At 43.5% G+C, this 506,452-nt stretch overlaps 8 protein-coding genes and 31 non-coding genes across 62 annotated transcripts; 34 read left to right on the top strand and 5 right to left on the bottom strand.

Annotated features, from left to right (window-relative positions):
* Nucleotides 1–10,318: 10,318 nt before the first annotated feature.
* thpo (thrombopoietin) lies at nucleotides 10,319–16,850 on the top strand. Of its 2 annotated transcripts, XM_021589636.2 has the most exons (5): nucleotides 10,559–10,766; nucleotides 10,961–11,085; nucleotides 12,301–12,387; nucleotides 12,584–12,748; nucleotides 16,024–16,850. In XM_021589636.2, the coding sequence occupies exons 1-5, from the start codon at nucleotides 10,754–10,756 to the stop codon at nucleotides 16,159–16,161; spliced, it is 528 nt and encodes a 175-aa protein (XP_021445311.1). In that variant the 5' UTR covers nucleotides 10,559–10,753; the 3' UTR covers nucleotides 16,162–16,850. The 2 variants fall into 2 exon arrangements, with proteins under 2 accessions (XP_021445313.1, XP_021445311.1); XM_021589638.2 differs by lacking the exon at nucleotides 12,301–12,387 and having other exon boundaries at nucleotides 10,319–10,766.
* Nucleotides 16,851–32,076: 15,226 nt separating this feature from the next.
* Nucleotides 32,077–59,355, top strand: LOC110508801 (period circadian protein homolog 2). 11 transcript variants are annotated; one of them, XM_021589633.2, is made up of 21 exons: nucleotides 32,083–32,277; nucleotides 37,370–37,982; nucleotides 40,149–40,399; nucleotides 40,556–40,677; nucleotides 40,973–41,174; nucleotides 41,791–41,842; nucleotides 42,225–42,367; nucleotides 42,517–42,595; nucleotides 43,927–44,033; nucleotides 44,163–44,316; nucleotides 44,515–44,809; nucleotides 45,014–45,125; nucleotides 45,394–45,589; nucleotides 46,052–46,170; nucleotides 47,536–47,766; nucleotides 48,316–48,570; nucleotides 49,281–50,287; nucleotides 56,302–56,521; nucleotides 56,840–57,008; nucleotides 58,073–58,223; nucleotides 58,470–59,355. In XM_021589633.2, the coding sequence occupies exons 2-21, from the start codon at nucleotides 37,492–37,494 to the stop codon at nucleotides 58,647–58,649; spliced, it is 4,536 nt and encodes a 1,511-aa protein (XP_021445308.2). In that variant the 5' UTR covers nucleotides 32,083–32,277; nucleotides 37,370–37,491; the 3' UTR covers nucleotides 58,650–59,355. The 11 variants fall into 11 exon arrangements, 9 of the variants coding, with proteins under 9 accessions (XP_036822215.1, XP_021445310.2, XP_021445308.2 ...); XM_021589628.2 differs by having other exon boundaries at nucleotides 32,084–32,277; nucleotides 48,316–48,582; XM_021589632.2 differs by having other exon boundaries at nucleotides 32,085–32,277; nucleotides 45,017–45,125; nucleotides 45,397–45,589; nucleotides 48,316–48,582.
* Nucleotides 59,356–64,379: 5,024 nt separating this feature from the next.
* On the bottom strand, nucleotides 64,380–66,571 carry LOC110508800 (transcription cofactor HES-6). The gene is made up of 4 exons (XM_021589627.2): nucleotides 66,258–66,571; nucleotides 66,074–66,160; nucleotides 65,877–65,958; nucleotides 64,380–65,506 (listed from the first exon to the last, which is right to left on the bottom strand). Exons 1-4 carry the CDS (start codon nucleotides 66,333–66,335, stop codon nucleotides 65,043–65,045), a joined length of 711 nt encoding a protein of 236 aa, XP_021445302.2. The 5' UTR covers nucleotides 66,336–66,571; the 3' UTR covers nucleotides 64,380–65,042.
* Nucleotides 66,572–71,029: 4,458 nt separating this feature from the next.
* On the top strand, nucleotides 71,030–78,489 carry LOC110508799 (integral membrane protein 2C). Its single transcript, XM_021589626.2, has 6 exons — nucleotides 71,030–71,267; nucleotides 74,248–74,385; nucleotides 74,694–74,882; nucleotides 75,264–75,374; nucleotides 75,837–75,990; nucleotides 76,882–78,489. The coding sequence occupies exons 1-6, from the start codon at nucleotides 71,175–71,177 to the stop codon at nucleotides 76,971–76,973; spliced, it is 777 nt and encodes a 258-aa protein (XP_021445301.1). The 5' UTR covers nucleotides 71,030–71,174; the 3' UTR covers nucleotides 76,974–78,489.
* An 8,650-nt stretch (nucleotides 78,490–87,139) lies between these two features.
* On the bottom strand, nucleotides 87,140–94,157 carry LOC110508797 (G-protein coupled receptor 55-like). The gene is made up of 3 exons (XM_021589625.2): nucleotides 93,984–94,157; nucleotides 91,343–92,075; nucleotides 87,140–88,122 (listed from the first exon to the last, which is right to left on the bottom strand). The coding sequence occupies exons 1-3, from the start codon at nucleotides 94,085–94,087 to the stop codon at nucleotides 87,907–87,909; spliced, it is 1,053 nt and encodes a 350-aa protein (XP_021445300.1). The 5' UTR covers nucleotides 94,088–94,157; the 3' UTR covers nucleotides 87,140–87,906.
* Nucleotides 94,158–98,266: 4,109 nt separating this feature from the next.
* Nucleotides 98,267–117,333, bottom strand: LOC110508796 (protein SNORC). The gene is made up of 3 exons (XM_021589624.2): nucleotides 116,494–117,333; nucleotides 100,024–100,194; nucleotides 98,267–99,838 (listed from the first exon to the last, which is right to left on the bottom strand). The coding sequence occupies exons 1-3, from the start codon at nucleotides 116,567–116,569 to the stop codon at nucleotides 99,729–99,731; spliced, it is 357 nt and encodes a 118-aa protein (XP_021445299.1). The 5' UTR covers nucleotides 116,570–117,333; the 3' UTR covers nucleotides 98,267–99,728.
* A 504-nt stretch (nucleotides 117,334–117,837) lies between these two features.
* On the bottom strand, nucleotides 117,838–145,596 carry LOC110508795 (GRB10-interacting GYF protein 2). Of its 12 annotated transcripts, none has more exons than XM_036966043.1 (28): nucleotides 145,483–145,596; nucleotides 138,365–138,416; nucleotides 138,009–138,162; nucleotides 137,672–137,767; nucleotides 137,278–137,491; nucleotides 136,838–136,946; nucleotides 136,506–136,576; nucleotides 136,338–136,370; nucleotides 134,804–135,010; nucleotides 134,198–134,430; nucleotides 133,797–133,944; nucleotides 132,073–132,306; nucleotides 131,599–131,828; nucleotides 131,128–131,272; nucleotides 130,844–131,010; nucleotides 130,241–130,482; nucleotides 129,739–129,869; nucleotides 129,382–129,482; nucleotides 128,196–128,291; nucleotides 127,857–128,027; nucleotides 127,169–127,402; nucleotides 126,276–126,407; nucleotides 124,449–124,694; nucleotides 122,899–123,095; nucleotides 122,464–122,603; nucleotides 121,455–121,657; nucleotides 120,774–120,924; nucleotides 117,838–118,748 (listed from the first exon to the last, which is right to left on the bottom strand). In XM_036966043.1, exons 1-28 carry the CDS (start codon nucleotides 145,583–145,585, stop codon nucleotides 118,681–118,683), a joined length of 4,308 nt encoding a protein of 1,435 aa, XP_036821938.1. In that variant the 5' UTR covers nucleotides 145,586–145,596; the 3' UTR covers nucleotides 117,838–118,680. The 12 variants fall into 12 exon arrangements, with proteins under 12 accessions (XP_036821938.1, XP_036821940.1, XP_036821939.1 ...); XM_036966045.1 differs by having other exon boundaries at nucleotides 130,256–130,482; XM_036966044.1 differs by having other exon boundaries at nucleotides 134,204–134,430.
* A 1,799-nt stretch (nucleotides 145,597–147,395) lies between these two features.
* Nucleotides 147,396–147,467, top strand: trnap-agg. The gene has a single exon. It is a non-coding gene; the product is annotated as a tRNA-Pro (tRNA).
* Nucleotides 147,468–148,634: 1,167 nt separating this feature from the next.
* Nucleotides 148,635–148,706, bottom strand: trnaw-cca. The gene has a single exon. It is a non-coding gene; the product is annotated as a tRNA-Trp (tRNA).
* A 241-nt stretch (nucleotides 148,707–148,947) lies between these two features.
* On the top strand, nucleotides 148,948–149,021 carry trnai-aau. The gene has a single exon. It is a non-coding gene; the product is annotated as a tRNA-Ile (tRNA).
* Nucleotides 149,022–154,583: 5,562 nt separating this feature from the next.
* trnam-cau lies at nucleotides 154,584–154,656 on the top strand. The gene has a single exon. It is a non-coding gene; the product is annotated as a tRNA-Met (tRNA).
* A 2,809-nt stretch (nucleotides 154,657–157,465) lies between these two features.
* Nucleotides 157,466–157,538, top strand: trnam-cau. Its single transcript has one exon. It is a non-coding gene; the product is annotated as a tRNA-Met (tRNA).
* Nucleotides 157,539–158,814: 1,276 nt separating this feature from the next.
* On the top strand, nucleotides 158,815–158,886 carry trnag-ucc. Its single transcript has one exon. It is a non-coding gene; the product is annotated as a tRNA-Gly (tRNA).
* A 1,807-nt stretch (nucleotides 158,887–160,693) lies between these two features.
* On the top strand, nucleotides 160,694–160,765 carry trnag-ucc. The gene has a single exon. It is a non-coding gene; the product is annotated as a tRNA-Gly (tRNA).
* A 1,824-nt stretch (nucleotides 160,766–162,589) lies between these two features.
* trnag-ucc lies at nucleotides 162,590–162,661 on the top strand. The gene has a single exon. It is a non-coding gene; the product is annotated as a tRNA-Gly (tRNA).
* Nucleotides 162,662–164,485: 1,824 nt separating this feature from the next.
* On the top strand, nucleotides 164,486–164,557 carry trnag-ucc. The gene has a single exon. It is a non-coding gene; the product is annotated as a tRNA-Gly (tRNA).
* A 1,538-nt stretch (nucleotides 164,558–166,095) lies between these two features.
* Nucleotides 166,096–166,167, top strand: trnag-ucc. The gene has a single exon. It is a non-coding gene; the product is annotated as a tRNA-Gly (tRNA).
* A 2,392-nt stretch (nucleotides 166,168–168,559) lies between these two features.
* Nucleotides 168,560–168,631, top strand: trnag-ucc. The gene has a single exon. It is a non-coding gene; the product is annotated as a tRNA-Gly (tRNA).
* A 1,807-nt stretch (nucleotides 168,632–170,438) lies between these two features.
* On the top strand, nucleotides 170,439–170,510 carry trnag-ucc. Its single transcript has one exon. It is a non-coding gene; the product is annotated as a tRNA-Gly (tRNA).
* Nucleotides 170,511–174,111: 3,601 nt separating this feature from the next.
* trnag-ucc lies at nucleotides 174,112–174,183 on the top strand. Its single transcript has one exon. It is a non-coding gene; the product is annotated as a tRNA-Gly (tRNA).
* Nucleotides 174,184–176,823: 2,640 nt separating this feature from the next.
* On the top strand, nucleotides 176,824–176,895 carry trnag-ucc. The gene has a single exon. It is a non-coding gene; the product is annotated as a tRNA-Gly (tRNA).
* A 2,640-nt stretch (nucleotides 176,896–179,535) lies between these two features.
* trnag-ucc lies at nucleotides 179,536–179,607 on the top strand. The gene has a single exon. It is a non-coding gene; the product is annotated as a tRNA-Gly (tRNA).
* Nucleotides 179,608–181,431: 1,824 nt separating this feature from the next.
* On the top strand, nucleotides 181,432–181,503 carry trnag-ucc. Its single transcript has one exon. It is a non-coding gene; the product is annotated as a tRNA-Gly (tRNA).
* Nucleotides 181,504–183,327: 1,824 nt separating this feature from the next.
* Nucleotides 183,328–183,399, top strand: trnag-ucc. The gene has a single exon. It is a non-coding gene; the product is annotated as a tRNA-Gly (tRNA).
* Nucleotides 183,400–185,223: 1,824 nt separating this feature from the next.
* Nucleotides 185,224–185,295, top strand: trnag-ucc. Its single transcript has one exon. It is a non-coding gene; the product is annotated as a tRNA-Gly (tRNA).
* A 1,538-nt stretch (nucleotides 185,296–186,833) lies between these two features.
* Nucleotides 186,834–186,905, top strand: trnag-ucc. Its single transcript has one exon. It is a non-coding gene; the product is annotated as a tRNA-Gly (tRNA).
* A 2,393-nt stretch (nucleotides 186,906–189,298) lies between these two features.
* trnag-ucc lies at nucleotides 189,299–189,370 on the top strand. Its single transcript has one exon. It is a non-coding gene; the product is annotated as a tRNA-Gly (tRNA).
* A 1,824-nt stretch (nucleotides 189,371–191,194) lies between these two features.
* On the top strand, nucleotides 191,195–191,266 carry trnag-ucc. The gene has a single exon. It is a non-coding gene; the product is annotated as a tRNA-Gly (tRNA).
* Nucleotides 191,267–192,804: 1,538 nt separating this feature from the next.
* Nucleotides 192,805–192,876, top strand: trnag-ucc. The gene has a single exon. It is a non-coding gene; the product is annotated as a tRNA-Gly (tRNA).
* A 1,807-nt stretch (nucleotides 192,877–194,683) lies between these two features.
* Nucleotides 194,684–194,755, top strand: trnag-ucc. Its single transcript has one exon. It is a non-coding gene; the product is annotated as a tRNA-Gly (tRNA).
* A 3,601-nt stretch (nucleotides 194,756–198,356) lies between these two features.
* On the top strand, nucleotides 198,357–198,428 carry trnag-ucc. The gene has a single exon. It is a non-coding gene; the product is annotated as a tRNA-Gly (tRNA).
* Nucleotides 198,429–201,068: 2,640 nt separating this feature from the next.
* On the top strand, nucleotides 201,069–201,140 carry trnag-ucc. The gene has a single exon. It is a non-coding gene; the product is annotated as a tRNA-Gly (tRNA).
* Nucleotides 201,141–203,780: 2,640 nt separating this feature from the next.
* On the top strand, nucleotides 203,781–203,852 carry trnag-ucc. The gene has a single exon. It is a non-coding gene; the product is annotated as a tRNA-Gly (tRNA).
* A 1,824-nt stretch (nucleotides 203,853–205,676) lies between these two features.
* Nucleotides 205,677–205,748, top strand: trnag-ucc. The gene has a single exon. It is a non-coding gene; the product is annotated as a tRNA-Gly (tRNA).
* A 2,640-nt stretch (nucleotides 205,749–208,388) lies between these two features.
* trnag-ucc lies at nucleotides 208,389–208,460 on the top strand. The gene has a single exon. It is a non-coding gene; the product is annotated as a tRNA-Gly (tRNA).
* A 1,824-nt stretch (nucleotides 208,461–210,284) lies between these two features.
* On the top strand, nucleotides 210,285–210,356 carry trnag-ucc. The gene has a single exon. It is a non-coding gene; the product is annotated as a tRNA-Gly (tRNA).
* A 2,640-nt stretch (nucleotides 210,357–212,996) lies between these two features.
* Nucleotides 212,997–213,068, top strand: trnag-ucc. Its single transcript has one exon. It is a non-coding gene; the product is annotated as a tRNA-Gly (tRNA).
* A 560-nt stretch (nucleotides 213,069–213,628) lies between these two features.
* trnam-cau lies at nucleotides 213,629–213,701 on the top strand. Its single transcript has one exon. It is a non-coding gene; the product is annotated as a tRNA-Met (tRNA).
* Nucleotides 213,702–215,529: 1,828 nt separating this feature from the next.
* Nucleotides 215,530–478,174, top strand: LOC110508194 (glypican-5). 2 transcript variants are annotated; one of them, XM_036966674.1, is made up of 9 exons: nucleotides 215,530–215,959; nucleotides 232,757–232,918; nucleotides 290,337–291,028; nucleotides 321,756–321,925; nucleotides 326,007–326,066; nucleotides 330,245–330,367; nucleotides 418,467–418,587; nucleotides 430,488–430,626; nucleotides 477,109–478,174. In XM_036966674.1, exons 1-9 carry the CDS (start codon nucleotides 215,794–215,796, stop codon nucleotides 477,285–477,287), a joined length of 1,812 nt encoding a protein of 603 aa, XP_036822569.1. In that variant the 5' UTR covers nucleotides 215,530–215,793; the 3' UTR covers nucleotides 477,288–478,174. The 2 variants fall into 2 exon arrangements, with proteins under 2 accessions (XP_036822569.1, XP_036822570.1); XM_036966675.1 differs by lacking the exon at nucleotides 326,007–326,066.
* Nucleotides 478,175–506,452: the final 28,278 nt, after the last annotated feature.

Here is a 506,452-nt window from a genome sequence, read left to right as displayed (position 1 = left end):
TCAGTCCAAACGACAAAAGGAACGGTCGCCCCCTCCAACCACTGTCGCCATTCGCCTAGGGCTAACCGGATGGCGAGCAGTTCGCGGTTTCCCACATCATAGTTACGTTCCGACGGCGACAGGCGATGAGAAAAATACGCGCATGGGTGGACCTTGTCGTCAGAGAGGGAGCGCTGAGAAAGAATGGCTCCCACGCCCACCTCTGACGCGTCAACCTCGACAACGAACTGTCTAGAGACGTCAGGTGTAACAAGGATAGGAGCGGATGTAAAACGATTCTTGAGGAGATCAAAAGCTCCCTGGGCGGAAACGGACCACTTAAAGCACGTCTTGACAGAAGTAAGGGCTGTGAGAGGAGCTGCCACCTGACCGAAATTACGGATGAAACGACGATAGAAGTTCGCGAAGCCGAGAAAGCGCTGCAGCTCGATGCGTGACTTAGGGGCGGGCCAATCAATGACAGCTTGGACCTTAGCGGGATCCATCTTAATGCCTTCAGCGGAAATAACAGAACCGAGAAATGTGACGGAGGAGGCATGAAAAGTGCACTTCTCAGCCTTCACAAAAAGACAATTCTCTAAAAGGCGCTGGAGGACACGTCGAACGTGCTGAACATGAATCTGGAGTGACGGTGAAAAAATCAGGATATCGTCAAGGTAAACGAAAACAAAGATGTTCAGCATGTCTCTCAGGACATCATTGACTAATGCCTGAAAGACAGCTGGAGCGTTAGCGAGGCCGAAAGGAAGAACCCGGTATTCAAAGTGCCCTAACGGAGTGTTAAACGCCGTCTTCCACTCGTCCCCCTCCCTGATGCGCACGAGATGGTAAGCGTTACGAAGGTCCAACTTAGTGAAAAACCTGGCTCCCTGCAGGATCTCGAAGGCTGAAGACATAAGAGGAAGCGGATAACGATTCTTCACTGTTATGTCATTCAGCCCTCGATAATCTATGCAGGGGCGCAGAGACCCGTCCTTCTTCTTGACAAAAAAAAACCCCGCTCCGGCGGGAGAGGAGGAGGGGACTATGGTACCGGCGTCAAGAGCTACAGACAAATAATCCTCGAGAGCCTTACGTTCGGGAGCCGACAGAGAGTATAGTCTACCCCGGGGGGGAGTGGTTCCCGGAAGGAGATCAATACTACAATCATACGACCGGTGTGGAGGGAGAGAGGTGGCCCTGGACCGACTGAACACCGTGCGCAGATCGTGATATTCCTCCGGCACCCCTGTCAAATCACCAGGCTCCTCCTGTGAAGAAGAGACAGAGGAAACAGGAGGGATAGCAGACATTAAACATTTCACATGACAAGAGACGTTCCAGGAGAGGATAGAATTACTAGACCAATTAATGGAAGGATTATGACAAACTAGCCAGGGATGGCCCAAAACAACAGGTGTAAAAGGTGAACGAAAAATTAAAAAAGAAATGGTTTCGCTATGATTACCAGAAACAGTGAGGGTTAAAGGTAGCGTCTCACGCTGAATCCTGGGGAGAGGACTACCATCCAGGGCGAACAAGGCCGTGGACTCCCTTAACTGTCTGAGAGGAATGTCATGTTCCCGAGCCCAGGTCTCGTCCATAAAACAGCCCTCCGCCCCAGAGTCTATTAAGGCACTGCAGGAAGCTGACGAACCGGTCCAGCGTAGATGGACCGGCAAGGTAGTGCAGGATCTTGAAGGAGAGACAGGAGTAGTAGCGCTCACCAGTAGCCCTCCGCTTACTGATGAGCTCTGGCTTTTACTGGACATGAAGTGACAAAATGACCAGCAGAACCGCAATAGAGACAGAGGCGGTTGGTGATTCTCCGTTCCCTCTCCTTATTCGAGATGCGGATACCTCCCAGCTGCATAGGCTCAGCTCCCGAGCCGGCAGAGGAAGATGGTAGTGATGCGGAGAGGGGGGCAACGGAGAGCGCGAGCTCCTTTCCACGAGCTCGGTGACGAAGATCAACCCGTCGCTCAATGCGAATAGCGAGTTCAATCAAGGAATCCACGCTGGAAGGAACCTCCCGGGAGAGAATCTCATCCTTTACCTCTGCGCGGAGACCCTCCAGAAGACGAGCGAGCAAGGCCGGCTCGTTCCAGCCACTGGAGGCAGCAAGAGTGCGAAACTCAATAGAGTAGTCTGTTATGGATCGATTGCCTTGACATAGGGAAGACAGGGCCCTGGAAGCCTCCTCCCCAAAAACAGATCGATCAAAAACCCGTATCATCTCCTCCTTAAAGTCCTGATACTGGTTAGTACACTCAGCCCTTGCCTCCCAGATTGCCGTGCCCCACTCACGAGCCCGTCCAGTAAGGAGAGATATGACGTAGGCGACACGAGCAGTGCTCCTGGCGTAAGTGTTGGGCTGGAGAGAAAACACAATATCACACTGGGTGAGGAACGAGCGGCATTCAGTGGGCTCCCCAGAGTAACACGGCGGGTTATTGATTCTGGGCTCCGGAGATTCGAAAGCCCTGGAAGTGGCCGGTGGATCGAGGCGGAGATGGTGAACCTGTTCTGTGAGGTTGGAGACTTGGGTGGCCAGGGTCTCAACGGCATGTCGAGCAGCAGACAATTCCTGCTCGTGTCTGCCTAGCATCGCTCCCTGGATCCCGACGGCTGAGTGGAGAGGATCCGAAGTCGCTGGGTCCATTCTTGGTCGGATTCTTCTGTTACGGTGAGTGAATGAGGACCCAAAAGCGAATTAACTTAACAGAGCTTCTTTAATAACCAAACATAGGTAGGTTCAGACAGACCGGCAGATTCCGACAGGACAGGACAAGGTTACAGCAAACATGACGATAGTCTGGTTCAGGCATGAAACACAACAAACAAGAATCCGACAAGGACAGGAACAGAAACAGAGAGAGATATAGGGGCCTAATCAGAGGGAAAAAGGGAACAGGTGGGAAACGGGGTGAATGGGTAGTTAGGAGGAGACAAGGAACAGCTGGGGGAAAGCGGGGGAGAAAAGGTAACCTAATACGACCAGCAGAGGGAGACAGGGTGAAAGGAAAGGACAGAAAGACACAACATGACAATACATGACATAAGCCCTTGATGACAATATAACTTCCTGTTCCAAGGACTTGAGGACGACGGTCCTATGTATGAATGGTTCAGATAATAACTGCAGAACGAAGCTGACATCAGCGTGAGCTTTGGTTTGCCGAATGGAATGAACTTTGAACTCTTTTTCACTACAGAAGTGATACCTCCTAGCCGTTGAGTTAGCAACAGCAGATGCAAACGAGGGTTTGGAAGGAACAGACAGAGAATCCCGTCTATCACCCATCGACGTTACTACAACGTATCCAATTGACAACCAGAGACATTCTTCAAAGGACTCGGTCTGGCAACACGGCCTTCCATCTACCACCAACCTACCGAAGCGCAGCTCAGAGTAAATATTTATTGCATTTTCCTTTTCCAAATGGGCGGTAATTTAGAATGCATCAGATACTGTATATACGATAGCACAGCTTCTCCCTGTGTACCTCAGTCTTCCCGTTCTTTCACTCAAACCCACCCCTTTTCCTTTGTGTAACAAGCTGTCATATCTGTTCCGCCCGCTAGGGACGTTTTCCTTTATGACGTAATTTGTAATCAAGTTATGATTTAATTATGTGTATGTGTAATTCTGTGTGATTAGTTAGGTATTTAGTAAATAAATAATTCAACCCAATTTTGTATTGCTGATTCAAATTGTTAGCCAGGGTTCGTGCAGATAACCAAGAATTTACAACTTTCAGATGAGACTGAATTAAGAGGACGATTCTGTAAGAGTTGATTCGGAAGATAACAGCTCTATAAATATTATTTTGTGGTGCCTGACTCTCTAGTTAATTATATTTACATGATTAGCTCAATCAGGTGATATTAATTACGGAGAAATTATTTTATAGAATAGCGTGTCATCACTTAATCCGGCATAGCCAAAGACACGACAGTGGCTAACAGCCTGCTGCCTGGCCTGCACCCTATCTCATTGTGGAGCTAGAGAAGTTAGAGCCCTGTTAATGTTCATAGATAAGATGAGAGCACATCTCCAGCTAGGATGGAGTCCGTCACTCCTCAGCAGGCCAGGATTGGTCCTGTTTGTGGGTGAGTCCCTCCCTCTTTTGGGAGGTGCAGAAAGCAGTTTTCAACCAGCGACTGAGTTGAGACTCTGCTCCCCCTAACTGGGAGGAGGCCAGAGACAATTATTTGATGCCGACATCTTTCTAGCTGATTTACATCCTGAAGCTACTGTATGTTGTGCTTGGTGACCTCTGACTGTTTCATCCTAACATCGTTGGTGCCGACGTGGATAACAATATTCCTATACTCTCTACACTCGCCAGTTTTAGGCTTAGCCAGCACTATCTTCAGATTAGCCTTAACGTTGGTAGCCCTGCCCCCTGGTAAACAGTGTATGATCGCTGGATGATTATTTTTAGGTCTAATACTACCGGTAATGGAGTTCAATTTGTCAGAGCTAATGGTGGAAGGCTTCGGCGTCTCAGACCCCGTAACGGGTAGAGGAGAGACCAGAGAAGACTCGGACTCTGACTCCAACTCGTTGCTTAATTGGGAGAACCGGATTAAAATTTCTGTTGGCTGAATGAGCGACATCGGTTGAGCATTCCTACAGCATTTCCTTCCAGAAGCCATGAGAAAATTGTCCGGCTGCTGGGACTGTATGAGGGGATTAAACTCAACTAAAAAAGAAACGTCCCTTTTCAGGACCCTGTCTTTCAAAGATAATTTGTAAAAATCCAAATAACTTCACAGATCTTCATTGTAAAGGGTTTAAACATTGTTTCCCATGCTTGTTCAATGAACCATAAACAATTAATGGACATGCATCTGTGGAATGGTCGTTAAGACACTAACAGCTTACAGATGGTAGGCTACTGACTCTGAAAAACACCAAAAGAAAGATGTCCAGGGTCCCTGCTCATCTGCATGAACGTGCCCTGCTGCAAGGAGGCATGAGGACTGCAGATGTGGCCCAGGCAATAAAGTACAATGTCCGTACTATGAGACACCTTAGACAGCGCTACAGGGAGACAGGACAGACAGCTGATCGTCCTTGCAGTGGCAGACCACATGCAACAACACCTGCACAGGATCGGTACATCTGAACATCACACCTGTGGGACAGGTACAGGATGGCAACAACAACTGCCCGAGTTACACCAGGAACGCACAATTCCTCCATCAGTGCTCAAACTGTCCGCAATAGGTTGAGAGAGGCTGGACTGAGGGCTTGTAGTCCTGTTGTAAGGCAGGTCCTCACCAGACATTAAAGGCAACAACGTCGCCTATGGGCACAAACCCACCGTCGCTGGACCAGACAGGACTGGCAAAAAGTGCTCTTCACTAACAAGTCACGGTTTTGTCTCACCAGGGGTGATGGTTTGATTAACATTTATCGTCGAAGGAATGATCGTTACACCGAGGCCTGTACTCTGGAGCGGGAGCGATTTGGAGGTGGAGGGTCCATCATGGTCTGGGGCAGTTTGTCACAGCATCATCGGACTGAGCCTGTTGGCATTGCAGGCAATCTCAACGCTGTGCATTCCAGGGAAGATATCCTCCTCCCTTATGTGGTACCCTTCCTGCAGGCTCATCCTGACATGACCCTCCAGCATGACAATGCCACCAGCCATGCTGCTCTTTCTGTGCGTGATTTCCTGCAAGACAGGAATGTCAGTGTTCTGCCATGTCCAGCGAAGAGCCCGGATCTCAATCCCATTGAGCACATCTGGGACCTGTTGGATCTGGTGCAGTCCATGCGGAGGAGATGCACTGCAGTACTTAATGAAGCTAGTGGCCACACCAGATACTGACTGTTACATTTGATTTTGATCCCCCCCTTTGTTCAGGGACACATTATTCCATTTCTGTTAGTCACATGTCTGTGGAACTTGTTCAGTTTGTCTCAGTTGTTGAATCTTGTTATGATCATACAAATATTTACACATGTTATGTTTGCTGAAAATAAACACAGTTGACAGTAAGAGGACGTTTATTTTTTTGCTGAGTTTACTATCTGTACTTATTGGTGGCGCAGACGCTGTTTCATTCTGTCCTACACTTAAATTACCCTTGCCTAACGATTGTGTCTAAAGCTGGGCTTGCAGCACAGCTATCTTCACCATAAGGCGATCGTTCTCCTTTATTTTATAAGTACAGTGACTGCAATTAGAAGACAATGTTAATGTTACTACTTAGCTTCGGCTGGTGGAGGTCGTATAGAACCATGTCCAGATAAAGCATCCGGGGTGAAAAAGTTGAATGAAAAAAGTAGAGCGAGGGAAAAATAAAACATATAAAACGGTAATTAAAAAAGTAAAAACTGTAAAGTTGGCAGGTAGCAAAGAAACGTTAGCAACAAACCGCACAGCAGCACGTAAACAAGTCTACAAGTTGTTATTTTGCCCATCTTAATTTTGTATTTTTATTGGGCAGTCTGCGATATGGCTTTTTCTTTGCAACTCTGCCTAGAAGGTCAGCATCCTGGAGTTGCTTCTTCACTGTTGATGTTGCGACTAGAGTTTTGCCGGTACTATTTAATGAAGCTGCCAGTTGAGGACTTGTGAGGCGTTTGTTTCTTGAGCTGGCAATCGAACCCACACATGCTGATGATACTCAACTCGTCTAAAGAAGACCAGTTTTATTGCTTCTTTAATCAGAACAATAGTTTTCAGCTGTGCTAACATACTTGCAAAAGGGTTTTCTAATGATCAACTAGCCTTCTAAAATGATAAACTTGGATTAGCTAATACAACATGCCATTGGAACACGAGTGATGGTTGCTGATAATGGGCCTCTCTCTATATGCCTATGTAGATATTCCATAAAAAATGTACTGTTTCCAGCGACAATAGTCATTTACAACATTAACAATGTCTACACTGTATTTCTGATCAATTTGATATTTTAACAGACAAAAAATTGCTTTTCTTTCAAAAACAAGTACATTTCTAAATGACCCCAAACTTTTGAATGGTATTGTATATACATTTATTTTTTTGCAAAAAATGTGGGGCTCAAAACCCTGAATAACTGGTCGCCACTGAATTGCACTATAAGGTGACAAACTGTGCCCACAAACTGTTAGGGCCTACATAAAGCTGTCCCAACAGCAGAGCTTTCTTTTCAGCACCATGGAGTGAATCCTTACGCTTCGAACACACCGACAGCATCATTGCATTTTGGTACACCGGAATTACATTAATTTCCAATGAAACATTGTGTTTGCCTTGCAGCATTGCGTTGCAGAGGCAGTTGCAGTGCATTCGATCTGGTGCATACGTTGGATTCATCAAATGTTTGCCTCAAACTGTATGCAAAGACGGCTAGAAATGGTAGCAGAAGGTGAATGTTGAACTCTTGTACTGCTACGGCACCTGGCTATCAGCGGAGCCTTGTCTGGCAGCGAAACAGTTCATTCAGTCTCATTTACATTTAAAAAAACATAGCTGATATGGCTGACTAATTCTTCTGAAATGTACTGAGATGTACAGACTATTGCATAAGGGGATGACCAGAGGATAAGCGGTAATCCATCATTTCGATTAAGACATTAATGAGCGAGGTAGGACGGAAGTAGTCAATAACTATTTGTTCAGCACTTTTGAAATGTACAGTGACAGAATTTAGAACATGGGCCGTTCTTACAGTATTTTCCCTGTACACCAAGTCAGAACCGTAGGATAAATAAAGGGGGCACATAAGCAGACAATGAAAGCTCTTACAATATTCAATGATTACATTTCTCTAAAACAGGCTATAGGCTACATGTGCACAACCAAGTCAGAACAGTAGGTCCTAAGTTATGAGGGGGGAAGGGACCAAATTATTAGGGTGAGGCAAATGGGCTATTAACAGCTTACTAAACAACATACACTTAATAGTACTTTCTTAGCTGCAGTATATGTACAGTGCATTTGGAAAGTATTCAGTCCCCTTGACTTTTTCCACATTTTGTTATGTTTGTTATGTTATTCTAAAATGTATTAAATGTTGCTGTTATTTCTCAGTCTACACCCAATACCCCATAATGACAAAGCAAAAACAGGCTTTTAGACATTTGTATTTAAAAAAAGATGGAAATATCACATTTACATAAGTATTCAGAACATTTACTCAGTACTTTGTTGAAGCACCTTTGGTAGCGATTGAAACCTCGAGTCTTCTTGGGTATGACACTACAAGCAGCAGCATACAAGTCATTTTGGTACCTTGTTGTGCTGTGCTCACTTGAACAGGAAGGTGGTGCGGCGGTCCTTGTGGGAAAATTTTGTCATCAAAGTCTGGCATTCTTTGGATTTATGGTGCTTTCAAGACAACTGGGAACTCATAAAAAAAAACAAGGTGTCATGACGTCAGATATCTTCAGGTCGGAGCTCTAGAAAGAGGCTTGAGTTCTTAACTTGGAATTCCGAGTTGGACGACCGTTCAAAACGTATTTTCCCAGTCAAAGCTCATTTTTTTCAGAGTTCCCAGTTGTATTGAACTCACTGAAGTCTGAGATATCCCAGTTCTGAGTTTCCATTTATTTTGAACTTGGCAGAAGTCATGCTGGATTGACAGCATGGCCAATGTATTCAACCTTTTCTGACCCATGTGGTGTTGAATGTTTATCCTTTTAAGCTTGGAAAAGAGACCCTTAAACCCAGACTTGGACCACACACCCACTCCACTGAATAGCAGGCTAGTGATTTATTTGCAAGGCTTACAGTTGGCCACTAATTCCTTCCAAACCACTCATTGTTGAATTTTCGATTTCCAACTTGTTGTGTAATGTTTATGTCCAGTGGCCAATGAGCACCAATAAGTTTCATCATTAATTTGTCTTCATATGACAATGATTGAATAGGATTTGCCGTAGATTGTTGACGTGATTCATGATGATGACTGCTTGTTTAGCCTACTAGCAAAGGTTTTCAAAGTATGATGTTGACATCATCAGTCCAATAAAAGCTACTGTAGACATAACGTAATTTGATGCCATTTTATATGTGGCCAATGACCTTCAGCCTTTGTTAACTCAATTATTATTATTTTCATTGTTTGCAAACTGCTGTGTGACACATATTAATGCAAAAATAACATGCAAAACAGTCAACAAAAAAAACATATATATATATATATGCAAAAATAACATGCAAAACAGTCAACAACAAATATATATATATATGTTTTTTTTGTTGACTGTTTTGCATGTTATTTTTGCATTAATATGTTTCCAGCGACAATAGTCATTTACAACATTAACAGTGCATCCGGAAAGTATTCAGACACCTTGACTTTTTCCCCATTTTGTTACGTTACAGCCTTATTCTGAAATTGATTAAAGCGTTTTTCCCCCTCATCAATCTACACACAATGTCCCATAATGACAAAACAAAAAATAGCTAATAGATATTTTTGGAAATGTATAAAGTACTCAGTACTTCGAGTATTCAAAGGAAAATACCATACTAACCGTTATACTAATGAAAAGCCAGTTATTTAGACCATGAATTTATTCAAATTGCCTAGTGTTATTAATATTCATGCCTATTGTTCATAATGATAGCCCTTGCAGGTAAAATGCTACTTTCAATTTGTTATTGCATCAGTAGGCTATCGATTCAATACTGTCAGTCCCACTGGACTCCAGATGGCACGCACCCACAGCTGTCTAAACAGCACCCACTGTGTGATACTACCGCAGTCAACTCTGGACTATGAATTAAATTAATTTTTAACGAGGCTGCTCGAAGCAATTTCCTCTCCTGGAGAGGCGGCGATGTCTATTCAGTTCGGCTAATGAATGGGTTGCAGTGATTATGATGATGGGGTAATCGAGAGGCTGAAAATGGGAATAAATCAACAGGTGAACATTTATGTTTGAATATTTTCCTTCGGGCAGGACTTGGACAGTTTGGCCTGACTGACTGGGAGGTAAATAAACTTGAACTTGGCCGCTGACGGGATGTTTGTAAGCACGCAAATCAAACAGCAAAACACCGCTCCTACGCAGTAAGGAGAGAGTTAGTGAGTGTGTGTGAGAGAGAGAGAAAGAAAGGGAGTGTGTGCGTGCGTGGGAGGGAAAATTATTTGAAAGTGGTGCTGTACATGGTTAGCACACTTGAATGACTATAAAAATGGTAGATTAGAACATTATTTTGTTAGTGATAAAACAAAAATATCGAAGAGAAATTGGTACAATAGAATCATTGAGCTTCAGGCCAACCAATTATGCCTAAATCCTACGTGCTTGACAGCCATGGGAGAATTCCAATGGCTTGATTGATCAGCTGTGCACCCTAGATAAGTAGATGTTATCGTTTCACAATAATAAAACATTAACTCCGGTGGGAGTAGGATAGCCTAGTCAACATATTATCTTCTGAACGTTACATGACTTTTATGTTAATGAGTCATTGTCATAGAACGAGAGAGAGCAAGCGAGCGAAAGAGAGATTTAATTAACGACAGGGGACAGATGAAAGAAGAACAGCAGTTCGGTGATATTCGTTCACGTGACCCTTTGGATTATAGAAAAAGGAAAATTGAGCGCGCTCTGGGATTTGATAACGCGCGCTCTTCGCGCTATGAAGGATGATAACGTGGGAAATTAAAGGGCGCGAGGACTATAGAGGGGACACAACGCACTTCAGATGTGCAGAAAGTAATTCGGAGTGGTTTTATTACCGACTGAAGACAGTAAACATTCCGTTTTTTTAATGGACCACATTAATGGACATCAGACGCAGCCGAGAGGGGCATGGCGTTAAGCAGTGAGTAGGCTATTCAAAGAGTGTCTGATGGAATATATTAAACTATAATGAGCTAGGCCTATCTAGTATCATATTTTCATACTTTATGTGCAGTGTGTTGAGTCATTTAGGGGTTGATTCAGTGTCTGACTGTCATAGCACCTTGAGGATGAATACATTCTTAAATGAGTTGAATATGTTATGTATGTGTCCAGGACTTCTTCTGCTGTGCATGGTAGCCTCTGAGGTGTGGAATGCTGAAACCAGGCCCATAGACTTTGTGTGTGACAGAGAGTCCAGGAGGGACATGAACACTGTGGCAGAGATGGCGGCTGCTCTGGTAAACCTATATGTTTTTAACAATCTGCCCAGTGCTGTAGTGGTGCCTGGATAAGTGGGTATACTCAAATTTTGCCCCAGATTTCCCAAACAGCCCGAAGGAAAGGTGCCTTGTGTGAAAAATTAAGACAAACAGTTACATACACTCTGAATTACCTACATTTTTTCATGTTTTTGCTCTCAGTCACACTTTTTTTAATAGATAGACAATTAAATTGGACCTTCTAAGTACACACTAATTCTTAAACCACATGAGGAGACCACTTTCGAGGTCTGGGAAAAACTTTTACATTTGTATTTTTGAGTGTAGTTACCCTTTATTACAACTGTGCAGGCAACGGGCACTGTTATTTAGTTAGCAGTGTTTCTGTAGCACACATGAGAAGGAGTTTGCAAAACAAATAGCCACTGGATTGATGCAAATAATCATGATATTATTCTGCCAGACAGGCATAGGCTACTTTGTAGCTAGTTAACATTTAATTGAGAAGGTTTTGGGGAAATCCTTTCCATCTACCAGAAGACGTTCAGGTCTATCATTAGCATCACTATATGTTTCCTGTTCCTTAATTGTTTGAGACCTGGATGTTTTACTTCATATTATGAGGAATGTCTTACCATTCAAAGTAGCCTAGCCAAAATGCCACCGTGGAAACGTGGAGGCAATTATTTAATAAAGACTTCATATGCGCTCTCCTGTTGGTTTTCAATGTTCCTTTCATTGTCAAGCAGCCAAAGGCATTATCCTAGTCATATTAGCAACCCATGATAGTTGTTGCATCTTGAGATCTCCCCTCTTTATACATTTCTAATGGATATTTCCATCTCTTTCCATGAAACCGTTTGCATGTGCAGTGCACATTTTAGAATGGGTTTTCTCAATTGCATTTTGGAACATTAACGCGTAGGTTTACCACCGTGTGCACATTGCTGCGCTTAAAGTGTGAATAAATAATTATCCGTTTATCAATATTCTAAGCTAAACATTTTGATCTGTTCCATCAGCCTTATAAATTGATATTGCGTATACCTCCACTACACTACTTTGATACGCATCATGGGGATTAAGAAGTAAACATATGCAATGCCCACAAAAAAAGGTGGTATATGGCATATACCTGCGTATACCCTCCTCTACACCACTGAATCTGGCCTGCCTGCCTGCCTGCATGCCTGTCTCTTTTTTAATGTCTGTGTGCTAATCTCCTTTCTTCAGGCTGATTGTGATGCCTTGAAGATGCTCCCGTCCCCCATTCAGCTCCCCTGCATCAAGGTTCACAAGGCTTCCTGGGAGAGGAAATCAGTACGCTATCAAACACTTCAACTTCTGCTTCTCAATGCAGATGATTTGTTTTCCTCGGTTCAGTAACATCCAATTGTGGTAATAATTTGATGTTTGTATCTCTCTCTCTCGTGTGTGTGTGTGTGTGTGTGTGTGTGTGTGTGTGTGTGTGTGTGTGTATGTTACCTGTGTGTGTGTGTGTGTGTTTTTCTCCCAGGCCCAGGAGAAGAAGGGGGACATAGCTGCAACTCTGAGGGCTTTGTCTAGGAGTGTGAGTGTGGTTAAGACTCTGAGCCAGCCTGGCTGTGCCGCAACTCTGCTGGAGAGACTGGAGCACACTGTCAACAACTACCTACACATAATCACACACCTGGACATCAGGGTAAGGGATAATAAGAAATACACACATACATACACACACTATAGGTTGCTGAGAAGTAGGGGTGCTGAGTGTGCTGCAGCACCCCCTGAAAAATCAGAATTTAAAAAATATATATCATAAAAAGTGCAAAAGTAGTGCACTGGGCCTTAGTATTAGCAGACCTATATAGATATCTGTAGAGTGGGCAAAAATATATTTCAGTAGCTCAGATTTAGCAAAAAAGGTAGTAATTAAGAACAGTATCTTCCAGGATTCAATAGTTGAAATTGCAAGAGTTGTTGTCCTATCCCTTTCTCTGTGATTTTCATTCTAATGTAATCTTAAAATAACAAAACCCTGTTCTCAAACATTTACATCAAAAGGTGCAAAGACACAAAACATCCACATCAAATTAAATATTTTTCTTGATCAAATAACATGGAAAACAACCACTTTTTGTGCAGTATTAATTTACCATCCCTACAAACCACTTCATGTTAATGTACATTACTGTATTGTACATAGGCTGGTCATCTATGTTTGTACCTGTAGACTTTCCATCACTATGAAGAAAAACACTACAGTAATTGACTACATTGAGACATCAAGTGGTTTGTGATGATGTGGCTCAGTTGGTAGAGCATTGCACTTGCAATGCTAGGGTTGTGGGTTTGATTCCCATGGGGGATCAGTACAAAAAAGTATGAAAATGTATGCACTCACTACTATAAATTGTTCCAGATAAGAGTGTCTACTAAAAAGGAATGGATAGACCATTTCAGTTTTCACATAGAAATAAGTTGCAATTGCAAGGTATTTCAAGAAACTGGAAAAAATATATCAAGCAAGTATTTTTATATTCCACAAGTATTATCAGATTAACTGCTTTGTACAGATAATTATCAGACTCAAGTGTGAGTATACACTCAATTTAGTAAAAAAATAATCACAAAAATAGTACACTGTACCTTTACTAGTCCTGTTAGCGGCGTCTTCAGTGATGGCAAAAATAAATCTGCACACCTCCCCCCAAATCACTTTGGCAAAAAAATTGCAGCAGTCCCACCACCAAACTACTTCCCACGGCTATGTCTTGCTTAGATTACTTATTGGCCACTTGTTGGTGTGCAGTGAGCGTAGGCATTTCAGTGTTGCTAAGTTTCAAGATAACTGAACTAAATGACTATCACCACGTAGCACTCACTTCTGTCATCATGAAGTGCTTTGAAGGGCTTGTCAAGGATCATATCACCGCCACCTTACCGGCCACCCTAGACCCACTTCAGTTTGCATACCGCCCCAACAGGTCCACTGATGACGTAATCGCCATCACACTGTACACTGCCCTATCCCATCTGGACAAGAGGAATACCTATGTAAGAATGCTGTCCATTGACTACAGCTCAGCATTCAACACCATAGTACCCTCCAAGCTCATCATCAAGCTGGAGGCCCTGGGTCTCAACCACGCCCTGTGCAATTGGGTCCTGGACTTTCTGACTGGCAGCCCCCAGGTGGTGAAGGTAGGAAACAACATCTCCATTTCTCTGACCCTCAACACTGGGGCCCCACAAGGGTGTGTGCTTAGCCCTCTCCTGTACTCCCTGTTCACCCACGACTGCGTGGCCATGCACGCCTCCAACTCAATCATAGGTTTGCAGATGATACAACATTAGTGGGCCTGATCACCAACAACGACGAGACGGCCTACAGGGAGGAGGTGAGGGCACTCGGAGGGTGGTGTCAGGAAAACAACCTCTCACTCAACGTCAACAAAACAAAGGAGTTGATCGTGGACTTCAGGAAACAGCAGAGGGAGCAGCCCCCTATACACATCGAAGGGACAGCAGTGGAGAAGCTGGAGAGTTTTAAGTTCCTGAGCGTACACATCACAGACAAACTGAAATGGTCCACCCACACAGACAGTGTGGTGAAGAAGGTGCAGTGGCACTTCTTCAACCTCAGGAGGCTGAAGAAATTTGGCTTGTCACCCAAAACCCTGACAAACTTTTACAGATGCACAATTGAAAGCATCCTGTCGGGCTGTATCACAGCCTGGTACGGCAACTGCACCACCCTCAACTGCAAGGCTCTCCAGAGGGTGGTGCGGACTACACAACGCATCACCAGGAGCAGATTACCTGCCCTCCATGACTACAGCACCCGATGTCACAGGAAGGCAAAAAAGATCATCAAGGACAACAACCACCCAAGCCACTGCCTGTTCACACCGCTACCATCCAGAAGGTGAGGTCAGTACAGGTGCATCAAAGCTGGGACCGAAGAAGCTGTTTTTCAATCTCTATCTCAAGGCCATCAGACTGCTAAACAGCAATCACTAACTCAGAGGCTGCTGCCTACATTGAGACCCAATCACTGGCCACTTTAACAAATGGATCACTAGTCACTTTAAACAATGCCACTTTAAATAATGCCACTTTAATAATGTGTACATATCTTACATGACTAATATCACATGTATATACTGTATTTTATACCATCTATTGCACCTTGCCTATGCCGCTCGGCCATCGCTCATCAATATACTTATATGTACATATTCTCATTCACCCCTTTAGATTTGTGTGTATTAGGTAGTTGTTGGGGAATTGTTAGATATTACTGCACTGTCGGAACTACAAGCATTTTGCCACACTCGCATTAACATCTGCTACGCATGTGTATGTGACCAATAAAATTTTATTTTATTTGACGTCACTTTCATTTCCATATGAAAATGGAGTATCCTGTCTTCTTCCAGTAATCCCTCATTGACTCCCTCTCATTTCAAACATAGCTGTGACCCCAATGAACCCTAGTCTTCCTTCGCCAGGAAGATTAGCAGATCGCAGAGCATACCTTCCCCATGACAGAGACACAGCCATCCAGGCTACGCATGGAGAACTTATGCAAGGGACATGCCATTCACTAGCAACATTTGTAGTTAAAAGACTGGCTAGAGATGAACAGAACAGTGAAATTACAATAGTTTCTTTCCAATTGTCATTCAGTGTTTCTCGAGTGTGTCTCACTATCAGACAATGTCAACAACATGCTTTCATGTGTATGATCATTTCAATGCAGAAGACTACAGCTCTCAATCAACATGCATAGTTAAAGTGAATTGCTTTTGTAATGGAAACCATCAGCATATTTAGTAATGTGTGTCATATCTTTGTTATACTGACTCTCTCTCTCTCCCTCAATTCTCTCCTTTTCTCTTCCCCTGTTGCTCTCTTCGTCTCTTTCCATCCTACCCATCCCCCACCTTCTCGCTCTTCCCTTTGGTCCTAAAGGGGTCTGTGGAGAGCCCGTTGTTTTCAAGTACCGCTGAGAGTACCCACAGCCTGAGCACGGTTCTGTGGACTTTCAGCAGACTGATCACTGGAAAGATGGAATGGCTTATGGCTGACCTGACCCATGGGTGCCCCTGAAGAAGAAGGAGGGGAGGGAGCTACTTCAGAGTATTGAGACGCACCCAGATAAGTGAGGAGGCTAGGGGGCTGCTGTAGAGTATTGTGATGCACCCAGAGAGGAGAGGCGATGTGGAGAAGGGAGGTGCTCAGAGAGGAGAAATGACATAACCGCCTGAAAGCTGTCACTCACCGAGCAGACCTTTCTCTGGTTGGTTACACATTACAGACAGTAAAGACTTGTAATGAAACATGGAGATACGTCACCTTCTGCTGGTCATTATTTGGAATGACAGCTCACTGTTTCCGGCATTCAGCTTAGACTGACTGCATGCTGTTTCTGCAGTAAAACCAGGACAAAAGGAATAAAAATGTACATGCTACATATGAGAGACAATTGACCCAATTGATGGCTTGCATTTCATGGCACCTACCAACAGAGCACTAGGAACACATGTCAAGCATTTGGATGCAATCAGATAATGGTCCACTCTTAGTATTTTTTATTTATTGTTCACTGTACATTAGTTTTATAACTGTGTTTTTTTATTAATTCATTAATCAGGCTATATAAATATTTGTTTATATTTGTATGTCATTATTAAAATTAAATCCTCAAAGGAAATTTTAACTACACAAAAAAACCTGTCCTCATAAAATGTCAAATTATACACCATGTTTTAATTAAACTTTTCTGAAAGTAATACAAATATTGTCTGAAACCAATCAGCTGTGTCAACAGTTTTGGGGTCACGAGGTCAAGGAGGATGCATAACTGATTGGATTAACAAGCGAAACATTACAAATGGCGCACAGTCAAAAAAAGATTGAGTGATACAATGGAGAATCTCAATTGTATACTCCTCATGTCCTCTCTCCTCGCCGCCTCCTCAAAACCCATTGGATGAGAAAGCCAGAGGTCCCACCCCTTTCACATTCTCCTCCAATGGGTATACAATTGACATACTCCCATTGTAGCCGCCATCCATTTATGAAACTCCAATTGACCGAGTATACAGCTGGAGGTTGTAAACTACTCAGAAAGAGGATACAGCTGGAGGTTGTAAACTACTCAGAAATAAATGTCAAACTTATGTCTAGGCCTACACGTTACATGTATCTGTAATAATAGCTCAAACTTGAGTTTAGTTTCTTTGACTTAAAGGAGGTTGCTAGTTTTGCAAATGTCTTTTGTGTGATGAGTAATTTATGTAGGTCAAAAGCATATGTATTAGCCCAGAAAAATAATCAACCCTTTATTAGTAGTTGTGGGGCAACTTTTACTTTCTTTGCATCCATACTCTCATAACTATAATCAACCAGACATGATCAGTCGAGCTCTGGGGCCAGTCTGGACGCAGCATTGGCATCATGTTATCCTATGACAACGTGTGTGGCAGTGCCCTGTATGTTCTAGGCCTAGTCAAAGCCATCATCGACCCACCCCTCGCCGTGCGCTTCCTGTATGTTCTAGGCCTAGTCAAAGCCATCATCGACCCACCCCTCGCCGTGCGCTTCCTGTATGTTCTAGGCCTAGTCAAAGCCATCATCGACCCACCCCTCGCCGTGCGCTTCCTGTATGTTCTAGGCCTAGTCAAAGCCATCATCGACCCACCCCTCGCCGTGCGCTTCCTGTATGTTCTAGGCCTAGCCAAAGCCATCATCGACCCACCCCTCGCCGTGCGCTTCCTGTATGTTCTAGGCCTAGTCAAAGCCATCATCGACCCACCCCTCGCCGTGCGCTTCCTGTATTTGCCCCGCACTCCGGCGGACACGAGGCGTTACTCCTCCTTCCTGCATCTGAGTAGAGACCTGTGACCCACCCTGCTCATCCACGGGTTAATGCCAGTTGTCACCACTGACCTCTAACCCCTCACCTGGCTTTGACCTTATCACCAGCTGGGCCTGCTCAACAGAGGCCTGGGCCCGACCATACCCAGCCATGGGGTTACACCTGTTATCAACATTGATCTTTAACCCCTTACCTCTCACCTGTATCCCCTCACCATATCCAGTGGGATATGTTCCTATGAACATTCTTTGTGAATGACACCAGTCACTTTTATAATGTAAGCTGAGGGGCAAGAGGATGTATGTATGTTTGACTCCTGCTGTTCTGGTGTGGATGTTCTGATTACTGCACACTGGGCTTTACTAGAGGTGTGGGCCGGATCCATGAGGTCACAATTTATTACGTATTTATGTAACATTGGCACAATTCTCGTTTTTTGTATGTACCACTAAATTAAAATACATTATAAATGGTATTGTCAATAACAGAATCCTTTTCTCCATCCAATGTGCAGAACATGCATGCTGGTGTGAACTATTTCCAGACCAGAAGGGGGCGATATATGCTTTGCAACGTCACCAGAGCTGCAGTGATTGAAGGGGAACAGCCGATGCAGTGCTTGAGCCAGTGACCTTACAGTTACAGGGCACTACATCATGTGCCATCTGTGTCCTGACCTCTCAATGAAGGCTGTCAAATCCTAGCATCCAGGGAGGCTAGCCGCTAGTCTTTTCCCCCTCAATCCCTACATTACTATGCACTCTATATAGGCAAGCCAGATGACTCAGTGATTCAAGGAAACCAGCTACACATAAATGCCACAATATAGTTTCTGTTCTCACCAAGGAAGACCCCCAAATAATTACTCATCTTTTGAGATTCTTTTTTTACCCTACTTGTGATTAGCAGGTTTTTCTCCACTATAATGATTAACATAAGGAGAGTCTCTAGTCTATATACCCATCATCCACAGTGTTTAATGCTACATTGGAGGTTACTGTAAAACATTTGCTATTCCACAGACTGACTCAACTAGCACTTCTGTGAAGTTAACCCTATGTGGGATCCAACCATATTAATTGAATGGTAAGTAATACAATACTCAATGTGATGTGTGTCTAACCCTTTCGCAAAATATTCGCTACCACATCTCATCTGACGTTTCCATTGGTTTACAACCTACAGTCATTTTACACAACATGATGGTGAGTATCAGAAATACCCAGTTGATGCACGTCACTGGTTAACACATGGTGGGTGACTGGGCAGTGGGCATTGATGCCTCCAGCAGGCAGTAATGGTGCCAAGCCTGGCTGCCTGTGCCAGCGAGACGCGACACCAAACTGCGTCACGTTTGCTATAGAAAACCTCTAAGTTCACATATGTGGGTGGTCGCACCCACCGATGCCAATGCAGGCATAACCAAGCCAATGGAGATAGACAGTCAAATTGTTATTCCATTTCTATGGCTTCCGTTTGACGGGATGACTACCACAGTGCAGTTGGTTTCTTAGTCATGGTGATGATGACGTTTGTGATAATGATGTGATAATGTATTTATTTCTGTAATTAAACCCTTTTTGGAGGAAAAACTCATTCCGGTTAGCTGGCCCTGTCTCCCAAGTGGTTAGGCCTATGGCTGCGCCCCTGCCCGGTAATGTGAAATCCATAGATTAGGGCCTAATTCATGTATTTCAATTGACTGTAACAAAATCTTTGGAATTGTTACCTGTAGTGTTTATATTTTTGTTCAGTGAATGTACAATCTATTGTTCAGTTTAATTCTATTTCTGGGCTCTCGGATGACATGGTTTTTGAGAGTGAAATCCATAATCAATGCCAAAGATTTTTAGAACTAATCCAAGATAGTCCAGAGCCTGTTTCCAATGGGAGCAAATTAATCATAGTGGGCAGAACAAGCAAGGAGCTGGGCAGAGCCAAGCACCAGTCATTGAGATGCTATTGACGCGTTCTAACATTTTTTTGCAAATTTGCGTTAGGGAACATCTACTCTGTGTGCGCTTGTGCAATAACTCAATACGCCCTTGCACTCCTAAACAACGTTATTTTAAAAAACTTTGGCAAAGAGTAAAGTCTACAAAACGCAGTACACTCTTTTTGTTACATATTCTAGTTTTGGAAACAGAATACTGTATGGAGATCAAATGTTTAATCGATGAGAAAATTTGCAGAATGTTAGCCAAAATCCATCTTGATCCATCTTCTCCCATTGCCAGCCACAGGGCTTCCTCTCACCACCATATTTGGTAGTGAGTGGAAACGCCAACCGGATGCTTCACATTTATACATCTGGTGAAATATCTGTCTCATTGTTCTATCTGTGCTATGGTCTTGCTCAAGCCTTATGTGGCCATGGAACTCCTTGGCAGAGAGATGAGAGAGATAGAGGGCACTTGAGGCTGCCCTGATGAGTGTACCCACCTAAACAGACAAGGGAAGATTCGCTGATGTTTGAGGGTGATCCCTCCATCCCTCTATCTCTCCATCGCGGAGGAGAAGAGAAGGATAGTGTGACTCACTTCCGACTGGTCATTACATCGTAGGAGGGTGTAGAAACATTAGTGTGGAAACATAGGGTGAATCTCAATTGCATACTCCTCGCGTCCGCTCTCCTCGCTTCCTTCTCAAAATCCATTGGATGAGAAACCCAGAGGTCCCTCCCCTTTGTCCTTCTCCTCCAATGGGTTTTGAGAAAGAGGCAAGGAGAGAGGACGTGAGGAGTAAGCAATTGAGATTCTCCCTGTTTCCACACTAATGTTTCTACACCCTCCTACGATGTAATGACCAGTCGGAAGTGACTCACACTATTCTTCTCTCCTCCGTCTTTCTCTCTCTTTCAGGTTGGGGACACTCAGACTAAGTGGTGCAGTGTGGAAGTCATTTCCATAATGGAAAAGTAGAGGAAGCAAAGGTCCACTGTACTATTGAGCCATGTTTGAAATTGAAGAACATGTTAGTTGTTTTCACCTTAATTATTTCAAGTCCCACGTACAGTACCACCTCTTAGCATTTCTACAAGGACGCAGGTTTTTTCCCTTACTTCATTACCATAAAGCAACAGAGGAACAATTCCTAGGAAACATTGAACATTCACAGGAAAATTTTACATTCACAGAATAGAACATTGATTTCGACAGTGTGTTTGTACTTTGTACTGTATATATAATACCATTATAGTAAGAATATATTTTCACATGATATTGAAATAGCGAACTTCCATAGGGAAACATAAAGTTATTCTATGCTGTTAATTAATTCACTCTTAATTATCAAACAATTGATCCTCTATACAACAAACCTTAACAAGTTAGAAGGAGAAAGGCAATATCAAATAAAATATGGGAAATTCATAGAATGGCAGTATATGTGTAGGCCTACTTTGTTTGAACGGTATATTATACCATTAATAGACACATTTTACATAAAGAGATACTGAAGTTCCATTGGGAATAATAAAGTTGTTCTATACTGTGCTGTTACTATGTTCACCATCAAACCAGTTATCACACCATCTATTCTTGGTTATCAAAGCCGTTATCAAATCATCTATTTATGGTTATCAAACCAGTTATCACACCATCTATTCTTGGTTATCAAACCATCTATTGTCCCTGTGTTCTGTCATGTAAGACAGAGCTCAGGGACACCACAACATTAGGGAGTCCAGCAGTGACAGGACAGAAAAGGGGGATACCTAGTCATTTGTTCAACTGAATGCATTCAACTGAAATGTGTCTTCCTCATTTAACCAAGCTGATGGAGTGATAGTGAGTCCATTTATAGCCAGGAGGAAGGTGGAGGGATGGCTGGGTAGCACAGCAGGGTGATGGAGAAGGGACAGAGCATGATGGCTTGATCACAGGGGAAGAAGCCAAGTGGGCGGGTCAGTGGGTGGACAGGTATCTGGATCTGGGACTGGTTGGGTGGTGTCTGGATCTGGGGCTGGTTGGGTAGTATCTGGATCTCGGGCTGGTTGGGTGGTGTCTGGATCTGGGGCTGGTTGGGTGGTGTCTGGATCTGGGGCTGGTTGGGTAGTATCTGGATCTCGGGCTGGTTGGGTGGTATCTGGATCTGGGGCTGGTTGGGTGGTATCTGGATCTGGGGCTGGTTGGGTGGTATCTGGATCTGGGGCTGGTTGGGTGGTATCTGGATCTGGGGCTGGTTGGGTAGTGTCTGGATCTCGGGCTGGTTGGGTAGTTTCTGGGGGCAACAGAAGATGAACAGCAGAAGGACTAAGAATCTTAGAGATGGGGAAAGGGCCGATAAAATGGGGGGAAAGTTTGCGAGACTCCACCTTGAGGGGCAGATCCCGAGTGAACAGCCACATCCTCTGCCCGAGACGATAGCGGGGAGCCGGGGTCTGGTGGAGGTCCGCCTGTCGTCGATATCTGGAGGTGGTCTTGAGAAGAGCAGACTGGGCTCTCTTCCAGGTATGACAACAGCGGCAGATGAACATCTGGGCCGAGGGTATGCTGACCTCTTTCTCTTGCTCAGGGAAGAGCGGGGGCTGATAACCCATTGAACACTCAAAAGACGAGAGACCAGTGGCTGAGCAGAGGAGGGTGTTGCGGTCATATTCCACCCACACAAGTTGCTGGCTCCAGGTGGTGGGTTTGCGGAGACGAGGCAGCGAATAGTCGTCTCCAGGTCCTGATTGGTTCGCTCCAGCTGGCCTTTGGCCGGCTTTGGAAAAGCAGCTGTGGAAAACGAACGCGGAGACGTCAGGGACCATGGTTGTGTTGTCGAACAAAGGCCAGGGTCCGATGGGAGCTAGGGTGACAGGCAAGCCTGGAGGAATGAGCACATTCCAGGAGCGGGCAGCGTCTGGGACAAACGTCCTTCGGTAGATTACTTTAGGGGCAGCCTTTGGTATTTTAGTTTTCTTAGTGAGTGCAACCAAGTTATGATCACTGCAACCTAGTGCCACTGATACAGCTATAGAACAATGTTCAGCCATGTTAGTAAAAATGTGATCAATACAAGTTGATGATGTGATACCAGACCTAATAGTGAACGCTCTGGTTGGTAATGTCACAACTTGGGTCAGGTTGCATACATTGGCAACAGAAATACGTTTATTTCTCATTGGATAGTTGGTTATAAAAAATGCATTTCCCTATATTCATCAGATACCTTATCCAACATTTTGCAAATTCCACCAAGATATTTCACATCAGCACTAGGGCCTATAGCAGCAACCAACTACTATAGGTTTGAAATGTGGTAAATGCACCTGTACCCATAGTGCCTCTAATCCATTCAACATTAAGTCATTATGTTGTTTTGCTGGAATATGACTCTGGATGTAAACTGCAACTCCACCCCCATATCTATTTCTGTCCCTTCTGAACAAATTGTATCCATGTATAGAGATCTCAGCATCCTCAAAAGAAGAGTCAGAGTGAGTATCTGATATTGCAAAGACATGAATATTGTTTGACTGCACTAGACAGCATATTTCATGAATTTTGTTCCTTAAAATGCATATATTCAAGTGAGCAATTAACAGACCTCTTTCTTTGGTAGATTTACGGTATTTTTATGTCCAAACATGAATTAGCAGTTGGAATCTGAGAGGGAGATAGTCAGTCAGCCAGTGTGTGTGTGTGTGTGTGTGTGTGTGCGTGGGGCTGGAAATAATTGTGTCTGTCGCTCCTCCTAGGGTGAACAATCAGTTTGTCATACCTCAGATATGCTATATCACCTCGTTCTCTTGCAGCCTTCATAGCTGGTTTTAGTTCCTTTCTTCATTGACAGACTGCATCTGACAAATCCTCATCAACGAAGGACCCTTTAAGGCGTTAGGCTTTTTCAAGGACTGAAAGCTTATCCTTGAACCTGAGGAATTTCACCACAATTGGCCAGGGTCTGGTTCCATTGGCACCACCATTGGCGCCACTAGTGACCCCTGGTTTCCCAGACCGGTGAGCACATTCCAGCTCAACCTGTTGATCCAATTGTAGCTCCTCAGAAAACAGCTTTCGAACTTTGTCCTCTGATTCAGCCCATGTCCCACTTTGGCTCTCCTGGATATCATCTTTTACAATATTATTTCTCCTTGATTGTCCATCCAGGTAATCAGCCTTCCCAGACATGTTCTGGGGGCCCTCCCTGACTGTGGTGATTTCATTCCACATAGAGGAACAGTTTATGGAAAGTGTATCCTGTGTGGTCTTCAATACATCCACATCCTTCTGTGTGAACTGAAGGCTTGTTTTAATGTCTTGTACATCTTTATTCAGGTCATCCAGCCGTTTGTTGGTAGACTCCAGTTATTTTCCTGCTGAAGTATAATTTCCTTATAGAAAACTTTCTGCTTCTCCAAGAGTGCCCAGCAGAGATGTGATCCTCGTCTTTTTTCGGAGGCATGATAGTACTAATAATAGGATGAGCCCGCTATTCGCTCTGTGAAATGAGAGATGCCGACAGTAGAAAACTCTGGAAATCGGTAGCCCTAAAACCGAAACAGATAAGTGTGGCCCTAACCACAAGGGCTAACCGCTTAGCGTGCTTGGTATCCGGCAATAGTAGACCAGGTGGCCGAGCTAGATAGCTAGCAGCTAAGCTAGCTGCTTTGCCAATGTAGTACCACCTTGTCTGAGCAAGGATCCCGACACATATACAGTGCCTTGCGAAAGTATTCGGCCCCCTTGAACTTTGCGACCTTTTGCCACATTTCAGGCTTAAAACATAAAGATATAAAACTGTATTTTTTTGTGAAGAATCAACAACAAGTGGGACACAATCATGAAGTGGAACGACATTTATTGGATATTTCAAACTTTTTTAACAAATCAAAAACGGAAAAATTGGGCGTGCAAAATTATTCAGCCCCTTTACTTTCAGTGCAGCAAACTCTCTCCAGAAGTTCAGTGAGGATCTCTGAATGATCCAATGTTGACCTAAATGACTAATGATGATAAATACAATCCACCTGTGTGTAATCAAGTCTCCGTATAAATGCACCTGCACTGTGATAGTCTCAGAGGTCCGTTAAAAGCGCAGAGAGCATCATGAAGAACAAGGAACACACCAGGCAGGTCCGAGATACTGTTGTGAAGAAGTTTAAAGCCGGATTTGGATACAAAAATATTTCCCAAGCATTAAACATCCCAAGGAGCACTGTGCAAGCGATAATATTGAAATGGAAGGAGTATCAGACCACTGCAAATCTACCAAGACCTGGCCGTCCCTCTAAACTTTCAGCTTATACAAGGAGAAGACTGATCAGAGATGCAGCCAAGAGGCCCATGATCACTCTGGATGAACTGCAGAGATCTACAGCTGAGGTGGGAGACTCTGTCCATAGGACAACAATCAGTCGTATATTGCATAAATCTGGCCTTTATGGAAGAGTGGCAAGAAGAAAGCCATTTCTTAAAGATATCCATAAAAAGTGTCGTTTAAAGTTTGCCACAAGCCACCTGGGAGACACACCAAACATGTGGAAGAAGGTGCTCTGGTCAGATGGAACCAAAATTGAACTTTTTTGGCAACAATGCAAAACGTTATGTTTGGCGTAAAAGCAACACAGCTGAACACACCATCCCCACTGTCAAACATGGTGGTGGCAGCATTATGGTTTGGGCCTGCTTTTCTTCAGCAGGGACAGGGAAGATGGTTAAAATTGATGGGAAGATGGATGGAGCCACATACAGGGCCATTCTGGAAGAAAACCTGATGGAGTCTGCAAAAGACCTGAGACCGGGACGGAGATTTGTCTTCCAACAAGACAATGATCCAAAACATAAAGCAAAATCTACAATGGAATGGTTCAAAAATAAACATATCCAGGTGTTAGAATGGCCAAGTCAAAGTCCAGACCTGAATCCAATTGAGAATCTGTGGAAAGAACTGAAAACTGCTGTTCACAAATGCTCTCCATCCAACCTCACTGAGCTCGAGCTGTTTTGCAAGGAGGAATGGGAAAAAATTTCAGTCTCTCGATGTGCAAAACTGATAGAGACATACCCCAAGCGACTTACAGCTGTAATCGCAGCAAAAAGTGGCGCTACAAAGTATTAACTTAAGGGGGCTGAATAATTTTGCACGCCCAATTTATCCGTTTTTGATTTGTTAAAAAAATTTGAAATATCCAATAAATGTCGTTCCACTTCATGATTGTGTCCCACTTGTTGTTGATTCTTCACAAAAAATTACAGTTTTATATCTTTATGTTTTAAGCCTGAAATGTGGCAAAAGGTCGCAAAGTTCAAGGGGGCCGAATACTTTCGCAAGGCACTGTAGCAGCGGTCCCAGCGTTAACACTAACTGCATCCCAGGATCCAGATATGAAAAGCAAAACTATTGTAGACTTGTATTCGCTAACTAGGTAGCTTGATGTTAAAGTAAAACAAACTGAGTCTCTAGTTTTGCACTGCGCGTGTTGATGACGTATCAATGTCTTATCAATGTCTTTGTGATGTCATTGAGGCCCTGGTAGTCGATGCACGGGCGCAGGGTTTTGCCCCTCTTCTCCACAAACCCTGAGCCAGCAGGGGAGGCAGAAGGACGGACACCCTGCAGCCAGGGAGTCCTCCATGTATGTTTCCATAGCCTTGGTCTCCGGACCGACAATGAATACAGCCATCCCCGTGGTGGTGTAGTGCCCGGGAGAAGGTCGAACATGCAGTCATAGGGTCGATGCAGAGGAAGCGAAGTGGCCCGGGCCTTGTTGAAAACCTCCCGTAGGTACTGGTACTCCGCGGGAACGGCGAAGAGGTCCGAGGCTTCTTCTGAGCCCACAGGAAGAAATCCCGGGGCAGGTTGCGCCGACTTCAGGCAATGAGCGTGGCTAAACGGGCTCCAGCCCATGGTAGTACCAGCAGTCCAGTCGATGAGGGGATTGTGACGCTGGAGCCATGAAAACCCCAATACCACGGGTACCTGAGGAGACTGAGGAGTAATGAGCATGAACAGCATAGTCTCACTGTGGTTCCCTGACACTTGCAGGTTGATAGGAGTGGTATTGTGGGTGACTCTGCCTATAGAGCGCCCATCCAGCCCTCTAACGTTCATGGGAATGGAGAGGAGCTGAGTGGGGATGTCCAGATCTGTGTCCATGAAACTCTCATCGGCCCCAAAGTCAATGAGTACCAGGAGAGATTTTGACTGGTAGACCCACAGCAGGATGGCATGGAGAGGGATACGAGTACAGGGAGAAGGAAAATTATCTGTATGGCCCACCAGAGTAGTCGTACCTACCGATGAGCCTGGTTTTTTAATGGACAGGGACACGTAATGACCGGGAGTCCTGCAATACAGATAACTCTTGGTGTTAAGTCTGTTTATAGAGATCCTGATTCGAGTTTAGGCTCTGTCGCAGGAAGGCCGCGACCGGGAGACCCATGGGGTGGCGCACTATTAGCCCAGCATTGTCTGGGTTAGGGGAGGGTTTGGCCGGCAGAGATATTCTTGTCCCATCGCGCTCTATCAACTCCTGTGGTGGTCCGGGTGCATGCACGCTGACACGGATGCCAGGTGTACGGTGTTTCCTCTGGCACATTGGTGTGACTGGTTCCTGGGTTAAGCGGGCATTGTATCAAGAAGCAGTGCGGCTTGGTTGGGTCTTGTTTCGGAGAACGCATGGCTCTCGACCTTTGCCTCTCCCGAGTCTGTACGGGAGTTGCAGCGATGAGACAAGACTGTTGGATGCCACAAAATTGGGGAGATCAACTGATTAATCACCTAACTAATTAACTAGGAAGTCGGGGCACCAAGGAAAAATATTCAGATTACAAAGTTATAATTTCCTAAAATAACTTTTCAGATATGTTATCTGATCAATTAGTCTTCAAATTAATGAATTATTTACTTTACCTCACGTTAGTCTCATTCCAAACGTCATAAATTGTTGGTTATCTGCACGAACCCAGTCTTCACTATGAGTCATCCATACATCAATTGTCTTAAATCATTTATTTATTACAAACTAGTAATTCACAGAAATGCATAAACAAACAAACAAACAAACAAGGTAAATGTAATGATAGGAGAATGTGCCCTAGTGGGCTAAACCGGCATGGGGGCTTGTTAGACAAAAGGGGAAGTGGGGGTCGACTAAGAAGTCACTACAGTTAATGATTATAAAAATTGAAATGCTAATCCTTTACACATGAATGCTCACTCATTCGGGAACAATTGCAATCAATATATATATTTACGCTCAGTGTGTCATCTTGATCGCTGGTGAAAAGTTTGTCTTTCGTAGAATTGTCCATCTCTCTCCCTTTCTCTCTCTGTCTTGGTTAGGGGGGATAGTTCAAAGTGACGTTGGGAATGGCAGAAAAGGCTGTCCCAGGAGGCCTGACCCTAACTGGGCTCAGGGGCGGTCCTCTGATTTAGTTCAAATCAAAAGGGAATTGTATTTTTCTTCATTAAACAGTCCAAAATCATATTACACAATTATACAAACAGTATCATACTCACTCATTCATCTTATACAACAATTAGATGTAAACCTCAAATGTGAGGCTATTATATAAACAGCGTTATGGTAATATGGCCACACCATCTCCCATGAGCTTTCCCAAGTTGTGACAAATGGACCAGTTCGTAGCTGGATTCTTCACCGATCTTTTATACTTTCTCCGGGAACATGAAATTTGTTCGTACCTCAAGTTCTGTGAGGTGGAAGGATTTCCTTTGTCCTCTATGAAAGTTTACTCTCTCTCTACTATGTGTCCATGAGGAGATCCTCTCAGGAATTTACGACCTCTGACCACAGCAGCCTAGTTGAAGGAGGCAAGGGGGAGGCAGGGAGAGGGGGATGGGGTTGCTATACCCAAAGAGGCCAATGTCATTACACATAGTTCAGACATAAAATAAATAGTTAGGTTCAGTTATGACAGTTCAGGGAGACTGTCTATTTCCATCTTAAAACAAACCGACCAGAACCGTCCACCATTACCCAAACATTAGCTTTCTTCTTATCATATAAAGGCATGAGAGGAGGAGGTGGTAGAGGGATGGAACTTTAGAAGTCTCCCAGCAGGCAGAAAACATTCTGCATTGCTGTAGGATTGGCCCATGTCTGTCTGTGGCTGAAAAACATACTGCGTGTGACACAACAATGGAAGTAGTCTATGAAGCTTGAACGGTGACATCTGAGCTTGGACATTTGAGTCAGACTTTGCTTATGTTTCCATGCTCTTAACTGCATCAACTGTTCCTTCATTCCTCCACACTGAAGTAGTTTAATATAAAGAGTATAATAATTTTAGGAAATGCCAGTCTGCCTAGATTGAGGCACACGTGTGTTTGGCAGGTTAGACAGCCACTTCCTGTCTGGGTCCACTCTTAACTGTAGTCCATAGTGCTGCATCAGATGACCTGGGCTCCACAATCACCCGACCTCAACCCAATTGAGATGGTTTGGGATGAGTTGGACCACAGAGTGAAGGAAAAGCAGCCAACAAGTGTTCAGGATATGTGGGAACTGTTGGAAAAGCATTTCAGAGGAAATGGATTGAGAGAATGTCAAGAGTGTGCAAAGCTGTCATCAAGGCAAAGGGAGGCTACTTTGAAGAATCTAAAATATGAAATGTATTTTGAATTGTTTAACACTTTTTTGGTTACTACATGATTCCATACGTGTTATTTCATAGTTTTGGACACACTTACTCGTTCAAGAAAAACACTTGAATGTGCAGGTGTGTCCAAACCTTTGACTGGTACTATATATACCCAGGCGGTGTCATGGGATGGCCCAAAAAATTGTCAAAGACTCCAGTCACCTAATTCATAGACTGTTCTCTCTGGTACCGCACGGCAAGCGCTACCAGAGCTCCAAGTGTAGGTCTAAAAGGCTCTTTAACAGCTTCTACCCCCAAGCCGTAAGTCTGCTGAACAATTAAAGGCTCCTTAACAGTCCATCCACAATAACATACTGACCCCTCTTGACTCCCAATGCTTTCAGCACTCTATTGCCCTTTAACCTGTTGAAGCCTTACTATCATCTCTGGTGATGGTTTTGGGCCGTGTGCAACACACACACACACACACACTTCTGAGTGTCTTCTGCAAGCAAAGTGATGGGTCATTAGAAAGCCTCCAAGGCAGAACCAGGGGCCGATGTGCGTCATTCTCACACTGCCACAGACAAACATAGACACAGGGAGACAATAATAAACACTTCATCCTCATATTGCCCTACATACAGAGATAGAGACACCGTCAGCCGAGCACCAAAACGTGTGTTTGGGGAGACTGGTGCACTTTGGGTTGGTGAGTCACTAGGACTTCTATGTCATTGAATGTGCCGATTCAAAGCAGCTTCCGCTAAGCCATGAGGATGGGGGCTCTTTCCCCAAAGTCCCATGTTACAAACAATTCCAGAATGTTCTATTTGAAAAAAGGTTAGCTAGTAGTTTTAATCATCCATTAGTGACTTTGGTCAACCGGTTTTGAATTAGATCAAACTTAATAGTAAACCTTTCAAGGAAAAGAAGAGCGAGACCCATTTTGGAAGCCAATAATGGGTTTATTTTAGAAGGGTCAGGCACTTATTTTCTTACTGATTAAAAATGTTCTATTCTAAATAGTATTTTCATGTTGGTACTAAAGGCCAAAGAAAGGACATCAGGCCCTGTGGCTCTATACTAGAACATTAGGAGAGTCAGGTGTATTAGTACGTGTGCGTGCAGATGCATGCTCTTGGCATCAGACAGGACTACTTTCTCACATTGTCTGCACGGATGAGACGGATGCATAGCAACGGCCTGCGATAGCAGTTAAGAATGGCTATTCTTGACTACCATCTGCTGCTATTCTGTTGATTTGGTGAAAGTGTGTGTGTATATGTGTGTGTGTGTGTGTGTTTTTTTAACCATTATTTAACTAGGCAAGTCAGTTAAGAACAATTTCTTACTTTACAATGACGGCCTACCCCGGCCAAACCCTCCCCTAACCCGGATGACGCTGTATCAATTGTGCGCCGCCCTATGGGACTCCTGATCACTGCCGGTTGTGATACAGCCCGGGATCGAACCAGGTTCTGTAGTGACGCCTCTAGCACTGAGATGCAGTGCCTTAGACCACACGGGAGCCCTAAGGATGAGATTTAAGGATGAGATTTAAACACACTGCATTATGTAAACAACACCTGCTCCTTAATCAGTGCCAAGTCTACTGTGTTTTCCCCTAAGCTTGTGCTGACAAATGCACACAGGAAAATATAAATGTATGATGTATAATGGTGAATACTGTACTTCTTATTCAGGACCTTAGCTACATCGGCTTTTCAGTTCGCTGCAGCTAGCGACTGGAACGAGCTGCAACAAAACCTCAAACTAGTTTTATCTCAAACTTTTCATTCAAAGACTCAATCATGGACACTCTTACTCGCAGTTGTGGCTGCTTTGCGTGATGCATTGTTGTCTCTTCCTTCTTGCCCTTTGTGCTGTTGTCTGTGCCCAATAATGTTTGTACCATGTTTTGTGCTGCTGCCATGCTGTGTTGTCATGTGTTGCTGCCTTGCTATGTTGTTGTCTTTAGGTCTCTTTATGTAGTGTTGTGTTGTCCCTCTTGTCGTGGTGTGTGGTTGTAAATAATACTTTGTTCTTAACTGGCTTAACGTACTTGCTCGTTAAATAAAGGTAAAAAAATAAATCAAATACATATGAGGACATCGAGGTCCGGACCTCTGTGCGTTTTTCGAATAAAAAATACATCAAAATAATAATAATACTTTTTTTTCTGAACAAGGTCGAGGTCTCAACTTGCTGTTGGGAGTTAGAATAATAAAACACACAAGGTGCAATTTCGAAACTTGGTTATGCATCAGCAGTTTTCCTTTGCTATTACCATGCATGGATTTGGTTAAACAATTCACCAACATTGACAATACACACACTTGTATAACCGTTAGATAACAGCCAGTCGCTTGAGCTTCTATGAACCAACCACCGACAGCGCTCCATTCACCTACAGTTCCTCGTAGTGCTTCGACCTCACTCCCTGCACGCTGGTTGTGGCCATGGGATTCCACGTGAAATCATTATATAAAGAGACTGACATCGTTTTTCACCAATGGTAGTACGTCTCGGGCTGTTTCCATATACTTGCATTGAAACACAATTCCCTGAGCCAATAAACGCAGGGTAGAGGAAGGAGGTCGACGGTGCTAAGGGCGGAGCTCAAAATGAGGTCACTCTAAAGCGCTAGGGATATGACTATGACGAAACTCGAACGCTAGGTGTAGAGTAGTGTAGTGTGTCAAACCAAAGCCTGAATTACCGGGAAGCAAAATAAAACGATTAGTTTTGCAAACCAACAGAAGTCGTTGAAATCACAGAAAAGAGACGATAATCTACTTTAACTGGCAGGTTGGTGAATTTGTGATATTTTTGTTGGCTCCTATGGTTTGGTGTTTGTGGGGGATTTTCAACTGTATCGCGAAAGCCTACGTCTTCGAAACTCTGGGAGTGGTCATAGCATATATACATCTTTATTATAACACGCCTTGGTGGGTTTTACAAAAAAATATATATATTTAAAAGGAGTTTGAAAGTTGCGTTGCATGACTGTCAGTGTGCGGGTCATAGTGGGACAGTAAGCCCTGCCCACTGACTGTTAGTTACGCTCCTTACATGTCTACGGCTGGACTGTACGCAGCCTGTGCCATAGTCATAGAAACAATACATCGAAACAATTATGCAAAACAATAACAAATGTTTGCCCTCTGTATGATCAAGCTTGAGTGAGGATGAGTGATCAGTCATCATTGCATGTGTCAGATATCTTTCAAAAACATGCTTAGTGCATTGAAAGGACAGTCTATTGCGGTGTTTTCTGGCGGTGAAACATTGGTACAAAACATTATGAACTGACCAGGCGGCTGGTTCGATTGTTTCAAGCCAGACAGTGGCTGAGTGCCTTGCGCCGCTGTTTTATAACACGTTCATTAGGCCTAAATGAAAAATCGCCACCGCATGGAGCCGGTGTTGTATCCTGTTTTTAGTCATCTTTAGCCAACTAAACAATAATCGCTGTGTGTGATTTTCCAATTTGATGAGATTTTTCTTTGCTAGAGAGACACAATCATAAGGTCGGTGGTATGGAGGAGGATTCATGTTTTTTGTTCATCCGAAATTAGTCTTCAGTAATAATAGCCTACTTACTAAGATGTCTAACATTTACAAACAAGTTAGATTATTTGTACATTTTGAAATAAAAATGAAGTGTTTAAACTACATATGTAAATGCTACAGTGGCCTCACCTCACCTACTTATTTATATTATTTATAATATTATGTATACACAATTAATAAAATGAACCTCCTTCTAATCCGAAATGCTTGTGAAAGGCATACAGTAAACCCTCATAGACCACAATAGGCCACACATGCTTAACGAAACCCACTACATGAGTCTTCTCCATTACGTTATTTTTAAATATTTACAGTGGCAACACTTTACACCTATCATTTCTGTGTTACTACTACATGGTTATAGTACTTACCAGTGTTCTATTTAGTTTTACATTAATATACAAATGAGGGGGTGCACCAGTGGAAAGTACAGCATAAGTAAATGTCTTAATTACTACCGTATAACAGGGTTATTACTTCATATAAAACGTTATTGCTTCCTATAAGAGGGTTATTGCTTTGACCTGTCCCCAAATTAATTTAGTTGGTTCACAGTTGATGTCACAAAGTACTGTACAGAAACCCAGCCTAAACCCCCAAACACCAAGCAATGCAGGTGTAGAAGCACAGTGGCTAGGAAAAACTCCCTAGAAGGGCCGGAACCTAGGAAGAAACCTAGAGAGGAACCAGGCTATGAGGGGTGGTCAGTCCTCTTCCGGCTGTACTGGGTGGAGATTATAACAGAACATGGCCAAGATGTTCAAATGTTCATAGATGACCAGCAGGGTCAAATAATAATAATCACAGTGGTTGTAGAGGGTGCAACAGGTCAGCACCTCAGGAGTAAATGTCAGTTGACTTTTCATAGCCAATCATTCAGAGTATCTCTACCGTACCTGCTGTCTCTAGAGAGTTGAAAACAGCAGGTCTGGGACAAGGTAGCACATCCGGTGAACAGGTCAGGGTTCATTAGCTGCAGGCAGAACAATTGAAACTGGAGCAGCAGCACGACCAGGTGGACTGCGGACAGCAAGGAGTCATCAGGCCAAGTAGTCCTGAGGCATGGTCCTAGGGCTCAGGTCCTCCGAGAGAAAGAGAAAGAGAGAGAAAAAGAGAGAGAGAGAGAATTAGAGAGAGCATACTTAAATTCACACAGGACACCGGATAAGACAGGAGAAATACTCCAGATATAACAGACTGACCCTAGCCCCCGACACATAAACTATCGCAGCATAAATACTGGCGGCTGAGACAGGAGGGGTTGGAAGACACTGTGGCCCCATCCGACAATACCCCCGTACAGGTCCAAACAGGCAGGATATAACCACACCCACTTTGCCAAAGCACAGCTCCCACACCACTAGAGGGATATCTTCAACCACCAACTTACTATCCTGAGACAAGTCCGAGTATAGCCCACGAAGATCTCCGCCACGGCACGAACAGGAGGGGGGTGCCAACCCGGACAGGAAGATCATGTCAGTGACTCAACACACTCAAGTGTCGCACCCCACCTAGGGATGGCATGGAAGAGCACCAGTAAGCCAGTGACTCAGACCCTGTATTAGGGTTTGAGGTAGAGAATCCCAGTGGAGAGAGGGGAACCGGCCAGGCAGAGACAGCAAGAGCGGCTCGTTGCTCCAGTGCCTTTCCATTCACCTTCACACTCCTGGGCCAGACTAGTCTTCAATAAAGACTTAAAAGGTTGAGACCGAGTCTGCGTCTCTCACATGGATAGGCAGACCATTCCATAAAAATGGAGCTCTATAGGAGAAAGCCCTGCCTTCAGATGTTTGCTTAGAATTTCTACGGACAATAAGGAGGCCTGCGTCTTGTGACCGTAGCGTACGTGTAGGTATGTACAGCAGGACCAAATCGGAAAGGTAGGAGCAAGCCCATGTAATGCTTTATAGGTTTGCAGTAAAACCTTGAAACCATCCCTGGCCTTATCAGGAAGCCAGTGTAGGGAGGCTAGCACTGGAGTAATGTGATCAAATGTTTTGGTTCTAGTCAAGATTCTAGCAGCCGTGTTTAGCACTAACTGAAGTTTATTTAGTGGTTTATCCGGGTAGCCGGAATGTTGAGCATTGCAGTAGTCTAACCTAGAAGTGACAAAGCATGGATTCATTTTTCTGCATAATTTTTGGACAGAAAGTTTCTGATTTTAGTAATGTTACGTAGATGGAAAAAAGCTGTCCTTGAAACAGTCTTGGTATGTTCGTCAAAAGAGAGATCATGGTCCAGAGTAACGCCAAGGTCCTTCACAGTTTTATTTGAGACGACTGTACAACCATCAAGATTAATTGTCAGATTCAACAGAAGATCTATTTGTTTCTTGGTGCATAGAACTAGCATCTCTTTTTTGTCCGAGTTTAAAAGAAGAACATTTGCCGCCATCCACTTCCTTATGTCTGAAACATAGACTTCCAGGGATGGCTATTTTGGGGCTTCACCATGTTTCATCAAAATGTACAGCTGTGTATCGTCCGCATAGCAGTGAAAGTTAACAGTATGTTTCCGAATGACATCACCAAGAGGTAAAATATATACTGAAAACAATAGTGATCCTAAAACAGAGCCTTGAGGAACACCAAAATGTACAGTTGATTTGTCAGAGGACAAACCATTCACAGAGACAAACTGATAGTAATGAATCTAATCAATAATCAATGAACAGCGGCGTAGTGGTAGTAATGAATCTAATCAAAAAGAATTTTAGCAGCAGTGTAGTGGTAGTAATGAATCTAATCAATAATAATTTTAGCAGCAGTGTAGTGGTAGTAATGAATCTAATCAATAATCATTTTAGAAGCAGTGTAGTGGTAGTAATGAATCTAATCAATAATATATGAGCAGCAGTGTAGTGGTAGTAATGAATCTAATCAATAATCTATGAGCAGCAGTGTAAGTGTGAAAGTAGGTCGTGTAAGAACAAGTGTGCTTATCTTTGTCATCCCAAAACACCAGTAGTTGTTCTTTCCATGTTCTTCTATTTCAGGCTCCTGTAGTCAGGAAGTAATGTAATAAAGATATTTTGGAGGAAATGGGTCAGTAGTCTGAGTGTTGTAAACGTTCAACCTCGTTCAGTTACAATAGTCCCATGATGACAGCACGTCTCCTGTCCCCAGCACGGCGTGGTTCAGTTCAATAATGCTTTATGGTTTAAGTTACTTTATTGACTACTAATGCAACACCATAAAGTTATGCTGATTATGTTTATGACCTTATAGTGACAGTGGTAGATTCAGCCAGAGGACATTGGTTAGCAGCCCAATGCGTTACATGACTGATTGGGGGCATTGTGTTGTTCATGACTGATTGGGGGGCATTGTGTTGTTCATAACTGATGTGTGGCATTGTGTCGTTCATGACTGACTGGGGGTATTGTGTCGTTCATGACGGACTGGCAGCATTGTGTCGTTACATTACTGATTGGGGGCATTGTGTCGTTACATTACTGATTGTGGGCATTGTGTCATTCATGACTGATTGGGTGCATTGTGTCGTTCCATTACTGATTGGATGCATTGTGTCGTTCATGACTGATTGGTGGCATTGTGTCGTTCATGACTGATTGGGGGCATTGTGTCGTTCATGACTGATTGGTGGCATTGTGTCGTTCATGACTGATTGGGGGCATTGTGTCGTTCATGACTGATTGGGGGCATTGGGGTAATTCAATTGGTCAATTACAGAGAGGACAGTGTGTTGCGTGAAGGCATGTGGACTTAGTGCAGAGGAGAGTTACTTTTCCACCGCGGCCGTGCCAACTGCTGTTTACAGGACACAATGGCTTGGTTTGGCACGTTTCATGTCTGTCAGGGACTGGGAGATCCTCTGTCAGGGACTGGGAGATCATTTGAAAGGATAGAGTGGAGTAGACTCATACACTGAGCTGGCCTGACTCAAGCCCTGCCTAGACAAGTTACAGGTTCAACTGAGCTCCCCAGAGGGGGAGAAAGGGCAGGGGGCTACCCCAATAAGGAGAACTGTCGGGTGGTTCCGCTTTGATGGACCATCCCCTGGCCAGGCCCTCACTTGGGTGGATCCCAGAGGTCTAGATAGAACTGATCTAGGTACTGGGATAGCCAATGTCTAGCTGCTCTGTTGTGTTACAGGGCAGAAGACAGGGGCAGGTGACACCTTTGGGGTTCTTGGCTAGGTGTTTCTTGTCTGATAGCTTCAGAGGAATTCTACTGTATCAAATTATATATTTGTTCCTGGGATTTATTTAATTGTGCGCTTAAATGGTTTTAACATTGTAAGAAATAGTCACAACTAGTGTAGCTAACTGACCCTCCTCTTCCTCTCTTCCAAAAAACTGCAGCTCATCCATCCATTCTCTTTGGCATCTTGTGGACAATGGGGTGATTAAGTTTTGCTTCCTCCATCCTCTACTCAGCACTTCTCTGGTTTAAACCCTCAACACACCACACCTCCCTTCCTCTAATGTCAGATAATTCAGACCCAGACTGCAGCTCCATGGCTAGGGGGGCCTCAGGGTGCAGCTCCATGGCTAGGGGGGCCTCAGGGTGCAGGTCCATGGCTAGGGGGGCCTCCGGGTGCAGGTCCATGGCTAGGGGGGCCTCAGGGTGCAGGTCCATGCCCAGGGTGGTCTCAAGGTGCAGCTCCATAGCCCAGCTTCATTGTAGGAGCAGCTATAGCCAGGTTGGTCCAGGCCTGGGTCTAGCCTCAGAAGGCAGTGACAGCAGTTGCCAGGACCCCTCGGCCTCACCCCACATTGGCCGTAGGAGCGCCTGCTCATGTTCCTTCCACGACGACGTGGACATGAAGAGCAGTGGATCCAGCGGGACCGAGTCACACGGCAACGGGAGCCACGGAAGCCATGGAAACGAGAGTCACGGCAACGAGTCAACGGGTAGCTCTGATGGCAACAGCAGAGACTCGGCTCTCCTGGAGTCATCTGGGAGCAACAAGCGGTAAGTGAGCAGATGTGCTTTAGTTGGTTTATGGGAGGGGTTAGACTAGACTAAACATTTCTAGATGGGTACTTTTTTACCAGTCTTATTTTGCCGGCAGCCCATCAGACTAGGAAGAGTTGACAGTATTAGTTGATCCAACACCACACATCATCAACATCCCATCTAAATCCAAGGCTACATGATGATGCATGTCTTTTTTATCATCCTCTGTTGTTGTGTCTGTGTCCCCGTTTGACGTAGGTTGACATCAATATGCCTCACTGGCAGCACATTCTGAGGCCGTTAGAGATGGTGGCTGTCTTTCATGTTGTATCAGGGTCCCTCCATCCGTCTATCTTCCTCTGTTGGCACATGCTGGTCCACATCTGACATGCCCTAGATACTGACAGCGGCACCCTGTCTCTCACTTCTCTCCCCATGGTGCCCATGCAGGCTGCTCCATACACATGAAATGATGGACCACATATTGGAAGTGAGACCCTCACAGAGAGAAGTGAAAACCCCATAGAAAGTAATGATGGACCCCATTGAGAACTTATGGAAGCTGACAATGGAGTGGTTGTAATTGGATGGCGGTGCCCACTTCACCACCCTAATGACACACTCAGCCCCCTCCTTATTTCTCAGCAGCTGGGCTAAAAACACCTGAAAACACTCTTTGAAGAGAAAGGCACTGGAGCACATCTTGATTGTGTGGAACTTCTCGTTAAAAGCAAAGAGTGATCGAGGTATTTTTTTGCTGAGAGGTCGCAGTACTTGTGTGTCATATGGTGAAGTTGTCTTTCGCTTTCTGTCTCCACTCTGTGACAATACCTGTCAGCTCCACTGCAACAGTGGGGAGGCCTACAGCTGCTCTTACTATCATTATATATTTAGCTTATTCTATTTACCTACCTCTATAATTAGTTGCAACCGTTTGCCAGACCACTCTGTTAATGCCAAAAGCAGATACCGCTGATACTTTAGGTGGCTCTCTTTTATATAATTAGATCTCTAAATGCTTAGGACGGCTATTTCTAAATGTGATTTCTATTTAAATACACCTGAGTTATATTTCATGAGTTGGCTGTCTTCAGCAGCTGTTTATAGCTTTTGGATGTATTAGCGCTCTTGCTAAGCCTTTAGGCTAATGCCTGTGACACAAAAACACACATTGGCTCATACTTACTACATATTTTCACACACACATTAACGCACACACACACACACAATCCAGTTTACCTGTGCCATCGTCCCGTCTTTGACACAATAGAGTACCACAGAGTCATAATACCCATAAAACCTTGTGGTCAAACTGGAAAAGGGTTCTAATCGTTTTTCCACCATTCATTTCCCCCATACTTTGATGCTAATTAGCATTTTCAAATCTGAGAGTAAATATATTGATATAAGTCACCTTGTCTGAGAGAGATTTACATGGTAATCAAAACGTCACGCCAGGGTGATCCTACATGAAACTGCCCTTATTTTAAGTGTTTCTAAAGTCCCCGATTGGAACCATTTCCCTGTTTGACCACTAGGTGATGTAATTATGCTCTTTCAAAGACAGGAAAGTCAGACTGACCTGAGATTGAAACAGCGTAGAATTCCCCTGGCATCCTCTGTGGCGTTAGCGTGGTTGCCAGTCTTTGTTCAGCTATTACATTCCACTCAAGGTGTTATTTGCCAAAGATGGCACATTTTACGGAGTACAAGGAGTGGAATGTTACAGAGACAGGAACACAGACAACTGCGGAGTGGATGGGGAAAACAAAAAGGCAAATATAATTTTTAAGAGCTGCTCCGGTATCCATGTACCATTGTAGCATTGTACTCTCCTGAACACAATAAAAGTAGAGCAAACTTCAAGCCATTGTACCAGATGGGCAAAGAAATGGACCCACTCATTTCATGCTAAACTCAAGGACTTTGTTTTGCTATTTCATTTAAAACATTGTGGAAAATACCCTCTTCGTCATAAACATGAAATCCACTTATTGTCCACGATTGAGGAACTAAATAATTCATCAATGGGTGCATACGTGTATATGGTAGTAGCTTTGGAGTCTATTTTTAGTGTATCACTTTTGCTTATAACAATTTAATTCTAGTGGTTTGAAACAATTCTCAATGAAAACATGTTACTTGATGTCATTAATAATCTCTGTCTGTCTGTCTCCCCAGCTCTAACTCCCACAGCCCCTCTCCTCCCAGTAGTTCCAATGCTTTCAGCCTGCTGAGTTCTGAGCAGGACAACCCCTCCACCAGCGGCTGCAGTAGTGAGGTGTCAGCTAAGGCCAAGACCCAGAAGGAGCTTCTCAGGACCCTGAAGGAGCTCAAGCGCCACCTTCCTGCTGACAAGAGGAACAAGGGCAACAAGTCCAGCTCCCTCAACACTCTGAAATACGCCCTGCGCTGTGTCAAACAGGTGGAAGGTAAGAGATAACTCAACCGCAAAGCATTCTGGGTAGTAAGCCTGAACATGTGATTTGATTATGTATTTAGCATCATTACATTATAGTTTGTTGTTGTCTAATGCATCTTAAAAGGCCAATAGGAAACCAATGTGGGTTTGTGTTGTTGTATTTCAGCCAATGAGGAGTACTACCAGCTGTTGATGACCAATAACAGTCAGCCATCCGGCCTGGGTGTGTCCTCTTACACCATCAAGGAGATAGACAGCATCACCTCAGAGTACACCCTCAAAAACAATGTAAGTTACTAACACCCTTTTTCCTCTGAATACACCTTCAAAGCATGAAAAAGAGACAATTTTACCTTAAATACATAAAGCAGTTGCAAACAGAACCCCAACAATACCAAAGTACATTGATAGCGTGACTCATAGTCATACCCACACCTGTGTCCATCTCTGTCCTTATTTGACATACAGTGTCTGAACAACAACAGATCAGATATCCCAGCGATTAGGAATAATCCACGCTTGCAGCTGTGTGTGTACTGTATATGCATGTTTTTCTCATACGTATTCCTGTGTGTCCCTCCAGGACAACTTTGCGGTTGCGATATCTCTGATCACGGGGAAGATCGTCTACATCTCAGACCAGGCTGCCTCTATCCTCAACTGTAAAAGGGGCGTCTTCAAGGACGCTAGGTTTGTGGAGTTCCTGACTCCCCAGGACGTCAGTGTTTTCTACAGCTTCACCACGCGCTACCGCCTGCCCTCCTGGAGCATGTGCCCCGGAGCAGGTAATGACCCCTCTACGAACGCTTAGAACCACGGAGAGTCGTTAAACACTTATAAGCATGCCCTTCCGCCTTCCCTCCTGGAGCATGTGCCCCGGAGCAGGTAGCTAACACCCTCTTTAACTTATAACCTCTTATAGACAGTTTATAAACAGTTTTAGATACATCACAAGGTGTGCACAAAAATATTTAAGGTAGGGTGGAAAAAGAAAACATGCATGTTTACCCATTACATCTGGCTTTACGAGTGGTCCCCCGTCCTAATGATAGTGAATCATTATTTTGAAATCTATAGCACTCTTTTGAGACACTCACAACTCTTTACAGGCAAATCCCATGTAGTTATAATGATCGGAAAACAAATTAATTTAAAACAGCACACGCTGAACCGTTGCTAGGAAAACATGAGTCTAGTCGCCCTACCCTAGCCAGCCATGCTAAACAATACAAATCAATGACAGAGTCCCTAAAGCCAGGTAACACAGAGGGATTAATAAGAGCTTGAGAAACATGCGTAGTGTAGGCATGGAAACATTGAGGCGAGGGTCGGCAGTAAGCCGATGAAGTAGAGGCTTCTTTTGAATAAAAAAATGTTCCCCTTCCCCTCTTCTCTTTTCAGAGTCCTCCCCGTCGGATTGCATGCGGGAGAAATCCTTCTTCTGTCGGATCAGGTGTGTGTAGGGCTATGACCGTGTGCTAGCTTCTCTTTGCGTTTCTATTCATTCCCTTTTTCCACTATGGATAGATTTAAATTAGTTTGAGTCTCGGCTGGTCTCATCTCGCTCCTCTCTGACACACACGTACACGTATACATGCACACACTCACTATTCATAGTTGTTGTTAAAGTAAAACTACGGCTCAACTCTGCTCCCAAGAGGCAGGTAAAAACCCAAGTAGCGTAGTAGAGCTGAACTCTGTGAAATAGCTGCTGAAGAAGGGAAATCCACTGACACAAACCGTCAATCATTATCATACTATAGGCTATATTTTCATGGTTTTGTTGCTGCTTTAGTGACTTGCTGACTTTGTCCACTCTCTCCTGTGTTCTGTAGTGGGGGTAAGGAGTGTGAGGGGGACCTGCAGTACTCCCCGTTCCGTATGACCCCCTTCCTGATGAAGGTGCAGGACAAGGTCCATTCTGAGAACCAGCTCTGCTGCCTCCTACTGGCTGAAAGGTTGCATTCCGGCTACGAGGGTAAGAACCAATCATAATGCCATCACAACACCTGAGTTGTGCCTGTTTGAATACTTTTGAAACTGCATCTTTAATAGTGTATAACAGTGGATAGTACGTGATTAGTGTGTGGGAACAGTGGTGTTAACAGTGTTTTAATTTGCCTACAGCTCCCAGAATTCCTAGCGACAAGCGCATCTTCACCACCACACACACTCCTAGCTGTGTGTTCCAGGATGTGGACGAGAGGCAAGACACCAAACATTTTTCTGATACTGTGTTTGTATTGGGATTATGATCTAGTAATCAGTCGAGGCTGCTGAGTGGAGGACGGCTCATAATAATGGCTGGAACAGAGAAAATTGAATGGCATCCAACACATTGAAACAATGTGTTTGATGTATTTCAAATCAAATCAAATGTTATTTGTCACAAGTGCCGAATACAACAGGTTTAGATCTTACCATGAAATGCTTACTTACAAGCCCTTAACCAACAATGCAGTTCAATAAATATTTGCTAAATTAACTCAAGTAAAAAATAAATTAAAAAGTAACACAATAAGATTACATAACAATAACGAGGCTATATACAGGGGGGACAGGTACAGAGTCAATTTGCGGGGGTACAGGTTAGTCGAGGTCATTTGTACGTGTAGGCAGAACTATGGCTGTGTGGTAGCAGAGAGAGCAGTCTATGATTTGGCGGCCTGGAGTCTTTGACCACCACCTAGTATATACAGTAGGTCCTCGATGGCAGGAAGCTTGGCTCCAGTGATGTATTGGGACATACGTACTACCCTCTATAGCGCCTTACGGTCAGATGCCGAGCAGTTGCCATACCAGGCGGTGATGTAACTGGTCAGGATGCTCCCCATGGTGCAGCTGTATAACTTTTTTTAGGATCTGGGGACACATGACAAGTCTTTTCAGTCTCCTGAGTGGGAAAAGGTTTTGTCGTGCCCTCTTCATGACTGTCTTGGTGCATTTGCACCATGATAGTTTGTTGGTAATGTGGACACCATGGAACTTGAAACTCTCGACCCACTCCACTTTAACCCCGTCGATGTGAATGGGGCGTGTTCGGCCCTCCTTTTCTTGTAGTCCACAATCATGTCCTTTGTCTTGATCACGTTGAGGGAGAGGTTGTTATCCTGGCACCACACGGCCAGGTCTCTGACTTCCTCCCTATAGGCTGTCTCATTGTTGTCGGTGATCAGGCCTACCACTGTTGTGTCGTTTGCTAACTTAATGATGGTGTTGGAGTCGTGCTTGGTCACGCGTTGTGGGTGAACAGGCAGTAAAGGAGGACAAACACCCCTGAGGGTCCCCGGTGTTGAGGATCAGCGTAGCAGATGTATTGTTGCCTACCCTTACCACCTGGTGACGGCCCGTCAGGAAGTCCAGGATCCAGTTGCAGAGGGAGGTGTGTAGTCCCAGGGTCCTTTTTTATACCATTCCACTGATTGCGCTCCAGCCATTACCACGAGCCTGTCCTTCCCAATTAAGGTACCACCAACCTCCTGGGGTAATAATACTGTACACTGATTCATGATGTCATTGTGTGTGTGTGTGTTCCAGGGCTGTTCCTCTCCTTGGTTACCTCCCCCAGGATCTGATTGGCACCCCAGTCCTTCTTCTCATGCACCCCAATGACAGGCAGAGCATGTTGGCCATTCACAAGAGGAGTAAGTAAAACTAGAACAACACATGAACAATTATTACATCACTGGGTTGCATACAAAACAAATGGAATGTCCCTTTACAGCATATTTTAGTGACATTTATATTCCCTTTTCTCTCTCTCCTATCCATAGTCCTTCAGTATGCTGGCCAGCCGTTCGACTACTCCTCCATCAGGTTCTGCACACGGAACGGAGAGTACGCCATCATCGACACCAGCTGGTCCAGCTTTGTCAATCCCTGGACCTGTAAGGTCTCTTTCATCATCGGGAGGCACACAGTCCGCATGTGAGTGTCTGCCTAGCACAATGTTTTCCTATCTTGGAACATTTTTAGTATCTTGGCACTTCTCCCTGCTCAGCACTTTTTTTGTGTTACAGTATCTTGGCATCATTTTTTTAAATGGCAAAAAAATATTTTTTATGCTGTGTCTATTGTTCTAGAAATTACTGCTAATAATGATAATATGGTTGTTTCCACTGGAAGGGGCCCGGTGAATGAGGATGTGTTCGAGGCCCCGCTCCCTGCCCTCATGGAGACCAAGATCATGGACTCTGAAGTCCAGGAGATCACTGAGCAGATCCACAGACTGCTACTGCAGCCGGTTCACAGCACTAGCTCCAGTGGGTACGTGGGAAGCAACGACCACCTTGCAGCATCCCAGGGAATGACCAGCGAGAGCAACACACATTCAACCAGAGACATCAACATCAACAGCAATGGTAGCAGCCCAAGCAGGACACGCATCGAGGAGGAGGGGGAGAGCAGCTGGGCCAAACCTGTGAGTACCCTTCTACTTCTGTTTTACCTGTCTATCTCTTTCTCGCTCTCACTTTTCCCAGTCTATTTCTCCCTCCCCTCTTTCTCTCTCTCTCTCTCCCTCCCTCCCCTCTCTCTCTCTCTCTCTCTCTCTCTCTCCCTCTCTCTCTCTCTCTCTCTCGCTCTCTCTCCATGATAGTGAGCATGTCTCTTCTCTCCTCCCCAGCAGAGGTCATTTGAGGGGATCTGTAAAGGTATCCACCTCCAGAACAGTCAGGAACAACAAATCTACAAAGCCTCCTCCTCAGCCAGGTCTGAGACCAAGAAGAACCCTGGCAGTAAGTCACACAAGACAACCAAAACAGAAATATTTACAATCTGCAGGAAAAATACTTTTTGAGGAGTGTGCATTTGTGTGTGCATTTGGTCATGTAAAGTGGGGAGTGGATGTGTGTGGATGTACAGATATGAATGCGTGTTTATGTGTTGAGCGAGATGTATATGTGTGTGTTTAATACATGAGTGATGTTAAATGGGTGTAGTCTGGTGTAAACATAATGTTCATATTCATGCCCATTCCAGTCCTGACCGTTACCCTCTCCCTAGCAGAGTTCCTCCAGAAGAGTCCCGCGGCGGTGCGTCTCAAGGACACTGCAGCCCCCGTGGCACCTCTGAGCTGGAGGGACAGTGGGGCCACCCCCCTGGAGAACTGCAGGCCTGCAGTACAGGAGGAGCAGCTGGCCGTCAACGACCAGGCGGTCTACTCCTACCAACAGATCAGCTGTCTGGACAACGTCATCAGGTCAGCTTCTAACTAGTCACTTATTTATTAATCTTGCTCATCATTTATCTGTACATCACAGGAGGTTGGTGGCACCTTCATTTGACAGGCTCGTGGTAATGCCTGGAGCGGAATCAGTGGAATGGTATCAAATACGTCAAACTCATGGTTTCCAGGTGTTTGATACCATTTCATTCGCTCTGTTCCTGACATTATTATTAGCCGTCCTTCTCTCACCAGCCTCCTGTGCTGAACATCTCTCTTGTCATTAGGCAGTCATCTGTCTATTCATTTAGTTTGTCTTTTATGGGGGAAAATAATTATAGGTAGTATTTCTGGGTAGCTATGTGGGAAGGAGAGTGGTAGGTACTACGTAGCTGCTATTTAAACTTACTGCTACCCAATTTCATGGCAGTTACATCATGGGCTATTGTTTTTGATGAAGATAGAAAGTTAAGCGGTCTCTCCTGTGTCTCTTGACAGATATCTAGAGGGCTGTAACATTCCCATCGCTAGGAAGAGGAAGTGCCACTCTTCTGACAACACTTCCTCAGACGAGGACAAGCAGAAAGGAGGGGACAACCGCATGCAGATATCTGAAGGTACCTTGTACCAACGTTCTACTAACGTTATCTAGCTTTACTCCATTACTTACAATAAAACATGTACAACTCTTGACTACAGTATGGTTGGTATAATGTTGCATGAAACCTATATTGCAAGTGACCTTTCCTACACCGCTATCCATTTCTACCAGTCATTGAATGCACCATGAATTGAATTGCCCGTCATCATTAAATCTCAGACTGGATACACAGTTTGAATTTCCTTAATTTCTTCATTCAAATTGAAGATACCTGTGGGATGAATTCAATTCAAACCAAATAATACTGCTAGATGAATAGGCACGGATACCTTTATTAGATATGGTGTGACAACGTTGGTAATACATTGGTTGGGAAACATCACTGCAGATTCCATCTGGCTCCACCGATCGCCAGGGAATCAGAACGGATGAACACATACCAATTTATCAAAAGATCAATACTTATTATGTACAAATATACTGTATCAAATATAATATTTATACCTCTTCATTTATGAAGAGTTCATCTTTTAGTTCATGCCAAATCTCTGTTGGACAGGTTAACCAACTGAATCAGACAGCCAAATTTCTCTCTCTCTCTCTCTCTCTCTCTCTCTCTCTCTCTCTCTCTCTCTCTCTCTCTCTCTCAATTCAATTCAAGGGGCTGTATTGGCATGGGAAACATGTGTTAACATTGCCAAAGCAAGTGAGGTAGATAATATACAAAAGTGAAATAAACAATAAAAATTAATAGAAACATTACACATAAGGAAGTTTCAAAACAATAAAGACATTACAAATGTCATATTATATATATTAAAGTTAAAGTACACAAGGAAAAATAAATAAGCATAAATATGGGTTGTATTTACAATGGTGTTTGTTCTTCACTGGTTGCCCTTTTCTTGTGGCAACAGGTCACAAATCATGCTGCTGTGATGTCACACTGTGGAATTTCACCCAGTAGATATGGAAGTTTATCCAAATTGTGTTTGTTTTCGAATTCTTTGTGGGTCTGTGTAATCTGAGGTAAATATGTGTCTCTAATAGGGTCATACATTGGGCAGGAGGTTAGGAAGTGCAGTTCAGTTTCCACCTCATTTTGTGGGCAGTGTGCACATAGCCTGTCTTCTCTTGAGAGCCATGTCTGCCTACGGCGGCTTTTCTCAATAGCAAGGCTATGCTCACTGAGTCTGTACATAGTCAAAGCTTTCCTTAAGTTTGGGTCAGTCACAGTAGTCAGGTATTCTGCCACTGTGTACTCTCTCTCTCTCTCTCTCTCTCTCTCTCTCTCTCTCACTCTCTATAATCCACGATTATGGGACTTAATATGTGACTCTCCTAGTCACCCTCTCTCAGTCTCTCCCTGTCACCCTGGCAGACCCTGCGCTATATAAGGCTCAGCCTGGTTTAACCGCTGTGGATGACATCATCGCATACAAAAAGACTGAGGCTACGACCACAGCCTCAGGGGTAGTGGGCTCCTCCTCCCTGGCAGCCCTCGCCGTGCCACTGTGCAGCAAAACCGAGAGTGTGGTGTCAATAACAAGCCAGTGTAGCTACAGTAGCACCATCGTGCATGTAGGAGACAAGAAACTGCAGCCCGAGTCAGGTATACACTACATGGACTCGTTCTCTGGTCTTTTGCTCTTTTTTGTGGTGGTGGGTTCTGTGTGTGTGTGTGTGTGTGTGTGTGTCTACGTGTGTGTCTACGTGTGTGTCTACGTGTGTGTCTCCGTGGGTATAGATGTAGCTAGATGTTGTGTACTGAATGTTATCGCACACCATTGGTGTAGTATCATGTCTGTACTCTGAGGTCATGCATCTTCCAGAAGATACATATGCCATGCATAACCTCGCTTCCCAGAATCCCAGAGATTCACACTCATCTGGTTCCACGAGACTATACCATGATGTATGATATACAGTAGATGACCCTAGCACACACTGGCGTCCTGCATGTATCTTCCTATCTGCTTCTTTGTAACGTATATCACTGTAATGTATATCACTGTATATATGTATATCAATGTTGCTGAGGGTATCACAGCTCTCTTTATGACCTGAACAGTTGGATGTTTTATGTATATATTGTATCTAACTTGTACATCCATGGCTGTCTGCTGGAACTAGTGTTTCTCTATCTGTTTTCTCCATACAGAGATCATTGAGGATGTATCTGGTGGTGGGGAGGCGGTGGAGCGGGTCAGCCAGACTCCTGGGCCTCCTCCTAGTGCTGTTTCACCTTCCAGCCTGCAGAGGGAGCCCTATAAAAAGCTGGGTCTGACCAAGCAGGTCCTAGCAACCCACACCCAGAGAGAGCAGCAGGCCTTCCTGTGTCGCTTCAGGGAGCTTCAGGGAGTCCAGGTCTTCCAGGCGAACTGTTCCCAATACCTGGAGCGCCAGAAGGGACAAGGTGCCACTGATGGTAGAGTGCAGCAGCGAACACGCTTTACACACAATACAGTACAATACAATACAGTACAATACAATACATTACAATACAATACGTTACATTACAATACAAAACAATAAATTACACACAATACAGTACAATACATTACAATACAGTACAGTACAATACAATACATTACAATACAATACGTTACATTACAATACAAGACAATAAATTACACACAATACAGTACAATACAATACAGTACAATACATTACAATACAATACAATACGTTACAATACGTTACATTATGTTACATTACAATACATTACAATACATTACAATACGTTACATTACAATACATTACAATACAATACGTTACATTACAATACAAAACAATAAATTACACACAATACAGTACAATACATTACAATACAGTACAATACAATACATTACAATACAATACGTTACATTACAATACAAAACAATACAATACATTACAATACATTACAATACAATACATTACAATACAATACAACACATTACAGTACATTACAATACAGTACAATACAATACAAACTCAATATAGCTTGTAGACATAGGCTAGTACAATTCAACACAGACACACACAGTACCTTAATGCTTTCATACACTCAACTTCTCACAGTCAAATACATAATGTCATCTAACCTTCTTTTTCTCTCTTCCCCCGCTCTTTCCCCCTCTCCAGCTGTGCCCACTGTGCGCCCATGCAGGCAGGCCGAACCCGCTGCCCGTAGAAGTGGACGCAACAAGAAAACCAAGTCCAAGTGGGTAAAACAGAACGAGTTGTCCGATAGTTCTTTGTCCCATAGGAAGAGACAGCAGCAGCCCCGACCCCACCTCCTCAATCAGGGCCTCAACCAAACCTCCTGGTCCCCCTCCAACTCCTCCCAGTCCACCTTGCCGCCCCTGGCCTACCCCAACATAGTGCCAGCCTTCCCTCTCCAGGTCTACCCCGGGGTGGGCACCATGGCTGGAACCATGCCTACCAGCCTTGAGAATTCAATGCCAGGCTTCGGCGACAGTCAGTGCAACCAGAATCCCCAGTGCCCGGCACCAAACATCCAGCCCTCCCCCTTCTCTACTCCCATGGTGACCCCTGTGGTGGCTCTGGTTCTCCCCAACTACATGTTCCCTCAAATGGGGAGCGGGGCTCCAGGACAGCAGCCTTTTTACCAGGTCGAGACGGCAGGATACTCCTCCCAGCCACAGCCCTTCCTCCCACAGACATCCCTCACCTTCCCTGCCCAGGGTCCCTTCCTGGCACAGCCGCAGCCTTTCCCCCTTCAGACATCTCTTCCCTTCCCACCACAGTCATCCTCCACCAGCCAGGCCCAGTTCCCGGGCCAGAACCCTTTAGCCCCCCAGACAGGCTTCCCAATTCCCACCCAGCCTTTCTCTTCCATGGCCATGGAGCCCCCCAAGCCTTCTGGGGAAACCACCCAGTCTCGGGGCTCCACACCTGGGTCCATGGACGGCAGGGTCCAAGTGTCCTCCCCTCCAGTGTTCCAGTCACCATGCAGCTCACCCCTGCAGCTCAACTTACTGCAGCTGGAGGAGACACCATGCTCCCTGGAGAGGCAGCACAGCATGGTGGTAGCGCCCTCCAGTGGTGATCCACCGGGGAATAACACCTTCCGCGATAAGGGAAGGAGTGTGGTCTGCCAAGCCATGGAGAAGATCACGCTTCAGCAGGTAGGACATAACCCTGTTCGTTGTCTTTCCCCCTACTGTCTTCTCTTTCTTTAGCTTTTTGTCTCTCTCCCTCCCATGTTTCTATTTTCTATAGTTTTATCCAACCCCCTGTCCTACAATCTAAGCTAGATGCCCTCAACGCACACAAATTATCAAGGAACCCACCAGGTACAACCCTAAATACGTAAACATGGTTACCCTTATAGATATTATCCTGACCAACTTGCCCTCCAAATACACCTCTGCTGTTTTCAATCAGGATCTCAGCGATCACTGCCTCACTGCCTGCATCCACTATGGGTCCGCGGTCAAACGACCTCCACTCATCACTGTCAAACGCTCCCTAGAACACTTCTGCGAGCAGTCCTTTCTAATCGACCTGGTCTGGGCATCCTGAAAGGATATTGACCTCATCCCGTCAGTAGAAGATGCCTGGTGGTTCTTTAAAAGTAATTTCCTTAACATCTTAAATAAGCATGCCCCTTTCAAAAAATGTAGAACTAAGAACAGATATAGCCCTTGGTTCACTCCAGACCTGACTGCCCTTGACCTGCACAAAAACATCCTGTGGCGGATTGCACTAGCATCGAATAGTCCCCACGATATGCAACTTTTCAGGGAAGTCAGGAACCAATACACGCAGTCAGTTAGGAAAGCAAAGGATAGCGTTTTCCAACAGAAATTTGCATCCTGTAGCTCTAACTCCAAAAAGTTTTGGAACACTGTAAAGCCCATGGAGAATAAGAGCACCTCCTCCCAGCTGCCCACTGCACTGAGGCTAGCAAACACTGTCACCACCGATAAATCCACGATAATCGAGAATTTCAATAAGCATTTCTCTACGGCTGGCCATGCTTTCCTCCTGGCTACCCCAACCCCGGCCAACAGCTCCGCACCCCTCGCAGCTACTTGCCCAAGCCTCCCCAGCTTCTCCTTCACCCAAATCCAGATAGCAGATGTTCTGAAAGAGCTGCCAAACCTGGACCCGTACAAATCAGCTTGGCTAAACAATCTGGACCCTCTCTTTCTAAAATGATCCGCTGCCATTGTTGCAACCCCTATTATCGGTCTGTTCAACGTCTCTTTTGTATCGTCTGAGATCCCTAAAGATTGGAAAGCTGCCGCGGTCATCCCCCTCTTCAAAGGGGGTGACAGTCTCGACCCAAACTGTTACAGACCTATGTTCATCCTGCCGTGCCTTTCTAAAGTCTTCGAAAGCCAAGTTATTAAGCCATTTCGAATCCCACCGTACCTTCTCCACTGTGCAATCCGGTTTCCGAGCTGGTCACGGGTGCATCTCAGCCACGCTCAAGGTACTAAACGATATCATAAATGAAGACAGTGCTGTGCAGCTGTCTTCAACGACCTGGCTAAGGCTTTCGACTATGTCAATCACCGTATTCATATCGGCAGACTCAACAGCCTTGGTTTCTCAAATGACTACCTCGCCTGGTTCACCAACTACTTCTCAGATAGAGTTCAGTGTGTCAAATCGGAGGGCCTGTTGTCCGGACCTCTGGGGGTACCACAATGTTCAGTTATCGGGCTGACTCTTTTCTCTGTATATACAGTGCCTTGCGAAAGTATTCGGCCCCCTTGAACTTTGCGACCTTTTGCCACATTTCAGGCTTCAAACATAAAGATATAAAACTGTATTTTTTTGTGAAGAATCAACAACAAGTGGGACACAATCATGAAGTGGAACGACATTTATTGGATATTTCAAACTTTTTTAACAAATCAAAAACTGAAAAATTGGGCGTGCAAAATTATTCAGCCCCTTTACTTTCAGTGCAGCAAACTCTCTCCAGAAGTTCAGTGAGGATCTCTGAATGATCCAATGTTGACCTAAATGACTAATGATGATAAATACAATCCACCTGTGTGTAATCATGTCTCCGTATAAATGCACCTGCACTGTGATAGTCTCAGAGGTCCGTTAAAAGCGCAGAGAGCATCATGAAGAACAAGGAACACACCAGGCAGGTCCGAGATACTGTTGTGAAGAAGTTTAAAGCCGGATTTGGATACAAAAATATTTCCCAAGCTTTAAACATCCCAAGGAGCACTGTGCAAGCGATAATATTGAAATGGAAGGAGTATCAGACCACTGCAAATCTACCAAGACCTGGCCGTCCCTCTAAACTTTCAGCTCATACAAGGAGAAGACTGATCAGAGATGCAGCCAAGAGGCCCATGATCACTCTGGATGAACTGCAGAGATCTACAGCTGAGGTGGGAGACTCTGTCCATAGGACAACAATCAGTCGTATATTGCACAAATCTGGCCTTTATAGAAGAGTGGCAAGAAGAAAGCCAATTCTTAAAGATTTCCATAAAAAGTGTTGTTTAAAGTTTGCCACAAGCCACCTGGGATACACACCAAACATGTGGAAGAAGGTGCTCTGGTCAGATGAAACCAAAATTGAACTTTTTGGCAACAATGCAAAACGTTATGTTGTTATGTCCCACTGTCAAACATGGTGGTGGCAGCATCATGGTTTGGGCCTGGTTTTCTTCAGCAGGGACAGGGAAGATGGTTAAAATTGATGGGAAGATGGGAAGATGGATGGAGCCAAATACAGGACCATTCTGGGAGAAAACCTGATGGAGTCTGCAAAAGACCTGAGACTGGGACAGAGATTTGTCTTCCAACAAGACAATGATCCAAAACATAAAGCAAAATCTACAATGGAATGGTTCAGAAATAAACATATCCAGGTGTTAGAATGGCCAAGTCAAAGTCCAGACCTGAATCCAATCGAGAATCTGTGGAAAGAACTGAAAACTGCTGTTCACAAATGCTCTCCATCCAACCTCACTGAGCTCGAGCTGTTTTGCAAGGAGGAATGGGAAAAAAATTCAGAATCTCGATGTGCAAAACTGATAGAGACATACCCCAAGCGACTTACAGCTGTAATCGCAGCAAAAGGTGGCGCTACAAAGTATTAACTTAAGGGGGCTGAATAATTTTGCACGCCCAATTTTTCAGTTTTTGATTTGTTAAAAAAGTTTGAAATATCCAATAAATGTCGTTCCACTTCATGATTGTGTCCCACTTGTTGTTGATTCTTCACAAAAAAATACAGTTTTATATCTTTATGTTTGAAGCCTGAAATGTGGCAAAAGGTCGCAAAGTTCAAGGGGGCCGAATACTTTCGCAAGGCACTGTATCAACGATGTCGCTCTTGCTGCGGGTGATTCCCTGATACACCTCTACGCAAATGACACCATTCTTTATAGATCTCGCCCTTCTTTGGACACTGTGTTAACAAACCTCCAAACGAGCTTCAATGCCATACAACACTCCTTCTGTGGCCTCCAACTGCTCTTAAATGCTAGTTAAACTTAATGCATGCTCTTTAACCAATCGCTGCCCCCCCCCCCCCTCCCCTCAACTAGCATCAGTACTCTGGACGGTTCTGACAAGTACAAATGTCTGGCTGTCTGGTCTGGTGTCTGGCTAGATTGTAAACTCTCCTTCTAGACTCATTAAACATCTCCAATCCAAAATCGGCATCCTATTTCACAACAAATCCTCCTTCACTCACGCTGCCAAACATACCCTCGTAAAACTGACTATCCTACCTGTCCTCGACTTTGGCGATGTCATTTACAAAATAGCCCCCAACACTCTACTTAGCAAACTGGATGCAGTCTATCACAGTGCTATTCCACCACTGCGACCTGTCTGCTCTCGTCGGCTGGCCCTCGCTACATATTCGTCCAGACCCACTGGCTCCAGGTCATCTATACATTTTTGCTAGGTAAAGCTCCGTCTTATCTCAGCTCACTGGTTACCATAGCAACACCCACCCGTAGCACGCGCTCCAGCAGGTATATCTCACTGATCATCCCCAAAGCCAACACCTCCTTAGGCCGCCTTTCCTTCCAGTTCTCTGCTGCGAATGACTGGAACAAATTGCAAAAATAGCTGAAGTTGGAGACATATCTCCCTCACTAACTTTAAGCATCAGCTGTCAGAGCAGCTTACCGATCGCTGCACCTGTAAATAGCCCATCCAATCTACCTACCTCATCCCCATATTGTTTTTATTTACTTTTTTGCTCTTTTGCACACCAGTATTTCTACTTGCACATCATCATCTGCACATCTATCACTCCAGTGTTAATGTGCTAAATTGTTATTACTTCGCTACTATTGTCTATTTATTGCCTTACCTCCTCACTCCATTTGCACACTCTGTATATAGACTTTTTCTATTGTGTTATTGACTGTACGCTTGTTTATTCCATGTGTAACTCTGTGTTGTTGTTTGTGTCGCACTACTTCCCTTTATCTTGGCCAGGTTGCAGTTGTAAATGAGAACTTGTTCTCAAATGGCCTACCTGGTTAAATAAAGGTGAAATAAAAACATTGTAATAAAAAATAACAGAGTGGGTGTGAGGTTATAATGTAATGTAATGCAGTAATGTTGAGATTCCCTAGAATCGCAGCAACACTACGAAAGTGTTGTTTTTAGCCTGGAGGTGTTAGGCTAGGGTTAGGATGTATAAAAGGCTGCTTAATCCGTAAGGTATTAAGTCAATCCTATATTGTCTTCAGCTGGCAGCCAAGTGGCGGTCCGGCACATAGGCTATAGATTCATTTGACATTTTCCTCAATATTTTTGTTTTATTTTAGCCCTTTTTCGTGGTATCCAATTGTTGTAGTAGCTACTATCTTGTCTCATCGCTACAACTCCCGTACGGGCTTGGGAGAGACGAAGGTTGAAAGTCATGCGTCCTCCGATACACAACCCAACCAAGCCGCACTGCTTCTTAACACAGCACGCATCCAACCCGGAAGCCAGCCTCACCAATGCGCCGGAGGAAACACCGTGCACCTGGCCACCTTGGCTAGCGCACACTGCGCCCAGCCCGCCACAGGAGTCGCTGGTGCGCGATGAGACAAGGACACCCCTACCGACCAAGCCCTCCCTAACCCGGGCACCTCTAGGCCAATTGTGCGTCGCCCCATGGACCTCCCGGTCGCGGCCGGTTACGACAGAGCCTGGGCGCGCACCCAGGAACTCTGATGGCACAGCTGGCGCTGCAGTACAGCGCCCTTAACCACTGCGCCACCCGGGAGGCCATTTCCTCAATATTTTAAGAATGCTTTTACTGTGATATGATGTTATAGTTTCACCAATTCTTTTGGTCTGAAAAGGAGGCTGGAGTACGACTTTAAAGGCACAAACTATAGTTTTTAAGCATATTTTGACATCAAAATCGGTCAAAACAGTGGAAACATGCCACGGGTGTTCAAGGGATACTTCAGTATTTTTTGGCATTGAGGCCCTTTATCTGCTTCGACAGAGTCAGACGAACTCATGGATACCATTTTTATGTCTCTATGTCCAGTATGAAGGAAGTTAGAAGTAGTGTATAGCCAATGTTAACTAGCGTTAGCACAATGACTGGAAGTCTATGTTAACATGGGCTCGTGAAACTACCTCTACCTTCCTTCATACTGGACACAGAAAAAGAAAAATGGTATTCATCTGACTCTGGGGAAGTAGATAAAGGGCCTCATTGCCAAAATCCTGAAGTATCCCTTTAAATCCCAGCTCTGTCTGCTCTGCAGGTTGATGTTTATTGTTATGAATGTTGCCCTTGAGGCAGAGCTGAGAAATTTCCGCTAGATGGGCCAGCTGCAAGTCAAAATCGGCTATATCGTAAAAATTCATTCGAAAAAAGATGACTTTTGGCATGAAGGTAAATCAAATTTTGCCAACGTGTCAGGAGAAGTATGGCTGGATTGGTGTGGCTTCACTAAACTTCCAGTTCCTCCATTGTGAAAATGCACAAAAGAAAAGTTACCGTAGTTACTGTAAAACGGGTCTCTGCTGGATTAATATTTCAGGACAATATGGTTGAGGTGCCTCTCAGATCATGATATGGAGTTAAAGGAGCGGAGAAAGAAAGGATGGGACTGATTAAAGAAAAAAGAGACCAATACGACTTGAGTGGACCTTCTGTTTGTTGACCTTTCCTTTGACCTCTGTCTTGCAGGTGAGTTCGCCAGGCGACGGTAATCCTAGCGACATGCTTGACATCCTGCTCCATTCAGACTCTCACTCAGCCACCTCAGGGTCCATGGGTTCAAGGTCCAATGACTGTGGAACCTCAGCTAGAACGTCTAACAGTGGAAAGTCTAATAATAGCAGGACTTCGGGATGTAGAAAGTCAGCTAGAGGAACGTCAACTAGTGGTGTATCTGGCAATGGCACAGGTCTGTACACACACCTACCCTAGACCTTTTGTACGTTTGTAAGACATTTGATCCTATCCCAGTCACTTCCACTGTACCAAACTTAACTCCTGTAACCATATAGAGGGGTTTTTCCCATCTAAAACTGTAAAACCTATTATTAGGCATATTTTCTGAACAAGACTGGCAGGGACAATAACAAACATATGACAGAAGGACATGGCAGCAAGACATTACATTCAACCATTTGTTGCTTCATGTATAAAGCACTTGAGACTAGAACTCTGGTGATTCAAAAGTAAAATATCCTAACTCTGTTTTGTTATTCTCCCCCCCAAGTATGCAGCAGCCACACCAGCAAAAAGATCAGAAACTACTATGGCAGCGTGGATTCCTCCCGGAACAGCAGCCAGAAGGTCAAAGGGCACTCCACCGGCTGCGATAGTGGGAGAAGCAGTAGTGTCATGGAGGTGCGGCCAATGGAGATGGAGCAGGGCCAACATGACAAGTATGTACTGCAGGACCCGCTGTGTTTGGTCACCCCCAACACTGACAACAAGGTCATGTTGACCTATCAGGGTTCCCGAGTGGCGCAGCGGTCTGAGGCACTGCATCTCAGTAGTAGAGGCATCACTACAGACCCTGGTTTGATTCCAGGCCGTATCACAACCAGCAATGATTGGGAGTCACATAGGGCAGCGCACAATTGGCCCAGCGTCATCCGGGTTCGGCCGGGGTAGGCCGTCATTGTAAATAAGAATTTGTTCTTAACTGACTTGCCTACTTAAAAAAAGGTTAAATAAATAATAATAAAACATCTGGTGCCCTCGCGGTGAGTTGGAGGAGACAGGAGAGAGGCAGCTCGCAATGTGCCCTGGAGTAAGAGAAAGTTGTCTGTGGATGCAGATCTGGGGTCAGTTTGGGATTTGGGATGGGGGAGGATAAACTGATCCTAGATCTGTGACTACAGGCAACTTCTACCCAGGGCATGATGAGTGGCTGTGAATGCTGGGGTTTTAAAAATTTGTTGGATATTTTCTGGTAGGCCATAAGAAAATGTTTAGATGGGACACAGCACTCTAGACCTTTGGGAAATACTTTCCTAGTACATTGCACTGTACACCCTTGTTGTTTCCCACTCCCTTCCCATATTCACCTGGCATGCTGAATTAGAATTGACCATTTGTGTTAAAAGCTTTGCTAATATTAAAGTAAAATTGCAGTTCTGACTTATGTCCACCAGATGGGGCTTTCACACAAAGACCCACAGTTGTTAGACAAGGTGGATTGAGAGGAAATGTGTGGTTTCTTAAACTCTCCAGGTACCAGACACCCAATCTAGTTAACCATGAAGATCAATTATATCAAATTGTCATCTGATACCCATGACTCCCTCATACCAAATACACATTTTTCAACCACTAACCAGACCTACCTTTCCTGACACCCTAATGCCCAATACCCAATTACCTGTATGTCCAATAGTATTCTTACTGTTTGAGTATCTTTTCCCTGGTGACATAGGTCCCATGGTTCAGAATACTGAGTGTGTATGTCCCTTGGCCTACTCAGGGGCATCGAGAGGTTGCTCAGAGAGGACAGAGAGAGGCTGCGTGGGATGCAGAAGAGTCAGCCGTGCTTCACTGGGGAGCAGCAGAGGGAACTGGTAGAGGTCTACCCCTGGATGAGGAGTGGAGGGCTGCCCAAGGTCATGGACGTCAAGGTGACCTCTCTCTTTCTCTTTACGGCTCTCTCGCTCTATTGCTTTCTCTTTTAACGCTCTCTCTTTTTCTTCCTCTCTCTTTCCTCCCTCTCTCTTTTTCACAATCACTCTCTTCCTTTCTTTTTCTCTTTCTCCTTCTTTCACTCTCTCTTACTCTCTCTTTTATACTATGGGCAGTCATTCACGTTTGTCAAAAGCAAGTCTAACATTAACTAACAGAAATGTGTGTGTTGTTGTTTTGTTTAGGCCTGTGTGTGCTTTGAGGAGGATGCTCCAGAGGCAGTGATGTCTGAGGAGCCGCCTGACCTAGACATGGGAGACACAGGGACTGAGACAGGCGAGGTCAGCCCCTCCAGGAAGCCCGGCGAGGAGCCCTTAAACACAGACACCTGCCCTTGTCCCTCTTCTGGCCTTGGATCATCATAGCCACATCCACACCCTGAATCCACCCTCAGCTGTTGATTGTAACATCAGCACTTCCTCCCAAGACTCGTTCTCAAGCGACATCAATTATTGACCAGGTCCCACCCTCAGACCAACAGCTGTCCCTGACCAGGGAATTACCATATTGGACTATCTAGTACTGCATGTGTCCTGCTGGTGGTACACACCTTTTCCACAACCAGCTAAACCGTATGGAAACTCTGCTACAGCCTGAGAGACCAACGGCCCACTTGGTCAATTCATTTTCTGTGTGTGAATGTGTGAGAGAGAGAAAAATAAAATGAGATTGAGGTTAGGCAGGTAACCTAGCGGTGGGCAGGTAGCCTAGCACTCGGCCAGTAACCGAAGGTCGCTGGTTTGTATCGGCGAGCCGACTAGGTGAAAAATCTATCGAGGTGCCTTTGAGCAAGGCACTTAACCCTAATTCCTTTTGTAAGTCACTCTGGATACGAGCGTCTGCTAAATTACTAAAATGTCAAATGGGTGAGTTCCAGTGTGTGCAAAACACTGTTCTTTCAATTCCATCCATCTCTTTTCCTGTGTTGTTTCACTGATTAAAAGTAATACTTTCACTGAAGTTTAAGACTTATAGTCTTGTTTTTGTGTTGATGGTAGCCAAGAATATGTAGTGGACTTGCTGTTTTTCAACTGTCTCTCAATATGAGAAAAATAAATATAATTTGAAGCATCGGTAAATGGTTGGTGAAATGTTTTTTTACCCCCAATGGTTTCAAAGAGATACTCTATTTTTATACCAGATAATAATATATGCTAGGAAAGCATATGTACAGTATATGTGTTTCTATGTTCTGAGTCTCACAATATAAATATAGGAAGAAACCAGCATAAGAGAACTAGGACCAATATACATGTGTTTACGGTGTGTTTACTGACATATTCAATCACTCCCTATCTCAGTCTTTTGTCCCCACATGCTTCAAGATGGCCACCATTGTTCCTGTACCCAAGAAGGCAAAGATAACTGAACTAAATGACTACCACCCCGTAGCACTCACTTCTGTCATCATGAAGTGCTTTGAAAGACTAGTCAATGATCACCTCCACCTCACCGGCCACGCTAGACCCACTTCAGTTTGCATACCGCACCAACAGGTCCACAGATGATGCAATCGCCATCGCACTGCACACTGCCCTATCCCATCTGGACAAGAGGAATACCTATGTAAGAATGCTGATCATTGACTACAGCTCAGCATTCAACACCATAGTACCCTCCAAGCTCATCATTAAGCTGGAGGTCCTGGGTCTCAACCCCGGCCTGTGCAATTGGGTCCTGGACTTTCTGATGGACCGCCCCCAGGTGATGAAGGTAGCAAACAATATCTCTACCTCGCTGACCCTCAACACTGGGGCCCCAAAAGGGTGCGTGCTCAGCCCCCTCCTGTACTCCCTGTTCACCCACGATTGCGTGTCCATGCACACCTCCAACACAATCATCAAGTTTGCAGACGACACAACAGTAGTGGGCTTGATCACCAACAACAACTAGACAGCCTACAGGAAGGAGGTGAGGGCACTCGGAGAGTGGTGTCAGGAAAACAACCTCTCACTCAACGTCAACAAAACAAAGGAGATGATCATGGACTTCCGGAAACAGCAGTGTGCACCTCCCTATCCACATCGAAGGGACAGCAGTGGAGAAGGTGTAAAGTTTTAAGTTCCTCGGCGTACACATCAACGACAAACTGAAATGGTCCACCCATACAGACAGTGTGGTGAAAAAGGTGCAACAGTGCCTCTTCAACCTCTTCAAACTCAGGAGACTGAAGAAATTTCGCTTGTCACCCAAAACCCTGACTAATTTTTACAGATCCACAATCGAGAGCATCCTGTCGGGCTGTATCACAGCCTGGTACGGCAACTGCTCCTTCCTCAACCGCAAGGCTCTCCAGAGGGTGGTGTGGTCTGCACAACGCATCACCGGGGGCAAACTACCTGCCCTCCTTGACACCTACAACACCCGATGTCACAGGAAGGCAAAAAAGATAATCAAAGACAACAACCACCCGAGCCACTCCCTGTTCACACCGCTACTATCCAGAAGGCAGGGTCAGTACAGGTACATCAAAGCTGGGACCGAGAGAATGAAGAACAGCTTCTATCTCAAGGCCATCAGACTGCTAAACAGCAATCACTAACTCAGAGGCTGCTGCCTACATTGAGACCCAATCACTGGCCACTTTAACAAATGGATCACTAGTCACTTTAAACAATGCCACTTTAAATAATGCCACTTCAATAATGTTTACACATATCTTACATTACTCATATCATATGTATATTCTGTATGTTATACCATCTATTGCACCTTGCCTATGTCGTTCGGCCATCACTCATCCATATATCTATATGTACATATTCTCATTTACCCCTTTCAGATTTGTATGTATTAGGCAGTTGTTGGGGATTGTTAGATCACTTGTTAGATATTACTGCACTGTCGGAACCAGTAGCACAAGCATTTTGCCACACTCGTATTAACATCTGCTAACCATGTGTATGTGACCAATACAATTTGATTTGATTTGATAATGTTTTTGTTTTTGAAAGGTTTAATTTACAGGGTTCATAGTACAGTGTATTGGCTGACTAAAGAGTACAGTTGGTAGGGGAGGCTTATAGAGAAGGTGCTTTTTGTTCACCATTTTCTTTCTAGCCTGTTATTGATGTTTTGACCAAGCTTTCAGGAAAGAGTGTCCTATAACACTGTTCTAGGATCAGCTTTCCCAAACACAAAGCATCCTGTTATAAGCTATCAGGCTTGCTGGCCTTGAAACAGTGTTTAAGAGCACACGGTAGTAGCAACACTTTCTGCATTGTAATATGGCTGGGATAGTTATTGGGTCTAAGCATTTGTCAGGACTCCTCCTTTGTCTAATTTTTTTATATTTTTTTATTTTAAGCACTGGAAACACACATTGTCTACCTGCATTTTTTCCTAATGATTTCTTTACAGTGGGTCTTGTATGTCTCTGTATGTCTGTATTTCTTGTGTTGTTGGATAGTCACTTTAAAAAGTGTAAACACATTGGCTGTGTTAATGTGTTAATGTTTCGAAATAAAAGTCAAACATTTGAACATTTAAATATATTTACGCTTCTAGCCTACTCTTTATGAAAACACAATAATCTGACATAAATGTAATAAAATCAAGTTGGTAACATACATTTATTTCATGACATATGTTAGGATACCTTTTTCGTGTTTGTGTGTATTCAGGATAAGGCCATTGTGGAAATACTTTCAGTGAAAATACGATCAATATTGAAGGCTATCCCAGCAAGTTCTCCTTCTGATGCCAACAGCTTAATTAATTAGGTTAATTTCGGTAGATGGTGTAATGGACCATTAATGGCACGTTCTTTATTTGGGAGGACCTGAATGACTTTAGCATTTACAGAAAATGGACGGTTGGTGAAATGATTGGCCATATGCTCACTTCACTAACTGTTCGAATTGAATGGCATTTCAAAATAGGCCTATCAGCCAAAATAGGGCTGTTAACCACCGCATGTTAGTTATTCCACCTTTTCCTGCAGTATAGAACATTTCATTCCGATTTGCCTAAAAATGTAAGAGGAGAGGGTAAAAATAAAATCCTAATGCTCGCGACCAAAAGCCCATGGCTAGATGTTATCAGTGGAAACTGGACAGGAAGGCAGACAGACAGTGGGAGAGTTGGAAAGATTTTTGCAGGGCTTTTAGTAGCTTGGATCAAAGCGGCCACGGTCATTCACATGCCTCGCCGTTCGCACCTCTCCCAATTTGATGATCAGGTGTGAATCTGGACAGTTTCCCTCCTGCGGTGATGGTCACCTCTGGGGTTCCGCTAATCTGGAGTCGGCTACATCGTAAACTGACAACAAACAGTCTGTGAATGTCTCCTAATAATGTGGATTTCAGGTAGAGAATTAATATACAATTCATCCAATTCATTATAGTCACCTTGGCTAGGCTATATGTTATAGAGAAGGTGTTGGATTGTTGATGTGTATTATTTAAACGCTAGCTAGGGTACTCTTGCAAATGAGCCATATAATTTACTGAACGTTGCGTATAGGCTAATGAAATGGCATTATAACTTATCTTTAGACTTTTTTTCACATCATGCATGAATATGTATTCGATTATAAAATGAGAAGAACAATTATCATTGGAATAACGAAATAGTCTTTAGAAAAACATTGTTTATCGTCTGTGGTTTGGAAAACTAAGAGAGGAATAACAGGGTCTTAACATGTTTATGTTGGTGGGAGTTGAGACGTTGCTAGTATATGGAGGTGTCAGAAGTGACACTTAGGGACATCAGAGAAACTTCCAAGGTGCCACTAGGTCATCCACTGAACCCGAGGAGAAGCGCTTTCATATTCAGTGTAGGTATCTGTGGTGGGCTGTTGGGGGTCTGTTGAGATCTTTCATGCTCAAACAGTATACTTCTTCAAAGATTACAACACGTGCTAGTGCTTTCTAATTTTGACTGAACGGGAGGTCATATTATCTGAGATCATATTATCAAAGATGGTGGATAAATAAAGATGTCTTACTTGGAGTCTCGGTCGTTAACCGTTGGGAAAAAAAGGTCACAGTTCTGGTCTTCTTCAGGGTGGCTCTCTGTGTCTGGTCTGCTTAGTTCATTGTCTGGATATGAACCAGAAATAAATAGGGAGTGGGATGGCTCACTTTACGTTTCTTATATTACCCCACACAACCTCGCGGTGAACTAACATCTCATGATATTGACATCTCCTTGGCATATTTCAAGGAATCAAAGCTGTCAGAATATCAATGAAGGCCCAGCCATCAAATTAACCAGCTGTCAGATCTCACTGCATTGTAGAGAAGCCCCAAGGCAGACATTCTCACCTCATAATGGCCCACTGGCCCAGCTGTGCTAAAATAGGACTAAATTAAAACTTCCAAGCCTACCTTCACACACAAATGGCATAGAAATGTTCATGTATGATTCAGATCTTAAAAACAATGCTACCAGTGTAAAGCTGAAATGTGATTACTGTGGAATGACTGTTTGAGTTTAGCAGGCAATCATTTTTGCCATTTCTGCTCCCTGTTTTAGAAGTGTGCTATGCAGTAGACTTCCTTGAATGGATCGATAGTCCATTACTTTGTGTTCAATTCTTCACAGCTAAGTACACTGAACAAAAATATAAACCCAACATGTCAAGTGTTGGTCCCATATTTTATGAGCTGAAATAAAAAATCCCATAAAGTTTCTATAAGAACAATATTTTATTTCTCTAAAATGTTGTGCAGAAATGTGTTTACATTCCTGTTAGTGAGCATTTCTCCTTTGCCAAGATAATCCATCCATCTGACAGGTGTGATATATCAAGAAGCTATTTTTAAAAACATGATCATTACACAAGTGCACCTTGTGCTGGGGACAATAAAAGGCCACCTTAAAATATGAAGTTTTGTCACCCAACACAATGCCACAGATGTCTCAAGTTTTGAGGGAGCCCTTTTGTGGGGAAAAACTCATTCCGATTGGCTGGGCCGGGCTCCCCAGTGGGTGGGCCTATGCCCTCCAAGGCCCACCCATGGCTGCACCACTGATTGACTGATTTCATTAAATGAACTGTAACTGAACTGTAACTCAGTCAAATCTCTGCAATTGTTGCATGTTGCGTTTATATTTTTGTTTAGAATAAATAGGATAAACTGAGTCCAATATGAAGAGAAAATGCTTTTAATAAAATTAACTAAGTCAGTGTTTGACAATTTATGTCTGAAATGAGATATGGACATGACATAATCAGGCACAAACACGGTGTTATTACAATGTTACAGACTAATGTTACAACATTTATTTTCCTCAACCTAAACATATAAAATAATTTACACATTACTATGTGTGGTTTAATGGGACAGGTTATTTTCTATACAGCCATACTATTAACAATTACATATTTACATCTGCATTCAGGCCTACTGTACCCTCCCTTCACTGAAGGTAAATAAACCACCTATATCTGGCAAAAAGACATCTCAGATCTATAACAATGTGGAATTATTAAAAGTTGAACTATCACATTCAATTAATTAATTAAATAGCTTGAATACTTATTAGTTGTTCAAACACATTATTAGAATGGTTCAAATACAAAAAGAGCTTTTTAAAATGATGCCACCTCTAGCCTATTTGCAACACTTTGCATTGCCAAGTGAAGTTATAGTGTCCCACTTCACATGCTAGTCCTACAAAATCTCTCATCCAACAGCCTAACAACATTCCAAGGAATTTGATCTTCAGCATTACAGAATAAAACCCAATATACAAGAACTATTGCAGGCTATTCCTCTAGTACAGGACAGTTGTAGGCCTCATTTGGGGCTCTACCAGGGTCTCCACATGGACTTGGAATAAGCCGCTGTGGGCATGTTCAGAACATCCTGGTTCTCAGCTTCCACAGAGATGTGGTTCTGCTCAGAGTCAGTCTCCTCCAGATCCGAGCACAGGTCATCGCTGGAGGTAGTGGAGGGCGCCGGGGAGAGGGCTGAGGAGCTGCCGCTGGAGATGCTCTTTCCCCCAGGGGAGACCAGTGCTGCGTATATGCCCTCAGAACTGGGCCAAGTGCTGTTACTGTTAGTGGAGCAGTCTGTCATGATATCTTGGATCATCACCTGGAATTTGTCCTCGTCGTTTAGGGGCATACATTCGAGGAGGTGGTTCAAGAGCTCTGCCGCAATGGTCACGTCAATTCCAGGGCAGTTGGACACGAAGGTGTGCACCTCATGCATGCACTGGATGTAGCCCGCAGCAAACCTTTCGCGTGCTTCCCGGTTCACAGTGTCCACCTCTGACAAAGCACAGACAGAAAGGTACATTTATAACAATCTTAATTTTATCACCCTGTTGCAGGAGAACATTACTGCAATGCATGAAATGTAACACATGCTGTGTATTTGAGGTTTAAAACGGCTTCTGAAGTTTGTTATTAACGCTTTGAAATTTCAGACTTGAATCAACCTCTACAAAAATGTCCATTAATTATAATCCACATAATTCACATTTCCTGTTGCCGCTGGATTATGTTCCTGCTGTAGCAAACTGTCTTAAATTAAGATCCTACATATGTAGGCCAACACACTACTTTCCACTAGTTGTATGAAATGTCCACGTGCATAATACCATCGCGTGCATAAACCTAGCATATGGGCCTATTTTACCTTGTGCTCGGCTTTGAATGATACTCTCCACTCGTTTCACAGTCATCTCCAGCACTTCGGCGTTCTCCATCTTTAATTGTAACTGTGAATGTCAGATTGATCAAATGTAAATAACTGGTTTACAATGTAACGACAATAGGCTACACAAAGAGAAGGAGAGTGTCAGATAACGTGACATAAAATGTGCAAAAACGTACATCTGTGTCTGCGAGCAGAACTCGGAGTTCTTGCAAACTTTCATTGATGCGAGCCCGTCTTTTTTTCTCAACCAACGGTTTTCTGGTCTGAAAAAAAAAAAAACATTGACCGCACATGAATAAATTATATTAAGTTACACTAAATAACACTCAATACACAACAATCAGCGATACTTTGGCCTACCTTTCTGTCCACTTTAATGCCATAGTATTCACCCTCGTCTCTTCTCAGTCCGTTTTTATTATTGGGAGTGGGGGCCATGTTGGAGAAGTTTAACCCAGACACTGCCAAAAACGGAGGGTTGATAAATCCACACGACCGTTACACACCGTGAATGGGACAGATGGCCTCCGGTCCCTGTTGCAAACAAAGCCAAACTGTACTTGTGCAGACGGGCACTTGATTTGTTATGCAGCCTCAAGCGCAACGATAGTGCCAGTAGTAGGTATTTATAACGCCTCACCCAATTTACATATGAATAGAGGGGCTGACTACGCGAGCAGAAGATTGTTGAGCGCAATGCGAATCAGCCAATCGCTGGTCTAGCATTTTGTCCTCTTAGCGCTATGGCAGTTGTCGGCAGAGAGAGAGAGAGAGAGAGAGGACTTGGCTCGACCGTAAGAGGGCTATTCTTTGGTTTGTGTCCCGGCCCGAAATAGTTTATTATTTCATAACCCACCATTCTAGTAGTGCTCCTGAGACCAATATGTTTTGAAAGAGATGGAATGAAATGATGATAATAAATAGCAAAGAGACAGTATTTTATCGTCAACTTTAAAAACAGCATTATAGGCCTATAACTTTACTTAACACATAAAACCAATATTTATTGAATTAACAAATATAAAAGGCTAAGTCAAAAAAATACCTAAAGGATCATTTTGAATGTGCCCTATAAATGTTTTATATCGTAGGCCTACTCACCATACCTTACAACTCAAACAAGCACTTAGCCTCGTCACAACCAATTGCCAAATGCCATTAGCCTCTTGCAACAGTCACAGACAATTCTCATGGTATGTCATTAGTCACCTTTACGTGTATTTCAAGTTTAATTGTGGGCCATTGCATATGCTGTCCAAAGTTGAGGCCAATTCCAACCCAATCCAACACAATTAACAGAATGGGACATTAAATCAAATCAAAGTTTATTTGTCACGTGCGCCGAATACAACGAATACAATACTTACAGTGAAACGCTTACTTACAGGCTATAATCAATAGTGCAAAAAAGGTATTAGGTGAACAATAGGTAGGTAAAGAAATAAAACCACAGTAAAAAGACAGGCTATATACAGTAGCGAGGCTATAAAAGTAGTGAGACTACATACAGACACCGGTTAGTCACGCTGATTGAGGTAGTATGTACATGTAGATATGGTTAAAGTGACTATGCATATATGATGAACAGAGAGTAGCAGTAGCGTAAAAGAGGGGTTGGCGGGTGGTGGGTGATGGGACACAAGGCAGATAGCCCGGTCAGCCAATGTGCGGGAGCACTGGTTGGTCTGCCCAATTGAGGTAGTATGTACAAGACTATGCATATATGACAAACAGAGAGTAGGAGCAGCGTAAAAAGAGGGGTTGGGGGGGCAAACACAATGCAAATAGTCCGGGTAGCCATTTGATTACCTGTTCAGGAGTCTTATGGCTTGGGGGTAAAAACTGTTGAGAAGCCTTTTTGTCCAAGACTTGGCACTCCGGTACTGCTTGCCATCAAATCAATCAAATGTATTTATATAGCCCTTCGTACATCAGCTGATATCTCAAAGTGCTGTACAGAAACCCAGCCTAAAACCCCAAACAGCAAGCAATGCAGGTGTTGAAGCACGTTGGCTAGGAAAAACTCCCAAGAAAGGTCAAAACCGAGGAAGGAACCAGGCTATGAGGGGTGGCCAGTCCTCTTCTGGCTGTGGAGATTATAAAAGAACATGGCCAAGATGTTCAAATGTTCATAAATGACCAGCATGGTCAAATAATAATAATCACAGTATTTGTCAAGGGTGCAGCAAGTCAGCATCTCAGGAGTAAATGTCAGTTGGCTTTTCATAGCCGATCATTAAAAGTATCTCTACCACTCCTGCTGTCTCTAGAAGGTTGAAAACAGCAGGCCTGGGACAGGTAGCACGTCTGGTGAACAGGTCAGGATTCCATAGCCGCAGGCAGAACAGTTGAAACTGGAGCAGCAGCACAGCCAGGTGGACTGGGGACAGCAAGGAGTCATCATGCCAGGTATTCCTGGGGCATGGTCCTAAAGCTCAGGTCCTCCGAGAGAGAGAAAGAAAGAGAGAATTAGAGAGAGCATACTTAAATTCACACAGGACACCGGATAAGACAGGAGAAGTACTCCAGATATAACAAACTGACCCTAGCCCCAGACACATAAACTACTGCAGCATAAATACTGGAGGCTGAGACAGGAGGGGTCAGGAGACACTGTGGCCCCATCCGATGATACCCCCGGACAGGGCCAAACAGGAAGGATATAACCCCACCCACTTTGCCAAAGCACAGCCCCCACACCACTAGAGGGATACCTTCAACCACCAACTTACCATCCTGAGACAAGGCCGAGTATAGCCCACAAAGATCTCCGCCACGGCACAACCCAAGGGGGGGCGCCAACCCAGACAGGAAGATCACATCAGTGACTCAACCCACTCAAGTGACGTACCCCTCCTAGGAACGGCATGAAAGAGCAGCAGTAAGCCAATGACTCAGCCCCTGTAATAGGGTTAGAGGCAGAGAATCCCAGTGGAAAGAGGGGAACCGGCCAGGCAGAGACAGCAAGGGCGGTTCGTTGCTCCAGAGCCTTTCCGTTCACCTTCACACTCCTGGGCCAGACTACACTCAATCATATGACCCACTGAAGAGATGAGTCTTCAGTAAAGACTTAAAGGTTGAGACCGAGTTTGCATGGGTAGGCAGACCATTCCATAAAATTGAGCTCTATAGGAGAAAGCCCTGCCTCCAGCTCTTTGCTTAGAAATTCTAGGGACAATTAGGAGGCCTGCGTCTTGTGACCGTAGCGTACGTGTAGGTATGTACGGCAGGACCAGATCAGAGAGATAGGTAGGAGCAAGCCCATGTAATTGATTTTGATTTGATTTTAATTATTTGTAGGTTAGCAGTAAAACCTTGGAATCATCCCTTGCCTTGACTGGAAGCCAGTGTAGGGAGGCTAGCACTGTAGTAATATGATCACATTTTTGGGTTCTAGTCAGGATTCTATCAGCCGTATTTAGCACTAACTGAAGTTTATTTAGTGCTTTATCCGGGTAGCTGGAAAGTAGAGCATTGCAGTAGTCTAACCTAGAAGTGACAAAAGCATGGATTCATTTTTCTGCATCATTTTTGGACAGAAAGTTTCTGATTTTTGCAATGTTACGAAGATGGAAAAAAGCTGTCCTTGAAACAGTCTTGGTATGTTCTTCAAAAGAGAGATCAGGGTCCAGAGTAACCGAGGTCCTTCACAGTTTTATTTGAGACAACTGTACAACCATTAAGATTAATTGTCAGATTCAACAGAAGATCTCTTTGTTTCTTGGGACCTAGAACAAGCATCTGTTTTGTCCGAGTTTAAAAGTAGAAGGTTTGCAGCCATCCACTTCCTTATGTCTGAAAACACAGGCTTCTAGCGAGGGCAATTTTGGGGCTTCACCATGTTTCATTGAAATGTACAGCTGTGTGTCATCCGCATAGCAGTGAAAGTTAACATTATTGTTTGTCTTCAGTAAGGCCTTTTGTCCAGATGGGAAAGGGCATTGTGGAGTGCAATAGAGGTTGCATCATCTGTGGATCAGTTGGGGCAGTATGCAAATTGGAGTGGGTGTAGGGTTTCTGGGATAATGGTGTTGATGTGAGCCATTACCAACCTTTCAAAGCACTTCATGGCTACAGAGGATGTGAGTGCTACAGGTCTGTAGTCATTTAGGCCAAGTTTGTATTGGAAAATGTGCCACATTTCATTCCAGTCCTATTTCAGTCTTGAATAGGCTAAAGGAATGTCTTATCTACATTGTAGTCTACTGTAGGCCTGTCCATCCTTGGGCACATGGGCTCCATCCATGCTTCTGTTTATTGAGAAGTGTACAATTAATTTTAGATAATATTGTTTTCTCTCCATGTGTGCTCTATTCCTCTATACAGATCTGACAGACATACAGACATCTCATACACTGCTAGAGAGGTTGTTATTATCTCATATGAATAGTTCATTACTGCTCAGTAGGAAGATGCACATACGATATGGCCTTTATAAGAATAAAACAGCCCTTAAACCAAATAAAGTGTTACCACAACTTTTTCCACAGTGTGACATCACACCTTATATAGCTTAGGTCAGTGTACCTTTATCAGTTACTATACCAACTGAATTTTGCTCTGCCCGGAGTTCCCCTAAAGTACCCCCTCATGTGTATTTTACCAGTAAGCCTGTGGTCTCAAGAGTCTTCTCAAGTACCCCTGTGGATGGGCAGAGTACCCCCAAGGGTCCTAGTACCCTTGGTTGGGAACCCCTGATTATAAATGTGTGGTTACATTCACATACTCTCACATATCCAATTTCCCGTCAATAAAGAGATAATTTGAGTATCACTCCTGTATATGAGTATCATTATAGACTTCCGGAATATCAGAGCCTATTGAGGAAAATCAGCAGAGAAAAAACGATAAAAATAAGATAAGGAAGTTATACCCATATCTGGTGCAAAACTTCAAAATAAAAGTCCCTGAACGAATCTCGCAAATAAACCCCTATTTCTGAATCGAATTCATGCAGTGAATTCAGGTGCAAAATTGTTTTTAGTCCAGAAATATCGATACAAACATCAATCAAATTATTATAAAACATAATAACATCGACAACAGGTTAATAAAAGCAACATGTTGATCAAGCCATATGGATGTCGACTCTTACTTTGAAAAGAGATTGGGGTCTGATTTTTTTCCGAGTCCTACACAGAATTGTTCGTCACAGCTACGCTCATCTGAGGTCAGAGAGGAGCCTGATACGACGGGGGCGAGAGAACAGTGCAACTATATAATCTACCAGTGTCGAATGAGGAAGTCAGTGTAGTGAAAAAGATAAAACATACAAAGATGGTGAAGATAACTTTCCAGCCGATCACGGCGCAGAAACCAGAGAAGGAGCTCGATGGAGACAAAGCCGAGATTCTCATGCCCTATGAACACGTGAGTTCAGCGTCTCTTTTCTTTGTTCCATGATGTATTGACAGCGTTGGGGTAAAAATAGGGATGTTTTGCTGACCAATGCAATAATTAGATTATATCAGGGCTATGTTTTCTTATTTGCGTTATAGTTCAATCGTTCACTATTTGTTCATGTAGCCTAATGATTGCGTTGATGTAAATTGCAAAATATATTAAAGTCCAAAAGAGCCCATAACATCAGTTGTAGACTAATTTGCATAGTAGACTATCACGATATCATTTAGGCTACTGTTACAGTATCATGTGTTACTACTACTGTTACTAGAAATTATACACTGCTGCTGTGAAAGCGCTGGAAACACGCATACAAAGTAGCCTAACCTTTTAAAAACGATACAAGCTAGCCAGCGAAGCCGGAGGATGTTGACATTACGTCACCTTGTGAGGCTAGCTGGGGACACTGCAGATAACTCGGTGTGCAGCAGACGTAACCACGAATCGTAGGCTGGCTATCCTAGACCATGCTACTCGAGCAATTACAATTATTAATGTTTATCTAAAACTTCCAAGACAACACGTTATTAGGTTGATATTGGGAAGTTGAATCTTCTCGACAGTCTGTAAATTGTGCAAATAAATGGGGACGTTATCGCTGCGTTATGGTTACGTCACCGAGGTGTTTTTCCCAAGCAAATCCAGCAGGCAGCGCGTAAGGGGCACCTGCGCAGTTGGGCTGTTTTTAGAAATAAGGGTGCATGTATTTCAATAGTGTAGTGGGATTTCCTTTCCTTGTGTCATTGCCCTCATCTATGCAGTCTGCACTGATCTAAAAATACTTCCCAGGTGCAATATGCTAGAAGAAAGTCATACTTTGGTTGGCTTTCATCTGTTCTCTTCTTTTAAATCGGATAAAGGAGATGAGGAAAGGAAGTGACACTTGTTGAGAGATTCATAAGAAATATACATTTGGTTACAGCTGTCAGGGAGCTGCTAAAAGGGTGGCCATACTGCATTTGCATAGAAAGCCTCCCACACTGTTGTGTCTATATGAAGCTGCTCAATATGTTAGCACTGACATCACAGTTATAGGTCTGTCTGTCATTAGAGTGCACCTAGATGGGATATTGTCAGGCAGGCTAATACAATTCATAGTAAATCTGAAACTTATGCTGAACATTAAATTGTATTTCTGCAAGTGACAGAATCCATGCATTTACAGCTTTGCAGTTGAACTGTTAATCTAAGCAACTGTAGGAGCTAGATAACTCTACCCTCATCCATCAGATTCAGAAATGGTCAACATTGACTTGATTATGACCCCAAAATTGATGTGAGTTTCTAGGCTCTAGAAATTAGGCTGTATTTTGCTAGTCAGATTAGTTAGCTCAAGTAAGATCGAATCTAGATCTGACGTAGAACTACACTGAACAGAAATATAAACGCAACGTTTAAGGTGTTGGTTTCATGAGCTGGAAAAAAAATCCCTTTTAGTTTCCATATGCACAATAAGTTTATTTCTCTAAAATGTTGTGCATACGTTTTTTTTTTATATCCCCGTTAGTGAGCATTTCTGCTTTGCCAAGACAATCCATCCACCTGACAGGTGTGGCATATCAAGAAGCTGGTTAAACATCATGGTCATTACACAGGTGCACTTTGTACTGGGGACAATAAAAGGCCACTTTAAAATGTGCAGTTCTGTCACACAACAGGGGAAGGGGCTAATATTTCTGTATGTAAAACTCATTCTGATTGGCTGGCCCTGGCTCCCCATCCCAAGTTTCCTCCCAGGCCCACCCATGGCTGCACCCCTGCCTAGTCATGGGAAATCCATAGATTAGGCCCTAATGCATTTATTTAAATTGACTGATTTATTTATATGAACTTTAACTCAGTCAAATCTTTGAAATGGTTGCATTTATATATTTTTGTTCAGTATACATCTGTGTTTGGCAAGTCCCAATCTGAAGGTGTGAGATCGTGTACCTCAAATGAATGACATGGTTATGATTTTGACGTCATGTAGGGAGGTGGGAGACAGGGGATGCTCGCAAAGGAGACGTGTGGATACCAAATCTGTATGTGTGTGTGTATAAGGATTATTAATACCAAATCTGGCTTGAGATTCCACTTCCACGCAATCACTGTGATCACTCCCTCCCACTGGAGGTGTGTGTGATGTAACGCTGTCACAGCTACAAGTAGGGCATGTGGAAGTCGAGTCCTAAGAATAGAACTCCCAGACAACCGTGACAGCCTCCCTCGCCATCACTCGGCAAGCACAACGCAATCTGCCTCATCCCTTTTGATCCTCCATAGTCCCTAGCAACTGTGTGTGGGTACCGTTTCTAGGTGGCGAGTAGTGTGTCGCTAATAGCAAACAGATTGACGGTAGGGCTGAGAGACTGGGGGTGGGCAGTTGGGATGACAAGGCATCTTCAGCATCTCTAGCCTTCAGCCTATATTATAAAACAGATTTATTTCTGCTCTGATCAATGTGACTATCTGCTTATCTATTACCACCAACATTGAGTGAAACGGAAACATAGTGGGAGCATCTTGCTGATGAATCAAATTTTATTTGTCACAGGCGCTGACTACAACAGGTGTAGTAGACCTTATTGTGAAATGCTTTACTTACAAGCCCTTAACCAACAATGCAGTTCAAGAAATAGAGTTAAGAAAATATTTACTAAATAAACTAAAGTAAAAAATAAAATAAAAAGTAACACAATAAAATTGCATAACAAAAAAGAGGTAATATACAGAGGGTACCAGTACCGAGTAAATGTGCGGGGGTACAGGTTAGTTGAGGTAATTTGTACATCTAGGTAGCGGTAAAGTGACTAAGCATAGATAATAAACAACAAGTAGCGGTAAAAACGGGGGCGGGGGCAATGTAAATAGTCTGGTTGGCCATTTGATTAATTAACTCTTAAGTTTAATAATTGTATCTGACATTGGCCTGTAGGTCTGACCTGTGTATTGTTTCTTTCTCCAGGAGGAGCTGGTTCTTCCCCTGAGGCCAAAGCAGTCTCATCTGAACGGGCTGTGTTGTCTCACCTTTGGCCTGGTGGTCTTCATGTCAGGACTGGTGCTGGCCTCCATATACGTCTACCGGTACTACTTCATACAACAGGTATACTACTATACTGCACCACTCTGCACTCCACTATTCAACTACCACTAGTACCTCCTATTTTATACCACAAGTCAGATATTATACTATTTTTTCATACTACCTTACAACTATACTACTTTATACTACACTATACTACTGTACAACTGCCAGTAGTAGCTACTATTACATCATACCTCACATGTTCAATCATACAGACAGATTGGTTCTGACTGAAGAAATGATGCATGCTATAGATATACCACAGATGGATATCCCCATGACTATACTAACCCTGTTCTGCTCTGTCCTCCCTCTGTGTGTTCTAGATTCCTGAGGACAGCCTGTTCCACTGCAGGGTTCTGTATGAGGACTCTGTGTACGCCCCCCTGCACGGCAGACAGGAGCTGGAGGAGAACGTGGGCATCTACCTGGATGACAACTACGAGCAGATCAGCGTGCCCGTGCCCCACTTCGGAGGGAGCGACCCCGCAGACATCATCCATGACTTCCAGAGGGTAAGTCATCCCTATGCCTGTCCCACACACTCATTGTGTAGTGTGATACAAGGTGGCCATTTTGTGTCCAAATGCTCGCCCATTGGTATACATATGAGAATAGGATTCTGGAGGACATGTCTATTAGGGTCAGTGGTCTATAAGGCAATGAACGTTTTATGTGATATTTTCTGTTAGTTAGCATACTGGAGTGAAAATAAAAATCTAATTGTATTTGTCACATGTAGACCTTACTGTGAAATGCATACTTACAAGCCCTTAACCAACAATGCAGTTTTAAGAAAATAGAGTTAAGAAAATAATTACTAAATGAACAAAAGTTTATTTATTTTTTAAATAAAAAAAACATGATTCATGTTTTGTTGTCATTTCTAATTCCAGGGTCTGACTGTGTACCATGACATTGCCCTGGACAAGTGTTACGTGATTGAGCTCAACACCACCCTGGTCATGCCACCAAGGAACCTCTGGGAGCTGCTGGTCAACGTCAAGGTACGCTATTGTGTTGTATCTGGGTTAGGTCTGTCAGAGGAAAACTGTTTATGTGTGTGGCTGTCCATCAGAGGGACAGCCTGTCCTGTGAAGGGCATTGTACTAACGGGAGGGTTTCCAACTGGCGGTCCGCGGGCCGAACTTTGTATACAGTAATAAAAAAAAACAGGAAATCAGCTCCAAGTGTTTTTAATTTAAGTAGTCTGTTCCTAAGTAGTCCCATGTATAATAGAGAGACATGACATTATCGTATACAAATGTAAGCAAGGTTTGAAATGATTGTTTTAGTCAAACATTAAATCTGTTTGGGATTCTTGTGGTCAATTTACAGTCTACATATGATTTGTAATTATGTTCCGGGCCCCCCGACCATCCGCTCAATAAAAATCAGTTTAGTGGCTGAATCTAGTTGATGATCCCTGTACTAATGTATGTGTTTGTGTTTCTCTCCCTCTCCAATAGAAGGGGACTTATCTGCCCCAGACCTACATTATCCAGGAGGAGATGGTGGTGACGGGGAGGGTGAGGAACATGAGACCGCTGGGGCCCTTCATCCACCGGCTCTGCTACGGCAAAGACACCTACCGCCTCAAACGCCGACGCGACGCACGTCGACGTAAGTACAACACACACACACCAACAACACATCGTTGTTCCTTCTGTCTCACACATCCACATACACTTTCACACACATTTCACACACAGATGTCCTTGTCAACATGAGATGCATGTAAGTACTAGGTCATCAGTTAGGCTCTTCCTGTCCTGCACAGAGGAGAGGAGAACAAAGGGTCGTGTGTTTCACAGTAGTCACTGAGTCAGTCTGAATCCATGGGCTGGCTGACTGTCTGGTGACACCCCTCATCACAGAGGAAACGGAGATGGCCAGGTCCATATCGGTGCTTCCTGTGCTGGCTCAGAGAGAGAGAGTGAGAGTGTGTGGGCTCTGCCAGGCGCTTGCCTCCCACTGTATGAGTTCTAAGTGACCTCCACACTCAGATCCTTCTTGATCACCATGTCAGAACCATCGTGTGTGTGTGCATGTGAGTCATTTTTCCAACACACCACGCAGGTCCAATGATCAGACAGCGTGCGTGGGGGAGGAAGTGATGCGTAGTAGTGATGTGCTCCTTGAGCCTCTGTGATTGGCGAGTTGTAAAACCAGAGCATTGATGTAACATGCTTCCTCTGAGCACATATATGGGCTGACGAGCAACTACATTGATCCACGATGAGGCTGGTACTGGTAGTCATGGTAACAGTGAGGTAGGCAGTGGGATCCCCCTCAACTGTTTATATTGTTCAATATCTAGTCTTCAGAGGATGATACCATAATGGTTATTAGGCACCTACTATGTTGACATATGGGGAGTTACCTCTGTAACCCAGCAAAGCAATAGCACCATAGATATCCCAAACCCTATGGATCATAAGTATAACATCATTGAACATGACACATAAAACTGTTTGTAAGCTTACCTCTTCCATTCTTCTCTCCCTCCTCCAGGCATCAACAAGCGTGAGGCGAGGAACTGCCACAGCATCCGTCACTTTGAGAACACCTTTGTCGTTGAGACAGTGATCTGCGACAGGGTCTAAATACTGAGAAAGAAGATGGCAAGATGGCCACCCTACACCACCAAGCCCACTCTGAAACCATACCTCGCGCATCCCTTAGGCTTTATATTGCACTTTAAAAAGCATGTGTTTGTCCAATAGTTTTTTATTTGAATGTTGTTTTTTTATTCCTTTTTTGTCTCAAGTTGAATTGTTGTTTACTGCTCTGGTGTTGTTTCTATTATTTGTTTGTTTTTTGTATTCCAATGATCTGTATATTTCGATAATGTCGGTAATGCGATGAATATGTAGCTTTTTTGTTTGGGATTTCATGTCATGTTGTTGCACTGATGTTTTTTATTTGTATCGATTTGAAGTCGACGCCAGCATAATCAGATGAGTTGTCTTAGGTTTTTACTTCAATCGATTCAGATTGAGTTAGTCCTTTCTGTATAGTACTTCTAACCCTGTGCAGTGTGTGTGACAGTGAGGAGATGCTGCGTGTGTTGTGCACACACACATGTTTCTATTTGTCTCTTGGTTCAACCAAATGAACCCATGATGATGTCTTGTTTTGGATGTCCAGAAATACCGAAACATACCTCATATATTTTAGATGTTTTTTTTCGCCTGCAATTTAAATCATCAATTGTTTGTGTATGTATTCTGCATCGTTCCTATAAGCAATATATACTGTATATGGATTTTTCTTGGATTTCATATTCAAATGTGCATAGATTTTTATCTGAGCTTCTTTTGTGATTGAATGATAATTTCTCTATGGTTTGTCCCTCTTGTGGTATCTTCCACTGGTTGACTCTCTGGGTCTCACATGGCTTTAGACTGTATAAAGTAGCAGTGCTTTGGACGGGCCAACGGAACCAAATTTATAGTCACTAACGCTATGTTGAGTCCTGAGTGTGTTACTTAGGCATATATAGATTACCTACAGATGTAGCCTCTTAATTTGATCAAGAAGAACATTCCTGAAATGTAAAACTTGTGTATTTGAGGTTTAAAAAAGGCTTCTGAAGTTTGAAATGTCAGACTTGATTTTCCCTTACAGAAAATGTTACAACACCTACAAAACATTTACATTTCCTGTTTGCTGCAGGATTATTTTCTTTCTGTAGCAAACTGGCTCAAATTAAAATCCTACATCTGTACATTTGGATAGGTTTTAGAGTTGAACTCTTTCTTTCGGTGTGTCTTTCTGGCTACGTCCTGATTCTGAGAGGGAGTGTGCAAGTGCACACTTCAGGAGAAGGGTGGAGAATTAGATGCAGCTGCCCTCTTTCTCCTGTCTTAGTAGTGGGCTTGGCCTCTTGTCTGCAGTTGAGTCCTTGTAGCCAGTCTCCATCCCCACTATCCAGACTATCTCTCTATTGCATGCCTGTCTCTCTCAACCTTTTTTTACAATCGATCTACTGTATGATATAGAGAAATTCTGTTGCTGTTTTAAAGGGGACCTACTGTATGATATAGGCTTTCATGCTGTACAGTCATTTAGCTTGTAATAGCTTATCTTACTACCTAATAAATAAACATGTAAAACATCCTTTCTTTGATTTTTCATTGTCGTGTGTGTTTTAGACAAACAGAAATAAACTTAGAATACAAGGGATATCATGGGTACCAAAATCTACCAATGTTTCATATTTCTCTTAAATAAAAATATAAGAATTTCCGCAAAACACCATTAACTCAAGCACAGAAGTCAAACCAATGACCAATAATCATCGAAAATGACATTGCTACATTTCAACTACATCTCCCTTCAGAGGAAGACATTCAAGAGCTTTATAAAAAAAACGTTCTAAAACATGTATATAGACCGAAACTGCAATGTAACTTGTAATAGACATTTGGTGCATGAATTGTGTATCTAGGACACTTCAGGGATATTAGTGACATCACTCTCTCCTGCCACACAAACTGCACACACTCAACACAAGTAAAAAATGTTTAAAAAATCCCCACAACATCCAAACATGACAGAAGTCAATTTCACAAGGGAAGCGAGACTAAGCGATACAGTACAAATGCGTGTGCTTCTTATGTCAACACCCTACCAAAGTAATTTCCTGACATTTGTCGTTTGACGTATCACACGCATACACAAATACAGCATGTGTAAGAACAACTTAGAATGCGCCATGTTAACACGTTCATGACCATCTAAAGTATATTATATAATAATACAGTGCCTTCAGAAAGTTACCATTTTGTTGTGTTACAGCCTTAAAAAACTCTTAAAGATCGGACAATTTTTTTCAATTTTCGCCTAAAATGACATACCCAAATCAACTGCCTGTAGCTCAGGCGGTGAAGCAAGGCTATGCATATTCTTGATAGCATTTGAAAGGAAGCACTTTGAAGTTTGTGGAAATTTGAAATTAATGTAGGAGAACAATGCACTTTAGATCTGGTAAAAGAAAAACCAACCGTTTCTTTGTATTGTTTTTGTACCATCATCTTTGAAATGCAAGAGAAAGGCCATAATGTATTATTCCAGGCCAGATGCAATTTATATTTTGGCCACTAGATGGCAGCAGTGTATGTGCAAAGTTTTAGACTGATCCAATGAACCATTGTATTTCTGTTCAACATTTTGTATCAAGTCTGCCCAAATCTGCCTAATTGTGTTATTAACTTTTCAAGTTCATAACTGTGCACACTCCTGAAACAATAGCATGATATTATTTCACTGTAATAGTTACTGTAAATTGGACAGGGCAGTTAGATTAACAAGAATTTAAGCTTTCTGCCAATATCCGATATGTCTATGTCCTGGGAAATGTTATTGTTACTTATGCTAATCGCATTAGCCTACGTTAGCTCAACCGTCCCGTGGGGGACCCACTGATCCTGGAGAAGCTTTCATTAAAAATTTATTAAATTGACTTTTGCCCTCACCCATCTACACATGATGCCTCATAATAACAAAGATGATTTTAGCACCATCTCTAGTGTCAGTGGCGTACCGCAGTTTCTGGGCCCCCGCAAGGTCTGAGCAAGACTCTCCCCCCTAAACAAAAATATTATTTGTATTTTTTTTTTTTTTTTGTGGGGGGGGGGGGGGGGGGGGGGGGGGGGGGAGAGAGACAGCTGACTTCCTAGTAATCCATGGGGCAAAGATAAACATGTGCAGTTTTATAGCTAACCTCATGTTATTCTGCACATTGTGCAATGGGCCAGAGAGAAAAATATTGCACTGCCAGAGAGGGTACCTGTAGTTGGTGGTTTTGTATGTGATTTTGGACATCTCTGGAGGGCTGGGATAGACTGACAGACTGACGGACGCTGAACTACTGCAGCTTTCAGAGCTGGAGGTTGAAAGATAAAGGCATTTCCTCTTTTAGCAGTTCTTGTTCATGCCAGCTTATAAATTGTACTTAAGCTGTGCAATTGTTGACAACTGTGAGACAGAAGTTACTGTAAATGTGGAAGATTGTGCAAGAACTGAGGCACAGCTATCAGCCAGTGTCATGTTCAGTTTCTCATGAATCTTTTTCAAGGGGTGGATCAGCTTTAATATTGTGGATAGATTGTTGCTTCCATCAATATAATTTTCTGCATAAATTCTAATCCACCATATATTTTTGGGGTAAATATATACAGTATATCACAGAAGTGAGTACACCCCTCACATTTTTGTAAATATTTGAGTATATCTTTTCATGTGACAACAATGAAGAAATGACACTTTGCTACAATGTAAAGTAGTGAGTATACAGCTTGTATAACAGTTTAAATTTGCTGTCCCCTCAAAATAACTCAACACACAGCCATTCTTGTCTAAACCGCTGGCAACAAAAATGAGTACACCCCTAAGTGAAAATGTCCAAATTGGGCCCAATTAGCCATTTTCCCTCCCCGGTGTCACGTGACTCATTAGTGTTACAAGGTCTCAGGTGTGAATGGGGAGCAGGTGTGTTAAATTTGGTGTCATCACTCTCACACTCCCTCATACTGACTGGTCACTGGAAGTTCAACATGGCACCTCATGGCAAAGCACTCACTGAGGATCTGAAAAAAATAATATATATAAATATAGAAACATTCATACATACATACATACATATACACGCTTTTTTTTAGAATATACCTTTACTATACCCTGCAAACCTTACCATCCCTCCAACAATTGGAGTAAACTAATAAACAACACTTAATAAACAATCTTGTTGTTATTAGTCCCACCCTTCAGCTCCATTCAACCCCTCCCACCTATCGCTTAACACCATCCATTTTTATCATATCATGAATCTTTAGAAGAACATATGTAAGTGCATTCATTTCAATCAATGCTTCAGCTAAGTTTTTCAGTCTGTTAAACGCCCAAATCAATGACTAGGTCCAAAACATTTGTTTTGCCGAAATGACTACCGACCCGTAGCACTCACATCTTTAGCCATGAAGTGCTTTGAAAGGCTGGTCATGGCTCACATCAACCCCATTATCCCAGAAACCCTAGACCCACTCTAATTTGCATACTGCCCCAACAGATCCACAGATGATGCAATCTCTATTGCACTCCACACTGCCCTTTCACACCTGGACAAAAGGAACACCTATGTGAGAATGCTATTCATTGACGACAGCTCAGCGTACAACACCATAGTGCCCTCAAAGCTCAACAATAAGCTAAGAACCCTAGGACTAAACACCTCCCTCTGCAACTGGATTCTGGACTTCCTGACAGGTCACCCCCAGGTGGTAAGGCTAGGTAACAGCACATCTGCCACGCTGATCCTTAACACAGGGGCCCCTCAGGGTTGCGTGCTCAGTCCCCTCTTGTACTCCCTGTTCACTTATGACTGCACGGCCAGGCACGACTCCAAAACCATCAATTAAGTTTGCAAGTGACACAACAGTGGTAAGCCTGATCACCAACCACGACGAGACAGCCTATAGGGAGGAGGTCAGACACCTGGCCGTGTGGTGCCAGGACAACAACCTCTCCCTCAGCGTGATCAAGACAAAGTAGATGATTGTGGACTACAGGAAAAAGAGGACAGAGCACTCCCCCATTCTCATCAACGGGGCTGCAGTTAAGCAGGTTGAGAGCTTCAAGTTCCTTGGTGTCCACATCACCAACAAACTAACATGATCCAAGCACACCAAGGCAGTTGTGAAGAGGGCACGACAAAACCTATTCCCCCTCGGGAGACTGAAAAGATTTGGCATGGATCCTCAGGTCCTCAAACGTTTAACAGCTGCACCATCGAGTGCAGCCTGACTGGTTGTATCCCTGCCTGGTATGGCAACTTTTCGGCCTCCGACCGCAAGGCACTACAGAGGGTAGTGCGAACGGCCCAGTACATGACTAGGGCAAAGCTTTCTGGCATCCAGGACCTCTATACCAGGCGGTGTCAGAGGAAGGCTCTAAAAATTGTCAAAGACTCCAGCCACCCTAGTCATAGACTGTTCTCTCTGCTACAGCATGGCAAACGGTACCGGAGTGCCAACTCTAGATCCAAGATGCTTCTTAACAGCTTCTACCCCCAAGCCATAAGACTCCTGAACATCTAATCAAATGGCTACCCATATTATTTGCATTGCCCCCCCCCCCCCCCCCATTTTACACTGCTGCTACTCTCTGTTGTTATCATCTATGCATAGTCACTTTAATAACTTTACCTACGTGTACATATTACCTCAACTAACCAGCGCCCCCCCCCCCCCCCCCCCCTTACATTGACTCTGTAACGGTACCCCCTGTATACAGTCTCGCTATTGTTATTTTACTGCTGCTCTTTAATTACTTGTTACTTTTATTTATTATTCTTATCCATATTTTTCTTAAAATGCGTTGTTGGTTAGGGACAGGTAAGTAAGCATTTCACTGTAAGGTATTTCACTGTATTCGGCACATGTGACTAATACAATTTGATTTGATCACATTCACATTCACAGCAGATGTTAATGTGAGTGTAGCGACATGCTTGTGCTTCTAGTTCTAGTTCTGTGCAGTAATATCTAACAAGTAATCTAACAATTCCACAAGAACTACCTAATACACACAAATATAAAGGGGTGAATGAGAATATGTACATATAAATATATGGATGAGCAATGACCAAGCGGCATAGGCAAGATACAATAGATGGTATAAAATACAGTATATACCTATGAGATGAGCAATGTTAGATATGTAAACATTGTTAAAATGGTATTATTAAAGTGACTAGTGATCAATTTATTTTCGAGTCTGTATATAGGCAACAGCCTCTCTGAGTTAGTGATTGCTGTTTAACAGTCTGATGGCCTTGAGATAGAAGCTGTTTTTCAATCTCTCGGTCCCAGCTTTGATGCACCTGTACTGACCTCACCTTCTGGGTGGTAGCGGGGTGAACAGGCAGTGGCTCGGGTGGTTTTTGTCCTTGATGATCTTTTTGGCCTTCCTGTGACATTGGGTGCTATAGGTGTCCTGGAGGTCAGGTAGTTTTCCCCCGGTGACACGTTGTGCAGACCGCATCACTCTCTGGAGAACCTTGCGGTTGTGGGCGGAGCAGTTGCCGTACCAGGCGGTGATACAGCCCAACAGGATGCTCTCAATTGTGCAAGGTTGATACTTTGTGCAAGGCAATTGATAAGCGTTAAAACCTTTGTGGATGGGGCCTCCCTAGTGGAGCAGTGGTCTAAGACTGCTTTGCAGTGCCAACTGCGTTGCTACAGATGCTGGTTTGATTCCCAGCCCAGCCGCGACCGGGAGACCCATTAGGCGACGCAAAATTGGTCCAGCGTAGTGCCGTTTATGGAGGGTTTGGCCGGCTGGGATGTCCTTGTCCCATCATGCTGTAGTGACTCCTGTGGCGGGCCAGGTGCATTCACTCTGACACAGTCACCAGGTGTACGGTGTTTCCTCTGACACATTTGTGCGGCTGGCATCCGGGTTAAGTGTGCATTGTGTCAAGAAGCAGTGCGGCTTGGTGGGGTTGTGTTTCATAGGATGCACGGCTCTCGACCTTTGCCTCTCCCAAGGCCGTAAGGAGTTGCAACGATGACAAGACTATTGGATATGATACAAAGGGGGTAAAAATAAATTAATAAATAGTTTTAAAAATGTGTGGATGGGTATAATTTGTATGTATAAAATGTATAATAGTAATATTTAAAATTAGGGACTGATTTAGACCTGTGACACCAGGTGGGTGAAATTAACTATCAGGTAGAACAGAAAACCATCAGTATTTCATACCTTGTAGGGGTAAGATTTGAATACACTTGGTGTAGACATTCATGCCCTGAAATGATGGATTCGGAAAGTTCTGCTGCAATTGCAACTCCTGCAAAAGGTTTGCATTGTTGTACCAAGATTGATTGTACCAACAGACAAATGCAGTGGGCAAAAAGTATCTAAATTATGAAATGCTTTTCACAACAACCATCCATTCAGTTGAAAGATATTGCTCATCAATATCCGGGTACAGTTTGCTAAAAAAAACAAACAACCCAACCCAAATGCTAGATGAGATGGGAATGCCTAAAGATTGTGGACCAAATTGGCAAGCTAAGCATTGCACATGTGTGTACAAAATGTAATTAAATAAACACTAAGGCCGAAAAAAAATAATGACACTTAAAAAAAGTGAAATATACCTTTAAGAGAAAGTATAAGGCAGTTACAGCAATGTGGTAGATCTCCTCAAAAAAAAACAGGGTTTGACCAAACAGGGTTTGACTTACCACTGTGTTCTATTTGCCTTCTATGTTTTACACCATGAAGATTAAAACAGATTTTCCATCAAAGCCAGAATATGTGCATTTTTCTCTTGTAGGCCCATGTATTATCAAGATCCCAAGTGTACAGCTAGACATCAGTCACAATTTTTGTAGAACTGTAAAGGAAATGTGAAGGAAATGTTATTGTGTGAAGAGATAGCCTTGAAAATGTTCATCTTGTCTTTGGTGTCATAAACAATCCGTGCTTCCTGCCTGTGCTCGGTAAAGATATGAGGGGGGCATCATAACCCCTTCCTTAGGACCATCTGGCAGAACGCCCAGAATATGTTCTTTAAATTAAGATAGGAGACGGTGCCAGACACATGTAGGAACCAACCCAATGAATCATCTTTATGTAGGTTGTTATGCAGATGTATATAAGGCTGTATGTAAGGAAAGCCATTTTAGAGCTCACTTCAGACCAGTACTTTATGCATCTAAGTTTGACTGTGACCTCTCCAGTTTGCTGACAGTAAAGAGTGATTCGTTTAATATTGACTTCTCGTGTCCCTGTGTTGAATTTCCACAACACTTCCTAGCAGCTTTAAAACAGCAGGTTAAGGTACATGCAACGTGATGATAGGGATTGTTTTGAACAACCACTTTTAAGAAAACATGAAAAATAATACTGTTTAAGTTGTTAGAATAAGATTGAATCGAATAATTTAATCTAATGACATAACAAAACGTATTTTGGCAGTCAGTAACATAAGTTTGAAGGTTGCTGTTATATAAAAACAGTCTAATATAGGTTTTAATAACAGGTGGACTTCTCTTTGGACTGTTGTCTAACAAAGCAGTCGTGAATTATCACAAGAGCGTAAATTAATGCTAAAACAATAATGCAAAGGCTTTTTATACAATTTAGCAGGGTTGGGGTCAATGTTCATCCAGTCACGTATCTTTTGCAATCCTATCCTTCCTAGACAGTACATACAGTTGAAGTCGGAAGTTTACATACACCTTAGCCAAATACATTTAAACTCAGTTTTCACAATTCCTGACATTTAAACCAAGTAAAAATTCCCTGTCAGTTAGGATCACCACTTTATTTTAAGAATGTGAAATGTCAGAATAAAAGTAGAGAGAATATTTATTTCAGCTTTAATTTCTTTCATCACATTCCCAGTGGGTCAGAAGTTTACATACACTCAATTAGTTTTTGGTAGCATTGTCTTTAAATTGTTTAACTTGGGTCAAACGTTTCGGGTAGCCTTCCACAAGCTTCCCACAATAAGTGGGGTGAATTTTGGCCCATTCCTCCTGACAGAGCTGGTGTAACTGAGTCAGGTCTTTAGGCCTCCTTGCTCGCACAGGCTTTTTCAGTTCTGCTCACACATTCTCTATAGGATTGAGGTCAGGGCTTTGTGATGGCCACTCCAATACCTTGACTTTATTATCCTTAAGCCATTCTGCCACAACATTGGAAGTATACTTGGGGTCATTGTCCATTTTTAAGACTCATTTGCGACCAAACTTTAACTTCCTGACTGACGTCTTGGGATGTTGCTTCAATATATCTACATAATTTAACTTCCTCATGATGCCATCTATTTTGTGAAGTGCACCAGTCCCTCCTGCAGGAAAGCACCCCCACAACATGATGCTGCCACCCCCATGCTTCACGGTTGGGATGGTGTTCTTCGGCTTGCAAGTCTCCCCCTTTTTCCTCCAAACATAACGATGGTCATTATGGCCAAACCTTTCTATTTTTGTTTCATCAGACCAGAGGACATTTCTCCAAAAAGTACAATCTTTGTCCCCATGTGCAGTTGCAAACCGTAGTCTTGCTTTTTTATGGCAGTTTTGGAGCAATGGCTTCTTCCTTGCTGAGCGGCCTTTCAGGTTATGTCGATATAGGCCTTGTTTTACTGTGGATATAGATACTTTTGTACCTGTTTCCTCCAGCATCTTCACAAGGTCCTTTGCTGTTGTTCTGGGATTGATTTGCACTTTTTGCACCAATGTACGTTCATCTCCAGGAGACAGAACGCGTCTCCTTCCTGAGCGGTATGATGGCTGCGTGGTCCCATGGTGTTTATACTTGCGTACTATTGTTTGTACAGATGAACGTGGTATCTTCAGGCATTTGGAAATTGCTCCCAAGGATGAACCAGACTTGTGGAGGTCTACAATTTTTTTTTGATGTCTTGGCAGATTTCTTTAGATTTTCCCATGATGTCAAGCAAAGAGGCACTGAGTTTCAAGGTAGGCCTTGAAATACATCCACGGGTACACCTCCAATTGACTCAAATGATGTCAATTAGCCTATCAGAAGCTTCTAAAGCCATGACATAATTTTCTGGAATTTTACAAGCTATTTAAATAACAGTCAACTTAGTGTATGTAAACTTCTGACCAACTGGTCAAAACATATTGATACAACAGTAGCTAAGCTGGGGAGAAGTCTGTCCATAATGAAGCACTGTTTTTCCTTCTTAACAGCACTATCAACAAGGCAGGTCCTACAGGCTCTAGTTTCTACCTTCTTAACAGCACTATCAACAAGGCAGGTCCTACAGGCACTAGTTTTGTCACACCTGGACTACTGTTCAGTCGTGTGGTCAGGTGCCACAATTGCAATTGGCTTAGAACAGGTCAGCACAGCTGGCCCTTGGATGTACAGAGAGAGCAATACTTTCTGAAGGCATAGTTTGTGTACATGTGTTTTATCGTAACCACAGCGACATTCAACATGCGCACAGACAAATTAGGTTTTCTCCGTATGCCGTCAGAAACTAGTGGTGTGCTGTCTTAGCCTACATCCCTCATCTGATGACAAAGTTTCATGAGTCCCTTCTCAGAACATACAGTACACACATAGATGGCACTGCACAAGGCACAAACAATTGTGATCAAATGGAACATTTCCAAGAAAATTTTGTTTGAATTGCTTCAGCACTTTAAAAGTATTTTGTGGTAGTCAAAGAAGTTAAAAACTTTTTACTTAAGCGAAGCAGTGAAATATAGTGAAAGTTAAATATATTAAAACCCCTGGTCTCCTAGGGTGAACTCTTGTCCGAGGTAAGGCTGCAGAAGGTCAAAAGGAAAAATTGGGCCAAAATGCATAGGTTTTCAATAATAAATACTCCTAATTCCTACTCAACGTACCTTGTCCTCAAACAGTGGCAGAATTTTTCACACAGCTAGTAAGATTTCACACACACAGTAATTTCTCAGTGGGCAAAACTGGTTGAAACATAATTTAAACCAGCTCGGCTCAGTGTTTTTCCCTCCATGGGTCTTGTCAGAGCTCTGAGGTGCTGGTGGTGGCTCTTCTCTGGCTGCTAGACCTGGACCTCCTGAAGGTGAAGGTCTGCTTGGAGGTCCTCACTTCCCTGGTGATGAAGTAGTAACACAGAGCATCCAGACAACACGTGATGTTGGCCAGACTCATGGCCACCTGCAGGAACAGGCTGATATTCGTCTTGGCCATGCAGTCCTGGATCACGTCTTGACGTACCTGGGAGGAGATAGTATTCCTGTAAGGCTTAGAGTTTTTCGTGGTCAAGTCACATGGCCAGGGGAAAAAACGTTGTCCCAGACATATTAATGCACATAAGACCATAGTGCCTTATACTAAAAAGGATTCAATTGTTTTTCCCCCTCATCAATCTACACATAATACCCCATAAGGACAAAGCAAAAACAGGTTTAGAAAATGTTACTAATTTTCTAAATATAAAAATGGAAATATCCCATTTACATAAGTATTCAGACCCTTTACTAAGTACTTTGTTGGAGCATCTTTGGCAGTGATTACAGCCTTGAGTATTCTTGGGTATGACGCTACAGGCTTGGCACACCGGTATTTGGGGGGGTTTCTTCCATTCTTCTGTGCAGATCCTCTCAAGCTCTGTCAGGTTGGATGGGGAGCGTCGCTGCACAGCTATTTTTAGGTCTCCTCAGAGATGTTTGATCAGGTTCACCTCCAGGTTCTGGCATGGCCACTCAAACTTCAGCTTTTTCAAATGCAAACTTCATGTTTTCTGCTTGTTTTAGGCAGGTATAACCATGTCTAAAGATTACTTTTCAACATTGCCTGCTCCCGCGTGTTCTCATTACTTAAAAAAATGTAAAATTGTAGGGCTTCCCTCATGCCCCTTTTCATGACGGTGCTAACAGCCACGTGAGTGAGTGCTAGCTGGCTGCTGACCGGAATATGAAGATAGCCAAGACCAACAACACAATCAAATGGACTACACAGCTACAAGTAGTGAGTGGAGTTACAAATGGACTATACTATTCCACACACATAGCTGCAAATAGCCTGAAGCCACAGGGCTTTTCTCCCAGGTTCTATTTGCCTACATGTGATCCTTGTGAACCGTAGGTTGGGATTTGGACCTGGTCACATGTACATTGAACAACACAGCAGCTTTTCTGACGTTTTAGATATTTCTGTATAACATACATGTTACAACGAAGTTAGCTCTTTTACAATGGGGCCAATGGGAAAGAATGTTTGTTTTCCACAATTTGTGGGCGTGGTCGAGGAGAATTCCTTCTTATGACAAGAATACAGGCAATGACCAATGTAGCCTATTGATTGTGCTCTGAGGTGACATTGAAATTGGCAGTGAATATCACGTTGGGGGCGAGGAAACAACGGAAGCATTTTCAATGAAGGAAGCGAAGTGGGCGAGGGGACCATTGGGCGATGTGAGCATGGGTGAGGGACGTGAACAGGGTGGGACCAAATTTGGGAAAAACTGAACTTCATGCAAATACTCTACAACGTCGTGTTGCTATTGACCAATCAAAGAGCACTATAGTTTCCAGACCATAATGGATTGGCTGCTGATACCTAAACTACCTAGCCTGCGTGCTAGCTTGACTATCCAAATTCATGGATAGAATCTCAGCCCTTATCCTTTCATCACGCTGACTGGCGGTAGCCTTTTGCCCATGGTCCTGAATCGATGCTCACAGTGAGTGCTGTTTTTATGAGCGCATCTTGGGCTACCAGTCTTTCTGGGGCTTCTCGGAATCACAGTGTGTGCTGTTTCAATGAGCGCACTTTGGGCTACCAGTTTTGGGGCTTCTCTTAATCTTAAGGATCGAACCATTTTTTTACATTTTCGCCTAAAATGACATACCCAAATCTAACTGCCTGTAGCTCAGGACCTGAAGCAAGGATATGCATATTCTTGATACTATTTGAAAGGAAACACTTTGAAATGTGAAATTAATGTAGGAGAATATAACACATTAGATCTGGTTAAAGATATTACAAACCAAAAACATGCGTATATATATATATTTTTTTTCATCTTTGAAATGCAAGAGAAAGGCCATAATATAATTTTGCAGTTTAGGCACAATTACATTTTGGCCACTAGATGGCAGCAGTGTATGTGCAAAGTTTCAGACTGAACCAGTGAAAAATTGCAATACATCAGAAAATTTGTCTTGCATGGAGCTTCTATCAGACTGTTAAATAGGCATCACTAGCTGGCCTCCAGCCAGTACCCTGTCCTGAACTTACTCACTGTTGCTATCCGGCTACCACACGTTTTTTCAACCCTGCACCTTAGAGGCTGCTGCCCTATGTACATAGACATGAAACACTGGTCACTTTATCAGTGGTGGAAAAAGTACCCAATTGTCATACTTGAGTAAAAGTAAAGATACCTTAATAGAAAATGACTCAAGTAAAAGTAACCCAGTAAAATACTACTTGAGTAAAAGTCTAAAAGTATTTGGTTTTAAATATACATAAGTATCAAAAGTAAATGTAATTGCTAAAATATACTTAAGTATCAAAAGTAAAAGTATAAATAATTAAACATTCCTTATATTAAGCAAACCAGATGGCACAATTTTAGATTTGTTATTTTGTACAGATAGACATTATTTACATACAAAGCATTTGTGTTTAGTGGGCCTGCCAGATCAGAGGCAGTAGAGATGACCAGGGATGTTCAATTGTTAAGTGATAATATTTCTCAATTCCATTATTTTACTTTTTAGATGAATGTGTATTGTTAGATAATACTGCACTGTTGGAGCTATGGACACAAGCATTTCGCTACCACCGCAATAACATCTGCTAAATATGTGTATGCAACCAATAACATTTGATTTGATTTGCTATAGCGTGTGTGTTTGTGTGTTGAGCTCGGAATGACATTTACTCTTATTCACCGCAGATTCAAATTAGCTACTGTCATGTAAGACATTTCACATCAGCTATGACTATAGAATATGCACTTTGTTTTATTTAGTTAGCTTTACTGAAACTCTCTAGAGAAGTAGCGGCTTGATTACGCTCATTGCGTAGCGTACTGTCACAAATTCGACAGAAATGTAGCCTATAGTTGTAATAATTGAAGTTTAAGTTATGAAGCCTGTAAGAATCTTTGATAAGTTAGTGGTGCTCAACCTGTTGAGCTGATCTGTGTGTGTTTTTAGGCGCAAGTTATGTGTAGTCTAGGCCTACTGGAGCTTGGCTGCATTTCAGATACACATGTTGTAGTGGGGCCGCATATCTTTCTTGTGCTATTATACAAAGCGATGGTTGTTGTGTACGGCTACATTTCAGATACATGTGAACAGTCGTAGGACCAATCTACCTTGTGGTATTAGGGCTCTAAAGCAATACTAGTTGTTCCCCCCTATGAATTTAAAATGCCCACTCAAGCATGTCATCCTGGAGCCGGGCCTGTTAGTAATTAACTCACCAGGAACTGCAGCAGGATGCCCAGGTGGCTAGGCGTGAAGGGGACCAGGAAGGCACAGAGACTGCTGTAAATGATCCTCACACAGGCTCTGTTCTTATGGCTCTCTTTGCCGGACTGCCTCAGCGTCCGGATGCTCTGGGCCGAACACACCACCAGCACCAGGGCAGGCCCCACAAACCCAAAGCCCAAGAGGCAGCTGATCACATCTGGGCGCCAGCCCTTCTCTGAGAAGCCGTGGAAGCAGTGGAAGGACCCATTTCCCGCCGTGCGGAACGAGTAGATGGGTGAGGTGCCCCCCAGCACCACCACCCAGACCAGGATGCAGATCCCCAGAGCAGCCCGGCGGGAGCGGAGCTGCTTGGCGCGGAAGGGGTGGCGTATGGCCACCCAGCGGTCCATGGCTATGCAAGCAATGGTGTAGATGCTGCCGTACATGCCCACAAAGTACAGGCTCTCCAGGAAGGAGCAGAGGAAGCGGTGGTGGGCCTCCCAGTGGTGGATGGTGGCGTGCATCTTAAAGGGGAGCAGGAGGAGGAGAAGGAGGTCCAGGAGGGCCAGGTTGGTCATGTAGATGGTGGACTCTGTCCACTTGCGGAGGAGGAAGCAGAAGACAACCAGGGCCAGGATGTTGAGGACAAGGCCGCACACGAAGATGGGCACATAGATGGCAAGTTCCAGTGATTTCATGAGGCGGTCTACCTCGGTGAAGGAGCAGTTGGTTTTCATGGTGCCGCTGAGGAGTAAATGGGAGACATTGGGTAAGCCAATTCAAGTAGACTTTGTCATTTAAATTTCTAAAAGGAATGGTGTTTTGATTATGAATGAGTCTCACAAACTGTAGGATAAAAATGATGGCCATACTATCTACCTTATTGATTTGTCTTTTTTTCTCACAATAATTTTTCCACTACTTTGATAATTACTTGTCCCCATGTACCCCATGTATAATTTTACTGGCACTGAGATTGAAACACCCACATGCACGCATGCATACGCACGCACACACAGACACTCACACGTGCCAATATGCAAAACCTCCTTTCTTTTCTCAGTTGTGTGGGTAGTTTACAGTAGCTGTACCCTCCTCACATATGAAAGCAGTGCCTGCCAGATTTAATGTGAGAACCCTTAAAGATGCAGTCCGGGGTCTTAAGCACAACAAATGTGTAACATATTGTACGAATTGGATTTCTAACATATCGTACGAATTGCATAAATAAATATATTTGTTGTATTTTTTTGGCACAACACATATCATGCGCAATGAATGATGTAGTACACAATTGGGTGACCCGTTTTAGCTCGTGAGCACCACTTTCAAAACTACTGGCTGAAATGTTACTAAAGTTCCGGAGCATCACTTTAACCACTTCACTACCAGTCTGCATGTCGTATGGCCAAATACTATTCCGAACCAAAATATTTTTGTGTCTGGGTCTCATCAAATACTGTAGAACTAAATTAAAGTAACCTGGTAAAATAACAACCTATACATTTTTTATTAGTTAGTCTTTTTCTAAGTTTAAGATGACTTCGGATTATGTTTATTATGTTGTTGTAGATAACCTATTATATTGGTTTGATTTGAATAATCACTCTTCTCTGAGTGTGTTTTCTGTTGTAATGATGTAACACCATCATTGGTGTGAAGTAATTAGATAAAAATACTTAAGTAGTTTTGGGAGTATCTGTACTTTACTATTTATATTTTTGACTACTTTTACTTTCCTACATTTCTAAAGAAAATAATGTACTTTTTACTACATACATTTTCCCTGACACCCAAAAGTACTCGTTACATTTTAAATCCTTAGCAGGACAGGAAAATCTTCTAATTCATGCATCAAGAGAACATCCCAAGTCATCCTTACTGCCTCTGATTGAGCAGACTCACTAAACACAAATGCTTTGTTTGTAAATAATATCTGAGTGTTGGAGTGTGCCCCTGGCTATCTGTAAATAAAATAAAAACAAGAAAATGGTGGCGCCTGTATATTTAACACCAAATACTTTTACTCAAGTAGTATTTTACTGGGCGACTAACTTTTAATTTGAATTTGCCGTGAATAAGAGTAAATGCCATTCCGAAAGCAACACACAAACACACACGCTATAGCAAATCAAATCAAATGTTATTGGTTGCATACACATATTTAGCAGATGTTATTGCGGTGGTAGCGAAATGCTCCAACAGCGCAGTATTATCTAACAATACACATTCATCTAAAAAGTAAAATAATGGAATTGAGAAATATTATCACTTAACAATTGAACATCCCTGGTCATCTCTACTGCCTCTGATCTGGCGGGCTCACTAAACACAAATGCTTTGTATGAATAATGTCTATCTGTACAAAAATAACAAATGTAAAATTGTGCCATCTGGTTTGCTTAATATAAGGAATTTTAAATGATTTATACTTTTACTTTTGATACTTAAGTATATTTTAGCAATTACATTTACTTTTGATACTTATGTATATTTAAAACCAAATACTTTTAGACTTTTACTCAAGTAGTATTTTACTGGGTTACTTTTACTTGAGTCATTTTCTATGAAGGTATGTTTACTTTTACTCAAGTATGAAAATTGGGTACTTTTCCCACCACCATACAGTGTATACAGTAAGTGAAACCTTACCTTATAGATGCCAGTCTGCTGGTGTGTCTGTCTGTCAGTCTGTCTATCTGTGCCAGACAAATTAGTTTAACACTTCTGCTTTCAGTACCTTTGTTTTTTTTCATGACCACTTCCTATGTGAGAGAACTCCAATAGTCTGAATTGGTGCTCTCTACACCAGGTTACAGCTGCAGACAAGAGGTTATGTCTGGGACATAACTTAGAGATACAAACACAAATCAGAACAATCACAATTGTTTGAGAACATAGTGTCATTCTTCTACCACATATAACATATTATATACAGATTTAAAAAGTCAAAGGCCTAGATTCAATCAGATCAATCGTCAACCGCATTAGAGCTGTCAAATTAGTGAGCAGCTGCACTGCTTCTTGACACAATGTTCAGCCGCACCAATGTGTCAGAGGAAACACCGTACAACTGGCAACCCAAGTCAGCGGGCATGCACCCGGCCCGCTACAAGGAGAGGACATCCTGGCCAGCCAAACCCTCCCCTAACCCGGACAACGCTGGCCCAATTGTGTGCCACCTCATGAGTCTCCCAGTCACGACGGCTGTGACACAGCCTGGGATCAAACCCGGATCTGTAGTGACGCCTCTAGCACTGTGATGCAGAGCCTTAGACCGCTGCGCCACTCGGGAGGCCACGAGCAGCTACTCTCTTGAACATTGTCACGAAGCCACACCCGTCCCACTCGCATTTAGGTCAGAACGAGAAAATGATACTAACCCTATATAGAAATAATGCCGCTCAAATTCTAAATCATTCAATTAAATTATGAGGATTTCTATCAGCCTAATCGAGGTGTAGATTACATCTCAAATTCCAGTGTTCTAACTTGTAAACAAGGTTGCATGGGATTTCTCTTAATGTGACTCCGTGCAACCAGTAGGAATACTTTGGGTATAATGCCAGGAGCCACTTGTGGATTTGATAGCTCAAACGCAGTTCCGACACCACCAAAACAACCGGCATACCTATGCCGACTAAAGCGGTTCTGATTGAATAGAGCCCAATGTCTGTCAGCACAGCAGCAACATAGCCAGAAATAATTGGGGTTAGACAGCCACATCCCTTTGAACAATTGAGATGAGTTCAACAGTGAGGTACGCTTTTCACCAAGAGGTCCAAACGTCTTGCAATGTCATTGATGTACATACACTATACAGCTGTCACTAGCTTTCTTTTTAATAATTTTACGTGTATTCATTTTTCAATGTAATTTGATTAACAAACTATGAACCAGAAAAGTGAATCTACAGCTTTAATCCTGGTTACTGTAACCAAGGGCGTAGGAGCCAGGAGGGACAGTGGGGACATGCCCCCCCCCCCCCCTCCTATGTTAGAAGCAGGTAAAATGGTCCCCCCCAATAAAAATAACATATAAAACATTGCAAGACTTTTTAGAAAAATGTGTCACCAGATGTGTTGAAGGACTTTTATTTTGAAAAGGCCTCTTCTGCTGGAACGTGAGTCTCTTCCCCTGCCCCATGACTGGTTCCTTCTCACTCTTGGTTGTTACAAGTAGTGTGTTAGTGAGAGAAAAAGCACTGTGCAGCAGCACCACCAACATCACACACACAACACTGGGAAAAGTAATTGTTGTTTGCAACAACAAAGAAAGTTTGAGTAAAAAATGTATGAATGTAAATACACTTTGATATGTAGAACAAAGATGAGCAACTATACACTTTCTCGTGTCTAGTAGCTAGTTAGCTTTACATTTACAATTTAGTCAATGTTTACTTGTGTCAGCTTTTAGCTAATGCTGGGTAGTTCTGGCTATGTGAATAACTGATAGGGAATGTTTTGAAGCCAAGAATAGTTACTAGCTGCACAATCACTGTCAGCCTTCAAGTTAGAAATGGATGTGTCACCAGTCAAAAAGAGAAAAACATAGGAAGTACCATTTTTTTCCAAATGAGTGCAATGGACTGTAAGTAAGGCTCTTGACAACTGTGCGCACACCACCCCTGGCAAACTAGCTGGCAAATTTGATTGCTTTCAGTTTAGATGTCTCTCAGTGATTATGGGTCATGAAAGGGAAAAGGGATACCTAGTCAGTTGCACAAATGCATTCAACCGAAGTGTGTCTTCTGCATTAATCCCAACACATCTGAAGGTTGATCCATATGTTAAGACTTTGTTTGGTGCATGATCTGGCAGGAGAGTGACAGCCATGAACAGACAGAAAGGGAAAGCGAGAAAGGCCACAAACCAACCATAGATTTCTAGAATGCAAACACATTTAACCGTTCTGATTGGTCCCAGAAACCAATGGGTTGGGCTCGAGCCAGAACATACATGGGTAAAGCAGTGTTTAGAAAATGTGTCATTGACTTTGATACTCTGATTACTTAGAGATGGTCCAATCACTGATTACGTTTATTTTTTTTACAATTTTACCCCTTTTTCTCCCCAATTTCGTGGTATCCAATTGTTTTAGTAGTTACTATCTTGTCTCATCGCTACAACTCCCGTACGGGCTCGCGAAAGACGAAGTTTGAAAGTCATGCGTCCTCCGATACACAACCCAACCAAGCCGCACTGCTTCTTAACACAGCGCCATTCAACCCGGAAGCCAGCCGCACCAATGTGTTGGAGGAAACACCGTGCACCTGGCAACTTTGGTTAGCGCGCACCATGCCCGGCCCGCCACAGGAGTTGCTGGTGCGCGATGAGACTACGATTTCCCTACCGGCCAAACTCTCCCTAACCCGGACGACGCTAGGCCAATTGTGCCGGTCGCGGCCGGTTACGACAGAGCCTGGGCGCGAACCCAGGGTCTCTGGTGGCACAGCTGGCGCTGCAGCCCTTAACCACTGCGCATCCCAGGAGGCCCACTGATGACTTTTAACTGTGTATATTGCTGGTTATTATTACAGTATAACAACAGTGTTATAAGTTGAAAATATTACGTTAAGTTTCCAACCATACAGTATGTAGAGCAGCAGTGGTAACAACCTGACATGGGGGAAGTGAGAAAACGACTAGGAAATGAAACCATACAGTAGCAGAAAAAGTGTAGAATATATGCACATTAACAGTCACACTGGTATTGAGTACAGTATGAATGGCCATAGTCCTCAAACTGATTGCCAGTCAGAATCTGCTAAATAGATATGATCTTACAGCCCCGCCTAATGCAATGTTGTTTTGACACTTCAACTTTTGTTGGTGCCTGTTGAAAACAACCCAGATGACAGGGGTCTGGTTCAAACCAGAACCCACAGAACCAGCTCTAGTTCTAATCTAGAACCACGATGGGATGTACAGTACTTGAATTGTGTGTTGCAATGACTCGTTGTTCCCGTTTCGCTGAGAGACAAACTGAACACCTACTGTATGTTGTCTAGCTAGCATATCCAGCTTTGAGCACCTGTGAATGACTCACTCCCACTCTTCAGTGTGTATTGCATCAGTTCAATATCAGATATATCAGTTTAATTCAGTGTAATGAAACTACCGGTTTGTACTTTCATTTTCTATTCTATTTCCATTTTCTATACATTTTAAGTCAATGTCAAGACGAACTAATAACTACTATTTGGTTGTACAAAGGGATTTGTTTAATCTTTTATTTTTTTAACCAGACCGTTCAAACCAGTGATATTATTACATTAAAGAATATTTGTTTCACAAAAGCATTAGGGCTGTTGGAGTTGGAGTGGAGTTAAACCAAACCCACATTGCAGTATTTATGCAGTAGCTTTTTTTCCATCGTCAAATTAACACAGACTGGTCTTGGGTACTGTATAAAACCTGCAACTACACCAGGGCGATCCTCCTCAGGACTGCTTTCACTTTTCAGAATTGTGGGTGTGGACACGGGATGAAGTGTGGGCACAGGATGAATAGTGTAAATAAAGACACCTCGTAAACATTTCTATGGCAGGTAATGAATCCCAGCCTTAGTTAGTCGTTTGGTAAAAGCCCACAGAGGAATACAGAAAATGGTCATACCGTGACATAACGTATCAAAAAGTATCACACTCATACACAAACACACTCACAACAGTTGTCATTGTCTTTTTAGACCAGAGGTTAAAATGTGATTTGCAGGTTAGACAAACTAATTACCCCGTCTATGTATATTTATTGAAGCAGGTTCATCTTAAAACATTAGATTTTTGGGTCAATATGGGTCACCTGTAAAAAGGCAAACGTTCCTTTTTAACACCTATTTGCCAATAAACAGTAACACATTGTGGGCATTTGGGAAATACATCTGGCATTTTGTATGGTAGCCTGCATTTGGAAAATTATTTCATTCTCATTCTATTGTCAATAACACTTGCCTTTTAAAGCACTCAGTATTACTGCAACATAATGAACATGGTGGAACAATCTTCACAAAGACACACTCATCACACCCTTTCATCCACAAGACAAACAAAATCTGAGACAGGATACTCTAACCCACAACATAACCGTCAGAAGAAAAAAAAGACCTACAAAAACAAATCACAATGCTCGACAAAACACTTGGACACACAACTGTAAACTACAGATCATTAGACATACATTTTGTCTTCAAAAGAGATGAATTACAGTGGGGGGGGGGGGGGCTCATAATAATACCTGGTATTGAATCACTGGAATGGTATCAAGCACTTTCAGACTGTTTTTTAATACCATTGCATTAACACCGCTCCAGCCATTACTATGAGCCGGGGGGGGGGGGGGCTCATAGGCTCATTACAGATTAGTATAACAGATACATTGTTCAAAAATCTTTAAGAAATCTTGACAGGCATTGGATTTCTCTTAATGTGACCAAGGGAGATGTCTGCTTTTGGTGTAATGCCTGGAGCCACTAGATTTGACAGCTATAATGCAGTTCACCTCTGGCATTATCCGCTAAGCGGATGTTGGCTAAAGCGGATCTGATTGTAACTGCCAAAATAAAGGAAACACCAACGTAAAGTGTTAATAGGGGGCATCGGGCCACCATGCGCCAGAACAGCTTTAATGCACCAGATTCCACAAGTGTCTGGAACTCTATTGGAGAGATGCAATGCCATTCTTCCATGAGAATTTCCATAATTTGGTGTTTTGTTGATGGTGGTGGAAAATGCTGTCACAAACACCACTCCAGAATATCCCATCTGGTGACAGACGGCCATTGCATTTGGTTTACATCGTTTGCTCATCAAACCACTCAGTGACCATTTGTGCCCTGTGGATGGGGGCATTGTCATCCTATAGTCATGGTAGCCAAAATAATGGCCTGATAAGCATTTTTATACATGACCCTAAGCATGATGGGATGTTAATTGTTGAAATAACTCAGGAACCACACCTGTGTGGAAGCACCTGCTTTCAATATACTTTCTCTCTCATTTACTCAAGTGTTTCCATTATTTTGGCAGTTACCTGTATACACTGGAAGAACCTGCCAGTCTCTGTTGTAAGTCAATTTTGACTTGAGTGGAAGCTAGGATTGACCCTTTAGTAACAAGCTGACATGTGTGCCAACATAAACAATATGATTATAGTAGCTAGAGTCTGAAGGAAATTCATTGTCGGTTGCGCTTCAAGGCCAAAGGGACCTGCCACTATATTAGAGCGTCCAGGGGTTATAGAAGGGTTGTCACTTTCACAATATGTGTGGGTATAAGAGAAACTGAGCAAAAGTGAGAGAATGGGCAAGAAAGACCATGAAGATAGATGAATGAGAGAGAGAGAAGTGGAGGTAAGAAAAGTGTGAGAGATTGAAAGGGAGGAAGAGGAAGTATTAGCTCTAGGAAGCGGTGAACTTCCTGAGTGTGATGACAATGAGGGCGAGGAGGACTGAAGCCCCCAGGAAGACAGCGATGACAATAGCTGTGATGGCGCCCGGGCCCAGGACACCTGGACACACATAGTACATGCAACAGGCAAAGGTTAGACACTAGTGTATAAACCATGATTGTCAAGTCAAAAGGCAGAATATATCATTTTCTTAATCCTCTGGGTACAACCAAAATGATTGATATTAATAAACTGATGATGGGAAATGTTCAGGAAAAATGAATGACATGAAGCGCCTGTCTCACCTTCCTCCTCATCCATGACCTGTGAGTGGGTGGTGTCCTCATACTCGAAGGTTAACACTCTCTCCGTCATGTCCTTGAAGGGATCTTTGGTGGTGACGTCATATGTCCCGCCACCGGACAGTGTGTCCTGGTTGTCCCCTTGTAAAGTTGGCGTGGGGTCTTCCACGGTCTCTGTGAACAACAACCGTGTGTGTTCACAATTTGGGCATGTTTGTAGACAAGTCTAAAGTGCCTTCAGAAAGCATTCATACACCTTGCCTTATTCCACATTTTGTTGTGTTAGAGCCTGAATTCAAAATGGATTAAATAAAATGTAAATCACCCATCTACACACACAATACCCCATAATGACAAAGTGAAAACATGTTTTTAGAAATGTTAGCAAATTTATTGAAAATGAAATAAAGAAATATCTAATTGTACACCCTAGTCAATACATGTTAGAATCACGTTTGGCAGTGATTACAGCTGTGAGTCTTTCTGGGTAAGCCTCTAAAAGCTTTGCACACCTGGATTGTACAATATTTGCACATTATTATTTAAACAATTCTCCAGGCTCTGTCAAGTTGGTTATTGATCATTGCTAGACAGCCGTTTTCAAGTCTTGTCGTAGATTTTCAAGACAATTTATGTCAAAACTAACTAGGCCACTCAGGAACATTCAATGTCATCTTGGTAAGCAACTCCAGTGTATATTTCAAATCAAATTTTATCGGTCACATACACATGGTTAGGAGATGTTATTGCGAGGGTAGCGAAATGCTTGTGCTTCTAGTTCCGTCAGTGCAGCAATATCTAACAATTCCACAACTACCTAATACACACACCTAAGGGACAGAATAAGAGAATACGTACATATTTGGCTTTGTATAAGGTTAATGTATAAGGTTAAGGTTAATGTCCTGCTGAAAGGTGAATTCCTCTCCCAGTGCCCGTTGGAAAGCAAACAACCTGGTTTTCCTCTAGGATTTTGTCTGTGCTTAGTTCTATTCCGTTTCTTTTTACCCCCCAAAACTCCCTAGTCCTTGCCGATGACATAACATAGTGCAGCCCTCACCATGCTTGAAAATATGAAGAGTGGTACTCAGTGATGTGTTGGATTTGCCACAAACACAACCCTTTGTATTCAGAACATAGTTAATTTCTTTGTCCTTTTCGTTGTTGTTGCAGTATTACTTTAGCCTTTTAGCAAACAGGATGCATGCTTTGGAATATTTTTTATTTTGCACAGGCTTCCTTCTTTTCCCTGTTATTTACGTTAGTATTGTGGATGTTGATAAACCTTGCTCAGTTTTGTCCTATCACAGCCATGAGTGGTTTCCTTCCTCTCCGGCAATTTAGTTAGGAAGGACGCCTGTATCTTTGTAGTGACTGGGTGTATTAATACACCATCCAAGGTGTAATTATTAAGTAGACTATTCTGAATAATTTCATTTATTTCTGAACAGACAGGAGTAGCCTAATTCTATAACTTTGGCAAATGTATTTCAATTTATCAGGGGTGCTGCAGTCCCTCCAGAACCCTTCTCGCGGCTATGGTTCTATAAGGAAATAAATTATCAAGTGCAACGCTGGAGAGATGCGTTGCGGAAAGAGATCATAAAGTGAATCTCATTCTAGTTATGTGAGAGATAAAAGGCACACTTCTCACACAGCCACACAATGGTGGTTTCAAACATAGGTTACAAAGTTGCACAAACCATAAACCCAAATAAACTCTTAGAACATCAGGCCCGGGGCTGAAAATCTACTTTTTCACAAATTAACAGAGTCAACTCGAATGACCTTTAATCACTTTTATTCAAATTTTTACATTGCAAAAAGTGAAACAGATTTTTTTCAGCCACTAGATGTACTGTATCTGGCCAAACAGGTTCTGGAAAGAAACAGTCCAAAACGGATAGGTGTCGGATCCTGTTCTGGCAGGATCTGGCTCATATTCAGCACTGGATTGAATATTCAAAACATTTCAGCCTAACATTTCCAAATATGTAATTCCACTGACATCATGGTGTATTTCATGTTTTTTAACCTTTTTTCGTGATATCCAAATTGGTAGTTACAATCTTGTCCCATCGCTGCAACTCCCCTACAGACCTGGGAGACATTATGGCTATTGTGTATAGGCCAGTGACATCAATATTATCCATTTTCAATTCAGGCTGTAACACAACAACATGGGGGAAAAAGTCAAGGCATGTGAATCATTTCTGTAGGCTCTGTATAAACTGTTCAAATGTAGGATTGTGTACATATTCGTAGTGCAAAACATAACTTGTACAGATCTCTTCAGGAAATAGATATTCTACCATCAAAGGGACTACATGGCGAAACAACGGTTAAATAAAACATTTCCCTGAGGGTAACTGAACAAGCTCAGTCAGACCTGCTACTCTCTAGACTTGAAGTTGCTATTCATATACTATCAGCTGGATAAAACCAACCCTGGAGAAAGAGTGTGAACTGAAAATATGACTCATGTTATGTTACACATATTACAGTAGCTTTGCTGATGGCTGCTAATATATACTAATGTATGTGAATTTAGGAATGTAAGCCACTGTATGCTCCTCTAACAGAGAGCCAGTGAGTGACAGAGCTGTGAATGTAAGATACTGAGTACAGAGCTAAGTATTAGCCCCAATCTTTGATGCTACAGTGGAAAGTTGCTAAGCTACTAGCTTCTCTGCGAGCAGCCTCAGACCAGGGCCTGAAAGGATGTCTTCGTATGGGGATCAACACTCTCTGTACACAGTACAGGTAGCCTCCGCTGTGTGCTCTCTCAACTCCTTCGCACACCTCGCTCTTCTCTCCAGCTCTCCACATTCTGCCCCTCTCCTCTCCCCCCTCTCCTGCGTCTCTCACCCACATTCCACAGGTCCTAGCATGGAAGTGCTACACGACTTTTTACACCTTCATTGCAGCCATGGAAACATGATCCAGATCTCTTAAACATCCCTCTCTCTCTCTCTCTTACTACCCCGGTAGAGGAGAGTGAAGGGCCAAGAATAGTAAAAGTGGATTCTGGATAAGGCGAATTTAAGTTACTAAACTGCGACTTGATTTGCTTCAATGATCTGAGAAGGGGTATTGTGTTAAGTGCACAGCTGAGTTAGCTTGACTTTTTAATTGAAAGAAACAGGGAAAATTTGATCCCAATCTACAAAGAAAAAAAACGTCCACGCACACACGTTTGCACGCACAAGTGCACACTTTAGGAAGTTGGGGGCACCTTAATTGGGGAGAACAGGCTTATGGTAATGCCTGGACTGGAATAGTATCAAATACATCAAACATATGGTTTCCAGGTGTTTGATTCCATTCACTCCGTTCCGGCCATTATTATGAGCCATCCTCCCCTCAGCAGCCTCCTGTGGTGCATGTGCGCATGCGCACACACAAGCCCACCTATCCACTCAGACTTACAAATCCTACCCGTGCTCACGCGGCACATACCAACAAAACCATACACCAAACATATTTAAACTCAACAGACATCATTTACCGTTCAGTTATAAAACCGCCCACTCTAAACCTTACACCTTACTGAACCCTGACAATCTCACAACCAAGCATTCCCACCATAGCCTCGGGAAGTAGGCTAAAAACAACTTCCCACGGCTATGATTCCCACTCAACCTTGCCAATACGGTTTTATTTGATAAATCTCGAAAATACACATAAAACGTATCACTTCAAAAGACTCTCTCACACATAGCCACATTCAATTCCAACTATCAAAGATAAAAACAGAATAATGTCCAAAGACTTGTGGGCCCATCACTGTGATTCCAACATCACACACAAACTCCGATAGCTAACTCTGTTGGTGAGGGCCTGTGTACTGTTGATGAGCCGAGCCGGGGTGGGTATTTCTTATGTTGCTGTGTGTGTTGGTTGACTCATGTGTTAGCGTGTGACTCCCTGTGCAGGGGCTGGCTGCAGGTACAGAGCCCTGGGCCCCTGGCCAGCCTTGCCATCAATGAGGCCTTCAGCCTGTGGCACAAAAGGCTGCTTGTGCGGTCATGGAGGGCGGCTGCAGGTCTGCAGTAGAGGCTCCAACTGGTAACGGCCGGCCAGGCTCAAACCTAGAGTAGCCCCAGCCCCTACACGTCAAACAAGCTTGTTTATCAAATTGTATGAGTGTGTGTGAAAAGGTTGTACCTCCTTGGATAGCTTGGTTTACTGAAGACAGAGAAAAAAGCGCTGCAATGTTTTTCCATTGGTGTTTGTTCACCTTATCAAGGAGGGCAGGAGGAGTTTGCTTCTCAGTAAATTTCCAGTAATGGCTCCCATTTGTAACTGTAGCGCTACCATTGGCCAGCTAAATAATCTCCATCTACTACAGATTGACACTAAACTATATCTCATGACGAAGTTTCCAAAAGGTGTTCTTGCTATCAGTTTCAGGTAATTCCAGTCGACAAAATCCTTCTACAGATGTAGGATGTCCCTTTGATCACCCTGTTGCAGAATAACTTTTGTTCATTTCAGACTTGATTTTCCCTTACGAAAAATGTATCATCAACCCATAACATTTTTTCCATTAATTAGAATCTATTTAATTCACATTTCCAGTTGCTGCAGGATTATTTTCCTGCTGTAGCAAACTGGTTTAAATAAAGATCATATATCTCTGTACATGGGTCTAATATTGGTACCCACGACCAGTCGGTCATAAGACATTAACATGGGTCTATGAGGTGAGGAAACACATAGGCTCGCTGTCATTCATTGACATTAGGTGGGCATTTCAAGTGTGGCAGTTAAACTGTCTGTGTTCACAAAGGGCAGCCCAATTTGGAATGTTTTTCCACTAAGTGGTCTTTTGACCAATCACATTAGATATTTCCACATCATTTTTTAGAGCTGATGTGATTTGTCAAAAGACCAATTAGTGAAAAAAATATCATAATTGGACTGCCTGTCTAAACCAGCCTCTATGGCATACCATCATGTCTCATTCACCCAGAGGAACAGATCCAAATCCCACTAACATACACAGCTAATCTGCTTCACATCCAAAGTCTAACTCACTGATGACGGAACATACTATCTCAGTAGTCTCGTGCCTCTTGTCCACATCCGATACTGTACTACAGACGTTTGTAGCTTTGACCTCTCCAGTCAGGATTTCACACGGCCTGGAGAGATGACAAAGCTTTCATAACGGGTTTATGTGAATGCCACCCTGCACGGCACTACCCCCCCCACCAAAAAAAGGTGCACCGCCCATGCCCTCACCCGCTTTGACTACCTCCTCCTCACAAAACAGGGTGTTAGTTACAAATATCCTGTGTGTTTGTGAGCTTCAGAATTTATAGCAGACCTCTCGTCACCAACTGTAAGCTGGCAAAGGTCACAAGTCAGCCAGGAGGGCTCTGGTCTCGGGGGGGGGGGGGGGGGGGGGGGGGGGGGGGGGGTGCACTTTAACCTCTACGTGTATTCCGACCTTGAAATTAAGCATGAGAAGAGCATGCTATTCACCCGCTACTAGTTTGGATGGAGATTGGATAAATTAAGGTGTGGCAGTCAAAAGTTTTAGAACACCAAGGGGTTTTCTTTATTTTACTATTTTATAGTAAAAGGTGATTCGACTCAAGTTTAAAACAACTCACAAATAGAAATGATTACCAAGTGATAAAACAAGAGTCAACTAAAAAGGATCATTAGAGCCAAACAGACAGGGTTATGGAAGACCCATCAGGAGTGACAATGTTATCAATATGCAGGACTTACTGTATATCCACTCAATGCATTTTTCTGCCCCTCCCAGTTTCATTTCACCTTTATTTAACCAGGTATTCAACTCTCTAGAGACAGCAGGAGCGGTAGAGATACTCTAAATGATCGGCTATGAAAAGCCAACTGACATTTACTCCTGAGGTGCTGACTTGTTGCACCCTCGACAACTACTGTGATTATTATTATTTGACCATGCTGGTCATTTATGAACATTTGAACATCTTGGCCATGTTCTGTTATAATCTCCACCCGGCACAGCCAGAATAGGACTGGCCACCCCTCATAGCCTGGTTCTTCTCTAGGTTTCTTCCTAGGTTCTGGACTTTCTAGGGAGTTTTTCCTAGCCACCGTGCTTCTACACCTGCATTGCTCGCTGTTTGGGGTTTTAGGCTGGGTGTCTGTATAGCTGATGTAAGAAGGGCTATATAAATACATTTGATTTGAGGTAGGCCAGTTGAGAACAAGTTCTCATTTACAACTGCGACCTGGCCAAGATAAAGCAGTGCGACAAAAACAACAGAGTTAAACAAACAAACGTACAGTCAATAGCACAATAGAAAGATCTATGTACAGTGTGTACAAATGTAGAAGAGCATGGAGGTAAGGCAATAGAGACTAAATAATTTCAATTTAGCATTAATACTAGAGTGATAGATGTGCAGAGGATGATGTGCAAGTAGACATACTGGGGTGCAAAAGAGCAAGAGGGTAAGTAATAATATGGGGATGAGGTAGTCAGGTGTGCTATTTATAGATGGGCTGTGTACAGGTAGAGTGATCGGTAAGCTGCTCTGACAGCTGATGCTTAAAGTTACAGAGGGAGATATAAGACTCCAGCTTCAGAGATTTTTGCAATTCGTTCCAGCCATTGGCAGCAGAGAACTGGAAGGAAAGGCGGCCAAAGGAAGTGTTGGCTTTGGGGATGACCAGTGCAATATACAGTGCCTTGCGAAAGTATTCGGCCCCCTTGAACTTTGCGACCTTTTGCCACATTTCAGGCTTCAAACATAAAGATATAAAACTGTATTTTTTTGTGAAGAATCAACAACAAGTGGGACACAATCATGAAGTGGAACGACATTTATTGGATATTTCAAACTTTATTAACAAATCAAAAACTGATAAATTGGGCGTGCAAAATTATTCAGCCCCTTTACTTTCAGTGCAGCAAACTCTCTCCAGAAGTTCAGTGAGGATCTCTGAATGATCCAATGTTGACCTAAATGACTAATGATGATAAATGCAATCTACCTGTGTGTAATCAAGTCTCCGTATAAATGCACCTGCACTGTGATATTCTCAGAGGTCCGTTAAAAGCGCAGAGAGCATCATGAAGAACAAGGAACACACCAGGCAGGTCCGAGATACTGTTGTGAAGAAGTTTAAAGCCGGATTTGGATACAAAAAGATTTCCCAAGCTTTAAACATCCCAAGGAGCACTGTGCAAGCGATAATATTGAAATGGAAGGAGTATCAGACCACTGCAAATCTGGCCGTCCCCCTGGAAGAAAACCTGATGAAGTCTGCAAAAGACCTGAGACTGGGACGGAGATTTGTCTTCCAACAAGACAATGATCCAAAACATAAAGCAAAATCTACAATGGAATGGTTCAAAAATAAACATATCCAGGTGTTAGAATGGCCAAGTCAAAGTCCAGACCTGAATCCAATCGAGAATCTGTGGAAAGAACTGAAAACTGCTGTTCACAAATGCTCTCCATCCAACCTCACTGAGCTCGAGCTGTTTTGCAAGGAGGAATGGGAAAAAAATTCAGTCTCTCGATGTGCAAAACTGATAGAGACATACCCCAAGCGACTTACAGCTGTAATCGCAGCAAAAGGTGGTGCTACAAAGTATTAACTTAAGGGGGCTGAATAATTTTGCACGCCCAATTTTTCAGTTTTTGATTTGTTAAAAAAGTTTGAAATATCCAATAAATGTCGTTCCACTTCATGATTGTGTCCCACTTGTTGTTGATTCTTCACAAAAAATACAGTTTTATATCTTTATGTTTGAAGCCTGAAATGTGGCAAAAGGTCGCAAAGTTCAAGGGGGCCGAATACTTTCGCAAGGCACTGTACCTGCTGGAGCATGTGTTACAGGTGGGTGTTGCTATGGTGACCAGTGAGTTTCACCGAGTAAAGACTTATAGATGACCTGGAACCAGTGGGTTTGGCGACGGATATGTAGTGAGGACCAGCCAACGAGAGCATACAGGTCGCTGTGGTGGGTAGTATATGGGGTTTTGGTGATAAAACGTATGGCACTGTGATAGACTACATCCAGTTTGCTGAGTAGAGTGTTGGGGGCTATTTTGTAAATGACATTCGCCGTAGTCAAGGATCGGTAGGATAGTCAGTTTTACGAGGGTATGTTTGGCGGTATGAGTAAAGGAGGCTTTGTTGCAAAACAAGAAGCAGAATCTAGATTTCGTTTTGGATTGGAGATGCTTAATGTGAGTCTGGAAGGAGAGTTTACAGTCTAACCAGACACCTAGCTATTTGTAGTAGTCCACATATTCTAGATCAGAACCATCCAGAGTAGTGATGCTAGTCGGGCGGGAGGGTGCGGGCAGCAATGGGTTGAAGAGCATGCACTTAGTTTTCCAAGCATTTAAAAGCAGTTGGAGGCCACGGAAGGAGTGTTGTATGGCGTTGAAGCTTGTTTGGAGGTTTGTTAGCACAGTGTCCAAAGAAGGGCCAGATGTATACAGAATGGTGTCGTCTGCATAGAGGTGGATCAGAGAATCACCAGCAGCAAGAGCTACATCATTGATATATACAGAGAAAAGAGTCGGCCCGAGAATTGAGCCCTGTGGCACCCCCATAGCGACTGCCAGAGGTCCAGAAAAAAGGCCCTTCGATTTGACACTGAACTCTATCTGAGAAGTAGTTGGTGAACCAGGTGAGGCAGTCATTTGAGAAGCCAAGGCTATTGAGTCTGCCGATAAGAATGCGGTGATTGAAAGAGTTGAAAGCCTTGGCCAGGTCGATGAAGACGGCTGCACAGTACTGTCTTTTTTTTGGTTTGTTTTTTGTTGTTGAATTTTACCCCTTTTTCTCCCCAATTTCGTGGTATCCAATTGTTGTAGTAGCTACTATCTTGTCTCATCGCTACAACTCCCGTACGTGCTCGGGAGAGACGAAGGTTGAAAGTCATGCATCCTCCGATACACAACCCAACCAAGCCGCACTGCTTCTTAACACAGCGCGCATCCAACCCGGAAGCCAGCCGCACCAATGTGTACCTGGCAACCGTGGTTAGCACGCACTGCGCCCGGCAGACCACAGGAGTCGCTGGTGCGCGATGAGACAAGGACATCCCTACCGACCAAGCCCTCCCTAACCCGGACGACGCTAGGCCAATTGTGCGTCGCCCCACGGACCTCCCGGTCGCGGCCGGTGCGAACCCAGGGACTCTGACGGCACAGCTGGCGCTGCAGTACTGCGCCCTTAACAACTGCGCCACCCGGGAGGCCCACAGTACTGTCTTTTATCAACGGCGGTTATGATATCGTTTAGGACATTGAGCGTGGCTGAGGTGCACCCATGACCAGCTCGGAAACCAAATCAAATCAAATTTTATTTGTCACATACACATGGTTAGCAGATGTTAATGCGAGTGTAGCGAAATGCTTGTGCTTCTAGTTCCGACAATGCAGTAATAACCAACAAGTAATCTAACTAACAATTCCAAAACTACTGTCTTGTACACAGTGTGAGGGGATAAAGAATATGTACATAAGGATATATGAATGAGTGATGGTACAGAGCAGCATAGTCAGATACAGTAGATGGTATCGAGTACAGTATATACATATGAGATGAGTATGTAAACAAAGTGGCATAGTTAAAGTGGCTAGTGATACATGTATTACATAAGGATACAGTCGATGATATAGAGTACAGTATATACGTATGCATATGAGATGAATAATGTAGGGTAAGTAACATTATATAAGGTAGCATTGTTTAAAGTGGCTAGTGATATATTTACATCATTTCCCATCAATTCCCATTATTAAAGTGGCTGGAGTTGAGTCAGTGTCAGTGTGTTGGCAGCAGCCACTCAATGTTAGTGGTGGCTGTTTAACAGTCTGATGGCCTTGAGATAGAAGCTGTTTTTCAGTCTCTCGGTCCCAGCTTTGATGCACCTGTACTGACCTCGCCTTCTGGATGATAGCGGGGTGAACAGGCAGTGGCTCGGGTGGTTGATGTCCTTGATGATCTTTATGGCCTTCCTGTGACATCGGGTGGTGTAGGTGTCCTGGAGGGCAGGTAGTTTGCCCCCGGTGATGCGTTGTGCAGACCTCACTACCCTCTGGAGAGCCTTACGGTTGAGGGCGGAGCAGTTGCCGTACCAGGCGGTGATACAGCCCGCCAGGATGCTCTCGATTGTGCATCTGTAGAAGTTTGTGAGTGCTTTTGGTGACAAGCCAAATTTCTTCAGCCTCCTGAGGTTGAAGAGGCGCTGCTGCGCCTTCTTCACAATGCTGTCTGTGTGAGTGGACCAATTCAGTTTGTCTGTGATGTGTATGCCGAGGAACTTAAAACTTGCTACCCTCTCCACTACTGTTCCATCAATGTGGATAGGGGGGTGTTCCCTCTGCTGTTTCCTGCATAGTGAAGGTACGGTGGGATTCGAAATGGTCGGTGATCTGTTTATTAACTTCGCTTTCGAAGATTTTAGAAAGGCAGGGCAGGATGGATATAGGTCTATAACAGTTTGGGTCTAAGGTGTCTCCCCATTTGAAGAGGGGGATGACCGCGGCAGGTTTCCAATCTTTGGGGATCTCAGACGATACAAAAGAGAGGTTGAATAGGCTAGTAAATGGCGGTTGAAACAATTTTGGCGGATCATTTTGGAAAGAGAGGGTCCAGACTGTCTAGCCCAGCTGATTTATAGGGAACCAGATTTTGCAGCTCTTTCAGAACATCAGCTGTTTGGATTTGGGTGAAGGAGAAGCGGGGGGGCAAGTTGCTGCAGGGGGTGCTGAGGTGTTGGCAGGGTAGGGGTAGACAGGTGGAAAACATTGCCAGCCGTGGAAAAATGCTAATTCAAATGATCCATTATCTTAGATTTATCAGTGGTGACAGTGTTTCCTATCCTCAGTGCAGTGGGCAGCTGGGAGGAGGTGCTCTTATTCTTCATGGACTTTACAGTGTCCCAAAACATTTTGGAATTAGTGCTATAGGAAGCAAATTTGGAAAAAGCTAGCCTTAGCTTTAACTGACTGAGTATATTGGTTCCTAACATCCCTGAAAAGTTGCATATCGTGGGGGCTATTCGATGCTAATGCAGAACGCCACAGGATGTTTTTGTGCAGGTCAAGGGCAGTCAAGTCTGGGGTTAACCAAGGGCTATATCTGTTCTTAGTTCTACATTTTTTTGAATGGGGCATGCTTTTTTAAATGGAGAAGAAAGCACTTTTGAAGAGCAACCAGGCATCCTCTACTGACGGGATGAGGCCAATATCCTTCCAAGATACCCAGACCAGGTCGGTTAGAAAGGCCTGCTCGCTGAAGTGTTTTAGGGAGCGTTTGACAGTGATGAGGGGTGGTCGTTTGACCGCGGAGGCACGCAGGCAATGAGGCAGTGATCGCTGAGATCCTGGTTGAAGACAGCAGAGGTGTATTTAGAGGGAAGGTTGGTCAGGATGATATCTAAGAGGGTGCCCATGGTTACAGATTTTGGGTTGTACCTGGTAGGTTCCTTGATAATTTGTGTGAGATTGAGGGCATCTAGCTTAGATTGTAGGACGGCCGGGGTGTTAAGCAAGTCCCAGTTTAGGTCACCTAACAGTACGAACTCTGAAGATAGATGGGGGCAATCAATTCACATATGGTGTCCAAGGCACAGCTGGGGGCTGAGGGGGGTCTATAACAAGCGGCAACGGTGAGAGACTTGTTTCTGGAAAGGTGGAAGCTCAAATTGTTTGGGCACAGACCTGGATAGTATGACAGAACAATGCTCTTAAAGAAGAAGTTACAGGTCTGTGAGAGCCAGAAATCTTGCTTGTTTGTAGGTGACCAAATACTTATTTTCCACCATAATTTGCAAATAAATTCATTACAAATCCTACAATGTGATTTTCTGGATTTTTTTTTTCTCATTTTGTCTGTCATAGTTGAAGTGTACCTATGATGAAAATTACAGGCCTGTCTCATATTTTTAAGTGGGAGAACTTGCACAATTGGTGGCTGACTAAATACTTTTTTGCCCCACTGTATATCCACAGTAAAATTAGTCCTATATCGACATAACCTGAAAGGCCGCTCAGCAAGGAAGAAGCCACCGCTCCAAAACCACCATAAAAAAGCCAGACTACAGCTTGCAATTCACCCAACTTATTGTGGGAAGCTTGTGGAAGGCTACGCGAAACGTTTGACCCAAGTTAAACAATTTAAAGGCAATGCTACCAAATACTAATTGAGTGTATGTAAACTTCTGACCCACTGGGAATGTGAATAAAGAAATAAAAGCTGAAATAAATCACTCTCTCCTATTATTCTGGCATTTCACATTCTTAAAATAAAGTGGTGATCCTAACTGACCTAAGACCGGGCATTTTTACTAGGATTAAATGTCAGGAATTGTGATAAACTGAGTTTAAATGTATTTGGCTAAGGTGTATGTAAACTAGTCATATGGCAGCAAACTGAAGCATATCAACTTTCCCACAAGTTTATTAAATGCTGTGCCATTATGCAGAATTTATATTGTTTGGCCTTTTATCTTGCAGGGATGAGCACTCGATTGTCTTAATTATAGGCTACCCCGACTTTCTCTGTCTCCTATTTCTGTCCTGTTAAATATTAGTCACTATCAGTATCGACTGTCAGTAGGCATAATAACCACACATATTCAACTGTCAATTTACTGTTAGTTCCATTCAGTTGGCAGAGTTTACATATTCATTTAATTACATTGTTTTGTTTACCTTTTAGTTCTCTCTGTAAACGCGGTCAAGGCCGTGTGGTTGTTGCTGAGGATCATTAGTAACAGATGATAATATAACAGAAGACATAGGCTAATTAAATGTTTATGGAGCAGAGCGTGGACCAAGACCTAACAGTTTGAACCAGACGCATGGAGCAATACCTGGCCGTGTCATCACACAGTTCCATGGTTAATGCAGGCATTAGACAAGGCTACTATTGTAAACTATTCTCCCTATTAGAATTATATATATACACACTAATCTTCCAACATTAACATGGATTAAATAACTGAATGTGGCAATTTTCAGAATGAATCAAACCACCGCTTTCCTTCTTCCGTGCGTAAAGACTCTCCAGATCATAGTATTTTTAAATCTACCAATTGGAGCTGAAAAGGAGATGAATATGCATATATTTAGAAGGCTTTCTTTCATTGATCCCTAATATTCTGAACCTGTTCTCTCTATATATTCTAGTGAGTCTGTTGACAAAATTCTAACTAAAAGGTACAATGTATTTTAAAGGGATCGTTTAAGATAAATGTACTATAAACCCTATTGAATGAAAACTCCAGGAGAAAATCTGTTGACCAGGAAGTGGGAGGGTTCTCAGCAGTTGAATGAAATGTATTCAGAGCGAACAAGGTAGCCACACCTGCAGAGCGCCTTATGCAACAGAATAAGGTACACTACATGACCAAAAGTATGTGAACACCTGCTCATCGAACAGCTCATTCCAAAATCATGGGCATTAATATGGAGTTGGTCCCCCCTTTGCTGCTATAACAGCCTCCAATCTTCTGGGAAGGCTTTCCACTAAATGTTAGAACATTGCTGTGGGTACTTGCTTCCATTCAGCCACAAGAGCATGAGGTTGGACACTGATGTTGGGCGATTAGGCCTGGCTCACAGTCGGCTTTCAAATTCATCCCAAAGGCATTCGATGGGGTTGAAGTAAGGGCTCTGTGCAGGCCAGTCAAGTTCTTCCACAGCGATCTTGACAAATAATTTCTGTATGGACCTCGCTTTGTACACGGGGGCGTTGTCATGCTGAAACAGGAAAGGGCCTTCCCCAAACTGTTGCCACAAGTTGGAAGCAGAGAGTTGTCTAGAATGTCTTTGTACGCTGTAGGGTTAAGATTTCCCTTCACTGGAACTAAGGGGCCTAGTCTGAACCATGAAAAACAGCTTTCATGTTGAAAGTCACTGAGCTCTTCAGTAAGGCCACTCTACTGCCAATGTTTGTCTATGGAGATTGCATGGCGGTGTGCTCGATTTTATACACCTGTTAGCAACGGGTGTGGCTGAAATAGACAAATCCACTAATTTTAAGGGGTGTCCACATACTTTTGTATATATAATGTATGTCTGAATACCAAATACTGAGAAGTACGTAGGAAAGGAGTGCATAAGGCATAGATTTCCTAAGTCTGAATCAGCCCCCAGGAGAACAGCCAGTACTATGGCTGGGTCCCAATTCTGTAAAACAGTTTAATTTCCTTGTCTACTTTCCTTTAGTGATCACAGAGATTTGGGTCTCTGGGAGGTTAGTACAACAGAGGAGTATTATGGTTGGGTCCAAATAATTCTAAACTTATTTTTTTTATATTTACTTCCCTTCTCAAGAGATGAGGGCTTGGGTCTCTGGAATCTTTGCAAGTGGAGAACAAGAGTACTTTGGTTGGGTCCCAATACTGTTAAAACTGTTTTCTTTCCTTGTCTACTTTACTTCGTGCCCACTAAGAGATGAATGAGCTGGATAGGTCAGAAGTTGTAGATTGAGGAAATTAAATGAGGAAAGAAAGATTTGGTGGCAACGATTTAGTAAGCAGTTTGTATTACGGTCAAGACAGCAGTCCTAGAGGAAATGAGTGGCACCATAACTGGCATCACTGGTCCAAAACAACATGTAAAGTGGAAGTCATTCATATGAGTCATCTTGGAGATTTACTTATCTTGTGGAATACGGAATGCGGTGGTGCCTATACAGAATCTGATGCTTGTGAGACCATAGACATTCATCATAAAAGGAACTGCAAATCCCTAAAATAACAAATCATCATAAAAGGAAGTGCAGTTTTAAGAGACAATGCACAAAGTTCCAAGTTCAATGTTAAACTGGACATCATGATCATGCAAATTTAGATACAAAAATTAAACTGCGAATTCAGTAACTAAATTGTCAACAACACGGTTCATCATCAAACCAACCACCTCATCCTAAAAATGCTTAGATGCTACTATCATTCTGGTGTTATATTTTCCTCACTGCATAGTGACAGTTGTGTACAGGTCATTGTTTTGAGGAAAAAGTGCCATGTTCCTGGTGGCTTGCTGTGGCTCTAACCCTTGCCCTGACCCCTAGGGCTTTAATGCTGCTGTGCTGTGTTCCCAAGGCCCTCACAATACCGGGCTTTGTGGAATCCCCTCTTCTCCCATGCCGCTCTTTAGGCTTATCACTCAAGTGTGAGAGTAGGAGTGACAGATATAGAAATGAAGGGAGAGAAAGAGAGGGACATGGATAGAGGAAGAGAGAGGTAAACAGAGAACTAGAAAGAGGGAAGAAATAAATAGAGGGATATAGAACTATAAGATAGTGAGACAAATAGGGGGAGAGAGAAACAAGGGGAATTAGAACAAGAAAAACAAAACGAGAGGGTGAGATAACTCCAGCGAATCTGTTGACACCGTATCTAGATCAGCAGTAAAACCACACACAAAGATGGTAAAAAAAGGTTCTTCTAACAAAGCCACTAACACTGATAATAAAAAATTATCAAATAAACCACTACAAATTGCTAGTACTTGGCATCCTTTTCAACCATTTTATCAGTGCATTCTTCTGAAGTAGTCACAACTCGCAAATAGCAGCGTATTTGATATTCTCCTCTCATACCTAACACTTTTCAAAATAAAATGTTCATAAACCCGTATGAATAAGCACAGAAAGGTTGACAACTCTTGACTCTTGGCAGAGGGAAACCACTGGCAAAATGAGCCAATATTTCAGTTTCAGACAGCTTCTAAACGTGAGGCATTATGAAAGCAAGTGAGTCACAGTGTTTGTCAAAGACTAGCTTTCAGCCTCCAAACTTCCATTCGCTCAAACAACTGCATCATTTAGGGTGAGGGCACTCGCAACCGGGCCTCTAGATCAATAGTGGGGGGAAATGACACGTATACACACCTTGAGCTCAGCTAAATATGACCATATTTACCCAAAGCCCACTCAATGAGCAACATTCAGAATAATAGATTTTTCTGCTAATTTGTCCACAGAAATAACAAGTCAAACATGGATTTGAATTCAATTTGAATGTCACTGAAATTGCAGATAATAGAAGACTAGTTGTTGATGTGCTTGTTGGAGTGGATGAAAAGCAGGCAGCATATTTTCTGCCTTCAACTTTGCAACAACTGACTTCAACAACCCTGCATTTCTGGTGGCAAATGTAGTGTTTTTCAACAAACATTGTGTCATTTCTCATCTACTTCTCTCTATAGAAGCCTCAACCAAACTGTTGTGTTTTCCCCTTGCCCCAACAATCTTTCCAATCCCTTGAGCTTTTGAGGTGAGGTCTGAGTAAGGCAATGTTCCGAAACATTATAAACACACATAATGTAGTAATAAATACATGTATCATAGTGTGGACGGTTTTTATTGCATTCACACTTAGGGTATTCAAAAACATGCAAAGACCAATAAATGCATGTATCATATATTACACTCTTTCCATGACTAATACAAGGACAACCAGGATACAACGTCCGGCAGGGAGCTTACCTGAGTGGATGGTGGCTACCCAGAGGCCTAGCAGGACCAGAAGGACGAGTCTGGATACACTGCTGCAGTTGGCCATGATGGTTCCGGTGTTGAGCTAGGACGACTGGACTGAGTCTCCAGAGCTCCTGAAGCATGTGCTAGTGAGTGCTGGATCAAAAAAAGAGGGGAAGAGAGAGGTGGAAGAGAGACTGGGTATTGAGAGAGAAGCTTCTGGATGGGGCAGACTTTGCGAACACCTCTCATGAAGGCCCACCCACTTCATATTACTCAAATAAGGAGTTGCCTGTAGACGCTGATCCAAGCTCTGTTCCAACTATTTTCCACCCAAAGTTATAATTAGGACTGGGGCAGGGTACGCTGATCCTAGATCTGCTCATGGGAAACTTCTAACCAGAGAGTGGAAGACTTTAGGACTGGCCATTGCAACGCCTCCCCAGTCAGTCAGTCCATCGTCCTGTACCTTCCAGTTAGTAGACGTCACTGATACATGCTCAGATATTTTCTCAAAGTTCAGGATTTGGGGTAGGCTTATCAGACCCTAGATCTGTGGTAAGGGGTTATGGGCATCAAGCTTGCCACTTGGGAGATATTTGGGAGTTTTGGAAGAAGCTGTGTGTTTCGATCTATCCCTGTTACGAGTCGACACAGATGGATGTGGGTTATTTAAGCAATAAGGCCCGAGGTGGCATGGTATATGGCCAATATACCACGGCTAAGGGCTGCTCTTATGCACGACGTAATCCGGAGATCTGATATTCCACAGCTGTCAGCATTCAGGTTTCGAACCACCCAGTTATAGCCCTGAATGCTGATTGGCTGAAAGCAGTGGTATATCAGACAGTATACCACAGGTATGACAAAACATTTATTTTTACTGCTCTAATTACGTTGGTAACCAGTTTAGAACAGCAATAAGGCACCTTGGGGGTTTGTGATATATGGACAATATCCCACGCATAGGGCTGTGTCCAGGCACTCTGTGTTGCATCGTGTGTAAGGACAGCCCTTAGCCGTACCTCCTCGGGCCTAATTGCTAAAGTATTATTGGAAATCAGGGTAGGTATGCTCAGTAGGGTGAATTGTTTAGGATATAACCCAAAATTACATCAATGCAGGGAATGATAAACTCAGCAGGTAAAATTCATTTGGTTTGGTATTAGATCAATTATAGGATGATAACTACCAATCTAAATCAGTAACTGGGAGGAGATATATTCACAACTATTGCATTCAACTTTGGACTTACACACGATTTATGTTATTTCTCTACAGCAAATCAACATTAAAAACTGTTGAGTACAAATGTGAGTAAAGTGTTGTGCGTGGAAGGAGATCATTCATTGATTCAAAGAGAGGTGTGAACAGCCCACACAAGAGACTGTTTTATTTCATACCGCAATAGAAAAGTATGACTCCAGTAGTTCATCATTTTCATATATTATAATACAGATGCAGAATTGAAAGGTTATTCTTTAAACAGCCTAGTATTTTACAAGAAATGGATAACTACTTGGAACTGTCAAACATATCCTTAAAACAGGACATCAGTGGGCACACACATCCTTGGCTCCTACAATACCACCACCATCCACAAACAGGCAGAAAACAGGAGTGAAGGAAGGAGGAGAAAAGAGGGGGGTGAAAAACATTCAATAAATAAAAATAACAAAACAGAAAAAAGTTCTCTACCCCCCCCCAATGCGTTCAACTTCATGGGGAGAAGATTGCATCAGGTAACGTCTCTCTTTTGCATACTTTCAGACAAGATACTGGGAGGGGACTGAACAGCTGACCACAGACAGGGAGAGACATCCATGTCCTGCCCTCAGCTCTTTTCTTTGGGAGAAGTCAGATTAGGCCTTTACATTGATTGATTTGTTGTTCGATTCAATGCTTGGTTGGTTTTTATGGTTCTGTTTGATTGTTTGGCTGCTTCGTTAGCCTTCTCCCTGTCTCATATAGGGCAAAATACTCATTAGGGATGTTTTTTGAGGGGTCCTCTAGCACTGGAAAGCGTCCCCAGCTTCCAATGACAAATGTTAAATTAAAGTACAAAACAGAACGGAAAGAGGATGCTGTTCACAAAAGGAAAGGGACATTGGGGTGTGAAGGTGGTGGTTGTAGGGGGTACAATGGCAGCTGTTCAGAACGATATGGTCAGTGGGGTTTGGCAGCAGAGCAGTCCCTTTAAAAGTCCTCCACCGTCTCGATCTCACCCATATTCAACCTCTCAGACGCCGCGTTCACAGAAAAACCTGGCAAGATGAGAGAGAACAGGGAAAGTTAATTTAGTATGAGAGGTATGCATGTGGTAGTCCGAAGAGATGCTAATCCAATTAGCATTAGTCGTAACGCCAATGAGAACAGTACATTCTGAGTCAAGGAGTGCACAGGAGTGAATGGGAATCATTTGGGCGCTAGCTCAACAACCCAACACCAGCATGAATTACGTGAACAAGACGCACAACATTACAGATCTTTTCTGAGATTATCAACTTTTTCTCCTTAAAACCTGTAGTGTAGGGGGCAGTATTTTGATGTTTGGATGAAAAACATACTCAAATGAAACTGCCTATTTCTCAGGCCCAGAATATGCATATAATTGTCAGATTAGGATAGAAAACACAAAAGTTTCCAAAACTGTCAAAATATTGTCTGTGAGTATAACAGAACTGATATTGCAGGCGAAAACCTGAGGAAAATCCAACCCGGAAGTGCTGTTTTTCCTGAAAGCTCTCTGTTCCATTGCCTGCCTTCGCTCCATTTAAAGGGATACCAACCAGATTCCTTTTCCTATGGTGTGAACAGTCTTTAGACATAGTTTCAGGCTTTTATTTTGAAAAATGAGCGAGAAAGATCACATCCGAGTCATTGTATGGCTGAGTGCCAGCGTTTTGCATGCGCAACAGCTTGGAGCAGACATTTCTCTCTCTCTCCTATTGAATAAGCTACAGTCCCGGTTGAAATATTATCGATTATATATTGTAAAAACAACCTGAGTAATTGATTACAAAAACGTTTGACATGTTTCTACAAACATTACGGATACTATTTGGAATTTTCGTCTGCGATGTCGTGACCGCTCGAGCCTGTGGATTTCTGAAAATAACGCGCCAACCAAATGGAGGTATTTTGGATATAAAAATAATCTTTATGGAACAAAAGGAACATTTATTGTGTAACTGGGAGTCTCGTGAGTGCAAACATCCGAAGATCAAAGGTAAGCGATTCATTTTATTGCTTTTCTGATTTTCGTGACCAATCTACTTTGCTGCTAGCTGTTTGTAATATTTTGTCTACTGATATTTTGTCTACTGTCTACTGAGAGAGCCGAAAAGCTTTTTTGAAATCTGACACGCCAGGTGGATTAACAACAAGCTAAGCTGTGTTTTGCTATATTGCACTTGTGATTTCATGAAAATTCTATATTTTCAGTAATTTAATTTGAATTTGGAGCTCTGCAATTCAGCGGATGTTGACGAAAATGATCTCGCTAACAGGATGGGTGCATCAAGAAGTTAATATCGCATAGCTTTGTAATCGTGACATTGTGTACTTTTAAGGAAAATAGTTTGACGAATACCCTGAATTTCTAGAGGGTAGTGGTTGACGAATGGCTTAGCATCTGCGTTACACAGCATGTGAATGTGATTGGCCAAGAATCCCGCCTGCTCTCAGCCATATAAACATGGGCTATTCAGCTTTCTTGCTGTTACGGCCTTTCACTAGAATGTCTTGGTGTAGCACTTTTTCTTTAAACACACTATTGGTGGATGGTTCATGCTCTGGGTTGCCAGTTCCGAGTGGCGCAGCGGTCTAAGGCACTGCATCGCAGTGCTTGATGTATCACTACAGACCCGGGTTCAATCCTAGGCTGTGTCATAGCCGGCCGTAACTGGGAGACCCATGAGGCGGGGTACAATTGACCCAGTGTCGTCCGGGTTAGGGGAGAGTTTGGCCCGGCTGGGATTTCCTTATGGCGAGCTGGGCACCTGCATGCTAACTTCGGTTGCCAGCTGGAAGTGTTTCCTCCGATACATTGGTGTGCGGCTGGCTTCCGGGTTAAGCAAGCAATGTGTCAAGAAGCAGTGCTGCTTGGCAGGGTCATGTTTCGGAGGACGCATGGCTCTCGACCGTTGTCTCTCACGAGTCCGTAGGGGAGTTGCAGCGATGGGACTAGACTGTAACCACCAATTGGATATCACAAAATTGGGGAGAAAAAGGGGTAAAAGTACCACAAAAAACCATTGACAACAGTGCTTTAATAGTTTATTCCTCACCTAGCAGGCTGGGGTCTGCCCGGACCATCTTCTGCTTTTTCTTCTTCTTCCCTGAGGTGACGGTCTCGAAGCGTGCCTGCTGCTGGAGGCTGGTGTGGTTTGACTGGTACAGAGAAGGAGAGCCTGTCCCGCTTACACCCCACATTGAATCCTGGGAAATAGAGTCACAAAGCAAATGAAGGGTCAGATAACTACTAACATTGGTAACAGGGTATTGATTAATGTATGGATTTCTGAAATATTATGGTCCAGCAATATTAGGTCTCTCTCTCTCTCTACATGATGGTGCAAAGTAACATTTTGAAAGCCAATGAACAGTGGTCACTGACCAACCTTGTTATGGGAGAACTTTTGATCCAGCTTAGAACCAACACACCTGACGCGACACACAAACTGCTCATCAAGACCCAGGGATGTGACCAGGACAACATGGGAAAGCAGGGAAATCTGTACAATTCTATATTTCTGACTAGACTACAATATAACTCTCCAATGTAATTTATTTTTTGGGGTTCTTTTTGACTATTTAGACAGGGAGGAAATCAAAGAGGGTACAGGCAGGTGGGAGACAGATTGAAGGGTTGGAGCAGGGATTGAACCCCGGTCTCTGGGGGGGGGGCCAGGAGTGTTACCACTAGACCAAAGTCACACCAATGACCTGTTCTGCTGCGTCTCTCTCACCTGCTGTTGCTGTTTTAGTGTTGGTTGCTGGTTCTGCGGGGCCGGGGGCGCTTTCTGTTGGTTGGCATTCTGCTTGGCACGGCGCTCCAGGAACTGTTTGGCAAACTCCTTGGCCTCGGACGTGTCCCCCAGGTAGGCGCGCACGTAGTCGTGCACCTCGTACGGACTGTCCACCTCCTTCAGGAAGGATGCAAATGTCGGGACTGCAGCCAGAGGAGGAAGAGGGGCAGGTGACTTTTAAAGATGGGATCACACAGTAAAGATTACTTTAGGTTTGAGTTCCCTTTAGAATTGGAATCGTATTCCCTAAAAAGTGCACTGTTTGACCAGGGTCCATAGGGAATAGGGTGCCATATCAGACACCTAGATTGTTGGTTTGTATAGTACGTTATAGAGAGACTCACAATCCAGGTTGTTGGCGGTGTTGAGGGTATATATATATATATATATATATATATATATATATATATATATATATATATATATATATATATATATATATATATATATATATATATATATATATATATACATATATATATATATATATATATATACATACACACACACACATACATATATACATACATGTTGAGGGTGTGTATATATACTCACCGTCCAGGTTGTTGGCAGTGTTGAGGGTGTGTATATACTCACCGTCCAGGTTGTTGGCAGTGTTGAGGGTGTGTATATATACTCACCGTCCAGGTTGTTGGCAGTGTTGAGGGTGGGTATATATACTCACCGTCCAGGTTGTTGGCAGTGTTGAGGGTGGGTATATATACTCACCGTCCAGGTTGTTGGCAGTGTTGAGGGTGGGTATATATACTCACCGTCCAGGTTGTTGGCAGTGTTGAGGGTGTGTATATATACTCACCGTCCAGGTTGTTGGCAGTGTTGAGGGTGGGTATATATACTCACCGTCCAGGTTGTTGGCAGTGTTGAGGGTGGGTATATATACTCACCGTCCAGGTTGTTGGCAGTGTTGAGGGTGTGTATATATACTCACCGTCCAGGTTGTTGGCGGTGTTGAGGGTGTGCAGGGTCTTCTCACACCACTGCATGAAGCCATCCTGCTGTCTCTTATTAACCCCCTGGAACAACTTCAGCAGCTTCTCCTCCTCCTCCACCTTCTTATTGGCCCGACTGCTGCTCACACAGTTACCACACAGTATTAGATACACTGACTTCCTTTTGAACAACCAAGTGATCCATGGTATTGAATTTGAACATACTTCCACTTCAGTGGAATTTTCACTTAGTGTGTTGACAACATATGACTAAGCGAAACATAAACTTCAGCAGAATCTAGGACTCTGCCCTTAATAAATAAAACAAATATTAGTGGTATAAAATTGTCCTTCCAACCACCTTCCTGGAGTCCAGCAGCCAAAATATAAACTGTCAATCAGTTGCGAGCTGTAAAAGTGTCCTGAGGTTGTACCTGAGGTTGGCGTTGCCCTTGTTGTTCTTCTGAGCGTTGGGCTTCCTGGCGGGGGGTGGGGCCTGGGCCACCTCCTCCTCCCAGAAGCCCATGTTGGAGTTGGTGCTGTCGCCCCAGATGCTGCTGTCACCGCCCCAGTTAGGAGCCCCGCCGCTGGTGGCCACCGAGCCCCACACTGAGGGGCTCAGAGCGGTGGTCTTGGGAAAGAGGGGTTAGAGAGAGAGAGAGATCCAACCTGGTCAGATCAGTGTCATTACGTCCAAGTAGTATTCAAACAGGGTTGTCTTTGATTAACTTGTTCAGTGTAGGGGGCAGTATTTTTGTTTTTGGCTAAAAGACATGCCTATTTCTCAGGCCCAGAATCTAGAATATGCATATAATTGTCAGATTAGGATAGAAAACACTCTAAAGTTTCCAAAACTGTCAAAATATTGTCTGTGAGTATAACAGAACTGATATTGCAGGCGAATACCTGAGGAAAATCCAACAAGTGCTATTTTTCCTGAAAGCTCTCTGTTCCATTGGATGTCTTGCCTCCATTTAAAGGGATATCAACCAGATTCCTTTTCCTATGGCTTCCTCAAGGTGTGAACAGTCTTTAGACACAGTTTCAGGCTTTTATTTTGAAAAATGAGCGAGAAAGAACCCATCGCGTCAGTGGATGGCTGGGTGCCAGCAGAGTTTTTCATGCGCAACAGCCATTTTCTCTCTCTCTCCTATGGAAGAAGCTACATTCCGGCTGACATATTATTGATTATATATTGTAAAAACAACCTGAGGATTGATTATAAAAAAGTTTGACATGTTTCTACGACCATTACGGATACTATTTGGAATTTTCGTCTGCGATGTCGTGACCGCTCGAGCCTGTGGATTTCTTAACATAACGCGCCAAACAAATGGAGGTATTTTGGATATAAAAATAATCTTTATGGAACAAAAGGAACATTTATTGTGTAACTGGGAGTCTCGTGAGTGCAAACATCCGAAGATCATCAAAGGTAAGCGATTTAATTGATTGCTTTTCTGATTTTCGTGACCAATCTACTTTGCTGCTAGCTGTTTGTAATATTTTGTCTACTGAGAGATGTTCTTACATAAACGCTTGGTATGTTTTCGCCGAAAAGCTTTGTTGAAATCTGACACGCCAGTGTTTTGCTATATTGCACTTATGATTTCATGAAAATGAAATATTTTTAGTAATTTAATTTGAATTTGGTGCACTGCAATTCAGCGGATGCTGATGAAAATGATCCCACTACCGGGATAGGCGAGTCAAGAAGTTAAGAGGAATGTTTCCCCAACCTCCCAAGCCTCTCCATGTATTTGATCTAGTCTACAGCTAGTACACCTGATTCAACATGTCAAATAACCATCAAGCTCTTGATTAGCTGAATTAGATTAGCTAGTTCACAACTACACACATTTTGAAACATCTGTGGGTTCCATTTTTAGACAACAGTATCAGCACGTCGCCAAATACATGATATCGAAGACTATGAATGAATGCAGACGAATTCATGAACGAATGATCGAGCGAACCAACTCACAGCTCTGTTCTGGGCACGGTTCTGCTGGGTGACTGTGGGGTGACTGGGCTGCTGGCCCCCAGCCCCCTGCTCCTTCCTCTGCTTCACCTGCTGGGCCTCCTCTCTCTGGATCTCCAGCAGGGACTTTGTCGTGGCCGGCTGCTTGGCCACGCTTCCCCAGCCAGAGAGCTTGGCCTGGGGATTCCGGGCCTCCTGCAGGGCCTGCTGCTGCAGGAGCTTCAGGTGCTCCGCCTGCTGGCGCCGCTGCTGCATGGGTGGAGAGAGAGGGGGGTTCATGATTACAGATCTAGGATATAAAGCATGATGGATTTGTAGAACAATTCTATTTCATGCTACCTTAGTGCTAAGTGGGAAAACTCATTATCATCCAGAAAATCGTATCAAAACAGGTACAAGAAATTGGTATGGCTGCAGGGGCAGTATTGAGTAGCTTGGATGAAAGGTGCCCAGAGTAAAACGGCCTACTCCTCAGTCCAAGTTGCTAATATATGCATCTTATTATTAGAATTGGATAGAAAACACTGAAGTTTCTAAAACTGTTTGAATGATGTCTGAGAAGAAATCCAACCAGGAATTGGGAAATCTGAGATTGGTCGATTTTCAACCCAGACCCTATTGAATACACAGTGGGATATTGGTTATGTTGCACTTCCTAAGGCTTCCACTAAATGTCAACCGTCTTTAGAAACTTGAATGAGGCTTCTACTGTTATGTGGAGCCAGATGGGAGCTGTTTGAGTCAGTGGTCTGGCAGAGAGCCAGGTCCTGGTCACGCGCATTTCACATGATAGCGACCTGCGTTCCATGGCTTTTCTACAGACAATGGAATTCTCCGGTTGGAACGTTATTGAAGATTTATGATAACATCCTAAAGATTGATTCTATACTTAGTTTGAAATGTTTCTAAGATCTGTAATATAACTTTTTGAAGTTTTCGTCCGACGTTCGGCTGGACCTGCACGAGCGTTTGGATTTGTGTACTAAACGTGCTAACAAAAGTAGCTACTTGGACAAAAATAATGGATATTATCGAACAAAACAAACATTTATTGTGGAACTAGGATTCCTGGGAGTGCATTCTGATGAAGATCAAAGGGAATATTTATAATGTTATTTCTGATTTCTGTTGACTCCAACATGGCGGATAATTGTATTTTTTTTCCCTGATTATTGCATGGTTTGCTTTTTCCGGAAAGTTTTTTTGAAATCTGACACAGCGGTTGCATTAAGGAGAGGTATATCTATATTTCCATGTCTAACAATTGTATGTATCAACATTTAGAATGAGTATTTCTGTAAAATGATGTGGCTCTCTGCAATATCACCGGATGTTTTTGGAACTAGTGAACGTAACACGCAAATGTATACTGAGATTTTGTATATAAATATGAACTTTATCAAACAAAACATACATGTAATTGTGTAACATGAAGTCCTATGAGTGTCATCTGATGAAGATCATCAAAGGTTAGTAATTCATTTTCTCTCTATTTGTGCTTTTTGTGACTCCTCTCTTTGGCTGGAAAAATGGCAGAATTTTTCTGTGAGTTGGTGGTGACCTAACATAATCGTTTGTGGTGCTTTCGCTGTAAAGCATATTTGAAAATTGGACACTGGTGGGATTAACAACAAGATTACCTTTAAAACGGTAAAGATACATGTATGTTTGAGGAATTTAAAATTATGAGATTTGTGTTGTTTTGAATTTGGCGCCCCGCTCTTTCACTGGCTGTTGTCATATCGATCCTGTTAACGGGATTGCAGCCCTAAGAGGTTTAAGGAGTGTCACCCATGTTAAACGTAATACTTTGACTGTAGCTGCGCTTACCTCCTCTCGTGCCTGTCGTTCCCTCTCCTCTTCCACTTTCTGGATCTCAGCGAGCGACAGCGCGTTCTGGGACTGAGAGATGGCTGCTGCCGTGACTGCTGACTGCTGGCCCCACTTAGAGGAAGACGGCAGCTATGGGACAGGACAAAGATTTGGTTAGTCAGTGATAGAACTGCAAGCAGGACAGTCAGGGCTGTATCCATGACAAAGAAATATTCACATACAGGAACTCATGGATGTGATTAGCACAATAAATACCAGACCAAAAGGCCAACATCCCATTTTAATGTTCAATTAAAAGGTCAAATACAGTATTTCTGATATTCTGACCTCAATTATTGTTAGTAGGATAGTGCATTGTTTATAGGCTATATTTTATTTAATCAGGAAGTCCCATTGAGGTCAAAAGACCTCTTTCCTAAGGCAGACTTTATTTAATATAGTATTGTGTATAGGGCTGGGAATTGGCAGGGACCTCACGATACAGTATTATCACGATTCTTTGGTGCCGACACAATATGCAATGCGAATCTATATGTATTGCGATTCGACACTTTTTATTGCGATTTGATGTTCCAAACATATTGTTCACCATATGTCTGCTGCAGAGGGACAAGACAGAGCCATGACAAAACCAGTTTTAAATCAGTCATGGAAATAAGTGCTGAAAACTAATTGGCTCCCAACTTAAAAAGATGGAGAACAAGCTGTGCAGTTACAGCCAACTAGCGCAAAAATAATATTGCAATATTGTCAAAACGATACATAAAAAATAACATCCCGTATGTAACTATCAATCCCCCCCCCCCCCCCCCCCCCATCACTAATTGTGCAGTCGATGGTACCTAGCTGTTGTAGTGTTAGGTGTCTTAAGGTGTTATACTGTTAGTTACCTTCATCTGGGCTAGCTGCTGTTGCTGCTGTAGTCGGCGGAGCGCCTCCTGCTGCTGCTGCCTCTGTCTGGCTAGCTCCTGCTGCCTCGCCGCCTCCTGCTCCCTCCTTTTCGCCTCCTCCTGCTGTTGCCGTACCAAAGCCACCGCAGCCGCTGCCTCCTCCTCCTCTTGCCGCTTCTCTTCCTCATGCCTTTTCAGGGCCTCCAGCTCCTCCTGCTTTCGGCGCTCCTCCTCCTAAGGAGCAACGATAACACGTTTTTACATTTTTACAACTTTATTGAGAAATGCAGATGTGCTTTCTGATTTACATAAATTCACTGAAAACCCACACTAACACAGTTATATTATCAGTATTGCATATTTCATGAAGCCTACTTTAGGCCAGCTAATAGCCTAACCACCAATCAAGCAACATTATGGACAAAATAAAAATCTTGTTGCTGCTGAATTATGTTGCTGTGACAATACAGATCGAATTAAGATCCTACACCTGTATGTGGAAATTTGCATTTGGTATAACCTGTCCCAAACAATAAGGGCAGGGTCGTATTCATTAGGCACACAGTAGCAAAATATTGAGTAATTCTTATTGAAAACCAGGTTGTTCCTTCCCGTTGTACTAAATGTTGTTCTATTTGGTGCCTACTGAACACGACCCTGTACTGGTCTTTGTTGTGAAACCCAGCACCTGTTTGCGGAGGAACTCTTCCCTTTGCTTCCTCTCCTCCTCCTCCTCCCTCCTCCTCTCCTCCAGTCTGCGGAGGGCCTCCTCCTGCGCATGCCGTTCCTCTTCCTCCTCTTTCTGTTGGCGCTGTGCCTCCTCCTGCTGCTGCTTCCGCTGCCTCTTCAATGCCTCCTCCTGTGGATAGAGAAATCTATCAAATCAGTTGCATAAAACATTAAGGCCTCCTCTTAGGGATTTACAGGCTAATGGGTCAATCTTGCAACTCTAGGCAATCATATATTGAACATCAACAAAGCTGACATGCATATTTCAGCAGGCAACAGTCTAATGAACCCCCCCCACCTGTTTCTGACGTGCTAGCTGCTCCTCCTCCTGGCGTTTGTGTTCCTCCTCCTCCCTCTTGGCACTCAGCTCTGCCTCACCCCGCTCCAGCTCCAGCTGATCAAAGACATTTACAGTTAATAAGTAAATCACAACCACATAAAAAACACATTTTCACATAACTCAGCGATGCACGAAGTAAACGGCATTGTCGGGCCGATTTCCACATACAACTAAGAACGTTAAAGTACAAGGCAAAAATTCTCTGCTGTTTTGGTCCAGTAGCTACCACGTTGTAGCAGAGCGAAGCCAGTGGCGGAAAAAGTACCCAATTGTCACACTCGAGGAAAGACACCTTAACAGAAAATCACTCAAGAAAAAGTGAGTCATCCAGTAAAATACAAGTTAAAGTCTAAAAGTATTTTACTTAATAATCGAAAGTTCAAGTATAAATAATTTCAAATTCCTTATATTAAGCGAACCAGACAGCACCATTTTATTTATGGATAGCCAGGGGCACTCTCCAATACTCAGACATGGGCTGGCGTGGTTACACATGGTCTGCGGTTGTGAGCCTGGTTGGATGTACTGCCAAATTCTCATATCAATGTTGGAGGCAACTTATGGTAGATAAATGAACATTCAATTCTCTTGCAACAGTTCTGTTGGACATTCCTGCAGTCAGCATGCCAATTGCATACTCCCTCAAAACTTGAGACATCTGTGGCATTGTGTTGTGTGACAAAACAGCACATTTTAGAGAGGTCTTTTATTGTCCCCAGCACAAGGTGCACCTGTGTAATGATCATGCTGTTTAATCAGCTTCTTAATATGCCATACCCATCAGGTGGATGGATTATCTTGGCAAAGGAGCAATGCTCACTAACAGGGATGTAAACAAATGTGTGCATAAAATTTGAGAGAAATAAGCTTTTTGTTTGTATGGAAAGTTTCTGCTCATGAAAAACATTTTAAAATGTTGCGATTATATTTTTGTCCGGTATAGTAAAGTACTTTACACCACTGAGTGAAGCACATGCACAGATACTCAGGCACAGTCTTATTGCTGCTTGTCACAATTCATAACGCTAAACCTTTAAAAGTGTTTAAAAACAGTCAAATTCCCCACATTCAGCCCTAGCCCCAGGCAATTCATAAAGATCTACAACTTAGGATTGCATAAGTACAGAAAATATGGTGCTCTTACCTTGGCAGCCTTATTCTTCTCCAGGTTTTGCATCTGTTCTATGGTGGGGGCCTGAGCCATGGAGTCTATGGGCAGATCCCACACACTGCTGCCCTCCCACGCTGCACAGGCACACAAAACAGTCAGTTAGTAAGGCTGGATGGATGGTCATTATATATCATTGACCCCCATTCATTCCCTACAATTCATATGATTTTGAGCTTTCTCCACTTTTTGGTGAATTGAGGAGCACTGTCTTTTGCTGTCATTGAAGAGGTTCAGATACTCAAACTTTCAAAAGCTAAATTGGTTATAAACATCAGCCCAAAACAAAACGAGTGCTAATGTTTTCAGTGTGTGCTCTGCATTAAGTTTTACCACTGGGTGTGGGTTGCTGGATGTTTGATGTGCAGGAGGCCTGAGAGGTGTTCTGCATTTCCCACACAGAACCCTGGGATTCTGGTACGGACATGGACCGAGTCACAGGAGGTAAGAGAGACTCAGATGTTCTACACAGGGAGCCAAACACAGAAATGGCATAAATAACCAGAACACACCAGTATGTTGACACGGCATTGAATAATGCCCACAGTGAAAGATGTTTGAGGAGAACCCGTGTAATATTGAGTGTGCGAGTATGTCTTCATCATTCAGTAACTTACAGTTAGTGCATTCATCTTAATATAGCTGGGTGGGACAACCACATATCTGTCATAGTAAGCATATTTTTTCTCAAAGTAGCTATCAGCAAAGTCAGTGCTAGTAAGGGGGGTGGAGCCAAGTGAGAGTGTTTGAGGGCCTAGTAATGCTGAAGCTGTGTCTCCAACCTCATCTTGAGGGCCTGGTATTGCAGCAGAGGTGTTTGTGCAGATATGCTTACGTGTTTTCTGCTGACCTCATCTTGAGGGCCTGGTATTGCTGGAGGAGCAGGTTGATCTGCTGCTGCTGTTGCTGCTGCTGCTGGTGTGGTGCTGAGCTGAGGGCCTGGGCTTTCTGCTGGGCCAGGGCTTGGGCGTACTGCTGCCTCAAAAGGTACTGGTACTGCAGCTGCTGCAGCTGGTACAGGTTGAGGGCCGTCAGCTCCTGCTGCCGCTTCAGACGCTCCTGGTCTCCGGCATCACCCTGGGGAGACAGGCCGAGTAAGACATAGGATCGGCAAGGGGACAGAGAAGTAGAGCCACAACACAGGCAAAGGGACAATGACCTGGGCTGCATTCAGCATGGCACAATGTTGTGGAACGTTCAATATGTTATGTAGAGTGAACAAGCCTCTGACTTAGAATAAGGAATGGCAACGTCACAACATTTGCCTTCTGAACGTGCCCTAAGCTAAACAAACTTGCTTTGACCATGAGATAATGCAGATGGTGAGGTGCATCGGAAACATTTTGAATTGCTCATAGACTAATTAAGATTCATTTCAGGATAATACAAAGTAGTGACTTCTAGAATGCTGGATGGAGCTCAGGTGTGTGAGGGTTACCAGTAGGGGTGGCGGTGCTGGGCCGGGGGCGAAGGGCACCCTGCCCCACATCTTGATGATCTCACCCAGGGGCTGGAAGACCTCGTCACAGCCTCTCTTCACCAGCAGGGTCATGGTGAAGTAGCCCGCCTGGAACCACTCTGTCATCTCTGGGTTACTGAACGGACCTGGAGAGGGGGAGACATTATTAGATTTGACAAAGTCACTGAAATTTCTCCATTTACTGGTTGCAGTGTATGCAGATTTTCATTCAGAGAAGCCCTGTTCCCCTCACTCTGTCTCACCCTGTATCTCTCCCTGGGGGTCTTTATAAAACCACTTCAGAGCAGCCTCGTGTGTGAGTGGCAGGCCGGCTGGTTTGGTAGCTGAGCTCTTGGCAGCCAGCCGGTCATCACCGTCCTGTAGATACGCCACCATCTTCTCTGCTTCCTATAAAAGCGAGCGAGAGTTACATTTTATTGTTCATTCAGGGAGTACGTGTAGAGCACCATGACAGTATCCCAAAACAAACACCACTATCTCAGTTTACTGCAGGGAGAGAGATAGAAAAATTGCAATAATTTCATTATAATTCAATAAACACCCTCTCCATATTCTGGACGTGTTCCAAAAATGAACCCACACTGCACGTTTCATGTCCAGACATGCTCTAAATTCAGTAACACCAAAACCAGCTTGGTAACTTTTACTAACTTGCTCAACATGCAGCTCTGTAACCAACTAACTTCCAGAAACCGTAGTCATTGTCCACTAACCTGTTCAAAGTGCTTCAGTCCCTCATCTTCATCCATAGTGTGGTGTGGTGGCATGGCCGTGGGCCTTCCGATGGGCGCCATGAGGCCCGTGCTGGTGGCCATATTGTTAGGAGCCATGATAGACGTGCTCTGGGGCCTGAGGCTAGCACTGAAGGGCAGCGGGGCAGGCATGGCCACGGGAACTTCCAGGGGCTTCTGCTGCATCTGGATGGTGGACGACGGGGCCGACACTGGACAGGAGAGGCAAGAGGGTGTGTGTGGGGTTAGTCTCTCACAGACGGAATGATCTCAAACTACATGCAATCCTGGGTGTATAATTTAAGCACAAGGTTACTGCGGAAAACAAAGGTGTCATTTACTCAGAGGTGGAGGTGGTTTAAAGAAAGACGCAACAATGTCACCAAACACAGCCTCAAGAGGGCACAAATGTGGAAGATTTGACTGCATTCCTCCACTGCTTGTATGTAAACCTACCTGTGAGAGTGTGTGCAACGGTGTGGGGGATGGAGAGGGAGTCCAGCATTGTGTTGGACATGGGTGTGTGCAGGGGGACTTTGTTGGCCTCTGGCCTGTGTTCCGGGGCAGGGGGACGCTCAAGTGGCTTCTCCAACGGCCCCTCAGGGTCCTCTACTCTGTCGGGCTGGCTGGGGGGAAGGGGCTCAGGAGGAGAGGGAGCAGGGGGCGCCTCCTCTATCGCTCTCCCCACATCTAGAGACAAAAACAAGACACATGAATCAATGTTTATCTCCACATAGACAGTTTAGTATTGAGAGCAAAAATACAGTATGCCGGACAGTTTCCACTTTTAACTTCTTATGGTTGGGGGGCAGTATTGAGAAGCTTGGATGAATAAGTTGCCCAAAGTCAATGGCCTGCTCCTCAGTCTCAGTTGCTAATATATGCATACTATTATTAGTATTGGATAGAAAACACTAAAGTTTCTAAAACTGTTTGAATGATGTCTGTGAGTGTAACAGAACTCATATGGCAGGCAAAATCCTGAGTTGAAATCAAAACAGGAAGAAACAGTGAGAAATCTGAGCTTTGTATATATTCACCAGAGTCCCCAATGAAATCCCCTTGAGATATTAATGATGTTGCACTGCCTAGGGGTTCCACTAGATGTCAACCAATAATATACATTTTAATGAGACTTCTATGGTGTTGTGGGAGTGAATGAGAGCAGAATGCATCAGGTGTCTATCAAGCAGCCATTTTCTGATCACGCTTCTTCCTCATGGTACCCACTCATGAAGACAAGGAATTTTCCGGTTGGAACTTTATTGAAGCTGTATGTTAAAAACATCCTAATGATTGATTCTGTACTTAGTTTGAAATGTTTCTTCGATTTGTAATATAACTTCTTGAAGTTTTTGTCCGATGTAACGCTGACCAGAATGAGCGTTTGGATATGTATACCAAACGCGCTAACAAAATAAGGTATTTGGACATAAATAACGGTTATTATCGAACAAAAACATTTATTGTGGACCTGGGATTCCTGGAATGCTTTCTGATGTCGATCATTAAAGGTAAGGGAATATTTATCATGTAATTTTTTGTTTATGTTGACGTCAACATGGTGGCTATTGTGACATTTTTCTGAGCGCCGTCTCAGATTATTGCATGGCTGGCTTATTCCGTAAAGTTTTTTTTAAATCAGACACAGCGGTTGCATTAAGGAGAGGTATATCTATAATTCCATGTGTATAACTTGTATTATCATCTACATTTATGATGAGTATTTCTGTTGAATGATGTGGCTATGCAAAATCACTGGATGTTTTTGGAACTAGTGAATCTAAATAGCCAATGTAAACTCATATTGATAAATATGAACTTTATCAAACAAAACATACATGTATTGTGTAACATGAAGTCCTATTAGTGTTATCTGATGAACATCAAAGGTTAGTGATTAATTTTATCTCTATTTGTGCTTTTTTGAAATGTCTGTTTTTCTGTGGCTATGTGGTGACCTAACAATCGTTTGTGGTGCTTTTGATGTAAAGCATATTTGAAATCGGACACTGTGGTGGGATTAACAACGAGAATAGCTTTAAAATGGTATGAGATACATGCATGTTTGAGGAATTTTAATTGAGATTTGATGTTTTTAAAATGGTGCCCTACACTTTGACTGGCTGTTGTCATATTGCTCCCGTTAACGGGATTGCAGCCATAAGAAGTTAGCTCACCCTGTTTTCTGATGGGCTCTCTCCTGGCCTCTCCGTCTGTGTCTTTGGTCTCCCGGGGGTGTCCGTCCTCCTCCAGACCCTCGTCACATTCCTCCAGAGGTCTGAAGTCTAGCTCTGCCTCCTCCAGGATGGGCTCCTTGGGAGCTTTCTGTGGGGGAGATATATATATCCTTCTCATAGCAGCCTGGCATTCACAGAGTTCCACAACTCACAGTGCTCCGATGCCATATTTGTAATTGCAGCAAACAAATTGCCCTTTGGGGAAAACAAATCATTGTTTAACTAGTCGGTAGACTTCAAATCATGTGTGCAGGTCCTACTAATTTCTTAAACATTTCTTTGGCCCAGCACCCATTAACAAGTGATGTTCGTTAGACTGACTAAACGGACTATTCACTCACTCGAACCTTGAGCGAAAGGAAGGCTCCAGAAGAGTCGAAGGTGCCCGTCTCCTCTTCAGCGTCCTCCAGACACCACTCTGGCAGGCTGCCCCCTCCATCCTCCTCCAGGCTGCCGCTGGCCGACGGGGGATGCCTGTAGCCGCGCTCGTCCTCCCTGGCATCGAAAGGGAGCCTCCGCTGCCGCGGCTGCTCCCCCGGGTGAGCCTCTCGCCACCCTGCCGACCGCGGCCCGTCTGAGGAGAAGAGCAGTTTAAGGACCCCGTCACTCAGCTCTACACCAGCCACTCTCTCACATTGAAGACCACCACTTTATGTTGCTGTTTCTTAGATGCATGTAATGCTTTCTTTTATGAAGCTACGGACAGATTGGAGTATTTCCTGTTGAAAACCTGTTCTCATTTGGTTGGCCATGAGGCCTGAACAAGAGAGGGATTTTAGTATGATTTGAGGTGTCCATTGTGATTTGTGAGTTCAGGATAAGACCAGCTTTTTAAAAATTCTCCCTTTTAGAGTTGTATCGAGATTGGCCTGCAACTGAAACCCTCACCCACACACACGACAGGACACATTGTGGTGGCAGTAGTGTGAGATGACTACAGGGCACACCTGGACTTGGGGGGCACCACCGGTCGCTGTCCCGTCGCAAGGCACATGCCAAGGCGCCAGGCAGGCGCCAGCCCCCCTCTTCACCATCCTCACCATTCACTTCATCCCGGGACGTGCGCCAGTTCTCACTCTCCGAACGCGTGAAGTCATGCTTCCTCACTGGCAGGCCCCCCACACTGGTCCCAACCTCCTCGTAGTTAGCACGGACTGGAGGAAAGGAATAACTTTATTTTATCAAAAGGATAACATCAATGTTGACATTTTTATTAATATATATATTTTTTATAAACACTCAATACATACATATGTAGCGACACCACAATTTCAAGCAATACATGAGATTCAAACTTTTAGCCTGAGGGTGTCCTTGGTCACAGTAAATAAGTTGAGAGGTTGTCTAAACATTTGCATAACTGTATTGTTCTCTGATTAAGTAGTGTACAGCCTATAAAAAGGTACCACCAACCTCCTGTGATCTAAAGTAAATAGCAATAGTAAACTTAGCCAAATGTCTTTGGAGGTGTTGGCAGAATGTATTTTTTTTGCAGTGACATTTGCTGTATCTGACAGTTTCTGAATTGTTGTGGACCTGTTAACAGATCATATAAATTCAATTATGTTGCACCGCCCGCCATCTCTGAAACTTTGTCTCTTCGGAAAGAAAATAATACTAAAGTAGGCTTACTTAGTGGTAGATCGAAAGATCAACTGTGTTCATCTGTTAAATTCTACTCTGTTCTAAACCCCTTTCAGATTTGTTTATTTATTATAATAGTCTATCTAACACGCCCAATTATATTAGATGTGCATGGTCATTAGTTGCATGGCTACTTCGGGAATATGAACTCATGGTCAGAAAAGGTGAGGAATTTATTCTGCAATGGTTATGACATACGTATAATGTATTGTTTATAAATGAAATATTGTCAACTCGAGAAATGACTTTATTCAGACGTAGCCTACAAACTCCAATGGAAAAGGTGAACAGTTAAACTTTGGATCGCATAGAGCAAAATACTTGAAATAGCTCATCTATTTCCTACTGTGAAGTAGGTCCAATTAAATGAGAGATGGGACGAATGGTAGCCTATCCTAAATTGTTGGAGGCCTATAGGTAATTTCGTGAGTATGAAGCCATCAGTCAGAAAAGGTGAGGAATTGATTCTTCAATGATCATATAAATGAAATAAATAGAAAATAGATGCCTATTTCTAATTACTTAAGAATGCAAAGATAAAATAAAGGTATTTTCTCTCCTCTCAATAATGGGAAATGACTGCATCTTATATTTAGCTACCTGTTTTTTAGCTACCATTTGCACTTGGCTAAAATTCTGCCTTCTTGCAATGGAATACTTCAACCACTAGAAACTGTGCGTACACATGGTTTAAAGTTGGCGGGGAGGAAAGCACATTCTCACGTCAAGTTCAGTTTTTATAAATTCCAACTTTTGCGTGAAAACTGGCACACGCACATTTTGTGGTCTATTTTGTACGCACGGTTTACGAACGAGTACCCTGGAGGGAAAACTTACTATGATTCATCAGGAAGTGGGTAGGAGCAACTTCTGCCAAGTCAATGGAACAGAGAGAGAGAGAGAAAGCAAAGTGATTACATTACCTGTAAATTATTTAACCCACCATTTTATTTATATCACATTCAAACAGCATTGATTATTTGATGAGCAAGCATTGGCACAAACCTGGCTCTTTTCGACCTGGCTTTTCAAACCTTCGGTCTCCCCTAGATGGGGAGAAAATAGACTCAGCATGACTTTGAAAAGGAGAAAAGACAAAAATAATGACTGAGCATGCAGATAGTCAAACACAGATGGCTATAACCAAAAACATGACAATATGTCAACACCATAAACCAAATGGGTTTTGATCATTCTCATTCCACTAGCCTGGAACCCATCTTAAGATGCACCCACTTAACATGAAGATTTGCATAAATCATGCATTGAAGTCAAAGGTTAATGAGCGTGACAATTCCAGTTACACGCTTGTGCCTCCAGTAAGGATAGTCCATTACCTCTCCTCCCAGCTCTGGGAGCGGTGCATCTCCCTGCCCCCGCGTCCAAAGCCTCCTTCCACGTCATCAAAACTTCTTTGGTAAAACCCTCCGTCTCCTCTACCCCGACCTACCAGACACACATTTGAAATACCTTATTTAAATCCACAATTCACATTACAGTTGAAAAGGATTCAAACATACACGCCACACTTTAATGTTGGAGCTAGCTGGTGAAAATTAATTCAACCAGCTGCGATAGCTTCTGCTGACAGGAGCATTATCAAGCCTATTAACAGAGTGCTACGGTTACATCCCTTCTGTGAAGCTGGCAGACATTGTTAAGATTCTTAGGGGTGGTTCTCAACCTATATATAAATCACTGGTCTCAACAGCCAATAGTCTAGAGTAGTTTCCTCGTCTCTTTTCCTTTATTGACATGAAAAAAATTAACAGTTCACCTAGTCTGTTTTTCTGATTAGCGCAGATGAAGAGGACACAAGCAGAGGAAGCCTCTTCAGACTGTTGAGATGGACACAGAGAGAATAGGGCTCTTTCCTCACCTCGACCCCGTGAGGTACTTCGACCCCTCGGCGCCCCAGGCCCCACCGGACCCCCTCCTCTCCCCATCAGCCTGAGCACAGCTGCACTGTTTACAGACATGGAAAAATTTCTCTGTGGGGGAGAGGGAGGGAGAAAGAGGATAAAGAAAGAGGGGAGGATGGGGCAGACCTGTCTATAACCAACGATTCTCTATATTTGGTTACAAACAAACAGGGTAAGGTGAAAGGTGCAGTCTTAATTTAGCATATTCATTCTAACATGGCTTCGTAAATTAACAGTGAAGGAACCAACCTGCTCTTCCTCTGTAAATGCTACAAGTGCCAGTGGTGGCAGGGGCTCCTCTTGTAAAATGGGCAGAAAATCCTTATCGTGCAGGTCTACAGGGATCTGATAAGGAGAAGGAAGAAATTGTATGAGCAAGTATCCATTGCAACGTCAGGTTTAATACACATATTACAGGAAGGTGACAATATATTTGAATTTTAAAGAAATCTCACTCCACAAAAGGATGAATCATAATTTTGTCTTGGGGCACTTTTCAGAAGCTGCCGATACAAGTCACTTTATTTGTATGCCAATCATGTATCTCTGTATCCTTTTAGAACACATCGGAATTCCTTTGCCTCACCTCCCTATCCTTAACATAAAGTGCTAGCATTTCTTCTCTCCCGTAGCGGTAGTCTGCAAGTTTATACTTTGGCATTGCAGGTGAGAGAGGTGGTGAGGTGGCAACGCTACTGCTGCTACCACCCCCATGGCCACCGCCAGACAGGGCCCGGAGCCTGGTGAAGAGGGACAGAAGGAGAAAAAGACAAACAAAAGTGAAGTTTAGAGGACAACTGGCAGGCCTCAACACTGCACCTGGTGTCAAAAAACAAACCAGCCTAACAACTCAGAACACTGTTAATCAACTTGATGGTTCTCTTAATTCAATACAACATTTCAGCTCAAGAAGATTTCATATTAACATGATGCTATACCAACCATTCTGGTCCGAAGTTGAGTGTCTGAGTTTCTGCCATTCTTCCTAGAACTTCTATTGGAAGGAAAGGGCCAAAATAATTAGCCTAATACAATGCAATATTTTTCTTGGAAAGGTATTCAAATCAAATTGTATTGGTCACATACACATATTTAGCAGATGTTACTGCGGGTGTAGCAAAATGCAGGGACATCATTCAACATCCTTTGATCAACACACAAAAGGGCAATTACTATTTCACCTCCAGACGGAATTGAAAATCTTCGATCCCATTTGTCTTTATGCCACAGATTACAAACCCAAGTTCTGATTTTAAAGGTCATTCGATGGTGACAAATATCGCATCACCCGATCCTCTGTCAGGTACATAATACCAATTATTTAGGTAATTGCCAGAGCCATGTACTGTATAGTCTGTATATGAAATAGATCTTTAAAGCTTTCTTTATTAAGGACTTCTTGACAGTTCATAATCGCACTGAAATGTACAGTGCATTCTGAAAGTATTCAGACCCCTTGACTTTTTTTACAGCCTTGTTCTAAAATGAATTAAATATTTGGTTTCCTCAATCTACACACAATAATATCCCATAATGACGAATCCATTTTTTTTTTTTTTAGAAATGATTGAAACATTTAAAAACCAAACATACCTTATTTACATAAGAATTCAGACCCTTTGCTATGAGCACAGGTGAATACTGTTTACATTGATCACCCTTAAGATGTTTCTACAACTTGATTAGAGTAAATTCAATTGATTGGACATGATTTGGAAAGGCCCACAGCTGTCTATATAAGGTCCCACAGTTGACAATGCATGTCAGAGCAAAAACCAAGTCATGAGGTCGAAGGAATTGTCCATAGAGCTCCGAGGCAGGATTGTTTCAAGGTACAGATCTGCGGAAGGTTACCAAAACATTTCTGTAGCATTGAAGGTCCCCAAGAACACAGTGACCTCCATCATTCTTAAATGGAAGAAGTTTGGAACCACCACCACTCTTCCTAGAGCTGGCCGCCTGGCCAAACTGAGTTATCAGGGGAGAAGGGCCATGGTCAGAGAGGTGATCAAGAACCCGATGGTCACAGAGTTCCTCTGTGGAGATGGGAGAACCTTCCAGAAGGACAACCATCTCTGCAACACTCCACCAATCAGGCCTTTATGGTAGAGTGGCCAGACGGAAGCCACTCCTCAGTAAAAGGCACATGACAGCCCGCTTGGAGTTTGCCAAAAGGCAGCCAAAGGACTCTGACCATGAGAAATAAGATTCTCTGGTCTGATGAAACAAAGATTGAACTCTTTGGCCTGAATGCCAAGCATCATGTCTGGAGGAAACCTGGCACAATCCCTATGGTGAAGCATGCTGGTGGGAGCATCATGCTATGGGGATGTTTTTCAGCGGCAGGGACTGGGAGACTAGTCAGGATCGAGGGAAAGATAAATGGAGCACAGAGCACAGAGAGATCCTTGATCCTAACAACTCAGAACTTAGAGCAGAGCACTGTTAATCAACTTGATGGTTCTCTTAATTCAATACAACATTTTAGCCAATTGTGTGCCGGTCTATGGGTCTCCCAATCACGGCCGGATGTCGGTATTGGTATTGTTTTTTTTAGCAAGCACAATAACGGATATCGGCCAAAAAAGTAACATCTGTGCATCCCTACACCTGCAGCGCAACCCTTGAGGTATCATATATATGTGTGTAAAATACACACACGCACTACCATTCAAAAGTTTGCAGTTAATTAGAAATGTCCTTGTTTTTGAAAAGCAAAGCATTTCTGGTCCATTAAAAAATCTAATTGATCAGAAATACAGTGGACATCGTTAATGTTGTAAATGACTATTGTAGCTGGAAACGGCAGATTTTTCATGGAATATCTGCATAGGCGTACAGAGGTCCATTATCAGCAGCCATCACTGTGTTCCAATGACACAATGTGTTAGCTTATCCAAGTTGATTGTTTTAAAAGGCTAATTGATCATTAGGAAACCCCTTTGCAATTGTTAGAACAGCTGAAAACTGTTGTTCTGATTAAATAAGCAATAAAACTGTCCTTCAGACTAGTTGAGTATCTGGAGCTGAAATGTCTTGAGTCAATAAGTATTCAACACCTTTGTTATGGCAAGCCTAAATACATTCTGAATTAAAAATGTGATTAAGTCACATAAGTTCAATGGACTCAGTGTGCACAAGTGTTAAACATGATTTTTGAATGACAACCTCATCTTTGTACCCCACACATACAGATAATTGTAAGGTCCCTCTGTCGAGCAGTGAATTTCAAACAGATTCAACTGCAAAGACCAGGGAGGTTTTCCAATGCCTCGCAAAGAAGAGCACCCGTTGGTGGATGGGTAAAAAAAAAAAAAGTCAGACATTAAATATCCCTTTGAGCATGATGAAGTGAATCATTACATTTTGGATAGTGTATCAATACCCACAGTACAAAGATAAAGGCGTCCTTCCCAACTCAGTTGCCGGAGGAAGGAAACCAGTCAGGGATTTCACCATTAAGCCAATGGTGACATTAAAACAGTTAAAGAGTAATGGCTGTGAGGATGGAACAACAACACTGTTACTTCACAATACTAACTAAATTGACAGAGTGAAAAGAAGGAAGCACGTAGAGAATAAAAACATTCCAAAGAAATGCATCCTGTTTGCAACACGGCACTAAAGTAATACTGCAAAAAGGTGGCAAAGCTATTAACATTTTGTATTCAGGACAAAAAAAATGTTTGAGGCAAATCCAGCATAACTCATTACAGAGTACCACTCTCCATACTTTCAAGCATTGTGGTGGCTACATCATGTTACGGTATATTTGTAATCGTTAAGGACTGGGGAGCTTTTTAGGATAAAAATATTAAACGGAATGGAGCTAAGCACAGGCAAAATCCTAGAGGAAAACCTGGTTCAGTCTGCTTTCCATCAGACACTGGGAAATGAACTCACCTTCCAGCAGGGCAAAAACACAAGGCAAAATCTACACTCAAATTGTTTACAAAGAAGACAGTGAATTTTCCTGAGTGGCAGAGTTACAGTTTGGACTTATCTACTTGAAAATCCATGGCAAAACCTGAAATGGTTGTCTTGCAATGATATACAACCATTCTGACAGAGCTTGAAGAATTTTGAAAAGAATAATGGGCAAATGTACGATCCAGGTGTGCAAAGCTTTTAGAGACTTACCCAAAAAGACTCACAGCTGTAATTGCTGCCAAAGGTGCTTCTACAAAGTATAACTCAGGGGTGTGAATACTTATGAAAATAGGGTAGTGTGTGTAGATGGGTGAGAATTATTTTTTAAGTATATATATACAGTGCCTTGCGAAAGTATTCGGCCCCCTTGAACTTTGCGACCTTTTGCCACATTTCAGGCTTCAAACATAAAGATATAAAACTGTATTTTTTGTGAAGAATCAACAACAAGTGGGACACAATCATGAAGTGGAACGACATTTATTGGATATTTCAAACTTTTTTAACAAATTAAAAACTGAAAAATTGGGCGTGCAAAATTATTCAGCCCCTTTACTTTCAGTGCAGCAAACTCTCTCCAGAAGTTCAGTGAGGATCTCTGAATGATCCAATGTTGACCTAAATGACTAATGATGATAAATACAATCCACCTGTGTGTAATCAAGTCTCCGTATAAATGCACCTGCACTGTGATATTCTCAGAGGTCCGTTAAAAGCGCAGAGAGCATCATGAAGAACAAGGAACATACCAGGCAGGTCCGAGATACTGTTGTGAAGAAGTTTAAAGCCGGATTTGGATACAAAAAGATTTCCCAAGCTTTAAACATCCCAAGGAGCACTGTGCAAGCGATAATATTGAAATGGAAGGAGTATCAGACCACTGCAAATCTACCAAGACCTGGCCGTCCCTCTAAACTTTCAGCTCATACAAGGAGAAGACTGATCAGAGATGCAGCCAAGAGGCCCATGATCACTCTGGATGAACTGCAGAGATCTACAGCTGAGGTGGGAGACTCTGTCCATAGGACAACAATCAGTCGTATATTGCACAAATCTGGCCTTTATGGAAGAGTGGCAAGAAGAAAGCCATTTCTTAAAGATATCCATAAAAAGTGTTGTTTAAAGTTTGCCACAAGCCACCTGGGAGACACACCAAACATGTGGAAGAAGGTGCTCTGGTCAGATGAAACCAAAATTGAACTGTTTGGCAACAATGCAAAACGTTATGTTTGGCGTAAAAGCAACACAGCTGAACACACCATCCCCACTGTCAAACATGGTGGTGGCAGCATCATGGTTTGGGCCTGCTTTTCTTCAGCAGGGACAGGGAAGATGGTTAAAATTGATGGGAAGATGGATGGAGCCAAATACAGGACCATTCTGGAAGAAAACCTGATGGAGTCTGCAAAAGACCTGAGACTGGGACGGAGATTTGTCTTCCAACAAGACAATGATCCAAAACATAAAGCAAAATCTACAATGGAATGGTTCAAAAATAAACATATCCAGGTGTTAGAATGGCCAAGTCAAAGTCCAGACCTGAATCTAATCGAGAATCTGTGGAAAGAACTGAAAACTGCTGTTCACAAATGCTCTCCATCCAACCTCACTGAGCTCGAGCAGTTTTGCAAGGAGGAATGGGAAAAAATTTCAGTCTCTCGATGTGCAAAACTGATAGACATACCCCAAGCGACTTACAGCTTACAGGCGCTACAAAGTATTAACTTAAGGGGGCTGAATAATTTTGCACGCCCAATTTTTCCATTTTTGATTTGTTAAAAAAGTTTGAAATATTCAATAAATGTCGTTCCACTTCATGATTGTGTCCCACTTGTTGTTGATTCTTCACAAAAAAATACAGTTTTATATCTTTATATTTGAAGCCTGAAATGTGGCAAAAGGTCGCAAAGTTCAAGGGGGCCGAATACTTTCGCAAGGCACTGTATATGTTCAATTCAGGCTATAAGTCAAAACATGGAATAAGTCAAGGGGTATGAATACTTTGAAGGCACTGTAGCTAAAGTTCACAGATCAGTTAGTGACCCTTAGTAATGACCCTTAGTCAGCCTTAAGGTACGTTTAAACCACAATCTTCTCTAGCCAGATAGCTATAGAATAAACCAAAAGCATTTGTTGTTGAACTTCCCACCTGTTGCAAGCCAAAGCCACATATGGGCTGCAGCCAAATCAACATTAGAATTTCTAATTCATTATTTATGGTGACAAAAAAAGATCAAGCTGCAACTTCTGTAGAGATCCTGCACCACAACAGCCCCAGTGAAGAATGGAGACTAGCCACAAATGATTGATTAGATGCCGTATTATGTCCATCTCAGTAGCCTGCTCCTGTAGTCCATTATTGGGCTAATGTTGCTCCTTATAGTCCAAGGCCCGTCCGTGCATGTTCTGTTTAGAGGAGAATTGGCTCTAGCAGCCAAAACTGCCAAAAACTTAATCTAAACATGAATAAATTCGCAATTGTGGTAAGGTTCTAGAAACATAAAGTCCTCTAGTTTCACATCAAAATTATTTCACAAACGCTAAATATACACTTACTGTACACTGTTTTAACCGGTAAACCAGCCTAGAGTATTTTTCAGTGACAACACGTTTGTGGGGTCCATCTTCCGTTTACACACTGGTGTTCAAGACGCAGATGGCTATTTAGAACAGTTACGCCTCCGTCTTCTGTAAACAAGCGCTGTAAACATGGAAATATGGCCGTGTGGGAACCCGAACGCCATAAAGCTGTGTAGTAATAGAACCTTTTGTTTGTTGAAAATTATTTGTTGTTGATATAAAATATTTGATTTTCCAAAACAGTAACGCAAGTGATGGGTTTTTAACATTCTTAATGAGCGTCGGGACTCTTAACACAAATCATGATCAGATGATACTATATTATAGTCCATAGGGCTGAAGGTAGTTAGCGTCTATGGATGGTTTAGTTTGTGACTGATATAAATGCAAGTTAAATATTCAAGTTTCAACCAGCTAATATTTGGACTGCTGGCTAGTTAGGTTTCGAAGTAGTCTGACTTTCAATGTCAAGCTCAAATGATTTCTACATGCATGTCTATGTCTTATCAATATTGTATCACGTTATTATAAGATAAGGAACTTGACAAATTAGCTGTCTGGCAAATAACAAACTGTACTTCTTAAATACGTTTAATAAATTGCATAAACGCGTTATCTATTCCAAACAATGATCTATATACAGGTTTACCTCATTGATTCCAACACGAGCTACAGTAGCTAGCTAGTAGCTAACTAACGTTAGCTTCCCATATGGCTGGCCATAATTAGCCTGATAATCCGACTGACACACATTCCCATACGAAACTTTAGCTACCTAGATGCTAGCTAGTGAGTTGGCAATACAAACTAGCTAACGTTAGCAAGCTAGCCATGTTAATTAACGTTAATGACAATAGACATTAGCCATAAAATAAGTTAAACGTTAGATAGCTAACGTTAACCAACTAAAGAAATGTTGGCTAACCTTCTGACATTTAACATAGCCTAGCCACAATGTGCTACCAAGCTGTTTGGCAAGCTAGCTAAGTAACTTCATGACAGCTAACTAGCGAGTTAATCAAGTTGATAGCATAATAGTTAACGTTTTAGCTATTGTATTTATCCATACATAATGATACGATGTTATATAGCTAGCTAGAACAGTAACCTGTGCTAACTGGTCGACATAACTAACTAGAGAACTTTGTTTTACAAAACTTTCAGTAACGATCGATCACTGATCGGTAATTTCTACGAAAATGCTAAGCTTCTCAAAAGGAAAACAAACAAAGAGTCATACTGTTACAAAATCGCAGAAGTATTGTGAGCTGACACGAGTTCACGCTTAACCCCCAAACCTCCATGCGGCCTACGAGCCTTCCGCTACAAGAGGTTCTCGTTGGAAAACGTCCCATCTCGCTCCGGACCGAATGCGGTGCCACCACATAGTTGAGGCCGGAGCCTCAAGGCCAAGCAAACATGCTGGTATAACAACACTCATAAACGCGTTGAATTCGCGGAAACTGGGATATTTAGCATCGTGAATACTTATTTCGATAGTTTAGCTTTATTTTATAGCAAAACTGTGCATTTAATCTTCGCTGTCTTACCTCTGCTTTTACTGACAGCACAGGGTTTATTTGTATTCGAGTTGTGTGTGGCTCTCTCTCCGTTTCCACAAGATGGCTGAGAATGGATCACATGACAATACATATCCCGATAAAGACCCGTATGCCAAAGAAAGATTCGCTGACAGCATATTTTGCAAAGTACAAATCGTACTGAATGTATCTGTATGATTTCTGTACGTGTAGACTAAACTATGACTTTAGAACATCTTATGTTAGTCTTATTCTGACCAAATATTGTAGAAGTTACAGAATGACATCTGATTAAGTGCATCATTGTAAACATCATGCATGCACACATAAGATGATACAATCCATGCATTGGCACTTTTTGCACAAACTCTTTTGACTCATCACATACGCTGCTGCTATACTGTTTATTATTTACCATGTACATATTTAGCTCAGTTATGCACATAGACTTCGTTACTGGTACCCCGTGTATATATTTCTCTCTTTTTTCTCTGCATTGTTGGGAAGGTCCCGTAAGTAAGCATTTCACTGTTAGTCTACACCTGTTGTTTACGAAGCATGTGACAAATACAATTTGATTTGATATACATCAGAGTTCCCCTCTTCGTCTCTGATTACATTTACAGATGAATTACCTGTTATTGTTTAACTTTACCGTGTCATGATCATGTGAACAAAAATGTAGCAAATTCAACGATAAATATGAATGATTGCTGATGGGCTACAATGCTAAAAAATATATAAACGTTTTCTTATATTATGGAAAACTTGGCATAGGCCAAATACACGTATCAAAGACAGTAACTAACGAGGTGCTATTTGTGGTGTCACAGAGACATCTAGTGGTCAATATTATAAACGGAAGCGCGATAACTGCTTAGCTAGCTAGCGCTACATAATTTGACACTTGAGATCGACATGAGGCGAGAGCGGTTGTTAACTTTGGGCGACGGTAAGGAATACAACAAGTAAACACAAATATTAAGTTGACAACAGTTAGCAGTAACTAACAACACATATACATATCACAGTACCCCGTGTATTTGAACGTAATGAATGACAAGTGGGTCAATAGATAGCTTCCAATCGTTTAAACGCGTTCTAACAAGCTAATTTAACTAGCGTTAGCTTGCTGTCAAAACGACCTATACCCAATCAAAGCCTAGTAAGCTAGCTACACATGATATATAGTGTAATAACAAATGGGGGAATGGGCTGATACCTAGTCAGTTGTACAACTGAAAGCATTCAACTGAAATGTGTCTTCCGCATTTAACCCAACCTCTCTGAATCGGAGAGGTGCGGGGCTGCCATTATCGACATCTACGTTTTCGGCGCCCGGGGAACAGTGGGTTAACTGCCTTACTCAGGGCAGGACGGCAGATTTTTACCGTGTCAGCTCCGGGATTTGATCCAGCAAATTTCCGGTTACTGGGCCAACGCTGAAAACTGAAGTCCAATTTACTTGGTTAAAAGTAAAGGTGCGTCTGAAGATGCATGACTTAGTGGGCTGGGGTGTCCAATACTGTTGCTGGATAGCTAGCTAACAACGATTACATGGCATGTTGATTGATGTCTGTTCAGAAACATTGTTGATCACGTGCAATTCGGAATATTTATTGTTCTAATTTTACTGAACAATCATCCAGGCTGTATCACACCCGGCGGTGATTGGGAGTACCATAGGGCGGCGCACAGTTGGCCCAGCTTCATTGTAAATACGAATTTGTTCTTAACTGGCTTGCCTAGTTAAATAAAGGTTAAATGGAAGAAGAAAAAAATAATGAAATCTTATTTGTTGTTTACATAGCACTGACGTTACATATTTAATAGGGGCACCTTATCGTTCAGGAATCTGAATTTTCAAAATAAAAAACTGTTTTAAACGAAGAAAATCACATAATTCCAGCACCTTCTATCGTGGCTCGTTGGTCTAGGGGTATGATTCTCGCTTAGGGTGCGAGAGGTCCCGGGTTCAAATCCCGGACGAGCCCTCCTTTTTTAAAAATATTTCTCACACTTTCTTTTATAATTTTAGGCAAAACATATAGCCTACATGTAATTATATTTCAGACAAAATATGGCAGAAATTATCAAACAAAATTGAGATTCAGTGGATTTTAGACCCTTGTAATTACATTGAGGTGATTTACACACCAATTGCACACACAGGTGGAAGCAGAATACACAAACAAATGAGGTTGTTAAATATGCAAATATGTTGTCTCAACTTGCTGTTCGCTTTCGTTTCTGTCAGTTTAGGGCAAAGGTTTAGAATAATTTAGAATGAGATTATGTTAAACCAGGTAATTTCAATTAATAGCATACTCTGATTCTAGTTTTGGTAAAGCGTTTAGAGCAAATGTGGCAAGATTATTGTTTATTTCATTTTTATACAACGGGTTGGTCTATTCCTGAATGCTGATTGGTTAAAAGCCATTCCAGCCGGTGTCTATTCCACAAATTACCACCTGCTAAATCTATGATGTTAAAATTCCTCTGTTCTATCTGACTGCGCAATCTACTGCCTCATTAGCCCAGGCAGGGAAGTCATAAACTTGATCTCCACTATAAAAAGCATCTGGACATTATCTCACATTTCTGTTAGACTAACATTTAGTTTTCAACAGCAGAGATTTGTTTAAACCTTGCTGTCTGTCTCTGACGTTTGCAACATTGTTTCAATATTAAAATTCAATCTCCCTACTGTCCCATAGTAATGGACGTGTAGAGGTCGGGAGTCGGGACGAGAGAGAGATGCACGCAACGTTTCTCAGCGAGTCGAAATCATGAATCAAGCTGGCATCATTTTTATGGATATATACAAAGAAATGTAAATAGAAAAAAAGTCAAACGAAACGAAGTGCAGCTAGTTTGGAGTCTTTCCAGCTTCAGTTTTAAGTTATTGTGTTAGCTTGTGGATAGACGAAATAGTATGAGTAAATTAATCCCCCCCAAAAGTTGGTGAAAATATGTCAATCATTATTTTAATATGTTGGCAACCCGGTGTTTGGAGGTTATATTGCCACAGTTTGCAGGCCCAAGACGAACAACACCCGTGCCAATGTATCCTCCTAACACAGGCTTCTCGAGTATTATCAGTTACGTCTAATGTTTGTTGGCCCCGATGTTTTTTCATTGATCACAGAGAGAAAAAGGTTTGACCCCGACGTGATTTGAACACGCAACCTTCTGATCTGGAGTCAGACGCGCTACCGTTGCGCCACGAGGTCTAGAATCACAAGCTGTATGTTCAGGTATTTGACTGTGCTATGCATGTTGTGTGCCACGTCTAGTTTGCTCCAGCACTATTCCATTATAGTTTACTTGGAGCAACTACAGTGTTAAGGATCAAAGGGTTGGCAATGAGAGAGGTTGCTGAATTCAATCCTCAACCATGTTATAGTTATGCCACTCACTCTATCATGTCTGTTGTCAATGTTCAAATACATAACATTTTGACCTTGGTTGTATGGCCGGTTAGCTCAGTTGGTTAGAGCGTCGTGCTAATAACGCGAAGGTCGCGGGTTCGATACCCGTACTGGCCACTATCTTTTCCTTAGGCTAGTTAAGCCTTTAGTGTATTTGGTACTGTATGCGCTGTATGTGTCATTAAATGCTGAAAGCAACTATGATTTACACAAATCATGTCTTAAAATACATCCCACTAGGGCTGTGCTCATTATTGCATTTTGGGTAATGATTAATTGTCATGCAAATTGCCACAGTTATTGTCATAATTGTAATTTTGGTTAAAATAAATGTTTTGTGCTTGTAATGCATCATAATGCATCTTTGAAAATTCGCTACAACATACAGTGCCTTCAGAAGGTATTCACACCTCTTGACTTTTTCCATATTTGGTTGTGTTACAGCCTGAATTTAATATTGATAAAATATATATATTTTTGTCATTGGCCCACACACAATACCCCATAATGCCAAAGTGGAATTATGTTTTTACAAATTAATTAAAAATGAAACTTTGCACATACACTGCTGCCTTCTAGTGGACAAAATCTAAATTGAGCCTGGGCTGGAATAATACATTATGGCCTTTCTCTTGCATATTGTTATCCACGTCGGCACCAACGATGTTAGGATGAAACAGTCAGAGGTCACCTAGCGCAACATAGCGTCAGCGTGTAAATCAGCTAGAAAGATGTGTCTGCATCGAGTAATTGTCTCTGGCCCCCTCCCAGTTAGGGGGAGTGATGATCTCTACAGCAGAGTCTAACAACTCAATCGCTGGTTGAAAACGGTTTTCTGCCCATCTCAAAATATAGAATTTGTAGATAATTGGCCCTCTTTCTGGGACTCACAAACACACAAAACCCACAAACAGGACCAAGCCTGACCTGCTGAGAAGTGATGGACTAGCACAGTCAGTGTAGTTAGCTCAGCTATCTCCATTGAGACCGTGTCTGTGCCTCGACCTAGGTTGGGCAAAACTAAACATGGCGGTGTTCACCTTAGCAATCTCACTAGGATAAAGACCTCCTCCATTCCTGTCATTATTGAAAGAGATCATGATGCAGTTGCACCCCTAAAAACTAAAAACATTTCTGATAAGAAACTAGCTCCCTGGTATACAGAAAATACCCAAGCTCTGAAGCAAGCTTCCAGAAAATTGGGACGGAAATGGCGACACACCAAACTGGAAGTCTTCCGACTAGCTTGCAGTATCGAAGAGCCCTTACTGCTGCTCGATCATCCTATTTTTCCAAATTAATTGAGGAAAATAAGAACAGTCCGAAATTTATTTTTGATATTGTCGCAAAGCTAACTAAAAAGCAGCATTCCCCAAGAGAGGATGGCTTTCACTTCAGCAGTAATAAATTCATGAACTTCTTTGAGGAAAAGATCATGATTATTAGAAAGCAAATTAAGGACTCCTCTTTAAATCTGCGTATTCCTTCAAATCTCAGTTGTCCTGAGTCTGCACAACTCTGCCAGGACCTAGGATCAAGAGAGACACTCAAGTGTTTTAGTACTATATCTCTTGACACAATGATGAAAATAATCATGGCCTCTAAAACTTCAAACTGCATACTGGACCCTATTCCAACTACACTACTGAAAGAGTGGCTTCCTGTACTTGGCCCTCCTATGTTGAACATAATAAATGGCTCTCTATCCACCGGATGTGTACCAAACTCACTAAAAGTGGCAGTAATAAAGCCTCTTGAAAAAGCCAAACCTTGACCCAGAAAATATAAAAAACTATCGGCCTATATCGAATCTTCCATTCCTCTCAAAAAAATTAGAAAAGGCTGTAGCACAGCAACTCACTGCCTTCCTGAAGACAAACAATGTATACGAAATGCTTCAGTCTGGTTTTAGACCCCATCAAAGCACTGAGACTGCACTTGTGAAGTTGGTAAATTACCTTTTAATGGCATCAGACCGAGGCTTTGCATCTGTCCTCGTGCTCCTAGACCTTTTGGAGAGATTGGAAACCCAAATTGGTCTACACGGACAAGTTCTGGCCTGGTTTAGATCTTATCTGTCGGAAAGATATCAGTTTGTCTCTGTGAATGGTTTGTCCTCTGACAAATCAACTGTACATTTTGGTGTTCCTCAAGGTTCCGTTTTAGGACCACTATTGTGTTCACTATATATTTTACCTCTTGGGGATGTCATCCGAAAACATAATGTTAACTTTCACTGTTATGCGGATGACACACAGCTGTACATTTCAATGAAACATGGTGAAGGCCCAAAATTGCCCTCGCTAGAAGCCTGTGTTTCAGACGTAAGGAAGTGGATGGCTGCAAACTTTCTACTTTTAAACTCAGACAAAACAGAGATGCTTGTTCTAGGTCCCAAGAAACAAAGATATCTTCTGTTGAATCTGACAATTCATCTTAATGGTTGTACAGTCGTCTCAAATAAAACTGTGAAGGACCTCGGCGTTACTCTGGACCCTGATCTCTCTTTTGACGAACATATCAAGACTGTTTCAAGGACAGCTTTTTTCCATCTACGTAACATTGCAAAAATCAGAAACTTTCTGTCCAAAAATGATGCAGAAAAATGGATCCATGCTTTTGTTACTTCTAGGTTAGACTACTGCAATGCTCTACTTTCCGGCTACCCGGATAACGCACTAAATAAACTTCAGTTAGTGCTAAATACGGCCGCTAGAATCCTGACTAGAACAAAAATAATTGATCATATTACTCCAGTTCTAGCCTCCCTACACTGGCTTCCATTCAAGGCAAGGTCTGATTTCAAGGTTTTACTGCTAACCTACAAAGCATTACATGGGCTTGCTCCTACCTATCTCTCTGATTGGGTCCTGCCGTACATACCTACATGTACGCTACGGTCACGGCAGGGTAGCCTAGTGGTTAGAGCGTTGGACTAGTAACCGGAAGGTTGTGAGTTCAAACCCCCGAGCTGACAAGGTACAAATCTGTCGTTCTGCCCCTGAACAGGCAGTTAACCCACTGTTCCCAGGCCGTCATTGAAAATAAGAATTTGTTCTTAACTGACTTGCCTGGTTAAATAAAGGTAAAATAAATAAATAAAATAAACAAGACGCAGGCCTCCTAATTGTCCCTAGAATTTCTAAGCAAAGAGCTGGAGGCAGGGCTTTCTCCTATAGAGCTCAATTTTTATGGAATGGTCTGCCTACCCATGTGAGAGACGCAAACTCGGTCTCAACCTTTAAGTCTTTACTGAAGACTCATCTCTTCAGTGGGTCCTTTGATTGAGTGTAGTCTGGCACAGGAGTGTGAAGGTGAACGGAAAGGCTCTGGAGCAACGAACCGCCCTTGCTGTCTCTGCCTGGCTGGTTCCCCTCTTTCCACTGTAATTCTCTGCCTCTAACCCTATTACAGGGGCTGAGTCCCTGGCTTTCTGGTGCTCTTTCATGCCGTCCCTAGGAGGGGTGTGTCACTTGAGTGGGTTGAGTCACTGATGTGATCTTCCTGTCTGGGTTGGCGCCCCCCCTTGGGTTGTGCCGTGGCGGAGATCTTTGTGGGCTATACTCGGCCTTGTCTCAGGATGGTAAGTTGGTGGTTGAAGATATCCCTCCAATGGTGTGTGGGCTGTGCTTTGGCAAAGTGGGTGGGGTTATATCCTAACTGTTTGGCCCTGTCCGGGGGGTATCGTCAGATGGGGCCACAGTGTCTCCCGACACCTCCTGTCTCAGCCTCCAGTATTTATGCTGCAGTAGTTTATGTGTCGGGGGGCTAGGGTCAGTTTGTTTTATCTGGAGTACTTCTCCTGTCTTATCCGGTGTCCTGTGTGAATTTAAGTATGCTCTCTCTAATTCTCTCTTTCTTTCTCTCTCTCTCTCGGAGGACCTGAGCCCTAGGACCATGCCTCAGGACTACCTGACATGATGACTCCTTGCTGTCCCCAGTCCACCTGGCCGTGCTGCTGCTCCAGTTTCAACAGTTCTGCCTGTGATTATTATTATTTGACCATGCTGGTCATTTATGAACATTTGAACATCTTGGCCATGTTCTGTTATAATCTCCACCCGGCACAGCCAGAAGAGGACTGGCCACCCCTCATAGCCTGGTTCCTCTCTAGGTTTCTACCTAGGTTTTGGCCTTTCTAGGGAGTTTTTCCTAGTCACCGTGCTTCTACACCTGCATTGCTTGCTGTTTGGGGTTTTAAGCTGGGTTTCTGTACAGCACTTTGAGATACCAGCTGATGTACGAAGGGCTATATTCATAAGGCTTAAGGCCAAAAGTAGTTCTAAACAATGGGAGTGGCTACTACCTTACCACCCATAATATCCCAAAGTAGCCCTATCTAGGCCAATAGGATAAGTAAATTAAGTAATTTATCAAGATTATGGCTATAGCGTTATTAGCATATAGGACTAGTTATTTAAATAAATGGTCTCGGATGACTATTTGCACTCACAGACATTCTTCAATCCCAATCCTTTGTATTCACAATGCCAGAGAATTCCCTGCTCAGCATTTTCATGTTGCACACTAGCAAGTGATGTCCACTTCAGGGCTAAGTTGGAGGGAGGGGTGGCTCAAATTTCACATGCCGTATACATTAAAAGAGTGTGTGTGACCAAGCAAATGTGGCTTAGCTGTCTGCAAACTGGGGAGATAGGCCCACACATTGAATAACCTAACCAAGGATGGTTTCAACAAATTTTTAGTATCAACTTTTGTCAGACCTCATATTATAGGGTTCAGACATATCTATTGGATGTTTTCTGCTTTGTGGTGGTGGAGGTCTAAATCAGGAAAGTTGCTAAGGTTTTGCGTATTAATCCATTATGATACAGAATAATTAACCATAGCATGTAATTGTCAAATGACTGTGTCCCTTGCTGACTTGTATTTGGAAATATGTATCCTAGGACCTAATGTACTGTAAAATTGTTTAATCATTTAGATAATCAGAAATCTTAGTACAGCCATACTCAATTGGCGGACTGCGGTCTGCATCCGGACCCAGAGAGGGGTCAATACGGACCGCGGGAACTCAGTTGGGCTTTCAGCTTACTCTAGAAAGTTGTAATAGTAGAATGCACAATTTCTAAATTTGGTAGTGCATCAGTAGTTTTCCTCTTGTTGTGTCAGTCATTGCAAACCATTTATGAGCCATTTATGACTGTTGGATCAACTGTCAGCTAATGTTTTTTAAGTAGGTGTTTTAGCCCATTGACTTTGTTGTGATGTTTGAGTCACTCAGATATCACATGAACACATGGCAAAATGTATAGAATTGCAGGAAATTACCTTTAAATCTGCTAAATTCTCTCCACCAACAAGAGGGGTGTGAACAGTTTGTGTCATGAACAGTACTTGTGTCCATAGAAATAGACGTGGCGCATGTTGCTGATGGGGTGGGGGATGGGGGAGGGGGGGAGGGGAGGGGAGGGGAGGGGAGGTCGCATGGGTCGCGAGGTGGGGGTTTGTTACTGCGCTGATAAATGACAATATCCATACAGCCCTTTGTCACCTAGGAAATCCTGTTACCGGACCTTCTCAAATAGTATTTGAGTATCCCTCCCTTAGTCTAAATTATAATAGGCATTTCATCACGATTGTCTGTACTGCCCAATCATATTAATTTGACCAATCAGAAACATCCTTTCAAACTCAGTGTTTTCACCTTTGCTCTAAGCCTCCTTAGCGCAGTAGGTAGCGCGTCAGTCTCATAATCTGAAGGTCGTGAGTTCGATCCTCACAGGGGGCATTTGTTTTTTCATGTACCTCTTTTTAGCTTTTGCAAGATTGTATTACACATGCCCTATGCCAAAACAACTCCCATCCCTTAGCCCTACGGCCTAGGCAATTGCGTAGGAGAGAACTGCAAGAGTAAGCCGATTCTATTACCTTGATCCTCAGTCTGTGTGACCTATTGACATTTTCAAAGTAAAGTACGAACAAATACAATGTCTGTTTTGATGACTGTTTTTGCCCACCAACTAGTTATATCTCAGAGAGCCTGACCGATATGGCCTTTTCTTCATCTGATTACATTACATTGGGGGGACAAAACCTACCGATACTGATATATCTCCCAATCTAGGCTATTCTTTTACAGTGGGGAAAAAAATATATATATATACATGTCACACTGAGTTCTCAGAAATTGCCATCCAAAAGGGCAATTGTCAGAGAAATATGCTTCAAATTCTGATTTCGTACACTGTGACAATAATGACACATCTTAAAAATGCCCACATGTGTTCAGATAAGCATGAGAGTCACGTTTTTATTGGTTATCGATATATCGGTAAAAGGCTAATATCGATGTATCGGTGAAATGAAGAAAAAGTGTGTGACTTAAAGGTAGACTCAGCAATACACATTTTGGAAGTAGCATTTTAGGCTGACATCCGTAAGAACAAACAGCGCAAAGCGAGGGGCTAATCTTCAAGAGTGAACAGTGCTCTCCGTGCCGAGGCAACAGGTGTACTGTGCACCTCCCATAGTCCGTTCTGGACTTGGGGAGAGTCGAAGAGACCTCTGGTGGCATGTCTTGTGGGGTATGGTCATGTTGGGGCTATGGTCATGTTGTATTGCTTCGGTTGGAAGAGCTACAAAAAACCTGCCCCCTGTGAGGAGTGAATTGACAACCTTCAGTTTATGAGATTGACGCGCTATTTACTGCGCTGAGGCATTTTGAAAAAACATTTCTGATTGGTCAATTTGATATCAAACACAAATATAATTGGTCATTAAAAACAACAACAATATAAATTTAGTTTATGACCCTTATATAGGGTCATATCACATAATACTTGCTCACAACTTCCTTTCACTGATACGTAGAAATCAGCCTTTTATCGATATATCGATAACCAATATTCTATAAATAGGATGAAAAAATGGATTCTCATGCTTATCTGAACACTTGTGGCCATTTTTAAGATGTGTCATTATTGTCACAGTGAATTAAATCAAAATTTGAAGCATATTTCTCGCTGCAGCTGTACATAGTCTATCGGTAAATAGCCCACCCAATTTTACCTACCTCATCCCCATATAGTTTATATTTATTTACTTTTCTGCTCTTTTGCACACCAGGATCTCTACCTGTACATGACCATCTGATCATTTATCACTCCAGTGTTAATCTGCAAAATTGTAATTATTCGCCTACCTCCTCATGCCTTTTGCACACAATGTATATAGACTCTCTTTTTTTTCTACTGTGTTATTGACTTGTTAATTGTTTACTCCATGTGTAACTCTGTGTTGTCTGTTCACACTGCTATGCTTTATCTTGGCCAGGTCGCAGTTGTAAATGAGAACTTGTTCTCAACTAGCCTACCTGATTAAATAAAGGTGAAATAAAAAAATTGCCCTTTTGGATGGCAATTTGTGAGAACTCAGTGTGACATATTTTTTATTTTTTGTTTCCCCACTGTAAAACCTAGATTGGGAGATGCCACATGCGCCGAATACAACAAGTGTAGACTTTACCGTGAAATGCTTACTTACAAGCCCTTAACCAACAGTACAGAAAATATTTACCAAATAGGCTAAAATAAAAAGTAATAATAAAAAGTAACACAATAAGACTAACGAGGCTATATACAGGGGGCACTGGTACCGAGTCAGTGTGCAAGGGTACAGGTTAGTAGGGCTAAGGGATGGGAGTTGTTTTGGGATAGGGCATGTGTAATCCATTAATTAACCAGCACCTGCGGAGCAGTTGTTAGGACACTAACAGTTTAAAGACGGTAGGCAATTAAGGTCACAGTTATGAAAAGAGGTCTTTCTACTGACTCTGAAAAACACCAAAAGAAGATGCCCAGGGTCCCTGCTCACCTGTGTAAACGTGCCTTATACCCTGACTACACTGAGTGCGCGAGCGTTGCAAAATACATTTTGGAATCGATGTTATTAAATTATTGCACCCACACTGCTCGCACGGGTCAACGAGCGTCTGCGTTGCCAAGGGCTAAAATAGAAGTCATTCCTATTTCTGATTCAGATGGCGCTGCAAGTCCTGCTCTCCCATCTCCTCATTGGTTTATAGAAGCAGGTACCCACGTGCCATCTCCTCATTGGTTATACCCATGTGGGTGATTGAAAGATGAACTGTTGCTGGTTGTCGTGGTAATACTATGAAAGTTTAGATGCCAATCACCATATAAGTTCAACGATGAAAAAGCCTGGAAGGAGGAGAGATGACTAGAAACGATTTGGTTGACCGTTTTTATGTGTGGATTAATTGTTGGAGTAGAGGAACTTGTGCATTTCAGGTAAAATTACAACCTAATGTTTATATCCCAGGAGAAATTAGCTAGCAAGTGCAAGTTTTCGACCTGTCCCCAAATAATGTAATTGGTTCAGAGTTTGTTTTGATATGTTAACCTGCGTGTCCTGATCGCGTTTGGTGTGGGGGGACAAAATAAATGTATGCACGATGGCGCACGCGCACAGCCGGTTTGAGTTCCGTGTTAGGCATGCTGCAAGGAGGCATGAGGACTGCAGATGTGGCCAATCAGGAATCCTATTTCAAAATCAGTGTTTTGGTTATTGAACTACAGGCCTCCTTAGCGCAGTAGGTAGCGCGTCAGTCTCATAATCTGAAGGTCGTGAGTTCGATCCTCACAGGGGGCAGTACTTTTGTAGATGAGCAATACAACATGACCATAGCCGTTGCACCGAGAGGAGAGTGTTGGTATAATATACCTTGTGGTAGGCTAGAGAAACGCATTTTCACAATTTCAGTTATATTATCAAAATCAGAGAACGTTTTAGGGCTCATTCAGAAGTTCCTAAAACATTAGTTGAAAATGATACTGTTTCTGCTTCCTATTGTCATGGATTTTTTAATTACAGCCGTGTCAAAACACCGGTTTTAAATTCATAATCAATATGATGAAATAGGTTGTGATATTTTGAAGACCAAAACATAAAAATGACTCTCTACACACTTGTGTTCAGATTACTTGTTTTCAGCTAAATTAGTACCTTCTAAACTGCACATGCATCAACATTTGACAAGCGTCTACTCTAAACTGTAATTGATTAGCTTGTTCTACTGTAATCAGTAGCATGCGCAAATGAATCACTCACATCAACAATGTATTGAAATCAATGGATCTGGACCAATAAGCTTGGTGACATGTTACGTTAGGATTGTTCTAAAAGACAAACCACAACGAATTTAGGAATGTTATTAATAGGTTAGCTGATAATTGGTGATTTGCCGAAAATACATTTGACCGGTCATGCTTATAGGTTTATTTGCATAATTTAGTGCATACAGAGCCTAGTTTGAGGAACGGAGTATCCTATCACTTGTCAAGACAACCCAAGAGTAGCTCCTCACTGGAGTGAAACGTGCTTTTGTAAACCCAGTCATTGCGCAACAAATAACAATTCTAAATGCAGTCGAATATTAACTTTGATGGCCACGATTAAAGCGTATTGAGTATTTCAATTAATTTTTAAATGTGTCAATTAAATGTGTCAAGGACAAAACTCTATGTAAAACTCTATATATATGGACAGTTTGGCCGGAAGGGATGTTCTTGTCCCATCGCGCACTAGGGATTCCTGTGGAAGGCCGGGCGCAATGCACACTGACACGGTCGCCAGGTGTACTGTGTTTCCTCTGACACATTGGTGCAGCTGGTTTCCAGGTTAAGTGAACAGTGCAGCTTGGCTGGGTTGTGTTTCAGAGGACGCGTGGCTCTCAACCTTCACCTAAGACTGTAACTACCAATTGGATATCATGAAATTTGGCGGTAAAAAATAAATGAAAGGTTAATTGGCACTCTAAATGGAAACTGACCCCCTGGTGTAGCCTAATGCCTGGAGCGTAATGGTGCAAAGGCCATCAGCAGCGGGAGGAGGAGATCCGGGAAAAGGTTTTGTAGTTATTTAGTAAGCGTTGGTGGTATAGTGGTGAGCATAGCTGCCTTCCAAGCAGTTGACCCGGGTTCGATTCCCGGCCAACGCAACTTGGTATTTTGTTTGAATCACCCTTTGAAATGAATCTGCTAAAGGTCTAGTGCAGCTGTTTTTATCTCAGTATCAAATAGGGCTGACACCTTTTACTCAACTGGTCCATAGGCTGTTGGTCGACTGAGAATTTTGTAGTTGAGCAGTTGCCCCAAAAAAAGATTTATGGCACGTCTTGATTGACGCATATCTCAGTGGACCAATCCATTGCTGAAGCCGCGGGGGATGGAAACGTTATAAAATAGGCCTACCTGATTACTTCTTGTCCTTGCGTAAATAGCCTGATATTAAGCCTACAGCTGTGTCTGCCCGGAGGTCACTGGCAGGGGAAACTGAGGGTCCAAAATATATTATACACCGTTGCAAGTTTGTTAGCTCAAGCATCTGGCTGCTACATTGTTTCATGTTCCTTGCAGAAAGGCCATGTGTAGCCAAAGTGATTTATTTTTTATCAGAATATTTTTTCCACCTTCAGACTGTAATGATTTTATTTGTTGGCTTTATGTAGGCCGTTTTTACATTGTTGGCAATGGCAATAGAAGTGACTTTTAGATTTGTGTAGTTTTCATTTTGGTTTAGATATCATTTTTATTCACCACTTGAAAATGATTTTGAGATACGAAGACTTTACATATGAAATCAATCAAACTGTTCTACGAAAATATGCATATGAAAACCATAACTGGCACGCAGATCGGTAGTAATGGTAAGATAGGTTGTCGGGTCTCCTGAGTGGCGCAGTGTTCTAAGACACTGCAATGCAGAGCAGGATCCTGGTTCAAGCCTGTGTCCTCTGTTGCAGCCGGCCGCGACCGGGAGACCCATGAGGCGGTGCACAATTGGCCCGGTGTCGTCTCGTTTAGGGGACAGTTTGTCCGGCAGGGATGTTCTTGTCCCATCGCGCACTAGGGATTCCTGTGGAAGGCCGGGCGCAATGCACACTGACACGGTCGCCAGGTGTACTGTGTTTCCTCTGACACATTGGTGCAGCTGGTTTCCAGGTTAAGTGAGCAGTGCAGCTTGGCTGGGTTGTGTTTCAGAGGACACGTGGCTCTCAACCTTCACCTATCCTGAGTCTGTTGTGGAGATGGGACAAGACTGTAACTACCAATTGGATATCATGAAATTTGGCGGTAAAAAATAAATGAAAGGTTAATTGGCACTCTAGATGGAAACTGACCCCCTGGTGTAGCCTAATGCCTGGAGCGTAATGGTGCAAAGGCCATCAGCAGCGGGAGGAGGAGATTCGGGAAAAGGTTTTGTTCTTCAGGTTAGGTTAGGGCACCCTCTTGAGTAATGCTTAAAGCATCAGACAAGCTCAATAGCCTACATATAGTTGGTTTTATTCAGTTTATATATGGAAAAACACACTTTTAAACATTTGAACCAGTCGACTGGTCGAAAGAACGGCTTTCGGTCGACTCGAAAAAATGTTGTTGGGGACTTCAGCAATGGATCAGTCAAATCATTTCTAGGTAACAATCAAATACCTTACTGTGATTGTTTTCAATGAAAATGATCCAAAATAAGCAAAAATGACTTGTTAGTAAAGACGAATTTGTCAAGCAAGAATTTTGCTAGGAATGTCTGGCATTGTCTGAGTGGAAAGGGGGAAACCTGAAAACTAGCTGTTATTGGCAGAGCCGTTTGGAACTCTTTGTTATTGGTCTATTAACTCATTTACCGCCTGGTGATGTCAGTGATGTGTTTTTAGGGAATCCCATTATTATTCTGCAAATGTCAAATGTAGGTTTTCTTTTACTTTCATTTTCAAACAGAGACTGCTCCTGGTAGTTATTTAGTAAGCGTTGGTGGTATAGTGGTGAGCATAGCTGCCTTCCAAGCAGTTGACCCGGGTTCGATTCCCGGCCAACGCAACTGGGTATTTTGTTTGAATCACCCTTTGAAATGAATCTGCTAAAGGTCTAGTGCAGCTGTTTTTATCTCAGTATCAAATAGGGCTGACACCTTTTACTCAACTGGTCCATAGGCTGTTGGTCGACTGAGAATTTTGTAGTTGAGCAGTTGCCCCAAAAAAAGATTTATGGCACGTCTTGATTGACGCATATCTCAGTGGACCAATCCATTGCTGAAGCCGCGGGGGATGGAAACGTTATAAAATAGGCCTACCTGATTACTTCTTGTCCTTGCGTAAATAGCCTGATATTAAGCCTACAGCTGTGTCTGCCCGGAGGTCACTGGCAGGGGAAACTGAGGGTCCAAAATATATTATACAACGTTGCAAGTTTGTTAGCTCAAGCATCTGGCTGGACCAAGTTGATTAGTTGCTACATTGTTTCATGTTCCTTGCAGAAAGGCCATGTGTAGCCAAAGTGATTTATTTTTTATCAGAATATTTTTTCCACCTTCAGACTGTAATGATTTTATTTGTTGGCTTTATGTAGGCCGTTTTTACATTGTTGGCAATGGCAATAGAAGTGACTTTTAGATTTGTGTAGTTTTCATTTTGGTTTAGATATCATTTTTATTCACCACTTGAAAATGATTTTGAGATACGAAGACTTTACATATGAAATCAATCAAACTGTTCTACGAAAATATGCATATGAAAACCATAACTGGCACGCAGATCGGTAGTAATGGTAAGATAGGTTGTCGGGTCTCCTGAGTGGCGCAGTGTTCTAAGACACTGCAATGCAGAGCAGGATCCTGGTTCAAGCCTGTGTCCTCTGTTGCAGCCGGCCGCGACCGGGAGACCCATGAGGCGGTGCACAATTGGCCCGGTGTCGTCTCGTTTAGGGGACAGTTTGTCCGGCAGGGATGTTCTTGTCCCATCGCGCACTAGGGATTCCTGTGGAAGGCCGGGCGCAATGCACACTGACACGGTCGCCAGGTGTACTGTGTTTCCTCTGACACATTGGTGCAGCTGGTTTCCAGGTTAAGTGAGCAGTGCAGCTTGGCTGGGTTGTGTTTCAGAGGACGCGTGGCTCTCAACCTTCACCTATCCTGAGTCTGTTGTGGAGATGGGACAAGACTGTAACTACCAATTGGATATCATGAAATTTGGCGGTAAAAAATAAATGAAAGGTTAATTGGCACTCTAAATGGAAACTGACCCCCTGGTGTAGCCTAATGCCTGGAGCGTAATGGTGCAAAGGCCATCAGCAGCGGGAGGAGGAGATTCGGGAAAAGGTTTTGTTCTTCAGGTTAGGTTAGGGCACCCTCTTGAGTAATGCTTAAAGCATCAGACAAGCTCAATAGCCTACATATAGTTGGTTTTATTCAGTTTATATATAGAAAAACACACTTTTAAACATTTGAACCAGTCGACTGGTCGAAAGAACGGCTTTCGGTCGACTCGAAAAAAATTGTTGGGGACTTCAGCAATGGATCAGTCAAATCATTTCTAGGTAACAATCAAATACCTTACTGTGATTGTTTTCAATGAAAATGATCCAAAATAAGCAAAAATGACTTGTTAGTAAAGACGAATTTGTCAAGCAAGAATTTTGCTAGGAATGTCTGGCATTGTCTGAGTGGAAAGGGGGAAACCTGAAAACTAGCTGTTATTGGCAGAGCCGTTTGGAACTCTTTGTTATTGGTCTATTAACTCATTTACCGCCTGGTGATGTCAGTGATGTGTTTTTAGGGAATCCCATTATTATTCTGCAAATGTCAAATGTAGGTTTTCTATTACTTTCATTTTCAAACAGAGACTGCTCCTGGTAGTTATTTAGTAAGCGTTGGTGGTATAGTGGTGAGCATAGCTGCCTTCCAAGCAGTTGACCCGGGTTCGATTCCCGGCCAACGCAACTGGGTATTTTGTTTGAATCACCCTTTGAAATGAATCTGCTAAAGGTCTAGTGCAGCTGTTTTTATCTCAGTATCAAATAGGGCTGACACCTTTTACTCAACTGGTCCATAGGCTGTTGGTCGACTGAGAATTTTGTAGTTGAGCAGTTGCCCCAAAAAAAGATTTATGGCACGTCTTGATTGACGCATATCTCAGTGGACCAATCCATTGCTGAAGCCGCGGGGGATGGAAACGTTATAAAATAGGCCTACCTGATTACTTCTTGTCCTTGCGTAAATAGCCTGATATTAAGCCTACAGCTGTGTCTGCCCGGAGGTCACTGGCAGGGGAAACTGAGGGTCCAAAATATATTATACAACGTTGCAAGTTTGTTAGCTCAAGCATCTGGCTGGACCAAGTTGATTAGTTGCTACATTGTTTCATGTTCCTTGCAGAAAGGCCATGTGTAGCCAAAGTGATTTATTTTTTATCAGAATATTTTTTCCACCTTCAGACTGTAATGATTTTATTTGTTGGCTTTATGTAGGCCGTTTTTACATTGTTGGCAATGGCAATAGAAGTGACTTTTAGATTTGTGTAGTTTTCATTTTGGTTTAGATATCATTTTTATTCACCACTTGAAAATGATTTTGAGATACGAAGACTTTACATATGAAATCAATCAAACTGTTCTACGAAAATATGCATATGAAAACCATAACTGGCACGCAGATCGGTAGTAATGGTAAGATAGGTTGTCGGGTCTCCTGAGTGGCGCAGTGTTCTAAGACACTGCAATGCAGAGCAGGATCCTGGTTCAAGCCTGTGTCCTCTGTTGCAGCCGGCCGCGACCGGGAGACCCATGAGGCGGTGCACAATTGGCCCGGTGTCGTCTCGTTTAGGGGACAGTTTGTCCGGCAGGGATGTTCTTGTCCCATCGCGCACTAGGGATTCCTGTGGAAGGCCGGGCGCAATGCACACTGACACGGTCGCCAGGTGTACTGTGTTTCCTCTGACACATTGGTGCAGCTGGTTTCCAGGTTAAGTGAGCAGTGCAGCTTGGCTGGGTTGTGTTTCAGAGGACGCGTGGCTCTCAACCTTCACCTATCCTGAGTCTGTTGTGGAGATGGGACAAGACTGTAACTACCAATTGGATATCATGAAATTTGGCGGTAAAAAATAAATGAAAGGTTAATTGGCACTCTAAATGGAAACTGACCCCCTGGTGTAGCCTAATGCCTGGAGCGTAATGGTGCAAAGGCCATCAGCAGCGGGAGGAGGAGATTCGGGAAAAGGTTTTGTTCTTCAGGTTAGGTTAGGGCACCCTCTTGAGTAATGCTTAAAGCATCAGACAAGCTCAATAGCCTACATATAGTTGGTTTTATTCAGTTTATATATAGAAAAACACACTTTTAAACATTTGAACCAGTCGACTGGTCGAAAGAACGGCTTTCGGTCGACTCGAAAAAAATTGTTGGGGACTTCAGCAATGGATCAGTCAAATCATTTCTAGGTAACAATCAAATACCTTACTGTGATTGTTTTCAATGAAAATGATCCAAAATAAGCAAAAATGACTTGTTAGTAAAGACGAATTTGTCAAGCAAGAATTTTGCTAGGAATGTCTGGCATTGTCTGAGTGGAAAGGGGGAAACCTGAAAACTAGCTGTTATTGGCAGAGCCGTTTGGAACTCTTTGTTATTGGTCTATTAACTCATTTACCGCCTGGTGATGTCAGTGATGTGTTTTTAGGGAATCCCATTATTATTCTGCAAATGTCAAATGTAGGTTTTCTATTACTTTCATTTTCAAACAGAGACTGCTCCTGGTAGTTATTTAGTAAGCGTTGGTGGTATAGTGGTGAGCATAGCTGCCTTCCAAGCAGTTGACCCGGGTTCGATTCCCGGCCAACGCAACTGGGTATTTTGTTTGAATCACCCTTTGAAATGAATCTGCTAAAGGTCTAGTGCAGCTGTTTTTATCTCAGTATCAAATAGGGCTGACACCTTTTACTCAACTGGTCCATAGGCTGTTGGTCGACTGAGAATTTTGTAGTTGAGCAGTTGCCCCAAAAAAAGATTTATGGCACGTCTTGATTGACGCATATCTCAGTGGACCAATCCATTGCTGAAGCCGCGGGGGATGGAAACGTTATAAAATAGGCCTACCTGATTACTTCTTGTCCTTGCGTAAATAGCCTGATATTAAGCCTACAGCTGTGTCTGCCCGGAGGTCACTGGCAGGGGAAACTGAGGGTCCAAAATATATTATACAACGTTGCAAGTTTGTTAGCTCAAGCATCTGGCTGGACCAAGTTGATTAGTTGCTACATTGTTTCATGTTCCTTGCAGAAAGGCCATGTGTAGCCAAAGTGATTTATTTTTTATCAGAATATTTTTTCCACCTTCAGACTGTAATGATTTTATTTGTTGGCTTTATGTAGGCCGTTTTTACATTGTTGGCAATGGCAATAGAAGTGACTGCACAATTGGCCCGGTGTCATCTCGTTTAGGGGACAGTTTGTCCGGCAGGGATGTTCTTGTCCCATCGCGCACTAGGGATTCCTGTGGAAGGCCGGGCGCAATGCACACTGACACGGTCGCCAGGTGTACTGTGTTTCCTCTGACACATTGGTGCAGCTGGTTTCCAGGTTAAGTGAGCAGTGCAGCTTGGCTGGGTTGTGTTTCAGAGGACGCGTGGCTCTCAACCTTCACCTATCCTGAGTCTGTTGTGGAGATGGGACAAGACTGTAACTACCAATTGGATATCATGAAATTTGGCGGTAAAAAATAAATGAAAGGTTAATTGGCACTCTAAATGGAAACTGACCCCCTGGTGTAGCCTAATGCCTGGAGCGTAATGGTGCAAAGGCCATCAGCAGCGGGAGGAGGAGATTCGGGAAAAGGTTTTGTTCTTCAGGTTAGGTTAGGGCACCCTCTTGAGTAATGCTTAAAGCATCAGACAAGCTCAATAGCCTACATATAGTTGGTTTTATTCAGTTTATATATGGAAAAACACACTTTTAAACATTTGAACCAGTCGACTGGTCGAAAGAACGGCTTTCGGTCGACTCGAAAAAAATTGTTGGGGACTTCAGCAATGGATCAGTCAAATCATTTCTAGGTAACAATCAAATACCTTACTGTGATTGTTTTCAATGAAAATGATCCAAAATAAGCAAAAATGACTTGTTAGTAAAGACGAATTTGTCAAGCAAGAATTTTGCTAGGAATGTCTGGCATTGTCTGAGTGGAAAGGGGGAAACCTGAAAACTAGCTGTTATTGGCAGAGCCGTTTGGAACTCTTTGTTATTGGTCTATTAACTCATTTACCGCCTGGTGATGTCAGTGATGTGTTTTTAGGGAATCCCATTATTATTCTGCAAATGTCAAACGTAGGTTTTCTTTTACTTTCATTTTCAAACAGAGACTGCTCCTGGTAGTTATTTAGTAAGCGTTGGTGGTATAGTGGTGAGCATAGCTGCCTTCCAAGCAGTTGACCCGGGTTCGATTCCCGGCCAACGCAACTGGGTATTTTGTTTGAATCACCCTTTGAAATGAATCTGCTAAAGGTCTAGTGCAGCTGTTTTTATCTCAGTATCAAATAGGGCTGACACCTTTTACTCAACTGGTCCATAGGCTGTTGGTCGACTGAGAATTTTGTAGTTGAGCAGTTGCCCCAAAAAAAGATTTATGGCACGTCTTGATTGACGCATATCTCAGTGGACCAATCCATTGCTGAAGCCGCGGGGGATGGAAACGTTATAAAATAGGCCTACCTGATTACTTCTTGTCCTTGCGTAAATAGCCTGATATTAAGCCTACAGCTGTGTCTGCCCGGAGGTCACTGGCAGGGGAAACTGAGGGTCCAAAATATATTATACACCGTTGCAAGTTTGTTAGCTCAAGCATCTGGCTGCTACATTGTTTCATGTTCCTTGCAGAAAGGCCATGTGTAGCCAAAGTGATTTATTTTTTATCAGAATATTTTTTCCACCTTCAGACTGTAATGATTTTATTTGTTGGCTTTATGTAGGCCGTTTTTACATTGTTGGCAATGGCAATAGAAGTGACTTTTAGATTTGTGTAGTTTTCATTTTGGTTTAGATATCATTTTTATTCACCACTTGAAAATGATTTTGAGATACGAAGACTTTACATATGAAATCAATCAAACTGTTCTACGAAAATATGCATATGAAAACCATAACTGGCACGCAGATCGGTAGTAATGGTAAGATAGGTTGTCGGGTCTCCTGAGTGGCGCAGTGTTCTAAGACACTGCAATGCAGAGCAGGATCCTGGTTCAAGCCTGTGTCCTCTGTTGCAGCCGGCCGCGACCGGGAGACCCATGAGGCGGTGCACAATTGGCCCGGGTTCGATTCCCGGCCAACGCAACTGGGTATTTTGTTTGAATCACCCTTTGAAATGAATCTGCTAAAGGTCTAGTGCAGCTGTTTTTATCTCAGTATCAAATAGGGCTGACACCTTTTACTCAACTGGTCCATAGGCTGTTGGTCGACTGAGAATTTTGTAGTTGAGCAGTTGCCCCAAAAAAAGATTTATGGCATGTCTTGATTGACGCATATCTCAGTGGACCAATCCATTGCTGAAGCCGCGGGGGATGGAAACGTTATAAAATAGGCCTACCTGATTACTTCTTGTCCTTGCGTAAATAGCCTGATATTAAGCCTACAGCTGTGTCTGCCCGGAGGTCACTGGCAGGGGAAACTGAGGGTCCAAAATATATTATACACCGTTGCAAGTTTGTTAGCTCAAGCATCTGGCTGCTACATTGTTTCATGTTCCTTGCAGAAAGGCCATGTGTAGCCAAAGTGATTTATTTTTTATCAGAATATTTTTTCCACCTTCAGACTGTAATGATTTTATTTGTTGGCTTTATGTAGGCCGTTTTTACATTGTTGGCAATGGCAATAGAAGTGACTGCACAATTGGCCCGGTGTCGTCTCGTTTAGGGGACAGTTTGTCCGGCAGGGATGTTCTTGTCCCATCGCGCACTAGGGATTCCTGTGGAAGGCCGGGCGCAATGCACACTGACACGGTCGCCAGGTGTACTGTGTTTCCTCTGACACATTGGTGCAGCTGGTTTCCAGGTTAAGTGAGCAGTGCAGCTTGGCTGGGTTGTGTTTCAGAGGACGCGTGGCTCTCAACCTTCACCTATCCTGAGTCTGTTGTGGAGATGGGACAAGACTGTAACTACCAATTGGATATCATGAAATTTGGCGGTAAAAAATAAATGAAAGGTTAATTGGCACTCTAAATGGAAACTGACCCCCTGGTGTAGCCTAATGCCTGGAGCGTAATGGTGCAAAGGCCATCAGCAGCGGGAGGAGGAGATTCGGGAAAAGGTTTTGTTCTTCAGATTAGGTTAGGGCACCCTCTTGAGTAATGCTTAAAGCATCAGACAAGCTCAATAGCCTACATATAGTTGGTTTTATTCAGTTTATATATGGAAAAACACACTTTTAAACATTTGAACCAGTCGACTGGTCGAAAGAACGGCTTTCGGTCGACTCGAAAAAATGTTGTTGGGGACTTCAGCAATGGATCAGTCAAATCATTTCTAGGTAACAATCAAATACCTTACTGTGATTGTTTTCAATGAAAATGATCCAAAATAAGCAAAAATGACTTGTTAGTAAAGACGAATTTGTCAAGCAAGAATTTTGCTAGGAATGTCTGGCATTGTCTGAGTGGAAAGGGGGAAACCTGAAAACTAGCTGTTATTGGCAGAGCCGTTTGGAACTCTTTGTTATTGGTCTATTAACTCATTTACCGCCTGGTGATGTCAGTGATGTGTTTTTAGGGAATCCCATTATTATTCTGCAAATGTCAAATGTAGGTTTTCTTTTACTTTCATTTTCAAACAGAGACTGCTCCTGGTAGTTATTTAGTAAGCGTTGGTGGTATAGTGGTGAGCATAGCTGCCTTCCAAGCAGTTGACCCGGGTTCGATTCCCGGCCAACGCAACTGGGTATTTTGTTTGAATCACCCTTTGAAATGAATCTGCTAAAGGTCTAGTGCAGCTGTTTTTATCTCAGTATCAAATAGGGCTGACACCTTTTACTCAACTGGTCCATAGGCTGTTGGTCGACTGAGAATTTTGTAGTTGAGCAGTTGCCCCAAAAAAAGATTTATGGCACGTCTTGATTGACGCATATCTCAGTGGACCAATCCATTGCTGAAGCCGCGGGGGATGGAAACGTTATAAAATAGGCCTACCTGATTACTTCTTGTCCTTGCGTAAATAGCCTGATATTAAGCCTACAGCTGTGTCTGCCCGGAGGTCACTGGCAGGGGAAACTGAGGGTCCAAAATATATTATACACCGTTGCAAGTTTGTTAGCTCAAGCATCTGGCTGCTACATTGTTTCATGTTCCTTGCAGAAAGGCCATGTGTAGCCAAAGTGATTTATTTTTTATCAGAATATTTTTTCCACCTTCAGACTGTAATGATTTTATTTGTTGGCTTTATGTAGGCCGTTTTTACATTGTTGGCAATGGCAATAGAAGTGACTTTTAGATTTGTGTAGTTTTCATTTTGGTTTAGATATCATTTTTATTCACCACTTGAAAATGATTTTGAGATACGAAGACTTTACATATGAAATCAATCAAACTGTTCTACGAAAATATGCATATGAAAACCATAACTGGCACGCAGATCGGTAGTAATGGTAAGATAGGTTGTCGGGTCTCCTGAGTGGCGCAGTGTTCTAAGACACTGCAATGCAGAGCAGGATCCTGGTTCAAGCCTGTGTCCTCTGTTGCAGCCGGCCGCGACCGGGAGACCCATGAGGCGGTGCACAATTGGCCCGGTGTCGTCTCGTTTAGGGGACAGTTTGTCCGGCAGGGATGTTCTTGTCCCATCGCGCACTAGGGATTCCTGTGGAAGGCCGGGCGCAATGCACACTGACACGGTCGCCAGGTGTACTGTGTTTCCTCTGACACATTGGTGCAGCTGGTTTCCAGGTTAAGTGAGCAGTGCAGCTTGGCTGGGTTGTGTTTCAGAGGACGCGTGGCTCTCAACCTTCACCTATCCTGAGTCTGTTGTGGAGATGGGACAAGACTGTAACTACCAATTGGATATCATGAAATTTGGCGGTAAAAAATAAATGAAAGGTTAATTGGCACTCTAAATGGAAACTGACCCCCTGGTGTAGCCTAATGCCTGGAGCGTAATGGTGCAAAGGCCATCAGCAGCGGGAGGAGGAGATTCGGGAAAAGGTTTTGTTCTTCAGGTTAGGTTAGGGCACCCTCTTGAGTAATGCTTAAAGCATCAGACAAGCTCAATAGCCTACATATAGTTGGTTTTATTCAGTTTATATATGGAAAAACACACTTTTAAACATTTGAACCAGTCGACTGGTCGAAAGAACGGCTTTCGGTCGACTCGAAAAAATGTTGTTGGGGACTTCAGCAATGGATCAGTCAAATCATTTCTAGGTAACAATCAAATACCTTACTGTGATTGTTTTCAATGAAAATGATCCAAAATAAGCAAAAATGACTTGTTAGTAAAGACGAATTTGTCAAGCAAGAATTTTGCTAGGAATGTCTGGCATTGTCTGAGTGGAAAGGGGGAAACCTGAAAACTAGCTGTTATTGGCAGAGCCGTTTGGAACTCTTTGTTATTGGTCTATTAACTCATTTACCGCCTGGTGATGTCAGTGATGTGTTTTTAGGGAATCCCATTATTATTCTGCAAATGTCAAATGTAGGTTTTCTTTTACTTTCATTTTCAAACAGAGACTGCTCCTGGTAGTTATTTAGTAAGCGTTGGTGGTATAGTGGTGAGCATAGCTGCCTTCCAAGCAGTTGACCCGGGTTCGATTCCCGGCCAACGCAACTGGGTATTTTGTTTGAATCACCAAATAGGGCTGACACCTTTTAGTCAACTGGTCCATAGGCTGTTGGTCGACTGAGAATTTTGTAGTTGAGCAGTTGCCCCAAAAAAAGATTTATGGCACGTCTTGATTGACGCATATCTCAGTGGACCAATCCATTGCTGAAGCCGCGGGGGATGGAAACGTTATAAAATAGGCCTACCTGATTACTTCTTGTCCTTGCGTAAATAGCCTGATATTAAGCCTACAGCTGTGTCTGCCCGGAGGTCACTGGCAGGGGAAACTGAGGGTCCAAAATATATTATACAACGTTGCAAGTTTGTTAGCTCAAGCATCTGGCTGGACCAAGTTGATTAGTTGCTACATTGTTTCATGTTCCTTGCAGAAAGGCCATGTGTAGCCAAAGTGATTTATTTTTTATCAGAATATTTTTTCCACCTTCAGACTGTAATGATTTTATTTGTTGGCTTTATGTAGGCCGTTTTTACATTGTTGGCAATGGCAAGAGGCTCCCACGCTGAGGTCTGTCCAACGCTGGTCCGACCAAGCTGACTCCACACTCCAAGACTGCTTCCATCACGTGGACTGGGACATGTTTCGTATTGCGTCAGACAACAACATTGACGAATACGCTGATTCGGTGTGCGAGTTCATTAGAACGTGCGTTGAAGATGTCGTTCCCATAGCAACGATTAAAACATTCCCTAACCAGAAACCGTGGATTGATGGCAGCATTCGCGTGAAACTGAAAGCGCGAACCAGTGCTTTTAATCAGGGCAAGGTGTCTGGTAACATGACCGAATACAAACAGTGCAGCTATTCCCTCCGCAAGGCTATCAAACAAGCTAAGCGTCAGTACAGAGACAAAGTAGAATCTCAATTCAACGGCTCAGACACAAGAGGCATGTGGCAGGGTCTACAGTCAATCACGGACTACAGGAAGAAATCCAGCACAGTCACGGACCAGGATGTCCTGCTCCCAGACAGACTTAATAACTTTTTTTCCCGCTTTGAGGACAATACAGTGCCACTGACACGGCCTGCAACGAAAACATGCGGTCTCTCCTTCACTGCAGCCGAGGTGAGTAAGACATTTAAACGTGTTAACCCTCGCAAGGCTGCAGGCCCAGACGGCATCCCCAGCCGCGCCCTCAGAGCATGCGCAGACCAGCTGGCCGGTGTGTTTACGGACATATTCAATCAATCCCTATACCAGTCTGCTGTTCCCACATGCTTCAAGAGGGCCACCATTGTTCCTGTTCCCAAGAAAGCTAAGGTAACTGAGCTAAACGACTACAGCCCCGTAGCACTCACTTCCGTCATCATGAAGTGCTTTGAGAGACTAGTCAAGGACCATATCACCTCCACCCTACCTGACACCCTAGACCCACTCCAATTTGCTTACCGCCCAAATAGGTCCACAGACGATGCAATCTCAACCACACTGCACACTGCCCTAACCCATCTGGACAAGAGGAATACCTATGTGAGAATGCTGTTCATCGACTACAGCTCGGCATTCAACACCATAGTACCCTCCAAGCTCGTCATCAAGCTCGAGACCCTGGGTCTCGACCCCGCCCTGTGCAACTGGGTACTGGACTTCCTGACGGGCCGCCCCCAGGTGGTGAGGGTAGGCAACAACATCTCCTCCCCGCTGATCCTCAACACTGGGGCCCCACAAGGGTGCGTTCTGAGCCCTCTCCTGTACTCCCTGTTCACCCACGACTGCGTGGCCACGCACGCCTCCAACTCAATCATCAAGTTTGCGGACGACACAACAGTGGTAGGCTTGATTACCAACAACGACGAGACGGCCTACAGGGAGGAGGTGAGGGCCCTCGGAGTGTGGTGTCAGCATTACCATCTGCTAACCATGTGTATGTGACAAATAAAATTTGATTTGATTTGATTTGATTTGAGATGGGACAAGACTGTAACTACCAATTGGATATCATGAAATTTGGCGGTTTGAGGACAATACAGTGCCACTGACACGGCCTGCAACGAAAACATGCGGTCTCTCCTTCACTGCAGCCGAGGTGAGTAAGACATTTAAACGTGTTAACCCTCGCAAGGCTGCAGGCCCAGACGGCATCCCCAGCCGCGCCCTCAGAGCATGCGCAGACCAGCTGGCCGGTGTGTTTACGGACATATTCAATCAATCCCTATACCAGTCTGCTGTTCCCACATGCTTCAAGAGGGCCACCATTGTTCCTGTTCCCAAGAAAGCTAAGGTAACTGAGCTAAACGACTACAGCCCCGTAGCACTCACTTCCGTCATCATGAAGTGCTTTGAGAGACTAGTCAAGGACCATATCACCTCCACCCTACCTGACACCCTAGACCCACTCCAATTTGCTTACCGCCCAAATAGGTCCACAGACGATGCAATCTCAACCACACTGCACACTGCCCTAACCCATCTGGACAAGAGGAATACCTATGTGAGAATGCTGTTCATCGACTACAGCTCGGCATTCAACACCATAGTACCCTCCAAGCTCGTCATCAAGCTCGAGACCCTGGGTCTCGACCCCGCCCTGTGCAACTGGGTACTGGACTTCCTGACGGGCCGCCCCCAGGTGGTGAGGGTAGGCAACAACATCTCCTCCCCGCTGATCCTCAACACTGGGGCCCCACAAGGGTGCGTTCTGAGCCCTCTCCTGTACTCCCTGTTCACCCACGACTGCGTGGCCACGCACGCCTCCAACTCAATCATCAAGTTTGCGGACGACACAACAGTGGTAGGCTTGATTACCAACAACGACGAGACGGCCTACAGGGAGGAGGTGAGGGCCCTCGGAGTGTGGTGTCAGCATTACCATCTGCTAACCATGTGTATGTGACAAATAAAATTTGATTTGATTTGATTTGATTTGAGATGGGACAAGACTGTAACTACCAATTGGATATCATGAAATTTGGCGGTAAAAAATAAATGAAAGGTTAATTGGCACTCTAAATGGAAACTGACCCCCTGGTGTAGCCTAATGCCTGGAGCGTAATGGTGCAAAGGCCATCAGCAGCGGGAGGAGGAGATTCGGGAAAAGGTTTTGTTCTTCAGGTTAGGTTAGGGCACCCTCTTGAGTAATGCTTAAAGCATCAGACAAGCTCAATAGCCTACATATAGTTGGTTTTATTCAGTTTATATATGGAAAAACACACTTTTAAACATTTGAACCAGTCGACTGGTCGAAAGAACGGCTTTCGGTCGACTCGAAAAAATGTTGTTGGGGACTTCAGCAATGGATCAGTCAAATCATTTCTAGGTAACAATCAAATACCTTACTGTGATTGTTTTCAATGAAAATGATCCAAAATAAGCAAAAATGACTTGTTAGTAAAGACGAATTTGTCAAGCAAGAATTTTGCTAGGAATGTCTGGCATTGTCTGAGTGGAAAGGGGGAAACCTGAAAACTAGCTGTTATTGGCAGAGCCGTTTGGAACTCTTTGTTATTGGTCTATTAACTCATTTACCGCCTGGTGATGTCAGTGATGTGTTTTTAGGGAATCCCATTATTATTCTGCAAATGTCAAATGTAGGTTTTCTTTTACTTTCATTTTCAAACAGAGACTGCTCCTGGTAGTTATTTAGTAAGCGTTGGTGGTATAGTGGTGAGCATAGCTGCCTTCCAAGCAGTTGACCCGGGTTCGATTCCCGGCCAACGCAACTGGGTATTTTGTTTGAATCACCAAATAGGGCTGACACCTTTTAGTCAACTGGTCCATAGGCTGTTGGTCGACTGAGAATTTTGTAGTTGAGCAGTTGCCCCAAAAAAAGATTTATGGCACGTCTTGATTGACACATATCTCAGTGGACCAATCCATTGCTGAAGCCGCGGGGGATGGAAACGTTATAAAATAGGCCTACCTGATTACTTCTTGTCCTTGCGTAAATAGCCTGATATTAAGCCTACAGCTGTGTCTGCCCGGAGGTCACTGGCAGGGGAAACTGAGGGTCCAAAATATATTATACAACGTTGCAAGTTTGTTAGCTCAAGCATCTGGCTGGACCAAGTTGATTAGTTGCTACATTGTTTCATGTTCCTTGCAGAAAGGCCATGTGTAGCCAAAGTGATTTATTTTTTATCAGAATATTTTTTCCACCTTCAGACTGTAATGATTTTATTTGTTGGCTTTATGTAGGCCGTTTTTACATTGTTGGCAATGGCAAGAGGCTCCCACGCTGAGGTCTGTCCAACGCTGGTCCGACCAAGCTGACTCCACACTCCAAGACTGCTTCCATCACGTGGACTGGGACATGTTTCGTATTGCGTCAGACAACAACATTGACGAATACGCTGATTCGGTGTGCGAGTTCATTAGAACGTGCGTTGAAGATGTCGTTCCCATAGCAACGATTAAAACATTCCCTAACCAGAAACCGTGGATTGATGGCAGCATTCGCGTGAAACTGAAAGCGCGAACCAGTGCTTTTAATCAGGGCAAGGTGTCTGGTAACATGACCGAATACAAACAGTGCAGCTATTCCCTCCGCAAGGCTATCAAACAAGCTAAGCGTCAGTACAGAGACAAAGTAGAATCTCAATTCAACGGCTCAGACACAAGAGGCATGTGGCAGGGTCTACAGTCAATCACGGACTACAGGAAGAAATCCAGCACAGTCACGGACCAGGATGTCCTGCTCCCAGACAGACTTAATAACTTTTTTTCCCGCTTTGAGGACAATACAGTGCCACTGACACGGCCTGCAACGAAAACATGCGGTCTCTCCTTCACTGCAGCCGAGGTGAGTAAGACATTTAAACGTGTTAACCCTCGCAAGGCTGCAGGCCCAGACGGCATCCCCAGCCGCGCCCTCAGAGCATGCGCAGACCAGCTGGCCGGTGTGTTTACGGACATATTCAATCAATCCCTATACCAGTCTGCTGTTCCCACATGCTTCAAGAGGGCCACCATTGTTCCTGTTCCCAAGAAAGCTAAGGTAACTGAGCTAAACGACTACAGCCCCGTAGCACTCACTTCCGTCATCATGAAGTGCTTTGAGAGACTAGTCAAGGACCATATCACCTCCACCCTACCTGACACCCTAGACCCACTCCAATTTGCTTACCGCCCAAATAGGTCCACAGACGATGCAATCTCAACCACACTGCACACTGCCCTAACCCATCTGGACAAGAGGAATACCTATGTGAGAATGCTGTTCATCGACTACAGCTCGGCATTCAACACCATAGTACCCTCCAAGCTCGTCATCAAGCTCGAGACCCTGGGTCTCGACCCCGCCCTGTGCAACTGGGTACTGGACTTCCTGACGGGCCGCCCCCAGGTGGTGAGGGTAGGCAACAACATCTCCTCCCCGCTGATCCTCAACACTGGGGCCCCACAAGGGTGCGTTCTGAGCCCTCTCCTGTACTCCCTGTTCACCCACGACTGCGTGGCCACGCACGCCTCCAACTCAATCATCAAGTTTGCGGACGACACAACAGTGGTAGGCTTGATTACCAACAACGACGAGACGGCCTACAGGGAGGAGGTGAGGGCCCTCGGAGTGTGGTGTCAGCATTACCATCTGCTAACCATGTGTATGTGACAAATAAAATTTGATTTGATTTGATTTGATTTGAGATGGGACAAGACTGTAACTACCAATTGGATATCATGAAATTTGGCGGTAAAAAATAAATGAAAGGTTAATTGGCACTCTAAATGGAAACTGACCCCCTGGTGTAGCCTAATGCCTGGAGCGTAATGGTGCAAAGGCCATCAGCAGCGGGAGGAGGAGATTCGGGAAAAGGTTTTGTTCTTCAGGTTAGGTTAGGGCACCCTCTTGAGTAATGCTTAAAGCATCAGACAAGCTCAATAGCCTACATATAGTTGGTTTTATTCAGTTTATATATGGAAAAACACACTTTTAAACATTTGAACCAGTCGACTGGTCGAAAGAACGGCTTTCGGTCGACTCGAAAAAATGTTGTTGGGGACTTCAGCAATGGATCAGTCAAATCATTTCTAGGTAACAATCAAATACCTTACTGTGATTGTTTTCAATGAAAATGATCCAAAATAAGCAAAAATGACTTGTTAGTAAAGACGAATTTGTCAAGCAAGAATTTTGCTAGGAATGTCTGGCATTGTCTGAGTGGAAAGGGGGAAACCTGAAAACTAGCTGTTATTGGCAGAGCCGTTTGGAACTCTTTGTTATTGGTCTATTAACTCATTTACCGCCTGGTGATGTCAGTGATGTGTTTTTAGGGAATCCCATTATTATTCTGCAAATGTCAAATGTAGGTTTTCTTTTACTTTCATTTTCAAACAGAGACTGCTCCTGGTAGTTATTTAGTAAGCGTTGGTGGTATAGTGGTGAGCATAGCTGCCTTCCAAGCAGTTGACCCGGGTTCGATTCCCGGCCAACGCAACTGGGTATTTTGTTTGAATCACCAAATAGGGCTGACACCTTTTAGTCAACTGGTCCATAGGCTGTTGGTCGACTGAGAATTTTGTAGTTGAGCAGTTGCCCCAAAAAAAGATTTATGGCACGTCTTGATTGACACATATCTCAGTGGACCAATCCATTGCTGAAGCCGCGGGGGATGGAAACGTTATAAAATAGGCCTACCTGATTACTTCTTGTCCTTGCGTAAATAGCCTGATATTAAGCCTACAGCTGTGTCTGCCCGGAGGTCACTGGCAGGGGAAACTGAGGGTCCAAAATATATTATACAACGTTGCAAGTTTGTTAGCTCAAGCATCTGGCTGGACCAAGTTGATTAGTTGCTACATTGTTTCATGTTCCTTGCAGAAAGGCCATGTGTAGCCAAAGTGATTTATTTTTTATCAGAATATTTTTTCCACCTTCAGACTGTAATGATTTTATTTGTTGGCTTTATGTAGGCCGTTTTTACATTGTTGGCAATGGCAAGAGGCTCCCACGCTGAGGTCTGTCCAACGCTGGTCCGACCAAGCTGACTCCACACTCCAAGACTGCTTCCATCACGTGGACTGGGACATGTTTCGTATTGCGTCAGACAACAACATTGACGAATACGCTGATTCGGTGTGCGAGTTCATTAGAACGTGCGTTGAAGATGTCGTTCCCATAGCAACGATTAAAACATTCCCTAACCAGAAACCGTGGATTGATGGCAGCATTCGCGTGAAACTGAAAGCGCGAACCAGTGCTTTTAATCAGGGCAAGGTGTCTGGTAACATGACCGAATACAAACAGTGCAGCTATTCCCTCCGCAAGGCTATCAAACAAGCTAAGCGTCAGTACAGAGACAAAGTAGAATCTCAATTCAACGGCTCAGACACAAGAGGCATGTGGCAGGGTCTACAGTCAATCACGGACTACAGGAAGAAATCCAGCACAGTCACGGACCAGGATGTCCTGCTCCCAGACAGACTTAATAACTTTTTTTCCCGCTTTGAGGACAATACAGTGCCACTGACACGGCCTGCAACGAAAACATGCGGTCTCTCCTTCACTGCAGCCGAGGTGAGTAAGACATTTAAACGTGTTAACCCTCGCAAGGCTGCAGGCCCAGACGGCATCCCCAGCCGCGCCCTCAGAGCATGCGCAGACCAGCTGGCCGGTGTGTTTACGGACATATTCAATCAATCCCTATACCAGTCTGCTGTTCCCACATGCTTCAAGAGGGCCACCATTGTTCCTGTTCCCAAGAAAGCTAAGGTAACTGAGCTAAACGACTACAGCCCCGTAGCACTCACTTCCGTCATCATGAAGTGCTTTGAGAGACTAGTCAAGGACCATATCACCTCCACCCTACCTGACACCCTAGACCCACTCCAATTTGCTTACCGCCCAAATAGGTCCACAGACGATGCAATCTCAACCACACTGCACACTGCCCTAACCCATCTGGACAAGAGGAATACCTATGTGAGAATGCTGTTCATCGACTACAGCTCGGCATTCAACACCATAGTACCCTCCAAGCTCGTCATCAAGCTCGAGACCCTGGGTCTCGACCCCGCCCTGTGCAACTGGGTACTGGACTTCCTGACGGGCCGCCCCCAGGTGGTGAGGGTAGGCAACAACATCTCCTCCCCGCTGATCCTCAACACTGGGGCCCCACAAGGGTGCGTTCTGAGCCCTCTCCTGTACTCCCTGTTCACCCACGACTGCGTGGCCACGCACGCCTCCAACTCAATCATCAAGTTTGCGGACGACACAACAGTGGTAGGCTTGATTACCAACAACGACGAGACGGCCTACAGGGAGGAGGTGAGGGCCCTCGGAGTGTGGTGTCAGCATTACCATCTGCTAACCATGTGTATGTGACAAATAAAATTTGATTTGATTTGATTTGATTTGAGATGGGACAAGACTGTAACTACCAATTGGATATCATGAAATTTGGCGGTAAAAAATAAATGAAAGGTTAATTGGCACTCTAAATGGAAACTGACCCCCTGGTGTAGCCTAATGCCTGGAGCGTAATGGTGCAAAGGCCATCAGCAGCGGGAGGAGGAGATTCGGGAAAAGGTTTTGTTCTTCAGGTTAGGTTAGGGCACCCTCTTGAGTAATGCTTAAAGCATCAGACAAGCTCAATAGCCTACATATAGTTGGTTTTATTCAGTTTATATATGGAAAAACACACTTTTAAACATTTGAACCAGTCGACTGGTCGAAAGAACGGCTTTCGGTCGACTCGAAAAAATGTTGTTGGGGACTTCAGCAATGGATCAGTCAAATCATTTCTAGGTAACAATCAAATACCTTACTGTGATTGTTTTCAATGAAAATGATCCAAAATAAGCAAAAATGACTTGTTAGTAAAGACGAATTTGTCAAGCAAGAATTTTGCTAGGAATGTCTGGCATTGTCTGAGTGGAAAGGGGGAAACCTGAAAACTAGCTGTTATTGGCAGAGCCGTTTGGAACTCTTTGTTATTGGTCTATTAACTCATTTACCGCCTGGTGATGTCAGTGATGTGTTTTTAGGGAATCCCATTATTATTCTGCAAATGTCAAATGTAGGTTTTCTTTTACTTTCATTTTCAAACAGAGACTGCTCCTGGTAGTTATTTAGTAAGCGTTGGTGGTATAGTGGTGAGCATAGCTGCCTTCCAAGCAGTTGACCCGGGTTCGATTCCCGGCCAACGCAACTGGGTATTTTGTTTGAATCACCCTTTGAAATGAATCTGCTAAAGGTCTAGTGCAGCTGTTTTTATCTCAGTATCAAATAGGGCTGACACCTTTTACTCAACTGGTCCATAGGCTGTTGGTCGACTGAGAATTTTGTAGTTGAGCAGTTGCCCCAAAAAAAGATTTATGGCACGTCTTGATTGACGCATATCTCAGTGGACCAATCCATTGCTGAAGCCGCGGGGGATGGAAACGTTATAAAATAGGCCTACCTGATTACTTCTTGTCCTTGCGTAAATAGCCTGATATTAAGCCTACAGCTGTGTCTGCCCGGAGGTCACTGGCAGGGGAAACTGAGGGTCCAAAATATATTATACAACGTTGCAAGTTTGTTAGCTCAAGCATCTGGCTGGACCAAGTTGATTAGTTGCTACATTGTTTCATGTTCCTTGCAGAAAGGCCATGTGTAGCCAAAGTGATTTATTTTTTATCAGAATATTTTTTCCACCTTCAGACTGTAATGATTTTATTTGTTGGCTTTATGTAGGCCGTTTTTACATTGTTGGCAATGGCAATAGAAGTGACTTTTAGATTTGTGTAGTTTTCATTTTGGTTTAGATATCATTTTTATTCACCACTTGAAAATGATTTTGAGATACGAAGACTTTACATATGAAATCAATCAAACTGTTCTACGAAAATATGCATATGAAAACCATAACTGGCACGCAGATCGGTAGTAATGGTAAGATAGGTTGTCGGGTCTCCTGAGTGGCGCAGTGTTCTAAGACACTGCAATGCAGAGCAGGATCCTGGTTCAAGCCTGTGTCCTCTGTTGCAGCCGGCCGCGACCGGGAGACCCATGAGGCGGTGCACAATTGGCCCGGTGTCGTCTCGTTTAGGGGACAGTTTGTCCGGCAGGGATGTTCTTGTCCCATCGCGCACTAGGGATTCCTGTGGAAGGCCGGGCGCAATGCACACTGACACGGTCGCCAGGTGTACTGTGTTTCCTCTGACACATTGGTGCAGCTGGTTTCCAGGTTAAGTGAGCAGTGCAGCTTGGCTGGGTTGTGTTTCAGAGGACGCGTGGCTCTCAACCTTCACCTATCCTGAGTCTGTTGTGGAGATGGGACAAGACTGTAACTACCAATTGGATATCATGAAATTTGGCGGTAAAAAATAAATGAAAGGTTAATTGGCACTCTAAATGGAAACTGACCCCCTGGTGTAGCCTAATGCCTGGAGCGTAATGGTGCAAAGGCCATCAGCAGCGGGAGGAGGAGATTCGGGAAAAGGTTTTGTTCTTCAGGTTAGGTTAGGGCACCCTCTTGAGTAATGCTTAAAGCATCAGACAAGCTCAATAGCCTACATATAGTTGGTTTTATTCAGTTTATATATAGAAAAACACACTTTTAAACATTTGAACCAGTCGACTGGTCGAAAGAACGGCTTTCGGTCGACTCGAAAAAAATTGTTGGGGACTTCAGCAATGGATCAGTCAAATCATTTCTAGGTAACAATCAAATACCTTACTGTGATTGTTTTCAATGAAAATGATCCAAAATAAGCAAAAATGACTTGTTAGTAAAGACGAATTTGTCAAGCAAGAATTTTGCTAGGAATGTCTGGCATTGTCTGAGTGGAAAGGGGGAAACCTGAAAACTAGCTGTTATTGGCAGAGCCGTTTGGAACTCTTTGTTATTGGTCTATTAACTCATTTACCGCCTGGTGATGTCAGTGATGTGTTTTTAGGGAATCCCATTATTATTCTGCAAATGTCAAATGTAGGTTTTCTATTACTTTCATTTTCAAACAGAGACTGCTCCTGGTAGTTATTTAGTAAGCGTTGGTGGTATAGTGGTGAGCATAGCTGCCTTCCAAGCAGTTGACCCGGGTTCGATTCCCGGCCAACGCAACTGGGTATTTTGTTTGAATCACCCTTTGAAATGAATCTGCTAAAGGTCTAGTGCAGCTGTTTTTATCTCAGTATCAAATAGGGCTGACACCTTTTACTCAACTGGTCCATAGGCTGTTGGTCGACTGAGAATTTTGTAGTTGAGCAGTTGCCCCAAAAAAAGATTTATGGCACGTCTTGATTGACGCATATCTCAGTGGACCAATCCATTGCTGAAGCCGCGGGGGATGGAAACGTTATAAAATAGGCCTACCTGATTACTTCTTGTCCTTGCGTAAATAGCCTGATATTAAGCCTACAGCTGTGTCTGCCCGGAGGTCACTGGCAGGGGAAACTGAGGGTCCAAAATATATTATACAACGTTGCAAGTTTGTTAGCTCAAGCATCTGGCTGGACCAAGTTGATTAGTTGCTACATTGTTTCATGTTCCTTGCAGAAAGGCCATGTGTAGCCAAAGTGATTTATTTTTTATCAGAATATTTTTTCCACCTTCAGACTGTAATGATTTTATTTGTTGGCTTTATGTAGGCCGTTTTTACATTGTTGGCAATGGCAATAGAAGTGACTTTTAGATTTGTGTAGTTTTCATTTTGGTTTAGATATCATTTTTATTCACCACTTGAAAATGATTTTGAGATACGAAGACTTTACATATGAAATCAATCAAACTGTTCTACGAAAATATGCATATGAAAACCATAACTGGCACGCAGATCGGTAGTAATGGTAAGATAGGTTGTCGGGTCTCCTGAGTGGCGCAGTGTTCTAAGACACTGCAATGCAGAGCAGGATCCTGGTTCAAGCCTGTGTCCTCTGTTGCAGCCGGCCGCGACCGGGAGACCCATGAGGCGGTGCACAATTGGCCCGGTGTCGTCTCGTTTAGGGGACAGTTTGTCCGGCAGGGATGTTCTTGTCCCATCGCGCACTAGGGATTCCTGTGGAAGGCCGGGCGCAATGCACACTGACACGGTCGCCAGGTGTACTGTGTTTCCTCTGACACATTGGTGCAGCTGGTTTCCAGGTTAAGTGAGCAGTGCAGCTTGGCTGGGTTGTGTTTCAGAGGACGCGTGGCTCTCAACCTTCACCTATCCTGAGTCTGTTGTGGAGATGGGACAAGACTGTAACTACCAATTGGATATCATGAAATTTGGCGGTAAAAAATAAATGAAAGGTTAATTGGCACTCTAAATGGAAACTGACCCCCTGGTGTAGCCTAATGCCTGGAGCGTAATGGTGCAAAGGCCATCAGCAGCGGGAGGAGGAGATTCGGGAAAAGGTTTTGTTCTTCAGGTTAGGTTAGGGCACCCTCTTGAGTAATGCTTAAAGCATCAGACAAGCTCAATAGCCTACATATAGTTGGTTTTATTCAGTTTATATATAGAAAAACACACTTTTAAACATTTGAACCAGTCGACTGGTCGAAAGAACGGCTTTCGGTCGACTCGAAAAAAATTGTTGGGGACTTCAGCAATGGATCAGTCAAATCATTTCTAGGTAACAATCAAATACCTTACTGTGATTGTTTTCAATGAAAATGATCCAAAATAAGCAAAAATGACTTGTTAGTAAAGACGAATTTGTCAAGCAAGAATTTTGCTAGGAATGTCTGGCATTGTCTGAGTGGAAAGGGGGAAACCTGAAAACTAGCTGTTATTGGCAGAGCCGTTTGGAACTCTTTGTTATTGGTCTATTAACTCATTTACCGCCTGGTGATGTCAGTGATGTGTTTTTAGGGAATCCCATTATTATTCTGCAAATGTCAAATGTAGGTTTTCTATTACTTTCATTTTCAAACAGAGACTGCTCCTGGTAGTTATTTAGTAAGCGTTGGTGGTATAGTGGTGAGCATAGCTGCCTTCCAAGCAGTTGACCCGGGTTCGATTCCCGGCCAACGCAACTGGGTATTTTGTTTGAATCACCCTTTGAAATGAATCTGCTAAAGGTCTAGTGCAGCTGTTTTTATCTCAGTATCAAATAGGGCTGACACCTTTTACTCAACTGGTCCATAGGCTGTTGGTCGACTGAGAATTTTGTAGTTGAGCAGTTGCCCCAAAAAAAGATTTATGGCACGTCTTGATTGACGCATATCTCAGTGGACCAATCCATTGCTGAAGCCGCGGGGGATGGAAACGTTATAAAATAGGCCTACCTGATTACTTCTTGTCCTTGCGTAAATAGCCTGATATTAAGCCTACAGCTGTGTCTGCCCGGAGGTCACTGGCAGGGGAAACTGAGGGTCCAAAATATATTATACAACGTTGCAAGTTTGTTAGCTCAAGCATCTGGCTGGACCAAGTTGATTAGTTGCTACATTGTTTCATGTTCCTTGCAGAAAGGCCATGTGTAGCCAAAGTGATTTATTTTTTATCAGAATATTTTTTCCACCTTCAGACTGTAATGATTTTATTTGTTGGCTTTATGTAGGCCGTTTTTACATTGTTGGCAATGGCAATAGAAGTGACTTTTAGATTTGTGTAGTTTTCATTTTGGTTTAGATATCATTTTTATTCACCACTTGAAAATGATTTTGAGATACGAAGACTTTACATATGAAATCAATCAAACTGTTCTACGAAAATATGCATATGAAAACCATAACTGGCACGCAGATCGGTAGTAATGGTAAGATAGGTTGTCGGGTCTCCTGAGTGGCGCAGTGTTCTAAGACACTGCAATGCAGAGCAGGATCCTGGTTCAAGCCTGTGTCCTCTGTTGCAGCCGGCCGCGACCGGGAGACCCATGAGGCGGTGCACAATTGGCCCGGTGTCGTCTCGTTTAGGGGACAGTTTGTCCGGCAGGGATGTTCTTGTCCCATCGCGCACTAGGGATTCCTGTGGAAGGCCGGGCGCAATGCACACTGACACGGTCGCCAGGTGTACTGTGTTTCCTCTGACACATTGGTGCAGCTGGTTTCCAGGTTAAGTGAGCAGTGCAGCTTGGCTGGGTTGTGTTTCAGAGGACGCGTGGCTCTCAACCTTCACCTATCCTGAGTCTGTTGTGGAGATGGGACAAGACTGTAACTACCAATTGGATATCATGAAATTTGGCGGTAAAAAATAAATGAAAGGTTAATTGGCACTCTAAATGGAAACTGACCCCCTGGTGTAGCCTAATGCCTGGAGCGTAATGGTGCAAAGGCCATCAGCAGCGGGAGGAGGAGATTCGGGAAAAGGTTTTGTTCTTCAGGTTAGGTTAGGGCACCCTCTTGAGTAATGCTTAAAGCATCAGACAAGCTCAATAGCCTACATATAGTTGGTTTTATTCAGTTTATATATAGAAAAACACACTTTTAAACATTTGAACCAGTCGACTGGTCGAAAGAACGGCTTTCGGTCGACTCGAAAAAAATTGTTGGGGACTTCAGCAATGGATCAGTCAAATCATTTCTAGGTAACAATCAAATACCTTACTGTGATTGTTTTCAATGAAAATGATCCAAAATAAGCAAAAATGACTTGTTAGTAAAGACGAATTTGTCAAGCAAGAATTTTGCTAGGAATGTCTGGCATTGTCTGAGTGGAAAGGGGGAAACCTGAAAACTAGCTGTTATTGGCAGAGCCGTTTGGAACTCTTTGTTATTGGTCTATTAACTCATTTACCGCCTGGTGATGTCAGTGATGTGTTTTTAGGGAATCCCATTATTATTCTGCAAATGTCAAATGTAGGTTTTCTATTACTTTCATTTTCAAACAGAGACTGCTCCTGGTAGTTATTTAGTAAGCGTTGGTGGTATAGTGGTGAGCATAGCTGCCTTCCAAGCAGTTGACCCGGGTTCGATTCCCGGCCAACGCAACTGGGTATTTTGTTTGAATCACCCTTTGAAATGAATCTGCTAAAGGTCTAGTGCAGCTGTTTTTATCTCAGTATCAAATAGGGCTGACACCTTTTACTCAACTGGTCCATAGGCTGTTGGTCGACTGAGAATTTTGTAGTTGAGCAGTTGCCCCAAAAAAAGATTTATGGCACGTCTTGATTGACGCATATCTCAGTGGACCAATCCATTGCTGAAGCCGCGGGGGATGGAAACGTTATAAAATAGGCCTACCTGATTACTTCTTGTCCTTGCGTAAATAGCCTGATATTAAGCCTACAGCTGTGTCTGCCCGGAGGTCACTGGCAGGGGAAACTGAGGGTCCAAAATATATTATACAACGTTGCAAGTTTGTTAGCTCAAGCATCTGGCTGGACCAAGTTGATTAGTTGCTACATTGTTTCATGTTCCTTGCAGAAAGGCCATGTGTAGCCAAAGTGATTTATTTTTTATCAGAATATTTTTTCCACCTTCAGACTGTAATGATTTTATTTGTTGGCTTTATGTAGGCCGTTTTTACATTGTTGGCAATGGCAATAGAAGTGACTGCACAATTGGCCCGGTGTCATCTCGTTTAGGGGACAGTTTGTCCGGCAGGGATGTTCTTGTCCCATCGCGCACTAGGGATTCCTGTGGAAGGCCGGGCGCAATGCACACTGACACGGTCGCCAGGTGTACTGTGTTTCCTCTGACACATTGGTGCAGCTGGTTTCCAGGTTAAGTGAGCAGTGCAGCTTGGCTGGGTTGTGTTTCAGAGGACGCGTGGCTCTCAACCTTCACCTATCCTGAGTCTGTTGTGGAGATGGGACAAGACTGTAACTACCAATTGGATATCATGAAATTTGGCGGTAAAAAATAAATGAAAGGTTAATTGGCACTCTAAATGGAAACTGACCCCCTGGTGTAGCCTAATGCCTGGAGCGTAATGGTGCAAAGGCCATCAGCAGCGGGAGGAGGAGATTCGGGAAAAGGTTTTGTTCTTCAGGTTAGGTTAGGGCACCCTCTTGAGTAATGCTTAAAGCATCAGACAAGCTCAATAGCCTACATATAGTTGGTTTTATTCAGTTTATATATGGAAAAACACACTTTTAAACATTTGAACCAGTCGACTGGTCGAAAGAACGGCTTTCGGTCGACTCGAAAAAAATTGTTGGGGACTTCAGCAATGGATCAGTCAAATCATTTCTAGGTAACAATCAAATACCTTACTGTGATTGTTTTCAATGAAAATGATCCAAAATAAGCAAAAATGACTTGTTAGTAAAGACGAATTTGTCAAGCAAGAATTTTGCTAGGAATGTCTGGCATTGTCTGAGTGGAAAGGGGGAAACCTGAAAACTAGCTGTTATTGGCAGAGCCGTTTGGAACTCTTTGTTATTGGTCTATTAACTCATTTACCGCCTGGTGATGTCAGTGATGTGTTTTTAGGGAATCCCATTATTATTCTGCAAATGTCAAACGTAGGTTTTCTTTTACTTTCATTTTCAAACAGAGACTGCTCCTGGTAGTTATTTAGTAAGCGTTGGTGGTATAGTGGTGAGCATAGCTGCCTTCCAAGCAGTTGACCCGGGTTCGATTCCCGGCCAACGCAACTGGGTATTTTGTTTGAATCACCCTTTGAAATGAATCTGCTAAAGGTCTAGTGCAGCTGTTTTTATCTCAGTATCAAATAGGGCTGACACCTTTTACTCAACTGGTCCATAGGCTGTTGGTCGACTGAGAATTTTGTAGTTGAGCAGTTGCCCCAAAAAAAGATTTATGGCACGTCTTGATTGACGCATATCTCAGTGGACCAATCCATTGCTGAAGCCGCGGGGGATGGAAACGTTATAAAATAGGCCTACCTGATTACTTCTTGTCCTTGCGTAAATAGCCTGATATTAAGCCTACAGCTGTGTCTGCCCGGAGGTCACTGGCAGGGGAAACTGAGGGTCCAAAATATATTATACACCGTTGCAAGTTTGTTAGCTCAAGCATCTGGCTGCTACATTGTTTCATGTTCCTTGCAGAAAGGCCATGTGTAGCCAAAGTGATTTATTTTTTATCAGAATATTTTTTCCACCTTCAGACTGTAATGATTTTATTTGTTGGCTTTATGTAGGCCGTTTTTACATTGTTGGCAATGGCAATAGAAGTGACTTTTAGATTTGTGTAGTTTTCATTTTGGTTTAGATATCATTTTTATTCACCACTTGAAAATGATTTTGAGATACGAAGACTTTACATATGAAATCAATCAAACTGTTCTACGAAAATATGCATATGAAAACCATAACTGGCACGCAGATCGGTAGTAATGGTAAGATAGGTTGTCGGGTCTCCTGAGTGGCGCAGTGTTCTAAGACACTGCAATGCAGAGCAGGATCCTGGTTCAAGCCTGTGTCCTCTGTTGCAGCCGGCCGCGACCGGGAGACCCATGAGGCGGTGCACAATTGGCCCGGGTTCGATTCCCGGCCAACGCAACTGGGTATTTTGTTTGAATCACCCTTTGAAATGAATCTGCTAAAGGTCTAGTGCAGCTGTTTTTATCTCAGTATCAAATAGGGCTGACACCTTTTACTCAACTGGTCCATAGGCTGTTGGTCGACTGAGAATTTTGTAGTTGAGCAGTTGCCCCAAAAAAAGATTTATGGCACGTCTTGATTGACGCATATCTCAGTGGACCAATCCATTGCTGAAGCCGCGGGGGATGGAAACGTTATAAAATAGGCCTACCTGATTACTTCTTGTCCTTGCGTAAATAGCCTGATATTAAGCCTACAGCTGTGTCTGCCCGGAGGTCACTGGCAGGGGAAACTGAGGGTCCAAAATATATTATACACCGTTGCAAGTTTGTTAGCTCAAGCATCTGGCTGCTACATTGTTTCATGTTCCTTGCAGAAAGGCCATGTGTAGCCAAAGTGATTTATTTTTTATCAGAATATTTTTTCCACCTTCAGACTGTAATGATTTTATTTGTTGGCTTTATGTAGGCCGTTTTTACATTGTTGGCAATGGCAATAGAAGTGACTGCACAATTGGCCCGGTGTCGTCTCGTTTAGGGGACAGTTTGTCCGGGCAGGGATGTTCTTGTCCCATCGCGCACTAGGGATTCCTGTGGAAGGCCGGGCGCAATGCACACTGACACGGTCGCCAGGTGTACTGTGTTTCCTCTGACACATTGGTGCAGCTGGTTTCCAGGTTAAGTGAGCAGTGCAGCTTGGCTGGGTTGTGTTTCAGAGGACGCGTGGCTCTCAACCTTCACCTATCCTGAGTCTGTTGTGGAGATGGGACAAGACTGTAACTACCAATTGGATATCATGAAATTTGGCGGTAAAAAATAAATGAAAGGTTAATTGGCACTCTAAATGGAAACTGACCCCCTGGTGTAGCCTAATGCCTGGAGCGTAATGGTGCAAAGGCCATCAGCAGCGGGAGGAGGAGATTCGGGAAAAGGTTTTGTTCTTCAGATTAGGTTAGGGCACCCTCTTGAGTAATGCTTAAAGCATCAGACAAGCTCAATAGCCTACATATAGTTGGTTTTATTCAGTTTATATATGGAAAAACACACTTTTAAACATTTGAACCAGTCGACTGGTCGAAAGAACGGCTTTCGGTCGACTCGAAAAAATGTTGTTGGGGACTTCAGCAATGGATCAGTCAAATCATTTCTAGGTAACAATCAAATACCTTACTGTGATTGTTTTCAATGAAAATGATCCAAAATAAGCAAAAATGACTTGTTAGTAAAGACGAATTTGTCAAGCAAGAATTTTGCTAGGAATGTCTGGCATTGTCTGAGTGGAAAGGGGGAAACCTGAAAACTAGCTGTTATTGGCAGAGCCGTTTGGAACTCTTTGTTATTGGTCTATTAACTCATTTACCGCCTGGTGATGTCAGTGATGTGTTTTTAGGGAATCCCATTATTATTCTGCAAATGTCAAATGTAGGTTTTCTTTTACTTTCATTTTCAAACAGAGACTGCTCCTGGTAGTTATTTAGTAAGCGTTGGTGGTATAGTGGTGAGCATAGCTGCCTTCCAAGCAGTTGACCCGGGTTCGATTCCCGGCCAACGCAACTGGGTATTTTGTTTGAATCACCCTTTGAAATGAATCTGCTAAAGGTCTAGTGCAGCTGTTTTTATCTCAGTATCAAATAGGGCTGACACCTTTTACTCAACTGGTCCATAGGCTGTTGGTCGACTGAGAATTTTGTAGTTGAGCAGTTGCCCCAAAAAAAGATTTATGGCACGTCTTGATTGACGCATATCTCAGTGGACCAATCCATTGCTGAAGCCGCGGGGGATGGAAACGTTATAAAATAGGCCTACCTGATTACTTCTTGTCCTTGCGTAAATAGCCTGATATTAAGCCTACAGCTGTGTCTGCCCGGAGGTCACTGGCAGGGGAAACTGAGGGTCCAAAATATATTATACAACGTTGCAAGTTTGTTAGCTCAAGCATCTGGCTGGACCAAGTTGATTAGTTGCTACATTGTTTCATGTTCCTTGCAGAAAGGCCATGTGTAGCCAAAGTGATTTATTTTTTATCAGAATATTTTTTCCACCTTCAGACTGTAATGATTTTATTTGTTGGCTTTATGTAGGCCGTTTTTACATTGTTGGCAATGGCAATAGAAGTGACTTTTAGATTTGTGTAGTTTTCATTTTGGTTTAGATATCATTTTTATTCACCACTTGAAAATGATTTTGAGATACGAAGACTTTACATATGAAATCAATCAAACTGTTCTACGAAAATATGCATATGAAAACCATAACTGGCACGCAGATCGGTAGTAATGGTAAGATAGGTTGTCGGGTCTCCTGAGTGGCGCAGTGTTCTAAGACACTGCAATGCAGAGCAGGATCCTGGTTCAAGCCTGTGTCCTCTGTTGCAGCCGGCCGCGACCGGGAGACCCATGAGGCGGTGCACAATTGGCCCGGTGTCGTCTCGTTTAGGGGACAGTTTGTCCGGCAGGGATGTTCTTGTCCCATCGCGCACTAGGGATTCCTGTGGAAGGCCGGGCGCAATGCACACTGACACGGTCGCCAGGTGTACTGTGTTTCCTCTGACACATTGGTGCAGCTGGTTTCCAGGTTAAGTGAGCAGTGCAGCTTGGCTGGGTTGTGTTTCAGAGGACGCGTGGCTCTCAACCTTCACCTATCCTGAGTCTGTTGTGGAGATGGGACAAGACTGTAACTACCAATTGGATATCATGAAATTTGGCGGTAAAAAATAAATGAAAGGTTAATTGGCACTCTAAATGGAAACTGACCCCCTGGTGTAGCCTAATGCCTGGAGCGTAATGGTGCAAAGGCCATCAGCAGCGGGAGGAGGAGATTCGGGAAAAGGTTTTGTTCTTCAGGTTAGGTTAGGGCACCCTCTTGAGTAATGCTTAAAGCATCAGACAAGCTCAATAGCCTACATATAGTTGGTTTTATTCAGTTTATATATAGAAAAACACACTTTTAAACATTTGAACCAGTCGACTGGTCGAAAGAACGGCTTTCGGTCGACTCGAAAAAAATTGTTGGGGACTTCAGCAATGGATCAGTCAAATCATTTCTAGGTAACAATCAAATACCTTACTGTGATTGTTTTCAATGAAAATGATCCAAAATAAGCAAAAATGACTTGTTAGTAAAGACGAATTTGTCAAGCAAGAATTTTGCTAGGAATGTCTGGCATTGTCTGAGTGGAAAGGGGGAAACCTGAAAACTAGCTGTTATTGGCAGAGCCGTTTGGAACTCTTTGTTATTGGTCTATTAACTCATTTACCGCCTGGTGATGTCAGTGATGTGTTTTTAGGGAATCCCATTATTATTCTGCAAATGTCAAATGTAGGTTTTCTATTACTTTCATTTTCAAACAGAGACTGCTCCTGGTAGTTATTTAGTAAGCGTTGGTGGTATAGTGGTGAGCATAGCTGCCTTCCAAGCAGTTGACCCGGGTTCGATTCCCGGCCAACGCAACTGGGTATTTTGTTTGAATCACCCTTTGAAATGAATCTGCTAAAGGTCTAGTGCAGCTGTTTTTATCTCAGTATCAAATAGGGCTGACACCTTTTACTCAACTGGTCCATAGGCTGTTGGTCGACTGAGAATTTTGTAGTTGAGCAGTTGCCCCAAAAAAAGATTTATGGCACGTCTTGATTGACGCATATCTCAGTGGACCAATCCATTGCTGAAGCCGCGGGGGATGGAAACGTTATAAAATAGGCCTACCTGATTACTTCTTGTCCTTGCGTAAATAGCCTGATATTAAGCCTACAGCTGTGTCTGCCCGGAGGTCACTGGCAGGGGAAACTGAGGGTCCAAAATATATTATACAACGTTGCAAGTTTGTTAGCTCAAGCATCTGGCTGGACCAAGTTGATTAGTTGCTACATTGTTTCATGTTCCTTGCAGAAAGGCCATGTGTAGCCAAAGTGATTTATTTTTTATCAGAATATTTTTTCCACCTTCAGACTGTAATGATTTTATTTGTTGGCTTTATGTAGGCCGTTTTTACATTGTTGGCAATGGCAATAGAAGTGACTGCACAATTGGCCCGGTGTCATCTCGTTTAGGGGACAGTTTGTCCGGCAGGGATGTTCTTGTCCCATCGCGCACTAGGGATTCCTGTGGAAGGCCGGGCGCAATGCACACTGACACGGTCGCCAGGTGTACTGTGTTTCCTCTGACACATTGGTGCAGCTGGTTTCCAGGTTAAGTGAGCAGTGCAGCTTGGCTGGGTTGTGTTTCAGAGGACGCGTGGCTCTCAACCTTCACCTATCCTGAGTCTGTTGTGGAGATGGGACAAGACTGTAACTACCAATTGGATATCATGAAATTTGGCGGTAAAAAATAAATGAAAGGTTAATTGGCACTCTAAATGGAAACTGACCCCCTGGTGTAGCCTAATGCCTGGAGCGTAATGGTGCAAAGGCCATCAGCAGCGGGAGGAGGAGATTCGGGAAAAGGTTTTGTTCTTCAGGTTAGGTTAGGGCACCCTCTTGAGTAATGCTTAAAGCATCAGACAAGCTCAATAGCCTACATATAGTTGGTTTTATTCAGTTTATATATGGAAAAACACACTTTTAAACATTTGAACCAGTCGACTGGTCGAAAGAACGGCTTTCGGTCGACTCGAAAAAAATTGTTGGGGACTTCAGCAATGGATCAGTCAAATCATTTCTAGGTAACAATCAAATACCTTACTGTGATTGTTTTCAATGAAAATGATCCAAAATAAGCAAAAATGACTTGTTAGTAAAGACGAATTTGTCAAGCAAGAATTTTGCTAGGAATGTCTGGCATTGTCTGAGTGGAAAGGGGGAAACCTGAAAACTAGCTGTTATTGGCAGAGCCGTTTGGAACTCTTTGTTATTGGTCTATTAACTCATTTACCGCCTGGTGATGTCAGTGATGTGTTTTTAGGGAATCCCATTATTATTCTGCAAATGTCAAACGTAGGTTTTCTTTTACTTTCATTTTCAAACAGAGACTGCTCCTGGTAGTTATTTAGTAAGCGTTGGTGGTATAGTGGTGAGCATAGCTGCCTTCCAAGCAGTTGACCCGGGTTCGATTCCCGGCCAACGCAACTGGGTATTTTGTTTGAATCACCCTTTGAAATGAATCTGCTAAAGGTCTAGTGCAGCTGTTTTTATCTCAGTATCAAATAGGGCTGACACCTTTTACTCAACTGGTCCATAGGCTGTTGGTCGACTGAGAATTTTGTAGTTGAGCAGTTGCCCCAAAAAAAGATTTATGGCACGTCTTGATTGACGCATATCTCAGTGGACCAATCCATTGCTGAAGCCGCGGGGGATGGAAACGTTATAAAATAGGCCTACCTGATTACTTCTTGTCCTTGCGTAAATAGCCTGATATTAAGCCTACAGCTGTGTCTGCCCGGAGGTCACTGGCAGGGGAAACTGAGGGTCCAAAATATATTATACACCGTTGCAAGTTTGTTAGCTCAAGCATCTGGCTGCTACATTGTTTCATGTTCCTTGCAGAAAGGCCATGTGTAGCCAAAGTGATTTATTTTTTATCAGAATATTTTTTCCACCTTCAGACTGTAATGATTTTATTTGTTGGCTTTATGTAGGCCGTTTTTACATTGTTGGCAATGGCAATAGAAGTGACTTTTAGATTTGTGTAGTTTTCATTTTGGTTTAGATATCATTTTTATTCACCACTTGAAAATGATTTTGAGATACGAAGACTTTACATATGAAATCAATCAAACTGTTCTACGAAAATATGCATATGAAAACCATAACTGGCACGCAGATCGGTAGTAATGGTAAGATAGGTTGTCGGGTCTCCTGAGTGGCGCAGTGTTCTAAGACACTGCAATGCAGAGCAGGATCCTGGTTCAAGCCTGTGTCCTCTGTTGCAGCCGGCCGCGACCGGGAGACCCATGAGGCGGTGCACAATTGGCCCGGTGTCGTCTCGTTTAGGGGACAGTTTGTCCGGCAGGGATGTTCTTGTCCCATCGCGCACTAGGGATTCCTGTGGAAGGCCGGGCGCAATGCACACTGACACGGTCGCCAGGTGTACTGTGTTTCCTCTGACACATTGGTGCAGCTGGTTTCCAGGTTAAGTGAGCAGTGCAGCTTGGCTGGGTTGTGTTTCAGAGGACGCGTGGCTCTCAACCTTCACCTATCCTGAGTCTGTTGTGGAGATGGGACAAGACTGTAACTACCAATTGGATATCATGAAATTTGGCGGTAAAAAATAAATGAAAGGTTAATTGGCACTCTAAATGGAAACTGACCCCCTGGTGTAGCCTAATGCCTGGAGCGTAATGGTGCAAAGGCCATCAGCAGCGGGAGGAGGAGATTCGGGAAAAGGTTTTGTTCTTCAGGTTAGGTTAGGGCACCCTCTTGAGTAATGCTTAAAGCATCAGACAAGCTCAATAGCCTACATATAGTTGGTTTTATTCAGTTTATATATGGAAAAACACACTTTTAAACATTTGAACCAGTCGACTGGTCGAAAGAACGGCTTTCGGTCGACTCGAAAAAATGTTGTTGGGGACTTCAGCAATGGATCAGTCAAATCATTTCTAGGTAACAATCAAATACCTTACTGTGATTGTTTTCAATGAAAATGATCCAAAATAAGCAAAAATGACTTGTTAGTAAAGACGAATTTGTCAAGCAAGAATTTTGCTAGGAATGTCTGGCATTGTCTGAGTGGAAAGGGGGAAACCTGAAAACTAGCTGTTATTGGCAGAGCCGTTTGGAACTCTTTGTTATTGGTCTATTAACTCATTTACCGCCTGGTGATGTCAGTGATGTGTTTTTAGGGAATCCCATTATTATTCTGCAAATGTCAAATGTAGGTTTTCTTTTACTTTCATTTTCAAACAGAGACTGCTCCTGGTAGTTATTTAGTAAGCGTTGGTGGTATAGTGGTGAGCATAGCTGCCTTCCAAGCAGTTGACCCGGGTTCGATTCCCGGCCAACGCAACTGGGTATTTTGTTTGAATCACCAAATAGGGCTGACACCTTTTAGTCAACTGGTCCATAGGCTGTTGGTCGACTGAGAATTTTGTAGTTGAGCAGTTGCCCCAAAAAAAGATTTATGGCACGTCTTGATTGACGCATATCTCAGTGGACCAATCCATTGCTGAAGCCGCGGGGGATGGAAACGTTATAAAATAGGCCTACCTGATTACTTCTTGTCCTTGCGTAAATAGCCTGATATTAAGCCTACAGCTGTGTCTGCCCGGAGGTCACTGGCAGGGGAAACTGAGGGTCCAAAATATATTATACAACGTTGCAAGTTTGTTAGCTCAAGCATCTGGCTGGACCAAGTTGATTAGTTGCTACATTGTTTCATGTTCCTTGCAGAAAGGCCATGTGTAGCCAAAGTGATTTATTTTTTATCAGAATATTTTTTCCACCTTCAGACTGTAATGATTTTATTTGTTGGCTTTATGTAGGCCGTTTTTACATTGTTGGCAATGGCAAGAGGCTCCCACGCTGAGGTCTGTCCAACGCTGGTCCGACCAAGCTGACTCCACACTCCAAGACTGCTTCCATCACGTGGACTGGGACATGTTTCGTATTGCGTCAGACAACAACATTGACGAATACGCTGATTCGGTGTGCGAGTTCATTAGAACGTGCGTTGAAGATGTCGTTCCCATAGCAACGATTAAAACATTCCCTAACCAGAAACCGTGGATTGATGGCAGCATTCGCGTGAAACTGAAAGCGCGAACCAGTGCTTTTAATCAGGGCAAGGTGTCTGGTAACATGACCGAATACAAACAGTGCAGCTATTCCCTCCGCAAGGCTATCAAACAAGCTAAGCGTCAGTACAGAGACAAAGTAGAATCTCAATTCAACGGCTCAGACACAAGAGGCATGTGGCAGGGTCTACAGTCAATCACGGACTACAGGAAGAAATCCAGCACAGTCACGGACCAGGATGTCCTGCTCCCAGACAGACTTAATAACTTTTTTTCCCGCTTTGAGGACAATACAGTGCCACTGACACGGCCTGCAACGAAAACATGCGGTCTCTCCTTCACTGCAGCCGAGGTGAGTAAGACATTTAAACGTGTTAACCCTCGCAAGGCTGCAGGCCCAGACGGCATCCCCAGCCGCGCCCTCAGAGCATGCGCAGACCAGCTGGCCGGTGTGTTTACGGACATATTCAATCAATCCCTATACCAGTCTGCTGTTCCCACATGCTTCAAGAGGGCCACCATTGTTCCTGTTCCCAAGAAAGCTAAGGTAACTGAGCTAAACGACTACAGCCCCGTAGCACTCACTTCCGTCATCATGAAGTGCTTTGAGAGACTAGTCAAGGACCATATCACCTCCACCCTACCTGACACCCTAGACCCACTCCAATTTGCTTACCGCCCAAATAGGTCCACAGACGATGCAATCTCAACCACACTGCACACTGCCCTAACCCATCTGGACAAGAGGAATACCTATGTGAGAATGCTGTTCATCGACTACAGCTCGGCATTCAACACCATAGTACCCTCCAAGCTCGTCATCAAGCTCGAGACCCTGGGTCTCGACCCCGCCCTGTGCAACTGGGTACTGGACTTCCTGACGGGCCGCCCCCAGGTGGTGAGGGTAGGCAACAACATCTCCTCCCCGCTGATCCTCAACACTGGGGCCCCACAAGGGTGCGTTCTGAGCCCTCTCCTGTACTCCCTGTTCACCCACGACTGCGTGGCCACGCACGCCTCCAACTCAATCATCAAGTTTGCGGACGACACAACAGTGGTAGGCTTGATTACCAACAACGACGAGACGGCCTACAGGGAGGAGGTGAGGGCCCTCGGAGTGTGGTGTCAGCATTACCATCTGCTAACCATGTGTATGTGACAAATAAAATTTGATTTGATTTGATTTGATTTGAGATGGGACAAGACTGTAACTACCAATTGGATATCATGAAATTTGGCGGTTTGAGGACAATACAGTGCCACTGACACGGCCTGCAACGAAAACATGCGGTCTCTCCTTCACTGCAGCCGAGGTGAGTAAGACATTTAAACGTGTTAACCCTCGCAAGGCTGCAGGCCCAGACGGCATCCCCAGCCGCGCCCTCAGAGCATGCGCAGACCAGCTGGCCGGTGTGTTTACGGACATATTCAATCAATCCCTATACCAGTCTGCTGTTCCCACATGCTTCAAGAGGGCCACCATTGTTCCTGTTCCCAAGAAAGCTAAGGTAACTGAGCTAAACGACTACAGCCCCGTAGCACTCACTTCCGTCATCATGAAGTGCTTTGAGAGACTAGTCAAGGACCATATCACCTCCACCCTACCTGACACCCTAGACCCACTCCAATTTGCTTACCGCCCAAATAGGTCCACAGACGATGCAATCTCAACCACACTGCACACTGCCCTAACCCATCTGGACAAGAGGAATACCTATGTGAGAATGCTGTTCATCGACTACAGCTCGGCATTCAACACCATAGTACCCTCCAAGCTCGTCATCAAGCTCGAGACCCTGGGTCTCGACCCCGCCCTGTGCAACTGGGTACTGGACTTCCTGACGGGCCGCCCCCAGGTGGTGAGGGTAGGCAACAACATCTCCTCCCCGCTGATCCTCAACACTGGGGCCCCACAAGGGTGCGTTCTGAGCCCTCTCCTGTACTCCCTGTTCACCCACGACTGCGTGGCCACGCACGCCTCCAACTCAATCATCAAGTTTGCGGACGACACAACAGTGGTAGGCTTGATTACCAACAACGACGAGACGGCCTACAGGGAGGAGGTGAGGGCCCTCGGAGTGTGGTGTCAGCATTACCATCTGCTAACCATGTGTATGTGACAAATAAAATTTGATTTGATTTGATTTGATTTGAGATGGGACAAGACTGTAACTACCAATTGGATATCATGAAATTTGGCGGTAAAAAATAAATGAAAGGTTAATTGGCACTCTAAATGGAAACTGACCCCCTGGTGTAGCCTAATGCCTGGAGCGTAATGGTGCAAAGGCCATCAGCAGCGGGAGGAGGAGATTCGGGAAAAGGTTTTGTTCTTCAGGTTAGGTTAGGGCACCCTCTTGAGTAATGCTTAAAGCATCAGACAAGCTCAATAGCCTACATATAGTTGGTTTTATTCAGTTTATATATGGAAAAACACACTTTTAAACATTTGAACCAGTCGACTGGTCGAAAGAACGGCTTTCGGTCGACTCGAAAAAATGTTGTTGGGGACTTCAGCAATGGATCAGTCAAATCATTTCTAGGTAACAATCAAATACCTTACTGTGATTGTTTTCAATGAAAATGATCCAAAATAAGCAAAAATGACTTGTTAGTAAAGACGAATTTGTCAAGCAAGAATTTTGCTAGGAATGTCTGGCATTGTCTGAGTGGAAAGGGGGAAACCTGAAAACTAGCTGTTATTGGCAGAGCCGTTTGGAACTCTTTGTTATTGGTCTATTAACTCATTTACCGCCTGGTGATGTCAGTGATGTGTTTTTAGGGAATCCCATTATTATTCTGCAAATGTCAAATGTAGGTTTTCTTTTACTTTCATTTTCAAACAGAGACTGCTCCTGGTAGTTATTTAGTAAGCGTTGGTGGTATAGTGGTGAGCATAGCTGCCTTCCAAGCAGTTGACCCGGGTTCGATTCCCGGCCAACGCAACTGGGTATTTTGTTTGAATCACCAAATAGGGCTGACACCTTTTAGTCAACTGGTCCATAGGCTGTTGGTCGACTGAGAATTTTGTAGTTGAGCAGTTGCCCCAAAAAAAGATTTATGGCACGTCTTGATTGACACATATCTCAGTGGACCAATCCATTGCTGAAGCCGCGGGGGATGGAAACGTTATAAAATAGGCCTACCTGATTACTTCTTGTCCTTGCGTAAATAGCCTGATATTAAGCCTACAGCTGTGTCTGCCCGGAGGTCACTGGCAGGGGAAACTGAGGGTCCAAAATATATTATACAACGTTGCAAGTTTGTTAGCTCAAGCATCTGGCTGGACCAAGTTGATTAGTTGCTACATTGTTTCATGTTCCTTGCAGAAAGGCCATGTGTAGCCAAAGTGATTTATTTTTTATCAGAATATTTTTTCCACCTTCAGACTGTAATGATTTTATTTGTTGGCTTTATGTAGGCCGTTTTTACATTGTTGGCAATGGCAAGAGGCTCCCACGCTGAGGTCTGTCCAACGCTGGTCCGACCAAGCTGACTCCACACTCCAAGACTGCTTCCATCACGTGGACTGGGACATGTTTCGTATTGCGTCAGACAACAACATTGACGAATACGCTGATTCGGTGTGCGAGTTCATTAGAACGTGCGTTGAAGATGTCGTTCCCATAGCAACGATTAAAACATTCCCTAACCAGAAACCGTGGATTGATGGCAGCATTCGCGTGAAACTGAAAGCGCGAACCAGTGCTTTTAATCAGGGCAAGGTGTCTGGTAACATGACCGAATACAAACAGTGCAGCTATTCCCTCCGCAAGGCTATCAAACAAGCTAAGCGTCAGTACAGAGACAAAGTAGAATCTCAATTCAACGGCTCAGACACAAGAGGCATGTGGCAGGGTCTACAGTCAATCACGGACTACAGGAAGAAATCCAGCACAGTCACGGACCAGGATGTCCTGCTCCCAGACAGACTTAATAACTTTTTTTCCCGCTTTGAGGACAATACAGTGCCACTGACACGGCCTGCAACGAAAACATGCGGTCTCTCCTTCACTGCAGCCGAGGTGAGTAAGACATTTAAACGTGTTAACCCTCGCAAGGCTGCAGGCCCAGACGGCATCCCCAGCCGCGCCCTCAGAGCATGCGCAGACCAGCTGGCCGGTGTGTTTACGGACATATTCAATCAATCCCTATACCAGTCTGCTGTTCCCACATGCTTCAAGAGGGCCACCATTGTTCCTGTTCCCAAGAAAGCTAAGGTAACTGAGCTAAACGACTACAGCCCCGTAGCACTCACTTCCGTCATCATGAAGTGCTTTGAGAGACTAGTCAAGGACCATATCACCTCCACCCTACCTGACACCCTAGACCCACTCCAATTTGCTTACCGCCCAAATAGGTCCACAGACGATGCAATCTCAACCACACTGCACACTGCCCTAACCCATCTGGACAAGAGGAATACCTATGTGAGAATGCTGTTCATCGACTACAGCTCGGCATTCAACACCATAGTACCCTCCAAGCTCGTCATCAAGCTCGAGACCCTGGGTCTCGACCCCGCCCTGTGCAACTGGGTACTGGACTTCCTGACGGGCCGCCCCCAGGTGGTGAGGGTAGGCAACAACATCTCCTCCCCGCTGATCCTCAACACTGGGGCCCCACAAGGGTGCGTTCTGAGCCCTCTCCTGTACTCCCTGTTCACCCACGACTGCGTGGCCACGCACGCCTCCAACTCAATCATCAAGTTTGCGGACGACACAACAGTGGTAGGCTTGATTACCAACAACGACGAGACGGCCTACAGGGAGGAGGTGAGGGCCCTCGGAGTGTGGTGTCAGCATTACCATCTGCTAACCATGTGTATGTGACAAATAAAATTTGATTTGATTTGATTTGATTTGAGATGGGACAAGACTGTAACTACCAATTGGATATCATGAAATTTGGCGGTAAAAAATAAATGAAAGGTTAATTGGCACTCTAAATGGAAACTGACCCCCTGGTGTAGCCTAATGCCTGGAGCGTAATGGTGCAAAGGCCATCAGCAGCGGGAGGAGGAGATTCGGGAAAAGGTTTTGTTCTTCAGGTTAGGTTAGGGCACCCTCTTGAGTAATGCTTAAAGCATCAGACAAGCTCAATAGCCTACATATAGTTGGTTTTATTCAGTTTATATATGGAAAAACACACTTTTAAACATTTGAACCAGTCGACTGGTCGAAAGAACGGCTTTCGGTCGACTCGAAAAAATGTTGTTGGGGACTTCAGCAATGGATCAGTCAAATCATTTCTAGGTAACAATCAAATACCTTACTGTGATTGTTTTCAATGAAAATGATCCAAAATAAGCAAAAATGACTTGTTAGTAAAGACGAATTTGTCAAGCAAGAATTTTGCTAGGAATGTCTGGCATTGTCTGAGTGGAAAGGGGGAAACCTGAAAACTAGCTGTTATTGGCAGAGCCGTTTGGAACTCTTTGTTATTGGTCTATTAACTCATTTACCGCCTGGTGATGTCAGTGATGTGTTTTTAGGGAATCCCATTATTATTCTGCAAATGTCAAATGTAGGTTTTCTTTTACTTTCATTTTCAAACAGAGACTGCTCCTGGTAGTTATTTAGTAAGCGTTGGTGGTATAGTGGTGAGCATAGCTGCCTTCCAAGCAGTTGACCCGGGTTCGATTCCCGGCCAACGCAACTGGGTATTTTGTTTGAATCACCAAATAGGGCTGACACCTTTTAGTCAACTGGTCCATAGGCTGTTGGTCGACTGAGAATTTTGTAGTTGAGCAGTTGCCCCAAAAAAAGATTTATGGCACGTCTTGATTGACACATATCTCAGTGGACCAATCCATTGCTGAAGCCGCGGGGGATGGAAACGTTATAAAATAGGCCTACCTGATTACTTCTTGTCCTTGCGTAAATAGCCTGATATTAAGCCTACAGCTGTGTCTGCCCGGAGGTCACTGGCAGGGGAAACTGAGGGTCCAAAATATATTATACAACGTTGCAAGTTTGTTAGCTCAAGCATCTGGCTGGACCAAGTTGATTAGTTGCTACATTGTTTCATGTTCCTTGCAGAAAGGCCATGTGTAGCCAAAGTGATTTATTTTTTATCAGAATATTTTTTCCACCTTCAGACTGTAATGATTTTATTTGTTGGCTTTATGTAGGCCGTTTTTACATTGTTGGCAATGGCAAGAGGCTCCCACGCTGAGGTCTGTCCAACGCTGGTCCGACCAAGCTGACTCCACACTCCAAGACTGCTTCCATCACGTGGACTGGGACATGTTTCGTATTGCGTCAGACAACAACATTGACGAATACGCTGATTCGGTGTGCGAGTTCATTAGAACTTGCGTTGAAGATGTCGTTCCCATAGCAACGATTAAAACATTCCCTAACCAGAAACCGTGGATTGATGGCAGCATTCGCGTGAAACTGAAAGCGCGAACCAGTGCTTTTAATCAGGGCAAGGTGTCTGGTAACATGACCGAATACAAACAGTGCAGCTATTCCCTCCGCAAGGCTATCAAACAAGCTAAGCGTCAGTACAGAGACAAAGTAGAATCTCAATTCAACGGCTCAGACACAAGAGGCATGTGGCAGGGTCTACAGTCAATCACGGACTACAGGAAGAAATCCAGCACAGTCACGGACCAGGATGTCCTGCTCCCAGACAGACTTAATAACTTTTTTTCCCGCTTTGAGGACAATACAGTGCCACTGACACGGCCTGCAACGAAAACATGCGGTCTCTCCTTCACTGCAGCCGAGGTGAGTAAGACATTTAAACGTGTTAACCCTCGCAAGGCTGCAGGCCCAGACGGCATCCCCAGCCGCGCCCTCAGAGCATGCGCAGACCAGCTGGCCGGTGTGTTTACGGACATATTCAATCAATCCCTATACCAGTCTGCTGTTCCCACATGCTTCAAGAGGGCCACCATTGTTCCTGTTCCCAAGAAAGCTAAGGTAACTGAGCTAAACGACTACAGCCCCGTAGCACTCACTTCCGTCATCATGAAGTGCTTTGAGAGACTAGTCAAGGACCATATCACCTCCACCCTACCTGACACCCTAGACCCACTCCAATTTGCTTACCGCCCAAATAGGTCCACAGACGATGCAATCTCAACCACACTGCACACTGCCCTAACCCATCTGGACAAGAGGAATACCTATGTGAGAATGCTGTTCATCGACTACAGCTCGGCATTCAACACCATAGTACCCTCCAAGCTCGTCATCAAGCTCGAGACCCTGGGTCTCGACCCCGCCCTGTGCAACTGGGTACTGGACTTCCTGACGGGCCGCCCCCAGGTGGTGAGGGTAGGCAACAACATCTCCTCCCCGCTGATCCTCAACACTGGGGCCCCACAAGGGTGCGTTCTGAGCCCTCTCCTGTACTCCCTGTTCACCCACGACTGCGTGGCCACGCACGCCTCCAACTCAATCATCAAGTTTGCGGACGACACAACAGTGGTAGGCTTGATTACCAACAACGACGAGACGGCCTACAGGGAGGAGGTGAGGGCCCTCGGAGTGTGGTGTCAGCATTACCATCTGCTAACCATGTGTATGTGACAAATAAAATTTGATTTGATTTGATTTGATTTGAGATGGGACAAGACTGTAACTACCAATTGGATATCATGAAATTTGGCGGTAAAAAATAAATGAAAGGTTAATTGGCACTCTAAATGGAAACTGACCCCCTGGTGTAGCCTAATGCCTGGAGCGTAATGGTGCAAAGGCCATCAGCAGCGGGAGGAGGAGATTCGGGAAAAGGTTTTGTTCTTCAGGTTAGGTTAGGGCACCCTCTTGAGTAATGCTTAAAGCATCAGACAAGCTCAATAGCCTACATATAGTTGGTTTTATTCAGTTTATATATGGAAAAACACACTTTTAAACATTTGAACCAGTCGACTGGTCGAAAGAACGGCTTTCGGTCGACTCGAAAAAATGTTGTTGGGGACTTCAGCAATGGATCAGTCAAATCATTTCTAGGTAACAATCAAATACCTTACTGTGATTGTTTTCAATGAAAATGATCCAAAATAAGCAAAAATGACTTGTTAGTAAAGACGAATTTGTCAAGCAAGAATTTTGCTAGGAATGTCTGGCATTGTCTGAGTGGAAAGGGGGAAACCTGAAAACTAGCTGTTATTGGCAGAGCCGTTTGGAACTCTTTGTTATTGGTCTATTAACTCATTTACCGCCTGGTGATGTCAGTGATGTGTTTTTAGGGAATCCCATTATTATTCTGCAAATGTCAAATGTAGGTTTTCTTTTACTTTCATTTTCAAACAGAGACTGCTCCTGGTAGTTATTTAGTAAGCGTTGGTGGTATAGTGGTGAGCATAGCTGCCTTCCAAGCAGTTGACCCGGGTTCGATTCCCGGCCAACGCAACTGGGTATTTTGTTTGAATCACCCTTTGAAATGAATCTGCTAAAGGTCTAGTGCAGCTGTTTTTATCTCAGTATCAAATAGGGCTGACACCTTTTACTCAACTGGTCCATAGGCTGTTGGTCGACTGAGAATTTTGTAGTTGAGCAGTTGCCCCAAAAAAAGATTTATGGCACGTCTTGATTGACGCATATCTCAGTGGACCAATCCATTGCTGAAGCCGCGGGGGATGGAAACGTTATAAAATAGGCCTACCTGATTACTTCTTGTCCTTGCGTAAATAGCCTGATATTAAGCCTACAGCTGTGTCTGCCCGGAGGTCACTGGCAGGGGAAACTGAGGGTCCAAAATATATTATACAACGTTGCAAGTTTGTTAGCTCAAGCATCTGGCTGGACCAAGTTGATTAGTTGCTACATTGTTTCATGTTCCTTGCAGAAAGGCCATGTGTAGCCAAAGTGATTTATTTTTTATCAGAATATTTTTTCCACCTTCAGACTGTAATGATTTTATTTGTTGGCTTTATGTAGGCCGTTTTTACATTGTTGGCAATGGCAATAGAAGTGACTTTTAGATTTGTGTAGTTTTCATTTTGGTTTAGATATCATTTTTATTCACCACTTGAAAATGATTTTGAGATACGAAGACTTTACATATGAAATCAATCAAACTGTTCTACGAAAATATGCATATGAAAACCATAACTGGCACGCAGATCGGTAGTAATGGTAAGATAGGTTGTCGGGTCTCCTGAGTGGCGCAGTGTTCTAAGACACTGCAATGCAGAGCAGGATCCTGGTTCAAGCCTGTGTCCTCTGTTGCAGCCGGCCGCGACCGGGAGACCCATGAGGCGGTGCACAATTGGCCCGGTGTCGTCTCGTTTAGGGGACAGTTTGTCCGGCAGGGATGTTCTTGTCCCATCGCGCACTAGGGATTCCTGTGGAAGGCCGGGCGCAATGCACACTGACACGGTCGCCAGGTGTACTGTGTTTCCTCTGACACATTGGTGCAGCTGGTTTCCAGGTTAAGTGAGCAGTGCAGCTTGGCTGGGTTGTGTTTCAGAGGACGCGTGGCTCTCAACCTTCACCTATCCTGAGTCTGTTGTGGAGATGGGACAAGACTGTAACTACCAATTGGATATCATGAAATTTGGCGGTAAAAAATAAATGAAAGGTTAATTGGCACTCTAAATGGAAACTGACCCCCTGGTGTAGCCTAATGCCTGGAGCGTAATGGTGCAAAGGCCATCAGCAGCGGGAGGAGGAGATTCGGGAAAAGGTTTTGTTCTTCAGGTTAGGTTAGGGCACCCTCTTGAGTAATGCTTAAAGCATCAGACAAGCTCAATAGCCTACATATAGTTGGTTTTATTCAGTTTATATATAGAAAAACACACTTTTAAACATTTGAACCAGTCGACTGGTCGAAAGAACGGCTTTCGGTCGACTCGAAAAAAATTGTTGGGGACTTCAGCAATGGATCAGTCAAATCATTTCTAGGTAACAATCAAATACCTTACTGTGATTGTTTTCAATGAAAATGATCCAAAATAAGCAAAAATGACTTGTTAGTAAAGACGAATTTGTCAAGCAAGAATTTTGCTAGGAATGTCTGGCATTGTCTGAGTGGAAAGGGGGAAACCTGAAAACTAGCTGTTATTGGCAGAGCCGTTTGGAACTCTTTGTTATTGGTCTATTAACTCATTTACCGCCTGGTGATGTCAGTGATGTGTTTTTAGGGAATCCCATTATTATTCTGCAAATGTCAAATGTAGGTTTTCTATTACTTTCATTTTCAAACAGAGACTGCTCCTGGTAGTTATTTAGTAAGCGTTGGTGGTATAGTGGTGAGCATAGCTGCCTTCCAAGCAGTTGACCCGGGTTCGATTCCCGGCCAACGCAACTGGGTATTTTGTTTGAATCACCAAATAGGGCTGACACCTTTTAGTCAACTGGTCCATAGGCTGTTGGTCGACTGAGAATTTTGTAGTTGAGCAGTTGCCCCAAAAAAAGATTTATGGCACGTCTTGATTGACACATATCTCAGTGGACCAATCCATTGCTGAAGCCGCGGGGGATGGAAACGTTATAAAATAGGCCTACCTGATTACTTCTTGTCCTTGCGTAAATAGCCTGATATTAAGCCTACAGCTGTGTCTGCCCGGAGGTCACTGGCAGGGGAAACTGAGGGTCCAAAATATATTATACAACGTTGCAAGTTTGTTAGCTCAAGCATCTGGCTGGACCAAGTTGATTAGTTGCTACATTGTTTCATGTTCCTTGCAGAAAGGCCATGTGTAGCCAAAGTGATTTATTTTTTATCAGAATATTTTTTCCACCTTCAGACTGTAATGATTTTATTTGTTGGCTTTATGTAGGCCGTTTTTACATTGTTGGCAATGGCAAGAGGCTCCCACGCTGAGGTCTGTCCAACGCTGGTCCGACCAAGCTGACTCCACACTCCAAGACTGCTTCCATCACGTGGACTGGGACATGTTTCGTATTGCGTCAGACAACAACATTGACGAATACGCTGATTCGGTGTGCGAGTTCATTAGAACGTGCGTTGAAGATGTCGTTCCCATAGCAACGATTAAAACATTCCCTAACCAGAAACCGTGGATTGATGGCAGCATTCGCGTGAAACTGAAAGCGCGAACCAGTGCTTTTAATCAGGGCAAGGTGTCTGGTAACATGACCGAATACAAACAGTGCAGCTATTCCCTCCGCAAGGCTATCAAACAAGCTAAGCGTCAGTACAGAGACAAAGTAGAATCTCAATTCAACGGCTCAGACACAAGAGGCATGTGGCAGGGTCTACAGTCAATCACGGACTACAGGAAGAAATCCAGCACAGTCACGGACCAGGATGTCCTGCTCCCAGACAGACTTAATAACTTTTTTTCCCGCTTTGAGGACAATACAGTGCCACTGACACGGCCTGCAACGAAAACATGCGGTCTCTCCTTCACTGCAGCCGAGGTGAGTAAGACATTTAAACGTGTTAACCCTCGCAAGGCTGCAGGCCCAGACGGCATCCCCAGCCGCGCCCTCAGAGCATGCGCAGACCAGCTGGCCGGTGTGTTTACGGACATATTCAATCAATCCCTATACCAGTCTGCTGTTCCCACATGCTTCAAGAGGGCCACCATTGTTCCTGTTCCCAAGAAAGCTAAGGTAACTGAGCTAAACGACTACAGCCCCGTAGCACTCACTTCCGTCATCATGAAGTGCTTTGAGAGACTAGTCAAGGACCATATCACCTCCACCCTACCTGACACCCTAGACCCACTCCAATTTGCTTACCGCCCAAATAGGTCCACAGACGATGCAATCTCAACCACACTGCACACTGCCCTAACCCATCTGGACAAGAGGAATACCTATGTGAGAATGCTGTTCATCGACTACAGCTCGGCATTCAACACCATAGTACCCTCCAAGCTCGTCATCAAGCTCGAGACCCTGGGTCTCGACCCCGCCCTGTGCAACTGGGTACTGGACTTCCTGACGGGCCGCCCCCAGGTGGTGAGGGTAGGCAACAACATCTCCTCCCCGCTGATCCTCAACACTGGGGCCCCACAAGGGTGCGTTCTGAGCCCTCTCCTGTACTCCCTGTTCACCCACGACTGCGTGGCCACGCACGCCTCCAACTCAATCATCAAGTTTGCGGACGACACAACAGTGGTAGGCTTGATTACCAACAACGACGAGACGGCCTACAGGGAGGAGGTGAGGGCCCTCGGAGTGTGGTGTCAGCATTACCATCTGCTAACCATGTGTATGTGACAAATAAAATTTGATTTGATTTGATTTGATTTGAGATGGGACAAGACTGTAACTACCAATTGGATATCATGAAATTTGGCGGTAAAAAATAAATGAAAGGTTAATTGGCACTCTAAATGGAAACTGACCCCCTGGTGTAGCCTAATGCCTGGAGCGTAATGGTGCAAAGGCCATCAGCAGCGGGAGGAGGAGATTCGGGAAAAGGTTTTGTTCTTCAGGTTAGGTTAGGGCACCCTCTTGAGTAATGCTTAAAGCATCAGACAAGCTCAATAGCCTACATATAGTTGGTTTTATTCAGTTTATATATGGAAAAACACACTTTTAAACATTTGAACCAGTCGACTGGTCGAAAGAACGGCTTTCGGTCGACTCGAAAAAATGTTGTTGGGGACTTCAGCAATGGATCAGTCAAATCATTTCTAGGTAACAATCAAATACCTTACTGTGATTGTTTTCAATGAAAATGATCCAAAATAAGCAAAAATGACTTGTTAGTAAAGACGAATTTGTCAAGCAAGAATTTTGCTAGGAATGTCTGGCATTGTCTGAGTGGAAAGGGGGAAACCTGAAAACTAGCTGTTATTGGCAGAGCCGTTTGGAACTCTTTGTTATTGGTCTATTAACTCATTTACCGCCTGGTGATGTCAGTGATGTGTTTTTAGGGAATCCCATTATTATTCTGCAAATGTCAAATGTAGGTTTTCTTTTACTTTCATTTTCAAACAGAGACTGCTCCTGGTAGTTATTTAGTAAGCGTTGGTGGTATAGTGGTGAGCATAGCTGCCTTCCAAGCAGTTGACCCGGGTTCGATTCCCGGCCAACGCAACTGGGTATTTTGTTTGAATCACCCTTTGAAATGAATCTGCTAAAGGTCTAGTGCAGCTGTTTTTATCTCAGTATCAAATAGGGCTGACACCTTTTACTCAACTGGTCCATAGGCTGTTGGTCGACTGAGAATTTTGTAGTTGAGCAGTTGCCCCAAAAAAAGATTTATGGCACGTCTTGATTGACGCATATCTCAGTGGACCAATCCATTGCTGAAGCCGCGGGGGATGGAAACGTTATAAAATAGGCCTACCTGATTACTTCTTGTCCTTGCGTAAATAGCCTGATATTAAGCCTACAGCTGTGTCTGCCCGGAGGTCACTGGCAGGGGAAACTGAGGGTCCAAAATATATTATACAACGTTGCAAGTTTGTTAGCTCAAGCATCTGGCTGGACCAAGTTGATTAGTTGCTACATTGTTTCATGTTCCTTGCAGAAAGGCCATGTGTAGCCAAAGTGATTTATTTTTTATCAGAATATTTTTTCCACCTTCAGACTGTAATGATTTTATTTGTTGGCTTTATGTAGGCCGTTTTTACATTGTTGGCAATGGCAATAGAAGTGACTTTTAGATTTGTGTAGTTTTCATTTTGGTTTAGATATCATTTTTATTCACCACTTGAAAATGATTTTGAGATACGAAGACTTTACATATGAAATCAATCAAACTGTTCTACGAAAATATGCATATGAAAACCATAACTGGCACGCAGATCGGTAGTAATGGTAAGATAGGTTGTCGGGTCTCCTGAGTGGCGCAGTGTTCTAAGACACTGCAATGCAGAGCAGGATCCTGGTTCAAGCCTGTGTCCTCTGTTGCAGCCGGCCGCGACCGGGAGACCCATGAGGCGGTGCACAATTGGCCCGGTGTCGTCTCGTTTAGGGGACAGTTTGTCCGGCAGGGATGTTCTTGTCCCATCGCGCACTAGGGATTCCTGTGGAAGGCCGGGCGCAATGCACACTGACACGGTCGCCAGGTGTACTGTGTTTCCTCTGACACATTGGTGCAGCTGGTTTCCAGGTTAAGTGAGCAGTGCAGCTTGGCTGGGTTGTGTTTCAGAGGACGCGTGGCTCTCAACCTTCACCTATCCTGAGTCTGTTGTGGAGATGGGACAAGACTGTAACTACCAATTGGATATCATGAAATTTGGCGGTAAAAAATAAATGAAAGGTTAATTGGCACTCTAAATGGAAACTGACCCCCTGGTGTAGCCTAATGCCTGGAGCGTAATGGTGCAAAGGCCATCAGCAGCGGGAGGAGGAGATTCGGGAAAAGGTTTTGTTCTTCAGGTTAGGTTAGGGCACCCTCTTGAGTAATGCTTAAAGCATCAGACAAGCTCAATAGCCTACATATAGTTGGTTTTATTCAGTTTATATATAGAAAAACACACTTTTAAACATTTGAACCAGTCGACTGGTCGAAAGAACGGCTTTCGGTCGACTCGAAAAAAATTGTTGGGGACTTCAGCAATGGATCAGTCAAATCATTTCTAGGTAACAATCAAATACCTTACTGTGATTGTTTTCAATGAAAATGATCCAAAATAAGCAAAAATGACTTGTTAGTAAAGACGAATTTGTCAAGCAAGAATTTTGCTAGGAATGTCTGGCATTGTCTGAGTGGAAAGGGGGAAACCTGAAAACTAGCTGTTATTGGCAGAGCCGTTTGGAACTCTTTGTTATTGGTCTATTAACTCATTTACCGCCTGGTGATGTCAGTGATGTGTTTTTAGGGAATCCCATTATTATTCTGCAAATGTCAAATGTAGGTTTTCTATTACTTTCATTTTCAAACAGAGACTGCTCCTGGTAGTTATTTAGTAAGCGTTGGTGGTATAGTGGTGAGCATAGCTGCCTTCCAAGCAGTTGACCCGGGTTCGATTCCCGGCCAACGCAACTGGGTATTTTGTTTGAATCACCAAATAGGGCTGACACCTTTTAGTCAACTGGTCCATAGGCTGTTGGTCGACTGAGAATTTTGTAGTTGAGCAGTTGCCCCAAAAAAAGATTTATGGCACGTCTTGATTGACACATATCTCAGTGGACCAATCCATTGCTGAAGCCGCGGGGGATGGAAACGTTATAAAATAGGCCTACCTGATTACTTCTTGTCCTTGCGTAAATAGCCTGATATTAAGCCTACAGCTGTGTCTGCCCGGAGGTCACTGGCAGGGGAAACTGAGGGTCCAAAATATATTATACAACGTTGCAAGTTTGTTAGCTCAAGCATCTGGCTGGACCAAGTTGATTAGTTGCTACATTGTTTCATGTTCCTTGCAGAAAGGCCATGTGTAGCCAAAGTGATTTATTTTTTATCAGAATATTTTTTCCACCTTCAGACTGTAATGATTTTATTTGTTGGCTTTATGTAGGCCGTTTTTACATTGTTGGCAATGGCAAGAGGCTCCCACGCTGAGGTCTGTCCAACGCTGGTCCGACCAAGCTGACTCCACACTCCAAGACTGCTTCCATCACGTGGACTGGGACATGTTTCGTATTGCGTCAGACAACAACATTGACGAATACGCTGATTCGGTGTGCGAGTTCATTAGAACGTGCGTTGAAGATGTCGTTCCCATAGCAACGATTAAAACATTCCCTAACCAGAAACCGTGGATTGATGGCAGCATTCGCGTGAAACTGAAAGCGCGAACCAGTGTTTTTAATCAGGGCAAGGTGTCTGGTAACATGACCGAATACAAACAGTGCAGCTATTCCCTCCGCAAGGCTATCAAACAAGCTAAGCGTCAGTACAGAGACAAAGTAGAATCTCAATTCAACGGCTCAGACACAAGAGGCATGTGGCAGGGTCTACAGTCAATCACGGACTACAGGAAGAAATCCAGCACAGTCACGGACCAGGATGTCCTGCTCCCAGACAGACTTAATAACTTTTTTTCCCGCTTTGAGGACAATACAGTGCCACTGACACGGCCTGCAACGAAAACATGCGGTCTCTCCTTCACTGCAGCCGAGGTGAGTAAGACATTTAAACGTGTTAACCCTCGCAAGGCTGCAGGCCCAGACGGCATCCCCAGCCGCGCCCTCAGAGCATGCGCAGACCAGCTGGCCGGTGTGTTTACGGACATATTCAATCAATCCCTATACCAGTCTGCTGTTCCCACATGCTTCAAGAGGGCCACCATTGTTCCTGTTCCCAAGAAAGCTAAGGTAACTGAGCTAAACGACTACAGCCCCGTAGCACTCACTTCCGTCATCATGAAGTGCTTTGAGAGACTAGTCAAGGACCATATCACCTCCACCCTACCTGACACCCTAGACCCACTCCAATTTGCTTACCGCCCAAATAGGTCCACAGACGATGCAATCTCAACCACACTGCACACTGCCCTAACCCATCTGGACAAGAGGAATACCTATGTGAGAATGCTGTTCATCGACTACAGCTCGGCATTCAACACCATAGTACCCTCCAAGCTCGTCATCAAGCTCGAGACCCTGGGTCTCGACCCCGCCCTGTGCAACTGGGTACTGGACTTCCTGACGGGCCGCCCCCAGGTGGTGAGGGTAGGCAACAACATCTCCTCCCCGCTGATCCTCAACACTGGGGCCCCACAAGGGTGCGTTCTGAGCCCTCTCCTGTACTCCCTGTTCACCCACGACTGCGTGGCCACGCACGCCTCCAACTCAATCATCAAGTTTGCGGACGACACAACAGTGGTAGGCTTGATTACCAACAACGACGAGACGGCCTACAGGGAGGAGGTGAGGGCCCTCGGAGTGTGGTGTCAGCATTACCATCTGCTAACCATGTGTATGTGACAAATAAAATTTGATTTGATTTGATTTGATTTGAGATGGGACAAGACTGTAACTACCAATTGGATATCATGAAATTTGGCGGTAAAAAATAAATGAAAGGTTAATTGGCACTCTAAATGGAAACTGACCCCCTGGTGTAGCCTAATGCCTGGAGCGTAATGGTGCAAAGGCCATCAGCAGCGGGAGGAGGAGATTCGGGAAAAGGTTTTGTTCTTCAGGTTAGGTTAGGGCACCCTCTTGAGTAATGCTTAAAGCATCAGACAAGCTCAATAGCCTACATATAGTTGGTTTTATTCAGTTTATATATGGAAAAACACACTTTTAAACATTTGAACCAGTCGACTGGTCGAAAGAACGGCTTTCGGTCGACTCGAAAAAATGTTGTTGGGGACTTCAGCAATGGATCAGTCAAATCATTTCTAGGTAACAATCAAATACCTTACTGTGATTGTTTTCAATGAAAATGATCCAAAATAAGCAAAAATGACTTGTTAGTAAAGACGAATTTGTCAAGCAAGAATTTTGCTAGGAATGTCTGGCATTGTCTGAGTGGAAAGGGGGAAACCTGAAAACTAGCTGTTATTGGCAGAGCCGTTTGGAACTCTTTGTTATTGGTCTATTAACTCATTTACCGCCTGGTGATGTCAGTGATGTGTTTTTAGGGAATCCCATTATTATTCTGCAAATGTCAAATGTAGGTTTTCTTTTACTTTCATTTTCAAACAGAGACTGCTCCTGGTAGTTATTTAGTAAGCGTTGGTGGTATAGTGGTGAGCATAGCTGCCTTCCAAGCAGTTGACCCGGGTTCGATTCCCGGCCAACGCAACTGGGTATTTTGTTTGAATCACCCTTTGAAATGAATCTGCTAAAGGTCTAGTGCAGCTGTTTTTATCTCAGTATCAAATAGGGCTGACACCTTTTACTCAACTGGTCCATAGGCTGTTGGTCGACTGAGAATTTTGTAGTTGAGCAGTTGCCCCAAAAAAAGATTTATGGCACGTCTTGATTGACGCATATCTCAGTGGACCAATCCATTGCTGAAGCCGCGGGGGATGGAAACGTTATAAAATACGCATTTGTTTTGTTTTATTGGGGTCGTGAGTGTTTCTTATTATTTTTATTGGCCTCAATCCTATTTCTTTCTTTTTCTTTCTCTTGTCCTCAATTCTATTTCATTCATAGGGCATGTGGTGCATTCTGACAAAGAGCGGGGAGGGGTGACCTTAAACTGCTCCTCCATGTGACAGGCTGCAGCATTTTTTTCTTTCAGTAAAAATATTTTACTTGAGCTTGGGACAAAGAAATATTTACGATCAACCCCCACGTATACTGTGAATATTTCATATATCCTTCATATGCAATCTCCCCCTCCTTTTATGTCATGTGCCTCCTTAGCGCAGTAGGTAGCGCGTCAGTCTCATAATCTGAAGGTCGTGAGTTCGATCCTCACAGGGGGCAGACTTTTTTGCGTCCTCTTGATTTTAGTATTTAGCAGTTTACCTATATTTCAAACGTGTTGGTTTTTGGAATGCCTCAAAAAATTGTCAGACTCCATTCACCCAAGTCATAGACTATTCTCTCTGCTACCGCACAGCAAGTGGTACTGGAGAGCCAAGTTTAGTCCAGTCCAGGTTTACATTTTTCACCGTTTTTTCAGGGTTTCTCTCTGAAAATCACACTTTTTAATAGAAAAACAACACAATTGGATGTTCTAAATCCACAACAATGCTTAAACCAACCAAATTTTGAGGCCTGGAAAAAATCAGAGAACTTTGGTTGTAGTTGCCCTTTAATTCAAGTGCACGCCTAACAAGATGCTGATGTTTAGCTGTGTTTTTGTGGGGCACATGTAATGGTAGAGTTTGCAAAACAAATACCCACTGGATGGATTAAAATAATTATGATATCATATAGGCCTAGACTTTGTAGTTGACATTTAATTGTTTCAAGTTCCTCTGCGTATACATGATTGACGATCCGTAATGGTCCACCCACACAGACAGTGTGGTGAAGAAGGCACAACAGGAGGCTGAAGAAATTTGTCTTGTCACGTAAAATCTTCACAAACTTTTACAGATGCACAACTGAGAGCAACCTGTCCGCCTGTATCACCACCTGGGACGGCAAGTGCACCGCCCGCAACCGCAGGGCTCTCCATAGGGTGGTGCCCAACGCATCACCGGGGGTGAACTTCCTGCCCTCCAGGACACCGACAGCACCCAATGTCACATGAAGGCCAAAAATGGCTTGCTCCTGAACGGGGTGGTGTACCTAATACATTTTGAATCAACCATTCCCTTTATTGGGTTAAATAGGATGTCAGTAATTCTGCTCCCCAACTTTGTTGTTTTGTGGGTGTTACACATTTGAAGAGAAACCTATGGATTTTCCAGGTTTAACCATTTGGGAACACTGGGTATAGTGATATATCAATGCACAATCCATATGTACCTCACCATGAAGCTGTTATAGCCTTATTATTACAGTAAATTAAATACTCAAAGCTGAAAATTATTTATTAATATCTGACACCCCTTCTTTCAACAGAGAGGGTGGAGGATGAACGAGTGGAGGAGACTGAAAGCAGGCATGGGTTGGGCCAAAATGAAGCATGCATGCATGCAGTAATTCCTTACATTGAAAGCAATCTTTCTCTTTTGTGTTTCTTTACATAACCACTATCACAACCACTAATTTAAGCATTTTATAACCAGGAAAAAGTAGAATGTAGCAAATAAGATATTTTGTCATTTGTGTGAATTATTCTTATTCATAACATACAGTACAAATGTGTTGTGTCCTGTGTGCCTTTGCGTTTCACCAGAAGAGGGCAGTAAAGTACACTAAACAATCCTGTATTTGCTTCAGCGTGGAGATAGAAAGCTCGATTTTTACTTCGTAACAGGCAATATAGACATTTGCAGTTGTGTGTTTGGGTAGGTTTTTCAGCGACTTTCCAACAAAATATTATTCAGTCATCTGGATAATTTAATTCCAAAGACCATATAGTCCTTGCTAATTATTAAATACATCTGAATATTTTTTGTTTTATAAAGAGCATGATTTGTCAGATTGTCAATCAACTCAAGTGCCATTTGGAATTCTAGTTGTACACGCAGTGTCCTGTTTATTAGGTACAACCAGTACCGGTTCGGACCCCCTTTGCCTCCAGAACAGCCTGAAAAGATGATATTATTCATTAATATCTGACTCCCCTTTTTTGAACAGAGAGGGCGGGGGTCTAGCGAGAGGGGAGAGTGAAAGCGCACATGGCTTGAGGGAGAGAAGGAAGCGTGCACGCAGTCGAACAGCGCCTGTGTTGAGAGTGGTACATCTACAAATCTTGGTCCACAATACCGTCTCATATAAACTCAGTGTGGGATTGCCTTTATGCACAAAAAACAATAATGTGAGAACCCGATGCAGACGTCGTATCATGGACGTTTAATAGTATCAACTGCTACTTTTTATTTGTGTCATACATTTTTTAACAGGCCGTGAAATCATCGATTTACACTAAACCCACGGATACCTGGATTGAGATGCAGCAATGTCCCGAGGAATATGCCCACGCGTACATTTCTGGTGGATGTTTTCAGTTCTGTTTCTGGTGAAAGTAGTGGATGTTGGGGCATACAGCTGTCATGAGGTGAAGACCGCTTTCCAGGTGCGACAGATCGGCCCACTGAAGTGGGTACCGGAGACTCCTGGGACAGGTGAGTGTGTGCATTTCCCGCGGTCAGCAGTGACAGTTTACATTAGAGTAATTTACGCTTTGCACTTTGCAGCGAGATCATCCCGACTGTTTATAATTTTGAATTCAAATATAATAGATTTTCTATTGCATTTCTTTCCAGGAGTTGGTTCATCTGTATCCACCTCTCTATTAAACTTTGTCACTCTTGTAAATTTCGTTTTTTGAAATTAGAATGATGTAAATGAGAAATGTTAGAAATGTTAGAAGGACAACACAGCTACCTTGTCAGCACTTTGATCAACAACATGTACGTATCTGGAAAAGAGGCTTGTGAAATGTAGATTCACAGTCAGAATTGTCATTCCTCTGGTTGGCTCCTGTCAGGAGCGCACGTGGTTCTCTCAATACACTTTGGCTCAACAATAGCTATTCAACCAAGCATGACATTACTATTAAAATGGTATATTCTGAATCAGGAGAAAATGGGCAAAAATCCACTGCTTGTTAGAAGGACAACACAGCTACCTTGTCAACACTTTGATCAACAAAATATACATATCTGGAAAAGAAGCTCGTGAAATGTAGATTCAGAATTGTCATTCCTCTGGCACGCCCCTGTCAGGAGCGCACGTGGTTCTCTCTACACAATCTTTCTGAGAGCGGGTGTAAATACAATACTGACAGAACCAGTTAAAATTAGTTTTAGATTTTTTTGCTCAACAATAGCTATTCAACCAAGCATGACTATTAAAATGGTATATTCTGTATCAGGAGAAGATGGACAAAAATCCACTGCTTATCTGGGGGGGAGGGGGTTATTTGTTTCTGCCAGATTTCAATCTTTAATAGCTCTTAGCATGCCATGACAATGAAAGTAAAATATTCTGAATTGGGGAGGATGGACAAAAATCCATTTTTATTTTTTTTTGCTTTCAATCGTCAATGTCTCTAAGACAAGCCATGACAATGAAAATGAAATATTCTGAATCAGGGGAGGATGCACAAAAATCCATGTTTTTTATATATAGTGCCAGTCAAAAGTTTGGACACACCTACTCATTCCAGTGTTTTTCATTATTTGTGTCACATTCTGACCTTAGTTCCATTGTTTTAGTATGGTCAGGGCGTGAGTTGGGGTGGGCAGTCTGTGTTCTTTTTTCTATAATTTGGGATTTCTGTGTTCGGCCTGGTATGGTTCTCAATCAGAGGCAGCTGTCAATCGTTGTCCCTGATTGAGAATCATACTTAGGTAGCCTGGTTTCACTTTTGAGTTGTGGGTGTTTGTTTCCTGTTGTAATGTTTGTTTCACATTTCAGGACTGTTTCGGTTGGTATCATTCACTTTGTTATTTTGTATTCGTTAGTGTTCAGTTTAATAAACTAAAATGGACACTTACCACGCTGCACATTGGTCCGACCTCTCCTACTCCTCCTCAGACAAAGAGGAGGAAAGCCATTACAATTTGTATTATTTTCTACATTATACAATAATAGTGAAGACATCAAAACAATGAAATAACACATATGGAATCATGTAGTAACTAAAAATGTTTTTTTAACAAATCAAATATATTTTATTGATGACAGCTTTGCACACTCTTGGCATTCTCTCAACCAGCTTCATGAGGTAGTCACCTAGTATGGATTTCAATTAACAGGCGTGCCTTGTTTAAAGTTAATTTGTGGAATTTCTTTCCTTCTTAATGTGTTTGAGACAATCAGTTGTGTTGTGACAAGGTAGGGTTGGTATACAGAAGATAGTCCTATTTGGTAAAAGACCAAGTCCATATTATGGCAAGAACAGCTCAAATAAGCAAAGAGAAACAACAGTCCGTCATTACTTTAAGACATGAAGGTCAATCAATCTGGAAAATTTTAAGAACTTTGAATGTTTCTTTAAGTGCATGTTTCTTCAAGTGCAGTCCTTCTTGGTCAAATAACCCTTACACCATCAAGCGCTATGATGAAACTGGCTCTCATGAGGACCGCCACAGGAAAGGAAGCCCCAGAGTTGTACTTTTTATGACCCTTATTTAACTAGGCAAGTCAGTTAAGAACAAATTCTTATTTACAATGATGGCCTACTGGGAAACAGTGGGTTAACTGCCTTGTTCAGGGGGAGAACGAAAGATTTTTACCTCATCAGCTTGGGGATTCGATCCAGCAACCTTTCAGTAACTTTCCCAACGCTCTAACCGCTAGGGCACCAATAAGAAGAAGAGATTTGCTTGTGCAGCGAAACAACCGCCGTGTCTTTGTGAGCCATAGAGTAGGTGAACGGATGATCTCCCCATATGTGGTTCCCACCGTGAAGCATGGAGGAAGAGGTGTGATGGTGTGGGGGTACTTTACTGCTCACAATGTCTGTGATTTATTTAGAATTCAAGGCACACTTAACCAGCATGCCTACCATTGCATTCTGCAGCGATACGCCATTCCATCTGGCTTGCGCTTAGTGGGACTAGACATTGACTCAACACACTTCCGGGCTGTGTCAGGGCTATTTGACCAGGAAGGAGAGTGATGGAGTGCTGCATCAGATGACCTGGCCTCCACAATCACCCGACCTCAAGCCAAATGAGATGGCATGGAATGAAAGGCCGCTCAGCAAGGAAGAAGCCACTGCTCAAAAAACGTCATCATGAGGGATGGACAATTATGTGGATATATTGAAGGAACATCTCAAGACATCAGTCAGGAATTTAAAGCTTGGTCGCAAATGGGTTGTCCAAATGGACAATGACCCCAAGCATACTTCCAAAGTTCTGGCAAAATGGCTTAAGGACAACAAAGTCAAGGTATTGGTGTGGCCATCACAAAGCCCTGACCTCAATCCTATAGAACATTTGTGGGCAGAACTGAAAAAGCGTGTGCGAGCAAGGAGGCCTACAAACCTGACACAGTTACACCAGCTCTGTCAGGAGGAATTGGCCAAAATTCACCCAACTTATTGTGGGAAGCTTGTGGAAGGCTACCCGAAACGTTTGACCCAAGTTAAACAATTTAAAGGCAATGCTACCAAATACTAATTGAGTGTATGTAAACTTCTGACCCACTGGGAATCTGAAATAAATCATTATCTCTTCTATTATTCTGACATTCTTAAAATAAAGTGGTGATCCTAACTGACCTAAGACAGGGAATATTTACTAGGATTAAATGCCAGGAATTGTGAAAAACTGAGTTGAATTGTATTTGGCTAAGGTGTATGTAAACTTCCGACTTCAACTGTATATAAACTCAGAAAAAAAATAAACATCCTCACTGTCATCTGTGTTTTCAGCAAACTTAACATGTGTAAATATTTGTATGAACATAACAAGATTCAACAATTGAGACATAAACTGAACAAGTTCCACAGACATGTGACTAACAGAAATTGAATAATGTGTCCATGAGGAAAGGGGGGGGTCAAAATCAAAAGTAACTGTCAGGATCTGGTGTGGCCACCAGCAACATTAAGTACTGCAGTGCATCTCCTTCTCATGGACTGCACCAGATTTGTCACATCTTGCTGTGAAATGTTTCTCCACTCTTTCACCACGGCACCTACAAGTTCCCAGACATTTCTGGGGGGGAATGGCCCTAGCCCTCACCCTCTGATCCAACAGGTCCCAGATGTGCTCAATGGGATTGAGATCCGGGCTCTTCACTGGCCATGGCAGAACACTGACATTCCTGTCTTGCAGGAAATCACGCACAGAATGAGCAGTATGGCTGGTGGCATTGTCATGCTGGAGGGTCATGTCAGGATGAGCCTGCAGGAAGTGTACCACATGAGGGACGAGGATGTCTTCCCTGTAACGCACAGCGTTGAGATTGCCTGCAATGTCAACAAGCTCAGTCCGATGATGCTGTGACACACCGCCCCAGACCATGACGTACCCTCCACCTCCAAATTGATCCCGTTCCAGAGTACAGGCCTCGGTGTTACGCTCATTTCTTCGACGATAAACACGAATTTGACCATCACCCCTGGTGAGACAAAACCGCGAGTCGTCAGTGAAGAGCACTTTTTGCCAGTCCTGTCTGGCCCAGCGACGGTGGGTTTGTGCCCATAGGCAATGTTGTTGCCGGTGGTATCTGGTGAGGACCTGCCTTACAACAGGCCTGCAAGCCCTCATTCCAGCCTCTCTCAGCCTATTGCGTACAGTCTGAGCACTGATGGAGGGACTGTGCGTTCGTGGTGTAACTCGGGAAGTTGTTGTTGCCATCCTGTACCTGTCCCGCAGGTGGGATGTTTGGATGTACCGATCCTGTGCAGGTGTTGTTACACGTGGTCTGCCACTGCGAGGACGATCAGCTGTCCGTCCTGTCTCCCTGTAGCACTGTCTTAGGCGTCTCACAGTACGGACATTGCAATTTATTGCTCTGACCACATCTGCAGTCCTCATGCCTCCTTGCAGCATGCCTAAGGCATGTTCACGCAGATGACCAGGGACCCTTGGCATCTTTATTTTGGTGTTTTTCATAGTCAGTAGAAAGGCCTCTTTAGTGTCCTAAGTTTTCATAACTGTGACCTTATTGGCCTACTACCTGTAAGCTGTTAGTGTCTTAACGACCGTGCCACAGGTGCATGTTCATTAATGTTTATGGTTCATTGAACAAGCATGGGAAACCGTGTTTACAATGAAGATCTGTGAAGTTATTTGGATTTTTACGAATTATCTTTGAAAGACAGGGTCCTGAAAAATGGACATTTCTTTTTTTTTGCTGAGTCTGCTAGAAATGCTTTTAAACAACATTTCTTAAATATATTAATCACAATTCAGTAAGGCTTACTAGGCCGTCATTGTAAATAAGAATGTGTTCTTATGGAAAATATAGTGTGGGTTTGTGGAGGTGCAAGGAAAGAGGAAGGGGACAAATTAAAAGAATCTCACAGCCTAGCATCCCTTTATCAATCAATACATCACTATAGTCTTAACATATTTGCAATTTCACAGGGCCAACCAGCTGCTTACTAAGCAAACATTCTGCCTTGAGAAATGAATTAATACTTTTGTTAAATAGCTTGGCAGATTGCTCAACAGAGAGACGTGGCTTCTGAAGCTCAGGCTCCGAGCCGGAAAAAACAGAGTGAGGGAGAGCGTCTCTCATTAAGTAGAGTCTATGTAGAGACATAGTGTTACTGAGGTTTTCCTCAGTTTCAATACAGTAAGTCAGATTTCTTAGTAATTCCAAGCCTGCATATGAGGCTTAGATCTGATACTTTTGGACCTACAGTATTCAGAACAAATATGAAACAGGTCATGGGAAATGCACTGGAGTGCAAGTTTCAGACTGATACAGGAAATGCTTTGGGACATCGTCTGTCTAAGAGCATGTCTCCATATCTGCGTGGAACATTAGGCAGACAGTAGCATTAGTCTTATGGAGGTTTGGTTACACCACAGGTTCATGGTCAGCTTTGTTGGTTAGCATATAATGACTGAGATTAGGAAAACTGATCCTAGATATGTTTTGGGAGGCATAAACTATCTGGAGCAAGCAGGGAAGACTGTGGTTTTGGCTCCTATCCAGCTATGTTGATTTGATTCAAAACTCATTCCCTGGGGAGAGCTGGTGTGGAGAGAAACAAGACACATCATCACCAAGGCGAACTACACTCCTGTCTCTCTTCTCTTCTCTGTGGTTCTGTTTCTCTTTGGGATGTGTGTGTGGTAAACATTTTCTTCCTCTTTCCTTCTCACGGTCTTCACGTGAAAATAACAGGAAGGAATGTTTAGAAGAAAAGGCCGTCATCATGACCAAGTCCAACTGAGCCTCTCCTTTCAATTGTGCTCTTATTATTCCATCTTTCAAATTTTTGCGGTAACGTCTTCATTTCTCTAAGGCCTTTGGGAAGTTTGGGAAACAGAAATAATGTTAGCCTTCTTAAAAAATCCTGACAGTATTTCTGGGTTTCTATGCCCGGATTGAGCCTGTTTTAAATTGAATAAGAACTTGGTGGACGTATAAAGCGCTTTGATCCCGGGCCTTCCCTCTCCGAGAAACCATTGTGTGTCCTTTGAATCGGAGCAGAGGGCTAACTGCTTCCAGAGATGACTCATGTGACATCTAATACCTATGTGGACACAAACCACAGCCACTGGCAGGCCACGTATATTTCTGTGCCACATCTAGGGGTAGAGGCCACCACCGTATCACTGTGTCTGACTCTGCATGCCGTAACAGGGAGAAGAGCAACAGATAGCAGCCCGTATACCTAGAGGGGCATCCAAACCACTCAATATATTTGTTTTGGTGGGTAACGGACAGGGCATGTCAGTTCCAGGCAGACCAGTAGCTGGAGTAAGCCCCTTGCAAGACAACGCAGGGGAACATGGCCTTGTGAAGATGTCACCAGTCTGAATGGAAGCATTTGAGCCGCTGCATGACAAGCGTTTACAGCATGCAGCCGGCATGGTATATGACAGCAGCTGACATGTCCTAGAGGATAGAATGAGATTTGGACTGTTATGTGTGTTTGTGATTGAGGACAAAGTGAGAGCAGAGGCATAAGGTTGGAATGAGTGGCATGCGTTGCCGTGTTTCCATGCATACTGTACTGTACTATAGAGAAGGAAAATCTAATGTCCTGACTGTCCACCTAAATTCAGTGCTCTACCTCTCTTTGTCTCACTTTCTCCTTTATTTTTTCCATCTAATTTCTCACTGCCCTCTTTCTCTATCTCTCTCTCACTCAGTTCCTTTATCTCTACCTCAACACCATACCCCCAACTAATTCAACACAACCACATTTACTCTAAACTCTTGTTTGTTGTTTTTTTATTTGGAGTGGTCCAGAAGAGCTTGCTTTGGGTCGGGCCCATTCCCTCTTCAAAGTGCTGACCAGGGGATGGGGGATGAGAATACGAAGGGGTGTGTGTGTGTATAACTCCGACTACGAGTTGTACAATCGCCAAACATAGCAACGCTTGACATTTGAAGTGGCGAAACCTCAGCTCTTTTCATACTTCTCTGTGTTTGCTTTAGGGATTCAGTGCTGTGTTTCATTCATTCTCAGCAAGCGCCTTCAGTGTGGCTGCGCCATCAGAGCCAGCCGGTCTGATTCTTGGATCTCAAAATGAAACAATGGCACTTTTATTGCACGCATCCTAATCCAGTTGATCTTTACTTTGTATTTATTACTACAAAATGATATCATGATGGTGATATGTATCCTACTTTCTGGTAATATAAAGAAACTTAAATGTGGTCATTCAGTTATTATGTTACTGCCATTTGAGATATAATTTAATAAGACAATATAAGATAAATAGCTGATTGTAGAACTGAAGGCCTAATGTTTTTCTGGTGGTCCAGTCTTTGGTAGTAAAACCTAACCTATTGCAAGTGTTCATACAGCTGCATTACATTGAATCCATTAGCTTTTAATGCCATACTTAAATGTGTGAAAATGATATGCATAACATTGTTTTAACAAGCCACAGGCCTAACTGCTTGTGTCTTTACTGATTTAGAGCCCTCGTTTCTGCCATATGACAGGAAATCCATGGAAAAGTAAATGCCTATTAGTACCTGCAGGAATGCAGTGTTTTATGAGATGCTCTTACGCCTCGATCACACCGACAGCGTCGTTGCGTTTTGGTACACCAGAAGTACATTCCTTTCCAATGGAACGCTGTGTTTGCCTTGCAGAGGCAGTTGCAGTGCGTACTGTGTTGGATTTATCAAAATTATGCATCAAATTGTATGCCTAGACGGCTTGACAGAAATAGTAGCAGAAGGTGAATGTTGAAGTTTTGTTGCACACATATCCAGATGATGCTGCGTACCATTTTGCGCAATGATGCTGTAAGTGTGTTCGAGGCGTTAAACGTACCTAGGATATGTTATTTGAGGAAACAGACTTAAATTATTCCAGCTCCAAATGTTCACTCTCCAGACACTTAATAACCACTCTCTGGCCCATTAGTTAATAAATAATGTCTCTCCGCCGCTGTGATGTGCTCGCCAACAATCCATATCGAGATTACAAGGGTGTTCTGATCTAGCGCTTTGGAGATCAATTAGAGGTCAGGCGTGGAAACGCTCCATTCATAAACACCCACCGCCACCTCCGCCGTCCCGTGGCCTGACTAGATATGGTCACCTCATCTCTGTGTGGCTCAGATAATTACATTGTATGATCTACCAAGGCTGCTCAGATCACTGTCTGTACGCAACACACAGACAGTCTGGCATCCTGTTGACTTTTCATTATCAGTTATGATAATGTAATATGAGAATGCAACTAGCAGTTTACTCACACATTCAGTACATGTGACACCATGTGTGACTCAAACCAGAACTCTGTTGCTGTAGGCACCCGTGTTCCTGTCAACCGAGCCATCAGAAGTCTTTGGCTGTGTCTGAATACCCACACTAGCGTACCACATAAACTGCGTTTGATCTAGTAGAATTCACTCGTCATTTCTGACACGTGTTTGACACGTGTTTGACACAGCTGATAATCAGATAGATTGGCACGCTGAATGGCGGGAGACAACGCAATTGCACATTAGATGTACTATTTTCGAAATGTCACATACTATAAAAAATAAAAAAAATCCTGCATACTATTTAGTATGCTGTTATGGGTAATCGGACACGGCCACCGTTTTTGTCTTTGAGTTTGGCTTAGCTCCAACACAAAGACAGGGTTCACATCATGTGTTTATGTGAAGGGAATGGGAACGCGGGATGTTATCACGCTGCCACATCCTTGCCTGGTTAAAGCATCAAAGTGTCTGGCACCGACTCTAAGCTAATGACGCCCTTTGATTCGTTGCACTTATTTTAGGCTCCTTCAAACAGGGCCTTCTCACATGGGAAGCACACGCATCCCCTCCAACCCAACCTCTTCTATAGTCAATGTAAAGCCTCAGAGTCTTTGGTGTGCTTGTCTGTACCCCAGCTTCACAACCCTACCCGCTCAATAATGATCCCAGAAATCCCTCAACAGCTTTATCTCTCATAAAAGAGGACTTGTGCGGCTGTAGGCAAAAAAAACACAACAAACAAACTGCCAAGAGATGGAGTTGAAGGTACGGAAAATATTAAACATTTTCAATGAAAGTATCTCCAATGCCACTCATTACCATCCCACATAGATACAACTTTACAGCGTAGTTTGGTTAAATGCAATATTGTCCTTTCACTGTCTGTAGCCTTGACAAAGTGAGTTTGGCATGTCCTCAGCAGGTAACCAGCTCTGTTACAGAACTTCCCCACAACCTCTCAAATGTTCTCAGTCCAATCCCTGTCCCATCAGTGACATCCCATTCTGAATCTGCTTAATGTGTCTGAGACAGGCTAGACTCAGGATCTCTTTTTGGATTTCAGTCTAAGTCATTGGTCTGGTGGGTGTTTATTGTATACCACCCATGCCCCTACCTTATTCAGTGTCTCTTCTGCACCGTAAACTGGACAATTCTTCCTTCGTAAAACTTGTTTCATAACACCAAACAGGCACCGACTACCAGGTAGATTGGCTTTTGCGTCTTTGTCATAACTACCTTAAAAATGCTGGAGTTGATGATGGAAAGGTCAGGGTTGAAGGGAGCTTTCGTTGTGGATGCTCCTCTGCTCCTCAGGGATGTTAGTATTGAAAGAAGGCATCAGCAGCAGAGGCTAGCAGGTATTCTGGGAGAGTAAGCCCAGTAGTAAGGACCTCAGGGTCAGACAGCTGTCTGGACAGACAGTCAGAGTGCTGTGGATAGGGGGCCTGTGGCTGAAGCTGAACCTTCTTAACTGTTTTAAAGCACCCTCTTTGCAAACCTCTCTACCTCCACATCCAAAAGCCCCTAGTGCCCACCAACCCTGTCATCATCAAATAGTCTGCCAGTCCCCTATCCCCTGTTTCCACCCAACCTTCAACTCTTCTCACCCACATCCAACATTCCCTAATGTCCTCTGACTCTGTCCTCCATCCCTCTACCCCCACATCCAACGTTCCCTAATGTCCTCTGACTCTGTCCTCCATCCCTCTACCCCCACATCCAACATTCCCTAATGTCCTCTGACTCTGTCCTCCATCCCTCTACCCCCACATCCAACATTCCCTAATGTCCTCTGACTCTGTCCTCCATCCCTCTACCCCCACATCCAACGTTCCCTAATGTCCTCTGACTCTGTCCTCCATCCCTCTACCCCCACATCCAACATTCCCTAATGTCCTCTGACTCTGTCCTCCATCCCTCTACCCCCACATCCAACATTCCCTAATGTCCTCTGACTCTGTCCTCCATCCCTCTACCCCCACATCCAACATTCCACCAGTCCACTAAGCCTCAAGTGACCCGTCTGCTTCAACCCCTTTGCAATCCTCTGACCCACATCCAACTGCTCCCAGGGCCCACCGGACCCTGCCCTCAACCTCTTTGCCCCCACATCCAATAACTCACTAGACCCCTAGCACCCAAAATCCAACAATCTAACAGTCTACCAAGCTCCAAGTGCCCCCCGGCCCCAACCCTCTCCTCAACCCGTCTGACCCACATCCAAGCCGCCTCGCCCCCTGGCCCCAACCCTCTCCTCAACCCGTCTGACCCACATCCATGCCGCCTCGCCCCCCGGCCCCAACCCTCTCCTCAACCCGTCTGACCCACATCCATGCCGCCTCGCCCCCCGGCCCCAACCCTCTCCTCAACCCGTCTGACCCACATCCAAGCCGCCTCGCCCCCCGTCCCCAACCCTCTCCTCAACCCGTCTGACCCACATCCAAGCCGCCTCGCCCCCCGGCCCCAACCCTCTCCTCAACCCGTCTGACCCACATCCAAGCCGCCTTGCGCCCCGGCCCCAACCCTCTCCTCAACCCATCTGACCCACATCCAAGCCGCCTCGCCCCCCGGCCTCAACCCTCTCCTCAACCCGTCTGACCCACATCCAAGCCGCCTCGCCCGCCGGCCCCAACCCTCTCCTCAACCCGTCTGACCCACATCCAAGCCGTCTCGCCCCCCGGCCCCAACCCTCTCCTCAACCCGTCTGACCCACATCCAAGCCGCCTCGCCCCCTGGCCTCTGGCTCTGGACCCCAACACTGCCAGCTTGACGCTTGAAAAAGCTAGACATTCCTGGCACGATTCAGGGCCGTCCAAAAATGCAGGCATGTGGCAGAGCCCCTTTTGAGCCATGTTTTCTTACAACACGGACCCGCCCAAGCACAGCAAATCAATACAGAGTAAATATCCTTCAAGTTCACTGGATGAGACAACTACAAAAGGAACACAGCGCTTCCTGAGATGGAGAGTCCGGTAGAGAGCGAGGAAGCAACATAGGAGGACCAAACTCCTGCATTAATCAGCTGCTTTTCCACAAACTTATTCCTGTTCTCTGAAAAACATGTCCAAACAGGAGCGTCAGGAAATCACCAGCCTCCCCGTCAACAACCTATCCAAATCAAAACTACATTTCCACTCCTTATTGACCAGATGTGGGCCGTCATTGTAAATAAGATTTTGTTCTTAATTGACTTGCCTAGTTGAATTAAGGTTAAATAAATAACAATTAAATGTATTTGTGATGCAAGCAAATTGGGTCCGGGGATGTTTTTTAAGGACGGCTCACTGGTTACCAAGGGCACTTTTCTACCATTAAGACTGTCTCCTGCTTTTAACCGCAGGAGTTTTGACTTGTGCACTCAGGGGTACTGAGACGTGGCGGAAGTAATTGTAAATAGAGCGGTGGCATAATACGGCCAATTAGTCCGGAGGTATTTGTCACTGATTAGAGAATTAAAAGGCTGATGTCACGTTCGTCGTATACATAATGAGCGGACCAATGCACAGCGTGAGTAGAGTTCCACATATTTATTCAAGTTAACCTTCAAAAACAACAAAGAATAAACAAACATCCGTTGCCTCTAATGATTCCCAATTAGAAGCAACGATCATCAGCTGCCTCCAATTGGGAACCATACTCACACCAACATAGAAATATTAGACTAGAACACCCCCTAGTCACGCTCTGACCTATTGCACCATAGAGAATCCCAAGGGCTCTCTATGGTCAGGGCGTGACAGCTGAGTTGAGATCATTCTGACTCTGCACTCTGTGCGTGTGAATGTCTGGCCAGGCAGAACAGGCAGAGCGGTCCACACACTGATCGCTAATTAACCACCAGGACCTGTAGAGTTGGGCCTTGCCTTGCCCCACCAGCTCTCTTGGGTCTGTATCAAATCACATTAGTGCTAAGAGACTGGAGGTATGCGCTACAAGAGACTCACACATTGTTCTATAGGGGGCAGGAGGTTTGCCCTATAAGGGACTTAAGCCATGTTGGGACCATGAGCTACAATGGCTGTTGAAAATAAGATTTTGTCTAGAGGACATTGTCATAGTAACTGACTATATCTTAGACTCAACATCCTCAACTCTAATCCCAACTCTAATCCCAGATATTACGTTTACACAAAGGTAGGATTAGCAAAGGTAAATTCAATAGGTTGTGAATCACTTGCTATTGTTCAGTTCACTTTGACATTGGACTATTTATTTGCAAAGAGCCAATAATAGAATCTGTTTGTACCTTCATCCCACAACCATGAAAACACTGGCTCTACTCATCAGTGTTCAATTAAGTACATAACAGCAATCTACCCACACTGTGGAAAACATGCATTAGACCTTGGTTCTAATCAATGTTCTGGAATATTCCTGACACCGTCGACCTGCCTTGATAACGGTGGTTGGTGGTTGTAGCTCCCAAAGTCTTTGTGGGAATCACATTCTCCCCTGTCGCTAGATATTAGTTTCATATGGGAGATAACACACAACGTGGCGAGCCAGCCAGGAGAGAAAGGGTCAGGGACATAGAGAGAGAAGGATTGTGGGAAAGAGACAAGGAGAGGTGGGGTCAGGAACAGAGAGAGTGAGAGGTCTGGGATAGAGAGAGTGTGAGACGAGGTCAGCATTGTGCTTGGCGCCAAGAACAATGGCTTGGAGACAGACAGACAGAGAGAGAGAGAGAGAGAGAGAGAGAGAGAGAGAGAGAGAGAGCGAGAGAGAGAGAGACAGAGAGAGAGACAGAGAGAGAGAGACAGAGAGAGACAGATAAAGGGAGAGAGGTGGAGTCTGGGAAAGAACAAGAGAAATGAGACAGAAAGAGACAGAGAACAGGAGGAAATAAAGAACCAGACTGAAGAAGGTAGGGAGTTGGGGGACAGAATAAAGGAGGGAGACAGACAGAGGGAGAGTGGAGAAACGTGTGGAGGTCAAGCCAGTCGTGACTCCACTCTTCAGAGATTGGAACAGATGGGGGCTCAGTGGACTCTCTCTGGGTAATTAAGTTACAGCCATGTGTGACAAGGGACATGCCAAACAAATGAGAGGGAGAGAGAGAGAGAGAGAGAGAGAGAAAGAGAGAGAGAAAGAGAGAGAGAGAGAGAGAGAGAGAGAGAGAGAGAGAGAGAGAGAGAGAGAGTGAATGAGCCAAGTGCGACCCTATTGTGTTTCAGGGGTGGATTTGGACTAGGGAAGCACTAGTCACTAGCCCCGGCATATAGGCCCATGCTTTCGGGGTCCGGTTACCCCACCACCTGCGCCCCACTCCCCTCGCCTTTCCATCCAACCCCCAAAATGAGTTATCATATCAGCCACAGCCTTATGAGTAACCGTCTGGAGGGGACGGGGACGGGGACAGCAAGGGGGACAAGGGGATTAGGGACAGCAAGGGGGGTGAGGGTGGGGGGGAACAGCTAGGGGGATGGGGTGGTGGGGGACAGCAAGGGGGGCGAGGGTAGTGGGGGACAGCTGGAGGACAAGGGTGGTGGGGAACAGCTAGGGGGACGAGGGGGATGGGGGACACCAAGGGGGGTGGGGACAGCTAGGTGGACGGGGTGGTGGGGGACAGATAAGGGGACAAGGGTGTTGGGGACAGCAAGGGGGAACAGGTGGAGGGTGAGAGTTTTAATATCACATTCTCTGCCCTGCTAATTGTGGCCAGCCTCTGTGATGTCATGGCCTTGTTTATATATATATATAACTGACAGTATGAGAGGGGCCGAGGAGGGTGTCAGGCAGCGTGTCACGACAGGGTGGACTGACTCTAGTGTGGGAACTGTGTTGATGTCATGGTGCCTGATTGAGCCTCACTTAGGATCATATTAGAACGTATTAGATCATTGCCTTTCATAGGGTTTATTTCGACCCAAGATATTATGGCCAGTGCTAGTCCAGTTTATAGGGGAATGTAAATGTTGTTACTTAAATGTGTGTGTGTGTGTGTGTGTGTGTGTGTGTGTGTGTGTGTGTGTGTGTGTGTGTGTGTGTGTTAGCATAGGCTATAGGCCTATGTGCAAGCGCATTCACCAATACTATTTATACTCCAGGCAGAGCTTGTATTTTTAGCAGTAAGCTAAGCATGTACAGTATGACATCTTATATGATTGTATGTACTTTGTCTTGTTTTCTCCTCTTTTTAAATAATAATATAATATGTTTCTGAACACTTCTACGTGAATATTTACAGATAGTCATGAATGAATTGTGAGTAATAATGAGTGAGAAAGTTACAGATGCACAATGATGCCCCCAAAGCATGCTAACCTTTCACCATTGCTGGTAACAGGGAAAGTTAGCATTTTTGGGGGGTACAATATTTATGCCTCTGTAACATTTTCACAATTAATTCATGATTATCTGCAATCATGGTCGCACCCACATGAATGTAAAAGTGTTCAGAAACATATTCTATTCTTATTTACAATAAAAGTGACTCCAAAATGACACAATACATTATTTACCATTCATTTCTATTTGGAAAGAGAAACGAGGATACCTAGTCAGTTGCACAACTGGATGCATTTAACTGAAATATGTCTCCCGCATTTATCCCAACCCGTCTGAATCACAGAAATGCGGTTAAATGCAGACATAATTGTGCACAACAATATCCGAAACACAACCAAAACAACCTGCAAATGTATCCAACGAGTTTGTGGAGTCGAAAGCATGATGTATTGATTTATATATTTTTGATTCTACCTTTATTTAACAAGGCAAGTCAGTGGAGTCATTGTGTGCTAGGAATATGGGACCAAAACTTTTTCTTAAATGTAACACACTATAAATTCATTTGTCCTTATACTTATGACACCTTCAAATGGGGGAACTAGATACATAAAGTGTATTCATTTCTAAACGGTAAAACAGATACAGTGCCTTCGGAAAGTATTCAGACACCTTGACTTTTTCCACATTTTGTTAGGTTATGGCTTTATTCTAAAATTGATTACATTGTTTTTTCCCCCTCATCAACCTACACACAATACCCCATAATGACAAAGCGAAAACAGGTTTTTAGAAATATCACATTTACATAAGTATTCAGACCCTTTACTCAGTACTTTGTTGAAGCACCTTTGGCAGTGATTACAGCCTTGAGTCTTCTTGGGTATAACGCTACAAGCTTGGCACACCTGTATTTGGGGAGTTTCTCCCATTCTTCTCTGCAGATCGGCTTAAGCTCTGTCAGGTTGGATTGGGAGCGTTGCTGCACAGCTATTTCCAGGTCTCACCAGAGATGTAGATCAGATTCAAGTCCGGGCTCTGGCTGGGCCACTTAAGGACATTCAAAGATATGTCCCGAAGCCACACCTGTATTGTCTTGGCTGTGTGCTTAGGGTCGTTGTCCTGTTGGAAGGTGAACCTTCGCCCCAGTCTGAGGTCCTGAGCTCTCTGGAGCAGGTTTTCATCAAGGATCTCTCTGTACTTTGCTCCGTTCGTCTTTCCCTCGATCCTGACTAGTTTCCCAGTCCCTGCTGCTGAAAGACATCCCCACAGCACGATGCTGCCACCACCATGCTTCACCGTCAGGATGTAGCCAGGTTTCCTCGAGATGTGACGCTTGGCATTCAGGCCAAAGAGTTCAATCTTGGTCAGACCAGAGAATGTTGTTTATCATGGTCTGAAAGTGTTTAGGTGCCTTTTGGAAAACTCAAAGCGGGCTGTCATGTGCCTTTTACTAAGGAGTGGCTTCCATCTGGCCACTCTACCATAAAGGCCTGATTGATGGAGTACTGCAGAGATGGTTGTCCTTCTGGAAGGTTCTCCCATCTCCACAGAGGAGCTCTGTCAGATTGACCATCGGGTTCTTTGTCACCTCCCTGACCAAGGCCCTTCTCCCCCGATTACTCAGTTTGGCCGGTCGGCCAGCTCTAGGGAGTCATGGTTGTTCCAAACTTCATCCATTTAAGAATGATGGAGACAACTGTGTTCTTGGGGACCTTCAATGCTGCAGAAATGTTTTGGTACCCTTCCCCAGATCTGTGCCTTGACACAATCCTGTCTCGGAGCTCTACGGACAATTCCTTTGACCTCATGTCTTGGTTTTTGCTCCAAATCCAAATCATGACCGATTGGTCATTCAATTGATTAATTTAATTTACCTCAGGTGGACTCCAATCAAGTTGTAGAAACATCTCAAGGATTATCAATGGAAACAGGATGCACCTGAGCTCAATTTCAAGTCTCATAGCAATTTATTTTTTCTAAAACATAAAATAGCAACAACTTCTAAAAACCTGTTTTTTCTTTGTCATTATGGGGTATTATGTGTAGATTGATGAGGGAAAAATGTAATTTAATATATTTTAGAATAAGGGTGTAATGTAACAAAATGTGGGAAAAGTCAAGGGGTCTGAATACTTTTCGAAGGCACCCCCGACGTACATATATATATTTGTGTTTTGTCTACATATACTTAAAGAAATTGTTTCTTATAAGCCCATACAGGCTGGGCACCAATTGGTGTATGACACTGAAATAAAATAAATAAATGAATAAAATATACGCCTAATCCTGTTCTGTCTCCCTCTCCCTCTGTCCCATCAGATGTGGAGCTGTTGGTGTGTAAGCACCAGGGCCCGTCCTGCTGCACCCGCAAGATGGAGGAGAGCTACCAGGTGGCGGTGAGACGAGAGACCCTCCAGAATGTCCGCTCCTACAGCTTCGAGCTGAAGTACCTCATCTCCGGCCACGCTACCGCCTTCCAGGGTAAGAAGAAGGCCAGGGGAGAGGTGCGATGGGATGGGAAGGACTTGTAGTGAATAGTGATAGTAGGACAGGTGAGGGATATCAACCAAAAACATGGAGATAAAGGAACTCTCTGTTTTGAAAACAGGTACTTTTGGGCCAATGTCCTGATCCACAAGAAAGGGAATGGAACATATGAGAGGACGCCACTTCATAGTACTTGAGTGAGGCCTGTGAACGTAGATCTTTGCTGACATACAGTTGAACTTGTCCTTATTTACCACCAACTAAAACAGTGGAAAACCAAACACGTTTATTTGTTTTGCTAGTTATTTGGAAGGAAGAAAAGTATAGGAATTCATCAACTTGTTTTTATTCCAATCCTCTGGCTCTATCTCTAGTTCAGGACTCTTCCTCTGATAGCTTTTTATTGGTCACGAGGGCACAGCTATCTTCTGTTCCCCTCAGTGGTTTTGGCAGTAGCTGGGTTGTGGAGAGGGTAGACTAGGGAGGGTAGGTAGGGAGGGTTGGCAGTAGCTGGGTTGTGGAGAGGGTAGACTAGGGAGGGTAGGTAGGGAGGGTTGGCAGTAGCTGGGTTGTGGAGAGGGTAGACTAGGGAGGGTAGGTAGGGAGGGTTGGCAGTAGCTGGGTTGTGGAGAGGGTAGACTAGGGAGGGTAGGTAGGGAGGGTTGGCAGTAGCTGGGTTGTGGAGAGGGTAGACTAGGGAGGGTAGGTAGGGAGGGTTGGCAGTAGCTGGGTTGTGGAGAGGGTAGACTAGGGAGGGTAGGTAGGGAGGGTTGGCAGTAGTTGGGTTGTGGAGAGGGTAGACTAGGGAGGGTTGGCAGTAGCTGGGTTGTGGAGAGGGTAGACTAGGGAGGGTAGGTAGGGAGGGATGGCAGTAGCTGGGTTGTGGAGAGGGTAGACTAGGGAGGGTTGGCAGTAGCTGGGTTGTGGAGAGGGTAGACTAGGGAGGGTAGGTAGGGAGGGTTGGCAGTAGCTGGGTTGTGGAGTGAGTATGGAGTGTAGAGAGTAGCTCTGGAATGGGTGGGGGGTATGTATTGTTGGCAGTTAGCTGTATTGTGGAGAGGCAGAGGGAGCATGAAGACTTGCGAGAGTATAGACTGCACTGCACACAGGCCCAACTCGGAGCCTCTTGCCTGCTATAGTTTATGGGCAGAAGTCTGTCCGCTGTGCCACTTTCTGCCTGCTTGGCTCTTTCTATCTGAGGGCAGCAGTGGATGGATGGTTGGCAGATCTGAATGGTCCAGCTCCGGCTGGTTCGGTTGCCAGAGGGGCTTTTACTGGGCCAAGCGAGGCCAGGCACCGGCCAAGCTCCCCCTGCCTTGTCTTCCCCCGATCAGGGTGACTGGTAATTGCAATGTCATTTAAAATTCCCACATTTTCTAAGCGGACAGATTTTTTCTCCCAACCTCCAGCGCTATCCCACAGAGTCTGCTGGTGAGAGGTTCTGAATGTTTTTGCTGTTGAAGGAATTTGTGAGCCATGCAATTTGTTTTATACGACAATGTACTGTGTGCATAGGCATTTTGCTGGACAGTTTTGTTTTATGATTGTTGTTTGGATACAAATGGTTGTTGAACTGCAATATGGAAATGTGCATTCATGATATATACTGTATTTCTCCTCAATTCCAGCCATGGAGCGGCAGGGTTAGAGCGTTGGACTAGTAACCGGAAGGTTGCAAGTTCGAACCCCTGAGCTGACAAGGTACAAATCTGTTGTTCTGCCCCTGAACAGGCAGTTAACCCACTGTTCCTAGGCCGTCATTGAAAATAAGAATTTGTTCTTAACTGACTTGCCTGGGTAAATAAAGGTAAAATAGTTTGTCAGTTTTATAGTTTTATTTTTTTTTATAACATTTTTGTCCTTCACATTTTCTAACAGTCCATTTATATTTGGGTGAGGTTTTTGTCTCGCCTGAGTCGCCTCGTTTCACTGCCAAAAATAAAATGAAACCATCGTTCAGCGAAATAACAACACAGTGTCAAATACAGGTAGCCTAGTCAAATAATTAACATCCAATTACATTAACCGATACTCTCTCGCTGGAATTCCACTAACGGTCCGTATGTAGCCAAACGTAGCTGCTGCTCATGTTGGTATCTGTACTGATGGTGCAAAAGCCATGACAGGGAGACATAGTGGAGTGGTAACTCCCGACGCCACTTGGGTACACTGCAGCATCCACGAGAGGCTCTTGCTGCCAAGGGAATGCCTGACAGCTTGAAAGACATTTTGGACACTACAGTGAAAATGGTTAAATGTATTAAAGCAAGGCCCCTGAACTTTTGTGTATTTTCTGCACTAATAATCAATCAATCAATCCAATTTATTTATAAAGCCCTTCTTACATCAGCCGATGTCACAAAGTGCTGTACAGAAACCCAGCCTATAACCCCAAACAGCAAGCAATGCAGATGTAGAAGCACGGTGGCTAGGAAAAACTCCCTAGAAAGGCCCGAACGTTAGAGACAGAGACAGCAGGTGCGGTAGAAAGAGAGTCCAAAACAGCAGGTCCGGGACAAGGTAGCACGTCTAGTGAACAGGTCAGGGTTCCATAGCCGCAGGCAGAACAGTTCAAACTGGAACAGCAGCATGACCAGGTGGTCATCAGGCCAGGTAGTCCTGAGGCATGGTCCTAGGGCTCAGGTCCTCTGAGAGAGAGAGAGAGAGAGAAAAAGAGAGAGAATTAGAGGGAGCATACTTAAATTCACACAGGACACCGGATAAGACAGGATAATTACTCCAGATATAACAGACTGACCCTAGCCCCCCGAAACATACACTATCGTTCAAAAGTTTGGTGTCACTTAGAAATGTCCTTATTTTTGAAAGAAAGGCAACAAAAAAAATTGTCCATTAAAATAGCCTCAAATTGATCAGAAATACAGTGTAGACATTGTTAATGTTGTAAATGACTGTTGTCGCTGGAAACGGCTGATTTTCATGGAATATCTGCATAGGTGTACAGAGGCCCATTATAAGCATCCATCACTCCTGTGTTCCAATGGCACGTTGTGTTAGCTAATCCAAGCTTATCATTTTAGAAGGCTAATTGATCATTAGAAACCCCTTTTCCAATTATGTTAGGACAGCTGAAAACGGTTGTTCTGATTAAAGAAGCAATACAATTGGCCTTCTTTTAGCCTAGTTGAGTATCTGGAGCATCAACATTTGTGGGTTCGATTACAGGCTCAAAATGGGCAGAAACAAAGTACTTTCTTCTGAAACTCGTCAGTCTATTCTTGTTCTGAGAAATGAAGGCAATTCCATGCGAGAAATTGCCAAGAAACTGAAGATCTCGTACAAAGCTGTGTACTACTCCCTTCACAGAACAGTGCTAATTGTCTCTAACCAGATTAGAAAGAGGAGTGGGAGGCCCCGGTGCACAACTGAGCAAGAAGACACGTACATTACAGTGTCTAGTTTGAGAAACAGATGCCTCACAAGTCCTCAACTGGCAGCTTCATTAAATAGTACCCGCAAAACACCAGTCTCAATATCAACAGTGAAGAGGTGACCCCGGGATGCTGGCCTTCTAGGCATTTCTCAGAACAAGACGGGTGACAGAAACAACTGGATTCGTTATCCCTTTCACGCCCTGCCTCCAGATATTTGAACAAGAGAACAACATTGAAATTGCAACTAGCGGTTCTGTGAAAATTGAATTTAATCAGAGGCCACTGCCAGATTTCTGGATAGGGCTGCGCTAAGAGTATCCTGCCTTGGCAAATCGCGCTGTTAAGACACTGATGCCCTTTGCTACCACATACCTATGTGAGAGTGGATTCTCGGCCCTCACTCGCATGAAAACTAAATACAGGCACAGTCTGTGTGTGGAAAATGATTTAAGACAGACTCCAAAACAATCCTACATTGCAGTTATGTGCATCCTTTCAAGCACACCCTTCTCATTAACCTGTGGTGAGTTATTCAACATTTTCGATGAACAAATAAGGTTTTATATGTAAGATGAGTAAATAAAGAGCAAAATTATTGATTATATTATTATTTGTGCCCTGGTCCTATAAGAGCTCTTTGTCACTTCCCACGAGCCGGGTGGTGACAAAAACTCGCACTCAATCTTATGTTTAATCAATCAATCAAATGTATTTATAAAGCCCTTCTTACATCAGCCGATGTCACAAAGTACTGTACAGAAACACAGCCTAAAACCCCAAACAGCAAGCAATGCAGATGAAGAAGCACGGTTCTGTTACGGTGCGTGAATGAGGACCCAAAAGCGAATTAACGTAAACAGAGCTTCTTTAATAACAAAACATACGTAGGCTCAGATGGACCGGCAGATTCCGACAGGACAGGACAAGGTTGCAGCAAACATGACGATAGTCTGGTTCAGGCATGAATAACACAAACAAGAATCCGACAAAGACAGAAACAAAAACAGAGAGAGATATAGAGGACTAATCAGAGGGAAAAAGGGAACAGGTGGGAAAAGGGGTGACGAGGTAGTTAGGAGGAGACAAGGAACAGCTGGGGGAAAGAGGGGGAGAAAAGGTAACCTAATAACGACCAGCAGAGGGAGACAGGGTGAAGGGAAAGGACAGAAACAAGACACAACATGACAATACATGACAGTACCCCCCCACTCACCGAGCGCCTCCTGGCGCACTCGAGGAGGAAACCTGGCGGCAACGGAGGAAATCATTGATCAGCGCACGGTCCAGCACGTCCCGAGAGGGAACCCAACTCCTCTCCTCAGGACCGTACCCCTCCCAATCTACTAGGTACTGATGACCACGGCCCCGAGGACGCATGTCCAAAATCCTACGGACCCTGTAGATGGGTGCGCCCTCGACAAGGATGGGGGGGGGGGGGGGAAGACGAGCGGGGGCGCGAAGAACGGGCTTAACACAGGAGACATGGAAGACCGGGTGGACGCGACGAAGATATCGCGGAAGAAGAAGTCGAACTGCGACAGGATTAATGATCTGGGAAATACGGAACGGACCAATGAACCGCGGGGTCAACTTGCGAGAAGCGGTCTTAAGGGGAAGGTTCTGAGTGGAGAGCCAAACTCTCTGACCGCGACAATATCTAGGACTCTTAGTTCTACGCTTATTAGCAGCCCTCACAGTCTGCGCCCTATAACGGCAAAGTGCAGACCTGACCCTCTTCCAGGTGCGCTCGCATTGTTGGACAAAAGCCTGAGCGGAGGGGACGCTGGACTCGGCAAACTGAGATGAGAACAGCGGAGGCTGGTACCCGAGGCTACTCTGAAAAGGAGATAGCCCGGTCGCAGACGAAGGAAGCGAGTTGTGGGCGTATTCTGCCCAGGGGAGCTGTTCTGACCAAGACGCAGGGTTGCGAAAAGAAAGACTGCGTAAGATGCGACCAATAGTCTGATTGGCCCGTTCTGCTTGACCGTTAGACTGGGGGTGAAAGCCGGAAGAGAGACTGACGGAAGCCCCAATCAAACGGCAAAACTCCCTCCAAAATTGAGACGTGAATTGCGGACCTCTGTCCGAAACGACGTCTGACGGAAGGCCATGAATTCTGAAAACATTCTCGATGATGATTTGTGCCGTCTCTTTAGCAGAAGGAAGCTTAGCAAGGGGAATAAAATGAGCCGCCTTAGAGAACCTGTCGACAACCGTAAGAATAACAGTCTTCCCCGCTGACGAAGGCAGTCCGGTGACAAAATCTAAGGCGATGTGAGACCACGGTCGAGAGGGAATGGGAAGCGGCCTGGACCTTAGCGGGATCCATCTTAATGCCTCAGCGGAAATAACAGAACTGAGAAATGTGACGGAGGAGGCATGAAAAGTGCACTTCTCAGCCTTCACAAAAAGACAATTCTCTAAAAGGCGCTGGAGGACACGTCGAACGTGCTGAACATGAATCTGGAGTGACGGTGAAAAAATCAGGATATCGTCAAGGTAAACGAAAACAAAGATGTTCAGCATGTCTCTCAGGACATCATTGACTAATGCCTGAAAGACAGCTGGAGCGTTAGCGAGGCCGAAAGGAAGAACCCGGTATTCAAAGTGCCCTAACGGAGTGTTAAACGCCGTCTTCCACTCGTCCCCCTCCCTGATGCGCACGAGATGGTAAGCGTTACGAAGGTCCAACTTAGTGAAAAACCTGGCTCCCTGCAGGATCTCGAAGGCTGAAGACATAAGAGGAAGCGGATAACGATTCTTCACTGTTATGTCATTCAACCCTCGATAATCTATGCAGGGGCGCAGGGACCCGTCCTTCTTCTTAACAAAAAAAACCCCCGCTCCGGCGGGAGAGGAGGAGGGGACTATGGTACCGGCGGCAAGAGCTACAGACAAATAATCTTCGAGAGCCTTACGTTCGGGAGCCGACAGAGAGTATAGTCTACCCCGGGGGGGGAGTGGTTCCCGGAAGGAGATCAATACTACAATCATACGACCGGTGTGGAGGAAGAGAGGTGGCCCTGGACCGACTGAACACCGTGCGCAGATCGTGATATTCCTCCGGCACCCCTGTCAAATCACCAGGCTCCTCCTGTGAAGAAGAGACAGAGGAAACAGGAGGGATAGCAGACATTAAACATTTCACATGACAAGAGACGTTCCAGGAGAGGATAGAATTACTAGACCAATTAATAGAAGGATTATGACAAACTAGCCAGGGATGGCCCAAAACAACAGGTGTAAAAGGTGAACGAAAAATTAAAAAAGAAATGGTTTCGCTATGATTACCAGAGACAGTGAGGGTTAAAGGTAGCGTCTCACGCTGAATCCTGGGGAGAGGACTACCATCCAAGGCGAACAAGGCCGTGGGCTCCCTTAACTGTCTGAGAGGAATGTCATGTTCCCGAGCCCAGGTCTCGTCCATAAAACAGCCCTCCGCCCCAGAGTCTATTAAGGCACTGCAGGAAGCTGACGAACCGGTCCAGCGTAGATGGACTGACAAGGTAGTGCAGGATCTTGAAGGAGAGACAGGAGTAGTAGCGCTCACCAGTAGCCCTCCGCTTACTGATGAGCTCTGGCTTTTACTGGACATGAAGTGACAAAATGACCAGCGGAACCGCAATAGAGACAGAGGCGGTTGGTGATTCTCCGTTCCCTCTCTTTAGTCGAGATGCGGATACCTCCCAGCTGCATAGGCTCAGCACCCGAGCCGGCAGAGGAAGATGGTAGTGATGCGGAGAGGGGGGCAACGGAGAACGCGAGCTCCTTTCCACGAGCTCGGTGACGAAGATCAACCCGTCGCTCAATGCGAATAGCGAGTTCAATCAAGGAATCCACGCTGGAAGGAACCTCCCGGGAGAGAATCTCATCCTTTACCTCTGCGCGGAGACCCTCCAGAAAACGAGCGAGCAAAGCCGGCTCGTTCCAGCCACTGGAGGCAGCAAGAGTGCGAAACTCAATAGAGTAGTCTGTTATGGATCGATTACCTTGACATAGGGAAGACAGGGCCCTGGAAGCCTCCTCCCCAAAAACAGATCGATCAAAAACCCGTATCATCTCCTCCTTAAAGTCCTGATACTGGTTAGTACACTCAGCCCTTGCCTCCCAGATTGCCGTGCCCCACTCACGAGCCCGTCCAGTAAGGAGAGATATGACGTAGGCGATACGAGCAGTGCTCCTGGAGTAAGTGTTGGGCTGGAGAGAAAACACAATATCACACTGGGTGAGGAACGAGCGGCATTCAGTGGGCTCCCCAGAGTAACGCGGGTTATTGATTCTGGGCTCCGGAGATTCGAAAGCCCTGGAAGTGGCCGGTGGATCGAGGCGGAGATGGTGAACCTGTTCTGTGAGGTTGGAGACTTGGGTGGCCAGGGTCTCAACGGCATGTCGAGCAGCAGACAATTCCTGCTCGTGTCTGCCTAGCATCGCTCCCTGGATCTCGACGGCTGAGTGGAGAGGATCCGAAGTCGCTGGGTCCATTCTTGGTCGGATTCTTCTGTTACGGTGCGTGAATGAGGACCCAAAAGCGAATTAACGTAAACAGAGCTTCTTTAATAACAAAACATACGTAGGCTCAGATGGACCGGCAGATTCCGACAGGACAGGACAAGGTTGCAGCAAACATGACGAGAGTCTGGTTCAGGCATGAATAACACAAACAAGAATCCGACAAAGACAGAAACAAAAACAGAGAGAGATATAGAGGACTAATCAGAGGGAAAAAGGGAACAGGTGGGAAAAGGGGTGACGAGGTAGTTAGGAGGAGACAAGGAACAGCTGGGGGAAAGAGGGGGAGAAAAGGTAACCTAATAACGACCAGCAGAGGGAGACAGGGTGAAGGGAAAGGACAGAAACAAGACACAACATGACAATACATGACAGGTTCTGTGAATTTTTTTATCGTATAGTGGTGTGTGTGGCAGGCTTGCAATGATGGCAAAAAACAACAGTTGAGAGTGTGCTGACCCTGGTGCTAGAGGGGGTATGCAGCTGGAGGTTGAATGTCTGAAGGGGTACGGGACTATAAAAAGTTTGGGAACCACTGATCTAGCTAGTGGATGGATTAATTTGTCATTATGAACATAACTTCCTGCTTACCTCATGTCTGGAGCCTTCTGAAGTTAGGTCAGGTGCTCAACTGCTCATGTCTCAACAGAAATAGACTTAATCAACGATGGAACAACTAAAGAAGCCATGATGATGAAGGGGGTGATGTCAGTTGACTTGGTTCTCAGGGACATCTAAGGACAACTAGTCCCGTTGGCATGCTGTGTGGAGATTTGATGTGCGTTGCTGTGGAGAAAGTCAAGTAGGGGAGCGACTGTTAGCGAGGTGTTTAAATATCAGATGAAGTCACTTGTCATAACGGTGGAGCGGAGACATGCTTGGGGTGGGGAGATTGGTCACTTTCTAAGTGCCCACTGGGCACAGACGTCAATTCAATGTCTATTCCACATTGGGTCAACATCATTTTCTGGAAATGATGTGGAAACAATGTTGATTCAACCAGTGTGCCCAATAGGTGGAGTGTGTGTGCGTGTTTCAGACTGATTGAAGAGACTTGTGTGTTGTGTACCTATGACCCTCCTGTATCAGAATAGATTACACCATTAATAATAATGTCTCACCTCACCTCTCTGTTTCTGAGATGGTATGTTGTGCATTTAGAGTTGTTCCCCACTCTCATCATCTCATCCAGTTCCAGATCCCCCCCCCCCCCCCCCCCCCACACACACACACACACACACTCCCTCAGTGCCAGAGCATCTCCCCAGCCTGCCTGCCTCAGCCTCAGTGGGGTATCCTACTCTGCTGGAGTGTTTATTTGATCACCTCACTCCTCCAGGCCTCCAGGGTGTGGCCTCTGTTTATATTCCCTGTCTTCTTCTCACTCACATGTCCTTCCCTTGGTACTGTACTGTAGCCAGGACCAGGCTAATCACTGAGGGAGCTGGCTTTTGGATGCCGCTCTGTGTCTGTCTTATTCTCGCAGTCTCTCTCCCTTCCTCTCTTTGTCGCTCGCTCGCACTCTCTCTCTCCCTGCCTCTCTCACTCACTCTCTCTCACTCACTCTCTCTCCCTCTTTGTTGCTCGCACTTTCTCTCTCTCTCCCTCACTCTTTCTCATTCTCCCTTGACTCATTGTTCATGTCACATTGGCTCGAATCTAGGTTGTCCTTTTAGAAATTGCGAAAATTAACAACTAAGGAAGAATTTTTCACTTCCCACATTGACTTCCCAAACCCCGGTCTGGTCTGTCGAATCTGCTTCGTCAAGCGTTTTCGGAAAGTATGGCGAAGTTGGGCCTCTAGGTTTAGAAACTCTGTGGTTAAACCTCTCTCTGCTGGGCCAGGGCAGTCTGAATGTTCTGGTCAGAGGAGGCGGGCTGATCAGGCCAACTTATCTTAGTGAAGTTCTTTCTCTGTGTATGACTAGTAAACACACTGCTTGGCTCCACTGACTAGGTTGAACATCACTGATGTTATTCTGCCTTCTGACATCATCTTCAACGTCAGACAGACAGCTCAAATACATTTCACAGAGATGGGTCACACTAACTAGGGATCAATGTTTAGGAGGCTAGGGGTCAGATACTTACACACACAGGGAAAGGTCGCACTAAGACCAGGGGAGTCAGGAGTTGTCAGCATTCCTACGTAAAAGCCTAATTGATAATGAGTGTTGGGACTAAAGGGAACGGGGTTTCGCTCCAGTCTAGTCTGAGTCTGAGCCAGACCAGATTAGACCAGAAGGGGCTTTGGTAGACAGAGGACCAGCCTGACTTGTCAGAGTGCTCCAGCCAATCAGATCTGGGCTAATCTCAAGCCTTTCATTGGCTGAGCCAGGCTGGAGCAGATGGACCAGACAATCATAGAACAGGCCTACGTGTGTATCTATGTAAGAGTGTACACTGGTTTCAGGAGGGTCAAGGAGTTTCAGCCACCATTCCAGACAGAGGAGGGAATCCACTGTGAGTCCATCAGTGATTACAGTCCAGTCCAGACACACTAACCACTTGTTTACTCTATGTCAACTCTGGTAGGGTTGGCAAGACTGTGTGTGTGTGTGTTTGTGTGTGTGTATGTGCATGTGTGTTTATATATGCATGATTTTGTATGTTTGAGTATGCAAGAGTGTGTGTGTGTGTGCGCGCGTGTGTGACTGACTATGTCTATGATGATTGAGTGTGAGTGATCAGATTACCCTAGCCCAGACCCTAACCTTATCCATGCAGTTGATGCAACATAGCTGACCCTGTATCAGTGGCCAGGGGCATGGGGACTGGACACTCAGCTAAATTCCATAGCTGTGTTGCAAATGGCACCCTATTCCCTATATTATGCACTACCTCTGACCAGGGCCCTGGACAAAAGTATTGCACTATATAGGGAAAAGGGTGCCATTTGGGACGCATCTCATGTCAACCAATGAGTTGAGTTGAGGAGTGTGTGTGTTGTTGACACACTCCATCATCACCATGGATACATCTAACACACAGGTGAAATTATCATTAGCGGAAGTGTATTGGCATGACATTTTCAGGTGTTGATTGATTAGTCTGTTTATTCAAGTTATTTATGGGTATGTGTGTGTGCGTGTGTCAGTGTTTCCATTAGGAAAATGTGGGACCGGACATTTGACTGGCAGCATTTCCATTTACCGGACATTTGACTGGCAGCATTTCCATTTACCGAACATTTGACTGGCAGCATTTCCATTTACCGAACATTTGACTGGCAGCATTTCCATTTACCGGACATTTGACTGGCAGCATTTCCATTTACCGGACATTTGACTGGCAGCATTTCCATTTACCGGACATTTGACTGGCAGCATTTCCATTTACCGAACATTTGACTGGCAGCATTTCCATTTACCGGACATTTGACTGGCAGCATTTCCATTTACCGGACATTTGACTGGCAGCATTTCCATTTACCGGACATTTGACTGGCAGCATTTCCATTTACCGGACATTTGACTGGCAGCATTTCCATTTACCGAACATTTGACTGGCAGCATTTCCATTTACCGGACATTTGACTGGCAGCATTTCCATTTACCGGACATTTGACTGGCAGCATTTCCATTTACCGGACATTTGACTGGCAGCATTTCCATTTACCGAACATTTGACTGGCAGCATTTCCATTTACCGGACATTTGACTGGCAGCATTTCCATTTACCGGACATTTGACTGGCAGCATTTCCATTTACCGGACATTTGAAAACTTTACCGGATCCATATGCATTGGGTGCGTAACCTGATCAGGTTGTCTACCCAGGGTGCTCAGAATGACACAATCACATTTAGATGATGATAGTTCATATTAATAGAACATACAAGTCAAGGATGCAACGATGTGCTGTCCTTCACACTGAGTTCTGATGCCCATTTTCAACTTGTTAGAATAACTGTCAGCCAACAAGATGACTAACAAACAACAAAATGACTATCTTATGTTAATCTACTATCCCCCATAGTAGAAAAGTTGACCTATTCTATTGGTCGGCTTGCCGAGAAAGAAATAGCCTATTCCAAACAGACTCTGGGACAGGTGTGGGACGATAGATCCCAAGTTCATACAACCAGTAGGCCTGTGTTACATAAAAAAGTTCAAAATAATCTTTAGCCTAAAATGTTGATTAACTATTATTATTTCACATTATAAGATCAGCAATGTGCCAAGGCAGTAGGCTACCACAAATTAACATTCCATAACGTTCCATAAACCATTGTCAAAAGCGCACAGCACAAGCAAGCAGTTTCATGTGACAGAGATGAAAATATCCTTTAAATGTATAAAGAGGGGAGATCTAATATGTAAATGACTAGGATTGTGTGTTTGAGATGCTGATGAGGCCTGCCTTCCGTTGCCTGTGTTTGAGATGCTGATGAGGCCTGCCTTCCATTGCCTGTGTTTGAGATGCTGATGAGGCCTGCCTTCCATTGCCTGTGTTTGAGATGCTGATGAGGCCTGCCTTCCGTTGCCTGTGTTTGAGATGCTGATGAGGCCTGCCTTCCGTTGCCAGTGTTTGAGATGCTGATGAGGCCTGCCTTCCATTGCCTGTGTTTGAGATGCTGATGAGGCCTGCCTTCCATTGCCTGTGTTTGCTGTTTGAGATGCTGACAACGATAAACATCTGTCTCTGATTGGGAACCATATCAGGCCAACATAGACATACAAAAACCACTAGACATACAAAAACTAGAGTACCCACCCTAGTCACACCCTGACCTAACCAAAATATATAGAAAAACAGAGATATCTAAGGTCAGGGTGTGACAGTGATAGCCCCTCTATATAAAGTGAGTTTCTGAAACAGGTCCATCTTTGCTGATGTGAAGAAGAAACTGAATGAGAGTCCAGCGAGGATAGGGAGGGGAAAAAGGTTTCCCATATTTTGCAGCATAAAGCTATATTTGTTAGCATTAAGCTGAGAGACTCACTCATTCATGGCATTGGATCAAAATAAATAAGTACCAACATAGTTTTTAATAAGAAATGTTTTGACAAGTTAATCTGCTCATGTTGTGTGTGTGTTCAATTATTTGTGGCATTGTGGTTACAATGAAGAATGTAAACTAAATAAATAAATAAAATCCTATTCATAATGAGTAACCAAATGCGCGGTGCAAGCTTGTAATTTTTCCTTATAGAATTTTTTTGTAAGATTTGATTGGATCTTTTTAGACAATACAAAACATACATATACAAATTACAACAACATCACACCTGCCCAGACTCACCTGCTCAGACCCCCATTTCCTGCGCCCGCATCACTCTCCGCCATACGGCCTCAAACTGCACCATTTTGTTTCTCTCCGTCGCCCACACACACTTTCAACATTTGGATAAAAAAGCATTTAAATAAAGGCTGACATTGGTTGATTTTTTTTTTCAAGATGATTGACAAGAAAGTCCAACCCATTGGGTATCTCACTGCACCCTCATATGCCATGTCTTGAAATATGCAGACAGACGGATTAAAAGTTAATTTCCATTGTAATACTTCTGACAGACAAATTTCTTACTCCACCCATAAGTTTTGGACTTTATAACATTCCCAAAAGGCATGGATTATTATAACCTAATGAAAAATGAACCTGGTAGTCTAATTTAATTTACTGCAGGCCTAAGTCCTATTAATGATTATATTGAAGATTGAAGATTGAAGCCACCGCTTAATGAGTTCCGAGAGCCGATCCGTTACCCAACAAAATAACATCAATTTATTTAGCCTGTTTTTATGACTATAGACAGTAGGCTATTATTCCTCTTTTCCTGCATTCATTAATTTGTCTGCATGTCTATTCAACATTTGGCTAAAAAGAAACCATGCCATGAATTGAGAACATACAGTTGAAGTCGGAAGTTTACATACACCATAGGAAATACATTTAAACTTGGTTTTTCACAATTCCTGACATTTAATCCTTGTAAAAATTCCCTGTCTTAGGTCAGTTAGGATCACCACTATTTTAAGAATGTGAAATGTCAGAATAATAGTAGAGATAATTATTTATTTAAGCTTTTATTTATTTCATCACATTCCCAGTGGGTCAGAAGTTTACATACTCTCAATTAGTATTTGGTAGCATTGCCTTTAAATTGTTTAACTTTGGTCAAACGTTTTGAGTAGCCTTCCACAAGCTTCCCACAATAAGTTGGGTGAATTTCGGCCAATTCCTCCTGACAGAGCTGGTGTAACTGAGTCAGGTTTGTAGGCCTCCTTGCTCGCACACGCCTTTTCAGTTCTGCCCACAAATGTTCTATAGGATTGAGATCAGGGCTTTGTGATGGCCACACCAATACATTGACTTTGTTGTCCTTAAGCCATTTTGCCAGAACTTTGGAAGTATTCTTGGTGTCATTGTCTATTTGGAAGACCCCTTTGCGACCAGGCTTTAACTTCCTGACTGATGTCTTGAGATGTTGCATCAATATATCTACATAATTTTCCATCCCTCATGATGCCATCTATTTTGTGAAGTGCACCAGTCCCTCCTGCAGCAAAGCACCCCCACAACATGATGCTGCCACCCCCGTGCCTCACGGTTGTGATGGTGTTCTTCGGCTTGCAAGCCTCCCCCTTTTTTCTCTATACATAACAATGGTTATTATGGCCAAACAGTTCTATTTTTGTTTGATCAGACCAGAGGACAGTTCTCTATAAAGTACGATATTTGTCTCCATGTGCAGTTGCAAACCATACTCTGGCTTTTCTATGGTGGTTTTGGAGCAGAGGCTTCTTCCTTGCTGAGCAGACTTTCAGGTTATGTCGATATAGGACTCGTTTTTCTGTGGATATAGATACTTTGTACCTGCTTCCTTCAGCATCTTCACAAGGTCCTTTGCTGTTGTTCTGGGATTGATTTTCACTTTTCACACCAAAGTATGTTCATCTCTAGGAGATCAACAAAAAGTACAGTACAGCACCTTCAGAAAGTATTCAGGGGGGTCTGAATACTTTCTGACGGTGCTGTACTAGTAGGGGTTGATGCATTTTTCATTAGTGCAAATCTGGTCTATAATATTGGGTTAGACATGTAAAACGTTTGATTACTTAAAGCAATATATTGCAACTTCTTCCACATATTGTTGCGTTACAGCCTTATTCTAAAATACATTAAATATTTTTGTTCCCCTCAGCAATCTACACACAATACCCCATAATGACAAAGCAAAAACAGGTTTTTAGACATTTTTGCAAATTAATAACAAATATAAAACAGAAATACCTTATATACATAAGTATTCAGACAGTTTGCTATGAGATTCGAAATTGAGCTCAGGTGCATCCTGTTTCCATTGATCATCCTTGAGATGTTTCTACAACTTGATTGGAGTCCAACAAGACTCTTCCTAGAGTTGGACCGCACGGTCAAACTGAGTAATCGGGGGAGAATGGTCAGGGAAGTGACCAAGATTCCAATGGTCACTCTGACAGAGATCTAGTTCCTCTGTGGAGATGGGAGAACCTTCCTGAAGGACCATCATCTCTGCCGCACTCCATCAATCAGGCCTTTATGGCAGAGTGGCCAGATGGAAGCCACTCCTCAGTTAAAGGCATATGACAGCTCGCTTGAGTTTGGCAAAAGTCACCTTAACACACTCAGACCATTAGAAACATGATTATCTGGTCTGATTAATTCTCTGGTCTGGTTCAAATCCAGGCTGTATCACACCCAACTGTAATTAGGAGTCCCATAGGATGACGCACAATTGCCCCAGCAGTTGACGGTGTAGGCCGTTATTGTAAATAAGAATTTGTTTTTAACTGACTTGCCTAGATAAATGTAAAAATGTATATATTTTTATTTATGTGTTGACTGAATATACACAAGTGCTAAATTGCTAAATTGATGGTGAAGCCATAAAGCCTCCGCTACTTCAGGAAACAGCAGAGAGAGCACACCCCTATCCACATCGACGGTACCGCAGTAGAGAAGATGAAAAGCTTCAAGTTTCTCGACTGAAGAACAGTCTATGACTAGGGTGGCTGGAGTCTTTGACAATTTTTAGGCCCTTCCCCTGACACCGCCTGGTACAGAGGTCCTGGATGGCAGGAAGCTTGTCCCCGGTTATGTACTGGGCTGTACGCACTACCTTCTGAAGTGCTTTGCAGTCGGAGACCGAGCAGTTGCCATACCAGGCAGCTGTAAAACCTTTTGAGGATCTGAGGACCCAGCCTTTCCAATCAAATGGAATACAAAAGATTGATGGGCTATTAGCAGGACAATAGACTCTTGCTGAGTTTAGGGGCTTTAAATGTATTAATGGATGTTTGCGAGGCATGTCACTTCACCCATTCTTTGCATAGCCCACCACATGCACTGTTTTCTAGCCACATCTGGAGGGATCCATAACGAATTACTATGGGAATTAATATCACTGAATTACATAAATATTGGAATGTAGTAGGATAATGCAATTGAAGGCAACAAATGGTTGCTTACTGAAACTGTGACGTTTGTCGTCGGAAGGAGACCAAGGTGCAGCGTGGTAAATGTTCATGATACTTTAATTACTCAGAACACCAAACAAAAACAACAAAATAATAACGAACGTCACGTTCTGCAGACCCAATCAGAGACAACGATAAACAGCTGCCTCTGATTGGGAACCACACTCGGCAAAAAGCAAAGAAATCGAAAACATAGAAATAAAGAAACTAGAATGCCCACCCTAGTCACACCCTGGCCTAACCAAAATAGAGAATAAAAGCCTCTCTATGGCCAGGGCGTGACAGAAACACCCAAACATCCAATTGTTATAACAGGATTTGAAGCAATAGCCTACCCGTGTCTGGTCAACAATTTCAGCACCACATTGCCCTACTCTGAGACAAGCATGGGGACTAGTCTTGATTTTTATAACCTTTATTTAACTAGGCTAGTCAGTTTATAACAAATTCTTATTGACAATGATGGCCTAGGAACGGTGGGTAAACTGCCTTGTTCAGGGGCAGAATGACAGACCTGTTTACCTTAGATGTCTGCTCTGGGATTCAATCTAGCAACCTTTCGGTTAGTGGCCCAACGCTCTAACCACTACCTGCCGCCCCAAATGGTATTGTCCAAACATGGGTTGATAAATCAATCAGATTTTTATTTTCACTGAATCTCCATTTGGGTATTGGTTAGCCTACAATTAGGGTGTGGAAATGTTAGGATTATTTTGCTCTTCACTCGCAGTTGTTTAGTAGCCTAGGCCTACTCCCAACCGGTAACGTTGTACAGCGCCATATTTTCCTAACTAAAACACTGAGGCCTACATAGGCTACTGTAAAATGTATTTGAGTTTTTCTTGGAATAGAAACACCATAATATTAAATTATTTAATCAAGCTAAATTTCTAACAACACAACAAATACAAAAATAATTTACAAACTAATTCAAATCAATCTCATATAGACTGTTCTAACAAAAAAAGGTTTGAAAGTCTAGTACAGCCAATATTAAAGGCAGTAAAATGCATTCGTGAATTCAATCGCTTTAGCCGACACATTGTGGTTTATACTCTGTGGTGCATATTGAAGTAGGCCTTTATGCCAATAAGTAAGTTAAGCTAAAACAGCTACAGTTAACAGGACTCTTAGGCCTACAGCTCCATGTCATTTCAATAACTTAACTTCTCAAAGATGCCCTCTGGTGGTCCAACTAGCATTAATGGTAACAATGGCTGACAGTAAAATACTATGACCTCGTGCACTCCAACGTGCCATACCATTTCGCAGCACCCCACAAGCTATGGTGCAGTATGACTTAACTTACAAAGGAAGAACCACTGTAGGCCTTCCTCCTGTGAACGCCTGTCTTCCTGGACTCCTACGCAGGGGGGTTCAGTCACTGTTCAGTTCAACTCGTGTCTGTCTGTCATTCCCTCAGGAGGTTTCTGTTTGACTGTCTCTGTGTCACACTCTGTCTCTCTATGAGGAGCATGTGTGTCTGTATCCTCAATGGAGTTTGTAACGCTGTGGTACCTCTCTCTCTCTTTCCGTCTCTCTTTCTCTGCCTCTGTCTCTGTCTCTCTCTCTCTCTTTCTTTCTCCCACTCCCTCTCTTTCCCATCGTCTTTCCTAGGCACTAGTCTGCAGAGACAGGCAGACAGACAAAAGCTCTCCCCATTTAAAGCTCTCCTCAATCTCCTGTTTATGAACCTTCTTTCACCATCCAGTATTAAGACAAGGGGAAATTCCATTAGTATTGTTTTGTGTGTGTTTGTGTGTGTGTGTGCGCTTGGGTGTGAGTGTGCTGGTGTGTGTGTGCTTCTATATTTCCCACAGGCTCAATTATGATCTACCTCGATGGCTCTCAGTGGCATAGGAACAAACACATATTTTATGACTTGGAGTTGATAATAGAAGTTTGACTATTATATTGTAAACAATGGCGAAAGTGTGTGTGTCTTCATAGGCTCTTTGTTCTGTCTTGTCTTTCTGAGCCAACCATCTCATAAAATAATTGTTATCTTGACGGCAATCTCTTTTTCTCTTACTTTTCCTTCCATTTGATCTCTCTCTACCTACCCACTTTCTCTCCCCCCCCCCTCTCTCTCTTTCTCTCTCTCTCTCAATTCAATTAAATTCAATTCAAGGGCTTTTTGGGAAACATATGGTTACATTGCCAAAGCATGTGAAATAGATAATAAACAAAAGTGAAATAAACAATACAAACTTAACAGTAAACATTACAATCACAAGTTTCAAAGGAATAGTCATATTATGACTTTGTAGTGTTATAATGATGTGCAAATAGTTAAAGTACAAAAGGGAAAATAAATAAACATAAATATGGGTTGTTTTTACAGTTATGTTTGTTCTTCACTGTTTGCCCTTTTCTTGTGGCAACATTTTGAGAATTCTTGGTTTGTGAGCGGACCCCAGACCTCACAACCATAAAGGGCAATGGGTTCTATAACTGAGTATTTTCAGTCAGCGCGTCCCGAATAGCGCAGTGGTCTAAGGAACTGCATCGCAGTGCTTGAGGCGTCACTACAGCCCCGGGTTATATCCGAAGCTGTCACAGTCAGCCGTGACCGGGAGACCCAGACGGCGCACAATTGTCCCAGCGTCGTCCGGGTTAGGGGAGCGTTTGGCCGGCCGGGATTTCATTGTGCACTATCGACTCCTTGTGGCGGGCCAGATACCTGCAAGCTGACTCTGGTCGCCAGTTGGACGTTGTTTCCTCTGATACATTGGTGCGGCTGGTTTCCGGGTTAAGCAAGCAGTGTGTCAAGAAGCAGTAGGGCTAGTTTTATTTTTTTGCTGACAGATTCTAATTGGGATGTCGAATTTTATTGCGTAGAAGGCCCTTCTGGCCTCTCATCTCGTTTACAGCTTTGTGGAAGTTACTCTCTCTCTCTCTCTCTCCTTATTTCTGTCTCTGTGTGCAGATGTTTTGAGGGGTCGTAGTAATGACTCCAGAGAACATCATGGAGACATTTGTACTAGTCTACACCATGAGGACATGTTATGTTTAAATGAGCAAAGATTTCCATCTCCAATACATCATGTCCCATTCAATCATATTGGAGGACATGTGGGAGACAAAGTGTTTGTGTGTCTCTGTGTGTGTGCGTGTGGGTGCGTGTGTGTGTATGAGTGGAGTGGGGGAGTGGTGTCTGACGAGTTTCCCCCCCCCTGGAAGGATCCCTTCCCCAAAGAGAGAGGGAAGACTCAGTCCCCCTAGAGAACGTAGTGAAAGAACAAAGGGAGTGAAAGAGGAGAGAAAAAGCTCAAAGCCTCTCAGTCATAAAATAACAGTAAAGCCCTTCGCAATTACAGTATCTGTCCTTTTCATCCCCCTCTCTCACCACACTGAGAATGTGTGAAAACTCAGCAAATGAGGAAGTTAGGGCTTCTATGGAAGGGAGAGAGAGAGAGAGAGAGAGAGAGAGAGAGAGAGAGAGAGATACAAATAATGAAAGAGGGAGAGGGTGCTTATTGTAGTATATGGGGACGAGTTAGGTAGTGAGAGAAGGAGTGGTGATGTGGGTGAAGGTGAGTGCATCATTGTGTGTGTGTGTGTGTTCACGTGTATGTGTGCATTGTAATGTACTGTTGCTGATGTCAGTGCTATGTGGTAACCCCCCCCCCCCCCCCCCCCCCCCCCCAGAGACACACCCTCTGCCCCCCACACCCTCTCTCTTGGTTAGGAAAGGTGCTATCTAGAACCTGAAAGAGTCCTTCGGCTGTCCCCATAGGTGAACCCTTTGAGGAACCCTTTTTGGTTCCATGTAGAATTCTTTCCACAGAGGGTTTTACATTAAACCCAAAAGGGTTCTACCTGGATCCAAAATAGTTACTGCTATGGGGACAGCCTTTTGAAACCCTTTTTTCTAAGTGTGTACCCCCTCATTAGTCAGAATCCTCACCTCCAATTTCACAATTACAAGGATCTAATAAACAGATAATGATCACAAGGAATTTCCTGATGAATCAGCAAAAAGTCACATACCTGTCTGATCCTCCTCCTCCCAGTCCCCTCCTCTCATCCCCCACTTTCCCCCCTCCTCTCATCTCTACACCCTCTCCTCTCATCTGGTGTCCAAACCTTTCTGGCTTTTCTTGAAGCACAATCTGTCCGTCCCTTTGATGAGATTCATCCTGTTGTTAATTGGTCTGGCCAGGCCTCTTCCTGGACCCTGGTCCCAGATCTATGCTCTTGCCAACTCCTATGGTCAATGTCACGCCTATGGAAAGAAAGCACAAACAGATCTGGGACCAGTTCTCTACCTGTGTCCTGAAGGACAGGACTGTGGTGCCATAATTTATTCCCAGTTATTGCCACTAGTCCCTGTGTTTCCTGTCCTGTCTGTCAGGATCCAGGGAGAGGTGAGGAAAGGGAAGGTGAGGCGAGGGGAGGGTAGTAGAGGACAGGACAGGAGAGGGGAGGAGAAGAAAGGAGTAGGGAGGGGAGTGGAGGGGAGTAGAGGAGAGGAGAGGAGAAGAGAGGGGAGGGGAGTAGAGGACAGGAGAGGGGGGAGGGGAGTGGAGGAGAGGACAGGAAAGGGGAGGAGGGGAGTGGAGGAGAGGACAGGAGGGGGGAGGGGAGTGGAGGAGGGGACAGGAGAGGAGGGGAGGGGAGGAGGAGAGTGGAGGAGAGGACAGGAGAGGGGAGGAGGAGAGTGGAGGAGAGGACAGGAGAGGGGAGGGGAGGGGAGTATAGGACAGGAGAGGGGAGGAGGGGAGTGGAGGAGAGGACAGAGGAGGGGAGTGGAGGAGAGGACAGGAGAGGGGAGTGGAGGAGAGGACAGGAGAGGGGAGGAGGGGAGGGGAGTGGAGGAGAGGACATGAGAGGGGAGGAAGGGAGGGGAGTGAAGGAGAGGACAAGAGAGGGGAGTGGAGTGGAGGAGAGGACAGGAGAGGGGAGGAGGGGCGTGGAGAAGAAGGGAGGAGGGGAGTGGAGGAGAGGACAGGAGAGGAGAAACAGGTCACAAAGAAGTTTGTGTGACTCGGGGGTTATAAAGAATGGTCAGGGAGAGGTGTCATCTGGACGTGTGTGTGTTTGTGTGTGTTGTAGTCGAGTCAGGGGTCACACGCAACTCAGTCCCATAGATGATCAATCAATGTCTAGACTGATGTTTGGGCCCAGAGACAATTATCACCACATTAAATGTCCCCAAATCTCTCACTTGAGACTGTGAACCTGGAAAGACTTACATGGAAAGAACAACTTGGGTCTCCCACAGAAGCTGTGTGATGTTTGCAATAAGTTATTTGCTCATTAACAGCTCCATATACATAGACTGGAAGAAATACTATACTTGGAACACTGATAGAGAGAATGAGAGAGAAAAAAGAGAGAGAGAGAGCGAGATCGAGAAAGGGTAGAGAATTGGAGCGAAATAGGGAGAGATGGAGAGCTGGCCATACAGAAACAAAAAAAGGATTGAGAGAGATTGTCAGAGAGGAAGTTTGAGAGGGACAGAGGTAGCTGGCCAACAGCGGAAGTCAGTAAAGAATGAAAGAATGAGAAAATAAGAGAATGATGGAGAGATGGCTGGCCAATAGTGGATGTCAGTGGAGAGAGTTGTTCAGAGGCAGTTCTCTAGAAGGTGAGAGGAAGTGCCTCTGTCTCTCGAGTCTTGTTCAAGTGACCTTCACACAGTGCATTCTCACAGTGTGTGTGCCCTTACAAAAAAACAAAAAGAAATTCACATGTGAAATCGCATTTTGGAAATGTTTTCAAATGTTGAGCTTCAATTTCACATTTAATTTGCAGTTTCATATGTGAAAAAAGTTTTTCACATATAAAACAGCAAATTTGACTTTTTGATTGTTTTTCACAATTACAAATGTGAAAGGGAAAATCAAATTTGCAGTTTCACATGTAAGAAATCTCCACATTTACTCCAAAGCCTTAATTGTTCCTGTAAGTCGCTCTGGATAAGTGTGTCTGCTAAAAGTTTGGCTACATTTTCTGGCACCTCCCTCATGTCAGAATCGGTTTGGACACCAGGCTGTAGCCAATATGCACATGTAGGCTTTTTTATTTATGTACAGGAAAAATATATTTTTTATATTATTCAAATTTTGGTCTCTCTGATCCAATTTTTTTTTACTTGTCCGTTCTGACAACTTATATTCTTCTTGTTCGACAATTTATTTTACTTGTCCTGGACAAGAGCCCTGATAATGATCTCTCTCTCTCTCTCTCTTCCCACTCATACTCCCTCTCTCCTCTCTCTGCTCTGGTCATATGAGCAGGCGGACAGATAAATTCAACTTAACCCCGTAATGACTTTGGAGAGTGTAGACTTGTATGGAGCATACTGTCCTGAACTGTTTGTTTCATCTATAGCAGCATACTGTCCTGAACTGTTTGTTTCATCAATAGCAGCATACTGTCCTGAACTGTTTGTTTCATCTATAGCAGCATACTGTCCTGAACTGTTTGTTTCATCTATAGCAGCATACTGTCCTGAACTGTTTGTTTCATCTATAGCAGCATACTGTCCTGAACTGTTTGTTTCATCTATAGCAGCATACTGTCCTGAACTGTTTGTTTCATCTATAGCAGCATACTGTCCTGAACTGTTTGTTTCATCTATAGCAGCATACTGTCCTGAACTGTTTGTTTCATCTATAGCAGCATACTGTCCTGAACTGTTTGTTTCATCAATAGCAGCATACTGTCCTGAACTGTTTGTTTCATCTATAGCAGCATACTGTCCTGAACTGTTTGTTTCATCTATAGCAGCATACTGTCCTGAACTGTTTGTTTCATCTATAGCAGCATACTGTCCTGAACTGTTTGTTTCATCTATAGCAGCATACTGTCCTGAACTGTTTGTTTCATCTATAGCAGCATACTGTCCTGAACTGTTTGTTTCATCTATAGCAGCATACTGTCCTGAACTGTTTGTTTCATCTATAGCAGCATACTGTCCTGAACTGTTTGTTTCATCTATAGCAGCATACTGTCCTGAACTGTTTGTTTCATCAATAGCAGCATACTGTCCTGAACTGTTTGTTTCATCTATAGCAGCATACTGTCCTGAACTGTTTGTTTCATCTATAGCAGCATACTGTCCTGAACTGTTTGTTTCATCTATAGCAGCATACTATCCTGAACTGTTTGTTTCATCTATAGCAGCATACTGTCCTGAACTGTTTGTTTCATCTATAGCAGCATACTGTCCTGAACTGTTTGTTTCATCTATAGCAGCATACTGTCCTGAACTGTTTGTTTCATCTATAGCAGCATACTGTCCTGAACTGTTTGTTTCATCTATAGCAGCATACTGTCCTGAACTGTTTGTTTCATCTATAGCAGCATACTGTCCTGAACTGTTTGTTTCATCAATAGCAGCATACTGTCCTGAACTGTTTGTTTCATCTATAGCAGCATACTGTCCTGAACTGTTTGTTTCATCTATAGCAGCATACTGTCCTGAACTGTTTGTTTCATCTATAGCAGCATACTGTCCTGAACTGTTTGTTTCATCTATAGCAGCATACTGTCCTGAACTGTTTGTTTCATCTATAGCAGCATACTGTCCTGAACTGTTTGTTTCATCTATAGCAGCATACTGTCCTGAACTGTTTGTTTCATCTATAGCAGCATACTGTCCTGAACTGTTTGTTTCATCAATAGCAGCATACTGTCCTGAACTGTTTGTTTCATCTATAGCAGCATACTGTCCTGAACTGTTTGTTTCATCTATAGCAGCATACTGTCCTGAACTGTTTGTTTCATCTATAGCAGCATATTATCCTGAACTGTTTGTTTCATCTATAGCAGCATACTGTCCTGAACTGTTTGTTTCATCTATAGCAGCATACTGTCCTGAACTGTTTGTTTCATCTATAGCAGCATACTGTCCTGAACTGTTTGTTTCATCTATAGCAGCATACTGTCCTGAACTGTTTGTTTCATCTATAGCAGCATACTGTCCTGAACTGTTTGTTTCATCTATAGCAGCATACTGTCCTGAACTGTTTGTTTCATCTATAGCAGCATACTGTCCTGAACTGTTTGTTTCATCTATAGCAGCATACTGTCCTGAACTGTTTGTTTCATCTATAGCAGCATACTGTCCTGAACTGTTTGTTTCATCTATAGCAGCATACTGTCCTGAACTGTTTGTTTCATCTATAGCAGCATACTGTCCTGAACTGTTTGTTTCATCTATAGCAGCATACTGTCCTGAACTGTTTGTTTCATCAATAGCAGCATACTGTCCTGAACTGTTTGTTTCATCTATAGCAGCATACTGTCCTGAACTGTTTGTTTCATCTATAGCAGCATACTGTCCTGAACTGTTTGTTTCATCTACAGCAGCATACTGTCCTGAACTGTTTGTTTCATCTATAGCAGCATACTGTCCTGAACTGTTTGTTTCATCTATAGCAGCATACTGTCCTGAACTGTTTGTTTCATCTATAGCAGCATACTGTCCTGAACTGTTTGTTTCATCTATAGCAGCATACTGTCCTGAACTGTTTGTTTCATCTATAGCAGCATACTGTCCTGAACTGTTTGTTTCATCTATAGCAGCATACTGTCCTGAACTGTTTGTTTCATCTATAGCAGCATACTGTCCTGAACTGTTTGTTTCATCTATAGCAGCATACTGTCCTGAACTGTTTGTTTCATCAATAGCAGCATACTGTCCTGAACTGTTTGTTTCATCTATAGCAGCATACTGTCCTGAACTGTTTGTTTCATCTATAGCAGCATACTGTCCTGAACTGTTTGTTTCAGCTATAGCAGCATACTGTCCTGAACTGTTTGTTTCATCTATAGCAGCATACTGTCCTGAACTGTTTGTTTCATCTATAGCAGCATACTGTCCTGAACTGTTTGTTTCATCTATAGCAGCATACTGTCCTGAACTGTTTGTTTCATCTATAGCAGCATACTGTCCTGAACTGTTTGTTTCATCTATAGCAGCATACTGTCCTGAACTGTTTGTTTCATCTATAGCAGCATACTGTCCTGAACTGTTTGTTTCATCTATAGCAGCATACTGTCCTGAACTGTTTGTTTCATCTATAGCAGCATACTGTCCTGAACTGTTTGTTTCATCTATAGCAGCATACTGTCCTGAACTGTTTGTTTCATCTATAGCAGCATACTGTCCTGAACTGTTTGTTTCATCAATAGCAGCATACTGTCCTGAACTGTTTGTTTCATCTATAGCAGCATACTGTCCTGAACTGTTTGTTTCATCTATAGCAGCATACTGTCCTGAACTGTTTGTTTCATCTATAGCAGCATACTGTCCTGAACTGTTTGTTTCATCTATAGCAGCATACTGTCCTGAACTGTTTGTTTCATCTATAGCAGCATACTGTCCTGAACTGTTTGTTTCATCAATAGCAGCATACTGTCCTGAACTGTTTGTTTCATCTATAGCAGCATACTGTCCTGAACTGTTTGTTTCATCTATAGCAGCATACTGTCCTGAACTGTTTGTTTCATCTATAGCAGCATACTGTCCTGAACTGTTTGTTTCATCTATAGCAGCATACTGTCCTGAACTGTTTGTTTCATCTATAGCAGCATACTGTCCTGAACTGTTTGTTTCATCTATAGCAGCATACTGTCCTGAACTGTTTGTTTCATCTATAGCAGCATACTGTCCTGAACTGTTTGTTTCATCTATAGCAGCATACTGTCCTGAACTGTTTGTTTCATCAATAGCAGCATACTGTCCTGAACTGTTTGTTTCATCTATAGCAGCATACTGTCCTGAACTGTTTGTTTCATCTATAGCAGCATACTGTCCTGAACTGTTTGTTTCAGCTATAGCAGCATACTGTCCTGAACTGTTTGTTTCATCTATAGCAGCATACTGTCCTGAACTGTTTGTTTCATCTATAGCAGCATACTGTCCTGAACTGTTTGTTTCATCTATAGCAGCATACTGTCCTGAACTGTTTGTTTCATCTATAGCAGCATACTGTCCTGAACTGTTTGTTTCATCTATAGCAGCATACTGTCCTGAACTGTTTGTTTCATCTATAGCAGCATACTGTCCTGAACTGTTTGTTTCATCTATAGCAGCATACTGTCCTGAACTGTTTGTTTCATCTATAGCAGCATACTGTCCTGAACTGTTTGTTTCATCTATAGCAGCATACTGTCCTGAACTGTTTGTTTCATCTATAGCAGCATACTGTCCTGAACTGTTTGTTTCATCAATAGCAGCATACTGTCCTGAACTGTTTGTTTCATCTATAGCAGCATACTGTCCTGAACTGTTTGTTTCATCTATAGCAGCATACTGTCCTGAACTGTTTGTTTCATCTACAGCAGCATACTGTCCTGAACTGTTTGTTTCATCTATAGCAACATACTGTCCTGAACTGTTTGTTTCATCTATAGCAGCATACTGTCCTGAACTGTTTGTTTCATCTATAGCAGCATACTGTCCTGAACTGTTTGTTTCATCTATAGCAGCATACTGTCCTGAACTGTTTGTTTCATCTATAGCAGCATACTGTCCTGAACTGTTTGTTTCATCTATAGCAGCATACTGTCCTGAACTGTTTGTTTCATCTATAGCAGCATACTGTCCTGAACTGTTTGTTTCATCTATAGCAGCATACTGTCCTGAACTGTTTGTTTCATCAATAGCAGCATACTGTCCTGAACTGTTTGTTTCATCTATAGCAGCATACTGTCCTGAACTGTTTGTTTCATCTATAGCAGCATACTGTCCTGAACTGTTTGTTTCAGCTATAGCAGCATACTGTCCTGAACTGTTTGTTTCATCTATAGCAGCATACTGTCCTGAACTGTTTGTTTCATCTATAGCAGTATACTGTCCTGAACTGTTTGTTTCATCTATAGCAGCATACTGTCCTGAACTGTTTGTTTCATCTATAGCAGCATACTGTCCTGAACTGTTTGTTTCATCTATAGCAGCATACTGTCCTGAACTGTTTGTTTCATCTATAGCAGCATACTGTCCTGAACTGTTTGTTTCATCTATAGCAGCATACTGTCCTGAACTGTTTGTTTCATCTATAGCAGCATACTGTCCTGAACTGTTTGTTTCATCTATAGCAGCATACTGTCCTGAACTGTTTGTTTCATCTATAGCAGCATACTGTCCTGAACTGTTTGTTTCATCAATAGCAGCATACTGTCCTGAACTGTTTGTTTCATCTATAGCAGCATACTGTCCTGAACTGTTTGTTTCATCTATAGCAGCATACTGTCCTGAACTGTTTGTTTCATCTATAGCAGCATACTGTCCTGAACTGTTTGTTTCATCTATAGCAGCATACTGTCCTGAACTGTTTGTTTCATCTATAGCAGCATACTGTCCTGAACTGTTTGTTTCATCAATAGCAGCATACTGTCCTGAACTGTTTGTTTCATCTATAGCAGCATACTGTCCTGAACTGTTTGTTTCATCTATAGCAGCATACTGTCCTGAACTGTTTGTTTCATCTATAGCAGCATACTGTCCTGAACTGTTTGTTTCATCTATAGCAGCATACTGTCCTGAACTGTTTGTTTCATCTATAGCAGCATACTGTCCTGAACTGTTTGTTTCATCTATAGCAGCATACTGTCCTGAACTGTTTGTTTCATCTATAGCAGCATACTGTCCTGAACTGTTTGTTTCATCTATAGCAGCATACTGTCCTGAACTGTTTGTTTCATCAATAGCAGCATACTGTCCTGAACTGTTTGTTTCATCTATAGCAGCATACTGTCCTGAACTGTTTGTTTCATCTATAGCAGCATACTGTCCTGAACTGTTTGTTTCATCTATAGCAGCATACTGTCCTGAACTGTTTGTTTCATCTATAGCAGCATACTGTCCTGAACTGTTTGTTTCATCTATAGCAGCATACTGTCCTGAACTGTTTGTTTCATCTATAGCAGCATACTGTCCTGAACTGTTTGTTTCATCTATAGCAGCATACTGTCCTGAACTGTTTGTTTCATCTATAGCAGCATACTGTCCTGAACTGTTTGTTTCATCTATAGCAGCATACTGTCCTGAACTGTTTGTTTCATCTATAGCAGCATACTGTCCTGAACTGTTTGTTTCATCTATAGCAGCATACTGTCCTGAACTGTTTGTTTCATCTATAGCAGCATACTGTCCTGAACTGTTTGTTTCATCTATAGCAGCATACTGTCCTGAACTGTTTGTTTCATCAATAGCAGCATACTGTCCTGAACTGTTTGTTTCATCTATAGCAGCATACTGTCCTGAACTGTTTGTTTCATCTATAGCAGCATACTGTCCTTTACTGTTTGTTTCATCTATAGCAGCATACTGTCCTGAACTGTTTGTTTCATCTATAGCAGCATACTGTCCTGAACTGTTTGTTTCATCTATAGCAGCATACTGTCCTGAACTGTTTGTTTCATCTATAGCAGCATACTGTCCTGAACTGTTTGTTTCATCTATAGCAGCATACTGTCCTGAACTGTTTGTTTCATCTATAGCAGCATACTGTCCTGAACTGTTTGTTTCATCTATAGCAGCATACTGTCCTGAACTGTTTGTTTCATCTATAGCAGCATACTGTCCTGAACTGTTTGTTTCATCTATAGCAGCATACTGTCCTGAACTGTTTGTTTCATCTATAGCAGCATACTGTCCTGAACTGTTTGTTTCATCTATAGCAGCATACTGTCCTGAACTGTTTGTTTCATCAATAGCAGCATACTGTCCTGAACTGTTTGTTTCATCTATAGCAGCATACTGTCCTGAACTGTTTGTTTCATCTATAGCAGCATACTGTCCTGAACTGTTTGTTTCATCTATAGCAGCATACTATCCTGAACTGTTTGTTTCATCTATAGCAGCATACTGTCCTGAACTGTTTGTTTCATCTATAGCAGCATACTGTCCTGAACTGTTTGTTTCATCTATAGCAGCATACTGTCCTGAACTGTTTGTTTCATCTATAGCAGCATACTGTCCTGAACTGTTTGTTTCATCTATAGCAGCATACTGTCCTGAACTGTTTGTTTCATCTATAGCAGCATACTGTCCTGAACTGTTTGTTTCATCTATAGCAGCATACTGTCCTGAACTGTTTGTTTCATCTATAGCAGCATACTGTCCTGAACTGTTTGTTTCATCTATAGCAGCATACTGTCCTGAACTGTTTGTTTCATCTATAGCAGCATACTGTCCTGAACTGTTTGTTTCAGCTATAGCAGCATACTGTCCTGAACTGTTTGTTTCATCTATAGCAGCATACTGTCCTGAACTGTTTGTTTCATCTATAGCAGCATACTGTCCTGAACTGTTTGTTTCATCAATAGCAGCATACTGTCCTGAACTGTTTGTTTCATCTATAGCAGCATACTGTCCTGAACTGTTTGTTTCATCTATAGCAGCATACTGTCCTGAACTGTTTGTTTCATCTATAGCAGCATACTGTCCTGAACTGTTTGTTTCATCTATAGCAGCATACTGTCCTGAACTGTTTGTTTCATCTATAGCAGCATACTGTCCTGAACTGTTTGTTTCATCAATAGCAGCATACTGTCCTGAACTGTTTGTTTCATCTATAGCAGCATACTGTCCTGAACTGTTTGTTTAATCTATAGCAGCATACTGTCCTGAACTGTTTGTTTCATCTATAGCAGCATACTGTCCTGAACTGTTTGTTTCATCTATAGCAGCATACTGTCCTGAACTGTTTGTTTCATCTATAGCAGCATACTGTCCTGAACTGTTTGTTTCATCTATAGCAGCATACTGTCCTGAACTGTTTGTTTCATCTATAGCAGCATACTGTCCTGAACTGTTTGTTTCATCTATAGCAGCATACTGTCCTGAACTGTTTGTTTCATCTATAGCAGCATACTGTCCTGAACTGTTTGTTTCATCTATAGCAGCATACTGTCCTGAACTGTTTGTTTCATCTATAGCAGCATACTGTCCTGAACTGTTTGTTTCATCAATAGCAGCATACTGTCCTGAACTGTTTGTTTCATCTATAGCAGCATACTGTCCTGAACTGTTTGTTTCATCTATAGCAGCATACTGTCCTGAACTGTTTGTTTCATCTATAGCAGCATACTGTCCTGAACTGTTTGTTTCATCTACAGCAGCATACTGTCCTGAACTGTTTGTTTCATCTATAGCAGCATACTGTCCTGAACTGTTTGTTTCATCTATAGCAGCATACTGTCCTGAACTGTTTGTTTCATCTATAGCAGCATACTGTCCTGAACTGTTTGTTTCATCTATAGCAGCATACTGTCCTGAACTGTTTGTTTCATCTATAGCAGCATACTGTCCTGAACTGTTTGTTTCATCTATAGCAGCATACTGTCCTGAACTGTTTGTTTCATCTATAGCAGCATACTGTCCTGAACTGTTTGTTTCATCTATAGCAGCATACTGTCCTGAACTGTTTGTTTCATCAATAGCAGCATACTGTCCTGAACTGTTTGTTTCATCTATAGCAGCATACTATCCTGAACTGTTTGTTTCATCTATAGCAGCATACTGTCCTGAACTGTTTGTTTCATCTATAGCAGCATACTGTCCTGAACTGTTTGTTTCATCTATAGCAGCATACTGTCCTGAACTGTTTGTTTCATCAATAGCAGCATACTGTCCTGAACTGTTTGTTTCATCTATAGCAGCATACTGTCCTGAACTGTTTGTTTCATCTATAGCAGCATACTGTCCTGAACTGTTTGTTTCATCTATAGCAGCATACTGTCCTGAACTGTTTGTTTCATCTATAGCAGCATACTGTCCTGAACTGTTTGTTTCATCTATAGCAGCATACTGTCCTGAACTGTTTGTTTCATCTATAGCAGCATACTGTCCTGAACTGTTTGTTTCATCTATAGCAGCATACTGTCCTGAACTGTTTGTTTCATCTATAGCAGCATACTGTCCTGAACTGTTTGTTTCATCAATAGCAGCATACTGTCCTGAACTGTTTGTTTCATCTATAGCAGCATACTGTCCTGAACTGTTTGTTTCATCAATAGCAGCATACTGTCCTGAACTGTTTGTTTCATCTATAGCAGCATACTGTCCTGAACTGTTTGTTTCATCTATAGCAGCCTACTGTCCTGAACTGTTTGTTTCATCTATAGCAGCATACTTTCCTGAACTGTTTGTTTCATCTATAGCAGCATACTGTCCTGAACTGTTTGTTTCATCTATAGCAGCATACTGTCCTGAAATGTTTGTTTCATCTATAGCAGCATACTGTCCTGAACTGTTTGTTTCATCTATAGCAGCATACTGTCCTGAACTGTTTGTTTCATCTATAGCAGCATACTGTCCTGAACTGTTTGTTTCATCTATAGCAGCATACTGTCCTGAACTGTTTGTTTCATCTATAGCAGCATACTGTCCTGAACTGTTTGTTTCATCTATAGCAGCATACTGTCCTGAAATGTTTGTTTCATCTATAGCAGCATACTGTCCTGAACTGTTTGTTTCATCTATAGCAGCATACTGTCCTGAACTGTTTGTTTCATCTATAGCAGCATACTGTCCTGAACTGTTTGTTTCATCTATAGCAGCATACTGTCCTGAACTGTTTGTTTCATCTATAGCAGCATACTGTCCTGAACTGTTTGTTTCATCTATAGCAGCATACTGTCCTGAACTGTTTGTTTCATCTATAGCAGCATACTGTCCTGAACTGTTTGTTTCATCTATAGCAGCATACTGTCCTGAACTGTTTGTTTCATCTATAGCAGCATACTGTCCTGAACTGTTTGTTTCATCTATAGCAGCATACTGTCCTGAACTGTTTGTTTCATCTATAGCAGCATACTGTCCTGAACTGTTTGTTTCATCTATAGCAGCATACTGTCCTGAACTGTTTGTTTCATCTATAGCAGCATACTGTCCTGAACTGTTTGTTTCATCAATAGCAGCATACTGTCCTGAACTGTTTGTTTCATCTATAGCAGCATACTGTCCTGAACTGTTTGTTTCATCTATAGCAGCATACTGTCCTGAACTGTTTGTTTCATCTATAGCAGCCTACTGTCCTGAACTGTTTGTTTCATCTATAGCAGCCTAATCAACATCGTTGCGTTGAATAAAGGGAAACACCTTTGGAGTCATGGTCATAATTACGTTGAAAAATGTAAAAATATGACACACCTGTATGAAAGAGTGGAAAGGCTTCATCACTTTCCTTTCATTATAAATAAGTAACGGACTTTCCCTACTTCAAACCCCTCCACTGGACTGGTTCTGTTCTGTGTTACTGATCCTGCTGGGTCATTGGACCACTCTGCACAGCTCTGTAGTGTTTAAAGGTGATTTTTCTCGCTCTCGCCTCCCTTTTTTTTCACTTTTGTCTCTCAAACACACACACACACACACACACACACACACACACACACACACACACACACACACACACACACACACACACACACACCCTGCTTTGATGCTGGCACTCCCTGGATTAGCAGTTTCCACTCCTTGCTAATGTCATACAGAGCCAGACAGGCTTCTAGCTAGCTATCTTACACTTAGGATATGAATGAGACCAGGCTGTTTGTCACAAAGTGTTCCGTCCTACAGCGACAGAGTTATGACGTAGTCCTTACAGGCTTCAATATAGTTACAGTATTGTGCTACCTTACATTCTTCAATGAGTTCTTAATGGCTTGATTTCTAGAGGTATTTATTTTCACTGATATACAGTATATAGAGTTTGTCCAGGTTGCCTGAAGTTGTTTCTTGCTAGTCTGCTTCTAGTTCAGATTCTACCCTGTGAGCAGAGTGACACCACCCTACCAGAGATGTACTAGGATCCATCATAAGCCAATAAAGGGAACAGTAATGGAGGCCACGTTGACCTTGTGATGCCAATCATACCATGAGGCTGAAGCCATGACCCTGACAGTGGTACCTGTCATCTTGTCATACGTTACAGATGACCCTCACAGTGGTCTCTCCCTCAGGGGAATGCCCCATTCACCCCCTTCCCCATCCATACCCATGTCCCTCCCCCTTATAACCTCTAGCCCTTCGATCATGTTTCTACCCTCCTCTCACCCCAGGCCAGCGCACCACTACCCCCCCGGCATCTGGAATTGTTTTCGTTGGAGAGGTTTGATCTAGCTGGGCTGTCATCTTAATTACTGGGCATGCTGATGGAAGGGTAGAGAACACATCTACCCCTCTTCCTTCCCATCGCTCCCTCCCCCATTCTCCCACCTGTTAACACACTGACAGGGGGGGGGGGGGGGGGGGGGGTGTTGAAGGAGTGTGTGTGTGTGTGTGCGCGCGCGCTTGTATGTGTTTGTTTTTAAAAAATCATCATCATCATCATGTTGTTTTGTTATCTCCCTAACTGTGACATATTCATCTATTGACCTATTTTTATCCACTACCTTTAAACGCTTCACTAGAAGGTCCGTGGTGGCGGGATTGACAGGCGCGCTTCTATCTCCAGTTACCCATGCTTTTAAAGGGGAGGTGAAGGGGGGTGGACATATGTATTTTTTCACTAATTTAAAAAGGTTATTTAATCCACACATATGTCCCACTAGCATATCTGTCTGGTGAACTGTATGAAACCCTAGCCTTAGTCGGGATTAAAATGCTTTTGCTGTAGGTTGTGGGATGTCAGGACAGGCTATCAGATAGACATGGGCTGAGTAGCAAATCGAACCCTATTCCCTATTTAGTACACTTCTATTGGCCAGGGCCTATAGGGTGGTGGACAATATAGGGAATAGGGTACCATTGAGGATGCACACCTAGATAGACTGAGTGCTGGGAATGAAAATGGACCACAGACTAGTGTCTCCTTCCTCATTATCACACTATTACAACCCCCGACTCACACACACACACTCAGGCATGCAGGCTTACATGTACTAGCACGTGCACACATGGAGAGAGCATGCAGGCTTACATGTACTAGCACGTGCACACATGGAGAGAGCATGCAGGCTTACATGTACTATCACGTGCACACATGGAGAGAGCATGCAGACTTACATGTACTATCACGTGCACACATGGAGAGAGCATGCAGGCTTACATGTACTATCACGTGCACACATGGAGAGAGCATGCAGGCTTACATGTACTATCACGTGCACACATGGAGAGAGCATGCAGGCTTACATGTACTATCACGTGCACACATGGAGAGAGCATGCAGACTTACATGTACTATCACGTGCACACATGGAGAGAGCATGCAGGCTTACATGTACTATCACGTGCACACATGGAGAGAGCATGCAGGCTTACATGTACTATCACGTGCACACATGGAGAGAGCATGCAGGCTTACATGTACTATCACGTGCACACATGGAGAGAGCATGCAGGCTTACATGTACTATCACGTGCACACATGGAGAGAGCATGCAGACACACACCACACTGCTTTGCACACAGCGACGGGAAGAGAAGCTGCCCCTAAACACACATCCATCCATTCATGAGCCCCCCTTTGCCACCCACACACAGCTACCCACACCCATAGATCTCACCCCCTGTGGTGCCACGTGTCTCGGCTGAGGGTTGGGCTGGCACCCATATCATGGAGGTTTGGCCCTGGATCTCCCCCTCTCTCCCCTCCCTGTCCCCCAGAAAGGCCTGCTCCCGTTGGGGAAGTGGCTAGGAGCGCTACGCCACACTGGGGGAGGGACGCCATAGTTGTGGTCAAAACCCATAGAACTCACTGCCACGGACTGTGGTTATTTTTACCCATTTGTTATTGTGGCAAAACTGTACTAGCCACGACACTTTAGGCGTAATTACCTCAGAAAAAGCCCTCGGTCACCGGGCAGAATAGAAAGTAGGAAATAACTCTAGCAGTCATTAAAATGAAGTTGTTTCTAAGAGGCTTGGCGAGGCCAAAGCTGGTGTAAGAGGCCGTATAATGTGTCATTACAACTACGTAAATATGAACTCTGTTTGGGCTACGGTGGTGATGGTGGTGGCAGTCTCCGCCATTATGCACTCAACTTGGAACCACCCCTTTAACTCACTGTCAAACTGCCCCTTTATATGGGGCTAAACTACCCCTTTAACTCACTGTCAAACTGCCCCTTTATATGGGGCTAAACCACCCCTTTAACTCACTGTCAAACTGCCCCTTTATATGGGGCTAAACCACCCCTTTAACTCACTGTCGAACTGCCCCTTTATATGGGGCTAAACCACCCCTTTAACTCACTGTCAAACTGCCCCTTTATATGGGGCTAAACTACCCCTTTAACTCACTGTCAAACTGCCCCTTTATATGGGGCTAAACCACCCCTTTAACTCACTGTCGAACTGCCCCTTTATATAGGGCTAAACCACCCCTTTAAATCACCGTTGAACTGCCCCTTTATATGGGGCTAAACCACCCCTTTAACTCACTGTCAAACTGCCCCTTTATATGGGGCTAAACCACCCCTTTAACTCACTGTCAAACTGCCCCTTTATATAGGGCTAAACTACCCCTTTAACTCACTGTCAAACTGCCCCTTTATATGGGGCTAAACCACCCCTTTAACTCACTGTCAAACTGCCCCTTTATATGGGGCTAAACCACCCCTTTAACTCACTGTCAAACTGCCCCTTTATATGGGGCTAAACCACCCCTTTAACTCACTGTCAAACTGCCCCTTTATATGGGGCTAAACCACCCCTTTAACTCACTGTCAAACTGCCCCTTTATATGGGGCTAAACCACCCCTTTAACTCACTGTCAAACTGCCCCTTTATATGGGGCTAAACCACCCCTTTAACTCACTGTCAAACTGCCCCTTTATATGGGGCTAAACCACCCATTTAACTCACTGTCAAACTGCCCCTTTATATGGGGCTAAACCACCCCTTTAACTCACTGTCAAACTGCCCCTTTATATGGGGCTAAACCACCCCTTTAACTCACTGTCGAACTGCCCCTTTATATGGGGCTAAACCACCCCTTTAACTCACTGTCAAACTGCCCCTTTATATGGGGCTAAACTACCCCTTTAACTCACTGTCAAACTGCCCCTTTATATGGGGCTAAACCACCCCTTTAACTCACTGTCAAACTGCCCCTTTATATGGGGCTAAACCACCCCTTTAACTCACTGTCAAACTGCCCCTTTATATGGGGCTAAACCACCCCTTTAACTCACTGTCAAACTGCCCCTTTATATGGGGCTAAACCACCCCTTTAACTCACTGTCAAACTGCCCCTTTATATGGGGCTAAACCACCCCTTTAACGCTTGTTTAATAACGTGCTTATGCCACGTTTTGGATCCAGCCCTTTTACTGTAAACTGTGGAGCTCCGCTTGTGTTCTGTGGTACACAGTAGCAGAAAACATATGCCCAGTTCAGTCAATTTTATTCAATTTACATAATTTAGCTAGAGTCATGCTGTGTCCAAGAATCTGCAAGACTTTTTGAAAAGTCACTGATTATGTCTAATCATGAACTCACATAAAAATCCATAATATCCAAGGAGTGCTTTGCGGTGACAGACAGTGACAACATAACGATTGCCACCCAAGGAGGGACGTTTGTGTGCAAGAACGGCAGACACAGCCGTCAGACAGAGTAGTCAACACATGAGTTGACCATGATGGGACCGTGGTGACCACTTGGTGGAGATCCCACTGGCGTTGGGTTTTATCGTTTGTCAAACTATGTTGCCCTGCTCCAGGAGATGGAGGAAACATCCTTAAGGATCAAAGTTTTAACACAAAGACAAAAGACAAGTCCATTAAAAGAGAAAGAGAGACAGGGAGGAAGTAAGTCGAAACAGAGAGCGTAAGACAGACAGACAGGGAGATAAAGAGAGACAGAAAGATAGAGAACTGTTACGTTCCCCAGTTTCTGTGTTATAGCTTGTGTATTTGAGTGTGTTTCAGGAGACGGCTTCCTGAATTCTCCCCAAGCAGCTGATTGGTCGACTCCATGGCTAATTGGAGAGGTGACCCCGTCCCCTCGTCAAGACACAGCTGTCTCCAATTACCCATTCCTTCTGAAGCTATATAAAAGCCAGTGTTCTGTTCAGAAGAGAGATCATTGCTGGGAGGAGATTGCAGAAAGATCGATTGTGATTTAGAGAGATCATGGCTGAGCGAGGAGGCTGATGGCTGAGGGTCATATTATGTTTGTTGTTTCTGAGAGGGATACAGGCAGTTGATATGTACTGTGTTTGTTGCATTATCAGAGAGCTTATTTTATGTCCTTTGTTTGTGAAATTGTTTAAAATTCTGTTTCATTTGTTCCCAGGGGGAAGGGACCTAGGGAGTGCTTAGGCAAGAGGCCCGCGGGCATACATATACCCACCCGTAGTATATTCACTGTCTAGGCACACTAGTTAAGACCTGGGCGGACCACCCCCTGTATTTTGGTTAGGGCACCAGGTGGTGCTAAATTAGGTAAGTAGTGGGTAGGCAGCTAAGGTAGGAGAGGGGGCTTTGAGATTTACTTTCTTTTCTTTGGTTCCGTTCAGCCCCCTTTCCCCATATTACCGTGTCACGGAATAAATTCCTTGTAAACAGTACCACTCTCTCTGACTTGTCATCCTTACTCTCACCTACAGTCCCATACATCTTTCACTTCACGGGGAGTTGAGTTGTAGCAGGGTGTTGCGTTCCCTCTTCACAGAGGTGTGCGTAACAAGAACGACTGATAAGCATCTGAGCCAATATATCGGGCGTCTATAAGCCTAGACAAGGCCAATATATCGGCCCTTCTCTAGTGGCTTTGCAGGTAGTCCCTCTACATAGCAAAACTACTACTATGCCAGCCACAACTCACCGCCTGAGCCACTGAACAATGCTGAGGAATGTCTAGCTGGGAAAATCAGCAGCAAGCTAGCTCATTCTCCAACAGAAAGGTTCAGTATTGACAGATGGAGGAATTGACATAGTTACCAAAATCAGGGATGCAAAATGGTGAGCGCCCAAAAGGTGACACATGCAAAAAAATCCCTGCCAGGGGGAAATGCAGGTTTTAATTAATTAAACAACAAAGAATATGATCTAGATGATCAGTCTCTGTGTAAAATAAAGAGTGGTTAATGTGAACCGAACTCGCAGCTAAAACATGTAAAGAAAGCAATCCAATGTTTGTTGCCTAGCCCTTACTGCAAATGACACTCTTAAGAAAAAACAATACACTAATATTGCAGTTAGCCATGACAGCCTGTATAATATAATGCTTGTGACCACATACATCTAAATATTGCTAACATTTTCTAAAACATCTAAAACAAAATCTTAAAGTAGAAATAGAATGAAACACAGGCATTATATTTTTGCTCCATTTGTAAGGTTTTGCTTTTTCTTTGTGTTCTTGAACGTAGCTTTGTTTCTTTGTGTTCTGGAACATAGCCATATCTTTCATTTTTGTTCATTGATTTCACCTGTGTTAGTTTCTCACCTGGTCTCATCAGCTCCTTATTTAGTTCAGTTCTTTCTGTTTGTATGGTTGAGGTATTGTGTTTGACCATTGCCTGTGACCTCGATTCCTGCCTTCTGCGAAGGCTTAATAAACACCTGCCGTGCTCTGCGTGTGAATCTACACCTTGTTCTCCCTGAATATTCATTACAGAATACCTCACCTAAAAACGGAATGGATTCAGCAGAGATACAGTGGTGCCAAACCCAGCAAGAGGAGCTCATGGAGGAAATCTGCCATCTTCTCCACCAGCCTATCCCTACTCCTCCAATGTCAGGTATCGTAACCCATAGCTCTCCTTCGTTCATATCCATGCCTGGAAAACATGACGGTTCACCTGGGAAATGTCAGGGATTTCTGACGCAATGCAGTGAATACATTGAGCACATCCCCACTAACTTCACCACTGACAAGAGCAGGGTGGATCTTTGTTGTCTCTACTCACAGACAAAGCCCTGGATTGGGCCACCGCCATATGGACTGCCAACAGCACAGAACTTGGATCCGTGACCCATTTCCACACCCTCTTCAAAGAGGTGTTTGATCACTCTCCCTCCGGTCGTCCTATAGGAGACCTCCACATAGAACTTCAACAAGGATGCAATTCAGCTGCCGAGTATGCCCTCGTTTCGCACCATGGCTGCAGGGAGTGGATGGAATGAGGCTGTTTTACTTGCTGTCTACTGTGTATCGAATGTCAAAAGCGGATCCAAGAAGGGCTCTGCCTATACTGTGGAGGGAAAGATCTACTCAGCCATTGCCCTGTTCGCCCCCCCCCCCCCCCCCCCCCCCCCCCACAGAGAGATAAGGGTCCCTCCGCTGCCATGCAGATAGGGGTGTCCTTATTTCTAAATATCTCCCAGAAGCAATTCTCCATCCCAGTAATGATAACCGTGAAGGGGGTTACCAAGTACGTAGAAGGCTTGATAAATTCGGCAGCAGCAGGTCATTTTATTGCTCACCAGCTAGTACAAGAGCTTGATATTGATCTAACATATGTCACCCTCCCTTAAGGATTAACACCATGGACAGGCAGCCATTGGTCACGGGATTCATCATGCACCTGACATCATGCACCCTCCAGATTGGAGTCTTAAACACCAAAACCATTCAACTCATGGAACTCTCATCCCCCAAACAGCCACTCCTCCTCGGACACCCCTGGCTTTGTCATCAGGACCCTGCCATCTCGTGGCAACAAGGTGAACTACTGTTCTGGTCTTTCTGCTTCTCTAGTTGTCTCAGCCTACCCTGCAGAGCCACCACCTTTGAGGACTCTGCCTTAGCAGTTCCACCCACCATAGCATCTGAATACGCCCAGTACAGAAAAATCAAGGCTTCTACTCTGCCACCACATCGCCCAGGAGACTGTGCGATTTACTTACTCCCTGGAGTTTCCCCACTGAAGGGCTGTGTTTACCCCCTATCTATCCTGGAAAATGACGCAATGGAGAACTACATTGATGAATCACTCAAACAATTTAATTCGTCCTTCTTCTCCGGCTGCGTCCAGCTTCTTCTTCATTGGAAAAAAGGACGGTGGTCTCTGTCCATGTATTGATTATCGTTCCCTGAATAACGTCACGGTCATTAACTTTTTCCCTCTTCCTCTGATCCCAGCGACCCTTGAACAAGTGGACCACTGCAACATCTATACTAAATGCAACGTGCATATAACCTTGTTCGTGTACGTGAAGGCGATGAATCGAAGACTGCCTTTATCACCGCTCGAGGGCATCACGAATACCTGGTCATGCCTTACGAACGCCCCCGCCGCCTTCCAATCCTTTATCAACGATGTTTCCCAGGATATGATCAATGATGACATCCTGATTTACTCCCTGAAGGAACACATACAGTATGTGCAAAAGGATCTTCAACAGCTCCTTGACATAACCTTTATGTGAAGACTGAAAAGAGCACCTTTCATGTAACCTCGATAGTTCCTCTGTTTCATACTGACACCTGTAGGGGTCAGCATGGATGAGAACAAAGTCACCGCCGTCAGTAACTGGCCCAAACACACCACCGTTAAGGAACTCCATTGTTTCATTGGGTTCTCCAACTTCTATTGCCGTTTCATTCGGAACTTCAGTTCTACTGCCGCTCCCCTAACTGCCCTTACCAGCCAAAAGACCCGGACCCTTCAATGGACTGATACAGCCCTGACTGCGTTCAACAACTTGAAACTCCTCATCTCAGCTCCTGTCCTTGGCCAACCTGATCTGACCCTTCCTTTCACCCTGGAGGTGGATGCCTCTGAAGTAAGAGCCATACTCTCAGCGGGTGGGAACACCTCCCAAATTGCATCGCTGTGCCTTCTCCAGGAAGTTATCCCCCGCTGAGAGGAATTACGATGTTGAACAGAACTCCTCGCCATCAAGCTGGCCCTCGAGGAGTGGCGCCACTGGTTGGAGGGCGCACAACATCCCTTTCTCATCCTACCAGATCATCATAATCTGGAATATATCAGAGGGGCCAAGAGGTTAAACTCCAGACAAGCACGCTGGGCTCTCCACATGCTTCCATTTTCATGTTACAAACATCCCTGGAAAGAAAAACATAAAAGCTGACGCTCTCTCGCCAGTTTGACCTTCTGACCAGTAACTCAGACCCGACACCCATTCTTCCTTCCTCTTGCATTATGGGACCGGTACAGTGGGAAGTTCACTCTGCCATACAAGAAGCCCTAATCTCAAACCCGGCTCCTCCTGAGACACCAGCTGGGAGGAGTTACGTACCAGCAGCTGTTAGACCCCCAACTGATGCAATGGTGTCACGCATCCTTGGGGTCCGGGCATTACACAAACCACAGAACTTCTAGCCCGGAAGTTCTGGTGGTCCTCACTGTCTTCTGACGTAAGGGATTACGTATTCTCCTGTGCAGTCTACGCCCAAACCAAAAGCCCTTATCTCCTTTCCGGGAAACTAAACCTTTGCCAATCCCTCACAGACCCTGGTCCCACATAGCTATTGACTTCATCACAGACCTTCCTGCATCCTCTAACACCAACATCCTTGTCATAGTAGACGGTTTTTCAAAAATGTGAATGTTTCCTCATCTACCAAACGCCATGGACTTGGACTTGGCGGAGTGTTCCAGCAGGTGTTCCATCTGTATGGGATTCCGGAGGACATCATCTCTGACCGCGGGCCCCAGTTTGTCTGCCGGGTGTGGCGAGCCTTCTGTGACCTGTTGGGGGTCAACCTCTCCTCCAGGTACCACCAACGGGCAGACTGCCTGTACCAAGAAATAGGGAAGTATCCCCGCCAACAATGTTCTGTCTCTACACACGATTAGTCGGTATATGGCCTGGGCCGAATACGCTCAGAATTCACTCATGCATTCATCCCTCCGCCTTACTCCGTTTCAGTGTCCGTGTTCATGTTTCCCTGGGAGTGGGTATGGGAGACCGCCTCTGCAGGAAGCCTCTAATACCAGAAATGCCTTGCCTACCTACGCCACTCTTTCGCCCCGGACAGTGTGTGTGTGGCTCTCTATACCAGAGACATACGGCTCCGCTTCCCCTGCAAAAAGTTATGTTCACGCTTCATTGGTCCCTTCAAGATAACCCTGTCACTTACCACCTCCAGTTACCCCCATCAGTATAAAATCTTGTCCTTCCATGTGTTTTAAAACCGGTCCTCCTCGTCCTCCAGTCTCTACCCGCAGTGCCCCCACCATTGGACTTCAGAGGGGAACCTGCCTACGCCATATGGGCCATCCTTGATTCCAAGAGGTCTCATCCACTACCTAGTGGACTGTCCGGATCATCCCGCTCCCAGACCTCTGGGTCGCACGCTGAACAGACCCACTAAACATCAGCCTCGACTCAGAACATACTGTAAGATTCTGATTTTCTTTTCTTAGTCAACCTTGTTTTTCTTTGTTCTGGAACGTAGCCCTGTCTTTCATTTTTGTTTATTGATTTCTCACCTAGTGTCATCAGCCCCCTATTTAGTTAATTTCTTTCTGTTTTGTATGGTTGTGAAGTATTGTTTGACTGCCTGACCTCGATTCCTGGCTTAATAAACATCTGCCATGCTCTGCACGTGAATCTACACCTTGTTCTCCCTGAGTATTCATTATGCTATTGGTGGCCACTATAGTAGACATTAATCAAATGCACAAGGCTACATGTGTGCAAAAATAACATTCACTAGGTAAAACATGTAATTCAGCAAGCAAGATGCTTAACAATACTAGTTCCACCACACTTTCTCCCTCCCCTCAAACTTTCCAAATACCAGTTTTTTTGGTTACAGCTCATGAAGTACGCTTCATTGCCTTCTTGCCCCCCGTCTCCGTATTCAGGCTTCTCACCTACCTCTTCGTTATCGTTCAGGGACGCACTGCTGTAACTAGCAAACTGCCTTTGCACCCTACTGCTGTCTTTCCAGAGCACGCGCTGATGCTGTCACTAGAAACTTGGTTGTCTCTTCTCTCTTCTTACAGCCATTAGTGTTCCAAACACGCATCACTCGTTTACTTACAGCCAGTAGTGTTCCAAAGCCGCCCCCGTCCTGACTGCTGAAAATGTAAAAAAAATCCAGGTCACAGAAAATGATAAATACTAGTTCTATAAGCATCTGTGAACACACATCTTGACATTATGTTGGACAGATTTGCATTGAATGATATTTTATATTCTCAAACTAACAGCATTGCCTATAGGATGTCCTTCCATACAGGCGTGACATGTTGGAGTGATGCTTCTATGCAAATGCTGTTGATCAGTAGGTCCCAAATGGAAGGCAAAACGTTTGTCATCTGCAGCACCATTAATCAGCTACAAGCTCAATAACTCAATACAGGCACACACTTCCTGTTGGATATGCATTCACCTGCATTGTGAGTAGGCCTATGCCATCTTTATTTACTCAGTTAAGGAAGAGATTTACCATTCAAATGAAATTATTACCATTGTGTTGTAGTTAGATTGGTAAAAACAAAGTCATATTGTTTGTTTTTAAAATGGATGCATTAATGCATACATGGCTGTCTCTGGGAAATGTTATGATCAAAAGAGTGAACCAAATCAAGTAAAGAGAGTAGGCCTAGTATGCGTCTGGAGTTCATCAGAGTAGTACTGAGAGGTTGACAGAGCAGTGTTTGAGAGGAAAGTGTTTAGGCTAACAGCTTTGGGGACACAGAGACCGGTCCAGGACCCGGGGGCCTATTGAAGCCAGATGTAGCGTTAGCCCAGCAGTAGTTGTTCCTGTCTCTGGTCTGTCTAGTCTTGTCCTAGGCAAGTCCTGGGCAAAAACTGGTTGAATCAACGTTGTTTCCAAGTCATTTAAAAAATATAAATCAAAGGACTGTCTTTGACTCAATGTGGAAAACTGTGCAATATATGCAAAAAGCCATCAACGGATTTCGTCTTTCTTTCACCCAACTTTTACCCCAAATCAGAATATTTTGTTGTTGATTTCATATTGAATTCACGTTAGATGACAACTCAACCAATTGTAAATCAAAATGATGATGATGTTGAACTGACGTCTGTGCCCAGTGTGGTGGCACTCCCCTGGAGGTGGACAGAATGGAAACAATCAGCACTAATCTAATAGAACACAAGATGTCATCACAAAGTGAATGTAGGCCTAACAATGAAAAGGGAGGAGATCCGTTTGTGTATCACTGGAGAGTGATCGTAATTTCACCTTTTTGCTACTTTCTAGTGATCTGCTAGTGATAGGTCAGTTCTTACCAGGTCATGTTGCTAGAACTCTGACCTGTTTGCCATGTCATGGTGCTAGCAGGGTGCAGGCTTTCAGTTTAACCCAGCACTAACACTCTCAATTGAACTAAACGTGAAGACCTTGATTAGCCGAGTCAAGGGTATTAATGCTGGGTTTACAACGAAAGCTTGCACATCATGGCTTTGTGAGCTAACATGTTCCTATTATTCCAGCAGGTAAGTGTTTTCGTCATGAATCTTGTTCTGGATACAGCCCTGGTCAATAACTGCCACAGCCACAAAGTCATCAAATCTGATGTTATGCCTAACCCTAACATTAACCCCACACTGCTACATTTAATGCCCAACTGTAATCTTAAATTAAGATTAAGATTACATTTTTACAATATAGCCAATTTTGACTTTGCAGCTGGCCTATCCTCTCTTAAATTAGGATCCCAACAACATACTGTTTGACTTCTCTTGGCAATGCTACTTATTGTTTTTAGTATAGTTTCTAAAGGACATTTAGGCCTAAACTGCATTTCACCCATCTATTATCAGTAGTTTTTTTTTTAACCTTTGATTAACTTTATTAATCTTTATGATCGATACAGAGACACACAGCCCTGTCTGTCTGTCTGTCTGTAACAGTTGTCGTCTTCCTCTTCTGAGGAGGAGTAGGAAATATCGGACCAATATGCAGCGTGGTAAGTGTTCGTCATATTTATTTAATGAACACAGAAAACAAGCGAATAAAGGAAAACCGAATCATGGTGAAAACACTGAAACGGAAAATAACCACCCACACACAAGAGTGGGAAAACAGGCTACCTAAGTATGGTTCTCAATCAGAGACAACGATTGACAGCTGCCTCTGATTAGGAACCATACCAGGCCAAACACATAGAAATATAAACACAAGAACAAAACACAGAATGCCCACCCCAACTCACGCCTTGACCAACCTAAAATAGAAACATACAAAAGGAACTAAGGTCAGGACCTGTCTGTCCTGTCTGTCTGTCTGTCTCATTCACATGACCTCATCTCTCTATCTGATCACCTCACTGTGGCTGGTTGTGTGTGTGTGTGCACATGCATGTATAGGTGACTGTATGCATGGCTACGTGTATGTGTGATTTCAGGAGCTGCTATAGTGATTATGCGTTGTGGTGGAACATTACAAACTACACCTGGTGACAAGGTTCGCTTGAGGTGCTTAAATTACTTGAATTTGGCACTCTGAAATTCAAGTACTGGAATAGCTTGAAATCAGACATTTTCTCAAGTTGGTACTTCAAAAGTACTTTAATTAAAAAGAGAGAACAAAAAATGATAAAATATGTTCATATGAAAAATATTAGGAAAGGGTATTGGTAATTTCGAGGCAGACGACCAAGTTTTCACGCTCTTTTTGGCAGACGAGCACCCTCATTCCACCCACACTGCCTGACTGATTAGGCGCTGCCAAACGTCACATCGATAGCCAAAATGCCAGGCAAATGTAGATTCAAACCTGCCTAGCAGGATATTGATGTTCATGAATGGGTTTTGCCATACCCAACCAGGGATTAGTGGAGGGTAAACACACTTAAACGCTGTTTATACACCTTTTTATTTGTGAAATAGCGGTTACTCACATTTGTATTTTGTTAATTATCATTTACGAGCTTATTATTGCGCTCCCAGAGTTGATAAACGCTCAAAGGCTTCTTGATATGAGTTCTAATCTAATGATTCATGTATGCTCGTTATGTTGGCCTGCTCCCCAGGATTTGCCTTGTTAGCAGGGCATTTATTCACCACTCTGTCCTACAGAAAACTGAGCCATGTCAGACATTCCCCTAACACTCTTACTGACAGTTGTGCCTGCTTCGCGTGATGTAATGTTGTCTTTACCTTCTTGCCCTTTGTGCTGTTGTCTGTACCCAATAATATTTGTACCATGTTTTGTGCTGCTACCATGTTGTGTTGCTACCATGTTGTTGTCATGTTGTGTTGCTGCCATGCTGTGTTGTCATGTGTTGCTGCCTTGCTATGTTGTTGTCTTAGGTCTCTCTTTATGTAGTGTTGTGTTGTCTCTTGTGATGTGTGTTTTATATATATATATATATATATATATATACTTTTTAAAAATCCCAGCTACTGCCCCCGCAGGAGGCCTTTTGTCTTTTGTAAATAAGAATTTGTTATTAACTGACTTGCATAGCTAAATAAAGGTTATAAAAAAAAAATTACTCTCAGAGAATTAGTGTACAACTGGTAAATAGTTGCTGATATTTCAGTCAATGTCTAGCTAGGTAGCTCAAGGGCTCTGCTGTTAGCCAGGTAGCTAGCTATGGCTAGAAGGATGAAGTTAAAAGCTAACGATGAATGGAGACTTATCTCAGCAGGAGCAGTTGACTGAAATTAAGCTAGCTATAATCAAAATATGGGCTACTATAATTTCTCATAACAAAATATTTTCTTTACAGAGAGTAGTGAGACAGACAGTGGTGAGTCAGGCTGCAATGAAGGACACGAAGATAGAGAACAAAAATATATACGCAACATGCAACAGTTTAAGATTTTACTGAGTTACAGATCATATAAGGAAATCAGTCAACATCAGTACTGACTTAACATTCATGTACAGTATGTAGTAAATAAGTAGTGAAAAACATTGAGTAGAACATGGAAGGTAGTGATGGTAAATTAGTTGCCTGGTGATTAGCGGGTTGGACCAATAACTGAAAGGATCGAATCCCCGAGCTGACATCCGAGCTGACAAGGCAAAAATCAGTTAACCTAGTGTTCCTAGGCTGTCATTGTAAATAAGAATTTGTTAGTTTTTTCATCTAAGTTATTTTTTGTGATGAAGTTGTGGCGATATACTGCCACAAAAAAATAAAAAATCTCATGGCTACTAGAAACAATGGTTCTTGAAAATAAATATTAGTGCTTGAAAAAGTACTTGAAAGTCCTTGAATTGGACTTGCCACTGTTTGTACGAACCTTGCTGGTGGTTTAGATTGGGGAGTCCCTGGGAGGGTGTCCCTATCCCTTACACAGCACAGCAGTTTTTGTTTAAATCGCTTTGGTACTATTTTCACAAGTATGTGATACATTTTCACAACTCTTAGTACAAAACTCCAAACTGGTCACACTTTCATTCAAAACCTGTTATGGTGCATTCATTTGGATTGTAAACATCTCTCACCACACAACCATTGATTCAAAATATGTTTAGTGTGAAATGTAATGAGAACATTGGTTTAATAACACGATATGTAATTATATATTTTCAATTTAGTCATTTTAACTACCAGTTAATCCAGTAGCAAACAATGCAAGATACAGTGCCTTGCGAAAATATTTGGCCCCCTTGAACTTTGCGACCTTTTGCCACATTTCAGGCTTCAAACATAAAGATATAAAACTGTATTTTTTGGTGAAGAATCAACAACAAGTGGGACACAATCATGAAGTGGAACGACATTTATTGGATATTTCAAACTTTTTTAACAAATCAAAAACTGAAAAATTGGGCGTGCAAAATTAAAGGTCGCAAAAAGGTTGCAAAGTTCAAGGGGGCCGAATACTTTCGTAAGGCACTGTACGTGTTTCAAATCACCCTTAGAAGTGCTGAAAGTCATATGCTACAGTGCTGTAAATTACATTTCACATTAGACAATACACTTATATTTCCCAACAAAATTGACAGAAAATCTACAATTTCCATAATATCTATCCAATGTGTAATCAAAGGTGTGCTCAATGAAGACATCCTCTACAATTATTAATGCAAAAAAACATACATTTTTCAGGTATAATTGCAATATAGGTGTACTGTCTGTAATCAAACGTAAGAAGTTAAATGAAACAAATTAAATGAATGAAAATAACACATAACGTTTAGCATGCATTCATTTGAATCAAGCCTGTCTTGAGCATCTGGCCATACATTGTTTTTTATTTTATTTTTATTTCACCTTTATTTAACCAGGTAGGCTAGTTGAGAACAAGTTCTCATTTGCAACTGCGACCTGGCCAAGATAAAGCATAGCAGTGTGAGCAGACAACACAGAGTTACACATGGAGTAAACAATTAACAAGTCAATAACACAGTAGAAAACAAAGGGGGAGTCTATATACAATGTGTGCAAAAGGCATGAGGAGGTAGGCGAATAATTACAATTTTGCAGATTAACACTGGAGTGATAAATGATCAGATGGTCATGTACAGGTAGAGATATTGGTGTGCAAAAGAGCAGAAAAGTAAATAAATAAAAACAGTATGGGGATGAGGTAGGTGAAAATGGGTGGGCTATTTACCAATAGACTACGTACAGCTGCAGCGATCGGTTAGCTGCTCAGATAGCTGATGTTTGAAGTTGGTGAGGGAGATAAAAGTCTCCAACTTCAGCGATTTTTGCAATTCGTTCCAGTCACAGGCAGCAGAGTACTGGAACGAAAGGCGGCCAAATGAGGTGTTGGCTTTAGGGATGATCAGTGAGATACACCTGCTGGAGCGCGTGCTACGGATGGGTGTTGCCATCGTGACCAGTGAGCTGAGATAAGGCGGAGCTTTACCTAGCATGGACTTGTAGATGACCTGGAGCCAGTGGGTCTGGCGACGAATATGTAGCGAGGGCCAGCCGACTAGAGCATACAAGTCGCAGTGGTGGGTGGTATAAGGTGCTTTAGTGACAAAACGGATGGCACTGTGATAGACTGCATCCAGTTTGCTGAGTAGAGTGTTGGAAGCCATTTTGTAGATGACATCGCCGAAGTCGAGGATCGGTAGGATAGTCAGTTTTACTAGGGTAAGCTTGGCGGCGTGAGTGAAGGAGGCTTTGTTGTAGAATAGAAAGCCGACTCTTGATTTGATTTTCGATTTGAGATGTTTGATGAGTCTGGAAGGAGAGTTTGCAGTCTAGCCAGACACCTAGGTACTTATAGATGTCCACATATTCTAGGTCGGAACCATCCAGGGTGGTGATGCTAGTCGGGCATGCGGGTGCAGGCAGCGATCGGTTGAAAAGCATGCATTTGGTTTTACTAGCGTTTAAGAGCAGTTGGAGGCCACGGAAGGAGTGTTGTATGGCATTGAAGCTTGTTTGAAGGTTAGATAGCACAGTGCCCAATGACGGGCCGAAAGTATATAGAATGGTGTCGTCTGCGTAGAGGTGGATCAGGGAATCGCCCGCAGCAAGAGCAAAATCATTGATATATACAGAGAAAAGAGTCGGCCCGAGAATTGAACCCTGTGGTACCCCCATAGAGACTGCCAGAGGACCGGACAGCATGCCCTCCGATTTGACACACTGAACTCTGTCTGCAAAGTAATTGGTGAACCAGGCAAGGCAGTCATCCGAAAAACCGAGGCTACTGAGTCTGCCGATAAGAATATGGTGATTGACAGAGTCGAAAGCCTTGGCAAGGTCAATGAAGACGGCTGCACAGTACTGTCTTTTATCAATGGCGGTTATGATGTCGTTTAGTACCTTGAGTGTGACTGAGGTGCACCCGTGACCGGCTCGGAAACCAGATTGCACAGCGGAGAAGGTACGGTGGGATTCGAGATGGTCAGTGACCTGTTTGTTGACTTGGCTTTCGAAGACCTTAGATAGGCAGGGCAGGATGGATATAGGTCTGTAACAGTTTGGGTCCAGGGTGTCTCCACCTTTGAAGAGGGGTATGACTGCGGCAGCTTTCCAATCCTTGGGGATCTCAGACGATATGAAAGAGAGGTTGAACAGGCTGGTAATAGGGGTTGCGACAATGGTGGCGGATAGTTTCAGAAATAGAGGGTCCAGATTGTCAAGCCCAGCTGATTTGTACGGGTCCAGGTTTTGCAGCTCTTTCAGAACATCTGCTATCTGGATTTGGGTAAAGGAGAACCTGGAGAGGCTTGGGCGAGGAGCTGCGGGGGGGGGGGGGGCGGAGCTGTTGGCCGAGGTTGAAGTAGCCAGGCGGAAGGCATGGCCAGCCGTTGAGAAATGCTTATTGAAGTTTTCGATAATCATGGATTTATCGGTGGTGACCGTGTTACCTAGCCTCAGTGCAGTGGGCAGCTGGGAGGAGGTGCTCTTGTTCTCCATGGACTTCACAGTGTCCCAGAACTTTTTGGAGTTGGAGCTACAGGATGCAAACTTCTGCCTGAAGAAGCTGGCCTTAGCTTTCCTGACTGACTGCGTGTATTGGTTCCGGACTTCCCTGAACAGTTGCATATCACGGGGACTATTCGATGCTATTGCAGTCCGCCACAGGATGTTTTTGTGCTGGTCGAGGGCAGTCAGGTCTGGGGTGAACCAAGGGCTGTATCTGTTCTTAGTTCTGCATTTCTTGAGCGGAGCATGCTTATCTAAAATGGTGAGGAAGTTACTTTTAAAGAATGACCAGGCATCCTCAACTGACGGGATGAGGTCAATGTCCTTCCAGGATACCCGGGCCAGGTCGATTAGAAAGGCCTGCTCACAGAAGTGTTTTAGGGAGCGTTTGACAGTGATGAGGGGTGGTCGTTTGACTGCGGCTCCGTAGCGGATACAGGCAATGAGGCAGTGATCGCTGAGATCCTGGTTGAAGACAGCGGAGGTGTATTTGGAGGTCCAGTTGGTCAGGATGACGTCTATGAGGGTGCCCTTGTTTACAGAGTTAGGGTTGTACCTGGTGGGTTCCTTGATGATTTGTGTGAGATTGAGGGCATCTAGCTTAGATTGTAGGACTGGCGGGGTGTTAAGCATATCCCAGTTTAGGTCGCCTAACAGAACAAACTCTGAAGCTAGATGGGGGGCGATCAATTCACAAATGGTGTAATCTACATCATAGGGAATGACCTCATTGTTTATGTGCCGCGAGAAACACCTTTTGACATGGCGAATCCAAGCTTGACATTGGTCTGCATTGAACCTGTGCAACCTGACATTGTCCCACACAATGACATAGGTGACCCCTTCACCTTGACAGGTCTGCTCAATTTCATTGAGAAACACAATCCAAGTAATGGCCTACGTCCTACCACACCATCTTTAGAGATCGCTGCGCACATGGAGATGTTTCCCCCACGTTGTCCAGGCACTTGGACGGTCACCCGTTGGCCAATGAGGTTTCACCCACGGAGAAAAGTTTTGGCCAGGTTGAAGCCTGCTTCATCAGTTGGTAGACTGATGGATGCCACATTGGCAAAGGTGTCATCGTTCTCCTTAATGGCCTGCTTTATTTCAGACAGCCGTATGTCATTCCTGGCCCTCACCTTTTCCACCACTGCCCACTCCTGCTGGTCAGACAGAACACAGCCACACAGATTGTCGTATAGAGTGGACCAAAGCGCAGTGTGGTTAGAATACATTCTTTATTTAATGAAGAACACTTAAACAAAAACAACAAACCAAATAAGCCGACCGTGACCGCTATATAAACAATGTGCTGACATAGAAAATAACCCACCCAAAGAAGATGGCTGCCTAAATATGGTTCCCAATCAGAGACAACGATAAACACCTGCCTCTAATTGAGAACCAATCTAGGCAACCATAGACCAACATAAACACCTAGATGAAAACAACCCCATAAATCTACAAAACCCCCTAGACAGTACAAACACCCTAGAATGAGAAAAAAACACATATATCACCCATGTCACACCCTGAGCTAACCAAAATAATAAAGAAAACTAAGAATACTAACGTCAGGGCATGACAGCCAGACAGAAGACCATAAGGTCTTCTGTCAATTCTGAGGGTAGAACCGAGCATACTGTCAGTAGATCCTACTGTAAGAATACTGTAACCCCCTTTTATATGGTGACCAATTGTGGTTACCACTAAGTGAAATCAATTAGCAATAATGAATATTCATTATGTATGGTTATCATGTATCATACATGTAATTTTGTCACGCCCTGACCATAGAGAGCCCTTGGGGTTCTCTATGGTGCAATAGGTCAGAGTGTGACTAGGGGGTGTTCTAGTCTTGAATTTCTATGTTGGTGTGAGTATGGTTTCCAATTGGAGGCAGCTGATGATCGTTGCCTCTAATTGGGGATCATACTTAGTGTGGTCCTTCTCCCACCTGCGTTCGTGGGATATTGTTTTGTTTTGCTTTAGTGCTATGTGCTATGTGCTATGTGCTATGTGCGCTACGAACTGCACGTTCATGTATTCTTTGTTGTTCTTTTGAAGGTTAACTTTAATAAATATGTGGAACTCTACTCACGCTGCGCCTTGGTCCGCTCATTATGTATATGACGAACGTGACAAATTTAGATGTTTCTACTTTAAAAACACTTTTTATTTCTGTTATTTCTGTAGGTCTTAAAATTCATGTATAGTATTCAAATCTACAGGTCTACCAAACGGTTAAGTGATTAACCATTAAGCTAAATTGGATTAAGTGATGGTGAAATGCATTTAAACAAATGAGAAAATAATAATATCAAAAGTATTGTGAGCTTTGCATTGTGAAAGGCAATTACTTTATATGAAAGTTATTTCTAGATGATACACCGATTAGGTTTGGTGATTACAGTGCCTTGCGAAAGTATTCGGCCCCCTTGAACTTTGCGACCTTTTGCCACATTTCAGGCTTCACACATAAAGATATAAAACTGTATTTTTTTGTGAAGAATCAACAACAAGTGGGACACAATCATGAAGTGGAACGAAATTTATTGGATATTTCAAACTTTTTTAACAAATCAAAAACTGAAAAATTGGGCGTGCAAAATTATTCAGCCCCTTTACTTTCAGTGCAGCAAACTCTCTCCAGAAGTTCAGTGAGGATCTCTGAATGATCCAATGTTGACCTAAATGACTAATGATGATAAATACAATCCACCTGTGTGTAATCAAGTCTCCGTATAAATGCACCTGCACTGTGATAGTCTCAGAGGTCCGTTAAAAGCGCAGAGAGCATCATGAAGAACAAGGAACACACCAGGCAGGTCCGAGATACTGTTGTGAAGAAGTTTAAAGCAGGATTTGGATACAAAAAGATTTCCCAAGCTTTAAACATCCCAAGGAGCACTGTGCAAGCGATAATATTGAAATGGAAGGAGTATCAGACCACTGCAAATCTACCAAGACCTGGCCGTCCCTCTAAACTTTCAGCTCATACAAGGAGAAGACTGATCAGAGATGCAGCCAAGAGGCCCATGATCACTCTGGATGAACTGCAGAGATCTACAGCTGAGGTGGGAGACTCTGTCCATAGGACAACAATCAGTCGTATATTGCACAAATCTGGCCTTTATGGAAGAGTGGCAAGAAGAAAGCCATTTCTTAAAATATCCATAAAAAGTGTTGGTTAAAGTTTGCCACAAGCCACCTGGGAGACACACCAAACATGTGGAAGAAGGTGCTCTGGTCAGATGAAACCAAAATTGAACTTTTTGGCAACAATGCAAAACGTTATGTTTGGCGTAAAAGCAACACACCATCCCCACTGTCAAACATGGTGGTGGCAGCATCATGATTTGGGCCTGCTTTTCTTCAGCAGGGACAGGGAAGATGGTTAAAATTGATGGGAAGATGGATGGAGCCAAATACAGGACCATTCTGGAAGAAAACCTGATGGAGTCTGCAAAAGACCTGAGACTGGGACGGAGATTTGTCTTCCAACAAGACAATGATCCAAAACATAAAGCAAAATCCACAATGGAATGGTTCAAAAATAAACATATCCAGGTGTTAGAATGGCCAAGTCAAAGTCCAGACCTGAATCCAATCGAGAATCTGTGGAAAGAACTGAAAACTGCTGTTCACAAATGCTCTCCATCCAACCTCACTGAGCTCGAGCTGTTTTGCAAGGAGGAATGGGAAAAAATGTCAGTCTCTCGATGTGCAAAACTGATAGAGACATACCCCAAGCGACTTACAGCTGTAATCGCAGCAAAAGGTGGCGCTACAAAGTATTAACTTAAGGGGGCTGAATAATTTTGCACGCCCAATCTTTCAGTTTTTGATTTGTTAAAAAAGTTTGAAATATCCAATAAATGTCGTTCCACTTCATGATTGTGTCCCACTTGTTGTTGATTCTTCACAAAAAAATACAGTTTTATATCTTTATGTTTGAAGCCTGAAATGTGGCAAAAGGTCGCAAAGTTCAAGGGGGCCGAATACTTTCGCAAGGCACTGTATGTGTTGTACTTAGTCAACAGAAAATGTGATTAAAGTTTTGAAAAAAACAGCCTTTTGGATGATCTGTTTGGAGTTTTGTACTAAGAGTTGTCAAAGTATACCACATACTGGTGAAAATAGTACAGAAGTGATAATAAAAGTACCATCCACCAGAATACTGTGTGTTATAAGATATTGAGTTGTCAGAGTGCGCCCACGATACTGTGTGTTATAAGATATTGAGGTTTCAGAGTGCACCCACGATACTGTGTGTTATAAGATATTGAGTTGTCAGAGTGCGCCCACGATACTGTGTGTTATAAGATATTGAGTTGTCAGAGTGCGCCCACGATACTGTGTGTGTTGTAAGATATTGAGTTGTCAGAGTTCGCCCACGATACTGTGTGTGTTGTAAGATATTGAGTTGTCAGAGTGCGCCCACGGTACTGTGTGTGTTATAAGATATTGAGTTGTCAGAGTGCGCCCACGATACTGTGTGTTATAAGATATTGAGTTGTCAGAGTGCGCCCACGATACTGTGTGTTATAAGATATTGAGTTGTCAGAGTGCGCCCACGATACTGTGTGTGTTGTAAGATATTGAGTTGTCAGAGTTCGCCCACGATACTGTGTGTTATAAGATATTGAGTTGTCAGTGCGCCCACGATACTGTGTGTGTTATAAGATATTGAGTTGTCAGAGTGCGCCCACGATACTGTGTGTGTTGTAAGATATTGAGTTGTCAGAGTTCGCCCACGATACTGTGTGTGTTATAAGATATTGAGTTGTCAGAGTTCGCCCACGATACTGTGTGTGTTATAAGATATTGAGTTGTCAGAGTGCGCCCACGATACTGTGTGTGTTATAAGATATTGAGTTGTCAGAGTTCGCCCACGATACTTTGTGTGTTGAGTATGTATCCAGTAACTCCACATTATCTATTCTAGAATATTATTACGTGTCCTTGTGTGTTTAGCATCCATATGTGATATTTTGCGTGTGTGTGTGTGTGTTTATGGTTTTACTATCCTTTTTGGGACCAGAAGTCCTCACAAAGATAGTAAAACAAGGAACATTTGGGATGGCACCGTGTCTTCTGTCTCAGTTGTTCTACAGTTGCTGCTGCTCTTCCATCTGCTGGCATGCCATAGGGATGACATCAGAACCCAGAGAGAGACCTGGAGAGATGGGGGGAGAGAGTGAGAGAAAGAGGCAGCAGGGCTGAGGAGAGCACTGTGTCCCCACACAGGGAGAGAGGAAAGGATGAGGGAAGAGAAGTGAGGGGGAGAGAGGAGTGAGGGGCACTGCCAACTGAGCTGACTAGACAGGCTGTTGGTATGGTATGGCAGTAGCTCATGGCACCTCTGATGTTGGAGCATGTGCAAATACCATGTCACGACAGGCCACACTGTGCCCCTCTGTTCTTGATCATCTAGGATCTTTGATATGGTGTGGCTGACTCAATTTCAATGACTTGCTGTGACTCACCTGGTGTATCTAGAGTCTAAAGTAGCATCCTCTCCCCGTGTATGTCAGAGCAGTGTATGCTGTGTGCCAGACAGCTATGATAGAATTTAGCTCTATTCTTACCATCATGCCATAGCTGACTGACTGACTGCAGTGACTTCATGTCAGGGTGCAGTTTTTAGTACCCAGCCAAGACCCAGCTCAGCTACTGTCTCCTCAAGACACACACACACACACACGACTTCATACACACAGATATCCAGCCACTTTACTGCATGGGATGTAGTGAACACTACACCTTCTTCCCCTTCCACCCAAAGCTAAGTGACTAATACCCACTAGCCAAGCTCAGATGGGAAGGAGGATGGGAGGGTGAGAGGGTGTCCTCTCTGACCTCTCTTCTGCAGGAATCAGGATGTGTGTTACTGTTAGATTGTTTAAGTTAAAGTCGTACAAAGAGATGCTCATGGTGCATTTAAGCAAGGAGGTGTGGTATATAGCCAATATACCACGGCTAAGGGCTGTTCGTAGCACGGCGCAATGCAGAGTGCCTGGATACAGCCCTTAGCTGTGGTATATTGGCCATATATCATAAACCCCAGAGGTGCCTTATTGCTATTATAAGCTGGTTACCAATGTAATTAGAACAGTAACAAGAAATGTTTTGTCATACCCGTGGTAAACGATCTGATATACCACAGCTGTCAGCCAATCAGCATTCAGGGCTCGAACCACCCAGTTTATAATTAAGTATATACCAGTTGTCGAAAAAGTACCCAATTGTCATTCTAAATGTAAAGATACCTTAATAGAAAATGACTCAGTTAAAAGTGAAAGTCACCCAGTACAATACTACTTGAGTAAAAGTTTGGTTATAAAGTTTGGTTATAAGTTTGGTTATAAATATACTTAAGTATCAAAAGTAAAAGTATGAATAATTTCTCATGACATTTTAAGCAAACCAGTAGGAACAATTTTCATGTTTTTTAAAATTATGGATAGCCGGAGGCACACTCTAACACTCAGACATCATTTACAAATGAAGCATTTATGTTTTGTGAGTCCACCAGATCAGAGGCAGTAGGGATGACCTCTTGATAAGTGTGTGAATTGGACCATTTTCTGTCCTGCTAAGCATTCAAAATGTAACGAGTACTTTTGGGTGCCAGGGAAAATGTATGGAGTAAAAAGTACATTATTTTCTTTAGGAATGTAGTGAAGTAAAAGTAGTCAAAAATATGAATAATAATTGTAAAGTACAGATACCCCAAATTACTTAAGTAGGACATTAAAGTATTTTTACTGAAGTACTTTACACCACTGGTATATACTATACTGCCTTATTTTATTAATCTAAATGTAACCACGTCCTGTCCTCTTTCTCTCTCCCACCCCCTCTCCCCTACCCTCCCTCCAGACACCTTCCAGTACCTGCTCTCCTTCTCCCAGGGCCACCTCTCATCCCTGCTAGAGGACACCTACTCGCCCCTCTCCCGCGAGGCCCTCCCTCATGTCAATGTCCTCTTCTCTTCCCTCTCCCTTTACATCCGTGGACACAACCTCTCCCTCGAGGCCGCAATCACACGTTTCTACGACAACCTCTTCCCACTCGTCTATGTACGCTTGGTCAACCCCGGCATGGGTGCGGCGGGCAAGAGGGGCGAGTGTCTCCGCGCGACCCGGCAAGACGTCAACCCGTTTGGCCCTCATCCCGATACGCTTGCCCAAGAACTCAGGCGCGCCCTGGGCGCCGGGCGAGCCCTATCCCTCGCCCTCGCCGAAGGCACTGAGGTCATGAACGCCACAGAACACGTTTCCCTCACCAAAGAGTGTTTACGGGGCTTGACCAAGATGCAGTACTGCTCGCACTGTCGCGGGCTGACGCTGATCAAGCCGTGCATGGGCTACTGCTTGAACGTGATGCGCGGTTGCTTGGCGAGCGTGGCCGAGCTGGATGGGCCGTGGCGGAGGTATGTGGCGGCACTCGAGGAGCTGACCCACGCGGTGGCTGGACAACACAGCCTGGAGCTGGCCCTGCTGGGGGTCAGGGGGCACGTGAACGAGGCTATACTCCATGCACAGCTCCACGGGCCAACACTGACCACTACGGTGAGGAGAAAGAGTAGATAGACACACACACACACACACACACACACACACACACACACACACATTCTCTGTCGTGTTATCTGAGTGGTTTTAGGATAGCATCATCGTTGAGGGTGATGCTAAGCCCTTTAGTCTCTCTCTCTCTCTCTCTCTCTCTCTCTCTCTCTCTCTCTCTCTCTCTCTCAATTCAGTTTAATTTAATTTAAAGGGCTTTATTGGCATGGGAAACATATGTTTATATTGCCAAAGCAAGTGAAATATTAACAATAAAAAATGAACAGTAAACATTACACTCAAGTTTCAAAGGAATAGTTACATTTCAAATGTCATATTATGTATATATAGTGTTGTAACAATGTGCAAATAGTTAAAGTACAAAAGGTAAAATAAATAAACGTAAATATGGATTGTATTTACAATGATGTTTGTTCTTCACTGGTTGCCCTTTTCTGGTGGCAACAGGTCACAAATCTTGCTGCTGTGATGGCACGCTGATATTTCACCTAATAGGTATGGGAGTTTATCAAAATGGGTTCATTTTCAAATTATTTGTGGGTCTGTATAATCTGAGGGAAATATGTGTCTCTAATACAGTCATACATTGAGCAGGAGGTTAGGAAGTGCTGCTCAGTTTCCACCTCATTTTGTGGGCAGTGTGCAAATAGCCTGTCTTCTCTTGAGAGCCATGTCTGCCTACTGCGGCCTTTCTCAATAGCAAGGCTATGCTCACTGAGTCTATACATAGTCAAAGCTTTCCTTAAGTTTGGTTCAGTCACAGTGGACAGGTATTCTGCCACTGTCGTCAGGTATTCTGCCACTCTGTACTTTCTATTTAGGGCTAAATAGAATTACCGCTTGCTCTTTTTTTGTTAATTCTTTCCAATGTGTCAAGTAATTATCTTTTTGTTTTCTCCCAATTTGATTGGGTCTAATTGTGTTGCTGTCCTGGGGCTCTGTGGGGTCTGTTTTTGTTTGTTAACAGAGCCCCAGGACCAGCTTGCTTAGGTGACTCTTCTCCAGGTTCATCTCTCTGTAGGTGATGGCTTTGTTATGGAAGGTTTGGGAATCACTTCCTTGTCGGTGGTTGATGAATTTAACAGCTCTTTTCTAGATGTTGATGATAAGAGGGTATCGACCTAATTCTGCTTTGCATGCATTATTTGGTGTTTTACATTGTACACTGAGGATATTTTTGCAGAATTCTGCATGCAGAGTCTCAATTTGGTGTTTGTCCCATTTTGTGAATTCTTGGTTGGTGAGCGGACCCCAGACCTCACCACCATAAAGGGCAATGGGTTCTATGATTCTAGTATTTTAAGCCAGATCCTAATTGGTATGTCAGATTTTATCTTCCTTTTGATACCATAAAAGGCCCTTCTTGCCTTGTCTCTCAGCTTGTTCACAGCTTTGTGGAAGTTACCTGTGGCGCTGATGTTTAGGCTGCGATCAAATCAAATCCAATGTTATTTGTCACATGCGCCGAATACAACAGGTATACCTTACAGCGAAATTCTTACTTACAATCCCTTAACCATCAATGCAGTTTAAAGAAAGTACCAAAAAATAATATTTTTTTAAGTAATAAAAAAACATTTTTCTTTTTTTAAATAAAATAATTAAAGAGCAGTAGTAAATAAAAATAGCGGGGCAATTTACAGGGGGTACCGGTACAGAGTCAGTGTGCAGGGGCACCGGTGTCGACAATAACAGAGAGTAGCAGCAGCACAGAAGAGGGGGGGGCAATGCAAATAGTCTGGGTAGCTATTTCATTAGCTGTTCAGGAGTCTTATGGCTTGGGGGTAGAAGCTGTGTAGAAGCCACTTGGACCTAATCTTGGCGCTCCGGTACCGCTTGCCGTGCGGTAGCAGAGAGAACAGTCAATGACTAGGGTGGCTGGAGTCTTTGACAATTTTTTGGGCCTTCCTCTGACACCGCCTGGTATAGAGGTCCTGGATGGCAGGAAGCTTGGCCCCGGTGATGTACTGGGCCGTACTCACTACCCTCTGTAGTGACTTGCGGTCGGAGGCCGAGCAGTTGCCATACCAGGCAGTGATGCAACCTGTCAGGATGCTCTTGATGGTGCAGCTGTAAAACATTTTGAGGATCCGAGGACCCATGCCAAATCTTTTCAGTCTCCTGAGGGGGAATAGGTTTTATCGTGCCCTCTTCACGACTGTCTTGGTGTGCTTGGACCATGTAATCAACCTGCTCCACTACAGCCCTGTTGTCTTTGAGATTGGGGGCTTTCTCGGTCCTCCTTCTCCTGTAGTCCACAATCATCTCCTTTGTCTTAATCACGGCGAGGGATAGGTTGTTGTCCTGGCACCACACGGTCAGGTCTCTGACCTCCTCCCTATAGGCTGTCTCATCGTTGTTGGTGATTAGGCCTACCACGGTTGTGTCATCAGCAAACTTAATGATGGTGTTGGAGTTGTGCCTGGTCGTGTAATCATGAATGAACAGGGAGTACAGGAGGGGACTGAGCATGCAACCCTGAGGGGCCTCCGTGTTGAAGATCAGCGTGATAGATGGGTTGTTACCTTACCACCTGGGGGCGACCCGTCAGGAAGTCCAGGATCCAGTTGCAGAGGGAGATGTTTAGTCCCAGGGTCCTTAGCTTAGTGATGAGCTTTGAGAGCACTATGGTGTTGAACGCTGAGCTGTATGTAGTCAAGTAATAGATTTCTCACATAGGTGTTCCTTTTGTCCAGGTGTGAAAGTGCAGTGTGGAGTAGAGATTGCATCATCTGTGGATCTATTGGTGCGGTATTCAAATTAGAGTGGGTCTAGGGTTTCTGGGATAATGGTGTTGATGTGAGCCATGACCAGCCTTTCAAAGCATTTCATGGCTGCAGACATGAGTGCTACGTGTCGGTAGTCATTTAGGCAGGTTACCTTAGTGTTCTTGGGCACAGCGACTATGGTGGTCTGCTTGAAACATGTTGTTATTACAGACTCAGACAGGGAGAGGTTGAAAATGTCAGTGAGGACACTTGCCAGTTGGTCAGCTCATGCCTGGAGTACATGTCCTGGTAATCCGTCTGGTCCTGCGGCCTTGTGAATGTTGACGTGTTTAAAGGTCTTACTCACATCGGCTGCGGAGAGCGTGATCACACAGTCATCCGGAACAGCTGATGCTCTCATGCATGTTTCAGTGTTACTTGAAGTGAGCACAGAAGTTATTTAGCTCGTCTGGTAGGCTCGTGTCACTGGGCAGCTCTCGGTTGTGCTTTCCTTTGTAGTCTGTAATAGTTTGCAAGCCTTGCCACATCCGACGAGCGTCAGAGCCGGTGTAGTACGATTCGATCTTAGTCATGTATTGATGCTTTGCCTGTTTGATGGTTCATCGGAGGGCATAGCGTGATTTCTTATAAGCTTCCGGGTTAGAGTCCCGCTCCTTGAGAGCGGCAGCTCTACCCTTTAGCTCAGTGCAAATGTTGTTTGTAATCCATGGCTTCTGGTTGGGGTATGTACGTACAGTCACTGTGGGGACGACGTCATTGATGCACTTATCGATGAAGCTAGTGACTGATGTGGTGTACTCTTCACTGCCATCGGAAGAATCCCGGAACATTTTCCAGTCTGTGCTATCAAAATAGTCCTGTAGTTTAACATCTACTTCATCTGACCACTTTTTTATAGACCGAGTCACTCGTGCTTCCTGCTTTAATTGTTGCTTGTATGTAGGAATCAGGTGGATAGAATTATGGTCAGATTTGCCAAATGGAGGGCGAGGGAGATCTTTGTACGTGTTTCTGTGTGTGGAGTAAAGGTGGTCTAGAATTTTTTCCCTCAGGTTGCTCATTCTATGCTAATAGAAATGAGGTAAAACTGATTGAAGTTTCCTTGCATTAACTTCTTAAGGTATTTCCACTTGGCCAAAAGCCAGGGAAAATGCAGCGCTGCAAATTAAAATCACATTTTCATTAAATCACACATGTAAGATACTATATTAAAGCTACACTCGTTGTGAATCCAGCCAACATGTCAGATTTTAAAAAGGCTTTTCGGCGAAAGCATAAGAAGCTATTATCTGATGATAGCACAACAGTAAACAAAGAGAGTAGCATATTTCAATCCTGCAGGCGCTACACAAAACGCAGAAAGAAAATATAAAACATGCCTTACCTTTGATGAGCTTCTTTTGTTGGCACTCCAATGTCCAATAAACATCACAATTGGTCCTTTCGATTAATTCCGTCCATATATATCCAAAATGTCCATTTGGCGCATTTGATCCAGAAAAAAACAGCTTCCAAATTGCGCAACGTCAAAACAAAATATCTCAAAAGTTACCTGTAAACTTTGCCAAAACATTTCAAACTACTTTTGTAATACAACTTTAGGTATTTTTAAACGTTAATAATCGATCAAATTGAAGATGGGTCTATCTGTTTTCAATAGAGGACGAGAGGAAACTAATGCTACTTTTCAAGTCTTGCGCACTCTCAACAGCGTTACCTTTTTCCAAGATGGCCGTACTTCTTCATTGCACAAAGGAATAACCTCAACCAAATTCCAAGGACTGGTGACATCCAGTGGAAGCGGTAGGAAAACAAGTGCCTAAGAAATATCGTTTCCCAATGAGAACTCACTGAACAGACAGAGACCTAAAAAAGAAAATCTTTCCTCGTTTCCTTCTCCAGCGAATTACGGGGATCTGGGCCTGGTCGGGTGTCTGTAGTATATCCCTCTATTCCGACTCATTGTAGAAAAACTCTTCATCTAATCTGAGGTGAGTAATCGCAGTTCTGATGTCCAGAAGCTCCTTTCGGTCATAAGAGATGGTAGCAGCAACATTATGTACAAAACTATTTACGAACAACGCAAAAAATCAAACAAAATAGAATAGAAGAGCCGACAAGACGGCAGCCATCCCCTCCGGCGCCATCACGGTCACATGGTGGGCCAGATGGTATGTATCATTTTTTGTGTGCTCTAGGGCAGTGGTTCCCAAACTTTTTATAGTCCCATACCCCTTCAAACATTCAACCTCCAGCTTCGTACCCCCTCTAGCACCAGGGTCAGCAGACTCTCAATTGTTGTTTTTTGCCATCATTGTAAGCCTGCCACACACACACTATACGATACATTTATTAAACATAAGAATGAGTGTGAGTGTTTGTCACAACCCGGCTTGTGGTGGTGGATTCTGGGGTAAACTTTGAAATGTTTTATCCTCAGAGTATAGGAACATTAGTTACAAAGGAGACATGAGGGGTGCCATAATGAAGCTTGGGAGGGGCTGAGAGCAGGGAACACGATCTCATGTGGCAGTACTGATAAGGGGAGAAACCGTTGAAGTCTCATATCACTTAGTTCCCAGCTTTGCAAGAATGATACAATGTTTAGAGATAAGGAGGAGACCACCCAAAGTGGGGAATTAATACCACCACGGGGGAAGCCATGACTTGGTCTGAATTACAGCTGTAATGAAGTGTCCATGAGTTATTTACTCTGAAAAATTAGAACCTAACAGTGGGAAGTAACAAAGAGCTCATAGGACTAGGGCACAAATAATAATATAATAATAATCAATAATTGTGCTCTTTATTTAGCTATCTTAAATATAAAATGTTATTTATTCATAAAAAAATGTGAATAACTCACCACAGGTTAATGAGAAGGGTGTGCTTGAAAGGATGCACATAACTACATAACTCTGCAATGTTGGGTTGTATTGGAGAGAGTCTCAGTCTTAAATCATTTTCCACCCACAGTCTGTGCCTGTATTTAGTTTTCATGCTAGTGAGGGCCGAGAATCCACTCTCACATACAGTTGACGCCGGAAGTTTACACACACTTATTTTTCAACCACTCCACAAATTTCTTGTTTTGGTAAGTCGGTTAGGATATTTACTTTGTGCATGACACAAGTCATTTTTCCAACAAATGTTTACAGACGGATTATTTACTTATAATTCACTGTATCACAATTCCAGTGGGTCAGAAGTTTACATACACTAAGTTGACTGTGCCTTTAAACAACTTGGAAAATTCCAGAAAAATGATGTCATGCCGTACAAGCTTCTGATAGGCTAATTGACATAATTTGAGTCAATTTGAGGTTTACATGTGGATGTATTTCAAGGCCTACCTTCAAACTCAGTGCCTCTTTGCTTGACATCTGAGGAAAATCTAAAGAAATAAGCCAAGACTTCAGAAAAAAAATAGTAGACCTCCACAAGTCTGGTACGTGCTTGGGATGGCTTACCATATAAGATGCTTCTAGCCCCTTCTTATTAATGGTATCTGTTGCTTTTATACATGTCTTACTACTCGAAAGTCATCTTAATTCTCTCTCAAAAAACTTGGCTATGTTTCAAATTGGCATGTTGTCACGCCCTGACCTTAGAGATCCTTTTTATGTCTCTATTTTGGTTTGGTCAGGGCGTGAGTTGGGGTGGGCATTATATGTTTTGTGTTTCTATGATTTTCTATTTCTATGTGTTGGCCAGGTATGGTTCTCAATCAGGGATAGCTGTCTATAGTTGTCTCTGATTGGGAACCATACTTCGGTACCCTTTTTCCCACCTGTGTTTGTGGGAAGTTGACTTTTGTTTATGACACATAGCCTGTAGCTTCACGGTCGTTTTGTATGGTTTATTGTTTTTGTCGGCATCATTCTTAAATAAAGTAAAATGTACGCTCACCACGCTGCCCCTTGGTCCTCATCCGTCAACAGCCGTGACACATGTTTTGTTTCTAAATGTCTGCGCAGGAGTGAAGGTTTCGAGTTGTGAGATAGTACTTTTGCACATATAACACACTGTGGCTGAGGAAAGGCACTACTCCCAATAGTGAACCCCAAATCAATATAGTTCTCATCATATTTGCGCCTCTTTGATGGTCCAAAGTCCCTGTCTCTTCGGTGCGTTCCCGGGTAAGGGGACAGTAGCTCTTCGGCTGCATCAGATTCACAACTGTCAGTGTCCATGCTAGCTGGGCTAACAACAAATGTAGAATTACTGATGCTAGCATTGGATGTGCTCGTGGAAGCAGAACAACTTGTGTCGTCGACAGGTGCAGGTGTAGTACTGCTGGTAGTAGCAGTACTACCAGTAGAGCTGGTATGTGTCTCTATGGACGCGGGCCTTACTTTTTAACAGCAGCAGCTACATTTGGCAACATACAGAGTGGAATTCCCGCGAGAGAGTAACAGTTAATGTGATTGGATGTTAATTATTTGACTAGGCTACCTGTATGCTAGCTGTATTTGACATTGTGTTGTTTCGCTGAACACTAGATGGTTTAATTATATTTTTGGCAGTGAAACGAGGTGACACAGCCGAGAAAAAAACCTCATCTAAATGTATAGCAACGTTGGAAAATATAAATGGGCTGTTTGAAAGTGTGAAGAATTATTTTCTCCAAAATATATATATATATTTTTAAATAATATATCTATGGCAACGGTGTCTAGATTACATTTTTATTTGTGGTCCAGGTAACTGGACCTTTTTTGGAACTTAATGATATTTACTGTCAGGGCCCAGGTCTTATGGAATCTGTGCAGAATATCTAGGTGCTGCTGTAGGCCCTCCCTGGTTGGGTACAGAAGCCCCAGATCATCAGCAAACATTAGACATTTGACTTCAGATTCTAGTAGGGTGAGGCCGGGTGCTGCAGACTGTTCTAGTGCCTACAATTTTATCCCTGATGTCCTTACACAGCTCTCTGTTCTTGGCCATTGTGGAGAGGTTGGAGTCTGTTTGATTGAGTGTGTGAACAGGTGTCTTTTATACAGGTAACGAGTTCAAACAGGTGTTGTTAATACAGGTAATGAGTGGAGATCAGGAGGGCTTCTTAAAGAAAAACTAACAGGTCTGTCAGAGCCGGAATTCTTACTGGTTGGTAGGTGATCAAATACTTATGTCATGCAATAAAATGCTAATTAATTACTTAAAAATCATACAATGTGATTTTTGTTTTAGATTCCGTCTCTCTCAAGTGTACCTATGACAAAAATGAGCTCTACATGCTTTGTAAGTAGGAAAACCTGCAAAAGTAGGAAAACCTGCAAAATCGGCAGTGTTTCAAATACTTGTTCTCCCCACTGTATATGTTGAAGAGGGTGGAGCTTAAGCTGCATCCCTGTCTCATCCCACAGCCCTGTGGAAAGATGTGTGTTTTTGCCAATATTAACCGCGCACTTGTTGTTTGTGTACATGGATTTGAAAATGTTGTATGTTTTTCCCCCAACTCCGCTTTCCATCAATTTGTATAGCAGACCTTCATATCAAATTGAGTTGGAGTCAACAAAGCATGAGAAGACTTTGCCTTTGTTTTGGTTAATTTGTTTGTCCATTAGGGTGTGCAGGGTCTGCGTACAGTCATTTGGTAAAAAGCCAATTTAACCTTTGCTCAGTCAATTGTTTTCACTGAGGATATGTAAGAGTCTGCTGTTAATGATAATGCAGAGGATTTACCCAAGGTTGCTGTTGACGCATATCCCACGGTAGTTATTGGGGTCAGATTTGTCTCTACTTTTGTGGATTGGGGTGATCAGACAGACCTTGGTTAAAAATATTGGGGAAGATGCCAGAGCTAAGAATGATGTTCAAGAGTTTAAGTATAGCCAATTGGAATTTGTTGTCTGTATATTTTATAATTTCATTGAGGATACCATCAACACCACACGCCTTTTTGGGTTGGAGGGTTTGTATTTTGCCCTGTAGCTCATTCAAGGTAATTGGAGAATCCAGTGCGTTCTGGTAGTCTTTAATAATTGATTGATTCTAAGATTTGTATTTGATCATGTATATGTTTTTGCTGTTTGTTCTTTGTTCTTTGTTATAGGGCCAAAAAGATTGGTGAAGTGGTTTACCCGTACATCTCCATTTTGGATAAATAACTCTTTGTGTTGTTGTATGTTTTTCAATTATCCCAGAAGTGGTTAGAGTCTATGGATTCTTCAATTACATTGAGCTGATTTCTGACCTTCTTTTTCTGTAGTGTATTTCTGTATTGTTTTAGTGATTCACTATAGTGAATCCGTTGGCTCAGGTTTTCTGAGTCTGTATGTTTTTGGTTGGATAGGTTTCTCAATTTCTTTTTTAGGTTTTTGCATTCTTCATTAAACCATTTGTCATTGTTGTTAATTTTCTTTCGTTTTCTGCTTGGAATGTTTCGATTTGACAGGGAAGCTGAGAGTTCAAATATACTGTTAAGGTTTTTTACTGCCAACTTTACACCGTCCCTTTTACAGTGAAATGTTTTGTCCAGGAAATTGCCTAAAAGGGATTGAATTTGTTGTTGCCTAATAATTTTTTGGTAGGTTTCCACACTACTTTACTTCCATATATTGCGTTTCTTAATATTATTCAGTTCCTTTGGCTTTGATGCCTCATGATTGAGTAGTGGTTTGTTCAAGTAGACTGTGATTTTGCTGTGATCTGGTAGTGGTGTGGTGTCAGTGGGCTGACACCACACCACTACAACGCTCTGAGAGACTCTGGGTTGAGTTCGGTGATAAAGTGGTCTACAGTACTACTGCCAAGAGATGAGCTATAGGTGTACCTACCATAGGAGTCCCCTCAAAGTCTACCATTGACTATGTACATACCCAGTGTGCGACAGAGCTGCAGGAGTTGTGATCTGTTTTTGTTGTTTATGTTGTTGTAGTTGTGCCTAGGGCGGCGTATGGGGGAGGAAATGCTGTCACCTCCAGGTAGGTGTTTGTCCCCCTGTGTGCTGAGGGTGTCAGGTTCTTGTACAGTTCTGGAATTTAGGTTGCCACAGACTAGTACATGTCCCTGGGCTTGGAAATGATTGATTTCCTGCTCCAGGATGGAGAAGCTGAATTCATTAAAGTATGGGGATTCTCATGGGGGGATAGTGTGATAAAGGAGATGATTGTGGACTACAGGAGAAAGAGGACTGAGCACGCCCCCATTCTCATCGACGGGGCTTCAGTGGAGCAGGTTGGAGCCTCAAGTTCCTTGGTGTCCACATCACCGACAAACTAACATGGTCCAAGCACACCAAGACAGTCGTGAAGAGGGCATGACAAAACCTATTCCCCCTCAAGAGACTGAAAAGATTTGGCATGGGTCCTCAGATCCTCAAAGGTTCTACAGCTGCACCATCAAGAGCATCTTGACGGGCTTCATCACTGCCTGGTATGGTAACTGCTTGGCCTCCGACCTCAAGGCACCACAGAGGGTAGTGCGAACGGCCCAGTACATCACTGGGTCCAAGCTCCCTACCATCCAGGACCTCTATACCAGGCGGTGTCAGAGGAAGGCCCTAAACATTGTCAAAGACTCCAGCCACCCTAGTCATAGACTGTTCTCTCTGATACCGCATGGCAAGTGGTACTGGAGCACCAAGTCTAGGTCTAAGAGGCTTCTAAACAGCTTCTACCCCGAAGCCATAAGACTCCTGAACAGCTAATCAAATGGCTACCCAGACTATTTGCATTGCCACCCCCCCCCCCCTTTACACCGCTGCTACTCTCTGTTGTTGTCATCTATGCATAGCCACTTTAATAACTCTACCTACATGTACATATTACCTCAACTAACCGGTGACCCCGCACATTGACTCTGCACCGGTATCCCCCTGTATATAGTCTCGCTATTGTTATTTTACTGCTGCTGTTTAATTACTTGTTACTTTTATTTCTTATTTTTATCTGTATTTTTTTTGTTTAACTGCTTTGTTGGTTAGGGGTATTTCACTGTAAGGTCTACAGCTGTTATATTCAGCCCATGTGACTAATACAATTTGATTTGATTTGTGGGGATTATTATCCCACGTCGCTCTCTCCCTCCCACATACGCTAGTTGTATAGATATTGCTTTTTGAGCCTGTTCTCTATAGGACCATTCGTATGTCCAGCCTGTCTCTGGCGGCACCCTCAGGGCGAGAACTAATACGACTACCTGGATAACACGCTGCTCCAACAACCTTTACTGGTAACTTTTACTGGCTGACGCTACTGTATTTACTGGGCCTTTATAACTAATGTAACTCCCAATAGCCTCTCCTTCTCTCTCTCTTTTACTTTTTATTTCTCTCTCTCTCTCCCTCTCTCTCTCTGTCTAACTGAGTTTGTATGGAGGCTGTTAGCCAATAGCCATAGTCTGGTGTGATGTGGGGTATTGGGAGTCTGGGGTTGCAGTAGAACCCTGTCTGGTTCTGAACATGAACTATAGATATCTTGACTGAACTGGCAGAGGAAGGAAACTGGCAGGGAAAATGGACTAGTGGGCTGGATCCTGAGTGGGTTAGTCTTCCATGCTGGGTTGCCTCTGTCTTAATTGGCCCAGAGTGGAGTGGGTGAGTTGCCAGGTTTGGAGGCCGAGTCGGTCCAAGTATGCAGACTCAAAGCCCGGGGTCTGGCTGCCTGGTTGGTATTCATGAGGCAACACACACACAGCTAAGGAACAATTGGACCAGGTCTGAATGATCTCCAGCCAGCCATACACACTGGACCTGTTGGGTGGAAATGTGGTGACCCCCAATGGGACAATGACATTGGGATGTTGGGTCCTCTATGCACACGCACAAGATACACACACATAGACGTACACACATACTGTATATGAACGTGTACACATACACATGTACACAGACTCGCATGCACAACACACACACACACACACATACACACCCACATACACACAAACAACACACACACAAACAACACACACACACACACACAGACACACACACTCACTTACATTGGGGACTCTGGGAGTGTGAAACAGTAACCCTGCCCGGTGCTATGTCTTTATAGAACACTGGTGGCCAGTGAAGGAGAACTATAAAGACCCAAACCTCACAACTACCAGGCCGGGTCACCTTTCACTGGTACCTTTTTAACCCCCCCGTCATCCCCTCTCTCACCCTACAATATCAGCCCTATCACTCCATCAATATCAGCCTTATCACTCCTTCAATATCAGCCTTATCACTCCATCAATATCAGCCTTATCACTCCATCAATATCAGCCCTATCACTCCATCAATATCAGCCCTATCACTCCATCAATATCAGCCCTATCACTGCATCAATATCAGCCCTATCACTCCATCAATATCAGCCCTATCACTGCATCAATATCAGCCCTATCACTCCATCAATATCAGCCCTATCACTGCATCAATATCAGCCCTATCACTGCATCAATATCAGCCCTATCACTCCATCAATATCAGCCTTATCACTCCATCAATATCAGCCCTATCACTGCATCAATATCAGCCCTATCACTCCATCAATATCAGCCCTATCACTGCATCAATATCAGCCCTATCACTGCATCAATATCAGCCCTATCACTCCATCATTTATTGTGTTCCTCTATTCACCTCTATACATTTTGCAGTGAAAAGCAAAAAAGGAAGATGAGGGGTTTCTGTAAGGTTCACTCTTGGTTTCCGTAAGGTTCACTCTTGGTTTCCGTAAGGTTCACTCTTGGTTTCCGTAAGGTTAATAAGTTTCACTCTTGGTTTCTGTAAGGTTCACTCTTGGTTTCCCTCACATATTTATTTCTTGATTCATACTGTACTGTAGACGTACCAGTAGATATGATTTCTGACGACTCATGTGCTATGTAGGTATTATTGTGTTGCTGTGGTTTTACACTGGGATGTTATCCCAAGCGATTTAGTGGTTGGCACACACACCAGGGCTCTCTCCCTCCCTCCCTCTCTCTCAGTGGGCTTCAGTCTCTACACAGAGTCTGCATTGTATGCTGCCGCACGCTATAGCATCAAGGTTACCTCACACACACTAGAGATGTGACAAATGAAAACAAATTCTTAACATTTAAACAATAAGAACATTCATAACATTCCACGTGAATTCACAATGCAACAGTTTGGGTCTCACAGTACATTCATTTCAGATGGATGATTGCACCTGTACTACCATTACTGTATCTCAATTCCACCTCGCAAAGTTTACATTTCCTTCTCATTTAACTTCTCAAAGTATTTTCATACAGGACTTTGCTGCTGTCTCTGGCCTTTCTTTAGCATTTTTCCAACTGTTAGTAGCAATGATGGTGGAGGGTCGACTCCAAAATAATGGATTCCTCGGATTCCTTCGAACTTCCGAGAACACAAAAACTTGCATCTTTCATAGCGAGCTAGCGAGGGACTGAGAGAGAGAGGGGAGGGACACAGCATAGGCAGGTCGGCCCACAGGAAGACAGAGTCAGAACCATGCACTAGGACTATCTATCTATAAATTGTATCTCACAATTTCTTGGCTTGCAATGTCTCACAACTTAAACAGTAAAGCAGGGCCTATGCTAGGCTAGGATATTCTACACGCAACAGACTAAACACCAGTGGTTTGCGAAGTACCCAATTGTCCAACTTGAGTAAAAGTAAAGATACAGAAAATGACCCAAGTGAAAGTCACCCAGTAAAATACTACTTGATTAAAAGTCTAAAACTATTTGCTTTTAAATATACTTATGTATCAAAAGTAAACGTAAAAGTAATTTAAAATTCCTTATATTTAGCAAACCAGACAGTCTCGTTTTATTTGTATTTTTTTTTTTACGGATAGCCAGGGGCACACTCCAAAACTAAGATATAATTTACAAACGAAGCATGTGCATAGTGAGTTTGCCAGATCAGAGACAGTACGGATGATAAGTGTTCGGATGATAAGCGTTCTCTTGATAAGTGTGTGAATTAGACCATTTTCCTGTCCTTCTAACAAGTATTTTTGGGTGTCAGGGAGTAAAAAGTACCCAGTTTTGTTTAGGAATGTAGTGAAGTAAAAGTAAAAGTAGTCAAAAATATAAATAGTAAAGTACAGATACCCCATAAAACTACTTAAGTAGTTTTTACTTAAGTATTTTACACCACTGCCGAAGACTGAACACACTCGCATCATTAGCGAAGAGAAAGAACAATGGTCATTAGTCCAAACAGTTTGCAACTAAATAGAGTTTCAATTGCACAGATTCAGGTAGTTCATTCCCAGTTTCATTCCGTTTGCTTCAATTCCGAAAGTTTTGCATACACTACCGTTCACAAAAGTTTGAGGTCACTTAGAAATGTCCTTGTTTTTGAAAGAAAAGACCAGCATCCCGGAGTCGCCTCTTCACTTTTGACGTTGAGACTGGTGTTTTGCGGGTATTATTTAATGAAGCTGCCAGTTGAGGACTTGTTAGTCGTCTGTTTCCCAAACTAGACACTCTAATGTACTGGTCTTCTTGCTCAGTTGTGCACCGGGGCCTCCCACACCTCTTTCTATTCTGGTTAGGGCCAGTTTGCTCTGTTCTATGAAGGGAGTAGTACACAGCATTGTACGAGATCTTCAGTTCCTTGGCAATTTCTCGCATGGAATAGCCTTCATTTCTCAGAAGTAGAATAGACTGACGAGTTTCAGAAGAAAGTTTCTGACCATTTTGAGCCTGTAATCGAACCCACAAATGCTGATGCTCTAGATACTCAACTAGTCTAAAGAAGGACAGTTTTATTGCAACAGTTTTCAGCTGTCCTAACATAATTGCAAAAGGGTTTTCTAATGATCAATTAGCCTTTTAAAATGATAAACTTGGATTAGCTAACACAACGTGCCATTGGAACACAGGAGTGATGGTTGCTGATAATGGCCTCTGTACGTCTATGTAGATATTCCATACAAAATCTGCCGTTTCCAGCTACAATAGTCATTTACAATATTAGCAATGTCTACACTGTATTTCTGGTCAATCTGATGTTATTTTAATGGACAAAAAACAAGGACATTTCTAAGTAACTCCAAACTTTTGAACGGTAGTGTAAGTCTTGGTAGGAGTCCGGTAAGGTGCTTATAAGGTTTTATGAATCTAGTAAAGGGTATGTGCGGCTCACCCAGTAACAATACAGGACGTGTGAGTGAGTGAGGCTGAAAGGCAGCCATTGACGGTTGTATGGGTCATCAGGATGGATTAAGTTTTAGCATGCTCCCGATCTTATTAAGACTGGGGATATGAGGACGTGTGTGTGTCATGTATCCCTTTAACACCTACCCTCCACACACACACACACACACACACACACACACACACACACACACACACACACACACACACACACACACACACACACACACACAAATAAAATATTAACGCAACATGTAGAGTGTTGGTCCCATGCTTCATGAGCTGAAATAAAGTATCCCAGAAAATGTCCATAGGCACAAATAAAGTCAGCAAAAAAAGAAACATCCCTTTTTCAGGACCCTGTTTTTCAAAGATAATTAGCAAAAATCGAAATAACTTTACAGATCTTCATTGTAAAGGGTTTAAACAGTTTCCCATGCTTGTTCAATTAACCATAAACAATTAATGAACATGCACCTGTGGAACAGATGTTAAGACACTAAAAGTTTACAGACGGTAGGCAATTACAGTTTTTTTCGATTGCTAAACGACAGTGGGCACAACTGGAGTCACATGTGCAAAACTCTAACTACAGTCTGCACTACCAACAGTCACCTGAGCTAAACAGTTCACATCACCTGCAAAACTCATTCCAAGCAACACAACTCTTAACACATGGCTCAAAACACGCTCAGTGCAGCCAAACACTATGCACAACCCTCCCTGAGATAACACACACTGTCACTCAGAACACACTGAGAGTAAAAACACTAGCAACAAACACCAATACAGAAAATACAAACTTTTCATCTTTACAGTTTGAACAATTTCAGTGACTTCATACAAAGTAATATTTTCTTCAAAGAAAATAGTGACATTCTTTCGCATGATTTATATATTTTTTTAGAACATAATTCTTTAAGGTAAATGAAAATGAGCAGTTTGCTTCAATAGTCTGTAGTAATTTACGGAATTACAGTAATGAGAAAAAAAGGTAGAAACTAAAAGTACATACTGTAATTCAAACAAATAATTACGGGGCTAATCCTGCCTCTCTCTAGCATCAGGCCAAAGGTTTTCTTCAACATCACATCTAATGTTTTCTCTTGCCATGCACCTGGGGAAGAACCTTCTGGAGTGCCTTATCCATCCCTGGCAGTCCTCTGGACTCTTGTCCTCACATCCGGCACGCATGGCTTCCAAAAGAGACATTTGGTCATGTGGGTGGTGACCAAACACTTTCCACCTCCAGGCAGAGAATAACTCCTCTATTGGGTTGAGGAAGAGTGAATATGCAGGCAGGTACAAAACCATAAATCTGTGATGTGCTGCAAACCAATCTGTGACAGCTGCAGAGTGGTGAAAAGCAACGTTATCGCAAACTATGACAAAAACTTGGGGGTTTCTTACTGGCTCCCCCTGTTCTGCTGGCACTAGCTGAGCATAGAGCTGTTCTAGGAAAGCTATAAGCCTTTCTGTGTTGTATGGGCCAATGAGTGGTGTGTTGAGAAGCAAACCATCATTGGCCATTGCAGCACACATGGTGATATTTCCCCCCCTTTGGCCTGGAACCTCCACAAAACGCTCCGTGTTTTGGCAAGGTTAAATCCAGCTTCATCGATAAATACAAATGAATGTGGTCTTTCCAGTGCTTCCACCTCCATTACTCTCTGAAAAACAGTAAGTGCACAGTTTTACTGTAGAAATGCTAGTGTTTTTTTTTACTGTAAATATTTTGTATAGCTGTGTACGTAACCTCAGACGTCTTACCTGGACATATTGGTATCTTTGCTCTTTTACCCGTTCACTGTTTCTCTCGAACGGTACAGTGTATAACTGTTTCATTGTAACTTGATGTTTCTTTAGGACTCGAGCAATAGTTGTTGTGCTGACAGAATTAACATTTTCAAATATATCATTATCAGCCAGCACTCTATCTTGAATCACCCGCAGTTTTATTGCATTGTTGACAACAACCATGTCAACAAAAGCATTTTCCTGCGCATCTGAAAATATTTTTCCTCTTCCCCCTGTTGGGGGCAGCCTTTGGGTCCTGTTGTAAAAATATATTTTACAGTCAAACTTACTGTAATATACATCTGTGTAAATATTCTATAATTGCAATACAAAATAGATTCCTGTAATGTTTTCATTTACTGTAAGGATGTAACTCTCACCTGTTTGCATGATGGAAAATTCGCATTACAGATGCCACTGTGGATCTTTGCAGATTGGGTTGCACCCTCAACCCTGCCTCTCTCAATGAGAGACCATGGTTCACGACATGGTCTATAAGTGTAGCCCTTATTTCATCTGAAATAACAGCTCTTTGTCTTCTTTGTCTTCCTCCACGCATCCGCCCTCTCCCTGCCACCCTTCTCCCTCCACGAACCCATCTTCCTTGTTCCATTTCCAAAATGAGTCTTTCTGAGCTCTACCTATATATACTGTAATATGTGTGTGTGTTCACTAACAAGTCTAAAACAAGACACCTGCTTAGCCTTTCAGCTGAAATTGCAATCAGCAGTGTTTGAAAGGCTGTTCACAAATGCTCTCCATCCAACCTCACTGAGCTCGAGCTATTTTGCAAGGAGGAATGGGAAAAAATGTCAGTCTCTCGATGTGCAAAACTAATAGAGACATACCCCAAGCGACTTACAGCTGTAATCGCAGCAAAAGGTGGCGCTACAAAGTATTAACTTAAGGGGGCTGAATAATTTTGCACGCCCAATTTTTCAGTTTTTGATTTGTTAAAAAAGTTTGAAATATCCAATAAATGTCGTTCCACTTCATGATTGTGTCCCACTTGTTGTTGATTCTTCACAAAAAATACAGTTTTATATCTTTATGTTTGAAGCCTGAAATGTGGCAAAAGGTCGCAAAGTTCAAGGGGGCCGAATACTTTCGCAAGGCACTGTAAATGACCCTTAGGATGATCATGTTGTTTAATCTACATTATGATGTAGTAGGCCTATGGAACTTGGTGCATTAGCAATGACTCAAATTTGATTGGTGGGCACGGGTGACTGTTCACTTCCTCTTTATGGTTGTGTGTTTGTTTGCCTCCAGATTCTGGGTCACTCACACAGCGCCATGATGGACTCAATTCTTTCTGGTCTTTTCCCACTGTCTCTCTCTCTCTCTCTCTCTCTCTCTCTCTGTCATTAAGTTCATCCTATCCTCTGCGATCCTCTGCCACATTTAGGGTTTAGGCCTAACTCTCCAAATGTGTTTACAACGATGGGATTGGAGGATTTTCCATGTCAACAAACTCCAAAGGAACAGCTGTATTTTTAATTGTTTTTTAAATGCAATTTATTTATTTATTTAAATCATATGTGAGTGATTTAATGATGGTAAACAAGGATTAGAGTGAAGAAAAACAGTGTTCCTTAACCTTGCGACCAAGTTGGAGCCTGAAGGACAGTTCCCTGTGATATATGAGAGTCTCGGTCTGTCTCTGTCTCTTTTTGGTTGTGTCTCTGTCTCTCTCTGTTTAATTAGCACTGACTTAACTTGGAGGAAAGAGAGAGGGACGTATATAGGAGAGAGAGTGACAGGAGTAGAGAGCGGCAGGAGGAAGAAAGGAGGACAAGGACCGATAAAGACAGCGTTATTTGTGACTTAATTTTTTACTTATTTTGTATATAATGTTGCTGCTATGGTCTCTTATGATCAAAAATAACTTCTGGACATCAGAACAGCGATTACTCACCACGAACCGGCAGAGGCTTTTTTTCCCCTTTAACCAGTCCGACGAGCCCGACGTGAACCACACACTGCTTTCCCGGGAACGGGCCCAAATCCCCGTCATTTGCGCCAATTCCCCAAAGCCATAGACGCCTGAACATCTAATCAAATGGCACCCAGACTATTTGCATTGTCCCTCCCCCTCTTTTACGCCTCTGCTACTCTCTGTTATCATCTATGCATAGTCACTTTAATAACTCTACCTACATGTACATATTACCTCAATTAGCCCGACTAACCGGTGCCCCCGCACATTGACTCTGTACCGATACCCCTGTATATAGTCTCCACATTGACTCTGTACCGATATCCCCTGTATATAGTCTCCACATTGACTCTGTACCGATACCCCTGTATATAGTCTCCACATTGACTCTGTACCGATACCCCTGTACATAGTCTCCACATTGACTCTGTACCGATACCCCTGTATATAGTCTCCACATTGACTCTGTACCGATACCCCTGTATATAGTCTCCACATTGACTCTGTACCGATACCCCTGTATATAGTCTCCACATTGACTCTGTACCGATATCCCCTGTATATAGTCTCGCCATTGACTCTGTACCGATATCCCTGTATATAGTCTCCACATTGACTCTGTACCGATACCCCTGTATATAGTCTCCACATTGACTCTGTACCGATACCCCTGTATATAGTCTCCACATTGACTCTGTACCGATACCCCTGTATATAGTCTCCACATTGACTCTGTACCGATATCCCCTGTATATAGTCTCCACATTGACTCTGTACCGATACCCCTGTATATAGTCTCCACATTGACTCTGTACCGATACCCCTGTATATAGTCTCGCCATTGTTATTTTACTGCTGCCCTTTAACTACTTGTCTTTCTTATTCTTGTATGCATCTTTTAAACTGCATTGTTGGTTAAGGGCTTGTAAGTAAGCATTTCCCTGTTAGGTCTACACCTGTTTTATTCAGCGCATATGATTAATAACATTTGATTTGATTAGAAGAGAGGAGAGAGAGAGAGAGACAGAGACAGACAGACAGACAGACAGACAGACAGACAGACAGACAAATCTGCCCTGCTCTGACAAGGTTAGTGGTTTAGACAGAACTTATAGCTGTCTCATAGGAAGTGTGGGGAGACATCCAGGCCACGGGCCAAATGGAGGAATCCCGAGGGGTCATTAGGGGTCGCAGGGTGTGGCCTAAATGTACCTCCCTTTTCCAACATGTCTTGTGCGTCGCACCAATAAATCACAGTTGGGAGAATATCAGACCCATCAATCTTTTTCAATTATTTCCCTCCCCTCTCCTCACCCCACTTCCCTGTCTTCTATCCAGCAACATGTTAGACACTTCAGTCTTATCTATTTACCGTATGTCAATAGCAATTTCCATGTCAAGTTGTTCTTTTTCACAAATACATTTAGATTTGTTGGACACAAGAGACAGGCAGTAATTCTTTGTGATTTAATCCCAGCTAAATGAAGATAAAGAGGATACATTTCTCTTTGATTGGTCAACTCTGTTATGACACGTTGCTGTATGGTTGCCACTTACCGGAATGTATTGCATTTTTTTAAATCATATTTGTGCTTAAAAAGACGTGTGTGTGTGTGTGTGATGGATGTAGCCCTAAATGCTCTCTCCCTGTGGCCCCTAGAGAGGCTGGTGGGAAATGCATGGAGACACACACACACACCATATGTCTGTGTGTTATTGCTCTATGAAAGCACAGTGGAGAGATGCTTATAGAAAGACGGTAGGAGTTCCTGCAGAATATTCTTTAATGTAGCTATGACGATTGTGAATTGAGTATACCACAGTTATTTGGCATGTATATTAGTCATTGTTCCAGTGTGTTTTGTTTTTCTGTGCCTGAGAGACTATTGTTAAAAAGGTCATTTAGCCAATGTGACCAAATCAACTCACTGACTCTGGTATTTCAAGCATCAAATGATTCACCCAACTTAGCCATTGGATGCTTGAACATGTCCCCTTCTAGAGGCCAGATTTGAACCAGCAACCTGCAGGTTGCTGCTGGCAACCCCTACAGTTGTACAGTCCTAGCGAAGGGCTGCAGGTGAGAAACAAAGTCCACTGATAATGTAGGCCTAGAAGCTCAGTGGCGTACGTGAAAGAGTATGTTCATGGGTCCAAATCAAAAGTGAATGGCTGCGATTCCGACCATGAGGCCTTGAAAACATCTCTGAAAAGCTTGAGAAGCCAGATTTGATCCAGCAACCTGAGGATCTCTGTTTCTACACCCATGAGTGTTATCTTTGTCCAGAATGAAACTCGGTTGTAGACAGCAGAGGGGCCAAGCTGGTCCGAGAGCAGTGCGTTTGGGGTTGACAGGGTACTCTACAGTGATTGGCTGGAGTCCAAAACCAAGTGGAAAAGGTTCCCTACTTCGAGCAGGATTTGAACCAGCGACTTAAGTATTTCTGTTATTCAACCTACAGTCAAAGTGATGATATTGTGTGCAGTAAGCAATATTTTCTTCGAGCTGTGAGTGGAAAAGAAGGGGCCAATCAAATCAAATCGTATTGTTCACATACACGTGTTTAGCAGATGTTATTGCGGGTGTAGCGAAATGCTTGTGCTTCTAGTTCCGACAGTGTAGCATTATCTAACCAGTAATATCTAACAATTTCACAACATATACCCAATTCACACAAATCTAGGGAAAGGAAAGAGGGATACCTATTCAGTCCAACTGAATGTATTCAACTGAAATGTGTCTTCCACATTTAATCCAACCCCTCTGAATCAGAGAGGTGCGGGGGGCTGCATTAAAGGCTGCATTAAAGTGACATTATTAAAGTGACTAGTGTTCCATTTATTGAAGTGGCCAATGATTTCAAGTCTGAGTATATAGGCAGCAGCCTCTCTTTGCTAGTGATGGCTATTTAACAGTCTGATGACCTTGAGATAGAAGCTGTTTTTCAGTCTCTCTGTCCCCGCTTTGATGTACCTGTACTGACCTCGCTTTCTGGATGATGACGGGGTGAACAGGCAATGACTCGGGTGGTTGTTGTCCTTGATGATCTTTTTGACCTTCCTGTGACATCGAGTGCTGTAGGTGTCCTGGAGGGCAGGTAGTTAGCCCCCAGTGATGTGTTGTGCAGACCGCACCACCCTGTATGCAGAGGAACTTAAGACTTTCCACCTTCTCCTCTGCTGTCCCGTCAATGTGGATAGGGGGGTGCTCCCTCTGCTGTTTCCTGAAGTCCACGATCATCCCCTTGTTTTGTTGACGTTGAGTGAGAGGTTGTTTTCCAGGCACCACACTCCCAGAGCCCTCACCTCCTCCCTGTAGGCTGGCTCGTCGTTATTGGTAATCAAGCCTACTACTGTTGTGTCGTCTGCAAACTTGATGATTGAGTTGGAGGCGTGTGACCACGCAGTCGTGGATGAACAGGGAGTACAGAAGGGGGCTGAGCACGCACCCTTGTGGGGCTCAAGTGTTGAGGATCAGCGAAGTGGAGGTGTTGTTTCCTACCTTCACCACCTGGGGGCGGCCCGTCAGGAAGTCTAGGACCCAATTGCACAGGGTCAGTTCAGACCCAGGGCTTCCATCTTGATGATGAGCTTGGAGGGTACTATGGTGTTGAATGCTGAGCTGTAGTCAATGAACAGCATTCTCACATAGGTATTCCTCTTGTCCAGATGGGATAGGGCAGTGTGCAGTGTGATGGCAATTGCATCGTCTGTGGGCCTATTATGGTGGTAAGCAAATTGAAGTGTGTCTAGGGTAACAGGTAGGGTGGAGGTGATATGATCCTTGACTAGTCTTTCAAAGCACTTCATGATGACATAAGTGAGTGCTACGGGGTGATAGTCATTTAGTTCAGTTACCTTTGCATTCTTGGGTACAGGAACAATGGTGGCCATCTTGAACCATGTGGGCACAGCAGACTGGGATAGGTAGAGATTGAATATGTCCGTAAACACACCAGCCAGCTGGTCTGCGCATGCTCTGAGGGCGCGGCTAGGGAGGCCGTCTGGGCCAGCAGCCTTGCGAGGGTTAACTCGTTTAAATGTCTTACTCACGTCGGCCACGGAGAAGGCGAGCACTGTGTTATCCTCAAAGCAGGCAAAGAACATGTTTAGCTTGCCCGGAAGCAAGACGTCGGTGTCCTCGATGTGGCTGGTTTTCCGTTGTCGTCCATGATTGTCATAATACTGAAATTAGAATACTGCACTGTTGGGTAGGACTTGCAGATTAAGCATTTCATTGTACTTGTGCATGTGACAAGTAAAACCTGAAATGTGAAACAATCAGTACTGGACAACAGAGCCGAACTGACCAGACAACATCCCTGTCCCTCCCAAAACTGAACCATGGGTTACAGTCTGTTCCATAGACTTCTTTCAGGATGAGGAACCATCTAACATCAAGTCGTAAAACACTGTACTTCCCCTTTAATGGTCGGGCTCTGGTCTGGTCTTGCTAGAATTTTCAGGCCCGTTCAAAACTTTACATATAATTCCAACAAATGAGACAATGGATCCAGGAAAAGGTGTCTCCTTCGAGCTAGATTTGAACCAGCAACTTAAGAACCTCTGCTTTTATACCTACAGACATCTGCACTATCAACTGAGCTGTCGAAGGGGTGATTGTGAGGCAGTCAACAGAAATAATCAATAGTCAACAATGATATGTGTGAACTGGGAACAATTGTCAGGAGACAATAAGGGGTCAACCCCCCCCCCCCCCCCCATACATCACCCCTTCCCTGAATGTAGTGTGATTAGGTTGAAAGGAGGCTGTAGTTTAGATTTTCGTCCGGTACCCTACGGGTCTTCTCCCCCCAACAGGACTTAACATTCGTGGGCTATGGTCGGTAGAAGTCTTGTATTTTCAGGCCCAATCAAAACTACACATTATCCAAAAAACGAATCATTGGATCCAGGAAAATATATCCTCCTTGTCCTCTTCAGGCTCAGAGGTAGTTCTGACAGACTCAGGCCTTTTCTCATTTGGGCGAAATTCCGTCCTCCACCCTCTCTCCTCCGTGACTCGAGGAGATGTCAATTCGTTAGTGGGCGAACAGAAGAGTGTCCTCCCCCTCTCAATATCCACCTTTCATCAATGATAGTCAGTCGTGTGTAGCCTAGTCCTTCACAGAAGAGTTTTGAAGTCTGCCACACCCCCTTTGAATCAACTTTTGTTTTGTCAGAGGAGGAAAGCATGCACAGGTAAAAAATAAACAATATGCTAATTCTCTTTTTATCTATAAAATGTCTTGCACAACTAACTTAAATGGTTTTTATCACCCTTTTTTAGGATCCACCCTGTCAAAATAACTTGTCTTATGACACATGAGTGGAGAAGGAGTCTCATTTCATACAATGCGCATTTTTGTCCACGTTCGCTCTCCTCGCCGCCTCGCCGCCTCTCCTCGATTACCTTTGACCTTTTTCAAAAGGAGCCGAGCGAGGACGGAGTAGAGAGTATACAGGAATTTAGCATATCCCACTGACAAAAGGCCTATGTTCCTGTGTGTCCAATTCCGAAATTACTGGCTCCTCCGAGTAAGATTCAAACCAGCAACCTAAGGAGCTCTGCTATTTCACCTTCAGTCCTACACATGTATTTATTTGTAGTAACTGTGTGCTTAGAGTCATCAGGTTTGCATGTCCTCTATTTTAGCGCTTTGTGAGCTGAGTAGCTTCTTTGTCCAGAATTCAGAGGGCCTAACTGGTCAGAGAACAACCCCCACTCCCCACCTAAGTGCTATTAGTGTTGAGAGGGGGCTGCATATGATCCACATGATTCTGGATGCAGAGAAATATCTCCTCTTTGAGGCTCAGAGGTGCTGCTGAAAGATGTTCCTCTTGACCAAAATGTCTGGCTGTGATACCTGTCGTGAGGACAAACTTTTCTGGTGTTGAACCAGTGACCCAAAGACCTCTGTTACTACACCTATAGTCATCCGCTCTACTGACTGAGCTATGAAAAAGGTGTTAGTTAAAGACTGTCCAGAATTGAAGCCATCAGTGGACAATAAGGGGCCAAACATGCTGGACAACCCCCATCCACCTTACCACCCCTACCCAGAATGCAATGCGACAGGGGGCCTGAGAAAGTTCCCCTGGTGTTTCCTGGCTGATCCCTAGATAAACAACCCTAGAAGACAGCCTGGGACCAACACTGCTATCTGTAAGACAATACTTCCCTAGAGCCTGGATGGGCTGGGGTGGGTTGGACACCCTCTGGCTCATTCCCTCGCCCTCTGCTCCTTTCCTCTCCACTCTCTGGCCTTGGGGTAGACCAGGGATATACACAGAGACATATGAGATGGGGACGATACATAGACACATGTGTAGGGGATTAGAGACATAGATACGTTCACGCAAACAGTCACACACATGCAGCAAAGATGCATACACACATGCAGGCAGTCTTACAAATGCTAACGCACACGTACAGAAGCATATGCAAACACATCATTTAGAATAACACACACATATTCTTGCCTCAGGCAGGAGAAATCCAATTTCATCGGCCTTCTCTAATGTATAGAGAATGTTTGTCTTTGTTTTCCCAATTTGCCGAACAGCAAAGTGTATCAGACCATGGCATCCTATACCATCGTTCTCCAGGCAATCACTAGAGGAATGTCTGAAATGGAGTAGCTGAGATTTTAAAGATATAACAAACAGGTGGTCAAACACAGATGCACACGCACACACACACACACACACACACACACACACACACACACACACGCACAATTTATTCCTAGCTATTTGTCTCAACTTACCCCACTGTCCCCTATTGCTGTTGGACTGGACCATTTAGCTCAATATTGTGTGTTTGTACGTGTGCGTGCATGTGGATGCGCTTGGGTCCGTATGTGTGTGTCTGAAACATCCAATTGTTTGTGTTCGTGTGTGTGTGTGTGTGTGTGTGTGTGTGTGTGGCCGTCGGGGAGATGCAGTCCTGTAATAGCTGTGGTTATTAAGAATGCTGCCCTACCCCTCCACACACCTTCCCAGTCTTACATGCAGGCCCACCCTACACACACACTGCCCCCACATCCAGCCCAACAGGAGTGTTGTCTGGGTAAGGTCCAACTGGGCCCTGTACTGTCTGGGTAAGGTCCAACCGGTCCCTGTACTGTCTGGGTAAGGTCCAACAGGTCCCTGTACTGTCTGGGTGAGGCCCAACAGGAGTGTGTGTTGTCTGGGTAAGGCCCACCAGGAGTGTGTGTTGTCTGGGTAAGGCCCAACGAGAGTGTGTGTTGTCTGGGTAAGGCCCAACAGGAGTGTGTGTTGTCTGGGTAAGGCCCAACAGGAGTGTGTGTTGTCTGGGTAAGGCCCAACGGGAGTGTGTGTTGTCTGGGTAAGGCCCAACAAGAGTGTGTGTTGTCTGGGTAAGGCCCAACGGGAGTGTGTGTTGTCTGGGTAAGGCCCAACGGGAGTGTGTGTTGTCTGGGTAAGGTCCAGCAGGGCCCTGTGTTGTCTGAATACAACCCAAACTGGTCTATAGGTAAAACAACCCAAACTGGTCTATAGGTAAAACAACCTAAACTGGTCTATAGGTAATACAACCCAAACTGGTCTATAGGTAATACAACCCAAACTGGTCTATAGGCAATACAACCCAAACTGGTCTATAGGTAATACAACCCAAACTGGTCTAAAGGTAATACAATAACACAACCATCTCCCCAGTGGCCCAAGTCTGCCTCCCTCTCCTGCTCCACAGCTGCTCCTGTGTGTGTGTGTGTGTGTGTGTGTGTGTGTGTGTGTGTGTGTGTGTGTGTGTGTGTGTGTGTGTGTGTGTGTGTGTGTGTGTGTGTGTGTGTGTGTGTGTGTGTGTGTGTGTGTGTGTGTGTGTGTGTGTGTGTGTGTGTGTGAGAGAGAGAGAGAAAAAGAGATGAGAGAAATACAGTATATCACAGAAGTGAGTACACCCCTCACATTTTTGTAAATATTTGAGTATATCTTTTCATGTGACAACACTGAAGAAATGACACTTTGCTACAATGTAAAGTAGTGAGTATACAGCTTGTATAACAGTTTAAATTTGCTGTCCCCTCAAAATAACTCAACACACAGCCATTCATGTCTAAACCGCTGGCAACAAGAGTACACCCCTAAGTGAAAATGTCCAAATTGGGCCCTAATAGCCATTTTCCCTCCCCAGTGTCATGTGACTTGTTAGTGTTACAAGGTCTCAGGTGTGAATGGGGAGCAGGTGTGTTAAATTTGGTGTCATCGCTCTCACACTCCCTCATACTGACTGGTCACTGGAAGTTCAACATGGCACCTCATGGCAAAGAACTCTCTGAGGATCTGAAAAAAAGAATTGTTGCTCTACATAAAGATGGCCTGGGCTATTAGAAGATTGCCAAGACCCTGAAACTGAGCTACAGCACAATGGCCAAGACCATACAGCGGTTTAACTGGACAGGTTCCACTCAGAACAGGCCTCCGCATGGTCGACCAAAGAAGTTGAGTGCATGTGCTCAGCGTCATATCCAGAGGTTGTCTTTGGGAAATAGACGTATGAGTGCTGCCAGCATTGCTGCAGAGGTTGAAGGGGTGGGGGGTCAGCTTGTCAGTGCTCAGACCATACGCCGTACAGTGCATCAAATTGGTCTGCATGGCTGTCGTCCCAGAAGGAAGCCTCTTCTAAAGATGATGCACAAGAAAGCTCGCAAACAGTTTGCTGAAGACAAGCAGACTAAGGACATGGATTACTGGAACCATGTCCTGTGGTCTGATGAGACCAAGATAAACTTATTTGGTTCAGATGGTGTCAAGCGTGTGTGGCGGCAACCAGGTGAGGAGTACAAAGACAAGTGTGTCTTGCCTACAGTCTAGCATGGTGGTGGGAGTGTCATGGTCTGGGGCTGCATGAGTGCTGCCGGCACTGGGGAGCTACAGTTCATTGAGGGAACCATGAATGCCAACATGTACTGTGACATACTGAAACAGAGCATGATCCCCTCCCTTCGGAGACTGGACCGCAGGGCAGTATTCCAACATGATAACGACCCCAAACACACCTCCAAGACGACCACTGCCTTGCTAAAGAAGCTGAGGGTAAAGGTGATGGACTGGCCAAGCATGTCTCCAGACCTAAACCCTATTGAGCATCTGTGGGGCATCCTCAAACGGAAGGTGGAGGAGTGCAAGGTCTCTAACATCCACCAGCTCCGTGATGTTGTAATGGAGGAGTGGAAGAGGACTCCAGTGGCAACCTGTGAAGCTCTGGTGAACTCCATGCTCAAGAGGGTGCCTGTTAAGTCTACCCCCTCCTTTTTCGAACATTCTGTTAAAAATCGCGCAACATTTCAGCGTCCTGCTACTCATGCCAGGAATATAGTATATGCATATGATTAGTATGTGTGGATAGAAAACACTCTGAAGTTTCTAAAACTGGTTAAATCACGGCTGTGACTATAACAGAGCGTGTGTTTCATCGAAAAGCGCAAGAAAAACTGGTCACTGAAAACTGAAAAAAATATCCATGCGCCACTTGCATGTATTGTTTAAGGGGCACCAAATTAAATAGGGCGGAGATTGCAATTCCTACAGCTTCCACACGATGTAGCCAAAAACGTAATTTTCATTGACAAAAATCCTTTGTGTCATGACAAATAGATCCTTCATTCCATCCAGCCTACAGCAATCGATTTTGGAAGAGAGAAAAGGGGACATTATTTTCTTGAGTAGCTGCTATTGAATACAGATCGCCCAGTGATCAATTTGATCGCTTATTAACGTTTACAAATACCTAAAGTTGGGTTACAAAAGTAGGTTGAAGTGTTTTGTCAAAGAATATAGGCAACTTATATAATTTTAAAAAATTACGTGATTGGGGTGTTGCATGCTATCAGATAATAGCTTCTCATGCTTTCGCCGAAAAGCATTTTAAAAATCTGACTTGTTGGCTAGATTCACAACGAGTGTAGCTTTAATTCAATACCCTGCATGTGTGTTTTAATGAACGTTTGAGTTTTAACGAGTACATTTAGCATTTAGCATAGCGCATTTGCATTTCCAGGTGCCTAGTTGAGACGTCTGCGTCTCAAGTAGGATCAACAGGTTTTAAGGCAGTGCTGGAAAATATTGACACCTTGGGCCCATTTTGGACATTTTCACTTAGGGGTGTGCTCACTTTTGTTGCCAGCGGTTTAGACATTAATGGCTGTGTGTTGAGTTATTTTGAGGGGACAGCAAATTGAAACTGTTATACAAGCTGTACACTCACTACTTTACATTGTAGCAAAGTGTCATTTCTTCAGTGTTGTCACATGAAAAGATATACTCAAATATTTACAAAAATGTGAGCGGTGTACTCACTTGTGATTTACTGTATAGAAACGGAGGCTGAGAGAGAGAGAGAGATGCAGAGAAACAGAGATGGAGAGAGAGAAAGGGGACAGACAAAGAGAGAGAAGAGTTGCAGAGAGGTAGGCAGTGTGGCAGTACAGAGGCACGGTTCTCCCTATAGGCTAACCAACTATAGCATCTGTAGAATATCTAACTCAGCCTCTCAGTGACTCCACCTTCAGGACATGGACTGTTTCATTCAGCAGGTCTCTAGTAGAAGGTTGCAGGGCCCAGGGTGCTGAGTCGGGAATAGCCCTTCTGTTATGAGGAAACCTCCATTTAAAATGCCTTTATAGGGCACGTGATGACTGATCCTCCTAACACATACACACACACACACACACACACACACACACACACACACATCCTTCTAGCCCCAGAGGCTTACCATATTTATAGGCCGCCCCATTGGCACATGACGACCTGCGGTTTTGTAATTGTCACGCATTTTTCTACTGCTCTGGGGGTTACTCACCCCTCCATCACCCTTTCTCAACCCCTGAATATATCCTCCTTTCCCCTTTCTGTTTGGTATGGAAAAAAGTCCATGTTTATGTTTTGTGTATTCCATTGTTTAGTGTGCCCCTAGGCGCACAGTATTTGGGAGGTAGGTGTGTGTGTGTGTGTGTGTGTGTTCACTAGCTCACCTAAACAGGTCCCCTTCTGTGGGAGTGAAGCTATGCTTAAATACTGCAGTGCTGTCTTTGATGTTCCCACATCTAATGCCTACTTCAAAAGAAATGTCAAAGTAAACTCGAGACTTCATTAAACATATTATGCTCAAAGAGCAAATGTCTTTTTATGTGTCAAAGAGGCAAGGTATTCACATAAGCAAGCAGGGGTCAGGGGTCAGGCTTTGTCATAATGCTGTTGAAGTATGAGATCTAACTCATATTGGAGCTTACCGTATGAGAGGCAGCAGTGAGCACATTCAGTTCAGGTCTAAATAATGACATTGGGCTGTCATGACAATGATTGAATGAGCCTTTCGGACGAAGACACTACACAGCCAGACAGTGATTATTAAGCTTCTTTCAGCTCACCGCTGGACTATCCAAAAGAGGAGCACTTAATAACACCAGGCTTTTCAGCCAATGAGACAGCATTGGGATGGGTTGCCTGACCTGTCTGTTTCCTCATAGGGGATACCAGGGCTTTAATGTCATTAATCACATGACACTCAAAAGACGACACATGCACGCATCAGTCTTGGCAATAGCTCTCTCATCCCGTCCTTATACTGTCCATCCAATATCCATTTCCCATTCTCTCCATGTGTCCCCATCTCTCTTTCTCCATCTTCTAAGTCTGTTCTTATTTGACCTTTATTTAACTAGGCAAGTCAGTTAAAAATAAATTATTGTCAGCTCGGGGGTTTGAACTTGCAACCTTCCGGTTACTAGTCCAACTCTCTAACCACTAGGCTACCCTGCCACCTTCTTAGTCTGTCATCCTGTGTGTTGTAGACAGCATGCCATGTGTCATTATCCTGTGTGTTGTAGACATCATGCCATGTGTCATTATCCTGTGTGTTGTAGACATCATGCTATGTGTCATTATCCTGTGTGTTGTAGACATAATAGCATGTGTCATTATCCTGTGTGTTGTAGACATAATACCATGTGTCATTATCCTGTGTGTTGTAGACATCATACCATGTGTCATTATCCTGTGTGTTGTAGACATCAGGCCATGTGTCATTATCCTGTGTGTTGTAGACATCATGCCATGTGTCATTATCCTGTGTGTTGTAGACATCATGCCATGTGTCATCATCCTGTGTGTTTCTCTCTCACTGCAGGTAGATAAAGTGTGTGGTCTGTCTGGTGAGGAGCCCACCACCAGTGTCCACCCTGACCCTACCCCAGAGTTCATGACCCCCACGGTGACATCATCAACTGCCCCTCCCTCTATCATCCCCTCCATTCCCCCACAGGAACAGCTGATGGGAAACCTTGCCCACCTGAGGAGGTAAGGTTGGGACAAACAATCTTTTTAGATAAGCAGAAACGTGAAATCAGAAGTCAGATGTCAAATTTTTCTGCTTCATTTATCGTACGTTAGCCTTACATTATCCTTAGCCTTACATTAGCCTTAGCTTCGGTGAGCCTTGGGTGTTGGCGGAGCTTGCACTTTTGAGACTATTGTATTTGATCCATTCTGCTGTACACGCTCAATCAAGCACATCTAATGTATTTGAAAGGAAATAGATACGTATTTGATCCAGGCCTGGTGACAGCTGACCATCACATGACCATCACAAATAAACGTAAATGAACGTATATTATGTGACAGGGATAATCATTGGTCAAAGGACACCCTATTCCCCAATATTGTACATAGTACAGTGTTAGTGTTCCTGTCTCACACACGCGCACACACACACACACACACACACACACACACACACACACACACAGAGCTTTGTTTTTGTGAATTTCCAGCAGACTTTTTGGGAAGTAAAACCCACACACACACATAGACATACAGTGTGTCACACACTCCTCTCACACAGCCTAGATGGGATGTTGTGTTTGGCCGTGTCCGATTCCCCCTCCACCTCGTCCTCTGAGGCACCCTGTGCCCACTGCCCACAGGAGCTGGCAGGGCAATGCCCACAGGAATGGGGGGGAGATTAATACGGACGGACCGCTTCCTGTTTACCCAGACTATCATAGCCCCAGCTCAGATCAGCTGCCCACTTCAGTTCTATCATCACATAGGCACACAGAGTCACACAGTCACATATTAGGCATGCAAACATGTACACCAAGTCGAATACATACACCCGTGTCTGCCCCTCCGACCTTGGACCATAGACCCAGATCCATGAATCACCTACCCAAAGTCCAGTGTGCAGCAGCCACATCACATACAGTGCCTTGCGAAAGTATTCGGCCCCCTTGAACTTTGCGACCTTTTGCCACATTTCAGGCTTCAAACATAAAGATATAAAACTGTATTTTTTTGTGAAGAATCAACAACAAGTGGGACACAATCATGAAGTGGAACGACATTTATTGGATATCTCAAACTTTTTTAACAAATCAAAAACTGAAAAATTGGGCGTGCAAAATTATTCAGCCCCCTTAAGTTAATACTTTGTAGTGCCACCTTTTGCTGCGATTACAGCTGTAAGTCGCTTGGGGTATGTCTCTATCAGTTTTGCACATCGAGAGACTGACATTTTTTCCCATTCCTCCTTGCAAAACAACTCGAGCTCAGTGAGGTTGGATGGAGAGCATTTGTGAACAGCAGTTTTCAGTTCTTTCCACAGATTCTCGATTGGATTCAGGTCTGGACTTTGACTTGGCCATTCTAACACCTGGATATGTTTATTTTTGAACCATTCCATTGTAGATTTTACTTTATGTTTTGGATCATTGTCGTGTTGGAAGACAAATCTCCGTCCCAGTCTCAGGTCTTTTGCAGACTCCATCAGGTTTTCTTCCAGAATGGTCCTGTATTTGGCTCCATCCATCTTCCCATCAATTTTAACCATCTTCCCTGTCCCTGCTGAAGAAAAGCAGGCCCAAACCATGATGCTGCCACCACCATGTTTGACAGTGAGGATGGTGTGTTCAGCTGTGTTGCTTTTACGCCAAACATAACGTTTTGCATTGTTGCCAAAAAGTTCAATTTTGGTTTCATCTGACCAGAGCACCTTCTTCCACATGTTTGGTGTGTCTCCCAGGTGGCTTGTGGCAAACTTTAAACAACACTTTTTATGGATATCTTTAAGAAATGGCTTTCTTCTTGCCACTCTTCCATAAAGGCCAGATTTGTGCAATATACGACTGATTGTTGTCCTATGGACAGAGTCTCCCACCTCAGCTGTAGATCTCTGCAGTTCATCCAGAGTGATCATGGGCCTCTTGGCTGCATCTCTGATCAGTCTTCTCCTTGTATGAGCTGAAAGTTTAGAGGGACGGCCAGGTCTTGGTAGATTTGCAGTGGTCTGATACTCCTTCCATTTCAATATTATCGCTTGCACAGTGCTCCTTGGGATGTTTGAAGCTTGGGAAATCTTTTTGTATCCAAATCCGGCTTTAAACTTCTTCACAACAGTATCTCGGACCTGCCTGGTGTGTTCCTTGTTCTTCATGATGCTCTCTGCGCTTTTAACGGACCTCTGAGACTATCACAGTGCAGGTGCATTTATACGGAGACTTGATTACATACAGGTGGATTGTATTTATCATCATTAGTCATTTAGGTCAACATTGGATCATTCAGAGATCCTCACTGAACTTCTGGAGAGAGTTTGCTGCACTGAAAGTAAAGGGGCTGAATAATTTTGCACGCCCAATTTTTCAGTTTTTGATTTGTTAAGAAAGTTTGAAATATCCAATAAATGTCGTTCCACTTCATGATTGTGTCCCACTTGTTGTTGATTCTTCACAAAAAAATACAGTTTTATATCTTTATGTTTGAAGCCTGAAATGTGGCAAAAGGTCGCAAAGTTCAAGGGGGCCGAATACTTTCGCAAGGCACTGTACATGGCAGTTTACACTGGGGCAGAGGCACAAGGCCAGTAGACACTGAATATGATAGAGTAGAATAACAAGGGGAAATTACATTTGCATAATTCATTTTGTTTTTCCAGTCAAATTTAATACATGTGTTTATCCAATAGGATAGTTACTTCTGATGGGAATTCAATTAAATGTTTTTTTATTGTTCCCAGACAGAAAAACACATGAGAAAGGAGTGATATCCATATACAATTGTATTGTTTTCTCAGATGTGCATTTCTCACTTGTATGACTTCAATTGTTTTAACACTGTGTCATGGGTTGATTGTGTTGATGACAAACTGCTGTGTGTCCCACCTTGGGGTGTGTGTGGGGTGTGGGACAGGTGTGTGTGGGGGGGCTCACTCTGACCTATGAATATGCATGACTGACCCTTGACCCATCAACTGACTATTTCTTAGTGCTGAACGATTAACTGAAATGTATGTGATTTTGGGGGGTTTTATACACCTAATTGACTGATGTCAGTTCAATTATGTGAATTCTATTTTTTAGTTTTTTTCTTCTTCTGTGAGATCAATGCGCACGTTGCACAGTTTCTCTAGAGATAAATCAGATGAATCCCGAACCGTGCGATGTAGTAGGTAGTTGTAGTTTCCAACAGGGCAGAAAACGTGGTAATTAACTACAATGACCATAATCCTACTTGTCTGGTCTGTTTTTTAATGCCTGCTATGTTAGATTAGTGTGGGGCAGACATGGAGGGAGAGAAGTGACAGAAGAATGTGCTATTGAGAGGGATAGAGCAGTTGCTTCATGAAGTATCTCTACCTGAAAATACATGACGATTGATAATTGGCATTCAGCAGTCATAAAAGTATGTCTTATTTACTTTGAAGAACTAGTAAAATAGTGACTTTATCAGACAGTATAGGTAGCAGCTCTGTAGAGATGAGATGATGACTTGGAATGAAATAATAAAGTCATCAAATAAACAAATGTAATATACACAACAACTGAAATATATATATTTTTGTTTTAATTAACTAGGCAAGTCAGTTAAGAACAAATTATTATCTTATTTACAATTATTATCTTATTTACAATGACGGCCTACCCCGGCCAAACCCGGACGAGGCTGGGCCAATTGTGCACTGGCTTATGGGACTCCGAATCACGGCCGGTTGTGATACAGCCTGGAATCAAACCAGGGTCTGTAGTGACGCCTCTAGCACTGAGATGCAGTACCTTAGACTGCTGCGCCACTCGGGAGCAGCGGTCTAAGTAAAGTCATGTGAATAAGTGATGGTTAATAAGGTATAAGCAGTAATGGACAGTCACTAACATCATGGGACTTTTAGAAATGGTTTTATTCTGTGTTGTTACAGCAGTCAACCCACACAACGCATTTCATGTTTAAAAAAATGATCGGACCAAAACCGAAGCACTAATTGCTCAACACGAGTATTTCTTCCTCTCCCTCCCTTCCCTCCTTGTTTTGTTTTGTCCTCCTTTTGTTCCTCCCCTTGTTTTCTCTCCCTGCATCCCTCCTGCTTGCGTCATTCTTCCATCCTCAGTTCATTCACCCTGAAACACTCCAGGAATGATAAACCTAGAAGTCTGAAAAAGATCTCTAGGTAAGCATGACAGACCCACCAGCAGAATGACAAGTACCTGTCTCTGTCTTCTCAGTCTCACATATTGCCATGTCTGTCGATCTATCTATCTATCTATCTATCCATCTATCTATCTATGTCCGTCTGTCGTACTCTGAACTCTGTTTGTATCTGTGTGTCTGCCTCTGTTTCTAACTCTATCTCTCTGTTTTCTAAATCTATATCTCTGTTTCTATCTCTCTGTTTCTATCTCTGTCTAAATCTATCTCTCTGTTACTAACTCTATCTCTGTGTCTGTTTTCACTCTGTCTCTATTTTCTACCTCTATCTCTCTGTTTCTATCTCTCTGTTTTCTAACCCAATCTCTGTTTTCTAATTCTATCTCTCTGTTTCTAACTCTAAGTCTCTGTCTCTCTGTGTCTAACTCTATCTCTGTTACGCTCGTGGAAATGATCGGACCAAGGTGCAGCGTGGTAGTCGTACATTTTGTCTTTATTAAAAATGAACACCTAAAAACAACAAAAGGAAAAGGAACGTATCGTTCGGTAGGCTACACAGAGCTGTACAAAAACAACATCCCACAAAACTAAGGTGGCAAAACAGGCTACCTAAGTATGATTCCCAATCAGAGACAACGATAGACAGCTGTCCCTGATTGAGAACCATACCTGGCCAAAACATAGAAATAAAGAACATAGAGTTTCCCACCCGAGTCACACCCTGACCAACCAAACATAGAGAATAAAAAGATCTCTACGGTCAGGGCGTGACAATCTCTCTGTTTCTACCTCTCTGTGTCTAACTCTATTTCTCTGTTTGTATCTCTCTGTTTCTAACTCTATCTCTCTGTTTTCTAACTCTACCTCTGTTTCTAATTCTATCGCTCTGTTTCTATCTCTGTTTTTTTTTACTCTCTCTGTTTCTATCTATATCGCTCTGTTTCTATCTCTATTGCTCTGTTTTCTAACTCTATCTCTCTGTTTCTATCTCTCTGTTTTCTGTTTCTATCCATATCTCTCTGTTTCTAACTCTCTGTTTTCTAACTCTAACTCTCTGTTTCTAACTCTCTGTCTCTGTTTTCTAACTATCTGTTTTCTAATTCTCTGAGTCTCTCTATCACTCTGTTTTCTAACTCTATATCTTTGTTTCTATCTCTATCTCTCTGTTTCTATCTCGATCTCTCTGTTTTCTAACTCTCTGTCTCTGTTTTCTAACTATCTGTTTTCTAACTCTGTTTCTATCTCCATCTCTCTGTTTCTATCACTATCTCTCTGTTTCTATCTCTATCTCTCTGTTTTCTAACTCTCTGTTTTCTAACTCTATCTCTGTTTCTATCTCTCTGTTTCTATCTCTCTGTTTCTATCTCTCTTTTCTAACTCTCTGTTTTCTAACTTTATCTCTCTGGTTCTATCAATTCAATTCAATTCAAGGGCTTTATTGGCATGGGAAACATGTGTTAACATTGCCAAAGCAAGTGAGGTAGATAATATATAAATGGAATATATAAAGTGAAATAAACAATAAAATCTATCTTTATCTCTCTGTTTTCTGTCTCTATCTCTCTGTTTTCTGTCTCTATCTCTCTGTTTTCTAACTCTATCTCTGTTTCTATCTCTCTGTTTTCTAACTCTGTTTTCTCACTCTCTGTTTCTATCTCTATCTCTCTGTTTTCTAACTCTATCTGTTTCTATCTCTCTGTTTTCTAACTCTCTGTTTTCTAACTCTCTGTTTCTATCTCTATCTCTCTGTTTCTATCTCTCTCTCTGTTTTCTAACTCTCTGTTTTCTAACTCTATCTCTGTTTCTATCTCTCGTTTTCTAACTCTCTGTTTTCTAACTCTGTTTATATCTCTATCTCTCTGTTTTCTAACTCTCTGTCTTCTAACTCTATCTCTGTTTCTATCTCTCTGTTTTCTAACTCTCTGTTTTCTAACTCTATCTCTGTTTCTATCTCTCTGTTTTCTAACTCTGTTTTCTAACTCTATCTCTCTGGTTCTGTCAATTCAATTCAATTCAAGGGCTTTATTGGCATGGGAAACGTGTGTTAACATTGCCAAAGCAAGTGAGGTAGATAATATATAAAATGAATATATAAAGTGAAATAAACAATCACATCTATCTTTATCTCTATGTTTTCTGTCTCTATCTCTCTGTTTTCTGTCTCTATCTCTCTGTTTTCTAACTCTCTGTTTTCTAACTCTCTGTTTTCTATCTCTATATCTCTGTTTCTATCTCTATCTCTCTGTGTCTATATCTCTGTTTTCTAACTCTATCTCTATGTTTTCTATCTCTGTTTCTGTCTCTAACTCTCTGTTTTCTATCTCTATATCTCTGTTTCTATCTCTTTCTCTCTGTGTTTAGCTCTGTTTTTTAAACTCTATCTCTATGTTTTCTACCTCTCTGTTTCTATCTCTGTCTATCTCTATCTCTATGTGTTCTATCTCTCTCTGTTTCTAATTCTAACTCTCTGGTTTCTAACTCTATATCGCTTTCTATCTCTTTCTCTCTGTTTCTAACTCTATCTCTGTTTCTATTTCTATCTCTATCTCTGTTTCTATCTCTGTCTCTATGTTTTCTATCTCTGTCTCTGTTTTCTAACTCTATCGCTGTTTCTATTTCTATCTCTATCTATGTTTCTATCTCTGTCTCTATGTTTTCTATCTCTGTCTCTGTTTTCTAACTCGATCTCTCTGTTTCTTTCTCTATCTCTATGTTCTATCAAATCAAATCAAATCAAATGTATTTATATAGCCCTTCATACATCAGCTGATATCTCAAAGTGCTGTACAGAAACCCAGCCTAAAACCCCAAACAGCAAGCAATGCAGGTGTAGAAGCATGGTGGCTAGAAAAAACTCCCTAGAAAGGCCAAAACCTAGGAAGAAACCTAGAGAGGAACCAGGCTATGAGGGGTGGCCCGTCCTCTTCTGGCTGTGCCGGGTGGAGATTATAACAGAACATGGCCAAGATGTTCATAAATGACCAGTATGGTCAAATAATAATAATCACAGGCAGAACAGTTGAAACTGGAGCAGCAGCACGGCCAGGTGGACTGGGGACAGCAAGGAGTCATCATGCCAGGTAGTCCTGAGGCATGGTCCTAGGGCTCAGGTCCTCCGAGAGAGAGAAAGAAAGAGAGAAAGAGAGAATTAGAGAGAGCATACTTAAATTCACACAGGACACCGAATAGGACAGGAGAAGTACTCCAGATATAACAAACTGACCCTAGCCCCCCGACACATAAACTACTGCAGCATAAATACTGGAGGCTGAGACAGGAGGGGTCAGGAGACACTGTCTCTATGTTTTCTATCTATCTCTATGTTTTCTATCTATCTCTGTTTTTCTATCTCTCTTTTTCTAACTCTTTCTCTAACGCTCTGTCGGTCTCTCTCTCCCTCTCTCTCTCTTTCTCTTTCACTCTCTCTCTCTTTCTTTCTCACTCTATGACAGCTAATGTTATCATCAGAATTGGATCAGGCTATGATATCTCGCAACAAATGTGTGTGTGTTTCTGTGTTTGTGTGTGTGTGTGTCTGTCAGTCTGGCGAGTGTCATGTGATTAATCATATGATTTAAACCTTCGTAAGTCCCTCATAATTTGCCCACCCGCGGCCCACCCCTAACGGGGGGCTCTGATAATGTCATCATGACAGCCAAGACTGATGGGGTCCTATCTCAACATATGACCTCACATGACCCCTGTTATTGGAGTTGGGTGGCAGAACATGTGCCAGATCAGAATGATCCTAATGTTTGACCAGGATGTCACTAAACACTACAGCATCTTTATTGTTATCAGTGATGTGTTTACATGTGTGTCTGCCTGGATATAATTCATATCGTTCCCTGTGGGTTATACACCTGTCATTTTATTAGTGAATGAGTAGCATGACTACATACCATTTGATCTGTTTAGTTTCTATATTTAGAACACAGTCAAAGTGTTTCACTGTTCTTATACCATCTCCAGCTGACAGATGTACTGTTGGCAGTGTAGTTGTAGGTTAGCCTTAGCTGTTACACTATGGTGTGTTGAATATCATATTATGTTTCTTTTAACATACAGTTTATCTGTCTGGGGCCTACCTCTCACCCCTCTTTCCCTCCTCTCTCCTGTCTTTGTCTCCATCTCTCTCCATTCTGTCACCCTCCGTCCTCCCTGTTCTCTCCATCCTCTCTTTCCATCTCTCCATCCCAGGGAGTTTCTGAGCTACGTCCAGCGCTACAAGTTGTTCTTCGCGGTGCTGCCGGAGATGCTGTGTGAAGGAGAGACGGTGGTGGAGGACTTCACCTGCTGGAGCGGAGACGACGTGGTGGAGAGGTAAGACTGGAGAAGAAGGAGAGAGGGATGGGGGGATGAGGTGAAACATAGAGGGAGGGTATGATGCTGTGTGAGGAAGAGATGGTGGTGGAGGACTCTCCGCACCTGCTGGAGTCAACGTGGTGGAGGGGTAAGACCAGGTTGAGGGAGGGGAAGCGTTGGGGAATGAAGGAGAGAAGGGATGGGTGGATGAGGGAGAGTAGGGAGTGGAAGGGATGGGGGGATGAGGGAGTGAAGGGAGTGGACGGGATGAGGGGAGAAGGGAGTGGAAGGGATGAGGGGATGAGGGAGAGAAGGGAGTGGAAGGGATGAGGGGATGAGGGAGAGAAGGGAGTGGAAGGGATGGGGGGATGAGGGAGTGAAGGGAGTGGAAGGGATGAGGGGATGAGGGAGAGAAGGGAGTGGAAGGGATGAGGGGATGAGGGAGAGTGGAAGGGGTGCGTAACTGGTGGCAGGGAAGTCAGACGCAGGAGAGCAGAACTAGGTAATAGCCGGAGCAGTTTAATTACAAATAACCAACACAGGTACAAAACCCAAAGCACACCAGTAAACATGTGCACAAGCACTTACAACAAACAATTCCACACAAAGACATGGGGGGGAACAGAGGGTTAAATACACAACAATTAATGAGGGAAATGAAAACCAGGTGTGTAGGAAAACAAGACAAAACAAATGGAAAATGAAAAATGTATTGACGATGGCTAGAAGACCGGTGACGCCGACTGCCGAACGCCGCCCGAACAAGGAGAGGAAGCGACTTCGGTGGAAGTCATGATATAGAGAAGGGAGTGGAAGGGATGAGGGGATGAGGTAGAGAGAGAGGAAGTGAAAAAGGGAAGACCACTTACAGTTTTGCTGGGTTTCTACTCCATGGCTTTAGAAGCTGATATTCTCTGTCCTACTTATCTACTAGGTCTACTAGAAGAGAGTGAGTATGTGTGTGTGTGTGTGTGTGTGTGTGTGTGTGTGTGTGTGTGTGTGTGTGTGTGTGTGTGTGTGTGTGTGTGAGAGAGAGTTTGTGTGTGTGAGTTTGTGTGTTTATGTGTGTGTGAGTTTGTGTGTGTGAGTGTGTGTGAGAGAGTGAGTGTGTGTGTGTGAGAGAGAGAGTGAGTGAGTGTGTGTGTGAGATCGTGTGAGTTTGTGTGTTTATGTGTGTGTGAGTGTGTGTGTGAGAGAGAGTGGGTGAGTGTGTGTGTGAGAGAGAGAGTGTGTGTGTTGGTGTAATAAGCCTGTGTGTGGTTTTATGAAGTTGTTGTTAATAAGCGAGGCAATGCGGAAGTCATAAGAACCTTCGTTCCCCGTTGGATGAAGGATAGCACTGGCTTGTTTTTTTATGGTGCTGATTTGGGGTGTGGCTCTGGATCCTCCTCTCTGTATGTGGCTGTGTGGGATCCACTCATCACCTAGTTATAATGTGTGTGTGTGTTTGTGTGCGTTTGTGTGTGTGTGCGCATGTGTGGGTCTGTGTGTGTGTTCAGGAAGCACAGAGTTTAGGCAGGTCACAGAGTAATTCTGATCTGTAACTTATTCCCTCTCTGGAAGGGCTTCATAAGCGCTTCTAGAATGCTCTCTTCTGGCTTGTAATATACTGTACATGTCAGACACATGACAAGACGCCTATGACCAGTGACCTCATTTCTTTCCGGTACTGAGCAAATTTCAGGTCTGCTGAACGCAAAGGTTAACATTGTGAAAATGATGTGCAACTTCAAGCGTGTGTTTACTGTGAACACTGAGGCTGTACCCACTTTAAGTTACAGTTTCAGACAGTGGTAAAGTAGGCTACCGTGGCTATTTGATCATAATGTATGGCTACCAGAGTGTCCTACCATCAAACACATTAGAGAAAATGTATCTCATAAAATGTTAACATGGAAATAGGTGTTCTATCATTCAGTCTACAGTAGCAGCCAATGTGTGGTGTTCAATGTAGGCCTACATTCCATGAGACTTTTGGAAAAAAACATGCAGGGCTTGACATTAGCCGCTTTATCCACTCCTTCAGACATGGAGGTGACTGAACATGTTGTTGTGTTGATTGATGCAAGAAACCACTTTACAAAATAAAATGCATTATTATTCCCATACCATTATTACAGAGAATGAGACTAATGATGCTACCCTCTGCCTATTGGTGATGTAGCTTCTTCAACCTGTTTTAAAATACAATACAAAAAAACTGTATAACCGACTCGCTTTTCAAAGATGTCTAGAAGTGTACATGTATTGTGCTCTTGTAAGAAGCAACCACTCCCCCACTGCTGACTACAAATTATCTATAACTGGGGTAATCACTCACCAACTAGTAAATAATATGAACAAATGTGCACAAGTGGCTACATGCAGCTCTCACTTTGATCTCAAAACAAGCTTATCTTATATAGGCCTACTACAGCACTGATTGGTTATGCCATACCAGTCTGTGTAGAGTATGGGCTGAATCGTGCGTCATTGCGTCAAAGCAATAGAATTGTACTCCAATGCGTTCTGCCTGTGTGTGTGTGTGTGTGTGTGTGTGTGTGTGTGTGTGTGTGTGTGTGTGTGTGTGTGTGTCTGTGTGTGTGTGTGAGAGAAAGAGAAACAGAAAGAGAGTCTTTGTGAGATTACAGACTTATCCGTTGGTTCAGTGAGCCACTATATATATTGTGAAATGAAGAGTGCACTGTTATCCAACCACTGCACAGTCAGGAACCTCTCATATTGTTACTTACGTGCGTGTGTGTGTTTGTGTGTGTGTGAGAGAGAGAGAGAGAGAGAGAGAGGGGGTTGCCCCAGGTGGCACTGTGCCCCCCTCTCGCTCCTGTGGTCCTGGTTGGGGTCGCTGTATGGAGGTAGGTGTGGGCAGGGGGGCCTTGGCAGGATAAAGGCCCATTGTGGGGAGAGAGGAGTGGGGCACAGCACAGCCGTGGGGACCCCCAAAGCCTGGAGGGTAGAAACAAAGACCCTCCTATGAGGTTGTATGGGAAAGACTGGAGCCCTGAGGCCCTGTAGTCACTGTAAACCTGTTAACCTGTTAACCTGCACCCACTCTGCCTGGGAATGAGGAGAGGAGAGGACAGGAGAGGAGGGAGGGAGGGAGGGAGGGGAGGAGAGGAGAGGAGAGGAGGGATGAGTAGAGGAGAAGATAGGATGAGAGACGATGGTAGAGGAGAGGAGAGAAATAGAGGAGGGGAGAAGAGTTGAGAAAAGAGAAGAGGGGGGGGGGGGGGGGGGGGGGGTGTTACATGTAGGAATGTTACGGTGTCCCATTAGTATAATTCTTGGTATGTGGTGTTACAGTGAAAAGGAGAGGAAAACAGACTCTGTGGGTATGCTGGACCGCGCTTCCCAGAAAGCAGCTGGATAATAACACACACTGTCTCATGTCACTCTAATTTCTCCATATGTTACGAAACAGCTGGACCACAGTATCTAAACACACCTGCACATACACACACACGCAGAAATACACAATACTACTTTAAACACACGTGTGTGTGCACACAAACACACACACACAGCACGAACACTTCAAAGCACATGAAAGGTATTGGCGATAGCCAAGCAGCCAAGAAGCCAAGTAGCCAAGAGGCCAAGTAGCCAAGAAGCCAAGTAGCCAAGAAGCCAAGTAGCCAAGCAGCCAAGTAGCCAAGTAGCCAAGAAGCCAAGTAGCCAAGCGGTCAAAGTGTTGATTGGATAGCTTGTTATGGGAAGATATTGGAGATTTGTACACCTACACTAAATTGTTTCTGCACTACATGCATGTCTGGCATGTGTGTGTGTGTGTGTGCATGTGTTTGTACCTGCATGGGTGGTGTGTGTTTGTGTATGTCGGAAACAGTATGGACAGCTCGAGGTGAGAGGTGTGATATCTCAGAGCTGATTCTTGAGCCATGCATTCCTCTATGGATGAGAACAATATAGGTCTGTAGTGCTCCTGAGTGCCTCATATGACAATCCGTTTGTTTATCGTTCTGACATCTGGAATCCATTGTGGGGAGAGGCAAGAAGGGGAGGGCTGCACTCTGTACTGGGCAAAGGCCTAACCCCTATTCGTCTAATTCACTCTATCACTCTCTTGCTCCCTCTTTCTCTCTCTCTCTTTCTCTCACTCTCTCTCTTTCTCTCTCTCCCTCTTTCTCTCTCACTCTCTTGCTCTCTCTCTCTCTCTCTCCCTCTTTCTCTCTCTCTCTTGCTCTCTCTTTCTCCCTCGCTCTCGATCTCCCTATCTCTCTCTCCCTCTTTCTCTCTCTCTCTCTCTCTCTCTCTCTTTCTCTCTCTCTCTCTCTCTCTCCCTCTTTCTCTCTCTCTCTCTCTCTCTCTCAATCTCTCTCTCTCTCCCCTCTCTCTCTCTCTCTTTCTCCCTCTTTCTCTCTCTCCCCCTCTCTCTCTCTCTCTTTCTCTGACACCAGCACTGCTTCGAAAGAAAGAGTTCCAATAAACAAAATCATGAACCAATCAAAGGACTTATTTACAACATTGGAAAAAACAAAAACAAAATCCCAAAGCCGACTAAATTGCTATCTGACCCTAAACAAAGAATATGAATTGGCTGGTTATCTCTACTCTGTCAGAGATACTAAGCAGAGACAGATCCTTACCAAGTACAGGCTGAGTGACCACCGATTGGCAATAGAAACCAGCAGACATAAAAAGACATGGGTACCCAAAGAGGAGCGTGTATGTGGTCACTGCATGACAGGGGAGGTAGAGACAGAGATGCACTTTCTCCTTTACTGTGAGAAATATTCCTCACCAAGAGATTCATTATTCACAGAAATGACTACATTTATTCCACATTTTAATGAATTAAACCCAGAGGAAAAACAAAAAATACTCATGGGCGAAGGAGCAATGGCTCCTCTTGCAGCCAAATATGTATTTGTATTGGGATAATAACATCTGCATAGTAAATAGTAACGAACTTATTTTAGTGTTATTGTTATTACCATTATTGTTATTATTATTGTTGTTTATCATTCCAAATAGTAGTGTTATGGGTAGTAGGGTGATGGTAATGAGAGCAGTGTAATGATGATGATGATGGTGGTGGTAGTAGTAGTAGCAATGATGATAGTAGTTGTAGTACTGATGTAATGGTGACAATGACAGTTATTCAGTTAGTTATAGTTTCATTCTCCATGTTTAGCTTTTTATATTTATTACATTTCTACTATATTTTTGTATTTAATTTTGTATTATTATTTACTACTATTTTATATTATTATTTTTTATTGTTTATAATTAGATTACAATGTATACTGTAGACTGGAGGTTGTTTTGACGACTCGGGATTGACAGTGAGATATATCAGGGGGGACCTCGCCAGAGTGTGAGTGGCTGATGCTTGCATCGTGGCAGTGGAGTTTTCTACATACCAGCACTCACCAGAAACCTGTTCTGAGACCAGCTGCCATGTCTGTCTATCCACACAGAGACACAGTCTGGCTGTCTGCAGTGTGTGATTTTTGGAGCTGCCTCATAGTGAAGTCTCTCCTCCCCCTTCATCCCTTTTTCCTCCACCTCTCACCTCCTTTCTCATCCCCCTGCTTTTACCACCCTCTCTCCCTCCCTCTCCCCATGTGTGGTTGTGTTACCTCACTACCTTAAGATGAATGCACTGTCAGTCACTCTGGATAAGAGAGTCTGCTAAATGATTCATGTGCATGTAAATGTTGTATCTTCTCCATAGCTGGATCAGGAGTAAGGAGTGTAATACTCATGGTAATCATTATGTTAGGACACCAGTCAGTCAGTAGAGAGCCCCACAAACATCACTGTCTCAGACAAAAGTCTAGGACATACACTCCCACCACACCCCTCCAACACTCCACACTTCCTAGTTCTCACCCTTGCTAACCTCGCCCCTACCCCTCACCTTTAACCCTTGTGCCACCCCTCGTCCCAACCTTATCAACCTTGCGCTAACCTAACAACACTTCCGCCTCTCCCCTCCCTCTCCTTCCATCCCTTTCTCCCACTGTGACCTACACTGCTCACTGACAGCACTCTCTCTTTGGGACCCCACTGTGGCCTACACTGCTCACTGACAACACTCTCTCTCTGGGACCCCACTCTGACCTACACTGCTCACTGACAACACTCTCTCTCTGGGACCCCATTGTGGCCTACACTGCTCACTGACAACACTCTCTCTCTGGGACCCCACTCTGACCTACACTACTCACTGACAACACTCTCTCTCTGGGACCCCACTGTGACCTACACTGCTCACTGACAACACTCTCTCTCTGGGACCCCACTGTGACCTACACTGCTCACTGACAACACTGTCGTGGCTGTGGGCGAAAGAGAGTGAATGTATGCACAGAGTGTGTGTGTGTGTGTGTGTTTATACACAGTACATGCACATGTGTGTATGGGGAGGTTTATGTGTTAATAATTGTGTGAGTGCATGTGTTATTTTGGTTTTGCGTGCAGTTTTGATGTTTTGTTTGTGGGTCTCCAGAGTGTTTATGTGGGTTTGTCTGTCTGCAAGTTTGACTAAGTTCAGTATGTGTGTATTGACTACATTCATCTTTTTAGTGTGCTTGTTCACTCTTGCAAATACATTTACAAACGTTATATTCAAATCCAAATGGTTCTCTAGCAAATTAACAAGAATGTCTCACCCCATGTTCAAGAAAGGCCCTTTTCCCTTTATTCAGATTACAACCTCTCACTTTTGGTTATTTGAAAATGAAATAATCTCCAAAACATCGCTATTTTTAAAACAAGCCATAGAAAGTTGGATGCAATTTCAGTTTAATCCACCAGAAAAAACAGAACAAATAATACAACAAATATTGTGTGTTACGCCTGCTCTCTCTCTTCCCCTCGGCTGCCCTGCATTACACACTCCTGCCACCATCATTACGCACACCTGCCACAATCATTACGCACACCTGCCATCCCCCGTCACGCGCATCAGCGAATATTGAACTCACCAGGACTCAATCACCTGTTTATACCTCCCCTGTATGTGTCAGTTCCCTGCTCTGTTCTCCGCTGCTGCAGTGACTGTCGTCTGTCTTTATATTTCCCAGTTCTGACGCTGTTCCTGTCCTGTTGCCTGTTCGTTCCATATTAAATGTCAACTCCCTGTACCTGCCTCTCTTCTGCAGCGTCGTTCCTTACAATTGTTGTTAAACTCAAATATACTAATTGATTAAAAAAAGGTATAATCTTTGTAAATTATATCATACATGACATCATACATATCATACATTATGTCACACATGAAGCTAACAAAATATATGGAAATGTCTACTCTACTCAAAATTACAACCAACTAATTGCAGCATTATTGCAAAAATGGAAGAGGCAAGTGGAACGGGGAGAAAGTAAGGAACTTGACTGTCGGCTCTGCATTAATGACCAAAATTTGCTAAAGAAAATTTTGAGAAATTAAAAATTATACCTGTTTCTTTTAAGGACCAAAACATTGACAGCTGTGCCATATAGATTGCAAAATAGTTGGGAAGAGATTTTCGGGACCTTTTCCATGGCACATGGTTTATGAACTGGGACGCAAAACAACGCTGGATTCAAACTTTGAATTTTCCAATTGAAATTCTAAAACAAAATGATTGCAACCAATAACATATTTATATATATGAGCTTGTTCATTCCTGGTAATAAATGTACAAAAGTTATATTTAAATCCGAACTGGTTCTCTACAACCTTCCCAGCTCTGCAGATTTTGCTGTGTCCATAAAATGTATATCGAATGTATAAGCTGGAAGTAGAAGCGGGAGGGGTGGTAGGGTTGGTGGAAAATAACAAAGGAAAATATATTTTAATAAGATATGGAGATTCACTGTCAGTTTGGATGGGGAGTGTCACTGCACAGCAATTTTCAGGTCTCTCCAGCGATGTTCGATCGTGTTCAAGTCCGGGCTCTGGCTGGACCACTCAAGGACATTCAGAGACTTGTCCCAAAGCCACTCCTGCATTGTCTTGGCTGTGTGCTTAGGGTCGTTGTCCTGTTGTAAGGTGAACCTTCACCACAGTCTGAGGTACTGAGCGCTCTGGAGCAGGTTTTCATCAAGGATCTCTCTGTACTTTGCTCCGTTCATCTTTGCCTCGATCCTGACTAGTCTCCCAGTCCCTGCCTCTAAAAAACATGCCAGGATTCCTCCAGTCGTGATTGCTTGGCATTCAGGCCAAAGATTTCAATCTTGGTTTCATCAGACCAGAGAATCTTGTTTTGAGAGTCTTTAGGTGCCTTTTGACAATCTGCAAGTGGGCTGTCATGTGGCTTTTACTGAGGAGTGGCTTTCGTCTGGTCACTCTACCATAAAGGTGGTAGAGATGCAGAGATGGTTGTCCTTCTGGATGGTCCTCCCATCTCCACAGAGGAAATCTATAGCTTTGTCAGAGTGACCATTGGGTCTTTGGTCACCTCCCTGATCAAGGCCCTTCTCCCCCGATTGCTCAGTTTGGCGGAGCGGCCAGCTCCAGGAAGAGTCTTGGTGGTTCCAAACTTCTTCCATTTAAGAATGATGGAGGCCACTGTGTTCTTGGGGACCGTCAATGCTGCAGACATTTTTTGGTACACTTTCCCACCAGATCGATGCCTCGACAGAATCCTGTCTCAGAGCTCCACGGACAATTCCTTCGACCCCATGGCTTGGTTTTTCCACTGACATGCACTGTCAACTGTGGGACCTTATACAGACAGGTGTGTGTGCCTTTCCAAATCATGTCCAATCAATTGAATTTACCACAGGTGGACTCTAATCAAGTTGTAGAAACATCAAGGATGATCAATGGAGACATGATGCACCTGAGCCAAAGGGTCAGAATAGTTATGTAAATAATGTATTTATGTTTTTTATTTTTAATACATTTGCCACAAAAATGTTTCGCTTTGTTATTATGGGGTGTTGTGTGTAGATTGATGAGATTTAAAAATCCATTTTAAAATAAGGCTGTAACTTAACCAACTGTAGAAACAGTCAAAAGTTTGGACACACTTACTCACTTACCACGGTTTTTCTTTATTTTGACTATTTTCTACATTGTAGAATAATAGTGAAGACACAAAAATTATGAAATGACACATGGAATCACATAGTAACCCCCCCCCAAAAATTGAGATTTGAGATTCTTCAAAGTAGACACCCTTTGCCTTGACAGCTTTGCACACTTTTGGCATTCTCTCAACCAGCTTCTTGAGGTAGTTACCTGGAATGCATTTCAATTAACAGGTGTGCCTTGTTGAAAGTTCATTTGTGGAATTTCTTTGCTTCTTAATTAATGCGTTTGAGCCAATCAATTGTGTTGTAACAAGGTAATGTCACAGTTTCTGTTTTATTTGATTGTTGTTTCCTTAGGTTACCGCTGGAGGGCACCCTTACCCTGTTTTCTAGTTTCCAGGTTACCCTGATTATTAATTATTGGATTCACCTGTGTTTAATTACTTTCTCTGTTCACCTGGTTGTCATTTAGGTTCCTCAGTTGGCCTGTGTCCTTGCTTCGTTGTCACGTTTTATTTAGTGTGGTTGCCTTGTTTCTGTTTAGACTCTAAGTAAAAGTTCTGGATTTACCCTTACATCTGCTTGCTGTGTTTCTCTGCACCTAGGTTCGAGTTCATACTAGAATTATTGTAACAGGTAGGGGTGGTATACAGAAGATTTCCCTATTTGGTAAAAGACCAAGTCCATATTATGGCAAGAACAGCTCAAATAAGCATAGAGAAACAACAGTCCATCATTACTTTAAGATATGAAGGTCAGTCAATAAGGAACATTTCAAGAACTTTGAAAGTTTCTTCAAGTGCAGTCGCAAAAACCATGAAGCGCTATGATGAAACTGGCTCTCATGAACGGAAGACCCAGAGTTTCCTCTGCTACAAAGGATACTTTCATTAGAGTTAACTGCACTTCAGATTGCAGCCAAAATAAATGCTTCACAGAGTTCAAGTAACAGACACATCTCAACATCAACTGTTCAGAGGAGACTGCGTGAGTCAGGCCTTCATGGTCGAATTGCTGCATAGAAACCACTACTAAATGACACCAATAAGAAGAAGAGACTTTCTTGGGCCAAGAAACATGAGCAATGGACATTAGAATGGTGGAAATCTGTCCTTTGGTCTGATGAGTCCAAGTTTGAGATTTTTGGTTACAAACACTGTGTCTTTGTGAAACGCAAAGTAGGTGAACGGATGATCTCCGCATGTGTGGTTACAACTGTGAAGCATGGAGGAGGAGGTGTGATGGTGTGGTGGTGCTTTGCTGGTGACACTATTGAGGGTTATATAGAGTTATTTAGAATTTAACGCACACTTAACCAGCATGGCTACCACAGAATTCTGCAGCAATACGCCATCCCATCTGGTTTGGGCTTAGTGGGACTATCATTTGTTTTTCAACAGGACAATGACTCAACACACTTCCAGGTTGTGCAAGGGCTATTTGACCAAGAAGGAAAGTGGAGTGCTGCATCAGATGACCTGGCCTCCACAATCACCTAACCTCAATCCATTATTCTCATTCACCCCTTTAGATTTGTGTGTATTAGGTAGTTGTTGGGGAATTGTTAGATTACTTGTTAGATATTACTGCACTGTCGGAACTAGAAGCACAAGTATTTTGCTACACTTGCAAAACTTCTTGCGTCGAGCAATCCCGTATCCGGGAGTGTAATCATAGCCTCAAGCTCATTACCATAACGCAACGTTAACTATTCATGAAAATCGCAAATGAAATGAAATAAATATATTCACTCACAAGCTTAGCCTTTTGTTAACAACACTGTCATCTCAGATTTTCAAAATATGCTTTTCAACCATAGCTACACAAGCATTTGTGTAAGAGTATTGATAGCTAGCATAGCATTAAGCCTAGCATTCAGCAGGCAACATTTTCACAAAAACAAGAAAAGCATTCAAATAAAATAATTTACCTTTGAAGAACTTCGGATGTTTTCAATGAGGAGACTCTCAGTTAGATAGCAAATGGTAATTTTTTTCCAAAAATATTATTTGTGTAGGAGAAATCGCTCCGTTTTGTTCATCACATTTGGCTAAGAAAAAACCCCAAAATTCAGTCATTACAACGCCAAACTTTTTTCCAAATTAACTCCATAATATCGACAGAAACATGGCAAACGTTGTTTAGAATCAATCCTCAAGGTGTTTTTCACATATCTATTCGATGATAAATCATTCGTGGCAGTTGGGTTTCTCCTCGGAAGCAAACAGAAAAATACACGCAGCTGGAGATTACGCAATAATTGCGACGGAGGACACCAAGCGAGCACCTGGTAGATGTAGTGTAAAATGGTCAATCTTCCAATGATATGCCTACAAATACGTCACAATGCTGCAGACACCTTGGGGAAACGACAGAAAGTGTAAGCTCATTCCTGGCCCATTCACAGCCATATAAGGAGACATTGGAACACAGCCCCTTCAAAATCTGGGGCACTTCCTGTTTGAAATGTCATCTTGGTTTCGCCTGTAGCATCAGTTCTGTGGCACTCACAGACAATATCTTTGCAGTTTTGGAAACGTCAGAGTGTTTTCTTTCCAAAGCTGTCAATTATATGCATAGTCAAGCATCTTTTCATGACAAAATATCTTGTTTAAAACGGGAACGTTTTTTTATCCAAAAATTAAAAGAGCGCCCCCTATATCCAAGAAGTTAACATCTGCTAACCATGTGTATGTGATCAATAAAATTGGATTTGAATTGAGATGTTTTGGGATATGTTGGACCACAGAGTGAAGGAAAAGCAGCCAACAAGTACTAAGCATATGTGGAAACTCCTTCAAGTCTGTCGGAAAATAATTCCAGGTGAAGCTGGTGAGAGAATGCCAGGAGTGTGCAAAGCTGTCATCAAGGCAAAGGATGGCTACTTTAAAGAATCTCAAATAAAAAATATAAATATACACTTTTTTGGTTACTACATGACTCCATATGTGTTATTTCATAGTTTAGATGTCTTCACTATTATTCTACAATGAAGAAAATAGTAAAAATAAAGAAAAACCCTTGAATGAGTAGGTGTGTCCAAACTATTGACTGGTACTGTATATATAGGGGCGGCAGGGTAGCCTAGTGGTTAGAGTGTTGGACTAGTAACCGGAAGGTTGCGAGTTCAAACCCCCGAGCTGACAAGGTACAAATCTGTCGTTCTGCCCCTGAACAGGCAGTTAACCCACTGTTCCCAGGCCGTCATTGAAAATAAGAATTTGTTCTTAACTGACTTGCCTGGTTAAATAAAGGTAAAATTAAAAAAAATTAAAAAAATACATTATTTACAAAAACATATATGGGGGATTGGAAATTATGTAGACAATTACATTAATGGAAGAAGATACAATCTACAGTATCTAAAATATTAAAGCTGATCAACCCCCCAAAAAATACAAAATAAAAAAATATAAATATTCAGCAAGCTTGTATAATGTCATGACTTGTAATCTCCCTATATATAACTTGTGTTTTTGCATTCATTTGAGCAGTATGCAAAGAAAGTTGGATGTGCTCAGGAAATGCAATAAACGGTATTTAATGGACCATCAATTATATATTACTAGAATGGGTTACATTGGACTGACATGCATTGACAATGTTTCACAATGTTCTCATTGACAAGGCGTAAAACTAGTGAGGAGTGGAGAGAGGGCGGGAGGGAATAACAGAGGGAGGGAGTGAGAGATGGATGGATGGAGGGGTAAAGAGAGGAAGAGAGAGTCAGGGAGGGAAGGATAGGGGGAGGGAGTGAGAGATGGATGGATGGAGGGGTAAAGAGAGGAAGAGGGAGAGTCAGGGAGGGAAGGATAGAGGGGGGGAGCTGTTGGGATGGGTTGAAAATAGATGAAGGGAGAGAGATGTAAGGAAGGAGAAGAAGGGAGGGAGGAATGAGAGAGATGTATGGATGGAGGGAGAACTAGAGGGGTGGACGGAGGGAGGGGGGAGTTTGTAACAGTAGCTATACTGGAGGGCTGGCTGTGTCTTTGTGTCTTTGTGGTTTAATTTCCTCTATGAAGTTGTTTGAAAAGCCTCTCTTTGAGACCGCCGACTCCAAGCTGCCAGCATGCCCGGGGTGCCAGCCAATGCCATTGTGTGTGAGTGTGTGTGTGTGTACATGCGTGTGCGAGTCTGTGTGTTTGACTGTGTTTGTGTGTGTGTGTGTGTCTGTGGATGTGTGTGGGTGTGTGTGTGTATATGTGTGTGTGTCTGTGTAATGTGTGTGTGTGTGTGTGTGTGTGTGTCTGTGTCTGTGTATATATGTGTGTGTGTGTGTGTGTGTCTGTGTATATATATGTGTGTGTGTGTGTGTGTGTGTGTGTGTGTGTGTGTGTGTGTGTGTGTGTGTGTGTGTGTGTGTTTCTGTGTATATGTATGTGTGCACGCATTTCACTCTTTGTGCTATCATCTTTGACTCCCGATACACATTTTGGCTACTGGAGACTGGAGTGGGGATAAACCCCCAAATATGGCCCTTTAATAATGCATCTGAATATGAATATGATGGGACACGAAAGGACAGAAGGAAACAAAAAAACGACATATGCTGTGTTAAAACAAAACACAAATTCGCACGCATGCAAATCAAATCAATTTATTGGTTGCGTACAAATATTTTGCAGATGTTATCTCAGGTGTAGGGAAATGCTGGTGTTTCTAGCTACAACAGTGCAGTAATACCTAACAATACAAACAATACACTCAAATCCCCAAAATGTAAAGAAATATTAGAATGAGCAATGTAAGAGTACCGGGTGGTAGTCGGCTAGTAACAGTGACTAAAGTTAAGGACCGGCTGGCTAGTGGGAACTATTTAACAGCCTGATGACCTGGAGATAGAAGCTGTTTTCAGTGTCGTGGTCCCATATTTGATGCACACCTACCGTCTCCGCCTTTTTATATGGTAGCTGGTGAACAGGCCGTAGCTCGGGTGGCTGTTCACTGTTTCTAGCTCCTAAACACACACACACACACACACACACACACACACACACACACACACATACACACACACACACACACACAAAGATGATAGTCTGCACAGCTGAAAGCCACTTAGCTTTGGATCAGTTTTTATCTTCTATCAAAACAATATATTGGAACTGAAGATGCTCCAGTGAAATGAAGCGCTGTTTGTTATACTTTACAGTCCGGAGTGTTTGATCTCAATCTAGTGTGTGTGTGTGTGTGTGTGTGTGTGTGTGTGTGTGTGTGTGTGGTTCACTAGCAAAGACAATGAAACAGGGATTGTAATGATTTACTGCTGAAGCCATAGGTGGTTTTGTGGGTGGGGGACAGACCTGGGTCAAATACATGTTAAATACTTTCAAATACTTGAGCTAATGCGCTTGATTTAGGTTGCCCGGTACAATGGAGCCACAGGAATGTCCCCAAAGTGCAAATTCCAAGCTAAATCAAGCGCATCTCAGAGACAAGTATTGTATTTATTACGTGGGTTATTTGACCAAGGTCTTGTGGGGTATATAATTCTTTGACATGACCCATTATACATTCACGATTACACATCATCGGGTTAGGGCCAGGAATGTTTCTGGATCAGAGCTCCCTATGTCTCATCACGATTTAGAAACCAATGATGAGACTCACTGGTCTAGTTCCAGGGTTAGGCAGACTGGTCTGTTCAAACAGGCCCAGTCAGGGCAGCCTAACCCTGCGGTGAGAGGGTTGGAACTGGGTCTAGAACTGGGCTTGAGCTCATCTTTAACATAGAACAAAATACATGACTCAAAATACATGATGATATCACTTTTTTTGACTATTTTATTTGGCTCTTTTCTTGATTGGTTAGACATTGGGGATTCTCTTCTATTCATTGGTTAGACATTGGGGCTTATCTTCTCTTCATTGGTTAGACATTGGGGATTCTCTTCTATTCATTGGTTAGACATTGGGGCTTCTCTTCTCTTCATCGGTTAGACACTGTGGCTTCTCCTCTCTTCATTGGTTAGACATTGGGACTTGTCTTTTCTTTATTGGTTAGACATGGGGGCTTCTCTTCTCTTCATTGGTTAGACACTGTGGCTTCTCCTCTCTTCATTGGTTAGACATTGGGGCTTCCATTCTCTTCATTGGTTAGACATTGGGGATTATCTTCTCTTCATTGGTTAGACATCGGGGTTTCCATTCTCTTCATTGGTTAGTCATTGGGGCTTCTCTTCTATTCATTGGTTAGACATTGGGGCTCCTCTTTTCTTCATTGGTTAGACATTGGGGCTTCTCTTTTCTTGATTGGTTAGACATTGGGGATTCTGTTTTCTTCATTGGTTAGACATTGGGGCTTCTCTTTTCTTCATTGGTTAGACATTGGGGCTTCTCTTTTCTTGATTGGTTAGACATTGGGGATTCTGTTTTCTTCATTGGTTAGACATTGGGGCTTCTCTTTTCTTCATTGGTTAGACATTGGGGCTTCTCTTTTCTTCATTGGTTAGACATTGGGGCTTCTCTTTTCTTCATTGGTTAGACATTGGGGCTTCTCTTTTCATCATTGGTTAGACATTGGGGCTTCTCTTCACTTCATTGGTTAGACACTGTGGCTTCTCCTCTCTTCATTGGTTAGACATTGGGGATTCCATTCTCTTCATTGGTTAGACACTGGGGCTTATCTTTTCTTCAGAGGTTCGACGTGTCTTCATTGGTTAGACACTGGGGCTTCTCTTTTCTTAATTGGTTAGACATTGGGGCTTCTCTTCTTTGTTTAGACATTGGGGCTTCTATTTTCTTCATTGGTTGGACGTTGGGGCTTATCTTCTCTTCATTGGTTAGACACTGGGGCTTCTCTTCTCTTCATTGGTTAGACATGAGGGCTTTTCTTTTCTTCATTGGTTAGACATTGGGGCTTCTTGTCTCTTCATTGGTTTGACATTGGGGCTTCTCTTCTCTTCATTGGTTAGACATTGTGGCTTCTTGTCTCTTCATTGGTTAGACATTTGGGCTTCTTGTCTGTTAATTGGTTAGACATTGGGGCTTCTCTTCTCTTCATTGGTTAGACATTGGGGCTTCTCTTCATTGGTTAGACACGGGGGCTTCTCTTCTCTTCATTGTTAAGACACTAGGGCTTATCTTCTCTTCATTGGTTAGACACTGGGGCTTCCATTCTCTTCATTGGTTTGACACTGGGGTTTCCCTTCTCTTCATTGGTTAGACATTGGGGCATCCATTCTCTTCATTGGTTAGACATTTGGGCTTCTTGTCTGTTAATTGGTTAGACATTGGGGCTTCTCTTCTCTTCATTGGTTAGACATTGGGGCTTCTCTTCATTGGTTAGACACGGGGGCTTCTCTTCTCTTCATTGTTAAGACACTAGGGCTTATCTTCTCTTCATTGGTTAGACACTGGGGCTTCCATTCTCTTCATTGGTTTGACACTGGGGTTTCCCTTCTCTTCATTGGTTAGACATTGGGGCATCCATTCTCTTCATTGGTTAGTCATTGGGGCTTCTCTTCTCTTCATTGGTTAGACATTGTGGCTTCTTGTCTCTTCATTGGTTAGACATTTGGGCTTCTTGTCTGTTAATTGGTTAGACATTGGGGCTTCTCTTCTCTTCATTGGTTAGACATTGGGGCTTCTCTTCATTGGTTAGACACGGGGGCTTCTCTTCTCTTCATTGTTAAGACACTAGGGCTTATCTTCTCTTCATTGGTTAGACACTGGGGCTTCCATTCTCTTCATTGGTTTGACACTGGGGCTTCTCTTCTCTTCATTGGTTAGACATTGTGGCTTCTTGTCTCTTCATTGGTTAGACATTTGGGCTTCTTGTCTGTTAATTGGTTAGACATTGGGGCTTCTCTTCTCTTCATTGGTTAGACATTGGGGCTTCTCTTCATTGGTTAGACACGGGGGCTTCTCTTCTCTTCATTGTTAAGACACTAGGGCTTATCTTCTCTTCATTGGTTAGACACTGGGGCTTCCATTCTCTTCATTGGTTTGACACTGGGGTTTCCCTTCTCTTCATTGGTTAGACATTGGGGCATCCATTCTCTTCATTGGTTAGTCATTGGGGCTTCTCTTCTCTTCATTGGTTAGACATTGGGGTTTCGCTTCATTGGTTAGACATTGGGGCTTCTCTTTTCTTCATTGGTTAGACATTGGGGCTTCTCTTTTCTTCATTGGTTAGACATTGGGGATTCTCTTTTCTTCATTGGTTAGACATTGGGGCTTCTTGTCTGTTAATTGGTTAGACATTTGGGCTTCTTGTCTGTTAATTGGTTAGACATTGGGGCTTCTCTTCTCTTCATTGTTAAGACACTGGGGCTTATCTTCTCTTCATTGGTTAGACACTGGGTCTTCCATTCTCTTCATTGGTTAGACATTGGGGCATCCATTCTCTTCATTGGTTAGTCATTGGGGCTTCTCTTCTCTTCATTGTTTAGACATTTGGGCTTCTCTTTTCTTCATTGTTTAGATATTGGGGCTTCTCTTTTCATCATTGGTTAGACGTTGGGGCTTATCTTCTCTTCATTGGTTAGACACTGGGTCTTCTCTTCTCTTCATTGGTCAGACATTGGGGCTTCTCTTTTCTTCATTGGTTAGACATTGGGGCTTCTCTTTTCATCATTGGTTAGACATTGGGGCTTCTCTTCTCTTCATTGGTTAGACACTGGGGCTTCTCTTCTCTTCATTGGTTAGACATTTGAGCTTCTCTTTTCTTCATTGGTTAGACACTGGGGCTTCTCTTTTCATCATTGGTTAGACATTGGGGCATCCATTCTCTTCATTGGTTAGTCATTGGGGCTTCTCTTCTCTTCATTGGTTAGACACTGGGGCTTCTCTTCTCTTCATTGGTTAGACATTTGAGCTTCTCTTTTCTTCATTGGTTAGACACTGGGGCTTCTCTTCTCTTCATTGGTTAGACATTTGAGCTTCTCTTTTCTTCATTGGTTAGACATTGGGGATTCTCTTTTCTTCATTGGTTAGACATTGGGGCTTCTTGTCTGTTAATTGGTTAGACATTTGGGCTTCTTGTCTGTTAATTGGTTAGACATTGGGGCTTCTCTTCTCTTCATTGTTAAGACACTGGGGCTTATCTTCTCTTCATTGGTTAGACACTGGGTCTTCCATTCTCTTCATTGGTTAGACATTGGGGCATCCATTCTCTTCATTGGTTAGTCATTGGGGCTTCTCTTCTCTTCATTGTTTAGACATTTGGGCTTCTCTTTTCTTCATTGTTTAGATATTGGGGCTTCTCTTTTCATCATTGGTTAGACGTTGGGGCTTATCTTCTCTTCATTGGTTAGACACTGGGTCTTCTCTTCTCTTCATTGGTCAGACATTGGGGCTTCTCTTTTCTTCATTGGTTAGACATTGGGGCTTCTCTTTTCATCATTGGTTAGACATTGGGGCTTCTCTTCTCTTCATTGGTTAGACACTGGGGCTTCTCTTCTCTTCATTGGTTAGACATTTGAGCTTCTCTTTTCTTCATTGGTTAGACACTGGGGCTTCTCTTTTCATCATTGGTTAGACATTGGGGCATCCATTCTCTTCATTGGTTAGTCATTGGGGCTTCTCTTCTCTTCATTGGTTAGACACTGGGGCTTCTCTTCTCTTCATTGGTTAGACATTTGAGCTTCTCTTTTCTTCATTGGTTAGACACTGGGGCTTCTCTTCTCTTCATTGGTTAGACATTTGAGCTTCTCTTTTCTTCATTGGTTAGACATTGGGGATTCTCTTTTCTTCATTGGTTAGACATTGGGGCTTCTCGTCTCCTCATTGGTTAGACATTGGGGCTTCTCTTTTCTTCATTGGTTAGACATTGGGGCTTCTCTTTTCTTCATTGGTTAGACATTGGGGCTTCTCTTTTCATCATTGGTTAGACATTGGGGCTTCTCTTCTCTTCATTGGTTAGACACTGGGGCTTCTCTTCTCTTCATTGGTTAGACACTGTGGTTTCTCCTCTCTTCATTGGTTAGACATTGGGGCTTCCATTCTCTTCATTGGTTAGACACTGGGGCTTCTCTTTTCTTCAGAGGTTAGACATTGGGGCTTCTCTTCTCTTCATTGGTTAGACACTGGGGCTTCTCTTCTCTTCATTGGTTAGACATTTGAGCTTCTCTTTTCTTCATTGGTTAGACACTGGGGCTTCTCTTTTCATCATTGGTTAGACATTGGGGCATCCATTCTCTTCATTGGTTAGTCATTGGGGCTTCTCTTCTCTTCATTGGTTAGACACTGGGGCTTCTCTTCTCTTCATTGGTTAGACATTTGAGCTTCTCTTTTCTTCATTGGTTAGACACTGGGGCTTCTCTTCTCTTCATTGGTTAGACATTTGAGCTTCTCTTTTCTTCATTGGTTAGACATTGGGGATTCTCTTTTCTTCATTGGTTAGACATTGGGGCTTCTCGTCTCCTCATTGGTTAGACATTGGGGCTTCTCTTTTCTTCATTGGTTAGACATTGGGGCTTCTCTTTTCTTCATTGGTTAGACATTGGGGCTTCTCTTTTCATCATTGGTTAGACATTGGGGCTTCTCTTCTCTTCATTGGTTAGACACTGGGGCTTCTCTTCTCTTCATTGGTTAGACACTGTGGTTTCTCCTCTCTTCATTGGTTAGACATTGGGGCTTCCATTCTCTTCATTGGTTAGACACTGGGGCTTCTCTTTTCTTCAGAGGTTAGATGTTGGGGCTTCTCGTGTCTTCATTGGTTAGACATTGGGGCTTCTCTTCTTTGTTTAGACATTGGGGCTTCTATTTTCTTCATTGGTTAGACGTTGGGGCTTATCTTCTCTTCATTGGTTAGACACTGGGGCTTCTCTTCTCTTCATTGGTTAGACATGAGGGCTTTTCTTCTCTTCATTGGTTAGACATTGGGGCTTCTTGTCTCTTCATTGATTTGACATTGGGGATTCTCTTCTCTTCATTGGTTAGACATTGGGGCTTCTTATCTCTTCATTGGTTAGACATTTGGGCTTCTTGTCTGTTAATTGGTTAGACATTGGGGCTTCTCTTCTCTTCATTGGTTAGACATTGGGGCTTCTCTTCATTGGTTAGACACGGGGGCTTCTCCTCTCTTCATTGTTAAGACACTGGGGCTTATCTTCTCTTCATTGGTTAGACACTGGGGCTTCCATTCTCTTCATTGGTTTGACACTGGGGTTTCCCTTCTCTTCATTGGTTAGACATTGGGGCATCCATTCTCTTCATTGGTTAGTCATTGGGGCTTCTCTTCTCTTCATTGGTTAGACACTGGGTCTTCTCTTTTCTTCCTTGGTTTGACATTGGGGCTTCTCATCTCTTCATTGGTTAGACATTGGGGTTTCGCTTCATTGGTTAGACATTGGGGCTTCTCTTTTCTTCATTGGTTAGACATTGGGGCTTCTCTTTTCTTGATTGGTTAGACATTGGGGATTCTGTTTTCTTCATTGGTTAGACATTGGGGCTTCTCTTTTCTTCATTGGTTAGACATTGGGGCTTCTCTTTTCTTCATTGGTCAGACATTGGGGCTTCTCTTTTCTTCATTGGTTAGACATTGGGGCTTCTCTTTTCATCATTGGTTAGACATTGGGGCTTCTCTTCTCTTCATTGGTTAGACACTGGGGCTTCTCTTCTCTTCATTGGTTAGACATTTGAGCTTCTCTTTTCTTCATTGGTTAGACACTGGGGCTTCTCTTTTCATCATTGGTTAGACATTGGGGCATCCATTCTCTTCATTGGTTAGTCATTGGGGCTTCTCTTCTCTTCATTGGTTAGACACTGGGGCTTCTCTTCTCTTCATTGGTTAGACATTTGAGCTTCTCTTTTCTTCATTGGTTAGACACTGGGGCTTCTCTTCTCTTCATTGGTTAGACATTTGAGCTTCTCTTTTCTTCATTGGTTAGACATTGGGGATTCTCTTTTCTTCATTGGTTAGACATTGGGGCTTCTCGTCTCCTCATTGGTTAGACATTGGGGCTTCTCTTTTCTTCATTGGTTAGACATTGGGGCTTCTCTTTTCATCATTGGTTAGACATTGGGGCTTCTCTTCTCTTCATTGGTTAGACACTGGGGCTTCTCTTCTCTTCATTGGTTAGACACTGTGGTTTCTCCTCTCTTCATTGGTTAGACATTGGGGCTTCCATTCTCTTCATTGGTTAGACACTGGGGCTTCTCTTTTCTTCAGAGGTTAGACGTTGGGGCTTCTCATGTCTTCATTGGTTAGACACTGGGGCTTCTCTTTTCTTAATTGGTTAGACATTGGGGCTTCTCTTCTTTGTTTAGACATTGGGGCTTCTATTTTCTTCATTGGTTAGACGTTGGGGCTTATCTTCTCTTCATTGGTTAGACACTGGGGCTTCTCTTCTCTTCATTGGTTAGACATGAGGGCTTTTCTTCTCTTCATTGGTTAGACATTGGGGCTTCTTGTCTCTTCATTGATTTGACATTGGGGATTCTCTTCTCTTCATTGGTTAGACATTGGGGCTTCTTATCTCTTCATTGGTTAGACATTTGGGCTTCTTGTCTGTTAATTGGTTAGACATTGGGGCTTCTCTTCTCTTCATTGGTTAGACATTGGGGCATCCATTCTCTTCATTGGTTAGTCATTGGGGCTTCTCTTCTCTTCATTGGTTAGACACTGGGTCTTCTCTTTTCTTCCTTGGTTTGACATTGGGGCTTCTCTTCTCTTCATTGGTTAGACATTTGAGCTTCTCATCTCTTCATTGGTTAGACATTGGGGTTTCGCTTCATTGGTTAGACATTGGGGCTTCTCTTTTCTTCATTGGTTAGACATTGGGGCTTCTCTTTTCTTGATTGGTTAGACATTGGGGATTCTGTTTTCTTCATTAGTTAGACATTGGGGCTTCTCTTTTCTTCATTGGTTAGACATTGGGGCTTCTCTTTTCTTCATTGGTTAGACATTGGGGCTTCTCTTTTCTTCATTGGTTAGACATTGGGGCTTCTCTTTTCATCATTGGTTAGACATTGGGGCTTCTCTTCTCTTCATTGGTTAGACACTGTGGCTTCTCCTCTCTTCATTGGTTAGACATTGGGGATTCCATTCTCTTCATTGGTTAGACACTCGGGCTTATCTTTTCTTCAGAGGTTCGACGTGTCTTCATTGGTTAGACACTGGGGCTTCTCTTTTCTTAATTGGTTAGACATTGGGGCTTCTCTTCTTTGTTTAGACATTGGGGCTTCTATTTTCTTCATTGGTTGGACGTTGGGGCTTATCTTCTCTTCATTGGTTAGACACTGGGGCTTCTCTTCTCTTCATTGGTTAGACATGAGGGCTTTTCTTTTCTTCATTGGTTAGACATTGGGGCTTCTTGTCTCTTCATTGGTTTGACATTGGGGCTTCTCTTCTCTTCATTGGTTAGACATTGTGGCTTCTTGTCTCTTCATTGGTTAGACATTTGGGCTTCTTGTCTGTTAATTGGTTAGACATTGGGGCTTCTCTTCTCTTCATTGGTTAGACATTGGGGCTTCTCTTCATTGGTTAGACACGGGGGCTTCTCTTCTCTTCATTGTTAAGACACTAGGGCTTATCTTCTCTTCATTGGTTAGACACTGGGGCTTCCATTCTCTTCATTGGTTTGACACTGGGGTTTCCCTTCTCTTCATTGGTTAGACATTGGGGCATCCATTCTCTTCATTGGTTAGTCATTGGGGCTTCTCTTCTCTTCATTGGTTAGACACTGGGGCTTCTCTTCTCTTCATTGGTTAGACATTGGGGTTTCGCTTCATTGGTTAGACATTGGGGCTTCTCTTTTCTTCATTGGTTAGACATTGGGGCTTCTCTTTTCTTCATTGGTTAGACATTGGGGATTCTCTTTTCTTCATTGGTTAGACATTGGGGCTTCTTGTCTCTTCATTGATTTGACATTGGGGATTCTCTTCTCTTCATTGGTTAGACATTGGGGCTTCTTATCTCTTCATTGGTTAGACATTGGGGCTTCTCTTTTCTTCATTGGTTAGACATTGGGGCTTCTCTTTTCTTCATTGGTTAGACATTGGGGATTCTCTTTTCTTCATTGGTTAGACATTGGGGCTTCTTGTCTCTTCATTGATTTGACATTGGGGATTCTCTTTTCTTCATTGGTTAGACATTGGGGCTTCTCTTCTCTTCATTGGTTAGACATTGGGGCATCCATGCTCTTCATTGGTTAGTCATTGGGGCTTCTCTTCTCTTCATTGGTTAGACACTGGGTATTCTCTTTTCTTCCTTGGTTTGACATTGGGGCTTCTCTTCTCTTCATTGGTTAGACATTTGAGCTTCTCATCTCTTCATTGGTTAGACATTGGGGTTTCGCTTCATTGGTTAGACATTGGGGCTTCTCTTTTCTTCATTGGTTAGACATTGGGGCTTCTCTTTTCTTGATTGGTTAGACATTGGGGATTCTGTTTTCTTCATTGGTTAGACATTGGGGCTTCTCTTTTCTTCATTGGTTAGACATTGGGGCTTCTCTTTTCTTCATTGGTTAGACATTGGGGCTTCTCTTTTCATCATTGGTTAGACATTGGGGCTTCTCTTCTCTTCATTGGTTAGACACTGTGGCTTCTCCTCTCTTCATTGGTTAGTCATTGGGGCATCCATTCTTTTCATTGGTTAGACACTGGGGCTTCTCTTTTCTTAATTGGTTAGACATTGGGGCTTCTCTTCTTTGTTTAGACATTGGGGCTTCTATTTTCTTCATTGGTTGGACGTTGGGGCTTATCTTCTCTTCATTGGTTAGACACTGGGGCTTCTCTTCTCTTCATTGGTTAGACATGAAGGCTTTTCTTTTCTTCATTGGTTAGACATTGGGGCTTCTTGTCTCTTCATTGGTTTGACATTGGGGCTTCTCTTCTCTTCATTGGTTAGACATTGTGGCTTCTTGTCTCTTCATTGGTTAGACATTTGGGCTTCTTGTCTGTTAATTGGTTAGACATTGGGGCTTCTCTTCTCTTCATTGGTTAGACATTGGGGCTTCTCTTCATTGGTTAGACACGGGGGCTTCTCTTCTCTTCATTGTTAAGACACTAGGGCTTATCTTCTCTTCATTGGTTAGACACTTGGGCTTCCATTCTCTTCATTGGTTTGACACTGGGGTTTCCCTTCTCTTCATTGGTTAGACATTGGGGCATCCATTCTCTTCATTGGTTAGTCATTGGGGCTTCTCTTCTCTTCATTGGTTAGACACTGGGGCTTCTCTTCTCTTCATTGGTTAGACATTGGGGTTTCGCTTCATTGGTTAGACATTGGGGCTTCTTGTCTGTTAATTGGTTAGACATTGGGGCTTCTCTTCTCTTCATTGGTTAGACATTGGGGCTTCTCTTCATTGGTTAGACACGGGGGCTTCTCTTCTCTTCATTGTTAAGACACTGGGGCTTATCTTCTCTTCATTGGTTAGACACTGGGGCTTCCATTCTCTTCATTGGTTTGACACTGGGGTTTCCCTTCTCTTCATTGGTTAGTCATTGGGGCATCCATTCTTTTCATTGGTTAGTCATTGGGGCTTCTCTTCTCTTCATTGGTTAGACACTGGGTCTTCTCTTTTCTTCCTTGGTTTGACATTGGGGCTTCTCTTCTCTTCATTGGTTAGACATTTGAGCTTCTCATCTCTTCATTGGTTAGACATTGGGGTTTCGCTTCATTGGTTAGACATTGGGGCTTCTCTTTTCTTCATTGGTTAGACATTGGGGCTTCTCTTTTCTTGATTGGTTAGACATTGGGGATTCTGTTTTCTTCATTGGTTAGACATTGGGGCTTCTCTTTTCTTCATTGGTTAGACATTGGGGCTTCTCTTTTCTTCATTGGTCAGACATTGGGGCTTCTCTTTTCTTCATTGGTTAGACATTGGGGCTTCTCTTTTCATCATTGGTTAGACATTGGGGCTTCTCTTCTCTTCATTGGTTAGACACTGGGGCTTCTCTTCTCTTCATTGGTTAGACATTTGAGCTTCTCTTTTCTTCATTGGTTAGACACTGGGGCTTCTCTTTTCATCATTGGTTAGACATTGGGGCATCCATTCTCTTCATTGGTTAGTCATTGGGGCTTCTCTTCTCTTCATTGGTTAGACACTGGGGCTTCTCTTCTCTTCATTGGTTAGACATTTGAGCTTCTCTTTTCTTCATTGGTTAGACACTGGGGCTTCTCTTCTCTTCATTGGTTAGACATTTGAGCTTCTCTTTTCTTCATTGGTTAGACATTGGGGATTCTCTTTTCTTCATTGGTTAGACATTGGGGCTTCTCGTCTCCTCATTGGTTAGACATTGGGGCTTCTCTTTTCTTCATTGGTTAGACATTGGGGCTTCTCTTTACTTCATTGGTTAGACATTGGGGCTTCTCTTTTCATCATTGGTTAGACATTGGGGCTTCTCTTCTCTTCATTGGTTAGACACTGGGGCTTCTCTTCTCTTCATTGGTTAGACACTGTGGTTTCTCCTCTCTTCATTGGTTAGACATTGGGGCTTCCATTCTCTTCATTGGTTAGACACTGGGGCTTCTCTTTTCTTCAGAGGTTAGACGTTGGGGCTTCTCGTGTCTTCATTGGTTAGACACTGGGGCTTCTCTTTTCTTAATTGGTTAGACATTGGGGCTTCTCTTCTCTTCATTGGTTAGACACTGGGGCTTCTCTTCTCTTCATTGGTTAGACACTGGGGCTTATCTTTTCTTCAGAGGTTCGACGTGTCTTCATTGGTTAGACACTGGGGCTTCTCTTTTCTTAATTGGTTAGACATTGGGGCTTCTCTTCTTTGTTTAGACATTGGGGCTTCTATTTTCTTCATTGGTTGGACGTTGGGGCTTATCTTCTCTTCATTGGTTAGACACTGGGGCTTCTCTTCTCTTCATTGGTTAGACATGAGGGCTTTTCTTTTCTTCATTGGTTAGACATTGGGGCTTCTTGTCTCTTCATTGGTTTGACATTGGGGCTTCTCTTCTCTTCATTGGTTAGACATTGTGGCTTCTTGTCTCTTCATTGGTTAGACATTTGGGCTTCTTGTCTGTTAATTGGTTAGACATTGGGGCTTCTCTTCTCTTCATTGGTTAGACATTGGGGCTTCTCTTCATTGGTTAGACACGGGGGCTTCTCTTCTCTTCATTGTTAAGACACTAGGGCTTATCTTCTCTTCATTGGTTAGACACTGGGGCTTCCATTCTCTTCATTGGTTTGACACTGGGGTTTCCCTTCTCTTCATTGGTTAGACATTGGGGCATCCATTCTCTTCATTGGTTAGTCATTGGGGCTTCTCTTCTCTTCATTGGTTAGACACTGGGGCTTCTCTTCTCTTCATTGGTTAGACATTGGGGTTTCGCTTCATTGGTTAGACATTGGGGCTTCTCTTTTCTTCATTGGTTAGACATTGGGGCTTCTCTTTTCTTCATTGGTTAGACATTGGGGATTCTCTTTTCTTCATTGGTTAGACATTGGGGCTTCTTGTCTCTTCATTGATTTGACATTGGGGATTCTCTTCTCTTCATTGGTTAGACATTGGGGCTTCTTATCTCTTCATTGGTTAGACATTTGGGCTTCTTGTCTGTTAATTGGTTAGACATTGGGGCTTCTCTTCTCTTCATTGGTTAGACATTGGGGCATCCATGCTCTTCATTGGTTAGTCATTGGGGCTTCTCTTCTCTTCATTGGTTAGACACTGGGTATTCTCTTTTCTTCCTTGGTTTGACATTGGGGCTTCTCTTCTCTTCATTGGTTAGACATTTGAGCTTCTCATCTCTTCATTGGTTAGACATTGGGGTTTCGCTTCATTGGTTAGACATTGGGGCTTCTCTTTTCTTCATTGGTTAGACATTGGGGCTTCTCTTTTCTTGATTGGTTAGACATTGGGGATTCTGTTTTCTTCATTGGTTAGACATTGGGGCTTCTCTTTTCTTCATTGGTTAGACATTGGGGCTTCTCTTTTCTTCATTGGTTAGACATTGGGGCTTCTCTTTTCATCATTGGTTAGACATTGGGGCTTCTCTTCTCTTCATTGGTTAGACACTGTGGCTTCTCCTCTCTTCATTGGTTAGTCATTGGGGCATCCATTCTTTTCATTGGTTAGACACTGGGGCTTCTCTTTTCTTAATTGGTTAGACATTGGGGCTTCTCTTCTTTGTTTAGACATTGGGGCTTCTATTTTCTTCATTGGTTGGACGTTGGGGCTTATCTTCTCTTCATTGGTTAGACACTGGGGCTTCTCTTCTCTTCATTGGTTAGACATGAAGGCTTTTCTTTTCTTCATTGGTTAGACATTGGGGTTTCGCTTCATTGGTTAGACATTGGGGCTTCTTGTCTGTTAATTGGTTAGACATTGGGGCTTCTCTTCTCTTCATTGGTTAGACATTGGGGCTTCTCTTCATTGGTTAGACACGGGGGCTTCTCTTCTCTTCATTGTTAAGACACTGGGGCTTATCTTCTCTTCATTGGTTAGACACTGGGGCTTCCATTCTCTTCATTGGTTTGACACTGGGGTTTCCCTTCTCTTCATTGGTTAGTCATTGGGGCATCCATTCTTTTCATTGGTTAGTCATTGGGGCTTCTCTTCTCTTCATTGGTTAGACACTGGGTCTTCTCTTTTCTTCCTTGGTTTGACATTGGGGCTTCTCTTCTCTTCATTGGTTAGACATTTGAGCTTCTCATCTCTTCATTGGTTAGACATTGGGGTTTCGCTTCATTGGTTAGACATTGGGGCTTCTCTTTTCTTCATTGGTTAGACATTGGGGCTTCTCTTTTCTTGATTGGTTAGACATTGGGGATTCTGTTTTCTTCATTGGTTAGACATTGGGGCTTCTCTTTTCTTCATTGGTTAGACATTGGGGCTTCTCTTTTCTTCATTGGTCAGACATTGGGGCTTCTCTTTTCTTCATTGGTTAGACATTGGGGCTTCTCTTTTCATCATTGGTTAGACATTGGGGCTTCTCTTCTCTTCATTGGTTAGACACTGGGGCTTCTCTTCTCTTCATTGGTTAGACATTTGAGCTTCTCTTTTCTTCATTGGTTAGACACTGGGGCTTCTCTTTTCATCATTGGTTAGACATTGGGGCATCCATTCTCTTCATTGGTTAGTCATTGGGGCTTCTCTTCTCTTCATTGGTTAGACACTGGGGCTTCTCTTCTCTTCATTGGTTAGACATTTGAGCTTCTCTTTTCTTCATTGGTTAGACACTGGGGCTTCTCTTCTCTTCATTGGTTAGACATTTGAGCTTCTCTTTTCTTCATTGGTTAGACATTGGGGATTCTCTTTTCTTCATTGGTTAGACATTGGGGCTTCTCGTCTCCTCATTGGTTAGACATTGGGGCTTCTCTTTTCTTCATTGGTTAGACATTGGGGCTTCTCTTTTCTTCATTGGTTAGACATTGGGGCTTCTCTTTTCATCATTGGTTAGACATTGGGGCTTCTCTTCTCTTCATTGGTTAGACACTGGGGCTTCTCTTCTCTTCATTGGTTAGACACTGTGGTTTCTCGTCTCTTCATTGGTTAGACATTGGGGCTTCCATTCTCTTCATTGGTTAGACACTGGGGCTTCTCTTTTCTTCAGAGGTTAGACGTTGGGGCTTCTCGTGTCTTCATTGGTTAGACACTGGGGCTTCTCTTTTCTTAATTGGTTAGACATTGGGGCTTCTCTTCTCTTCATTGGTTAGACACTGGGGCTTCTCTTCTCTTCATTGGTTAGACACTGGGGCTTATCTTTTCTTCAGAGGTTCGACGTGTCTTCATTGGTTAGACACTGGGGCTTCTCTTTTCTTAATTGGTTAGACATTGGGGCTTCTCTTCTTTGTTTAGACATTGGGGCTTCTATTTTCTTCATTGGTTGGACGTTGGGGCTTATCTTCTCTTCATTGGTTAGACACTGGGGCTTCTCTTCTCTTCATTGGTTAGACATGAGGGCTTTTCTTTTCTTCATTGGTTAGACATTGGGGCTTCTTGTCTCTTCATTGGTTTGACATTGGGGCTTCTCTTCTCTTCATTGGTTAGACATTGTGGCTTCTTGTCTCTTCATTGGTTAGACATTTGGGCTTCTTGTCTGTTAATTGGTTAGACATTGGGGCTTCTCTTCTCTTCATTGGTTAGACATTGGGGCTTCTCTTCATTGGTTAGACACGGGGGCTTCTCTTCTCTTCATTGTTAAGACACTAGGGCTTATCTTCTCTTCATTGGTTAGACACTGGGGCTTCCATTCTCTTCATTGGTTTGACACTGGGGTTTCCCTTCTCTTCATTGGTTAGACATTGGGGCATCCATTCTCTTCATTGGTTAGTCATTGGGGCTTCTCTTCTCTTCATTGGTTAGACACTGGGGCTTCTCTTCTCTTCATTGGTTAGACATTGGGGTTTCGCTTCATTGGTTAGACATTGGGGCTTCTCTTTTCTTCATTGGTTAGACATTGGGGCTTCTCTTTTCTTCATTGGTTAGACATTGGGGATTCTCTTTTCTTCATTGGTTAGACATTGGGGCTTCTTGTCTCTTCATTGATTTGACATTGGGGATTCTCTTCTCTTCATTGGTTAGACATTGGGGCTTCTTATCTCTTCATTGGTTAGACATTTGGGCTTCTTGTCTGTTAATTGGTTAGACATTGGGGCTTCTCTTCTCTTCATTGGTTAGACATTGGGGCATCCATGCTCTTCATTGGTTAGTCATTGGGGCTTCTCTTCTCTTCATTGGTTAGACACTGGGCATTCTCTTTTCTTTCTTGGTTTGACATTGGGGCTTCTCTTCTCTTCATTGGTTAGACATTTGAGCTTCTCATCTCTTCATTGGTTAGACATTGGGGTTTCGCTTCATTGGTTAGACATTGGGGCTTCTCTTTTCTTCATTGGTTAGACATTGGGGCTTCTCTTTTCTTGATTGGTTAGACATTGGGGATTCTGTTTTCTTCATTGGTTAGACATTGGGGCTTCTCTTTTCTTCATTGGTTAGACATTGGGGCTTCTCTTTTCTTCATTGGTTAGACATTGGGGCTTCTCTTTTCATCATTGGTTAGACATTGGGGCTTCTCTTCTCTTCATTGGTTAGACACTGTGGCTTCTCCTCTCTTCATTGGTTAGTCATTGGGGCATCCATTCTTTTCATTGGTTAGACACTGGGGCTTCTCTTTTCTTAATTGGTTAGACATTGGGGCTTCTCTTCTTTGTTTAGACATTGGGGCTTCTATTTTCTTCATTGGTTGGACGTTGGGGCTTATCTTCTCTTCATTGGTTAGACACTGGGGCTTCTCTTCTCTTCATTGGTTAGACATGAAGGCTTTTCTTTTCTTCATTGGTTAGACATTGGGGCTTCTTGTCTCTTCATTGGTTTGACATTGGGGCTTCTCTTCTCTTCATTGGTTAGACATTGTGGCTTCTTGTCTCTTCATTGGTTAGACATTTGGGCTTCTTGTCTGTTAATTGGTTAGACATTGGGGCTTCTCTTCTCTTCATTGGTTAGACATTGGGGCTTCTCTTCATTGGTTAGACACGGGGGCTTCTCTTCTCTTCATTGTTAAGACACTAGGGCTTATCTTCTCTTCATTGGTTAGACACTTGGGCTTCCATTCTCTTCATTGGTTTGACACTGGGGTTTCCCTTCTCTTCATTGGTTAGACATTGGGGCATCCATTCTCTTCATTGGTTAGTCATTGGGGCTTCTCTTCTCTTCATTGGTTAGACACTGGGGCTTCTCTTCTCTTCATTGGTTAGACATTGGGGTTTCGCTTCATTGGTTAGACATTGGGGCTTCTTGTCTGTTAATTGGTTAGACATTGGGGCTTCTCTTCTCTTCATTGGTTAGACATTGGGGCTTCTCTTCATTGGTTAGACACGGGGGCTTCTCTTCTCTTCATTGTTAAGACACTGGGGCTTATCTTCTCTTCATTGGTTAGACACTGGGGCTTCCATTCTCTTCATTGGTTTGACACTGGGGTTTCCCTTCTCTTCATTGGTTAGTCATTGGGGCATCCATTCTTTTCATTGGTTAGTCATTGGGGCTTCTCTTCTCTTCATTGGTTAGACACTGGGTCTTCTCTTTTCTTCCTTGGTTTGACATTGGGGCTTCTCTTCTCTTCATTGGTTAGACATTTGAGCTTCTCATCTCTTCATTGGTTAGACATTGGGGTTTCGCTTCATTGGTTAGACATTGGGGCTTCTCTTTTCTTCATTGGTTAGACATTGGGGCTTCTCTTTTCTTGATTGGTTAGACATTGGGGATTCTGTTTTCTTCATTGGTTAGACATTGGGGCTTCTCTTTTCTTCATTGGTTAGACATTGGGGCTTCTCTTTTCTTCATTGGTCAGACATTGGGGCTTCTCTTTTCTTCATTGGTTAGACATTGGGGCTTCTCTTTTCATCATTGGTTAGACATTGGGGCTTCTCTTCTCTTCATTGGTTAGACACTGGGGATTCTCTTCTCTTCATTGGTTAGACATTTGAGCTTCTCTTTTTTTCATTGGTTAGACACTGGGGCTTCTCTTTTCATCATTGGTTAGACATTGGGGCATCCATTCTCTTCATTGGTTAGTCATTGGGGCTTCTCTTCTCTTCATTGGTTAGACACTGGGGCTTCTCTTCTCTTCATTGGTTAGACATTTGAGCTTCTCTTTTCTTCATTGGTTAGACACTGGGGCTTCTCTTCTCTTCATTGGTTAGACATTTGAGCTTCTCTTTTCTTCATTGGTTAGACATTGGGGATTCTCTTTTCTTCATTGTTTAGACATTGGGGCTTCTCGTCTCCTCATTGGTTAGACATTGGGGCTTCTCTTTTCTTCATTGGTTAGACATTGGGGCTTCTCTTTTCTTCATTGGTTAGACATTGGGGCTTCTCTTTTCATCATTGGTTAGACATTGGGGCTTCTCTTCTCTTCATTGGTTAGACACTGGGGCTTCTCTTCTCTTCATTGGTTAGACACTGTGGTTTCTCCTCTCTTCATTGGTTAGACATTGGGGCTTCCATTCTCTTCATTGGTTAGACACTGGGGCTTCTCTTTTCTTCAGAGGTTAGACGTTGGGGCTTCTCGTGTCTTCATTGGTTAGACACTGGGGCTTCTCTTTTCTTAATTGGTTAGACATTGGGGCTTCTCTTCTTTGTTTAGACATTGGGGCTTCTATTTTCTTCATTGGTTAGACGTTGGGGCTTATCTTCTCTTCATTGGTTAGACACTGGGGCTTCTCTTCTCTTCATTGGTTAGACATGAGGGCTTTTCTTCTCTTCATTGGTTAGACATTGGGGCTTCTTGTCTCTTCATTGATTTGACATTGGGGATTCTCTTCTCTTCATTGGTTAGACATTGGGGCTTCTTATCTCTTCATTGGTTAGACATTTGGGCTTCTTGTCTGTTAATTGGTTAGACATTGGGGCTTCTCTTCTCTTCATTGGTTAGACATTGGGGCATCCATTCTCTTCATTGGTTAGTCATTGGGGCTTCTCTTCTCTTCATTGGTTAGACACTGGGTCTTCTCTTCTCTTCATTGGTTTGACATTGGGGCTTCTCTTCTCTTCATTGGTTAGACATTTGAGCTTCTCATCTCTTCATTGGTTAGACATTTGGGTTTCGCTTCATTGGTTAGACATTGGGGCTTCTCTTTTCTTCATTGGTTAGACATTGGGGCTTCTCTTTTCTTGATTGGTTAGACATTGGGGATTCTGTTTTCTTCATTGGTTAGACATTGGGGCTTCTCTTTTCTTCATTGGTTAGACATTGGGGCTTCTCTTTTCTTCATTGGTTAGACATTGGGGCTTCTCTTTTCTTCATTGGTTAGACATTGGGGCTTCTCTTTTCATCATTGGTTAGACATTGGGGCTTCTCTTCTCTTCATTGGTTAGACACTGTGGCTTCTCCTCTCTTCATTGGTTAGACACTGGGGCTTCTCTTCTCTTCATTGGTCAGACATTGGGGCTTCTCTTCTCTTCATGGGTTTGACATTGGGGCTTCTCTTCTCTTCATTGGTTATACATTGGGGCTTCTCTTTTGTTTATTGGTTAGACAGTAGGGCTTCCATTCTCTTCATTGGTTAGACACTGGGGCTTCTCTTTTCTTCAGAGGTTAGACGTTGGGGCTTCTCGTGTCTTCATTGGTTAGACACTGGGGCTTCTCTTTTCTTAATTGGTTAGACATTGGGGCTTCTCTTCTTTGTTTAGACATTGGGGCTTCTATTTTCTTCATTGGTTAGACGTTGGGGCTTATCTTCTCTTCATTGGTTAGACACTGGGGCTTCTCTTCTCTTCATTGGTTAGACATGAGGGCTTTTCTTCTCTTCATTGGTTAGACATTGGGGCTTCTTGTCTCTTCATTGATTTGACATTGGGGATTCTCTTCTCTTCATTGGTTAGACATTGGGGCTTCTTATCTCTTCATTGGTTAGACATTTGGGCTTCTTGTCTGTTAATTGGTTAGACATTGGGGCTTCTCTTCTCTTCATTGGTTAGACATTGGGGCATCCATTCTCTTCATTGGTTAGTCATTGGGGCTTCTCTTCTCTTCATTGGTTAGACACTGGGTCTTCTCTTTTCTTCCTTGGTTTGACATTGGGGCTTCTCTTCTCTTCATTGGTTAGACATTTGAGCTTCTCATCTCTTCATTGGTTAGACATTGGGGTTTCGCTTCATTGGTTAGACATTGGGGCTTCTCTTTTCTTCATTGGTTAGACATTGGGGCTTCTCTTTTCTTGATTGGTTAGACATTGGGGATTCTGTTTTCTTCATTGGTTAGACATTGGGGCTTCTCTTTTCTTCATTGGTTAGACATTGGGGCTTCTCTTTTCTTCATTGGTTAGACATTGGGGCTTCTCTTTTCTTCATTGGTTAGACATTGGGGCTTCTCTTTTCATCATTGGTTAGACACTGGGGCTTCTCTTCTCTTCATTGGTCAGACATTGGGGCTTCTCTTCTCTTCATGGGTTTGACATTGGGGCTTCTCTTCTCTTCATTGGTTATACATTGGGGCTTCTCTTTTGTTTATTGGTTAGACAGTAGGGCTTCCATTCTCTTCATTGGTTAGACACTGGGGCTTCTCTTTTCTTCAGAGGTTCGACGTTGGGGCTTCTCGTGTCTTCATTGGTTAGACATTTGGGCTTATCTTTTCTTAATTGGTTAGACATTGGGGCTTCTCTTTTCTTCATTGGTAAGACATTGGGGATTCTCTTTTCTTCATTGGTTAGACATGGGGGCTTCTCGTCTCCTCATTGGTTAGACATTGGGGCTTCTCTTTTCTTCATTGGTTAGACATTGGGGCTTCTCTTTTCTTCATTGGTTAGACACAGGGGCTTCCATTCTCTTCATTGCTTAGACATTGGGACTTCTCATCTCTTCATTGGTTAGACATTGGGGCTTCTCGTCTCTTCAATGGTTAGACATTGGGGCTTCTCGTCTCTTCATTGGTTAGACATTGGGGCTTCTGGAGCGTGTGTGTGTGTGTGTGTTATTGGGATGTGACTCACCTATTATTCCGTAGCCTCTTCCCTGCACAACCCACATTCCAACAGAGACCCTCAGGCTCCAGTCACACCACCCCAAACAGGCCTGGAATCCTAGGAACGCTTTCCCTATGTGCTCAGGTTACTACACACACACACACACACACACACACACACACACACACACACACACACACACACACACACCCCACCACTACTTCCTCTTTCCCTAACACGATAACAGTGGCTAGTGAATAGTATTCATAGAGTAGGCTACATAAGTGTAGTCAGATAGAACTATGTCATAAAGGTGTGTGTGTGCATGCGTGCGTGCGTTCTTATGCATTTTGCCTGTGCGTGCAAGCCAGTAGCCCAGAAATAGTTTATAGCCATCTATAGGGCCATAATCCCATGTCCACCCAGCTACACACACAGCCCGTGTTTGGATCAAAGCAGCGGTTTGGGAGAGGATTTGCCCAGCCCTTTGAACTGCGTTAGAATACACACAGAGGGGGTTGGAGATGTAGAGATGTAGTGAAGTGGTATTGGCCAGGGTCATATTCGGTTGGTTACGAAATGGAAGAAAACAGACTGAAACAGGGAGGAATCTACCTAAGTCTGTTTGTGCTATCATGCCAACTCAATTATGTCACTGAAACAAGTTTGTCTTGATAATGACATCAATGGCAGGAACACAGGCAGATCTGGATCCAGGCTATATGCAATCCTGATCAACTCAAAAACCTGAAGTATTTGACTGTGGCACTCCAGGACCAGAGTTAACTGGTCGTGTCATGCTATACATGCACAAGAAGAAACACAACTTCCCAGTTGAAGTAATATTGACAGAACGACTCCATTCTCCTCGTCTGATAAGACCAGGAGGACAGACCAACCTGTATATTGGCTCTATTTACAACAGTCATTAGCTACAGTTGCTCCTTTAACAACATACTGTCAGTGGAGCCTTTTGGCCAAGTGCCACCTGCTTGTATTTTACTGGGTGACTTTCACTTTTACTTGAGTCATTTTCTATGAAGGTATCTTTACTTTTACTCTAGTAGGACGATTGGGTACTTTTTCCACCACTGGTGCTTGGCTATGGTGGGATGTGCAAAAGTAGAGCTGTGCTCCCCTCTGCCCTTACAGCAGCTGAGAGTGTGAACCCTGACCCCCTTCACTCAACACCCTCATAACCCCCAAAGCCCACTCTGCACTGCATGTGTATGTGTGCATGTGTGCTAAAGACAAGGATTGAGTGTCTCAGTTGACTACTCCCTTTGTTTTCGGCAATGTATACATTGTGTAATTGGGTCGCTCTCTCTCTCTCTCTCTCTCTCTCTCTCTCTCAATTCAAACAGCTTTATTGGCATGGGAAACGTATGTTTACATTGCCAAAGCAAGTTAAATAGATAATAAACAAAAGTGAAATAAACCATCAGAAATGAACAGTAACCATTACACTCACACAATATTATGTATATATACAGTGTTGTAACAATGTGCAAATAGTTAAAATACAAAAGAGAAAATAAATAAACATAAATATGAGTTGTATTTACAATGGTGTTTGTTCTTCACTGCGGTCCCTTTTCTTGTGGCAACAGGTCACAAATCTTGCTGCAGTGATGGCACACTGGTATTTCATCCGAAATATATGGGAGTTTATCAAAATTGGATTTGTTTTCAAATTCTTTGTGGGTCGGTGTAATCTGAGGGAAATAATATGGTCATACATTGGCAGGAGGTTAGGAAGTGCAGCTCAGTTTCCACTTCATTTTGTGGGCAGTGTGCACATAGCCTGTCTTCTCTTGAGAGTCAGGTCTGACTTCGGCGGCCTTTCTCAATAGCAAGGCTATGCTCCCTGAGTCTGTACATAGTCAAAGATTCCCTTAATTTTGGATGAGTCATAGTGGTCATGTATTGTGCCAATGTATTCCAGTTTGCTCAGTTTTTGTATCTTTCTGTTTTTCTCATGATTTGGTTGGGTCTAATTGTGTTGGTGTACTGGGGCTCGGTGGGGTCTGTTTGTCTCTCTCTCTCTCTCTGAGACGTGTGAGTGGTGAGTGTGTGCGGGGTTGTATGGAGTTTATTATGGTGATGGTGACATTTGCGTACATCTGCTTTTCTCTCTGTATGTGTGTTTACCTAACTGCTGTTTACATGGGGAGTGTAAGTTCTGGACACACTCACCCACAGACCCACACACACACACACATACATGCACACACACAGGTCTGGCAGGGTTCTACAGTACAACCATTTTACCATTTTACTTGCATTTGCACCAGTGCGCCTAGAAAAATTAAGTAAGTTAAGAACAAATTCTAATTCACAATGACGGCCTACTTGTAAAGCCCCCATGTCCAAACCCTCCCCTAACGGCACTGGGCCAATTGTGCACCGCCTTATGGGACTCCCGATTACGGCCAGTCGTGATACAGCCCAGGATCGAACCTGGGTCTGTCATGACGCCTACTAGCACTGCTGTGCAGTGTCCCAGACCGCTGTGCCACTCGGGAGCCCGAAAATTATAATTACCTCAAATATTTTTAATTGTGCTGGTAAATGTATTTTTGTGTGCCTACATTTTGTCAAAAATGGTCAGCTTAGAGCCCTGGGGGCAGACAGTTAGACAGGTGGTCCAACCGCAGCAGGTATTAACTGACACCCCCACGCTCTCCCCTATCCCCACCCACACATGCCCCCTCTTGCCCCCCCTAACCTCAGCTATCTGGGGCCTCCTCGGCATGTGGGTGTGAGAGGCATGGGGGCTGATGGGGGGTAGGCACACACACACACACACACACACACACACACACACACACACACACACACACACACACACACACGCCAATAACTTTGACCTGTTGTATACATCATGCTACTGCTGCCACCTGCTGGTAAGTCAGTAGAAAAGCAGTGTCAGGTAAAGTTGCACCTAGATGCTGATAATGGGTCAGTTTTGAATTCCCTCCCTAGGTTTGGGGGGTGGAGCTGTCCCTGGATCTGCACCTAGGGGAAACTTCATTCCAGAGCCAGATAACCCAGCAGTTGTCTATTCACTTTCACAAGAGAAAGCAACTGAAAAACATCCTCTCTATCTGACATACTGGAACTCCTTTTAATATCTCCACTTTTTGTTCCTCTCCTCTGAGCCCAAACCTCCCACCTCTCTCTCAATTCAATCCAAGGCCCTTTATTGGCATGGGAAACATATGTGTGTGTGTGTGTGTGTGTGTGTGTGTGTGTGTGTGTGTGTGTGTGTGTGTGTGTGTGTGTGTGTGTGTGTGTGAGCATGCATTCGTGCACGTTCATGCATGTACTGTGCATTCGGAAAGTTACGTTACAGTCTTATTCTAAAACAGATTTATTTGTTTTTCCTCATCAATCTACACACAATACCCCATAATGACAAATCAAAAACTGTTGTTTGCAAATTTGATAAAAATTACAACAAAGAAAACAGAAAAATCACATTTACATAAGTATTCAGCCACTTTACTCAGTACTTTGTTAAAGCACTTTGGCAGCGATTACAGCCTCTAGTCTTCTTGGGTATGACACTACAAGCTTAGCACACATGTATTTGGGGAGTTTCTCCCACTCTTCTCTGCAGAACCTCTCAAGCTCTGTCAGGTTTGATGGGGAGCATCACTGCACAACTATTTGCAGGTCTCTCCAGAGATGTTCGATTGGGTTCAAGTCCAGGCTCTGAATGGGCCACTCAAGGACATTCAAAATCTTTTCCCAAAGCCACTCCTGTGTTGTCTTGGCTGTGTGCTTGGGGTCGTTGTCCTGTTGGAAGGTGTACCTTTGCCCCAGTCTGAGATCTGGAGCAGGTTTTCATCAAGGATCTCTCTGTACTTTGCTCCGTTCATCTTTCCCTCGATCCTGTCTAGTCTCCCAGTCCCTGCCACTGAAAAACATCCCCATAGCATGGTGCTGCCACCACCATGCTTCACCATAGGGATGGTGTGAGGTTTAGTCCAGACGTGATGCTTGGCATTCAGGCCAAAGAGTTCAATCTTGGTTTCATCAGACTAGAGAATCTTGTTTCTCATGGTCTGAGAGTCCTTTAGGTGCTTTTTTGGCAAACTCCAAGTGGGCTGTCAGGCTACATTTGAGTCTGGCCACTCTACCATAAAGGCTTGGTTGGTGGAGTGCTGCAGAGATGGTTGTCTTTCTGGAAGGTTCTCCCATATCCACAGAGGAACTCTGGAGTTCTGTCAGAGTGACCATCGGATTCTTGGTCACCTCCCTGATCAATGCGCTTCTCCCCTGAATGCTCAGTTTGGCCGTGCGGCCAGCTCTAGGAAGAGTCTTGGTTGGTTCCAAACTTCTTCCATTTAAGAATGATGGAGGCCACTATGTTCTTGGGGACCTTCAATGCTGCAGAAATGTTTTGGGACCCTTCCCCAGATCTGTGCCTCGACACTTTCCTGTCTCAGAGCTCTACGGACAATTCCTTCAACTTCCTGGCTTGGTTTTTGCACTGACATGCACTGTCAAGTGTGGGACCTTATGTAGACAGGTGTGTGCCCTTCCAAATCATGTCTAATCAATTGAAATTATCACAGGTAAACATCTCAAAGATGATCAATGGAAACAGGATGCACCTGAGCTCAATTTTGAGTCTCATAGCAAAGGGTCTGAATACTTATGTAAATAAGGTATTTCATTTGTAATGTTTTTCAAAAATTTCTAAAAACTTGTTTTTTGCTTTTTCATTGTGGGGTATTGTGTGTAATTTATTGAGGGAAAACATCTATTTAATCAATTTTAGAATAAGCCTGTAACGTAACAAATGTGGGATAAGGGAAGGGGTCTGTTTACTTTCTGAATGCACCGTCTGTCTTTGTGTGTTGGTAAATGTATGTCTGCATGCGAACGTGTGTTTAGAGTGTTTATGCTGTACGTGAGCATATGTTTCCCTGCACAGCATGTGGTCGTATGTGTGTGTGTGTGTGTGTGTGTGTGTGTTTATGAACACATGGGATGTGGGTGAGTAGAAGGAGGAGGGTGAGAAAGCTATAATGAGAACAGAGGGGTGAGCAGAGGGCGAGGATGTGGTTTTGGGGACGTCGTCATCTTTCCCTACATGGCTTTTCCCAGCAGTGTGTGTGGTCTGTCTGCTGTTGGCTCATACTCCAATGGTTTGGTGATGCAGCTGGTCCTGTTCACAGTGAGTTGACAGTACAGACCTAGACCCCTACATGCTTCCACACCCAGCCGCTGGTACACGTAACACGTTGAAATAATGGCTGTTCACCACCAGAGGGCATCAGTGTTCCAGAATTACACCGCCCAGAATAACACCACGTATCAGACCAGTGTTCCCCAGCTCCAGTTCTCCAGGACCCCCTACAGCACACATTTTTGTTGTTTCCTCAGACAAACTCAACTGATTTAACTCATTGAGGGCTTGATGATTAGTTGACAAGTTGAATCAGGTGTGCTTGTCCGGGGCTAGAACACAAATGTGTCCTGCTGGGAAACTCTACAGTACACTAGACTACAGTCTTCTATTTACTGCACAGGTATCAAACTCATTCCACGGAGGGCCGATTTCGCTCCTCCGTTGTACTTGATTGATTAATTAAGGTCACTAATTACTAAGGGACTCCCCACACCTGGTTGTCGAGGGCTTTATTGAAAGGGAAACACAAAAACCTGCAGGTCCTCCATGGAATGATTTTGAAACCCCTGATCTACTGTGTCTTGATGCTGGCTTCATTCTCTCCACTCTAAGAGGTATGCTCTTAAAGCAGATGTGATAGAAGGATCTACACTCGGGCTGTTTAGGGATGTTACTGTCCTTTAGCCCTGTCAATACATGTGGTACTCTGCAACCTTTGAGGGACCAAATATGAGGACATGACCTCTACCGCTCTCATCACCTCTAACAAGAGAGGGATTTATTCCACCATGTTAATGAGCTAGACATATATAGGTATATTTGTCTATATATGTATATATGTGTGTATAGGTATATATGTGTATATAGGTATATATGTATATATGTGTATATAGGTATATATGTGTATATATGTATATATGTGTATATAGGGATATATGTGTATATAGGTATATATGTGTAAATAGGTATATATGTGTATATAGGTATATATGTGTATATAGGTATATATGTGTATATAGGTATATATGTGTATATAGGGATATAAGTGTATATAGGTATATATGTGTATATAGGTATATATGTGCAGCCAATTAAGAAGTGACTCTGCTGCCGCTGCTGTTTGGGACAAGTAAAGTCTTGGCTCATTCTCATACTAAGCCTCTCTGCCAAACATGGTGTGTGTGTGTGTGTGTGTGTGTGTGTGTGTGTGTGTGTGTGTGTGTGTGTGTGTGTGTGTGTGTGTGTGTGTGTGTGTGTGTGTTGTCATTACCATGGGCAAAGTCATTATCATACCTGGTGAAGGTGTGATTATTCTTTCTCTTTATAAAACATCAAGAGTTTTCAAGTACCTGCTGTGAGTTTGATTGTGTCGACTGCAATCATTTGTCGGCAGCGTGTGTGTGTGTGTGTGTGTGTGTGTGTGTGTGTGTGTGTGTGGGTGGGGGGGGGGGGGGGGGGGGGGGGTGCGTGTGGGTGGGGGGGTGTGTATTTGTATTTAATAGAAAGAGGGAAAGTAAGCAATTGAAAGAGAGGTGAAATCTGTCTCCATACCTGCTGTTCTGTTCTGCTCTGTACTGGGCTGAGGGAAGGAGGAAAGAGTTCCTGCCTGCCTGGAGGATGTTAACATTACCAGAGCAGGGTTACCTACAGTTACCAGAGTGAACCATTGCCATGCCGAGCTGGGGCAAACCCTAGTAACCACTCTGTACCATAAAACAAAGGCAGAACTCCTCTACTCTTTCTCCCTCCCCAATATCCCTTGCTCCCTTACTCCATCCTTCTCCTGCCATCCCTCCCCCAGTTCTGACACAAGCTTGACTGACTCTCTCTCTGCCCCTGCTAGCTTGGATAGATGAATGTGGTTGATCATAATGTCACAGAAGTTAGGATTTCTGTTTGTCCCCTAGACCCAGTCTGTCAGTACAGCTGGTTCACAGAGAGGGTTACCCTTTAAACCCTAAGGACTGTGTGTGTGTGTGTGTGTGTGTGTGTGTGTGTGTGTGTGTGTGTGTGTGTGTGTGTGTGTGTGTGTGTGTGTGTGTGTGTGTGTGTGTGTGTGTGTGTGTGTGTGTGTGTGTGTGTGTGTGTGTGTGTGTGTGTGTGTGTGGTTGAATTGGGATTTGGGAGGTGGGGGTTCCTTAGTTCAGGGGTGCGGTGGAGGGGTGGGGTGATATAATGTACTAGCTTAAGTATATACTGACAAAAGCACATTATCACAGCATACTACATGTCATGGAGGGACCTACGGTTTTGGGGGGGAGAATTACTGTGAGGGTCAGTTCTGGTAACTCACTAGTGGTGGCTATTCAGCAACCTGATAGTCTGGTGGTAGAAGCTATTCAGCAACCTGATGGTCTGGTGGTAGAAGCTATTCAGCAACCTGATGGTCTGGTGGTAGAAGCTATTCAGCAGCCTGATGGTCTGGTGGTAGAAGCTATTCAGCAGCCTGATGGTCTGGTGGTAGAAGCTATTCAGCAACCTGATGGTCTGGTGGTAGAAGCTATTCAGCAACCTGATGCTCTGGTGGTAGAAGCTATTCAGCAACCTGATGGTCTGGTGGTAGAAGCTGTTGGGGAGTCTGATGGTCTGGTGGTAGAAGCTATTGGGCAGCCTGATGGTCTGATGGTAGAAGCTATTGGGGAGTCTGATGGTCTGGTGGTAGAAGCTATTCAGCAACCTGATGGGCTGGTGGTAGAAGCTATTCAGCAGCCTGATGGTCTGATGGTAGAAGTTATTGGGGAGTCTGATGGTCTGGTGGTGGAAGCTATTAGGCAGTCTGATGGTCTGGTGGTAGAACCTATTCAGCAGCCTGATGGTCTGGTGGTAGAAGCTATTGGGGAGTCTGATGGTCTGGTGGTGGAAGCTATTAGGCAGTCTGATGGTCTGGTGGTAGAACCTATTCAGCAGCCTGATGGTCTGGTGGTAGAAGCTATTGGGGAGTCTGATGGTCTGGTGATAGAAGCTATTGGGGAGTCTGATGGTCTGGTGGTAGAAGCTATTCAGCAACCTGATGGTCTGGTGGTAGAAGCTATTCAGCAGCCTGATGGTCTGGTGGTAGAAGCTATTTAGCAACCTGATGGTCTGGTGGTAGAAGCTATTCAGCAACCTGATGGTCTGGTGGTAGAAGCTATTCAGCAACCTGATGGTCTGGTGGTAGAAGCTATTCAGCAACCTGATGGTCTGGTGGTAGAAGCTATTCAGCAGCCTGTTGGTCTGGTGGTAGAAGCTATTCAGCAACCTGATGGTCTGGTGGTAGAAGCTATTCAGCAACCTGATGGTCTGGTGGTAGAAGCTATTCAGCAGCCTGATAGTGCCTTGCGGTCGGAGAAAGAGCAGTTGCCATACCAGGCAGTGATGCAACCATCAGGATACTCTCGATGGTGCCGCTATATAACTTTTTGAGGATCTGAGGACCCATGCCAAATCTTTTCAGTCTCCAGAGGGGGATTAGGCTTTGTTGTGCCCTCTTCACGACTGTCTTGGTGTGTTTGGACCATGTTAGTTTGTTGGTGATGTGGACACCAAGGAACTTGAAGCTCTCAACCTGATCCACTACAGCCCCGTCGATGAGAATGGGGGTGTGTTCGGCCCTCCTTTTCATATTGTCCACAATCATGTCCTTTGTCTTGATCACGTTGAGGGAGAGGTTGTTATCCTGGCACCACACTGCCAGGTCTCTGACCTCCTCTCTATAGGCTGTCTCATTGTTGTCGTTGTTCAGGCCTATCACTGTTGTGTCATCTGCAAACTTAATGATGGTGTTGGAGTCGTGCTTGGCCATGCAGTCATGGGTGAACAGGGAGTACAGGAGGGGACTGAGCACGCACCCCTGATTGGCCCCCATGTTGAGGATTAGCGTGGCACACATGTTGATAGTAATTCAGAAACATGGTCCTCAAATAGTTTTTGTTAAAGTCCCCCGCAACAATTTCTTCAGGGTCCAATGAAGATCCCTGAGAGCATATTTGATGTCGGCTTGGGATGGGATGTACACAGCCGGGGCGATAATCCCTGAGAACCCACGTATACCAAGCTGCTGCTAACAACTCTGGTTCTAAAATAGTGCATTTTTCTCATTTCTTGGATTTGATAAATACGTGTAACCTACTAACACTAGACATCTCAGTGATCCTTCTCTTTTAACAGTGGCCATCAAAACTGCTTCCAAAAGTGTGTTTTCCGGCGACTGCATTAAGAATGTTGGAGGCTACAATTACTGGTTATGCATAGCCTTTCACTGTGTATGTCTCCAGTAGGAGATTGTATTAACTGTTATAACCACAGGGAGGCATTGTGGGAGCAGACTATCTCCTATACCCCTCGGTGGGACCAATCGTACGTTACAAGCATGCACACTCGCACACACACACACACACACACACTTCTTACCCAACAAACCTGTTCAAAAGCCTGGAGTGGTGGTGAAATGAAACATATCCAGTGTAGAACCCTTTGTGTTGAGAGAGAGAGAGAGAGAGAGAGAGAGAGAGAGAGAGAGAGAGAGAGAGAGAGAGAGAGAGAGAGAGAGAGAGAGAGAGAGAGAAAAGCCCATAGAGGGGGTGGTAATTGGCATTAATGATGAGAGCTGAGCTATAGCAGACACATCTAGCTTGCGGAGAAAGAGGGAGGGAGGGAAAGATAGAGGTATATAATAGGACTAATTACAGGTTATCAAACTTGATATAGCAGCAAGGTAATTACAGCGTCAGAAAAAGGTGTGTGTGTTTGCATACTTATGGATAATTATTTGTGATTAATCAGTCATTCATCTGTTTGTCTGTATGTATTTTTGTATCTATTTATTTCTTTTCTCTCTTCATCTCTCTTGCTCTCTCTCTCTCTCTACATCTCACTCTCTAATTCTTCATGTCTCTCTCGTTCTCTCTTTATCTCTCCCTCTCTCTTCCCTCATCACACAGCTGTTAGGCACATGGGGCAAATTCTAGTATCGCCAGTAGCCCAAGTAATTCCTCCCTGTCCCAGGAGCCTTTGGGGCATGTAGACTTGGCATGCCATCCTTCTTCTACCCATGGGTCCACACCCTTCGTCTCTCCTCACGCCCCACCATCTCACCCCGTCTCCTTTCGTCTCATACCGTCTCCACCCTGTTTCCTAGTACTGCCTTCTTTCGTCTCTCCTCATCTCTCCCAGTCTTTCCTCGTCTCACCCCATTTAGCTCAACCCTACCCCTCCCTGCTTAAATTGGGGATATCCATTAGGCTTTAGGAAGCAAAAATCTATGGGAGAGCTGCAACGATGTGTGCTGGGAAATGTTGAATCTGGTTCAACAATTGTCTCACATAACCTACCCCTCTGTGCTTCCTCATTGGTCTATTGTGGATATCCAATTAGCCTTATAGAGACATTTCTCAGTTTCTGTCTAAATATCTCCCTCTCTTTCCCTCTCTCTCTTTCCCTCCCTCTCTTTCCCTCCCTCTCTTTCCCTCTCTGTCTTTCCCTCTCTCCATTTCCCTCCCTTCTCTCTCTCTCTCTGAGTTCATGCAAATGGTTGTGTTTTGCGCCCAGGATCTGAGGGTTGAGTAATGGCCATGCCCCTGTCTTGTGATGTACTATGCTGGCTTCTTGCCCAAAGTAAATTTGGCAATGTTCCTCTCCTGTACTCTTTAGTACTCCTGTGGGGTAGAAGTCAAGTCAGTCTGCCCGGTGACTGATGAGTCAGACATAGAGACAGCCCGGGACACAGCAGACATGTCATGTTACCACCCCAAACGAGAACAGACTGACTGAACAGAATGACGCTCCTAATACTATAATCCTCAGGAGAATTATGTGATAGCTCCTAATCCTAATGTCAGATATAATCTGAATGTTACCTAACGTTGTAGGAACGTTCACTGTTTGCTGGGATAGATGTTGCTAGTCACCTCTCTCAGCTGGGAGACAGAATATCTGCTTTGAGTTATTCAAACAATTGTATTTTATTATTCTGTGTTATCACCCATGATCAACTATTTCAGCAGTCCTTGGTGATTTAGAACAGGGACCAACACATTTCATACAGAACTGTTTTTCACTTTGCTTTGCCAGACATCAGAAGTGTATTCACCTTTAGAGGAGTTGTTTAAATGGATGAGGGGAGAGGCCAGTTCTTGTTGATGATTGGAGGGTATAGGTTAAAACGATAGAGCTGGAATGTTTCAGGTCAACCTATCTTCCACCCCCTCGACCCCCTACACACACACACACACACACACGCACGCACGCACGCACGCAAGCACGCAAACACACAGACACACACACACACACACACACTGTACAGTGCCTTCAGAAAGTATTCAGACTCCTTGACTTTTTTCACATTTTGTTATGTTACAGCCTTATTCTAAAATGGATTCAATAAAATTAAAAATCTGAAAAGTTTTTTAGAAATGTTTGCAAATTTGTAAATAACATTTTTTTTTTATCTGAAATACCTTATTTACATAACTATTCAGACCCTTTGCCATGACACTCGAAATTGAGCTCAAGTGCATCCTGTTTCCATTGATCATCCTTGAGATGTTTCTACAACTTGATTGGAGTCCACCTGTGGTGAATTCAATTGATTGGACCTGATTTGAAAAGGCACACACCTCTCTGTGTAAGGTCCCACAGTTGACAGTGCATGTCAGAGCAAAAACCAAGCCATGATGTCGAAGGAATTGTCCGTAGAGCTCCGAGATAGGATTGTGTCGAGGCACAGATCTGGGGAAGGGTACCAAAAAATGTCTGCAGTATTGAAGGTCCCCAAGAACACAATGCGTCCATCATTTTTAAATGGAAGAAGTTTGGAACCACCATGACTCTGGCGATGAGCTAGCCGCCCGGCCAAACTGAGCAATCGGGGGAGAAGGACCTTGGTCAGGGAGGTGACCAAGAACCCGATGGTCACTCTGACAGAGCTCTAGAGTTCCTCTGTGGAGATGGGAGAACCTTCCAGAAGGACAACCATCTCTGCGGCACTCAGGCCTTTATGGTAAAATGGCCAGAAGGAAGCCACTCCTGAGTAAAAAGCACATGACAGCCTGCTTGGAGTTTGCCAAAAGGCACCTAAAGACTCTCAGACCATGAGAAACAAGATTATCTGGTCTGATGAAACCAAGGTTGAACTCTTTGGCCTGAATGCCAAACGTCACGTCTGGAGGAAACCTGGCACGATCCCTTCTGTGAAGCATGGTGGTGGCAGCATCATGCTGTGAGGATGTTTTTCTGTCTTTGAGGAAAAGATGAACAGAGATGAAAACCTGCTCCAGAGCGCTCCGGACCTCAGACTGGGGCAAAAGTTCACCATCCAACAGGACAACGACCCTAAACACACAGCCAAGACAATGCAGGTGTGGCTTCGGGACAAATGTTTAAAAGTTAACCTTTATTTAACTAGGCAAGTCAGTTAAGAACATTCTTATTTACAGTGACAGCCTACCGAGGAACAGTGGGTTAACTGCCTTTCAGTTAACCCCAGAAATACAGGTGTGCCAAGCTTGTGGCGTCATACCTAAGAAGACTCAATGCTGTAATCACTGTCAAAGGTGCTTCAACCAAGTACTGAGTAAAGAGTCTGAATACCTATGTAAATGTGATATTTCCCCCAAAATGAAAAATAAATGAATTAGCCTTTATAATAAACTATTTTTTGCTTTGTCATTATGGGGTATTGTGTGTAGATTGATGAGGAAACGATTGAATCAATTTCAGAACAAGGCTGTAACATAAAAAAAATGTGGAAAAAGTCAAGGGGGCTGAATACTTTCCTATATACACTGCTCAAAAAAAGAAAGGGAACACTGAAATAACACATCCTAGATCTGAATGAATGAAACATTCTTATTAAATACTTTTTTCTTTACATAGTTGAGTGTGCGGACAACAAAATCACACAAAAATTATCAATGGAAATCAAATTTATCAACCCATGGAGGTCTGGATTTGGAGTCACACTCAAAATTAAAATGGAACACCACACTACAGGCTGATCCAACTTTGATGTAATGTCCTTAAAACAAGTCAAAATGAGGCTCAGTAGTGTGTGTGGCCTCAACGTGCCTGTATGACCTCCCTACAACGCCTGGGCATGCTCCTGATGAGGTGGCGGATGGTCTCCTGAGGGATCTCCTCCCAGACCTTGACTAAAGCATCCGCCAACTCCTGGACAGTCTGTGGTGCAACGTGGCGTTGGTGGATGGAGCGAGACATGATGTCCCAGATGTGCTCAATTGGATTCAGGTCTGGGGAACGGGCGGGCCAGTCCATAGCATCAATGCCTTCCTCTTGCAGGAACTGCTGACACACTCCAGCCACATGAGGTCTAGCATTGTCTTGCATTAGGAGGAACCCAGGGGTCTCACAAGAGGTCTGAGGATCTCATCTCGGTACCTAATGGCAGTCAGGCTACCTCTGGCGAGCACATGGAGGGCTGTGCGGCCCCCCAAAGAAATGCCACCCCACACCATGACTGACCCACCGCCAAACCAGTCATGTTGGAGGATGTTGCAGGCAGCAGAACGTTCTCCACGGCGTCTCCAGACTCTGTCACGTCTGTCACGTGCTCAGTGTGAACCTGCTTTCATCTGTGAAGAGCACAGGGCGCCAGTGGCGAATTTGCCAATCTTGGTGTTCTCTGGCAAATGCCAAACGTCCTGCACGGTGTTGGGCTGTAAGCACAACCCCCACCTGTGGACGTCGGGCCCTCATACCACCCTCATGGAGTCTGTTTCTGACCGTTTGAGCAGACACATGCACATTTGTGGCCTGCTGGAGCTCATTTTGCAGGGCTCTGGCAGTGGCGGAGGTAGCGGTCCTGCTGCTGGGTTGTTGCCCTCCTACGGCCTCCTCCACGTCTCCTGAAGTACTGGCCTGTCTCCTGGTAGCGCCTCCATGCTCTGGACACTACGCTGACAGACACAGCAAACCTTCTTGCCACAGCTCGCATTGATGTGCCATCCTGGATGAGCTGCATTACCTGAGCCACTTGTGTGGGTTGTAGACTCCGTCTCATGCTACCACTAGAGTGAAAGCACCACCAGCATTCAAAAGTGACCATTCAAAAGTGATCAGCCAGGAAGCATAGGAACTGAGAAGTGGTCTGTGGTCACCACCTGCAGAACCACTCCTTTATTGGGTGTGTCTTGCTAATTGCCTATAATTTCCACCTGGTGTCTATTCCATTTGCACAACAGCATGTCAAATTTATTGTCAAACAGTGTTGCTTCCTAAGTGGACAGTTTGATTTCACAGAAGTGTGATTGACTTGGAGTTACATTGTGTTGTTTAAGTGTTCCCCAGTGTGTGTGTATATATATATATATATATATATATACAGTGTATATTCCTTTGTCCCACAGCTTTTTTCTAACAACTCCGGCAGGGCCGGTTCTATCCTTTTGAGGGTCCTAAGCAGGATTTTGTTGGGGTTCCCCCCACCTTGCAGCAAAACCTTTTAGTGGCTCTTGATGGTGTAGAGTAAAATTGAAGTTTTATTTCCTGCAATTAAAACAAATTGGTCATTGGGCGGAGATAAAATGTAGCAATTTTAAAGCAACTTTCATGCTATTCTATTCATTTTGCCATGGGGCAGAGATAATATTTTTGCAGTTTTAAAGCAAATTTCCTGCAATTCTACACATTTTGCCATGACTTCTGCCAATGTAAACATGATACACTACATGACAAAAAGTATGTGGACACCTGCTTGTCGAAAATCTCATTCCAAAATCATGGGCATCAATATGGAGTTGGTCCCCCTTTTCTGCTATAACAGCCTCCACTCTTCATGGAAGGCTTTCCACTAGATGTTGGAACATTGCTGCGGGGACTTGAATCCATTCAGCCACAAGAGCATTAGTGAGGTTGGGCACTGATGTTGGGCGATTAGGCCTGGCTCGCAGTCGGCGTTCCAATTCATCACAAAGGTGTTTGATGGGTTTAGGTCAGGACTCTGTGCATAATCACCTATAATGTCAATGTATGCTGTAGCGTTAAGATTTCCCTTCACTGGAACTAGTCCGAACCATGGAAAACAGCCCCAGACTATTATAGTAGCGTTCTCCTGGCATCAGCCAAACCCAGATTTGTCCATTGGACTGCCAGACCGTGAAGTGTGCCTCATCACTCCATAGAAAGCGTTTCCACTGCTCCCGACTCCAATGGTGGCGAGCTTTATACTACTCCAGCCTGGCATTGCGCTTGGCATTGCGCTTGGCATTGCACATGGTGATCTTTGGCTTGTCTGCAGCTGCTCGTCCATGGAAACCCATTTCACGAAGCTCCTGATTAACAGTTTTTGTGCTGACGTTGCTTCCAGAGGCAGTTTGGAACTCGGTAGTGCGTGTTGCAAACGAGGACAGATCATTTTTGTTGCGCTTCAGCACCTAGTGCTCCCATTCTGTAGGCTTGTGTAGCTTACCACTTTGCGGCTGAGACGTTGTTGCTCATAGACGTTTCCACTTCACAATAACAGCACTAATAGTTGACCAGGGTAACTTTAGCAAGGCAGAAATTTGACGGACTGACATTTTGGAAAGGTTGCATCCTATGACGTCACCACATTGAAAGTCACTAAGCTCTTCAGTAAAGCCATTCTACTGCCAACGTTTGTCTTTGGAGATTGCATGGCGGTGTGCTCGTTTTTATACACCTGTCAGGAATGGGTGTGGCTGAAATAGCCAAATCCACTAATTTGAAGGGGTGTCCACATACTTTTGTATATATAGTGTATCTGAATGAGAATATCTTACAAAATCAATGGGTGGGAGGGTCCTGGAAGTCAGGGCACCGGACATGTGCTGGGGCCCTAAGCGACCACTTAAATCGCTTATGCCTGGAGCCAGCCCTGGACTGCAGCTTTTGTCTCTGTGTGGGCTATGTGTTTCACCTGGGGCTAGGCACCTGTTCTGGCTTGGTTCTGTACTGTATATCTTCCCATAGGGAGTATGGGTCCTCGTCCCAGTGAAATAGAACTAGAAGACAGTTTATGGCTATGTGGTTGGTTTTGAATTACACCCCAGTGAATTGGTCTGAATTGTCTCAGCCACACCTAAGAGGTAATAGAATGGGGAGGATGGGGTGATGCTAGGGTGACCCTGTCTAGTTGAGTGAGTAGCAACACTAGGCTAGCTAGAGGCTACATGGTAGGTTAGCTATTACCTGGGGTTAGTTTACAGTAAGCTTACAGTCATTAAAAGACTCATTTTCTGTTAATTTTAGGTTCCGTATTTAGTGACATCCATCTATCACTCTCTCTCTCTCTCTGTTCCCTTGTCATCCCTCTAGCCCAGTCATTGCCATAATACACTACTAAAATGGAAGCTATAGGTGAGAGGAATACCTAGGCAGAGTTCTTTCCTCCTATCTTTAGAATTCATCCCATTCATTGTATAAAATGACTTGTGAATTTTAGTTGTTGTTGTTTTGTCTCTGTACTCTAGACTTGACTGAGGTTAAAGTGTTGGGTATAGAGTATTTTCATCCATATCGGGTGAACCATTTATAACCATTTAGTACGACACTTTTTGTACATAGTCTCCCCATTTTAGCGGACCAAAAGTATTTGGATAAATTCATTTACTATTAAAGTAGTAAAATGTTTGGTCCCATATTCATAGCATGCAATGACAATGTCAAGCTTGTGACTTTAAACATTTGTTGAATGCATTTGCAGTTTGTTTTGGTTGTATTTCAGATTATTTTGTGCCCAATAGAAATGAATGGTAAATAATGCATTGTGTCATTTTGGAGTCACTTTTATTGTAAATAAGAGAATATGTTTCTAAACACTTCTAAATTAATATGGATGCTACCATGATTACGGATAATCCTGAATGAGTCATGAATAATGATGAGTGAGAAAGTTACAGACGCACAAATATCAAATCAAACCCCCCAAAAATGCCAACCTCCGTGTTATTGTACAGTGCATTCAGAATGTTTTTGGTAACTAGCCTACACACAATACCCCATAATGTCAAAGTGGAATTATGTTTAAAAAAAGTTTTAACAAATTAATAAAAATGAAAAGCTGAAATGTCTTGAGTCAATAACTATTCAACCCCTTTGTTCTGGCAAGCCTAAATAAGTTCAGGAGTAAACATTTGCTTAACAAGTCACATAAAAAGTTGCATGGACTCACTCTGTGTGCAATAATAGTGTTTAACATGATTTTTTAATGACTACCTCATCTCTGTACCCCACACATACAGTTAACTGTAAGGTCCCTCATTTGAGCAGTGCATTTTAAACACAGATTCAAACACAAAGACCAGGGAGGGCATCTAGTGGTAGATGGGTAAACATTAAAAAGCAGACATTGATTATCCCTTTGAGCATAATTAAGTTATTCATTACACTTTGGAGGGTGTATCAATACACCCAGTCACTACAAAGATACAGACGTCCTTCCTAACTCAGTTGCCGGAGAGGAAGGAAACCGCTCAGGAATTTCACCATGAGGCCAATGGTGACTTTAAAACATTTACAGAGTTTAATGGTTGTGATAGGTGAAAACTGAGGATGGATCAACAACAGTGTAGTTACTCCACAATACTAACCTATTTGACAGAGTGAAAAGAAGGAAGTCTGTACAGAATCAAAATATGTCAAAACACGCATCCGTTTGCAACAAGGCACTAAAGTAATACTGCAAAAACAATGTGGCAATACAATTACGTTTTTGTCCTGAATACAAAGTGTTATGTTTGGGGCAAATTCAATAAAACACATTACTGTAAGGACAGACACTAGGAGACGAGAAGCAAGTACAGGGAGTGAACATTTAATAAATAACGGACATGAAACAGAACACGGACAGCGTCTGGACAGGGCAAACAAAACAACATTAATGCTGACACGGGGAACTGTCACACCCTGATCTGTTTCACCTGTCCTTGTGCTTGTCTCCACCCCCCTCCAGGTGTTGCCCATCTTTACCATTATCCCCTGTGTATTTATACCTGTGTTTTCTGTGTGTTACCAGTTCGTCTTGTGTGTTCAAGCCTAGCAGCGTTTTGTCTCAGCTCCTGGTTTTCCCCAGTCTCTCTTTTTTCTCTCTTTGTCTGTCCTGACCCTGTACCCGACCACCTGACCACTGTATGACCTGACCCTGAGCCTACCTGCCGTCCTTTACCTTGGCCTCTAGTCTGGATTATCGATCAATGACCTGTCGTTTGCCTGCCCCTGTTGTCACAATAAATATTGTTACTTCACGCAGTCTGCACTTGGGTCTTACCTTGATTCCTGATAGTACGAACTGGCCATGACTGGCCCAGCAGACTTGGACCAGCTCCGCAACGCCATCGAGGAGATGCTTCGTGGTCTGATGGAAGGGTTCCAGGGTGTGGCTGAACGTCATGACCTAGCATTGGACGCTTTGCGGGAGAAATTCCGTGGATTGCTTACTAGGCAGCCTGCCACGACGGTAACCTCCCAGGTCCTCAGTAACCCGGCTGGTAGCAGCGCCGTCACGCCGGTTCCCAGGAACCCCGCTTACCTCCCCCGGAGCGCTGCGGTGGAGATTCCAGAACCTGCTGGGCCATTCTCTCCCAGTGCTCCCTCATTTTTGAGCTGCAGTCTTCTTCGTTCCGCTTGGAAGATAGAGTACATTATTACGCTGATGTCGAGGAGGGCCACGATGGTGTGGGAGCAACAATCCGCCGTCAGCCTCAGTCTGGAGGTATTCGTGGTGGATGTGAGAAAGGTTTTGAGGCTCCGGTGTCTGGGAGAGAGGCTGCCCGGAAGTTACTCCAGCTTCAGCAGGACACCCTCAGTGTAGCAGACTATGAACCGAGAAGTTACTCCAGCTCCGGCAGGACACCCTCAGTGTGGCAGACTATGAACCCAGAAGTTACTCCAGCTCCGGCAGGGCACCCTCAGTGTGGTAGACTATGAACCCAGAAGTTACTCCAGCTCCGGCAGGACACCCTCAGTGTGGTAGACTATGAACCCAGAAGTTACTCCAGCTCCGGCAGGACACCCTCAGTGTGGCAGACTATGAACCCAGAAGTTACTCCAGCTCCGGCAGGACACCCTCAGTGTGGTAGACTATGAACCCAGAAGTTACTCCAGCTTCAGCAGGACACCCTCAATGTGGTAGACTATGAACCCAGAAGTTACTACAGCTTCAGGAGGACACCCTCAGTGTGGTAGACTATGAGCCCATAAGTTACTCCAGCTCCGGCAGGACACCCTCAGTGTGGTAGACTATGAACCCAGAAGTTACTCCAGGTTCAGCAGGACACCCTCAGTGTGGCAGACTATGAACCCAGAAGTTACTCCAGCTCCGGCAGGACACCCTCAGTGTGGCAGACTATGAACCCAGAAGTTACTCCAGCTCCGGCAGGACACCCTCAGTGTGGTAGACTATGAACCCAGAAGTTACTCCAGCTTCAGCAGGACACCCTCAATGTGGTAGACTATGAACCCAGAAGTTACTACAGCTTCAGGAGGACACCCTCAGTGTGGTAGACTATGAGCCCATAAGTTACTCCAGCTCCGGCAGGACACCCTCAGTGTGGTAGACTATGAACCCAGAAGTTACTCCAGGTTCAGCAGGACAACCTCAGTGTGGTAGACTATGAACCCAGAAGTTACTCCAGCTTCGGCAGGACACCCTCAGTGTGGCAGACTATGAACCCAGAAGTTACTCCAGCTCCGGCAGGACACCCTCAGTGTGGCAGACTATGAACCCAGAAGTTACTCCAGCTCCGGCAGGACACCCTCAGTGTGGTAGACTATGAACCCAGAAGTTACTCCAGCTTCAGCAGGACACCCTCAATGTGGTAGACTATGAACCCAGAAGTTACTACAGCTTCAGGAGGACACCCTCAGTGTGGTAGACTATGAGCCCATAAGTTACTCCAGCTCCGGCAGGACACCCTCAGTGTGGTAGACTATGAACCCAGAAGTTACTCCAGGTTCAGCAGGACAACCTCAGTGTGGTAGACTATGAACCCAGAAGTTACTCCAGCTTCGGCAGGGCTCCCTCAGTGTGACAGACTATGAACCCAGAAGTTACTCCAGCTTTGGCAGGGCTCCCTCAGTGTGGCAGACTATGAACCCAGAAGTTACTCCAGCTTCGGCAGGACTCCCTCAATGTGGCAGACTATGAACCCGGAAGTTACTTCAGCTTCGGCAGGACTCCCTCAGTGTGGCAGACTTTGAACCCGGAAGTTACTTCAGCTTCGGCAGGGCTCCCTCAGTGTGGCAGACTATGAATCCAGAAGTTACTTCAGCTTCGGCAGGGCTCCCTCAGTGTGGCAGACTATGAACCCAGAAGTTACTTCTGCTTTGGCAGGGCTCCCTCAGTGTGGTAGACTATGCGGTGGAGTTCCTCACGCTGGCAGCGGAGGGTACCTGGAACCTGGAAGCGCTGTTCGACACGTTCCTGAATGGATTATCGGCAGGGGTAAAGGACTAGCTTGCAGCCTGGGAACTACCAACAGATCTCGACTCACTCATCGCCTTAACTTTCCGGATCGATGGACGGTTACGGAAACGTAGGAGGGAGAAGAGGTCTGATTGCGGTCCCAATCAGTCACTCAAGGATGCCACCTTGCATCTGATGAACTCCGGAAATCACAGAGAGGATCCAAGCTTACCCGAGTTCCTCCAAGAGCCTCCGAAGACAGCCGAGTTGCCTCTCCCAGAGCCACCTCTTCCCGAGCCAATGCAGCTCGGCAGGGCTAGGCCGCCTCCAGCCGAACGCGTATGCAGACTGAACACCCAGAGTTGTCTGTATTGCGGTACTGTCGGTCATTATGTGTCTACCTGTCCCTTCCAGAGACCCAGCTCATTCGATGGAGTAAGTACTCTGGTGGGTCTTAAATAATTAAATTGTTCTTCTCCCCTTACTTGCCCACCCCCATGCCACCCTGCTGTGGGGCGACCAGTCCAAGTCTCTCCAGGTACTCATCGACTCTGGGGCTGATGTGAGTCTAATGGATGTTACCCTGGCATCTGAGCTGGGCATCCCCACTCAACCCCTCTCCATTCCCATGGGTGTTACGCCCTGATCTGTTTCACCTGTCTTTGTGCTTGTCTCCACCCCCCTCCAGGTGTCGCCCATGTTCCTCATTATCCCCTGTCTATTTATATTTGTATGTTTTCTCTCTGTTGCCAGTTCGTCTTGTGTGTTCAAGCCTAGCAGCGTTTTGTCTCAGCTCCTGTTTTTCCCTAGTCTCTATTTTTCTCATCCTTTGCCTGTTTTTTTTACCTTTGCCTGTCCTGACCCTGTACCCACCCGCCTGACCACTGCCTGTCTCTGACCCTGAGCCTACCTGCCGTCCTGTACCTTTGCTCCACCTTTGGATTACCGACTTCTGCCTGACCTGACCCTGAGCCTTCCTGCCGTCCTGTACCTTGGCCCCTGCTCTGGATTATCGACCATTGACCTGTCGTTTGCCTGCCCCTGGGGTTACCATAAATATTGTTACTTCACAGGAATCATACCCAAGTCTGCTCTTGGCTCTTACCTTGATTCCTGATAGGAACAAACTGAGGAGAAGACAGATATAGAGGAGGCAATCAACAAAGTGAAGGAGTCCAGGTGAGTCCAATGAAGCGCTGATGTTCGTAATGCTGGTGACAGATGTGACAATTACTGAATCCCACTCTCCATTTTTTCAAGCATAGTGGTGGCTGCATCCTGTTATGGGTATGCTTATAATCGTTATGGACTGGGGATTTTTTCAGGATGAAAAAGAAACAGAATGGAGCTAATCACTGGCAAAATCCTAGAGGAAAACCTGGTTCAGTCTACTTTCCACCAGACACTGGGAGATGAATTCACCTTTTAGCAGGACAATGACCTAAAACACAAGGCCAAATCTACACTGGGGTTGCTTACCAAGAAGATTGTACATTTTCCTGAGTGGCCGAGTTACAGTTTTGACTTAAATCTATTTGAATATCTATGGCAATATCGAAAATGTCCATCTAGCAATGATCAACAACCAATTTGACAGAAGAATCTTTTAAAGAATAATGGGCAAATGTTGCACAATCCAGGTGTGGAATGCTCTTAGAGATTTACCCAGAAAGACTCACAGCTGTAATCGCTGCCAAAGGTACTTCTACAAAGTATTGACTCAGGGGTGTGAATACTTATGTAAATGAGCTATTTCTGAATTTAATTTTCAATAAAATTGATGCAAAAAATGTTAACATGTTTTCACTTTGTCATTATGGGGTGCAGATGAGTGAGTAAAAAAAAAACATGTAATCAATTTTGAATTCAGGCTGTAACACAACAAAACGTGGAATAAGTCAAGGGGTATGAATACTTTCTGAAGGTACTGTAATTATGAGAGGTTAGAATGTCTTGGGGGTATGATACAGTATTTGTGCGTCTAACTTTTTCACTCATCATTATTCACTATTCATTCAGGATTATCTGTAATCATGGTAGCATCCACATTAATGTAGAAGTGTTCAGAAACATGTTATACTCTTATTTACCATAAAAGTGACTCCAAAATGACACAATACATGATTTACCAATAATTTCTATTTGGCACAAAATGATCTGAATCTGTCACATCTGCTCCTGTTTATTCATAAAATATTCACTCCCTGTACTTATTTCTCTTCTCCCAGCGTCTGTACTTACTTAATCACAACCAAAACAAACAGGAAATGCATCCAACAAATGTTGAAGTCACAAACTTGATGTATATGAATATGGGACCAAATACTTAACTTTTTACTACTTCAATACACTGTAAGTGAATTTGTCTTGATACTTTTGGTCATCTGAAATGGGGGGACTATGTACAAAATGTCCTATAATTTCTAAACGGTTCACCAAATATTGATTAAAATATCCTCACATTAAAGCAGACAGTCTGCACTTTAACCTCATAGTCATTGTATCATATCAAATCCAAAGTGCTGGTGTACAGAGCCAAAACAACAAATATGTGACTGTCCCCATACTTTTGGAGCTCACTGTAGATTGCTAACCTAGATCACTATTGGAGCATTAAGTTATGTGGTGCCGTGGAAACAGCCCAAATGTTTGTTTGTTTGTCTGTTCATATAATGATGGATGTGGTGGTCATGCTAGCTGTTGGCTGACTGGAGCGTATCTGATTGGCCGATGGAAACAGATGAAAGCTGAACTCAGCCCACTCTCGGCCAATAGACCATGGTCTAGCTGAACTCTCGGGCCAATAGACCGCGGTCTAGCGGAGATCGGCGCCAGTGCCCACAGCATGCCGGAACTCTTCAAAATGTTAATTCCCCATTTTATCTCAAGTGTTTGTTTGTTTCTAGCTGGCAAGCTAGAGTCATTGAGTGGAATTTGTCTTTGCTTGCGCATTGTTGTCAATTGGCCTTCTGCTGCTGCTGTTGCTTCTATCACATAATCTGTACTGTATAGCAGGCCAAACCCTAGTAGGGGATGTGGTGTGAGATTCTTTGAACCCAACCCCAGTCCAGCCACAACCCAGCTTTAGTATGGTGCTCAATGAACCTCTGGGTTCCATCCCAGTCCTTCTTCGGTATGCTTTAGGCCTTTTTGACCCTAACCTAACACGAGAGAGAGAGAGAGAGAGAGAGAGAGCAGCAGCTTGTTCAGGCTCTCCTACTCTCTCCTACTTCCTGTCTCTCTCTCTCCTTCCTCTTCTCCCTCTCCTCTCTTCCCCCCTCCCCTCTCCATCCCCTCTCTCTCTCTTCTCCCTCTCCTCTCTTCCCCCCTCCCCCATTGCTCTCTCTCTCTCTCCCCCCTCCCTTTCCTCTCTCTCCTCAAATAAATGCTATTAAATCTCAGAGAACACAAACTAGAACAGTGTGGTATTTGAAATACTCATATTCGAAGCTGTGTTTACATTTTAAGTGTGTGTATTTGTGTGTGGGATGTGCAAATGTTTTTATATTTGACTGAGTGCATCTGAGTGTGTGTGTGTGTGTGTGTGTGTGTGGGGGGGGGGGGGTCTTATTGCTTTTGAGTGTGTGTGGTGTCAACAATGTGTGTGTGTGTTTACTGTCTCATAGTGCAGGCCTGTTGGAGAATCTCTGTTTAATACATATTTGAGTGTCTCTTCAGCATTAGTAACTAACTTCATGTGTTTAACCCCAGTCTAAATCAGGGGATGAAACATTATGTTTGGCCTCGCTGGGGGGCATTCTACTAAGCTATATGGAATTGTTTTAAAAAGGCCATACCAAGCATCATTTAGCTATTCGATTTTGAATTTGAAGACCCCTTGAAGTACGTATAAAAAAAAAAAATTTTTGGCCTTACTGCTATTAGCCCAACAGATAGTCCCCCCCAAAAAATTCTAAAGGAAGTTTGTTCTGAAATATCTGTGAGATATAAAAGAGATAAGGAAACGTGTTATGTTTTTTTATACATGTATTTAATCCCGTACTTTTAGCACTAAACTGTCTCCATATACAGTACCAGTCAAAAGTTTGGACACATCTACTCAGTTTTTCTTTATATTTTACTATTTTTACTATTTTACTATTTGTTTTACTATTTAAAAAAAACTTTTCAATTTTACTATTGTAGAATAATAGTGAAGACATCAAAACAATGAAATAACACATATTGAATCATATAGTAAGTAGGTGAACGGATGATATCCGCATGTGTGGTTCCCACCGTGACACATGGATGAGGATGTGTGATGGTGTGAGGGTGCTTTGCTGGTGACACTGTCTGTGATTTATTTAGAATTCAAGGCACACTTACCACAGTATTATACCACATTATTATGCGGGGATACGCCATCCCATCTGGTTTGCGCTGTTTTCAACAGGACAATGACCCAAAACACACCTCCAGACTTTGAAATTGCTATTTGACCAAGAATGAGAGTGATGGTGCTGCATCAGATGACCTGGCATACCCAACCGCAACCCAATTGAGATGGTTTAGGAAAAGCAGCCAACAAGTGCTCAGCATAGGTGAGAACTCTTTCAAGACTGTTGGAAAAGCATTCCAGGTGAAGCTGGTTGAGAGAATGCCAAGAGTGTGCAAAACTCATCAAGGCAAAGGGTGGCTACTTTGAAGAATCTGAAAAATGAAATATAAAAAAATATGAAATATATTTTGATTTGTTTATTAACACTTTTTTGGTTACTACATGATTCCATGTGTCATTTCATAGTTTTGATGCCTTCTACAATGTAGGAAATAGTAAAAAATAAAGTAAAACCCTTGAATGAGTAGGTGTGTCTGAACTTTTGACTGGTACTGTACACCTCCATACATTTTTTCAACCGGGAATGGTGGAATCTTCAGATGAGTCTTGTGAGTCTTATATCCTACAGCAAAACAACTGACATGTTTGTGTTCGTGACAGTCACCTTTCCACAGAGGGGTCATATTAGTGTGTAGACCAAATTGTTCGGACGCTATAGCCGATTTTGTAAGAAGACCGAATTTTAGGATGCCTCGTGGTCTGACAAACACTGCTCTAGCTCTGTCACCTTTCACCGCAGATGCGGAAGTGCGACACAGGCGGATGTGGTGGATTGTAGCTTAAACTGATTGATTTTTATGGGGATTTTTGTATTGTGCTCATTCTACTTTTGTGGGGGTGCTGACATCGAGCTTAGGGGGTTAATGTTACTGGATCTTACTGTGAATGTTGTTCAGCTGTCAGTGTGAGAGAACAGCTTGGCCTTTCCTGAACAAAGACTTCATTTCAGACCAGAGTATTTTAACATGTCCAAGACCTGCTCATAAACCAAGAACTATGCCCCTTCTCAGTCTCTCTCTCTCTCAGGACTTGGAAACACATGTATTCCTCTGGGCTGAAATAAAACTCTAATAGTCATAAATCATAGTGACCAGAGTTTAATGCTACGTCTAGAGCTAAAGGAGAATGGAAAGTGTGTGTGTGTCTATGCATTTGTGTCTGTGCTTGTGTCTGTGTCTGTTTAAAGGGGACACTTGCTTTCAACAACCCTCCACACTCGCTGCCAAAGTGACAGTAAGAGTAGAAAAGTGGCAACAACACTAAAGGAACCCTCCATTTCAACAACCCTCGCTGCCAAGGTGACATTAAGAGTAGAAAAGTGGCAACAACACTAAAGGAACCCTCCATTTCAACAACCCTCGCTGCCAAGGTGACAGTAAGAGTAGAAAAGTGGCAACAACACTAAAGGAACCCTCCATTTCAACAACCCTCGCTGCCAAGGTGACAGTAAGAGTAGAAAAGTGGCAACAACACTAAAGGAACCCTCCATTTCAACAACCTGAGTGACCGGAAGAAAAACAAATGCTTTTTATTCATTGATGGAAATATCAGTGGATGTAAATACATTTGACTGTCATCCTAATCGGTCTATAGGTTAATTTCCTAAATGTAGTGGAGTTGAATTGGGGCAGGTGTATTTTCGTAAGTCATCATGTATCTTATTTATCACACATGCACAGCGTACATAACCTATTTTGAGCAGAGTATCACTTGTCAGATAGCGCTATAGAGCTGCTGCTACAGCTCCTCAAACAGATTGCTCGTTGCTGACAGTGAAACATCTGCTTTTAAAGGTCAAATCATTGCGCTAAATTATTCTAACTTGCCGTTCAAGTGCATAGGCAACGGTATGCCTCGGCGCATCACACACCACTTTACAAAGTGAGTTGGAGGTAGTATGCATTTTGAAAACATACACTTAATTGTTTGTAACCTGAGCAATTTACTTCATATTATGAGTCATGTCTTACCTGGCTTCAAAGTAGCCTAGGCAAAATCCGACCATAGAAACGTGGAGGCGATTATTTTCGAAAGACTTCCTCATATGACATTGAAACCAGCATTTTTCTCCTGTTCTATTCGTCCAGAAGCCAGTCACTATCCTAGTCATATTAGCAACCCATCCTAGTTGTTGCCTCTTTAGATTCCCCTTCTTTCTAACTTTCTAATGGAGGTTTTCATCTGTCACATACGGACCTGCTCGCATCAGGTGTGCTGTTTTAAATGGCGGTTTCCTGCCAAAATGAAGTTTTATTGTCTGCTTCATTACAGGAGTTGCATGTTCTGTTAAGATGCATTATCCTCATCTAAGTGTGATTTCTGTCATTATGAGCACTGTGGGTGGACGCCCTAATGGGTTACGCACCCAATGCATATGGGTCCGGTAAATTTCTCAAATGTAAATTAAAATCTTCCCGATCACGTTGCCCGGCGCCACAAACCGAAACCCTGATGTATGTGTGTGTGTGTGTGTGTGTGTGTCTGCCAGGTTCATCAAAGCCACATTTCACTCTTTCCTCCAGCCATGGCCACTGGGTTTCCCTGTTGGCTTACAGGCTTTCCAGTAGCACCATCATTAGTTAAGTGTGTGTGTGTGAGTGGGGGGGTGGGGGTTCTTCTGTATAGGTGTGCGTGTGCACGTATGTGTATATGTGTGGAAGGGGAGCTAATGGCCTGAACTGTCTGACCTCACAAACATGCACACAAGTTGTGCACACACACAAACACACTGATCCTCCAACCCAATTGCCCATTCATGCTCTTAAACACATAGAGGCATTGGCATTGCACTGCTGTTATGAACTCAATTACAGAGCTCTTTCCTTCTCTTCACTGGTATTTCAATACTCAGTTATATAAACTGAAGCTGTCAGATGCTGAGATGAATCTGATTGACAGGCCATGTAGAATACTGTATAAGATCAGACAAGGTAACATAGTCCTTTATCATATCTTAAACAGTATTCTAAATGGTACTTTAGTGTTCTATATTAAGGCTGGGAATTGCCATGCATCTCACGATACATTCCAAACATATTTCTCTCCATTACAGTGCCTTGCAAAAGTATTCATCCCCCTTGCCATTTTTTCCTATTTTGTTGCATTACAACCTTTAAATGTATGTTTATTTTTATTTAATGTAATGGACATACACAAAATAGTCCAAATTGGTGAAGTGAAATGAGAAAAAAAAACGTACAATTTAATCTCTGATGTCCTTACACAGCTCTCTGGTCTTGGCCATTGTGGAGAGGTTGGAGTCTGTTTGATTGAGTGTGTCGACAGGTGTCTTTCATACAGGTAACGAGTTCAAATAAGTGCAGTTAATACAGGTAACGAGTGGAGAACAGGAGGGCTTCTTAAAGAAAAACTAACAGGTCTGTCAGAGCCGGAATTCTTACTGGTTGGTAGGTGATCAAATACTTATGTCATGCAATAAAATGCAAATTAATTACTTAAAAATCATACAATGTGATTTTCTGGATTCCATCTCTCACAGTTGAAGTGTACCTATGATACAAATGACAGACCTCTACATGCTTTGTAAGTAGGAAAACCTGCAAAATCAGTGTATCAAATACTTGTTCTCCCCACTGTATGATCTGGTGCAACCAATTATCTTCAGAAGTCACATAATTAGTTTTAAAAATCCACCTGTGTGCGATCTAAGTGTCACATGATCTGTCACATGATCTCAGTATAAATGCACCTCTTCTGAAAGTCCTCAGTCTGCAACACCACTAAGCAAGGGGCACCACCAAGCAAGCAGCACCATGAAGACCAAGGTGCTCTCCTAACAGGTCAGGGACAAAGTTGTGGAGAAGTACAAATCAGGGTTGGGTTATAAAAAAATATCAGAAACTTTGAACATCCCATGGAGCACCATTAAATCCTTTATTAAAAAATGGAAAGAATATGGCACCACAACAAACCTGCCAAGAGAGGGCCGCCCACCAAAACTCACGGAAGGAGGGGATTAATCAGGCAAGGAGGGGATTAATCAGAGAGGCAACAAAGAGACCAAAGATAACCCTGAAGGAGCTGCAAAGCTCCACAGCTGAGATTGGAGTATCTGTTCATTTGGACCACTTTAAGCCATACACTCCACAGAGCTGTGCTTTATGGAAGAGTAGCCAGATAAAAGCCATTGCTTAAAGAAAAAAATAAGCAAAGACGTTTAGTGTTCGCCAAAAGGCATGTGGGAGACTCCCCAAACATATGGAAGAAGGTACTCTGGTCAGATGAGACTAAAATGTAGCTTTTTGGTCATCAAGGAAAACACTATGTCTCATCACCCCGAGAACCCTATCATGCTGTGGGGATGTTTTTCATCCGCAGGGACTGGAAAACTGGTCAGAATTGAAAGATTGATGGATGGTGCTAAATACAGGGAAATTTTTGAGGGAAACCTGTTTCAGTCTTCCAGAGATTTGAGACTGGGACGGAGGTTCACCTTCCGGCAGGACAATGACCCTAAGCATACTGCTAAAGCAACACTCAAGTGGTTTAAGGAGAAACATGTAAATGTCTTGGAATGGCCTAGTCAAATCCCAGACCTCAATCCAAATGAGAATCTGTGGTATGACTTACAGATGGCTGTACACCAGCGGAACTCATCCAACTTGAAGGAGCTGGAGCAGTTTTGCCTTGAGGAATGGGCAAAAATCCCAGTGGCTAGATGTGCCAATCTTATAGAGACATACTCCAAGAGACTTGCAGCTCTAATTGCTGCAAAAGGTGGCTCTACAAAGTACTGACTTGGGGGTGAATAGTTATGCACTCTCAAGTGTTCAGTTTTTGGTCTTATTTCTTGTTTGTTTCACAATAAAAAATATTTTGCATCTTCAAAGTGATAGGCATGTTGTGTAAATCAAATGATACAACCCCCCCCCAAAATAAATTTTAATTCCAGGTTGTAAGGCAACAAAATAAAAAATGCCAAGGGGGGTGAATACTTTCGCAAGCCACTGTAATGTCTGCTGCAGAGGGACAAGAAAGAGCCATGACAAACGTGTTTTGATCAGTCATGGAAATAAAATAAAAGTGCTGAAAACAAATTAGCTCCCTATTTAATAAATAAGATGGAGGAAAAATACAGGTACAGTCGACTAGCACAAAAATAATATTGCGATTTTGTCCAAAGTAATATTGCGATATATGGTCAAAAACCGCACCTTGCTCTTTACTTCCGGCTCATGTTCCCTAATCTTTTGAATGGGCTTGACGATTATATCATCAAATATGTGGAAACACTGTCATTTAAGATATATTTGTGTATGAATTTACTGCCAGATGCCTTTTATTACGTTTTTGCTCATCGAAGACTCATCCAAAGCCTACAAAAGCTCAAAAACGACAAGGGTGAGAGGTAGGCACTTCCTGGTAACTTTCATAGCGTATTGCAATCTCTCAGATCCGCTCACTAACACCCTGCACCACCTTTTCCATATGCAGTTTCAAGCCCTGCAAAAGTGCATAGAATTACAGAACATGCAATTTTATAGGATCTCTACAGGTGTATACCAAAGAGACTGTGCTTTTTCTCGTCTTGTGTGTAAAATTCAGTTGAGCTCATCAGTATTGACAATCCTTTATGCAACAGCTTCACTGGAGGTGAAGTTCACTGCTAATCCCTGTTCCAGGGTCAGATTAATGTATGGTGTCAGAGAGGGAACTGTAGGTCAGGAGCAGGCATTGCTAATCCCTGAGCAGTAATTGGGGGGGATTTTCTCTTTGGAGTGACTCAGTACTTAGAGGAGAGTGTCCGGATTCACACAGAGCAGCAGTGACTGAGTGAGAGCACACACACACACACACACACACACACACACACACACACACACACACACACACACACACACACACACACACACACACAGAATCTCCCCCATACCCTCATCAATGCCCAACTTTACACTCTTTAATATTCTTGTTTAATTAGCTTCTATCTGATGACTACCACGTGAATACATCCACCCTCAGCCAAGCCATTAACCCAACCCCCAGCCAAGCCAATAACCCCACCCCCAGCCAGCAAATTAACCCAACCCCCAGCCAAGCCATTAACCCAGGCCCCAGCCAAGCCAATAACCCAACCCCCAGCCAAGCCAATAACCCAACCCCCAGCCAAGCCATTAACCCAACCCCCAGCCAAGCCAATAACCCAATAACCCAACCCCCAGCCAAGCCAATAACCCCACCCCCAGCCAAGCCATTAACCCAACCCCCAGCTAAGCCAATCAACTCCCCTAGTCATGTCAAAGCACAGCAGGACGCTCTTACCTTTCAGCACAAGAAAAGGAAGCCATTTGACTTTTCAATGAATCACTGATGTCGGTGAGGTGGGTATGAGTCCAATAGGTATTGATTGTTTCCCCTTGACAAGACAGGCTTCAAGACCTGCAGGTGCAATTAGGGGCCTTTGTTTGTTGTCAAGACAGAGATGGAGAGAGAGGGGGAAGGAGAGAAAGAGAGAGGGAGAGCATTAGCAATGTCAGCCACTCTGAGGAGAGAGAGGGAGAGAGAGAAGAAGTGAGGAGAGAGAGCGAGAGGAGAGAGGTGAAGCTAGGGGAGGTTTAAGACTTCTATTGCAACTCTGTGAAGTGCTGTTCCAGCCAGATGAAGAGAGATACATATACACCTTATCAACGCATCACTACTTAGATCAGCCAGTGATACTTCAGTTCACCTTGCTTATAGGCTTTTACGTTGGAACACAGCTTAGGTATTTTGTATTTGTATTTATTATGGATCCCCATTAGCTGCTGCTAAGGCAGAAGAGAGAATGACATGCATATCAATAATGTTAGTTCTTTGTTTACATCCAAGGGCCAGCCGTGCTTCCCTGTTCTGAGCCAATTGCAATTTTCCTAAGTCCCTCTTTGTGGCACCTGACCACACAACTGAACAGTAGTCAAGGTGTGACAAAACTAGGGCCTGTAGCACCTGCCTTGTTCATAGTGCTGTTAAGAAGGCAGCAGTGTTTTATTATAGACAAACTTCTCCCCATCCTAGCTACTGTTGTATGAATATGTTTTGACCATGACAGTTTACAATCCAGGGTTACTCCAAGCAGTTGAGTTTCTTCAACTTAAACATTATTCATTACACGATTTAGTTGAGGTTTAGAGTTTAGTGAATGATTTGTCCCAAATACAATACTTTTCATTTTTGAAATATTTAGGACTTGCCCATTCTGAAACTAAATGGAGCTCTTTGTTAGTAAGTGTTTCTGTCATGTCAGTTGCTGTGGTAGCTGACATGTATAGTGTTGGGACATCCGTATACATGGACACACTGGCTTTACTCAAAGCCAATGACATGTTGTTAGTAAAGATTGAAAAAAGTAAGGGGCCTAGACAGCTGTCCTGGGGAATTCCTGATTCTACCTGGATTTTGTTGGAGAGGCTTCCATTAAAGAACTCCCTTTGTGTTCTGTTAAACAGGTAACTCTTTGTCCACAATATAGCAAGGGGTGTAAAGCCAAAAAACATGTGTTTTATCCAGCAACAGACTATGATCTATAATGTCAAAAGCCGCACTGAAGTCTAACAAAACATCCACCACAATCTTTTAATCATCAATTTCTCTCAGCCAATCACCAGTCATTTGTGTAAGTGCTGTGCTTGTTGACTGTTCTTTACTATAAGCGTGCTGAAAATCTGTTTGTTTACTGTAAAATAGCATTGTATCTGGTCAAACACAATTTTTCCCAAAAGTTTACTAAGCGTTGATAACAGGCTGATTGGTCGGCTATTTGAGCCAGTTAAGGGGACTTTACTATTCTTAGGTAGGGGAATAACTTTAGCTTTTAACCAGGCCCGAGAGCACACACGTTTTAGTAGGCTTAAGTTTAAGATATGGCAAATAGGTGTCACGTTCTGACCATAGTTCTTTTGTGTTTTCTTTGTTTTAGTGTTGGTCAGGACGTGAGCTGAGTGGGCATTCTATGTTGTATGTCTAGTTTGTCTATTTCTATGTTTGGCCTGATATGGTTCTCAATCAGAGGCAGGTGTTAGTCATTGTCTCTGATTGGGAACCATATTTAGGTAGCCTGTTTTGTGTTGGGTTTTGTGGGTGGTTGTTTCCTGTCTTCTGTCTTTGTGTCTATGCACCAGATAGGACTGTTTCGGTTTTTTCACAATCAGCCAACAAGTGCTCAGCATATATGGGAACTCCTTCAAGACTGTTGGGAAAGCATTCCAGGTGAAGCTGGTTGAGAGAATGCCAAGAGTGTGCAAAGCTGTCATCAAGGCAAAGGGTGGCTACTTTGAAGAATCTCAAATAAAAAATACATATATTTTCATTAGCTAAACACTTTCTAAACACTTTCTATTCTATATGTGTTTTTTCATAGTGTTGAGGTCTTCACTATTATTCTACAATGTAGAATGATAGTGTATTTGAGAAAATGTTGTGCTGCTGAGAACATGCTGGACTAACTGTCCTCATCTTTCTGAGTGGATCCAAAGTGCTTTGTTCTACTTTGAATTTGAAACCGATAGACGGTAGACTTGAAGAATGTCATCAACATTTTAGCTGGCACGTTATCATTTTCACTACTGCATTATACACTTTGAATGTTTTGATACATCTTGTATGTTTGTGTTTTGATACACATTGAATGAGGGTTTTGATACATATTGAATGAGGGTTTTGATACATATTGAATGAGGGTTTTGATACATATTGAATGAGGGTTTTGATACATATTGAATGAGGGTTTTGATACATATTGAATGAGGGTTTTGATACATATTGAATGAGGGTTTTGATACATATTGAATGAGGGTTTTGATACACATTGAATGAGGGTTTTGATACATATTGAATGAGGGTTTTGATACATATTGAATGAGGGTTTTGATACATATTGAATGAGGGTTTTGATACATATTGAATGAGGGTTTTGATACATATTGAATGAGGGTTTTGATACACATTGAATGAGGGTTTTGATACATATTGAATGAGGGTTTTGATACATATTGAATGAGGGTTTTGATACATATTGAATGAGGGTTTTGATACATATTGAATGAGGGTTTTGATACATATTGAATGAGGGTTTTGATACACATTGAATGAGGGTTTTGATACATATTGAATGAGGGTTTTGATACATATTGAATGAGGGTTTTGATACATATTGAAGGAGGGTTTTGATACATATTGAATGAGGGTTTTGATACATATTGAATGAGGGTTTTGATACACATTGAATGAGGGTTTTGATACATATTGAATGAGGGTTTTGATACATATTGAATGAGGGTTTTGATACATATCGAATGAGGGTTTTGATACATATTGAATGAGGGTTTTGATACATATTGAATGAGGGTTTTGATACATATTGAATGAGGGTTTTGATACACATTGAATGAGGGTTTTGATACATATTGAATGAGGGTTTTGATACATATTGAATGAGGGTTTTGATACATATTGAATGAGGGTTTTGATACATATTGAATGAGGGTTTTGATACATATTGAATGAGGGTTTTGATACACATTGAATGAGGGTTTTGATACATATTGAATGAGGGTTTTGATACATATTGAATGAGGGTTTTGATACATATTGAATGAGGGTTTTGATACATATTGAATGAGGGTTTTGATACATATTGAATGAGGGTTTTGATACACATTGAATGAGGGTTTTGATACATATTGAATGAGGGTTTTGATACATATTGAATGAGGGTTTTGATACATATTGAAGGAGGGTTTTGATACATATTGAATGAGGGTTTTGATACACATTGAATGAGGGTTTTGATACATATTGAATGAGGGTTTTGATACATATTGAATGAGGGTTTTGATACATATTGAATGAGGGTTTTGATACACATTGAATGAGGGTTTTGATACATATTGAATGAGGGTTTTGATACACATTGAATGAGGGTTTTGATACATATTGAATGAGGGTTTTGATACACATTGAATGAGGGTTTTGATACATATTGAATGAGGGTTTTGATACATATTGAATGAGGGTTTTGATACACATTGAATGAGGGTTTTGATACATATTGAATGAGGGTTTTGATACATATTGAATGAGGGTTTTGATATATACTGAATGTTTGGGTTTTGATACATACTGAATGTTTGGGTTTTGATACATACTGAATGTTTGGGTTTTGATACATACTGAATGTTTGGGTTTTGATACATACTGAATGTTTGGGTTTTGATACATACTGAATGTTTGGGTTTTGATACATACGGAATGTTTGGAGTTTGATACATATTGAAGGAGGGTTTTGATACATATTGAATGAGGGTTTTGATACATATTGAAGGAGGGTTTTGATACATACTGAATGTTTGGGTTTTGATACATACTGAATGTTTGGGGTTTGATACATATTGAAGGAGGGTTTTGATACATATTGAATGAGGGTTTTGATACATACTGAATGTTTGGGGTTTGATACATACTGAATGTTTGGGTTTTGATACATACTGAATGTTTGGGTTTTGATACATACTGAATGTTTGGGGTTTGATATATATTGAATGTTTGGGTTTTGATACATACTGAATGTTTGGGTTTTGATACATATTGAATGAGGGTTTTGATACATACTGAATGTTTGGGTTTTGATACATACTGAATGTTTGGGTTTTGATACATACTGAATGTTTGGGTTTTGATACACATTGAATGAGGGTTTTGATACATACTGAATGTTTGGGTTTTGATACATACTGAATGTTTGGGGTTTGATACACATTGAATGAGGGTTTTGATACATATTGAATGAGGGTTTTGATACATATTGAATGAGGGTTTTGATACATATTGAAGGAGGGGTTTGATACATATTGAAGGAGGGTTTTGATACATATTGAAGGAGGGGTTTGATACATATTGAATGAGGGGTTTGATACACATTGAATGAGGGTTTTGATGCATATTGAATGAGGGTTTTGATACATACTGAATGTTTGGGTTTTGATGCATATTGAATGAGGGTTTTGATACATACTGAATGTTTGGGTTTTGATACATACTGAATGTTTGGGTTTTGATACATACTGAATGTTTGGGGTTTGATACACATTGAATGAGGGTTTTGATACATTGAATGAGGGTTTTGATACATATTGAATGAGGGTTTTGATACATATTGAAGGAGGGGTTTGATACATATTGAAGGAGGGTTTTGATACATATTGAAGGAGGGGTTTGATACATATTGAATGAGGGGTTTGATACACATTGAATGAGGGTTTTGATGCATATTGAATGAGGGTTTTGATACATACTGAATGTTTGGGTTTTGATACATACTGAATGTTTGGGTTTTGATACATACTGAATGTTTGGGTTTTGATACATACTGAATGTTTGGGGTTTGATATATATTGAATGTTTGGGGTTTGATACATATTGAATGTTTGGGGTTTGATACATATTGAAGGAGGGTTTTGATACATATTGACGGTGGGGTTTGATACATATTGAATGAGGGTTTTGATGCATATTGAATGAGGGTTTTGATACATATTGAAGGAGGGTTTTAATGCATATTGAATGAGGGTTTTGATGCACATTGAATGAGGGTTTTGATGCATATTGAATAAGGGTTTTGATACATATTGAAGGAGGGTTTTGATACATATTGAAGGAGGGTTTTGATACATATTAAATAAGGGTTTTGATACATATTGAAGGAGGGTTTTGATGCATATTAAATAAGGGTTTTGATACATATTGAATGAGGGTTTTGATTCATATTGTAGCAGGGTTTTGATGCATATTGAAGGAGGGTTTTGATGCATATTAAATAAGGGTTTTGATACATATTGAAGGAGGGTTTTGATGCATATTGAAGGAGGGTTTTGATACATATTGAAGGAGGGTTTTGATACATATTGAAGGAGGGTTTTGATGCATATTGAAGGAGGGTTTTGATGCATATTGAAGGAGGGTTTTGATACATATTGAAGGAGGGTTTTGATGCATATTAAATAAGGGTTTTGATACATTGAAGGAGGGTTTTGATACATATTGTAGCAGGGTTTTGATACATATTGAAGGAGGGTTTTGATACATATTGTAGCAGGGTTTTTATGCATATTGTAGCAGGGTTTTGATGCATATTGTAGTAGGGTTTTGATACATATTGAATGAGGGTTTTGATGCATGTTGTAGCAGGGTTTTGATGCAGATTAAATATGGGTTTTGATACATATTGAAGGAGAGTTTTGATACATATTGAAGGAGGGTTTTGATACATATTGAAGGAGGGTTTTGATACATATTGAAGGAGGGTTTTGATGCATATTGAAGGAGGGTTTTGATGCATATTGAAGGAGAGTTTTGATACATATTGAAGGAGGGTTTTGATGCATATTAAATAAGGGTTTTGATACATATTGAAGGAGGGTTTTGATACATATTGAAGGAGGGTTTTGATGCATATTAAATAAGGGTTTTGATACATATTGAAGGAGGGTTTTGATACATATTGTAGCAGGGTTTTGATACATATTGAAGGAGGGTTTTGATACATATTGTAGCAGGGTTTTGATGCATATTGTAGCAGGGTTTTGATGCATATTGTAGTAGGGTTTTGATACATATTGAAGGAGGGTTTTGATGCATATTGAAGGAGAGTTTTGATACATATTGAAGGAGGGTTTTGATACATGTTGTAGCAGGGTTTTGATGCATATTAAATAAGGGTTTTGATACATATTGAAGGAGGGTTTTGATGCATATTGTAGCAGGGTTTTGATGCATATTAAATAAGGGTTTTGATACATATTGAAGGAGGGTTTTGATACATATTGAATGAGGGTTTTGATACATATTGAAGGAGGGTTTTGATGCATATTAAATAAGGGTTTTGATACATATTGAAGGAGGGTTTTGATACATATTGAAGGAGGGTTTTGATACATATTGAAGGAGGGTTTTGATACATATTGAATGAGGGTTTTGATACATATTGAATGAGGGTTTTGATACATACTGAATGTTTGGGTTTTGATACATACTGAATGTTTGGGTTTTGATACATACTGAATGTTTGGGTTTTGATACATACTGAATGTTTGGGTTTTGATACATACTGAATGTTTGGGGTTTGATACACATTGAATGAGGGTTTTGATACATATTGAATGAGGATTTTGATACATACTGAATGTTTGGGGTTTGATACATATTGAAGGAGGGTTTTGATACATATTGACGGTGGGGTTTGATACATATTGAATGAGGGTTTTGATGCATATTGAAGGAGGGTTTTGATGCATATTGAATGAGGGTTTTGATGCACATTGAATGAGGGTTTTGATGCATATTGAATAAGGGTTTTGATACATATTGAAGGAGGGTTTTGATACATATTGAAGGAGGGTTTTGATACATATTAAATAAGGGTTTTGATACATATTGAAGGAGGGTTTTGATGCATATTAAATAAGGGTTTTGATACATATTGAATGAGGGTTTTGATTCATATTGTAGCAGGGTTTTGATGCATATTGAAGGAGGGTTTTGATGCATATTAAATAAGGGTTTTGATACATATTGAAGGAGGGTTTTGATGCATATTGAAGGAGGGTTTTGATACATATTGAGGGAGGGTTTTGATACATATTGAAGGAGGGTTTTGATGCATATTGAAGGAGGGTTTTGATGCATATTGAAGGAGGGTTTTGATACATATTAAATAAGGGTTTTGATACATATTGAAGGAGGGTTTTGATACATATTGAAGGAGGGTTTTGATGCATATTAAATAAGGGTTTTGATACATTGAAGGAGGGTTTTGATACATATTGTAGCAGGGTTTTGATACATATTGAAGGAGGGTTTTGATACATATTGTAGCAGGGTTTTTATGCATATTGTAGCAGGGTTTTGATGCATATTGTAGTAGGGTTTTGATACATATTGAATGAGGGTTTTGATGCATGTTGTAGCAGGGTTTTGATGCATATTAAATAAGGGTTTTGATACATATTGAAGGAGAGTTTTGATACATATTGAAGGAGGGTTTTGATACATATTGAAGGAGGGTTTTGATACATATTGAAGGAGGGTTTTGATGCATATTGAAGGAGGGTTTTGATGCATATTGAAGGAGAGTTTTGATACATGTTGAAGGAGGGTTTTGATGCATATTAAATAAGGGTTTTGATACATATTGAAGGAGGGTTTTGATACATATTGAAGGAGGGTTTTGATACATATTGTAGCAGGGTTTTGATACATATTGAAGGAGGGTTTTGATACATATTGTAGCAGGGTTTTGATGCATATTGTAGCAGGGTTTTGATGCATATTGTAGTAGGGTTTTGATACATATTGAAGGAGGGTTTTGATGCATATTGAAGGAGAGTTTTGATACATATTGAAGGAGGGTTTTGATACATGTTGTAGCAGGGTTTTGATGCATATTAAATAAGGGTTTTGATACATATTGAAGGAGGGTTTTGATGCATATTGTAGCAGGGTTTTGATGCATATTAAATAAGGGTTTTGATACATATTGAAGGAGGGTTTTGATACATATTGAATGAGGGTTTTGATACATATTGAAGGAGGGTTTTGATGCATATTAAATAAGGGTTTTGATACATATTGAAGGAGGGTTTTGATACATATTGAAGGAGGGTTTTGATACATATTGAATGAGGGTTTTGATACATATTGAATGAGGGTTTTGATACATACTGAATGTTTGGGTTTTGATACATACTGAATGTTTGGGTTTTGATACATACTGAATGTTTGGGTTTTGATACATACTGAATGTTTGGGTTTTGATACATACTGAATGTTTGGGGTTTGATACACATTGAATGAGGGTTTTGATACATATTGAATGAGGGTTTTGATACATACTGAATGTTTGGGGTTTGATACATATTGAAGGAGGGTTTTGATACATATTGACGGTGGGGTTTGATACATATTGAATGAGGGTTTTGATGCATATTGAATGAGGGTTTTGATACATATTGAAGGAGGGTTTTGATACATATTGAAGGAGGGTTTTGATACATATTGAATGAGGGTTTTGATACATATTGAATGAGGGTTTTGATACATACTGAATGTTTGGGTTTTGATACATACTGAATGTTTGGGTTTTGATACATACTGAATGTTTGGGTTTTGATACATACTGAATGTTTGGGTTTTGATACATACTGAATGTTTGGGGTTTGATACACATTGAATGAGGGTTTTGATACATATTGAATGAGGATTTTGATACATACTGAATGTTTGGGGTTTGATACATATTGAAGGAGGGTTTTGATACATATTGACGGTGGGGTTTGATACATATTGAATGAGGGTTTTGATGCATATTGAATGAGGGTTTTGATACATATTGAAGGAGGGTTTTGATGCACATTGAAGGAGGGTTTTGATGCATATTGAATGAGGGTTTTGATGCACATTGAATGAGGGTTTTGATGCATATTGAATAAGGGTTTTGATACATATTGAAGGAGGGTTTTGATACATATTGAAGGAGGGTTTTGATACATATTAAATAAGGGTTTTGATACATATTGAAGGAGGGTTTTGATGCATATTAAATAAGGGTTTTGATACATATTGAATGAGGGTTTTGATACATATTGAATGAGGGTTTTGATTCATATTGTAGCAGGGTTTTGATGCATATTGAAGGAGGGTTTTGATGCATATTAAATAAGGGTTTTGATACATATTGAAGGAGGGTTTTGATGCATATTGAAGGAGGGTTTTGATACATATTGAAGGAGGGTTTTGATGCATATTGAAGGAGGGTTTTGATACATATTGAAGGAGGGTTTTGATACATATTGAAGGAGGGTTTTGATACATATTGAAGGAGGGTTTTGATGCATATTGAAGGAGGGTTTTGATACATATTGAAGGAGGGTTTTGATACATATTGAAGGAGGGTTTTGATGCATGTTGTAGCAGGGTTTTGATACATATTGAAGGAGGGTTTTGATACATATTGAAGGAGGGTTTTGATACATATTGAAGGAGGGTTTTGATACATATTCAAGGAGGGTTTTGATACATATTCAAGGAGGGTTTTGATACATATTGAAGGAGGGTTTTGATGCATATTGAAGGAGAGTTTTGATACATATTGTAGCAGGGTTTTGATGCATATTGTAGCAGGGTTTTGATGCATATTGTAGTAGGGTTTTGATACATATTGAAGGAGGGTTTTGATACATATTGTAGCAGGGTTTTGATACATATTGAAGGAGGGTTTTGATGCATATTGTAGCAGGGTTTTGATGCATATTGTAGTAGGGTTTTGATACATATTGTAGTAGGGTTTTGATACATATTAAATAAGGGTTTTGATGCTTATTGAAGGAGGGTTTTGATGCATATTAAATAAGGGTTTTGATACATATTGAATGAGGGTTTTGATACATATTGTAGCAGGGTTTTGATACATATTGAAGGAGGGTTTTGATACATATTAAATAAGGGTTTTGATACATATTGAATGAGGGTTTTGATGCATATTAAATAAGGGTTTTGATACATATTGTAGTAGGGTTTTGATACATATTGTAGTAGGGTTTTGATGCATATTGAAGGAGGGTTTTGATACATGTTGTAGCAGGGTTTTGATGCATATTGAAGGAGGGTTTTGATACATATTGAAGGAGGGTTTTGATGCATATTGTAGTAGGGTTTTGATACATATTAAATAAGGGTTTTGATGCATATTGAAGGAGGGTTTTGATGCATATTGAAGGAGGGTTTTGATGCATATTGAAGGAGGGTTTTGATGCATATTGAAGGAGGGTTTTGATGCATATTGAAGGAGGGTTTTGATGCATATTAAATAAGGGTTTTGATGCATATTAAATAAGGGTTTTGATGCATATTAAATAAGGGTTTTGATGCATATTGAAGGAGGGTTTTGATACATATTGAAGGAGGGTTTTGATGCATATTAAATAAGGGTTTTGATGCATATTAAATAAGGGTTTTGATGCATATTGAAGGAGGGTTTTGATGCATATTGTAGTAGGGTTTTGATACATATTGAAGGAGGGTTTTGATGCATATTGAAGGAGGGTTTTGATGCATATTAAATAAGGGTTTTGATACATATTGAATGAGGGTTTTGATACATATTGAAGGAGGGTTTTGATACATATTGAAGGAGGGTTTTGATACATATTGAAGGAGGGTTTTGATGCATATTGAAGGAGGGTTTTGATACATATTGAATGAGGGTTTTGATACATATTGAAGGAGGGTTTTGATACATATTGAATGAGGGTTTTGATACATATTGAAGGAGAGTTTTGATACATATTGAAGGAGGGTTTTGATACATATTGAAGGAGGGTTTTGATACATATTGTAGCAGGGTTTTGATACATATTGAAGGAGGGTTTTGATGCATATTGTAGCAGGGTTTTGATGCATATTGTAGCAGGGTTTTGATGCATATTGTAGTAGGGTTTTGATACATATTGAAGGAGGGTTTTGATACATATTGTAGCAGGGTTTTGATACATATTGAAGGAGGGTTTTGATGCATATTGTAGCAGGGTTTTGATGCATATTGTAGTAGGGTTTTGATACATATTGTAGTAGGGTTTTGATACATATTAAATAAGGGTTTTGATGCTTATTGAAGGAGGGTTTTGATGCATATTAAATAAGGGTTTTGATACATATTGTAGTAGGGTTTTGATACATATTGTAGTAGGGTTTTGATGCATATTGAAGGAGGGTTTTGATACATGTTGTAGCAGGGTTTTGATGCATATTGAAGGAGGGTTTTGATACATATTGAAGGAGGGTTTTGATGCATATTGTAGTAGGGTTTTGATACATATTAAATAAGGGTTTTGATGCATATTGAAGGAGGGTTTTGATGCATATTGAAGGAGGGTTTTGATGCATATTGAAGGAGGGTTTTGATGCATATTGAAGGAGGGTTTTGATGCATATTGAAGGAGGGTTTTGATGCATATTAAATAAGGGTTTTGATGCATATTAAATAAGGGTTTTGATGCATATTAAATAAGGGTTTTGATGCATATTGAAGGAGGGTTTTGATACATATTGAAGGAGGGTTTTGATGCATATTAAATAAGGGTTTTGATGCATATTAAATAAGGGTTTTGATGCATATTGAAGGAGGGTTTTGATGCATATTGTAGTAGGGTTTTGATACATATTGAAGGAGGGTTTTGATGCATATTGAAGGAGGGTTTTGATGCATATTAAATAAGGGTTTTGATACATATTGAATGAGGGTTTTGATACATATTGAAGGAGGGTTTTGATACATATTGAAGGAGGGTTTTGATACATATTGAAGGAGGGTTTTGATGCATATTGAAGGAGGGTTTTGATACATATTGAATGAGGGTTTTGATACATATTGAAGGAGGGTTTTGATACATATTGAATGAGGGTTTTGATACATATTGAAGGAGGGTTTTGATACATATTGTAGCAGGGTTTTGATACATATTGAAGGAGGGTTTTGATGCATATTGTAGCAGGGTTTTGATGCATATTGTAGCAGGGTTTTGATGCATATTGTAGTAGGGTTTTGATACATATTGAAGGAGGGTTTTGATGCATATTGTAGCAGGGTTTTGATGCATATTGTAGTAGGGTTTTGATACATATTGTAGTAGGGTTTTGATACATATTAAATAAGGGTTTTGATGCTTATTGAAGGAGGGTTTTGATGCATATTAAATAAGGGTTTTGATACATATTGAATGAGGGTTTTGATACATATTGTAGCAGGGTTTTGATACATATTGAAGGAGGGTTTTGATACATATTGAATGAGGGTTTTGATACATATTGAAGGAGAGTTTTGATACATATTGAAGGAGGGTTTTGATACATATTGAAGGAGGGTTTTGATACATATTGTAGCAGGGTTTTGATACATATTGAAGGAGGGTTTTGATGCATATTGTAGCAGGGTTTTGATGCATATTGTAGCAGGGTTTTGATGCATATTGTAGTAGGGTTTTGATACATATTGAAGGAGGGTTTTGATACATATTGTAGCAGGGTTTTGATACATATTGAAGGAGGGTTTTGATGCATATTGTAGCAGGGTTTTGATGCATATTGTAGTAGGGTTTTGATACATATTGTAGTAGGGTTTTGATACATATTAAATAAGGGTTTTGATGCTTATTGAAGGAGGGTTTTGATGCATATTAAATAAGGGTTTTGATACATATTGAATGAGGGTTTTGATACATATTGTAGCAGGGTTTTGATACATATTGAAGGAGGGTTTTGATGCATATTAAATAAGGGTTTTGATACATATTGAATGAGGGTTTTGATGCATATTAAATAAGGGTTTTGATACATATTGTAGTAGGGTTTTGATACATATTGTAGTAGGGTTTTGATGCATATTGAAGGAGGGTTTTGATACATGTTGTAGCAGGGTTTTGATGCATATTGAAGGAGGGTTTTGATACATATTGAAGGAGGGTTTTGATGCATATTGTAGTAGGGTTTTGATACATATTAAATAAGGGTTTTGATGCATATTGAAGGAGGGTTTTGATGCATATTGAAGGAGGGTTTTGATGCATATTGAAGGAGGGTTTTGATGCATATTGAAGGAGGGTTTTGATGCATATTGAAGGAGGGTTTTGATGCATATTGAAGGAGGGTTTTGATGCATATTAAATAAGGGTTTTGATGCATATTAAATAAGGGTTTTGATGCATATTGAAGGAGGGTTTTGATACATATTGAAGGAGGGTTTTGATGCATATTAAATAAGGGTTTTGATGCATATTAAATAAGGGTTTTGATGCATATTGGAGGAGGGTTTTGATGCATATTGTAGTAGGGTTTTGATACATATTGAAGGAGGGTTTTGATGCATATTGAAGGAGGGTTTTGATGCATATTAAATAAGGGTTTTGATACATATTGAATGAGGGTTTTGATACATATTGAAGGAGGGTTTTGATACATATTGAAGGAGGGTTTTGATACATATTGAAGGAGGGTTTTGATGCATATTGAAGGAGGGTTTTGATACATATTGAATGAGGGTTTTGATACATATTGAAGGAGGGTTTTGATACATATTGAATGAGGGTTTTGATACATATTGAAGGAGGGTTTTGATACATATTGAAGGAGGGTTTTGATACATATTGAAGGAGGGTTTTGATACATATTGTAGCAGGGTTTTGATACATATTGAAGGAGGGTTTTGATGCATATTGTAGCAGGGTTTTGATGCATATTGTAGCAGGGTTTTGATGCATATTGTAGTAGGGTTTTGATACATATTGAAGGAGGGTTTTGATACATATTGTAGCAGGGTTTTGATACATATTGAAGGAGGGTTTTGATGCATATTGTAGCAGGGTTTTGATGCATATTGTAGTAGGGTTTTGATACATATTGTAGTAGGGTTTTGATACATATTAAATAAGGGTTTTGATGCTTATTGAAGGAGGGTTTTGATGCATATTAAATAAGGGTTTTGATACATATTGAATGAGGGTTTTGATACATATTGTAGCAGGGTTTTGATACATATTGAAGGAGGGTTTTGATGCATATTAAATAAGGGTTTTGATACATATTGAATGAGGGTTTTGATGCATATTAAATAAGGGTTTTGATACATATTGTAGTAGGGTTTTGATACATATTGTAGTAGGGTTTTGATGCATATTGAAGGAGGGTTTTGATACATGTTGTAGCAGGGTTTTGATGCATATTGAAGGAGGGTTTTGATACATATTGAAGGAGGGTTTTGATGCATATTGTAGTAGGGTTTTGATACATATTAAATAAGGGTTTTGATGCATATTGAAGGAGGGTTTTGATGCATATTGAAGGAGGGTTTTGATGCATATTGAAGGAGGGTTTTGATGCATATTGAAGGAGGGTTTTGATGCATATTGAAGGAGGGTTTTGATGCATATTAAATAAGGGTTTTGATGCATATTAAATAAGGGTTTTGATGCATATTAAATAAGGGTTTTGATGCATATTGAAGGAGGGTTTTGATACATATTGAAGGAGGGTTTTGATGCATATTAAATAAGGGTTTTGATGCATATTAAATAAGGGTTTTGATGCATATTGAAGGAGGGTTTTGATGCATATTGTAGTAGGGTTTTGATACATATTGAAGGAGGGTTTTGATGCATATTGAAGGAGGGTTTTGATGCATATTAAATAAGGGTTTTGATACATATTGAATGAGGGTTTTGATACATATTGAAGGAGGGTTTTGATACATATTGAAGGAGGGTTTTGATACATATTGAAGGAGGGTTTTGATGCATATTGAAGGAGGGTTTTGATACATATTGAATGAGGGTTTTGATACATATTGAAGGAGGGTTTTGATACATATTGAATGAGGGTTTTGATACATATTGAAGGAGGGTTTTGATACATATTGAAGGAGGGTTTTGATGCATATTGAAGGAGGGTTTTGATGCATATTAAATAAGGGTTTTGATACATATTGAATGAGGGTTTTGATACATATTGAAGGAGGGTTTTGATACATATTGAAGGAGGGTTTTGATGCATATTGAAGGAGGGTTTTGATACATATTGAAGGAGGGTTTTGATACATATTGAAGGAGGGTTTTGATACATATTGAAGGAGGGTTTTGATGCATATTGAAGGAGGGTTTTGATACATATTGAAGGAGGGTTTTGATACATATTGAAGGAGGGTTTTGATGCATGTTGTAGCAGGGTTTTGATACATATTGAAGGAGGGTTTTGATACATATTGAAGGAGGGTTTTGATACATATTGAAGGAGGGTTTTGATACATATTCAAGGAGGGTTTTGATACATATTCAAGGAGGGTTTTGATACATATTGAAGGAGGGTTTTGATGCATATTGAAGGAGAGTTTTGATACATGTTGTAGCAGGGTTTTGATACATATTGAAGGAGGGTTTTGATGCATATTGAAGGAGGGTTTTGATACATATTGAAGGAGGGTTTTGATACATATTCAAGGAGGGTTTTGATGCATATTGAAGGAGGGTTTTGATGCATGTTGTAGCAGGGTTTTGATACATATTGAAGGATGGTTTTGATACATGTTGTAGCAGGGTTTTGATACATATTGAAGGAGGGTTTTGATACATATTGAAGGAGGGTTTTGATACATATTGTAGTAGGGTTTTGATACATATTGAAGGAGGGTTTTGATACATATTGAAGGAGGTTTTTGATGCATATTGAAGGAGGGTTTTGATACATATTAAATAAGGGTTTTGATACATATTGTAGTAGGGTTTTGATACATGTTGTAGCAGGGTTTTGATGCATATTGAAGGAGGTTTTTGATACATATTGAAGGAGGGTTTTGATACATATTAAATAAGGGTTTTGATACATATTAAATAAGGGTTTTGATACATGTTGTAGCAGGGTTTTGATACATATTGAAGGAGGTTTTTGATACACATTGAAGGAGGGTTTTGATACATATTAAATAAGGGTTTTGATACATATTGTAGTAGGGTTTTGATACATGTTGTAGCAGGGTTTTGATACATATTGAAGGAGGTTTTTGATACATATTGAAGGAGGGTTTTGATACATATTAAATAAGGGTTTTGATACATATTGTAGTAGGGTTTTGATACATGTTGTAGCAGGGTTTTGATACATATTGAAGGAGGTTTTTGATACATATTGAATGAGGGTTTTGATGCATATTAAATAAGGGTTTTGATGCATATTAAATAAGGGTTTTGATGCATATTAAATAAGGGTTTTGATGCATATTGAAGGAGGGTTTTGATACATATTGAAGGAGGGTTTTGATGCATATTAAATAAGGGTTTTGATGCATATTAAATAAGGGTTTTGATGCATATTGGAGGAGGGTTTTGATGCATATTGTAGTAGGGTTTTGATACATATTGAAGGAGGGTTTTGATGCATATTGAAGGAGGGTTTTGATGCATATTAAATAAGGGTTTTGATACATATTGAATGAGGGTTTTGATACATATTGAAGGAGGGTTTTGATACATATTGAAGGAGGGTTTTGATACATATTGAAGGAGGGTTTTGATGCATATTGAAGGAGGGTTTTGATACATATTGAATGAGGGTTTTGATACATATTGAAGGAGGGTTTTGATACATATTGAATGAGGGTTTTGATACATATTGAAGGAGGGTTTTGATACATATTGAAGGAGGGTTTTGATACATATTGAAGGAGGGTTTTGATACATATTGTAGCAGGGTTTTGATACATATTGAAGGAGGGTTTTGATGCATATTGTAGCAGGGTTTTGATGCATATTGTAGCAGGGTTTTGATGCATATTGTAGTAGGGTTTTGATACATATTGAAGGAGGGTTTTGATACATATTGTAGCAGGGTTTTGATACATATTGAAGGAGGGTTTTGATGCATATTGTAGCAGGGTTTTGATGCATATTGTAGTAGGGTTTTGATACATATTGTAGTAGGGTTTTGATACATATTAAATAAGGGTTTTGATGCTTATTGAAGGAGGGTTTTGATGCATATTAAATAAGGGTTTTGATACATATTGAATGAGGGTTTTGATACATATTGTAGCAGGGTTTTGATACATATTGAAGGAGGGTTTTGATGCATATTAAATAAGGGTTTTGATACATATTGAATGAGGGTTTTGATGCATATTAAATAAGGGTTTTGATACATATTGTAGTAGGGTTTTGATACATATTGTAGTAGGGTTTTGATGCATATTGAAGGAGGGTTTTGATACATGTTGTAGCAGGGTTTTGATGCATATTGAAGGAGGGTTTTGATACATATTGAAGGAGGGTTTTGATGCATATTGTAGTAGGGTTTTGATACATATTAAATAAGGGTTTTGATGCATATTGAAGGAGGGTTTTGATGCATATTGAAGGAGGGTTTTGATGCATATTGAAGGAGGGTTTTGATGCATATTGAAGGAGGGTTTTGATGCATATTGAAGGAGGGTTTTGATGCATATTGAAGGAGGGTTTTGATGCATATTAAATAAGGGTTTTGATACATATTAAATAAGGGTTTTGATGCATATTAAATAAGGGTTTTGATGCATATTGAAGGAGGGTTTTGATACATATTGAAGGAGGGTTTTGATGCATATTGAAGGAGGGTTTTGATACATATTGAATGAGGGTTTTGATACATATTGAAGGAGGGTTTTGATACATATTGAATGAGGGTTTTGATACATATTGAAGGAGGGTTTTGATACATATTGAAGGAGGGTTTTGATGCATATTGAAGGAGGGTTTTGATGCATATTAAATAAGGGTTTTGATACATATTGAATGAGGGTTTTGATACATATTGAAGGAGGGTTTTGATACATATTGAAGGAGGGTTTTGATGCATATTGAAGGAGGGTTTTGATACATATTGAAGGAGGGTTTTGATACATATTGAAGGAGGGTTTTGATACATATTGAAGGAGGGTTTTGATGCATATTGAAGGAGGGTTTTGATACATATTGAAGGAGGGTTTTGATACATATTGAAGGAGGGTTTTGATGCATGTTGTAGCAGGGTTTTGATACATATTGAAGGAGGGTTTTGATACATATTGAAGGAGGGTTTTGATACATATTCAAAGAGGGTTTTGATACATATTGAAGGAGGGTTTTGATGCGTATTGAAGGAGAGTTTTGATACATGTTGTAGCAGGGTTTTGATACATATTGAAGGAGGGTTTTGATGCATATTGAAGGAGGGTTTTGATACATATTGAAGGAGGGTTTTGATACATATTCAAGGAGGGTTTTGATGCATATTGAAGGAGGGTTTTGATGCATGTTGTAGCAGGGTTTTGATACATATTGAAGGATGGTTTTGATACATGTTGTAGCAGGGTTTTGATACATATTGAAGGAGGGTTTTGATACATATTGAAGGAGGGTTTTGATACATATTGTAGTAGGGTTTTGATACATATTGAAGGAGGGTTTTGATGCATATTGAAGGAGGGTTTTGATACATATTAAATAAGGGTTTTGATACATATTGTAGTAGGGTTTTGATACATGTTGTAGCAGGGTTTTGATGCATATTGAAGGAGGTTTTTGATACATATTGAAGGAGGGTTTTGATACATATTAAATAAGGGTTTTGATACATATTGAAGGAGGGTTTTGATACATATTGAAGGAGGGTTTTGATACATATTGTAGTAGGGTTTTGATACATATTGAAGGAGGGTTTTGATGCATATTGAAGGAGGGTTTTGATACATATTAAATAAGGGTTTTGATACATATTGTAGTAGGGTTTTGATACATGTTGTAGCAGGGTTTTGATGCATATTGAAGGAGGTTTTTGATACATATTGAAGGAGGGTTTTGATACATATTAAATAAGGGTTTTGATACATATTAAATAAGGGTTTTGATACATGTTGTAGCAGGGTTTTGATACATATTGAAGGAGGTTTTTGATACATATTGAAGGAGGGTTTTGATACATATTAAATAAGGGTTTTGATACATATTGTAGTAGGGTTTTGATACATGTTGTAGCAGGGTTTTGATACATATTGAAGGAGGTTTTTGATACATATTGAAGGAGGGTTTTGATACATATTAAATAAGGGTTTTGATACATATTGTAGTAGGTTTTTGATACATGTTGTAGCAGGGTTTTGATACATATTGAAGGAGGTTTTTGATACATATTGAAGGAGGGTTTTGATACATATTAAATAAGGGTTTTGATACATATTGTAGTAGGGTTTTGATACATGTTGTAGCAGGGTTTTGATGCATATTGAAGGATGGTTTTGATACATGTTGTAGCAGGGTTTTGATGCATATTGAAGGAGGGTTTTGATACATGTTGTAGCAGGGTTTTGATGCATATTGTAGTAGGGTTTTGATACATATTGAAGGAGGGTTTTGATGCATGTTGTAGTAGGGTTTTGATACATATTGAATGAGGGTTTTGATGCATATTAAATAAGGGTTTTGATACATATTGTAGTAGGGTTTTGATACATATTGTAGTAGGGTTTTGATGCATATTGAAGGAGGGTTTTGATACATGTTGTAGCAGGGTTTTGATGCATATTGAAGGAGGGTTTTGATACATATTGAAGGAGGGTTTTGATGCATATTGTAGTAGGGTTTTGATACATATTAAATAAGGGTTTTGATGCATATTGAAGGAGGGTTTTGATGCATATTGAAGGAGGGTTTTGATGCATATTGAAGGAGGGTTTTGATGCATATTGAAGGAGGGTTTTGATGCATATTGAAGGAGGGTTTTGATGCATATTGAAGGAGGGTTTTGATGCATATTAAATAAGGGTTTTGATGCATATTAAATAAGGGTTTTGATGCATATTAAATAAGGGTTTTGATGCATATTGAAGGAGGGTTTTGATACATATTGAAGGAGGGTTTTGATGCATATTGAAGGAGGGTTTTGATGCATATTAAATAAGGGTTTTGATACATATTGAATGAGGGTTTTGATACATATTGAAGGAGGGTTTTGATACATATTGAAGGAGGGTTTTGATACATATTGAAGGAGGGTTTTGATGCATATTGAAGGAGGGTTTTGATACATATTGAATGAGGGTTTTGATACATATTGAAGGAGGGTTTTGATACATATTGAATGAGGGTTTTGATACATATTGAAGGAGGGTTTTGATACATATTGAAGGAGGGTTTTGATGCATATTGAAGGAGGGTTTTGATGCATATTAAATAAGGGTTTTGATACATATTGAATGAGGGTTTTGATACATATTGAAGGAGGGTTTTGATACATATTGAAGGAGGGTTTTGATGCATATTGAAGGAGGGTTTTGATACATATTGAAGGAGGGTTTTGATACATATTGAAGGAGGGTTTTGATACATATTGAAGGAGGGTTTTGATGCATATTGAAGGAGGGTTTTGATACATATTGAAGGAGGGTTTTGATACATATTGAAGGAGGGTTTTGATGCATGTTGTAGCAGGGTTTTGATACATATTGAAGGAGGGTTTTGATACATATTGAAGGAGGGTTTTGATACATATTGAAGGAGGGTTTTGATACATATTCAAGGAGGGTTTTGATACATATTCAAGGAGGGTTTTGATACATATTGAAGGAGGGTTTTGATGCGTATTGAAGGAGAGTTTTGATACATGTTGTAGCAGGGTTTTGATACATATTGAAGGAGGGTTTTGATGCATATTGAAGGAGGGTTTTGATACATATTGAAGGAGGGTTTTGATACATATTCAAGGAGGGTTTTGATGCATATTGAAGGAGGGTTTTGATGCATGTTGTAGCAGGGTTTTGATACATATTGAAGGATGGTTTTGATACATGTTGTAGCAGGGTTTTGATACATATTGAAGGAGGGTTTTGATACATATTGAAGGAGGGTTTTGATACATATTGTAGTAGGGTTTTGATACATATTGAAGGAGGGTTTTGATACATATTGAAGGAGGTTTTTGATGCATATTGAAGGAGGGTTTTGATACATATTAAATAAGGGTTTTGATACATATTGTAGTAGGGTTTTGATACATGTTGTAGCAGGGTTTTGATGCATATTGAAGGAGGTTTTTGATACATATTGAAGGAGGGTTTTGATACATATTAAATAAGGGTTTTGATACATATTAAATAAGGGTTTTGATACATGTTGTAGCAGGGTTTTGATACATATTGAAGGAGGTTTTTGATACATATTGAAGGAGGGTTTTGATACATATTAAATAAGGGTTTTGATACATATTGTAGTAGGGTTTTGATACATGTTGTAGCAGGGTTTTGATGCATATTGAAGGATGGTTTTGATACATGTTGTAGCAGGGTTTTGATGCATATTGAAGGAGGGTTTTGATACATGTTGTAGCAGGGTTTTGATGCATATTGTAGTAGGGTTTTGATACATATTGAAGGAGGGTTTTGATGCATGTTGTAGTAGGGTTTTGATACATATTGAAGGAGGGTTTTGATGCATGTTGTAGCAGGGTTTTGATACATATTGAAGGAGGGTTTTGATACATGTTGTAGCAGGGTTTTGATACATATTGAAGGAGGGTTTTGATACATATTGTAGCAGGGTTTTGATACATATTGAAGGAGGGTTTTGATACATATTGAAGGAGGGTTTTGATACATATTGTAGTAGGGTTTTGATACATATTGAAGGAGGGTTTTGATACATATTGAAGGAGGGTTTTGATACATATTGAAGGAGGGTTTTGATACATATTAAATAAGGGTTTTGATACATATTGAATGAGGGTTTTGAAGCATATTAAATAAGGGTTTTGATACATATTGAAGGAGGGTTTTGATGCATGTTGTAGCAGGGTTTTGATGCATATTAAATAAGGGTTTTGATACATATTGAAGGAGGGTTTTGATGCATGTTGTAGCAGGGTTTTGATACATATTGAAGGAGGGTTTTGATACATATTGAAGGAGGGTTTTGATACATATTGAAGGAGGGTTTTGATGCATATTGAAGGAGAGTTTTGATACATGTTGTAGCAGGGTTTTGATACATATTGAAGGAGGGTTTTGATGCATATTGTAGCAGGGTTTTGATACATATTGAAGGAGGGTTTTGATACATATTGAAGGAGGGTTTTGATGCATATTAAATAAGGGTTTTGATACATATTGAAGGAGGGTTTTGATGCATATTAAATAAGGGTTTTGATACATATTGAAGGAGGGTTTTGATACATGTTGTAGCAGGGTTTTGATACATATTGAAGGAGGGTTTTGATGCATGTTGTAGCAGGGTTTTGATGCATATTAAATAAGGGTTTTGATACATATTGAATGAGTGTTGGTTGTTTGACATATAATCCAGATTGTGATGTGATGCAATGTCGCTGTTTTTAATGCCTACGTTCAACAGCTCATTGATCAATTCAACCTGTCTTTCTCTCCCCATCTATCATTCTCTATCTCTCTCTAGTTATACAGGCAGAGTGGTGGGGAACGGTCTCCAGGCCCAGAAGCAGAACCCAGAGGTCAAAGTTCGCAGCCCTAACCCAGAACTAGCTGAGGTCAAGGAGAGGCTGGAGCGCTTCAACCAGGTAGGCCATCCCTCCAGCCTCATGCTGTTACCATGGTTACACGAACACAAAGTTGTATCGCTACTGAGTTGGCTATAGGCGTATACAGCAAAAACAGGTGAGACCAGACAAGGCAAAGGCAGTTGATTGACAGGTTTATACAATTATCATTAAGTTTGCATGTGAAAGGATGGGTTTTAGAATGACACATTTAAAGAAACATATTCTTGTTGTGTGTTCATGTGTCTACTTAGGAAGGTTGTACTAGTAAATGTGCAGACAGTGTACGCTGTCTAAAGGTACAGTGCATAACTAGTCATCTAGAGATTCCAGACCTACAAAGAAAAGCTATATTCTGTGGAAGTGGGACGAGAGCCTAAAGCAGTGGATGTGGATCCATGTCTCTTTCAACACAATGAGAACAGAGCAGATTCCTACTGTACCATACTGTATTCTACCCTCAGGGCAGCTGTTGAGGAGAAGAGGAGGAATGTATGAAACTTGATACAGATGCTACAATCTACTGTTTTCTATATGCTTTATTATCCTAGCTTACATACTGTATTACCGTATATTGGACAGTTCGGATCTTGTTTATTATAGGTAAAACTGGAGAAAACAGTTTGGTCTTATTGGATTGGTTCTGGCTTTACTGTACCTAGTCCGTGTCACTACGTTTGATCCTGTTACTTGAATATTGAACACACCATAACATGACATCTGAGGCATAGTTGTATTTTGTTAGCTGACCTCTGCTTTCCTGTGTTTCTCTCTTATACCAAGATTGTTGTAAGAGCAAACGATAAATGAGAGAGAGGGAAAGAGAGACGGCGAGAGAGAGAGAGAGGTAATGAGAGACAGTGAGATAGACAGAGAGAGAGAGAATGCCAGACATCGGGAGAGAGCGACACACAGAGCAAAAGGCCAGCAGTGAGTGACGGCCAGGCGGAGATGACACAGTGCAGCTTCAAAGTGACACCGTTGTTATGTAGATGAGGATTAGGTCCTGAAAGGGCCCGGGTATAAAAGCCTATTGCCCAGGGGTCCTTAGGGGCCATTTGAGGGGACAGATTCTGTTTCACTGCTGCCTTTTGTGGCCCTGCATATTATACCCTCAGATAGTACTCACACTGGCCATCTCTTTTTATCTCTTTCTTCCTCCCTCACTTTGTCCCCTCCTTTCTCATTCTCTTTCTAACACTCTCCCTCTCTCTCCTCGTCTGTTTACACCCCTCTCTATCTTTTCTCTCACTCTCTGTGTTCCTCTCCCCTCTCTCTCTCCCCTCTTTCTTACTTCCTTACCATCCATCATCTCTCCTCTCATTTTCTCTCTCTCTTGTTCTTCCTTTCTGTCTCTACTTGTCTGTCCATCCTCCTGTTGCTGAGAGATTACTGATGTCTCCTCTGATTGACAATGGTGACTTCCTCCTGCAATGCATTCTGGGGTGGTGAGGGGTCATTGCCATGGCAACCCATAATGGAGACGTGATGCTGTTGACATTTAAAGATATTCAATTATACCTTGATAGTGAGAGAAAAAGATAGAGAGAGAGGTGCTGGGCTTCAGTGTTTACTTCAGATAAGAGCACAGACAGGGTCACCCAGAGTGGCAAACTGTTTAATCTGCCCATAGCCGCTGTCCAGGATTCACTGGATAAACACACAGAAGATGGGGGAACAGACACACATGCGTCTGCACACAACACACACACGCATGCAGGAGCAGACACACACATATTAGGGAATGGAACACACAGGTTTTCACACATTCACACGCACACAGGTGTGTGTGTGTGCCTGCGTGCGTGCATGCGTGTTCGTGTGCATGTTAAGAAGATTGTACAGAGTGGTGCTGTGAAGTGACAGTGTCTTTAATCTCCATACAGCCACATGACATTCTCCTAGTAGAGCCCACAGAGTTGGTATCACAGGGGGCACTGCTGGCACCAGGGTACTGATACACACACTGACATACTCATACAAGAGCTTAGTGTTACACTGGCACTGCCATGACCCGGCGAAGGGTGGGGGGGATAAGATGTAAGGTACTATGCACACGCACATACACACACACACACACACACACACACACATACACTATTACACACTATCACACACACACTGTGCCATTCACTCTCTTTTACACACACCACACGTTCTCTCGGAGGAGCGTCCGTGGCGGCAGAGACGAGCTCTAAGCCTTCTAATCACCTGACCCCACATAAAAAGGTCCATGAAAAGCCTCGCCCACTCCAGCCCTCCTCGCTCTCTCTCTCTCCCTCCCCCCCTCTCTCTCTGAGGATCATCTCCCCGTCTCTTCCCTCTCTCTTCTCATCCCTCTCTCCTCCCCTCTACTCTGACAGTAAATACAGCTCATGTCTACTGAAAGGAGCTCTGAGAGGGCGAGTTCTGATTGCAGACCACCAGCCCAGCTGTTTTTGGGTGGAGATGCATTCATAATGCTCTCTGTCCCCTATAGCAGCATTACAATGTTAATGTGTCTCCCTCCCTACACACACACACACACACACACACACACACACACACACACACACACACACACACACACACACACACACACACACACACACACACACACACACACACACACACACAGTGAAGAAATGAGATGAGTGAGGTTGATGAAAGCAGTGCTTAGTGACTTGCCTGGAATGTAACGACGGGATAGGTCAGTGTATTGGCTCCAAGCCTCTGACACGATAGGGAGAGGTCTGTTAACTCTATGATTGATTACTAGACTACTAGCCTGGCCTACTCTCTATTGGATCTGTACTCACTGTAACATATCACAGATATTTTGTCATGTAGTTGTACAGTTGATTGGAGCATGGTGCTTGCAATACCATCATCGTTTTGCCTTTAATTGTTGCATGGACCATATGCTGTACATGTATAGGTTAAACATAGTTAACCCTGACCGACTGAACAAAAGCATCTGCCACAGTAAATTACTGTATTGTTATTAAAATTTTATTACAGTAAACATAGTTAACCCTGACCGACTGAACAAAAGCATCTGCCACAGTAAATTACTGTATTGTTATTAACATTTTATTACAGTAAACATAGTTAACCCTGACCGACTGAACAAAAGCATCTGCCACGGTGAATAACTGTGTTGCTATTAAACATTTTATTACAGTAAATCTCAAACGCCATGAGGCCCGAGATGAGACAAATAGACCGTAGTTGAGCTGACTGCCAGTTGAAGAGAGGGACAGATTCTTGATTGAGCTATCCTATACTGTAAATCTGGTGCTTCTGTAAATCTGGTGCTTCTGAAACACTGCAGCCCCACAGGGGATCATATGAGACTTTCACTGACTCCTTTTACAACTGGAGAGGTACTGGGAGTTAAAAGGTCTCTGAAAACATATCTGTATCTCGGATGTACCCCCTGCTGTGGGTTACTGGAGACGCGTAACTGGACAATGTTTCACTCCCTGTGTTTTAATAAACCACAGTTGGAGTGTATTAGAGTCCTCCTTTCTGTCTTTGCATTTATTTATCTGTTCCAACACCTTAACCTTTGGGATGTGCGTATATTTCATTTTCATTCACTTTATATTCTGTTGCTCAGAGCAGCAGGTAGGTGGTGGTACGGTGTGTATTGAGAGAGGCTTGTGTGGGTTTTTGAATCATGAATAGGCAAATAGCAGTGAGGGCGTCAGCACTCCATATCAAAATATATAAAAAAATATATCCAGATTTCACTGGTCCCTGTCTGATATTTAGAATCGTTAAAATCTCAGTTGTATAAGCGGTTTGGTCTAGTGTGAGGTTTGCCATCTGTGGTTATTTAATGCTACTTAGACATCATAGAAAGGTATAGAGCAATAGGGAGAGAGGGATTGATGGAAACGGGATAGAGCGATAGGGAGAGAGGGATTGATGGAACGGGATAGAGCGATAGGGAGAGAGGGATTGATGGAACGGGATAGAGCGACAGGGAGAGAGGGATTGATGGAAACGGGATAGAGCGACAGGGAGAGAGGGATTGATGGAAAGGTATAGAGCGATAGGGAGAGAGGGATTGATGGAACGGGATAGAGCGAGAGGGAGAGAGGGATTGATGGAAAGGTATAGAGCGATAGGGAGAGAGGGATTGATGGAAACGGATGAAGAGAGAGATACACACAAACATACAGTTGTTTGACCGACCAAGGTTCAAACCTGGGTCACCTGCGCAAATCTTCAGGTGTCAGGAAAGCTTGCTCATCACATGAGCTAGCAAAGTTCACACACACACACACACACACACACACACACACACACACACACACACACACACACACACACACACACACACACACACACACACACACACACACACACACACACACACACACACACACACACACACACCACCCCACCCCACCCCACCCACAGAACATTATATCAAGCCACACTTCTAAAAGGCATAGAGATAAAAGCAATGAGCCAGGTCCTCTTGGTATTCCCAGCCTTCCTAGGGTCTGAATAGGAGACCCCCAGAGGGGCGACCATAACCCCACTGTCCCCCCATCCCTCCCCACCTCACCCCCTCAGTGACCGCCCGGCGGTATTCCATGTCAAGGGCCTCTTGGAATCCCGGCCTCAGGGAATACCGACGCTCTGTTTGAAGTCAGGTCTGAAATCTATAGCCTGCTGAGGACAGCAGAGAGCAGAGCATGTGTTATTATCACACACACACACACGGACACACACATATGGAAACACACACATACACACACACTGTAAATATGGTATTGGAACTAACTGACCCTGTATATACATAGCTTATTTATTTGTTTATTTATTTTTTCCACAACATTGATATTGGGGCGGCAGGGTAGCCTAGTGGTTAGCGCGTTGGACTAGTAACCGAAAGGTTGCAAGATCGAATCCCTGAGCTGACAAGGTAAAAACCTGTCGTTCTGCCCCTCAACAAAGCACTGTTCCTAGGCCGTCATTGAAAATAAGAATTTGTTCTTAACTGGCTTAATTTGTTCTTAACTTAAATAAAGGTAAAATAAAAAATTGTTGTGTTTGGAGCAGGAAAGGCATTTCACTGTGTGTGACATTGAAACATACACAGGCACACCCACCAAATTTCCACTGTGACAGTCCATGACATGTCCCAACCATTGAGAAGGTCTGAGGTGACTTATGACATATGACTCACATGCATGGCCCAATGTGATGTCATGGCCTTTAAACAGTCTTTAATGTTCAGGACACTACTGGGACTAGTTTAGACCAGATGATTCAAGTGGAGCAGCTCTTCAAAGAGATGGAGCAGAACTACAGTCCTCATGCCAGGGGAGACTCATGTTCTGGGTAATCTTTACAAACGGATGCCATCCCAACCACTGGGTTGCCTCTGAAGCTAAGCAGAGTTGTGCCTGGGCAGAGCCTGGATGTAAGATCACTCAGACCAGCTGTAGCTGGAAGTGGTATTGGAGGGAGGGTCTTTAGGAGGAACTGGTCTAAGGAGACCCCAATGCCCCAGGATGATGATGGGAACGTGGACACTGCCCTACTTCAGATGGGACATTAAACCTTCAAATTGAAATCTTTAAAGGGGTGCCTTCACATGAATCTTAGTCCTGGGCTGAAAAACATGTTCAATGGATAATTTCAGCTTAATCCATATCTGGGAAACTGGCCCTCTTCATTTTCTGTGGTTACTAAAGATCCTATGAAACCTGTCCCAAGAGTAGGGGTGTTAACCTCGGTGTCCTGGCAAAATGTCCTCTCTGGTCCCTCATACTACTGTGGGTACATCAATCATCCATAGCTTCCCTCTTCTATCCTCTGGGGCCGAATGTATCAAACATCTGAGTAGAAGTGCTGATTTAAGGACCATTTTTGGCCTTTGAGATTACAATAAATAAAAACACATGGACTGATCCCAGATCAGCACTCCTGCTCTGAGACCCTTCATACACACTGCCCCTGCTCCAAGTCTTTCTACTGTAGCGGTGTTAAATTGTCCCTGGTGGCTCTCTGGCCATATTACAGTGTATTACACATAATTAATCTACTGAGCCAAACCAGAAATCTAATCACTCACACACACACACACGCACGCACGCACGCACGCACGCACGCACGCACGCACGCACGCACGCACGCACGCACGCACGCACGCACGCACACACACACACACACACACACACACACACACACACACACACACACACACACACACACACACACACACACACACACACACACACACACACACACACACACACACATTCTGTGGGCAGTTCAGATCTCTCAAACACTGTTAAAATACCAGCCATGACTACAGGATATCTGTACAACTACTGGCTGGCTCCCTACTCTGCCATTGACCCTGTGATGTGGGGTGGGAAGCCCCTCCCAGTGCTTCTCTCTATCCCCTTTCTGTGAAATAGTACCACACGGCCCTGTTTTGCCCTCCTACCCACTGAGCCTGGTCACAATATCAATATTCTCACATAAGACTGGAATGTGTGTCTTTATCCCCCTGCTGCGGTGCATTGGAGTGGTTACACACACACACACACATGCACACACACCCACACATACACACACAATCACACACAGAGACACACGCACACAGACACACAGTGAGTCAGCATCTCTCCCCCTCACCATTTAGGGGATTGGTAACTCCTGGAAACACTGTCTTCAGTGTGAGTAGGATAAACACACACACACACACACACACACACACACTCCTCCAGAATGTTCCTGGATAAAACAGGGATGGAAAGGGGAGGGGGGGGGGGGGGGGTCATGGTAGCCATGGTGGAACAGAGCAACAAGGCTGTGTCTCAGTACATTAAAATGGCTTCCTATCCTTTAGCTTGTGGACCATATGGGATGAACCCCTCGGGTTGCACTGATAGCCGAGACAGAAGATTGCCACGTGTCAGTAATGCGTTTAACCTTTATGTAACATTAATTCAACCAGGTTGTGAACCAATGAAAACATCACCAAGAGTCAAACCCACAGCCAAGATCTAAACAGTACAAACGCATCATAACAAGTGAGTCACTTGGATCAGACAGATGAACACAGCCACTGCTCTGACTCACAATATCCTCATAACTGATTCATTCATAACATTCTCGTAACATTGCTCTGTCCTATGCCCTACATGGGCTGCATCCTTAATAGTACCCTATTTGACCACTGCCCTATGGGCCCTGGTCGAGTACACTAGATAGGGAAAAGGGTGTCATTTGGGACTCAGCGATTGAGAAGGCTGCATACATAACAGCAAGAACGGTAAAGTGCGAACGGTAAAGTGCATCCACAGCCAACTTGAACCAAGATCAGAACTACTGGAGCGTTGTCTGAAATACCAAGGAGCAGGGAGAAACATGTTGGAACAGAGCAGAACAGAGCCCATGTTGGAGATCCTGCCGCCTTTTGGCATGTGATCTAAGGGTCTAAAGCTAAGCGTGAGGATCTCTGAGTGTGTGTGATGTCATGCTCGCCATGTGGCGGACAGTCCTTTCCCAGGGTGCATTTCTCCATCTGGCCCCACTTGACCAATCAGGCAATTGCGTTTTGATTCCTCCAACGCCTATTGGTGCTCTACCTAGGTGCTCCTTGCATCATGACCAATCTGGCAATTAGTATTTGTGTTATAGTACTTTTGAACTTATTGTTGATGACATCAGACAGGAAGTAAGCCCTCTATTTTTTATCCGTCCTTAACAGTGGCGTTGAATCTAATCAACTTTATTGATCAATCGCCAGAGTGGAAATTGTTTCCTGTCGTTTGGAACATAGTACCACAACGCCTAGCACCAGTTCTTGTTTTGCCTAGCACCAGTTCTTGTTTTGCCTAGCACCAGTTCTTGTTTTGCCTAGCACCAGTTCTTGTTTTGCCTAGCACCAGTTCTTGTTTTGCCTAGCACCAGTTCTAGTTTTGCCTAGCACCAGTTCTTGTTTTGCCTAGCACCAGTTCTAGTTTTACCTAGCACCAGTTCTAGTTTTGCCTAGCACCAGTTCTAGTTTTGCCTAGCACCAGTTCTAGTTTTGCCTAGCACCAGTTCTAGTTTTGCCTAGCACCAGTTCTAGTTTTGCCTAGCACCAGTTCTTGTTTTGCCTAGCACCAGTTCTTGTTTTGCCTAGCACCAGTTCTTGTTTTGCCTAGCAACAGTTCTTGTTTTGCCTAGCACCAGTTCTTGTTTTGCCTAGCACCAGTTCTTGTTTTGCCTAGCACCAGTTCTTGTTTTGCCTAGCACCAGTTCTTGTTTTGCCTAGCACCAGTTCTAGTTTTGCCTAGCACCAGTTCTAGTTTTGCCTAGCACCAGTTCTTGTTTTGCCTAGCACCAGTTCTTGTTTTGCCTAGCACCAGTTCTTGTTTTGCCTAGCACCAGTTCTTGTTTTGCCTAGCACCAGTTCTTGTTTTTCTCCAACTATCATAGCTCCACAGGGAACCCAGACATGAAGTGGAATTATTCCCACATGAGAAGGGACGGGAGTTTGCCCAGTCAGATCACGTGGTCAGGTAAAACTCCTGGCCCTATAAAGTCTGAGGAAGTCTGGGGTCTAGTTGGCATCAAACTGGGCATTGTGGGCAGCAAACGGATGTCATGGGCATCAACTTCTACCTTCTAGTACATACACAGTCCCTCCTCAGAACAGGCCAGATAGCCAGGCAGAGGGAAGCCTATCCAGTCAATACTATAATATAAAAAAGCCACAATAGAATCCCCTTATTGAAATAGTTTATGTAGAGTATTTCTCACACACACAGCCAGCCCGGCCTTGCCTCCACATAGCTGCTACATTGCAATAAACGTTACAGCAATTTGCTTTTCAAACCACTACTGCTCCATTGAGATTGTAAAGGTAATAAACAACCAGGCATACAATAACAATAAACAATCACACACAAACCGTTTAGGAAAGCCACCGGTTAACAAGTCGTTGCCACAGCGATGGCGTTTAATTAATTTAATCAATTTTCTTGTTAATTAAAGGGGCTTTAAAGACGACTGGGCCGGACAGTGTTATAACACACACACACACACACACACTCAAACACACTTTAGGCTGAACAGTGTTGTGCACAGGCTGGAATATGTTCACGGGATTCATCCGATAACATTGAGGAGTTTACCACATCAGTCACTGGCTTCATTAATAAGTGCATCGACAACGTCGTCCCCACAGTGACCATACGTACATATCCCAACCAGAAGCCATTGATTACAGGCAACAGCCACAATGAGTTATATATAAGGCTAGAGCTGCCTCTTTCAAGGAGCAGGACGCTAATCCGGACGCTTATAAGAAATATTGCTCCGACGAGCCAACAAACATGTAAACCGTCAATACAGGACTAAGATTGAATCCTAATATGTGGGCTCTGACACTCGTCGGATGTGGCAGGGCTTGTAAACTATCACAGATTGCGAAGGGAATCCCAGCAGCGAGCTGCTAAGTGACGTGATCCTACCAGCTAAATACCTTCTATGCTCACGTCGAGGCAAGCAACACAGAGCCATGCATGAGAGCACCAGCTATGCTCGGACAACTGTGTGATCTCACTCTCCATGCACGATGTGAGGAAGACTTTTAAACAGGTTAACATTCACAAGGCTGCAGGGCCAGATGGATTACCAGGATGTTTTCCCCCGAGCATGTGCTGACCAACTGGCAAGTGTCTTCACTGGCATTTTCATCCTCCCTGTCTGAGTCTGTAATACCAACATGTTTCAAGCAGACCACCATAGTCCCTGTGCCCAAGAACGCTAAGGTAGCTTGTCTAAATGACTACCAACCCGTAGCACTCATGCCTGTAGCCATGAAGTGCTTTGAAAGGCTGGTCATAGCTCACATCAACACCATCATCACAGACAGCCTGGACCCACTCCAATTTGCATACCGCCCCAACAGATCCACAGATGACGCTATCTCTATTGCACTCCACACCTGGATAAGAGGAACACCTATGTGAGAATGCTGTTCATTGACTACAGCCCAGCATTCAAAACCATAGTGCCCTCCACGCTCATTACTAAGCTCAGGACCCAAAGACTAAACACCTCCCTCTGCAACTGGATGCTGGACTTCCTGACAGGCCGGCCCCAGGTGCTGAGGATAGGCAACAACACATCCCCCACACTGACCTTCAACATGGGGGCCCCTCAGGGTGCCTGCTCAGTCCCCTCCTGTACTCCAGGTTCACCCACAACTACGTGGCCGCCTCTTCTCCCTCAGGAGATTGAAAAGATTTGTCATGGGCCCTCAGTTCCTCAAAAAGTTCTACAGCTGCACCAATGAGAGCATCTGTCTGTATCGCCACTTGGTATGGTAACTGCTTGGCATCCGACCGCAAGGCGCTACAGAGGGTGGTGCGGATGGCCCAGTACATCACCGGGGCCAAGCTTCCTGCCATCCAGGACCTATATAATAGGCAGGGTCAGAGGAAAGACCATAAAATTGTCAGAGACTCCCGTCACCCAAGTCATAGACTCCCGTCACCCAAGTCATAGACTGTTTTCCGTGCTACCGCACGGCAAGCGGTACCAGAGAGCCAAGTCTAGGACCAAAAGGCTCCTTAACAGCTTCTACCCCCAAGCCATAAGACTGCTGAACAATTAATCAAATGGCCTCCGGACTATTACATTGACCCCCCCCCCCCCCGTACCCCCTGTATATAGCCTCGCTATTGTTATGTTATTGTGTTATTTTATATTTTATTTGGTAAATATTTTCTTAACTCTTCTTGAACTGCACTGTTGGTTAAGGGCTTGTAAGTAAGCATTTTCATGGTAAGGTCTACACTTGTTGTATTCGGCGCATGTAACAAATAATTTTTTTATTTGATTTGATTTTCTCGTCTTCAGTCTATTTCTCTTCCCCCCCGCCCCCACACACACACCAATCGTTGTGCTTCACCTCAAGGGCGCTTGTTGACATCTGCCATGATGTGTCAGGGAAATGAACCTAAGGGCCACACACACACGGTCGATTTGAAGACCCTCTGCGTCCTCCAGAGCAGAGGGCTGTCGCTAGCAGCACCTTGGCCCGCTGATGCTGTCACACACTGGGGAGTGAAGGGTTACACTGTGGGTGTGAAAGGAACCAGAGCTAATATGCTATCGCTCTAATGCTTCTGACTGATTTACTCCCATTGGGTTATGATGTGGCTGTTCACTCATGACTGCACGGCCAAGCACGACTCCAACACCATCATTAAGTTTGCTGATGACACAACAGTGGTAGGCCTGATCACCGACAACGATGAGACAGCATATAGGGAGGAGGTCAGAGACCTGACTGTGTGGTGCCAGGACAACAACCTCTCCCCCAACGTGATCAAGACAAAGTAGATGATTGTGGACTACAGGAAAAAGAGGACCGAGCACACCCCATTTCTCATCGACGGGGCTGTAATGGAGCAGTTTGAGAGCTTCAAGTTCCTTCGCTTCCACATCCTCAACAAACTAACTTGGTCCAAGCACACCAAGACCGTCGTGATGAGGACATGACAAAACCTATTCCCCCTCAGGAGTCTGAAAAGATTTGGAATGGGTCTTTAGATCCTCAAAACGTTCTACAGCTGCACCATCGAGAGTATCCTGATGGTTGCATCACTGCCTGGTATGGCAACTGCTCTTTCTTCGACCGCAAGGCACTACAGAGGGTAGTGCGTACGGCCCAGTACATCACCGGGGCCAACCTTCCTGCCATCCAGGACCACTATACCAGGTGGTGTCAGAGGAAGGCCCTAAAAATTTACTCCAGACACCCTAATCATAGACTGCTACCGCACGGCAAGCGGTACCGGAGCGCCAAGCAATAAGACTCCTGAACAGCTAATCAAATGGCAACCCAAACTATTTGCATTGCAATAAGTGGGTGTTTATTCATCATACCTTTATGTGTTTCTCTCCACCAGGAGATCCAGGACATGCTGCCGGGGCTGGGCCAGAGAGAGTCCTGGGGGGAGCTGGGTAGCAGCGACACAGAGGACGGTAGTGGAGACTGCGACGATGAGGACGGGTGTCAAGGGTCTGGAACGGGGGCAGTCAAGACCTGTGAGTGACAGAAGCACTTACACACACACACCCAGGTGTATGCATGTGTCACGCACATACACAAGCACTCACACACACGCACCTCTCTAATTCAGTGTTTACATCTGAACAACCAAGTATATCAAGCCTCTAGTGTGGATGGCCAGGCAGGACTGACTGTGAGTCTGGGTGAGTTGTAGTACCTTCTGGCTGAAGAAGCATTTGGAAAACATCTGAGAAATAGAACATTGCATCTGCTTCACTGGGCAACCATGCCAGGTTGTGTTCTTGGTTTATCTTTGTCACTCTCTCCCTCTCTATCTCTCTCTTTTTCTGTCTTGCCTTCTCTCCCTTTATCCCTCTCTCAAATGTTTACATTGCCAAAGCAGGTGAAATAGATAAACAAAAGTGAAATGGGCAATATAAAATGAACAGTAAACATTACACTCACAAAAGCTCCAAAGAAAGAGACATTTTAAATATACATTTCTCTCTCTCTCTCTCTCTGTCTCTCTCTGTCTCTCTGTCTCTCTCTGTCTCTCTCTGTCTCTGTCTCTCTCTGTCTCTCTGTATCTCTCTCTCTGTCTCTCTCTGTCTCTCTATGTCTCTCTGTCTCTCTCTCTCTCTCTCTATTCATTTTAAGGGCTTTATTGGCATGGGAAACATATGTTAACATTGCCGAAGCAAGTGAAATAGACAATAAACACAAGTAAAATAAACAACACAAGTGAACAGTAAACATTACACTCACAGAAGGAGAAGTAGTAATAATGTGCAAATAGTTAAAGTACAAAAAGGAAAATAGGAACAGGTCACAAATCTTGCTGCTGTGATGGCACACTGTGGTATTTCACCCAGTAGATATGGGTGTTTATCAAAATTGGGTTTGTTTTCGAATTCTTTGTGGATCTGTGTAATCTGAGGGAAATATGTGTCTCTAATATGGTCATAAATTTGGCAGGAGGTTAGGAAGTGCAGTTCAGTTTCCACCTCATTTTGTGGGCAGTGTGCACATAGTCTGTCTTCTCTTGAGAGCCAGGTCTGCCTACAGCGGCCTTTTTCAATAGCAAGGCTATGCTCACTGAGTCTGTACATAGTCAAAGCTTTCCTTAAGTTTGGGTCAGTCACAGTGGTCAAGTATTCTGCTTTCTCTGTTTATGGCTCAGTTTTTTTGTTAATTATTTCCAATGTGTCAAGTAATTATGTTTTCTCATGATTTGGTTGGGTCTAATTGTGTTGCTGTCCTGGGGCTCTGTGGGGTCTGTTTGTGTTATTGAACAGAGCCCCAGGACCAGCTTGCTTAGGGGACTCTTCTCCAGGTTCTTCTCTCTGTAGGTGATGGCTTTGTTTTGGAGGTTTAGGAATCGCTTCCTTTCAGGTGGTTGTAGAATTTAACGGCTCTTTTCTTGATTTTGATCATTAGCGGGTATCGGCCTAATTGCTCTGCATGCATTATTTGGTATTTTACATTGGTTAAAACCTGTTGAGGATATGGCTGACTTATGCCACCTTTGGAGGAATTGGGTACCCCTAGTAAACAGATTTTTTTTTTGTCAAGAATTGCTAATATATGCATATAATAATTATTATTGGATAGAAACCTCTCTAAAGCTTCTAAAACCGTTGGAATTATGTCTGTAAGTATAGCAGAACTCACAGGGCAGGCATTCTTCCAAACTAGTTTTGTGGTCATGAAAGTTGGAGCAACTTTGATGTCATCGCCCCCACCCTTCCCAACCACTTATGGATCTGGGGACACTTTCTATGTCTTCTACTAGATGTCCTCATTCTGTAGAGTGTTTAATCGTTCAAATCCCGCGAGAATTGGCCCTATGGGAGTGATTTGAGTAAGTGCCGCGAGAAAAAACCTGTGTGTTTTTTTGTTCCAGTACTCAGAATGAAGGACAAGCAATGACCGGTTGAATTGAAAATTGTTTTGTATGTCTATAACATCCTAAAGCTTGGTTTTGTACTTAGTTTGACCTGTTTAGTCGACATATAATATGTAATTTTGAAGTTTTGATGCGCAACTTTTCCGGACCAGAGGACATTTTGGGTGCATTTCAGCTGATGTTATTACCAGTAGCTAATACAAAGACGCAAGACTTGAAACCAAACGATGTATTGGGTAAGTATGAACCTTTCCAGAACATTCTGAACGAAGACCATCGAAGGTAAGGGAATATTTATGCTGAAATCTGTGTTTCTGTTGACTCCAACATTACGGAGAAATGTAGCTTATATCTGAGCGCCGTCTCAGAATATTGAATAGTGTGCGATTTCTGTAACGTTAAAAATAAATGTAACAAAGCGATTGCATAAAGAAGCAGTGTATCTTTCTAACTATATGTAGAACATGTATATTTAGTCAAAGTTTATGATGTCTATTTACGTTATCTTGCGGCGCTACCTACATTTTCTGCGGACATTTTTGAGTATTTTCTGAACATGAATTCAATGTAAATGGACATTTATGGATATAAATGGCATATTATTGAAAAAAAAAATGTACTGTGTAACATGTCCTATTACTGTCATCTGATGAAGATTTTCAAAAGGTTAGTGAATGATTTATTTTTTAATCCTGCTTTTATAATTTATATTTTCTGGGACAAAATGGCTGCCTCTTGTCTTGGTTTCGGTGGTGGTCTAATATAAATATGTGGTGTGTTTTCGCCGTAAAACATTAAAAAAATCTGACATGCTGGGTAGATGAACAAGGTGTTTATCTTTCATTTGAGCTATTGGACTTGTTAATGTGTGGAGGTTAAATATTTCTAAGAATATTTTTTTGGGGGGGGGTGGCGTTCCTCTAGATGATCCCCTGGCATCAACAGGTTTTAAGGGACAGAAGCACCAGATCATCAGCAAATAGTAGACATTTGACTTCAGATTATAGTAGGGTGAGGCCACTATTCTAGTGCCCTCGTCAATTCATTGACATATATGTTGAAGAGGGTGGGGCTTAAGCTGCATCCCTGTCACACCCCTTTGCCTGTGGAAAGAAATGTTTGTGTTTTTGCCAATTTTAACCGCACACTTGTTGTTTGTGTACATGGATTTTATAATGTCATATGTTTTCCCCCCATCAATTTGTAAAGCAGACCCTCATGCCAAATTCAGGCAAAGGCTTTTTGAAATCAACAAAGCATGAGAAGACTTTGCCATTGCTTTGGTTTGTTTGCTTGTCAATTAGGGTGTGCAGGGTGAATATTAGGGTGTGCAGGGTGAATATTAGGGTGTGCAACGTGGTCTGTCGCATGGGAATTTGGTAAAAATCCAATTTGACATTTGCTCAGTACATTGTTTTCACTAAGGAAACGTCTGCTGTTAATGATAATGCAGAGGATTCTCCCAAGGTTGCTGTTGACGCATATCCTACGGTAGGTATTGGGGTCAAATTTGTCTCCACTTTTGTGGATTGGGGTGATTAGTCCTTGGTTCCAAATATTGGGGAGGATGCCATAGCTAAGGATGATGTTAAAGTGTTTAGGTATAGCCAATTGGAATTTGTTGTCTGTATATTTTATAATTTCACTGAGGATACCAACACCACAGGCTTTTTGGGTTGGATGGTTTGTATTTTATCCTCTAGTTCATTCAGTGTAATTGGAGAATCTTTAATAGTCTTTAATAATCTTTAATAGAATCTTTAATAGTTGATTGTAAGATTTGTATTTGATCATGTATATGTTTTGCTGTTTGTTCTTTGTTATAGGGCCAAAAAGATTGAAGAAGTGGTTTACCCATACATCTCCGTTTTAGAAAGATAACTCTTCGTGTTGTTTGTTTAGTGTTCTCCAATTATCTCAGAAGTGGTTAGTCTATGGATTCTTCAATTACATTGAGCTGATTTCTGATGTGCTGTTTCTTCTCTTTCCGTAGTGTATTTCTGTATTGTTTTTATTGATTTGCCATAGTGTAGGCGGAGACTCAGGTTTTCTGGGTGTCTTTGTTGTTGGTTGGATAGGTTTCTTAATTAGGTTTTTAGGTTGTTGCATTCTACATCAAACCATTTGTCATTGTTGTTAATTTTCTTCTGTTTTCTGTTAATTTTGTTTTGATTTGATAGGGAAGATGAGATGTCAAATACACTGTTTAGGGTTTCTACTGCCAAATGTACTCCTTCACTATTACAGTGAAACGTTTTGTCCAAGAAAAAACAGATTTAATTTGTTGTTGCCTAATTGTTTTTGGTAGGTTTCCACACTACTTTCCTTCCATCTATAGCATTTCTTAATATTATTCAGTTCCTTCGGCTTTGATGCCTCACCACTGATTATTGCTCTGTTCAAGTAGACTGTGATTTTGCTGTGATCTGATAGTGGTGTCAGTGGGCTGACTGTGAACGCTCTGAGAGACTCTGGGTTGAGGTCAGTGATAAAGTAGTCTACAGTACTACTGCCAAGAGATTAGCTATATGTGTACCTACCATAGGAGTCCACTCGAACCCTACCATTGACTATGTACATACTGTCACGCCCTGACCATAGAGAGCCATTGTTTCTCTATGGTGTGGTAGGTCAGGGCGTGACTAGGGGGTGATCTAGTATATCTATGTCTATGTTGTGTTCTAGTTTCTTTTCTATGTTGGTGTTTTGTATAATTCCCAATTAGAGGCAGCTGGTAATCGTTGTCCCTAATTGGGGATCATATTTAAGTAGTTATTTTTCCCACCTGTGTTTGTGGGATCTTGTTTATGTGTAGTTGCCTGTGAGCACGCCATTGTCTTCACGTTTTCGTTCATTCTTTATTGTTTTGTGCGTTTCCGTTAATAAACAAGTGGAAACCATATCATGCTGCACTTTGGTCCTATAATTCTTACGACGAACGTGACACATACCCAGCGACCGACAGAGCTGCAGGAGTTGTGACCTGTTTTTGTTGGTTATGTTGTCGTAGTTGGGCCTAGGGGTCATTTGGAGGAGGGAATGCTGTCACATCCAGGTAGGTGTTTATCCCTCTTTGTGCTGAGGGTGTCAGATTCTTGTCCTGTTCTGGCATTTAGTTCGCCACAGACTAGTACATGTCCCTGGGCCTGGAAATGATTGATTCCCACTCCAGGATGGAGAAGCTGTCTTCATTAAAGTATGTGGATTCTAGTGGGGTGATATAGGTAGCACACAGGAGGACATTTTTTCTCTGTTAAGTTAACTGTCAAATGTGCCTGTTTTAATTAATTTAATAGAGTGAGTTCGGTCTGCTCTATACCAAATTAGCATACCCTCTGAGTCCCTTCCCTGTTTCACACCTGGTAGTTTGGTGGATGGGACTACTAGCTCTCTGTAACCTAGAGGGCAACCAGTGGGTCTGTTTCCTCTATACCATGTTTCCTGTAGGATGACAATGGCTCTAGTTTCCTACTCTTTAGGCCAAAGGCAGATGACCTCAGGCCTTGGATATTCCAGGATGAGATAGTGAAGGCTTTGTGTTCCATAAAGTGTCCAATGTTGTTAGTCGTGTGGTTTGGCCTCAGACCAGTAAGTGTGAGCAGAGCCTGCTGAGCATCTGGCACATGCCATTGGCTTGGGCTAGTGTACGAGTGGGGGTTGGGCCTGTTTGCCTGCTCAAGGCCTTGGCATATGTGTGACTTCCATGTTGAAGCCTTCTTTGCAGAAGTGGGGGGCATGGGGTCGGCAGCAGGAGCATAGGTTTGATCTGAGGTGGCCTAAATGGAGTGTGGGCATGGTTGACTTGGAGGGTGGGTGTTGATTGGTTGGGGTGTGGATTTGGCTGGTAGTGTTGTGGTCTGGATGTAGGTCATTGGCGTGGGTCCTCTGTGTAGGTCGGGGGGGAGGGGGGGTTCCATAGGTCTGGGAGAGGGTCTTGCTGGTCTGAGGCGTGCTGTCTATTGATCTGTCGCTCCTGTGTGAAGTGTTGGGGCTGCGTTTGAGGGCGATGTCCTTTAGGGTCTGGGCGAAGGTGGGCACTGCTGCTTTGTGTAGGTGGACCTGGTCATAAAGTCTTCTCAAGTCCAGGGTGGAGTGGTCGGTCAGGTAAGCATTTGGTTTTGATGCACAGTCACGGGGAATACTTGCGTTCAACCGCTGTATGGTAGCAGGGTAGAAGTCTTTTTGTGGTAGCAAGGTGGAGATAACCACTTGTGCATTGGGGAAAGTAGAAGAAGCTTTTTCAATCACTCCCTTGAGTGTCGTGGCCACCCTTTCCTGCTGTGCTCTCAGGTCGTTTGTGCCTGTGTGTATTAATATGTTGCTGGGTGAACCTAGTTGGTCCTCAGACAGAAGGTCTGGGGCTCGCTGAGTGTTTGGACACCAGAGGGGGGGTTGCCAGGAAGGCTATCAGGGTGGCTGACAGGGGGGGGTGCTCAAAGGGGGTTGGATCCCCTGGGCTTGGGGTTCTTCCTTTGTCTGTTCTGCTGTAATGTCGACGGTATGGTCAGGGTCTTTGGTGGACTGTTCTGATGTGGTGTCAGGACCTTTGTTGGGGCTGAGGTAGGCTGTTCTGCTGGCTTCTCTGTGGGGGTGGCCACCTCTCTAATGGGTTGTTCTCTGTCACACGCCATCCCCCGCATGCTCTCCTCCAGCACTGATCCTCTCTAGTGGTCTGTTCTTCTCCTGCTACTGCTCTGTCTCCTGTTGATGTTGTCTTACCACAGTCCAGAGTGCAGATATGTCTCTCTCCACCTCCAACTCTCCAGCTCTGATTGATCAGGTGTTGTTGAGCTGGACTATTTTTTGTGCTGACTGGAGTGTGTTCACCTGCTGTTCCAGCTTCACCTGCCTTACCTCCAGCTGGGTGAATTTATCCTTAATTTCAGTACTCTGTGGGGTTGTATAATGAAGAGGTCTGGTCTGACATGCTCAGGGTGGGGGTATCTTTCTCAAGCAAGAGCTTCTCCTGCTGAGCTCTCACTTTGATAATGTGAAAGTCCAACTGACACTGTTTGGGGTTGCCCTGTACCATTACTGTTCCAGATTTGTACAAGTTCACATTGGCTGACTCAGAGTCCTCATTGTCTAATATTATGACTTTCCACCCATCGGTAACACCCCCCCCCCCCCCCCCCCCCTCTTAACAGAGGGGTAGTGTGTTAATATAGCACTGTGCCATGCCAGGGAATGGTCTGTGTAGAAGTTTAAGTTGCCTATGTTCCCATTTTTATAATGACAAAAACAACCTGTGGGTTGATTTTAAACATTGTTTGACATGTTTCTACTAACTTTTATTGTACTTTTTTGACTTTTCGTCTTGATGTCGTCTTGATGCACATTGTGCCTTTCGATTCCTGAACTAAACGCACCAACAAAACTGAGGTTTTTGGACATAAAGAGGGACATTATCGAACAAAATGAAAATGTATTGTCTAACATGGAGACCTGGGAGTGCCACCAGATGAAGATCATCAAATGTAAGTGATTAATTTTAATGCTATGTCTGACTTTTGTGACACTCTCCTTGGCTGGAAAATGGCTTTATGGGTTTCTGTGGCTAGGTGCAGACTTAACATAATCGCAAAGTGTGCTTTCTCCGTAAAGCCTTTTTGAAATCTGATACAGCGGTTGCATTAAGGAGAAGTTTATCTTTATTTGTATGTTTAACACTTGTATCGTTTATCAATGTTTATGATGAGTATTTCTTGAATTTGATGTGGCTCTCTGCACTTTCACCAGATGTTTGTTTGAGACAATGCATTTCTGAACATAACGCGCCAATGTAAACTGAGATTTTTGGATATAAATAGGAACTTTATTGAACAAAACATACATTTATTGTGTAACATGAAGTCCTATGAGTGCCATCTGATGAAGATCATCAAAGGTTAGTGATTAATTTAATCGCTATTTCTGACTTTTGTGAGCCCTCTCCTTGGCTGGAAAATGGCCATATGGTTTTCTGTGACTAGGCGCTGACCTAACATAATCGCATGGTGTGCTTTCTTCTTAAAGCCTTTTTGAAATCGGACACTGTGGTTGGATTTACAAGAAGTTTATCTTTAAAATGTTGTATAATACTTGTATGTTTGAGGAATTTTAATTATGGGATTTCTGTTTTGAATTTGGCGCCCTGCACTTTCACTGGCTGTTGTCGAGGTGGGACGCCAAGTTAAGCAGTAACTTCAGTCATTAGATACTGTCATTGGCATAGACGGGACAGTCTCTTTCCATTCAGTCTGAAGTGGAGGGTTCTCATATAGCATTGATGTGATGGCGGTTATTTTTCCACACCATGTGACCTGACCTGGAAAAGCTTTGGGCCCTTGTTAGTGGTTATACTTGAGGTCATGAGTTTTTCCTGGTCAGGTTTCATGGTATGTTACAATACTACATGTTTATGCATTACACTGCTTGCATTGGCAGTGGGTTTTGGTATAGAGAGACTAGATCATCACCCTACAGAGGATGTATCATCTTAATTTGAGCCAGTTTGCCACAGCAGGAAAACGTGTGCGAGCAAGGAGGCCTACAAATCTGACTCAGTTATACCAGGTCTGTCAGGAGGAATGGGCCAAAATTCACCCAACTTATTGTGGGAAGCTTGTGGATGGCTACCCAAAATGTTTGACCCAAGTTAAGCAATTTAAATGCAATGCTACCAAATACTAATTGAGTGTATGTAAACTTCTGACCCACTGGGAATGTGATGAAAGAAATAAAAGCTGAAATAAATAATTCTCTACTATTATTCTGACATTTCAAATATTTTAAATAAAGTGGTGATCCTAACTGACCTAAAACATGGAATTTTTACTAGGATTAAATGTCAGGAATTGTGAAGAACTGAGTTTAAATGTATTTGGCTAGGGTTTATGTTAACTTCTGACTTCAACGATATATATATATATATATATATATATATATTACTGCTCAAAAAAATAAAGGGAACACTAAAATAACACATCCTAGTTCTGAATGAATGAAATATTCTTATTAAATACACATTTGAATGTGCTGACAACAAAATCACACAAAAATTATCAATGGAAATCAAATGTATCAACCCATGGAGGTCTGGATTTGGAGTCACACTCAAAATTAAAGTTGAAAACCACACTACAGGCTGATCCAACTTTGATGTAATGTCCTTAAAACAAGTCAAAATGAGGCTCAGTAGTGTGTGTGTGATCTCCACGTGCCTGTATGACCTCCCTACAACGCCTGGGCATGCTCCTGATGAGGTGGCGGATGGTCTCCTGAGGGATCTCCTCCCAGACCTGGACTAAAGCATCAGCCAACTCCTGGACAGTCTGGCGCAACGTAGCGTTGGTGGATGGAGCGAGACATGATATCCCAGATGTGCTCAATTGGATTCAGGTCTGGGGAACGGGCGGTCCATAACATCAATGCCTTCCTCTTGCAGGAACTGCTGACACACTCCAGCCACATGAGGTCTAGCATTGTCTTGCATTAGGAGGAACCCAGGGCCAACCGCACCAGCATATGGTCTCACAAGGGGTCTGAGGATCTCATCTCGGTACCTAATGGCAGTCTACCTCTGGCGAGCACATGGCCCCCCAAAGAAATGCCACCCCACACCTTGACTGACCCACCGCCAAACTGGTCATGTTGGAGGATGTTGCAGGCAGCAGAACGTTCTGCATGGCGTCTCCAGACTCTGTCACGTCTGTCACATGTGCTCAGTGTGAACCTGCTTTCATCTGTGAAGAGCACAGGGTGCCAGTGGCGAATTTCCCAATCTTGGTGTTCTCTGGCAAATGCCAAAAGTCCTGCACGGTGTTGGGCTGTAAGCACAACCCCCACCTGTGGACGTCGGGCCCTCATACCACCCTCATGGAGTCTGTTTCTGACCGTTTGAGCAGACACATGCACATTTGTGGCCTGCTGGAGGTCATTTTGCAGGGCTCTGGCAGTGCTCCTCCTGCTCCTCCTTGCACAAAGGCGGAGGTAGCGGTCCTGCTGCTGGGTTGTTGCCCTCCTACGGCCTCCTCCATGTCTCCTGATGTACTGGCCTGTCTCCTGGTAGCGCCTCCATGCTCTGGACACTACGCTGACAGACGCAGCAAACCTTCTTGCCACAGCTCGCATTGATGTGCCATCCTGGATGAGCTACACTACATTATGTGAAATTTATTGTCAATCAGTGTTGCTTCCGAAGTGGACAGTTTGATTTCACAGAAGTGTGATTGACTTGGAGTTACATTGTGTTGTTTAAGAGTTCCCTTTATTTTTTTGAGCAGTGTATATGTATATATATATGTATATATATATATATACAGTGCCTTGCGAAAGTATTCGGCCCCCTTGAACTTTGCGACCTTTTGCCACATTTCAGGCTTCAAACATAAAGATATAAAACTGTATTTTTTTGTGAAGAATCAACAACAAGTGGGACAATCATGAAGTGGAACGACATTTATTGGATATTTCAAGCTTTTTTAACAAATCAAAAACTGAAAAATTGGGCGTGCAAAAGTATTCGACCCCTTTACTTTCAGTGCAGCGAACTCTCTCCAGAAGTTCAGTGAGGATCTCTGAATGATCCAATGTTGACCTAAATGACTAATGATGATAAATACAATCCACCTGTGTGTAATCAAGTCTCCGTATAAATGCACCTGCACTGTGATAGTCTCAGAGGTCCGTTAAAAGCGCAGAGAGCATCATGAAGAACAAGGAACACACCAGGCAGGTCTGAGATACTGTTGTGAAGAAGTTTAAAGCCGGATTTGGATACAAAAATATTTCCCAAGCTTTAAACATCCCAGGGAGCACTTTGCAAGCGATAATATTGAAATGGAAGGAGTATCAGACCACTGCAAATCTACCAAGACCTGGCCGTCCCTCTAAACTTTCAGCTCATACAAGGAGAAGACTGATCAGAGATGCAGCCAAGAGGCCCATGATCACTCTGGATGAACTGCAGAGATCTACAGCTGAGGTGGGAGACTCTGTCCATAGGACAACAATCAGTCATATATTGCACAAATCTGGCCTTTCTGGAAGAGTGGCAAGAAGAAAGCCATTTCTTAAAGATAACCATAAAAAGTGTCGTTTAAAGTTTGCCACAAGCCACCTAAGAGACACACCAAACATGTGGAAGAAGTTGCTCTGGTCAGATGAAACCAAAATTGAACTTTTTGGCAACAATGCAAAACGTAATGTTTGGCGTAAAAGCAACACAGCTGAACACACCATCCCCACTGTCAAACATGGTGGTGGCAGCATCATGGTTTGGGCCTGCTTTTCTTCAGCAGGGACAGGGAAGATGGTTAAAATTGATGGGAAGATGGATGGAGCCAAATACAGGACCATTCTGGAAGAACCTGATGGAGTCTGCAAAAGACCTGAGACTGGAACGGAGATTTGTCTTCCAACAAGACAATGATCCAAAACGTAAAGCAAAATCTACAATGGAATGGTTCCAAAATAAACATATCCAGGTGTTAGAATGGCCAAGTCAAAGTCCAGACCTGAATCCAATTGAGAATCTGTGGAAAGAACTGAAAACTGCTGTTCACAAATGCTCTCCATCCTACCTCACTGCGCTCGAGCTGTTTTGCAAGGAGGAATGTGAAAAAAATGTCAGTCTCTCGATGTGCAAAACTGATAGACATACCCCAAGCGACTTACAGCTGTAATCGCAGCAAAAGGTGGCGCTACAAAGTATTAACTTAAGGGGGCTGAATAATTTTGCACGCCCAATTTTTCAGTTTTTGATTTGTTAAAAAAGTTTGAAATATCCAATAAATGTCGTTCCACTTCATGATTGTGTCCCACTTGTTGTTGATTCTTCACAAAAAAATACAGTTTTATATCTTTATGTTTGAAGCCTAAAATGTGGCAAAAGGACAAATGTTTATGTGTTTATGTTTGGAGGACAAAGAATGCTGAGTTGCATCCAAAGAACACCATACCTACTGTGAAGCATGGGGGTGGAAACATCATGCTTTGGGGCTGTTTTTCTGCAAAGTGACCAGGACGACTGGAAAGAATGAATGGGGCCATGTATCGTGAGATTTTGAGTGAAAACCTCCTTCCATCAGCAAGGGCATTGAAGATGAAACGTGGCTGGGTCTTTCAGCATGACAATGATCCAAAACACACTGCCCGGGCAACGAAGGAGTGGCTTCGTAAGAAGCATTTCAAGGTCCTGGAGTGGCCTAGCCAGTCTCCAGATCTCAACCCCATAGAAAATCTTTGGAGGGAGTTGAAAGTCCGTGTTGCCCAGCAACAGCCCCAAAACATCACTGCTCTAGAGGAGATCTGCATGGAGGAATGAGCCAAAATACCAGCAACAGTGTGTGAAAATCTTGTGAAGACTTACAGAAAATGTTTGACCTCTGTCATTGCCAACAAAGGGTATATAACAAAGTATTGAGATAAACTTTTGTTATTGACCAAATACTTATTTTCCACCATAATTGGCAAAGAAATTCATTAAAAATCCTACAATGTGATTTTCTGGATTTTTTTTCTCATTTTGTCTGTCATAGTTGAAGTGTACCTATGATGAAAATTACAGGCCTCTCATCTTTTTAAGTGGGAGAACTTGCAAAATTGGTGGCTGACTAAATACTTTTTTGCCCCATTGTACAGCACCAAAGAGGGAGAAAGTAACTCACCCTACAGGGGTAATATACAACACCAATGAGGGAGAGGGTGACCTGTTTGCCCCTCCCCCCATTCTGAAAAACATACCGTTCCTGTCACTCACACTCCTTCCGCCTTCCTTGACCCTAGCCTCCCCCTTTTCGGAGAAACAGCCTCTCTCACCACTATTTGACCCTCATTCGCAGGCAACCTGAGTGGGAAGGATCTGTGCAGGGATCAGGGGTCTCCCTCTGGAAATGCAAGGGGTATGGAAGCAGGGGAATACAGAAAGGCAATCAGGAGGCACAACCTACCATGCTTTAGAGAAGGTCACCTAGCAACAGGTGCTAAATGGCATGCCAGGGTTAAGGAATCGGGGGGAGCGAGGGTGAGGATAAGGTTGTGTGCTTTACTGGGGTATGGTTAGGGGGTATGGGGTACAGCTCAGAGCAGTACAGTTTGAGTAAATGGGCTTAAAAGGACAATGTCACCCACTAGTTGGCCAGTTGATGTGACAGGGCCCCAAGATGGATGAGATTCCTGAAGAGGAGAGTTGGGTCTTTGGGAGAGGAGAGGGGACCCTGTACTAAACACACATTCTAACACTTTAACTGACTCTGTACTGTACCTTTGGTGAACTTCTTTAACAACCTTGTGTGGGTCATCACCCAAACTCACACACGCTCATACACACTCGAGGTGCCCCTCAATATGGGAAAGGTGTGTGTGATGAAGTGGAGGACACCCAGCTGAATCTATTCCTATTTAGCTAGTATCTATCAACGTCAGTTCCAGGCACCCAGGGAGCAGGTACATATCAGATTAAATAGAGGTGAAGAACAAATACCACCGCAAGTGAGTGTGGTGTGTGTGTGTGTGTGTGTGTTTCCTGACTGAAGTCTCACATCTAACACACACACACTCACCTGCGGTGGTATTTGTTCTACACGTTGTCTGCAGCCCAGGCGATCGATAGAGACACCTCATGGTGGAGCTAAGAGCTTGCACCTGCTTTTCACTGACACCTGTTCTGTAACCTGTCAACTGGTAGAGAGAGAAAGATCTGTGTCTGGAGCTAATACACACTATTCTTTAGACACTGCTTAAGGAAGCCATTCTCTGGCAGCACATCTCTATTCAACAACCCACTCTCTATTTAATATGTGGTCTTAAGGCCTTGGTAGAGAAGGAGACGGAGAGAGGGAGGGAGAGGAAAGAGGGCTGTCACAGCTGAATAATAGAGAAGAGCGTTTTTATGTGAGTAAAAACTGTTATTAGCCTGTCAACGTCTGAGTAGGGCCGAATGCAGGGGAATGACCGCTGCATTTGCTTGTTGTTGAAGCTAACACTGTGTGGTAAAAGGCTTATAATGCTTCAATGTCCACATATTTACATGCATACAAAAAAATCCATGAACAAATCTGTCCTCTAGCGCAAAGTGGATTTACACTTGACTAGGAGGCTATGTCAACAGTCTTAAATGTAAAGTCCCCATATTTGGGGACCCTATTTGATTTAACAAAAAAATCAATTCAGTCTGGTATGAGAACGGTAGCCCCTATCTGCAAAAGCAGGGTGTCTGCGGAAAGGTGAGTATCTTGGCTGTTGATCGGTGCCTTCAAATCTTTGGTGTGACTTACTACCATAAATGGGCAAACATATTTCTAAAAGGCAGGCCGAGCCGATGATCTCATTTCAAGATGGCTGCCACCTACATTTCGGTTAGCGTTGTGAAACATAAACAAAATAAACACGGAATACGTTGATACACACCAAAAGCCAGGACTCCACAGATCATGAGGATATATTGTTTGTCTGCCTGTGACCTGCTGTTATTTATCACTAGCCCCAAGAGTCAAAATGTTTATTTTACACAACGTTTTCACCAAACAGCAAACATCTTACAAGGTAAGCTTCCATTTGGTCTGTTTGAGCCATAGCTACAGGTGGGTATGAAATGAATCATTAGGTTGGTAGGAACACATCTGTCCTATTGCCAATGTTATCTGATGTATGACTTAATGGCAACATCGAATGTCCACGAGGGACATCTTTGCGCATTAAAGAAATGTTGTTGCCTGCGCTGTAGGCATCCATTACACAGTCTTGTAGCCAATGAGAAGATTTTGAGGTATATGCAGTTGACCTGGGTGTGAAAAAGCAAGGCCTAGAACCTTTTATGCATAATGCAAACTATTAATACCTGGCTCAGAGACGACACACCGAGCACACTACATTACATTGTAAACCGATTTAATCGCTTTAGCATTAAGGCTGGCTTCTCAAGGGGGTAAAAACTACGAATATCGAACACGAACCTAAAAAGGAGGCAGCTATGAATAAGTATACCGACGCTTTTAATGAAATAGTCGGACTCGGATCAGGGGAGCAATTTGGACAAGGATTTCAACTCAGCCGATGAAGATTTCTTTCTAGAAGGATTGTATCCACTTTTAGATCTGTAAGTACATTATTTTCATGCCTTAATATTGCTAATTTAATGTATTTTGTTTGTATAAGTTGTCTGTTTTTGTACTTTTAGTTTACATTAGGCCTATGTAACAAGTCATTTCAATGTTAAATAATTCCAAAGTAGTTATTGTCTGTTTCATATTAGTTCACTGTTCTAAGTTTCATCCTTGTAACTTTGGAGAGGCCACTACACTCTCATGGCCACTTTATTTGTGGTTCTCACCTCTGCCTTTGGAGACAGTGTTACTGTTTACATTGTATGTGTGTGCTTCACACCTTCTGTGTGAGTCACTGTACAGATATAGTTTAGGCTTGGTGTTTTTACTTTACAGCAATGTCGTTTTGTAAATTGATTCAACTGTAATTATGTGTCTTACAACAATATATCTCTTTATTTTATTCAACACAGAGTGGAGGATGCAGAGGATTTGAAGGATAACGTTTGGGAGCCACACCTCCCCAGCAAGCGCCCCCGCCAGTCTTCACCCCTGACTGCTATGTCAATCTCCTCTTCTGATGGTTCTACATCTACCATCCAACAAAGGCCCCACTCCTCTCCAACCACGCCCACTGCAGGTCCTGGCACCACTACCCTCTCTGCAAGTTAATCTGGAGGTGAGGGCCCCAGGGAGGAGATCTAGGCCTCAACAGGGTTGAAGGAGAGGCAGAGGAAGCAGCACAACAGAGGGAGATGAGTCAGGTGGCATACGGTCCTTTAAGTTTAAACCCAAACGACCTGAAGGCCTACAGTTGGTTAGTGATGAAACATACACCACATTACAGCTGTTTCAACTCTACTTTACCAGCTCTGTACTGGAAACACTAATTAGTAATACCAACAAGTATTGGGACAAGAAGCAGCAGGGGGGAAGGAAGATGTCTTGGAAACCTGTCACCATGGGTAACACGCTCAACTACATTTCCTTGGTGATTTACATGGGACTGGTAAAGGTATCAAGGCTAGTTGACAACTGGAGCAAGTCCCGACTATCGGTTTGAGTTCCCCACCTCCATCGTGAAACCTCCATAGTGAAAACCAATTATTGGCCGTCAACCGTACTCTTCACAGAAGTGACCCACAAAGGATCAGGAGAATGCCCAGAAGAAGGGGACTGTAGGGTATGATCGTCTTGCAAGAGTCAAGCCCCTTTATCATGACATGGACTAACACGCTGCTTTTTGTGAAGTAACCATGCTTACCACACAGCATGAGGTATTCAGTAATGACCATGTCTCAAGGAGGGTGAAAAATGCCAATGGGGCATGGGTGAGGAAGAATGTCCCAGTTCCTGTGAAGGACTACAACGCCAGCATGGGGGTTGTCAACCTATTTGATGCTCTGATAGGCTACTACCAGGTCCTCCACCAGACCAGGAAGTGGTATAAGACTTTTTTTGACCACTTTGTGGACATTGCAACAGTAAATGCTTTCATTCTGCACAAACAGATGCACAAAGCAAAAGGTCTAAACCCTCTCTCCCAGATGGCGTATTGCTGCCGAATGCTGTGGTAGCATGCTGGTTAAGTGTGCCTTGAATTCTAAATAAATCACAGACAGTGTCAGCAGCAAAGCATCCCCACACAACCTCCTCCATGCTTCACGGCGGGAACCACATGTGGAGATCATCCGTTCACCTACTCTGCATCTCACAAAGACACTGCGGTTGGAACCAAAATCTCAAATTTGGACTAATCAGACCAAAGGACAGATTTCCACTGGTCTAACGTCCATTGCTCGTGTTTCTTGCCCCAAGTATGTATCTTCTTCTTATTGGTGTCCTTTAGTAGTGGTTTCTTTGCAGCATTTCAACCATGAAGTCCTGATTCACGCAGTCTCCTCTGAACTGTTGATGTGTCTGTTACTTGAACTCTGTCAATCATTTATTTTGGGCTGCAATTTCTGAAGCTGGTAACTCCAATGAACTTATCTTCTGCAGCAGAGGTAACTCTAGGTTTTCTTTTCCTGTGGCAGTCTTCATGAGAGCCAATTTCATCATAGCACTTGATGGTTTTTGTGACTGCTCTTGAAGAAACTTTAAAAGTTATTGAAATGTTCTGGATTGACTGACCATGTCTTAAAATAATGATGTACTGTCATTTCGCTTTGCTTATTTTTTGTAATGTATATATTTTTTCTCCCCAATTTCATGGTCTCCAATTGGTAGTTAGTCTTGTCTCAATGCTGCAACTCCCGTACGGACTCGGAAGAGGCGAAGGTTGAGAGCTGTGCGTCCTCCGAAACACAACCCAGCCAAGCCGCACTGCTTCTTGACACAATGTCCACTTAATCTGGAAGCTAGCCGCACCAATGTGTCGGAGGAAACACTGTACACCTGGTGACCGTGTTAGCGTGTATTGCACCTGCCACAGGAGTCGCTAGTGCACAATGGGACAAGGACATCCCTACCAGCCAAACCCTCCCCTAACCCGGACGATGCTGGGCCAATTGTGCCCCGCCCCATGGGTCTCCCAGTCATGACAGAGCCTGGACTTGAACCAAGACTCTCTAGTGGCAGACCACTGCACCACTCGGGAGGCCCTTGGAAGTGCCCTGGAAGGGCAATAGTAAAGGGCTTACATGTGTTACATATATATACTGTATGTTACAGGAGAAGGTCAATTTGGGAAATGTATACGTTCCCCGTAACAAATTTGAAACAGGAAAGGAGCCAGCATATATTACAAGTTAAATCAGTTGACAGGTCTTTTACCAAATAGGGTTATCTTTTGTATACCACCCCTACCTTGTTACAACTGATTGGCTCAAACGCATTAAGAAGGAAAGAAATTCCACAAAGGAACTTTTAACAAGGCACAGCTGTTAATTGAAATGCATTCCGAGGTGACTACCACATGAAGCTGGTTGAGAGAATGCCAAGAGTGTGAAAAGCTGTCATCAAGGCAAAGGGTGGCTACTTTCAAGAATCACAAATATCAAATATATTTTGATTTGTTTACCACTTTTTTGCTTACTAAATGATTCCATATGTGTTATTTCATGGTGTTGATATTTCGCTATTATTCCACAATGTAGAAAATTGTAAAAATACAGAAAAACCCTGGAATGAGTAGGTTTGTCCAAACTTTTGACTGGTACTGTAAGGGGTGCGTACTGGCAGCAGAGAAGTTAGGCGCAGGAGAGCAAAGACTGTGTTACAACGGTGCAGTTTAATAGTAAAAATCACTGTGAACAAAACGATATATATATATATATACACACAATGGGACAAAAACCCTTCGCACGTGTCAGCGATTAGGTGAATGGATAAGCGGAGTCAGGCGCAGGACACAGGTATGAGTAATCATCTGAATTTACTCCAAATGTAAGCAATGTTCCAACAAGGAAAAATACAAATATCCTGAGCACAAAGAACGAACCCACATGACAATGACAATCACTCACAAAACAGAAAGGGAAGCCAGGGGGTTAAATAAGGAACATTGATTATGGAATGGAAACCAGGTGTGTATAATGAAGACAAAACGAAACGAAAATGAAATATGGATCGGTGGTGACTAGAAAGCCGGTGACCGCCGAACGCTGCCTGAACAAAGAGAGGGACCAACTTCGGCGGAACTCGTGACAGCTCGCCAGACATAACGTGCACAAACAGGGTTAAATACACAACATGTAATTATGGAATTGGAACCAGGTGTGTGGGAAGACAAGACAAAACAAATGGAAAATGAAAGGTGGATTGGCGATGGCTAGAAAGCCAGCGACGCCGACCACCGAACGCCGCCCGAACGCTGCAGTATAGTTTCTATGCTGAACAAATAGCATTTAGGGAATGCAAATATGTAATAGCACTGGAATTATCTCATTTACAGATATAAGCCACTTTGGAGAGGTTTAGGGACACTTGGACACGTCCCGTGAACACACCTGACACCACTTACTAAAACATCTGCCCATTTCAAGTTGTTAGGTCTATCAATCCCCTTTTTTCTGATATTGTTCACATGTTGTGGAAGCCCTGATGTGTTTCCAGGTCTAGTCATCAATATTCACTTAGAGCTTTTCAGTGACTTTCAAAATAAAAACGAAAACATTATTTTGTGTGTGCTTGATCTTGTGTATTCTGAGCTATGTAACTCCTATCTATCTTCTGATAATTCCTTATTATCTCCCAGATGTAATTACACATGAGTAGCAGTTTCTTTTGATTATGTCTATTTAGGCAGAAATCTACATTTTCCCAATACATTTAAGAGGTTAACCAAGCCTTGCAGGAGTGTTGAAGACTAGCAGAAACAGTTTTTTATCTCAGCTGGGACTTTGTTCCACTCTACCACTGGTGTTTATAAAGACGTGTTCTGGCCAGTACTGCTTTTGAATTGACATGGCACAAAATCTGGGCCACTGCCTATTGTGGCGTAGGAATGAGACTAACTAACACGGGTCCTTGTGTCTTTGATCTGACCTTCATTGTTTTACGTTGATTAAATAACTTTCTCTGGCTTTTCCTTGTGCAATAAATTATAGAGTGGTCGCTCATTCCACCAGCCTCGTACGAACCATCCTGATCTCACATTTTGTTTTGCTACACAGATAGTGAAACAGAATGTGAGCTGGCGAGATCAGGATGGTTCGTACGAGGCTATCATACCACAGCCCACTCTGAGATATCACAGACTTGTCAGAAACCAGAATTAGATCAGTTTGACTAGAGTGGCAGACACGTGTGGGTTCCTTAATCAGCTGAAACAGATCAAATGAATGACAGAAACTGGTGAATGCTTTGAGCACAGTGTGATCCTTGATAGAAACATCCGTGTTAAAATCACCAGTCATTATAACCTCAGAGCTGTCAACCTGGACATTTGGAACATGTCCTCCAGTAGGTCATAAAAGTTGCGTTGGTCATGGGCCTATTACAAGATTGGTTTGCTCTTGGGTAGGAGGATGTCCACCCAAACAGCCTCAAGTTCATGCTTAATATCAATTCTCTGGTTAAAACAAATGTCTGCTCTTATGAGCACACAGACTCCTCCCCTGTTGCAATTGTGGTCTTTCATCAAAACCATGTAGTTTTCAATGTCCAAGTCACAAATAAAACAGTCAAGCCATGACTCCGTAAAGCAAATTATCACAGCATTGCTACTGCCAATAAACATATGAATCTCATCAATGTTTGGTAAAAGGCTACGGACATTCAGAGCCATGAAATGTAAACCTTTAGCTGAGCACAAGTCATGGTACGATCCATGTTGTTACTTACTCGCGGTGGTAGATCTCCTCGTATCTTTACCTCTAGAATGGTAGTGTTTAATTTTCTGTCTGAAAGTGTTGGCAGGATGTTTTACAAGATCAGCAGCTAGCTGACCAGTCAGTCAGCCTGAGAGGTCTTGTATGTGTACCAGAGAAGAAGAAAGATAAAGTGAATGAGAGCTCTAGTGTAACTGTAATATCACTGGTCCCAGATCAACACACCTGAACCACAGAGCAGCAAAGAGATCATCTCTCCTCTCAGCTGCAGGGATACCAGTCTGTTCCAGGGCCAGACTTAATTGGCACATAAATTATGTATCAGAGAAAATCGCTTTGTCCCCCTCACCATCCACCAGACCTGTCGCTCAATAGGTGTGTGTGTGTGTGTGTGTGTGTGTGTGTGTGTGTGCTTTGCTGTGCATGGATAGAGCTTTTTATTAAGTGGCTAGTGCACTCGGCCAGTCCCTGTGGATTCCCCCTGGCTCCGGTCGATACACAGATCTGGCCCTGTCTCTCTATTCTACACCTCTATTACCTGGACACGCACACAACAGCCTACTAATAATGCGTTTAGACAACGTTGTGGGGTTGTGTTGGATATGTTTCAAATATTTTTAATTTGCTTAATTGAAAATACACTTTCATATGTGTTAATGGTGTAACTCATTGGTGGATTGTGTAGTAGGAGACCATTTTCTCCTAAGGCATTCATTTGCAATCAATTGGCTCACTATAAGTAGTTTTGAAAATGTTTGTTTCTGATCAGCTTGAGTGTGTGTTATGCAAGCATCTCTTTAGCCTACATGGTAGAATGCATTAGAGAGAGAGAGATAATACACGGACAGATGGTCATGGTATGGCATTCATGTGTGTGCGTGCATGCTTGTGTCTGTGTTTGTGTGTGTGTGTACTTGTCTATAGCCCCGTTTATACCCTGTTCTAACATGCGTCCTTTGCCCTGATCTTGTCCACATTCTGATTGTGCCCACATTTTCAGTCAGGTGTAGACTATTAGAAGATGCATTGTGAACCGATTGTGATCAGATCTTCCTGAACACCTCCAGAGGTAGTCAGGGACCCATTGTGTCTGGATATCTTACAAGGTATAAACAAGGCATATCCATGACTGCGTGTCTGCCACAGTGGAAAAACCCCAGCTCATCTCTCTACACTCCCTCTTCCCTCCTCCTTCTCATCAGTACATCATTTCCCCCAGTACATTCCAGTGTGGATTGGGAGACAGAGCGGAAGAATCCCATTGTTATCCCTCTACTATATTCCTCAATTAACCCAGGAATGTCCCGGCTTTATTTGCCCAGTGCCCAGTTACATCAGGAATGCCTGTCTCTGTCTGGGTCCCAAATGGCACCCTATTCCGTATTATACTGTATATAATACAGTTATCTGACCGGCCCTGGTCCAAAGTTGTGTATTATATAGGGAATAGGGTGTCATTTGGAACACAAACTTCTGTGTTATGTGTTAGCATGCAAGGCGAGGCTCTAGGGATCCAGTGGGGTAGGGAGAAGCTCATCTGTCTCTCTCACCTACATAGGGCAGCCCGAGCTGGGGGAGTGATGAATCGGAGCTCCCATCTAAATTAACCTGGTCCATTTTCAGGGTCACTCACACCATCGGCAGCCCTGTCGATAATGCTAATCTAATTAGGTGTGTGTGTGTGTGTCCACCAACAAAATATTTCCTGTTGAATTCCCTGAATGCCAAGGACACCTCACTCTGTTGCACAATTGAGGGTGTGTGTGTGTGTGTGTGTGTTGATGCACGTGTGTGTGTGTCTTAGGAGACCAATAAGACGAATGAGGCAACAGTACCTCCAATTATGGGTAAATAAACACTAAAACCAACATTTTCTTCTCATTACTTTCAAAGCAGTGACTCTAATGTTGGCTGTACAGGTAAAAACAAGGACTTGCAAAGCTCCTCTGGGACCTGTTTTCATGTCCAGGAATGGTTGAACAGCATCTTGTACATTTTCTTGGCAAATGCAGGGCATCCAGCCTTTGTTGGTCTAAGGTGTTGGATTCAGGCTCTAGTCTCTGTGGAGGCATATGGGTTAGAATCAATGTTCTTGTTTGTTCAAGTCTTCAATGCCTGCGTCTCTTCAGTCACTCTACCATTCTGCAGCATTTCTATATGGGTGGCAGGTAGCCTAGCCAGTAGGAGCATTAGGCCAGTAACCGAAAGGTTGCAGGTTTGAATCCCTTAGCCGACTGGGTGAAAAATCTGCCAATGTGCCCTTGAACAACGTGATTAACCCTAATTGTTCCTGTAAGTCGCTCTGGATAAGAGTGTCTGCTAAATTACTCCATGTCAATACTAAACTTTAAAACAAATCTAAACTTTGATATAGGATTTTTTATTAAAATGAATCTCTAGGCTGTATGCAGTTATTACAGTACAGTGTTACAGTAGGTGATATATTCTGACAAAAGCTTTTTTTAAATGCTCAACTAACCTCTGTATCTCTCCAGCTAGTGTCTGCTAGCATCCCAGAGGTGTACAGTACTAGTGCATTGGCACATCTCAAACAGCACCCTATTCCCAACAGTGCACTACTTTTAGCAAAAAACCTGTGGGCCTTGGTCAATAGTAGTGCTCTATTTAGGGAATGGGGTGCCATTTGGAATGCATTACGTCTCTCTGTTAAAAGTACATATCTGCTGTAGGAAGGAGCTGGTTATGGAGGAAACTATTATTATTAAACCATTTCCTGGCCTGATGGCCTCCTGCTCTGTCCAGGGACTCCTTAATTAATACCCTCTAACAGACTCAAACTCCTCAAGGGAGGACCATGTCAACATAGACAGAAACTACCCAGGCCGAGTGAATGTAGGAGGCTAGGCCGGGGTTGGGATACAGTAGGACTGGTGCTGGTGTGAGGGAGTGGGATAATGTGTATTAGTAATGCTGATGTGAATGATACTGTGATGTGTCTGTATGTTGGTTGTGGGGATTGTTTGAGAGAATGGATGAGTTTGACAGTGTTGGGATGATGCTATTCCTCCAGTGGACAGACAGTGGATACACATGGTACATGTTCGTATAGGAATTACTTACATAAAGTCCAACTGACCCAAAAAGTGGACTTTATGAAAGACTTTACAGGGGAAGAAGTAGTGTGTTTTCTGATGGCAAAGTCCTTGCTCATGCCACATCAGGGACCCACCCAGCCCAACCAAAACCCCTCCGAAAGCCTCTTCGATCGCCTTGTCCAGTCCCCACCCTACCTCTGTGATTCCTCCATCCCCACCTTGCCCTGCCTTGCGGCACTCTGCTGAGCCCTGGATGAATGGCCAGGAGAACCAGGGGAAATGAGTTCTGCTGTAATATCCTCCATCCTGGGACCAGACATCTGCTGCCCAGACACAAGCATACAGGGTCCGACAGGGCCAGAGCTGAGCCCCTAGGAATGATGATGGCACACCCCCTTCTCCACACTCATACCTCACCTTTCCTCTCCACCCTCATGCCTCTTCAACTCACCTTTCCTCTCCACCCTCATGCCTCTTCAACTCACCTTTCCTCTCCACCCTCATGCCTCTTCAACTCACCTTTTCTCTCCATCCTCGCCTTTCTTTCACCTCAGTCGTACCCCTCTACTCATGCCTCCACCCTCATGCTACCTCAGCTTCCACTCTTCCCTTACCCCCCTGAACCTTCACCCATGTACCACTCTATCCACATGATCCCCCATTCTCCACTCCTTGTGCCTCTCTGACCATATTCACTACTCACTTGATAGGGAGGTGTGTTGAATGAAAAGCAGGTGCGTGATTGGGCGCAGGGCAGACCTGTTCTAACAGAAGATCCAATAAGATCCTATATAATCCATGTAACACCGAAGTAGGTCCGCCATATCCTGCGCAGGCTGGCGTGTGCGTCAGGAATATGCTCCCACTGCCAGGGGAAACAGCTGTCATGCACCTTTAGGGCTCATAGGCTTTAAAGAGAAGTCCCCCCCCCCCCCCCCCCATGTGCGTGTCTGCTCCCTCTCATAAACAACCATGGAGGACAGACACACTGCTCCTCCTCTGACGTCTCTGACAGGCTTCTAATTGGTTTCTGTGTGTCTGAAGTTTGTCCGTTTCTGGAAGACTGAGACGGATCCACACCAGAGCTCAGAGAGAAAAGGCTTGAGGTCTTTTAGTTTGTCTCTGAGATGTCCTCCTTTGCCCTTTCTGTCTCTTTGTACTACTCTCCCATATGGTCCAGTTCTTCAGACCCACATTTCACAATGGTCAGAGATAGCTACTCCATCCAGACCAAACACAGAGATCCAGGTCAAACACATTCCCTCTCTACCAGATTATGTTTACAAAACCCGTAATCTGTGTGATTGAAGGATTAATGCAGGAGATCCATAATCTGTGATCCATAATCTGGGTGTAATGCATCTAAGGCTGACTGAACACACATCCTTATCTATCTCTGGGGTGGGTACTGTAGGTGGGGGTGGTTGGCTAGCTCTAGGGTACTGTAGGTGGGGGTGGATGGCTAACTCTGGGGTACTGTAGGTGGGGGTGGTTGGCTAGCTCTAGGGTACTGTAGGTGGGGGTGGTTGGCTAGCTCTGGGGTACTGTAGGTGAGGGTGGTTGGCTAGCTCTAGGGTACTGTAGGTGGGGGTGGTTGGCTAGCTCTGGGGTACTGTAGGTGGGGGTGGTTGGCTAGCTCTAGGGCATAGTAGGTGGGGTGGTTGGCTAGCTCTGGGGTACTATAGGTGGGGGTGGATGGCTAACTCTGGGGTACTGTAGGTGGGGGTGGTTGGCTAGCTCTAGGGTACTGTAGGTGGGGGTGGTTGGCTAGCTCTGGGGTATTGTAGCTGGGGGTGGTTGGCTAGCTCTGGGGCACAGTAGGTGGGGGTGGTTGGCTAGCTCTGGGGTGGGGTACTGTAGGTGGGGGTGGTTGGCAATCTCTGGGGTGGGGTACTGTAGGTGGGGGTGGTTGGCTATCACTGGGGCACAGTAGGTGGGGGTGGTTGGCTGGCTCTGGGGTACTGTAGGTGGGGGTGGTTGGCTAGCTCTGGGGTACTGTAGGTGGGGGTGGTTGGCTAGCTCTGGGGTACTGTAGGTGGGGGTGGTTGGCTAGCTCTGTGGCACTGTAGGTGGGGGTGGTTGGCTAGCTCTGGGGTAGGGTACTGTAGGTGGGGGTGGTTGGCTATCTTTGGGGCACAGTAGGTGGGGGTGGTTGGCTATTTTTGGGGCACAGTAGGTGGGGGTGGTTGGCCAGCTCTGGGGCACAGTAGGTGGTGGTGGTTGGCTAGCTCTGGGGTACTGTAGGTGGGGGTGGTTGGCTAGCTCTGGGGTACTGTAGGTGGGGGTGGTTGGCTAGCTCTGGGGTACTGTAGGTGGGGGTGGTTGGCTAGCTCTGTGGCACTGTAGGTGGGGGTGGTTGGCTAGCTCTGGGGTAGGGTACTGTAGGTGGGGGTGGTTGGCTATCTTTGGGGCACAGTAGGTGGGGGTGGTTGGCTATTTTTGGGGCACAGTAGGTGGGGGTGGTTGGCCAGCTCTGGGGCACAGTAGGTGGTGGTGGTTGGCTAGCTCTGGGGTACTGTAGGTGGGGGTGGTTGGCTAGCTCTGGGGTACTGTAGGTGGGGGTGGTTGGCTAGCTCTGGGGCACTGTAGGTTGGGGTGGTTGGCTAGCTCTGGGGTACTGTAGGTGGGGGTGGTTGGCTAGCTCTGGGGTACTGTAAGTGGGGGTGGTTGGCTAGCTCTGGGGTACTGTAGGTGGGGGCGGTTGGCTAGCTCTGGGGCACTGTAGGTTGGGGTGGTTGGCTAGCTCTGGGGTGGGGTGGGGTACTGTAGGTGGGGGTGGTTGGCTAGCTCTGGGGCACAGTAGGTGGGGGTGGTTGGCTAGCTCTGGGGTATTGTAGTTGGGGGTGGTTGGCTAGCTCTGGGGCTGGGTAGGGTCGGGATGGGTGAGGTTGTCTCCAGTCTTCAGGGATGATCATACAAAGAGCCCGCACATACACATGGGACCTGCAATGGCATCTAGACACCATTACAGATATGAATAACTCTGTGTCTGTGTCCCTTGTGACCCCATCCTCACACTCACACTTCTTTGTAGTTGACGCTCCTGCGTCACGCTCGACCAAACCGCCAGTTGTTTCCACGATAAGACATGAGGATATATCAATCTGTTCTTCACGCCTCCATCACTCATACATAAGAGAAACACACACAGTGCTAGCAGCAGGGTGGTTGAATTGAATACTGTCAGTGATGTACAATATCTAGTTATATATGTGCTATCCAATCATCTTCTCCATCCATAACAGTATAGTCTAATACAGCCATAACAGTATAGTCTAATACAGCCATAACAGTATAGTCTAATACAGCCATAACAGTATAGTCTAATACAGCCATAACAGTATAGTCTAATACAGCCATAACAGTATAGTCTAATACAGCCATAACAGTATAGTCTAATACAGCCATACATTAAATGAACTCCTATATACAATATGTCTATCCATCTTGCTATCTGTTCATCCATTCATCCCTCCATTCATATACAGTATAGTGTAATAGATCAAGCTATTTATACATACCGGCAGACAGACAGACAATGCATTGTTCCATCTATCTGTGTATTGATATTTCTATAGGTCTACAACTATCTGTCCTGTGCTGGTTTAGGATTAGGATTCATCTGTAGTTGAGGTTAACAGTGCAGAACGGTCATTATCTACCCTGTCAAGCGGACAGACAGACAGAGACAACCTAACAGCAGCTGACCTGGGGGATTCTGAGGCTGCTACACACACACACACACACACACACACACACACACACACACACACACACACACAGAGAGAGAGTCTTGTACAGCTAACCTTGTGGGGGGACACAATTCAGTCCCATTTATAATCCTATTTCCCCTAACCCGTACTGTTACCCTTAGCCTTCACCCAAACCTTAACCCCCAAAAACCTAACCTTAAACCTAACCCTAACCCATATCGTAATTCTAATTCTAACCTTAACCCTAAACCCCGTAAAAATAGCATTTGACCTCGTGGGGACTAACAAAATGTCCCCAGTTGGTCCAATTTTTGTTTGTTTACTGTTCTTGCTGGGACTTCTGGTCCCCAGAAGAATAGTGAACACGTCCACACATACACATACATACACACTGAGGGTTACACACATTCATTCACACACACACACACACACACACCGAGTCTCTCACAGTCCTGCCACACACACACACACACACACACTGAGTTCTGCCACTATTCCTGACAGATGGTGTTTGCTAGAACAGGAGAATTTAACTTTCACAGCTACACGCATCACTTTTTCTCACATGCCCCCTCTGCCCCGATCAAAGGAAGCAGTTTATTCATGCATTTCCTTCTCTGCCGACACACAGATGGATAACTGGACTTCTTCTCCTCTCTCATCCTTCTCCTCCTTCTCATTCTTTTGTTTTGATGACTTCTCCTGAAGTCATAGAAATGATGACTTCTAGTCACAGAAACTCTACTGCACGACAAACAAATAACACAGCTTTCAACAGCCATAGAAACAAGGCAATCAAAGTTTGTATTGCCTACATTCCAACTCTACCTTCCCCGAAGGTATTCCAGTCTGCATTTCATTAGAACAATTTCAAGATGTATTGCTCTCGCAAAAGTATTACATGTCCAGGAAAGGCTGTCTTTGAAGGTTTCCACAGAAACAACAAAAAAACTCATCTCTGCTTCTCTAATCCTCAAGAAAGACAGAGGCACACAGAAATATTGGAAGAGATTGGTCTTGGGGCAGGCATAGAGTGCCAGCGCGCACACACACACACACACACACACACACACACACATACACACACATAGAAAAAGGAGAGTGCCTTTCTGTTCTCTCTGTTCCTGGTGGATACATTAGGCCTAATGTGACACTGAGGGTCCTTCAGAGGCTAACAGGCTAATTAGCTAGCCAAATGAATAGCCCCTTCAGAGGACTAGCCATACAGCAGTCCCTCCCCGGTTATTAGAGTTAATAACCGATACGCTGCACGCCACGTAATGGGACGGACGCGCTAGCCTTGTTCGCCCCCGAGGGTAAGGGAGAGAGGGCTCATTAAAGAATTACTGATCTGTTTTGCTGTGTGTCATTGTGTCGTCATGGCTAATGTTGGTTGAGGGCCATGCAAACAGAGTGAGAGAGAGCGAGACTCACACACACAAAACATGTGACTTAGCTTGATTGTGGTCCATGCAAAAACAGTAACACACAGACACACACATCAAATCATACCTGGTTGGCCTGGTTGCAGTGGCATATACTGTACATTCTATAGTCTGAAGAAGGGCCTAATCAATGATGACATCATCATAATAGGCTATATTACACAATAAATCGTCCCATGACAATACAATATGCAAATTGAACCTGCCTTTCTTGCAGAAGCAACATTGCTATTCTTGCAATGGAACCAGTTTAATATGTACACTCAGTGTAACTCCCATGTCAAACAGATTATCAAAGCAACTGATCTTCACAGCACTTTCCCTCTCCTTTGGGAAGATTGGAATGATTACGTTTGGCATCTTCTATATGGTCTGCAATGCGTTCTGCCATGACAGCCCAATGTATCATTTCCATTATTTCTCTCCGATTTGATATGGGTAATGTAGTGATCATGAGAATAGCATCGGGCCATTATAGATGCTGTGCCACTACTGATCTAGTTAATGAAACGAACTGCATCAACTAATCGACTACACACACACACACACACACACACACACACACACATATGCCCAGGGCCATACATACAGTAACTAGGTCCCTGAGTGTTTCCTGGTCAGGTTATATAGTCAGGAAAACCTCCTGGTCCTATGATTTTGATTGGATATGCCCCATGGCTGTTCATCAGAAAACTCTGAGAAGCATTCTACATACATTGTGTTTCATGCATTTGAATCAAGCCTAGTTAGCTATACTGAGAGAACTTTGTGTGTCTGTGTGTGTGGTATAGTACAGTGGTACAGTATATAGTATGCTGTAACCCAGGGACTGGTTCTGATGAGCAGATGGAATATAGAATATGATCCGACCCCTTCAGTCACTGTTCCTTTTGCAATGAGAATAAGAAACTGACGCTGCAATAACTGAGGAGCGAAAGGAGAGAGGAGGTGCGAGAGGAGAGAGGCAGGAGAGAGGGAGGAGAGAGGCAGGAGAAAGGGAGGAGAGAGGCAAGAGAGAGGAAGGATAGAGGCAGGACAGAGGCAGGAGAGAGGGAGGAGAGAGGAAGGAGAGAGGCAGGAGAGAGCGACGAGAGTGGCAGCAGAGAGGCTGGAGAGATGCAGGAGAGATGAAGGAGAGATGAAGGAGAGATGCAGGAGAGAGGGAGGAGAGAGGAAGGAGAGAGGCAGGAGAGAGGCAGGAGAGAGGCAGGAGAGAGGCAGGAGAGAGGCAGGAGAGAGGAAGGAGAGAGGCAGGAGAGATGCAGGAGAGAGGGAGGAGAGAGGCAGGAGAGAGGAAGGAGCGATGGAGGAGAGCGGGAGGAGAGAGGCAGGAGAGAGGAAGGAGCGATGGAGAGAAGGAGAGAGGCAGGAGAGAGGAAGGAGCGATGGAGAGAGGCAGGAGAGAGGCAGGAGAGAGGAAGGAGCGATGGAGAAGAGAGGGAGGAGAGAGGCAGGAGAGAGGAAGTAGCGATGGAGGAGAGAAAGGGTAAAAGGAGAGAAGAGAAGAATGAGAAAGAGAGGAGTGTGGAGATGGATGAGAGAAAGAGAGGAGAGAGGAGGAGAGTAGTAGAGAAGAGGGTAGAGCTGAGTAGATTAGTAGAGAGAGGAGCAGAGGCTGAGTGGGGGAAGGGAGGAGTCCTTATCTTTCTCTTTCTAGCCTACATCTCTTCTCCTTTTTTCTCCTCCATCTGTTGCCTCTATTACTGTAATATCTGTATTACTGTAGTACAGCTGTATGTAGTATTATCATTTTCCAGTATTATCCCTAATGTGATACGCGGAGCAGTGTGTGTGTGTTTGTGAGAACCTTTGCACGTATGTATGTGAATGAATACGTCCATCCGTGTGTGTATGCATTCATCCTTGAAACCCCTGCACCTATATATATATATATATATGTGTGTGTGTGTGTAATCCCTAGATAGGGTAATCCTATCTGCAATGAAATCACAGGGCTCAGGGTTCACTAGATGTTAATTAGGCCTGTAATGAAGTCCGTAGTGTACAGCAGCAGGGGAGGGTCAGGAACTACCAGCTCTCTGCCATCCCAAACAGCACACACACACACACATATGGACACACACACACACACACACACACACACACACACACACACACACACACACACACACACACACACAGACACTTCTCGATGGCTGCAGCACTCTGCTATCCCAAACAACACACTGCAGAACACAGAGCCAACACAGAGAGAAAACTGCCCAGGAAATCAACCTGACACATCACATAAGGGCTGAAGTACTGGTAGAGGAAGAGACAAAACAACCGTCTTCTTACACAAGCTTTATCAATGTGCAATCTGTTGAACAGAACATTCATGCAACTTGGGAAAAATTCGTATTTTTGCCTTATAGATTGTGAAGCAGCGCTTGAGTTGTGATATGAGTGCCCCTGTCTGTGCAGTTAGCCCACAGCAAGGCAGGCAGGTGTTGCCACTGAGGTGTGTGTGTGTGCGCCTCTCTGTGTGTGTGATAGTTTGCCCCGACCAGGGCAGAGGAGGCATGTAACAGGGAATGTAATAGCTATTGATTGGTGTATTAGCAGCGTGGTGCTGTGGTAGGCTTTCTGCTGCCAGGGACAAAACTGGATCAGTTTCTCACCTCTGACAGCACCCTGAGCCACACACACACACATGCCTCACAGTAGACTACATGGCATCCCAAAACGGTGTGTGTGTGTGTGCCTCTGTGTGCTCCTATGCCCTTGTTTGTTTGTTTGTGTGTGTGTGTGTGTGTGTGCGTGTGTGCGTGTGTGCGTGTGTGCGTGCGTGCGTGCGTGCGTGCGTGCGTGCATGTGAATGTTAGGGTTTCCGTTAGGAAAATGTGGCCCCAGACAACGTGACCGGGAAGATTTACATTTACTGGCCATTTGAGAAATTTACCAGACCGACCAACAGTGGTCAGAATGACATAAATCACGTTTAGATTAACAGAACATGAACAGAACATGAAACTCATGTAATGATACAGCCAATAAAATGTTGCCAAAATGTCATTCACGGGGAAACACCATTCTAAACAGTGCACCTGGAAAACACCATTCTAAACAATATGCGTGGGAACGGTTCCATACGTGACAGAGATGAAAACCTAGAAATTTAGAAAGAGGGGGAATCTAACAACAACTAGGATGAGTTGCTAATATGACTAGGATAGTGCCTTTGGCTTCTGGACAACGAAAGAAAGTTGATGTAAAACCAATAGAACAGGAGAAATGGCATAGCGGTGGGTCCAATAGGGAAGCTATTGGAAATACATTTTCCAATTCTATACAAAATCATTCAAAGTACTTGGCCAGAAAGGATAACTTAGCCACAGAGGAATCGAGGATCATTAGCTTCTAAAAAAATCATAGCTGTGGATTGTTTCAAATCACAAGCTCGTACACTCTAAAAATTAGGGCTAAGATCCTCAAATATCTTCGAAGAACCTTAGTGTTCTTGGCACTGAACATTGCCCCCAAAAAGGTCTTCCAAGAACCTCATAGGCGGTGGGGTTCATCGAGGAACCTCCTTAATTGGTGGTGGTTCTTTCTAACTGCCCAACTGAAACATTTGAATGTGAAAGGACAGCAGGTGCAGGCACTTAACTGAAAAATTTAAATATCTACTCAATTTAAGGTAAGGTTTGTCCCACGTTATGCTCTAAATTGATATTGTTTTATGATGATACCATCTATCTTTTCATATTTGTGCAAATCTTTCTAAAACTGAAAATGGACACAATTCAATGGATATCAATCAACAAAGAGGTAAGAAAATGTAGGCTATAAGAATATGTTGAAGGCTAGCTGCATGGTGTGCAGATAACTGAACTGCTCACTTCTGTGTCTGCAGGTATACAGACGAGGAGGCATGTAAAGTTATGTCAATTGGTATTGGTATGTTATGCAGATCACATGTACCATCCTCTTCCCTTACCTCTTCAATGAAAATATGAAAATATACTGTAGATGGTATCATCATAAAACAATATAAACTTAGATCATATAAGGGACAAACCTTATCTTAAATTGAGTAGATATTTACATTTTTCAGTTAAGTGCCTGCACCTGCTGTGCTTTCAAATTCAAATCCAAATGTTTCAGTTGGGCAGTTAGGTTCCTGCAAGAACCACCACCAATTAAGGAGGTTCCTCGATGAACCCCACCTCAAAGATATTTGAGGATCTTGGAAGAACCCTTGTTAGAAGTACTTGTCCTGCTGCTCGGAAATGTAGGAAAGTGTTTTCTTTCTTTACATCCATTGCGAATGATAACATATTAAAACTTTAGTTCCTCTCAGTAAGCTACAGTATTTAAAACATCTTTTCAACACTCGGCCCCTCGATAACCACCAATCCTTGGTGTGAAAGAGCAATGGAAGTTATAGGCTTACTGCTGCATTGGCCTATAGGCTATGAGTTCCATGCGCTAATTTCTTTAGCCGCCAATGGATCACGGCGCATCAATGTGTCCATGTGGCGCATTTCAATTTAAATGTAAGATTTTAATGATTAATCACGTGAAAATGATTTTGAGAAACTAAACCGTTATTATTGAAATGAACCTGTTCCATGAAAATGTGCATATGAAAGGGATGACTTGCATGCAGAACGGTAGAAATGATTGGATAAATTGTAAGCTTCCCCAAACTTGACACTTCTGTGCTGCCTATGAAGTCTTTCTAATAAAAGAATTGCCTCCACGTTTCCATGGTCGGATTTTACCTATAGGCTACTTTGAAGCAAGGTACGACATGCCTCAATATGAAGTTAAACATTCGGGTTTCAACCAATTAAGTATGTTTTCAAAATGCATCAAGCCCCTGGCTCACTTTGTAAAGTGGTGGGTGATGCGCTGACAGCCTGTTGCCTGCACTTGAATTGTGAATGGGAGGTGCACTTCAGTTACCAGTTGAGCAAATACACAGGCCAATTTAATTCCATTGAATTATGCAAATTAACCTATAGACTGATAAGCATGACCGTCAAATGTATTTCCATCGATTTGGTATTTCCATCAATTATTTAACAATGAAATTGTTTTTCTCCTGGTCATTTTGGCATCAACAGGCCTAATTGCCTGCTTACAGAAACCCTGGTGTGTGTGAAGCCTGTGTTTGTGTGTGTCTGTAAGCATACACAACACATAATCAGTGTGTGCATTGGTGTTGTGCGCTTAACGGTGCACACCTTAGTATATGTAATGCGCCAGAGTGTGTGTGTGTGTGTGTGTGCGCGTGCTCTCTGACTATGTGTGCCTAAGTAAACATATGGAGGTGTGCTGGCTGAGCTGAGCAGAAAGCGCTGATTCAGCACAGCTTCTCCGTCTTGCAGCAGCAGGCTGGCGGGTGGTGTTCACAGAGACACTCTCATCATGGAGATTGTCAACCACTGTTTGCCTGCCTGCCTCCACATCTTCCTAGATGAACCTGTGCTTATTTCCTTAAAGCTCTTTTATCTCTGTCCTGCCTTGTCCTTAATCCTGCACCATCATTATACCTGCTGCTGATGCTGTGTGTGTGTGTGTGTGTGTGTGTGTGTGTGTGTGTGTGTGTGTGTGTGTGTGTGTGTGTGTGTGTGTGTGTGTGCTGAGACTCCTCTACACAGCCTGGGGATAACACACTATGTTTGTATCATCCAGTGTTTTTCTGCCAGTGTGTCTGTCAGCACGTCTGTAGAAGCAGCGACGTGATAATTCTAGTTTATTATGAAACAGCGAGGGCTGGGAACGATCAAACACCTCCCTGAACTACAGTACTGTCATCCTCTAGGACTGGAACTACAGTACAGTACTGTCATCCTCCAGGACTGGAACTACAGTACAGTACTGTCATCTTCTAGGACTGGAATTACAATACTGTCATCCTCTAGGACTGGCACTACAGTACAGTACTGTCATCCTCTAGAACTGGAACTACAGTACAGTACTGTCATCCTCTGGGACTGGCACTACAGTACAGTACTGTCATCCTCTGCGACTGGCACTACAGTACAGTACTGTCATCCTCTAGGACTGGCACTACAGTGCAGTACTGACATCCTCTAGGACTGGAACTACAGTACTGTCATCCTCTAGGTCTGGAACTACAGTACAGTACTGTCATCCTCTAGGACTGGAACTACAATACTGTCATCCTCTAGGTCTGGAACTACAGTACAGTACTGTCATCCTCTAGGACTGGAACTACAATACTGTCATCCTCTAGGACTGGCACTGCAGTACAGTACTGTCATCCTCTAGGACTAGAACTACAGTACTGTCATCCTCTAGGACTGGAACTACAGTACAGTACTGTCATCCTCTAGGACTAGAACTACAGTACTGTCATCCTCTAGGACTGGAACTACAGTACAGTACTGTCATCCTCTAGGACTGGCACTACAGTGCAGTACTGTCATCCTCTAGGACTGGAACTACAGTACAGTCATCTTGTAGGACTGGAACTCCAGTACAGTCATCTTCTAGGACTGGAACTACAGTACAGTACTGTCATCCTCTAGGACTGGAACTACAGTACGGTACTGTCATCCTCTAGGACTGGAAATACTGTACTGTCGTCTTCTAGGACTGGAACTACAGTACTGTCATCCTCTAGGACTGGAACTACAGTACTGTCATCATCTAGGACTGGAACTACAGTACAGTACTGTCATCCTCTAGGACTGGAAATACTGTACTGTCGTCTTCTAGGACTGGCACTACAGTACAGTACTGTCATCCTCTAGGACTGGAACTACAGTACTGTCATCTTCTAGGACTGGAACTACAGTACTGTCATCTTCTAGGACTGGAACTACAGTACTGTCATCTTGTAGGACTGGAACTACAGTACAGTACTGTCATCCTCTGGGACTGGAACTACAGTACAGTACTGTCATCCTCTAGGACTGGAACTGCAGTACAGCACTGTCATCCTCTAGGACTGGAACTACAGTACTGTACTGTCATCCTCTAGGTCTAGAATTACAGTACTGTACTGTAATCCTCTAGGTCTGGAACTATAGTACTGTCATCTTCTAGGACTGGAACTACAATACTGTCATCCTCTAGGACTGGAACTACAGTACTGTCATCCTCTAGGACTGGAACTAGCTAGCTATCTGTTCACCCAGGTTCAGGGCCTCTTAGAGTAAGTAGTAGGAGTGGTGATCCAGGATCCCTGTCCATGCAATCATATTCATTTTGATCTATAAAGCGAAACTGATCCTAGATCAGCACTCCTACTCTGAGACACTTTATGAATAGGGGCCCAGAAGAGCTTCTGAGCTTCTATGTTTTTGGAATGTGCTTTAATGTGAATTCCTCTTGGATACCGTGCCATGTCATTCATGGATGTCATTCCCATTCAATGGAGTTTGGCCCTGTAGTGTCCTTGAGTACTGATTCAGATTCTTCAGATGTGGCGGACTCAAGTGGGGGAGAAGAGAAGCATCCTTCCTGTCCATTAAGCGAAGATGTGGCCTTGGTTAGAAATGTGACCTTCCACAAAAGGCTTTAGATACCGGAGGAGGCTGGTGAAAGGAGCTGTAGGAGGATTACAATGAGCCCACCCTCGTATAGCTCCTCCCACCAGCCTCCTCTGTTAGATACTGTTAGAGTACACAAGCAGCCCAATTATATTTGTTTTTACTAATTGGACCTTTGACAATATTTTGCCAATGTATCCATAAAGACCTTACCATTCCAAGTAAATAGGCATGTATTCAATGTATCTGTTCCTATTGGTAGGTGTTTTGTCACCTGTCAGGAGTAGTGGCGGAACTCAGTGTGTGTGTGTGTGTGTGTGTGTGTGTGTGTGTGTGTGTGTGTGTGTGTGTGTGTGTGTGTGTGTGTGTGTGTGTGTGTGTGTGTGTGTGTGTGTGCGCTCACAAGTCTGTCAGTGCCTATAGGTTGGTTTGGACCAGAACAGTAAGTGTTTGATGCCTCTAGCCTTGAGGCCCTGAGACACCTGCTGACAAACTAGCATTGTACCCTCTCCTCTACGCCTGGTACCAAATGAACACTGCCACCACCCATCCTCCACACACATACACACACACACACAGTCCTCCCAGCCCCATCACCCCTGACATTGAGCTCTGTGCGACTGTCCTGGGAGGATGACAGATCTCCTGGGACTACCACACCATCTCTGGACAGATGACACCACAGCCTCTCTTTCTCTTTTCCCCCCAATAGCATGTATACCTAGAATGACGCTGTATATCCCTTCACAGCGTTCTAAGGATTCTAATCCGATACAACGTAGCACAAAAGCGCTGTTAACCATCTGCTTCCAACAGATATGTTTACTTGTATTGTCATGCATTGATGTTATAATGTTGATGTTATGACGGTAATGCATTGCTATTATATTATGGCCTTGCATTTCAAAGATGATTAAAATAGGAAACGCATGCTTTTTTGTTTTGTATTATCTTTTACCAGATCTAATGTGTTATATTCTCCTACATTAAGTTCACATTTCCACAAACTTCAAAGTGTTTCCTTTCAAATGGTATCAAAAATATGCATATCCTTGCTTCAGGTCCTGAGCTACAGGCAGTTAGATTATGTCATTTTAAGAGAAAATTGAAAAAAAGGGTCTGATCACAACACTTTTAACTTCTTATGGCTGGGGGCAGTATTGAGTAGCTTGGATTAATAAGGTGCCAAGAGTAAACTGCCTGCTACTCAGGCCCAGTTGCTAATATATGCATATTATTCGTATATTTCGATAGAAAACACTCTGAAGTTTCTAAAACTGTTTGAATTATGTCTGTGAGTATAACAGAACTCATATGGCAGGCAAAAAACTGAGAAAAAATCCAACCAGGAAGTGGGAAATCTTAGGTTTGTAGTTTTTCACGTCATTGCCTAACGAATATACAGTCTATGGGGTCATATTGCACTTCCTAGGGCTTCCACTAGATGTCAACAGTCTTTAGAATCTTGTTTAATGCATCTACTGTGAAGGAGGGGGGAATGGGAGCTGAATGAGTCAGAGGTCTGCCAGAGGGGCATGAGCTGATCATGCGCGCTCATGTAAGAGTTAGCTTGCGTTCCATTGCATTTCTACAGACAAAGGAATTCTCCGGTTGGAACATTATTGAAGATTTATGATAAAAACATCCTAAAGATTAATTCTGTACTTCGTTTGACATGTTTCTACGAACTGTAATATGACTTTTCTTCTGAACTTTCGCCTGGACTTGCCCGCGCGTCGTGAGTTTGGATCGTGTACTGGGATTCCTGGGAGTGCATTCTGATGAAGATCATCAAAGGTAAGTGAATATTTATAATGCTATTTCTGACTTTGTTGACTCCACAACATGGCGGATCGCTATACTCAGATTATTGCATGCTGTGCTTTTTCGGTAAAGCTTTTCCGAAATCTGACACAGCAGTTGCATAAAGGAGAAGTTTATCTAAAGTTCCATGCATAACAGTTGTATCTTTTATCAATGTTTATTATGAGTATTTCTGTAAATTGATGTGGCTCTCTGCAAAATCACCAGATGTTTTGGAAGCAAAACATTACAGAACATAATGCGCCAATGTAAACTGAGAGTTTTGGATATAAATATGAACTTTATCGAACAAAACATACATGTATTGTGTTACATGAAGTCCTATGAGTGTCACCTGATGAAGATCATCAAAGGTTAGTGATTAATTGTATCTATATTTCTGCTTTTTGTAACTCCTCTCTTTGGCTGGAAAAATGGCTGTGTTTTTCTGTGACTAGGTGCAGACCTAACATAATCATATGGAGTGCTTTCGTCGTAAAGCCTTTTTGAAATCGGACACTGTGGTGGGATTAACAACAAGTTTATATTTAAAATGGTGTAAAATACTTCTATGTTTGAGGAATTTTAATTGTGAGATTTCTGTTGTTTTGAATTTGGCGCCCTGCACTTTCACTGGCTGTTGTCAAATCGATCCTGTTAATGGGATTTCAACCATAAGAAGTTATTAAGCTGATGTATAACACTTGTATCTTTTATGTATGTTTATTATGAGAATTTCTGTGTTTTTGAGTTTCACACTCTGCAATTTCACTGGATGTTTACTGAAACAGTGGATTACTGAACATAATGCACAAACAAAACTGAGGTTTTTGGATATTACGAGGGACTTTATCAAACAAAACAAACATTTATCGGGTAACTGTGAGTCCGATTAGGAATTTAGGGAATGCTGTATATGACCAAGGAGGCCTGTAAAAGGTTAATGACTAGAGCCTCAAAAGACGAAAAACTATTTTTTTCATAAATTGACATTTGCTATCAAATAAACGTGTAACACCTCTGGATTTGCAGGATGCGCAGGTGATATGGTCACTAATGTAACCAGGAGGAGAGGCCTCATTTAACTCAAAAAAATCATCAGGCTTAATTAAGCCATGTTTCACTCAGGACAATCACATCAAGTTTATGATCAGTGTTTAGTTCATTGACTATGACAGCCTTGGCAGTGAGGGTTCTAATATTAAGTATTCCTATTCTGAGTTGTGAGGCATTATCACAGTCTCTTTTAAAAATGACATGGATGGAGGTCGTCTTTGTTCCAGTGAGATTGCTAAGGCGAACACCGCCATTTTTAGATTTTTCCGATCTAGATCAAGGCACAGACACGGTCTCAATGGGGAAAACTAAGCTGACTACACTGACTGTGCTATTGGCAGACTCCACTAAGCTGGCAAGCTGGCTAACAGCCTGCTGCCTGGCCTGCACCATATCTCATTGTGGAGCTAGAGGAGTTAGATCCCTGTCTATGTTGATAGATAAGATAAGCGCACCCCTCCAGCAAGGATGCAGTCCGTCACTCCTCAGCAGGCCAGGCTTTGTCCTGTTTGTGTGTGAGTCCCAGAAAGAGGGCCAATTATCTACAAATTCAATATTTTGGGAGTGGCAGAAAAAACTTTTCAACCAGCGATTGAGTTGAGACTCTGCTGTAGTGCTCATCACGCCCCCTAACTGGGAGGGGGCCAGAGACAATTACTTGATGCCGACACATCTTTCTGGCAAAGCTATGTTGCGCTTGTATTTGTATCAGGATTCAGATTCACATGGAGGTGGTATTAACTGGAAATTCCATGTTTTTTTGCTGTTGAAATTTTGAGGGGAAAGCTCAGATAGGTATCAGATATGAAAATAATTGGCAAAAGATCTGAATTGGACTGCCTGAGTAAACGTAGCCTAATAATGTCTCAGTACTCTTAGGCTGCGTTTACACAGGCAGTCCAATTCTGATATTTTTTTCACAAATTGGTCTTTGACCAATCAGATCTGCTCTAAAAAAGATATGATGTGAAAAGATATGTGATTGGTCAAAATACCAATTAGTGGAAAAAGATCAGAATTGAGCTGCCTGTGTAAACACAGCCATAATGGTATCGGTTGGGGTGGTTGTTGTTTGAGGCTCACTAGTGATGATGCATTTATTCAGCCCCCTGCTGAAACGCCAGATTGAATCTTAGCAAGGTGTCCTGGTCTCCACTCCTTCTCTCAAACCACCCCTCTCTCCCGCTATCTCTCTCTTCCTCCCTCTCTCCATCCTCATTAGAAGGATTTTAGAGCGAGACCGATGAGCCAGCTGAGTCCTGCCCTATCTGTTAGCCTCTTAAGATAACCATTATCATCTCTCTCTCTCTCCCTCTTTCAATTACATTTAATTTAAAATGTTTTATTGGCATAACAAAGATACTTGTGTTGCCAAAGCAATCATTTCACACACTATGTGTGGGCGGCAGGGTAGCCTAGTGGTTAGAGCAGTGGTCTAGCAACCGCAAGGTTGGAAGTTCAAGCCCCTGAGTTAACAAGGTACAAATCTGTTGTTCTGCCCCTGAACCGGCAGGGCACTGTTCCTAGGCCGTCATTGAAAATAAGAATTTGTTCTTAACTGACTTGCCTAGTTAAATAAAAATATGTGTGTTGCCAAAGCATCAAGGTTAATCAATATAAAATACATTTCAGCCTTGGTTTCTTTCTCTTTTTTAAAACATTTTAGTCATTTATCAAGACACTCTTATCCAGAGTGATTTAGTGAGTGGATACATTTTGAATTTTTACATACTGGTCCCCTGTGGGAATCGAACCAACAACCCTGTTGTTGCAAGCATCATGCTCTACCAACTGAGCCACACACTACCTCTAACTATCTTGACTTCCTATCTCTCTTTCTCCCTTTCTCCATAGCATTAATATTGTCTGCCTTGTTTTCACTGAGCTTTCACCTGACATGTTCATCCCTGAAGTTACAATAACTCATAACACATTCATGATTACCTCTTATACCTCAAAGTTTTTATAGTTTACTTTTCTCCTTTTGATACTAATGTGTTGTATCTCTCATATTCTACACATGTTCTCCTGAAGCGACGTTTGGCAACTCAAATCAAACATCCACTACTTCAAGAGGAATTCACAATTTCCTCCCTCATCCTTTCTCAGACAGAAGCCCCCTAAGAGGCTTTAGTTGTGGAGCTCAGCTGAAGGAGAGAATTAACAGGAAATAGAGAAAGAGGGAGAGAGGTAGAAGTGGAGAAAGAGAGACAAGGGTGACTGAATGAAAGAGAGGAAGAGGGAAAAGAAGAGAGGGAGCAAAAGAGGAAGGGAGAAAGAGAGAGGAAGTGAAGGTCTGTCTGTTTTCAGCACCAGACCAGACTTTAACCTTTAGACTGTTCTCTGTGCACTGGGGTTCATGGCTATGCCCTTACTTGTATGACTTGACTGGGAAGGCAACGTGTGTGTGTGTGTGTGTGTGTGTGTGTGTGTGTGTGTGTGTGTGTGTGTGTGTGTGTGTGTGTGTGTGTGTGTGTGTGTGTGTGTGTGTGTGTGTGTGTGTGTGTGTGTGTGTGTGTGTTTGTTTGAATTGTACATATGTGTGTGTGTGTGTGCAATCACGTTTGCACATGAGTGTGCAAACTAGCAATGCTCTGCAGGTATAAATCTGCCCTTGCAGTGACCTGAGCATGTTTCATATAGAGGGATGAAATTATGAATGCTCTGAAAGAGAAAAAGGAAAGGGAGAGGAGGAGAGAAACAGTTATTTCCACTGTGAGAGTAATGGGTATATTGAGGGGTCTCTCACCTCTGATGGGAAAGATGGGAAAAGTTTGCACACAGAATACACAGTAGTACAGCTAACTCTATTCCTCTGGTTGGATGTTGCACACACACACGTATGCACACACACAAAAATACACACACTAAATGTGTATGCTAAACCATAACCTTGTACCTCAAATTGATTTCCCAGTGGAATGTGGTTATTCGCTGGTGGACTTACCATTAGGCAGAAGAGGCCTTAGGACTTACATCATCAAGGGGCCTCATGAGCTGGACAAAAAATATATCAAAAAAATGTCTGCTTGAGGCCTCCCCATACCCCACTCAAGGCATAATAAATAATTTTTAAAAATACCCATTAAAATGTGTCAGTTTAAGCTAGTAGAGAGGTTTTTTTGCATGGGCTGCATCTCAATCCACCACATTCGCCAATGTCGGATTTCCTCATCTGCTGTGGAAGGTGGCCGAGCTACAGCAGTGTTTGTCAGACCAGGAGACATCCCAAAAATCGTTCTTCTCATGAAAATGTCTGGGCTCAAAAATGTCATGGGACTCATCTGAAGGTAACCTGGTACCGGGCCAAAACATGTATGGAAGTGAATAGGTCATTTCCAAGTATGGGTAATTCCACGGTAAAAAAAACACTCAAAAACAGTCCAACATTTTCTCAAAAGGAAGTATATCTGTTTTTCCATGTAGTGAATCTGTTATTCAATGCGTTTCTATGGGCTAATGGCACTAATGCCAAATTCAATGTTTCATCAAATACATTTTGTATGTTTTTTGTAATACCTACAGGGGTCCTAAAACAAATGGCTAAATGATCCTTGAAATGACCATCTTAAAAAAAAAATCCATATGTTAGCTTAGTAGAAACACATCCCGGGTTCTTAGACTCTAGGGGAAGACACAGGTGCTTTGATTATTCTGACATCGTCTTTGAGGCAGAGGACATGTATGTGTAGCCAATGTATTATGGCATGTCATACTCTTTTTGGCCAGACAGCATCAGATACATGGGCTACATACAGTAAGAAAGAGTGACGCTGCTCTCTCTGGTGATAACCTACTTTTTGAAGTGATTTGTTTGACAATCAGATTAAAACCACATGACTCCTTGTGTTCATGGGACAATAACTGATTTTTCAACAGGAAAATGACCCAACACGCCTCCAGGCTGTGTATGGGCTATTTGACCAAGAAGGAGAGTGATGGAGTGCTGCATCAGATGACCTGGCCTCCACAATCACCGGACCTCAACCCAATTGAGATGGTTTGGGATGAGTTGGGCTGCATAGTGAAGGAAAAGTAGCCAACAAGTGCTCAGCATATGTGGGAACTCCTACAAGACTGTTGAAAAGCATTCCAGGTGAAGCTGGTTGAGAGAATGCCAAGAGTGTGCAAAGGGTAGCTACTTTGAAGAACCTAAAATATATTTTGATTTGTTTAACAATTTTTTGGTTACTACATGATTCCATTTGTGTTATTTCATAGTGTTGATCTCTTCACTATTATTCTACAATGCAGGAAATAGTCAAGATAAAGAAAACCCCTTGAATGAGTAGGTGTGTCCTAACTTGTTTGTTACTGTACACACACACATGCACACGAATAGGATCAATGTGTAGACTACGTCATCAATACAAAATGATGAGAGAGAGAACGATAGAGGACAGAGAGGGGTAGAGAGAAAGAGAGAGCGTGGTGAGAGAGGAGGAGCGGCAGAGACAGAGGAAGGAAAATTAGAAAAAAGAAAGATGGAATATTGTGAAAAACTTTGTAGTTAGCTTTATGTGTAGTGCCTTAAGATGCTCAGGCCCATGGCTGATATTGAAGTGTCTTCTCTTTCAGTCTCCTAACCAGATGCATCCCATTCATTCTAGTAGAAACAACGACGGCAGTCTGATTGGGGATAAGTGATGGCTTTGTCGATCTTTGTCTATTGTGTTCAAAGGGAACAATAACCATTGGCACTTTAGCTTCATTTCCCTCCTCTCTCCAACCCTCAGCTTCTGTGACAAACATACAGATGCTAATGTTTAAATAACTCACAGATGCTAAGGTTTAAATAACCCACAGATGCTAAGGTTTAAATAACCCACAGATGCTAAGGTTTAAATAACCCACAGATGCTAAGGTTTAAATAACCCACAGATGCTAAGGTTTAAATAACCCACAGATGCTAAATAACCTACTGATACTAAGGATTTCAAATCAAATCACATTTTATTTGTCACGCCTTGTAAACAAACGCTTACTTATGGGCCCTTCCCAACAATGCAGAGAGAAATAAAAATAGAGCAATAATAGAAAAGTCAAACACGTACTAATAAAAGTAATAATAAACACACAATGAGGAAATATTGATAATTGTTTGTAAAGTACAGTATAACTTGGCTGTGTACTGAATATTGATAATTGTTTGTAAAGTACAGTATAACTTGGCTGTGTACCAGTACTGAGATGATATGCAGGGGTATGAGGTCATTGAGGTAGATATGTAGATTTAATTAGGAATAAAGTGACTGACAATAAACAGTAGCAGCAGAGGTATGTGACGAGACAAACAAGTTAGTGCAAAAAGGTTCAATGCAGACGGCCCGGGTAGCTATTTGGTTTAACTAACTATTTAGCAGTCTTTTGGCTTTGGAATAGAAGATGTTCAGGGTCCAGTTGGTTCCAGACTTGGTGCATCAGGACCGTTGCCGTGCGGTAGCAGAGAGAACAGTCTATGACTTGGGTGGTTGGAGTCTGACAATTTTTAGGGCTGGAGTCTTTGAACATTTTTAGAGCCTTCCTCTGTCACTGCTTGGTCCCAGTGATGTACTGGGCTGTACACTCTACCCTCTGTAACGCCTTGCGATCGGAAACGCCTAAAAATATTCCAAATTAGCTCCATAATATCGACAGAAACATGGCAAACGTTGTTTATAATCAATCCTCAAGGTGTTTTTCAAATATCTATTTGATAATATATCCACCGGGACAATTGGCTTTTCAGTAGGACCGGGTGGAGAAATGGCTACCTCTGTATTTTACGCAAGAATCACTCTGAGAGCCATCAGGTGACCACTCATGCAATATAGTCACTTACGCTCATTCTTCAACATATATGCGTAAAACTACGTCAAAATGCTGTAGACACCTTGGGGAATACGTAGAAAAAGGAATCTGGTTGATAGCCCATTCACTGCTCAATAGGAACGCATCGGAACGCAGAGCTTTCAAAACATGAGTCACTTCCAGATTGGATTTTTCTCAGGCTTCCGCCTGCAATATCAGTTCTGTTATACTCACAGACAATAGTTTTACAGTTTTGGAAACTTTAGAGTGTTTTCTATCCTAAGCTGTCAATTATATGCATATTCTAGCATCTTGTCCTGACAAAATAGCCCGTTTACACTGGGAACGTTATTTTTCCAAAAATGAAATTACTGCCCCCTAGTTACAAGAAGTTTTAATAAAGCTGGTTACTGATGTGGTAAACTCCTCAATGCCATCTGATGAATCCCGGGAACATATTCCGGTCTGCGCTAGCGAAACAGTCCTGTAGCTTAGCAGCCACTTCATTGGACCACTTCTGCATTGAACGCATCATTAGTACTTCCTGTTTTCGCTTGTAAGGAGGAATTAGAAGGATAGAGTTATGGTCAGAATTTCCAAATGGAGAGCGAGGGAGAGCTTTGTATGTGATTCTGTGTGTGGAGTAAAGGTGATCTAGAGTTTTCTTGCCTTTAGTTGCACACGTGACATGCTGGTAGAAATGAGCAAAGACGGATTTCAGTTTTCCTGTATTAAATTCACCGGCCACTAGGAGCGCCACCTCTGGATGAGCATTTTCTTGTTTTCTTAAAGGCCTATACAGCTCGTTTAGTGCAGTTTTAGTGCCAGCATCAGTTTGTGGTGGTAAATATACAGCCACGAAAATATAGATGGAAACTCTCTTGGTAAATAGTATGGTCTACAGTGTATCATGAGGTATTCTAACTCAGGCGAGCAGAACCTCTAGACATTAGAGATTGCGCACCGGCTGTGGTTAACAAAGAGACACACACCTCCTCCCTTTGGGCTTACCTGACGCTGCCGTTCTTTCCTGCCGATGCATAGAAAAACCAGCTAGATCTACAGTATATTATCCATGTCCTTGTTCAGCCGCAAGTCTGTGAAACAGGACAGTTCTTCAGGTCCCGTTGATAGGATATTCACAAACAAAGCTCGTCCAGTTTGTTCTCCACTGATTGTACGTTTGCCGTTAGAACGGAGGGTGCGGTACTCGCCGACGTAGTTTCGTCAGGGTTCCCGCACATCGATCTCTCATACCCCGCCTTTTTGTTTTCCGTGACGCGAGGATAGAAAGGAGCGATCAGGAGAGGGATGTAAAGACATGAGATGGAGACGGGGATAAAAGGAAAGGTGAGAGGTGAGAGACGTTGAGAAAGGACAAACATTGAGAGGAAGAGGGGAAGTGTTACTGAAAGGAAAATAAAGGAAGTGAGGGATTAGGGCATTTGAGAGAGAGAACTCTTCATTTAGACAGCTTTGGCTCACAATGAGCTGATGTCAGCAGGAAAGTGGAACGTGTGTGTGTGTGTGTGTGTGTGTGTGTATGTGTGTATGTGTGTGTGTGTGTGTGTGTGTGTGTGTGTGAGACCAGGATGGACTCGGTGGCTGGTCCCCGGTCTGCCCCCCCCCCCAAAAAAAAAAATCAGGCTGATTTATCTGTGATTGGCAGTAATGACATTCTGAGGGCTGTCCATCATTAGGTGCTGGAGATTAGACAGCTAGTCACCCCTCAATCAGTGTGTGTGGTGGAGTTGGGGGGAGGGATGGGGTTATGTACAGTATGTTTGTATAGGTGTGTGTGGTTGCATAGAGGCCTACAGTACATTTCAATTACTCATTACACTTCCATTCAACTAAGGTTAGGAATGACAGCTGGTGATTGACAAAGTTAAAAACAACTGTGTATGTCTTACCTTGACTTATCTTGTCCTCTCTCTGTCCCTCTCTTCCTCCTCTCCCTTTCTCTCCCTCTCTCCTCCAGTCACTGATGGTCGACCAGGGGGGTCCAACAATGATAAGGCTGTAGGCAGTAACCCAGGAGGTCGTGCTCCCCCGGTGGTGAGGGTGAGAGGTGCTGGGTGCCCCCCTGCCTGCCTGTCTCTACCCATGGCCCTCACCTTGCTCCTGGCCACTCTGGCTCTACAGTGGCGCCTGCTCTGAAAACACAGCATAATGCCCCTACAGGCCTGGCCCCTCTACACACACAGTACAGACTAGTCTGTGGGGGGTAGGCAGTGTGGATAAGGACATTTGTGGGGGCGGAAAGGGATTGTGTTGCCCCATAGAGACGTGTGTGTGAACGAGCTCCTCACACACACACACACACACTCATACACAGGCAGATTGTTCTGGTCCTCTGCCTGCTGCCTCCTGTGTGTATGCTGTGGACTGGAGTGTCTGTGTCCAGGCACTAGCCTCCCTCCACAGCTCTATTGCTCTCTGCTTTAACAATGCACTCATATCTCTATCAGAGGACGGACTACCACGCAGGACTTCTGGGCCTCAATATACAACACACACTCATGCGCATGCTTGCACACACAAACACTAACACAGGCAAGCATGCACACACACACACACACACACAAAAGACACGCTGGCACCCTTTAACACACACACACACACACACACTGTAACCTGTAACCTTTCTGCTGCTGTTTTCTATGTGGTCAGCTACAGAACTTGCCTCTGTAGACACTTTGCCTCTCTAGCCAATCCTGTCCTGGGTTTTAAAGTCATTGGGCAGAGTTCACTTAATTTTAAAACTCTCAACTGTTTATTTTAATACATTTAAGGAATGCGTGCTAGATTAATAAAACAACCACCTTTTACCAGGCCAGCATAGCTGATTGGATACGCTCTAATGATCATACAAGTGCCTTCAGAAAGTATTCACACCTCTCTACTTTTACACGTTTTGTTGTGTTACAGCCTGAATTTAAAGTTGATTAAATTGAGATGTTGTGTCACTGGCCTACACGCAATACCCTATAATGTCAAAGTGGAATGATGTTTTTAGACATTTTTACAAATTAATAAAAAATTAAAAGCTGAAATGTCTTGAGTCAATAAGTATTCAAACCCTTTTGTTATGGCAAGCCTAAATAAGTTCAGGAGTAAACATTTGCTTAACAAGTCACATAATAAGTTGCATGGACAATAATAGGGTTTAACATGATTTCTGAATGACTACCACATCTCTGTACCCCACACATACAGTTAACTGTAAGGTCTCTCAGTCGAGCAGCGAATTTCAAACACAGATTCAAACACAAAGACCAGGGAGGTTTCCAATGCCTCACAATGAAGGGCACCTATTGGTAGATGCCAAAAAAAAAGCAGACATTGAATATCCCTTTGAGAAAACTGAGGATGGATAAACAACATTGTAGTTACTCCACAATACTAATCTAAATAACAGAGTGAAAAGAAGGAAGCCTTTACAGAATAAAAATATTCCAAAATCACCCTGTTTTCAATAAGGCACTGAAGTAAAACTTTAGTCCTGAATACACAGTGTTGGGTTTAGGGCAAATCCGACACCACACACCACTGCGTACCACTCTTCATATTTTCCATCATGGTGGTGGCTGCATCATGTTATTGGTGTGCTTGTCATCGGCAAGGACAAGTCATTTGAAACAAATTTAAGAAACGGAATAGAGCTAAGCACCGGCATAATCCTAGAGGAAAACCTGGTTCCGTCTGATTTCCAACAGACACTCAGAGAGACTTACCCAGAAAGACACACAGCTGGGAACGCTGCCAAAGTTGATTCTAACATGTATTGACTCGGCTGTGAATACTTATGTAAATTATATATTTCTGTATTTCATTTTCAATGTATGTGCAAAAAATATCTAAACCATGTTTTCACTTTGTCATTATGGGGTATTGTGGGTAGATGGGTGAGAAATAAATATGATTTAGTCCATTTTGAATTCAGGTTGTAACAACAAAATGTGGAATAAGTCAAGGGGTATGAATACTTTCTGAAGGCAGTGCATGTGGATGCAGCCCTAGAATGTATGGATTTCATAGGTAGAGAAGGACACACAAACACACACGTTCATCAAACAAGGTGTGTGTGGTATGTCCTGTATATAGATTGACTGATTTAATTGAGTATATTTAGATATCGATATATTAAACTCTCCCAACAGAAGCCCTTAATCGACAGAGTTGAATGGATGAACTGTGCTTGTCACCCTATTGTATGAAAAGCAATGCAATAATATCAGAGATGTATTTTGTATAACGACTATAGCAGGAATGTACAAGCATCTTTTTTATATTGCTTGCTATATGAAGTGTTAACAACTTTTTTTCACCAGAAATCATTGGTCAAAGCCTGTTTGTACGTTGTTGATTTACTATTACATTTGCATGCATAGCCACGATAGTTATCGTTGTTTTGTTACGTTAGTAACTTGTAATATTATACTGTATTACATTGTGACATTGTTACTTCTTAATGCTTTTAACAACCTGGTGCTTAATGCCATAGTATCCTGAATCTCTCTCGCTCTGCCTATCGCTCTCTTTTCTATAACCCAATCAATCACTTTATTTCTGTTTTGACAATGTGATCAAAGGATGTTCTAGATTAGAATTCTGCGCCTTAACATGAGCAACCAACAGCACAGCTAGCTATCAGAATAAAAAAAGCAACAACGATGTAACCAGCTTATTCTACAGTTACCATATTAACCCATATTAAGGATAATAACTGTTCAACTCTACATTATATCGCTAATTAAGAAATATACACAATATGGTTACATACAGTGGGGCAAAAAAGTATTTAGTCAGCCACCAATTGTGCAAGTTCTCCCACTTAAAAATATGAGAGAGGCCTGTAATTTTCATCATAGGTACACTTGAACTATGACAGACAAAATGAGAAAAAAAATCCAGAAAATCACATTGTAGGATTTTTTATGAATTTATTTGCAAATTATGGTGGAAAATAAGTATTTGGTCAATAACAAAAGTTTATCTCAATACTGTTATATACCCTTTGTTGGCAATGACAGAGGTCAAACGTTTTCTGTAAGTCTTCACAAGGTTTTCACACACTGTTGCTGGTATTTTGGCCCATTCCTCCATGCAGATCTCCTCTAGAGCAGTGATGTTTTGGGGCTGTTGCTGGGCAACACGGACTTTCAACTCACTCCAAAGATTTTCTATGGGGTTGAGATCTGGAGACTGGCTAGGCCACTCCAGGACCTTGAAATGCTTCTTACGAAGCCACTCCTTAATTACCCGGACGGTGTGTTTGGGATGATTGTCATGCTGAAAGACCCAGCCACGTTTTATCTTCAATGCCCTTGCTGATGGAAGTAGGTTTTCACTCAAAATCTCACGATACATCTCACGATACATGGCCCCATTCATTCTTTCCTTTACACATCAGTCGTCCTAGTCCCTTTGCAGAAAAACAGCCCCAAAGCATGATGTTTCCACCCCCATGCTTCACAGTAGGTATGGTGTTCTTTGGATGCAACTCAGCATTCTTTGTCCTCCAAACACGACGAGTTGAGTTTTTACCAAAAAGTTATATTTTGGTTTCATCTGACCATATGACATTCTCCTCTCTAGCAAACTTCAGACGGGCCTGGACATGTACTGGCTTAAGCAGGGGGACACGTCTGGCACTGCAGGATTTGAGTCCCTGGTGGCGTAGTGTGTTACTGATGGTAGGCTTTGTTACTTTGGTCCCAGCTCTCTGCAGGTCATTCACTAGGTCCCTCCATGTGGTTCTGGGATTTTTGCTCACTGTTCTTGTGATCATTTTGACCCCACGGGGTGAGATCTTGCGTGGAGCCCCAGATCGAGGGAGATTATCAGTGGTCTTGTACGTCTTCCATTTCCTAATAATTGCTCCTACAGTTGATTTCTTCAAACCAAGCTGCTTACCTATTGCAGATTCAGTCTTCCCAGCCTGGTGCAGGTCTACAATTTTGTTTCTGGTGTCCTTTGACAGCTCTTTGGTCTTGGCCATAGTGGAGTTTGGAGTGTGACTGTTTGAGGTTGTGGACAGGTGTCTTTTATACTGATAACAAGTTCAAACAGGTGCCAGTAATACAGGTAACGAGTGGAGGACAGAGGAGCCTCTTAAAGAAGAAGTTACAGGTCTGTGAGAGGCAGAAATCTTGCTTGTTTGTAGGTGACCAAATACTTATTTTCCACCATAATTTGCAAATAAATTCATTAAAAATCCTACAATGTGATTCTCATTTTGTCTGTCATAGTTGAAGTGTACCTATGATGAAAATTACAGGCCTCTCTCATATTTTTAAGTGGGAGAACGTGCACAATTGGTGGCTGACTAAATACTTTTTTGCCCCACTGTACATGGTAGTGCATTTCTCTCAGTTCTTCAAAACGTAGGCCGTCACAAAAATAGCTGTGTTGTGTGTATATCTGTGTAAGATAGATGTTTCTTTGGTTTGTACGGTAGAGGTGTGTACAGTTGTAGTAAGTTAAGTGAGGAGAATGAATGTATAAAAACACAGATTTGTATACTGCAGAAGATGCTGGCGGGAGGAGCTATAGGAGGACTGTCTCATTGTAATGGTTGAAATGGAATAAATGAAATGGAGTCAAACGTGGTTTCCATATGATGGGTTTCATACCATTCCATTTATTCCATTAGTCTTTTACAATTAGCCTGTCCTCCTATAGCTCCTCCCACCAGCCTCCTCTGGTAACCTGTTTATGCCTATAGGCCCAGGAGTATTTCCTGGTCACAGGATCTGACCAGGAACAAGTAGGGCCTGAAGTATTCTGGGTAATTCCTAGTAATACGATATAACTAAGGTCCAGAGTGTTTACTGGTCATGAAACATGGTAAGGAAAAACTCCTGGCCAATTATGCTTACACATAACTCCCTCTTTCTGCTGAAAAGGACTTTTCCTACATGGGGCGGTACACTAGAAGACCATAATCACCATCACCTGCACAGACTGGGAGGACACAACTAATCTACAAAGGTCATACTAACTACCAGTTGCCTCTCTCCATGGCACTTGATCAACTAGTCTTAGACTAAAATCCATTGACCTAAATGGCTTTTGGATACATGAAGTGGCCTTTGACCTAATTCAGGAAGTGAAATGCGATAAAGCTTGCATTTGCTGTGGCTCTGGAGTTGGACATGCCCACCGGAGTTGTCCAATGGTTCCACAGTTTCTGTATTGAACTGAGTTGGCCTACTATAGAGTTGAACTCCAGACATGTTGTTCTCTGACCACGTTAAGAACTGTACTGTCTACGTCGCCTGGCCACTGTCCTCCCTCTTGCCTTTCTCATGTATCAAGTTCTGTGCATAAATGTATATATTTTAAGTCACTCTCTGTTTGTTTAGTGTTTTATTTCCTTTATTTTATATAGGAAACATCACAGTGTAAGTCATGTGATGTAGTAAAGGTATATTAGTATTCTCCTATAATCCTGTACTGAAAATTGTCCCTATCAGAAAGATTAGTGTCATAATCACCTTTTGATTCTCCACGCCTCATTCTCAGAACGTTTTAGAGAAGAAGGCCAGAGAGGGATGTTGGGCCTTCTCTTCCAATACGTTTGAGAAGGTGAGGAATCACAGAAAGACTCATTCAAATAAAGCCATTGTTTTCATCCAATATGGCATCCTCCCTATAAAAGGGCTCCCACATTGTCCAAGCATCAAAGTCAACAGTGTCACCTGTAAAATATCATGAACACCAGGAGTCATTTCCAGGTGTGTGTCGTGCGCACACACAAGTGTGTGTATGTACATCTGCGTGCATGCAAGCTTATGTGTGTGTATGTGTGCAAGCATGCTTGTGTGTGTGCATGCCTCGTGTGTCTACACTATCTGAAAATGTATGCATGCATACAACTATTCCCCCATAACCGATGCAGTATTTTAATTGTAAATGAATGAAATTAGGCCAGGGTAGGCGGTGTGTCATGTAGACCACCCATGGCAGCTGGGGGGTGTTGAGACTTGTTGGATTGCGTGTTAGTGAGGACTCTCTCCTCATCACTCACACGCACGCAGGGTTATGCGCACACACACACACACACACACACACACACGCACGCACGCACACAGAACATCCTCACACTGTTAACCTGCCCTCTGCCAGTACACAGCATGATGGGAAATGGAACTGACAAGTGAGACATTTTAGCCAATCAGTGAAGCGAAAAGAAAGGGAAGATGTCAGAAAAGGAGGAGAGTTTCCTCTGAGACTGTTTCAATGACAAAGTGTCACAATATTATGTAGGCATTTCCAGACATAATGAGACTTAGTGAAGCTTTCTGTCTCAGATTAGTATGATTTTCCATTTTTGCATAAATCCCATTGCACAGAGAACGCAGATACACCGTACAGGGAAGCACTACAGAAACCTAAGAGACGTTCAGGTCAGGGGAGTTGAGGTGGTTGATCTGTGGATGTGTGTGGGGACCCTGTAAAGGAGACACCATTGCTGGCAATGCCCTTGCACCCATCTGGGGTTTCTTCAGACAGCGTTAGGTTGGTTATTCCCCCGGGTAACTCTCAGATTGTATAACCCTATCTGAGACTGTCTGTCTTTTTCCACTGCTGTGGACCTGAGCACTCTGCTTCCTCTCTGAAGAGTCATCCAAGAAGAGGACTGCTTGACTCCACTGACTTGTTGACCTGATCTTATGTCACAGACACTTCCAGTTCTCCCCAGCTCTTGATCCCCCTTTCTCTCTCTCCCTGCAACCCCTTTCCCCATCCATTTGGTAGTGGAAGAGTACAGTCTTTCATTATGCATGTATACTTTGTGTGTAGGGTGGTGGTGGTGGTGTGTGTGTGTGTAACCAGGCCACAGGCTAACATAGCTGGTGCCATTGAAGCGCTGCTGTGGGCTGGAGTTTAAATTGACCAGACAGACCAGGCAGGGAGCAGCTGTGACCCTGGATCCCCCACATACTGTACCTGTATATACTGTGTGTGTGTGGGTCTTTGTTTTCACTCTATTGTTTCAGGCCTGAAGAGTCAGCACTGCAGAAACCCAGCAGGTCAGCAAATAATGTCTTTAATTTCATTATACTTTGATCAGCTGTGCATCTCACAGACTAACTGAACAGTTTACGTACACACAATGCATTCAATTGCGTCAGTATCAAGCTCAACCCTCATAGAAAGCCAGTCTCTAGTCTCTCAATCCTGTCAGAGACCAGTCAGAGTACTCATCCAGAGATCTAATACTCATTCGTACAGATCATCATCCTTGTGCGTCAGTGTAGCACTCTGGACTAATTAAGTCTGTTCTCATCATGTTTTTTCAATCTCCCTATCTCTCCCCCCTCTCTCTCTCTCGTTCTCTCTCTCGTTCTCTCCTTCACTCTCCCTCTTTCTCCAGAGACAAGTATTCATGCACACACACACACACAGACACACACAAATCAGCTATTCATCTGTCAGTGCGTTAGTGAGTCAGTGCGTTAGTGTAGCTGATATGACAGACGTATGTGCAGGCTCAATTCCAAACGTCTCTGCAGGCTCAATTCCCAACGTCTCTGCAGGCTCAATTCCCAACGTCTGTGCCGGCTCAATTCCCAATGTCTGTGCCGGCTCAATTCCCAACGTCTGTTCAGATGTTCCCAGACACAATGTAGTCCAATGAATGTTGAGACAGAGAAGTGTCAGAACGTGGCCTTGGGCTGTAGACTACTCTCTCTCTCTCCTCTCTTCATTCCTAGCCAGACACTGACTCACTGTCTCTCAGTAAGAACCGTGAAATAGAGGCCAGGGCTGAAATAGAGTTGGTGTGTGTGTGCGTCTGTGTGTGTCCTGTCTCAGTGCAGGCCAGAAAATTTCCATTAGGGATCTTTTCCCACTCTGATGGTTTTATCAGTGGGACGTGTGGTCAGAGTAGTGTTGCTGGACCATCTCAATGCTTTCACAGCTACAGTGGAACGTTGATGATGACGATCACTGACATTACCACTTCCTTTGTTTCATTCAAGGGTAGTTATGCACAGTGCATTCGTAAACTATTGAGACACCTTGGCCTTTTCCACATTTTGTTACACTACAGCTTTGTTCTAAAATGGATGAAATTGTCATGCGTAGATGTAATAGGTGGCAGGGAAGTCAGGCGCAGGAGAGTCAAATTGAGTCTTTTAATAAAGTCCACGGAGTATGCTCCATAACACTAAATGTACATAAACATGGGTACAAGGACCCGACGCACACCTATACAACAATCACACTACACTGACAATAAAACAATCTCTGACAAAGACATGAGGGGAAACAGAGGGTTAAATACACAACAGGTAATGAATGGGATTGAAAACAGGTGTATGGGAAGACAAGACAAAACCAATGGAAAATGAAAAAAGGATCAATGATGGCTAGAAGACCGGTGACGTCGAACGCCGAGCACCGCCCGAACAAGGAGAGGCAACGACTTCGGCAGCAGTCGTGACAGTACCCCCCCCCCTGACGCGCGGCTCCAGCTGCGCGTCGACACCGGCCTCGGGGACGACCCGGAAGGCGAGGTGCAGGGCGATCCGGATGGAGACGGTGGAATTCTGATAACATGGAAGGATCTAACACGTCCTCCACCGGAACCCAGCATCTCTCCTCCGGCCCGTACCCCTCCCAGTCCACGAGGTACTGAAGGCCCCTCGCCCGACGTCTCGAATCCAAAATGGATCGAACAGAGTACGCCGGAACCCCCTCGATGTCTAGAGGAGGCGGAGGAACATTACGCACTTCAGCCTCCTGGAGCGGGCCAGCCACCATCGGCCTGAGGAGAGACACATGGAACGAGGGGTTAATACGGTAATGAGTGGGTAGTTGTAACCTATAACATACCTCGTTCACTCTCCTCAGGACTTTAAACGGCCCCACAAACCGCGGACCCAGCTTCCGGCAGAGAAGGCGAAGGGGCAGGTTTCGGGTCGAGAGCCAGACCCTGTCCCCTGGTGCGAACACTGGGGCCTCACTGCGGCGACGGTCTGCGCCAATTTTCTGGCGCCTTATGGCACGCTGAAGGTGGACGTGGGCTGCCTCCCAGGTCTCCTCAGCGTGCCGAAACCAATTGTCCACCGCAGGGGCCTCGGTCTGGCTCTGATGCCAAGGAGCCAGAACCGGCTGATACCCTAATACACATTGAAAGGGAGTAAGGTTAGTGGAGGAGTGACGTAGCGAGTTCTGAGCCATCTCTGCCCAGGGCACGAACTTTGCCCACTCCCCCGGCCGATCCTGGCAATAAGACCGCAGAAACCTACCCACATCCTGGTTAACTCTCTCCACCTGCCCATTACTCTCGGGGTGAAAACCTGAGGTAAGACTAACCGAGATCCCCAGACGCTCCATGAACGCCTTCCAGACCCTTGATGTGAACTGGGGACCCCGATCAGACACTATATCCTCAGGCACCCCATAGTGCCGGAAAACGTGTGTAAACAGGGCCTCTGCAGTTTGTAAGGCCGTAGGGAGACCGGGCAAAGGGAGGAGACGACAGGACTTAGAAAACCGATCCACAACGACCAGGATCGTGGTGTAACCCTGTGAAGGTGGAAGATCGGTCAAAAAATCCACCGACAGGTGTGACCACAGCCGTTGAGGAACGGGTAGAGGTTGTAGCTTACCTCTGGGCAGGTGTCTAGGAGCCTTGCACTGGGCGCACACCGAGCAGGAAGAAACATAAATCCTCACGTCCTTAGCTAAAGTGGGCCACCAGTATCTCCCGTCAAGACAGCGCATCGTCCGACCTATCCCAGGATGACCAGAAGAGGGTGACGTGTGAGCCCAATATATCAATCGGTCGCGTACAGCAGACGGAACGTACAGACGACCAGCTGGACACTCAGGGGGAGAAGGCTCTGCACGTGACGCCCGCTCAATGTCCGCGTCCAGCTCCCACACTACTGGCGCCACCAAACACGAAGCTGGGAGTATGGGAGTGGGATCCATGGACCGCCCCTCTGTGTCATACAGCCGAGACAATGCGTCTGCCTTAACGTTCTGGGAGCCTGGTCTGTAAGAAAGAGTAAACACAAAACGAGTGAAAAACATGGCCCACCTTGCCTGGCGAGGATTCAATCTCTTGGCCTGCCGGATATACTCCAGATTGCGGTGGTCAGTCCAGATGAGAAAAGGGTGTTTAGCCCCCTCAAGCCAATGCCTCCACACCTTCAAAGCTTCTACGACAGCTAACAGCTCCCGGTTCCCCACATCATAGTTTCGCTCCGCCGGGCTGAGCTTCTTAGAAAAGAAAGCACAGGGGCGAAGCTTCAGTGGCGTACCCGAACGCTGAGAGAGCACTGCTCCTAGACCAGCTTCGGATGCGTCCACCTCCACTATGAAGGGCAAAGAGGGATCCGGATGAGCCAGCACAGGCGCAGAAGTAAACAGAGTCTTCAGGTGCTCAAAAGCCCTGTTCGCCTCAGCCGACCACTGCAAGCGCACCGGGCCCCCCTTTAGCAGTGAGGTAATGGGAGCTGCCACCTGACCAAAACCCCGGATAAACCTCCGGTAGTAATTGGAAAACCCCAAAAAACGCTGCAACTCCTTTACCGTGGTTGGAGTCGGCCAATTACGCACGGCTGTAATGCGGTCGCTCTCCATCTCCACTCCTGAAGTGGAAATCCGATGCCCTAGGAAGGAGATGGATTGTTGGAAAAACAAGCATTTCTCAGACTTGACATATAGATCATGCTCCAACAGGCGACCAAGCACCCTGCGCACCAGGGACACATGCTCGGCGCGTGTAGCAGAGTATATCAGAATATCATCGATATACACCACTACACCCTGCCCGTGCAGGTCCCTGAAGATCTCATCTACAAATGATTGGAAAACTGATGGAGCATTCATCAACCCATATGGCATGACCAGGTACTCATAATGACCTGAGGTGGTGCTAAATGCCGTCTTCCACTCATCACCCTTCTTAATACGCACCAGATTGTACGCACTCCTGAGATCCAGACCTCGATAATCAACGCACGGGCGTAAACCGCCATCCTTTTTTTTTCACAAAAAAGAAACTCGAAGAGACGGGTGAAATGGATGGCTGAATGAACCCCTGATGCAGGGATTCAGAGATATATGTCTCCATAGCCTCCGTCTCCGCTTGCGACAGGGGATACACGTGACTCTTGGGATATGCAGCGTCTACCAGGAGATCTATCGCACAATCCCCCAGTCGATGGGGTGGTAATTGAGTCGCCTTCTTTTTACAGAAGGCGAGAGCCAAATCGGCATATTCGGGGGGAATGCGCAAGCATTCTCGCGACCACCCTGTGAGAGCCCTCTGTGGCCAAGAAACAGTGGGGTTATGACAAACTAACCAGGGTAGGCCTAGCACCACAGAATACGCAGGAGAATCAATAAGGAAAAGACTAATCTTCTCCTTGTGACCCTCCTGCGTTATCATACACAAAGGTGCGGTTACCTCCCTGATAAACCCTGACCCTAATGGTCGACTATCTAAGGCATGAATAGGGAAAGTGTTACGGTGCGTGAATGAGGACCCAAAAGCGAATTAACGTAAACAGAACTTCTTTAATAACAAAACATAGGTAGGCTCAGATGGACCGGCAGATTCCGACAGGACAAGGTTGCAGCAAACATGACGATAGTCTGGTTCAGGCATGAAAAACACAAACAAGAATCCGACAAAGACAGGAACAAAAACAGAGAGAGATATAGAGGACTAATCAGAGGGAAAAAGGGAACAGGTGGGAAAAGGGGTGACGAGGTAGTTAGGAGGAGACAAGGAACAGCTGGGGGAAAGAGGGGGAGAAAAGGTAACCTAATAACGACCAGCAGAGGGAGACAGGGTGAAGGGAAAGGACAGAAACAAGACACAACATGACAATACATGACAGTACCCCCCCACTCACCGAGCGCCTCCTGGCGCACTCGAGGAGGAAACCTGGCGGCAACGGAGGAAATCATCGATCAACGCACGGTCCAGCACGTCCCGAGAGGGAACCCAACTCCTCTCCTCAGGACCGTACCCCTCCCAATCTACTAGGTACTGATGACCACGGCCCCGAGGACGCATGTCCAAAATCCTACGGACCCTGTAGATGGGTGCGCCCTCGACAAGGATGGGGGGGGGGGGGGGGGGGGGAAGACGAGCGGGGGCGCGAAGAACGGGCTTGACACAGGAGACATGGAAGACCGGGTGGACGCGACGAAGATATCGCGGAAGAAGAAGTCGAACTGCGACAGGATTAATGATCTGAGAAATACGGAACGGACCAATGAACCGCGGGGTCAACTTGCGAGAAGCGGTCTTAAGGGGAAGGTTCTGAGTGGAGAGCCAAACTCTCTGACCGCGACAATATCTAGGACTCTTAGTTCTACGCTTATTAGCAGCCCTCACAGTCTGCGCCCTATAACGGCAAAGTGCAGACCTGACCCTCTTCCAGGTGCGCTCGCAACGTTGGACAAAAGCCTGAGCGGAGGGGACGCTGGACTCGGCGAACTGAGATGAGAACAGCGGAGGCTGGTACCCGAGGCTACTCTGAAAAGGAGATAGCCCGGTCGCAGACGAAGGAAGCGAGTTGTGGGCGTATTCTGCCCAGGGGAGCTGTTCTGACCAAGACGCATGGTTGCGAAAGGAAAGACTGCGTAAGATGCGACCAATAGTCTGATTGGCCCGTTCTGCTTGACCGTTAGACTGGGGGTGAAAGCCGGAAGAGAGACTGACGGAAGCCCCAATCAAACGGCAAAACTCCCTCCAAAATTGAGACGTGAATTGCGGACCTCTGTCCGAAACGACGTCTGACGGAAGGCCATGAATTCTGAAAACATTCTCGATGATGATTTGTGCCGTCTCTTTAGCAGAAGGAAGCTTAGCAAGGGGAATAAAATGAGCCGCCTTAGAGAACCTGTCGACAACCGTAAGAATAACAGTCTTCCCCGCTGACGAAGGCAGTCCGGTGACAAAATCTAAGGCGATGTGAGACCACGGTCGAGAGGGAATGGGAAGCGGCCTGAGACGGCCGGCAGGAGGGGAGTTACCGGACTTAGTCTGCGCGCAGACCGAACAAGCAGCCACGAAGCGACGCGTGTCATGCTCCCGGGTGGGCCACCAAAAACGCTGGCGAATGGAAGCAAGCGTACCCCGAACGCCAGGGTGGCCGGCTAACTTGGCAGAGTGAGCCCACTGAAGAACGGCCAGACGAGTAGGAACGGGAACGAAAAGAAGGTTCCTAGGACAAGCGCGCGGCGACGGAGTTTGAGTGAGTGCTTGCTTTACCTGCCTCTCAATTCCCCAGACAGTCAACCCGACAACACGCCCCTCAGGGAGAATCCCCTCGGGGTCAGTGGAGGCTACTGAAGAACTGAAGAGACGAGATAAAGCATCAGGCTTGGTGTTCTTAGAGCCCGGACGATAAGAAATCACGAACTCGAAACGAGCGAAAAACAGCGCCCAGCGCGCCTGACGCACATTAAGTCGTTTGGCAGAACGGATGTACTCAAGGTTCCTATGGTCAGTCCAAACGACAAAAGGAACGGTCGCCCCCTCCAACCACTGTCGCCATTCGCCTAGGGCTAAGCGGATGGCGAGCAGTTCGCGGTTTCCCACATCATAGTTACGTTCCGACGGCGACAGGCGATGAGAAAAATACGCGCAAGGGTGGACCTTGTCGTCAGAGAGGGAGCGCTGAGAAAGAATGGCTCCCACGCCCACCTCTGACGCGTCAACCTCAACAACGAACTGTCTAGTGACGTCAGGTGTAACAAGGATAGGTGCGGATGTAAAACGATTCTTGAGGAGATCAAAAGCTCCCTGGGCGGAAACGGACCACTTAAAGCACGTCTTGACAGAAGTAAGGGCTGTGAGAGGGGCTGCCACCTGACCGAAATTACGGATGAAACGACGATAGAAGTTCGCGAAGCCGAGAAAGCGCTGCAGCTCGACGCGTGACCTAGGGACGGGCCAATCAATGACAGCTTGGACCTTAGCGGGATCCATCTTAATGCCTTCAGCGGAAATAACAGAACCGAGAAATGTGACGGAGGAGGCATGAAAAGAGCACTTCTCAGCCTTCACAAAAAGACAATTCTCTAAAAGGCGCTGGAGGACACGTCGAACGTGCTGAACATGAATCTGGAGTGACGGTGAAAAAATCAGGATATCGTCAAGGTAAACGAAAACAAAGATGTTCAGCATGTCTCTCAGGACATCATTGACTAATGCCTGAAAGACAGCTGGAGCGTTAGCGAGGCCGAAAGGAAGAACCCGGTATTCAAAGTGCCCTAACGGAGTGTTAAACGCCGTCTTCCACTCGTCCCCCTCCCTGATGCGCACGAGATGGTAAGCGTTACGAAGGTCCAACTTAGTGAAAAACCTGGCTCCCTGCAGGATCTCGAAGGCTGAAGACATAAGAGGAAGCGGATAACGATTCTTCACTGTTATGTCATTCAGCCCTCGATAATCTATGCAGGGGCGCAGGGACCCGTCCTTCTTCTTAACAAAAAAAAACCCGCTCCGGCGGGAGAGGAGGAGGGGACTATGGTACCGGCGGCAAGAGCTACAGACAAATAATCTTCGAGAGCCTTACGTTCGGGAGCCGACAGAGAGTATAGTCTACCCCGGGGGGGAGTGGTTCCCGGAAGGAGATCAATACTACAATCATACGACCGGTGTGGAGGAAGAGAGGTGGCCCTGGACCGACTGAACACCGTGCGCATATCGTGATATTCCTCCGGCACCCCTGTCAAATCACCAGGCTCCTCCTGTGAAGAAGAGACAGAGGAAACAGGAGGGATAGCAGACATTAAACATTTCACATGACAAGAGACGTTCCAGGAGAGGATAGAATTACTAGACCAATTAATGGAAGGATTATGACAAACTAGCCAGGGATGGCCCAAAACAACAGGTGTAAAAGGTGAACGAAAAATTAAAAAATAAATGGTTTCGCTATGATTACCAGAAACAGTGAGGGTTAAAGGTAGCGTCTCACGCTGAATCCTGGGGAGAGGACTACCATCCAGGGCGAACAAGGCCGTGGACTCCCTTAACTGTCTGAGAAGAATGTCATGTTCCCGAGCCCAGGTCTCGTCCATAAAACAGCCCTCCGCCCCAGAGTCTATTAAGGCACTGCAGGAAGCTGACGAACCGGTCCAGCGTAGATGGACCGACAAGGTAGTGCAGGATCTTGAAGGAGAGACAGGAGTAGTAGCGCTCACCAGTAGCCCTCCGCTTACTGATGAGCTCTGGCTTTTACTGGACATGAAGTGACAAAATGACCAGCAGAACCGCAATAGAGACAGAGGCGGTTGGTGATTCTCCGTTCCCTCTCCTTAGTCGAGATGCGGATACCTCCCAGCTGCATAGGCTCAGCACCCGAGCCGGCAGAGGAAGATGGTAGTGATGCGGAGAGGGGGGCAACGGAGAACGCGAGCTCCTTTCCACGAGCTCGGTGACGAAGATCAACCCGTCGCTCAATGCGAATAGCGAGTTCAATCAAGGAATCCACGCTGGAAGGAACCTCCCGGGAGAGAATCTCATCCTTTACCTCTGCGCGGAGACCCTCCAGAAAACGAGCGAGCAAAGCCGGCTCGTTCCAGCCACTGGAGGCAGCAAGAGTGCGAAACTCAATAGAGTAGTCTGTTATGGATCGATTACCTTGACATAGGGAAGACAGGACCCTGGAAGCCTCCTCCCCAAAAACAGATCGATCAAAAACCCGTATCATCTCCTCCTTAAAGTCCTGATACTGGTTAGTACACTCAGCCCTTGCCTCCCAGATTGCCGTGCCCCACTCACGAGCCCGTCCAGTAAGGAGAGATATGACGTAGGCGACACGAGCAGTGCTCCTGGAGTAAGTGTTGGGCTGGAGAGAAAACACAATATCACACTGGGTGAGGAACGAGCGGCATTCAGTGGGCTCCCCAGAGTAACACGGCGGGTTATTGATTCTGGGCTCCGGAGATTCGAAAGCCCTGGAAGTGGCCGGTGGATCGAGGCGGAGATGGTGAACCTGTTCTGTGAGGTTGGAGACTTGGGTGGCCAGGGTCTCAACGGCATGTCGAGCAGCAGACAATTCCTGCTCGTGTCTGCCTAGCATCGCTCCCTGGATCTCGACGGCTGAGTGGAGAGGATCCGAAGTCGCTGGGTCCATTCTTGGTCGGATTCTTCTGTTACGGTGCGTGAATGAGGACCCAAAAGCGAATTAACGTAAACAGAACTTCTTTAATAACAAAACATAGGTAGGCTCAGATGGACCGGCAGATTCCGACAGGACAAGGTTGCAGCAAACATGACGATAGTCTGGTTCAGGCATGAAAAACACAAACAAGAATCCGACAAAGACAGGAACAAAACAGAGAGAGATATAGAGGACTAATCAGAGGGAAAAAGGGAACAGGTGGGAAAAGGGGTGACGAGGTAGTTAGGAGGAGACAAGGAACAGCTGGGGGAGAAAAGGTAACCTAATAACGACCAGCAGAGGGAGACAGGGTGAAGGGAAAGGACAGAAACAAGACACAACATGACAATACATGACAGAAAGGCATATCCACAGGAACAATAGGGATCCCTAAACTATGAGCTAGACTTTTATTAATGAAATTCCCAGCCGCACCCGAATCTACTAGCGCCTTATACTGGGAATGCAGTGAAAAGTCAGGAAAAGAGACAGAGACAAACATTAGTGCAGCAGAGGGCTCTGGATGAGAATGGTGCCTACTCACCTGGGGTGACGCCAGAATGCCCTGCCTGCCCTCTCTATTCCCAGAGGAACCAACCCGGCACCGACCAGCAGTGTGCTCTCTGCGACCTTGAATGGTGCTCGAGCGGGAACCCCCTCCGGTCTCCCTGCGCACCATCCCTCCCAATTCCATAGGTTCGGGAGAGAGGGTGCGGGAGGATGGAACAACCAGACCCCGATCTAGACGTCCACGAGTAGCCAGCATGTTGTCCAGCCTGATGGACATGTCCCCCAGCTGGTCGAAGGTGAGGGTGGTGTCTCTACAGGCCAGCTCCCGACGGACGTCCTCGCGTAGACTACAACGGTAATGGTCGATCAGGGCCCTGTCGCTCCATCCAGCGCCGGCAGCCAAGGTCCTAAACTCCAAAGCAAAATCCTGTGCACTCCTCGTCTCCTGCCTCAGATGATAGAGAAGCTCACCCGCTGCTTTGCCTTCAGGTGGGTGATCGAATACTATCCGGAATTGGCGGGTGAACTCCTCAAAATGGTCCAGCGCCGCATCCTCCCTACTACACACAGCGCTGGCCCATTCCAGGGCTTTCCCGGTGAGGCATGAGACGAGGGCGTAACTCTTCTCACGGTCAGATGGTACTGGGGAGGCCGTGGCTAGATACAAGTTCAGTTTAAGGAGGAAACCCTGGCAGCCGGCAGTATCTCCGTTGTATCCCGTAGGTAGGGATAAATGGATCCTCGATTCCGGAGAGGAAAAATCGTTCACGGGAGATTCCGGTTGTGGTGGTGGTGGCGCTGGAGAAACTCCCTGTCTCTCCCAGCGATCCATTTTCATGGCAATGTGATCCATGACGGAGCTGATAACGTCAAGCTCCCTAGCTTGTTCCTGAACGCGTTCCTCCAGCTCCATGGGCATAGTGTCCTCTCCTGCTGACTTCATATATTGGTCAGAGATTCTGTCATGCGTAGATGTAATAGGTGGCAGGGAAGTCAGGCGCAGGAGAGTCAAATTGAGTCTTTTAATAAAGTCCACGGAGTATGCTCCATAACACTAAATGTACATAAACATGGGTACAAGGACCCGACGCACACCTATACAACAATCACACTACACTGACAATAAAACAATCTCTGACAAAGACATGAGGGGAAACAGAGGGTTAAATACACAACAGGTAATGAATGGGATTGAAAACAGGTGTATGGGAAGACAAGACAAAACCAATGGAAAATGAAAAAAGGATCAATGATGGCTAGAAGACCGGTGACGTCGAACGCCGAGCACCGCCCGAACAAGGAGAGGCAACGACTTCGGCAGCAGTCGTGACAGAAATAAAACATGTTCTCCATCAATCTACACACAATATCCCATAATGACAAGCGAAATAACATAACTTATTTACAGACCCTTTTCTATGAGACTCGAAATTGAGCTCGGGTGCATCCGGTTTCCATTGATCATCCTTGAGATGTTTCTACAATGTTATTGCAATCCACCTGTGGTAAATTCAATTGATTGGACATGATTTGGAAAGGCACACACCGGTCTATATGAGGTCCCACAGTTGACAGTGCATGTCAGAGCAAAAACCAAACCATTAGGTCGATGGAATTGTCCGTAGACCTCCTAGACAGGATTGTGTCGAGGCACAGATCTGGGGAAGGGTCCCAAAACATTTCTGCAGCATTGAATGTCCCCAAGAACACAGTGGCCTCCATCATTCTTAAATGGAAGAAGTTTGGAACCACCAAGACTCTTCCTAGAGCTGTACGCCCGGCCAAACTGAGCAATCAGGGGAGAAGGGCCTTCGTCAGGGAGGTGACCAAGAACCCGATGGTAACTTGGATAGAGCTCCAGAGTTCCTCTATGGAGATGGGAGAAACTTCCAGAAGCACAACCATCTCTTTGCCAAAAGGCACCTAATGGACTCCCAGACCATGAGAAACAAGATTCTCTGGTCTGATGAAACCAAGATTGAACTCTTTGGGCTGAATGCCAAGCGTCACATCTGGAGGAAACCTGGCACCATCTCTACAGTGAAGCACGGTGGTGGCAACATCATGCTGTGGAGATGTTTTTTACCCAGAGTCTCTGGTGGCACAGCTAGCGCTGCGATGCAGTGCCCTAGACCACTGTGCCACCCGGGAGGCCGTGTGGGGATGTTTTTCAGCGGCAGGGAAGGTGAGACTAGTCCAGATTGAGGCAAAGATGAACGGAGTAAAGTACAAAGAGATCCTTGATGAAAACCTGCTCCAGAGAGCTGAGGACCTTAGACTGGGGCGAAGGTTTACCTTCCAACATGATAACGACCCTAAGCACACAGCCAAGACAATGCAGTGGCATCAGGACAAGTCTCTGTATGTCCTTGAGTGGCCCAACCAGAGCCCAGACTTGAACTCGATCGAACATCTCCCGAGAGACTTGAAAATAGCTGTGCAGCCACACTCCCCATCCTACCTGACAGAGCTTGAGAGGATCTGCAGAGAAAAATGGGAGAAACTCCCCAAATACAGGCGTACCAAGCTCGTAGCGTCATACCTAAGAAGACACGAGGCTGTAATTGCTGCCAAAGGTGCTCCAACATAGTACTGAGTAAAGGGTCTGAATACTTATGTAAATGTGCTATTTCAGTTTTTTTTTTTATAAATGTTGAAAAATGTCTAAAACCTGTTTGTCATTGAGGTTTATTGTGTGTAGATTGATGAGGGAAATAAACTGTTTAATCCATTGTAGAATAAGGCTGTAATTTAATAAACTGTGGAAAAAGTCAAGGGTCTGAATACTTTCTGAATGCACAGTATATATTGTATGTACAGTATGTAACTAGAGGTGTGGGATCTTAATTTGATCACCCCGTTGCAGGAGAACTTTCGTTCAATGCAGGAAATGTAAAACTTGTAGTGTATTGAGGTTTAAAAAGGCTTCTGAATTTCGACTTCGAAATTTCAGACTTGATTTTCCCTTACGAAAAATGCATCAACCCCTACACAAATGTTGATTAATTATAATCCACATAATCATTCAAATTTCCTGTTGCAGAAGAATTATTGTGTGCTTGCGTGTAAAGCGAACACTACTGGCTAATTCTGGGCAATTATTTTCCATAAATAGCTACATTTCCTCCACTGGAACATCCAGTCAGTCAGCCTAGAGCCATACAGTCTGAACCAGTCAGCCACACATCAGTTGAGAGAGCCACTGTAGCTGTCACCATCGAAGCCACCACTACTAAGTTGCAACTGTGACTGTCCCAGCCAGCAGTGTCTCTAAACTATTCCTGGTGCTGTTGACAGAAGTGGCACTCTGCTCTGTTGTTACACAGATAAGTTTAACCAGAGGCTCCCTGGATGCAAATAGAGAGAAGGTCAGACTCTACAACTCTGCCCCTCTCCAAAGTCCTCTTAGGTCCCCCTTAGATGGAGGAAACAGAACTGGGACTTGAGCATTGAGAGTTACTGCTACACTATCTAGGACATGAAAGGGTTCTCCGGCTGTCCCCATTGGAGAACCCTTTGAAGAACCCTTGTTGGTTCCAGTTAGAACCCTTTTGGTTACAAGTAGAACTGTTTTGGGTTCCATGTAGAACCCTTTCCTCAGAGGAAAGGGTTCTACATGGAACCCAAAATGGTTCTACCTGGAACCGAAAAGGGTTTTACTTGGAACCAAAAAGGGTTCTCCTATGGGGACAGCCAAATAACCTTTTTGAAATCCTTACTGCTCAAGAACAAACAACCAATTTCCTCAAACTAGCGTACTGTGACATTCTCCAAACATTCCCCTTTCTGAGTATATAAAGAAACATATCATGCATATGTATTATGAACACTATGTTGAATTCATGGGCTTTGTAGTCAAAGGTGGCATTGCCAAAAGGAGATGGGACCAGGAAAGAGAACGGGTCACCTTGTATGTGTGTATATGTGCCTTTCTTTCTTGAGGAAACACACTCACAGAAACACACACACAGGCCATTTTTAATACCACAGAATCCAAAAGGCACCTTGGTCCAATACCCAGCAGAGCCCTTTGGCTAGTCATTGGAATGCATGTTCAGGAGGATGAACAGAGATGAATATGAACATAAAAAGGCAGAACTACACACACACACACACACACACACACACACACACACACACACACACACACACACACACACACACACACACACACACACACACACACTCCGCTCCACAATAAAGCAAGATCCCATAGGAATCCACAGTTATACTGTAGGTTATTAAAGAAAAATAGAGAGGCACAAGCAGCTTTGAAACCAAAAGGCCAGAGTCTGTGGACAGGTGACTGACAGACTGAGGCAGGGACTGAGAGGGAACAGAGTGGTGAGGAGGTCCCCACTTCAGGGCCTACGGGTGGGTCAAGGCAAGGGGACAGAGGGGCATAAGAGAAGAGGGGGAGGTTGGGGCATCAGGTAGCCTAGCGGTTAAGAGCATTGGGCCAGTAACCAAAAGGTTGCTGGTTCAAGTCCCCGAGCCAACTAGGTTAACAATCTGTCGATGTGCCCTTGAACAATGCACCTAACCCTAATTTCCCTTGTAAGTCACTCTGGATAAGAGTTTAATAATGACTCAAATTCAACATAAAAATCACTGGCCATTAATTGTGTGTGCATGCACGTACGTACACACATTACAGCCCAATGCTCCTCTCCTAGTGGAGTGTAAAGTGAGCTAGTTGTCATTAGAATGTATTGTGTCTTAATAAGGTGGAGAGCAGTAGGGCTGTGAAAGGCGGGCTGACCCGTTAGGGAAACAGATTAGTTGTATTCCCCCGATGACAACGGCCCTACTGCAGAGATATGTGGCCCTGCAAGGCGTGCTTACCCATTCCAATTAAACAGTAGACTACATTAGTTAAAGGTCCAATGCAGACACTTTTATCTCAATATCAAATCATTTCTGGGTAAACAATTATTCATTATTAACAACCTTATATTCAATTAAAATTGTAAAAAAAAAAAAGCAAAAATAGCTTTCTATCAAAGAGCAATTTCTCAAGCAAGAATTTTGCTAGGACTGCCTGGAAGAGGTCTGAGTGGGGAGGGGAAAACTAGAAAGTAGCTGTTATTGGCAGAGAGATTTTGAACTCTTTCTTATTATTTTAATAACTAATTTACCACCTGGTGATGTCACCAGGGTGGCCAAAAGTGTAATGACTCTCGTTGGTGGTAGGAAGAGTGGACCAAAGCGCAGCGTGGAAAGTGTTCATGATTCCTTTAAGTTCAAAGAACACTCAAACAAAATAACAAAAAAAAACAAAAGCGCACAGTTCTGTCAGGCAGAAACACTAAACAGAAAACAAGATCCCACAAACTCAGGTGGAAAACAGGCTGCCTAAGTATGACTCCCAATCAGAGACAACTATAGACAGCTGCCTCTGATTGGGAACCACACTCGGCCAAAAACAAAGAAATAGAAAACATAGAATTTCCCACCCGAGTCACCCCCTGACCTAACCAAACATAGAGAATAATAAGGATCTCTACGGTCAGGGCGTGACAAAAAGTCCATCCCACCAAAACAGCTGAAATTTCAGTCTTTTCAAAAACAACTCTTACACTGAAAGGCCAGTATTATTATTTTCACAATTTCACATTATTATTCCAATCTCATAGTGTTGAAATATATATAAAACACGGGATAATCATGTTTTTGACTGCACTGGGCCTTTAAAGGAGGGTTGGTGGTGGTGTGTGTGTGTGTGTGTGTGTGTGTGAGGATGGGGGATGGGGGGTCTGCTTTGGTCTTGGCATCGAGCATTACTCAAGCCCACCATCCCCATTGTGAGCTGAATCACTGAGGAAATGGTCCAAGGTTATTTTTCAGTGTGTCTCTTCGTTAAAATGTCTCGTCTCGTGAGACTCCATGTTTTAAGTCAAGGAAACATTTAGTTGCATAGTTCTAAATTAAGAACTTGTTTTGGCACCATGTTGTTTATACATATGAGACTCCTGTTGGTGCTAATTTCTGAACCAACTAGTGCAAGTAATCCACAAAATATGCAGGCATTAGGCTGTATGCAGCACAAGGGAAGGAACAGAAGTCTGCAGGACAAGGTAGCCAAAATAGGGCAAGTTCTTCTTGTCACTAAATCACCACCCTTAGCGGTGTTGGCAGAATGTTTCAACCTAACTTCAGTTTCCCATGAAAAACGGAAGTGGGGACTGCGCTCAGGCGCCTGCTACATTAGGTTACTAAATCACAAGGATACTACTCGTCCATACAAACACCAACAAAACAACAACCAGTAGATTGGCCGTACAGATGAAGCGATGGAAACCTACAGTATCAGGTTGTTTCTCATCTTCTATCCATCCTCTCTCAGACAGAACAGACATGCTCTGATTGGCATTCTGCCCATCCTTGCTCCTCCATGTCCAAAATCGATGGATGCTCCTGTGAATGTTCCTCCCTTGCTCCTTCTTTGCTCCTTTGGGTGCTATTCCTTCACATAGACCACTCTTTCTGTCTCTTCCACCTTTTATTAGGGTGTATTCTATCTATTCTGTCTATCAGGTTGTATAGTTGTGTGGTCTCCCCCTCATTCTGTTAGGTGTATCAACACATTCCCCCAGTATAGAAATAGTTATTACATTTACATGAGTGTCCAGCCCCATTGGCACCATTGTGCGTCTCTCTACCTTTCACTCCATCTTTCCCACTCTCACCTTCGTCCTCTCTCTCTCACCCTCGTCCTCTCTCGCTCACCCTAATCCTCTCTCTCACCCTCGTCCTCTCTCTCTCGCTCACCCTCATCCTCTCTCTCTCGCTCACCATCTCTCTCGCTCACCCTCGTCCTCTCTCTCTCTCTCTCTCTCACCCTCGTCCTCTCTCTCTCTTACCCTCGTCCTCTCTCTCTTTCTTACCCTCGTCTTCTCTCTCTCTCTCGCTCACCCTCATCCTCTCTCTCTCTCTCTCACCCTCGTCCTCTCTCTCACCCTCGTCCTCTCTTTCTCTCCCTCACCCTTGTCCCCTCTCTCTCTCTCTCTTTCTCTCGCTCACCCTTGTCCTCTCTCTCTCGCTCACCATCTCTCTCGCTCACCCTCATCCTCTCTCTCTCTCTCTCTCTCTCTCACCCTCGTCCTCTCTCTCTCTTACCCTCGTCCTCTCTCTCTCTCTCTTACCCTTGTCCTCTCTCTCTCTCGCTCACCCTCGTCCTCTCTCTCTCTCTCACCCTCGTCCTCTCTCTCACCTTCGTCCTCTCTTTCTCTCCCTCACCCTTGTCCTCTCTCTCTCTCTCTCTCTCTCTCTCTCTCTCTCTCTCTCTTACCCTCGTCCTCTCTCCGTCACCCTTGTCCTCTCTGGGCCCTACAGGTAAAGCATCAATAGCCATAGTAGGACAAGGATAAAGAGGGGAATATGGATTGACGTGCTATGCCACAGCCGAGATTTGGGCAGTGGTCAGTTTTAGATCTGTCTACATAAAGTCTGTCCAATGCCCATGCAGAACATCTATAGAGAAAAACCACGTATTGCTGTTATGAAGAATAACTCAGTGTTACAGACATCCAGGTTCCATGTAATGCCCATAGCTGCATTACTAAATATAGCTCCAGTCAAGTGTTCCCTCTTGCAAAGTTATTTGTTTATTTATTTGTTTATTTTTTAACATGTCGAGTACCAAAACATTGATACACTGATAGACAAGGACACAACAATATACAAACAATGCAACAACAAAAAATATACAAACAATAAAACAAAAAATGATGTGTGTGTTAGTGGATATGGAAGAACACTTTCCGTATCCAGTCCTCGCCTGCCTGCAGGAAATGTACCAGTGCATTACAGCTTCATTTGAAACTCCACCAAAAGACAGACGCTTTTCCCTCTAGACAGCTTTACAAGATAGATTTGTTTTACAATGAAGTTTACAACACCATGTGAGGAGTGTGCGAAAACGACCGTTAATCCAAATGCCAACTCACCATTAGCCAGGCCCTGCTGTGATCACAGAGGAGGCTGGTGGCAGAGTTGACTGCATGCCAGGCCCCATGCCCAGATTACTGACACCACTGGAACTAAGAAAGGGGGGGGGGGGGGGGGGGGGGGGGGGGGCTCAAATTAAGAGAGAGGAGTAAAAGAAAGCAAGTCAGACAGAGAAATGCCCATTTGTTTAATGAAGAGAGAGAGATGAAGGAGGTAGGAGTAAAGAGACACTGCCCCTACCACTAACAGGGGAGGTAGGGAGAAAGATACACTACCCCTACCACTAACAGGGGAGGTATGGAGAAAGAGACTCTACCCCTACCACTAACAGGGGAGGTAGGGAGAAAGAGACACTACCCCTACCACTAACAGGGGAGGTATGGAGAAAGAGACACTACCCCTACCACTAACAGGGGAGGTAGGGAGAAAGAGACACTGCCCCTACCTCTAACAGGGGAGGTATGGAGAAAGAGACACTGCCCCTACCACTAACAGGGGAGGTAGGGAGAAAGAGACACTGCCCCTACCTCTAACAGGGGAGGTAGGGAGAAAGAGACCCTGCCCCTACCTCTAACAGGGGAGGTAGGGAGAAAGAGACACTGCCCCTACCTCTAACAGGGGAGGTAGGGAGAAAGAGACATTGCCCCTACCACTAACAGGGGAGGCAGGGAGAAAGATACACTGCCCCTACCACTAACAGGGGAGGCAGGGAGAAAGAGACACCTCTAACAGGGGGCTCAAATGAAGATGATATCTCCTAGATGGTAAATTCATCATGAAAACAAAGCGACAGAGACAGAGTAGAGGAAGAGCAATTTGGTAAAGGTTTTTCTATGAAGAGAGTAAGTGAATTTAGTAGAAATGTTCCGGCATTCATTGGAGTCTGCGGGAACATAGTTAGGAGTTCCACACAGGGGTCTGAGAAGCTCCAAGTGATATGAACCCCCCACAGTGTCCAGAACTCGGTTAGATGGTGCCAATCCAACCCATTAGTTTAAGTTTGAGGACTGGAGGTTACTCCTAATACTTATAGCTGGACACAACAGATGGCGTGGGATATGCACCTGGAGCATGACTTTACATCTCTTTGGAAGTCTGGAAATGTATGAGAAAGTTTGATTTTAGGGTGAACTACCCCTCTAACCTATCTCTATAGTGAAGACATGCAGGCACAGAACCTTTATAATGGCAATAGGTTATTACACATTAACAAGCACTTAATTGCATCTTCAACCTGCACTTTTTCACGGCAGCATTCATTATAATCTTGTTGTTCATATTCATGTTGTGTGTTGTCCCAAAGCTGTTGTTACCAACAGGTTACAAGAGGCTTGTAATGAGAAGACCCAGAGTGTGGTGTATTACCCCTGACTCCCCAGCCTGCTGTACCCTCCACACTACCTTCCCAGGACTTTATGAGTTCTCAGTAATTATCACGACTCTGAGGCAGCCACCAAGAGAGGTTCATTTATCCACTAAGACACATGACAAATGGAGAAGCCGAAATATTTAAATGGGAACAGCATGGAAGCCAATGAAAAGACTAATTGGATGAAGGTGCCGGAGAAGAGGAGAAGTGTAGAGCCAGATAGTGACTGTACGCTAATGTATAAGGAAAGACAAAGGAGGAGAGAGAGTGGGGTATATTATCAATGGGAGAGAGACGCCAGCGCTTTACAGGGCATTGTATTTCCTGTACTAGTCCATCACCTCTCTCTAACCAAACAGCTTACCTCCATACATTCTCACCCATTCCTAACCTCTTTCATTCCATCCCTCCTCTCTGTCTCTCAGTAACCTCTCTCCATACATTCTCACCCATTCCTAACCTCTTTCATTCCATCCCTCCTCTCTGTCTCTCAGTAACCTCTCTCCATTCATTCCTTTAGTCTTTTTAACAGTACTCTTCCTTACTTCCATTCATTTCTCTGCTCTTTGGCTCATAGACTCTTGCTTCCAACACAGGAAGACCCAGTAGAGCTGATGATGTGATTGATTGAAATATTTATAGCCTGGAAGCCGGTGTCATGGGATGTGTGGAATGTGTTCAGATTGGTATTTGCCTATAGGAGACGTGGTGGTGCCAGACTACCAGGCTACCCACAGGGATAGGGAATGGTATACAGACCTCTAGCCCCCCCCCCCCCCCCCCCCCCAACGAGGTATCGCTCAGCCCAATGGCCCTCCCACTAGGACGACGGCAGAATATCTGGGAAAGGAGTATTGGTCGGTATTGGCTTCTACTCCTCTCCTTTCCCTCTTCTCTCCTCCTTCTGTTTTTTTCTCCCTCTTCTGTCTCTCTTTCTCGTTCCTCACCCTCTCTGTCATACCTCTTTCTCTCCTTTTCTCTGCCTTCTATTTCTCCTCCCTCATCTTTCGTCAAGATTTCGCCATTTCTCCCCCTTCGCCTCTTTCTGTCTCTCTCAGGACTCTGTGTGGAGGATAATTCAAATGTGGTATTAGTGTAGACGCTGTGTTTGCACAGACAGACACTGTGCAAATGGCATCAGCAAGTGATATACCGAGAGAAGGAGAGAGAGAGAGAGAGAGAGAGAGTTCTCTTTAAGGTGAAAGTCCCAGTCATTAGGCACCTGTCAGCCTTTGTCTCTGGGGTATGTGGAGCTAAGCCATAGCTTCACTGAAGGAGAGAGTGACTCTATCTCTCACTCTGCTGCACACACACACACACACACACACACACACACACACACACACACACACACACACACACACACACACACACACACACACACACACACACAGAGCAGCAGGTATGGCTAACTGACAGCACCTACCACAGTGCCTCAGTGGGGTTTCTATGTAAATATCTGTGTGCTGGCTTAACAGATCCAAACAGCCTTTAGTGCAGAGTGAAAAAAGTGTGTATGTGTGTGCATGTGTGTCTATGATTTGAATTCAATAGAACAGTATCATTTTCCTATTCACAGCAGTATCACGCCCCGAAAATGCCTGTCATGCATTAACAGTATGGTGTGGAAGATGAGTACCCACTCACCCTCTCACCCCCTCAGCTTCTCTCTCCTCCCCCTCTTCCCCCTCACCTCTCCCTCAAACCAAACACACACATATACACACACACACATACTTCCTGCAGCCTGCTACTCGTTAGGAAAGCTTTCATGGTCAGGCCCAATAAAACTTAAATTGTGGAGCCTGCAGACAAAATGGCTGCATTGTGGCTTTAGCCCGCGTTAATTGCATAATCTCCATACCAGACACCGGAGAGCTTCCCCATCATGCTACCCTTATATACCACAACCAAGGGCCAACATAGAGCCACGTGTGTTGAAATATACACAGATACTCACACACATGCATGCAGGGATGTACATGCATGCAGGGAAAGGGGAAAAAAGAAAGAACGTCACATTCTTCTCTGTCTACTGCATGTGGTAGGAGGAGGAGTCTGTAAGGTCGTGCCCTTGTGACACAGAACATCTAACTGCGCTACTAAAGTATAACAATGCAATTAGCCACAAGAATGTAGAACAGTTAATAATACAGTACTGTAGCAATGTTGTAAAATATCCGCTATTCATTTCTACTAAGAATAACTATTATGTGTGATAAGAGAGGGTGTGAGCGAGTGGGTGTGTCTCTATAGTTGAGGTTGTACTGTGTGATACGTGAGAGGACAGTAGCTAACGTTAGGAGTGATCTAGTCACATGGAACAGCTGATAAGAATAGAGGGACAGTATGCATTCATAAACAATATTGTGTGATTACAAATAGATGCATGAAGCAGGACGGATATGACCATTTATGGCGTATGGCACACTTTTTCTTTCTCTCTCGTTCTCTTTCTCTCTCTCTCTACCTCACGCATCCTCTCTCAATCTTTCCGTCCTTCCCTTAGTCTCCATCTTTCTTCCTCTACCCTCCCTCCCCCCCTCTCTCTTTTGTCCCTACTCCTCTCCCTCTCTCTCTCCCTCTCTGAGCGAGGGCCAGTTTTCAGAATAGAAAACTTCAATGACACATCTCCATCAGGAATTCTGAGATCAAAAAAGGAAAAGCATCTTCACGTTCAATGAGAGACATACACATCACTATACAGTGTGCGTCACATTACGGTTTTGTGCCAGTAAGTAAGTACAGGTGCATTTTGTATGTAGTCCTGCACTGACATTGAGTTTGTTAAAAAAAGATAAAACCCAGAAAGGGATGTAGGGTTGCTTGAGTAGAGACAGGCTTTAGAGAGGAAGGTGTGAGAGGAACGAAGGACAGTTAAAGAACTAAAGTGTGTGAATACACAGCGGGCTGGTGAGAAAACCAGTGGGACGCTCTGTCGCTGACGCATTCGCTCAAATGCGTAGGAATCCATAGCCCATAAAATACAAGGACACCACACTTACAGTACATAACCACACAAAGGGATATGCTGCCTAAAGATGTGCATGAGAGAGGAGAGAGATGGAAAGAGGGGGAGAGAGAAAGAAAGAGGGAGAGGGAGAGAGAGAGAGCGGGAGAGAGGATGAGGATTAGAAAAAAGTACAAATCTGTGAAACCCAAATGCACAACTCTTCTGTCAGGTGAGTATACACAACTGTCAATGTTCCAATGTCTCCCCCAAGACAGACACACACACACACACACACACACACACACACACACACACACACACACACACACACACACACACACACACACACACACACACACACACACACACACACACACACACACACACA

The sequence above is a fragment of the Oncorhynchus mykiss genome, chromosome 28, assembly GCF_013265735.2.
Source record: "Oncorhynchus mykiss isolate Arlee chromosome 28, USDA_OmykA_1.1, whole genome shotgun sequence".
Classification (NCBI taxonomy): domain Eukaryota; kingdom Metazoa; phylum Chordata; class Actinopteri; order Salmoniformes; family Salmonidae; genus Oncorhynchus; species Oncorhynchus mykiss.
This window is presented reverse-complemented; position numbering and strand designations above follow the sequence as displayed.

What these genes read in the sequence shown, in the direction of transcription:
- thpo (XM_021589636.2), top strand. An exon ending in CAGAGATGGCGGCTGCTCTG is followed by an intron (nt 11,086 to 12,300) that starts GTAAACCTATAT and finishes TCCTTTCTTCAG; the next exon opens with GCTGATTGTGATGCCTTGAA. An exon ending in TCACACACCTGGACATCAGG is followed by an intron (nt 12,749 to 16,023) that starts GTAAGGGATAAT and finishes TTGGTCCTAAAG; the next exon opens with GGGTCTGTGGAGAGCCCGTT.
- LOC110508801 (XM_021589628.2), top strand. Translation starts at nt 37,492, where the DNA reads ATGTCAGATAATTCAGACCCAGACTGCAGCTCCATGGCTAGGGGGGCC. An exon ending in AGTACACCCTCAAAAACAAT is followed by an intron (nt 40,678 to 40,972) that starts GTAAGTTACTAA and finishes GTGTCCCTCCAG; the next exon opens with GACAACTTTGCGGTTGCGAT. An exon ending in GTTGCATTCCGGCTACGAGG is followed by an intron (nt 42,368 to 42,516) that starts GTAAGAACCAAT and finishes ATTTGCCTACAG; the next exon opens with CTCCCAGAATTCCTAGCGAC.
- LOC110508800 (XM_021589627.2), bottom strand. Translation starts at nt 66,335, where the DNA reads ATGGCCCCCACTCCCAATAATAAAAACGGACTGAGAAGAGACGAGGGT. An exon ending in GCATTAAAGTGGACAGAAAG is followed by an intron (nt 66,161 to 66,257) that starts GTAGGCCAAAGT and finishes TTTTTTTTTCAG; the next exon opens with ACCAGAAAACCGTTGGTTGA. An exon ending in TTCTGCTCGCAGACACAGAT is followed by an intron (nt 65,959 to 66,073) that starts GTACGTTTTTGC and finishes TGACATTCACAG; the next exon opens with TTACAATTAAAGATGGAGAA.
- LOC110508799 (XM_021589626.2), top strand. Translation starts at nt 71,175, where the DNA reads ATGGTGAAGATAACTTTCCAGCCGATCACGGCGCAGAAACCAGAGAAG. An exon ending in GGTACTACTTCATACAACAG is followed by an intron (nt 74,386 to 74,693) that starts GTATACTACTAT and finishes TGTGTGTTCTAG; the next exon opens with ATTCCTGAGGACAGCCTGTT. An exon ending in TCATCCATGACTTCCAGAGG is followed by an intron (nt 74,883 to 75,263) that starts GTAAGTCATCCC and finishes TTCTAATTCCAG; the next exon opens with GGTCTGACTGTGTACCATGA.
- LOC110508797 (XM_021589625.2), bottom strand. Translation starts at nt 94,087, where the DNA reads ATGAAAAAAAACAAAGGTACTGAAAGCAGAAGTGTTAAACTAATTTGT. An exon ending in AGCAGACTGGCATCTATAAG is followed by an intron (nt 92,076 to 93,983) that starts GTAAGGTTTCAC and finishes TTTACTCCTCAG; the next exon opens with CGGCACCATGAAAACCAACT. An exon ending in GCATCCTGCTGCAGTTCCTG is followed by an intron (nt 88,123 to 91,342) that starts GTGAGTTAATTA and finishes ATCTCCTCCCAG; the next exon opens with GTACGTCAAGACGTGATCCA.
- LOC110508796 (XM_021589624.2), bottom strand. Translation starts at nt 116,569, where the DNA reads ATGGCCAACTGCAGCAGTGTATCCAGACTCGTCCTTCTGGTCCTGCTA. An exon ending in GGTAGCCACCATCCACTCAG is followed by an intron (nt 100,195 to 116,493) that starts GTAAGCTCCCTG and finishes TGTTGTTCACAG; the next exon opens with AGACCGTGGAAGACCCCACG. An exon ending in GGTCATGGATGAGGAGGAAG is followed by an intron (nt 99,839 to 100,023) that starts GTGAGACAGGCG and finishes ATGTGTGTCCAG; the next exon opens with GTGTCCTGGGCCCGGGCGCC.
- LOC110508795 (XM_036966043.1), bottom strand. Translation starts at nt 145,585, where the DNA reads ATGTATTGTCATGTGATCCATTCTCAGCCATCTTGTGGAAACGGAGAG. An exon ending in TAATCAGAAAAACAGACTAG is followed by an intron (nt 136,947 to 137,277) that starts GTGAACTGTTAA and finishes TGTGTCTGGTAG; the next exon opens with GTCGGGGTAGAGGAGACGGA. An exon ending in AGAAGAATAAGGCTGCCAAG is followed by an intron (nt 128,292 to 129,381) that starts GTAAGAGCACCA and finishes GTCTTTGATCAG; the next exon opens with CTGGAGCTGGAGCGGGGTGA.
- LOC110508194 (XM_036966674.1), top strand. Translation starts at nt 215,794, where the DNA reads ATGTCCCGAGGAATATGCCCACGCGTACATTTCTGGTGGATGTTTTCA. An exon ending in GGAGACGACGTGGTGGAGAG is followed by an intron (nt 330,368 to 418,466) that starts GTAAGACTGGAG and finishes ATCTCTCTCTAG; the next exon opens with TTATACAGGCAGAGTGGTGG. An exon ending in AACGGGGGCAGTCAAGACCT is followed by an intron (nt 430,627 to 477,108) that starts GTGAGTGACAGA and finishes TCTCTCCTCCAG; the next exon opens with TCACTGATGGTCGACCAGGG.